The sequence below is a fragment of the Sphaeramia orbicularis genome, chromosome 7 (genome assembly GCF_902148855.1).
Source record: "Sphaeramia orbicularis chromosome 7, fSphaOr1.1, whole genome shotgun sequence".
In the NCBI taxonomy this organism is placed as follows: Eukaryota; Metazoa; Chordata; class Actinopteri; order Kurtiformes; family Apogonidae; genus Sphaeramia; species Sphaeramia orbicularis.
Window position 1 is genome coordinate 47,662,126 of NC_043963.1, and position 528,596 is coordinate 48,190,721.

General features: G+C 37.8%; 15 protein-coding genes and 1 long non-coding RNA gene across 29 annotated transcripts in view; 10 read left to right on the forward strand and 6 right to left on the reverse strand.

Moving 5' to 3' along the window:
- Positions 1 to 1,531, reverse strand: part of LOC115422660 (keratin, type I cytoskeletal 18-like) — a 3,278-nt gene extending 1,747 nt beyond the window's left edge. Inside the window, exons 1-3 of the mRNA XM_030139103.1 lie at positions 1,076 to 1,531; positions 433 to 515; positions 169 to 325 (exon numbers count right to left, since the gene is read on the reverse strand). Of these exons, the coding sequence (XP_029994963.1) occupies positions 169 to 325; positions 433 to 515; positions 1,076 to 1,507 (672 nt within the window). The 5' untranslated portion in view covers positions 1,508 to 1,531. The remainder of the gene's footprint in view (positions 1 to 168; positions 326 to 432; positions 516 to 1,075) is intronic.
- Positions 1,532 to 2,784: 1,253 nt separating this feature from the next.
- On the reverse strand, positions 2,785 to 8,366 carry krt18a.1 (keratin 18a, tandem duplicate 1). The gene is made up of 7 exons (XM_030139102.1): positions 7,826 to 8,366; positions 5,741 to 5,823; positions 5,204 to 5,360; positions 4,266 to 4,430; positions 3,874 to 3,999; positions 3,429 to 3,649; positions 2,785 to 3,349 (listed from the first exon to the last, which is right to left on the reverse strand). Exons 1-7 carry the CDS (start codon positions 8,270 to 8,272, stop codon positions 3,235 to 3,237), a joined length of 1,314 nt encoding a protein of 437 aa, XP_029994962.1. The 5' UTR covers positions 8,273 to 8,366; the 3' UTR covers positions 2,785 to 3,234.
- A 50,636-nt stretch (positions 8,367 to 59,002) lies between these two features.
- On the forward strand, positions 59,003 to 64,212 carry LOC115422631 (keratin, type II cytoskeletal 8-like). The gene is made up of 8 exons (XM_030139057.1): positions 59,003 to 59,519; positions 61,144 to 61,352; positions 61,976 to 62,036; positions 62,141 to 62,236; positions 62,461 to 62,625; positions 62,737 to 62,862; positions 62,950 to 63,214; positions 63,367 to 64,212. The coding sequence occupies exons 1-8, from the start codon at positions 59,115 to 59,117 to the stop codon at positions 63,612 to 63,614; spliced, it is 1,575 nt and encodes a 524-aa protein (XP_029994917.1). The 5' UTR covers positions 59,003 to 59,114; the 3' UTR covers positions 63,615 to 64,212.
- Positions 64,213 to 71,616: 7,404 nt separating this feature from the next.
- On the reverse strand, positions 71,617 to 105,650 carry dennd2c (DENN/MADD domain containing 2C). 2 transcript variants are annotated; one of them, XM_030139634.1, is made up of 19 exons: positions 105,332 to 105,649; positions 101,291 to 102,387; positions 98,915 to 99,039; positions 94,681 to 94,763; positions 94,377 to 94,535; positions 93,391 to 93,469; positions 93,088 to 93,132; positions 91,409 to 91,596; positions 88,565 to 88,674; positions 86,423 to 86,492; positions 86,030 to 86,107; positions 85,463 to 85,603; positions 81,367 to 81,515; positions 79,101 to 79,278; positions 78,237 to 78,281; positions 77,703 to 77,808; positions 74,591 to 74,833; positions 72,559 to 72,645; positions 71,617 to 72,479 (listed from the first exon to the last, which is right to left on the reverse strand). In XM_030139634.1, the coding sequence occupies exons 2-19, from the start codon at positions 102,160 to 102,162 to the stop codon at positions 72,448 to 72,450; spliced, it is 2,790 nt and encodes a 929-aa protein (XP_029995494.1). In that variant the 5' UTR covers positions 102,163 to 102,387; positions 105,332 to 105,649; the 3' UTR covers positions 71,617 to 72,447. The 2 variants fall into 2 exon arrangements, with proteins under 2 accessions (XP_029995494.1, XP_029995493.1); XM_030139633.1 differs by lacking the exons at positions 71,617 to 72,479; positions 72,559 to 72,645 and having other exon boundaries at positions 74,701 to 74,833; positions 78,241 to 78,281; positions 105,332 to 105,650.
- Positions 105,651 to 107,323: 1,673 nt separating this feature from the next.
- On the reverse strand, positions 107,324 to 124,573 carry ampd1 (adenosine monophosphate deaminase 1 (isoform M)). Of its 3 annotated transcripts, XM_030137720.1 has the most exons (17): positions 124,419 to 124,555; positions 122,461 to 122,472; positions 120,358 to 120,363; positions 119,604 to 119,769; positions 117,890 to 118,043; positions 115,526 to 115,691; positions 114,938 to 115,157; positions 114,684 to 114,813; positions 113,596 to 113,790; positions 112,561 to 112,692; positions 112,289 to 112,452; positions 112,054 to 112,180; positions 110,585 to 110,748; positions 109,357 to 109,477; positions 109,064 to 109,237; positions 107,939 to 108,049; positions 107,324 to 107,740 (listed from the first exon to the last, which is right to left on the reverse strand). In XM_030137720.1, the coding sequence occupies exons 1-17, from the start codon at positions 124,438 to 124,440 to the stop codon at positions 107,585 to 107,587; spliced, it is 2,220 nt and encodes a 739-aa protein (XP_029993580.1). In that variant the 5' UTR covers positions 124,441 to 124,555; the 3' UTR covers positions 107,324 to 107,584. The 3 variants fall into 3 exon arrangements, with proteins under 3 accessions (XP_029993580.1, XP_029993581.1, XP_029993582.1); XM_030137721.1 differs by lacking the exon at positions 122,461 to 122,472 and having other exon boundaries at positions 124,419 to 124,573; XM_030137722.1 differs by lacking the exons at positions 120,358 to 120,363; positions 122,461 to 122,472 and having other exon boundaries at positions 124,419 to 124,568.
- A 6,914-nt stretch (positions 124,574 to 131,487) lies between these two features.
- rassf11 (Ras association domain family member 11) lies at positions 131,488 to 135,497 on the forward strand. The gene is made up of 3 exons (XM_030137983.1): positions 131,488 to 131,510; positions 131,779 to 131,891; positions 133,457 to 135,497. The coding sequence occupies exons 2-3, from the start codon at positions 131,789 to 131,791 to the stop codon at positions 134,773 to 134,775; spliced, it is 1,422 nt and encodes a 473-aa protein (XP_029993843.1). The 5' UTR covers positions 131,488 to 131,510; positions 131,779 to 131,788; the 3' UTR covers positions 134,776 to 135,497.
- A 552-nt stretch (positions 135,498 to 136,049) lies between these two features.
- csde1 (cold shock domain containing E1, RNA-binding) lies at positions 136,050 to 149,745 on the reverse strand. The gene is given in 20 exon segments (XM_030139748.1): positions 136,050 to 137,535; positions 138,703 to 138,835; positions 138,918 to 139,081; positions 139,926 to 140,103; positions 140,180 to 140,300; positions 140,415 to 140,527; positions 141,202 to 141,380; positions 142,462 to 142,569; positions 144,234 to 144,395; positions 144,510 to 144,650; positions 145,341 to 145,519; positions 145,522 to 145,555; positions 145,643 to 145,768; positions 145,875 to 146,003; positions 146,105 to 146,186; positions 146,270 to 146,367; positions 147,515 to 147,601; positions 148,360 to 148,469; positions 148,748 to 148,946; positions 149,585 to 149,745. Coding segments are annotated over 20 exon segments (2,550 nt in total). The 5' UTR covers positions 149,744 to 149,745; the 3' UTR covers positions 136,050 to 137,487.
- Positions 149,746 to 157,605: 7,860 nt separating this feature from the next.
- sike1 (suppressor of IKBKE 1) lies at positions 157,606 to 165,136 on the forward strand. Its single transcript, XM_030139749.1, has 6 exons — positions 157,606 to 158,011; positions 158,100 to 158,261; positions 160,902 to 161,007; positions 161,455 to 161,597; positions 161,702 to 161,815; positions 163,995 to 165,136. Exons 2-6 carry the CDS (start codon positions 158,103 to 158,105, stop codon positions 164,157 to 164,159), a joined length of 687 nt encoding a protein of 228 aa, XP_029995609.1. The 5' UTR covers positions 157,606 to 158,011; positions 158,100 to 158,102; the 3' UTR covers positions 164,160 to 165,136.
- A 383-nt stretch (positions 165,137 to 165,519) lies between these two features.
- micos10 (mitochondrial contact site and cristae organizing system subunit 10) lies at positions 165,520 to 166,866 on the forward strand. Its single transcript, XM_030139940.1, has 4 exons — positions 165,520 to 165,665; positions 166,166 to 166,213; positions 166,637 to 166,743; positions 166,830 to 166,866. Exons 1-4 carry the CDS (start codon positions 165,602 to 165,604, stop codon positions 166,836 to 166,838), a joined length of 228 nt encoding a protein of 75 aa, XP_029995800.1. The 5' UTR covers positions 165,520 to 165,601; the 3' UTR covers positions 166,839 to 166,866.
- Positions 166,867 to 170,969: 4,103 nt separating this feature from the next.
- On the forward strand, positions 170,970 to 182,840 carry htr6 (5-hydroxytryptamine (serotonin) receptor 6). Its single transcript, XM_030139617.1, has 3 exons — positions 170,970 to 171,872; positions 177,181 to 177,315; positions 182,484 to 182,840. The coding sequence occupies exons 1-3, from the start codon at positions 170,970 to 170,972 to the stop codon at positions 182,838 to 182,840; spliced, it is 1,395 nt and encodes a 464-aa protein (XP_029995477.1).
- A 1,338-nt stretch (positions 182,841 to 184,178) lies between these two features.
- tmco4 (transmembrane and coiled-coil domains 4) lies at positions 184,179 to 198,647 on the reverse strand. Its single transcript, XM_030139986.1, has 14 exons — positions 198,449 to 198,647; positions 197,559 to 197,709; positions 197,130 to 197,304; positions 195,854 to 195,881; positions 195,624 to 195,753; positions 195,042 to 195,139; positions 193,852 to 193,995; positions 193,618 to 193,737; positions 190,385 to 190,549; positions 189,932 to 190,068; positions 189,736 to 189,820; positions 188,841 to 188,958; positions 188,593 to 188,710; positions 184,179 to 185,339 (listed from the first exon to the last, which is right to left on the reverse strand). Exons 1-14 carry the CDS (start codon positions 198,489 to 198,491, stop codon positions 184,824 to 184,826), a joined length of 2,028 nt encoding a protein of 675 aa, XP_029995846.1. The 5' UTR covers positions 198,492 to 198,647; the 3' UTR covers positions 184,179 to 184,823.
- A 27,043-nt stretch (positions 198,648 to 225,690) lies between these two features.
- Positions 225,691 to 240,837, forward strand: vwa1 (von Willebrand factor A domain containing 1). The gene is made up of 6 exons (XM_030138174.1): positions 225,691 to 226,104; positions 233,322 to 233,879; positions 236,457 to 236,789; positions 237,426 to 237,701; positions 237,924 to 238,199; positions 239,899 to 240,837. Exons 1-6 carry the CDS (start codon positions 226,020 to 226,022, stop codon positions 239,925 to 239,927), a joined length of 1,557 nt encoding a protein of 518 aa, XP_029994034.1. The 5' UTR covers positions 225,691 to 226,019; the 3' UTR covers positions 239,928 to 240,837.
- A 1,658-nt stretch (positions 240,838 to 242,495) lies between these two features.
- LOC115422098 (Ral GTPase activating protein non-catalytic subunit beta) lies at positions 242,496 to 282,618 on the forward strand. 6 transcript variants are annotated; one of them, XM_030138168.1, is made up of 33 exons: positions 242,496 to 242,629; positions 243,614 to 243,834; positions 246,069 to 246,271; positions 246,361 to 246,527; positions 251,190 to 251,376; positions 252,162 to 252,293; positions 253,649 to 253,827; positions 255,477 to 255,545; positions 256,029 to 256,180; positions 256,901 to 257,144; positions 257,758 to 257,793; positions 258,673 to 258,874; positions 259,669 to 259,836; positions 259,955 to 260,069; positions 261,450 to 261,597; positions 261,696 to 261,760; positions 262,418 to 262,562; positions 266,101 to 266,231; positions 266,357 to 266,539; positions 267,191 to 267,339; positions 267,876 to 268,063; positions 268,593 to 268,696; positions 269,149 to 269,304; positions 269,430 to 269,495; positions 270,498 to 270,707; positions 273,275 to 273,433; positions 273,631 to 273,799; positions 275,609 to 275,731; positions 275,818 to 275,954; positions 276,730 to 276,838; positions 277,564 to 277,642; positions 278,730 to 278,878; positions 280,382 to 282,618. In XM_030138168.1, the coding sequence occupies exons 2-33, from the start codon at positions 243,658 to 243,660 to the stop codon at positions 280,573 to 280,575; spliced, it is 4,695 nt and encodes a 1,564-aa protein (XP_029994028.1). In that variant the 5' UTR covers positions 242,496 to 242,629; positions 243,614 to 243,657; the 3' UTR covers positions 280,576 to 282,618. The 6 variants fall into 6 exon arrangements, with proteins under 6 accessions (XP_029994028.1, XP_029994033.1, XP_029994031.1 ...); XM_030138173.1 differs by lacking the exons at positions 255,477 to 255,545; positions 269,430 to 269,495 and having other exon boundaries at positions 269,152 to 269,304; XM_030138169.1 differs by lacking the exons at positions 242,496 to 242,629; positions 257,758 to 257,793 and having other exon boundaries at positions 243,658 to 243,834.
- A 1,743-nt stretch (positions 282,619 to 284,361) lies between these two features.
- Positions 284,362 to 404,022, forward strand: prex1 (phosphatidylinositol-3,4,5-trisphosphate-dependent Rac exchange factor 1). 3 transcript variants are annotated; one of them, XM_030139131.1, is made up of 41 exons: positions 284,363 to 284,767; positions 310,599 to 310,664; positions 310,913 to 311,035; positions 321,707 to 321,811; positions 327,958 to 328,059; positions 329,033 to 329,194; positions 333,973 to 334,106; positions 334,434 to 334,549; positions 337,515 to 337,664; positions 341,708 to 341,855; positions 348,762 to 348,862; positions 351,778 to 351,881; positions 353,160 to 353,209; positions 355,157 to 355,232; positions 356,192 to 356,264; positions 361,796 to 361,941; positions 364,811 to 364,903; positions 368,256 to 368,404; positions 368,491 to 368,576; positions 371,401 to 371,540; positions 373,800 to 373,944; positions 375,173 to 375,348; positions 379,408 to 379,569; positions 380,474 to 380,684; positions 382,889 to 383,171; positions 384,876 to 385,094; positions 388,335 to 388,423; positions 389,058 to 389,140; positions 391,973 to 392,063; positions 392,161 to 392,289; positions 392,390 to 392,431; positions 393,690 to 393,907; positions 394,892 to 394,994; positions 396,924 to 397,067; positions 397,746 to 397,860; positions 398,864 to 398,930; positions 399,094 to 399,138; positions 400,399 to 400,574; positions 400,792 to 400,894; positions 401,787 to 401,854; positions 401,938 to 404,022. In XM_030139131.1, exons 1-41 carry the CDS (start codon positions 284,624 to 284,626, stop codon positions 401,978 to 401,980), a joined length of 4,980 nt encoding a protein of 1,659 aa, XP_029994991.1. In that variant the 5' UTR covers positions 284,363 to 284,623; the 3' UTR covers positions 401,981 to 404,022. The 3 variants fall into 3 exon arrangements, with proteins under 3 accessions (XP_029994994.1, XP_029994991.1, XP_029994992.1); XM_030139132.1 differs by lacking the exon at positions 399,094 to 399,138; XM_030139134.1 differs by lacking the exons at positions 400,792 to 400,894; positions 401,787 to 401,854; positions 401,938 to 404,022 and having other exon boundaries at positions 284,362 to 284,767; positions 399,089 to 399,138; positions 400,399 to 400,569.
- Positions 404,023 to 409,097: 5,075 nt separating this feature from the next.
- On the forward strand, positions 409,098 to 457,341 carry kcnq2a (potassium voltage-gated channel, KQT-like subfamily, member 2a). 4 transcript variants are annotated; one of them, XM_030139481.1, is made up of 17 exons: positions 409,098 to 409,706; positions 432,159 to 432,249; positions 432,329 to 432,455; positions 432,695 to 432,870; positions 435,891 to 436,016; positions 437,025 to 437,135; positions 438,348 to 438,443; positions 438,552 to 438,646; positions 439,291 to 439,350; positions 440,120 to 440,149; positions 445,247 to 445,452; positions 448,315 to 448,362; positions 448,648 to 448,665; positions 449,472 to 449,577; positions 450,931 to 451,062; positions 452,528 to 452,621; positions 455,133 to 457,341. In XM_030139481.1, the coding sequence occupies exons 1-17, from the start codon at positions 409,408 to 409,410 to the stop codon at positions 456,003 to 456,005; spliced, it is 2,688 nt and encodes an 895-aa protein (XP_029995341.1). In that variant the 5' UTR covers positions 409,098 to 409,407; the 3' UTR covers positions 456,006 to 457,341. The 4 variants fall into 4 exon arrangements, with proteins under 4 accessions (XP_029995341.1, XP_029995342.1, XP_029995343.1 ...); XM_030139482.1 differs by lacking the exon at positions 448,648 to 448,665; XM_030139483.1 differs by lacking the exon at positions 448,315 to 448,362.
- Positions 457,342 to 461,608: 4,267 nt separating this feature from the next.
- On the forward strand, positions 461,609 to 469,294 carry LOC115422918 (uncharacterized). The gene is made up of 3 exons (XR_003935893.1): positions 461,609 to 461,648; positions 461,681 to 461,690; positions 469,183 to 469,294. It is a non-coding gene; the product is annotated as an uncharacterized LOC115422918 (long non-coding RNA).
- Positions 469,295 to 528,596: the final 59,302 nt, after the last annotated feature.

The following is a 528,596-nucleotide window of genomic DNA, read 5'->3' on the forward strand; positions in this document are numbered from 1 at the left end:
GGAGTGATTTCCTGAGGTGGGTTAATGGGGTTATCCTGTGCCTAAGAAACAAACAGGCACCAGTACTGGGAGTATTTACAATGCTGTTTCTCTCCAAGAGTTTATTTATTAGCTTTCCTTTTCTGAATCATCATCCTATGGTTTAATTGAAATAGAAATGTCTCTCACGATCTCATGGTTCTTCTTCAGGGTGATCAGCTCCTCCTTCAGAGATTCGATGTCACTCTCCAGGTGCATACGGATAACATTGGTGTCATCCAAAATCTTCCTCAGTTTTGCGACGTCCGCCTCTACTGTCTGACGCATGGACAGCTCATACTCCATCCTAAGACAGTAAAGCAAAAACTATTGATCCTGTGATGTTTTACCACTGAAATATTCAATATGACTGCAGCTCATTTCTTCATTTAACCCCAAAAACAAATTACTCACTTGAGTCTGAAGTCATCTGAAGCCAGGCGTGCATTGTCCAGAGAGATCCAGAGCTTTGCATTGCCCATGATCATGTCTAAAATCTGAAAGAAGTACAAGTACAGACTTATGGCTTCAGGTCTACTACGCCAATTATAATTGTTGGCAAACTGTAATTTTGTCCTTCATGAATTGTGCAGGTTAAAAAATATGGCCCATGATAACTTACTCTAAAACATGAAAAATCTTTTTATGATATTATCTTTTATGGCCCCACATAGAGACGAAAGCAAGACTAAGACCACAGACAATAAAAGTTGTGAAATCAGTCAGTGATATACGGTATACACACACTTTGGAGTGTGGGTGGTGAGATAATAAAGACAAGTTAACAGGACTCAGATTGACTTTTGCCCCACCAGTTTGCAACATTTCTAGGGTGTATGGGACATTGAAAGACGAGTAAAAAAAACTTCTGCATGAACAACACCATAAATTAAGACTTCTTTTTGTTAAAATAAGTTTACTTTGTATTTGCCCTTTTTTAGATTTCTTTTGAGGATCAAACAAGTCAGTAATTTAAGGTCACTTTTGTCTCTTATTTTGAGCAAAATTCAAAAAACCCACAATAAATGAATATATCCTGGTTTATTTGTCAACTCACTTTAGCCCTCAGGTCTGCGATGACGACTTCATACTTGCTGTAATCTCTGCCCTCCAATGGGCCCCTCTTCTCAATGGCCTCTCTGATTTTAATATCCAGTTTGCTGTTGGCCTTCTCCAGGCTCCTCACCGTCTCCAGGTAGCTAGCCAGGCGGTCGTTCAGGTGTTGCATAGCTAGCTTCTCATTTCCAATGGCCAAGGATCCAGAGGTGGCCCCTGATGTCTGGTAGTCAAAACTACTACCGCTGAGGCTGCTGCCGAGGCCGCCGCCAAGGCCACTGCCAAAGCGTGTGCTGTGGGACACCGAGACTCTGGTCCCATGGCCCCCTGCACCTCCACTCACACTGTGGGCATAGTTCCTGGACTTAACAGGAACACTGTAATTGCGGGTGACAAAACTGCTCATGTTCTCATGTGTCATCAAGGGCTCCATGGCTTCAGTGTGGATCTGAGTTCTGAGAAGGGAACGGTGTGATCTGGAACAGAGGACTAGGAGAGTGGAGGATGAAGGGCAGTCCTGGGGTCTTATATATCACTCTGAAATGCAATATTTTCACCTGCCACACCTATTCGGTCGATATCTTCTCTTGACCTTTAGCTTTATTTGTCAGACTTTGTCCCATCAACACCCAAAGGAGAATAGGGTGTGCTGACATCTTTACAGAGATAAAGTGTAGTAAACTATCTAAGGTAGCTGTCACTTCAACAGCAACACAGTGAGAAGAACATAAATCTGTACTGGTGAGGGCGTGTTGCTTCAGGATTTGTGGAATGACAGTTGGTCAGAGTAGTTCATGCATCAGAGGTCAAAGGATTTTACAGCTTTAGAAAATCAGTAGGTCTGATCATTATAGCTTTTATCTTGACAGGTGTACAGTTTGTATTCCATATAAAGTAATGCACCAGAAAATGGAAATGGTACTTACAGGTTTAACTCTTTTTGTCGACTGGCCCTGCATATTTTGCTCCTGTGTACTACTAAGATGTAATGGTTTCAAGGATGGCTACAGTAACAGTAACTAGAACTGATCTTTGGCATGAGTGTTAGCTTGACCAGCTGCCGTGGTGCGCAGCTCTGTGGTCTAGGCTTCCCAGAGTTGGTATGGAGACAATGGACGACAATGGATCTGAACACATATTTTATGTAATGTTTTTTCTTGCTAATCACTTGCTATGGCAGCTAATCCAGATGAAAGTGGTTTTGATAGTTGATTTAATGTTTCTAACATTGTGCATGTAATCATTTTCAGACCTAGCATAAACAACTTATAAAGCAACACTATATTTTTTTCTTGTCACCATAGTGGTCATACTGTAGTTGTGTGCTTCAACTTCCTTCCCACACTGCTACTGCAGAAACCTAGGTCATAAAACCTACATGTCAAATCACTATTGTTTAAACTTTGTAAACTCTGGGGTCAGATTGATTGGGTTACATCACATCACATCATATATTTGCACAAAATGTCAGAGGTATAACAAAATTATGAGCAAAACTGCCAAGTGTGGATGGAATTCCTTGAAAAACTGACCTTATTTATTTTTTCATACTAGTAAAACTGAAAGGGATTGAAACCTGATTCATTGGTTAGGTCCCAGTCCCTTCATTCATTTTTAAAACGTATTTTATTTCATTAAGTCAGTGAGTGTTATCTCAACATGAACTTGGCATTAAGAAGGAACCATGAAAAGAAAATGACAGACACTAAATATTGGACAATGGACTTTAATGAAATGTTTGAACATCACAGCACAACGGGCAGACGTAACTGAACAGAAAGAAAACCAAAGATGATGAAATATTTTTTTTTAAAGTGGTTTACATTTACTTTGACTTTCGTTTCTTTTAAATGTTCAATGTCTTTAGTTAATTAGTTTCCTTTAAAGCTCACAGTTTTCCGATCATTTTACTTCTGTAAACATTTGCAGGTCAATACACAAACACATAAATAAACGGACAGGGTGATGAAATAAATAAAAGATGATTGAGTTTTCCTCTGATCCAGTTTTTCTACCAGCCTGTGGAAAGACTTTACTGATTCTAATGGTTAATGTGTTGCACGACTACAAAAGGGAGAACGAAATGTGTACGTTTTGGTCAATTGTAGTTAGTGTTTTGTTGTGGTAAAGGAATTCTTGGGAGTGTCAGGTTGCTGCTGTTCAGACGTTCTTGGTCTCTGTGCTGGAGGAAACCACTTTGCCGTCAACCAGCGTCTGTGTGACAGTCATCACTTTGGTCTTCACTGTCTTCTGTGCTTCCAGGGCGTCCTGGAGCCTGGAGTGGAAAACAGACCATTTAAGCAATGCGTTTCTACTGCCAGCACTCAGACTGTTACAGTTCATTGTGTACTCACTGGAAGTCCTCGCCGTCCAGCAGCCGTCTGTATGTTGCAATCTCGGCCTCCAGTTTCATCTTGGTGTTGAGCAGGGCCTCGTAGTCCTGTGTCTGCAGCTGAATGTTGTTACGCAGCTGTGTGAGCTCTGCCTCCAGGCCCAGGATGATACTGTTCAAAGACTCAATTTCCATGTTGTAGCGCATCTCTGTGTCCCGCAGTGTACCTTCCAGAGAGCCTTTCTGTGAGCACACCACAAAGGAGAGAACGGGTTAAAAAATGTACCGTGTCCTGGACTCAGTGGCGACGGTTCCATAGCAACAGGTCAGTGGCGTGTTAAAGCTTGTGTCAACAAAGTCAATGCGAGTGACTTGAAGTGAGAGTGCTGAGTTAGGCATGGGAGAGAGCTGAGAAAAGCCTGTGTTGAGGGAAATGAAGTGTGAGCTGAGTGAGTGCGTTTTCTCACCAGATTCCTCTGTGACTCCAACTCGATCTCCAGAGTTTGTATCTGTCTGCGGAGGTCGTTCACCTCTGTCTGAGCGCCCTTCAGCGCCTCTGTGTTCTGGGTGACTTGGGACTGGACCTCTGTCATCTGAAAAAGCAAAAAGGATTAGAAGATTTTCAGACTCTAACCCTTTAATTATCAAGTTTTTACATGGATCTTCAATTCTGAGCTAGGATCATGGTTATACCAATGTCTAGACCAATATAGATGGTTCAGAGGTAATTCTAAAGGGAACATCTTTGAGTGTACATGTTTAATATGTGACTAAAATACAACCCAAACCACAAATCAAAACAACCCTAAAATAGGTGGATTTTCAGAGGTGACTTTCCCTTTTGTGGTTAAACATTTACCTGGGATTCATGCCATGCTTTGAGCTCCTCCTGGTTCTTCTGTGCCATCTTCTCATACTTCGCCCTTATCTCTGCCATGATCTGAGACAGGTCCTGTCCTTTCGGAGCGTCCACATCAACATGGACTCCTGACTGGGCGATCTGGTTACGCAAGTCCATCACTTCCTAAAACCATTAAGAACCAGTGAAGGAATTATTATCAGAGAATGAAACTAAATATCCCAACATTCCTTATGACTTTGTCATGTGACTCATTTCTCCAGCCAAGGATATTATCTCTGTCATGGCTTAATTTTAAACAGATTCTGCTTGTAAAAAAGTGTCACTGAGCTGTGACCCAGCTTTGACTCCTAGCGTTTTCCAGCTATAATAACATAATGTGGTTGGAAGCATGCATTTAAACCCTAACACCTCATTTAATATTTCCCTCAGTAAACAAATGGCTATATTTTGGCTTATGTGTTTAGATTACAGTAATTCAAATACTTTGGTGTTTTGTCTGTTGCCAAATTTGGACGGGATCCGTTTTATGATGAGGCTCGCCACAGAATTCACATTCAGATATTTCAAATTTCTTTTCAAACCTCCCACATCCCACTGGAGTTTTCTCAGGGTTGTCTTTAAGAACACCCTACAGCCTCTTCCTCATGTTTCAGCTACAGTCGTGGCATAATGTGTGACATCCATGCATATATAATTTCAGTACACATAGTAAAAGTCTTTAGGGATTATTCAGATGAGCCTTTAAGCAAATATTTATTCAGATGTTCAATCAGGTGTGGTTGTTTGCAGAAGTTAGAGCCAAAGGGGTTTTGGAGAACTCAGAGAACAACATCCTGAGGTCAGTCCAACAAAGATCAAAACTAAGTGGTGAATATTATCTTTTAATTTACAAATACTGAGCCAGAGAGCATGACACTGGACTTCAACACACTTACATTTTCATGGTTCTTCTTGAGGTGGATGAGCTCCTCCTTCAGGGCTTCGATCTCACTCTCCAGGTTCATGCGGCTCATGTTGGTGTCGTCAATGACTTTCCTCAGACCAACAATGTCGGCCTCCACAGACTGGCGAATCGCCAGCTCTGACTCAAACCTAAAGACACCAATGACGTTGTCACATTCTCCAACAGATGGATCCAGATAGAGACCTGAATAAACCTGACCTAAAATACGTGAAGCAACTCGCTAACAATGTTTTTATCTTCTTTTATGTTGACTTGTCATCAGTATAAAATATTTTATACTGCAGTAGCTGTCTGTCCTTGCCCTGAAATTTAATTAATGAGACGGTGCAACAAACTCGCCCAAGGCTATGATGTAAAGATAATGAAGTATACCAGACAAACAAGTGTCTCTTTAGATGATGACACTTTATATTCTATCCTTCCACCCATTCAGCAGTTCAACGGGGTGTGCCTGCAGCTGTCTGGCTCGTTTATTTACTGTCTCTATAGCGTAGCAGACGTGTCTTACTTCATTCTGAAGTCATCAGCAGCCAGACGAGCGTTGTCAATGTTCAAGACCAGACGGGCATTGTCGGTGGTGGCATCAAAGACCTAAAGGACATTGGCAACAGAAGGACATTAGCTTAGCGTGACCAAAAATGGTTGGACTTGGTTTTAGTTTAACTTTTCTGCTTCATTAGATCTTGTTTTCAAATGTACAAACACATTAAAATGACACCATATGATAAGAGCTTGCTCAGGTTCAACATGTAGCAACAGGTTTTTTTTGTTAAATGGAACATGTCATTGTTTGTCTTCGTAAATTAGGACAGTGCAGGCGGTTGGCTTCAAAAAGCAAACGGTTGCAATATTTGCTTTGGAGTCACGGCACACTAGATAAGGGCTCAGACGGATGGAAGGGGAAACAGGGGAGGCATCCAGGTGACAAAGTCCAAGAGCCAATCAGTGACTGCCAGGCAGCAACTGTCCTTTTGGCTGCTGAGGAACAGGATATTTGGTGTCAGCAGGATGGCAGGTGATTTGCATGATGGTGGATAGATGTGGTGTTTGTGTGTCTACGCCCTTGTCCTGTGGGCGTGTTTGCACGGACAGTCGACTGTGCATGGTCTGGACTGGTCAGTTTTAATTCTGCCCTGAGAGTTTGTCTTTTCTCATACATTGGCTGAGCAGGACGGGCACCACAGGAGTGATTTATGTTGAGAAAAAAGAGTCTGCTCTGACCCTGATGTTGTTTGGATGAACTGAGACCTTTGACAGTAAAATAAACACCAAGTAATTTCTGTAAAGTTCTTATGTAATGTTTTGATAGTGATAAACTTTTTTGAAACTGGTAAACTTGCTCTTCTCTTCAGCTCCCATTTCATTCCCTTTGGGTCTCCTGACCTTGATGTTGATTTCTGTGTTTTTCCCACATGAAAATCACAAGTAAAAGGTTCTTTCCCACCGTGAAAACATTTAATACTGGTACTTTTCCCTGTGTTACACTGAGACATTCAGTATGAAGTGTTTCTCCAGTTTGGCTAGAAGGATGAAACCAAAATAAGTGGAATGTTCCATTGGGGAACAGTTTCTGTCTTAGATTTCAGAAAAGGAAAATGTAGTTTTGAGTGAAAACTGGCAGCAGTTGGACTGTTACATGGTAAAAATGTCTTTCAGTCATTCTGTTTTCTAGTGGAGCAAAGACTGGAATAAATGACTGGTACAGTTCCTCATTGCACACTGTCGACATGTACTATTTATAATTCTATTTGTATTAATTCACAGTCCCAGATGTGTTGTAATGGGGCATATTACATGTGTGAAATAATGTGTGTTATCAGATCAGTTGCCTGTACAATTCAGAACAAAAGGCGAATAAGCTCCACCCCTAAATTTATTTCGTTAACTTAGAGTTATAGATTTATCATTTAAAACTATTATGTGGAGTGTTCCGTCTTCCTACATTATCAGCTTTTGTTATGTATGCACATAGTTGTGACCTCTGTATGAACAGAGCCTTTATCCACCTAAGCCCACATTGTTTCTGTTACATTAGATAAAGAGGAAAAAGCTTGTTAAACTAATCATACAAGGACCTGCTGGTTGACCCTGGTCTGTCCCTGGCTTTGCTTGTTTTTTGTTTCCCTCTGTGTTCCAGTCTGAGTGACCCGTGATGCCCCCCCCCACACACACATTCCTCCTCCATACTGTTTCCGGTCCAACCTTGGGGCCCTAGCCCGTTCAGTAGAAGCAGGCACTGTGCCAAGGGCCAGCAGGGCCCCTGAAGACCACTCAGAGTACTGATGAGGTTCTACATTTAAGTCAGGGGGGTCAGAGTATTTAGGCGATGACACATACCAACTAAAATGCTTTTTGTCCAAGTCTGTTTTTAACCCTTTGTTGCTCAGGTACTACACTTTGTAAAAGTTCAAACATTTATCACCTCATACCATCTGACTCTGGGTTTCATCTTTCAGCTCAGCTTTACAGTGGTTACCTCCCTCCATCCAACTTCCCCCTCACATGCTTTTGTTCAACATTTAATAAATCACCTCAGTCACATTCCCCTGTGAGCCCTCCCTCCTGTTCCAGCATCCCCCAGACCCCTCCTCACCTTCTTTCTCAGGTCGTCCAGGATGGCCTGGTACTTGCTGTAGTCTCTGAAGTCTGGTCCACTCTTCTCCAGGGCCTCCTTGATCTTCACCTCCAGCTTGTGGTTGGCCTGCTCCAGGTTCCTCACCGTCTCCAGGTAGTTGGCCAGACGGTCGTTCAGGTTCTGCATGGCAAACTTCTCATTGCCCATGATGTCGGCGCTTTTCCCGCTCACCTGGACACTGCTGGAGAAGCCTCCTGCTCCTGCTGCTCCTCCTGCTCCTGCTCCCATCCCGGATCTCAACATGCTGGAGGTGGACACACTGATTTTACCTCCACCAGAGCCGCCATGCATGGAGGAAGCCCTGTAGACAGGAGCTGAGGTACGGCTCAGTAATGTAGTGGAGGCAGAAGGCCTGCTGCTGGTGGAGGTACGCACAGAGTATGTGGTTTGCCTGGAAGTATTCATTGTTGCTGAAGAGTGTGAGACTCTGTGAGAGACTGTGAGTACCAGAGAAAAGCTGGGCAGGCAGAAATGAGAGCTCACAGACACAAGGCAGGAGGACCGGGAAAACCGCTAAACTATATAAACCTTGTGGGCCCTCAGGTCCGCCCCTCAGACCACTCCCCCCTGAGTCACCGCCCTCTTTTCCACAGCCAGACTAGACTAAACCACAGAACTGCTCGCAGCATGCTTCATTCTGTACAACCTTCCTAAGTTGGTAAATCTGAAAAACTCACTGTAATATGGACATTTGAAAAAGAGAAGAAAATAGACAAAGACTGTTTTATTAAGTATGAATAAAAAAAACACTGAATGACACTTGTATTTTTATTTTATTTTTTTACCAGCAAATTCCTCTGAAGAGACTGAAACCATTTTTTTTTTTTTAGAAAATGCACCATGTTAGTAACTGAACTCCCTTCACATCATTAACGTTAGTATACGTATAAAAGACACTCAATAACCAACAAAATGATGTTACACAATATGTAACATGCTGAGATGCTTTTGTGAAGTTTGTAGTTGAATCTCTCTTGTGCTGTAAATTGGTTGTTTGTTGATGCCTCCATTTCTGAGTTAAACGTTCACTGTGGCCCATAAACTTAAATTATTTTGACCTCTTCTCATAAAACGATTATGACAATGTGATCTGTTCTTAATGGATGAAGTGAAAACTGGGACTCGTTGCACCAGCTTAAAGGTGATTACTGATGTTTTTAAACAGGAATAAAAAGAGGAATGTGTCTGAAAACTTTAACAGTGTAGTTAGTGTTGCTGTAAAGGAGCGGCACCGACGGTGAGTGTCCAAAATTGAAGTGAGACACCTATATGACTCACCATTGGTCATCATTATCTTTGATCACAGTGGGAGGATCAGATGGGATCAGCTCATGTCTCACCTGGAGTATGTACTGTTTTCATGTCGATTGCATCAAGTAAGACACATAAGCCTGGGAAGCCAGTGATGTTGCAAAGAGTAATAGTCTCAGAGGGATTTCAAGTACTGTTCTCTCAGAGTTCCCATTTGTGTTCATTCATTTATTTAAAATATTGAAAATGAGGTTATCAGAGTTCTCTAATGACTCTGCTCTAGAACAGTACAGTGGTGTGGACAAGGTAGTGCTTAAGATATGAGCTTTAAAGGTGATAGGTGGTTCCACGAATGGTATGTTATCTGTCCTATGTAGCCGGATGTGTCTGATGGCCCCCTCCCATGAAGGATATGGCCAAACAAAGGAACAATCACACAGCACAAATGTTGGAACAAAACACAATAAGTTTTGTGAACCTGTAAACTTATTCCAGAAGCCCCCCTGCAGGTCTGTCAGGACATTCCACACATAGAACCTCTAAAGCTACTGATGTTTGATCATAACAAGGGAAAGATCCTTCTTTCTGTTCTTTTGCTTTGTTGTCGTCAGTTTTCATTTGTTTTCCTAAGTCCAATTTCATTTTCTTTTTGTTGGTTGACAGTAGTTGGTATAAAACGAACAAACCCGGTATGTTTGCACACATTTGGTCCCTGTGCTATTTTCACTCAACACAAACTACAACACAACAGTAGAATAGTGGTCTTAACAAATCACTGTTTATCCTCCCACCCATGCATTAGATTTAACATGTTCACTGATACAATTCATGCTTAAGTGCTTTCCACTTGTCTGGAGTCTTGCTCAGTCTCATCCTCCTGAAGGTTTTTGTTTGTTTTTCAGGAAGGAACATGCAACAGGATATTAAAGTATGAAGAGCTCCTGATGAAATCAAAACAGCTCCCTGATACTGTCAGTGAGCAAAAGGAATTCTCCTCTAAGATAACAATAAATGAGATCGTCTCATAAGATAAAATGCAAGAAATTAAACTGTAAGTTCACGGTTTTAATTGATTTCATGCAATAGCTGATGTATGATAAAGGCTTTACAAACAGTCAACGCAGACCTGCATGTTGGTTCTTGTTATCATTTTCATGAGGCAAAGGCACTTTTAGTATAAGATATCATTATAATCATAGAGAAAGAGAAACAAAGATAAAAACCATGGTGGAGTGAGAAAACAAAACAGCTCTGATGAACATCAAACATCCTGAGTCTTTTTCCAACAGTGAGTAATCCCAAATGTAGACAAAACCAACACGGGTACTGGGTGGGTTTTTATGCTTGGCCACTTTTGGGGGGCCTACCTTTCTCTTATAATCCCAAAGATGTCGGGGGTTTTGACTGGTTCTGTTGGATTCCACACTTAGCACTGAAAACAAGAGATTAAGAAACAAAAATAACTGTAGTAAAGTGTAGATAATTGGGTTTATGTTTATTCTCACTGCACATATAAGTTCAACAATTTGTCATTTTATTAAACTTTAAAGATTATGATAATATTAACTCATTTTGGGAAAAGATAGTTTGGTTTTGAAAAAAACAATAAAAACCCGTTCCAGAACTCACCTCACCCCCTCTAAAGCTCAATTATCAACACGTTGGTTCCTGTTTCTTTAATCCATCTGCAAACTCTAGTGTTAAGACAGAACTTTATGGTTTTGGAGGGAGGGTCCACCCTGGAGAAGAGCTGACACAGCTGACTGGGAAACATCCTGAAGAGTTGCTACACTAAGAATCCAAGTTTGGTCCAGTGGTGCCTTTACTGGGTCCCAATGTAGTAAAACACACAATGGACTTGTTTACTGGGCAGGCTGAATAACTCTGTTGCTGGAGATACTGTGTAGAAATGCTACTCAAAGAGATATAAAATCAAGAAATAACTACACTTGTAGCCTAACTTCCACTGAAATTCAAAGTTATTTAAATGAACCAGATTAAATTTAATAAAAGATGGAAGTGTATACTGTGCTGAAGTGCACTTAGTTACACTGTTTCTTTTTAACTTCTTTGAGTTTGCAATTTTTGGAGCCAGAAGTGACCGTATTTGGACAAAAGAACCCACAGAATGATAAGGAAGGTGATGCTAAATGCTAATTTACAGAGTGAAATATTAAAATTAATCAAACACTGGTCAGTGTAGCTTATCACCATAGATACAGTCAAGCTGACTGACAGGTAAAAATACATTTTATTCAATAAACAGACATGGTATTACCCTTTAACATATTTGCACATTGGTAATAAATAGCCTAAGCAGCAGAGCTGATCCTATTTAACCCTATGTTAACCTTAATGGACCATGAAGTTCATTTTAACTATTAACTTCTTCCACCTTCATCCATGTATTAATCCAAAGTCCTGTTACCTGAATGAAGAGGTATATGTGGAAATGACAGGAGGGAAATACAAGTAGGTAGTTACTACTGTGTCATTAAGGCCATATCCATGTAACACAGCCAGTTGTCATTGTCAATGAAAATAACTTATAATAACTTCTAGTAACAGTGTCTATACGCCCATGCACATGGGAGAACATCACACATCACACCACTGGTGACAGTTGGTTGATTCCTTGTTTTGGATCTCCCTTTCATTGTGCAAAATACACTTTTTATTGCTGATAATGTCAATTTCATGCAGTTATTCTAGTCCAGCCGAGATTTTTTTGTTCTCTATAAACTTGTTTATAATCACAATTTGAACCTGAAAACAAGACTTTACAGCTAAAGGTAGGTAAGATTTTTTTGTTCTCTGTAAACTTGTTTATAATCACAATTTGGACCTGAAAACAAGACTTTACAGCTAAAGGTAAGTAAGATCATACTCCTGTGTGCACAGATATGACTGATAACTGGTCTACCAAAAAGGACTAACTTTTTTTGAGCATTTAAGATGGTATGTTTTGTGTTGCACATCCACGTGACTGAAGTAATATTTTCTCTTTCGTGTGAGGTTTCACTTGGCAAGACCTGTTAACTGTCAGTTAACAACAAAATATTTTAATGTCATGTAAAAAACAGAGTTATGAAAGACTGATACACAGTGTTCCACATGCTTTTGACCTCTGTATCTGTTACACAGTGGTACAAGATGGTACCATTAGATACAAATGGTTTGACTCCATCATCTCTCCACTGACTGATAGATTCAAAGGTCCATTATCTTCAATCACTCACTTTCTTTCACTTTTGTAAAAGTACCACTTTCTTATATATTAAATGAAAGGGAAAAGCCTGGTTTACACTTAATAGCTTTATATGTTTTGTAGGACTTTATCTTGTACATATTTTGGACCTTATATTTTATATATAGACACCTGTTTGCACTGAAAAAGGAGAAGCTCTCCAATCTTTTTGTACACTCCGGATAATGACAATAAAGGGCATTCTATTCTACTCTACATGATTTTATCTTTGGTCACAGGTTTTGACAGGCAGAACCAACACCTAAACCCAAGCGTAAAAGCTCTGACAAAGTGCCAAGAACGTTCGTCTATCATTACCCTGATAATGATCAGATTAACGATGACTATCTGGTTTCTCATGTACATTATTCTGGGTTCCTCTAAGGGACAGAACACTTCATGCTTAAACAGATATGCACTAAGAACTTTCCCAGTTCTCTTTATGTTCTGGGGATGGAAATGTTTTCCCAGCTGTCGTCACTGCAGGTGCTTCAGTGAATAAGAGCAGAAACTACAACAACTTTTGAACGGTTCAGAAGTGGATAATTCAGTTCAATTCAACTTTATTTATAAAGAGCATTTCATGCACAAGGCAAGCTCAATGTGCTTCACAACATATATAATATAGCTACAGTAAAAAAAAACAATCATGAAATAAGAGAGTGCAAGTGCAAGTAAACAATCATATGTACACACACTTAAACTCACATTCGCACGTACCCACACAGCCACACATGCACACACCCAACTCAACAGAATGCTGTCAAAAAAAGATAAGTTTTTAATCTGTTAAAAACCTGATGAAAATCACTTTTTCTGCTCTTAAGCTATGGAGTGAAGTCAGAAAAGTTGACTGAGCTCTTAATGTAGATATCCTTGGACTGAGACAGACACTTTGTACTCCAACTGCTGCTGGACTAAACCATTGAAATGGACTTCCAGAGTTCCAGAACACCTGGTCCAGTTCCAGGCCAACTGGTCTGTTCACATGTAGGTGTAGATCCACTTTCAGTCACATTATCTAACTTTGATTTCAGTCGAGCTAACATGTTTACATGCACTTATAATATGTACCTGTTTTAGTCAGTCTAGTGCAATAATTAGTTTTTTAGTGTCATGTAAACCCACTGACTGATGTGTAAGTCTGGGAAGTCACATGACAGTCACACCTTCACTAACCCTAACCCGGTTCTTCCAAGCACGACTCTCACATTTGCCAAATATGTGGGTGGTTAAAAAGATATGCTATTTATTCTATGAGTGTGAAAACCAACTGAAAGCCCAATGTTTGTTTGGAAGGGTACATTTCAATTCATGTTTTCAGTGTTTTTTGAATATACTCCATCCTCTAAAAAAATGTGCAATGCAACTGACAATTTGTTGACAAGCCCCCTCTTTACTCACATAAAATTGATATATCTGTATTTTGGCCTGAGCGGTTGGCAGAGACTGTGGTGTTCTTGTTCAGTTGAACTGTCCTCACCCTCCGGAGAGAGAACACCCACAGAAGAAGATAAATCAGGACAAGGCTGACAGAAACAGAGGGCGACCACTGAGAAGTCTCATTTACAGGCATGGCTATGGGATTGTCCAGCATCTGAACTCAGGGTCATGTACTGCATGTGCTCTTGTCCATTTATCCGTCAACACCTCCTTCTGTAGGAGGCCAAGCCACTGTAGATGATTTCCATGGAAGTCTGAGACGAAGACTTTCACCCACATCTGACCATAAAGACGCTTTCACAACAAATTACACATTCAACCTCTGTGACTTAATGTGTGAATATGCAGCTCAAAGTAGACACAAACACATCTACTCAGATGACAAGTGCATTGTGAAAAAGTGTAAAATGATTTTAATAGCAGGCACACTGATGGAAAACACTTGAGTGCAGACAATTTACAGGTGTGTGGAACATTCCAGCCAGGTGCATTGGCCCATAGCAGACAGCTGAATCACTGACACAACACCATCTGATATCGGGAACTATCAACTGTCAGGATTCCTGTTTATGTGTGAAAAAGTGTTGAGATGAGACATTGTGTCAGAGGGTGTGTTTTTTAGTCTGTATTTGTGCACTGAGCATACTGATGATTAAAGGAATGATCGGCCCTTCAATTCCAGGAAGGCAGATGTGATTGTTCAGATCTGTGTGTGTGTGTGTGTGTGTGTGTGTGTGGGGGGGGGGGGGGGGGGGGGGGGGGGCGGGGGGTTACAGGTGGTTCAGACATAACAGGGGAACTTTGCAAGCGTTTACAAGGGCTTCAGTGGCTGCACGTAAACAGTGTCACACTGATGACTAAACTACAGCAGCTGCCATTGCACATTAGCACATGGCTGCAACTGGTTGAATCAGGGTGTTGACACTTCAGAAAAGGTTTACTGGAGGGAGGAGTGGGTGGGTCTCATGTCAGAAGGTGAAGTCAGAGGTCTCTAACCTGGGTGGACTGAGGTCACAAATTCTAGTATGTTGGGGAGAGGTGGGAAAAAAATAACAATTCAAGGTGTTAATCCAGTTCCAGCAAGTGTAGAGTTCAACAATACTGAAGATTAGACGTCCATGCAGGAAAAGGAAAAAGGACTCAAATTTAATGAATAAACTACAGGTCTTTTGTGGAGACAGTGTAAATTAAAGACTATAGGCAATGGATCCTGTACACTGTGTTGAGAATAAAACGAAAATGAAGAAGCTGAAGAAAACATACATCCAACAGTATGGATCGGCCCTTTGACCTGACTTTAGCTGTGCTTAGTGACATCAGTGCAGCACATGTAGAATCACCACATGAATGTATTCAATATTACATAAAACAAGTCTTTGAAAAATGTACAGTCTGCAATTTCTGTCACTAGGGGTGTTTCACTTGAGATAACAACACAAGCTGTAGTTAAATAACAGTGTGAAGTACCACAGGATTGTTGCTAAAACTCTGCTATGACTCAGGCATTGGTCACTTTTATAGATTATGTCATGTATTCAAGCTGTATTCACATTACTGTCTGTTCAGTATATTCACAGTATGTCATTCTTATGAACATCTTTCAAACCTACTTAGCATTTAATGAAATGTTAAATGCTACGTTAAAGACTCAAAAGGAAAGAAAGACGTGTGTATGACAAGTTTTTGCTGGAATCTGTGTAGTGCTGGGAAGTGTTGTCTTTTTGACGTTAGCTAACTGCATTTCTAAGTTAACAGTAGCTGATGTCACACATTACTGCTGCTGTCGAAGAGCAAAAAAGAGAGACAATGAAGAATTTTTATTATCTTAAAACAGAATTGGCTAATCTCAATAAATAAATGCATGTAAACAAATCAACAGTTTGTGATGCAGACATGCCTTTATGCCTTTAAGAAAAGATTACATGTCACTGATTCAAGATTCTTAATTGTCAGTCAACATTGGATGAACAAAAATTTCGATCCACATGATCAATAGTGAAATGAAATGAACATTTAGAGAACTGTGCACATTTAAATAGAAAAAAAAGAAAATAGAAAACAGAGCACACACATTTAAAATAGAAATAGAAAACAGGCCGAAGTGCAGATAATAATAATAATAATAATAATAATAATAATAATAATAATAATAAATCAACATAGAAGAGGAGGAGAAATGACTGAAATGTAAACAGGTTGCAGGTTATATTACAGTAACTGAACTTTATATTGTCTAAGTAGATTGCATAGCTGTGTTGTAGTGTTCTTATATTTGCACATTGTGAGCAGCACCGGAGTGGGTTATTGTTCAGTTGTGGTTTGAGTTGTACAGTGAATACTGCCCGGCCTCACATTAACTCTCACGATGTTAATGATGTTTGCTCTTACGTGGCAGAAGGGAAAGTGTGAAGGTCAGGCTGTGAATGGGAGTATAATACTCTTTCCTTTCCTTTGGGAGACCAGCGTTTGCATCCAGTCAGCGTCCTGCAACCACAGCGTATTTGCTATAACTACAGTTGTCGCAGGCACATATTGTAGAAAAATATAAATGTAATATTTGGATTAAACTGAGCATTGCAAATATTGAAATGAACAGCCATTATATTTTCCTCAAGCTTGGGATTTTTTTTTTCAACATTTCAAAATGCTACTATATACAATCTGGAGATATATTTACCATGAAAAACGAGTATCAATTATAAAGGAGAAAATATGAAAAAATTAATGTTGTCATATGGAAATACACTGTAACTGTAAGAATCTTGGTCTGCAGTGTATGTGAACGGTTCTAAGGCACATAGAGGTGGAGAAAATGGTTTTGAGGTAAATTCTGGGATTTGCTTTAGAAGCTAGGGAGATATTTAACAAAGGAGTATCATGGGTTATTAGAGCGAGACAGGTATTTACCAAAAAGGAGGAAGAGATCTGGGTGTGAAGCATTGTGTGATCCTTGAGTCCTACAAGGATTTGTATGGATTCACTGAGGGTGTGTCAGACAGATGAACATTATATATGTGTTCAGCAGTAAAAACAGGGCTGGGCCAGGATCTGACATATGGGACTTTACTTTGACAGGTCATTATTAGCACATCTTTTATATTATTCATATTCTATTAGATAAAAGAGGCTGACAGCAAATTCAGAAATACACTTTAAAAAAAAGTGTTTATTATTTGAATCCCCCTTGATTATTATTTAACTTTTCTTAAATAATTCCTTCTTTCATTTTCACTCCCCCAGTTTCAGTCTTTCACACACTCACATTCTTAGCCACTGTGTCTACTTCTGTTCCCCATCACCACCCACATTCCCACTCAGTAATTACTCCCAGGATTCCTCCCTCTGACGCAGAGCACAGTAAGGGAAAGAAAACTCTAAACTGGGTCTGGACCACATTACCATGGCAACGGGAAACAAATTCGCACAGTTAATTTTGGAAAAGCGCCTTTGCTCAGACCGTTACTTTACAACCCCGCTGAGCGCCCACGATGGGCCCTTTTGGCAAATCTGTGGTGGAGTCGACACACACATTTCACAGGCGTGTGCTAGAACACACAGTGGTAGCCACGATCCAGATGCCGACAGCGCTTCCCTCTGTGTCTGAGCTCCTGGGTTCGATGTTTTTGAACACAATGAACTCATTTAAGCAGACAGACATAGTGTGAAAAGTGTCCTCCAAAGCACTCTCAGTCTTAGTCAAGGATAAAAAGAATGAAAAGAAGGGGGTGAAGAAGAATGACCACTGTCTGGTCTCAAGGAATGTTAAAACTGGCCAAGTTTGACTCTTGGAAGAATCAGCCATTGATGGACAGCAAAATGTTCGTATTCAGAGCACGGGCTTTTAACATGAAGCCAATTACATGGGTTTTATCCACGCACAGGAACCTGGGGTTATCCCTCGCAGGTCAAAGATTGTCTGAAGTTTGGACCTACGTAACTTAACCCTTTATACAGCACTCACTGAAATACTCTGAAATTCAAAATTTGAACCTTAGTGAGTTATTGGGCATCGTAATCTACCTCCTCGTCAGTTGCCGTGACAACAGTCTCCCTCCTCTTGCCATAAAACATCCATGCAGCACTTGCTAAAAAGTAAACACATGCAGTAAAATAACTGTTATAAGGTCATAAACTGATAAAAATACTCATATTCACTATTTACAGCTTCAAAATTTCTATAAAGTCTCTCTGAATCACTGTGTTGTGTTATAAAAACCAACATGCTTCCTGACCTCACTGAGGCACGGGATTGGCCTCATATGTAATGTTTGCTGAAATTACCAAAAATAGTTACTTACCCAATAAAGAGTTAAATGTCAGTAGAGAAGTACAAGTAGAGAACAGAGGTGTAAAGACTCAGTATCAGTACAAATAACAATAGTCACGGTGAGATAACTCACTGGTCATAGGCTATCAGGAATAACTTTTTGTGCTGTTACTTCTTACAGAATGGAATACAAGTGTATTTTATTGTATTTTCAATTTGTAAGGTGCCATGTGCTCATTATAACAAGTCGATGTAGCATTGATGCAGGTGTTTACACTTCCAGTAGATACAACATTCACATTCACTCGGAGTTTGTTTTTCTCTGGCCATTTAGACTGTATAAATACATCGTTTACTCTTCCTTTAGCTCTGTTTTGGTCTCCACTAAGCCTGAAGTCTTTTGCTACCTAAATGTTCCACTGTGTTCTAACTTGACTAACTCCTTCTGTCTGGTCAGCTGGACAGGCTCTTTCCTTTGCTGGTGTTTAGCTGACTTTAACTGCAAAACTCTGACCACTTCAGGAAGTTAAGTATTTTGTTTTCCTTTGTCTCTGTTTTGGCCTCCACCAAGCCTTTAGCAAAATCAAGGATCAAGGTTCATTTATTGTCATTGTTAATACATGAAAAACCAAAATCGACTGTTCAGGCCCAGTAGGGTCAGAGCACAACAAACACTAAATCATTTATTAAACAATAACTACAAAAGTAGTATGTGAGATTTTAAACAGTAAAAATAATAGAAGAAGCACATAATTAAGAAGGTAAATGCTGTGAGTTTGTCAGAGCTTTTTGCTAATGATACAGATACATCGAAAGGCATAGATCATACAAATACAACTGAAACAGTTCATTAAAATGTGCTCACATGCTCCATAAAGTTCCAAAGGTAACTGATTCCACTGGTCTACAATTTTTTAGAGATGATTTGCGTCAGAGATTAAATGTGCTAAATATTACGTATTTTAATAAGATTAATTGGAAAATAAATGACAAAAGTGCCGGTTTGCTGATGTTTTCAAGGTATATGATTAAGTGTTATTACACATGTATATTGGTTTATGTACATTTATATAATAGTTTTATAAATCTTCCACTAAATAGAACCTGTAAAGTGAATGTATTCTAATGTGCAGACAATGTTTTGAAGTAGATCTTGTAGCTCTGAGATAAATATTCCTTTTGAGTCAAACCCATTCTCTCGTTAATTCTTGAATTTCACATTTTGACCTAAGGCTGTATCTTGGAAAGTTCAGCCGACCAGCATTTTTTATTTGATTTTTCTTCATCAGTGACTCTCATGTGGTAAAATTTCATTACTTTTATTCTGGAAGCATTTTCCTTGTAGACCAGTGTTCTATGTTGGTATCGCTACTAGCAACACTTTTCATATTATACTATACAAAATACCACACACAATAGTGTCAAAACTACCAGTTCATGAGAAACTATTCATAGAACTTTATTCCATTCTATATTTTCTGAAACAACAACAGATCCATGGAGCTAAATTGGTTTGCCGTTATTTTTCCGTCCTTTCCAGTGGTTCGTAAAGCCTGTGGTTATATCTCTCCCATCTGCTAACTGCTTTCTGTAATCTGTGTCTATTTCAGGTATAGTGGCTGACTCATTCGTCCCATGTAATTACGTCCCGGAAGACCAGCAGCCGTTTTGCAGATTGTGCATTAAACGATACGTGCAGGAAGGGAGGCCACTTCAGGGAAATCCCTCTACAACGAGGGTATCCCCAAACCAGGGGAACCCTCCATATCCCCTCCCTCTTCTTGTCCTTGCCATTCTTATACATCCATGACGCCCTTATGTGCTTCTGGAAACTATTACATACATCTTCCAACGTCTTTCCACTCATGTTTTTTCCTTCCTGGTCTTTCCAAGCTTTCTTTTTTCAAAGCCACACCACTTTGGCCACGTAAGGTTTGAATTCCAAATGGCGGGAAAACTCTTTCTTTCTTTCTTTCTTTCTTTCTTTCTTTCTTTCTTCACTGCTCATTTTACTGTATCTTGAATTAGATTTTTAATCTGGATGTGAACACATTGAAGGACACGTACACAGGCTGACTCACACTAGACACATGCATAGACACAAGCATGTAACGGAAATGAAAGAAAGGAAGAGCTAGTTGATAAATATCACATATGTTCACTAACTACAGCATATATGTATGAAAATGAAAAGAGATGATGTGGCACCAGAAGGGTCTCATGTCTAGTGGTGGTGGAATCTGTTTGTCTGCAAGTCTGTCCATCTGTCTGCGTTCTATTACTGTTTCCCATATAAAACAGCTTTCCTTTTTTATGAGACTATGATAAAATTTGGTTCCTCATAAACTTATAAATCCCTGAAGGTTTAGGACTGACTCAGAGTAAAACTGAGACCCAGGGCTTCATTTTTAGACATTTAGAGCTTTTATGGCGCCTACAGACTTTACCTGAGGGAATTACCGGCATTTCATTGTGTTATTACATTAAAAGGGAAATATACAATGAAATATCACACTAACAAGTATTTGAGATGGTTCCATTACAAAAATGTGTGAAGTGATTATTTAATGATTGAGTCCCAAATCCACCAATATTTAATACTAGGACTATTTCTGTACCTACATAATTACCCGCCCCACAAAGGAGAGGCAAGGAGTATTGTTTTTGGTTCGGTTTGTTTGTTAGTTTGTTAACACTTTAGCAGTAAAACTGTTAGTTGAATTTATACCAAAATCGGTTTATAGATTGCCAGTGACCCAGAATAGATGTGATTACATTCTGGGAAAAGTAGGTCAAAGTTAAAATGTTTTATGAATTTTTAAAATCTTTTCTTCTCCCTTTTACTTATAATGGCCGAAATTTCAAATGTCTATAAAAACATCAATTTGGTTTTACTTTACTTCAAACTTGGCACATATATAGAGGCAATTATTATACATCACTGTGACATAAAGCTAAGGCATTTGCATTCGTTCACATTTTGGGTAAATTTTTTTTCAAATTTGTTTTCCCACCATTCACCTAACATTGTGCTACTCCGTCATTATAAAGTATTGGGAAGTCAGTCAAAAAAAGGCATCCATGAATTCATTATTTGTAATCAACTCATTCTGAAAAAAAATTTACTTGTTTTAATAAATGAATGCCATTGAGGAAGTGATTAATATAGACAGGATAACATCAGCTGGATCAATACCAAAATAAGGTGCATTATGTGCGAGGGGCGGGGTGTGTTGTGCCTGGCACCACTTGTTTGTTTGTTTTTCGGTTTGTTAACACTTTAGCAGCAAAACTATTAGTTGAATTCATACCAAATTGGGATTATAGATTGCCAGTGACCCAGAATACACTTGATTACATTTTGGGAAAAGTAGGTCAAGTTAAACATTTTTATGAATTTTTAAAATCTTTTTTTTCCCCCCATTTATTTATAGTGGGAGAAATTTTAAATGTCTGTACCAGGAAAACTATTGGTTGAATTCATTCAAATTGGGTTTATAGATTCCCAGTGACCAGGAATAGATATCATTACATTATGGGAAAAGTTGGAATTTTTAAAATCTTTTTTTTTCTCCCATTACTTATACTGGGCAAAATTTCAAATGTCTATAAAAACATCAATTTTGTTTCAATTTACTTCAAAATTGGCACATATATAGAGGCAACTGTTGTGGTGACATCATCTTATGCATAGACATGATGACATCAGCTGGATCAATGCCAAAATAAGTTACAATATGTGAGAGAGGCGGGGTTTGTTGTGCTGGCACCACTTGTTAATAAGTAATTCTTTTGAAGATATATCGTATGTCAGTTGGATCTTCATGGGGGGTTTACTAAAGTTCATCTCACGTCTTCATCACTGTTGTTTTTGCATCGTCTCAGTAACATCATGTGATCAATGTGATCCCATTACTCAGCTGGGGTCATCAAACTGATCACCTGGTGTTGTCAGAGCCTGTGAAGGTTTACTGATCAGGGCTCAAGGCTCAAACAACAAACTTGTTCGACTACAGCTACATTTACATGTAGCCAGGTATCTGGCAAAACAGAGATTTTTCTCTGCATTTGTGCCTATGGTTTACATGACGATGGCCACACCCACCAAAAACAAAGGTTTCTAAAACTCAAGCCAAAGTGGAGATTTCAGCAAATCTCCATTTTCACATTTGCATGTAAACAGAGGGACACGGAGATCTCGGATGGACATCACAGTTTTTGGTGGAAATATATTTGCGTCACATGGGCAACTAACGAAAGTAACATTTTGTTGGGATTCTTTTCAGGATTCTGATAAATGGTACTTGATCATCTCACCACACTGCCATCCACAGGCTTGACATGCTCCTGAAGGTGTAGATATATACGAGGCTGTGTAAACAAAGATTTTTCTAACAACAGTCATGTGTGCATGAGGTTTTTTTTTTTTAAACGGAGAGGGGGAAATATCCGTTTTCCAAAATACCCAACTATGTGTAAACGTAGCCTATGTAAACTCCTATTCAAAAGGTGTTGCTTCTCTAACACTTTCTAAAAAATAAACTACAATGAATGAGTGTATATTTTTTTCTGCATTTCCATAAATATTTTCTGATGTGATACTTAAAAATATGTATATAAAATAAGTGGAAACACACCTTTACCCATTCTTAACATCATCAGAGTGTTCCTGTTTGTCCCACTGTCATTACACATCTGCAGTTGTACTGTTGTGTTTGTATATGCACATCCTTTTGTTTGATCTCCTCTTTGCCTGCCAGTTCATATAACTTTGTGTGGATTTTACATTTGCCCTTTGACCTGGGTGTGGTAGCTGATGACCTGCAGAGACTTTGTGAAAGAATGCAGAAGTTACCCAGCTGGTGCCTCCTTGTCCCTTTCCCTCTCTAATCTCAACTTCCTCAACATTTGACACTGTTTTTCTCAGTAGTTGAGTATTTTCCTGTAGTCACGTCTTCACCCATTTCCTAGTCGTAGTTATGGCCATTGTTGCGGCTCCGTCTTCTATCTCCTTCCTGCTCTAAGTTTTCCTCTGTTCTATCAGGGTTTTCATTTTCTCTGCAGACATTTATCTTTCTGTCTATTTTCCTTCCCATGGCCTTTGCTCCTCTGCAACAGTTCGGTTCTTTACTCCCTCCACATTTCATCTTTATCCTTAAGTTTCTGTATAATGGTTTTCTGTCTGTGGATGTTTCTTGAGCCTTTGGTTTTTGTCTCTGGGTCCCTCCCTCCCTCCCCCCATCCTGACCTCCCAGCTGCAGAACTGCATGACTGTCTCCCCCACAGGAATGTGCTGTTTGTACATAAACAGAACGAGAGGACTGATAAGAATGTGTCTTCACAAGGACAGCTTTCGGACCAGTTACTCAATGATATCAGGGGAGTTATGGAAAAAGGAGAACAAGTTATTAAATTGGAGAGTTGGGCTCAGTGAGGGGGGAATTCCTGATTATGGGTTCAGTGATGCAGTCACAAAAATGAAAGGGTTTAAAACTCTTGATTTACAGTATTAAAATCTAAGCTAAATCAAAGTATGATGTCTGGTGTCAGTTCATGTAAGTTCAGTTTTAATTGTATTACATGTTCACTGCTGCCCATAAAGTTGGAATAATGTTGTTTTTTGACATATTTCTCTTTTAATTTCTATTTATATACATCAGCATCACCTTTAAGCAGGTGCAATAATTCCAAAGTATATCTATCAACAAGAAATCACACTGAGAAGTAAAAATATTTTGTCCTATTTTTATGGCCAACAGTGTAGTTTGTTTTTGCATTTTCAATTTGATTCGAAACTGTTGCTTGAAAAACCTGACACTGTTTCCTGAAATGATATATGTCATGTCAGAGGTTTCTGTTTGCTTTGCCGACACCGTGCAGACACAACACACGACCTTTAACCCTGAATGGACCAGCTGTTTACGCAATAACCAAAAAAGAGACAGTGCGTTGGTGTAGGTCGCTGCTGTATGCACCGTCTTAGTCATGGATTCCTGAATCAATCTCCCGTGAAATGATGGGCGGGGACACACCAGTCACCATGGGAACAGGACGTAGCAGCTGACTCATTAACCAAAAATGGATAAACTTTCAACTTCCCATCAAAATAGGAAATGTTGTTCATTGTCGCATACGTCAAGTCTATTCTCTTGTTGGTAGACTGAACATCCCCAGGATCTCAGTCGTCTGACGCTTAAAGTCTGCAGTGGACACATGACATAACGGTGTCAGGTTACATGCAAACACATGCAGCTGGGTCACACAATAGCTCCTTTATCTTTTTGCCACTATAATGAGTGGATAGCTGAACACTGCCACAAGAGGAAACAAAGACAACCAACCTGCAGTAATTATTAAATGTGCAACATTTCTGTGGAATTCTATCTGTGCACAGTCACAGGTGTTTTGCTGCCTGAAGGGGGCAGTGTAGTGCAGGTGTTTGGTGCACAGGTAAAGGCGGCAGATCATGTGTCAGGTAAAGAACACAACAGACCAGCCTTCTGCAAACTTCTCAAACCTTTGCACTCGTTCCCCCCCTGCAGGTTTCACTGACTGCTGTCCTTTATTGCGTAATTTTCAGTGCCACTCCCAGTGCTCATGCAGGCTTATCTGCTGCGGGTTAGTTTTGGCCGATTGAATCTGTGACAATCTATGAGTGTGTATGTGCAGGAAGGAGGGTAAAAGAGGGAGGGCAGTCCGAGTGGAGAACAGAGAGCGCCATGGTGGGAATCTGAATGTGTGGGTGTGGACAGTGTGTTAGTGTGTCGGTGTGTTTAATCACTGTTCTTATCAGTGACTGTGGAGCAGAACACATTTAAGGTAGTATGGCTGGTTTCCAAAACAATGCCTTACACAGAAAACAAACTGCACATTCCTGCATGGTGATTAAAAAAAAGGGTCCAACTGTTATCTCAATAAAGCATACTGACCGGATAGGAAATAACAGGTCTGCAAACTGCACCCTTCCTGGCCACTCTATGTTACCTCTCACACTAGATTAGAATCTTTAACTCGTCTTTGTCTTTCACCTCTTCTGCACTTCGGTCTTCTATTCACTTCTCGTGCTCAAAAGAAACACAGCCATCTCAACTTTCTGACTATTTTCCTCTTCTGTTTGATCTCCAGGTATTCCACCTCAGGCTCTAGGCCATGGCCGTTATTGTTAGACCTGTCTAACCTGGTTTAGATCTCCCTCCAAACTGCGGTGGAGTGAAGGAACAGAGGCGGCTTTTGACTGCTGCAGCACATGGGAGTCGTAGGCTGTATTTTACACTTTTGCACAAACACAGTCTGCTGGAAAAAAGAGGCTAGAGGAAAATGAATATATTGGAGAAGGAGCGTTAGTGGATTAGGAGGTGGGGTCTGAAAAGGTGGAGTTAACGGTGGTGAAGCACAGTATACAGCAACAAACAGCCACACTAGAGCAGAAGAAGCCAAAGATTGTTTAATAACCAAACCAAAAGAAGAATATCCTTCTCTTTAGGTAGATTTCTTCAAACTGCAAAGTCTAGCCACTCATGAACAATACTGGGCCTTAAAACTATCAGTAAACTAATATTAACATAGACGTAATATTCTTAAACTGTTGTGCAATTCAAAATAAACATTCTGCTGGGATAATATGCAAAATAGGCTTTCAGCTTGTTACTAGTGAAATCTTAAAAGTGCAAACAGGACAAGGCACAAAATATTTTTGAGATTATGAGATTAGTTTAGATATAGATTTTTTTTTTTTTTCCAAATAAAAATAACATTTCCTTAATATTCTTTTTAACCCACTGCTGTTTACAACCGTTACTGTATTGCACTACCACTGCCATTATAAACAGACTTGATGTATACACTTTATGATCTATTATAGTTTATTCTTTATACCTTTTATTTATTTATGCATGTTCTATTTTTAACTATTTAATCATGAGGTGAGAGAGAAACATCATCTCAATTCTCTGTATGTCCTGTGCATGTAGTGAATTGACAATAACTAAATTTTGAATCTTCTATCAATAACATGTCTATAATCCATTATTAAGAACTGTGACCACACATATACTCACAGAATCCTGTATAATCAGAGTTATAATCAGTTGTGATCATTGATAACAATAATTTTCTAACTCATTATTATGTAACTGTCAGTAAAACATTATGAATATATTTTCAGTATGTTATAGTACATATACTGTAAATATAAGCATTTATAAATTCACATTAAACTTAATATTTTCTGGTTTGCTCATATTGCTGTAATAGCCATAATACAAAGTTCTATGAACACAATCAGAATGCAGTACAAAATCTAATAAATCTGCATGTTATATTTTAGAAGTTGCTTATAAGTTACTGTTTGTAAATCATCATTGTTTGCTGTAAGAAAAAAAAGGGGTTTCATTGATGCCAGAGCAGCACAAAACACTGTCAAATGTATTTCAACAGCCACTAATACAATGCAAATGTTTTCATGACAAACATTTTTTTTTTTTTTTTTTGTAGTGCAGCTTTTTTCATCTTAAATAAAGCATAAAGTTCTGTTTATTTTGTGAAATGAGTCAAAGCCAGACTCCTAAATAAAACTGTAGCAGCAGAATGTATATAATGTGTTTTCCAAATGCATTTGGGTGCATCATCACACACTTGGACATGATACAAAATTACTATAAAGAAAGAGTAAAGAAAAGGAACCCATGGCTGTTTACTTTAATACAATCCTGCATCAGATTAACAGTCAGCCGTCAGATATTTACCATCTAAAGACTGCCAAAACCTCAGAGTCAACAAAGACAGCTCGACATATTTAACTTGTTATCTTGAGATATAAACTGTCTGCAGCTAAAGTTCTCAAAAAACACGCAGCTGATGCAGCACGGCATCGAAAGTTATCAAAATGTAAAATACAGCTGCATGTTTCTGCGCAACAACAATGAAACAGAGGACAATATTTAGAATTATTTAGCATTTGCAGAGTTAAATGTCAAATTCGCTCATGCAAAGAAAGTAAACTCTTTGTGCAGAGTGTGTATTTAGTGACAAGCCCTGTTTGATTTTCAGATATTCAATCAGATAAGCGTAAAGCTGTGAAAGGTACTTTTATGCGATGGCGAGCAGGTGGGAGGGTGTTAACACCAACCAGGTGTAGACCCGTATCAATAATTTACACTGTCAGTGCAGGGTCGACAAAAGGTGTTGAAGTATCAGCAGAGGTCATGTTTACACAGAGCGCTGCAAACAGCAGACAACAAACATATGCATACAAACACCATTTTATTAATCATCACCTCATAGGCCTGGGTAGTGTAATGCAAAGGACAGACACAGTAACTATGAATTAAATTAATTAAATCAAATGGCTTTTGAAAACAACTGCTATTTCTTTATGAGCGGCACAGATTTCTGTGGACATAAGAACCAATGTACAGTATATGGGAGTCAGGAGAGTTACATAATATTCTTATGCAAGGATGTCCGGGCTCTGAAGCTGCCACATTAATCATTTTGTCCTAGTATTGGCCCTAAACATGTGTACTGACTCTTTAAAAGTCCAAACAATATTCCACACCCCTCTCTATCACGTCACTGAACAAATGAACTTCTATCAGCACATGTGAACCCTGCAGATAGAGAACAGTGTCTGTCTCCGTTTGTAGGATCTCTCTTTTCTCAACAAATCTTCAACAAATGATCAACTACAATAAAAGAAAACCAAATTGTCTCAGTGAAAATAAAAATGCTTTATTATAGAGAAAAAGGAATTATACAACACGGAGAGAACTGCTGTTTTTGCATATTTCACTAAATTGAATACTGTTCTTGATTAATGTTTCTGTTTTAGGATTGTACTAGTTTACTGACATCATTTGAAGAGTGTTTCACTGAACAGATGTTTGCAGTTGCTTTTTTATATGGTAAGAAACAAAAGAGAGAGAGAGAGAGAAAAGTAGCCTGCTGAATTTTCCACTTGGCCGAGCAAAGTTGGCCTTCTATTTAAGTAGGAAAAAATGGACAGAGGACAGTGGTGGGATTGTTCATCCGTGTTTAAAGAGTCTAGTTAGAGCCTGTGTTGTGTCACCACCACAGACTGAACAAAAGGAGCAGAGGGAGGAACTGTGACGTCACCCATTGAGTTTTGGGCTGCTGTTTGAAGACAATTTGCATTTTGGCTGTCGCTATGCTAGGTTTTGAGGTCCACATGTGACCCTATTTGGACAAAATGGGTGGAGCTCTGAGAGTGTGATAGTACGACGGTCTATTAGGGCCACAAACGAAAATAAAAACGCTTGTCACTATGAGAATAAAGTTGTAATATAATGAGAATAAAGTCGTAGTTTTAAAAAACTCATTATTAATGAGAATAAAGTCGGAATATTTCGAGAATAAAGTCATTATATAATGAGAATAAAGTCATACCCACTCATCGAATAATGGAGAATTTGGAACATATTGTGAAGTTATACTTTCATTTGGGGTTTATGCACAAAGGCCAAATACTGAGCCTGTCCTCCCATCAACACATTATAATTAGTCTAAGGACTTTGAAGCAAGTTTGCACATGTTTGGGTTTGTTTTGTCTTAAGAACTGAGCTGATGTCGACCACATTGCCTCTTTTGTGGAGGAGAAACCGACGAAGTGGTTGGCTGCAGGGTTACACCAGAGAGCTATAGGGTTTGTTGTTTCTCAAGAAACTGTGAGGATTCTACTCCAAGTTTTGGAGTCCAACAGAAGTGACAGTTGCTGCTTCGCTTGCTGCCTTCGCTGTAAAACTGGAAACTGTCAAATTTTCAAAATATTATGACTTTAATCTCATAAAAGTACAACTTTATTCTCATTAAATAATGTGTTTTTTTTTTTTTTTTTTAACTACGACTTCATTCTCATTACATTATGACTTCATTCTTGAAATATTATGGCTTTATTCACATTAAATAATGAGTTTTTTAAAACTACTACTTTATTGTCATTATATAATGACTTTATTCTCTTCGAAATTCTCGACTTTATTCTTATAGTGACAAGCGTTTTTATTTTCTTATGTGACCCTAATACGTCGTTTTATGATAGGCCCAAGGGGTAACGGGTGAGCTGATGCTAAATGCTAAGGTTACTTATTTGATAAAACAGTAAACTTCCTCCAACATTTACTCAAGTTTACACTGCCATTAAAAATTGGTACATATGGGTTAATTCTCCTGTCAGTGACCAGCTAAACTGATACTGATACTAATGCTAGGTACTGTGTGTGTGTGTGTGTGTGTGTGTGTGTGTGCGTGTGTGTGTGTGTGTGTGTGTGTGTGTGTGTGCGCGTGTGTGTGTGTGTGTGTACTATGGATGAAATGCAGAGACTGAATTTCCCTTCACGGATAAAAAAAAAAAAAAAAAAAAAGAGAAGGAAGTTGACCTTTATTACTACAGCAACAGTTACACTTTCTGGCAATGGAAAAAAAAAAAGAAAATACCCACTGTTCAAGTCCTAGTGGGCAGCTGTCACACAGATTTTGTCAATCGCTGCCTTCTGTTTACATTAAAATGTTATCAGCAGAGAACAGTTGACAGATGTACCATCATCATCATTAGAAGGCTCAAATAGAACAAACACTAGAATGACTCCTGAAAAAAAAAAAGTTTTATGAAGTACGCTATTTACAACCCAAACTTACAATAAAGTCAATTTGTTCTACACATGTGAAAAAGACTTCTGATCGTCTGGAATGAAAAGAAAATTAATATAAATATTTCATTGGGTTTTAGAGGGAGAATCTGAATTTGTCAGTGTATATTGTACATGAAACACACCCTCTGCCTTTAACCATCACTGTCTGAACATGCATGAACACCACACACTGCAGATCAGTGGGCTGACATGTCAGACACTCAGGGGGAAATGGGGGGTTCAGTACCTTGCTCAAGGGCACATTAGGCAACAGTTTCTCTGCTACACCGGGGAATCAATCCGACAACCCTTCAGTCACAAAACACTTCTCCAACCTTCTCGGCCATGGCTGCCACATTTAGCAGTGTGATAGAGTTATTATGCATACTATTATTATTATTATTATTATTATTATTATTATTATTTCAAATCAAATACACATATTCAGCAAAAACTAACAATAGCTAATGCCACCTACTGAGCAAAGGGAACATTTTTAAAAATATCAATAATTTAGGGATTTTGCAAAAAAAATTGAGATTGAAGCCTCAGTCTGGCTATTTAATAAATAAAATGTACCTTCTATTTCATTCACTTTACAACATTAATTTCACAACATGTCTGCTGCACCTGGTTGTGTGTCATTATTTATTAAATCATCTGAATCTAGATGAATCCACAGCTTTTTCTTTCTAAATACTGGCAACAAAGAGTGTAGTAACTCATATTCACAGAACAAACTGAGTTTCCAATTAATTAGATTAGATTAGATTAGACTTTATTGATCCCACAATGGGGAAATTCAACAGTCAAGGCAGCAACAGAATAAAATGCAAGAAAAAGTGTGCATGCATAAAGATAGTGCAACAAACAATATAAAATAATACTAATAATAGTAACACTAAAACAGAGGACTTTAGGTATGATTAATGAAGTGTTTTACATACAGGGGTTGGACAAAATAATGGAAACACCTTAAAAAATCAACAAAATATAATTTAATATGGTGTAGGTCCGCCTTTTGCGGCAATTACAGCCTCAATTCTCCGAGGTATTGATTCATACAACTTGTGAATTGTTTCCAAAGGAATTTTAAGCCATTCTTCAGTTAGAATACCCTCCAACTCTTTTAGAGACGATGGCGGTGGAAATCGACATCTTACTTGAATCTCTAAAACTGACCATAAATGCTCAATAATGTTGAGGTCTGGGGACTGTGCCGGCCATACGAGATGCTCAACTTCATTAGAATGTTCCTCATGCCATTCTTTAACAATTCTAGCTGTATGGATTGGGGCATTATCATCTTGAGGTGAAGGTGTTTCCATTATTTTGTCCAACCCCTGTATGTCATTGTGTTTAGTGCATTCTAGTGCAAATGAAGAACAACTTCCTCTGACTGAATGAAACATCTCTCTCCTACTCTTTCTTCCTCCGCCTCTGTCTCTCACTTGTAGGCTACACATTGTTTATGAATGTTAATATAGTGGTTGAACCTGTCGGTCAGCAAACCTAAATCTAACACAACATCTCTCTCCACATAGTTAGCCACAGAACAATGGCTATTACGTAGGTGTGTTTTGTTTTAACTTGTGTGACTGGGTCTGAAGGGTTCAGTACAGGCAAATGGTCAAACTGCTTCTCTGGGTCAGAATATATCAGTAGACGAGCAGAACTATCGACTGCCTGTGAATGTGGGTGTGTGGCGTGTGTCCATATGCGCATTCACGCCTCAGATTGCATGCACATGTGGCTTAAGGCCCTGCAGATGTTCATGCTGAAAAGCTTGAAAGCATATTGGTTTGTTATAACAGAGAGGTTGAGTAATACCTACCAGCCCTGCAGGCTTGACATCTGAATGCCTCCTCAGCACAGACCACTCCCTGAGACGGCCTCTTTCTGTGGGTCAGGTCATCCATAATTCCCTCCAAATGTCTGATTAAATTATTGAAGTGGGTGTGGAAGTTCAGTGGGAGTAAATCATTGTTATGTAAGAAATGATAAGTAGAAATAAGGAAAGAAGAATACAATAGAACAGTAAAACTAAGGACACTTTCCGATGTCTACACCGCTGATGAAAAGAAACCGATTTCACTATGTCCCAATGCTTGTGCTTTAATGACTGCAAATTTTGGCAAACAGTGTGGTTCAACCATGGCCAGCAGAAACCTGTAAAAGCAAACACATTCATCCAGCAAAGACTCAACATGGCTCACCCATGATGGAGGTTTTCTGGCAGATGTCACAGAACTCCACTTTGTCCACTCCCTTTGTGTAAAAAAATCACCTGTGGTTTTGTGTCTAAAGACTTGACCCTGAACACAAAAGGTCACCTGGTGAGTCTGCTCAGGTAAAGAACATCCTCTTCATCCAGGTCCTGAGCGTGGGGATTATGGGTTGTGGACAGAAGACAGGTGAGGAATTGGACACCTTGCATTCTTTCCTGAAACCCATAAATCCTGCTCTCTCTCTCCACACTGAACCACTTGTTTGGCCTTGAACTCTCTTCGTCTTTTATTGGCCTTTCCATCTCATTCCACTCCCACTGGCTTTATCCCATAATCTGCGCTCGTATTCTGCGGTTGACTGTTTGTGTGGAACACAGTTTGTGAGGTTGTTAAAATGATCGTTCGCACTTTCTCGTCTTGTAGATTTATAACACCCCCCACGTTGTTTGATGTCTTGTCTTCAGTAATCTGAGGAGCTTTAATTTCATCTCATATCTCACAAACCTTGCACAGGATTTACCTATCGCCGTGTCGTCTCCGTTGCCATGCCAGCACCCACGTCTTAACATCCTGCAAAAACTCCCTGGCTTTCCCTATCGCCTCCTGCAGTCACTCCCTAATGATTTTCTCTCCTGTCCTTGTCTTCCTTTGCTCCATTCGTCTGTTTTAGCACATTCCGATCCTCTGCCATCATACCTACTTTTCACACAGGCCCTGCAGTGCATTCGTTTTCCCTCTCTGCAGTAAACCATTTCTTGGATTAATGCCCTGAGGTGGTGTTACTCTAGCCACTAATTCTAGCTACTGCACAAGAAAAAGAGCAAAAAAAAAACCAACCCTAAAAGTACATTAGCCTATCTGTTTTTGTTACTGTGCCCATTCACGCTACTCATGTATGATCTGTTGGTTTGATTTTTCTGACTGTTTTTCTTTGGTTTTATAAAGCATCAGTACTCAACGCCAAAATCTACCAATGCTAGTGCAGCCAGCAAGCAGCTCAGCATATAATAAGCCTTTATGACTCATTGGTGGTCATGACAGGAAGCCCAGATCCTGATTTGAGGCACAGATTTGGAGTGTTTTTTTTTTCTTTTCGTCTCCACCTCACCATGGAGCAGCCATGAGGGGCTGAGTCACTGCAGCTTTATTTCCCTTTCGTGAGTGCCTGCTGTTTGGTTATTCCATTGTGTTGCTCCTTTTATTGTTCTCCTCTCATCGTGCCAATGTACAATTTTGCTTACTTTGGAAGGTGTTAAGAGCCTAATTGCATAACCACATTCCCAGTTATGTTTTTAAGGATGAATGCAGTGTTTCAGATGCCAACATCCAGGTTTTCATACTTGGAACGATGGGATCACTTTTGCAAATAGTACAGGGTGAGCTGTGATGTTTGAACAACCAACCCCTGAGACCAAACAGGAATCAAAGGGAATAATATTGTATGAACGCCTCAAAAGGCTGAATACAGGCTATTTGATACTACAGTGATACTATAGTGTAAAAACTAAAGCTTATAAGTATTCCATATCTTCATTGTTCTAGTACCACACCTTGGCATAATTACAACATAGTACAAAAGCAGGTCCCTCTGCACTCCGTGAACATTTATTCTCTTATTTTCTTCACTGTTGCACATCGCATATATTAAATATCACTGCAGTAAATGTTGTCACCTCTTCCAGAAAACCACAGAGAATTCGGCTGAAATCATTAAGTCCTATTTTCCCAACATTCATCACAGATTAGAACACAGACACGATAAATTCCTCACATGACTTTAAGCAAACAACCAGAGCCACGGACCTGCTCTGTTTGGCTTTAAATAATGTAGCGCAGGCAGGCACACACTGAATTTGTTAAAAATTACATTTTACTGTCCAGTGTTTCCCCTCATTCTATTTCCATTGCTAAACTTTGTGCTTTTATGGTGACTTGACCTTTTGGCCTTTTTCTCATAAATCTCTTATCTCTTTTTTCAGGGATGAGCATTTGAGCATTTGTTGGAACCTTTATATAGAACCAAAGCTGGACATATTCAGAGCGGTTCATACCAGGGTTTACGTCAGCTGGAACATACTGCCATTAAACCATTAAAATATGATCAATAAATAAATAAACTTATTAATGGTGACCTATAAAACAGAACCGACCCATAAAAATCTACTTTCAAAACTTTAACTTTGCTGTTACTTAAATGGTACCTGTCGTGAACTTCCATTGCTAGCTATCTCAAAAACCATGTTCATGTATAATACTAGCGATTCTGTCCAGTAAATTGTTATAGCCCGATGTCAAGTACACGCAAGTACTAACTGCTCTGTCAGTCAAACATTGTCAATGACATGTGGCCTCCTTCACACACTGTTTCAGCATGGATAGTGACAAAAGCTCGCGGTATTGTCCGATTACCTGGACTGTGATGGACTGGTCACTGACCCCGTGCAGCAGACACCAGTCTAAGATGACACATTATTGGCCAGTGCTGGGTTGCATCTCTAGGACAATGGTGGAGCGCAAAGCTTATGGCTGCACAAACAAGCACAAACACATGCTTTCCACTCAATCTCTCTCACTGACTGCTACTTGTTTACTTGTACTCCATCACCCGGAATCAACAATGGTACATCACTTCCAGTTGGCAATGGCTGCTTACTATAGGAAAACTCTTTATTTATGTGGATAAAGCCCCATGTCTGACTATTAAATTATCTGAGAATATTGGAATATGCTGACTACAATCAGACTCAAGAAAAGGAAATGAAATGAAACATCGTTAGATAGGTAAATATTTTAAAATATGGTTGTAGTTATTTAGAACATTTTAATATATTAAAGATTTGAATGTAATTTGTGCCTCATCACATGTCTAAGGGCCCCTATTTATAAGCTGAGGACTGCTTCTGGGGTGTCCGATTACAAAATGTATCTTGTAAATGAACTGTGGATTTTGACTGTTTGTAATAATTTTGTAATAAATGGACTAATTGATTGATTGATAGATTCTGCCCACGCATGTAATTCATATGATAAAAAGGTCCTGTGTGGTGCATTTATGGTGATTTTTTTTACTGAATTTGCACCTCTCTTGCTTATAAGTAACACACAAAGCACAATAAATATCCAAAGCATGACCAGTACAGGTACACTTAAATTATATAAACTTTTAAAATGAACTTATTTACATGTAATGTTTCTGTTTCTGGCTATGCTTGTTGTATAAGTATGGAGAAGTGTATTGTGGTCAGTTTTTGGAAAGAGCACAGTGAAACCTTTTTTTCATAGTAGATAGTGTAAGAGATAACGTTATGCGCTCAGACAGATGGTGATGTAGTGTTAACTCCCTGATGAGATTTGTTGTACGCTGTGATTGCTTTTCGTTTAAATAACTTAACATTTCTTCATGATTCAATCTAATATTTGTTTCAGTTCAGTTGCAGGTAACAGGAAATAATAAATAATAGAAGCCCTTAAAACCCAAATGCAAAGAAGCTTAGATCATTTTCTGTCTGCTGCAGATTTAATTAAAAAACCTCACCGAGACACTTTAAGATGCACTTCTGCGTAAAAGGCTGTTCCTCACTCTGCTTTGGCCCAGTTCTACATATTATGTACAACACTAGATACAACTCTGGTGTATTAACAGACAAACAGACCCTGAAATCAGTGTCTAAAGACCCTGGTTCTCCCTGTGGTGCATATCTATACATACCTGGCCCTAGCAGGACTGGTTGACTGATAAAGTGTTGGCCCTTGTTCTGAGGAATGTCAGAATAATCCCATTCAGAGACAACTGGAGACAGAGTTCAACGCTGGTGTGGATACATGGGTATTTAAAGGATGGATGAACAAGTGATATGACAATGCAAATGTATTCTTAACTCTTTATCAGACAAGTGAGTATTTTTGGTCATTTCCACACACATTACAAGACAGTGACAGCAACAGTTCCAGTGAGGACAGTGAGTCAACAATCTCAGGTCCAATGTGGTCTACAGGGTCTGTAAGGTCCACCTCTGCATGAACAGTGAGTGGACCTGCTTTGATCGGTACCATGAAGTAATGGTACTAATGTAAGGAATGATGTTCAAAGGGATAATGTGGATGTGGACAGGTGTCTGGATCAGCACTGATGTTGGTTTAATGTTTCAAAATACATGTTCCTTTCACATTGCATGGGTTTTTCTTGTATTTTTTATATATATTTCTTGGGATTTTTTTTTTGCCACTTTTTGCAGGGAATCAAATTTGGTAACTTAAAGGTCGGGTGCGAGATGTTTTCCTGGAACATTTTTTACTATATTGCTTAAAATCCCCTCACACCCCAATTACAACCAATTAATTAAATGCTGGAACACAAAAATAAAAAAAAATTTAGTCACCTGTGGAACGGACAGGACTGAAAAAACACTATCCAATCATTTTGAGTGCCCAATTGAAATGATTAAACGGTGGTATGTCTGTCAATATCAACTGCCATTTGTCCCTCCCCCCTCCTCCCTCTGTGCGTACTCCTCTTCATGCATGAATCGTGCATTCTCAGAGGCTTGGAGCACTTGTACAGGAAACGAAGCCAGAGCCAGAGCTTGGCTATATTAGTTATTTTAGGATGGAAAGTTCATCAGCAAACTGTTTTTTCACTAACGTAATTCACTAGGAAATGTAACCATAGCCAGATTAGTATGAACTGGGGCTGTTCTGTAAGAGCGGGGGTGTTGGAGGAGACTGAAGGAGGTATGCATGGATCGGGCCGCTGGAGCCAGGTGAATTGTTGCTGTGCAGTGCTTGTGAACCCTCAAGAACAAGCATTGCACGTGCCAGTACTCTAGAGGCGTGGCTTCGGGGTGATGTCTGAAGAAAGGGGTTTGGACTTTTGAATTGAGCATTTTCAAAATGTAGCCTGCTTGAAGTGTTTTTCTAAGATCTCATACCCTACCTTTAATTGACCTTGATTTTCTGCATGACAATAAAAAATATATAATATATAATAATATAAAATCTCACAAAAGTAATTAAGTCTTGTCAGGTCCTCCAATAACACACAGGGGCTGAAATTTTGAATGGCAGTGTTTCTATAAGTGCCCTACAAAAAGTTAACAGACACTGATACTGCACTAAAACTCAAATTGTGTATTAACTTATCATCTATGCTCAGTCAACCACCAGTAATGCCACTTATTATCTGTACAATATTATTATTATTACCCATCTTATCTGCACTTCTGATCTGTTAATGTGCACAGTCTCCAGACACTGCACATACACAGTTTATTGATGTCTACCTTTATTATATTTGCACCGGAGCTACTGTAACACAAAATAATTTCCCCTGGGATTAATAAAGTATTCTCATTCTGAATTTATTTCTTTTTTTTTTTTTTTCTTCTTCCATTTATTTTTACACTTTTCTGTTTTTCTTGTGTATTTACTGTTGTTCTATTATTGTAAAAAGGTGAGTTGACTGTTTCTTTTTGCCTTCAACATTTCATTGCATTGTTAACTTTGTGGTAATCTGCAGAGGACAAAGAGAAAATTTGAATCGGAATCTACTGCTTTAAGAGAACTGGATAACAGCCACTTGAACATTGTTTTAAGAAGGCAGACAAAAAAAACAAAGAGGAGAAGACTGAGGGAATCAACTGGAGGAAGCTTGTATCTATGCTAACAGACATGCTGCTTAACATAATGGTAAATAAATATGCATTCTATTGGTCAAATTAACAAAAAAGTCAAATATAAAAGGAAAATGATGCGACTTCAACCCTCTACTATGAAGAACAGTACCTGATTTCTGCAGTGAGTTGTTGATCTCTTTGCATTTTGTGAATAACACAGACAATTGCTTCAGTTACAGTGTTATTTTCTCCAACTCTTCTTCTACTTTTAAGCTTTTCTCACCAACCATACAGCATTTAAACATGGAATATTCTTTAAACAGTACATAATCTCCTCATTCACTGCCATAATCTATACTTACTGCTATAATACAAAGTACAAAAGATTAGATAAGGTTACGGTTGTTATGTAACTCTCTTCTTGCCCATGCCACCCACTCTTAAGTGGTTTTAAACTCAAATTACCTGACATTACACCCTCCACAAAGACAGCCTCATTCAGCAGTCACACATTAGAGTGACCCAACATAAACAGTACAATCAAGGTTTGTATATCATACGCTTTTGTGTTAGTTTAAACACAGACACACCCCACAACATGCAAAGAGCAGAGCGTGCAAGACTCCAGTTGGGACAGGAATGGAAAGAAATGTACAGGATATAAACTTAAATAATGTTAGCTGTTGTAGAAAACCATTCTCTAAAGGAAGATAGATGAGGAGAATTAAAGTTAAAACAACATTTGGAACATGTTTTTGTACACACATTTCTGTGAAGTCTTTCATAACTCACTGGTGACAGACCCACCCATGTCTTTAAAGATCCCACACTGATAAAACCGATATGAAAAAACATGCTGTGGAATGACATGGCTGCTACCGTCTGTAAAGCTGTCACTTTAAGTGGGCTGAAGGCGCATAATTCCACACACTATAATTACCTGCCTCAAGTAACTTGCTCTTGGGACAAAAAAAAGGTTCTGATATTGGTGGATACACAAATTAGCTTTTATAGAAAGGAGGCAATACAGCGAGCAACTCATAAAAGGGAAAAAGCAATGAAACAGTTCCCAAAGGAATGCAGGGCAACATAACTCAGGTGGCATCCTCAGAAATGTGCTGACGCTCATTACAGTAAAACAGAGCAGTGTTGGACAGAAGCAGCAAATCCTTCCTGTCATTAACTCCTGGTCTGTTGCACAAGACGGAGAGGAAGGCAGAACACTCCTTTGCGTCCGAACATTTCATCTCCATGGTAACATATCAGCTTATTTCTTTTTATCTGTGTCTGCAGCTGATACGGACCAAAACATGCGGGCTGTAGACGTAGAAACACCAGTTCAAAGACACTGATTCACAACGATATTCCACTTGACATCTACAAACAGAAGGACATGTAGAGGTCAGTGTTTTATGGATCGATTTATTTATTTTTTTATTCAATTGTTTTATTTGGTATTGGTTTATTGTTCTTATTTGCTGTTTTTAATTGTACAGCTTTTTATGTTTACGTATCTATTCTTGTATTTTATTCTTTAACTCAGGTTTTATCTATTCTTCTGTATTTTTATTTATTTATTTATTCTTAATCTATTCTTGTATTTTACTCTGTTTTTCTGTTTTTTATTTATTTTTCTGTACAGCACTTTGGTCCTCTGTGGTTGTTTTAAAGTGCTATACAAATAAAGTTGGATTGGATTGGATAGATTCATCAAACCCATTGCATTCTAGATGTCAGTGATGACCTTTGACCTTTCATATATACTATGCACAGTAGATATTTTAGGTAATCAACAGCTCTCTGGTAAATGGTTAATAATTTGGAGATAATGACAGTAATGCATGGGTATACCGATATCCTTTTCATGGTAGAGGCAGTGCAGTACAGTGTGATATTTATTCAACATCCAGTGATGAATGAGTGGCAGTAATGGTGAAATGTAGTAGTTAGATGATGTGAAGTGAGAATATGACCTGCTATAGGAAGCAGTGATAGTGATCCACAAAAGATGTAACTTGAAAATGGATGCAATACAAAGTGGTATCATCTGCAAAGAAGTTGATAATGTCAGTCCCAGATAGAAAAAGGAGAGAACTAGGTGTGTAATGTCAGAAATCTGTCATTTATGTACTATATAGTGTGAGAGGAATGTTGTGGGTATGCATATGTGCCATTGTTGGAATCTGGTTTTACATAATGTACATGATAAAAGTTTGTTTGTTTATTTTGAATAACATTTAAAACCAATACAACATGGAAAAACAATACAAAACTAGAAGCACTCGGAGAGCGCAGACCTCCGCCAAGGTCAATCAGTGCCCCCCCCAATCACCACCAAAATTTAAACATTTGTTCCTTGTGCCAGTATCAACATTTCCTGAAATTTTCATCCAAATCCGTCCTTAACTTTTTGAGTTATCTTGCACACGGACAGACAAACAGACAGACAGACAAACCAACACCGGCAAAAACATAACCTCCTTGGTGGAGGTAAAAAGAAATGAAAAACATATTCACAATTTAATGATTTTTATGTGAATGTTTCTGTTTGGATTATCTGAGAAAATACTTAGATTAGATTAGATTAGATTAGACTAGACTTTACTGATCCCACAACGGGGAAATTCAACGGTCAAGGCAGCAACAGAATAAAGTGCAAGAAAAACTGTGCATGCATTAAGATAGTGCAACAAACAATATAAAATAATCATATTAATAGTAATAAGAACTATACAGAGCATAAACATATTTACAATATTCTGGAACATTGGAGTGGAACTGCAAAATGTCAGACTGAATAGATGCTCACTCTCACGTACTTCAGCGGTAATATTATTCAATGCTAACACTTTTAGCTTCGACATGCAATGAGTGAACATCAACAGACGTCTTGTTCTTTTCACAATAGACTTAAAATACAAACATCACATAAGCACAAAAACGTGTGCAAATATTACATAGAAAATTACATTTTAATTTATGTAAGGATTGATTTATAAGCCAGAATAGTGTATGCAAAGGAACATCCTCAGTAACAATTATGGGATGACTCTGCTGTGTGTCTGTGCAGCTACACATAAGATGATCATAAAGATGGGAGAAATGTGTGGTTATCATGAAGGGGTCCATCCCATATATCAGTCAGCAACATTTCTGGGGAATGAATCACTGAAGCCTGCAGAGTGAAAAACAGAAGTAACTATAGCCACATAAATGTACACATCTTTGAGAGTCAAGACAACATATCATTACACAGCAAAACATATACTTCATTTCTCATTCAGTTCTCATAGTCCACACATAAGGCAGTCACATGTCAAATAGAGCCCGACCATCGCCATCACACCCCCTCACCCTTTTCAATCCACCAGACCTCTAAAACACTCTGTCATCCAGCAGTGACATAAGGATGAGCTCTGCTTGGACTTTTACAAGTGCGATAAATAGCACTTGTTCAGGTAGGTGTCACTTATCCCTGCTTGGTTCTAAAACCCCTCTAACCCAAAAACAGCCTCTTTTCCAGGCCATGATCCAATGTTTTTCATGTTACTTTTCTTTTCCATGCTGTTGCTCAGCACCACGGACGGTTCTGGATGTAAAGCACTGGCATTTGAAATACACTGATGGCATTGTTCTGGGGCTTCGTGGGGTGGATGCATTTCAGTTTATGACACATGAGAGAGCTGCTCTTTTACTACTGCAGAAATTTGACATAGTAAAGGGTTTGCCTAGCAGTGGAAAGATATGGAAAGTGAGTGGAGAAAAAAAGTCTCTTAATTTACTCCATATATCGAGTACAACTGTGTTCGTTCATTCAGTTAAACATCCCTGAAGTCACCCCTCTAAATAATCCAACTCCCACTGTGAATGTGTATAAAACATAACTATTTATTAAGCTTTAGAGGAAACAACAACATTAACATTTTCATTCAGTCTTGGTGCATGGGTAATTACTGAGAGTTTATTCTCCAATGTACAGTATTTTCACCATGCACACAACTGACATGCATCATTAATTCAAGTATTTGTCGAATAAGCTTGGTTTTGTGGTTTTGGGGGGATTTTCAGTAAAGCATAGTAAAACTGGGATGCCTGTAAATGTTTGTAAAACCATTGGTTACAAACCAGTCTTACCTGTACCTCAGGCTACACTTCTGCCTCAGCTAAAAACTTATACATATTCACATACTGTAGATACAGATGCAGGACTAAGGATCTGAAACTGTGGAAGGCTTATTTTTACCCGTTTACTCCCACTGGGCAGATGACATGAGTCATGCATTTAGAATGGTTGGGTTTCTGCATTTATTTCCTACCATTCCATTTCAGCTCTCAGTCATTTGCTGTAATGTCAAAAAACTGGAATAAACCAGGATTTTAAAAGATGTTAAAATCACAGGTTGTCATGTTGGAAAGTCAGTAAACATCCAAATATTTATGAATAAATGAATGAATGAATGAATGAATGAATGAATGAATGAGACTCAGATGAAACGAGACATACTGATTTAACTTCCTTTCTCAAGTAAAAGGCAAAATGTAATTTTACAAAATATAAAAAATGTACTTCTTTAAAGGCCATTTCTACCATCTGTGATATCCCATCATCATATCATGTTAATATAAACTGAAGATTAATAAACCATGGTACCATTAAATAAATTGTAACTGACTGAAAATAATGGCCCTTTCATTTGCTCTGATGTGAAAAAGAACATAATTTCACTGTTCTGTCTGTTTTATCATGTTACATCTTTTATATTGTTTTGACCTGATAGATTCTTTAGTCTTGTTAAACCTTTAGTTGTAGCATTGTGTGTATTATTGTACATTTTTTGGCTATTCTATAATGATTTTTGATTTTATCCTGTTATTCTTCTTTTTTTGCACAAGCTTTGACAGTGTGAATGCCTACATGTGTGATGCCAATAAAGTAAAATCTGAATTTGTGTCCATCTTGTTTTTCTTATGCAATATGTACCAATGGGTTTAGCAAAAGGATAATCTTTTTCTTTTCTTTGTGTTACTGCCTCATCCATTTAAGTTGAAATCTGACGATGGTGGAAAGGTATACAGCACAGCAAAATACTCAGTAATTCCCCTCAAATGCATTGAAACTAAAGTAATAAGTTATGAAAATGTAAGGAGTAGAGAACAGAGTGAAGTTGTCAGAAAAATAAAGACTTGAATAAAATATAGATGTACTTTTGTAGTGACATATGATAGATTATTTTGGGTTTTTTATGTTAAATGATAATCTTCATTCCTTGGTTTTGCCTCTGAATCTGCATCTATTTAACTTCTATTAATCACCACATGACCCCCATTTGTATGAGAGTGGAAAGAAGTTGAGTAATGAGACAAACTTTGCTCACAAGGGCTTGTATGAGGTCTACAGTTCTGGTTCCATGGAATGAAATATTCTGAATATTGTAGGGTATTTTTTTTTTTTCTGTTTCTAGATATAGTTAAATGACACCACACTTAACTATGGCAACCTCACAGAAAACCTTGGTCTCTTATTCCTCATACCTCTATAGCCTGTACAGAAAAACTCTAATAATAATAATAATAATAAAAATAATAATAGAATAACTATAACCCCTCTACACCCTTACACTTATTTATTTCATGAAGTATTACTCAGCCTTTTTCCACGTTACATAACAGTCTACTAGGCATTCCTTGCTTTCTATTTTTTGAGCTTCTCTGGTTTCACTCAAATGGTAGAAAAAAATAAGACAAAAATTTGGACCGATTACAAGCCCAGACAGCTACCTCCAGCAAACCAAAGACACACCAGGACATTCTGTCTTGTTAAAACTGTACAGCTTGAGGGAGTCTTCACAATGGTTTTTGACTGCAGTTACGAAACCAACATAAATCAGCCTTTCACGTTGTCTTTAAGTCATGTAAATCTTCCTGTTTGACCTATAGATCTAGTATTTATCACATGTGAGCAATTGAAAGCACACACAAGTTCAAACAAGGGAGACGATTGTCAGCAGCATTTGATTGGAAACAGATGTAATGCTCAAAATTTGCTGTACTTGCATTCAGGTTAAAACAAAGTGGAGACTCTAAATTGCTTCCACACTCACAAACACACATGTTTTGTTTCACTATCCCAGTGACGATAATCTGGATGTGTTCCCCAGTCTTTTACCCTATGCTGAACATCCACAGGGTCTTACCATAATATTTAAACTGAGGTGCCGTCCACACTAATGCACATATTTTACAAAATGACTGATTTACAAGTCAACATGCAAATGGTGAGATTTCAGACTGTAGACCCTAGGCATGATGGGTAATCACTGCTCCCACAGGCTTGAACTGTAGACACTAGGCATGATGGGTAATCACTGCCCCCACAGGCTTGAACTGTAGACACTAGGCATGATGGGTAAACACTGCTCCCACAGGTTTATACTGTAGGCACTAGGCATGATGGGTAATCACTGCCCCCACAGGCTTGAACTGTAGACACTAGGCATGATGGGTAATCACTGCCCCCACAGGCTTGAACTGTAGACACTAGGTATGATGGGTAATCACTGCTCCCACAGGTTTATACTGTAGACACTAGGCATGATGGGTAATCACTGCTCCCACAGGTTTATACTGTAGACACTAGGCATGATGGGTAATCACTGCTCCCACAGGTTTATACTGTAGGCACTAGGCATGATGGGTAATCACTGCCCCCACAGGCTTGAACTGTAGACACTAGGCATGATGGGTAATCACTGCTCCCACAGGTTTATACTGTAGGCACTAGGCATGATGGGTAATCACTACCCTCACAGGACTGAACTGTAGGGACTAGGCATGATGGGTAATCACTGCCCCACAGGTTTGTAGTGTAGGCACTAGGCATGATGGGTAATCACTGCCCCACAGGTTTGTAGTGTAGGCACTAGGCATGATGGGTAATCACTTCATCCCCCTCTGGAACAGGGTCAGTCTGGCCTCATCAGACCACTTGGCCTTTATTCATTAAACACAGTCCAATTCATGCTTCTACCAAACTGATGAACATTTCATAAATAAGAAGATGAAGTTACAGATTACAATGAGCTGAATAAACCTCCATGTTAAGATACATTATTCCCTAAAACCACAAAGGTCTCCTATTTAGTTTGTTCTGGATTTTACAGTTCAGGGGTTATTAATTTTATGATCATAGTAGCACCATAACGCTGGATTCCACCCAGTCTAAAACTAAAAAAGTAAAAGAGGAAGTCTCTTCGGTGCTACTGTAGGAAGAGAACAGTGAGCTACTCCCTTTGTACATAAAAATAGGTCATTGTACGGAAATGAAAATACAATGATTCTCATCTTTGTGTGATTATAGACTAACATGACATGAATGGGAAAATTATATAACTTCTATAACTTGCCGTTGCATTCAGGTCAAAGTTCCCACCAGGAGGAAAGAACAAGGCACACACACATTTCTATTTCAGTTCAAAGCTTCTGCCAATGTTTATTTGTCTTAATATTGTTCTACGGTCTGGGGGATGTTGCGCAATATCACATAAGCATTTTACTCCAATAAGTTTCCATGGGAACAGTTAGTCTGACAGTAGCATCTGGGCAAAGATGTGAATCTGTTTTACACGAGGACTGTGTGTATCCAGCCTCCTGCCAGGAAGAAAAACGACTACAAACCTCCTGTGACACATGTATGCTGCTGAGTCTCCACACACATACCTACTCCATAAGTAATTACACATTGTATATGTGCATGTATTTCTATAACCATGGCAACCACACGCAAACTATTTCCATGGCAGTCGCAAATGTATCTGGCAAAGTCATCACCGCTCTGTGGTAAACCCGTTACCTTAGAAACGGTGGGTGTGGCAACAGTAGAGTGACACGGGTGGTGGGCGGGGGAAAAACGGTTCCAGAGGGATCACATAAGGACACAAACTCATAGAGAAACAGAAGAAAAGAAGAAGAACATGTGGTGTGTGTTGATAAAAACTGTAAAGGCACATAAACAGCACATGTGATTAATCTAAATAAGAGGAAAAGGTTCCCACATATGCGCCAGCACATATTCTACAAAGAGTCTTTGTTTTTATAAATCAGGAAACGCTGCCGTTCAAAGAGTGGAAGAAAAGAGCAGGAGACAGAAAATTGAATCAGTAACTGTTTGTGGGCACAGTTGAAGTGGGCACCGGTCCACCACGCTGACTAAGACCAGCTTTTTCCATGGAACACATTGGTTTTCTGTCCTCCGCCTCTTTTTCTTCATCTTTATACCCGCGTTTTTCATTTTTTCAGGTAGTAAATCATGCAGGAATCAGGATCACAGCTCAGAGGTTGTACAGTCTATTCATTAGAAAACCTTGATGTGTTGGATAGTTTTTAGTGAGTTAGGATGTGGCACTGGACAAAATATGACTTTTAGGTTGACTAAGATGACAGGAATGACACCACCCACATATTGTACTAACTATTCCCCCTGGACAAAGCTGCAGCCAGAAGCTGCTCAGCTTAAGGCACAATACGGGGAAAGAGGACACCACGATTTATAAAGACGTTTTCATGTTCGTCCATCAGCATCACTAAATAACTGTGAATGTTAAAGACATCCAGGAAAAAAACTGAATGGTTAGCACAAAAAAAATAAAAACAAAAACAAAAAAAACACCATCACCAAATGACATTGAATGTGTTAATGCAATTTTTGGATTAAGTTTAAGGTTAGCTTAGCATTTGAGCCATGTTTAAAACCATGTAGTTTAGGTTTTGTTTCAGCCACATGTCATACAGAGAAACTACAGGGTGTCCCATAAGTCTCCATACATAGGAGACATAATACCAGTGGCGATTTCTCATAGACTGCAAGGGAAGCCCGGCTTCCCCTAAAATTATGAAAATTAAATGGTTAAATATGTACGGTTGTGTTGACATTTCATTGACTATAAATGCGTTAGAACACGTTCATCTTAAAGATGACTTCGTTCAGAATCAGCTTTATCACAAACCAACGGACGCGATGTTGTTCACTTCTCATACATTCCCGTTGTGCTGTTTTCTCATTCGATCTCTGCTCAGTGCATTTGTCCGTAGACGCCGGGCGTCTCTGGGCTTCAATGGGACTGAGTGGAACAGTTTTTTTCATTGCGTCAAAACTGGACGGTAATTGGATAAATACCACGATGTTGTCCCGCCCCCGGACGCCGGGCGTCTCTGGGAGTGAATGGAGCTGTGGGCGGAGCTCGGCCGGGCTGGACGCCAGAATCCCACGTGCTGATTGGAAGATCAGTCGAAAGGCTGAATCCCATTTGATTGACAGCTAGTTTCAGATCTACTCCTTCACTGATACAGTTCAGTTTAATACCGCCGTGCATTCTGCTGTGAAATCGAGAGAGAAACCACTACGAAATTACTCGTTCATTTCTTGCACTGTAAATAAAACCCACTCATTGTACTTCCTTGTTTCAATTTAACATAATTTCAGCGTTTTCTTGTTTCAGTTCCATAATTTAATCATTTCTTGTTCAAGTTTAATATCGTTTTGTAGATAATTCAATCAATCAAACTGTCGGCTAGGTCGGAGTGAAAGGAGCATCTCTAGTTTAAAAAGGCTGAAGTCTTACACCCACAACACACTGGGCCAAGGCAATCTGAGCAGCCCAGCTCTGCTGGACATTGAGAGCGCACTGGTCCAGTCCCTGGAAAAGATGCCTACTTGGTACGATAAGGTCACTGAGCATTTTCTTAATTCTTTTTTTTTTTTTTTATGTAAGCCGACAATGAGCTTCCCCTGTCTGAAAGACGAGCAGCCGCCACTGCATAATACATTCCATACATATATGGTTGTTACATGTATTTCTTTATATTTCTTCTTTATAGTTCTTCAGCAGTGGAGGACACGCATTGAAATGTGTTCCCGACAAAATGGCAGTCATATAGAGCATATTATATAAATAAAAATGGTTTATGTCAAGAAACGTTTATTTTTCCTATGTATGGAGACTTATGGGACACCCTGTATACTGTGTGCACAATTATAAGGCAAGTTGCATTTTTGAGGATACATTTTATTATTTAAGAACTAAAGTGCTCTCGCTCAATCCAAAATGTTCAGAAAGTTCAAACCTGAATATCTAAGAAAGTAAAAGTGAGGTTTTGTCATTCTTAAGAGAATATCCCAAGCCATTTTCAGGTCGACAGAGAACCATGCCGGTTCCTGGACCTAATTTTGAACCATCCGACATGTTCACACCGAAAATCATGCAAAATTCAGGCAAGTAAAACTTGTTTTTTCTAAGCAAATCATGACGGCTTGAGTGGATGTCACCACGTTGATCCGGGTCATAAGTGGAAAAATAAACAAACCAAGAAAACATGAGTGTGGAAAATGGCAGAGAAACCGAGTAGTAATGTTCTGTGTTGCATTAAATAAAAACCATCTTTTGAGAGTTCTGTGTCATCTCTATTGCTGCTCGTACATTCACTTGCAGACATGTTTTTCTCCTATAACCTATCCCATCATGCATCAGTCCTACTACATCTACGGTAAGGGTCAAGGGACAAAACAGTAGCAATACGACATCTCCCTTTTTTTTTTTTTTTTGGTGGCGAAGCAACACCCTCTGTCGATGACGCGTCATGGGCTCGCATAATGGTATGAGCGCAAGTTCACAGGCAAGCACTTCGGTTCCCAGTGTAAGTGGTGCCAGAACCAGCTCTGACACCGGGCTGGCCGATCTGAAAACAGCTCCGGTGTGCACAATTATTTGGCAAATATCAATGTGCACAATAATTAGGCAATTAGATGAAAATGTATTATTTTCCAATTTCACTTGTTTATTTTCATCTGTTAAAGTGAAAATAATGAACAAACAATTAAAAAACAACAACAACAACAACAACAACAAACATAGCCAGCCTTCCTTCCTTTCAATAACAGTCATAAGTCTTCCATTCGCCGAGTCTGTCAGTTTCTGGACTTATTGACAATCAACTTTTTGTGCAGGAACAACCGCATCCTTTCAGACCCTGCTCAGAGGGTTAGGGTTAGGAACAAGGTCAGGGTTCAGAGGTGGACTGTTCATGACCATAAATCTACTGTTTAAGAAGGGAGGACAAGTTCTCATTAGGGGTTAGGTCAGATGAGGAAGGCGATCATGTCATTATTCTTTCTTCTTTGAACACTTTATCAGTCAGACACACCGTAGGCTATCGATGGAGCATTGTCCTGCATAAAAATCATGAAACTGTGATGTTACCGATGCAGCTGTGGGTCCAACTGTCTGGTCCATCAACAGTTACTCTGACCTCATTTGTCCATAAAACCTAAAAATAAGTCTTCAGATAGTTCTTGGCCCTGTCCTGATGTTTCAGCTTATGTGCCTTGTTCAGTGGTGGTTGTATTTCAGCCTTTCTCTCCTTGACCTTGTGTCTGAGACCTGAACATCTTCTACTTCTGGACGTTGTAGGTCAGTTTTTGTTCTGGAGCATAGTGGTTCTGCAGGTCCATGTGTTCCCAGTAGTTTCCCTCTTGATTCTTTTTTAATCTTTTGCTGTTAATTTGTGTGTTTTCTTCTCTTTGCATATTTTGTAACCCTGTTGACTATTTGCTAAAATGTGATAATCTTGTTGTCATGCTTCAGTAGTTAAGCTGTTTCAAGATTGTTTCATCTGTCTGAAGGGAACTTTGCAATTTTTGGCTTTTCACTGTTAGCTAAATCCCTTTTTTTGATCCATTTTACCTGACATAAAGAAGATGCCTAATAATTCTGCACGCCTAAATATAAGGCGTTAACATTTTAGGCCACACTCTCGCCTGTTACACAAATATATATAACCTGAGAATGACTAATTCCAACAAAAAATGTAATTTATGTAGTTTGGAGTTGGAAAATAAATATGATGATATGGTCATTCCACTCATTCGCCTAATAATTGCGCACATGGTGTACATATACTCTGGATATCTCAGTCAGTGTGAGCATTTCACTGAGAGGTAACTTGATAAAATACCTGATAATTGAATTCACATAGTGTTTACTGACACGTATTCAAGCTGTATTATTTCTTTTGAGTGAAATTGCTCCAATTGGTCGAATGAAAAATGTTAATCTCAGTTTTAATTTTGACAATATTACTCTACCAACAGGTGACTAAGTTAAATATATTGTTACCCTAAACCACAGGGGTCAAACATGCGGCCCAGGGGCCAAATCTGGCCCGTCAAAGGTTCCAATGTGGCCTGCAGGATAAAAGTGCAAAAATTAACCTGAACAGTCCAGGTTGTCCGAATCCATTTGGTTCAGGTTCCACATACAGACCAATGTGATCTACAGTCCAAATGACAACACAATAACCCATAAATAATGACAACGACAAATTTTCTTTGTGGAAAAATTATGTGGAAAAAATTTTAGTGAAAAAAATAACATTACACTGTGAAAACAACATTTACAAAACTATTCCTTCACAATAAAATGCAAATACATAAATAAAAACAAAGATGAACAACCCCAAATGTGCAATTTGAACAATATTCTGCCTGTTACTAAATGTTTTATGCATTTATAGATCCACTGTGATCTGTAGTTGTGTTAATAATAAGAGATGGAATATTGTAGAAATTGTTCAAATTTTAGTTCCAAACTCCAAAATTTTAACAATATTCTGCCTGTTACCAAATGATTATGTAACATTATGTGTAAACGTACATGTATAAATAATAAGTCGAGGCATAATATTGTTAAAATTGCACTGATTTTTCAAATGAAATTTCTGTTTTTTCAGGTTGTTCACATCTTTTTTGCAAAATGTAAATATTTTCATAATTTAATTTGTTTTTTTTTTAGTACTAAAACCAAAAAAAAAAAAAAACTTGGATTAGTCATTATTTATAGGTTATCAAGTCATTATTTTACTGGTTTGGCCCACTTGAGATCAAATTCGGCTAAATATGGCCCCTGAACAAAAATGAGTTTGACACCCCTGCCCTAAACGAATCAAGGAAATACATAAGTTATTCTTATGTTATTCTTAAGTGTTTTAAAGTGTAAATGCTACACTCTGAGACTCAGGTTTAAACAATTAGCATTCCCAAGTCTTATCTCCCATCAGACCCTTGATATTTTTTCAGCGTCTTGAAACACAAGCTTGGTTTTGAGTTTGCACAGTTGCTGGTGATTATCTTGCTGACAGATGCATCAGGAAACGTTAACCCTAACCCAACGCTGACAAGAAGGAGTTGCAGACCTCTGTGTGCTGGGTAGGAATGATAGGTATTTGTGAAATAATAGGCCAGAGCTCAGGGCAGAGGACGACTCTGGGCCTCTGCAATCTGCTGGTGGGGAAGACGGGATTAAGGTAGAAGAGGCTGATCAGAGGGAGGGAGCTCACAACAGAAGGCTACGTCTCTAGTTAAAACACACTGGTAATAAACCTTTGAGAAACATTATATGTAGGACTTTACTTTCTCATGCTTTGATTTTGATGTGTAAGAACCCACACAGGTGTTTTACAATTTTACTGCCTCTTTCAATCTAATTTTCTTGTGGACATGTACAGACAAGGCCTCCCACTTCTATAGCTTTGTTTTCAGAGTTTTTGGATTTGCTAGGGTGGTATGTGTTATATCGTGTAACAGAAATACAACTGACAATCTCTGCTACATGTTCGCTATTTCTGGGTCTCACAAACTGTGCAAGTGGCAACATTTCTGGAAGTGAAATAATTAGGAGGTTTGCAACAGTTTGCTCATTTCACATTGCAATCTGCATTCCTAAAGTGTGAGCACTGAAACCTCTTCTTTCCACTGAGGGTTAGTATCATGTCAGTGACAGTGTCGTCTGATTTAAAATTAAAAAATGCAGTAAACAAAATAAACTGTTTCCTGGGAGTCTCAGTGTTTCTCTGACTCATCTGTCTGCACACTCCCAACTGCATGGTCCACATACTTGGCTCTGGTATATTATATCCTATGTTTGTTGCCTTTACATTAGTGGGAGGTTTCTGTCTGCTTATTTTACAGCTGTTTTCCACGACAGCTTTGTCACATTCTTAAATACCTACATCAGCTTATGTCACAAAGTGTGTCAGACTTTCTATAAATGCTGCAATGCCCTGCCAGTGCCCACATCAACAACACACAGCATCACAGCAATTACATAACATGCGTCACGTGTATTTTATGCGAGTGTAATCTGATGTCACTGAAACAAATCATCATCAACATTCCCAAGTGTCAGTTTTTAACAAGGACAGTACCAGATAAAAGACAATATAATAATAATAATAATAATAATAATAATAATAATAATAATAATAATAATAATAATAATAATAATAGCCCTTAAATATTGGGAATTGATATCAGGGTTCAAGTTCTGTTTCATGCTCTCTTTATGTATTTTCTCTTTTGTTTTTCAGTTTTACCCTTTCCCCAACACTTTTTTCATAGCCATAAGGAAGTTATTCCTAAACTGCCAAAACTGAACCAAACTGTAACCATTTCAACATCTAGGTGTCTTTTGACTAACATGTACGTCAAAAAATGACAATGGGTACCCTCCCTAAGCATTAAAATGTTCCCAAGCATCATTACATTCTCTTGTGCATGACCTTCTTTTTTGTTTATTTTATTATGACTCCATGCGTATCAGTTTGTGTTGCAGAATGATTGCAGAGGGCATTATACTGGCACCTTTAAATGCTCTAATAAATTGAGCAAATTAACATATATCAAAGCAAAGTCCTGTTTGCATGAACATCTTTTGCCATTTTGTTGAGTCCTGATTTAGCATTAGAATCTTCCTTTGTCCATCTCTAGCTGAACATGCAGGAAAACACCACTAACTACAGAGTCCAAAGCAGTGGCTGACATGTCACACACCCGGGCATAAATTAAGGATTAAGTGCCTTGCTCAAGGGTACATCAGCCAACAATTTCTCTACCAGTCTGGGGAATTGAACTAGCGACCCTGTGGTCACAAGCTGATTCTCCAGCTTTCTAGACCCACAGTATAACTTCACTTCTCCAACTTTACAAGTTTATTCCAGCCCAATGTATGTGTAAAGTTGTTCTAAACAGTCTAATATTTATCTTCAAAGCACACGTGAACCTACTGTTAAGGATGAAAGTGAAGTAAACCTGGTCTGTGCAATCTGAGAAGGATGGTCGTCTTTCACTATTTAATGGTATAGACGTTTCAACTGCTACACAATGGGTCTTAAAACACAAAGGTTGTTCGAAGTGCATGCTGCTTATACTGTTTCCTAACAGGAAGGGCTGCCGGACAGATTGAAGTTCTTGTTGACAGAAGACAGAGTGTACTTAAAACTACAATGAATTCAGGGAGTTTTTGCTCATAAACGCATAACTCAATACTATCACATTTGAGTCAAATGTATTATTATACATTTAGAATCATATAACTACATGGACTGAATATTAAATATCTTTGAACACAGCCAGTGATTGAGTGAATCACACAAAGTTGTCAAACATAGGTCTATACCTCTGCTGTATCATGTTGCTTCTAATTACCCCGCCCCCCAAAGAGGAGGCAAGGGGTATTGTTTTTGGTTCAGTTTGTTTGTTTGCTTGTTTGTTAACACTCCAGCAGCAATATATTGGTTGAATTCATACCAAATTGGGTTTATACATTGCCAGTGACCCAGAATAGATCTGATTACATTTTGGGAACTGTAGGTCAAAGTTCAAATTTGTTATGAATTTTTGAAATCTTTTTTTCCCCATTTACTTATAATGGGTGAAATTTCAAACATCTGTAGCAGCAAAACTATTGGTTGAATTCATATCAAATTGGGTTTATAGACTGCCAGTGACCCAGAATAGATGTGGTTACATTTTGGGGAAAGTAGGTCAAAGTTAATTTTTAAAATCTTTTTTTTCTCCCATTTACTCATAATGGGCGAAATTTCAAATGTCTATAAAAATATCAATTTTAGTTCAATTTCCCTCAAACCTGGCATATATATAGAGGAAAATAATCTGCTGACATTGTCACATGCATAGACATATATGACATCAGCTGGATCGATGTCAAAATAAGCTACAATATGTGTGAGGGGTGCACAGCAAAAATTAGAGAGTTGAATCAACTCCCACAGAGTTGATTTTAACTCTTTTTCAGAGTTTATATAGGTCCACACTTTACAGAGTTAAATTAACATTTTCATTGGAGTCAATTATTTAACACTATACCAGAGTTGCCTTTTTTACTCAGAAACCTGAGTTAACTTAACACTGACTGATTTAACTACCAACACTCACAAGAGTTCAAAAATGGTAAATGGACTGAACTTACATAGTGTATTTTCCACACCTTCATGGTGCCCAGAGCAGTTTACAGTTCCTCACATTCACCCATTCACACACACTCATACACCAGCGGGTGATTTTGACACGTGGACAGTCAGAACCAGGACTCGAACTGCTGACCCTTTGGTCATTGGACAACCCCCTCTACCAACTAAGCCACAGCCGACCTGGGTTAAATTAACCCATATGGATTTATTATTTACACTGTCAGAGTTTCTCCTTTAACTCAAACAGAGTTAAATTAGCACCATGAAAGTAACAAAAACAACGCTCATTTTACTTAATTTTCACTCTGAAAGTAGTGTTAATTTTAAGCATAAAAAAAGTTAATCCAGTAAAAATGACTTAAAATTCCGTGTTAACAGGATGATTCAAAGAAAGCTGTTGCATTTTTTTTTTGAAAATTTATTTTTCTTTTTTTTTTCTCTCTGACAATGACAGTCTGATAGAAATTGTACAGGTTCACCTGGTTTGAAATGCAGGGACCAGGCAAATTAACTATGGACAGACGCAAAACAACATTTCTCCTGAGTTAATTTCCACAGGCTTGACTAACTCTTTTCATTAACCCCAACTCTGAGTGACATTTAACTCACAGTGGGTTAAAACTACACTTTGAGAGTGAAAATTGACTCTCAAATGTTTAACCCTGAAATTTCAACTCTCCAATTTTTGCTGTGTGGGGTTGTTTGAAATTATTTGGAAAGCAAAGAAATTCTCTGCCATAACTGAGTCCAACCTTATTAAAGCCAGGTCTTTGCTTTAATTCCAAAAGTGTGAGGTTAAATTGTATTAATTTTGTTAGTGTATGATAAAAAATAAAAAAAAATTACAGTTTTATGTGATTTGAAGCATATATAATGTTAATTTGGCTTTACTTCGCCCCCTTGAAACCCTTGAGGAAAAGTTTCACCCTGCAACACACTTTGTCAGACACACCTTTCAGTTTTGTGCGGAACCAACAGTGATTTATCCTCCTTCTCCTCCTAGATGTTTAGAAAGTGTTACAACATACATACAGAGTGTAGAGGTCACTGTGAGCACACTCATTTATCCTGCTGTAAAAAAAAAAAAAAAAAAAAAAAAAAAAAAAAATAGAAACCCTAGTTAGTCCTGTTCAAACAAGAGCTTTGGCTGTGAATAGCCTGCAGATACTTTATCAAGGTGAGGATGATGATGTTAATGGCAGATGATGACACTGCTACTTCAAGCATGTGGCTCATCCTGGTGAAGTCTCTCATGTACGAGTGATTGAGTTAAATGGAATGAATGGAGGGCGGACCTCTTTGATATCCCTCTGATAATGCTGTGTGACTCAGATACAGACAGGGATGTTTTTATCAAACTTAATTATAGTCCTTGAGCGTCTGAGTGTGACTGAAGAGCACTTCAACAACAACAAGGACAAAAGGACCTATACACCTCTACAAGTGTCAATTACTTATAGTTGTATTTGTATAGTACTGAGGGGAAGCTGGATTTGTGAAGAAAACACTTGTGGTGTTCTAAAAAGCTGCTGATACTAGCATCTAACATATGTCTATCTACAGATTTTTAAAAAAAAAGTCATTTAGAGGAATCAAAAGTGCTTTTTCTTGTGTTGATTTCTTATCTTTACACTATTGAAAAAAAAAAAAAACAACTTTTAAAATAGTGGACATGTGGCATCTTCACTGGTTCCAAAAATGTGTCAGGACTTCTATAGCCCAGTAATAGGAGTCATACGATCAGCCAAAGATGTTTCATAATCTATGGTGGAATTTACAAAATTCAATTAACTTCCAAGCATTTGAGTGAGTCTGAGTCACACATGAATCAAAACCTGGTGATAATGTTTGTATGACAGCTTGGTGAAGTCAAACAGGAGTTCCCTTTTGCGGTGGTTTATTTTTGTTCCTTACCAACTCACATCATCACAAAAACATTGACACACTTGCTTCTTTTTCAGAAGAACATTATCAGTGTCTCAGTGTTCTGCAACCCTGTGTGTTGCAGATGCAAATGCTCTGTAAACTGGCTTCTGTTTAGGCTGAAAGAAAGATGGAGAGTTTTAATTCGCTATGTTTCCATGGCGATAATAAGGCCACGGGCCATTGGCGGGAAAAGAAACAGGGTAGAGAAGATGGAGACGGGGACGGGAGAAAGTATGGCAGAGGGTCAGATCTTTTTAATGCCAAGACTCATGACTCATCGTGGTCAGGGATTGGTGGAAGAAATGAATGAGGGAGGAGTGACAAGCAGGGCGGGGATTGGTTCAGGGTCTGTTTGAAGGTTGAGCCTCCTCTGTCAATGTGTTTTTTTCTTTTTCTTTTTGTGCAGGATGGTGAGAAACATAGGGAAGTTTCATGAAAAGCAATAATGATATGATTGATAATGCATCTGTTATCAGTGGGGAAAAAAAATACTTGTGTTTACATAGTGAGTAGTTTTATTAGGAATAAGCATCAGCAATCAGTCACAAATTATGAAATCAAACATTATTTATGATAGCACTACAGAGAGTTGAACAACTAAAAACATAACTGCATATAAAAGCTTAAAGGGTCTTGAAAGATGCTTGATACATGTAACTTGGGTTCAATACCATTTTCAACACTGAGTGTAAAAAATTACATTATACATAGTAGCAATAAAACCTTTTTACAGTATATATACTCAGTGCAGTTTCATGACTTAAAAAAAAACTTAAATATGTTTATTTCTTACAATATAGTTTTACCTAAAAGGTCCAGTGTGTGAGTATGTTGTGACATCCAGTGACAAAGCTGCAGATTTTAATCAGATAAACACCCTCCTCACTCTCCCCTACAGTCAATGTGCCTTTTTAGAGCCAACATTTCTTTTGTCCATTCTGTTATTTATTTATTTGATTTGAGGAAACGAACTCTCCACACTCAAACACAGTAGGTAAAGGTAATCGACCAAAACAAAAAATCTACAAGCTACTATAGAAACATGTTGGAGCAACAAGGTGGATTCTACAGAGTTGGAGTCGATATAAGTGTTAGAAAATTATAATTCATTCATTCTAAACAACTGAAAATGTGATAATTCTTATTTTCATTCAATTTTGCACTAATGGAAACATCACTGTGAGTGTTATACTTTATTCCTGTAAGCTAAGCCCACCTAAATCCCGCCTTTTTCCAATGAAAGCAGTTCTAAACATGGAAAACCTTTTTATCATAAGTTGAAGTTATCTGTTAACATAATGTCATCTTCAAAATATATTAATCTGTGTCTTCTGAACTGACACTGATAAGACTTTACTCTTTCAATTTTGAAATTCAGTACCAGTCATTCAAACATTTCTTCACTGGTAGCTGAACAAATCTGGTGGTTCAGTCCCCAGCTGTAGGTCCATATTATTTAAACACTACACACATAGTTAAATAAACAATGGCACTTCATTTCTATTGTTTCCATATGCCTCCGGCTCCATAGTGTTAACCTAACATACCTCTGGTGTGACTTTAAACCACAGCTTGTTAGTGCAGTTCACCAGGTTTGACAGATACACAAAAGACTACAAGTGTTTTACATAGAGTCCCCTACAGTTTAGTAACATGTTGTAGACAAGAACCAGGGAATTTCTTAGCCCTAGGAACTTGTAAGCATGATTTATGACATTTTTGAAATTCTATATAAAATGGGGTTATTCATGCTGTTATGATAAATTTTACATTCAGGGAGCAGGAATCCAGTAGTTTCATCATCACTCACAAAGTTTTATTTAAAATACATGATGCACATTATAGAGATTTTTAATCTCAGTGAAACTTTCCTGATTGAATAAAGATTAAATAAAATAAAGTAAAACTATTTAAACACATTTCTTAAAAATTAAAGTCTATCCTATCTATTTTAGGAGATTTATTATGCAAATGTACCGTGACGTTTTTGTTAAGGAGTTTGAGACTAAGTAGAGAGATAAATATTAAACCTCCTTGAAGTTACACTAGTGTCAGATTTTGGCCTGGCAATAACAGAAGTATGCAAAAGAATATAATTAAATATAAAGGCAACACTGTGTTATCCATGGCTAAATGATGACATTTGTTGGGAAGAGTTCTGAATAAGCAGTAGTGAACCATGCCTTCTATTATATATAGAAGGGGTATCCAACCTCACAATCTCACATTATGCTGTGAACTTTTCATTAATATTCATCTGTGCACTTACCAGCAGCTAACATAGCAAGCCCATTTAATATTAACATGTGGTATGTATTTATTATAATGTCACAATAAACCAGCTAATGATTTTTTCACTTACTAATATATGAAAATGTTCCTAAGGACTTAATGTAAAAACTTTATTTCCTATTAACACTCATTACATCAACTGAATTAAAGTATAACCATAACTTTTTTTTTTTTTTTCAGAAAGGCAACAAAATAAGTCATCAACCCATGTACATGTCTTTGAAAGAATGAAAATTGCTCAACATTTACAGTACTTCAGTGCATTGACCGTGTTCTAACCTCGACATTCCACATTCATTAAATACATGTAATCAGCAGCTCCGCCCTCTTATGCACACACGCCTAAAACACTGCATTAAAAACACACCTTAAATTACAGGTGTCAGTAGTATCATTCGTTCACATACCACTGATGTGGATGAAGTACTGAGGTTCTTATCAACAAACCGCCCACTTGCATGTCAGGTTTCTGTGCTTTAAAGGGACATAACACTGCCCTAGATGTTAGACTGGTCTAAGCCCACAGATTCAGAGTCACATTGTGGGATCAAACTGTCGCCCCCACTTTTTTCTTATAAACTGCTGAAAGATATTACACATGATCTTTGCTACATTTGAGATTTCATTTAACATGTCGAGTCTGTGGTGAAATGGAATTCTTTCACAGAAGAGACTTGAAGCCGAGCTGAAAAACATGCAAACTTTTCTTCATACCCGACCAGGTTTTCTTTGACAGTGCACGCAGACAGCTCAGCCGAAAGAGCAGGTAATGGTTTTGAATGACTGGACAGTGTGTCATAGAAGTGTAACGTTACAGCCCTCCCACCTTTCTTTCCTTCTCCCAGCCAATCAGAGCTCACCCCAGTCCCCTCCCACAGCAACAGGCACTTTAAAACTCCTCAGTACTTACTTCTCTTCCTATCCATTCTGGTCTCCCGTCTCTGCTGGCCTGCCTGCCTGCCTGCCTCACCAACTAAGCTGTTCGGTTGAACCCTGCCAGACTACTCCAAACCTCCACAATGTCCCGGAGCAGCATGAGGAGCAGCACCTACACTGTGAGGTCATCTGCTGCCCCACGGAACTTTAGCAGCTTTTCTTACAGCACCCCTGGGGTCACCCGCAGGAGTGTCTCCACCGTCCAGAGCAGCAGGGGCTTTGGAGGACCTGTCTCCAGCTCAATGGTCTATGGCCTGGGCTCATCCATGAGTGGAGGAGGCATGGGTGGTGGCATGGGTAGTGGCATGGGCATGAGCATGGGAATGGGCATAGGCATGGGTCAGGCCCCGATCACTGCCGTGACTGTGAACAAGAGCCTCTTGGCCCCCCTGAACCTTGAGATTGACCCCACCATCCAGGCTGTCCGCACCCAGGAGAAGGAACAGATCAAGAGCCTCAACAACCGTTTTGCTTCCTTCATTGATAAGGTAAGATGACATATGTATGTACGTGTGCACCTTTGACGTCTTTTTTTAATGCATGTCCATCCCATGGAAACTGTTATCGTCAAACAGAGCAACAAGTTTACTCCAAAACTTTCATACAGAGCACTGACATTGTTATTATGTAATGTTAGTGCTGACTGAAGAGGTCCATATGTGCATCACATGTTTCTACAATAATGATTTCTTCACTTTTGCAGTGTGATTTATAGCCCTCTGTGCTTTTTTCATATCCCGCAAATGCAGATCTATGAGAAGAACGTGCACAAAGTAAACTCTGTCTTTTGACTCCGGCTGCCCTTTTATAGTGATGAAAAACAGACGAGCAGAAAAAAAGGAAAAGACAAAGTGAGAGAGAGAGAAAGAAAGAGAGAGAAAGCGAAGGGTGTGTCAGGGCAGAGGGAGCTTGTGATATGAGTTACCTTGGGAATGGCCCCTCCCTTAGCTGGGGTGGGGCTCTTTATGCCTGCCTCAGCAGCCCTTCCCCCCTCCCAATGCACACATGCAGTCAGGACTGAGTGCTATTGTTTGATAATTGACAATGCTTTCTTTCAACCTGACACATTTGGAAAGATCTGATAAAATGGTTTTCCATGTAGAAACCATTTTGATCTAAATGCAGTTCCAGTGTTTGTGTAAGACCCAGGTGTGTGAGAACATGTCCTCACTGAGCCTCAGCAGTGGGTTAATATTTAAAAAGGTCAGTTGGTTTCATGTTCTCTTCGATGCCAGCTACATTTAAGCTCTTCCCTCAGGATTATAAAGCTACCTTTTCCTTATTTTGCATAGTTTATCGCAGAGCAGATTCAATTCTACACAGTTCTCTGTTATCTTTTGATGACAGTCCAACCTCAGGCGCCTCATTATCGCATTGTCTCCTGTTCAAATAAAAACCTTAAGGTGATCTTCCTCAGATCTTACCTGCAAGGTGCAATGTGTTATGAAGCAAAGTCCAATGACTCAGCCACATATCTGCATTCACTATCTCCCTTTTACTGTTCACCAGCATACGTACTCCACACCTCTTCACCTTCCACCTCCCACCTTCACCACAGCCCCAACTCCCCCTCACTTTCTGTTTTCCCCCCTCATCACACCCATAACACAGTTAAATATTTACCTTCCTCACATCCACAGGCAGATGCAACATGGTTTTATCCACCCTCTCTCCCAGTCTGTACAAAAACAGGAAGCTCTGCAGGGGAAGGGTTAACCAGCTCTATTCCTCCATCACTGGGTTTTTCCAGCCTTGTCTTGTTCTCCTTCCCCTCTACCTCCTGTCAGGATGCACATACATCAGGCCTTCCTTTGGAAAAACCAGTGTGAAAACACAGCCAGCAGTAGCTTACAAAGATCTAAAGATATAGGAAAACAAAAAAGTGTGGACACTGAATGGAGGCATGGCCAGGTTGATCCTGTTGATTGTTTGGATATTAACCTGGAAGTAATGTGGTTAAGCAGGGTTGCACTATACTTTTAAATGGACTCATAATTCCTATCCTACCAGTAGCAATAAACACAAATGCATAAAAAACTTATTTGTAAGGGATTCCTTTAACTCTTCTATATTTATAACTCTTTTGTTTTTGGCTCCTTTTCAACACATCAGGTGCGTTTCCTGGAGCAGCAGAACAAAATGCTGGAGACCAAATGGAACCTGCTGCAGGGACAGACCACCACCCGTTCCAACATCGACGCCATGTTCGAGGCCTACATTGCCAACCTGCGCAGACAGCTGGACAGCCTGGGCAACGACAAGATGAAGCTGGAGGCCGACCTTCACAACATGCAGGGCCTGGTGGAGGATTTTAAGAACAAGTGAGTATCAGATGGTAGTAACCAGCGTTTTAGTGAGCAGAGTACTTCTCTTTTTCTTTTGGTATTAATGTCAAGATGAAAAATAAGAAGGGAGGGGGATTTTTTCAATGCATTGAAACTCACAAATGAATTACAGCTGAAAGTTTTCACATCAGGACCAACATATGAAATATTTGACTTCAGATGAGCCACACCATACACTGAGTTCATGTTTTGCAGGCTACTCCCTACATCTGTCCATTGTTTTGCGTCATGTAGACTCAAGAGGATTACAACACTGAGGAAGCATGTTTGAAACTCCTTAACATTGTATATGGGAGGAAAGAAACTCACTTCTCTGGCAGAAAATTTAGATTTACATTTGAACATAGGCAGGAATGGAATAGTGCCACTTAGATTTGTCAGTCCCCTGCAGACAAATGAAACACATCAGCTGAGTTTAAAGGAGTCCTCAGGGAAAACTTTCAGTAACACAGCTCACACTTGGACATGCCAGCACCAACTGCACTGTTTGAAGCACAAAGGACAACCAGAGTTAGGAATGGATGACTAGTGCCTCCTAGTGTTACATTAGTTAAGCTTACATTATTTTGTGAATCTGAATTTTTTTTCTTGTCTTTTAGGTATGAAGATGAGATCAACAAGCGCACAGAGTGTGAAAATGACTTTGTCCTCATCAAAAAGGTCAGCATTATACCTTGTTTTCATTCTCTTTCAGTATTTTACTACTTTTTCTTCAAAGGTTTTCTGAGATGCCATATTCTGAGAAATTCTCTGATTCTTTCCAGGATGTCGATGAGGCCTACATGAATAAGGTTGAGCTCGAGGCCAAGCTGGAGAGTCTGACAGACGAGATCAACTTCCTCAGGTCAATCTACGAGGAGGTAATGACAAATTTTAGAAAATCCATTCTGCTTTCTATAAATGACTCAGAATTAAATATTCACCGTATCTTTTTATTATTTTGGAACCCATTTGTTTCTTTAGTATCTTAATTAACATCTGTTCTTTATGATTTTGACTTAAGTATTGTAAGTTGAAAGAGTCTCCTGTGGAATACAATGTGAACTAATTCCTACTCTTTTTCTGCTTTCCCTTTGGTCCTCAGGAACTGCGTGAGCTCCAGAGCCAGATCAAGGACACTTCGGTCATCGTGGAAATGGACAACAGCCGTAACCTGGACATGGATGCCATTGTGGCAGAAGTCAGGTCACAGTATGAAGACATTGCAAACCGTACACGTGCCGAGGCCGAGACATGGTACAAGACCAAGGTAAGGAGGAAACCTTGTTCATATCAGCACCACTTCACAAATCTGCTTTACACAGCTTTCATCAGGAGGTTTTCTGAGTCGTCATCCTTTATATTGCTGTTCTTTCTTTAGTATGAGGAGATGCAGACATCTGCCAGCAGATATGGAGATGACTTGAGGACAACCAGAACAGAGATCGCAGACCTCAACCGTATGATCCAGAGACTTACATCAGAGATTGATGCCGTCAAGGGACAGGTATGTGAACTGTATAACCGTCCTTTAGCTTTCTCCTAAAGGTTTTTGCATGAATGGAGGTAAATCATTTTTAATATCCTGCTCTAGCGTGCAAACCTGGAGGCCCAGATTGCTGAGGCTGAGGAGCGTGGTGAGATGGCAGTGAAGGACGCCAAGGCCCGCATCAAGGATTTGGAGGATGCCCTGCAGAGAGCCAAGCAGGACATGGCCCGCCAGATCAGAGAGTACCAGGACCTGATGAACGTCAAACTGGCTCTGGACATCGAGATCGCCACCTACAGAAAACTGCTGGAGGGAGAGGAGGACAGGCTGGCAAACGGCATCAAGGCTATCAACATCTCCCAACAGAGCAGTACGTCATTATTACTTGGCCTTGGCTTGATCAGATTCAGAACAAATGCTCTAAAATGAGAGGTCCTCACTGAAAGACACTTGATAATGAAATCAGTGAAATGGAACGGTGCATTATTGATGTTTGTTGTTCTGGTTTCCTTCTCCTTGAAGCGAGCTTTGGCAGTTACCCCATGGAGTCAGTGAAGAGCAGCTACTCCAGTGGCTACTCCAGCGGCTTCTCCAGCGGTGGTTACAGCGGCAGCTACGGTGGTGGCTACGGCAGCGGATTCAGCGGCACCAGCGGCACCAGCGGCTACGGCACCACCACCACCCAGACCAAGAAGAACGTCGTTATCAAGATGATTGAGACCAAGGATGGCAGAGTGGTGTCTGAATCCTCTGAGGTCATTGAGGATTGAGCTTTGTCTGTTTTGCTATGATCTCGTCTGCGTCTCTGTAGTTTTGTACTTACAGTTCACAACACCCCCCCCTCCCTAAATATTGTGATGCCATCCACTTTCAATAGAGCTTAAACATGTTCATGAAGCAATAAATGATCCTTACACTACCAAAGATCTGAAAGGGACCAAAGAAGTTTTTTTGTATGTTTGATGTCTGACTGTGTACTAAAAGAGCAGATTAAAGTTTTGTCTCAGAAAGTGAGATTCAAACTGGGCAAATTGCAAATATTAAATAAAACACATGGAACAGTTCCTCCATATCTATGCAACAGTGGTTTTATACATGAAGGCGGTTCTCCTTAAAACTGAAGGTTTTGCATTAAAAGGACAGTGGTGTAGTCAAAGGAATGTGAATGTACTGAACCAGTGCTTCAGTGTTTTTGGTCATCTGAGGTCTTCAAACACCTGTTACAGGTAGGTAGTGCATGTCTTCCCTGTGTGTGTTCTGCAACTGAAACTGTCGACCCCTTAGGAGGCGGCGTACATCATACGCTGGTCCTGAGGTGCTGTTTTTGCTACCAAAACTCAAATAAAAATGTGTTAACTGAAAAAATGATTTCTTGTTTTTCTTTTTTCTTTTCAGTGAAAAGACACATTCAGTAATTTGACAGAAATCATTTTGAGTAGGAGTAGTGTAAGAAAAGGTGATTTAAACATAAGAATTTGAATGAAAATACATTTCCTGGCTATAGATGACGGTGAAAGATATTAATAATACATCTGTAGAGTGAATCAGACAATATGTCGGGATTGAAAAAATAATGTAAATGTTAACAAATGAAATTTAATTTGTAGACATACCCAGGGATAGTCTAGAGCAGCATAGTTTTTCTTTGCCACCAGGGGGAAGCAGCACATAAACAAATCATATCGTGTCAGAGGGTTGGTATTATAAACCTACAGCTCAGATGTTATCCACACTGTGATTATTTCATGTATTTCCTATTGTATGACAGTATGGGCTCAGCATCCTCATCTACAACCAGGCCCTGAAAATAATGGATAAAAGCCCATCCATTGGTTTCATTGTCTAATACTAAAAAGGTACAATTTATTTTGCTCTGAGAGCTCCATTAATCTTTGCTTTCGCAAATAAATGGTATCTGTAAAATATCACATAGTAAATCCACATTTGGGCAGTTCGCGCTCTCCATTCAGGGCTCCATTCAGGAAAAGAAACAAGAAAAAATGGCTTGACAGCAACATTTTTCATAAATAAAATTTCACCAAAAATAAATCCACATATAGTATGTCATATTTAACAATGCACAGTTTTATGACCTAAAAACTATATGTATATAAACTATATATATAATGACCTATAAACTGAGTAGTGATAATTTTGTCAGACGGGATGAGACAAAATAAGTTCGTCAACGACCCAGTGTTTGCTGTGTTTATGTTTTCACTTTAAAAACCCTTAATTCAAAAACACATTTTTTTTCTAGACCTCCATCTCACAATGGATTTTTCTTAACTATGGGTCTATTCCAGTTTTGTGTCATTATTTCTGTCCAGATCAAAATTGCATTTGTTCTACTGTAACGTCAAGCACAGAACTGAACCCAACATGTAGATAGTGTATTTTAGGTCTACAGTAGGTCTATCCTTCAAAGTTTCTATTCTACTTTAACCTGTGTTTGCACAGGTAAAGTCTGTAGCTATAAGAGTCATACTATTTAACAACAGTTTTTCTGTTTTTTTTTATTTTTTTTATTGTTATTATTTGATTGGTGATTCTAAATAAAATTTTGTCAGAAAAAGTGCATCATTTGGAAATGTGTATTGAATCAACGAACGAGACACTTTTAGCAAAGTTGCATTGACAATTCATTCATTCAATTAAGTTCATTCAAGATATTTGTTTTTCCAGGTTATTATGACATTTAATCAACATTTTAGCTGTGTGAAACACAATTCAACTGGAATGATAAACAAAAATCATCCCTGAAATAAAAAATAAAACAATCCTGAAATGTTTTGACTAAAACTAGACTAAAATACCTTGAGTTCTCATTTGACTAAAATGTTAAGATTTTTACAGTCAACTAAAACATGACTAACTAGAAAAGCACTCAGAGAGCACAGACCTCCACCAAGGCAGATCAGTCCTCCTCAATCACCGCCAAAATTTAACCATTTGTTCCTTGTGCCAGTATCAACATTTCCTGAAATTTTCATCCAAATCCGTCCATAACTTTTTGAGTTATCTTGCACACAGACAGACAGACAGACAGACAGACAAACCAACGCTGGCAAGAACATAACCTCCTTGGCGGAGGTAACAAACTAGAAAAGCACTCTGAGAGCACAGACCTCTGCCAAGGCAGATCCACCTCTGGTTTCTTGTTTGTCTTCTGTCCACATTCAGGCTTCAGCTCATACAGCATTCAAACACTGACATCTAGTGGACAGCCTATGAAACTGCAGCTCTTCATGTAATGTTTATCTCAATAACACTTTAAAACGCAGAAACTATTGGTCAGGATATGCATGAAAGATATCAAAATATAAGTAAAAATACAAAAGCAGTGCAACATTAAAGTTACATCTGTTTGTAGAAAAACCATAGAAGCAGGACGATATGCCCTCCTCTGCTTTACCTGAAACATTAGTGTTCATACTTATATTCCATACACAAAAAAAGGAAAATATCCTCAGTTTAAATTCAGATCACGTTCCAGCTCATAGCGATATATATCTATCTATTGATTGAAAGATAGATACACATAGATTTTTAAAGGGTTTAAACCATAGATAAGATAACTGCCTCTTACCTTCATTTGTAGCATATTCACTCTGACAGGACGTTACCAGTGCCACCATCTTTACTTAGGGCCGAGTAAGTAAGTCGTGTTATTAAAGGTGAAATGCAGACTAAGTTTTGTAAATGCAGAAAGCGTTTTGTAAAAGCAAAAAACAGGTTTGTAGGAGCAAAATAACATTTGTAGGTGCATTTTTTAAAAGAAATATATGTTTTTGGTTTACAAAGCTTCCCTTGCACTTACAATACTTCACGTACGTTTACAATGTTATCTGGCCTCATCTTGACGCCATAGGCTGGTGCGGTGGCCTTTTACAGAGGCCACATTTCAGTTATTGAAGGTCACATAGTGAAGGCTTGAAACAGTTATTTATCAGCCACCATGCCTTCTTTTTCTGATCCCAGTTAAAAATAACATGTTATTTTACAGTATTTGTTGTTGAAGTAGTTGGTTATGAATGGTTAATTCAATTTAATTCTTGTTCAGATTATGTAATACCTAGTCTGAGGCAAGATAAATGAAAAAAGTTCTGTGTGTGAGCAAAAAAGAAAATGAAGGTAGAATAACTCTGGTTAATCTTTGAGGACTACCTCAATTATGTTTCAGTGGGACACATCTCACACTTAGATTCAAAAGTAAGGAAACTTAACGACTACCTGTATTTACTTTAAATTATTTTTTGCTGTTTTTTATTTTCCTTTTACACAGTGTTTCAATGTCCCTAAATACAAATCTTAAGTAGCTGGAACTAAACACTAGAAGTCTAAGACACAATTTAAAAAGAGAAGCAATATTTCTCTATTATAAAAGCAAAAATCCACATTGTGTCTACCTCCAGGAAACTCACTCAAATGATGCTGATGTTAAATTCTTGTCCACTCAATGGGGAGACAAAATTCTCTTTTCACATGGTACATCTAGGTCTGCAGGTGTAGCAATCCTTTTTAAGCACTGTCCAGGGAAAGTTGTAGCAACAGTCTATAGCAGCAACGGCCATTGGATTCTCTCAGTGATAATTTTAGAAAACAGTTCAGTAATTCTGGGTAATATGTATGGTTACTGTAATCCAACACAAAATAGAAGCTTACAACAAGAAATAAGAGAAAATGTGATTAAACTTAAAGACCAATTTGCTACAGAGAATATCATTTTAGGTGGTGACTGGAACATGGTTTTAGATAACTGGACTGACAGATCACCCAGTAAATTCTCAAGTACAAAGCCAAACAACAATTCAGTTGAGTTCTGCAACAAATTACTCCTCCATGACCCTTGGAGAGATAAACACCCCAATGAAAGACAATTTCCTTGGTTCAAATCAAATGCAACAGTAAATCTGGTTTAGATTTATGGTTAGCGACAATCACGATGCATAATTAAATAACAAACAGTGAAATATCCCCAGTCCCACTTGCCGACCGCTGTTGTACAGACTTATTAATATCACCACAACTGCAGCCTAAAAGGAAAAAAGGCTGTTGGAAATTCAGTGCTAACCTCTCAAAACATAGTGGACCAGATCTACTAAGATCCCAATTTGTGTGTACAAATTTGCGTGCACAATCTAGAATTTTGCATGTGGGGTTGAACCACGGTTTACAGGTGATTTACTAAGATTTACTTGCACAAATGTCAACAGGTGCAAAGTCTTGGAGACCGCCGTGTTTAAATTAGGATTTTGTGTGCGCTACTGGAGACTATATGCTGTAAAAACTGCTCTGGGACACACCAGCACTGATGGTAACAGTGCACAGAAAGACACACAGAAATGTAATGTTGGAGGAGTTTTGTCATAGAAAGTATTGCATGACTCATTCATCCCTTTATTCATTCAGCAACATCAGTCAAGTCATTGGTCCAAAACATAGATAGACAATTTTATGTGACAGTTGTACCTACATTCAAATTCAATAATAATGACCTTTTGGCTCAGAGAAAATCGAACAAAGTGTTACGCCTCTTTCTGACTGAAACTCTCTACCCAATACGATCAAATAGGAACTCCATTATCCAGCTGTTTTCAGAATCTGACATCAACATAATTAGAACTATACACATCAAATATCCAGTTCGCTCCAAGGCAAAAGAAGACCACTTCAAAATTTTAAACATTTATCCATCCAATGAACTGCTGAGACTGTGATTTGACATTGATCACAATAACTGTTTCAATATCTTGATCACAGTTTCTGTGAACAAGATATTGAAACTACTGCTCAGCGTTGTTTTTACTGTTTGTATACAACAGCTTTCTGGGAAGATTATCAAGACTGGTTGTCAACCAAAACACCTCCTCCACCTGTTCCAGGGGGCATCCCAAACAGGGCTGGCATTCTTAATTAGTTTGTACAGCCTCTTCCTGTCAGCTGCTGTGATGCTGCTCCCCCAGCATGTCCCGCCTTCCATCCCCCCAGATCACCAGCCCCCCCCTCTGCTGAGACCACCATCTCCTCTGCCCCTCACTCATTACTAGCACATCTCCCCTCCCTGTCACAGAGGACCCCCTCCAGTCACCTCCTGCCCCTCTCTCCATCACTATGGACCAGGTGAGGTGGGAGCTCAAGAAGACGAAGTCCAGGAAAGCCCCAGGCCCAGATGGCATCTACTGCAGGCTGCTCAGAGAATGTGCAGACCAGCTCAGAGAGGTGGTTCTGTACCCGTTCAATCTGAGCCTCAGTCTGGACAGAGTTCCCACCCTGCAGAAGACCTCCCGTGTGGTTTCGGTTCCTAAAAAAGCCCACCCCAGTGAAGCCCAGGCATCAGGGTGGAGGACACTGTCATCTTCCTGCTGCACCAGGCCCTCTCTCACCTGGAGTCCCCCAGGAGCACTGTGAGAGTCATGTTCCTTGACTTCTCCAGTGCTTTCAACACCATCCAGCAATCGCTGCCATGGGAGAAAATGGAGGAGGCAGGTGTGGACCAACATCTGTGTGCGTGGACCACCAACTACCTCACCGACAGACCACAGAATGTAAGACAGTGTGTCAGATGTGGTAGTCTGCAGCACAGGGGCCCTCCAGGGGACAGTGCTCTCACAGTTCCTCTCCCACCTCGGACTTTACACATAACATTACTGACTGTCAACTGCAAAAGTTCTCGGACGACACCGCCATTGTTGGCTGTGTGTCTGAAGGAAACGAACTGGAATACAGGAGGGTCATCACAGACTTTGTGGACTGGTGTGAGCGAAACCACCTGCTTTTGAACACCGGGAAAACAAAGGAGGTTGTGATCGACATCCACAGGTCACCCTCACAACCCACACAGGTGAACACCCGGGGCTCGGACATTGAGATAGTGGACTCTATTAGGTACCTGGGTGTTCACCTCAACAGTAAACTGGACTGGACACACAACACAGACGCCCTGTTCAAGAAGGGCCAGAGTCGCCTCCACCAGCTGAGGAGACTGAGGTCTTTTGGAGTGAACAGGGCTCTGCTCCGGACATTCTAGGACACTGTGGTGGCCTCTGCTGTCCACTTTGCCATTGTGTGCTGGGGAGTGGGAAGTATGGACAGAGACAGAAAGAGACTCAACAAACTAATAAAGAGAGCCGGCTCTGTCCTAAGCTACCCTGGACTCCATCAATGAGGTGGTGGACAGAAGCATGTCAGCTTTGGGCGGATAACCCCTCCCATCCCATGCACCACACTGTAGAGGCCCTGAGCAGCTCCTTCAGCACCAGACTTTTACATCCCCTGTGCAAGAAGGAGCACTTCAGCAGGTCACTCCTCACCACAGCCATCAGACTGTGTAACAGCACACAGTGACCCTCCACCACCCCCATATCACATCATGTATATATGCAATCACTATGTAAATATGTAAATACTTTAAAACTTTATACTCGGTGGGATCAATAAAGTCTTATCTTATCTTATAATGGAAATAAAGTCAGCGTCATAGTGCAACAGTAAAAACACCCTGTGTGTGTTTTACTATTGTACATGGTGTTTGTGATTCATTTCACTGTTTTACTGCTGTACATGTTTATGGTATTCATTTGGACTTTATATATGCTAGATTTGTATTATTGCTGTTCTATGATAACCCAATATCTGTAAGTCAACTTTTCATGAGCTCAGAAAGACAGTTTCTAGCTTTGTGAATATGCATTTTACAGGTTTTCACAGGACAGGAAGGAGCTGGAAAACTGTGACAGGGAAAGTCAATACAACTGTCGGACAAATGTGGTGGAGTCAAAAGTGTCATATTTGCCACTGAGCCACTGAGGTGTGGTGGAGTACAAGTACGAGGGACAGTCAAAAAGTTCTCAGATGAGTAGTGTCACTGGGGCTGAAACTTGGATCTACCAGTTTGACCCAGAGAGCAAAATTATATATATATATATATATATATATATATATATATATATACATATATATATATATACATATATATATACACACACACATATATACAGGGTGGGGAAGCAAAATTTACAATATTTTGAGGCAGGGATTGAAAGACAGTGTATGACCAATTAGTTTATTGAAAGTCATGAGAATTTATTTGCCACAAGAAAATTTACATAATAGAAAATGTTTTTATTCTATGTGTCCTCCTTCTTTCTCAATAACTGCCTTCACACGCTTCCTGAAACTTGCGCAAGTGTTCCTCAAATATTTGGGTGACAACTTCTCCCATTTTTCTTTAATAGTATCTTCCAGACTTTCTCGTAATAGTTTTGCTCATAGTCATTCTCTTCTTTCCATTATAAACAGTCTTTATGGACACTCCAACTATTTTTGAAATCTCCTTTAGTGTGACGAGTGCATTCAGCAAATCACACACTCTTTGATGTTTGCTTTCCTGATTACTCATATGGGTAAAAGTTTCTGAAAAGGTATGGATAATAGTGTTAGGTATGATCATGACATCAATATATGTTTGGTTTCTAAACAATAGTGCCTGCTGAGAAAAAAACAACTAAATGTTCATTGTAAATTTTGCTTCCCCACCCTGTATACATATATAAACTTTAAAATTGAATTTGAGTACAATGCTGCTGTAAAATGACCTAACACAGGATGTTACTCAAACAATGGTATCCACTTAAAATACATTATATATATATATATGTATACATACATACACACACACACACACACACATACATATATATAAATAAATAAAAAAAACCCTTCAGTGATTACCGAGTCTTGAAAATGTGTTTTAGAGATGACAGAGATTGCTGTCCTTGGAAACCCATTTATTCATTTGTACATGAATGCAGGACTCATCATGCTTTCATACAAAAATATTCTAAATACTGTACACTAATTTTCAACATTGTGCAAAATGTCAGAATATTTACAACCATAACGAGAAGACAGTCAAGGACAAAAAGAACATAAGCAGTTTTCTTAAAATCCAGATCATCATTTGAACTGATGAGTCCAAATACTTTGAAATGATGTGATGACAAAACAGAAGCCTCCAAGTCATCTGAAATGAAAACGAGTAAACAAAAGGCTTTTACAGACTGTGCTGAGAGGAATGCAACATAAACAACCTAAGTAAACATGAAACATTTTGCAGACATGCATCAGGTCAAAGTTTAAAAATATTGAAATGTGGCATTTCAGTTGCATTTCCTGATGAATGCACACACGGTGCAGAGGAGATGAAATCAATCATAAACAAAAAACTTATACCAACTAGAGATGTTCCCATGTAAAACCTTAAGAGATGACTGAATTCAACTCTACTCCTGTATGATCAAGTTAAGAACTGATGAGGAGTAACTGGAATGTTTGACGGTACTTTGATACATAAGTCTGCAGAGCCTCGGCTTCAAGGCTTCATAAAATAATGTAGAAACAATGTGTATAAGGCTGTCCAGTTGTAGTCTGATGAGAAGTGCCCTGGCTCCAGACAAGACCAGGTCTGAGATGACACTGGTCCCCTGACTCCTCCCAGCCCCCTCCTTCACATCAGGACCCAACAGGATGTGATCCACAGTCCAGTCCAGCAGCGACTGGAGCTCTGCTTTTCATGTCAAAAAGCCTGAATGTGGATTCTTTTCATTTCATTTGTAAAAGCTTCATTTTGTTTCCTGAGGGAGAAAAGACACAATCAACTGTTGAAAATTACCCTTTTATAATGCAAATGTTTGATGACAAAACGACACTCACCCAGCCCTTTGAGAAATTTGTTCACACCACTGGGCTCTGGCTCAGAGTACGACTCCAGATACTCGGCCACTCGGACTTCAAACAGACCTGAGACAAAGTGGAAACTGTTTAGCTGACAAACTCCAAGGATGAAAAACAACTTCTGACTCTTTCAGAAAAGTCAATTAACTTACATTTCCTTTCCTTTATTTTAGGAGTTATTATTTTACACACACAGTATGTTGTATTTCTATGTTAAATCATCTCCAGACATCCTCAATATTTTCTTGGCATATGTACTTACGATATCAAATGTTTCCAATAATGGTTCAAACTCAAAGAAATCTGTCATTTATTCACTGTAACAGTATGTTTAACAAAATGAAAAATTGTATAGTTTACTCTTAATGAAGTGGTCCGAGTGACTGTGCTCAGTCTGCCACGCCCTCAGTGTAAATGTTCAGGGCTTTTGATTGACATCATGAAAGGTAGTGACAAAAGAGGCTGATTTGTAATATGCAGCAATTAGATTGAGATGCTAAGTGGCAGAAAATACATACAGTGCATTTCAATATTTAGTTAATTTTTGAAGTCAGATTTGTTGTGATTTCATCAACCTCCAAGGTTGGAGGATTAAGCCAGAACATACAGTTCTTTGAAATCCCACTCAAGGCTCAAAGTGATGCCAATCCCCACAGAGCCCCAGGTTAAACTTTACACCTGAACTTTACAGCCTGGTACAAAAATAAAAACTTTGCCGACTCTAATTGCTAATTCCCTCTTCATTGCAGGGATGAATTAATATGTAACTCCCCTGTTTGAATTTTATCAAGACTTAAAGTTATGCATAATTACATGTAGAAGCAGGGTGTAAAATTAACTTTTTACCTCATCTCACTACCCACTGGTTAGTGACCTCCAAAAATTTACCAGCCAAAAATATTTTTCACAGGCCAAATAAAAAAGTTACTTAAAATAATTACCAGTCTTTATTTTTATTATGAAAATCCAACTTAAGCATCAAATAATATAGTTATGTACCGATAGAAATAGATTATTGCCATTTTATTAGGTTAGATTTCATTTCAAGGTGACTACTGCATCATCATGTAATAAAAATATTCAAAAGTGCAACCTTTGACATTGACTGTGTGAGTCAAATGTCTGTCTGACAGCTTTAACAGGAACGTTCCTTTTAATCCGCAGGAAAGGGAAAAGAATAAAAAAAAAAAACAAAAAAAAAAAACATCAGCTGGGATTGAGTCTAAATGAAATGAACTCCACAGACCAGAGATATTTTTTTAAGAATGCTATATGAATTACTAGGGCTGGGGAAAAAAATTGATTTGATCGATTTTGGACCGATTTTATTTAAATTTTGCGTTATCAAGTGATAATAGAGAAGATCAATTTTTCAGAGCGGGGCCGTGAGTACCTGACCCAGGTACTGCCGACATGTGCCCGGCTCCGTCTCGCGAGCCCCTAGGGGAGACAGGCGACTCTATGTTGCTCGCGCCTGGTTCCGGCGCAGGAGGGGCCCCTCTGCAGGAGGTCCTCCTGGTCTCAAACTCGAACCCGCACACAGTGCGGATGAACTGGCTGCCCGGACCGTCTGGTCAGTGGAGGCTCTCCGAGGTGGGTTGCGGAAGCCGATCATTCTAGGAATATTAACTTGGATCCACACTCAGCCATAGGTGATAGTATCACCTATGGCACCCAAACCAGTGCAGGACTGTGGCTCAGGTAATCACCACATCATCAGCCTGAGTCAGACATGTCTGAGTCTGTCAGCAACCTGCTTAGAATGATCCGGCAGAAATGGTCGAATGGATGAAAACAAAAACTCACAAGCAATTCAAAACTTTCCATGGGCCACTGACGGGTGAGTTTTTTGTTTTACACGCCAAACAGATTTTTTACCTGCCATTGGCGCTTGGCTGGTGTTAATTTAATGCCCTGGGTAGAAGCATGGGCACTTTGAGTGACTCAGTTTCACCTTAAATCACCACAGACAAATACTGAACATATCTAATGAATGAGCAGCATTGGATACCTCTTCCTCCTCCTTTGCGCAGTTCTTTGTCTTGGATGAATCCAGCAAACATCTGAGTGTCCATGAAGAGCTGCAGGAGCTGGCGGACTCCGCGAGAGGGGTGAGACTTGCGGAAGCTGTCGCGCTGAAGTTCCCTGCTTCCGTTAGACGACTCAACCATGTGGAGAGGATAGTGGCCAACAAACTCCACAAAGAAGCGCACAAAGGCCTCCGATACCAGGGAGCTGAGGTCTGCCTGCTGCTCTGCATGACCCAGATTAAAAGAAATGTGTTACTCACGGATCATTTCCACATCAAACCAATTTTAGCAAGACCTCAGATTCAAGGTTCAGTAATCTAGTAATTCCTGTAAGACTGATTTCCTGAAGTTTGTTTTGGAGTCTGTTGATTATTTGTAGATGTTAGCTAATTCCAAGCTAATCGCTTTTTTGTTGCACATGGGTTTCTATGGCATGTAGAGGACTGAAAACTGAAAATTCTTGTCCTTGCTCATTTTTAGAGCTCCTCTACAGTGTTACATTAGCTAGTAATTACACTACACTGGCAACTAACTACAAAACAAAATGTTACATACTGCACCTTTAAGATTATCTACCCAACATCATATACATACTGACTTGCTGAACTTTCTGACACATTTCAAAGCTTTATTAAGTGCATATATATGAGCTACATAAAGACATCATTCAGACTGAATGTCCTGCAGTCACGCTGGCATTTGTGTTTAATTCTTGAGCAGTTTGTGATCACAGAAGAACCGGACATATGAGCTAATAGTGCTGTAATAAAAACCATGCTCCTCCATAAATTCTGCTGACAGGTGTCTACGGTCCGCGATCAGCAAACACACACAACACAAATATGGCCAAATATTATAACATGTAATATGTTATTTAACTGCACATGAATGAGTCAGCCTTGTAGTGTAGCCATAACAACAGTTTGTTCAACATAAATGCAATTAAAACTGGAATGTCTCGTATACTATGTGTGCTTCTATTAGAATTAGTCACAGAACAAGAAAGAAAATTATAAACTTGACCAGTGCAACCCTTGTCCACCTGATCCAAGACATACAAATAAACTGGTGTATGTAAAGTCTGTGGTCTTTTCTACTAGGGGTGTGATGGTACAGGTAGCCCACGGTCCATGGTTTCGGTACGTGTTTTGTGCGTAAAGAGAACAGTTTTTTTTCTCCCAAAATTATACTTTTATTTTGCTTGTCAGTAAAAACTGAATTTCACAGAAGGAACAAATTATATCACTGTACTGAACAATAGAACCCTTTCTTATTCCTTGACTTCTTGTATAAAGTCGTATAAAACAGGCACGTGCACACATAGGGCCCAAAGGGAGCTTTTTTAAACCAAATAAACTCCTGTTCTCCATAGAGATGTAAAAAAAAAACGGCAGTATAAAAACGCCACGGTTATCTACCGTACGCATTTCCTTGTAATAGCGTGTCTCGGTACTTAAAAGTGAGTTACTGTGTACACAGTATGTTTAATCGTGGGTCGGGTTGGGTTGCGGGTCTAATGTCCACGAGTACGGGCGGGTGTGGGTTTGGAAAAGTGGTGGACCCGTGCAGGAAGTAGCCAATATTCTATCCACTGTCTCTCACTGAGGGGTGGGGCTTCCCCATGCTCATATGCATGTCCACAGAGAGAGCAGTATATAAAGTGCCAACATAAAATCAATTGCAAAACTGAAATCCCACAGTTCATAAGGGCAGATTTTCCCGTGCAGCGCGGACTGAACGGTACACGGTTTTCCCGAGTACTGTTACATCCCTATTCTCTACATCACGTTATGATCTTGAGACTATGAGATTTTCTTATGATCATGAGAAAATATAATAATAAAATTGGAAATGTGAGGTCAGGATCTGGTAGCTATGAGAAACATTAAAGTAGGTTATCTATTTATCTATCAATTGACTTGTCAGTATGGTAAGTCAGTTTAAGACTGGTTTAGTGTCAGTGGATCAAATGACATGAAGCTGTGGAAAGAATTGCAGTTATCTTTAATTTCAATAGTTTATGTAAAATAAATCAGTTACACATTAACAGACAAAATAGGTGTGCTACATGCAGCTAAATTAGTACAGTTTCTAATTTAATTGTTACTAAAAGGGGCATGTCTGGTAATCTGTCATCAAACAGTAATTTATTGATGGTCCCAAAGTGAAAGTATTGCGAGTAAGAATGGGAAATTGACTGTCTTCTTACTGCCACCACTGGGTGAAACTGAGGAAGAAGGACGCTGGATCTGGACTGGTGCTGCACGATATTGGAAAAAAACTGAAAGTGCAATATTACTTTTTCAGCCAAATACATACAAAATCCAGGAGATTACAGCAGAATTGCTGAATTTCTAAAGAATAAAGTTTTTCTACCATTATTTGGGTGATTTTGCAAAGGAGTGTGTCTACATAAAAAAGAAAAGAAAAACTTGAAAAATTACATTTAGTCTCAGAACTTTTCCAAGTGCAAACTAACTTTTGAACTTAAATGCAGTACAATTGAAGGCACCCCTAATAAAGTACCAGTTGTTGATCTCTAGAGATGAAAAATAACCCCATTAAACCAATGTCACTTCTCGTTTTGCCACCTGAATTATCAATGTTTTTCTACTGTTCATTTTCAAGTTTGGTTGACATCTTAACTTTGATTTGTTTGATAAACTGATCAGGAATAATTGTGATTTACCTCTTGCATCAAATAGTAAAAAGATGCAACATCGTGTAACTGATTTATGATAGTTTGTGCATCTGTTGAATATCCACAACCACAACTCATTTCACTGCAGTGCAAGACACTTGAGATGTTGTCAAGTATGGACAACTAGCAACATTTCCCAGTGTCTCATTCAGAAGGAAATATAAGTAGATTAAATAGAGCCATTATTACCTTATCCTGTAGCCTGAGTTAGTGATGAGTGATAACAAGGCTATCTTAACTTTTCTCATAATTACAAGACCCTGATCTCATAATTACAACTTATTTTTCATAATTATGAGATATTTCCTCGTAATTACAAGACAGTGACTCATAATTATGCTGTAAAGTGTCTAGTTTTTTTCCTCTTCTGAATGAGATGCTTGTAGACCAACCTCCATTGTGTTCGTCCTCCTGACTCAGGATGGCTTCTCTCTCCTCCAGGACCTGCTGCAGCGCTGCCTGCAGTTTACTGGGCAGGATGCAGTCTTCATCACCCAGCTACACATAACACATCATGTCATGTATGATCCCACAGATTAAAACATCCTAACAGCACAGAAAAAGTGTACAGAAGTGGCTTTTTGTCCTGACAGAAAGATTTGCTCACAGATAACTTTACACCTTTGTGTTTTTTTGTTCTGCACAACACAAACATATGAGACACAGAGGATGGCAGTATCATAACAGAGTCAGTCCTTGCTGGTATCTGACATGTTAACTTCAGTTATGACTCATCTGCAAAGCAGCTTTTGTGTCTGTGTCACATGATCGGCAGGGTTTTCACCAGGCTCAACATCCTACACACTCTCTTGTTACAGTTATGTGTAACGTACTTTTCTTTCTGTCAACAAGGGACATGTGTGGGCAAAGACATCTTTGCCACTGGAACCACACCCGGCATTTCCATTATACAGTGCTATGTGTACACACCTGAATGACAACTTGTCTGCACACAGATCCACTATGAGCACCTGGAAAGACAGATAGAAAAAAACTAAAGTTATGAACAGTAACAGTTTGAAGAACACCGTCTTCTGTCTGACTCACAATACTGAATATACAGTAACTCCAAAACACACATAGGATGTCTGGTTCAGGAAGTCTAGTTTCAACTGCAAGTTGTTACAAGAACTACCACCTTCTTATTGACAAACAGTAAAGATTTCCTTTTCCAAACTTCTGTCAGACTTTAATGGAACTGACTAAGATGTATTTTAAGTGGAATATATTTAATGGTGAAATGGATGTTATCACTACATTGACATGTACGTTTCCAGTGAATCATATCGTCTTCACCTTAATCTGTTATCCTTTAGATATAAAATTCCATCACTCAACCATTTATCCTATTACACGTGTGAAATTGGTCACAGTGACCTTTGACCTTTAACCACCAAATCCTAATTACTTTCTCTCTAAAAACCAAGTGAACCAAACATCAAGAAATTCCCCCAAGGTGAATGGGACAAATATTAAGGTCATAGCTTGCCCTTTGACCGGCAAAATCTAATCACTTCATATGAGTCCGATTGGATGTTTGTACCATTTTAAAGAAACTGTGTCATAATGTTCCTGATATAACATCGATTTGATTGTTTAATCGAATCGAAGAACATAATCAATAGACTAATCAATTAAAAAATAATTGCTAGCTGCAGCTCTACTCACCATTAATGTAAGACACTGAATCAATAACTAAATTTGTACTTCCCTTATGTAACCAGAACTGGACAGACTGACAATCTGAAAACACAACACCAACAACAGATTATTAGTGATCCCTCCCTGACCTCCTCGATGGGCAGCTCCAGCAGCTCTGGAAGGTAGGGGGACAGCACCCCGATGAGGAAGGGGGTGGGGGAGCAGCTGATGTCCAGCATGTTGGCTGGCAGCACAGGCACAAATGTGTGCTGCCAGGTGAACGGGTAGAGCAACGCCAGCGCTGCATGGCTGCACCTAGATAACACACTGCAGTCAAAAAGAGAAAAAACACAGTTCTTAGTCTTGGTACTGACAATGTAACACACAGATATCAATTATAACACTCTGAAAGAAGACGATATTCATGCTCCTGTGGGTTTTTTTTTACATAATGTCACAATAAGAATTACTATATACAGTAGAGGCTACTTATAAATATAGACTCCTGTTTATTTCTACTGGTTAATGTCATCATCTACTGTGTGTATCACCTCATCTGTCTTCTGACTGGTCAACTTCCTAAAAACAAAATTTTCCTAACGTTTGCGAACCACTTTATACTCTGCACTTTGTATTTTTATGCACAGCCACTCAATGCATCAATCAAGTGTTATTCATAAAGCAAACTTAATACGGTTTAGAGCTATACCGTATGATGTGGGATTTTTACACTTTTCTTTTGTAATCTTAAAATGCTCTTAATAAGCGGGTGTCAAACTAAAATGTAAAAGAAATCCACCAGGTTTTGAAACTCAAAAATGTTTAATTCTCATATATTTCTGATAAAAGTCTGGCCAATCATTTTATTAGATCTGAGTAAAATAATTCACCGAGCCTGGCTGTGCCTCCTGTCAGTCATCCGATACTGCCGTCCCGCATCCGATACCGGTACCTGAATCTGACATTTCACTCGCGCTACTCCTCCTGTCACTGACCACTGTCTCCTGTCTAGGCTGTGAATGGATAGGACTCAAATGCACGTGTTGAAGAGAAAAAATGGATTTATTAACAGAAACAACAACCAAGGGGAACAAACATAACAACCCGACTGCAGCAGTCAGAGTCCAGCGAATGAAGGATGGAGATAAAGTCTGGGAGTCGGGTGTACTTGACTCCGCAGACACATCCACCCAAAGCTCAATTTTTACGACTGTGGGACTCTGCGTACATGTACTTGGTGTCACTCAATGTAGGATGATAAATGTATGGACTATGAAACCTCAAATGTCCACGGACAGCGGTGGAGTCCACGCACTCACGGTACAGCCCAGTCCACCCAAGTGATGAGGTGCAGTGAAGACAATGATCCTACGTTTCTATTTTTTACACTTTTCTACAGAAGTGGAGGTATGGGACCCTTACAGACTACTTTGATTCAAATTATCTACAGCTTATCTAAAAGTAGACAATCCATGCTTTCAGTTGAGCTATTGATCATAAAAATTGGATTTCAAATAGATTTTTGGTGATTTTTTGAAAAACAGGGTCCATCTGGACCCTAGTTATCCAGTAACGTAAGTTTTTCGGTTATCCTGAATAGGGTTAAGTGATTTATTACCATTTACTATGATAATATGCTCTGTATTTTGCAATTTACTGATCATGTAGATGTTCAGAAAAGCTCAGATTACAGTTGAGGGTTATATCAGAAACAGGAAAACTCCATCTCCATCCACTCTCATTGATCCAACTCCATGGGTTTTACTGGTGAATCAATGTTGTAGAAGACGACAGTGTTTCCACATTCACTTAAGAGCCCCTAAATGTCCAAATGTGTCATATCTGATAACCATGAAATGATGACAAACTGCATTTTACCTGAATTATTTACATATATTGATAAGATTAGTGGATCAGAAGTTCTTAAACATTTTAGGTCAGTGGAAGATTTTTTTTTATTTTTTATTTTTTTACTTTATAACAGAATAAGTTAGGTAGTATCTTGCTTAAAGCTTATATTTAAAGCGTAAACTAGTCAAACTGCCTTGTCTGCAGGTTGCGAAGTGTTTCACTTGTGAGCCAATAAAGCTCATTGTGACACTGTAATTGATACTGGGCTGTACAAATAAACCTGACATGACTTGCCACTGGGTCTTGGAAGCCACAGCATTTAGTAAATACACATTGTGAGGTGAAAGTACACACAGAAAGGTAACAGCAGCCTTAGGCCTGTGTGATGTAATCAAGCATCTATGATTACTAGAATACATCGAAAGGGGAGTCCTATTTGTTATAATGTTGACTGCAACAGTTTCCAAAAGAATCCTACCTGTCAGGCACGCTGCCAATTTACCAGTTGTGCAGTGCTTTGTATGGGAGTGTCTGTGAGTGTATATGTGTGTGTATGGGCTGTACCTGAGTTTTTCAGCGATGAAGATAACCCTTCTCTCAAGCAGAAGAGAAGCAAACACCTGCAGGAGCTTCCCCACGCTGAGACACTGCAGCAGACTATCAAAGTCCACATGCTCCAGTCTGGAGTCCACAGGCCGACACAGAGTGAGAACCTGAGAAAACAACACAAGTACACACAGTTGTACAAACACATCTGATGAACTTTTCTATACTTGTATCAAATTTTACAAGAATCCTTTCCAGAAACACTGGGACATAAAATGCAATAAAACTAAAATCTGTTTTGTTAATTACTGGTAACTTAGATGACTAACAGAAGCACAAAGAAATCTGAGATATTTCACCATCTATAGTTCATAATGGAATGCATGGGTGCAACCTTTAAGCCCTCAGGCAGCATTGCATAAGAAACCGTCACGATACTGTGATGAACACACACACAAGAAGCCTGGAGTGCTCTGGGAAACTGTTGTTACTTAACAAAGTTCACGGCTGCATCCAGAAATGCCAGCTGAATCTGCATTACACAAAGAGGAAGGAGGAGGTTGAACAACACTGTGTGGTAATGCAACAGTATTCTCCAGAACTAAGCTCTTCTCAGATGGGCCAAAAGACTGAGGAAATTTGCGCTGTGGTCAGACGAGTCCATGTTTAAGCTTGTTTTCCGGAAAAACAGAAATTGGATACTACTTGTGAAAGATGAAAAAGACAATCCACACTTATTTGTGAAAGGAACCAATCTGTCAAACCATCTGTGAGGGTCTGCATTAGTATCCATCCATGTGGAATAATTGGAATTTATATTGGAATTGGAGATATTGGAATTTTAGAGCAACCTAAGTATGATCAAGTCAATACACGGGAATGCCAAATCTTATTGTGCATGAGGTCCAATAGCATGGCTTTAGAGTTACAGAGCGAGACAAAATAGAGCACAAAGAGCCTACATTCAACATCTGTCTCCGACTCTGCCGCAGACTGTGTGGAGCAGCTCAAGTCTTATGAACAGCAAGAATGGACAAAAGTTCCATTTTCAAAGGTGGAACATTTAGTGGCCTCAGTTACCGAAGGATTAACGTGTACAAAAAGGACACTAACTCAGCACTGAACATGCCATGTCAGTATTAGTCCTATTTATTTTAGCTGGTTTTACTTGTATTTGTGTTTTTATAGTAGGTTCTAGATATAATAGAGGCACAGATTGGATGGCACTTCGAATTTCATTGTACTTGTTAGAATTACAATAAAGACATTCTATTCTATTCTATTCTATACATAAAAGCTCAAGAGAACATATTGCATACATTAGTTTTAATTGCATTCCAGAAAAAGTCCAAACTATCTTGAAATTGGGTTTATAATTTGTTTAGTTAGATATATAAAACTGTAAGACTTTAGAAAAAGTTGTCTCATGGCTTATGAAGACACCTCCCTTCTCTAATTATGTATAATCGTTATTGTTATGAAAAGTTTGAGTTAACTGGAGGTTTGCAACTTTAAAGCAGTAGAGTGTAAGGAGGCAGCAATGGGCTTATGAATATCTACATCAGCTTGCATTTGTAGTAGTAGTGTTAACAGTCATGAACCTTTGTTCTGGTTTTTAATAATTATACTCACACCAGCTGATCTACTTTTGAGAGTTCTAGTTCAGTTATCTGTGCATCAATTGCATCCATGTGTCTCCCCCTACTTCCCCCCTTCTCCCCCAGTCTCTCTCTATCTCTCTCTTATTCTCCTCCTTTACCCTCTCTCTTTCACCCCAACTGGTCAAGGCAGATGGCCATCCTCCAGGAGTCAGGGTCTGCTCCAGGTTTCTGTCTGTTAAAAGGAAGGTTTTCCTCACCACTGTCACCAGTCACTAGTGTTTGCTCCTGGAGGATTCTGCTGGGTTTCTATAAATTAGCTTAGAGTCTGGTTTTGACCAACTCGACATGTAAAGTGTCATGAGATAACTTTTGTTATGATTTGGCGCTATATGAATAAAATTTGATTTGATCTGATCTGAATATATGATACGATGCCTGGATCAAACCAGTATTCAGGCTGTTATTGTGGATGCCTGTAACAGAGACAGTTAGCTTAAGAGTGGAGTTCTACTACAAAACAGACTTCACATAAACACGCAAACATGCATGAACCTTAACCGTTCGTACTTTCTAAAGAGAGAACCAGATACTCTTTTGGATCATTTTATGACAGATATATGCTTTATATATAAAGCAGATATATTATACTGCTAAACACAGTATAGAGGTGCTACATAAGAACAAATCAATCATGCACTGAAAAAAAAATATAACACTTGTTTTTGCTCCCATTTTTCATGAGCTGAACTCAAAGATCTTAGACTTTTTCTATGTACACAAAAGGCCCATTTCTCTCAAACACTGTTCACAAATTTGTCTAAATCTGTGTTAGTGAGCGCTTCTCCTTTGCCGAGATAATCCATCCACCTCACAGGTGTGGCATATCAAGATGCTGATTAGACAGCATGATTATTGCACAGGTGTACTTTAGGCTGGCCATAATAAAAGGCCACTCTAAAAAGTGCAGTTTTACTGTATCGGGGGGGTCCAGGGGGTCAGAAAACCAATCAGTACCTGGTGTGACCACCATTTGCCTCACACAGTGCAACACATCTCCTTTGCATAGAGTTGACCAGGTTGGTTATTGTGGCCTGTGGAATGTTGGTCCACTCTGGATACTGCTGGATATTGGCAGGAACTGGAACACGCTGTCATATACGCCGATCCAGAGCATCCCAAACATGCTCAATGGGTGACATGTCCATATGCTGGCCATGCAAGAACTGTGATGTTTTCAGCTTCTAGGAATTGTGTACAGATCCCTGCAACATGGGGCCGTGCATTATCAAGCTGCAACATGAGGTGATGGTCGTGAATGAACGGCACGATGGGCCTCAGAATCTCGTCACGGTAACTGTGCATTCAAAAAGCCATCAACAAAATGCAGCTGTGTTGGTCATCCATAACATACGCCTGCCCATACCATAACCCCACTGTTACCATGGGCTACTTGATTCACAACGCTGACATCAGCAAACCGCTCACCCACATGACGCCATACACGCTGTCTGCCATCTGCCCTGTACAGTGAAAACCGTGATTCATCTGTGAAGGGAACACCTCTCCAAAGTGTCAGAGGCCATTGAATGTGAGCATTTGCCCACTCAAGTCGGTTACGATGATGAACTGCAGTCAGGTCAAGACCCCGATGAGGACAACAAGCATGCAGATGAGCTTCCCTGAGACGGTTTCTGACAGTTTTTGAAGAAATTCTTTGGTTATGCAAACTGATTGTTGCAGCAGCTGTCTGGGTGGCTGGTCTCAGATGGTCTTAGAGATGAAAATGCTGGATGTGGAGGTCCTGGGCTGGTGTGGTTACACATGGTCTGCGGTTGTGAGGCCAGTTGGATGTACTGCCAAATTCTCTGAAATGTCTTTGGAGATGGCTTACAGTAAAGAAATGAACATTCAAGTAACAGGCAACGCTGGGCTGTCGTTATTTATGATATTCTGGTCATGTTTTCTTTTCTTATATTCCTCATTTAATAGTTCTTATTTATTTTATTTTATTGTAATTTTTTTGGTTTATTTGTTTGTTTTTCTGTCTTTCTGCCCAGTTTACTCAGTGCTTGTTCTAGTTACTGTTACCATTATAATTATCGCCATGGTTGTTATTGTTAGTACTGTCGATATTTTCTGGTGAGGGCCTTCGCCACCTTATTCTTCCTTTTTCTCCCCCCTTCACTCTTTCCTTCTCTTCTCCCCCTGTCTTCTCCTCCCCCATTCCTCCATGTCTGTAAACAATAATGACTCAAATGGCTGCTGTTGACTGTTAAAAAAAAAAAAAAAAAAAATATATATATATATATATATATATATATATATATATATATATATATATATATATATATATATATATCTGTCCCAACATGAATGCTTCAAAGTTGAAAAAGCAGTCCCTATTGTTTACACAGATAACCTCCCATTCTGAGTCACTGTGAATCTGCAGAATGGGGCGGTTGGGAGGAACTGAACCTACTTATTAACATTTCCTCTTTTGGTTACAGTGTTACCTCATTCCCAGAGCCGGGGAGGAAGCTCTTGACGGTGACGGTGCGTCCAGGAGCTGGAAACGGGGCCTCCATCACACTACGCATGAAAGGGTAAACCAGGGCAGGCGAAATCTCCCTGCGCTTCTCTACTAACTCTAAAATCTGGATGAACAGACAGACAGAGAGTGTGAAACAGAATTCTGAAGAGACTGACTGTGATCATCAATCACAGTCTGAACAGTATCAGATTTATCAACAACAGGAACAGAACAAACACAGGTTTCAGGTTTGAGAATTCTACTTGGCTGGTTGGAAGATGGGTGGGACACTTATTAAGTCCATACAATTTCTGTCCACCCCCCCCCCTTTTTTTTTTTTTAACAAACACACCCAGTGATTGCTGAGGATTATCGTCCAGTGGAGCCTCATTCCACTCTCATACACAGTTTTAAGGCAGCAACATTTAGACACTTCAAGTGGATTAGCGCCCAAGTTTAGCCAACATCAGTCCAGCTTCTTTCATCATTTCCCTGGAAACAAATCTATACGTAGACAGACAAGGGGAGATAAAGTGTGAGGCTGCTTTACCTTAGCAAACAGGTCGAAACACCCCAATTTGCTCACAATACAGTGCACTTCAGGAAGCCTCTTCCCTTTTCCACTGGGCTTGAAAACACAGACAGAGTTTCACTTAGTGGTAAAAAGGGCAACAGAGAAGAACAAGAGTTCAAGAGGTGTGAAAACTAAACTATATCAAACATTATAAAAGATCTTCTCCTTGTGAGGCAAAAGAGAGGGAAAATGATGAAATTCTTTTTGCTTTGTGTCATTGATTCAAAAGTGGTTTATGGGCTGTGATTCACATGTACTGGTCCTCAAGAGATGTTGAGTAAGCAAATGGCCAACTGCCATGTCATCACAGACGTATAAACACATGTAAGTGAATGAGTCACGCACAAATGTTAGCATATCCACACTTACCAGGATCTTGCGGCAGTAACAAAACCAGCGGCTGCCATCCTCTCCGGTCAGGACAAAGGAGAAGGTCTCACTGCAACAGCAAACAACACACAAAAACATACATATAGCCTCTTTCATGTTGCATTCATCCTGCGAGTCATTTTGGTTAACTTTCCAGTGCTGCTGTAGTTCACACTCCCAACAACTCTGGAAGTCCACCTTCATGCTTCACATAAGAAATGGTGTACTTTTTGTCATAATGAAGAGTCTCATTAACTGCTTATACACAGACATTACAACAGGTGTGGAAATGTACTCTTAATAGCTATTTAACCTGTGTGTATCAACATGTGTGTGTATCATCTGGCCCAATGTAAACTCACCAAGTACATTTGGGTGATTTCAGTTATTTAACCCATGAAGACCTGAGGGGTCCTCTACAAAACATGACTAGTATGATCTAACAGAACTTCAAATTAAGTGACATTTATTGTCTCTATAAGCAATCAGACTTAAAGACAACTGTTGTAGCTGGTTGTACAGGTAAAAATGTGTCTTAAAGGGAAAACCAGACAAAACTCGCACAAGGATTTAAAGGTAAACCCCACAATGTTGTACTTGGTCATAGGTCAAAACAGGATTATGTCTGATCTTAAGAGCTTAATATCTGCAAGGGCTTAAATGGTCTCATCTGACCAAATAAAATAAAAACTTTCTGCATGATCAATCACATTTTTTCAAAAACTCTCCAGTATCTCAAACATTACCTGCAGGCTATAGGTAAAGAACAGTTTATTTTGTTGCACAGACAAAGGCTGAGATTAAAACTCTTATTTCCACCATGACCCATCCCCGGCAGAGATAAACAATGCCCAATGCCCCTTTCACACTTGGCAATTTAATTATTTCACATAAACTTTTATTATCCACTTGGGAAGATAGTTAGTGTGCCTCAAAGGCCTCAACTGGCAGCCGAGGAGGTAATAGCAACAAAAGAAAATCAAGTGTATTAAAACTGACATAAGTGATGACTATAACACTACATTTATTCATAATACATTTTCTAGTATATATTGTGCAAATCGCTGTTCAAATTTTCTGTCTTAATAGAGTGTTTTAATGTGTGTGTGTGTATATATACACACACACACACACACACTCCTGATCAAAATCTTAAGACCAGTGGATCTTAAGAAGGTTCTAAGTAAAGTGTGAAAATGCAAAAAGAGGAAATGGGAGTTGCTTTTTTTTGTTGTTGTACTGATTATTTCTTTCCTGCTACTTTTTATTATACTTGAATGGAGTGAGTGCAAGACCCAATAATTTCCCCCTTGGATTAATAAAGTATTCTGATTAATAACCAGGTTTATGATTGCATTGTTTTTTTTTTTTTTTAATTTTAACTTTTGTCTTCAGTATCAAAGTAGTTTTAATAACTTAAATAGTGGGTTTGAAAGTATATTTTTAAATGTACACTTTTAATTTAGTTTTTATTAGTTTGTGCTCATTTTAGTCTGTTCTGTAATATGAGGTAGTTATTTGAAAATGATTCAAAGATCTGGGCTTTAAGTTTTAGTATTTTTTACTGGGCTATAAAAACTAAATAAAATGTTTTCACTTACAACTATTCTATTTTCATCCATCCATCCATCCATTATCCACCGCTTATCCGGGGCCAGGTCGCGGGGGTAACAGTCTAACCAGGGATGCCCAGACTTCCCTCTCCCCCGACACCTCCTCCAGCTCTTCCGGGGGGACCCCGAAGCGTTCCCAGGCCAGCCGAGAGACATAGTCTCTCCAACGTGTCCTGGGTCTTCCCCGAGGTCTCCTCCCGGCGGGACATGCCCGGAACACCTCCCCAGGGAGGCGTCCAGGAGGCATCCGAAACAAATGCCCAAGCCACCTCAGCTGGCCCCTCTCGACGCGGAGGAGCAGCGGCTCTACTCCGAGCTCCTCCCTGGTGACTGAGCTCCTCACCCTATCCCTAAGGGTGCGCCCAGCCACCCTGCGGAGGAAACTGATTTCATTCTATTTTCAGTTAGATTTATTTATTTATATTTACTTGTATGGATTGAAATAATATAGTATAGATTGGAATGTTTGATTACAGCAAAGAAGAGATCTTAGAACTGGACAGAACTATGGTGTCGTGTCTGAGCTGACCTTGGCATGTGTGCACAGGGTTTCCAGTCCTGTGAGTCTGGGAAGCAGAACTGAGGAATGACCTTGAGCTGGTCCTCAGCCTCTCTGGACAGACGGGATGACTTCTCAAACTGAAACAGAGGGAATTCAGTTACAGCTGTGGCTCCTGAGGGACCCAGGTGCACTCAGTTATCATTTAACTGCATTTGAATATAATCCGATAGAAATGATCCCATTTAGGGAAAAAGACATGACTCATTCTAGGTTTTACTGTCTTGGCTATTTTTTCACTGGCACTTTAAAGGGTATGTTCAGAAGTGGGGTTGCGTGAGCTCTTAATCCATTGTGGGTGAATTCCTTGCAATAGACAGCGGTCAACACGCCCCCACTTTGGAGAAACAGAATTCCAGTAATGAAACGAAGCAATGCAACATTACTGCTAAAAAAGCAATTAAAAACATAAAATGAAACATCATTTTAAATTTTTTAAAATTCTTAACCTTTAAATCTGTATGTTGCCGAGTGAATACATGTCATAAACATGATGTTCATAAAACTCCAAATTTTTTCTTGGTTTAACTTTTTGTGAAATGCTCTAATGTTCAGTCATATAGAGTATATGCTGAAGTGGTGGCTCAGAACTGGTATGTTTTGTTATTGATTGAGAGAATAGCAAAAATTGCACACATTTAAGTGGACAGTAGATACAGAATACTTTCCCACCTCATCAAAGTCTCCAGACTCCATTGAAACAAATGATAATTTTAAGTTGCCAAATGAATAAATATATAATATTAGAAGTGCATGCCGTTTTCATAATTTATTTTTTTCAAAGCTTTGCCTTCCCACCTGACAAACAGGAAGGCACTGATGCACTATTCAAATCACCAGTCTCTTCTGAAAAAATTCTGAAAAACTCAGAGACCACAAGAGTTGCTGGTCTACCACTATCTCAGTTGGTTAATTTGTTTCAGTGTTTTAACACTTTAATTCAGATCATAACTTTCCAGCACATTAACAATCAAAGTTGTACTAGACCTGGAGTTTTAAAATTACTGCTTTTTTCAAAGGATTCTTGTAGCACTTTTGAGCTTTAGTTTCTCATCAGAAAAGCTGTGGAAAAATGCTAAACACAGCTTTTACTGCAAATGATATCATTTGTTATTAATGCCCTGTCCACATTAATGAGGATATTCTCTACATTTGGGTCTCTCATCCACACATAAATGGTATCTTACGTTGCAAAATTTTAGATTTTTAGAAACACATTCCAGAGTGAAGTTTGTGTGTTTGTATGGATAGTGAAAAGTGAAGAAATTACAGAACAATGGTGTCACACTCCAGTTTGCTTATGCCTTTTATTACTTAGTGTAATGAATGTGCACCAGAAAGATCGATTATAGGCAAGTCAGAATTTTACCTACAGTAGATCACGATCAGCACAGACGCACTTGGAGACAAACACGTGTCTGTCAACAGACTAAAGCCTCTACATCCGCTGTAGCCACCATTATCTGAAGGTCTGCGCTTTCCACAGTTTACAGTCCAACAGAAGCATTGGGTTGTTTGAGACTTTACTGGTTTGTAGTGGTTTTATGTTGTCGGGTGGACAGAGATATTGTGTAAAATGAAAGTCATGCGGCCATAATTTTTCTTAAAAACAGACGGAGAAAAGACAGAAAAATATTCATATTAAGCCACTTTTACACAGAGATCCTGGAAAAAAGTGAGACGGTGATTCCACCTTTTTGCCACCATTGACCGATTTCCACAGCCAAGTCAAAGGAGTAACAGAGGTGAAACAGGCTGGACTTTTACAGAATGGACTCGTGTTCCAGAATCAAGGGGGCAGTGACGCAGCACAGCGTATAGTGTGACATATAACTTGTGCGTCTGAAATACCCCAAGCATAGCGGTGTTGCTAACCTCTCCAGAGTATTTCACCGTTCCACAAACGTTAGCATGGATAGCCCGAAGTGACAATAACTCTGCTCTCTCCCCAGTTCGACATCTTTCTGGTCGCATTGACGTGTTTGTTTACTGTACACCTTAGTTGCAGAACGAGAGGTGTTCCTTTTACATAGCGTTCCTGAATCATGATTCCACTTTTATCACAGCTCCGTTACTACCCCCAGAGGTTTTATGAAGTTGTGACAGAGGTGGGACCAAATGATCCCACCATTTCGTTTACACAGACATCATTCCAGAATAATAATAATAATGGATTGGATTTATATAGCGCCTTTCTAGACACCCAAAGCGCTTTACATTATTGACCCATTATTCATTCGTGCTCACATTCACACTCTGGTGGTGGTAAACTACATCTGTAGCCACAGCTGCCCTGGGGCAGACTGACAATAAAGGTGAAATATTCCTGGAACGGAAGTGCTGTGTAAAAGGGGTTTTAGAGTGGGTAGAGACTATGTAGGTTTGTTTTTTTGGTGGCCAAAATGCTTTTGCAAGTAACTCATCTGACCCCTGTATAAAATCCCAGAACTAATCCTGCTATTATTATTGTGTGTGTGGTGTAATCCTAGGAAGGAAAAATTACCATGTTTCAACATACAGCTGTTAAATATATGGATACCAAAACATGTGAAAAATATGAGGTGTTCCAAGTGACGAAGAGTTTTTAGTGAATCAGAGTATTGGTCAAAGCTTTTAACTAAATCTTGGAAGTTCCCTTTTAAAAGACTGCTCATACTCCTTAAGGAAACAAGAATCATCTTCCTTTAATTTTGCCAAATAAGATTAAAGTTTTGACTTAAATGAATCAGCCCAAATACCATCCAGTTCATGAGTTATGATCAAAGCAGAGGTTTGTCCTTTGTCCTAAAGATGGGTGGGGTCAAGACTTCTCACCATTTTAGGGAACTGTTGTGTAATTTCAGGGGAGTAGGTGTTTCCCAGGGAACTTTTTCTCAGCGACACCACCACGAAGATCTGGAAGAGCTGCTGCTGCTGCAGCTGGATGAGGTCTCTCTCCAGGGTGCGGTAACCTGGCCGACGCTTCAGTGTGGACTGGATGTAAACTGATCTCCTGGAGCCTCCTGAACACCACAGTGAAACAATATGGTAACGGTGTCCCTGAACACTGAGGAACAATACAAGGCCTTTTCTTGACACAATTATTGTGAACTTCACTGTGATCAAACTGTGGAGAAACATAAATGTCCTGGAGAACTAGTGGCCTGTTTTCCACAGCAGTAAGTGAAAGCCAAAACCACGTTTTTCATCCGACTCATTGTTTTGCCTTTCACAGATGCCATTCCTGATGTTGTTTGAAAGCTTTCTCTTTGGGTTTTAGTTAGTGACGTACTGGTTAGTCAGAGCACGACTTCTAGTCCAGACCCAAATATCTCAACAAATGATGGATGAATTCACTGTTGACAAAGCCTGTATCCTTCTAGTGTTTCCACGGGTTTCAACAAATTTAATTTCTATGTTCAGAAAATGCCTTTACCTTTCCAGACGAGATTATAACAATGTCAGAATCACAAAATACAAACATTTTAAACCGTTCCCTTTTAATACTGTGTGATCAGTCCTTGTCTTCAGTACACATTTAAGTGTTTAAGGTATGATCTGTGCCTTTGAGAAGTGTGTTAGAGTCAGTGATTTGCTAAGAGACGGTTGTTAATTGACATTAGCTGACATGATTTCTATGCTAATGGTAGCATTACTCAGAAATAGGGTTGAAGATGGACCTGTGGAGTTGAATTAATGAATAATTCAGACCCAAGCATAGCGCTTACAGTTTATGTAGACCACAGGGAAATGTTTTAAAATGCATAATTCCATTTAAAAAAGCAAAATATCACTCCTTAAAGTAGAACTAGACAAAGACAAAAAACTCTTTTAAGTAAAACCCATTCTCTCATAGAATTTCACATTTCAACCCAATTCTATCTTTAAAACTAGAGCAGAGAACAAGCAGTTTTTACTCATTTTTATTTGTCACCCAAATCTCGTAATGTTTCATTCTTCTATTCTGAAAGCATTTTGTTTGCAGATCAGTGTTATTGAATTTTAGACATTAAAGCTTTTTTAAAAAAAATTCTGTGGAAACCATGATGAAATGCAAGTTGACATTTTTGGTCAAGAGTCAAATGTCTCTTTTGTTTCCCCCTTTGGAGAAAATGCAACAACACCAGGTGAAACATCACAATTCTGGACTGCAGTGACTATAGGAAGTCATTGTTGTCATGTTCTGTTCAACATTTGTCACCATGTGTAGACCACAGAATATTATCTTGTATTACTATTTGTTGCATTTCTTCAAATATGCAATGTGGTGAACATTTCCAGGAAATGATAAACAAAAATGACTTTGCTGAAACTAATAAATTCCTGGAAGAAGTTACAGATTTTCCTGGTGGAGAGTTTTCATTTCTTCCTACTTGCTCATACTTAATTACACTAGTATTAAATAGCTGACTAACACAAGCAGTGTTTCAAACTCTGTTTAAGAATGTGTACTTGTGTGCCAGATACATAAAATATAACTGGACATTATAGACATATTAACTTTGCAGTGATACCTTTGGTGCTGTCCTCAGGGTCGCTCTCTGTCCCGCTGGTCTCCTCTGTTAATATGAATTAACGGAAAGGGGGAGGGAGGAGAGATTAGTAGAGGAATGAAAAAGTTTGTGAAGCCATAATCAGATACAGACAGTCTGCCTTTGTTTCATAATCAGTGGCTTCGTCTAATGCAGCTGGCCTTGTGTGTATCATCAAAAGATGGGTATTTCCACCAGGAGGGTTAACTTAATCTTAGTCAAGTGTTGATGTGGGTGACATTTGGACATCTGCTGTGTGTGTGTCTGACTGTGTGTGTGTCACACCTCGCACTGCTACTCCCTGGTTCTTCACTCTCTTCCTCCCTCGCTTGTCGTCGAAAATGGTCTCGATCTTGTTGACATACTGCAGAGTAGAACACGCGCTTGTCAACCCAGTAATTTCACATCTTTTACAGAATGATGATTAGAGGGAGTCGAGATATAACAGCCTCTAAGTACATAATTGTATTATGGATTTTCAGCATTTTTTTTATCTTACATTCCTACATTCTAGTATGAATGCCTGAAGAGAGGCCTACTGTGTATGATAGAACCCTGCATTAATACACATGAACAGTTGGATTTAACTCATACAGGAAGCTGTAAATTATCTAGAAGAGGACGCACTAAGCATAAGCAGCTGAACAGGCAAATTATACATGACAATGACAGTGCGGACAGAAAATAGTGTCATTACCAAGAAAATGGCAGTGTTGTAAGGTAGAAAATGACATAATGAGACATTATTAGGTCTACGCCTATTTTCAATGGTTTATCATCTTCAACAAAAATGTAATTTTAAAGATTTTAAAGACTTTCCTGAATGTTACATTTTCTGCTTCTTGAAGGTATTCATTGTAAGTTTACATGGAATAACAGAAAATGGAAAATAAAAAGACTGGAACAGGGAGCATTTCATTGTCTAAAAAAAGCCTGCGTACCAGTTTTCAAAACTGCGGAAACACAAGTGTCTTATCAGTTTAATAGTTTATCTAGTTCTGACGTACATTTACATATATTTTACTGTACCTCAGTGATTAAGTTCGTCTCTGTCCACAGTCTGCCCACTGCCATGGCTTGTACAGATATAAGTCTAATGTTTGAATTCTGACAAGTATTCCTGTGTTTACTGTTGTGCTGCCACTATCTATTTCTTTCAGCCTCTTTCCTGCTCGGCAAGTCACCACCCCCATTTTTCACACGTCACTCATCTCTTTGTTGCTCTACCAGATGCCTGTGCGTGTACACAGAGTCCATATCATTTACAGTACCTGAGGAATCCGCAGTGTTTTCTGAGTGGTTGCACATCGTGCTGGAGCTGCTTTAGGATTATCTAAAAGGGTTAGGGCTTTGGATGCTGTAGATGCTTGGAACCCCTTTCTCTCCACTCTGCCAGCATGGCCTTGTAAAGTGTGAGGTTTTGGAGGAGGCTGGAAGACAAGAACTGTATGTTAAAACTTGTTCCTGCCTTAAAAATTCAGGTTAAGTGAGGACTATGAGATACAGTCACCCAGAGGTAACAGAAAGATTTGTGTAGGGAGCAAAGCAAAACACATGGGGAACATCTCCTTGTACCTTTGGGCCATGAGGTCTGACAATAGGGAGACACACTGGAGAGAGTTTGACATCCTCGTAGGGGTTATCTCTGGTCATGTCACCTGAGGGAACACAAACTGATGGCTGAGAAGGGTCATAGGACACCTGGATATTTTATGGGGTCCACACAGTGAGGAATTCCAGCAAACTATATGCAAACGTAACAGCAATTCAGTAACAAGTCAACATGAAAAAAAGTAAAAGAAAAACAATACAAAAAAGTAAAATAAGATTTTTTTTCTCCACAATCTTTTCACAGCTCTTCTATAGTTAGGCACATATGGTTATTCCTACAAGTCCTGATTTATTCGGAAACTACAGTGCAGTCACTTCCATCAATGCAAGATAAAATTAAACTCTGGCTTAGTTTTTTTTTTAATGGCTAAAATCAAGGTAATATATATATTCCCAAAATACCCAATGATTTATCTGCTAATTTTGATTCCTACTTTTATGTAATTTTTGCCCACAAAAAAGAATAATAGAAAGGATAATCAATATTAACAATCAGTGGTGGAAGAAGTATGCTTCTTTTTTTTTTTTATTGAAACTGTGCAAACCTTCCATGGACACATGTGTACACCAACACACAAATGCACACACATTTGGGTACAACAGAAACTTCAAACAAGCCGAAGAGAACCCCCAAGAAACTTAAAAAAACAACAAAAAAAAAAAAAACCCAACTCTTTAGTCACTGGCATCAAAGTGAGCAACATTGAATGCACCCACCACAATGCCTCAAGACTCCCATCCAGCAACCAACTGGTGCAAGAAATGGCATCAAGCTGCAAACAGCCCTTGGAATGTGTTCAGAAAAGGACCCCGAACCTTCCGGAACACTCCACTCGAATGATGAAGCAAGTGTTCGATTTTCTCAAGTTTTAGGCAGGACATAACGTCGGTAAACCATTGCACAGGAGTGCATGGGGCAGCGTCTTTCCACTTGAATAAAATAGCACACAGAGCCAAGAGGGAAGCAAAAGCCAGGGGAGGACACTTTTCAGAAGTTAAATGTGCCTCCTCCTCAGTAATACTAGCCAGAGGGTTTGGTTCCAACTTTACCTTTAAAATTAGAGATCAAGTACTGCAAACCTCGGACCAGTACTTCGTGAAGCTGGGTCAGAACCAGTACATATAGATGAGGGTGGCTTTGGAAATCTTACATTTTTACAGTAAGGACTAACCTCGGGGTAAATATGGAATAGTTTATTTTTGGGTATGCGCATCCCATGCACCACCTTTAACTGAATCAAACAGTGACAGGCACATAGGGAGGTAGAGTTAACAAGTCCAAGTATGGAATTCCAGGTGACTTCTGATAAAGTCACACCCAGATCTTCCTCCCAAGCTGCTCTAAGTTTGACCATCAGATAACCCTTTAGATTCGACATTAAGCCACTGAGATGAGCCTTTTGTGGGATGGATTTAGAGAGAACTGTATCCATTAATGATATGTCAAACAAGGTATCTATACTGGACATAGAGAAGAGCACAAAATGTCTGGCCTGTAAATACCTGAAGAACTCTAAATTCAAAAGGTCACATTTTCTTGCCTAGCTGTTCTAATGATGCAAGAGTATTATCTACAGACAGATTTCTGAAATGTCTAATACTCTTCCTATGACATTCCTGAAAATCAGCATTTTGAACAGATGGTTGAAAAAGATGGTTTGAAGTGATGGGACTTAAGAGAAGCCATGTGAGCCAAAGTGTGTCCTGAATTGAACCCATATTTTAAAGTATGTTTAACCACAGGGTTACAGATAGATTTGATGTGGGGGAGTGGAAGTCCAAATAATGCATGAATAGATGTTTTTAGTTGAGTGCAGCTCCACTGCCACTCAGTAAGGCGAAAAAAGATATATGCCAGACCATATAGGTTACCAGACCAATAACAAATGAAAATTTAGGAGAGAGAGGCCTCCACTGGCTTTAGTGTTTTTTGAAGGTAGGACTTATTTAGACAGGCATGTTTCCCCTACCAAATGTAAGATGGGATAGTCGCATCCAGCTGATCAAAAAAAGAAATGGGTGTAAATGCAGGGAAGGCCTGAAAAAGATAGAAGAATTTAGTCAAGATGTTCATTACCTCCACCAGTAGGTATTGTGATCACTTTGCTTTGTGTGTTTGCGTGTGTTCGTGTTTGTTTGTTTGTTTGTTTGTTAGCAAGATAACTCAAAAAGTTATGGCTGGATTTTCAGGAAATTTTCAGGAAATGTTGATACTGGCACAAGGAAGAAATTATAAAATTTTGGTGGTGATTTGGGGGGGCAGTTCTGTCTTGGTGGAGGTCTGTGCTCTCCGAGTGCTTTTCTTGTTTTAACTGAGTTGATTTGACCTGTCAGGGACATGGAGAGGGGTGACCACAGAGTGATAGAGTTTTCTTTGAATAGATCTTTATATTTTCTTGTAAATGAAATTCACAGAAAAGTGAATTTATTTTTAACTATTCTGAAAGGCAGGTTGCAGCACTTGATAGTTTTTTGGGGGCTGTTTAGTATAAAATCCACAGTAAGCTTTCAGCATGCTAAAACTTAAGTGGTCTCAGATGAAACAGGTATTCTGGCCACAAAATCAAATCACAAGTGTTTTTAGAGAGGTAGGAGAGATAAAATATATAACTGAATTGTAAAGATTAGTCACTGTTAAGATTTCTTAGACATGACTTGATTGTTCTAACCTGTGGCGCTAAAACAGAAGTTTGGAAATGTGATGTGGCTTTTCTTTTCCACAGGGTGTGAAACAGCACTAGGTTAATCAGTATTTAGTCTTTTTTAAAATATTTTTTGGGCATCTTGTCTTTATTAAGATAAGACTTTATGTATCCCACCATGGGGAAATTAATTAGTAATTAATTATCAATTAATTACTAATTAATTAATTATCAATTAGTAACTCAACCTTTCAAAGACAGAAAGGGAAGGGTGAGTGAGAGGTGGGAAAATAACATGCAGCAAAGGACATGGACCAGGAATTGAACCCAAGTCTGGTAAAGCCTGATTCAATGTCCAGTTAGTCTTGTAATTTGGACCAAGGGGAGAGAGATGCAAAAGAAAGGTATATATTTTCAAATACTGGCTCCTGCAGTTTTAAATAAAAGCAACAAAGACATATTTTCTGCAAAATGTATTTCCCCACAGAATTACTACCAAAGTGGTATGTGCTTTAGCATAATCCTGTGTTTCCTGTAAAAACAGGAATGTAGTGAGGCCACCACCCCCAGCCCAGTCTTAATCAATCTGGACACAAAACCACCATGAATCTATAATTAGAACTGGAGTCAAAACTCACCGGTGCATTCACTAAAAACTTTCTGGCTTCTGGGCTACCTCTGCAATATGTAGCCCAGTGCACATTCCACCACTTTTAACATTGGATGACATTGGATGAGTCATCCAATGTCCTCTTCTCCAACTGTTCAAGTGATCATAAACTATATCTATACTATATCCATCTATACTATAACCATTGTCCTACTTTTAACCTGCATGTCCAATGCACTTGAATGATTCTTTATTCTTAGTTCAGTTTATTTACAGTATTGCTGTTTATGCAGCTCTACACCAGTATTGTAATGTACCGATATGTAAATGGACAATTTGAATAAAATGAACTGCACATTCAGCTGATGATGTGCACAAGATCAGAGCAAATTCAGCTGGTTGAGGGACAGACATCTGAAATGATCAAGCGCTCTCAAAGAATTCACAAACAGTAACTCTACTATTTATTTTTTGATTACTGCAATACTCTCATTCATGCATATCATAGCAAGACCTCAGCAAAATTCTACTGGTTTAAAATGCTGCAGCCAGATCTGATGGAAGAAGACTTCACTGGCAATCAATCATTTTTATAGTGGATCTGAGGATTTTAAGATTTCACTCTCAGATATACAGCGGACTTCATGACCCCCTACCAGCCTCAACACATCCCTGCATCCTCTAGCAGGTCATGCACACGGCAAAAACTTTTTCTATTCTTTTCAGGGCCCACAAAAGTGGAAGAACAAGACAGAAACTGAGGAAGTAAACGCTTCTTCTTTTAAGTTAATATAAAATTGACTATTATTAGACTTGCTTATTATTTAAGTTTGGCATTGTTTTCATATGCCTTTGTCTATATTTGTGCCCTCTATGATGAATTAGATTGTTTAGAAAACTACCTGAATAGAGTTTATTCATCAAAGATGCAGAAAGCTTCACTTACAGATGATGTCCTCATATATATTGTCGTCAGAGTAGGCATGGTATAGGCCCGAGTTCCGAGCCTCACCTCCCAAAGAGCCTGGCTTTGCTGTCAAACGCTCTGCATCCTCGTACTCAAAGGACTTCCTGTGGCAATGAGGGAGGGGAAGGTGGTGAGTAAAAGGGTCCTAAAGATAGTCTACTTTTCTCTTGTTCACTATCAAATGTGCAGACATTGTTTCACCACTAAATTCCTTATGTTGAAACTAGACAGAAAAACTGAGTGAAACACTGGCATAAGGGAGATCACTGAGCATATGGTGCAAAAGCAAACTGGAGACACAGCGTGAAAGGATTTAGACAGAGATATGTGTAGCAGCTGGCGATATGACAATGTCAGCTGTCATGTAAAAATTAAGCCCCTGCTACTTTTAAAAAAGGACCTAATTTAGTTCAACAAAACCATGTCCAGATACTAATTCACATTCCTTCTACATGCTTTTTATTGTGCAGTTTTTATGTGTACAATTATTTGTTTTACACATGCTCAGTTGCACTTGTATATTATGTATCTCCAATAATCTGTTTGACTACTGAGAGGATTTATACTCATGGATGATGTAATTCCCAAGATTATACATAAAATGTGCACGATGCTCCCAGGAGATTACAGTTTGGCAGTCCACATTTTTGGAGCCTACCATTTTGAAGCCGAGTTTGGCATTTTGAACACTGTCATCTTATTTTTGGGAGCACATGTTCATGTTTTGAGAATAGGGTGAAGCTGGGGAAGAGCAAAGGGTAAAAATGAATCCATTTCTGAAGTATCTTAAAGTTGTAACAGTTTTGGGGTTGGCTCCGGAAAGCCCTGCCTCCCATAGAACTTCTCTCTAGAAATACTAAACCATTTTTTTTTTCCAGGAATCACTCTGGTCTTTTTCGTTTTATTTGGACTAGTAACAAAGTGAAGTGGTGGTCTATCTTTAAATTACTGCTCTGTTAATAAGATTGCAGGCCAAATAGAAGCTTTGATAAATGCAGTGTCAGGTTTTGGTTAACAGGTGTGATTGAGAGCTCACTTGTTGCTGAGTCAGATTTTGTGAGTTTCTTGTTCTTTAATAAAATCCTTTTTCCCCTAGGAGGATGGCTTGACTGCAGTTGTACTTAATAGGCTACACTGACATAGCACTTGATGAAGTTTGATGTTTTAGCAAGTCAGTAAGCTAACTTGTAGCATTAGCTCACTCATAACCCCCTGCAGAAGGCTCTGAACTGTGCCGCTCCTGCAGCTCTGACCCTTTTAGTCAAATATAGTCACTTCAGGGGCAGTGTAATACATGAAGTACATCACCAAGTACCTTCAGCTACATGATAAACATATAATAGTAGTAGTAGTAGTAAAGTTGACCTTGCATAAAGCATCCTAATTAGAATCATGAGACCTATATCACAGGCCAACTGATCAATCATATAATGGAGTTCCAAATTAATGCGAACACTAGCTAATGTAGCCAAGCTAATGTAATAAGGTAGTGTTAAACCTCATGACAGCACAGGAAACTACTCCCACAAATCTCTGAATGGAGACTACAGGTTGGAAATCAATGCAGTATTTTTGAGAATGGATAGGATACCACAAAGCATAATACCAGAGCCCTCAAATTTATTGATATTGTCTTCAACCTCAATGCACCAACACAATTTCTTGTATGTGTGACATGCAGTGAAATAAAGTGTCTCTGGTTTGATTGCAAAAAATAAAGCTTCATTTACAGACAAATCTATATAACAACAACAATATCAGTCACTTTATGCCTTGTTGTTTAGCCTTATGTGTGCATGTGTGTGAGTGTGTGTGTGAGTGTGTATGTGTGATTGTAGATGATGACCCTGGACACATAGAAGAACTAGGCCACATCCTAGACAATAGAGAACAATGCTGCCAGATATCATGTGACATCATAAACGGACCCTGGCCAGCAATTAGTCTCAGTACCCACCCAAAAACTGCCCTAAAAACTAAATCCTACACACCTCACTGCATTCCTGGGTATTTTCACAAAAGGTAGCAGCAAAATAAAGAAAAGCTTGATGAAATTGATGAAAATGCCTCATCCATAGGGCTAGAGAGGCCCCTGAAAGATTTGATCAATATGAAATTATTTAAGTAAGAATTTTTGATGCTTCAGTAATATAAAACAATAGTTTAAGGATTACATGTTCATAACTTAGGAAGTGTATGGCCAGTTTCTTTATTTTGCATGTGACAAAAACACGACCTGAACGACCGCATTTTAAACACAGCTTAAAAGTAACCTCATTCCTAGTCCTTAAATGGGTCACCAGTGAACTGGTAGATGTGAAAAGCCTAATGTGCAGACAAAAACACAGTTCTAACCTGTTTTTCGAATGCCGTGAAATCCCATTGGTCTTTGCAACTGGACATGGAGGAGGTGGGAAGCTGGGCGGGTGTGCAACCCTGCTCCTCCTCACACTAGAGTGCTTGTTATGAGAGGTTACTTTTCGCCTTGTGTTGTCGTTGGCTCCCTGGTACTGGAACGTCCGCTGAGGTTTGGGAGGAGGCTGAGCTTCACCTGTAGACTCTCTGCCTTTCTCCCAAAGTAATTTGTCCCCCTCGAGTTTCCGCCAAAAGCCCCGTGAAGTGTAGAAGTTCCCAGCAGGCATGCCGTCTTCTTGGTCATCAGCTGACAGAGGTAGAGGTTTAGAAACTACTTCAATATCCAATACACAGCCAATTTTTTTGCTGCCATTGGTAGTGAAGATTTGTTTCACTGTAGAGTTTTCAACTGCAGTGTTCGCTTTAGGAAATGCAGATATTTGTGCTGTGAGTGGTTTACTTCCTGGAGTTGAGATTAAAAGTTCAGTGGAACATTTTTGCAAGGGTTCTGACTTTCTACCAACCACACCAGGTCCACAACGTTCTTGGATTTCCCGAAAGTCTAAGCCTACACTTTTAGATTTGGAGAGGGTGGCTTTGGCATGAAGCCCTCCTTTTGAACCCGCATTGGAAAGTCCATTGCCCAGTAGATCCCCGGACAGACTGCGACATACAATTGGAGCACGTGATTTCACCCCAGTGTCCTGACTCTGTTGGCTGCGACCTTCCCACTGTGAGATCTTCTCCCTGATATTTATGCCCTGCTCATGAGAAGGGGACCTCCCCGACTGGGGGCTCATGATGGCCCCTTTTTTCAGGCGATCAACTTCACCACCCCCTCGTCTGCGCTGCTCCTGCCTCAGAGCTAGCATGTTGAGAGGGGGCAAGTGTCAGCTGACACTCAGTTCTCCATTGGTGAATCCATGTGGGATTTTCGTACTACGACAAGCACTAAAAGCCAGGTAATCTGTTGTTAAATAGTCCAAAAAATAACTGTAAAAACACAAATTAATGGATATCACTGTTCCACTACGTCTCTATGCGTCTTCTTCTGCTAGCAGTGTGCCATTTCCTCCTTGTCTGCTTTTGTAAACAACCTGAGAAGAAGATAAGACACAAAAATTACTCATCAATCACCCTGCACTTACAAACAAGTCTGAACAGCATACTAGAGGGTCAAAGAGAGGTAACACTGGAGGTAGCTCACATCAGATCTGAAACTCTACAAATTGTAGTCAGAATTGGAGTGAAGATCAGAAAAGACAGAATGAAGGTCAACTTGTACACGAATAACAGGGAAAGACAGTGAGAAGGTTAGTGTAGTATTCTGCAGTTCTGAGTGTGTGTTTTGAGCCATTCCTGTCTTCTGTAGCCTCAAGGGAACTCTATATTATGTGTAGCTGTTGTCCTAAACCACAGAGCTGGACAAGAACAAAATGCCAATTATACTGCAAAGCATGAAATCTAATTTAGTGTTCTTGCAAAGCTCTTCTTCAGATAACGGGAAGAATGTGCATGTTTAATCATTTCAAAGAACTTTCTAAGCAAATGGACATTTAAAAGAAGAGGGAGATGGCAGCAATTAGGTGGAAATATTTAAAACCACACTTCTCAACATGGTGTAAGAGAAGCTCTTTGAATAGTTTTATTTATGACAGAGTCAAGATAAAAACAGACTAATTAACTGCAGTCTTTGTACCATGATTTGAACATTTATGGTTTTAATCAATAATCTTTGATCTTGCTTCCTCTTATCAGATGCTATCAAACATAGACTTCATGTAAAACTCAGCATTGCCTCCACCCTGACTCATTTTCCCAGAGTCGAAATCAACATGCTCACTGTACAGTCTTGTACAGCGGCTCCTGTCTTGCTGGAAACAAACCATTTGGACACGTTGCACATTGAGGGGTTGAGAGACTGTGGGGAAGAGGAGACATAGTAAAATTCCACAGCTCAGCTCCTGATCATAACAATGCTATGAGCTACATTCCTGTATCAGAGGAAGGGGGGCATATAACTAGACACAGTTAGGACTGAAAGTGACGCTTTTGTCTGCTTTGACCTAAATCAAATGTATGTGTGCCATTGGAATATTGCTCGATCATTGCCAGACCATGTCATGACAATGTGATTCCCAAACTGACCCACTTGCATTATTTGTCTCATGTGTAGCGGTATGTTGTACAGGAAGGCATGAGTTGCGTTTCCTGAGCTTCAGGAAGAAGGATCAGCAGACTGTCCATAATTATGGTGCAGTAAGATTTGCACCCAGCTGCAACCACCGATTTGAGCTATGTTTGGATCAACTATATCCAAACCCTGTGATAATGATCAAATATTCCATCTTGGATTACAGAAAACCTAGTTAGATCTGATAGTTACTATTTACAGTCACTTCTGTGAACATGTTCCAAATCATATTTTTCACGGTATGGAGTTAAACCTGAATGTTGTTATTCCAAGTGAGCAAACTCTGACATAATATACTACCAAATAGCAGACCCAGAGGGCGACTCACTGATTTTTAAGAGGCTGTCAACTCTGCAGATAGGTCTTCCTTGTCCTTTTAGCAAAACTCACTCATTCCCGTAGAAACCAGACAGAGGACCTGAGAAGCTGAAATACCCCGTCATCACACGGCAGCTAAATTAAAACTAATTGCACCTTCAAAACAACCACAGAACGCCCTCCGAAATCAGTGCGACATGACACAGCATGTCGTAGGTGAGGTATTGTATGGCAGTGGTTTACCATCAGCACTGACAGTTAAGTCTATAATAAAAGAAAAATGTGGGCTCACTAAATACCAACATAAAAGGACACACCAAAGATGAAGTGTCTTAAAATGACTAATCCATCAGCAGTTAGCAGAACTGCCTTTGTGCATCCAGGTGAAATTTTTCAAAGAGGTGCAAATGAGTGATGCACCACTTTATTGTGACAACTTCCACCATCTGGAGCCTTTTGTTACTGAAGGGTGTGGAAAGTGTGCTGTGTTTATTAAGCTCTCACCGAAACTGCACCACAGGTTTAATGGCAAAAATAAAGGCTTTCATTTTTCACTCAAACTTTGGCACTTATTAGTAGTTTTCCTGTTTATGCGACTGTTTCTGTCAGTAAATTGGTGAAATATATGTTTCATGTTATGCTTAGTTATTCATTAAATTCCTGTGTATTCCCATATTAAGCAACACCTGCAGATGATTTGCAAATAGTAGTTATGTGAGCATTACGATCAATGACCTCAGCTGCTTCTGTGAGCTGGAGTGACTGCTCACTTCTTTGGTATCATTTTAGACTGTGAGGTCATGTATTATACTTTAGTAGCACTGATAATATGTATAAAGGGTGAAAAAACATTACTCATGTCTACTTCTTTTATAAACCATTCTCTGCTGAATATGGCAAACACCATACCAAAGTCCATTTAGAACGACTGAAATATTTTAAATTACAAAGTTTTCAAAAAAAGTAACGAATGCAAACCTAAACCTTAATATGACCTCCAGTTTCTTAATAAAATAGTATCTAGTTCGGCATTGAAAAGATGATGGAAAAACTACCATCATCATACAGTATACCAACACGGTGTATACTTCCTACCACATTAATTTGACGTTGTGGTTATGTTTGACAGGATGTTTTTTAAGTTCGAAGGGCTGTTTGAAGTATTGCATGTACGCCGAATTGCACTGCATAAGCTAACAATTCATGAAAAAAACTGTAACTTTTAGTAAAATGCATTGGTACACTTTTAAATACTGTAAAATACCAAATTTACTAGATTTAAAACAGATTTGTGTCGCCCCTTGGGCTGCCACACAGAGGAAACATCAAGTTGTGCAAAATGCAATTTCACAACATTTTAATGGCCAAGAAAGAACTGGCGAAAAAACTGTACGCATTACAATAATGTAGAACTTATTCAGTTAAGGTTAACTTACTACTATACAACAGAAAGACAATTTAAGACACGTTACAGGACATATGATAACGAAACATCACGATAATGAAAAGCTTCATCTCGCGTGACTTACCTCTGTTAGCTTAAATGAGGCGCAAACAGTTATTTTCGCTCCACATTTTCCTTTCGATAAAATAAAAAAAAAAAAAAACACTAAATAAAACCCGACTCAGTTCGCTCTCATCGCTCAGCAGTTCTAAAGTACTTTAAGTTCCTGAATAGATAACTTCAGAAAAGAGGAAACGTTTAACAGAGCTAACGGCTGATAACTAGAAACTAAGTTAATAACTATACACATCAAAAACAACAACAAAGAGACTGGTAACAGAAAACGAGGAAAGTAAGCAGCCTGCTTCGCCCCTTGTCCTGTGGACAATTACGATCAAGACATCGAAAAATAAATGTAATTTCCGGTCAAGACTTTCAGAATAAAATCAATATTCGGCTTATCTAAGGTTGACTCCACATCTGAAATGAGGACAGCCTACGAAGTGAGAGAGAATATTTACTCTCTGGAGCTATGCCGTATTTTGTGGACTGTAGGTGGACGTCAAATTTAAAGTAATAGATGCGTTTATCTTCACAGTATTGTCGAAGTTTACGAGCAAAACGCTGTATGACATAATCAAACGGTCGACACAAATTGGTGAATAGGCTTTTTATCAGCTTAAATATAAATTTCTACATTTTGTTTCCATTTCATTTCGATATCACAAATATCAAAAATATCACAAGTTCCTCTAGACTAAAAAAAAAATTAAAATAAAAGCATTAAAAAAAAGTATATTAACTTGGTACGTCAAATACATAACTTCCGGGTTCGACGTAGTCACTTACGTACGACTTGATGTTCTGTGACTGTGAGAAAGTTTGGTTGAATCATCGCGTTTGAAGGGAAGACGTCATCACATCAACTCCTGCAGCTGTCACCGATGAATAAACAGTGTTGTCTTCAAGTGTCCTGGGAAATATGGATGATACGTTATGAGGAGCACCTGCAAGACCGCTTCAGTATCAGCATGAAATAAATGAGGGAAACCGTAAATATTGTGTCGTGGGAAAACAAAACAAAACAAAACTTTTCGAGACATATTATAGCAGTTTTTTACATTTTACACATCCATTTTTTTTTTCTTATTTTGATATTTGTCATTTTGTAGTCACCCTGCTGTAAAATGATCCGTGCCTGTCTTTGACCTACACTGTTGTCCATAAAGTTGGAGTAATATATTTGCATCCTTTCTCATGAACTGATTGTGATATATTGTTGATAGATAATGTGTAACTGGGAGTCAGTATGGAATCATTGCACCTGGTCAAAGGTGATTACTGATGTGTATAAATAGTTTTCAGCTTTGTCACCGTGCATTCACCAGGTAATCCAAGTAAATAATGTAAAAGAGAGGGCATTCAGCTTAAGGAGGAAGTAAATTTCCTTAAATGGAAAACAAAAAACATATCATAAACATTCAAAATTAACATACTTGGAGATTTATGGTTTTTACTTGATGACAAAGGGATGAAAATCTGAAACGGAATAAAAACTTACTGATAAATATAGTTGCGTACAAGTAAAAAGTTAAAGATAAAGTCTGAGAGAATTTCCTGTATATAATTGCTTATTTGCTTTACATATTACTCAAGATACAATTAAGCATTTGTAAAGTAAATATAGATCCTGGATGTCTTTACAGGAAATGCCAGACACTACCAAAGCTCTGATGGTAAAAGGGAATGCATTGAGCAACAACTTTAGGTTCACTGGGATCAATAAACTGCATGCCTGATGCAGATTCCTCCTCTTCATTCTGCTTACGTTGCTAAAAGCTTATTGAATTTAAACTTCAGGGAACAACAGCCATTAGAAAACTCCTTGGGCTACAGGGTGAGCAAGCTGCTATGCAGCTGTATTTACAACTGGTCAGACTCGATGGAAAACATGTAAGAGCAGCTGCAGCTCTGCACAGTCATAAAATCACCACATTCCCTTTGTCAAGTAAACATTGTTCTTCTGATCTAATATTCCATTCATTGTGAAATGCATCAATAAGGAAAATGTCACAGACTTGTTTCATATTGTATTTATTTTCATTCTAAAACATGATGCTTCTCCATATGGAATATAGTAATAAATTATGAATGGGAAAAATAGACAAGATGTGCACATAATTTACAGTGAAGACAAAAGTTTCTTCCACCAAAGGAGAGAACATCACTGAGTTAGAAGGTCACTTTTCTTCAGGAAACTAAAAACTGCTTTTCATTTGTCACAGCACAGATAAGGTTGGACTGGGTGCACCACAGTCTCTGATGGATTTGTGAGCACTTAGTCAGACTTTAGACCCTCCTTGATAAGGTCCAGTTCGTAGCACAGGGTCTCAAAGCGGTATGCCATACGGATCTGAGCCACATTAGTCTTACGGATGTCATTGCCCTCTGGACCCTCTTTCAGGTAGTCCCGACCCAAGAAGTGGGTCTTCTCCTAAAGCACAGAGGAAAACCATAGGCATGTTTTAGACAGTCTATGTATGTGAAACTTAATGTATCAGATAATCAGAAGCAATTTTACTCACATCAAGACAAAACCATATCATTATAAACAGAAACACACATTTCAAGATGAATATGTGCAGTTAATGTGTCAGCTGTTATTGGTAACAGCTTTCTATCTGTGTGTTACCTCATGAGACAGGCCACTCTGCAGAACACTGTTCCTGGAGATCTCACACATGTCACAGGTGCTGAGCTTGAAGACCTGAGCTGCGATGGCATACTCTTCCATCAGTGGTTCCTGTGGACACAGAAACGAACATTTACACTTTGATCTGTCACTCGCGTGCTTTTCATGCTAGTCCTTAGAAAAACATTTATATTGAAATAAATGAGCTATGCGTGATACAGCCTGTGAGTACCGTGAATAATCTGAATTCAAGTGTAGTATAAAAATGTTTTATATGTTGTTTAGTGAGCAGTCAAGTATATACAGCAGGATAGCTCAGTGGGTAACACTACCAGCACTGATGCAGGAGAATGGGGTTTACTTCAATACTGCACCTTCCCAAAAAATTATTTTATCATCCACCATTGCTTAATACAAGAGACAAATATAAACACAGCATATGAAACAGCAGCAAAATCTCACCAAATCTTAGACAGTGGACTATAAGGCTTTGCTTTGATCCAGATTAGAGGTTTTGTTTAGGGACAGAAGCAAAAGCCATCCAGAGGCTTTTGACAAAATATCTCTTACTTCTATTTGCTCCTTAAACAGCAGCTCAGGTAGTAAGTTATTATGTGAAATACTGCACCAAATGAGCAAAGTTTGAGAGGGCAAAGAAAGTGATGACAAATCAGCTCTTATTATTCACTTTACAGTCGACAAATTGTATTTTCTTTCGTCAATTCTATGCAGACTTGGATGAAACTGCCTTTTTGTAGTACAGCAACTGAAGACTGATTTTGCCTGTATTCTATGTGGATCACACATCATTACATTTATGTTTTCAAACTTCAGTGGCAGAATGTTACACCCATGATGCAGGAAGGAACGCTAGGAAGGAACCTGTATACCTGCACATGGTATCCTTTGATTCCTATAATTCCTCCTGTTAGTATTGTTTTCCATTATTTTGCTGAGTATGTTCTGTAGTCATGTTTTCCCCTTGTAGGCAATGACTTCAACACAATACACACCTCTGTAGATGCATAATACACAGAAGTTCAATATCCATTATATACTGTACATAGGTCAGTGTACTCGCTAGTGTATGTTACGATCAAAGATCCTCTCTCCATGTGGTCTGACCTTGGTGTAGTGGAACTGCATGGGGTCGTCGGTTGACAGAGACACCACCAGGCCTTTCTTGTGGAACTCAAGGAGGGGGTTCTTGGCGTATTCCAAAAACAGGCTGTTGTTGCTCAGAGGAGACATGGCAATAGGGATCTGGGTCAGGAAGTACAAGTACTGCAGAACAGGACTCTGGTGATGCAAGACAGAAAAGAGTCATACGATTAGATTTTGGCATGTTTACTGAATAATTTGAATTACTTGTTAGTTGAAATAATTGAAGTTGAGTTTATCTGATGAAGAAGGCTGACCTTCTTGAGATTGAGGCCATGAGAGATGTTGTCAGCAGTCATGAAGGAAGCCAGCAGATGGGTGATGGCTCCAGCCTCACCACAGTGAGGCCTGAACAGGAATGTGTTCATTCCCCTCTGTCTGAAAAGCAGAAGAGAAACCTACAGTTAGGAGAGGACTGACGCTTTTACAGCAACAGAATAGACAAGTGATATACGACCTGTTGTTGTCAAGTGTGTATAATGTGAGTAAGGGAAAAGTCAAGATCTAATATCATCATATGAGGGGAAAGTCATCACGGTAAAACTTATAGAATGTTTCATTATACAAAAACTTCTAATTGTTATTTCGCATTTTTGATGTTGGTAAGGAGAACAATGACACACACAAAAAAAAAATTATTCATAATTGTCCTCAAACGCCTTCAAATTAATTCCCTAGAACAGGGGTGTCAGGCATATATATGGCATACGAGTAAAAACCAGACCACCAAAGGATCCAATTTGGGATGAATTTGTAAAGAGAACAAATTATACTTAAGATATTAACAATCAAGGGTGTCAAAATTGTCTTAGTTCCGGTTCCACATTCAGCCCAATTTAATCTCAAGTGGGTCTGACCAGTAAAATACTATCATAATAACATAGAAATGACAACTCAAAATGTTTCTTTTTTTTTAGTGTAGAACAGTATAATTACATGAAAATGTTTAAAATAATAAACTCTCACAAAAAATATAAATAACCCGAACAAATATGAACAGCATGAAAAGTGCAATTATAGCAATATTCTGCCTGTTAATAAATGCTTGGTGCCTTCGTAGTGCCATTGTGATCTGTACGTTTTTAATGCATTTGTGTAAATGACAAGATGAGGCATAATATTGTTGAAATTGCATTTATTTTCTTATGAAATTCCAGGTTTTTGTGATTGTTCATGTTATTCAAATGTTTTAATGCATACTATGTAGATAAACATTTTCATTATCTAATTTAACTTTTTTCAGTGTTATTATTTTACTGGTTGGACCCATTTGAGGTAAAATTGGGCTGCATGTGGCCCCTGAACTAAATTGAGTTTGACACCTATGCCCTAGATTTAATGAAATAAAAATGAACATTCAGTAAGTATAACAAGACAACAGTGACAAAGTAACTTCACTGGTAAAACTAAATGGAAATCACCTCCCTGTTGGTTAGTATTATTCTGTAACAGACAAAGTAGGTCCAGAGAGACAGAGGTTGTTACCTGCGGAGCTGGTTGAGCACAGCGATGTTGGCGTACATGTAGTAGATGTAGTAGGTGTAGGAGGGGTTCTTAACAATATCCCACTCCTCTGGCTTGGGGCTCTTGGTGGAGAACATGTGACCGCTGTGTTTGGACTCATCGTCCACACTGTCGAAACCTGTCACCTACACACCAACAGGTCAAAGGTTAACTACATAGTACGACACTTGGGTGACTCAACAATAGAGGTAAATCAGGGTTAATTACTAAATGACCAAGACTATAATAGGTTTCTCCTACCATTACAGGGCTTAAGTGCAGCACTCAAAGCCAATTTGGCACAAAATAAATGTAAAATCAATGTGGAAAGCACCAAAAATAAATGACTCTCTCCAGATCAAATTTTTTGTAGTTGACAATCAGTCGACTTCTGTAAGAATTTTTCTTCTTAAGCATTTCTTTTTGAACAGTTAAATCCAAAATAATATGAAATTACATATATTTATTATCAAACACTTAAACTTTTCTTGCCCTACCTGCGTCAGAGGTCTACAACCTTTACAATCTTTTTTAACACAACAGAATTAGAAAAAAAAGTCTCCGGCCAAGAAAAAATAGTCAACCCCATCTATGATTTACATTAAGGTCTTTAGCGCAACTGTACAACTACAGTCAAGACAATTTAAGATTTTTGTTTTTTGTAAGCTTAACAGACTAATGATGAAACATTGAAAAAAATGTTCTTTGAATAAGCTGCATATTTTTTACAGTTGAAAATGTATGAATGGCTTTAGCCTAAAAACAATGTTCAAAAAATATTTAAAAAATATATATATTTTTTTGTTTTTGTGATAAAGCCATATGGAGCCATATAATAAGACTAATAAATGCTTTACTCAGTTTTAAGGAAAACATGAGTCCAGGCAGCAAAAACCGAGACAAAACACCAAACAACTAGCAATGAAAAGAATACATCTGTGACTGAAATAAGAGACAACACTGAATTTTTTCTAAAATATATATAATAAAAATAATCCTAAAATTAGATATTAATGCACATAAAATGTACTTACTTTTTATCCTCACAATATTATGGGGTTTGAATGTTCAACTACAAAATGGTTATGCACAGTACAAGTCCTTTGAAATAAACAATAGTTTTGCAAATCATATTTGATTTCTCAGATCATGTCCTCCTGTGTTTTTCATTTTTTGCATTCCAGGCTTTCATTATAATACCTGACAACCTGAAACCTAACACTAAAACAAAATAATAACTTACTCGAAGCTTGACAATTCTTCAAAATAAAACTCAAACTTCTTATTTAACTAATTATCAAATAGAACTAATCTGAATAACCCAATAAAAATGAAATGTCATGAACATTTGAAAACTGTGCATTTCAAAGTGAATGTATGGTACTTTTCTAAAAACAGAGGCTATTGGGTTTGTCATCTTTTTGCTATCGATGATTCTGTTCCTCACTCACATGCTTAAGGAAGATGCTGAGTTCTGGGTTGGACTGGGGGTCGATGGTGGCCTGGAACACAGGGAGGAAAATGTTCTCCAGCATCTTGCCGAAGTGAGGTACAAAGTTCCTGCCTCTGAAGATGTCACTAAGAGGAGGACGGACAAGGTAAATGGATTTATAAGGGAGGTGACAGGAAATATATCAGTATATAGTGTCGCAGAATAGTTAAAAAAAACAAACAAAAAAAACCTACTAGATCCTGGGAACTTGGATCATCCATTTGAGGTTTGGGGAGTACACTCTGTGCTTGTTGAACCAGCTGGAGAGCTTGGTCCACTCATTGGGGTTGCAGCCATAGATGGACAGACGAGGCTCTGCATACTGGTACTTGGCCTCCTCCAGGTCAGTGGCTACTTCCTGGTTTCCACAGTGGTCAAGAATAAGACTGGTAAACTGAAACTGGTAAACTGCTAAACCACTGTTACCAGTATTTTTTTTTTTTTTTTTTTGATTACACAAACTGACCTTGATGATGGTGGCAAAGTACTCTCCATGGATGTGGTTCTCAGTCTTCAGGTACAGGTCACGCAACTCGCTGGCTCCCACAGGATTGTACTTGGCATTGAACTTATCAAAGCGCTGGAAGGTTTGTCTGCCCTTCAACCAAACAGCACAGAGTTAAATAGAAAACTGTTTTCCTGTCAAAAACCATATAGAAAAAAGGCAAAATATGCAAACTTAACAGTTTGGTTTGCAAATATAAATGCACATTTCAAACATATCATGCTTCAGACAAAACTACAGTGTGTCAGAACATGTATATATATATCCTACAAAGCCAAAAAAAAAAACGGTCATGTCAATTTAGGTACGATCCTTCCATTGTGTTTAACAGGGTTTTTTTCACAAATGTTTGGAGTAACCCATTTACACAACAGCAGCAGCTGCTATTTTGCTTTAGCTTAAAAGAGGTTGTATTATGTTTAGTTATATCCTTTTTTTTTTCCCCCCAAATATAATGTAGGTAACATTGTGCATTTGGGAATTCTTCAGAAAATTATAAAAATAATTGGGGCTCAATTCTTTCAAAGAGTTCAATTTCACAGAGCTCAGCATGACACTTAACTTTTATTCATTTTCACTCCTGTCATACACTTGCATCCATGAGACTACAACAATAGGACACAGTTTCTTGCACTAGTAAGACTTTTATTAGTTTCTGAAGCCTGATGTGGTAGAAATGCACTATGTTGTATTCATTTGATATGTATGCTTTATTATTATTTTATTATTATTATTATTATTATTATTATTATTATTATTATTATTATCATCATTATTATTATTATTCAAAAAAAAAAAAGGAAAATGCATTTGTTTGTTGAAAATATTTCGTATTGGCAAACTAATCTGTGTTTACACGTGAATCGTGGTGCATTTGTAAAATATGTTTGATTTATTTGGAATGTTTTAGAAAAAAATCATCACTATCAGTCTGACCATGTGTCTTTACAGTGTAATAGCAGTAGTTCACATTGTTCTGTCAGGTGTGTAACATACAGCATGCACATCCAAGGAGTCCACGGTCAGGTCATATGGGTGCAGGTTGAGGGACTCGAAAAGCTCCTTCATGGTGACCTCGCGTCCCTTGAGGTTGTGCACAACGCGGTCTGCATCCACCCTGTAAGACTTCTTGATGAAACGCAGGAGATGCTTCTGGTTCATGCAGGCAGCAGCGTGGATGTGGGTGTCCACCTGAACGAAAGGCAGTGTTGAGTTCATGTTGTGTAGTAACTCTACTCAACCAAAAGAGGGAGCCAAACGCAAATACAAAGTTTATGTCAGCTGGACGCAATGACAGCACCATTTGTAAAGAGTGAATATCACAAGGTTTAAAGATGTCAAGTCACATATCACTGCTTTACAACAAGTTCTAAGAATTTATTTTTAACTATTCAGCTATATTTTAACATTTTAAAGCTGTTTAGTGATGGAAGAGTGATATATATATATATTTTTTTATTTTAGTTGGATGTTAACACTTAAAGACCCACAACTCTCACAACTTTCAAATGATGTTCTTTGTCTTTTCTAAATGATTTATCACCATTTATTATAATATCCTCTGCATTTTGCATTTTTCTGTGTAAATTAGATATTTTCCATATTTCATTTACTGAAAACGAATTTGTTCATAAAAAAAATCAGAGTAAATTTAAAGCTTATTGGATCAAATCAGAAAAAATGAAGGAAAAGTGACTTTTTCAACAAAATATATCATTAACTGAACATAAAACAAGTGGCTACAACCACCATCATTGATCAAACTCCATGGGTTTTACTGCTGAGTCAGTGTTGTAGAAGATGACACTGTTTCCACATTCACTACAGAGCCTCTGAATGTGCAAATGGGTCCTATCTGACGACCATAAGAAGATGACAAACTGCATTTTACACCACTTATTTACATATATTGATAGGACTGGCAGATTAACAGGTATTACATATTTTAGATCAGTATATGCTGTTGGTCAGTGGTGGGCGTTTGGGTCTTTATGGGTTAATAACTAGCACTTAATGGTACAGCTGCAAAAAATAGAAAAGAATAGCAGGCATGCCAAGGTAAAAGGTATGGTGGGGATAGTTACCTTCCTGCAGTTGTAGAAGTCCCTGTGAGGGTTCATCTTCAGCTCCTTCAACTCCTCCATCTCATTCAGCATCTCATGCACGTTGAACTTGGACATGAGGAATTTGAGGCGGCGGTGGGTGTAAGTCTTACTGCAAAGTGAACATGGATGTTGGCACATTGGCATTACACCATGTCTACATAGTGCTGGTGTAGTTATAATTATTAGTTTAAAGTTTCTCATATTTACTAGTTAACATAGTCAAAGGAACTTACGTTGGGCCCTGTGCAATGAGAGCAATGAGGAAGTTCATGTCATCAATGAAGGTGTTGTAGTCGGGGCACGGCAGGTCTTTTGGCTGGTGTTTGTCAGCAGCAGCAGCGTCACTGTACACATAGATGACACCATCCTTCATACGCGCAACATATCCCAGATTCTTTGGCAAGTCCTGGGTATCAAAAGGGTCTTCACCATTCTGTGCAGGAGGTGTGAAGACTGAGGATGGTTGAAACACATGTTAGAAACCTGATGGTACAACCGCTGCATCTTACTACTAATGTGAGCTAAATATGGATATACTTTTCAGCACTGGCTCCTTAGATAGATAGATAGATAGATAGATAGATAGATAGATAGATAGATAGATAGATAGATAGATAGATAGATAGATAGATAGATAGATAGATAGATAGATAGATAGATAGATAGATAGATAGATAGATAGATAGATAGATAGATAGATAGATAGATAGATAGATAGATAGATAGATAGATAGACTTTATTGATCCCAAACTAGGAAACTGTACTGAACTGTGAGATGTCCTGCATTTTCTAACCCTAATCATCTCTGTTGTGTCTTCACCTGGCTGCACCTGATCTTCAGGTTTGAAGGTCTCTCCCTCAACCTCACGCATGTACTGGGAGGCGGTCCGAGGGAAACGCTGGTAAGCCAGCCTCATGTACTTCTCCCTGATGGTCAAGGCACGGTACAGACCTTTACAGGACAGCTCGAAGTCATCCATGGTCACCTGAAGAGCACATAGAATACACATTTCAGGTGCCAGTATGTCCTTCAAACAGTGTCCACATTTATAGAATTACTTTGTCATAACAGAGTTCTCCAAAGAGGGCACTATCAGTACATCCATAGTAATATAATACCAGTAGTTATTATCATATACTCCAATAATGATGAGATTAGTGACACTCCCAATCCAGGAGGACTGTAAATACAACTGCATGAGGGGGCTTCTAAAAGTTCATGGAAAAAGGACATTTGGAAAAAAAAAGTTTATGTCAAGATGTTTATTTTTCAACATATGTTCCATCTAGGTCAATACACCTCTGCAAGCATTGATATCAGACTTTGAGTCCCTCTGTGTAAAACTGAGGGCCATGCGATTTAAACCATGTCAACACTATGTTCTTTTTCCACAAGCTTTTTGAAGCCCCTCTTTACATAGTACATTAGAATGTAGAGGAAACTCTGATCATCTGTGACATCAGTATACGTGTTTTTAGATTTACTACGTTGTTGCAAGGTTTCCACATACGTTTAGCCACAATTGTTAATTTCATGTTTTTTCCTTAGTAATAGCAAATATATAACAAATTATAACAAAATCTTTAAAAAGACATGATATTCATTATCATCAGCTTTATACCTCTGTGTACTCTTGTTACATGGTTTTCAAACATGTACACAGTAAAAAAAAAAAGTTTTAAATAACAAAAGCAATATTAAAACATTTTCCATGGTGAGTACATGAAAGGGTTAAATCCTAATAATGTAAAATGACCATCTGCAAGTGTTGTTGCATTTATTTATACATAAATGTAGAAAACCTTCTAAACAAAAGTTATCTAATTTATTATTTAGTAATTTATTAATACCTTAATAACCACCTCTTTATCAATGACATGGAAGAAAAGCCAACAGAAGGGGCATTGTTCACCAAAATGGCCATAAATTATAACACACCTTTTCACTGAAACAATTCAAGCCATAGAAACATACTCATCATGCTGACTGTGCAAAATGATTTAGAAAACTCAGCACTTCTCCCATTGTACATGTTCAAAATATATGTTCGTGAAAGGTGAACCCCGGGCTGCTCTCGGTTTAACTCCATTCATGGACGTCTGGTCAGATGAACAGACACTCAGGTCACTGACCCACAGACACTTTTAGAAAGTGAAAGTCAAATGACTCCAGGTCACCTTTAAAAATCTTCATACAAAATCTATCACGAGATTAAAAATATCACAAGAGATTTATTCTAATCCATTATTAGGTCTAATGAGACAAATAAATAAGTAAGTAAGTTAGTTAATAAGTTTATAAGTTACTTGGTGTGTTAAGACACATTTTTCGCTAAAATGTGGTGGTGCTACATATTCAAGACCCACTCCCTCTGCACACAAGACTGGCTCATACTGATGAAATGGAAACACAGTTTTTCAATGTAATTACACTCTAATGAAAACTTAAAAGTAATAACATTTCATCTCTGCAAATAGATCCTCTTTAATTGTACTAACTGCGCCTTTAAGCACACTCAACAGTGAAGAGACAACACAGAGATCATACATCCATACCTACATACTTCACCAAGGTGACACCAGAGGATTTGCTGCCTGTATTTATTAAGTCCCAAATTTTGTCTGTATGTAACACTGGTCTAGAATTTTATGTATTTATTTTTTGATAAATTATTTGTCTTCGAGATTAGATATGCTAAATCTTACATACTTTAATAAGATGAATTGAAAACAAGGTTATCTGGTTATCTGATGTTTTCAATATATATGATAAAGTGTTTTTAACCATATCTATTGGTTTATGTACATTTGTGCTATAGATTTAATAAATAAGATTTTATAAATCTTGCACTAGAAAGAACCTGAAAAGTGAATGTATTGCGATGTGCACATGGTGTATTGAAGTAGATCTTGTAGCTCTTAGAAATGTTCCATTTGTTAAAAACCTATTCTTTCATTAATTCTCAGAATTTCACATTTTGACCCATAACTGTGCCAAGGAACTTACAGCCAACCAGCATTTTTGACTTAATTTTAAATCTTTATTAGTGACTCAAATTTGATAAAGTTTCTGAGACATTTTACTTGTAGAGCAGTGTAATCTGCAGTTAAGCTGTTTGCATCACAGAAATTTAATCTATTCATCATTTTATGAAAGTATAATATAAAATAAAATGAACAGTACCCCAGCAGCGTAGTCTCCAATGACGGCCACTCTCTGGAAGTCAGGCACCTCCAGGTACGTGGGCGTGTCCACCTCCACCTGGACCACAGGGGCAGCAGCTGTCTGGGCAGCGGCTGCCGGCACGGCCATAGTGCGGCTGCGCTGATGCCTCTTACTGTGGGTGAGGATAAGTGGACTTCAGCTACTGTTCAGGTAGTATGTGGGATTTGTGCAAAAAGATCCACTCTAAGAGGTCCTGATTAAATGAGTAAACAAATAAATAATAAGTATTTCCACTTTCTGCTGACTTATTCTTCTACTCCACTACATCTCAGATGTAAATGTTGTACTCTTTATTTAACTACATTTGTCTGAGAGCTGATGTGATTTTTGAAGTTTTCCTTTTAGGGTTGAGTTTAAAATTGGGGTGGCCTTGGGCAAGACACTTCACCCTCCTTGCCTCCAGTGCTGCTACTCACACTGATGTATGAATGCGTATGAATGTTTGGTGGTGGTCAGAGGGGCCGTAGGTGCTGATTGGCAGCTACGCCTCCATCAGTCTGCCCCAGGACAACTGTGGCTACATATGTAGTTTACCACCACCAGAGGGAGAATATGAGAGTAAATGAATAATGGATCCAGTGTGCACTTTGAGTATGCGTTCACAGAAAAGCGCTATATAAATCTAATCTATCATTATTATTATTATTATTATTATTATTATTATTATTATTATTATTATCATTATTATTATAAAATTGCTTTCCCTCATGAACTGAATATATTCTTTAAATACTCTCTGAGATTTACTAGAAAATACAATGTCAGAAAACTGAAAGAGACCTGTTTTTCTGAGCTTATCAAACTTAACTCTCTGTTCTCACAGGACAACCAAACTACACACATACTGTATGATGTAGATTCCACAAATGTGCCCTTCTCTCAATTTATACAGAAGGCCTAAGGAAAGAAGTGGAACCCCAGGAAAAAAGTTTTGGAAACACTTAATTAACCCATAAAGTCACAGTGCTATTTTTCCGTCAGTTCCCAAATGGATTTTCTCTCTATTTAACCTTTTTTCAAAGATTGATCACCTTTTGTTATTATATTATCATCTGTATTTTGAATATATTCAATGAAAATCAGGTATTTTCATATATTTAATTTATTGATCATGTAGATATTCACAAAACCTCAGACAAAAGCTGAGGGTTATTATATCAGAAACAGAGAAAATTGAAGAAACAGTGACTTTTTCAGTAAAGATCTCAACTGAACATAAAAACAAGCATCATAATCCACTGTCATTTGTCAAACTCCATGGGTCTTACTGGTGAATCAATGCTGTAGAAGATGACATAATTCCATATTCACTACAGAACCTCTGAACATCCAAATGGGTCATATTTGATGACCATGAAAAGATGAAAAATTGCATTTTACCTGAATTATTTCAATGTATTGATAAGTTTTGTGGTTCAGAGGTTATTAAACATTTTAGATCGGTAGATGATTTTGGTAGCCAGTGGCTGTTTGAGTCTTTGAGGGTTAAACTATCCAGCAAGTGGTTCAAATGAGCTCAAACCTAAACATGCACAGCAGTAAAACTCAAGTATGCACTCAAAGTACATCTTTTTGATAAATCTTGTACATGGGTGACAGTATTATGTAGATACATAAAGAAAAAGTCACATTTTCTTTGTGTTCGTTTTCTGTAGATGATTTTCTGTCTCACCGCTTCTCAGTGTTATCCTCAGTGTGCAGATGGTGGGCCATCTCCTGGTGCATGATGGGACAATCCTCAGCCACATCGAACATGGAGATCTCATCGCGGGTGTTCTCGTCTTTGGTCTCAGACGCAAAGACTTGCTCCGCGAAGGCCCGCATCTTATCATCGGTCTCTGTCACAGGCACAGTGAAGGTGTACTTATGTTATTGGGAAGTGAAAAGCATTCTGGTCCTATTACATCATGCAACAAGAGCTAATGAAACTATTGTTATGTCTTCAACCACAAACTATGAACCTGATTCTGAATGAGGATCAGCTGAATGAAACAAACATGACATCCTACGTATATGAAGTCAGAACCGGATGTGTCTAGCACATGCATTTTATACATGGCCAAAGACAAGACTCAGCATCTACAGAACAAACAACTCTGACCGTTTGTTTGGACTGTGAACAAATAGACCCATGCATATACTACAGTTTCATCTCGACTCATACACAGTTGAGTCTTTAATCCATAACTCCAGACCCCTGTGTTCTGTTCAAAATCCAGAGTTTCTGGAGTTATGGTCTGATCTATCAACAACAGCATGTCTCCAAAGAAACAAAGATGGCAATGTCCTCCTATAGAACTTTCTAGATGAAATTCTACATGATACATGCACTTTCTGACCAAAGCCAAGACTTTCTACTCTAAGACAAGAATGGAGCACAGGCCCAAAAGTAATTTCATTTCCCACCCTTAACCCTCCATACTTACTTTGACCTGATTATGGTCAGCAAGAGAGTAGCATCGAACATCATGAAACCCAAAGGAGAGAGTGTTAGAAAGCATGGGTTAAAAATGTTACATTCACTGTGTTAAACATGAAGAGGACATACAGTATAGACAGAAATCTGGGACTGGGATCTGCAGTAAAAGCACCATAAAAAGGATATATTTAAAGAACATTTTCTGATCTCAAATATTTATAGCAATTACATACAGCATGATATATTAGAAATACATGCAATTGCAATATGAGGGTTCCATTTCTGATATTATTACACTTATTAAGGATGTATAAATGGTTTATAATTAGGTATCAGATAGGTGTTACTTTATCCTTTTTCGCTTAAAAATAACATGTGAGTCATTTAAAACTAGTAAAAGGGAGATGTGCTGTAAAAGCCATAATTCAATACAGCAAACAAAACTTTTTTTGAGTATTATTGATTCAGTATGAAACATTTGCTTGTGCTAGCAAGACACAAACTAGCAGATATGTCAACATATTGGCATGCTCATGTAATTTATGTAAATGAACACTCAGCTTACACGTTTAATCTTTTTTTAGTGTTTTAAATGAAAAAAAATTGAAATTGTTTCTTTAAATTGAGTGAAATGAATGAATGATTAGTGTTTATTGCTCAGTGGCTGCTAGATATGTAAATAGGTTACATGTTAGCAAGTTTATAAAGCTTGTGTTTACCTCACTGAAGGTTGTAGGTTTGACTTATTGCAAGTTTGTATGTAAGATTTCATGCTCTTGTACTTTCAGGAAGTTTGTGTTGAAACGCGTTCTGTGCTGAAGGCCAGTCATTTCTTGAAATTAGCTGATTATTTCTAAGCCAATGTCTCAGGTGCTTCCATCCATGAAAACAGCCCGAGCACCGAGTTCTATCAAGGACACTCAAAGTCAAGTTTTCCATAAAAATCCTCACATCTACTTCAAAGTGCCTTAACGCCTTCTTTCCTTACAGCAACACGAGGTACCATTTGCCGAGTTCGCTAACATCCATAATCACCTCCCAGGACAACACAGACTCTAAAACGAACTTCATGTGGGCATTAACAATTTTTCAATATTGAACATTTAAGACATATTAATGGTGGTGAAAGTTGTACTCTATAAATCTTAATTTGTCAATTAATAAATATCAGATAAAGATCAGTTACTAATGATACCTGAGGCTTAACAGTAAGGATAAACAAGCAGCAGGTCACTCTTGCCCTTTTTGTTTGATTTCTAGTATTATAGCGACTTACTGGGGATTTATAAAGTGATTCCAACCTATTTAAAAACCTAATTTCAACCATTTCTAAATCCTTCATAAGGTAGTTTTACTGTAAATTGGTACTGATATGAGTACACATGATGTTAAATGAGGGATGAGTAAATAAGTAACTTTTGAGATAACAGACTATGATGACAAATGACAGTTAAATTGCATTGTTTTTATAGTCACTGTTTGAAATTGAACATAGCAGCTGGGTAAATGATTGGTAACTCTGTGATTAAGGCTCATGCAGTGATGATTTCCTGTTCTCAGTGCTCCAGGTGTAGTACTGCATGAGAATGACTGACATGATGCAGGATACCAGATGATCCCACAACTGAGCACCTTTACTTTCACATTTTCATGCATCCTTTCCTCATGACATTCAGTAAGAACCAATAGGGGCCTGTCCTTTGATGACAAGTCAGCCTTCCTTGCGTGCCTCTTCCATGGACTCCCAGTGGAGAACAACCAGCAACTACAACTTCGTCATTTATTAATGGAAATGTTCACTTTCAGTTTGGTTTTAAGTGTGAATGCCAAGTTTGAGAGGCATCTAAGCATATGTAATGAACATGAGAAACAATGATGAAAGTGAACAGTACATTAATAAATGGTGTTCATTTCTAATACATTTAATTTCTTCTAATATACCAAATTCATGTTACTAAACAGCATTAAAATGCAGTTTGTTGACATGATTCACGTGATGTGTTCTCTGGATGTTGAGAGGCCAACATCCACAGAATTATCCATGCATTTGAAATGCTTCAAATATTCTCCAGGGATGCTTGAAAAGTCTCTTATCTGGCTCTGTACTTACTTCCTCCCTGTGCTGGGTTAGCAAAATATCACAGTCAGGTAGGGACGGTCGAGGTTAGAGGGAAACAAAACAAGTGTGATTATGTTGCAGAACAGTCATAACAGAACAGCTTGGGAGCAACACACAGAATGGTCCATTTGGGGATAATTTGAAATAAGTAGAAGAGAAATATCTTTCATTTTGTGTCATTTAGGTGAACTTTGATCAGTTTGATCTTTAGTGCATTCACTGTCTGTACTCCACACCTGCTCCAGGTGATTTCCATAAACTGCTTAAACAGACTACATGACAACAGTGGTGTGGAATTTTTGCATTCATAGCAAGTGTAAAAGGCCCAGCAACACCTCCAACCTGATCATCACAACCGAAGGGTATTAGCTGTGAAATCAAGCTCTTGAGACAGCAGCTGCTTGGACCGTTACACTTCTATTTTTTACTCCTGACGGCATTATGTGGCTTGCCAGTTGCACTGTGACTTATGAAGGAAAGCCCATAATTGGTCCCTATTCCAACAGCACTTCAAGCTGAAGTTAATAAACTTTATTTTACCTCTGAAATCCAAAGTTGTATGGAGCTGCACAATGCAAAGACAGAAATCTGGGGAAAGTGCTTTGAAAGGTAACCTAAAAAAAAAAAACCCTCCCTGGTGCCTTAAGAACAGGCTGTATATAAAGATGGACTGTGCTGTTTTATATCACAATGGAAAGGCAAAAGCAAAACATCACACAGTGGGGAGTAGCCATTTTTTTTGCCTGTACTTAGTAGAGACACAAAGCAGTCATTACACCTGTTAGTGATCCATTTTATACACTTCTGCTTTGAAGAGACCTGTGATTGGCTAAAGTCTCCAGTCATGTGACAGATGTTCTACAGCCTGAAAACAGACAAGGTCAGGAAACCCTGTTTAAACAAGAGGTTTATTGGGGAATTTTTGCCCAGTGACACTAAAATAACTCTACCTACTTATACTTTGATGATGCAGCTGCTTATGGCAGGCATGCAAAACAGTCCAAGAATGTTATTAAAATAGATAGAATTTTCTTAAAAGCCACTTCTGACCTGATTAAAAAACCTGCTGATGAACACACACATCTCATACACACAGCGCATTGAACAAAATCCTACAGTTTTAGAGCTAATACTTCCTAACTTAGCTAGATTCAGCACTAATTTGCATCATTATGTAAGTGTTCAACTGCTCATACATGACGACAGAGTTATATGATATGATGATGAAACTCAAGTTGTCATCTGAGAACATTTTTCTGAAACTATCATCTATTTTTAGAAGTAAAAATCATTATTTGTTTGCAAAGTTAAACAGGTAAAACTTATTATTACAAAATCACAGATATGCAATGATTACTTTTCTACTTTTTCCTTTTGAGAGTATATGGTGCCAATGAATACTTTTGAACTTTATGCATCACAACCTCAATAAACCTGTCAGTATGGCTGTCGAGAATATTGCCAGAGTCACCCTTTAGAGTGACAAAGCAACACTGGTAAATGGAGGACTATTTATTACCTTAACAGTTGATGATGTGCTACATAGTTAGGGGTGTGACCCTCAAGATTGTAAAGTACATCTAGACTGAGATTAAGAACAGAAAACTTTCATTCTTTCAGGATGATGTTTATTCAGAGATGTTTTGTCTCTTCCATCTTTTAGGAAACTTTCAAAGAAGCACAGTACAAATTCACTGAAATGCACTGACAGATTTCCTCAGTTCTTCTATTCAACCTTTTTTTTTTTAATCGATTTATTTCGAATATGGAAATGGTACAAGCTTCCTAATTGCTACTAATTGACTTCTTTGCACAACATCATATAGAAATTAAAATTCAAAGAAGCAAAAAATAATAAAACCAACCATGTCAGAGCAACTTTTTTAAAATGCCATCAAGTCATTTTCCCATTTAGGTAAGAGTGCATGTGCCATTGTGCCCATACTCACCTGGCACTACGACTTTAGGCATGGTGACTATCTTCCGGTGAAACGCTCCCTGAGGACTGGTAGAGGGTGGTCAGCCACTGGACCCCTGTAGTAGGGAAGTGTGGAGTCCTGTGCTGGGTCTGTGCAATATTAAGCTCACCCTCTGCCTCACGTGTAACCAGAACCTGTTGCTGTGCCTGTGCTGGACATGCCTTGAGGTAACGGAGGAATCATATGTGTGCTCCAATTCTATTTTAAGTTGCCTGAGTCGGCCTAGGACCCACTGACTGGTACAGCGTGTGGACAAAGCCAGGGGGAATCAGATTATATAACAACTTGATAGCTGCACAGGTTGCTGGGTACATGGCAGCGGAGTTTTTGGATGAGTCCTCATTTACTAAGATCATCATGTTCCTGATGACCCAGACACAATAAATGGTATCAAATGCAAAAGTTTATACATCGGTCAACTTTTCATACTCTCACATTACTTGTCAAATATTTTCATGCAGCTTCCCATTCAGTAATTTTTCTTTACACATTGATGCCAATTTATCTATCTCTCTTGTTGCTAGATTTAGCAAACTTTTCAGTCTACCCTAGCAAGTTTTTTTTTTTTTTCTGTTTGTTTTTGTTTTGTTTTGTTTTGTTAAAAAAAAAAAAAAAAAAAGCACCTTTAGCTACGTTTAAAATTGGTTGGAAACTTTTAGTAACTTCTGAAAAGTGACCCAGACACTAAAAAACACACATTTTCCCTCTAGATGACACAAAATTATTTTCTCTGCTGCAAAAGTCAGTGTTTCTAACTGAGCCCCTTTGTTGGTATATTTAATGATTTTTCAGACCCCTCTAGAGACTCTTTATCAAAAAAGGGACTAATGACAAATCCATCAACTTTTGGTGTTACTGGAGACTCTGATGTGAAAGCATGTATCGTTCTTTGTCTAAAACAAATCACTTAATATAAATCACTCCCTGCATTTATAGTGTTAATGTAGACTGAAAATTTAACCCCTTCATGCATAAGTCACTCCAGTGGGCAGTTATTCTCCAGCTGTTCTCTTGTATATTAATGGGTTTAGTTGTTTTAGTTCCATATCAGCCAACCCAGTGGACACTTACACATCATCTCATATCCTGACATTCATACCATTACTGTAACTTTGCTGTTCTTGATAAACCTGATCTGCACTAACATGTTTGAGTGTAAATCAATTGTTATTTGTTAGACAAGAAGGTTTTTTTTGCACATTATCTCGATGAAGTGAGGAATTAATTGCATTAGAATATGTTAAAATGTGAGAAGACATCAGATTAGCAGCATTAAACATGTTTTTATTTCATTGTTTTCATATCCCTCTCTGATATGGGGTTTTAAACACATGTTTCTTTACTTCAAAAATTAAATGCATGGATATTTTTGTAACTCTACAGAAAAAAAAAAAAAATCCTTGATCGCATTATTTTTTTCATACCTAAGGAGGAATAAAAACACTGAAGAAAAAAAGCTTGACTAAGGTTCTCACAATTAATGCATGAAAGGGTTAAAATGTTCTGGTCAAAACTTTTCACATTTTACCATGACTTGTTATGGGTTCCAAGTGGACTGTAAGATTAAAAACCAAACCAGACAGAAGAAAATGAAGATGAAAACAAAACAAACCACTAAACAAATAAATAACTAACCTAAGTAACTCCTCCAGAGTATTTGTTTTGGGTCACTTCAGTTGGTCCTCAAGCCCAGATAAAGGAGGAGGGTTGAAATTGGGACATTAAAAAAAACAAGACAATAACCATCAGACAGCATCTGCTAGAGAAGGGCTTTTAGAACAGAGAATGTCTTCAAAGGGATCGTCTCCTTCAATGCCACAAAATTACCCATTTGGACTTTGCAAGAGGGCACCAAACATGGGAAATTGAAAGATGGAAGAAAGTTTTATTCTCTGATGAGAAAAAATTTAACCTTGACGGTCCTGATGGCTTCCAATGTTACTGGCATGACAAGGAGGTCCCACTGGAGATGTTTTCTAGGCGGCACAGTGGAGGGGGCGTGGCCATCATGATCTGGGGTGCTTTTTCCTCCAGTGGAACAATGGACCTTCAGATTGTGCAGGGGTGTCAGTGGTGGCTGAGATGTTGCATGACTGAGGGCCCTTGTCTATGTGGTGATGACTGGGTTTAAAAACAGGACAACGCTGCAGTTCACACTGCCCACCTGACAGAGGACTGAGAACAGAGGAATAACCTCACTCTTTTGGACCATCCTGCATGTTCCCCTGATCTAAATCCATTTGAGAACATTTGGGGATGGATGGCAAGGGAAGTTAACAAAAATGGACATCAGCTCCAGACAGTGGATTCAAAATGACTGTCTTACTGCATCTAACCTCAGCAGTGATGGCACATTGCAAGAGGCCTTACTTATGCAACTCAACAACATTCAAAGAGAGAAAACTTTTTTGCACCAGGAGGTCATGACAGTGTGAATACCTGACAGAAAATGACACTGAATCCACATTTTTGCACAGATTTTGTCTTTTAAAGGCTGTGGTCTTAAACTTTAGATCGGCTGATGAATAGCCTATTTCAGTTTAATTGTTGTTTTCAATAAATTGCCTACTCAAATTTTTTTTTTCCTCACTCCCATCTCTTCTTTCGCATTTAGAAACTCTACTTAGAACCTTCTCAAGACCCAACCGTGCAAAATGTAAATTCTTGCAGTTTTTCAACTGGTCTTAAAATTTTGAGGAGTGTATGAGCCCTAATTAAGTCTGCAGGAGTCAGGGCTTTTTAAAGCCAGCATTTAGTGTTCGTCAGTGATAGTATAATTTAAGATGCTTGCATGCATTGGCTTCACTTGCAGTGGCTGCACACTGGTCACACACACTGTGCAAACTTTGAGAGCTGAGTTTTAAATGAGGTTTCTGCCCCTCTCTTTTTGTCTTTGTACAACTTTTGCATTGGTAAATTTTTGCTAACATGCACAAACTTCATTTGTATGAAGATTTAATTTAAGGTTTTGAAAGGGTTAGAACATTTGTACTTTACACTAGTACAAACACTAGAGGATCATCATAGGAAACAAATATCACAGAGATGATTGCAAAGATTTAGAATTACAGCAAAAACTACTCAGTGTGTGATCCAGACTAACACAGGCACTGTCTGTAGTGAGACACTGTACTGCAGAATTTCTAAAATGTCATTTTACTTTTCCAGCTATTACAGTGTAATGTTTAAGTAATGTCTAGTTTACAATTTGTAAATCATAAAAAAATGTTATTCACTTTTCATTCCCTTGCATAACACCCTTGTGCTTCCATGCTCATGTCTTTTTACACGGAGCAGCTTGTAGACACTTCACAGTCATCTATTTTTAGGGAATGTGATCCTAAATGTCAGCGTTCCTCTACGGGTACTACTAGTTTGAGAGATCAGGTTAGAAACACAGACTGTCCATTCAGTCACCGGAAATTTTACCTTCTGAAAAACTGTTAATGAAACATTTTGAGACTGGTACCACTCAGGTTGAATTGTAATAATTTAGAAGTTTGTCAAAGACTAAGAGTCTATTTTTTTTCACAGATTTTATGGGAAAATTTGATGCAAATATAAAAATTATTCATATTATCTCACCTAGTGAACACTGATTTCATTCTGAAAAGGCTCAGATGCAGATTTTTTTTACCGCTAATTTTTGCTAAAGTTTTGAGCACAGTGTAAACAAGACAAAATCACCAAAAAGTCAGTTAAAAATGTCTAATTTGTGGACTTGCTGTTCTTCCACATAACTCTGAAAGATTATCAGTGGAACATGTTGTTTATAGGGTCAAGAGTCCAGAAAGTCTGAGTTTCCCCGTGTCATATTACCCATATCATCATCACTCAAGTCTGTCAGGCGTCACCAAATAACAGGTGTTCCCCTGTTCTGCTTCATGTGAGGGAGATGTTTGAGTCAACATTTTGTGTGGTTTTAACTGCACCAATCAGTTCAGATATGACTGTGATTATAACACTGACGGAATGAAGGACACGCCTCCATCAGTATGTTTCCTGTTACACTTTAGTCACACTAATGGTAACACTTTCAGTTGGTGTCACGTAACTGTGTTTTGTTTTGTATAGAAAATTTGTGTCAAGTTTACTGTTACTTAAGCTCCTTCACTGACTTGTGAGAAGAAATCTGAAACTACAGCTTCTGACACTTGCATTTAGCACATGTACTATATCATACTTTGTAGTACATACTGTAATGTGTTATACTGTATAAATTTTAAAAAAAAGCCCCCTGTGTAGTTTGAGTACACCCATTGCACAGGCTCTGAGGAATTAATTCAGTACGTGCCTGATAGTGGACAGTTTACAGTATGAGCATGTTTATGTGTTCAGTTTGGATTGTAATCTCTCTTCCTGTTGAAAAGATGAAGAGCAAACAGCAAGTTCTAATACTGACTATACCATGTTTACAACTCCCGTTTGTTTTCAGGCAAAAACTAGGTTTATATATATATATATATATATATATATATATATATATATATATATATATATATATATATAGCTAAAACAGCAATTTTACATTTTATTACAGTAACTGTAGACCATTTATAAAAATGGGTGGAGCTAGAAATGCGGAGATCAGTTCTGCCCACCTGCCGACCACCTGATGTGTTTATGGCCATGTGTCTGACACATTCAGGGCCGTGATAGGGCAGTACTAATGTCAACTGACCATTTATATTCAATAATAATAATGATAATGATAAGGGGTGGTACTGGGTACTCTGGCTTCCTCCCACTGTCCAAAGACATGCAATAATAGGTTTATTGGTCAATCTAAATTGCTCATAGGTGTGAATATGAGAGTGATTGGTTGTTCGTCTCTAAATGTCAGCCCTGTGATGAACTGGTGACGCGTCCAGGGTGTACCCCACCTTCGCCCAAAGGTATCTGGGATAAGCTCCAGCACCCCCACGACCTTTTTGGGATAAAGTGGTTCAGAAGATGGATGGATGGATGGATGGATAGTAATAATCAGAAATATGACAATTTGAACACAAATCAGCCTCATGAAATGTAACTGAAAAGACTGAAATGCCTGTGAAAAATGAAAAAACCCAAACATTTTGGCTGTGTACTCATGCTCCAGAAATTCCATATAAACATGGAGGAGGGGAGGTTCATGACCTGTACTGCTTAGACAGTATACTCTCTTACTGTGCATAGGCTAAATCAAAGGTTTTTGTGGCTGAACACCAAAAGCCCAGGTTTGTCCAGTGATTGGTCAATACAGCTGTCACTCATCTGTTTTAGTACCCCCCTGAAATTTGTCATTTGAAAACCAATTTCATTAATTGAACAGTGTCTAAAGCCTGAAACAGAGCAAAAAGGGGATCGGAAAGCTTTTCCTCTCAAACACCTTTAATTATAATGTGTTAAAAGGCTAATATGAAATTATTCACCCAATCACTAAAAAATCTTACATACTGCAGATTTAATAATAGCTTTAACCCTTCAGAGTACCTGGACGTGCCAACATATCCAAATCACAAACCAATTTAAGATGCAGCAGACGAAGCATCGCTGAGTCTTCCTTTCAACTTGTGTGAAAATGCAGATGTCAAAGTAATTCTGTGAAAACATAATTTTCTGCAATGTTGTCATCATGTTTGGTGCGCATATCAGTGCAGGAAGAGATGGTAAAAATGGGCTTCTAAGGGAAGAACTTTAGTGAAAAAAACCAACAACATGTCATCGTGTTTGCTGGAAAAGTGAACCACATCAACCAATCAGATAGTGCATCTTGTGTCACCTGATTGTTTTTAGAAATAGTTCTGTATAGTTTTCTGAGTTGTTAAAAAATGATTAATTGAACATGTTTGTCCATCGTCTTGTGACACCTAATTGTTTTGTAAATAGCTGTGTATAATTGTATATAATTTGCTAAATTTGTAATTTTGTTTAGAAATTATCAATTCATTTGTAGATTCTAAGTTGTAAAAATGATTCATTCAACACTCGAGGATGATGTGATTGAGATTTGGGTGGCCAGGGGTCAAAGTTGTTTTTTTTTTTTGGCCACAACTACTAGTAACTGAAGGAAATACGTAAAAGATTTTGTTGCAAGAATAATGGAGGTATAAGGTACTTGTTAAAACAAAGTATGTTTTGAATTAGACAATGCTGTGACCTTAAATCCCCTGGATTAGGATTATTACCTCAACAAAATATTATTAACCCTCACTGAGAGTTTGGTTTTGACCCGCTCTATATGTAAAGTGTCGTGAGATAACTTTTGTTGTGATTAGGTGCTGTATAAATAAAATTTGATTGATTGATTGATTGATTGACTGATTGAAAGACCCAAACAGCTATTGGCAACCAAAATGATCTACTGATCTAAAATATTTAATAGCTTCTGAACCACTAAACCTACCAATACATGATTGATGTAAAATGTGGATTGTCATCTTTTCGTCATCAGATGTGACCCATTTAAATGTTCAGAGGCTCTGTAATGAACATGGAAACATCTTCTACAATACTTACCAGTAAAATCCACGGAGTTTGATGAATGATGGTGGATTGAGACGTTTGTTTTTATGTTCAGTTAATGATATATTTTGCTTAAAGAGTCATACTTTTCTGTTTCTGATATAATAAACCTCAACTTTAATTTGATCTTTAATGAACATCCTCATGATCAATAAATTAGATGTAGGAAAATAACTGATTTTCATTGAAAAAAACCAAAATGCAAAGGGTAATGTTATAATAAATTATGATAAATCACTTAAGAAAGGTTACATAGAGAGCAAAATTTATTTGAGAACTGCCACAAAAGCAGCTCTGAGTCTTTATGGGTTAAAGATTAAAACTCTACATGTTTTCTGCAAAATTCTTTTAATTTTTGTTGTTCTGTAATATTCACATAAACATTATAGAGTATTTAGTATTTTTTCAGGCTAACGGAACTATGGAAAATGGGTGGTGTCACTAACTGCTCTGTGTTGGTATTTTAATTGATCTTAATTGTTCTTCGGTTCCTCCCATCTTGGACATCCACCCATGTACACAGGTCCCAGTTATTATTAGAAGTGGCTCGACTACGAGGTAAGTCCCTCTAATATTTTTCAACAAATCAATCTGTAAGAAGCTCTTTTCTGTTTATTCCTGTCCACTCACTTTGTGACAGTCAGTTACTCAGTGATTAGAATGCCCCCGAGCTTGACCAGGACATAGAGCAGACAGATTACAGTGGATGTTAATGAGGGCCATTTAGCAGTCTCCAGTACTTCCCCTGACACAGAAAACCAAGTTGTGCTGCATAATATGTCACACTTGTACACATTTTTAAATAGCGTTTTTTTTTAAATCACAGATTGGATACAATGGAAGTGAAGGTGTATGTGGATGGAATCCCTCGTGTGGTCTGTGGACTTACTGAGGACACGACATGTCAGCAAGTGGTCATAGCATTGGCTCAAGCTCTAGGTATGTGCATTCAGTTTCTTTATAAGCAATATTAATATGTGTTGCACTGTAAAAAAAAAAAAAAAAACATAAAAAAACGGTAATATTCCAGCAGCTGGGGTGCCAAAAAAACACTGTTAAATAATGGAAAATAATCACCTCATAAAAATAGGGTAATTTTCCATAATTAAAATACAGTTTTTTGCCCTAACTGTACATGAGATTTTGCTTTTTTTTTTTTTTTTTTTTTACTTTTTAATGTTTAATAAAGAATATTTACATATATTAAAACAATCAAATTACCTCTCTCTCTCTCTCTCTCTCTCTCTCTATATATATATATATATATATATATATATATATATATATATATACAGGGTGGGGAAGCAAAATTTACAATATTTTGAGGCAGGGATTGAAAGACAGTGTATGACCAATTAGTTTATTGAAAGTCATGAGAATTTATTTGCCACAAGAAAATTTACATAATAGAAAATGTTTTTATTCTATGTGTCCTCCTTCTTTCTCAATAACTGCCTTCACACGCTTCCTGAAACTTGCGCAAATGTTCCTCAAATATTCGGGTGACAACTTCTCCCATTCTTCTTCAATAGTATCTTCCAGACTTTCTCGTAATAGTTTTGCTCATAGTCATTCTCTTCTTTACATTATAAACAGTCTTTATGGACACTCCAACTATTTTTGAAATCTCCTTTGGTGTGACGAGTGCATTCAGCAAATCACACACTCTTTGACATTTGCTTTCCTGATTACTCATATGGGCAAAACTTTCTGAAAAGGTATGGATAATAGTGTTAGGTATGATTATGACATCAATATATGTTTGGTTTCAAAACAATTGACGTAGTGTCTGTTGAGAAAAAACAACTAAATGTTCATTGTAAATTTTGCTTCCCCACCCTGTATGTGTGTGTATATATATATATATATATATATATATATATATATATACACACACACACACATAAACAATTTTCAATGAGACTAAGTTGTACAAATCCACTGATAAAAACTGTATTTGGACAGTTTATCAGTGCTTGTACATATTATACATTCACAAAAATACATTTAACATTTTTGTTGTGAAACCTCCTGTAATTACACAAGATATTTGTCAATTAACAAACAAGTCTTGTTAAACTTACACAACAAATACTTCTTTTATGGTGAATTGTCAGTTGTTTTATCTCATTTTATTTATTTATTTATTTTTTACGGTATTAAACTTTAAATTAACAGTTTAATCTCATAAATAGAAAAGAAATATTTGTGAAATTACAATACATTTGCAAATGTATTTTAACTTTTTTTCTGTGAAGGAAATTTTTTTTTTTTTTATTGAAATTTTATGGTTAATCACAGCTACAGTTTTTTCATGTTATTTTAAATTTGACATCTAAAATCACAGTCTATTTTTGTAATTTCATTGATATTTTCCTGTATCTTAAAAATACAGGAAAAACCTGTAAAATAAACAGTGAAAATTCCATTAAATTACAGATTTTTTTTTTACAGTGTGTAACATGTTGACGGAACTCAAAGCACACTGCCATTCTCCTTTTCAGGTCAGCCAGGACGCTACATGTTGCAGGAGAAATTTAAGGACTTTGAGCGTTACATGATGCCCAACGAATGTCTCCTGGAGACACTTGAGAAATACGGTGAGCAAGTGAAGGAAGTCCAGCTCATCCTGATTCACAACGGACCCTCAGTCTGGGATGAAATGAGCAGAGCTAAAGTGGGCAGATACCAACCTTGCCCACCACTGAGGAGAAAAGATGTGGTGAGCAAAATGCGGCGGAGCAGTGGTTCCCTTACTTTACATCGCCAAAGCTTGCCACCATTGAACTGTTTGAAGGAGGAAACGGAGCAGCAAAAAGATGTGAAAAGACCTAAAAGAAAGTCCCTGACACTAATGGAGGATGCATGGGAATGGCTAGAAAGTCTGGGAAAAGGCAAGGTGTACAGTACTGCTGGTGACAAGGAAAGCACTAAGAAGACTGATAAAAGAAATCGCATATCTTTGGATGTTTCTCTCACTGTTTGCAAAGATAATTCAGGGCGAAGCAGCAAAGGCAAAGTCAGAGGTCAGAAAACTTTAAGCTCAGAGTTGGATCATCAGACGTCCTGCTGTTTGGGAAGTCAGACAAGAGAAAAGGAAAGTAAACATTCCAAGAAAAGTCACGAGATAAAAGCCATAGACCTGTCCAGCTCAAGCACTGTTCAAACTGAAGATGAGAAAAACAGGTTAAGCAAAACCATAACACATCAGCTCAGCCGTTTGCACGATCTTCACATCCAGATAGCACATGTAGATCAACAGATTTTTGAACTTGAAGAACGGCAAAAGGTGAGGAAAGCTGAGGAAGAGGCCCAGCAGAGGGTGGTAGAAGAGGAGCTGGAGCAGATCAAGTTTTGGGAGAATGAACTCAAGGCAGAGGAAGGTTATGAGCAAGAGTTGCAACGACAATTCCTTGAGATGAGGGCGAAGGCTGTGGATTGCAAGGCCAAACTAGAGGACTACAAGTGTGAAATAGAGGGCTTTGGTTTTCACAATGCTCCTCAAGAGGATTCAGAAACAAAATCTTCCCCAAATACTGTCAGTCATGTTTCAACTGTTTCCACACTGAACTTCAATCAGCAGCAATCTCATCTACATCCAGATGTAAATATTAACAGGAAGTTGCAACCCAGAGTAGCCTGCAGCCCTCCACATGCTCTAGTTCCTCCCAGTCAGATAAAGGAACGACGGCCCACGGGACCAACGGAGCTCAGAGAGTGGTGGACACGCTGGTCTGAAGGCCAGAGCTCCAAGCCTCAGAATAAAAACAAGGTTCTTCACCGCTCTGAGCTCACCATTTACCTGGCCAGTACAAAGGTGTAGAATTAAAGTGCAAATCAAGTTTTTAAAAAAATTTAAAAAAAATACTACTACAAATGGACTTCGTAGACTTACTTTAACTGCTCAGAGCAGCCATAATCCAGTCAAGTCACCAAGAGTGTTTTACATTTAATTGAACACACTTCTTAACTTGTGGACTAGTCAAGGGATTGTACAGAGGTGCCACTGAGCCTTGCATTGGATTTTGTTATAATCATACTATTTTGATCCCATAGTCCCACATCTCAGAGACCATGTTCCATATTGCTACTGAAGGGAATACATGCATTTAAGGAGAGCATTGTTTCTTATATCCACGTTGCAAAGTTCAACTGTGTTGTCAGAAAACATGTAAAAGAAAATGTAAAGTTTAGCAAGTTGCCATCAACTGTTGTCAAATATCACTATAAACTAAGTGTTCAGTGATGACGGGGGCTTTTTGTTCATTTTGATTCCACGCTGTAAACACTTGCTTTCGCATTTACTCAAAATTAACCAGTAAGTTCAATCTGAATTCTTATTTTCAGGTAAGATAAAATGCCTAGTGTGGAGAATAATCTCTTTATGCTTTGTTAAGTATGTTATCACTCAAAGACTTGATTATTTGATCAGAATGAGAAACAGGTCCACAGCTTTTCCAGTCTTCTACTTTTGTAAATCTCCAAGTTTAATTCTAATAAACTGTTAAATCCTCCACATACTGAAGACCTCAACAGCATCCTGCCGAGTCAATTGTGCGTTTCTTTAAGTAGGAAGATGCATCAAAATGTAGGTCAACCTCATGGACATCCTACATTTGTTTTGTGTAGATCTGGTCCCTATAGTTACACTGGAGTAGAAGAGCTGCAAAAACAGTTTGAATACTATTAGTTTTCTTGAGTGGTCTCAGGGGTGTCCAACTCCAGTCCTCAAGGGCCAGTATCCTGCATGTTTTAGATATTTCCCTCTTCCAGCACACCTGAGGGTCGTTCTCAGACTTCTGCAGAGCTTGACAATAGGCCTATCATTTGAATCAGGTGAGTTGGAAGAGGGATACATCTAAAACACACAGGATACCGGCCCTAGAGGACCAGGACTGGACACCCCTGGGCTAGATGGTGTAAGAAAACAGTGAAAATGTTGGTCAGTATTCCCTTTAGTGATGCAGTCCTTCATTTAAAAAAAAGACAAAACAAAACACCATCTACATTAATTTAGCTAAGTACTAAAAAAAACAAAACAAAAAACAAAACAAAACAAACTGGCTCTCTTACAAATAAAAGACAAAAGGAACATCATGATTTTCATAAAACTTTAATTCAATGTTTTCATTCAAGACCATTAAACAAAAGTACATAAGAACCTCTGTAAGTGGTTCAACGGAAACCCGGTGACTGAAATTAATTTGACTGTAACTCAATGTGCAGAGGCACAACACCTCACCAACCTCATCTTCCAGAGCAACAAGTATTGAGATCTGATTCTGAAACTGGATTTCTAATAGTTCACCTTCCCCCTTCTTTAAGTTAAATTTGCTTTGTTATTATCATCTTGACGTTTCACTAAGAAAAAAAAAGCACACATTACATACAGTATATTTCAACCCACAGGTTTGGGATGCATATCAGTATTATTTCTACTAGAAAAGAAAGCCACCCTAAGATTGTTCTGAATATTTTGGTGGTTGGCTGGGAACAGAAGATACATCTAATTTTTTCTTGATTTTTTTTATTTTTTTTATTTTTACATTTGCTTTCAGTTTTAGGCACCTTATTCTTACTTAATTCAATATTAGCAGATTGAATTTCAATGAAAAAAAGCAAAAATATGTGCAAGAAAAAAAAATAGTATAAAAGAACTGCAGATATAAGATGCCACAAGGAATTCTGCACCTGGGAAAAATTGCTTAAATTGGAGCATGTGAATACCAAAAAGGTATCTAAAGGCTCCAGATTGGTAAAAGTAAATCCTATTATCCGATTAACTACTTTGACATTCACATACATCACACACACCATGCTTCCACTTCAGCTCTTCAGTAAAGCATTTTAAAACTGCTCAAAAAACCGAGCAGAGAAGAATCTTCAGTTTAAGCTTGCACATATGAGAAATATGATCCTCCTTATGGAGGGAACTTTGCTTTATGCGTCTTGTAGGAAAGCATACAGTAGTGGAAACCTGACTATCGAGTCATTTCGAGTTTCCATGGGTAAAGGCGCAAAACTATAATGGGAGAAAAACGAAGCAGATCAAGACATGCCAACAGTCACTCGCTACCCACGCAAACTACTGGACAGATTACAGGTGCAGAATTCCAGACAAAGCAGATTCAAAAGACAGGGACATAGACAGCCACACAATCATCACTCTGATTTAGAGGGACATTTATGGCCCTCAGAAACAAACACCTCCATTACACACTATAGTCATTTTAGGAACACATCACACACGCGCACACACTCAGAGATCCCATGTAGACTGCAGTGCCAAGCTGTATCCAGTAAATCATACATGGGAGGCAGGGAACTGTGGAATGAGAAAAGTTCCCTTGCAAGGTTGATCGATTCATTTATACAATTTTTTTAACACATGCCAATTGTTTTTATGTGTGCGTATGCTTTGTGTATGAGTTTGCGTGTACAAACACTTGTCAAATCAAACTCCCTTCTCCCCTGCTGTTACCCTTTCGGGACCACGTTCCCCCTCTGATTGGGGGCAGGGCGGAGTTTGTATTGCTCAGTCGATGACACCAGGCTGCCGAGTCTTCCTCTCCACATTGAAGCCCTGCAAACAGAGAACGCGATTTACGTTAAACCTCCCATTTCATACAAACGTGTTGTACAGTGTCCTCTGACAGAGTCTTCTGAGTTACCCAGGCAGAGCTTTAAGTTAGAGTTGACTTTTTGATGCCACTGAAAACCAGTGAAACTTCAGACCAACTTTATAATAACCAAAAGTGATGAAAAAGAACAACAGTAATTGTCGGATTACTTTGAATGTATTTACTTTGACTTAACTACAACTTATTGTGGCACACAGGTAATTTAATGTTGACAATAGTGAAAATATGCTCTGTTCTGATACCAGTTGAGGGAAAAAAGCATAAAAAAGTAATTAGCAATTATGATACATCTACTTTATTTTCAAATAAGACATTGCATGTGCATGTGCCAGTAGATGGGTCTTACAGTTGTTGCTCTCAAGTCTTAGTTATTTGTGTCATAGGGATCAATTGATAGATAAGACTTTATTGATCCCACAACTGAGAAATTCACTGGTCAAGGCAGCAGAATTAAGTGGAGGAAAAAATGTGCATGCAAAGAGATGCAAAAGACAATATATAAAAAAAAGTTCATAACAAGTGGTTCCAGGCACAACAAACCCCGCCCCTCACATATATTTTAGCTTATTTTGCCATCTATCCAGCTGTTATCATGTCTATGCATGTTCAGATGCCAGCACATCAATAGCCTCTATATATGTGCTAAGTTTGAAGTAAACTGAAACAAAACTGATGTTTTAATAGACAGTGGAAATTTTGCCCATTATAAGTAAATGGGGAAAAAAAGATTTTAAAAATTCAAACTTGGACCTACTTTTCCAAAAATGTAATGACATCTATTCTGGTAATCTATAAACCCCATTTGGTATGAATTCAACCAATAGTTTTGCGGCTAGTGTTAAAGAAATAAACAAACCAAACCAAAACACATTATCCCTTGCCTCCCCTTGGGGGTGTAATAATAGCAGTAAGTAATAAAAACACTACATGCTAAATAACATAAGTGTAGAATAGCGTTCATCTGTGTCTGTATAGAGCATTGTTGAGGATTCTTCAGTGGATTCTTCTGAAATGTGAGCCATTACTACTCAGGTCATTTGATGTTTGCTGTCGGAGCAGCATGACTCCACATCATTATTTCACAAAAGTAACACATCTGGCAGCTGTACCTTTGAATTGTCTGGACCACGGGGCTGTCTAACTATGACCAGGCGAGGAGCGCTGGCGTCATCCAGAGTGATGCTCTTCAGTCTGTTCACCAGGCGATCAGGACGTGGAGTCACCACAGGCTTAGGCCCCTCACTGAAATATTAAATATGTGATGATGAGCCTCTAAACCAACCCATCTAAAACAAACACACACACATTCTAATCGAGTTCTTACCTGACTCTACGGACATTGCAGGCACTACATTTTCCTGTGCGTTGATTAAGGACAACTGAGAACTCCACCTCATCCCCGGTCTGGAGCTCCAGGCCGTCTTGCACTTCTTTGACGTGGAAGAACAGTTTCTTGCTTTCACCGACTTCATATGTGATGAAGCCAAACTGAGGACATTAGAAGGAAGGTCAGGGCCCAAACCCACAACTTTTTATCTTGGTGCAATCTGACACTGTTCACATACACACTTCATATACCATTATCACACTAAATTTATCCATGTAATTAGGACAGTGTTATTTTATAGTTACATAGATGGTAGAAGTTTCTATTACTGGTAGTAACATCTGCAGCAATAGTATATCCACTGTTAATACTTGTATTCGGAGTAGTAGTATTAAAAGTAATGGACATTTGTTCTTGCTATTGGTAATTATACTAGCACCAGCCGTTTTAGCTTTTAACAGTTGTAATGCAGGTTGCTGCGCATCCGTCTCCTCCTATTGCCAAAATATGGTTTAGACCAGTTCTAAATGTAAAGTGTCATGAGATAACTTTTATTATGATGCCATACTACAGAAAGAAATTTTATTTAAATGACATTCTGAATTTGTTACAGCTCATGTAAATAGCGTATTCCATTTCAATATTCTGAATACAGCCTCCTACTGGGGAAAGTATTTTCCAATTAAAACATGTTGGATGGTTTTCAGATTCAAAGCATATGTACACAGCGCATTCAGAATATGCATCTAAATTTCTAGACACATGCTGAGCTACAGCCAAATATCCTCTCCAGCAGGTGTGGATTCAAAAACAAAAACCCACATTTTTTTGTCAGAATGTAAACATCTCAATAAGAACATAGTTGTTTTTGGAATAAGAGCAAAAACCGGAATATTTAATGCATGTAAAGTAAAGTTTTAAAGTGCTTTATAAATAAAGTTGGTATGGTATGTAAAGAGAGTCACTTTACACTTCCACAAGTCCAAAACAAAAAAATGAATGTACCTGGTCTTTGACACACTCCACCATGGCTCTGCGCTGAGGGACCACATTACAGGCCATCTTCTGTCCAGTCTGGGATATTGTGCAAACTTGGAACTTCACAACTTCTCCTTTCTGCAAACAATCTGATTTGTTTGCCATGCCCATGATTCCAAAGGGATAACTCTGGCCTTTATTTCCCCTGAAGAATCAAACATGTAGTCTTAATTCTCCATCAGAAAAAACAAATCTCCATGTGATGTTGTCATTGATACCAACCTTCGTCTGTGATCTCAATAAGTCCTTGATATTCTGTCTGGGAAGGGTCCACACTGCGCAAGGGACGAACAACTTTTCCCACCATCACTGTTGCACCTACATCTTCACCAATGCCATTCACTACGAGTGAACAAAAATAAGTAAGACATGTAAAAAACACTTCATTTCCACTGCAATGCCTGGAATTATTCCAAATAGCTAACAAAAAAATATAACCACTAAAAACAGTCCTACCTGCAGCCACCTTGGTAACCTTTTCAGCACTGACTTTGTTTCCTTTCCCCTTGGACAGAGTATATTCCACAGTGTCCCCGAGCTCCAGGTTGTCCAGGTCTCCACAGAGCTCACTAGTAAGAGTGCAAACATTTTGAGCATTGATTCTTAAAGCAGTGTATGACTTTCATCACAACTTTTTTTTCAAATTTGTAAAACCCAATTGATAGGCTAATTATCACTTATCCATTAGTCTTTCTGTGCTTATGCCCCTGAGTCACTTCCCTCACAGTGAACAACTTCAAAGATGACTCCAATAACACAAGTGTATTGTGGGAAGTGAAAGTGGTCTCACAGATCTGGCAAGAAAATGAGCCAGATTGCAACAATATAAAACTATACAGTTCACCAGGGTTGTTATGAAGAATGAGTAGTCTGTGGATGGAGGTATAGGCAACATTTGGGTTCAGCACTCATGAATAGACAGCCAAATTGCTGCTTCGTGGAATTCTCATTCCCACAATGCACTTCACGACAAAACTTCCAAAAAGGCCGGAGTGACATTTGGATTTGTTATGCAAGCAAGTGGACTGTGTTAATGACGGAGTCATCTTTGAAGTTGTTCACCGTGAGGGAAGTGATTCAGGTACGTAAGCACGGAAAGACTAATGGATTAGTGATAATTGGGCTATCACTCAGGTTTTATGAATTTGAAAAAAATTCTGATGAAAGTCATACGCTGCTTTAATCTCAACAATAAAAACATACAAATAAATCAGTGAATATAGTGACTCTAAAGAACATTTACCTGTAATGGAAGAAAATCTCTTGGTCATGATTTGCTGTCTCAATGAAGCCAAAGTTGTCTTTCAGAGTGGCAACAAATCCCTGCAGTCTCTTGGCGTTGGAAGTGTTCCGGTTGAGAACCCTGATGGAGACTGCACTCTGCTGACCAGTTCTCTTCACTTCGTTGATGGAGAACTCCACCTAGTGGACACATGTGTTAATGCAACTGCAGACAAAAACAAACCCACAAAAAGTCTAAACTATTTGAACAAAAACTTATGTTCATCATTATAGACAAGGGCAAAACTCAAGTAAAGTACTTTACTAGTATTGTTCAATTTCATGCTTTCCATTACTTCTCCAGTACAATTCAGAGGGATACATTATATTTATATTATACTTCATACTTGATTCCATTTAATACACAGCTTTAGTATTCAGATAAAGATTTTACACAATGGCCAACATGCATTTTAAAAATACCATACAATGTTAAAAATTATTCCTGTGGTTTCCAAATGTTTTATATTCTGATGCCCTACAAAATGCAGTGCTGTCAGCTTACTTTTCAAATGTCAGACTTTTCCCTCTAAGATTCTCAGTTTCTCAAATGTTTAAAAAACGTGTTGACAAAGTATCCATCAGAACTTTGATTTAATTTTTTACTGTTCAATTAACCCTGTGATGACTTCTCATATTAGGCCAGTGTATATAAAATGGGATATAAAGTTGTTCAAACTAGATCCACCTCAAGCAGCACAATACTGATGATTCACTTCAACTGAGATAGTAAATCTATCATCATTAATCAGTTTATAAACTATTACTTACACTGAAAATTCTTCAAAGACAGTTTGTTACCAATATGCACAAAGATTTGCACAAGCTTGTGTACTTATGTGAAGTTTGTGTTGAAGTCTGTTTGATGTCTGCCAAGTGAAGATACGAGAAGCATTCAAGAACAAGTGGCATGACATTTGCAGAAAATCCAAAGCCAACCCTCTACACAAACAGCGTATTGTGTATGTTATGGACTCAGGAAACAGAGTTAATAAAAACCCTTAATTTTCAAGCTACATTACTAAGTGCAGTGTCTGGCTCAGAGGATACTCAGAGTATCAAAGTGTTGCATTTATGTCAAACAGTAGGAAAGTTTAATCTGATGAACACAACCTCCAGGGCTGTAGATACACATTTTCAATAGCAAAAGGTTGGTGAACTCTGCAGAAAATACTCCTGACTAAAGCAGTGTAAAATATGCACCAGATGAAAGATGAGATACCTTATCTCCGACCTGTGGGTAAGATGCTCCCTCCAGGTCTTTGGCATGGTATGGCACAGAGAGCTTCACACCACAGTCTTCATATGCAATCATGCCTTCTTCAGCTTCCTACAGAGCAATCCACAAATCAAACCTGCATTAGCTTTCCAGGATTGTGCAGTTCTAAGATTTCATCTAACTGATCCCAACTGAGGCCAAGATACTATAGAACAGGGGTCACCAACCCTGGTCCTCAAGATCTACTACCCTGCCTGTTTTAGATGTTTCCCTCTTCCAACACACCTGATTCAAATGATAAGCCTATCATCAAGTTCTGCAGAAGCCTGATAATGACCGTCAGGTGCGCTGGAAGAGGGAAACATCTAAAACATGGAGGACACAGGCCCTCAAGGACTAGGATTGGACACCTCTGACCTAAAACATGCAGGATAGTAGATCTCAAGGACCAGGGATGGTGACCCCTGCTGTAGACAATCTCCATTCTTTCAGACTGACTGATTCCTTTAATACACTCCAATATTTTCAACAATTCAGGTGAATGCTAGGAATTTCTCCAATAGACAGCTCAACTTAATTGCACATCGTGATTTAAGAACACATGGTGTATTAAGCAATGTGCAGCTACATAAGCATATTAGAGGCACTGGTATGTGCAGTACATCTTTGTAGCAGTCTAATTGGTTAGCATTAGCTTTGTCTAGTGCAACAGCTCTAGCCTCAGCCTACAAAGTAGGGCTGCATAATTACACATGACTACTTGGGCGGGGTACTGAACTTGAGTACTGATACATGTGTAGCACCGACCAAACTGCTTAGATACTGTCAGAGATCAAATAATGCCTGGTTTTATGTTTTTGTATCAGTACCAAAAAACTTTTAGTGAGAGACCCAGCCCTACAAGTTGTGCATGTGCTGCATGTAACCAAGAGGCACTTTTTTAAGTCCCAAAATAAGAGAGCATGGTGTACAAATACACTGATCATGTTGCTTGATCACATAAACTGACAGGTTTTATTGTGCTTACAATTTTGTGTAGCCAATTCTATTTACTTCAAGTACTTTAAGTGCACAAAACTAATAAACCTTTAAATGATTACGTGTTCATGTCATCATTAAGGTAGGGAAAAAAATGGAAGAGGAGTTGGTAATGAATGGTCAGAACTATTTTTTCCCATAATTGTGCAGCCCTACTAATCACTTGATGAGTGATCTGTTTTGATTCAAATTTCGTAACGGTTAATCCGTGATCAAATACCATGCTGTCAACTAAACAGAATTAGTGGATCTGCAAAGACCAACCTTTTCTAGAACTTTACTCTAAATAAAGAGGAAATAAGAGAAACAGGCACCCTTATCAACACCACACATCGTAATACAAGATCTTAAAGCAGTCTTGACTTCTGGATTATCATCTTAAAGTAGTTAGATCTAAAATTAATATAATTTCTTAAGATTAAATGTTAGCGATATGTGTATATACTATCTTACATACGATGTATGTCTAAAAATAAAATGCATCCTAATCCTATTTGTGGCTTCATGCAGAAGGTCTTAGTCCTACCTTGTCTTTTTTCTAACCAACAAGGAGCATGAGCAGGAGGAGGTTGTTGGAGGAGAAACAAAAAGGAATATCAGAACTAAACTCAAAACTGGAATGTGCTGTAGGAAGGGGGTGGGTATAATGTTGGATGGACTGAGGGTGATCATGGATGGTTCTTTTTTGTCTAAAGGATGAAACCTAAGTGCACAAGTTGTATTACATTACGTAGTACCTTCTCCTTGCCCTTGGTGGGACTGGCATTTTTGTTGGCTGCCATGATTTCTTTCTCTACCACGCCTACAAAGCGCTGCTCAGACTGGGTATGAAAGGACACTGTGCCCTTGGGTAGCTTCTTGATGCGGACTGCATGGTTCCTCTGAGCTGACAGCATATCCTGAAAATGATAGGACATTGGCCTGTTTATCCAAATATTTACTGTGGCTGCTCAGGTATCAACATGCACACGATACAGGTATAACATTGGAGAAGCTTTATAAACAGGACTCACAGGCACAACAGTGAACTCGACTTCATCTGAGATGTGCAGTTGGCTTTCCTCCAGGACTTCACTGAAGTGAAAGAACATCCTGGCATCTCGATCCACGCACTTAATGAACCCAAAGCCATCACGAATAGCCGCAATCACTCCCTGAAATAAGATAAAATGACACAAATGTGATTGGAAATGGTAACAGGAGTGAATGTTGGTTTATATCTATGGAATAAATAGACAGGGTGTACTTGTTTCATATTCTACACTTTAGTTTATTACCTCCGCCAGGAGGTATTGTAATCACTTTGCTTTGTGTGTTTGCGTGTTTGTTTGGTAGCTAGATAACTCAAAAAGTTATGGATGGATTTTCAGGAAATCTTCAGGAAATGTTGATACTGGCACAAGGAAGACATGATTAAATTTTAGTGGTGATGGGGGGGGCAGATCTGTCTTGGCAGAAGTCTGTGCTCTCCGAGTGCTTTTCTTGTTTCATTGTGTGATAGACTGTATAAAAGAAGTGGACAGAGAGACAGGGATGTCACCTTTGAACAGCCGTTTTGAAGACAGGGTATGCATTTTGATCTCTGACCTTAAGCTGGGGAGCCTGAGGGTTCAGCTGATGTTAAACGCCAGCTTACTAATACATTGAAAGTGTCATCTTCAAACATGTGACAAAAATCACTTGACAGAGTTATTCACTCCATTACTTTTGTCATTTTTAACCATATAACCATTTTAAGAGTACATTTTGTATGCAGCTGTTAAAAGTGTTCTCTTGGATAGCTGGCATAGGCCTTGTGACCTTACTGAGGATTAAGCAGCTTGGAAAATATATGCAACTCTCACCATCTCACGGGTCTCCTTGGTGAAGTTAAAGGTGTCTGGGAGAATGTCGATGTTGGTAGCTCTCTCTAGCTTGTCTCTGCGGTCGGTGGAGATGTTGAACTGGATGTGATCTCCCTCCAGCAGGGTCACCTTGGACTTTGTGTCCTTCTCGCCAAATGGCAGCTCCTTGTCAGTGAACCGATCCGGGCACTGATACGACCTGGTAGAGGGTCGTTCTGCAAGAAGCAGGAAAGAGATGAGTTGGGGGAAAAAAACTGTATCTTATAAAACAGCTGGTTGTGCTGATCTGCAAATGTACTTGCCTGGTTTTTGGTGGGGACCTTGGGAATAACTTTGATGACTGTGCCTTCAAACTGTTCAATGCTGATGTCTTCAAAGATGACTGTACCTTGGGGGAGCAGCCTCACATCTGTGGCTACCTCCTTGCCCTACGACCACACAAATACATTTATTTTTTTCAACACTTGTAAACTTGAGAAGCTGTGTAGGTTATTTTTGGACAACAGGCATACAGAGCTGAAAGGAGACACCCACATTTCTATCTTTGATGGTAAACTCAACATCATCTCCAGCCTGCAGAGCTTCCAGGTCACCTTTAAACTCACTGTAGTGAAAGAAAATCTCTTTCACCACATCAGCCCTCTCAATGAATCCAAAGGCCTCCTGAATGGAAAAAAAATATGGAAAAAACAGTACTGATGTATTTGTATGGATGTAGCAAGCAGCCGGACAGCTCTAGTTTTTCCAAGGATTGTTCATTGTACCTTTGTGGCACACACCACACCCTGACATCTCATTTGCTTCTTCTTCACCAGCTGAATGTTACGTGCACTGACTGCACCAGTACTATAATAAAGGAGGAGTAAATATTAAAAACACCAAGTGGTAAAGTATTACTGTGACAATAGAAACATGGTGTAAAGACTCACTGCTTGTTGGTCTCCATGTAAAAGCTGACTTTGTCACCCGTGTCCAGATGGATATTGCCCTCCACGTCATCAGGAGTGTAGGTAAGGTAAAATACCTCCTGTGGAAAGTGAATGAGACACATTTATTAATAGTCGGTGATGACAACACTGGGTTACAACAGCTATGCACAAGTTCCAACATAGACTAGTCTGACCATTATTTCTAACTAAAGACAGAGTTCCCAAGAGAATATTTTACACGTTACACCAGCAACAAGTACCACTCCAGGTACAAGGTACAAATGAAATCTTGCTTCCACGTCCTGTAATACCATGTTGTTTGAAAAGGTGCAATACCTCAGGGAGGTGAACTACACTGGCTGGTCTATGTTTGTAATGCATTCTCTGTGACAGATTACACCAATAAATCTCTAACTGTTAAACATAATGTGCTGTGCACTTCTAATACCCCTCGCCCAAATATAGTGTAAAATTCTGTTGAAAGTTACTGCCCTATAAATTACATTAGATTGTCTTTGTGTAAAATTTATTACATACATATTTACATTCGAAAGTACTCAAATATTATAACTGCACAAGGCCATTGGACCTTGAAAAAGTAGGCCAAGGTGACCTATTTTCAATAAGCTTCTGCTCCATGCCAAGATGCATTGACAGTATAAATTGGGTGTATATACCTCAAAGCATTCTTCAGATAATGCCATTACGTCATTGAATGGACAGACAGATGACAAAACAACTACAATACCCCTTCAGCCAGAAGTGGTGGAAGGGTAAAAATATATCAACATAGCATCAACAGGTCATAATGACAGTAAAGATGCCAACTCGATTAAATGTGAATTTCGGCATAAAAGTATTGGCAAGAAAATATGTTTAAACTTAAGAAAAAAATTGTAATTTGAGATATTGTAACAAATGAAATCAACCCTAATATTCACACAGCTTTAACATTACTAACTAGTCTCAGTGCATCCTCTAGTGCACAATTTTGTACAATAACTAAAGAGGCTACGCTGGTGCAAAGGGCAACAGAAACCAGTACAGGAAAGAAAAATGCAAGTGTGTGAATAATGACTACATACACCCTAAGCTGTTCAGGACATATGGTTGCATATCTTTGGTTTCCATCATCATTAATGACGACATGAGAAAAGACAAGCACGCAAATTGCAAACCTAAGCCAAACATGTACTGAAGAATAAGTGTCTGAGGAAAATCCTCATAGACAACAACACTACTTACCCCATTTCTTTCGTAACACACACTGCCAGTGGGAACCTGGCCAGGAGCAGACTTTCCATCTAAGTGCACAGGAATAGCTGAAACAACCTACAGAAAAGAGGAGAGTACAGGAACAAGGACTTTAACACAATGCATCTCAAAGGTAAAAATAAGCATCCTTTTTTTGTTTCCAGAACAAGTCTTCCAATGCCATAAACGTTAATGTAAAAACGTGAATGCGCCATCTAAAGTCTACAATGTGAACACTGTGCACCATCAGGCCTCCAGTCTTTCTCTGACATGCAGACGACCTATGTGGGCTGCTTTACGTTAGAGACACTGCGATTGGACAGTCTTACTTTGAACACATAAAGATAAACGGCATCACATATTACCAATTATGTCATAAAATATGCACAAACACGTCAAGCCTAGCCTCACATGCAACTCCCTTGACCTGCTGACATGTGCATCATACTTGGTTCTGCGCATCAAAAGTGTTAGTCATTGTAAGTATTTACCAACTGGTGAATTCACCCACATTTACCCACAACCATGTGAAAATCTATGTCTAAATGCTCAATCTGTTGAGCACATATGAATGACAGTGACATCCAAGTCAGTTTAATTCAAATGTATTAAAAATCTTGATGGGAGGAAGAGAAACAAAACATTGTTTTAAGGCTTAAGATGCAGGATGAATGGGGCTAATCGGACTCAATGATCCCCAGCCCAAAAACACAATGGGCTACAAGAAGGTTAAGTTGACAGACAAGGACAGAACCAAAAGTAAAATGGTATTCCTTAACTGGATGAATATAACCATGCAGCACAGTAAAGGGATAGGCGTGCAGGTCTGGCCCCACCTGGCCCGAGATCCGCTCCTCTGGCAGCACCTCTGGCTTTATCTTAAGCAGCTTCACTGCTATGGGCTTGCCAGTGCGCCTGTCAGAGGATACCTCAAACTCTACATCATCTGTGGAGACAGAGACACAGAGAAACAATACAACTCAACTGAAGTGCTTTACATTTTTGTAGGTTTCAACAAGATAAATTTAAAAGACTTCCAGACATTTAGTAGGGCAACTTAAAACCCATTTTACATGCATACAAAAAGAGAAAATGCACAAAAGATATGAAGTATATTTGTACTGCTGAAATACTAAATCAAATTTATCAAATCAATTTATACAGAAACCCTGTTGAAGGTTATGCAAATTTAAGCAGAATTATCATTGGTCCAGGGTCTCTCACCTCCTACTTTAAGCTCCTGCAGGTTGCCATTGTACTGGGAACAGTGGAAGAACAGACGCGCCTGACGTTCGGAACATTGGATGAAGCCATAGGAGGTGAGTAGCTTCTCGACCACACCAGTCTCTCTGATGCCAGGCCCTGTGCCGTTGGCATAAGCAGTGTGCCCATTGTTATGGAGCATTCCTGGGTCAAAACTCATCTGGAGAAGACAACAAGAGTGTATTAAAATGTGGCTGACAGAGGTCTGAGGAGCCAAAAGAGGAGGCTACGGTGTTTGATGCCAACCTTAAAAACAAAACATGCACATAATGTATAGCACACTTCAGAGAAGGTGGGGAGGAAGAAAAGCAAAAATAAAACTACTTTGTGGCCTTCTGTTGTTCCTATTGCCATCAGTAGAGGAGCGCAAACCACTGATGAAGTCTGCTTAGAATTTCAGGTGGACTTAAAATTTAAAATTACTTTTATCTAAGAAGTGAAAAAAAAAAAAACACGTGCCAACACTGTGGTGTTTTCTGTTTTGCACTTACTGGTTAGTGTCATGCACATACAAGTACATTTCCCTCTTAGTGGTCTTAGTCATAAATCATCTGGGTAGCCTCTGACCCAAAGTCCATGCAAATCTGGTCTAAGAAACATTAAGTAAAACCTGCACACTGTCCTCCAGCAACAAACCTCAATACTATACCTGACAAACACAAATTCGCCTTAAATCTGACAAAACCAGTTCTTTTAAGTAATTTTCTAATAACAAACCATGCTGTTAGCCGAAATCAGATGACAACAGCATCACACACGTTATACTCAGCTTGGGTACTACCAAACATGCCCCCTTACTGATCTCTGATAAAGGGGGGTCCGCTTGTGTTTTTTACTTCCTGGGTGGGGGTGGCATGAGACGGAGGAGGAGCGGGGAATAGGCATGGGAGCAGTGGAGGTAGATGGGGCAGGGCCAGTGTTGCGAGCCACTGGGGGTTCAGAGGAGCCTCTTTCCATTTCTGACACAGCAGGGAGGACTCGGATATGCTGTTGAGAGGAGGCAACAGCTTTGAAGAGGAGGCTGATCGAAATTAGGACAAATTAGTCTGGAATCCACAACAACAGACTGTTTAGTGGAGAGTTACATCAACATTAAGATGTGACCAAGTAATAGGCTATAATAATAAAATCCTGTATTATACCTACATACTGCCACTGAGTAGACACCAGAAGCAAAACTGAAAATATCACAACGTAGACCAAGTATGGCTGAGCAATTTGAGGTCTTATATCATAGAGAATAATATTAATACTAGTGTAATTACTATATTTACCAAAGTTGCTTGTAGCATTAATATTGCTCAGGTAGGAGTTTAAGTCAGTGTAGTAATAATTTAGCATCTGCACCAACAGTGTTCAGTTTGTCCAATTTAACCAGCAGAGATGGAGTAACATGTTGCTTTAGTACCACTGAAGAACCGAAGAGAAATTATGGCGATGCTGAAGCTACATGACTTACCAATGTACAGTAAGCCTAGTGCTGCATAGATACATGATGTCATTGATCTTCAATACACTGTATTAGTATTTTGATTCTTTATGAAATAGTTCCATGACAAAAGACACTGATGGGCTCCCACAGTTAAGGCGATTAATGTGAAACACTGCAGCTGTGACAGATGTATGGCGCACAGTGAGCAGTGGACTTGACTAGTGTTTATATCATCAATGGGCTTATTTGTTTTGTGTTTCTGGTCCTAATGAAGCAAATGTGCGGTTTTACTCAAATAACAAAAGCCATCATACTGCAGCCTAAACTTTCCAGAAACCTTAGGAGAACAAGGGGGAAAAACTGTTATACTTTGGTTGTAGTGATCCTATTTTTTTAAGATCCAGATGATGGATCTGGATTCTACCTCAAGATCAACCTGGCATCCATTATTATCTTCCAGCCCCAAATCCAAACGACATCAAGATTATCAGTTAAAAGAGCCACCACAACATTGTAGGACAACTCCATACCAAAATTTAAACAAAAATTTTTTAAAAATAAGAAGCCGGGCCCTAAAGAACAATCTAGCCTGTAAAAATGCAAAAACACCGCTCAACCAACATTGGTGGACTGCTAGTTGAAGTAAAGTGCTGCAAGTCCAAATGTTAAGTCTACAGACGAAGTAAAAAAAAAAAAAAAAAAAAAAAAACTACTTAAAATAGAGAGAATCAGAAAATGCAAATGACAGGACAAATAGCAATGCATCTACAGTGGAAGAGTCGGTGATGGGTTATGGGTTATGAAGGGGTCCCAAAGCAGCCTCATCTGGTAGGCCCTGTTCTGCACTATAATAAACTATTCAAATCCAGGATTCTATAGATTCATAGATCTTTATGTCTTAAGCATTTAAAAATAGGGAACACAGACCCCATGACTACACCGTAGAGGTTTTATAAGCCCCAACATCCATGTAAAAGGTTTTTGCCGTCTGAAATGACTAAAATTTAATCGCTCAGTAGGTTCATGGGTTTTCCTAACGACCTGGCAATTATAACTTGCTTAGCCCGTGTCGCAGCCTGAGGTAGGTCTTACTGGAATGTGATGAAAAATACCAGGGGAGAGAAAGAGTATAGCCGTTTTTAAAATGCCAAATATGTTTTAGCCTTAAATCGTAGAACACCACTCACCCTGCAACACTATAGCTGAGCAGAGGCTGGTCTCGGGAGCCCGAAAAAGGGATGAAAAGAGGTTAGGCCATTCACAGCAAGAGATGCAGGGCAAGGTGGGTGGATGGGTGTTCAATGGGGTGGGGAGTGGGGCACGTAGAAAAGAGGTGGGAAGGTGGAACTTACGGATCGGCCATATGGTGAAAGGCTGAGTCCGACAGGGGAGGTGCTGCTCAGGTCAGCGCTAACAAACGCGGTGGGTGGCGACGCAGGCAAGGTAAACTCAACAAAGCCTTTCCAGGGGCTGCCCATATTGTCCCATAAACTCGAACCAAACTTGCTTGAGCACTTGCTGAACTTGATTATTGTTTTATACTTGTTTTTGCTTGACTATTAATTTTTTTTTTTTTTTTTTTTTTTTTTTATGTAACCACCCAATGATACACCGCTGGATGTCTGCAAGGGTGAAGAAGAGGAACAAACATAACGGGTGAGGCAGACAGGTCAGCCAGTGTGCCAAGTGTTACAAAGAAAGAGCTGTAGGCTTTTTATTCCACAGAGGGAGTTGAAAAGGCTTAACAGCGAGAATGACTTTATAATGAAAGAATAGGGAAAAAGTGTGGGCTCCATCAGGAAATCAAATCATTCTTGGATTAAACTGAGTAAACTGTCTGGTGGTGGCAGTGGTTTGGTTTAAGGTATGTACCTGAAACCTTGAAAAAACAAACTTTGGCAATTCTTAACATAGAAGCAGGACAGAGTCAAATATTGTTCAGTGTTCATACTAATTCCACGTTCCATGTTGGGAAGTAGTAATCATGTCTTAAAACAATGAACACACAAGATTTTGTTTCTCAAAGTCAAGGATCCTTCATAATCCAGTCGTGACACCTTCCTACCAATCAATACATAAATGTATGGAACAGTCTAGCAAGTGCTGGTCGCATCATTGAAAAGGTCCCTCCCCGCTTAAACTGGCTCAGTAAAGCATATCTGATGCGATTATTAATAGATGAAAATGAAAACTGAAGGTGGTAAAAATAAGACTGCACACATCATTCTACTTCACGAACAGTAGCTGGTATATAGTTAATAATTAGAAATTAACAGGGGTACAATTTAGTAGATTACTAATACCGTAAACAAGCATTTAGCCATGATGCTGCAACATAAATGAAATTTCCACAGAGCTTAGTTTTATCCAAAATAAGACATTTTAAAATACAGTGTACAATATTTCTCTGTTAAGGCATTCGGGAGATAGATATCTTACATCTTATTGCACAGTAAAACTTGTTTAAGTGTTTTAATAATTCTTTAATTATGTTATCTTTTAATAGGATTTTATACCATATTTACTTGTTTTTGATTGCCTTTGGAGCTTCTAATTACTGAAGTGCAAACAAACTGAACTATCTTCATGTATGAAATGCAGAAACAAAGTTGCTTTTCTTTGTGGACTTACTTTTAATAGGCTGCACTGGTGAAATGATCAGTTATTTTTCCATTTAGCAGCAAAATATTAGCAAAGGATTATAGGCACTGAAAAGTGCCAGGCATCCATATAACCATTTTTTGAAAATTCTCTGAATGAAGGTCTCAGTCCTTGGTAGGATTCTGAAGGTCTGAAAAGTCTTGCAGGGAAATCTGACGAGGTATTATGTAAATACAGCCTTTAAGGATCCTTCCTTCACTTTGAGAAACACCTAAGGTTCCGCAATAACCAAGGCCTGTAGCAGCTCATTTCCCCTTTCGCTACTTCAAGTGTCAATCAGCTGTTGCAAATCAATCACTGAAGGATCCATCTTCCACCTAATGTCTGAGAACTGAAACCACAAATCAAAACATAATTTCTTTAAAGGCCATTTTAAAAATGGCCAAAGTTATAGTGTAGTTAATGATGGTAATAGGATGAATGCATGTTTTGTTGCACTGAGTGATAACAGGAAAGAAAACTCTGCACTGTTGTGCAAATCCCTGCAGCTGGACAAACTGATTCAGAGTTACACAATCTGTGTTTGTACATCTGACAAGTAGGTTAATGTGAACAAATAGCCAATTTACAGATTAGTTTCTGAGAACTGCCATTAACTTATCAAATTTGCTCTTACTAGAACTTTACAAAAATGTCAGCATCTTAAGTGAAAGAAGTCACTGAAAGACACAATACACACACACACACACAACACCACATTAACATGATACTCCTATTATGAAGGGACTACAGTTAGACACCCACCTTTTAATTGTTGTCTTGATTCCTTTAATTGTCTCAATCACTATGCAGTTCCTGCAGATCTCTTCACGCATACAGTTGAACACACACACTTATTACAAGTTTCTGGCACAAGTTCTAGATGGTTGCATAAAGCCAAAAAGGGGGAGAAATCTAGCACAAAAAAGGCAAATGCAGGTGCAATAACACTGCTTAGAAAAAATATAATGAAAACAGTGGGAGGAGAACAGGGGAGGGAAAAAAGAGGGAACTATGGGGACCAAAAAAACAAAACAAAAAAAAAAAAAAAAAACAAAAACTAGCAGATAGCAGCCCACTCCACACCCCGGTGGTGACTCGGAGGTGTGGTGAGGATGAGGAGGGCTAGGAGCAGCGTTGGGACGTGTGCTTTGTCAAAGCTGTTGAGTAGGCACAAACTTCTGGTTTCAGATCAGTTATTTTCTTGTCAGAATATGCTTAGGCATAGGATTGCTTCTCTTCTGCACGTTTCAATTGGGGGGACATGCGTCTTCTTTGGTCATTTCAGGATTTGGTTACTTCTTGTGTTTTAAACATTTGAAGTGATCCTTTTTTCCACGTGTCTTCAGTGTTGCAACTTTTTGCTTGTTTGGGAAGTTTCTCTTCAGTTTCTTTGTTATGATCTGAACTTGAAGCAGTTGCGGATGGTACAAAAATTCAGTTCCGTTTCACTTCATACTGTAGGGAAAAAGCATACTTGGTTAGCTGGGCAGAAACAATCCCTTTCACTTCATATTATCATAAATCATAAGGCCACAAAAAAGGCAAGCCATGAGAGATCAATATGTCTGCAGAATAATATTATATTCATGAAGTGATCAGAATTTTGAATTTCCTCTCACATGAAAAAAGTAACAACCAAGATGAACTTTTTTTTTTTTTTGAGAACACTAGATTCTTTAACCCCCCCACCCTAACTGCCTAGTGTAAAAATAGGTTTTCCTCAGATGCCTCTGGATACAACCCACAATGCCAGGCAGCTGACTAGATACAGCAGGCAAGAGCTGTGGATCAACAAGTCCTTGTGCTCTGCTTCAATTCAGACCATGATATTTATGGCACCATTTCTGACCAGGAATCTCCATATTCATTCATTAAGCTGTTTGCACATTTTCCAGACATATCGGAAGGTGAGGCGAGGTCCTAATAACTACTTTAAGAGAGTTGGGTTTGGTTTGCATGTTGCTAAATTTATTGAAAATGTATACTCTAAACTATCATTAGTAAAGAAGAGTGCTGTTGACCTAAATACACTGCTTTGAAAACAAGCTGCCTGAGCCAGCTGGGACACATGATATCTATTCTGCTGCAACTGTGTCGCAATGACTCCTATCCCACTTACTTCCTGGAAAGCTAAAATATGTTATTTAGAAAAGGGTCAAGTTGCATTGTAATCAGTTCAGCAGAGACTTTTCCGTATGGAATATCTACCATATTTATATCAAAATGGGAAAACAATGATAACCACTTCTTTGGTGCAAATCATTTGTAAAGCCTGCCCTGAAACATAAAAAATAAAATCACTGATGCTGTACAACTTGGTGACAGTTAAAAACAAAGACAACCAGTTATTACAAAGACTGGTTAAGTAGGATAAAGGTTGAATGAAGAACAGAGACAAGTCTTGGAAGAAAACAACTTTGCGGGACACGGGCTTCTGAACTTCCCCTTTACAGCTCCTGGTGACGTAGAAAAGTGGAAAAAGGAAAACAGTCCACCCACTGAACCACCAGCACCGATTGGTTCTCTCTGCAATCTTATGACGATTATACTATAGCTTTGCTCAGTAATTATTAAGCTAGAAAAACTCGGACATTTACTACAGTTGGAACAGACCCGCTGATGAACCCACGTTAAGGTCTCCGGGACTCCGACGGTAGTACCCTGATCCAAATAACAACCACCCTGTCAGGAGTAACCATGTGACTTCCCAGTACTCCGCCATCCGCTGCTTCAGCTGAAAGCTAAAGGGCCTCTGCCAACACGTTGCGGCATGCTACGCTATAGAAAATTACACCGCTAAGCTGGTCAGAAAAACAGATCAAACTCTTAAGTTTTGTTGTTGCTTATTAGTCAGGACAACGTATTAAACTTTGAGTTAACGATAGGTCTCCTAGTATTTAATGACCTTGTGTGAACAAACCACACAGATTAGCATTTCGCTATCGCTAATTGGTAAACAGTACCCTCGGGCGTTTCCGACTCCGTACAGACGCTAGATCAGCGTAGCCTTGGCATGGAGACATCAGCTAACCCGGTAACACACAAAGTGCTCTAGTTATTGTTAAAACCCATGTGACTTAAAGTCCGTAATATTCACAGAAAGTTGGCAGCCATTCGTATTATTCTTGTACAGTCAGAAAAGCGTACCAGTTCCCCGTTGAAAACGTGTTGAGAGCGTTACGTGGATTTCCTCTGATAAACCCAGTCTTTATGTTGAGTTAAAAAATATAGAGGTAATGTCTTTCAACACTTTTGACAGCCATTCCAAGAGCCAACAAGTGCTTTATTTTAATGTACTATCTACTGTGGCGTTAATGACTTGCTCGGCTACCATCCGGTACAGTGTAATTTAGAGGCAGACCTCCGAAGAGTCGGTATGAAGGTGACAAGAACGACAAGGCCATATGCGCTAGATATTATACGTGTGACGAGCACTTGTCAACAGTCGAGGTCACAGTAAATTATCATTTGAGTGTTTCCTCCAACAGAGATAACATTAAAACAATGATGTCGACTATGGTAGCACGAGGACGGGACAACAAAGAAGTGCGACACACAGCCACAGCATGGAGCTTGTCCTTTACAGTTAACCCGTCGCTTGTTTCTCTTTAATACAACTCCACAACATAGTCGCCTATTTTGTTGTGGCGTAATTCAGAAACCCAATATTAATGTAGTTTATACAGTTAACAATGTAGTTAGGCCGTTCACCATGCTAAGTGGCTAACAGTTCATGAGCTAGCTGTGGTGATTTATGGTAAGGAAAAACACGGCTGCCCCCACCCAGGCCCGAGCTCTGCGTCTAACTAAGCGCTAGAAACCCCGCTCAATTCTTACGAACACCAACGTATCAAAATGAAATACTGATTTTAATAAAGTCAAAGAAATGTTTAAATAGATATAGTAAAGAAGGAAATTATTAAAAACTCACCCCAACAGCTTTCAGCACTGTCACCAGCGCCGCTAGAAGCAGCACGGCACATTACGTAGTGATTAGGGAGGCGGCTACCGCGATATTTGCCGACGCGAAGACAGCCAAAGAGCGTAAAAAGCAAAGAGAGTCCACTCTTGTGTGATTTAGTAACCGCAACTCTGAGCTCACAATGACTCATGAGACATTTGGACAGAGAGTTTATCGATAATATCGATTAAATAATCGAAAGGAAATATGATTGTGGATTTTGTGATGGCTGCACAGCAAATAGAAAGTTCCAGGACTTTAATGCAGAAGTCAACTCGTACCTCATTTAGTGTTTTTTCTGTCTTTGATATAGTACATAATCTGAGACAACGCGTTGCAATTTGAGGCTGCATTCAATAACATCATTTTAAGTGCTAAGTAACTCGCCTCGCTGGTTATCCAGGAGGTGATCCCGTGGTATATGGTTCATTTTACAAAGACCGATTGCTTTATGAATAAAAGCATATATTGTATACAATTATTTTACGATTGTATAAATTTACATTTGCAATAATGGGACTCTGTATATCGCTTCAGGTTATGAATCGGTCACTGCCTGCATCCAATTAACGTGACGTGGCTATAGAGTAATGAAGGTCATGGTCATTTTTTGATGGGCTAAACATTTATTTTTTGCGAGATAATTATTTATAATTGCCGTGCAGCAAAGGGAAAAATTAACCGAACATATTTGTAAAATGCATTTAACGTATACAACCCAGAAATAACAACACTGTCTTGGAAGCACTTGGTCGCTTGTGCTATAAAGACAAATTATTAGAAATAGATGTTAGAATTCCAAGTTAAAATAATAAGAAAAATGTTTCAACAAGTTTTACGTATTGAATATTTATTTCTAAAAATAAGATCAACTTCATTATTATCATGAAGAAATAACTGTAATAAATCGTCAAATAAGTATGATTTGTGTGACTGGAGTAGCTTCCGTCTATCACCGATAGATGGCGCCACGCAGTCTGCGTTTGCGCAGAGGAGTTAAACTACGGAAGTGACGTCATCGTTATGCCTCACGGAAACAGAAGACTTGACAACAGTCGAGTTTGTGTCTTATTTGAACAGTTTATTTGTTGCATTTAGTATGTTAATTTATACATGTTTATGAAGACACTCCATAGTTTGCACTCGTTCCATTAAAGGCACTGGACCAGGTTCGTGTAGCTAAACCCACGTAAGCTAACGCCGCTTGTGTTTTAGACCCAGCTGGTAATAGTAGTAGTAGCCTGTTTACGTTACATAAAGCAGCTTATATTTTCCAGTAAATGGCCTGCACTTTAGAAAAAGTCTTGGGAGATGCTCGGACCCTTCTCGACAGGCTGAAAGAGCATGACACGGCCGCCGAGGGACTAATAGAGCAGTCGGGGGCCCTCAGCCAGAGAGTCCAGAGCATGAGGGAAGTGGGGAATGCTCTGCCAGACAAGGTGAGGACCAGTTTCCACGCTGTTCAGTCTTGTTCCTCACACTTCACACTCTGCTCTGCACTGATAAAACAGGTTACGCAGAGCTGGTAATTACTGAAGCCCTTAATAGACTCTAAATGTCCCCTCTATTCAGAATGGATTGTACCAAAGATTCTTCTGATGTTTTACCACTTCCTAACCACAGTTATTATTGTATTCAAAATGTTGATTATTTAGTTTATTGAGTCTTTCAGATAGGTCTCTGATTTTAGTGCATAAATGCAGCAATGGGAACTAAGTAGTTTTATTTTAGTTTTGTATTAGTTTGTTACGTACTATGAGGAAAACATTTGTTTATCCAATTTAAAAGCAGTAGAGTGAAAGAGTGCATGTCTGTGTAAGTTCTTATTTGTTCAGGTCATCATTCATCCTTAGCAGTTTTTCTAAGTTAAACTGGACTGGTTTTGTTCTTGAAAACGTTCCGGCTCTCTTCCAAGAGACTTCATCAGTTCTATTTACTGGTGGGGGAAAGCAGACTTATAAACCTGTAGGGGGAGTGGTGTATGTAGATTGTTTTTCCTATGTGTTAAGTGTCAGGGTCATAGTGGTGAGTGATTCTGAGGTTCAGGCTCTTAGTGGGTTTGTGTCTGATTTTCAGGGTCATTGGTTGTTTGTTGAGAACTGTTTTGGGAGGTGGTTTAAAATGGTGTCTCATGTTCTTGACCAGTAGTGTCTCAGACCACCACCTCTGTTCAGGGAGAGTTTTTCCCCTTTTAAAAAGATAGCGTCTTTGGCTCCTCTCTCAAACCACTTGTCTTCTCTGGCCAATATTGTGACATTGCTGTCTTCAGAGGAGTGTCCTTTTTCCTCCAAGTGTAGATGGATTGCAGAGTCTTGGCCTGAGGTGGAGGTCCTCCTGTGTTGAGCCATGTGTTTATGGAGGGGTTGCTTGGTTTTTCGTAGGTACGGGTCAGTGCACTCCTCACTGCAGTGAACAGTATACAACGTTACTCTGTCTTTCCATTGATAGTTTATCCTTAGGGTGTATTGGAGCCTGTCTCAGGATGTTGGTTAGTTTGAAGTATACTGGGATATCATGTGATGATATTATGGGAAAAACAACCTACACAGACCACTCCCCCTACAGGTTTATAAGTCTGCTTTCCATCAATCCATCCATGGATGGATGGATGTAATTACACGTTAAACAATTTTTAAAATATTTATGCTTTGATGAGCAGTTTCATTTAAAATAGTATGACGATCAATGCAAATCCAAAGGGAAAAACCAAAGTGGGTATTTGCCTACTCTTTAGTTTTAGTTTTGCAGCGTTCTTCCCAGTTTTTGTGCAATAGTTCTATTTTTTCTTTTCTTTTCTGGTAAGTAATTTTTTTGCTGCTTGAAATTGGTTTTTAATCTTATCCCTGATCCATACCTGGTTTGTTCTATAAAGGAAGTGACTTAGGGCTGCATGATACTGGAAAAAAACAACATTGCAGTTTTTTTTAACCCTGCGATATATATTGCGATAATGAATGTGTGGTGTCAATGTAAATGGTCACACAAACGAGTTGTGTTATGTCTTATTGTGGCAACAATTGCAAGGCACGCGAGTAACAGAGTGATAAAGCACTGTGCAGCAATACTAATCATTCCATATCTGTCTTTAAAATTTAATTCAGCAGCAGCCATAATTTCTCAAAATGTAGGTATAAGCAAGTACTTTAACATGCCATTAAGGAATAATAACTAAAAATTTAATAAAAACATGAATTTATCATCATTGACAAAGTAGCAGAGTGAGGTAAATATAGCTACAGCAGTTATTCAAGGTTTGGAAAAAATGCCATAAAGTGCTGTTCCTCAAGGAAAGTGCAAATATTTGGCATACCACACTTTTCTTAATATATAGTAAATTATATCCAAAACTGAAACTGATCTCCTTTTTATTTTAGTTTTAAAAGACATTAATTCATGGTAACGGAGTGAGAATCCAAAAAAATAACAGAGTTCAGTGTAATGCACCATAATAATAAAAGATTTTATTAAGATACTGTTCAAATTATCAGTCTTTAGTGACATATGTTTCACTACTGTATTTAGTACACATCTTTCTGCTGTTTGTTTATAAATAATAACATTCAAAATTATTGTAGTATTTGATTATTATGAAATATAATATTAGACACAGACATATATTTTGAACATATTTATTTACACGTTGCTATTTACATTCTGAATGTATACTGTATACGTTCATTTACAACTTTTACTGTTCTTAATTTACACTGTATACTCATATATTTTCTTATGTATCCAGTTGTAATTCAGGTACAAATTAAATAAACATAGTTTTTGAAACTAGAGATATATGTCTTTTCTGCTGAGTAATCAAAACTGCTGTTTTAGAGAAAAAAAGAAATTGACCCTTCACTTTCGCTTGGCCAGGCCCTTTCCCAGCTGGGAATATGACCTTTAAAAATTAATGTGGTTGGTGTTTGTAAAGATTAAATCAATTATACACAATGTTCTGAATATGATGAAAATATTATTTTACCCCAGGTCAGTGATGTTCTTAGTTGTTTTGACATGCTAGATTTTATAGAAAGAAAAATACTTGCATAATAAGTAACACTGTATGTTTTATTTATGCTGTTAAGCATATAGAGGATACTTCAGTGATTCAAGAGCTGACCAAATGCAAGCCTCACATCCTTCTGACTCAGGAAAACACTCAAATTAAAGATCTACAGCAGGAGAATAAAGGTAAAGCTGGATTTATTGATGATGTGTTTATTTTTGATTTTTGTGTTTTTCTTTTTTTTCTTTTCTTTTCTTTTTTTTTTTTTTTCATTTTTACCTCTTGGCCAACATCTGGCCAAAGGGGTATTGCAATTGTTTTGTCATCTGTCTGTCTGTCCGTCTATTCGTCTATTCAACGACATAACTGCATTATCTGAGGAATCTTGGCATGGAGCAGAAGCCTATTGAAAATAGGTGACCTTGACCTACTTTTTCAAGGTCAAATGGCCTTGTGCCTTGCGCAGTTATAATATCTGAGTACTTTCAAATACAAATATACGTGTAATAAGTTTTATACAAAGACAATCTAATCTAAATTATAGGGCAGTAACTTTCAACAGAATCTTACACTATATTTGCCCAAAAGTGCGCAGCATGTTATTTTTGATGTTGATTTAACTTTCTCTTCAGAGCTATGGCTGTCACTTGAAGAACACCAGTATGCACTTGAGCTGATCATGGGCCGGTACCGGAAACAGATGCTGCAGCTCATGATGGCTAAGAAGGAGCTGGACACCAAACCTGTGCTCAGTCTCCATGAGGACCACGCTAAAGTATGCCACTTTTCTTTTGGATGTTATTGTTAGGGTAAAAGATCTGACAGTCATAGATCAGTGTTTTAAACTGCATTGTGTGTGTGTTTTTGCTCCTTCTTCAGGAGGTGCAGAGTCAGGTGGAGCGGATATGTGAGATGGGCCAGGTGATGAGAAAAGCAGTGCAGGTGGATGATCAGCACTACTGCTCTGTTAGAGAGAGACTTGCTCAGCTGGAGGTAAGGAGTATTTTGTTAGAAGCAACCACGAGTATGTCACTAAGTTTTTTATTATTGATTGGTGCTGTAATACAACAATGGGAGTACAGACTGAACTGTCTTTGAATCCTCTCTGCTTGAACACCAACTGCTCTGATATATGTGTAGTCACAGCTTCAACCTTTAAAATATTCACAGCATTATGATCTTTCAGTGCTGCGTGGTGCATGTGCTGAAAAATAGGTGTGTTTATGTGAACATTCTTATGCAAATTCAAAGTTTGCACAAGAAAGTGTTTGTTGAAATAGCAAGATTAGACCCCCCCCCCCCCAAAAAAAAAAAAAAAAATTTGCCTGGGGTGTTTTGTTTTGGGTTTTTTTTTTTTTGGGGGGGGGGGCACTGTTAACTGGAAAAAGAGTAAATGCACATAGAGGAAATCAAAACACCTTTTGTGAATAAATTCTGAGGTGGTGAACTTTTAACTTTCATCACTGTTCAGCTCTTTGTTGTGTCTTCCCAAATACAGAATGCTCTAGTTATTCAACTCTGGTTATTACAATGATGGATAATGACGCTTACATGCCACCTGTTAGCGATACAACGTAGACTGAATCATTTTCTCCAAACAAGTTTATGAGCTTATGGACATACGCATAATTTGCATTTTTGTTTGATGTGACTTTTCCTGAAGTTTAGTTTTCATGGACACACAGCTCTACTGTTTATTTTAGGTAATATTTATGTCTTTATGGAAGGTTTTTGAGGTTGTTGATCCTTTATCAGCATATCACAAGACTATCTTGAATTACTTTTGCCAAACTTACGGTCATTGCAGTGCCATTTGTATTGGGTTGCCAATTGTTAGTGTAAAATACATAACAATCCTATGATATGTATATAGTCTGAATTTAACATCTGCATTAAATGTAAGTTTTTCCTTGGAGCGAGTTAATCTTAGAATTTTCTCTGCCATATTTTAGGGTAAATGTTTATGAGCCATGCTGAGAGGCTCATCAGTGTTTTCTCTCATATAAGAGTTTACAGTTTTAGTCCACTCGGTCTATGTTAGAATTTGACACAGAAACACACAAATATTTTGATACATTTAATATGAAATTTGCATTGCATGGTATAGGAAAACATGCAGGCACTGACAGAGACATGGTACATTTAAGTGCACGTGGTAAAGTCTGATAGACTAGTTGATCTGAGTTGGCTTTCCCACTATATATTTTGTCAAACGAACCAAACCATAACATATTCCCCTCCTTGTATGCGGTGGCGCTGCATCAAGAATTGCTGAAGAAGAAGACAGGACAAACAGTGAACAGGAAAACTCGGTCATGTATTGGTTAATGCTGTGCAACTTCTATTTTCGCCATATGAAAACAAAACATGGAGTTATGCTATAGTCCGCTTCCTGCAATGGTTTCACTTGAAGCGGACTGAGACCTACATTTTCAGACGGACCAGATTTCGCTTCTTAGTTCTGCATCATAGTTTAGTGGCACATTCACACCTCAGCAGACGAACCAGAATTTCCAAGCAAACGAACTAGAGTTTGATTAAACTCGACTGGTGTGAAGGCAACCTAAGAAATCTTTGCTCTAAAGGCAGTGAAGATGCTTTAAAACAAGAGCACTGTTTTTTTGTCTATAGAACTTTATCTGTCATCCATGTAACACTTGAATAATTTAGTTCTGAAATCAATAGCTCATTTATTTTTATAAAGGCAAATGAAAATTTCCTATCAAATTACGAACAAGTTGTTTTATGACAACAACTAAAGTCACGTCCAATATGTATAGTCTTTTGTATTGAACCTACCAGTCCCCATGTAGGTGTTACAATAATTGATGGTCTGTTTTTGTAACTTTGAGTTGTGGGACAACACCAATTTTATCTTTTGGGTCTGGAGCTGAAAAAATTTAAAAACCATTGGACGATAGTGTAATGTAGTGTATCGGTGGACTTTGGGGACAGATCTATGCTTCCACCTAAATGCAACAGAGATTGTTATTGTTGTGTAATGTACATTATTTGACTTTAGTGAAGGTAGACAAAAACTAAAATCCTGGGAAAGCAAAACAAAAAAGTAGACGTCAAAAACAATATGTGGTTATTTGTAGTTTATGTGAACTGGTACTCCAGTTTCCATCTGAGGTATTTGTCAGTGTCTTGTGATTTCTGTCATGTTCAGATTGAGAACAAGGAGCTGCGTGATCTCCTGGTCATCAGCAGAGGCTCTGTGAAAATGATGAGAGAGGATGGCAACCAACCAGCAACCACAGCAACATCAGCAGCAGCGGCAACATCAGCAGCAGAACAAGAACAGACTCCACAGCCACCAGAGTCCACCGAGTGAGCAACGCAACTTTCACCATCATTAAGTCCTCCAGGACCTCAAGACAGGGTCGATGGGTGTCTTCACCTGTGTTCACCACTTCATGATTTTTCACAAGCTGGAATTCAATCAAAGCAACACATATTTTTCTTTAGTGAAGGCCACTTTAACATGACTTTGTAGCATCAGAAGAATTTGCCTGTGGGGTATATCTGCTGTTTTAATTTGTCAAGTATTTGTTCTTTTGTCTCACTAAAGTGAAGACAGAGTGAATTCCAGATGACTTGTGTTTCTTTGATGTAAGATCTCAATGAGAGCTGAGGAAAGGAATTGAAAGCAAAGTCATTACTGTTGTTTTTGGCCAAAGATGCATTTATTCTCCAGTGACACAGTTTCTACCTCTTTGGTGACCCTTTGCAGTTCATACACTCTCACAACATGCAAAACGTTCACAAGCATCAGCTATGTATGTTCACTTGAAGTCTGTTTTGATATGTAATCTGCACGATTTGAAAGTGGCTGCACTGCAAGACTTTGAATCACTCTGCCAACAAAGATGACTCTTGGGTGTTTCACACAGTTTGCCTGCTGAGGACTGAGAGTGGATCATTTGTATGTGATTGTTAATCATTTTATGAATTTGATATGTTTGTCAGGTGTTTGTAGATTTCATATGTAACATTTTTTCCATGTTTAGTAGTTTACTTCTGTATGTCTTAACACCAGTTTTTTCTAGTTTTCAGATATGGGTGCAGAGTAATCACGTGTCCTAATTGAGGGCACATGTTTATTATTTAATGGTATCGATATTGAAATATGCCAGTCTCTCTGTAATGAATATTAAGTGTATGGGCACTGTAGGTTTTCAGAAATTGTATATTGTCATCTCAGGAAATCAGTGTTATTAAGATGATATAATGACTTCATGACAATGTACGGATTTGTGTCAGAATATCAGTAAGTGAAAAATAAATTTGCTATAAAACTGTCTCCCACAAGTTTGTATTCAGTTTGAAACTTTGTAAGTCAACTTTTGAAAACCTTAAAGTAAAAGGTTTTCAAATGTAAAACAAATAGAATAGCAACTGTTACAGAATATTATTGTGAGGTTCTTTTCGTCATTCTTTTTTTTTTACCGCGAGATGGCGACATTGTTCCACTTTACATTAATACATCGCGAGGTTTTCAACGCCAGTAGAAGGCTGCGTTTAGGGACGCCTCACAAAAACAATAGTATAAACAAACTTTATCCCCATTTAGATACTGATTTGTTAAAAAATAATCACATGAAGAATATATCTCCGATGCAAAGTGAGGTTTCTGAAATACTTGTGAAAAACACCTAGTTGTCGTTTAACTGGTCCTCCTGCTGCATTCATATTAACACGCATTATACATATCCCACTGCACCTGAAGATACCGCTATTGCATTTGACACATCCTGACGCAAGCTAACAGTTAGCATGGCTGAGAAGGAGCTGGGGAAAAAATGGGACAGATGCCTGGCAGACACTGCCATCAAAGTCGGTAAATATCCAGAATTCATCCGCACGTAATAACAGTCTAACATGCTGAAATAAAGCTGAAAAGTGCCGCATTTTTCACTGTAGTCCACAGCTGTCATTGACTGGGCGAGAGGCTAGCTAGCTAGCCATTGTAAAGGACAACTGAATGACCAGTCAGATATCTGGCAGGTCTGTTTTTTTATCCTGAGATATGAGTTATGAATTCACTGTGTCATTTTTGTACAAGGGTTCAGTTTCTGGTGCTTGTGCCGTAATGGTATTCATAGTTCATTCATACTTTGAATGAAACAAAAAGGGCACGCTAATATGGCTACTATCTCCACCCACAGGACATGTTCAAATATAATAACAAATAACATGTTTAAAGAAATTAATCGATAAAGGGAGCAAACGCTGTATAAATTCTAACTGCTAAAATGTTTTATTTGTATCATTTATATGCAGTCTTTTTTTTTTTTTTTTTTTTTTTGTTCCTTTCTCTATTTTCTCTCTTCTTTTCAGGCACTGGACTGGGCTTAGGAATCGTGTTTTCTGTCCTGTTTTTCAAAAGTAAGTCTTGCAATTTTAATTCGTTGCTGCTTTTTATTGAATTTATTCTTTGCTCTTATTAAAGAGGAGTAGTGGAGTTAGGAAGGATGTTTATAGTGTTCACAGGGTTGTATGCTCCTGCTAAGCAGCAAACAAGTTTCTATTACACAACAAGCGTCCTACTTAGTAAAAAAAAAAAAAAAGGGAAAAAAAAAGTCATACATATGAATTGCAAATGTGCTTTTGACATGAGAGGCGCACCTGAGAATCCCATTATCTAAAGTGGATATTAAAGTCAATGACAGAAAAAAAAAAGAAAAGCACTGTATAAAAGGATTTCACACCACATCTTTAGTATGTTTTTAATCACATATGAAGTACATCTACCTACCTTCCTGTGTGCATTACGAAGAAAAAGATCAAATTCCCTGTTTTCACTTGTAGGACACACATGGCCGATTTCACTGTGCTCTGGAGCAGGGCTTGGCATGGCTGCTGCAAACTGTCAGAATGATCTGAGATCACATTATCTGCTTCACAAGACTGAAAAGGTTAGCTTTTCAAAGGGTGCATTCTGTTTTTATTATTTTCTGATTGATGTAACTGATTTCTCTCTCTCTCTGTTTTCCATCCACAGGAACAATAACTGCATGTCAACGTGGGACTGTCTTTTTTAAAAAAAATTTGAATGTTTTCTGTTAATTTTGTTTAGTCTTTTGGAGAGTCACCATTTGCACTGTCCTCCAGTTAAGATTTTTGTCTCCCTGTTGGACGATCCTTCCCTGTTATGACTCTGTATGATTTGTGTGTGCCTGATCAGGACAGTCTGTTTATTTAATAAAAAGAGATGCTAACAAAAAAAAATGCTTTTCATATGATTTACAAGGGATGTAAACCTTGAAAAAATAGTAGTACTGTAAGCCAGATCATACCGCAATCAGTTTAATCAATAATGGGAGAACCTGAAGGAGCAAAAGAAGTCAGATATTAAGACGCAGTTCTGAATAGGTGTTTTTTTTAGATTTATCTTTGAATGTGAGTGGGAGTAAGATTCTGAAATGTGTCCGGAAGAAGTGCAAACACTGTCCCATAAGGTGGTGGGCTTGGTGTGGGTGAGGGGGGTTAGGAGGTTGGCAGCAGCTGATGTGGCAGATGACAGGGGTGAAGCGATGGAAATTAGTCAACTGAGGGAGCATGAGAACTGAAAGCATTTGGCGTGTGGTGTTTTGTATTTGATAAGGTTCTCAAAATGCTGGAGGGCACAGGATTATATCTCCGGAATGATGATCATTCTTTTAGTATTCAGTGGCTACAGTGAACAGTTAGTGCTGTCATGTTAATCCTCTTTTTCGTTTTGAGGACAAAGGAACAATGTGGAGTGACTACATTGTTTTCTGACAGTTGTTTAGCAGTGAATCAATTTTATCATGAAAGAAACAAATGAAGAAAATCTTAATCTAAAAACTATAAGTCTGTGTGATAAATGCACCAAATGTGGTTGCATCATATAGATACAAATAACGTTTGAAAATAGATTCCAAAAAAAAAAAAGTTTCAGTTCTTTGGTAACATTTTTGCCTTTTCTGACATCGAAAGACGATGCAAGTTTAAAAAAAAAAAAAAAAGTATTCTCATATCCTTAATGTCAAAAAGACTGGGCAATGTCAGGATTCATCAGGGTCATCAGGCATGTGGCAGAGTGGTACAGGGAGGGACATTATTTTTCACACATGGATTAGCCACTGAAAGTTTAGACTATAATTTGGGACGTGATGAAGACTTGATGCAGAGGTCTGATTCTCCATAATCAAAACTGAACACAACTATGAATGTATAAAATGTTCTGAAACTCACTGTGACACTACATTAGCATTATGTGGCACAGAAGATGCCACAGTGAATGTCTCCTCTTAACACAACTAAAGGTGGTTCAGTGAAATATTACATGTGCAATATATTTGTGTGTGTGTCCTGTTCTGTGGTACTGAATCCAAAGTGTCCATACTGGTACCAATAGTTTAACCTTTGAACATCACCAACACATGAACTAGGTGACATTGTGGCTCTGTAATTGGCTCTAATGAAGTACTTGGCCATTTTTACTGGCAACTGTATAGAGAAAATGAAGGAGCTATTTGGTTGGTTGTAATCTGCTATTTCACCACCAGATACCTCTAAGTAAGGTATGTTAATAGATTAATTGATTTATACAGAATGTCAAATATGTAAATGGACTGTGAATGTGAATAGTCTGTACAGTCTGTACATGGATTTCTGTAGAGGACTCAGGTCATATTTTCAGGCAACAGGGTCTCAATTCTCTCTTACAACAGGAGTGACTATGGAGCCAAAAGTGACCATATTTGGACAAAAGGCTAGCTAATGTTAAGTGCTAGTTTACAGACTTGGTAAATCAGTAAACTTCATCTAACACTGGGTAACAAACTCATTTTACAATCTTGGCAGTGGAGCCTATTAACTGCCACTATAGTGGAGCTGCCTGTCAGGGGAAAAGTGTTTTATTAAATAAACCACAATGATGAAAATCCAACTGAAGTCATACAAAGGTGGACATCACTGATAACCAAACTTTCTGTTTCACCTGAAATATGAGTAAAAGGGAACATTTACAGACTGACCACCAGTTCACACATTAGAAGTTCCAAGTAAAACTGATAAAAACCGGATGGCTGAGAATTTTTACAGAGAGGTTCAATTAAGGATGCCAGGGCTTTCTGGAGTCGTCGCCCCACCGCCCCCAGTGGCCATCAGCGGTATTACAACTTTAACATGCTTCTGTACTGGCTTTATTTTTGAGTCAAGGTCTTTACCCCTTGAGTACAACATAGACCCCTCTAATATTAACTTGAGGTAAGCACACACAGTTGTTATGTGTTCCACCTGTAAGACAGAACAGTCTCAAAAATTGTAACAAATTCATGTAAATTAATGCTATGCGTAACTATTTCTATATGAATATATTATTAAATGCAGATATGTATTATAGGAGAGGTAACTTAGCTGACATAAAATAAATAAATAAAAAAATGTTTAAGCAACACATTTAGCAAGTTATGAACACATCCCAAGATCAATAGTAAGCTAACTGTTACCAAATTAATAGTGAATTAATGCTTGTTGCTGTGTGTCTGCTGGGTATGCAAAGTGATAAATGTATAATAACATGTTTACCATATCCACTTCAGCAAGTGATAATGCATTAGTGTACATTTACAGCTTGTGCTCCTATCTTTAGCTTGCTATAAAATCTATAGACTTGTTTCATGGCAGATACGTTGATTTGTTAAGATACAGATCACACAGGTGTGACTGGTATCACTGAAAACTGTTGCATCCTATTTACATGCATCAGTGAACACCTGAGATTTGCCTGTTTTTTTTACAAGCTAAAATGTCATTCCAGTGTACTAACAGTGATTTAACTACAATTCTAAATACAAAATAATTGAATGTATGCATCATTCCAACAATGTCATGAAGTTAAAAACATCTCTCATGCATTAATCAATTTCTGTCATTTCTATTATCCCTCCTTATCACCGTTTCCTTTCATAGACAGTGAAAGACAAGGAAATGAGAGAATTTCATATGCACTCAACATTCCTCAGAGCAGAGAAAAAAGGTTAATTTCATTCAGCGTGGTTCATTAAATTCAGGAAAACTGTGGTTTCTTTTTATAGGCACCCCACCTGTCTGCTACTGTTGTGAAGTTATTTCTAAGATAAGAAAGAAAAAATGTGTATGAAAGATTACTGCCACAGTTAAAATAGATTTTTAAATGCAAATGAATATATAAAATTTCAATGTTAAGTCATTTCTCAAATCTATTGAAAAAGCACATCTGATTCATTATGAAAATGCCACAACAGTTGTACATGGGTAGGTAAAGGCACCATGACCAAACATGGACAAAGACCACCCACAGCAGTTCCTATGATGTAGAATTAGCATTTCCTGGCTGTGATTGTGCATGGTTATGCATTAACAGCTCAATGCTTTGACACGCTCCCTCTCAGAAACTGGGTGCTCCAGCTGGGGGTGCGCTGGAGTGGCCGACACAGGGATTAACAGGAGCGAGGGATATAAAGGCAGCATTACAAGGACCGTGATACCTGTAGAGCACTTAGGAACAAAGCTTTACTTACAAACAAAGGCTGAAGCACAGATCTTTTTATTTGTTTCTGCTGTTTATGAACTGCTTCCTTGAATAGCAGGCACATCTTGGCAGAGGATTTTCAGAAGCAGTCCAATCCAAGTTCTACGAGGTGAGGTGTTATTCTGACAATTGGTCCTTGCTCTCCTTATCTTCAGTAACTGGTCTCACCGGTACAGCTCTTGTCGAGGCTGAGCTGTTGTTGTGCTCTCCTCCAGTTACAGTCATCACTGTGATATGCTGCTTCGGGAAACTCTCTGTCAGCCGCTCAATGGCTCACTCTGGCTCTTAGCTGTGGATGAGGCAGGAAGATGCTTGCCAGAATGGAGAGATGAATGAACCTGGTCTTGGGATTTTGAACACCAGTAGCAGGACAAGTAAGTACAATCCACCAGGATGTGTCTCTGCTAATGGGAGGTCGAGATTTATGGCCAAATGTTCTATTAATCCTGAAAGCGACAAGGATTGGATGGCATCTCAAGTTGCATCTTTTTATTAAACAATGCCCCTGAAGTAACTGGCTGTGAAGAAGACTAGTCAAGGTCTGTATCCTTTCGTGGTGCCTGAAGAGGAAGTACTGGACCTGCTTCTCTCATTGTTGCCATGGCGGATTCTCACTTGTCTGGCTCTGTGGGAAGCTACAACAGCAGCTCTCCCACTCCCAGTGCCTGGGACATCACTGGCAGTGGCCCGTGGTTGTTGGCATTCATGCTAACGATCATCATCCTAATGACAGCATGTGGAAACATGTTGCTCATTGCTTTGGTGTTTGCCCACCGCTCTTTACGTTGTACCTCCAACTGCTTCTTGGTGTCTCTCTTCCTGTCTGACCTGATGGTGGCGCTGGTGGTCATGCCTCCAGCCATGCTCAATGTACTGTGTGGGGCCTGGGTGTTGTGGCCCGGGTTTTGCCCCGTCTGGCTTTGCTTTGATGTAATGTGCTGTAGTGCATCCATCCTCAACTTGTGTGTAATCAGCCTAGACCGTTACCTCTTTATTATCTCGCCATTGCGTTACAAGCAGAGGATGACCCCTCCTCGGGCCCTACTCCTGGTTGCAGCTGCTTGGGGATTGGCAGCACTGGCGTCCTTCTTGCCCATTGAGATGAAATGGCACAGTTTAGGCCACTGGAGTGGACACACATCACTTCCTGGGGTCAGCAACATCAGTTCCTACTCAGATACACTTTACCCAGAATCCTATTTTCAGCTGTCACCATCAGGGGGCCTTGCCTTTCAGTGCCGCCTGCAGGTCACCCTACCGTTTGCCTTGGTGGCATCAGCACTCACCTTCTTTTTGCCCTCAAGCGCCATTTGCTTCACCTACTGCCGAATCCTTCTGGCAGCCCGTAGGCAAGCCAAGAGGGTTGCAGCTCTGAGCCACCCACCACATCCACATCCCTCTCTTGGGGAACCCTCAAGACCTCCATCACCTGGAGCTGCAGCAGCTCACCAGGATGGAGATGACTGCAGCCACCAGGAACCTCTAGTATCACAAAATCTACCGGTAAGGGACACAAACGTAATACTTGATGAGATGAGATGGACTTTATTTAGCCCTGATGAGAAATTAATTTGTCCCACAGCTCAAATGAAACCAATACTTAATATACTAATCACAGAATAGTCAAAGTAGTAAATAGAAATATGCATTATAAATAAAGTTAAAGCAGTGGTTTAGTTCAAGAGTCCAGTCTGTCTTCTGTTGATTAAGGTGTTGTACAGTCTGATACAGTGGGGGGCAAAGGACGTTGTCATGTAATTCAGAAATTTTATGTTACATGAAGTGAATTCATGAGCTTGTACGGTATGTACAAACTTAATATACAATCTATTAGAAATTGGAATGACAAACATTGTTTCATCCATGTTATGAGCTTATGTTCATACATCCAGAAGATGTATGCATGTGTTATATCACCTCATAGGTAACATATGGCAATTTCACTCTTGCATACGGGTATGTATGTATGTATGCCATTGTATATGGGGAGATCAGACATGGTAGATAAGTTTAATAAAGGTAAATGCCAGAGGTGACTCTTCATATTATTTTAAACCAGGACATTGGCTACAAAGCAAAACATTACTTGTGATAAATAAGCAGTGATAGTGAAATAATACACTGTCTCATTATTGGAGTGTTAGGTGAAAAGGTTCATTATGTGGGTGCAAATTAGTTTCAAGGCTTGTCTTTTACTTGACATTTTAAGATCTCTGTTCAGTACAGTGTGACGTGAGCTTCAGAAAAGCCTTTTATGTGAATGAAATCTATTCCTGTGATTAATATCATGAAAGTGCAGTACTTACAACTGGAGATAATTATTGTTGTATCAAAGGTTACTGAATCCCCAAAACATCACCGGTGCTAGAAAAGGACTGTAGGATAGCAAGGTTTTTATTTAATACCTTTTTTTTTTTATTAACGTCACATCAACTTTGATGGAAAGCTAGATAACCTTCCCCTGAATATGTGTCCCTTATTGTGCAATGAGGATGATTCATAGATGTTACCTTTATATAAATCCTTTCACCTGTATTGACAGAGCTTTTTCTTGACCTAGTTGAGCATGCCAGTTTGGAAGACTGAAGATTAGAGGTTAGGTTGACAATTTAATTTTGTATCTTTAAATGATTTAAAGGAAATGTTGTGGATTGGTTGTAAGTACCAAAACAGGACAAATTCATTTCAGAGTTTTAAATGCTCTGACACTACATTGCAGTATGTGTTTCTTTTTGAAAATCAGTAGTTTCCATCAGAATAATTCACACAAGTCTATTTAGCAAAAGAGATGTCTGATGATATACTGAAGACCTTGAAGTGGTGATAAACATTGATGCACAAATGCTGCATATACACTTGAGGAGAAATCTGCACTGAGAGGCACATCTATTTAAATACATGTTAGTGACATTGCTTTAAAAACACTCATATTGTTCACTAGCTGTCTACAAGGACAAGAGGATCAAAAATACACTAAATTATACATTTTAAATTAAGGCTTACACTACCATAGAAGTAACTACTTTAGAAATTATGAAAGCAGGCTGCACCTAGTGCTGTACATCATCTGTATATAAGCTATTATCAGCGTCTCATTTTAGACATGACTTGCAGAACTTGTGTGAGAAGTCATGGATATGAAAGTACAGACAGTGTGTCAGATGTGTTGCTCCCATCTGCAGGGATCACAGCATCATAGTCTGACACATTTGTGTGCAGTAAATCTGGCACATAGGCTTTAAAGTCTTCTTATCAACATGTTCATACCATCTAGATCAGGGGTCGGCAACCTTTAACATTTCGACCCGGTTTCCACGGAAAAGACAACACTGGGAGCCGCAAACACTTTTTGACATCTGAAATGAAGATGTTAGCCTATATATACCGTAAATTCCGGACTATAAGCCGCTACTTTTTTCCCACACTTTAAACACTGCGGCTTATACTCCGACGCGGCTTATACAACGATTTTACCGGTACCACAGCTTGGTGCCGCGGCGCACCTCGGTGCTAACGCTAGGTGCCGTTGCACCGCTGTACCATGGCCAGGTGCCGTGGCACCGCGGTGGTGCCTCGGCTCGAGGTGCCGGTGGTGCCACGGCACCCAGTTGTGGCACCGCGGTGCCATGGCACCTGACACCAAGCAGTGGCACTGCGGTGCAACAGCACCCGGCACCGAGGTGCCATGGCACCTGGCACTGAGCCGTAGTACTGCAGTGCCACGGCACCTAGCGTTGGCCCCGAGGTGCCGCGGCACCTTGGTCGTGCCATGGCACCTGGCATCATTAAATGTTCTATTTTCTTCAGATATTTTTCTTTTCTTAGATCTTACATTTCTCCATACTTGGCCTACCTGGGGTTGAAAGTCTCGATAAATGTATGGTGTTTTGGCGGGCTGTCGGAGAGTGTGACGCATATTTTGAGCGACGAAAAATTATATATATATATATATATATATATATATATATATATATATATATATATATATATATATATATATATATATATATTTATTTATTTATTTATTTATTTTTTAAAGTCACTTTTTCCTTTTTTTCTTATTTGATATGATAACCTTTGAATTTACTCCGAGCTTTTACGAACATTTACGTATATGATCAATAAATATAGGGAAATATCCGATTTTCACTGAAAAATGTAAAATGGAGAGGATAATTTTATAATAAATGGGGATAAGTCACTTGGGAAAGACAAAAAATGATTTTGAAGTTGCACATGCTCAGATTAGATTTTCTGTAAAAATGTTAGGACAGATTGTACGAGTACTGGACCCAGATGCAAGACCCTCAGACAGGAGTACAATTAAAAGGGATTTATTAGAAATAGTCAGAGTAACAGGTTCACACAGAGTGGTAATGAATATATCTTCAGCTGGACAGAGATGGGGAATCGTCTCGGCTTCGGATCTTAAGTGAACCACGTTACGGCCCAGGTCGGGAGCACACGAGGGGAACCCGACTTAGGAGAGAGCAAAGAAGAATCAGTGGGCAGACCAGGTCATACACGGGCAGACTATCAGACAGGCAAACGTACATAGGGTCAGGCAGGCTCACGTACCAGTAGTTCAGGCAGGGGTCAAAACCAGGAAAAGGCACCAAGGCGGAGGAACAGACAGGGGTCAGGCGTATTCTCAGGTGTGATGGACAAACCAGGTCGAAGACAGACGAGCAGGCAGACGAGGAACAGGCAGAGTCGGAGGTCGATGGGCAAAACAGGTCACAACAGGCAGGCAGGATCAAAAAACGCTGGTAAGTTATCACACCAAGGGTTGAAAATGAACTGGCAACGAATAGGGGGAAACACAGGGTTTAAATACACAAGAGGGCGGGAAGACAATTGCACACAGGTGGAGACAATCAGGGAGGAGGCAGGTAATCAGGGCAAAGGTGAACACAAAGAGGAAGTAAAGACACCAGACAAGACACATGAGGGAAACTAACAAAATAAAACAGGAAACAACACACAAAACAAGAAAAAGTCCAGGGACTGATATGACAAAAAATGTATCTGCTCACCCTCAAGTGCTTCTGTGACTCTTTACTGTACCTCTACAGCAGTAACAGAGTTCATAAACCACCATTACCTTAGAAACTGAGCGAATAACAACATATAACCAGCTACTAGTGCAATACAAACTCCAAAACAAGTTTCATGTGAGCACATGAGCCGATGTGAATGTTACATATTGACCCTTTAAAAAAAAAAGAATGTCTAATTTATGTTACATAATTATTTTTATATCAAGAATATATTAATATTAATACATTTTAATATAAATATAACAGCAAGAATTTACCCCAAAACCATCTCTTATAACCCATGAAGACCCAGTGCAACTTTTGTTGCAGCTCCCAAATGAATTTTTCTCTCTATTTAACCCTCCTTAAGTGATTTATCACCATTTATTATAATATTATCCTCTGTATTTTGCACCCTTTGTATATTTTCAATGAAAATCAGGTATTTTCATATATTTAATTATGAATCACGTTGATATTCTTCAAAGCTCACATTAAAGTTGAGGGTTATTATGTCAAAAACAGAGAAAATTGAAGAAAAAGTGCCCTTTTCAGCAAAGATGTCAATAACTGAATGTAAAAATGTCTCCATCCACTGTCATTTGTCAAACTCCATGGACTTGACTGGTGAGCCCATGTTATAGAAGAGGATAGTGTTTCTATGTTCACTACAGAGCCTCTGAACGTCCAAATGAGTCATATCTGATGACCATGAAAAGATGACAAACTGCATTTTACCTCAATTATTTACATGGATTGATAGGATTAATAAACAGGTATTAATCATGTTAGATCTGTAAATGCTTTTGGTTGCCAGTGACTGGTTGGGTCTTTGAGGATTAAATCTCAGTCAACAATTTTGTTTCAATTTCCTATGAACCTTGTCACCTGGAATTAGCAAAGAAAAAAAAAGTGGACGTTTAAGAACAAATTTAGCATCTAGCTCAGTGGTTCCCAACCTTTTTTTTGCTCATGACCCCATTTTAACATCACAAATTTCTGGCGACCCCAGACAACTGAGACTTTTTTTTTTTGCTAAAATTAATTTGTTTTTGATCATGTAAAAGTTTGCTATACTATGTTGCAAATAAATGTTAATTTTAGACGATATTTAGGCTATATAATGTATATTATTGTGGACGGAGGCAGAAAAGCCAGGTGTAGATTACTGCACAAAGTGAGAATTTTATTTTCTTTGGTCAGGATATGTACAGTAAGTCCAGCTTAAATTTACAAGGCTGACAGTTAATACTGAACAAACAATAACTCAAACTATGAATTATGAAAGAGCTGCAGTATCTTAAACTGGCCACAATGAACATTTGAAAGATAAACAGAACCACAGTGCTTCAGTTTCAGACTCAGAGTTTGTCATGTCTTTTATGTATTGTGATCGTCTCTATCAACTCACCATATATTTTTTATTAGTAAGTTGTTTATTATTATTATTATTTTTTTTTTTTTTTTTTTTTTTTTTTTTTATCAATTACTAGAAATTTTAATTAACCCAATTTGAATTCCAGGTGACCTCTCATGGGGTCCCAACCCCAAGGTTGAAAAACACAGATCTAGCTCATAGATAATGCACAACTTTTAGCAGCCAATGACTCAAATATTGAAGTCAGTGGTTTGCTGTTACTGAATTGACAATAAACAAATGCTAGTTGTTCTGTGCTCTCAACAAACAACATCCTACATACTGGATCTATAAATACAATATTTTCCTGCTTTTGTTGGAGTAACTCTTTTCTACTGCTCTCCACTGTCTGCAGCAGTCAGTCAACAGTGAGCGTCGTCTGGCTCATAGGCAGGGTCGGAGGGCACTGAAGGCCAGTCTGACACTGGGGGTCCTCCTGGGACTCTTCTTCAGCGCTTGGCTACCTTTTTTCATCACCAATATGGCTCAGGTCAGTAGAGGCACCAGATGATGATTCTGCCAGCTGGATAACACAGATTTTTTCTTTTTCTTTTTCTTTTTTTTTTTTTTTTTGCCATTTAAAAAAAAAAAACGAGGTTTGAGTGAAAAAAAAAGTTTTCAAGGTTCAATGAATGTCCCTATGATGTTTAATGTGGTGCTCTATCTTCAGCATAAACAAGTAATAAGAATTATTCCTCAACATTTAAGAAGGCTCTTAATGTCATGTTCTGCAAAAGCTCTCCTGTACTAGTGATTCATTGTTTGTTTTGTCATTTTTCTCACAAAATTCTAAAGTGTGGTGGCCATTAAAATTGTGTGAAATAAAGGGAAAAAAGAACAAAAAAGAAAGAAGGGAAAAAAAACACTTGGATACAGATCTATTTTTGTATTGGCCAGCCTTGGCGTCACAGCCATCCAACAAGGAAATAGATTGGCATTTCAGCTTTGTGTGGCTGACTCATTCTGAAAACCCGAAAACAACATGCAAAAGTGCCATTTATTATCGGAATTCAGAATGTTAAGACTGATTTTGATTTAATTAGACTGGAGAACAAACACTGATTACTCAGCGATGAACGGTGAAGGCCATGGAGAATCACAGCAGAAGTAAATAAAAGTCAAAGAGCAGTTTACTCCAAATTGCTAATAATAATGGATTTTTCGAGTGTTCAACGATCCAGTCATTTTGATTTCCCATCTGTGCCCCCTCACTCCTCCCTGGCATTACATCGAGCACAGAGACTCGACTGTGTCTGCGTTCTCCTTCCTTTTCACACTCAATGTGGTGTGTGAAGCGCAGCCCCCCCCCCAGCCTTATTCCCACCGCCTCCCTGTCTCATCTTGATAGTATTGGAAGTTCTCCTTTAACAGCTGTCTCCTCCTTCACTGTCCCTCTCAAAACCTTGTGCTTCTGCTGGAGAGGAGTGTTTATAACAGTCACATACAAATATATGCGCAAGTGTTGTTCAGGGAAAATTAGAAAAGAAAAAAGCAGTGGGCAGCGTATGTGAGAAGTGAGATTAGTGTGTTTCTCACTCTTCTGATATTAACATGTGGAGGCCAAAAAGGGACACAAAAATTAATAAATAAATGAACTGCGTGATAAATTAAACATTTTGTGAGAAGGAATAGATGAATAATTCATAGATGACTAAAGCTCCTCAGTTTGAGTGTACTTAAAATGTATGTGTGATTCTAACCTTAAAAAAAAAAATGCAAAATTGTCTTCATTGTCAAATATCACTAATTAAATTTACCCCAAGGGTCTTTACAATCTGTTCAATAACTTCACAACTCAGGTACTAAAATTATTGTGGTCCAACCAACTGCAACTTGAAAAAATACATCAAATGCACCCGCCAAATTCAGCACTTGTGAAAATAACTAAAAATGATAATCTTGTCAAGTTCAACAGGGTCTTCACACAGTTCCATGCTGAGGTACTAATAAATTGACATTTACAAAGATTATATGATGTCTATATTTGATTTGTTTTATTCTCAGTCATACCAAAACAATGTGATAAATAATAAAAAGGTTAACGCTACAATATGTAACAATAAGGACATATATATTTTGTTGACATGCAGACTTAAATGATTTAAAATGGTTCCAAAAATGTTAAAATTCAGAGAAATCTGATATTTCATTCATTTTACTCAATGACCCTTTTCATATGGTTGCTTGTCCCTGCTGTCACATTTCCTTTGAGTAATGTTAATGTTATTTGTTGACGTTCATTCATATGGCATATGTAAATACTTTCATTCATTCATTTTCTGAAAGGCTTCTCCTTGAGAGGGTCACAGGGGTGCTGGCGCCTATCCCAGCTACGTATGGGCGAAGGCGGGGTACACCCTGGACGTGTCACCAGTTCATCACAGGGCATGAATAATACTTTAAAGGTGCAATATGTAACATATGTAAAAAAAAAAAAAAAAAGCATATTGATATGTAAGCATATGGAGCATGTGCGAATGTTACGTATTGCACCTTTAATATTTTGCTTAAGTCTGTAAGCACATTTCAGCCTAAGTCACTGAGATAGCTAGATTTTCATCAACAGTAATAGTAGAGGAAAAACACAACTCCTGTGATTCCACACTGCTTTATGACAGCATCTTCTACAGGGTGTATCAGAAAAAAGCAGACTCTCAGAAAAAACAACATAAAACCAAAATGCGAAGACATTTTGAAAATATGGTCATATGTGTTTATTGACCATGTAATTCTCCCTTGATTGACACCAGTGTCCTGGGTCAGCTTTCATGCTTAAGTGAACAATGCTAATTTGATTTGTGCAAAATAAAAGTATTTTGTGCATGGAAGTGTAAGGGTTAATATGAGATCTGTTGCCATGGATGACAAGTTCCATTGGTCTTTTACTTGCATGCATAAAACAGGAAAAAAATAACTACATGTTAACCCTCTACCATCCATACAAAGATTTCACATTAACAACAGGTTTGAGTCTATCATGCCAAACGCTAGGACACAGGTGTCAAACATGCGGCCCGGGGCCAAAACCGGCCCGCCAAAGGTTCCAATCCGGCCCGCAGGATGAATTTGCAAAGTGCAAGTTAGGGCATCAAACTGAAAAATAATATCATAATAATTCATAAATAATGACAACACCATTTTTTTTCTCTTTGGTTTAGTGCAAAAAACATAAAATTATGAAAATGTTTACATTAACAAACAATCCTTTAACAATAAAATGTGAATAACCTGAAATGTCTGAAGTAAATTAAGTGCAATTTTAACAATATTCTGCCTGTTACTAAATGTTTTGTGCCTTTGTAGATCTGACCTGTAATGCATATATATAAATGATAAGTTGAGGTAGAACACTGATAAAATTGTACTTAGATTTCTTAATAAATTTCATCTTTTTTTTTTTTTTTTTTGTTTTATTTTTATTGAGTCCTTCAAAAGTTCACAAATCACATTTGAAAAAAAAAAAAAAAATCAAGGACATCACAATTAGTCCACAGCCCTAGCACAGAGCCGAACACATTGCATCTTGCACTAAATTGGAAAGAACACACATTAGTAATATGTCCATGTTGAAGGAACAACTCTTCCTTTTCCTTTTTCTCCCACAATCCCCCCTCTCCCCCAGCCAGTCAGTCATAAACAAACAAACAAACAAACAAACAAACAAACAAACAAACAAAAAAAAAGGGGGGGGGGCACATTGGATCTTCCAGCATGAGCTGAGTTCAATCAGCATCCCTCAATATGAGCCAATCTGTGTTAAGAAGGGTTCCCACACACTTCTATATATATCCATCTGTCCATTTATCTTGTGGATCAGTCTTTCAAATGAGGCAGTCTCTGATAAGGCTGAATACCATTCAGAATAAGTAGGGTTGTTCTGCCCCTTCCAATGCCTTAGTATGACCCTCTTAGCTGTAGTGAGTGCAATTTCATCTTTTTTCAGGTTATTCACATCCTTTTTGTTTGGATAGTTTGTAAATGTAAATATTGGCGTAATTGAATGTTATTTTTTGCACTAAAACCATTTGGAGTTGTCATTATTTATTGGCTATCATGTTATTATTTACTGGTCCGGCCCACTTCAGATTAAATTGGGCTGAATGTGGCCCCCGGAAGAAAATGAGTTTGACACCCCTGCGCTAGGGGTTAAAGCTGTTAGTGAGGATTCTTTAAGCTTGTTTTGAGCTGACATTTGAAACTTTAAACATTTCAGTCAGCATATGTAATTCATTGCATCATCATAGCTGAAATGGAACTCCTGAAGCAGGACAGAGGCATGATTAGGCATGCCTTCGCAGATATGTTGAGGAGGGAACAAATTTACATGGCAAGGAACAGGGCCCATGTGGAAGACTAAACGTGCTGGAATCCTTCGACTAACGGAAGTGTATGCCTTCATTTCAAATCCTGAAGTGTAAAACCCAAATCTTGACTCACTGAACAAATTTTGCTATTAATTTTCAGTTTCTCACCGATGTGTGAAATTTTTGTATCGATGGTAGGGGGTTAACATGTAATTTTTTTGTTTGTTTTATGTGGAACTTGTCATCCATGGTGACAGATCTCATATTAAACCTTACACTTCCATGTGCAAAAGACTTTTATTTTGCCCAATTCAAAGTAGCATTGTTTACTGGTGTCAATCAAGGGTGAATTACATGGTCAATAAACACATATGACCAGATTTTCAAAATGTCTACTTTTTTTTTGAAACACCCTGTATTGTCATGTATTATTGATTGAGAAACCCATACCAGGAGAAGTGACATGGTTTGAGTTAAAGTAAATGTATCAACAAAGAGGGATTAGTTCTCTGCGTTTATTTATGCATTTTGTGTTTAAGTTGTTTAAATTCAGAGTAGTTTAAACTTATGTTTGTAATTTGTAATTAATTTTTCTGTTATTACCTTTTCGTCCATGTTTACTATAAACTATTTCACTTCACAACACTACAGCTTCTTAGATAAATGAATGTAAGGTTTGACATGCACATGTATTTACCGGAATTAACTAATGCCATTTCTAAGTCTTGGATACAGTCTTAGATACTTACGTTCATGATAACAGCCTGTACACCAACTTTTACAAAGAGGACTTCACTTAGGTTGAAATTTCTGCAAAAATCCAGGAATTCCTCATAAATTTTCTTCTGCTCCTCTGCAGTGGCAACAGTGTGCATCAACCATTGGCTTACACTGAATTAACACCAAAAGACAACTATTAGTACAAGAAGCATATATGAAATTGGGGAAAATCCATGTAAATTAAACATGCACTGATCTGTGGTTTTTGGTGTTTTTGCTGGTAGCTCGTCTCTCCACTGCATTTTGGTATTTAGTGAGCATAAAGACAGACATCAGTGGACAGTCTGTTATAAAAGATGATTGTAACCAAGACAGTCACTGACTTAACAAACGTGGCACACAAAAGTGGCTGTCTCCAGCACAAACCAGACATCAACACAAGCTTAATGTAAGCACACGAACATGCAGAAATTACTATGTATTGAACATCTAAGTAAGTATGTTTTGTGTTTAAGCAAACAAATAAAGAAATTAGGTCCACAAGTCATTAAAACGACTTATCAGTATTTATTTTGTACTTGTAACATTTTTGTTGTGCCTTACGCTTGCAACTCTTCGTCCTATTTTCATTCAGGCAGTGTGCGAGTGCGTCCCTCTAGCCCTGTTTGACGCCATCACCTGGCTGGGCTACTGCAACAGCACAATGAATCCTATTATCTACCCCTTGTTCATGAGAGACTTTAAGCGAGCTCTGGGGAAGATCCTACCCTGCTGCTCCTCACGCTCACCCAGAAGGCCATCGCCAGCGCTCTCCCTTTCCCTCCGCAACTCAGGAGAGCCCAACATGGCCAGCAGCCCCCCCTCCCCTCTGGCCTCTGACCCCACCCATGCTCCTGCAACTGCCACCGATGCGGTCAACCTGCTGGACGCTGCACACGGAGGGATTGAACTGCCTTTACTTCTGCCAAATCAAGTGGACACACTGGATTGAAGGGTTAGAGGCAGCTGGAAAATACAAAACAAATGAAGTTAGATAAAGGAGTTACTAGTAATTTTGAGATTCTTAGTCTCCCAACAATGGGAGGTAGTATTCCCCGAAGCATCACCCTTCACCAAAATAAGTGTTAAGATTATTGTTAACACATGTGGGGTATGATGTCAGGTTTTCTCCTTCACACAAAAACTTGACACACTGCTGTTTTCACATCCTGCGTCAGCCTATAGTTAACATTATAGCTCGATTAGCTCAGTTTTTAGCAAGAAAACAGCCACAACTACACCATGAATTACCTCCATTTGGAATATTTTTCAGTACAGATTGTGTTAAGGGACATAATCACCAAACATAACAACTGTCTGGGGTGGCTGTGGCTCAGGAGGTAGAGCGGGTTGTTACAACACACTTCCACCTCCAGTGTCACTCCCACTCACTGTGAATGTTTGGTGGTGGTCAGAGGGACCATTTGACGCGGATTGGCAGTCACGCTTCTGTGGCTAAAGATGTAGTTTGCCACCACAAGTGTGTGAATGTGACAGTGAATGAATAATGGATCAATAATGTAAAGTTTTTTTTTCATATCTGTCCTTTAGTTGGGTCCAAACATTTAACATGGTGGCAGCCAAAACATAAACTCCTGGCTTCAAATGGCAGCTCAAAAACCAATGTTTGTGGCTCTGAGGGCAGACTCAAGGTTCCACATGGGTTTATGGTTCTACAACCCAAGGCCATGCCCATGGTTTAGCACAAAGCCTGAAAAGCAATATACACTGACACCTTCAGCTTAACGTCAAAACTTCTTAACACTCTAATGGGAATTTCAGGTCCTTTTGAACATTTTAATGTAGAAATATTACAAACTAGTGTGTTAACCTGAGGGGAACCACGGGTTCTAGATCCTCTGATACAGTTCATTCCTTTACTTTCTTGGTAAATTCCAGTCATTTTCAGTTGAATAACCTCTCAGGTGGCATGTCTGTTTCTGCACATGAAATGTGACACCATGGCAACATGGCCCTATTATTTATCTGCTGCTAGGTAACCCATTTCAGTGATGATTCTATGATTCTGGGCATAGCAACGCGATTGGCTATATGTATTCCAAAATTACTAATATCTCCCAAAATATTGGTCCTATCAACTTGCCATTTTCGCTAGTTTCTTACTTGACCAAAAATATATAAATATGCCTAACTGCAGCAGTTAGCTTTTTCTGGATTTTGTGTGATGCCCCAGACACACAGAGTCCACTTCCCTTTTATAATATAGATAACTCCTTTAAGGCTGAGATGAAATGCAAATGAGAATAATGAAAAATATGAAAACAGTAAGTCACATTCAAAATGGTATCTTTATGGTCACATGAGATGAAGATGGAAACATATTCACAGGCAAATTCAGTAATTCCAGATGACATACAGCACACATTATAGGAAACAGTGTTCCCCATCAGTATGGGTAGAAAAGAGACAGAGGTCTTGAAAAATACTGCTACATTCTCTGAATTTTCCCAGGCCTTATGTTGTTTAAATTACTGTGATAATATCCATGGTAACTGGGCCAACTAGGTAACTGGACAAAATTAGAACAGTGACAAGCACTGAGATACCACATGATTTGTTACATCCTTTACAACCTGCAAAACAAATGCAATACAAACAGTTATTAGAACTATAAGGATAGAAAATAAATTAAGATACTATTGACAATTTACAAAAACAACCAACTTATTAAAAAATAAAACTACATTGTTATGATTTAAGTAACACATTAATCTAAAAAGGCCATGAAGTGGTTAAACAAACAGTTCATGTAAGCGCTTTTGACTGGAAGCTGCCATATGTGTGCATTGACTCTTGGGCCATCCCTGGCATATCAGTGTGTTAAGAATGGAATGAGTATTTTCTCCTACAAAAGCTGAAAACAACTGAGAAAATTACAGTTTACAGGGAAGCAGCTGGTCCTGTAACGTGCTTTTTACAAGTTTGTCCCTTTTTGTTTGTGTGTGTGCTCTGTAGTCCAGTGTGTATCATCCCAACTCCACGATATGTGTTCGCTGTCAGGGTCAGTCTCCTCCACGCCGTCACACTGGGCATTAAAAGCAGACGCCATGTAGCTGTTAGCAGCGTCCTCCTGTGAAGAAAGTTGCAAACTGTTCGTGGCACTGTTTTTGCCCTCCGACTCAGTGTCGTTTAGAGAGTCCAGTAGATCAGAAATATCAGGGATATCCCAGCCGTCACCTGTCTCGTCTGTCTCCACTGACTCTCTCACATCTCTGTCATTGTTTTGTGGTGTCCCATCGTCCTCAATTGGGTTTTGTGCCTCTGTTGTTTGTTGCTCATTTAGAGCCTGGTCAGGGATGTCCATTGTTCCCTTTTCAACTGTGGCACACTGTGGAAGAGCAAAGGAGGCTCCTGGGACTTCTTTGGTGGGGACTCCCACTGCCACCAATATAGTGTCCATTTGACGCATGTAGTCCAAGTGACCTTTGACCTGGGAAGCAGAAATATTTGGCTTTAACGCTCTTGACTGAATAGGTTACACATCCTTGTAAATTTCTAAGTGTTTAATTCTTCTTTTTTAAAGGTACATCTTTCAGTGTCTTAAAGTAATATTTACATGGCTCTTTTTCTACTATTCAGGATAGCACTTTATATTAAGGGACGCATATTCAACATTAACAAGTTATATATTAGCATAAGTGACTGGCTTTCTATTATCAATATAAACCACTTATTAATTCCTTATTCTACATCACCTTTTTCTGTGAGGACTACACTACACCACACTTCAATTCATCACAAATGACTGGGTGTATTTAGGACTAAACAAACATTAAAAATACACAGTGTATCTATTTAACTTGATCATTTCTAGCAATGTCCACTCTCTGAAAAATAGGTATTGATCATCTAAGATGGTAACCGCACATGCACACAGTGACAGTGTACAGATAAACACTGACTGTAAATGACTTATTATTATGGTTCTTTCATTTTTGGATTTTACACATTTGGCCCCAATCATAACATGATGTGCCGTGAATGTGTAATCAAGAGAAGTGGGTTAAACAAAAGAAAACAGTGTTTTCACTGTTATTGTGGAAGGTGACCCTTGATTTCGATATCATATATGCATTTTCATATTTAACAACTTCCTTATTTACCACTGATGAGCAGTAATTAGGAAGCCATTCAGGGAAAACTGTTAATGAGTAGCATAATATAGTCATGCAGAATGAGGCTTTAAAAAAGTGCTTTATGACAGCCACCACGCTACTATTGTTTATATTAATAAACAATGAATCTGATGAATATGTGAACCTTAATATAAAATAAAATGTTACTAAAAAAAATATGGAATCTATCATATGACAGACTACTATGATTCAGTGTTGCGTTTGATGTAAATTCATGTTGCATTAAAGGCTGGCAGGAAGGCGATGCTGTGAACTGAAACAGAAACCAGCAGGGGCCTTAATTTTTATTTACTTTTTGTAAAATTTTAAATGATTTAAAAAAAAATATATATATATATATATATATATATATATATATATATATATATATATATATATCTTTTAAAGTCATGTGCTAATATTTATGATTGTGATGTTTTATTTGGATTTTTATTTATGACCTAAAATTACAATAAAAATAAAACTTATTGAAAAAGTTTGGTTATTTTTTTTACATTTGCACTATGATGACATCAAATATAATGTGACCAAGAAAGTAAAACTGCAGATTGCAACCAGCTGAATACATTCCCATAACCTCCCCTTTGGTGCCTGTAAATTGTGAGGGTCTTTATAATCAGCCAGTGCTGCTTCACTGGAATGTTTAGTTAAGGGGATATTAACTCTTGTCTACAATCAGACACACTAGGTCATACTAATGCACTTTAACACAGGATGCCGCCTATCAAAAAATCCAAAAAAGAAGAGGAAGTGTGTTCTGAGTTACTACAAAACATGGTCGACTTTATGGAGACAACCTGCTCCCTCTGTAGAAATAAAAGGCTCATTTTAAGATTAAAAAAATGTGTTTAAAAAAACACAATTCTTATTTTTGTGTGATAGAATAGAATACACAACAATGAATATAAAAATGAATAGGCCTTAAGTATGTAAAATAAAGTACACCACCCACTTTTTGTAAAAAATAAAAAGCCTGAACATAATGGACCGGATCTACTAAAGGTTTGCGTGTATTAAAACGTGTGCAAACTCACTGCACACAAAAAAATGTACAAACTGATTTACTAACTGTGCGCACTACGGGTTGCGTCTTTCAAAGGTGCAAAATAGTGCATCTGTATCCAGTTAGTACATTTGCCACAATGAATATGCAATATGGGGCGTTTACACGCAACTGTGCGTGTGCTGGGAGGAGAAAATGTAAATATAATAATTTAGGACACGCAAAGTGATTTATCAAACCCGAAAGCAATGTTGCTCATAGAAACTGTGTCTATATTTACCATGTATCAAAAGGATGTGCAAACAGTTTAGATGCGTAATTGCGCACACATGGCTGTGATTAGGAGACATCGAAATGATGAAACGAGATGCAGAGAATGCATTTTTCACTCTTGTGTGAACATTTTTGGAGTGACGGAAGAAATAATTGAGACCTATGCCCCCCACCACCACCACGCGCACACACACACACACACACACACACACACACACACACTCTTTACGGGACTCTTTTCCACTTCTGATGATTGTGATTAAAAATACGCACCGACATTAGGGTACAGTGTGATAAAATTATGGACAGATTATGGAAAAATGAATGAATGAATGAGTCATGCAATACCTTCTACAACAAAACTCCTCCAGTGTTACATTTCCGTCTGGATCACAGGTGTCAAACTCCGGTCCTCGAGGGCCGGTATCCTGCATGTTTTAGATATTTCCCTCTTCCAGCGCACCTGGTTCATTTAATGATCAACTCATCATCGAGCTCTGCCAAAGCCTGATAACGATAGAATGGCTTCTAGGTGTGATGGAAGAGGGAAATATTTAAAACATGCAGGATACCGGCCCTCAAGGATCTGAGTTTGACACCCCTGGTCTGGATCATTCAGTGCACTTACCATTAGTGCTGGTGTATCCCAGAGTAGTTTTTACAGCGTATTTTCTCCAGTAGCGGATGCAAAACCATCATTTAAATAGGGCTGTCTCCAAGACTTTGCACTTGGTGTAATTTGCGCAAGCAATCTAAGTAAATCACCCGCAAACCGTGGTTCAACCCCACATGCAAAATTCTAGATTGCGCACACAAATTTGTACACGCAAATTGGGATGTTAGTAGATCTGGCCAAATATGTAATAAATTCACCAACATTTTGTTGTAAATGCTATATATTGCAGGACTGTTTATGAAACACAGATGTTGCAATGTAATTATGAATATGCTGAAACTTTCTGATGGGGTTTTTCTAAGTAGTTTTACAAGTAGTTAACCCTGATAGAAATGAAAGTATAAAAAATGAATTCTTCCATGTTGACTTTTGACATGTGTTCCCTGAGCTTGGTTGAATTTGTCAGATTACTATGATAAAAAGAGGATGCTGTTATGGCATTTCTATGACCACTTAGACTAACTACAACCTGACCCACTATGGCTATTCAGAGTCAACTATAACACAGTGTGATTTAATATTCTTGGAACATGTTACTACATAATGAAACGGAAATGTATATGTAACTATGTTTTTTACATTAGTGTTGACTCACCACAGAGGAAAGATCCACATTGATAACGCGGCGATCCTGGACATTGATTGGCTGAAGTCCGGCAACAGAGAGCTGTGCTGCTGAGCTTCGGTACAAGAACCCCAGGAGCCAGTCCCCTCTGATAGGGGGATAGATCACACTTATTCATGCAATCCTTAGTCCATAGGTTATAACAGTACCTTCCAAACACAGGGCAGTCAAAACATTTGGATCATGCAGGAGTGAGAGACAGAGTTTTGCAAGAATACCTGCAGTATCCATTGACTATTTTTCCAGCCACTACCCTTGTCATTCTCTCCCAGGCCTTCTCAGAGCCATCCACAGGTGCCCCCAGGAGGACCACATCCTCCACCATTCCTTCACTGCCTGAGAAACCACAACAACACAAACTGAAGTACATTTTCACACCTAAAGACGACATGAAACATTAAAAGGATTGCCAAACAGACAAGGTCATGTTCTGTGTTATTTGTATTGATGGAAATAAGGACATTTTTATACATTGTAACCCTTTTATTGCAAATAATACAGAAGGTTTCAGCAGGCAGTTAGAGTGGTGATATGAACCTGTGTAGTTTTCATTATGGATCAGTGCATACCAGACAACAGAAACTCTGACACAAAACAATGGCAAATTGCACTTACTGTAGGTGCAAAAATGTATGGATGTGTTAGTGCCAGCATATCATTAGCACAAAATCTTATCTAAGTAGGTCCTTAAAATAGAACATGTAAATGTTGCACAGTTTGCAAATGGTAGCAATCCATTGCTTGTGTGCCAAAAAATATGATGTATTTAGAAGTTGAAAGTTTTGAAAATGAATTTTTGGTACTTGGGGGCTGTTAAAAAGATTCAACTTAGTAATAGGGAGAATAATAATAGATGTGAGACACAAAGGTTCATTGATGACATGAATCATAACTAGATTTAAGACTATAGGGATCCATGTTATTTTTTTCATTTCATTTACTCAACTAGTTATCAACCATTCAAATATTACGCAGTTCAATTATGTGATTTTAAATTCATAACTTACGACAATTAAAAACTGTAGTAACAGCCCTTAAAATGATAGGATTTATTTGTATCTGTGCAGGGAAAGACTGATCTAAACAATACTTATGGATAGAAACTGCTCAGACCTTGATCATTAGCGAGCTCCTGCAGACAGAAGTAGATGACTCTGGCCCCAAGACTGAAACCAATGAGACTGACAGGACGCTTCCCCTTCAAAGACAGACAAAGAAGGCTTTCATGCTGTTTCAGGAGAATAAGCACATTATTGTTTTTTTCAGCAGTTGATATTTTAGTGTGGTACATTGCAGGAACTAGATGTACCTGCTGTCTGCTTCTCAGAACCTGGGCCAGGTGTTTTCCCACCTCAGCAGAGCGACTCAGACATACACACCAGGGGTTGTCGATAACACTGGCCGCCGCCAGCAGAGATGCAGGCCACGTCAGAGCCGTCACAATACCTGGTGGTGAGAAAAAATATGATACATGAATCCAGTAGCCAACTCCCAGTACTACAGAGAAATATGCTAACAAGCACATAAAATCTTTAATTGTGTATCTTTAAGTACATGATCTGTATACTTCTTTTACCGTTGGCATAGGAAAGGATCCACCTGTGTGTATGATGGGATTATTACAGTGGCTTTTGCTCAACAGCAGTGATAACTAATGGTAATAGCAACCTTCAAAATTCCATGTCAAATTACCTGAGTTCAGAGCAGAAAATATGCTCCCATAAAGCTATACCAATCACAAGTGCTTTCTCTATCCTCCTACCTGAGAGTACTGTGTACTTCAGTGCCTCCTGTGCTACCATGCTGACTAGCCCATCCAACAGAGAGGCCATGGCCGAGCCCAGATCCCTGAGGAAACGGGACTCCCACACCAGACAGTACTGCTCCCCACACTCCCCCAGGCTGCACCATGGAGCCTGGAACGAACCTAGAAGACAGGAGCTCTGGTTTTACATAAGATGGTTTCAAGAGCAGCAAAGGAAAAGACCAAGTGAGCCACTTGTACAGTGAGTGTTTTTTCCCATTGTGTTTGAAGGGCCGACAAAACCTGTAACACAGCATGCGTTAGTGGGGGAGACAGAGCTACAATGTTTCATGTAAAAATAAAGCTTAAGTGGTTAGTTTGCATAATGTGAACCACACACTCTGCTGGTATATTTTTAAAGCTCTCAGTAAACACACAATATCATCTCTTTGTTTACAGCATATGGGAATAATCACAGTACAATGTCAATAATCACTGTTATGCCAGATCTGAGCAGAACATTACACATATATCTTTTCCTTCTGTGAAGAACATCAGGTGTGAATATTCATTGTACATTAACATGTTAATGTTCCAATGGTATGTTAATAGTTTCCATACTTTGTCATCAAGATTAATTTTCCATGACTAATTTTGTTAAAGTATTTCTTCCAATTATATTGCAAGACTTTCAAATTGACATTACAGGTCAACAAAACACCTTCTGGTCATCGTCTGGTCAAGGCAGACCACCATCCTCCAGGAGTCGGGTCTGCTCGAGGTTTCTGCCTGTTAAAAGGAAGTTTTTCCTCATCACTGTCACCAAGTGTTTACTCCTGGAGGATTCTGTTGGGTATCTGCAAATTGGCTTGAGTCTAGTTTCAACCACCTCTATATGTAAAGTGTCATGAGATAACGTTTGTTATGATTTTGTGCTATATAAATAAAATGTGATTGATTTGTTGATTGATTGATTGATTGATTGATTGATAAAAGTGATGTATTTGATTCTATGAATGGTTTGCTGATTCTAGAATATAAGTTAAACTTGTCTGCGATGTTTGGCTAGTTCTTAGGCAGCGCTGACCACAGGATGCCATAACAAAGCATTTGCAAAATAGTGTCAGGAGGGAAGATGTTTTGCTGAACATGTAGTCAAGGAGAAGTGTATCACAGCATTAAAATGACTAATTGCCTAAAAAAGAACATGGCATATAAAAAGACGTGCTCCTCTGTCAACACTTGCCATTTTCAACATGTAGTTGCAGCTTGGTAGTTGTTGTTCTTTCATGTAGAGGGCTTTGAAAGTGATAATGCACAGGGAGCGGAAAGGCCTGATGCCTGCTGTGGCGGACTTATTCCAAACACCACAGTGTAGAGCAGTAGAACGATGACTGGTTATTACTGTTGTCAGTCACATACTTAACTCCCTACCTCTCTGAAAAGAATTGTGATGGGCCAAAAGGACATGTTCTGGTATCCTATTTGTATTGCCCACTTAAGATTTATTTTAAAAATAGGTGTGTCTGGCTCAGTAAAATGCATAATTATGTCTAGAAAATCATTTTGGACCATGTTCAGTGATGTGTGACTCAGTTGCTGAAGCAAAACAGCGATATCATGCATCTCCAAAATTGATTGCTTTTAGTGTAATAATGTCTATAATACTAAGTCTGGAACTCTTTTGTATGAATAATGACATGATTTACTCAACTGTAGAGGAGGTCCATTAAAGCAACAAACACTTATGATCATAATAACAACAAACATTTGTAAATAAGACATGTTTAGGTGATCAGTTGGGGTGTTACATTCACTTCTGAATGTAATGTATAATTTTTAAATCTTCTTAGTTTGCCTTAAAATTGAACATCTTGCCATCCTCATATATTCTAAAGTTTGATTTATTTGATGTATAAATATAGTGTGTTTAACACATTTCAAGCAATAGAATCTACAAGGTGGGCAAGAATGTTATTTTAGATTTTTCAAGTCACACCTAATGATTTTGCTGTATTTTCCACCATGATATTTCATTTTTGGTCATTATACGGAGCTGGATACATATTAAAGGCATCATTTAAGTATTATCTGCATGAATGATATATAAGTTAATAAAATTACAAAGGAGCTTTAATGTGATTTTGAGGAAATATTGCTGATGCCAGGTGATGGCAAATGGGGGCGAGTTCAGCTGCTGCTTTAGCAGCATCTGGAGGTTTAGATAGTTGTACTATATCAGTATATGGCATCATAAGATTGATACTCCTTGGAATCAAAAATTCAACTATTTCTGAGTAAGTGTATGAAAGTGGACCAGGTAGGTACAGAAAGGAGACAAACCCTGGCCATGAGGGGAGTTTTTTGCAGCTTAAAATCACAGCCAAGAGGTGATGCAGAAGTCTAAATTCCTCCCAGACCACTTGGATTAAAATTTGCAGAAAGGTCATTATAAAAATGTATGATGTCTGATGACCCCTGTAACTATTGCACATTCAGTCTTCCCGTTTGTATGTTCAAGTTGCAACCAAGGTTATAATAATTTGGGATTTTTCATTATAGTTTAGTTTTATTTAGTTTTTACTTTTTTTCTCTTATTCAGTTAGTTTTAATAAGTTTTTAGAGCAGGTTTGCTAGTTATTAGTTTTCCTAAATGCTTAGGTTTTAGTATTTGTGGTAGTTTTTTCATATCTTTTACTTCCTCGCTGTCGTATTCAAATAAATCCCATACAGGACTCTGCTGCTTTCTCCCAACTTTAGTCTCCATGTTGCCAGGTAGAGTGGGGACAAGAAGCCGACTCTAAACGACAAGTGATGGACCGTAAAGTGTTGTATGGTGCCGCCAGCTAAAATTTCTCGAGTGAAATATGTCAATTTCATATCAAACATTGACAAAGACAAAAACTAAGGGAATTTTATCCATAACTTTTATACGTTTTAGTTCTGTAAGCACACAATACAGTTTCAGTTAGTTATCATTTATTTTTTTAATTATAGTTTTTATTTACTTCAGTTAATGAAAATGTTTTTTCAACTGTAATTTTTGTCATTTCGTTAGTTTTCGTTAACGATAATAACCTTGGTTGCAACACAAATTGCAAACATTTCATAAATGATTGGTCTTATCTTTCATGGTAAACCAGTTCAGTAGAATTTGGACATACTGTAAGATAGCAATGCTGGTATATGTGGCAATCCTGATGGAAATTATAATTTCATAGTACATGTAAAGCATCAGAAAGCTGACTTACTGTATTTGCCACTGCAGAGCCAACCTGTGACTGCGATGGTGAGGTGGAGATGTTTCCCAGAGCTCAGAGGCAGGAATTCAAATTCCTCTATGGCTCCAACACATTTATTCATCTTATAGCCTTTAAGAGAGACAAAGTAAGAAAAGGAAGGAAATGGGAAAAAGCTCAAAGTTGGTGACAGATGCAGACATAACGTATGTAAACTTCAATTCTGACATTAGGAATCATTCTTACCTGTCAGTCCAGCTCCTGCAGCTCCAAAAAGGGATGCCATGATTGCAATGCCAGTAGCTGAGCCCAGAGCAGCGGCCCCACCGGCCCCAATCACTGCACCAGCCCCCGCTGCCACTAAAGGGGCCGCCAGTCCACCTGTCACACCTGGCAAAGACACAGGCTCACAGGTCAGTGCCAATGTTAAAGTTTAATGTAGTGTGGGGCTTTTGGCTTTTTCATTTTTGATTTGGCTCTATCTTTAATGCATATGACTTACATTTCCTAAAGGATGTAATACTTTTAACTTTCCACCTAGCATATATTGTACAGAATGTAATAAATTTTTTGTGCTTTTTAACAGTGGCATGATGTAAACAAACAGCAAACTGGCTCTTAAAGAGGTAAAATTCTGAAATGAACTACCATTTCTGGGTTAAACTTAAGATAAAAGATTTAAAGCTACAGTACTGGGTTAGCTAAGTTTTCAGGCAATAATAGCTTAAAATCTACCCCATGATGGGACATTTTGACCGCTCATTGGTGGTTGATCAACCCAGATGTGACTCCACAAATCTACTTCATTGCTCGACACAAAAACTTGGAAAAGTGGTTTCACTTTTACATGGTGGTGTGACAAAAGTATCAGGTCATCTGTCTTATAGAGTTGAAACAATCAATGGATTGATTCAAATCGATTAAAAAATTAACAGATTACAATTTTCCTGAATCTAAGCTTTGTTTCCTTAATTTTGCTGCTGCTAAACATGGGTTCTGCTGTTCTGTTTCACACAGACACTTGTTATGACACACATAATAAAAAATGTCAATATGCTCACTATTCTTCATTGGAACCATCAATTACTCCTTTAAACTTTTAAGCTTTCACACAAACATTAGAAATATTTGGCTTTATTTTTTCTTCAAATTGTATGCAAATTCCATCTTAAGTTGTTAGTAAGTTTGTAAGCTGGATACAAATTTATTGAAAATAAAGTATGTCATATTTTATTATCGTTGACAATGGATAACTTCTGGTCCGCTAATGTAAATGAAGAGCACTTATTAAAGTGAACCTCCGAGGTGATTGTGTTGATCTGATCTAATCACTATGAACTGTCTGGGCCTTCAGACATTGTGGTGATTTAATAAGCAAATGATGAACCTAGAAACTAGAAAAAGTATTCGAAGTCAAGTGAACCAGTGACACTCACCAATCACGGTTCCTCCTCCCACAGTGGCTAGTCCAATGAGGAGGTAGCGTCGTAACTTCCGTCCTCTTTCTTTCCTCCTACGCCGTGACGACTCCTCTCTAATGAAAGCAGTGTCAGACAGACAGTGTGCATGAGCTTCTATAGCTGCAAAGGATCACCTAACAGAGGAGGGGTGTCAAACATACAGCCTGCAGGCCAAAACTGGCTTGCTAAAGGGTCCAATCTGGGATGAATTTGTGAAATGCAAAAGTAACATCAAAGATATTAACAATGAAGGATGTGAAAATCATTTTAGTTCAGAGGTCACATACATTTTTTAAAGGATAGTTTGTAGATGTAAACATTTTCATAATGTTATTTGACATTTATCACTGTAAAACATAGATAAATGTTAAGAGTTGACATTATTCATGGGTTATTATGTTACTATTGTACTGTTTCAGTCCGCTTGAGATCATATTGGGCTGAATATGGCTTCAGAACTAAAATGAGTTTGACACCCTTATAATAGATCTATTTATGGCTTCATGTACATAAATAAAAGACTAAAAAAGTCTCATCTAACATCCATCTTCAACTTACTCGCTCTCCTCCCCTGCTTCCCTTAGCTTCTCTCCTAGTGTTTCCTCAAACTCCTCCAGCTGCTGTGGAGAGACTCGGAGGAGACAACTGACATGACGTATGAGAACCCGTGATCTGGCATCATACTGCCCTGAGGAAACATGAAAAAGCAGGATTGTGGTTTGATGTACTGTGTTTTCCACACAGCCATTCAATTATAATAAAAAAAAGATTAAAAAAAAGGTTCTTACCATCTTTGACAGAAAAAGACACCAGATCCTGTAATAGAAAACGGAAGCTGGTTATATTGTGTGTATATAGTGGGTTTGTACATTAACATAATATTAGATTATTTTACAAAATTATTCAGACTTCATAGCCATTTAGTGCCTTTTCCTGAAGCTTTTTAAACTAAAAATACTGTAACATTTTCATACTCATAATAACCATACAAATACATCTTTTTCATTCAAAGCAAACTTAAAATTATACACAAAAAACATTTGGGAGTAGAACTTGAGGATTTTTCAAGGTTGCATCAATTTAGTAGTTTCAAGTTTCAGTCAATATACACATGATTTTATAGAAGATAGTCCATAAAGTCTAGGTGAACTGCAATGGAATGATACTGAAATAAAATAAAGTGAAACCATCTTCATTTTAACGACAGTTCTTCTTCCATTTTTAACTTGTAAAGACCCAAACAGCCACTGCTGATCAAAACCATCATCTGTTCTAAAATGTTTAATACCTATTGATCCACTAATCCTATCAATACATGTGAATAATTGGTGTAAAATGCAGTTTGTCATCTTTTAATGGTCATCAGATATGACCCATTGGACATTCAGAGGCTCTGGAGTGAACATGCCATCTTCTAAAACATTGATTCACCAGTAAAACCCATGGAGTTTGATAGATGACAGTGGATGGAGATGTTTGTTTTATGATCAGTTAATGATACATTTTTACTGAAAAAGTCACTTTTTCTTCAGTTTTCAGTTTTGACATAACCTTTGAATTTACTCTAAGCTTTTATGAACACCTCCATGATTAGTCAATTAAATATAAGTAAATACCTTATTTTCAATGAAAAATGCAAAATGCAGAGAATAATATAATAGATGGTGACAAATTACTTGAGAAAGACAAAAAAATGTATTTGAAAGTTGTGATAAAAATATTTGTGGGTCTTTGAGGGTTAAAGGCAAAATATATCATATTTCACTATTTACTATAAAAAAAAACAAAAACAAAAACAAAAAAAACAATATATAGACCCAAACAACAAGTCTCAATAGACTCACATACACAGAACCTGTAGAGTTTGGAAAATGTTGATGTGTTTGTGTTTTTAGAATTCAACCACAGTGACTACGCCACTCTCTCTCCTCTTTCAGTTTGTTACCCTCTTAAGCATCACTCTCATCACTGACTGGAGAGGAGGGTTGAACATATGCAAGAACTGTTACATACTTTGCCTTAAGTAATTAATGTATAATAGTTCAACATCCTGCTTTCCAGCACCTGTATGATGGGTGTGGCCCCTGCAGCCAGAAGGGGTTCAGCCTGCAAGATGGTAAGGAAAGTGTCTGAGCCCTCACAGCCCAGGCCTGACAGGAAAGCCCCCATAACCGGCATCACTGACTCATCCAGGTCCAGCCAGTGGACCAAGCCTTGCAAGTACTGCTCTCTGAATGTGCTGGGAAATAAAAACAGAGCTTAACATCTTCTCAAAGCGAACCACAGCTAAAACTGAGCAAATTTTCAAAGACAGCGTTATTTATACAAATGTTTTCTGAAATAATAGGAGAGAGATCAGCTATCATTAATATAAAAAGCATTGACATATTAGTGATTAATCATTATACAAACACTCTTACATATGTTGACAAAACCTTAGACATAAATGTTTCAAACCCAGTATTTACTGGTGGCTTGTCATGGCTCTTTTACCTGTTTTCAGGTCCAGTAAATAACTGGCCCAGGGAGACGCCACAGAGTGCAGCATAAGCAAAGCGGCCTTGTTCAGTCAGTTGTCTGCTGATAATTTCTGCTGGGGTTTGGTCACATGGAGCATCATGTGTTGTTGCCTCTCCTCCTGGGTCTGAAGTCATATAATATAGTTCAATTATTAACTTGTAGGGTACAATTCCGTTTAGATTCACATAATCACATCATCAGAAATATTTAGCAGGTTGAAAATAAAACAGTGACCAAGTGTAAGTGGGCACATACAGTAAATACACCATCCCTGACATTTGCCCAAAAGTGTTCAGTATTTATATAAGAAAAACAAAGAGGTCAGATTATTTTTATTTTAACTCTTGTAAATGTGAACAACTTTTGATGTATGCCGAATTTCTCTTTTACATTCATAATTCGTGACAATATATATCTAATATTCAAGGATGCATATTAAAGTTATTTATAATAAATGTTTTACAAAACTGAGAGGTTTTTGAGTACAGTTTAGTTTCTGTTGCAGGTACGAGGAACTGGGTTACATGAGTCTAACTATGGACTTCTCATTTTCTCTATTACGGTCTGACCTATATTGGCCATAAATAACACTAAAATGTGACCTACATAATATTTACCGTTTATTCTCGCTGTAATACAAAACAAAAAAACCTTAAATGAGTCAGTCTTACCCATATGCAACACTTCTGTTAGCTGCTAAACATAACTGTCTGCGGACTGTATATCCTGGTGCTACACGGGCTGTCGTAATAGTTTACTAGCTAACGCTCCAGTCGTTAAACTAGTTGCTAACGTACATATACTCCTGTTAACGTATTCACCAGCTGTAGTAATGAAAATAACAAGCAAATACTCTCGGATACCTGGAGTAAACCTGTTGTCCACATTACTCTGTTTGTTCTCCATAGGCACAGATGTCACAACTCTGTTCTCAACTTTTGCTGCCTTCACTGAACCCTCCGGAGCGGCGCTAAATCACATAAAAACACTTTGACATTGGACACTCGTACATTCATATGGCGATTTATAAATGTCTCAAAAACCACAAAAAAAACAAAAGTCCATTTTTGTATTTAAAACCTGAAGATGGTTCTGAGATCCTGCTTTCTTTATCAGTCTACAGAGAAAAAAAACTTTAAAGTGTGATTTACTTCCGATATTTTCCAAAGCACGTGAAGCTACCATTCGTTGCAACTTTTGCGTGACGTAACTACACGTAGACGTTACCGACAGCGGACTGGGGTGTGTTCAAGAACAAGACGGGTTTGAAGAGGATAACTTATGGAAATGGATGATCAGATTACCAACACGTATTTCTGCGACAACCAGGCAGGTGTAGTTATTCCTGTAAAATGATATGGTGAGCCAAATATTTAAGAACCACTAATAAGTCTGTCTAGAACCGCGAGATATAGACTGGACCAGTATCCACCCAGTCCCACTGCTGCTAGTACAACCTCTGGCCAGTAGGTGTAAGTGTAACATTTATTTTTATTTGCAGTATTCTTATTGGAAAGGTGATGAAGCAGTTATTATTGTCAACAACATCAGCAGTAATAAAAACAAGAGGAGGAACAACAATAATGATACCCTCAACTTTTATAGAGTCCACTATTCTGAACTTGGGTTGTCTGGTCTGTCCTAATAATAATAATAATAATAACAATAATAATAATAATAATAATAATAATAATAAATTTTTAAAAGGACATATTTCTGGGTTTGTATTCATACAGTTCTCATACTCAAAAGAATGAGGACAGCTGCCTGCCAACCACTCAAAGAAACAGCTTCATTCAAGGACATGGTCCAAGGAAGCACAACTGATTGGATTTTGCCAATGGCTTGGGATTCAACAGAAAGCTCCATTGTTCATTGGCCCATGGATGATAAAAGAAATGTAATGGTGTTGAGGTACCAAAGAGGAAGAATAGCAAATACTTTATATTAAAGACCAAGGCCACTGTGGAATGAATGGCATCTGATTCTATAAGAAACACATTTATGTGAAAGAGAGAAATGTTTTGAGTTATACAATCATACTTTATAGATACAGAACTGTATGGACTAGTACGGACCAATGTCATGCTGTAACAGTGTAGTGTAAAATGATTTAGAATGTTATATCTCTATAGAATACAGCATATAGAATGGCTCTTTGATTATGTATCCTATACTATAAAATATATCACGACATGGGTTAACATTTGCACTCAATTTCAAATTCAGTTTTATTTATACAGTCCTATGTCACAAATCTGAGATTGACTCCAAAGGGCTTTACACATTGTAGAAAATACAACATCCTTTGACCTTTGACCCTTGGTTGAAGACTCATGTCAATGTCCGTGGGTTTTTGGTTAAATAATATCTGTAGTTAAACAAACAAAAAAATAATATTACATTAAAAAAACAACAACACACATTTACCAGCAAGTGGTGAAATGATAGTATGTGCTCTGGAACAATAAACATCATTACAGTTTAACCACCTTGTTGTGTTACAAATTTGTGAACTCTTCTGTTGACAAGTTAAATCAAGTCCTACTGGAAGGAACAGTTTGGATCCTTTAAAAATTAATCTGGAGGTCTATCTTCAAATGTCCCCTTCATAAACCAGATCTCCGGACAAATAGAAGCTATATTTGTGGTTGACAGTTTAAGCTAACAGGCCTGTAAAAGGATTGTATCGCCCAGTTCTTGATCAAATTTAGCATTTCACCAAGAAGCCTAAGTTAGCATTTAGCATTAGTTCACCCCTTACTCTTACTGTAGCTCTGACCCTGATGTCCAAATATGGTAACTTGTAGGTCCCAGTGATTGGTAAATTTTAAAACTACTGAACACTTAAAAAAAAACAATGACTGACATCATGGGTCCTCCATCCACTGATTATGTATAATCTATGCATACAGCAGCACTTTACATACCATAACACAGTATGCATAGTAAAGCAGCCCAATATATAACACAGCCAAGTGTAACAGAGCGGAATAACCAATATCATACTGTAGTGTTGTATTGTGCAGTGTAGTATAGTATCCTGTATTGCAGTCTGTAGCAATTGCATATTGCATATTTGCATATTGTAGCCATATTATATGCTGTTTAGCATAGTAAGGCATAGTGAAGCATGGCATAGTATAATAGTCAGTAGTGTGTGCATAGTAATATGATATTTATTTCTGCAAGAAGTTAACTTGTTCAAACTTTTCCTAAGTAAGTTGTTTTAGACATATAAATATAATAATAATAATAATAATAATAATAAATTAGATAGATAGATAGATAGATAGATAGATAGATAGATAGATAGATAGATAGATAGATAGATAGACAGATAGATAGATAGATAGATAGATAGATAGATAGATAGATAGATAGATAGATAGATAGATAGATAGATAGATAGATAGATAGATAGATAGATAGACACATTCATTTTTCTGAACCCGCTTTATCCTCACTAGGGTCACAGGGGTCGCTTGGAGCCTATCCCAGCTACATAAGGGCGAAGGCAGGATACACCCTGGACAAGTCGCCAGTTCATCACAGGGCTGACATATAGAAACAAACAATCACTCTCACACCTATGGGCAATTTAGATTAACCAATTAACCTATTAGTGCATGTCTTTGGATGGTGGGAGGAAGCCGGAGTACCCGGAGAGAACCCACACAGACACGGGGAGAACATGAAAGGTCCCACCCCCGGCTGACTGGTGTTTGAATCAAACCCAGGACCTTCTTGCTGTGAGGCACAAGTGCTAACCACTGCACCACCGTGTTGCCCTATATGTATGTTTATTTATTTATTTATTTATTTATTTATTTATTTATTTAAGGGAACTTGTGTGAATTAAGGTATTGCATTAGAAGTATACCCTGTAGTGATTATGTACATCATCAGTGTAATATGATTTAAGACAAAAGGATATGATGTGGCAGAGAATGATACAAGCAAATAGAAGTGTTCAAGCTGTGATCTGTTGTCCCCATGCTACACTGTTACCCATGTACCTTATTTAGTTTAGGTAGCATTTGGCAAAACTCCTGTCCAGCCAAAACATTAGAATTATTTCAACAATCAATAGTTGCAATATATACAGTAGTATAGTCTTCCAGTCAATGCCATAGTAAAGTAGAGCATAATTTAGAATACTATTTATTCATTCACAGATGAAATAGGGGAAATTTCTGTGGTAAAATTCCTAAATCAAATTCAACACCAGTAAAGGTATCTGAGTGATAGTGTGTCCAAGGCCAGACTCTTTGCGTAGTGTATTTTTAACATGCTGTGATTTGAAGTGTGAATAAAATCCTTGTTGCCTCAAACAGCATGTGGTTATCATTTTGTCATGCTCTGTCTTGCCATAACATTTTTCAAATACAGTCCACACCAGCTTTTTGCTGTGATCTCTGTTCAGTTGCCTTTCTCCTGGGTATTTTCAGTCTGTTGGTCTGCTTCCCTTCCTCCCACTCCTTTCACATCTGTTTCATCAGCACCAATTTACAGTATATACTTGGCACTGCTCTCATCCTATGTTGCATGTTTTCCAGTCTGCATTCTGTGCAAAGACAAGAGAACGAGGCAAACACCGGAAAAGAGTGCAAGGGTGGATGAAACTTCTACCAGGTCTTTGTGTGTGGGGACTGTTAGTACTGTGTGGGTACTTTATCAAAATAATACCTTGGCCTTGTCACGGAGGAATCTCCAAATCTACGTGTTCTGTATTTGTCTGTCTCTGTACTCCATCCTGTTTATACAGCTTACTGAACAGTCTCGAGTGTATCATAAACAAGTCTTTATATGTACAAAGGCCACAGCCTAATTACTCAAGTGTCTCTTTTTTGGAAACAAGCTGTCTTGTAAAAAATTATTCTATGCATTAAATAATAAAGGTAATATATAATGTACACTGAAGTACAGTGAGTTTATACAGATAAATGTTATTATGAGGTAAGAACCCTTGATGGGACCCTTATGAGTAGTTGTTTTACATACTTGACCTTTTTATCTTGCTTTGATTTGTGATAGGGGAAAAGAAAGCTCCTTGTCCGACTTTAAATTTTTTCCTTGTAGAATAGCAGAGATGCAAAAGATCAGCCAAGACATTCCCCTGATGTATTTATCTGCTTTTAATTTAATACAATACTGTGTAGAGTGTAAAGCACTCTGCATTTGACATCACCCAGTGCCCATATCAAAGATACTGAATGCATTAGAATTCATAGAAGGGTATACAGTAGTTACACATTTATTTTATCAGGTATCTACATGGTATATGTGGGGAAAAGGCAGGTCAAACAACACTTAAAGACCCACAAAGCAGCTTTCTCTGGCCTTTCTCAGGGGACATTTGTAGTCAAATGTGTGTTTTGTGTTTCAAAAGTGGGGTGTCTCACATCTACAACCACACCAAACACAATGCCACATTTATGAACACACCCTCTATCATCATTATTGCAAGGTGAGACAGTGAAAGGGTACAAGTACAGAGACATTTCCCCAGGGATAGAGATGGAATAACCACTAAATAGTAGATTTGCATTAATCAGCTGGCCATTAAAGGTACGATTTAAAAGATTATTATTGAACAATCAGGTTGTGATGGTAAAGTGATATAAGTGATGGTATGGGTTCAGATTAGCATGTTAACTTCAGTAAGAGATATCTCAATACAAAACATAAACATATTCAGCCTATGTTGCTCTTGTTGCTCTGTGTCTGGTATTATGGTAACATATATGTTATGACATATGGTAACAAGCATAAGGCTTTTATTGAAGTAAAAATGGAAGAGATAAGTTAGTTCCTTAAAAAACAAATTGGGGCCTTTTGAACTATGAAAAAAAAACTTTTTAAATCCCACTCAGTCTGACTGAATTGGCAAGTTGGCTAGCTACCATAACACTTATTTTAAGTGCATGTGTATTAGTCTTGTTTGTGCATGAGAATATATTTGGGCCTCTGTATGTTTGCGAATGTGAAAAAAATGGAATTTCCCCAATGAGAGACAAATTAAGACATTTCTATCTCATTCTTCTTCTTCTTATTGAAATCCGAGATGTTTAAGAACAACATGGCTTTTTCAGTGTCACATGAGTTTCATCACTGCCCCACATCACTAGGACACTAACAACACATCCTGTCCCTTTCAGTCCAATGAGAAGTGAATAAAACATATGCATTTTGAGTGATTCTCTCACCCCAGTCACCCAGTTACAGACTGGACCCAAGCCACATATCTTCTCAAAATTGAGACATCAAAAAGGCATCTTAAAGATGCCCAGGTCAGAAGAAAACTGACTGTTGAAGCTTCTCATTGTCTCAGTAACAAAATCTTGTGAGATCTCACAACACAAAGATGAAAATGAGAAAAATAACTGACAAGACCATAAAAAAACAATAGTAACAATAAATCATATTCTCTTCAATCCAAGAAACTACTGTATATATTTTTTTCTTTTTTGTGCATATGTTATACATTTTAATACAGACTGGGTAAGGAGACACAGCATAACAACAACTGCAGCAAAATATCCTGTAATCCCACATAAATCTTTGATAATGAACCTTTAAAAAAGAAAGACAGCTGAAAATAGAGTACTTTGAAAAGCATAATGTGGTGTTCCATAAACTATAAACCCCTGAAGCTATAAGAACTATTTAACCTTTCCAGAAGCCTTCAACTCTCACCTATCTCTATCGATCTCCCCAAGGCTAAAATCCCTCTTCCAGTCTTGTACTTAAGTAATGTCATACGATCTGCCATATAGTGTGTGTATGTGTGTGCTCAGTCTCACAATAGATTACTCATTGAAAAACAGACCGGCAGACAGGCAGAACTCAAGCCAGACAAGTTCAAACATAGCACCCCCCCTCTCCCCCCAATACCATATCACTAACAGACAATGTCAGGCTTCTTCTCCTTTCTGTCACCTTGACACTCGACAGGAGAGGAGCTGAGTGAAACCAAGACAGAGTGGACTGCATGACCTGTGGAGTGTTTTTTCAAAGAAGTGTGTGTGCATGTGTGTGTGTGTGTGTGTGTGTGTGTGTGTGTGTGTGTGTTAGCAATGCTTAAAGAAAAGACAGAAAGGCCAAGGACATAGGAAACAGATCGCATAGGAGGGCTGAAATTTTGAGGTGGAACGTGCCTGGAAGTGAAAGGCGCAGACTTAAGTGGGGAGGCAGCGGATGTTGCTGACAGGTGATTGTGTTAACAGACAGGATGGGCTGGGCAGCAAGGTTGTCATCTTGCTGTCATTAAAGGACTGTGGGCTGTTCATCACACCTGGTTAAAGGTAAAGTTTGCACCACAGAGATTCCACTTCGACATCATTCCTGACCTCAGATGTCTGCACAACAAATATCACAGGTCTGATTTAGTCAGGCGGTGCAGTTTTTTTTAAACAGTGTGTAAGCCTTCTTCTTCTTCTTCTTCTTCTTCTTCTTCTTCTTCTTCTTCTTCTTCTTCTTCTTCTTCTTCTTCTTCTTCTTCTTCTTCTTCTTCTTCTTCTTCTACTATTTGGGCACCTCTTTAGAGCAAGCAGATACAAGACAGGGGGTGGTTTGCCTCACTGATAACTTTGATAGGTTGCCAGGTCCTCCCCCAACTCAACCTGCCCAAACAGATTCTTCTGCGGATGCACTTGTACTTACAACACATCCCTGCCTCTTTAAACCCTCAGACATACCACAAAAGTGAGTTCAGCTACCTTTTGTGTGTATCAGCCTGTGTGTGTGTGTGTGTGTGTGTGAGGGTGTGTGTGTGTGTGTGTGTGTGTGTGTGTGTGTGTGTGTGTGTGTGTGCGCGCGCATTTATTCTGTATATGCCATGCAGCACTTAAATGCACTTCTTTGGAGAATACATGTGAGGGCCTGTGAATGTGCTAGTGTCCTGTGTGTTTGTATTTTGTGCAGGAGTGTTACTAAGGGTGGAAGGCAGCTGGGGCTGTCCAGGAGGGAGTGTGAAGAGCAATCAGGGGTGAGGAATCACAAAGGGTGGAGAAAATGGAGAATCCAGCTGCTGTCCACTGTGGCCAAAACACTTTGGAGAACCAGCTGAAAAAGGCAGATTTTCCTACAGATACATGGGAGTCCTAGTGATGTCAAAAACACAGGAGGGGGTAATTGTGTGTACTTGTGTGTGCGTGCACAGTGGTGGTAGAAGTATTCGGATCCTTGACTTCAGTAATGAAAAATCTAGGTCAAGAACGAAGGTTAAGTACAAAAAATCTAGGTCACAGACATATTTATATTGGCTCAATAATCTTTTAGACAAGGTTGTACCAGCAAAGATTTGAATATAAGATTAGCTCATAGTGATGTTTACCAAGAAAAAAAAAAGAGGGAAATAACAACTTAAGAGCTCTGTTGCATAATTAAAAGTAATCTGACTTAAGTTCATTCAAAATAAAATTAAAGTATTTAATCAATAGGGACACAATTCTTTTCAGAGCTTTTAGAGCCTATACTTTTTTGGTGTCTGGTTGATCTGTTTGGCAGTAGTTCCATAATTACCTTTCAACATATTGTAATTTAAGTGGTCTGACAACAAACAAGAAGTCAATCCACTTGAATTTTTTCAGTCTATAGAAAATCTACCCTGTTATGGTATGTTGGCTGGTTATTCATCATTATTTTCAGGCATTTAGGGGGTTAAATATCAACAGTTGTAATTATCCATTACTGATCAGAGTCAGGTGGGACTACTGCTTTACTATGTAGCTCAGCACAGAAGCCATCTATAAGATTTGGACCGGGAGGAGAGGAGCAGTAGAAAGATGATTTATGTATTTTTATATTCTGGCATTTTCCCTGATTTTGGCTTCTGCAGCTTTAAAGATTCAGTATGGAAGTTTTGGGCACCCTCATGTGCTTATTTGAAGTTTGTGTTGGAGTCACTGCAGTGGTTAGAGTTAATGATGGCCTTGGTTGCCCGCATCCATGATAACAGCCAGAACAACCTTTTAACATTCTGCTCAGCAGTTTGGTAGAGAAGAACCAGAGTCTCTACTATTTTCAGCATTCCTGTGGGATGGAAACTGAATCCACTGATCATGTAACTGGGAAAAAGTCAACAGGATCAGGAATCTTAACAACAATAGTCAGTTTTATATCTACATATGCATTTATAAAATGAAGAATGAATGTAAAATACAGCCTGAAATGATCTAGTTTGCCAAATGCGTGGCTTCAGGGGTGCCAGAAAAACATTGCATTATCATTTGTGACATATTTTTTTATGTGGTAAGTGTTGTTATAACAGTACAAAAGTGTTTGAAACCATAAATAAATATTTTACATCACTTTTACTTTGTTTATTAAGAACTCAGATTGCACTTATTTTGATGGAAGGTTGTAAAAGCTACCTTGACAACAGTTTACACTGGTGGTTTTCAAATTTTTGACAGTGGAGTACCCCCTGAAAAATGCTTTTTTAGCCAAATACCCCCAACTCTCGCTTCAGCATTTTTCACTGAAAAAAATTATGCAAAATTTATTCTTGTGCCCAAGGTGTCTGTTTATGTTTTCAAAACTTTGTAACCAAACAACATATATTTAACTGTAATATACAAAAAAAACAAAACAATTTTTTTAGGTAAATTTTGTGTGCAAAATATAAACTGTAAGGTGCCCTCTTTCATTGTTGAGAAAAATAAATTGGCCATTAATTAATAAATGAACCTTTCATCAACAAAAAATAATTACTTAGCTACTCAAACTCATTTTGAATAAAATAAAATAAAATAGAAATGTTCTTAAAATGTTACCAAAGCTTAAACAAGATGATTGATAATAAATTTATGATATGAATGCATTTATTGTGTTTTATATTTCAGCATTAATTTTCATTATTTATTTTGCATTTGGTACATGATGACTTATTTAACGAATTTTTCCAAAAAAATTTCAATTACCCCCTTGGCTTCTTCCAAGTACCCCTGGGGGTATGTGTACCCCACTTTGGGAACCCCTGGTTTACATCATCTTTTCTGAGAGCAGACTTTGAAGGGATATACTTATTTCCATGTAGGGCTTTCAGGTTGTAGAAAAAAATATAATTAATTAAACTATTAAAGAAAAATTAAACAATTTATTAAGATATGGTTTCATCCGTCCAAATGATAGAGGATTTAAAAAGCCAGTTGGAATGTCTGTCCCCTTGGTTGTTTTGCACAATTCATCTTAAAGAGCCCAGAGACCCAAACAGCCACTGGCAACCAAAACCATCTACTGATCTAAAAGGTTTAATAACTTCTGAACCACTAAACTTATCACTGTGTTGAAATCATTCAGGTAAAATGCAGTTTGTCATCTTTCCATGGTCATAAGATATGACCCATTTGGACGTTCAGAGGCTCCGTAGTGAACGTGGAAACACTGTCATCTTCTACAGCAGAGGTGTCAAACATGCGGCCCAGGGGCCAAATCTGGCCCGCCAAAGGGTCTACTCCGGCCGGTGGGATGAATGTGTGAAATGCAAAAATTACACTGAAGATTTTAATCAATGGTGTCAAAATCATTTTATTTCAGGTTTCACATACAGACACATACAGTCCAATTAGATTTGAAGTGGGTCAGAACCAGTCAAATATTATCATAATAACCTATAAATAATGACAACCCCAAATTTTCTTTTTGTTTTTTGGTGTCAAAAAGTTAAATTACATGAAAATGTTTACATTACCAAACTCTACATTTACAAAAAATGTGAATAACCTGAACAAATGTGAACAAACGGAAATGTCTTAAGAAAAGTAAATGCAATTTTACCACTATCAGTATTCTGCCCGTTACTAAATGTTTTGTGCAATTCTAATGCACATGTGTAAATGATAAACTGATAAACCGAGGCAGAATATTGTTAAAATTCCACTTGTTTTTTTTGACAATTCAAGTTGTTCATGTTATTCAGATTTTTACGGGAACTTTGTAGATGTAAACATGATCATAACGTAATTTTACTTTTTTCACTATTATTTTATTGGTCTGGCCCACTTGAAATCAAAGTGGGCTGAATGTGGCCCCTGAACTAAAATGAGTTTGACACCCTTGTTCTACAACATTGATTCACCAGTAAAATCCATGGAGTTTGACAAGTGATAGTGCATGGAAACACTTGTCTCTACATTCAGTTAATGATATCTTTGCTGAAAAAGTCACTTTTTCTTCAATTTTCTCTGTCTCTGATATCATAACCCTCAACTTTAATCTGAGCTTTTATGAATATCTACATGATCAGTAAATTAAATATAGGAAAATACATGATTTACACTGAAAAAAATGCAAAATATGGAGGATAATATTACAATAAATGGCAATAAATCACTTAAGAAAGGTTAAATATAGACAAAAAAATATAATATAATATAATATAATATAATATAATATAATATAATATAATATAATATAATATAATATAATATAATAAAAATGCTGGATCACATTTAATGTGGAGTTTAAAGTTTTGGTGTAACTTAAACAGGATCTATGTTCAGTCTAAACTAAACTAAAGCTTAATGAGAGGTTTAAACATAATGACATTATATCCTGCTAGATCATCATATATTTATAGTAGAATGCCATGGTGGTGCAGTGGTAAACCTTTGGAGGATTCAAAGGCTCAATTCCAGCCCCAGGTGTTTCTGTGTGGAGTTTTCATGTTCTCTCCGTGCAGGTACTCCAGCTTCCTCCAGATATACAGTTTAATAATTCAATCTAAGTTGCCTGTAATTGCCGTAATGAATGGCTGGTCAATCTAAAATGCTGAGGCAAATGGTTAATCGTCTATATTTAATGATGAAATGGCAACACGTCCATGGTGTACCTGTGATAGACTCTGGAACCATCTCTTAAAAGTCAACTTTTCACTTTTTTGTACTAAAGCATTTTCCAGCTAATCCAAGAGAGTACTAAAATAATTCATTTAGCTTCAGATGAGGAATTTAGAATTTGGCAGTCTGTAGTTCATCTGTTCATTCACAACACCAAAATGATCACATTTGGGATTACATAGTTTTCACTGAATAGGGACAGTATGAAAAACTGTGAAACAAATAACTGCTCTGTCAGAGAAATTGAGCCAAGATGGACAATATTTGACTTTGAGATGTAGTGGAGTAGAAGTATGAAGCTGCAGAAAATGTAAGTACTCAAATAAAGTGGAAGCATCTGAAATTTCAACCTTGTTTTTATTTCCATTCCACCCGTGTGTGTGTTATAAAAGCTTGTTCATCAGGCCAACAACAGCCCACCATCCTCTTTTCCCACAGGCTGCATGAGTTCAGCCAGAGATCCGCTCGGAGAACTCTGACATCCATGAGTCACTGCCACTGACCTTTCTGTTGTGGTTTCTGACTAAGTGGAACTTCTCAGTTTTTTAGCGAGCATGGGACATTCTACCAACTGTTTTTTATTTTTTTTGGGGGGGGGCGGCTGTTAGTCTGTCAGCTAATAAAGCATGTGAGAGCACTTGGGGGCACACACTGACTGAGGCTGTGAAAGGAATTCCCTTTTACATTGCTGCTCTGAAGTCAATAAAGCAGAATTCCTAGAGACGGATCACTTACTCCATTGAAAAAGTACTTCCACAGGACTTCAGACTCATTATGGATAATATTTCAGACATGCAGCTGAAGTCAGATTCCACTGTGCTGATAAAATGCTCATTCAATGAAGGTTTTTTTTTTTTTTTTTTTTATAAATCAATTAAATGTTTCTCTCAGGTGGCAGATGCAGTCGGGTCTTTTAACCTTCTATATTTACTATGCATTTCAAAGAATATCTAGCTCGACCCGGTTGCTTTATGGGCCAAAAAAGATTATCTATTATCTATAACTGTAGTCACTGTGCAGCTCCCTAACACAATAAGGCCACTGTCTAAGCAGCAGACCTCTCTCTCAAAAGGAGCCAGAACTTCCATCGATCCAACTTGGCAGAACCAGAGGCTGTGACATTTTACTGTGGAAACTTGCAGTGGGTGTTGGCTTCACCAGTGTGGAGTCTCGCTGTTGATTATTGCAAAACAGATGTTCTAACTGTAGAGAGATGGATCTAGCTGTACCCGGCGTACTCCAAGACAGTGAGCAGGCACGGGGTTCTTCAGTCCAAAGTTAAATATACACTTTTGATTTATTCTGTGAAAAAGCAGTTCCAGATCTAATTGGACATTTGCTAATGTTTAATAACACATGTCATTTTTGTTTAAGAAAGGCGATGATTGAACATTTTCCTCGATCCATTTAGCTCTTGAGTTGGTAGATATCAACAATTTGTTTGCAGTGGATTCCACTGAGCCAGAGTTAGATTTTTCAGGGATTTCTGTGTCATTTTAAAGTTTGTCAAAGTTTTGAACAGAGAGAACTCACTGAGTGAGAAATGTTGGATCTGAGTGGCAACACATGCAGCAACATGGCTGCACTTCATAAAGGAAACTATGAAAGTGGGTTATCTGCCTCTGTCAAAGGCAGTTGGACTTGACAGTAAAGTTTACAGCTTTACTAAAGAACCAGCAATATACATGGAGATTGCTAAATCAACCAGTAATCAGGCCTACTCATATTTATATGTAGGCTATTTGGTAACACTGCCAAGAAAATATATTCAGCAAAACCTGGATTTATATAACCCTTTGTACTTGGTTTTACTTTTACCTACATTAACAAAACTGTTTGAATAAAACACAACACTGCAACGCTTTATGTTAATTTGTAATGGTGCCAACAGTACCTAAATAGTCAGTGTGTAATATTTAGTGGCATCTAGTGGTGAGGTTGCAGATTGCAATGGCTTAAATACATCCTCAACTCCTTTTTCTACTCATTTTAAAAAGTAAAAAGTAGGTGATGGAAATCCACCTCATGGTGAATACAACCATAAACGTGAAAAAAAGTTATACTCCACAAAAGAGAATTTGATCCCAGTGTAGATAAATAAAAGATAAAACACAACAATTCTTTTTTTCAGGGGAATAACCATCAGTGAAAACACAATTATAAGTATTATACTCTCATCACATTTTGTTATAGTGCAGTTTTCATCGATAGATAGATAGATAGATAGATAGATAGATAGATAGATAGATAGATAGATAGATAGATAGATAGATAGATAGATAGATAGATAGATAGATAGATAGATAGATAGATAGATAGATAGATAGATAGATAGATAGATAGATAGATAGATAGATAGATAGATAGATAGATAAACTTTACTGATCTCAGACTGGGAAATTCTACTGAAGACAAATCTCAAGTACATGGTTCAAACTAAAGTACTTCACAATTTTTTACTAGACCACCACCCAGTGTAAGGTTTATGCCAAGCTGTCCTAAATTACCAGCACTGGTATGTACTAAAATAATATATTTTTATGTTTCTGTAAAGGTTAATACACCAGTATAGAAGGTCTTTATCCAAAATGGTGTTTTTAATGCTAAAATAGAACAATTTTTGCTATCCACAAATTTAATATCAAATGTACTGATTTACAAAGAAAAGAAAAACAGAAAAAATAGTACAGTACATTATTATTTGAAGATATTATTTGGTTATCTTGATTAACATGTCAAATTATACTAATTTGCTTTCATTCCTGAACAGAGACATTTGTTTTAGTGGTTGAATGATATGCTTGATTGCTTTGTGACTTCATAGAGAAGCCCAGTGAGTTGGCTCAAATACGGGAATAAAAAGGTGAATTCAGGTTGATATTCCTCAAAATGATAAAATGTTGAAAGCTCACTGGAAATGAAAGAGTCACATGAAAACGCTTTATGATACTGGATGGTCTCTGAGACGAATAGGGGAAGGTGGTCAAATAAATTTGTTAATCACTGTATGTATTAGAAAGGACCTGTTGAACTCCTGGACTTCAATTGAAAAACTGACAGGAAACAATAAACAATCATTTTTATGTCAGTAGTTAAAGTAAAAATTTATCAGCTCAAGCACATTCAAACTCAGAAGCTACTGTATTCATTTGACAGCTAACTGTTAGTTTACCAGAACAAAAACGGTACTTATCAGAAGGGTTTTATTGAGATTAAACATTACCAAATATAATCTATGACGGAAATTTCAGCTAAATGACCCTAATAGTGAATAACCTGCTGCCTATGAACAGTTTCTGAAGTGTTTCTGCTGCTGCTGCTGCTGTTGACCAAGTCATCACTAGCTTTTATTCAGCACTAGTGTGAAGTACATATTTGAAATCAACTCCAACTACATGACAAACCAAGCAACCATGCAACCATCTAACATCACTTTTCCATTTTAAACATTAAAATCTTTGGAAAACTGTTTTTACAAAGTTGAGAACAGGAGACACCTAAGGGTGTACACAGGATGCTGACTAGTGGAGGCAGGAAGGTCCCACTGACACAGGACCGGAGGGGTCACTGTTGATGAGGAAGGCAGTGGGCACTTGGACTGATGCACATCCCAGTGATGGGAAATCCCTTGGACTTTCCTGTCTATATTTATAGTTTCCTTGTATGGCTTTTATTTTTGGACAGTGTCAAGATCCACAATGCGGGAGGCAAACAGAGAGATTCGCTCTATGTTTGAGCTGTCTAGAAGCACCACAGAGGGCTGTATATTTTGTTGTTGCTGCTAAGAATCCTGTAGATTTATCACATTTTTTATCACTCTCATACCTGCATCACCCTTATTCCTCTCCCTAATCTTTTTTCATCCTGTATCAGTGTTTGATCTTGCCACTTCATTTCCATTCCATCTTATTTTTTATCTTAATGCTGAAGTTTGGCTTTGTTTTCCTGACACATAGCTTTTGCTTTTCTTGCTCAAATTTGCACAAAAACTGTGGTATACCATAAACCAAACCTCAAATACCATAGAGTGGCAGAAAGGAGGAAAAGACTGGCAAATATAGATCTGTGGAATCCAGTTAAACACGGACACTGGCATTCCAATATGTAGCCAAATCCATTGCAGCCAAAGTTTTAATGGGTAATTACAACTAGGCTGCTATTATGGGCCTGAGTTACAAGAGCCAGTATAAGAGGCTGTTTCTCATGCTGCTTAACAGCTCTGCAGTGGTGGAACAAGTATTCAGATCCTGTACTTCAGTGAAAGTCCTAATGTCACACTGTGGAAATACCCCACATAAAAGTAAACAATCTGCACTGAGAACTTTACTAAAGCAAAAGTATGTAAGTATTATCAGCTAAATGTACTCTAAATATAAAAAGTCAAAGTAGCCACTGTGGATTAAAGTAGATCCTGTTGGTGTTTTTCTATTATGTTTGATGTTTTACATTCATCTTATAGCTGCACTCAAGTGAATATTACATTTTACTGTTGTAAATGTTTAAGGTTGCACTCATTTGAATAACTTTTAAGTCTTTCTACATTTAATCTGTAGCAATGCATCGTATTTCATGAGATCATCATATGTTTGTAGCCTTTCTGTACTGTAACAACCACATATCTGTAAACAATAATAACTTTTGTGAGCTCAGACAAACAGGCCTGTTTTTAGCTTCATGACAGTACATTTTTCAGTGAATCCAAGAGGGTTGTTAGAGACTTTATTTAGCTTAAGAAGGGGGAGAATTCGAAACTGAGCTCATAAAGGAACACTTCATTTTACAGTTTTTCACAAACATTCAAAATCAAGATATTTGGAGATATATGGTGTTCAATGGATTCAAACAATATTAATCTGAAAAGTATCTGATCATGTAAAGAAACATATGGCCAGTTTCGTACACAGTTACTGCATAAATGTATGTATAAGTACGTAGAAGTAGTAAGTAAGAATACAGCATAAAATGTGGAAAAACTAAGCACTGAACACTTTTTTCTCTTTTGGTTCAAATTTGCCTTGTTTTGACAGATCAAATTCAGCAGCAGTAAAAACAGTCTAAATGGCTTATTTTGAAGTCTGAGTTTTCATTACATTTCCTAGAACGAGCCAATGAAAACACAGACAGTAGTGGCCAAAATTATTAGAAGACTTGACATATTTAAGAGATTTCATCTGGCCATTAAAAGACCCATAAAACCAATGAAATGTCTACAAAGTCATCATTATGCTCCATAAACCATGGAACAGAGCCAATATATGGAGATTTAAGTTATTTTTCTTACAAAATTCAAGCTCGGCCCATTTCACTGCCAATGTTACACAACCATGTTCCTTCACAGGAGAACCCAAATTCCTTTTGTGGTTATTGTCAGGTGTGATCATAGTTAAACTGATGCTGATGTGAGTGTTATGCTGATGTTATGTTATGAAATGAAATTATGTTCTGGAAGACAAAAAGGGGTCAGTGTTTTCAGATCTGTCAGGTGCTGCAATAATTTTTGCCACTATTGTATATATAAATGTTTAAAGCGTAAAATCTTTATACAGATTGTAAAAACTTTTACACATTGAAGTTGTGTAGGGTTAAAATTTGACTGTGTCCAAATGGACTCAGTTTCTCAGTTTAAAATATACATATTTACATAATCATGGTTGTTATGTTTTTAATTCTGGAGTCAATTAACATCATATTCCACAATAAAGGAACTGTAAAACATAGAAAACACACTCTAAAAAAGGATTAACCAAGATTTACAAATTTTACTTTAACATATGAAGTCAAAAATCATCTTACATAACCATGTTAAACAATTACAGTACCCCTTGATGGATATTGTAATTGTTTTGTTGTCTGTCTGTCTATCCGTCTGTCCATTTAGTGACATAATCACATTATCTGAAGAATGCATTGACATATCTGCACCAAATTTATACTGTGGATGCATCTTGGCAAAGAGCAGAAGCCTATTGAAAATAGGTGACTTTGACCAACTTTTTCAAGGTCAAATGGCCTTGTGCCTTGTGCAGTTAAAACATCTGAGTACTTTCAAATATAAATATGTATTTAATAAGTTTTACTCAAAGACACTCTAATCTGAATTATAGGGCAGTAACTTTCAACAGAATCTTACACTATATCTGGCCGAGGGGTATTAAAAGTGCACAGCATATTATGTTTTTGTCTTTCCCAAGAGATTTTTCACCATTTAGTATAAATATTATCCTAAAATACATTTTGCATTTTCAGTAAAAATCAGGTATTTTCCCTGTATTTAAATTACTGATGTTCATAAAAGCACAGAGTAAATCCAAAGGTTATTGTATGAAATCAGAGAAAAAAATTAATGAGGAAAAAGTGACTTTTTCAATAAAATATCTCATTAAGTGAGCATAAAAACAAATGTCTTCAACTACTGTCATTTATCAAACTCTATGGGTTTTACGAATTTTGTAGAAGATGACGGTGTTTCCATGTTCACTATGGAGCCTCTGAACGTCCAAATGGGGCATATCTGATGACCATGAAAAGATGACAGACTGCATTTTACACAAATTATTTACTTGTATTGATAGGATTAGTGAATCAAAAGGTATTAAACATGTTAGATCAGTAGATGCTTTCAGAGCTGCCAGATAAACATTGTGCAGGAAAAATTACTGAGATGTAGTTCTGAGATGTGCAAAAATGTATATTAATTACAGTACTTGCGCAAAACTTTTTAGTTACATTTCATCTCTCCCAAAATATGTTTGCCATGTTATCACACCCCTGAATGTTGTGATGTCCAAAATGTTCAGATTTAGACATCACATTTTCCACTGCTTCGATGACATCTTGGCGTTTTCGCCTCTCCTCCCATTCCACCCAGTTTTCTGCCCTACCCAGCGCTAAAGGTCAGCATTACTCCACAGGGCTTTGTCTTCTCGCTGGACTTCGACTTGTCCTCCCACCAGGACGATGAGAAAATGAGCAAAAGCAGATCACTTGTTAGGTTGCATAATCTGGTGTAGTGATTGAGTCGGCGGAGGCACAGTGTTGACGTGAGGTTGTGTTGGGTTGAACAGCTGGCGGTGAAGAGTGTCAGTGTATAATGTTAAGCTCCTGCACTTAACTCAGGTCAGTCAGCTACATGGAATCTGTCATTACAAAACTCATGCAACGCTTGACATGATGAAATACATACTAAAATGTGTTCCCATGCATAAACACTCTCCTGCAGTGAACGCACACTTGCACACACTCCAGCACCGAGCAGCTCCAGGTGTGGGGATACTGTGTGTATCTAACTGATTTACAGCTCGCTGACTGAGGACTGTAAAAAAGCACAAGAAGAGAACTCCCTCCTGTATTAATATCCCAACAGCACATGTAGTGTCACAGACTTGGAGCTTCAGGGGGCCACAAATATGCATGTGAGAACTTGCACAGTCCTGGAGGGGAGGAACAAAAAAAAAAAAAAAAAAAACCACAGAGAAATTAATGTTGCATGTCTATAGTGCAGTAGCAGCTGGGTGTAAACAAATCATGGCACAGCCGGGACTACACTTGTTAAACATTTAGAGTTGAGATTTGGCAAAAGAGCTGATACAAAATAAACAGAACAGGTTTTATGATTTTGACTTTAATGGCTGCAGGTTTATTTGATCCTATTCTAAAACAAAGGTATTTTTTGTTTTACAAGCCTGTCCATGACTCTATGTAGACGGAAGGAATTTAACGAAAGACATAGAGTTGATTTTTTTGGTTCTCACAATAGAGAGCTTGAGTCCCGCCCCTTCCACTGTGCTTCATTGGTTGGAATAATATCAGTGGGGGTCAATGGTAAGAGATCCTGTGGGAACTATGCCGCCATTCAAACGTGATGTTTGACCATATAAAATATGATTTTACAAGTCAAGATAAAGATAGTAAAGTAACTAGGTTTGTGTGTGGCGACTCAGTGGACTACATCCCTTTTCTCATGTGATAAACGTCACCAACACCAAATCCACTGTTACCTAGACATGTTTCACTGCAGATCTTCAAGAGTGAAAGAGTATTAACAGGTGAAAATCATTATCACTCTGGTCACTTTGAAGCTGCAGAGACACCTTCCACATCTTGTGTGTCTATTTTTTCTGTTTATGTGTTTTCACAGTCTGACACATCAAGAGTTTTACAAAAATACTGACATGATCTTGACATGTTGTTTAAATTGACAAACATTATATGTGTGAAATTATATATGTCATATTACTTGTTTCTCTCCACCGTTTCATATAATTACTACTATATACCACTACACTTCTAAATAAGGTCACAAGGGTCACAACTTTCCTTTGCCACAGCTGTACATGATTGCACAAGTGTAAATTTTATACATAAGCAATCATTTCCCAGGGAAAAAAAAAACATTGTCTACTTTTGACCTGTGCCTTAAAACTATTTTCATGGAGGACTTTAGCACTGAATACAGGCCAGAACAGTGTTTCTACAGAAGATTTTGACATCACATTCAAGTTGACCTTTGTAGCATATAAAATGTCAACACATCGTCATTTTATCTTATCACATATTTGTGTGGAATTTCATCACAAATAACTAGTCAGTTTTTTTTGTTTTTTTTTCAGTTATGGTCATCAACATATTGCAGTGACCTTGACCTTTGACCATGAGTTTTGACTCCAAGTAAGAGAAACCCATTGTTCTTCTTTATTAGTCCAACATATGTAAGTCTGCTGCTACACACTATCACCAATGTTGTCATGGACCAAAAAAATAGCTTTCATTACTAATATATATTAATGTTTTTGACAAGTAGGCATGAGTTGAAATAGTGAGATTAGAGGAAAAAAATTGGGATTCTTCAACTGTGGTGCATCTTGAGAACCTCTTACATTCTACAATGGTGGAAAAAAAGATCTGGTGCTGTGTAATTTTGTTGCAAAGGAATCACATAGTAGCTTTCAGGTTTTGAAAGTATATGTTCTTTACTGGGAACTTGATTTCTTATATTCAACGGCTGAAATGTTTCTTCTTGTGACTATTACTACTGTGACAATAACATGGTTCCATTTTTTTTAAACCACATACGTGCACTTTTTACAAACAATTAAATAAACATTAGCTACTAAGCTAACAACCACAGACATTTTGCTAGAAAGCTAACCCCAGCTACCAGTTCAGTCAGACTGAGAGTAAATGACAAAAAAGTTGAAATAATTAAAATAAAAAGGTGTGAGGCTTTTCAAAAAACATCAGATACAACCTCTGCTTATGTAAAAAATGAAGAAAAATTCTGACTGTTATACAGACATGTTTATGTGAACAGTACTGTCCAAAACTTCTAGACCACAAAGAGGTTTGTTGTTTTAGCAGCAGTTTAATGGTGTATTATAATGTATGACAGCATTTTTCAGTTGCTGGTACAAAAGTGAAGCATAGAACGTCATTAAAAACAAGAATTTCAGAAAAAAAAACAGTATTTTGTGTGATCTTCCTTTATACTTAACATGTCTTGAACTCTTCTACGCAGACATTATGAGATTTACTGAACTAATGTAGTCTTTTACATCGGATTTCATTCAACACATGTCCAATGTTTCATATTGTTTGGGTTATTTTTTGTCATGGGAGCAGAGATCACACTAAATACTGAGCGTTTCCTGCAGAAGTCATGTAGTTTATGTTTTTTGTTTTTGTGTTAATGCTCTAGACAATATAATCCTCTATTGTGAGACAGAGAAATAGGTCTATTACGCTCATTACAACTATGTAATTGTAACATAACTAAGGGTGGCCAAAGACTTATGCACAATATTGTAAATTCACAAACTTAATCTGTATTAAAACCAGTATAATGTAATGCAATAGTCCTTTTTGTTAAAGTCCAGAAACTGTCTTGTCAGGGCTGGAGGAAGTCCATAAAATCACTTCAATGGCAGCCAAAGACCTCACTGCAAAAACATAAAAATGAAAAACTGATGACGGATCCGCCACTTAATATGAGTGCTCACGAGCCTACTTGTTTACACAGGGAACCCATTTAACATTATTTTCTACAGATAATTACAGTGAAATATAGGCCAGACTGAACAAACACAAAACTTCTTAATCCTGACTGATATAACTGCAGTGTTTAGTTACTAGGTGTGTGCATCAGAGAGGGCGTGTTTATTGTCGATGTCTCACTTGAACAATAGGCACATTTGGCTATGATGCATCACAGAGGAATCCAGACCTTTGTTTGGTCCCACATGAATTCCTACATCCTCTCCCATCCATTGATTCCTTCCTACCCTGTTTTGTTTCTCTTCTTTGTTTGTGTCTTACACTCAAATAGAAACACACAGAGGATCAGTGTTGGACCCTGGCCACAGTCAGTCTTATATATCATGCTGCCTGGTGCTGACAGTCCATTCGCTTCTCTTTCCACATTTGTACAGCAAATCCTACTTTAAAAAAAAAAAAAAAGCTGAGTGGTTGACCTCAGAGAATAGCTTACATGCAAAAGAGTTGACCTTTTTTGCTCTGAAGGCAGTATAATTTCAAAGATGCACCCAGTGGTTTAAAGGCTGCAAGAATTTGTGGTTTCGTTTGGTGAACTGGACGTTTTGTAAAGTCTTACATTGCTTACATTCTTGGTAGTCTGCACCAAGTATCCAGTAAATGAAAAGAGAGGCTGTGGACATCACTTTCAGTGAATATGCAGATTGTTCATGGGAAGGTAAAATTCAACAAGCTGGTCTCAAACAGCAGCCAAAAAGATATTGAGCAGGTGCAAGTGATTTACTGAGCATCAGTTTAATACTTTATGCTGTTTTCCACACTGTAACCCTCAATCACTTTAAATCCCCCATATGCTTACACTTCTCTCTGGTGTACATGACCTCATATTAAAGACGTCTGAGCCGAAATGTAAAGTTAATTCTGGTGGGATCCCCATTTAGATCCAGGCTAATGAGGTAACCTGAAGACTTTAATCTAATTTTGGCTCGTGTCCAAGGTGTCGACGCCGGGAAGGTGAACGGCCCTATTTACTTTTCTGAGTTACTGGGGAGACTGAAGAGGGGAGGGAGGAGTGAGGTGCACACTGAGCAACATGGTATGGTTGTGTCAAGTTGGACACAAGGAGGAAGAGGGAAGTGAAAGAAAAGTTACCTTCAAAATAAAAGCCACATGTGGACAGATACTGTGTTTATATGAAACAGGATGAAATTTGTCCATCAGTGAAAACTCCTGTTAGCTTTGACTGTCAGTTCAAGAACTGCACCTATTGATTATTTTTGTATTCAATTATTCTATCAATTATTATCTTTGATTCAATTTGATCAAACTATTGTTTTGAATAGGCAAATAAATAAATAAATAAAAATAGAAAAACGGATACAGATTTGTCTGAAAATAACAAACAACTTGTCCTTTATTCTAGAACCAGCTGTAATAACAACCACTAAAAGTCTAAAAGTAAAAGCACATTTGTGTGTGTGTGTGTGTGTGTGTGTGTGGGGGGGGGGGGGGGGGGGGGGGGGGGGGTACAGTCTGTATGTTCTGTACAGGTGAATGCTGTATGTTTGATATGTATACCAAAGTTCAATAAAGATATTGCTGAAAAAAAACAAACAAACAAACAAGTAAAACCATATATATAAATATGTATATAGAAATAACAGCAGTATAAAAGTATTTATAAAAATGTCTATATTTAGAAACAACAATCGAATCAAATGACATCTACAAACAATATGTACACTGAAGTCTTCACCACATTTGGATCCAACTTATTAACAACTTAAGATGGAACTAACAAACAACTGAAAAAAATAAAAACTAATATTTTTAATGTTTGTGTTTACGCTTAAATGTTTAAAAGAGTAAGTGATGGTTCCAATGAAGAAAAGTGAGCATATAGACATTTTCTGCCTTTTTGTCCTTGTCTCTTCTAAGCTACGATCCATGCTGTTTGTGTTGATCCTGGCGTCATGTGCATCACAATAAGCATCCGTGTGAAACACAACAGTGGAACCAACGTTTAGCAGCAGCTAAGTTAAGGAAATGAAGATCGATTTAGGAAAACTGTAATTGAATAATATTTTTAATCGATTCAAGACAGTTAATTGATTAATCCTTTCAGCTCTAGTCAGTTCCACATCATTTTATAATGTTATTTAATTCCAACAATTTTTTATATAGATTGCAGAAAATCTACTGTGTGTGTTAAATCCAGTGTGTAAGATATTGGAGGGAATATAGGTACAGAAATGAAATGTAATGTTCATAGTTGTGTTTTCTTTGATGCATAATCACATGAAAAGGAAAAACTGTTTTCTGAACTATTTTCATAGCTTTAGAATGGGTCATTTACATCCAGAGATGGAGCTGGGTTACTCTCCTTAAACTTGGATTATTATGCCACCCATTGGTTTCTGATCTGCCATTTTGATGCCACAAATTTATGATTTTGTTAAAGGTTTATTACCTCCGCCAAGGAGGTTATGTTTTTGCCAGGGTTTGTTTGTTTGTTAGTTTGTTTGTTTGTCTGTCTGTTTGTCTGTCCGTTAGTGTGCAACATAACTCAAAAAGTTATGGACATATTTGGATGAAATTTTCAGGGTTTGTTGGAAATGGGATAAGGAAGAAATGATGAAATTTTGGTGGTGATTAAGGGGGGGGGGGGGGGGGGGCACTGATCAGCCTTGGCGGAGGTCTGCGCTCTCCGAGTGCTTCTAGTTTTAGAAAGAAGTTCAGTGTTCAGAAGTTCAGCAAGTTTATGGGACCCATGGCTTTTTGGAGCCACATTTGGTTCTTTAGCCATTTTTAGTGGCTCTCAGTCTGATGTTATGCAGTTGCAAAAATGCAGACTATTCTCTAAGTGAATCCAGATATAGAAGTAGTATTAGCAAAAGTAGACTAATTTTTAGTTTATGACACTAAGGGCATTTGTCTTTATACTCCATTGCAGACAGCCTTCACATACTAGGCAATTTTTTGCTGCACAACACAATAATGACAACTACTAGCTGCTCACAGAGTCACCACTTTGAGGTAAAACATATTAAGAATATTTTTTGCCTTTTTAAAAATTATTACCTCCGCCAAGGAGGTTATGTTTTTGCCAGGGTTTGTTTGTTTGTTTGTTTGTCTGTTTGTTTGTCTGTCCGTTAGTGTGCAACATAACTCAAAAAGTTATGGACAAATTTGGATGAAATTTTCAGGGTTTGTTGGAAATGGGATAAGGAAGAAATGATTAAATTTTGGTGGTGATCGGGGGTGGGGGGGCCCACGGGGGGCGCCACTGATCAGCCTTGGCGGAGGTCTGCGTTCTCCGAGTGCTTCTAGTTATTATTATTATTTCTGTCCCAAAATGGCTCTTTAGACAGCAACGGTTGCCGACCCATGGCCTGGAGGGTTTGAGAAGTGGCTTGTGATCAAATGCTCACCAGTTCAGTTCCCCTGTTGCCTGATGTGCCCTTGACCAAGGCACTTAGGCATGCATTTGCTCCCTGGACACCTGATCTGGCAGCCTCCCAGACCTGTGTGGGTGTCCCTGTATGTTCAGCTAGTAATGGGTTAAAAGCAGAGGTTCAATTTCAGTGTGTGTTACACGTAAAATATATTGACAAATTAAGATTATTTGTCTTTAACAGGTTCTTGTCTTTTTCTTTCATCAGGAGAAAAAACAGTGTATCCTAATAAAATATTTGATATTATAAGTACAAGTATGAGAATAATACAGTCAGAACCAAAAACATACTGTACTTTTGTCACATTTCTTTGTTTGTTGAGAATTTCTATATTATAGATTATTAAACAGTCTACACAAGAGTGTGAGCAAGTTGTCATTGTTTCTTATATTTTCTGTGGTTTAAATTGTAAATGTATTTGGCAACCCAAATACAAATGACCCAGTCTTTGGCAATGTCTGCATGAATAGTTTACAATACCATGTAATATAATAACAAGATGTTTTTGTTAATTGGCATTATGCAATTAACCAGATATTTTAAACTACTAAAAACTAAAAACTTGCTTACATGTAAACCCACAAAGACCTAAGCAGCCACTGGTGACTAAAAGTATCTACAGATCTAAAATAAATGTTGTTTTTCAGTTTTTCAGCAGCATCGAATATGACCCATTTGGGTGTTCAGAGGTTCACTTAGGAAAGGTTAGACATCAAGAAAAAATCCTTCGGTCTTAAAGGGTGAATTCAGAACATGATATACAAAGGCACAGGATGCCTGAATGTGGCTGCGAAGGAAAGTTTTTTTTTTTTTCCCAACAGACAAGAGCGCTGTTTTGACACAGCTCTGACCCAGTGTAAATCCAATCTTCTTTCCAGTTGTGGAATTAATGAAATCTCAGGACGATGTTTTGACAGTTCATATTTGCCTTTCATAGAAGAGTAAAAGTAGAGCTGAAATGATTAACTGAAAAACTGACTTGAATACATTTCAAAAATGCTTCAATTACAAGTTCCCTGATTTCCTTCATTAATTTCACTGCCTCTAAACACTGGTTCCACTGTTGTGTTTCACACTTACACTTATTGTGACACTCATGATGCCAGAATCAGCACAAACAATATGGATCGTAGCTCAGAAGAGACGAGGACAAAAAGACAGAAAATGTCTATATGCTCACTTTTCTACACTGGAACCATTACTTACTCCTTTAAACTGTTAAGCTTTCACACAAACATTAAAAATAGCTCATTTGTCCTTTTTGTCAGTTGTATGTTAATTCCATCTTAAGTTGTTATTAAGTTGAATACAACTGTGTTGAAGACAGCAGTGCACACTTTGTTTATAGATGTCAGCTGACTTTTTTTGTTGTTGTTGTTTATAGATATTTTTTACACACTTTTATACTGTCATTATTGCTGTCGTCATTTCTATATAGATTTTTTTTAATAGATCCAGTCACTTTTATTACCCCTTGGCCAACTTGTGGCCGAAGGAGTATTGTAATCGTTTTGTCGTCTGTCTGTCTGTCTATTCAACAACATAATCGCATTATCTGGAGAATGCATTGACTTATCTGCACCAAATTTATACTGTGGATGCATCTTGGCATGGAGCAGAAGCCTATTGAAAACGGGTGACCTTGACCTACTTTTTCAAGGTCAAATGGCCTTGTGCCTTGTGCAGCTATAATATCTGAGTACTTAAAAATATAAATATGTATGCAATAAGTTTAACACAAAGACAATCTAATCTAAATTATAGGGCAGAAACTTTCAATTGAATCTTACACCATATTTGGCCTAGGGGTATTAAAACAATCTAAAAGTTCACTGAACACACGTGGTGACAGGTCCTTTAAAGGTGTGGCACCATGTCTGTGGAATGACCTGCCTCTACACCTACGGTCCATGGACTCTGTAGAGAGTTTTAAAACACACCACAAAACCCCTCTGTTCAAACAGGCTTTTTAATATCCCACCTGACCCAGGGCCACCACAAACTGATTACACTTTATGTATTCATCATATTTAAACTGTCTTAATGGTACTTTATTGGGTTTTACAGGCATTCTAATTGTATCCTACTTACACTATTTTATTTGTTTTTTGCAATGTGAAGTTGCTACTTTACAGTGTCACATGTACTCCATGTGCCTCCCCCTACCTCCCCCCTCTCCCCCAGTCTCTCTATATCTCTGTTGCTCTCTCTTTTCTCCTCCTTTATTCTCGCTCTTTAACCCCAACTGGTCAAGGCAGACGGCCATCCTTCAGGAGTCTGGGTCTGCTTGAGGTTTCTCCCTGTTAAAGGGAAGTTTTTCTTCGCCACTGTCCCCAATCACAAGTGTTTGCTCCTGGAGGATTCTGTTGGGTTTCTGTAAACTTGATTTGATTTTGATTTGTTTTGATAAAGCACTTTGTGACCCTGTCTGTGAAAAGTGTTCTATAAATAAAATTTACTTGCTTACTTACTTTAAAGTGTGCAGTATGATATGTTACTTTTTGTGGTTGCTGTTTCTGCTGGTTCTGGAATAAAGCACACGTTACCATTTACAGTTGTCATTTTCAGATATATCTTTTTCAAACTTTGACTTTTTTTTAGCCCATTCAATTAATCACTTAGTCGAATTGAATCAAAGAAAATGTTGGCCAGATTAATTGATTATAAACATAGCTGCAGCTCTAAGTAAAGGTTTAAAAAATAAATAAATAAATAAATAAATAAAATATAAACTTCTTGAACTTGAACTCGTACTTTGAAAGCTTTGACAGGAAGTCTTGGAGGTGATTTCCTTCTCTCTTCACACTCGTGTCCTGAGCGCCAGCGAGTTATTTGTATAGAAAAGGAGCGTCCCAGCTTTGCGCGCACGCACTGAACTTTTAGATCGTTTCCAGAAAGTGCTTTGACTAAACTTCCACACGCTTCCTCCGGTGTCCGAGCGGCTGATGATGTTCAACAACAAAGAGGAGGAAGGCAGAGAAAAAGCCAAATAAAGAGCTGGACGTGACTGGTATGAATTATGTTGGTGACTGTGATTTAGTGGCTGGGAGTGCGCTCCTCCGGACTGCGGTGGATGTATGGTTAGGTGAAGACTCCCCCATTTTTTGATAGAATTAAAGTCGGTGGATTTGATTCATAGCCGTATAGATATGGAAAACCACGTGTTGTTGCCATGGATGCTCCTGTGTTTACTCCTGCGGCCATCGGTATCACAGAACCCTCTACCTGAAGGAGGTAAGACCTGCGCACTCATTAACACCACTGCGTAAAAGCGCACAGCACAGTTACTCTGCACTGCTTTAGGACTCTGGTGTGATGTGAAAAACTGCCCTGTCTGCTTCGTCCCCACTCAAAATAAAGCAGTTTTTATTCGAGACTCATAATATGCAGCAGGTTTCTCCGTGACCTGATGCTGCTGATGCATGTCTGGTCCGGGCACAGGGCGGATCAGGGTGCGGTTGGGATTACACCCAGTGTTCTCGGAGAGATGGCATGACGCCCTCACCCTGGGGCCAGTGGTTCAACCCATAGCAGGTTGGGATGGGATGGGGTTGTGGGATTGTGGGGGGCCGGCGGGGACCACCCAGGCGTCCACAGGCTGCAGGTGCTCCCCATGTAACACAAGAAAGCGCTGGGTTTCCAGATTATTGTGAGCTGATGAAATCCCGGCAGTTATCTCCAAACCATATCAACTTTTTTGTAATATCCTTTTAATAGGATTATCAGCCATAGAGAAGGGGGAGCAGTGACCAAGACTCACAGCTCAGCTCTACAGTGGACTGAAAATGTGATCTTGTCTTATGCACATTTCAAGGGTAGAAGGTCACTGAAGATTTAAAGCAGGGCTGTCATTTTAGTTCAGGGGCCACAGTCAGCCCAATGTGATCTCAAGTAGTCCAGAGCAGTTACATAACATAATAGCCTATAAACAATGAAATGTTTCTCTTTGTTTTAGTGCAAAAACTTTAATTAAAGTATGATAATGTTTACATTTATAAAAAATTATTTTCACAAACAAGTGTGAATTACCTGAAACTCTGAAATTTCTTAAGGAAAATTAATGCAGTTTTAACAACATTACGACTCAATGTATCATTTATACATGTGCATTACAAAACTATGCAAAACCTTTAGTAACAGGCAGAATATTGTTAAAATTTCAGAGTTTGGAATTTGGAATTAAAATGAGTTTGACACCTTTGACTGTTAATATCTTCAGTATTATTTTTGCACTTCAAAAATTCATTCCACGGGCTAGATTGGAACCTTTGGTAGGCCGGTTTTGGCCTGCGGTCCACATATTCAACCATCCTGATTTAAAGCATCTCAGTTTATTTCATAGCAATAACATTGGCTTGGATAATATCAACTACTGACAAAGGTCTTCATCTTTCATACCAAATTTGAAGGACATTAGGAAGGAAATCTCATCATTTATGGCTTATGTCATGTACATTTTTAGGATTGCACTGTCAACAGGCAACTTCAACTTGTGGCAGAGAGTTAATTTCTTTGTTTTCTTTGTGACTTTGTAAACTGACATGAAAAATAGAAGTAAACATTTGTAATGTAGTGCTGTTTCTATTGCTGTGCATATGGGAACAGATCATAAGTATAATAGTGGTTTCTTGCCAAGGCTTCTGTTCATGAAGCACAAGGGTTTTACAACAGGCTTTAATTCAGAACAGAATTTACATATGTAATCAGCATCTAGGAATGGTAAACGGTAAATGGACTTGGACTGGTCTTGCAAAAAGTTTTTTTTTTAGATTCTCTGCAGGAAGTCAAAACAACACTAACAACATAATTGCAGTTAAAAGTGTAAAAGAGGTGACACGGCTGAGTCTGTTACCAGGTGGCTTTAAAAAAAAAAAAAAAAAAAAAAAAAAAAAAAATATATATATATATATATATATATATATATATACATATACATATATATACATATATATATATATATATATATATATATATATATATATATATACATATATATATATATATATATATATATATATATATATATATATATATATATATATATATATATATGTATATGTATATATACAATTAGCACAAATTGTGAATTTGGTTATTTAGTTTTTAGCTTAGTTTAATTCAGTTTGGCAGTTTGTTCAGATTAAACAGCTAATAAACAGATAAGACTGTTATTAACCTTTTTATGTGCTACTAAGACTTAGTTGTTACTATTTCATTTTTTTCACTTTAGAGCCATTTGTTCATACATTCATATTTAAGAAGTACATAGTACATTGTCATAACACAATGCCTGGTTAACTGTTAATTAAAGCACAGTTAACAGTCAACAAATACACTCTCAATTGTCAATAAGAACATAATTAACTGTTAATAAATGAAGTACATATTAATAAAGTAAAAAAAAAAAAAACTGACATGAGTAAGCTCAATTCAGTAAATGTCTTTGTGATTCACTTTTCTCATGTCATGCTGGTTCAGGGTCTCAGACGCTAAACTTGGGAGGTCACACTGAGTCTGGATCTGCAACCAGGCACTGACTGTGTTCACATCCTAGTGGGTGACACGCTGTCAGATTACTATTTCCATTAATAGGGACCTGGTGAGACTGAACCAACTTAGCTTACAGTAATTGAGCTTTTTATAAGTGCATTTGTTGTTCATGCTGTCATCCGTGTATAATAAAGGTCTTCCCCTTTCCTCTCACCACACCCAGACAACACCACAAGTACTGTTCTTGACTCTGAAATGAATTCCCCTCCGAGCAACAGTTTATTGTGTCTATCAGTACATTATTTGACATGTTTATCAGTCACTGACTGCAGTTAAAATAGCAGGTTTGTCTTTGACTACAATCTCATGGCCTAAACTTTAAGGTAAGAACTTTAAGGTAAGAAAAAATAAGACAAGATAAGATAAGATAAGATAAGATAAGATAAGATAAGATAAGATAAGATAAGATAAGATATGACTTTATTGATCCCACTGTGGGGAAACTGCAATGTTTACAGCAGCAAGATTATCCATGTTTTAATAAATCCATATGTACATCCATATAAATCCATGTTTAATGTTTAAAACATGAATTTATGTTGTACTTCCACACAAAATATTGTAAATAAATGCCATATTAACATAAAAATATATGTTTCATTTGAACAATCCTTTACTCTTGCAGGACTGAATGGTTAAAATAAAATCAGCTTTAAAAAACATTAAAAGTTCAATGTGTAAGATTCTCACATACTTATGTGCTAACATGGAGTTTGTGTTGAAGTCAGTGCTGGTTGTTTGTTGATGCTGTAGAAGAGCAGGAAGGAGATACTGAAGAACTCTGAAGGAGCAGAAGGATTTTTGTGGAAAAAGCAACCGACCTGTACATAGAAACTGCTGCACTGCTGAATGTAGGCAACTGAGACAATAGTGAGCTGAGAAACAGACTTAGCTGACGTCAAAAAACAACCGGTTCCAGTCAAAACCAGCACAAACATGCAAATATTCCTTTTTTTATTTTATTGTCATTATCCAAAACCTCCTTGAATGCCTGACACCATCTGCAAATAGAATTATTGGTAAAAATGTCAATGTTCTTGTAGTACAGGTTAACTCATGTTATTATCCCTGTAGTATCTGCATTTTACCCAGCGTAATACGAGGGGGCTTCAAAAAGTTCATGGAAACTAACTTAGCTTTGACGTGGTTTTAAATCACATGGCCCTCAGGTTTACAAAGATGGATTTAAGGCTGGTAGCAATGCTTGCAGAAGTGTACTGACCTAGATGGAGCATGTTGAAAAATAAACATCATAACCTGAACTGTTTTTTCTAACTGCCCTTTTTCCACCAATTTTTGAAGCCTCCTCAAGTTGTACACACACATACATGTATGCACACACACACACACACGCACGCACACACACACAGTACCTAGCATTAGCATACATCAGGAGCAGAGAGCTGCCACCGAAGGCACTCAGGGACCAACTCCAGCTCATCAATGCCATGTAGTTTAATATTGTAAACCTTACATAGTGTATGTAACTTATGTACAAAGTAAACAATAATAAGACAAGTGATTGTAAATCATTTTGAAACTGTACATACTGATGCTAAACTGTTTTCATATGCCCATTTAGAGGCGTATACATTCTCTCATAAGCCATAAACCAATACTTACCATGCAAATTCCTGTGCTGCTGTGCACCTCATGTTGGTGTTTGTCTTGTCATATGTGTGTGGTCTTTTTTACAGCCATATTCCTGCACATCCAGCAAACAAAACCTAAATTATGCAGGCTTGATTGTGCTTGTGTAGTGTCACTGTGTGGGCGTGTATTCTGCAGGATGCAAAGACCTGCTTTGCTCCTATAGCGTTTTACTGGGCCCACGTGGGTTTTTTTACGCTCCATTTTTCCATCATCACATCACTCCAGTGCTAAAAGTTCACCTATAAACCCAACGAATTGGGCGTAGAATAACAGGGGACTGCATTTAAACACACCTTTTGGTCTAGATAGACAGTGAAACTGTTATCTCCAGACGTCAACATATGGTTTTAGATAAAGACATACTTGCACAAAAGTAGGGAGTCAGGGGCATGAGATATGGTGCAGCCCCCTCGGTTCAGAGTTCAAACAGTGTCAAGAAGTACAAAATTCTTTAGGCTACTGGAGAGAATGGCAGCGAGTGTGCATGTGTATGTACATGTTTGATTTGTATATACATGCCTTGCTGCCCTTTTAGCTTTCAACACATCTGACTATTATCTACGCCTCATCTCATGTGTTACAAATTAAGATATTAAAAAGAAGCAACCAAGCAAAATAACAGGTGTCAGGCGTGAGTTGGTGCCTGTAATTATAGTATCCATTAAGGCAGACTAATCTATATGAAATGTTCTCAGGTTTATTTCCAAATTTGGACATTTTGTTCCTCCTTTCTCCTCTTTGATGATAAAACTAAGTATCTTGCCTTAGCTGAGTGAGCAAAGGGATGATCTGCAGAGTTGGGAAGTAAATAAGTAGAAATACTAGATTAGAGGATTTATTTTTCTTATAACTTTTTACTTCCAAAACAAATTTCTGTACTTTCTACTTCTTACCCTTTTTAAACAGGCTCCTTACTTAGTTTTTATACATTAGAGAGGAATACTCCATTATTAGCATTTTTAAAAAAAATCCTATATCACTGTACACATTTATGGGACTCTAACCTATACAAAAGATGTATAAATCTGTGAATATCATGTATACCAAACATAACAAGACAGAAATGATGTTAAAAGCACGGCGTTGCAATTACGATTTCATATGCTATTAATGAATTTGATTATGTAAAGATTTAACTTGATCTTTTACATAACAATCACAATATAAAAGATAGAACAAGACAAAAATGACACAAGACATGAAAAATGTAACGAGATAAAAACGATTCAAGATAAAAATGACAACCAGACAACATTGATGTTAAAGACACAACAAAAAGATGCAAAGATACAATGAGAAGAAAATGATGAAAACACTTGATGAAAAAATGGGATGTAAAAGACATTAGAAGAAAAAATAATGAAAAAGTTACCACAAGATATAATTTAAAAAAACAAGATGAAAAAAAGAGATATTTGTTACTTTTGGTTTGTTCTTATATTGTATTTTTAGTATAGTTTACTAATCTTCAGATTATATTGATGTGATATGAGGTTCGGTTGCATCTTAACCTTCAATGACCTGTTTTTTTTTTATACATTTCACAGCCTTTCCTTTTTCACTTCAAAGGTGCTAAAGTTGAATCGGTGCTTCTACTTGAGTAAAGAATGTCTGGACTTTTACCACCTCTCTGTGCAAATAAATATTGTGTTGCTTTTGCTGCAGTGCCTTGTCTCTTTGTCTCTGTTGTGTATATGACCATCCAACATTCCTCCATGTCTCTCACACGGAACTGCCAGTACCCCCGCCCTCCACCCCACTCCTCTCCTTTTAACGCCTTTTATTTCCCCTTGTCCCACCTCCCCTCTCCCTCCAACAGTATTACTAGCAGCTACTGTTTTCCCTCCCGCCTTCCTTGTTGTACTTCACTTTTAACTTCTGACTTTGAAATGAAAAGTGGAAAATTAGGGCAAGAAAAAAAATCTCCAGTGTTTGGCTCAGTGTATGAATCCCTTTGATCCAGCGGCCAAGTCTGAACTTATCTTACACCACTATCATTTTGCAATTCCTGTTTACTTTTTTTTCTTCTTACTTGGGTCTGGCTATCTCCCCCGCTTTTATGTTGACAATATTCCCAATAAATAATTTTATGGCTGTGTGGTTCCAAGGATGGAAAAGCGACGGAGATGCTTGAATGTGTGAGTCAGCGAAGTGTGAGGACAAACCTGTGGAAAAAGTTGTGCAACAAAATGGAATCAGAGATGGTGTTACAATAGATATGACAGTGGGGAGTTTAGCCTGGTATGATTGGTTGCGGGTGAAAAAAGTACGTGCTCTACAATTAATTTTAGATAGAGTAATTACAGTATTTGAAAGACAGCATTGCATCATGGGTTGTTTTTAGCATTAATGTTGCTGGGCCAGCGATTGTATTATAGTCTGTTTATAATGATGTCTATAATGAGAGTCTGCTAAAGTTTAGTAAACGGGATCTCAATGTTTTGTATGTTAAATTAACTCTATGAATATGTACCAATTAAAATAACTAAAAATGACTACATGTATACTGACGTATGTCAAATGTTTTCAATAATGTTCAAGTCAAGAAATATGTAGTTTATTCACTGTAACAGTCCATTTAATTTGATTGACCTGAAATTACATAATGTAAATATATGTCAGTTAACACAATATGAATAAAATAAGACTAGATAACATTAAATGTGGCTTACTTCCCTACCATGGAGAAATTGCACTGTTAATAGCATTAAAAAGACAAAAAGCATTGTGTAGAAAGACAAGCAGAAACATTCAGGAAATATAAAAAAGAATTTTCTATTTATATTACTCATTCTGTACATACTGTATATCATATTATTTACATATTTGCATATGACTGTACAGTAAAGCTGTAATCTATTTCATTATATATTTCATATTGAGTTACTTCTTAGTGAAATGCACTGAGTGACTGAGTTCAATCACACAGTTTATTTTTAGGGCTTTTATTGTGAAAGGTACTAATAGAAGAGGTGGATCTGCATATGCTGTCTTTACATGTTTTGTGATTGTTTTGACCAAACATTTTAGTCCCAAATTTTTCTTATTTAGCAAAAAAAAAAATCATGACATGCATAACAAAAATAGAGAAAATTAAATATGATTGGATGTTTTGTCAAAGGCATAATGGTAGAAACTTTTTGTTTTATCATGAGAACCCATCCTAAAAACAGATAAACATGCCAGGACTCGCAGTTAAGTCGAATGAATCGATTTTCCATTACAGTTGGTATTATTTTTGTCCATAGTGCTGAACTGCTGCGAGGGCGACGTCCTCTTCTTACTGGATTCCTCTGGAAGTGTGTCATCTTATGAGCACTCTCGCCTGCTCTCCTTCCTGTCTGAGCTCCTCCTCCCCTTCTCGCTGGGAGAGGACCAGGTGAGGGTGGGACTTCTGCAGGTGGGCACCCAACCCCGCCTAGAGTTTGGCTTTGACACCCATAACACCCAAACTGGCCTCCAGGGAGCTTTGAGGAGCATCAGGCCACTGAGAGGAGACACCAATACAGTGGAAGCACTTCGAATGGCCAAAGACAGGGTCCTGAGACCTGGAACACCTGACGGGGCCAGGGTGGGACTCCCACGAGTGCTGGTGTGGTTGACGGATGGGGTGAAACCAGGGGATGTGACTGGACCCATGGCTAAGTTGCAGGATGAGGGTGTGGCTGTGCTGGTGGTCTCCACCGGGCATGGAAACTACCAGGTGTTGAGGGAGGTGGTAAGCCCACCTGTGGAAAACCACCTGTACTTTGTGGACATCGATGACATGAGCATAATTACAGAGGACCTGCGGGATGCCATCATTGGTGAGTATAGCACAGGCTGTTGAACTTAGATATTATCTCACAACATCTGATGGCAAAACCCCATTTAAATAGTCAACACTATTCATTCACATTCATTGTTTTGGTTGTAGTATCCACTTTTCCACTGACTTTGTTCAACTGTGACATTTTGGCCATTTTAGGGTAGCTTTTGAGATCTTTACAGCTAAAAATGATCAAAATCAACAATATGAGTGAGTGTGAACCATGAGACACATTACTACTGGTCACCAATTTCACAACACATCATTAATTTATTAAAGTGAAAGTTTAGTGCCATAAGTTAAATTAAAATAAATAAAATAAATAATTAAAGCAACACATTTTTTTCTTTTTACCTTTGACTTTCTTTTTAACTCTTTTAATGTCTGCCAATCAGTGCTCCTGTTGCTGCTTTATGGGTTTAAATTAATGCTGACACAGGATGGATATCATGTTAAAGAAGGCAAGAATTCAATGGTGATATGGATGAATGTCTATAAATCAGAATAAATATATAACTAGAGCCCTAAAATGACATGCATGGACTTCTCAAACACAATAAGCAGTGCTTATGATAAATCCACACCTAATATAATAATTTGGTTGTTAATGCTAATTGACTCCATTTCTAGGCTAATAGAAAGCCAAACATCCCACCATTTCCCTATGTCCTAAGGGACAAAATACTTTGGAAAAAATATGAACAGCAATGAACAGAGACAAAAAAATGTTTAATCCTGTTTGAATTTTATCACCACATGACCTTTAGAATATATTTTTAAACATCAAGAAAAAAGAGGTTTGTGGCAAAGGAAGTATTCAAATAGTGCAGTGTTAAACTGTTCAATAGACTCCATCTCACATCACATGTGATACATGTCACCAACACAAAAAGGGCTGCTGCCTGGGCACAGTTTTCCTCAATCTTTGAAATGAGACAGTATTAAAAGGTGTTAAAATCACTTCAAGTCTGGTCATGTTGAAGCTGCAAAGAGATCTTCAGTGACTCTGAACAGATCGTGGAGAGAAACATTTATGCTGATGTCAACTCCTTATAGTCCTTATCCTCACGTATTTTCACAGTTTTAACACAAACTGCAAGTCTTTTAACTTGTTAAATTACCTTCCAAATTAACAAACATCATATGTATAAATAGCATAATACAAATGGGATAAAAAAAAAAAAAAAAACTTGTTTCTCACCTTGACTGTGATAATGGTCAGCCTCATGGGGCACAACTGGAAGGGACACAACTTCAGCTCTCTATGGTAGCCAGGGTTGCTCACTGTTACTGCTGTAAGAGCAGAAGGAAGACACTGAAGAACTCTGGAGTGACAGCAGTGATCTTTGGCAAAGAACCGACCAAAGCACTCTTCACAGATAGCATGGATATGGTCAACCAAAACAGTTGTTAACATAGAAATGAATTTAGCTAATGTCAACAAACAAGTGGCTCACAGTATCTAACAGACTCCAACACAAACTCAATCACCTACATAACGTGCAAATGTTACATCTTGAATCTTTAAACAGTTGGTCTAACATATAAGTCACTACTCCCCAAAACTGAAATGCTGCTCACAGTTTTGCTTGCATGATAAAATCAAGCTGAGTTGTGCTGGGAGCCAGTTATCAACCTACCTCATGTTAGCCAATGCCAGTTCAAAGCTAACAGCTCATGTTATCATGCATAAAGGGAACTGAGACTGGAGACCTTTTTTAACCCTTTAACTACCACACTAAGATGAACCTGATGAGTAACTCAACCATATGGTTGAGCAGGCAGTTAAAGGGTTAAGGTCAATTCACAGGTTGGAAATTGAAATGTAATTAATACATGTCAGTTTCTTTGCAAATGTTACAGCTGCTCCTTTATTTAGCTTCATTAGCTCTATTATTCAGCCTCCATTTACACTGCTATTATCATGATAGTTGTCTGGCTGCCACACAAATGTGTTACATGTCTCTGTGCCTTTCCCTAATTCCACAAATGCTCCTTAAGACAGTGAGGTTAAATAGGAACTGGGTACACTGAGATTGTCTTCGTGCGTGTGTAAGAGTCACTGTAATGAGATAGGCTGATCTATTAATGGATTAATGATTCAACTTCCCCTGCTGCATCCAACACTATGCCAGACATGATACATATATGTATTTATATATAGACTGAATGAGAGAGACATTTTCTTTAGCCAGATTAGGTAACTACCACAACACTCACAAGGGGCTACATGGGCGATGATACAGTATATACAACAGCAGTGAGATACAATGTATAGTATAAATACAAGTTGAGTTCTACAAGGAGAAATGAATTTGCTGAATGTCTAAGGATCCTATCACTGTGGAGTTTGTAATTCTGTTGCAGTGCTATTTCAGGTTGTCTTATTGCAAGGGTAATGAATGCATGCAGAAACCTTGTCTGTCTATGTGGGTGGCTGTCTGAAACCAAGGCATTTTTAGCACTCTGTCTTCTTCCATGACATCTTCCCTCCTATGTCTTGCAGCAGTTTAACTTATCACTTCATCTGACAGACCAGTGTGCCCAGTAACTTCGTTTATCTTCCTTCCTTTAGAAATTATCAGAGCTGAGAGAATCCATGCCCGAGATGTGTCCACCAACTCTGCTACTCTCCACTGGCGACCTGTCCTGTCTGGTTTAAATGGCCACTATGAAGTCCGCTTTGGTCCGGTTCCGACAGGAGGAACAGGAGGCGGTGGAGGGGGTGGGACTGGTACCAGTCCGAGCACTGGTGGTAGCCATTACCAGAGGTTTACCCAGTCTGCAGACTCCAGTACCGCCAGGCTGACGGGCCTGAAGCCTGATACCACATATGTTGCCACTCTGACTCCGGAGTCAAATGAACAAGCATTTAATACACTCTCTGTCACTTTTACAACTAAACCAGGTTGGGTTTACATGTAGCTTGTGTCATTAGCTATAACTGTACACATAATGTGATGCATGTACTCCATTCCCTGAAGAAATTCCTGGATAAAAGAAGTGTAAAAGAATTATGTTTATTATTTTGTTGAACACATAAATCTAGTCTAGTATTTAGAAGTTTCAGTGTCACGTATTTTGTGATATTTAGTGGTGGAGTTGCAGATTGCAACCAAATGAATATTCATCACCTCACCCTGCCCTACACTGACCTCAAAAAAACAAACTCTCTTATTGAAGCCAGTATGTGTGTATTGTTCACTGAGAGTTTTTTAATTAAGGAAATACAGAAGCTAATAGGAATCCCCCTTAACACAGGATGTCGCCCACCTTAAAACAACAAAAAAATCTGTGTGCCCTGTGTGTCCATCTGTTTGAAGTTCTGAACCTTTAGCGTAGTTTTATTATGAAGTAGAATTGAGGTAAATTAGATGAAATTTTAAGTATTTGTAAATGGTTTAGGAATGATAGAAGCATTGGTTGTAACAAATCCACCTTTTAAATGTGTTAATATAAAGTATAACAAAATTAGCACATGTTTGTTTTCCTTCCATCATCTTGTACCATCTCAGAGTTTTTCTTATTCCTATTCTCCCACCAGAGGTGCTGAGTCCAGCTGTTGTAAGTATCTCAGAGTCAGGGCACAACAGCGTTCGGATAAGTTGGGGTCCACTTCAGCCAGAGAAGGTCATAAGTTACTACATTGAATACTCTGCACTGCCCAGGGGAAAGCTGCACGCTGTCACAGTTGGCCGAACCCAAAACTCCACTCTCCTCAGAGACCTCCAACCAGATACCACTTACCTGGTCACTGTCAGTGCTCGACACAGCTCTGGAAAAGAAAAGGCCATGTCTGTCAAAGTGTGTACTCAGGAAGGTGAGTATTGGAGGAAACATGGGGATCAGGTATCTGTGGGCTGCACACTAATCCTCATCCTACATTGCTCAGTTCTGTTTGGATCTTGAATTTCATGTAATTACAATCAGTGCCATTCCAGTTTGACTGCTTCACGTGCATTTCTGAGCTGGTGCTCTGCTTAAAATTCCTGTGGGTCATTTGCTTTTGGTTTTGACCATCCTCTGTGGTTTCATTTTCCAGAGACTCCGGCCCTCTCTGACCTCCAGCTGACCACAGTGGGCAGTGATTCGGTGCAGGTGGACTGGAAGGGCAGTCTGCCTGGTTTAAGGGGCTACTGGCTTACCTGGGAGGACCAGCAAAGCTCCACCCCTGCTCAGCGCTCCTCCCTGTATCTGCCCCCTGACTCTCTGTCGACACAGCTCACACACTTGCCTCCTTTCGCTAGAGTATGTGTGTCGCCAATTTACCGCACAGCACGGGGAGAGGGACTGTGTTGCACAGCGCAGTTTCAGTCAGGTGAGCCCTGACAGACAGGGTGGGAGTTTATATTATATTTTTTTTATTTTATCATTAGTTTGAGATCTTCATTGCTGTGACACTGCATGTGTGTTATCATGTCACAACATGGAACACTGAGCCTAGATAGTAGGAAATGTCCAAAAACATCAGAGTAAATTTTCAAGGATGTGCTATACTACGGATTTTAAGCCTTAACAATTATATTCTCAGCTTAAAAAAAAAAAAAAAAAAAGATCTTCCAATAACCATGTATTTCAGAAATTATGATAAGTGAAGTTTCATCATCATTCCTCTTAAGTTATTACCTGACTTATAGCTGCAGTCGTGCTGAAGATGTTGCAATAGTTTACACTGCATCCCTGTGATGGAATACCCACAGTGGAAGTCTAATGCGATAGTTCTAACAAGTTGAGGCAAGATGAGCCGCTACTGGCAGAGGAAAATCTGAATTTGTTTGTATAAATCTACAAATATACTGCAAATGACAAAATACAGTGTCCTTGGTTGCCTATATCTCTGGTTACAGCCTAATTATACAGTAATTTATATGAGAGGATTTGGGCCAGATTTTTCTGGGAAAATCCAAAGGTCTAACATTTTAAAGCTTCTCTTTTCCTCCCCTACACTAGCAACACCAGCTAATGTTAGTGTAGAAATATGGGCCCAAATAACACAAACTCCTTGAAACCACATGACTATGCCTGACTATGGATAGAAAGCCATCCATATTGTTAATATCAAGGATTTTTTGAATGTCCCTTCTTGCACCATTAAGGAGGAAATAGTATATTTTTTGTTGTAACTGCTTGTATTATTATTTGTGTTTGTACAAGAAAAAAATTGTATCGGGGTCTGTGACTCGAGTTAGTCATTTGATGATGTTAAGTAACTATAATTTTGCCAACTAACTGCTGGAAGAACACAAGAGTGAGCATCATTTTTGTGAAAAAATAAAAAATAAAAAACCTGTCCAGTGTAATACAGAAACGAGTGTTTAGGCTGTGATAATGGATATAGGCAAGACAAAATCTATTTCACAAGAATCTTACATATTGGACCATTAACTTCAGTCACACTGAAATTGGTTGGAGTCGTCATACACAAACAGATGTGATTTGTTGATGCATGAACCTGTTATTTTCTATTATATTGTCACATCAAACACTTTCATTCAGTTTGATGTTAAAGTGTACATTTAACAAATGAGGTACAACATTTTAGTTAGACTTTGTCTGTACTTGTACACAGATCTTTGACTTTCTAGAGGGAGGCTTGGTTAGTTTTTTTTGCTTTACTTTCAGTCTTCTTGGTCAGCAAATATTACAGAGTGCAACAAAACATGTCTCTTACATGTAGCTGTGTTTATGCAGAAACTGTCGAGTGTTATCTGTGTTTTTTGGTATTAGTCTTGGGAGGTTGTGTGACTGCTCTAATATAATGAATGTGACTTATTTTTTGCTTAATGTGTGTGCAGCAGTGGAAAATATCTTTCCACAGTCAATTTCCTTTGACATTTAATAACCTGCAAAGCTATGTGACGCTAGTTTTCATCTAATCAAACCAAAAGAACCTTGGTTTTAGATGTTTGACCTTTATTTAAAAAAAGTATTTAAGATAGAGATAAAGATAAAAGATCCTTCCTAATGCATGCATCAAATGCCAGACTCTCAACATGTTTTCTCCCTCTGCCTTCTAGATGCATCAGCATATGGCTACCAGTCATAGCACCTCTGAACTGCATGTGCACCTTTACCAAACATGGAGGGACGATGGCTGAGAGGAATGCTGACTTTCATCCATAATTCTTTTCCCTGCACCTCACCCCCACCCCTTTGTGGATATCATCCAGGAGAGATGTGTGATCCAACTTACTGAGCACTCACATGGAAGCCATAGACACTTGAAAGAGTGGTCTGGGACAATGTGGCCACGTGTTGACGGCCAGAATCTGCAGCACTGAACACCATTTACTTCCCCATTTGTCTTGCCTCATCTGGAGTAGTAAACATACGGTGCTTTACGTCTGTTTTGCAGATACAGAGCAGAGCATGCTGGGAATGTTGGATGTTGTATGTGGCTTATTTTGGAGACAGGGTTTTGCACCATATGTGGGCCTTGTGACATTTTTCCAAACCCTGCTTAACATCTGATTTACATTAACATGAATACTTATGACTTGTACTTAAATAGCCTCTTTTTCAGCACGCACCGTTAGATACTTGCGTGTGCAACAAGAAAACATTAACAGGATCTTGAGGATTTCTTTGAACTCTGAAAAAATTGCAAACAGACCAGCCACATGCCTTCGAACTACAAAGATGCTACATGCATATATGATACAGATGTGTCTAACTGAGAAACATCTTGTAATGATGTCTGCATATAGATAAAGATTCATATTTATCAATCAATAGTCAAGTATGAACATGGATATAGGACAGTATTTACTGACATGCTGTTTACATTTTTAAGACTTTTTTAAGCCAGTCTCTGCTGCCCTCTACTGAAAGGATCCTTCCAGGCTTACTGCTGATCCTACTGTTAATGCTCCTGGAGCAAAACAACTGTTTTGTTTATGTAGACCACAACTGAAATGTAACATAAGCTTCCAATAAAGGTCTTTATTAATTTTGTTTATACTGACTCTACTGTGTACAGCTTACCCCACTGACTGAGATAAACAAATATAGCTTTGAAAAATGTGACTGATAACATTTTACAACACGTTAAAAATGTCAAACTTGTTATAGGATTTATTTGTAAAATTCCTTCACATGTGTTTTCATCCACATGAAAGATACGGTCAAAAATGTTGAATTCATTACACACACACACACACACACACACACACACACACACACACACACACACACACACACACACACATCTGACCAGTCAGTACTGATGATTCACAATAAGTTATTGAGTGAAAGTCGAACAAAACAGATTATGTGTGCTATTAGACTATTCTATATTTTGTCAGAACAACAACAATAACTAGAAGCACTTGGAGAGCGCAGAAGCACTCGTACGTACTCTATGAGTGCTTTTCTAGAGAAGACAGCGCAGACCTCCGCCAAGGCAGATCAGTGGGCCCCCGTGGCCCCCCCACCCCACCCCACCCAAATTCACCACCAAAATTTAATCATCTGTTCCTTGTGCCAGTATCAACATTTCCTGAAATTTTCATCCAAATCTATCCATAACTTTTTGAGTTATCTTGCACACAGGTGGAGGTAATAACAACAACTACAACAACAACAACAACAACAACAACAATAATAATAATAATAATAATAATAATAATAATAATAATAATAATAATAATAATAATAAAAACAATGATGGATTGGATTTATATGGCACTTTTCTAAGCACTCAGAGTGCTTTACATTGGATCCATTATTCATTGCCACAGCAGCACTGGGGCAGGCTGATGGAAACAGGACAAATATTACAGATTTCAAGAAGTTAAACATTCAAAAGATGTAAAATAAAATGTTTGTACAACAGTAAAATATACATATGTTGAAACATTTTGTGTTTTTCTGACAAAAGAGTAAATCCTAAAGACAAAACAAAAATGTATGTTGTGATACTTATATTTATCACATTGTAAAATTATATCAGTCTAATTGTCATTATAGTTTTATTTTTCAGCTGTACATGTAAGTGTAGGATAATGTTGTATAACGTATTTAGCCTTGTCAGAATCCACTTGCTCAGTATTGATGCCTATAAGAATATACTTTAATTAAAGACATCATGACAAGGCCAACAATAACAAAAACTTACAAGTGCAGAAATTGTGTGAATTGTGGTTATGAAGTTATACACATTGTATTAAGTATACTTCATATATTGATCATAACATAATATATTTTTAAGGTATAAGCAAACAGTCATATGAGTATCATTTATGTATGCCAAGATGCACAAAACCTGGAGTAAACTGTAATCAGTCAACTATATGATCAAATTGTTATGATGATGATGATGATGATGATGATGATGATGATGATGATTCTGTTCTGTAAAGTGAATGTACCTCTAAGTGAATTGAGACTCTTTCTGTTTTTAGCTCTTGAACAGAGATAAAAATTAACCCTAGTATAAAACTGAAGCAAAGCCGTCTTTTCTCTAAGATGCAAAAATCAACACTTGGAGTTCCATACACCTTTGGGTGAAGTCAGCAGCGTTTTGTTTTTCTCATGTCTGAAAGCACCGTCAGATCAGCTGCAGTTGCGGAACCATGACGGTAGAGGGCGTTAGTGTCAGAATCCAGTTTTCCAATAGCCAGTCAAGCTGCAATATCCAAGGCTTGACATTGCGAAGATGGAGGCTGTTACGGTTTAGACCCGGAGACGTGAAAAGCGCAAACTGCAAGTTTCACAGCTCTGTTATGACAACATTTCCTGTCGGTCCAGGTAAATGGAAAGCCCTGTGTTTACTCACCTAGCAAGGAAACAGCAGAGTCTTTGCAAAGTTAGGTAGCTAGCATAAATGACAGCCTGCTCAGCTAATGTCAACGAACGAGCTAGCGCAACGAACATTAGCTAAGCTAGGAGGCTAGCAACAGCGGATCAACTACAGCGTAGTTTCAGATAACACTTAACTTAACCACATAAACGTCTCAATATTCTTGACACCTTGTTTTCTTACTCAGGCAGCCTGTCTGGTAAAACAGAAGCCAACCTGTGGCTAACTTAGGCTAATGTCATCAATAGGATGAGTAGATGTTATGATAGAAATGCTAGCTAGCATTAGCCAGCTAATCATTTTTCGCATCCGTTTCCTGGTTGTGGGTCCTCGTCTTGTTTTAGTCTTTTGGTGCTAAAGCAAATAGTTTGTTTAGTTAAATGTATAGCATACATGAGATCATGCAACTAGTGTTTCACTCATACAGTATATAATAATAGCCTTTATGTTTTGTTTTCTCTGTTGAGGAAGAGTACGTAACTTGACGCAACGTTAGCCAAAACATTACTGTGCACATCTGTCAGTTTGCTCTGGTCTTTAGTAGTGTCAAAGTAATTTTAATGCATGATATATGGTAACACATTAATGTGATAAAGTGTTTATTACGTCATGCATACAATATTTGTAATTTTAGACATCATCTTACTTTAGGATCTCTGCATTCTTCCCTGTACATAAGCTAACTGTAAACCACTTTAACAAGTGGAAATTTTGCTGACATGTTAAGTTTCGTCCACATAGATCTGTTTGATACCAAAAACTATCTTTCAGGGGATTATTCTACTTTCCCAGTAACACATGTTGACAGATGAGACAAGAGTGCATTACTCCCGACAGATGACTGAACTGTGATGGAACTGAGTAAAAATCCTGTTCATGTTTACTTCTTAGTTAGTTATCTATTTTAACTCACTGTGTTTGTGCATTTACAGGTGGAGGCAGGAGGTGTAAGTAGAGGGCAGTTGACATCAGCAGCATGTACTCTGAGTGGCGCTCGCTGCAGCTGGTGGTGCAGAGCGACCAGGGACACCTCAGTGTTCTGCACACGTACCCCACCACGGTGGGTACAGAGGTGGCCAATGCAGTGGTCAAGCCTCTGGGCACAGCTGTGAGCCCTGTCGCCACAGAGAACATCCTCAAAACAGACAAGGAGGTAAGTAAGCAGCCCTCAGAACTCTACACACTGTGTGATGTTGAAATTTATCATTTTGATATGCAGGGTGTCTGCCAAGAAAAGCTCCACCACTAAGGTGCTAGAGTGGCTGTCAGGTTTAAAAGTTATGTCCATATGGCTGGGATGGAGTTGGTTATAATCATCCACCAGGAGATGTTATTGACAACTCGTGATGCAGATGCTCTCATTCAATTGTAGTGGTTTGCACCATCCACCACAAATGTGGTATGGACAGTTCAATAAAAATATATATTTTTAAAGACTTGCAGTACAGTCTATTAAATGAAGGTGTGTATTTAACAGTATAATCATAGGTTTGTTAAACTTTGATGCAAATAATTCTTTGTGGGGTGCAACATATGTCTAACCATTGAAATTCTGGTTTATCATGTAGAATGTCTGTTAGATGTTATATGATGCTGTTTGCTTCTGTATGTCTGTAAGCCCCCAAATCCAAGTCCATGTCCAAAGGTTTACATCCATAACTTTGGCTTTGTGTCACTGTCAGGCTAAATATTTTGAGATTAGCTCAATATTATGTTGTATCTTGATCAAGTGTTCTGGTTGTTTTTGCTTTAAGTCAGCTTTCAAACAAACAAACAAACAAATAAATGAGTAAATAAATAGGACTGCAGCTTTGATGTCTAACGGATTGTTGTGCTGTTTAGTTCCGCACAGAGGACTGATGTCTGAAATGCCATAGACATGTTGTAGTGCTTCCTTTTGTACACAACTTTATGTAAAGGTTATGTAAAGGCAAACACTTGAAATTTCCCTTTAAGTACACACTATAGTTTAATTACATTACATTACTGGTATTAGTGTAGGGCTTTCCAAGGCTTTTTGTAATAAAGTGATTATTTAATGGAAAAAAACATGTTTTAAGTTTTGTGAATTTATTGTTGTTTTGGCTCTTTATGCTACAGCTGTCAACAAAGTTCCACTTTGATAAAACTCTGTATTGTGTTTCACTGCATAAAATTGATGTGAGAAAGAAACCGCAGACCTTGCAGCAAGCCAACAGTTTCAATTAATGATAATGACAGCCTGCACTCACACATGGTGTGAGAGTAGCTGCAGTGGATTAGAAGTATTTCAGCAATATTTGTCAGGTGCAGTAGTTATGTGAACTGCTTAACTGTTGGCGTGAATTTTTTGAATCTCTTCTGTCCCACAAAGACACCAGGAAGCATTTTATCTGTACTGGATGTCAGGAGAGAGCTGTGATGCAGGCAGTAACCTATTAATGCAGAGTCATTTAATTGTGAGGCTTTATTGGAATGGACTTAGTACTGGCTGATTCTCCTCATGAAAAGACTCAGATTGTCAACATGTGCAAGAAAATGTTATCAGTGAAGATTTTCCTGTTCTTGATTGATACATGTGTTCATGTTTATTTTTGAGATTAGTTTTTAGTTTGCCATTTTATTTTTCAAGAATGTTGTCTATCTATTTACTTCAAAAAGTAAAGTAGATGGTGCAGTGGTGCTTTGTTGGCATTGCCTAGAGCTGAAACAATCGATTAATTGAATTGATTTTAAAAATTATTTGATTACAGTTTTCCTGAATCAAAACTATGTTTCTTTTACTTCGCTACCGCTAAACAGGATCACAACAAAGTTGTAGTTTAGTTCCAGCTTAAGTTGTTGGTAAGGTAGTAAGTCGAATATAAATTTGTTGTAGACTTCAGTGCACAAATTTTTTGTAGATGTCGTTTGACTTATTTGTTGCTTTTATGTAGATATTTTATATATACTATTATACTGTTGTTGTTGTTATTTCTATATAGACATTTTTGATATATCCTTTTACTTCAATATTTTTCGTGGTTGTCTTTTCAGCTGGTTCTGTAGTAAAGGACAAGTTGAAATCATTCAAATCATTTAATTGAATCAAATCAAATAATCAGTAGATTAATCAGTTACAAAAATAATCAAAAGATGGAGCTCTGTTGCCATTGTCATCTTGCCTTTGATCTCTACATTTACCACACATTCACATAAACGTGAAGACTCAGATACAGTTTTCTATTAAATGAATGTGACACTTTCAGATGTTTGTGACCGATAAAAGTTCATTTGATATCAATGATAAACATTGTATGGACATTTTTACCACACAGAATGTGACACCTAGAAAGTACCACATGCAGGGAGATTTCAATGTTATTGAGAATCCAGGTGACAAAGTTTTAAAAATGGTTTGGTTCCCAGGTGAAATGGACCATGGAGGTGCTGTGTTACGGCCTCACCCTCCCCCTTGAGGGGGACACCGTCAAGCTGTGTGTGGATGTGTACACGGACTGGATGATGGCTCTAGTGTCACCCAGGGACTCGATGCCTCAGCCGGTGGTCAAAGAGCCCAATATGTACGTCCAAACCATCCTAAAACATCTCTACAACGTATTTGTACCAAGGTAAGACGGAGAGCTTCATTATGGAGCTATTTTTGTTATAAGCTCTACCATTCACTTCTTAACTCCTCACTCTGGGTTTTTCCCTCCAGGCCTGAGCAGCACAGTTTGAACCACATCAGGCTTTGCCAGCAGGTTCTGACTGCAGTCCAGAAACTGGCACGGGAGTCTGTCTCCATGGTGAGGGAAACCTGGGAGGTACTGCTTCTCTTCCTGCTTCGCATCAATGACACCTTACTTGCCCCACCCACAGTTGGAGGTAAGTAGTAGGGTCAGGTATTATTTGAATTGGATCTGATTCAGTTCTGTTTATTGTGGTTGTTACTAGGGCTGAACGATATGGACAAAATTTCATATCCCGATATTCATGCCAGATATCTCGATATCGATACGATATGACTACGAGTTCGGTGAAAACCAAGCATTTTTCAGAAAAATACAAACATCATAATAGAAAAGAATGTGGAAAGTGCAGTGTTATTTATAAGAACTCACTGCCAGTCATCAACATTAACATAAAGTACGAATAAATAAATTACAAATCAAACATTTTACTGCAGCTCTGCTTTACCAATAAATAACCTCACCTCTCATCTCCTGCGCTATATTGTCCCCTGTATGCTCCCCGGGGAAGAACGATGTCTGAAGACAGCGGGTCGTCAGGTCGAAGTTTTTTGTAATAAAATGGACTGTTAAACTGATGTAGGGTTCAGTTGTCCGGCTCGACCACAGGTCCGTGGTTGTGGCGAAATGATCGATTTCATGGAGCTCAGATTCAACATTTATTTTACACTCATTATAGAGTTTCGGAATGGCCACTTGATTAACGTGTTCAGGATGGTATTTTATAACACTTGTCCAGCTTCTGAACCATTTTTTTAAAGCCCTCTTTCGAGACTGTGTACACAGGTACCTTGTCTTTTGCAATGTGGTACGCTATAGCTTCTGTGATGTCTTTATGTCTAGTGGACATCGACTCGTACGGTGTAACGCTACTGAACGCATCAGCAATCAAACTTTGCTTTGGCTTCTTTTGGGATGACTGAGAAGTCCCCGGTGTTTCTCTCATTGCCATACAGTCTTCCTGCAGCACACGATGGTGGTGTTTCAGGTGGTGAAACATGTTTGTTGTGCTACCTTGCTTAGTCGCAATTTTCGCCAAGCATGACTTGCACAACACCTGGCTCTGGTTCACATCATCCTTTTTAAATCCAAAATACCTCCAAATAATGGAGGATGATTTATGTTTTGTCACCAAATCAGATTCTGCACTGACACCAGCCGCATTATCTTCCGCACTCATGGCACTTTTCTTTCTTACTTTTTAATTTCCCCGCTGTGGATGTAGTGTGTGTGTGTGTGTGTGTGTGTGTGTGTGTGTGTGTGTGTGTGTGTGTGTGCGCACATCAGTCTCCGTCTTCCTCACTCCCGCCCTCTTATGTTTGTCATTGGTTGGCTTCAGCTGTCGATCCACCGCGAGCATGAAATAAGGTTTGTGGTTGGCTGGCCATAGCGGTGCATTCAAGGGCAATTGTAAAAATGAAATTTGTTGTGACTTCCAGAGCTTTACATGCAGGGTGAGCATGGGGAAAATCTATATTGTTTATATTGTTGCTTTTTCGATATTAATATCTTGAATGTTCACATCTAGAATGTTCATATCTAGTATAGATACGAAAACGATATATCTTTCAGCCCTAGTTGTTACGTCAGTTCCTATATGATTACCATGGGATCAAATGTTTGAATAACAAAAATATACTAAGTATAAGTAATAGTTTTGGTTGATACTAGTGTTTATAACAATGCACCATCCACAGATACATGCTTTTAAAAAACCTTAAAGGTTTTTATTTGTTCTACAGACACAAGTTTCCCAGACACAGACTTAATTAATGTGCAAATGAGGTATATAAATGGCTGCCAAAGTTTATTTAACAATTTATCTTTACATTTATGCGCTTAATTTTTAACCATTTTATTCTTCCTATGTTGAGTGGCCATGGCTCAGGAGGTAGAACAGGTCATCCAATAACCGAAGGGTTGGCGGTTCGAATCCTGCTCTGTCCTAGTCATGTGCTGTTATGTTCTTGGGCAAGACACTTCACCCACCTTGCCTCCAGTGTCACTCACACTGGTGTATGAATGTTTGGTGGTGGTTGGCAAATTGGCAGCCATGCTTCTGTCAGCCTGCCCCAGGGCAGCTGTTGCTACAAACATAGTTTACCAACACTGGTGTGTGAAGGTGAGAGTGAATGAATAATGAATCAATAATGTTATGTGCTTTGGGTGCCTCAAAAAGCACTATAGAAATCTAATTTATTATTATTATTATTATTATTATTCATACACTCTCTTCTTAATCAATAAATAAATGCCCCATCTACCGCTCAGTTCAAGTGTCAAAACAAACTAGTAGAATAATTTGTGTCACAGATATGCTGCACTTAGCCCTGTCATTTTTGTTTGAGTGAAAGCACACATTTGACTGCCATGATGTTTGACATGCATGGCAGTTCCTAATCTAAACAGAAAGGTCCTGGCAGATTACAGTATGTGGTCCTTGCAAATAGGGATGTAACAATATGAAAATTTCATATCACGGTTATTGTGACCAAAATTATCACGGTTATCATTATTATCGCAGTATTGTTGAAATGTGCTCAAAATGTTAAAAAAGTACTTACACACACACTGAAATAATATAACCAAGTTGTATTTTGAAAAAAAGTAATAAAGTAGCGCGCACATTGTACTGTCTGTTGCAGAAACATTCAAGTAATAACATGTAAACAACAAACATACAAATGTGCATTAAAGCTGGCACCTTATGGACACAATATCTGCACCAGGGGTGGGAACTGATAGGATTTGATCAATATCAATGCTGTTATTAGTTCTGCTTATCAATCCAATTCCTTATCAATTCTCCTACTGATTCCTGAGTGGTTTTTGAGTGTGAAAAAAAGTAGTTGGACAGGTCATAGTGGAGTTTGTTTGACCATTTTCCAGATCAAATCATTCACTGTGTCACACATATTACACCATTGTACACACAAACAGAAAGTGAAACACAATAATATTTTCCTGAACTGTTTAATGAACAAATGTAAATATTCTGAAAGAATGAGGATTTTAAAACATGTTAGGCTGATCTGATCCAGACTGGTCAGTGGTTCACTCTTGGTGAAAAAGACCAACCACAAGAGTGGCATAAGGTTCAGTTCCTCTGGAGGTCAGTTACTGGATTTACTGTTGAATGTCCTTCAGTTCATAAAGCTTCCTCTCCTTTGGTTTTTTCACATATCGTGTCTTTGTACAGTTGAAGCTCACTCATTTGGGCCCATTTTAACTGGCATGAGTTTGTCCTAAGTATCTATATTGAGAGGGTTTCTCTGTTGGGTGAGGTTGTGTAGCAGTGGGGGCTGGGGAGGGGTTGACAGTAGTGTGGACCGGGTCTGTGCACTCACTCGCTTGGACGGACCGAGTCCCCCGCACTTGGACGGACTGGGTCCGTGTGCGCGCTCGGACGGACCAGGTCCATGTGCTCGCTCGCTCGGACAGACCTACACTTGGACGGACTGAGTTCGTACGCTCGCTCAGATGAGCTGGGTCCATGTGCGTACTCGCTCGATGGACCGGGTCTGTGCAGGAGCCCGCTATCTTCGAATCTCTGGAGCTCTGTCCATGCAGGTGCCTTCAGCCATGTTTTCAGAGGCCAGACATTACAAACTGCGCACACATGCCTGGAGTGCTGCTGGTTTTCCAGGAAATGAAAGTGCCATGAGTTTTCTAAGTGCAGTAATCAAACACGGTTATCCCATTATATAATGTGCGTTTCGGCCCCACCCCGTGTCCGTCCCATCCATCCGTCAATGTCCCCGTGTTACAAACACGGGTGTTTGGGTGCAGTGCCGCTGTTGCACTACGGGAGGGCGCTATCGTACAAGTAACCACGGGTACAATGCTGCTAGTCATAATAATTAGAAGTTAAACTGTAATACTAACCGTCAGAAATTTTACCGCGGTTTATCATTATACCAGTAATCGTTACATCCCTACTTGCAAATAATCGATTTGCAGAACTGAAATTCATCTTAAGTAACTTAAGTATTTTGTGAGTTTTTATTCCTAGCCCTAAGAGCAGTGCCTTTTTGCTCCATGTTCTTAGTTGTAACCAGGGGTGTAACTGTACAGAAAAATTTCGGGTCGGTATGTTTTCGGTACAGGGGTCTTCAGTTCGATACATTTTCAGTACAGTGAAGGAAATTAGTGAGGGGGGGCTGTGCTCCATAACTACCGAAAACCGAAAGTGAAACTTAACACACTTCAAATGTCTGACCCAGCTTCTGTTTCTCTGTTTTGCTCTGGTGTCATGTTTAAACCCCACCCCCATTTTTGAAGTGGCACTGAGAATTCAGCACGGCACTGCTGCAGAATGTACGAGGGCCGTTCAATAAGTTCATGGCCTCATCCAGAACAGAACAACACAGACTGATAATTAATATTTTATTTTTCAACATAATCTCCATTTACAGCAATGCACTTGGTCCATCGATGTTCAAGCATCACTATCCCATCACGAAAGAATGTAACATCCTGTATTATAACAACCAGTATTTCTGGGTGAGGCCATGAACTTATTGAACAGCCCTCGTACATAGGGGAAACCCTTCACATGGGTTCTGCTTCCAGCCACCCTACTCGTACTGTGTGCGTTCTACTTCAAGGTTCGTTTGGAAACTTGAGGCGAGTGTTTGTGTACTTCACATAGACTACATGTATTCATTCGGTACAATCTGTATCGTATCGAAGGCCCCGAACTAAAATGGTTCAGTACAAACGAGTGCACCGTTACACCCCTAGTTGTAACTGATGAGCCATTGCCTGAAACTGTTGTCCCTAACATTTCTCTTTTCAGTTGGTGTGGCAGAAAAACTGGCAGAGAAGCTGATGGCCGTGCTGTTCGAGGTGTGGCTGCTGGCATGTGCCCGCTGCTTTCCCACGCCGCCGTATTGGAAGACGGCAAGGGAGATGCTGGCCAACTGGAGACACCACCCTCCTGTCGTAGAGCAGTGGAGCCGAGTGGCCTGTGCTCTGACCTCCAGGTTAGAGAGAAATCAACTCTTACACTGAGAAGTGAACTTTCGTGAGATATTTATGTATTACGCTCATTTGTTGATTCTCAAGAAATTTTTGCTGGTCTAGTTCAGCTGGTCTTTAACCTGCTGAACTACATTATTTTACCAAGTACAGCTTTCTTACCCAGATAAGGCATCTGCAGAACCATGCATTTAAAAAGGAAGGAATTCATTAATGTAATAGAGAGACCTTAATCTGTATCAATCAGTCTTTCAGAAGTATTAAAAGTGCTTAGGGAAGTAAGATTTGGTTTTGTTCATTTACCGAATACATCAGTGTGACACAGATTAAGACAGCATACCCAACAACACTCCACTAATCAGTAAAGATGTCCCTAACCTCAAGTTACTGATGTCTTTTTTCAATTTAATAGTGGTTATTTTGAAGTTGATTTTAAATGTGGTTCTCTATTGCAAAGTCTTTAAAAGCCATACACTTCAAGAATCCCGGTTCATATTTTACACCTGTATAGAATATAATCCAGAATTACAATATTGTTATAATGAATGCTGCGTCTGTAAGAAAACTGTGAGAATATCATTCTTCCCTTATTAAGTAAATGAATGCCACCTGTTTCATCTTTTGTCATCTCAGTCTGTAGAGCAGCAGCCAGTAGGTAGTTAATTGAGTAGCTGATCAGAAGATGATTCGATTGATCAACAGCTGTGACTTTTTCCTTTAGTTAAAACAGTCTCTTTTTTTAGTGTCTGATTGTTATAACATATTTTCTTGTTTGCTTTCTACAATCTAGACTTTTGCGGTTCACCCATGGACCAACTTTCCCACCTTTTAAAGTTCCTGATGAGGATGCCAACCTCATTCCATTAGAGATGGACAACGACTGTGTTGCACAAACATGGTATCGGTTTCTCCACATGCTCAGGTGATTCAGCCCTCAGTATTAATGTCTTTAGACATATATTCAGATGTATAAATATATTTTTTGAAGTGTTTATTTTTTTCCAACGGTTTTTTTTCTTATTGGACTAGAATTAGTTTTTCTGAGCTTTTCTGTGAAATGGACATTACATTAGGACAATAGCAAACATCCTGATTGTTTGTGTTTCTGTATTCTATCACAACTAACATAACAATTACAAGAACAATGAACTGAACCACACTTCTCTTTAACCCCAACTGGTCAAGGCAGACGGCCATCCTCCAGGAGTCAGGGTCTGTTTGAGGTTTCTGCTTGGTAAAAGGAAGTTTTTCTTCGCCACTGTCACCAGTCACGAGTGTTTGCTCCTGGAGGATTCTGTTGGGTTTCTGTAAATTGGCTTGAAAGTCTGGTTTTGACCAACTCTATATGTTAAATGTCATGACATAACTTTTGTTATGATTTGGTGCTATATAAATAAATTTGATTGATTGATTGATTGATTGACCATGGGGAGTAGCATTGATGAGTTTCTGTTTCGTTTTTTATGTTATCACTGGATATATCCTGCCAATAGAAAAAGCAGGCACAGGAGATAAGTGAATCCATGGATATGTCTGCAAAATGAGCTAGTGAACATTTAATCTGGTCTTGTTACCGAAAACATGCTGCAACTGTCAGAAAGATCCATTGCCATTGTCAAAACTATTCATAGTTTTTATGTGAGGCAATGGACCTCTGTGATCAAGACTTTTGCAATTTCATGCTTTTTCATTCTGAAAAAATAGGTTATAATTCTTGACATCACACTAACCCTAACTGACATAAATAGCTTCTTTGTTCCTGTGTTTTAATTGACAGAAGTTGAATTGCATTGTGGAACTGAATAGTACCTCATATCACTTCCCATTGAAATATTTCCTCTTCTCATCCACTTACTACCTGTTCCTTCAAAGAAATTTTCATCCTTTTTTTTTTTTATCCTGTGACCTGTTTCTGACATAGTCGCCTTCAAATGTCTAATTATCTATGGTGCTACAGAAACTGGAAGTTAGATCACTCCATTTTATGTTGTTCTTTACTCTAAAGCTTGTTCAGAATGTTAAAAAACTGGAAGCCTTCATTTTTTAAAAATGGCTTATGCAGCCAACAGCCCTCATTTTTTTTCCCTCTTTAGTCTGGAAATACCTCTCGGTTCACTTCTAAAAATATTTAATGTTGAAGATTTGGTTCTGTTCAACCATGACAGACTATGCCCGCTCTAATTCTGAGATGTAAACAAGATCCAGCAGCATATTAGCTGTTAAAGGTGTGAATTTGTCTGCAATTTATATTAATATGTAGTATCTATCTGTTTCTAGCAACCCGGTGGATCTAAGTAACCCAACAATTGTAAGCACCACTCCAAAGTTTCAAGAACAGTTTCTGAACTCCAGCGGCATTCCTCATGAAGTGGTGCTGCACCCCTGTTTGAAGCAGCTCCCCCAGATCTTCTTCAGGGCAATGAGGGGCGTCAGCTGCTTAGTGGATGCCTTCTTGGGTAAGAGAAGGAAATGGAAAGTTCTGCCTGTGACACATGTGAATTGGTCCAACCCTGTCAAACCAGTTTTACATATTTAGGGGAATTAGCTGCAAATTACATAATTAATAGTAATTAAAAGCCTATTTTGTCCATTTTGTAAGGATGATGTTGTAGATTTTTAAAAAAAATATGTTTCCTATCTCGTAGGTGCTCACTAAATGTACTTCCTCACTATGTTTACACTTAGTTTTGAAAGTATTTTCAGAAATCCAAACATACTGTAGCAGAGATGCATTGCTGTTCATATCATGCATTTCCAAAGTGTCCAGCATTGTGTCCTGTATTGGTGACTTCAGAAATCCTGTAGGAGTGCTTTCTTTTGTTGTGGTGGTCTATGGACTGAGACATAGATTCCCCCTATATGTAAACAACAAAGAACTATACAGTCAAGACAGTTTTTATGAAATAGGACCAAGCCTAGATAATACAGGCATTTTAATTGTTTTAAGACAGGCTACCTAGGAGTTCTTTACTACTTCAGTGTTCAGATAATGATAGACACCTGAAGAATGAGGGTTTATCAGTTAAAGTTTTCATACTGTCAAATTCATGAAACAGGTGGATTTATGTATGTAAACAATGATGAATTAAGAGGATGTACCTGAATATGTCACCAAGTGTCTCTCTGTGTCTCTGTCATACAAAATGATGATAAACCTTTCAGAATTAATGAGATGCATGGAATGCACCATTAGGGTGCCATTTCTGTGTGTAGGGTTAGGGTCAAACTTGGACTCTGACAGAAGCAAGCAGCTTGTTTGTAAATGATACAAAAAATCTGTACAGATTGATTTTATGACATGGCTAATTTAGTGCAATAGTTTTCCATGTCAGTCTTCTGGACAGCCTTCTAAGATTTGCTGGCCAAACAAAAGTCTCCCAGATTGAGGTGCTTTACACCAAGTCACTGTTGCATTTACTTTGCTGTGTTATAGGCTGTTACATCTATCTATATTGAGTAAAAATGTCCAAATGTTTTATTTTGAGTCCATTTTAGAGATTGCCCAGTCATATTTTACTCTATGAAAGATATGAAATCCAGTGCATCCCAGACCACCCCAGTAAGTGGCATGAAAGGTCAGATCACACATTGTTTTAGTGTTAGTATTTGAATTTGGACTACATGTAATACCATACAGTTGTTCTCCAATTGGCCAAGATGCATTTTAAAACCAAGTGTAAACCGGGTCATTACCAGTCTGAAGAAACTTGATATTATTGTTTTGTAAGCTAACCCGTCATATTCAGTGATGTTGTTATTGTCAGAGTTTACATCATTGTTGCATGGACTATTTCGGAGAGTCTGACAGACTCTGAATTTGCAGACACTGGTTGTATATTTCAGGTTCTTACAGGTTTATTTTCAGTTGTTGGGTAGGAAATCACATTCATAAATATGAAACACTCATTAAAAAAAGTTACAGACATATAAAAGGTATGTGGGTGGCAAAAAAAGCTCAATATGCAACACTGATGAAGTCATTGAATAAGAATTCCTCAAAAATGTCATTAATAAATGTTTCAGTTCCTTCTTTGCAGTTATTGAGTCCCACTCCCTGAAAGTGAATAGAAACATGTCAGTATGTATTTTTCTCTTTACACTGTAGGTGTCTCTGTTGAAAAGAGAGACGTACGGGAGAGGGTGTTCTCTTTTTGTCCAGTGCAGCTCTCTCATGGTACACACATTAAATGATATGTCTTATAATTAGATGGGAATACGATGGAGTGGGCTGGTGATGATATTAACACCTGGGGTTAAGTCATACCAAAATGACTCATCCCAGATTTATATTCAGACTTAAGTTGCAAGATCATCCACAACTCCTGTGGCCATCAAATATCAGTATCAATCAAAATGGATGGATGTCAATCTTTGGTGATTTGTATCTAACAATTGTCTTGCATGTCTGAATGAATGTCATGTATGATCAACTCATCAACCTTTTTCTTTTCTCTTGCATAACATTAGAATTGGGAAAATGCCTTTCAGTGATTACATTTGCCCAAAACAGGATCTGTCCACTTAAAAAGCGAAGCTCCACCTTTTTTAGTGGACAGACCTCTGAAAATTAATTTTCTAACAGGTTAAAGTGAATCAGCCAGTTGAGGGAGAGACCACTGAATGAAAAACCCGCCTTATTTTGCCTTTGTGTTGACAGGTATATCACGTCCCAGGGCTGACAGTGCCCCGCCCACCCCAGTCAACAGAATGAGCATGTCTCCGCCTCCCTCCATTACGAACACCACACCCCCGCACAGCCGCAAACAGCGTCATACGGTGGTCACCAAAACCACAAGCAAGAGCTCAACTGTAAGTTCAATTATTAACAGAACAAAACAACGCAAAGCATACAGGGAAGTGCAGGGTTGAAAAATGTAGCGTTTCCCTCTGTTTTCTTTAAAGGAAACATGGCAGCCAGTGCAACGGCAAGGCTAAATCAGGTTACAGATACAAACAGTTCTATTATGTATTACCGCTGTTTTACATAAGCTTTGACAGGGCCAAAAGATGGCACACTGGCCCAGGGATTCTCTAGGACCTTTAAAAGTCTAAAATCCAATTATCTGAATTTTAGGTCCTAAAATGAATTAAAAATGGATTGAATTTGGAAGTTAATGTAAAAGCCTCTCTTTTAATGTGCTTTGTTTTTTTTAAGGTAATAATACTCAGTCACTGATACTTCATTGACTTCATGTTCATGGATGCCAATTGCAAGATGCTAATGCTTTGGCCAAATTGTTATTCTGACTTAAAGTAATGACCCAGATTTTCAAGATTTGCGCATCCCAGAGTCCTACTTCTGTTGCTGTCCTTGGTGTTGTGTCTAGTAGGACTAGCTGGTAGCTATCAAAATATCAACAGGCTGGTGAACTCCTGTGTGCCCTGAAAGATGTCGTTTTCATATGAGCTTTGTAAGGTAACATTAATCAGGGTGTGTTTTGTAGTATCACATCTCCTGCCATTAGTTTGTTCATTGTTGGAATCATTCGTCCAATCAGACATCTCCATTTTTACTTCCACACCTTGTAGAGCAGTGGGAGTCAACCAACCAAAGCATCCCAGCAACAGCAGCAACAGCAGCAGCAGCAGCAGTCGTCCTCGCCCACCCTGCTGTCAAGCCCCAACCAGACCAGCTGGGAGTCCCGACCCCTACCAGCCCCGGCGCGACCCAAGGTCAACAGCATCCTAAACCTGTTCGGCCAGTGGCTTTTCGACGCCGCTCTGGTCCACTGTAAGCTCCACAGTGGGCTTAGCCGAGACCCCAGCATGACGGGTAAGAAGCGAGTTTCAGGCCATGGCTAAATAGCATTTCTGTTTATGCATGGGCAGGTGGGTGTTTCTGTCGCTGTTCATTAGTATGTGTTTTTGTGGAGTTCTCTGTGTTTTTTGGTGTTTGTGTTCTTTTTTATTACTGTATGTTGTTGGGATATCCTTTCCTTTTTTCACCATTTTCTCTGAAACTTGTTTGTGCCTTTCTGTGAGTGGAGGGCTTGGTTAGAAGTGGCGTGATATGAGATTTTCATCTGGTTTACTTTCCATTTACATCTACCGACTATTGAAACCTGGCTAATACTGCATATATTCTATAACCGTTCTGTTAGGACTTCATACAGACTCATTTTATCGACTGTATGGGATAAAATAAAATCATTAGAGGGAACAATAGAATATATTGTGTTTGAAACAAATTGGCATATCATTGGCTTTCCATTTATTTTTCTCTTTTTGATGTAGTGTCCTGCACGTGTCTACCTTGTCTGATTAATGTTAGAGTTTTTACAGGGTGAGAAAAAAAACAAACACAATTCATGTCTGATATGAATTGACCCATAAATATTGGATCTGCTTTGATTTTGTGTCTCTCCACTATTTCTGTTATCTTGCAGCCTCTTTTATCCAAATTCTCCTTTCTTATAAATCTTGTAAGTAGGAACGGCAGCTTTTTTCCTCACTTGATTTGCGTTTCCTGACAAATCTTCCTGCTTTTTTTTATTTTTTAGTTGAGTTATATCATGGTCATCGCCATTATTATTATTACCATCGTTTTCTGTTCCCACTTCTTTGTCATATAAAACGTTCACCAGCGTTCTCTCAGCGTTCTCCAAAGGTGATGGAATGGGTTTCACCAACTGACCACTTGTCTCAACCATAATGTTGCCAGTTTGTGACAACACCACCTTATTTTTTTTTTAATTCTTTTTTTTTTTTTTAATTTAAAAAGTTTTCATTTCTCCTTTGGGTCACACTAATCCTTATTATTCAGTTTGAGACCCCTTAGAGTCAGCATTAATGTTTTGATTGTTGTGATTGTTTTTTTCTTTGTTTTGTCTGTTCACTTGAGTTTGATATTATTGGTTTGGTGCCTCAATGCATGAAATGAATGTTTTGTACCTTGAGTGACGGTCATAAAATTGCAATGGCATGGGAGCTGACACAGGGATTTTGCTTTGTGGTCTTGCAGGAGAGAGTGACTGACATGTTTTATTACCCACACACCACACTTAGATATGTTTTTTCTAGTGATAGCTTTATGGCAAACTCTTTGTGTCAGGCCTCCCTTTGTTGAATGCTTTTAAATGGTGTGAGTGTGTGTTTGCAGTCATTGAAATCTCTTGTTGTGATAGTGATTAAATGTCTGCTTTATGATCATTTCTTTTTTTTAATAGTACTGTTTTCCTTCATTATAGTGTGCATATAGCAGATATGTCTATGTATGCCCATTAATCATAAATGCATGTTTTACTAATGAACATTTTCCAACCAGGCTGCTTTCATTCTTTCTCTCTTTCTGCTCTCTACAGCGATAGCCACTCAAGTAGGTCTTGAGCTGAGGAGGAAGGGATCCCAGTTGTCCACTGACTCCATGGTGCCCAACCCCATGTTCGACACTAACGAGTTCCCAGAGAGCTATGAGGCTGGACGAGCTGAGGCCTGCGGGACTCTCTGCCGTATCTTCTGTAGCAAGAAAACTGGAGAGGAGATTTTACCTGTCTACCTGTCCAGGTAGCCCTTTTTTTGGCTGTACTTTAACCCATAAAGACCCAGTGCTACTTTTGTAGCAGTTCCCAGATGAATTTTTCTGTGGTCAACCTTTCAAGTGTTTTAGCACCATTTATTATTATACAGGGTGTCCACAAAGTCTCTTAACAATTTAAACAATGTATTATATGTTAATCAGATTTGTTCTATGTACTCAGTGGTTATCAAAGTTTTTAATCACATTGTGGGATCATGTGCAATCGAATCATTGATCCATTTTCCTTCAAAGAGAAAGATCAATAGCTGCAAATGTTTACCTTGACCTTTTGATTAAATATGTGGCACCACAACTGGATGACCTTCAACCAACCAATATTTTCCAGCAAGATAGTGAGTGCATGGTCTATGTGGTGCACATATAGAGGTGTATTAATGAGGCAAACAAAACTTCAATATCTACTTTTCATTTTGGAATTTCCACAGATATGCCTATTTATTTGCTTTTCTAATAAATTTGTTAAATTGTAAAGAGACTTTATGGACACTCTGTGTTATCCTCTCTGTATTGTGCATTTTTGCAAAACAAGTGAAAATGTCCTTGACGAGTACCCTAAATACATTTCATAGCCTTTACATTTTCACTTTTACTGCATTAAGCAGTTGGAATCAGTACTTTCACTTTGACCAGTGTCTGTTTTAACACACGCTCTCTGTACTTGCACTTGAGTAAAGAATTTATGTTCCCCTGCCACCTCTTGTCTACGCAAGTACACATACTACAGCAACACTAATGTGTTCCAATTCTTCTTCATCTGCAGGTTCTACATGGTTCTCATTCAAGGTCTCCAGATCTCCGATTTCATCTGTAGACCAGTTCTGGCTTCTATCATTCTCAACTCTTCGTGTCTCTTCTGCACTGACCTGAAAGGCATCAATGTTGTGGTGCCCTACTTCATAGCTGCCTTAGAGACTATCGTACCAGACAGGTCAGGCAGTGTTTAAATTCATTTTTCTATATTTTTCATTTTTTTCGATGTTATTCTGCAGTCTAACCACAAAACTCTGATTTTAAGTATATTGAAGTCCTTTTACTTTCTCTACCAGGGAACTGTCCAAATTCAAGATGTATGTAAATCCTACTGACCTGAGAAGAGCATCCATTAATATCCTGCTCGCCATGTTGCCATTACCACATCACTTTGGGAACATTAAATCAGAGGTAATATCACAGGTACTTGGTTTTTTTGGGGGGTAGTTTTGCTTCATGGATGTTTTGGGAACCTTAAAGACTAAAAGGTTCTAGTGGTTTGCTCTCAACATTGTGAATTATGACCTGTGCTTCAATATTAAGCATACAGCCTAAAATTGTTTAAATCAGTGATTCTCATCTTATTAGAATTCAAACCAAGCACTTTTAGTTTTGAAGAATATACTGGTAAATGTATTTACTTTGTCATAAAGAGTTGTTTCCAAAATATACACTTTTCCATCCCTGCAGGAGAACATTAATCACATTTATAATAAACCAATATTGTAACTGTATACTGTTGATTTTTAAAAGTATGAATACTTACACTTACTTAGACACACAAAACACACACAAATTTACACCAACAAAATAGGCTGTTTTTATTTAACACACAATTGTGGAAGCTTTACAATGCTCATTTGTGTTTAAGCTCTTTGCACTGCAGTTAAATTGAATTCTCATTGATTTTAAGTTTTATGGGGTCTCTCTTAGAACCATCCTGGAGCTAATTCTGTTCTGTCAGAACACGGTCCCACTTGGAAACATCATTAGGGAAACTGAAATGATTTCAACTGTTTCACTGAAAATTAAAGGCTGGATGACAAAGAATAATCCAGCTAATTACTCATAAATTTGAGTAACTGTAGTTGGTCACTTTAAGGAAGGCCACCTTACCCTATATGTGAAGTCACATGATTCTTGAGAATGTCTTGAGAAGCAGATTACTTATTTTGATAAAAATAGATTGTATCAGTTAAGAACCATTTCTAAATCTGCACCAGTATCATCATACCATGATATTGAAAAAATAATCAACTGCGCTATAACATCATGACTGGACTCTTGATTATCTTGCCTTCAGATGGTCCGTAATGCAGTTCCAAGGCTGACGGGTCCTTGAAAGTGCAACTACATCAGCCCAGTCCTAGCCTCTTTCCATTTGCTTCACAAGTACTTTACAATTCAATTTTAGACCTTGCTGATTGCATTCAAGGCACTCAATGGTCTGGACCCATCTTATATTACAGACCATTTTCAATGGCAGCTTTAATCTGACAGCAAATCTCTTTTGCCCGTCCCTCGGCCACAACTACAATTATATGGTGACAGATATGCTATTACTATTCCATGTATAGGCCGAAAAAAAACTTGTCATGCACTAGACTTTGTAGCCAACTAATGTTTCAGTCTGTCATCAAGTATGTAGTGTTGTATTCTTCATTTGTTGTTTGTTCTGTTTTTTTGTGTGTTTTTATTTTGTTAGTCTATATTTTAATGTCCTTTTGTGGAACACGTTGATGAGCTCAAGCTGTATTTACCTATAAATAAACTTGACTTACTTAATTGTAGGTTCTTCTGGAGGGGAAGTTCAATGAGGAGGATGGGTGGCCTCATGACCAGCCTGTGTCTTTTTTGTCCTTGAGGCTACGTCTTGTCAATGTCCTCATAGGAGCCCTGCAGACCGAGACAGACCCCACCAACACGCAGCTCATCCTAGGTAACTAAAGGCTTCTGCATGTGCTCAGTAGTCATTATATCCTTCTGTATATTGTGTATTGGTTGTACTTTTTTTCACAGCAGTTTTTTTCCTGTTAGGCGCAATGCTGAACATTGTCCAAGACTCTGCACTGTTGGAGTCCATTGGTGCACAGACTGAAACAGTAAGCGTGTTGTTTTCCATTTGAATTATATTTGGTGGTGTTAATTCTTTCAATGCCATGGGCCGATTAAATCGGCTTTACGAATACAACCTTTAAAGTGCCACGGGCCGATCAGATCGGCTTTGGAGAACACGCCATATTTGTGTACAAACAAACCATCCACCCCCATTTCTTTCTCACATTTCAATGACGTTCTTTCTGTGTCCCCCTTTTGAGACCAGACGGGAATTTGAGGTCACGCGACCGAATAAATTATGCAAGTTACGATCAATAATGAATCGGCTGCGTCCGGTGCATTTTGAATCTAAGTAGCAATCGGTCGGATGTTACCGAGCGGTTTTTGACCAAGGAAGAGCTCGCGTTTCGTTTTCTGCTTGGGAAATTTTATGAATGAATTTATGAATGAAATCATATGCAAATTAGATGGCCATTTTGTAGTAATATCGTAAACACAGCGATCTGTCAAAACAGTCCCATCTGCTAGAAAATGAGTTCTGATGACGATTCAGACTTCGATTATAAAAACGACGCGAAATACTGAAAAACGGCCAAATTCTGTGGCACTTTTAAGGCTTATTAGCCCCTTAACTGTCTGGCACCGAAAGACTTAAAAGCACTAATGTGATGGATTTTCATATATATTTTTTTTCATGGCAGGGGAGTATAGATGGGAGCCACATGACAGTAAGAAGCCAGAGTCACAGTCGCACCAACAGCGGTATTAGTTTTACCAGCGGAGGCAGCACTGAGGCCACCAGCCCAGACTCGGAGCGTCCTGCGCAGGCATTGCTTCGGGATTATGGTAAGCCATACAAGATACTGAACTCCTTATTTTGAAAAAGTATTCTCCTGCTTGGTGACTGCTCACCGTCTTGCCACCTCAGTGTGAAAAACTTCACAAATTAACAGTTATGTTCTTTATAGCTAACGTGGTTAAAGTGGTATGCAGAGTTAAGAAGCGCTGGGTAAAATGTCTTTGTAGGTGATACCAAAGTGATTTGCTGTGATTTAGTGCTGTTTGACAAAGGCTGTGTGGAGTGCCTAGACTGACTGCATTTTCTTCTTTAATTTACTATGTACTACTAATGGAAATGTTTCACACATTTCACTTTTTTCTTGGTCGGGCTGAGCGATGTATGGCTAAATAAATGTAGTATTCTGTGATGTGTCAGTTGAGGACACTGGAGCTGACCAAAAGATCATATGATGATCTTTTTAGTTGACCTACAGTATAACATGTTTTCATCTCATTATCTCTAGTTTCTGGGGGCTTAGGCAGTGTGTGATGGCTTTGTACTGTTATCTGACTAGAATTAGTACACTTTGTTTAATTTTGGTCTGAATTTATCACAGTATTTTGACACTATCTAGATGAAGTAAACAAACACACCCACATTCTCCTTTATGTACATTGTGGTGTTTTATTTTGTCGAGTCTAATGAACTTTTGTAATGAATCAATAATACTAGCACAATGACTCTTAAGCATCTGTGTAAATGAGACTTAGTGCATGTTGGATATCGAAAGCTAGACCCACAGCTCCTAAGACTTATGATAATTCTTTATCATTTTTTTTTTCAGCAGTACCAAAACAACACATTAAACAAATTAATTTGGACTTAATTCGGACTTCGTTAATTCGGACTAAAATTTAGCTCATAAATGCAGATAGAGGCTAAAGTACCCGTGAACAGACGTAAATGATCTCACTAGCCTAGGGATGTGTGCTACTGATATTAATGCTGCAAGCTTATAGGTTAGTGTGACACTTGACATTACATCTGTCAATACTGGACCATTTTACAACAAATGTCAGTGAAGAAGGAACGTTTCCCAGTTCTCTTGGTAATTTTTTAATGGCATTTTCTTTACCATCCCCATAAAGAGTATATCATCTGACAAATTATGATTGATAATAGTCTAAGATCATGAGATTACCCAGCCCTTCCTACAGCTAAGCACCTTTTTTTACTGAAGTCATACTCATGGGTTTCTAGCTGGAAAAGGAGAGTGGTGTGGATCATGTAATGTGTTGATGTGTGGCTGTTGGACTATTAGGACCGACATTAATGTAATCCAGCCATCTGATTACAGTCTAGGCTTGCGCTGGCCTATCACCACATTGCCATTGGCAATGCATTTTCCTGGTTGGCGAAGTTGTTTTCAACCCGTGTAGCCACAGTGGCGAAGGTATTTTTTAGTAAAATCAACCAACTTACATCTCTGATCGAAAATGTCCGAGCGATAACCAAGGAAAATAACAAATGCGGTCTCCACTACTGAAGAGTGCTGCCGAGAGCAATTGAACTCACCTGAACGTTTCTGATTTTTTACGAATTTACACTGCACACAGAGGGGTACGGAGCGGTGCAGACCACCATCAGCAGAAGTGAAATGGCTCATTTCTATTTTCTCTACCTGCAGAAGCTTCGCTTTTAAACCTTACCAGCGAAAATGCTGCAATATTAGTATCACATTAGTGTTACCTCTGTCGTCTCCATGTTTGTTATTACTGACTTTCTTCTTCTTCTTCTCAAAAAACTTTACTCTTCTTCATGGTATTTGTCCAGTATGGTTAATTCATAGCGGCGCCCCCTGGTGGATTAATTGAGAAACGCTCATTCCAACAAATTAAATGTCATTAGCAACACTTTTTTCCAGTCAGACTAATGACAACGGCAATAAAGCACATTTACAAAAGGAACTAAGAACTAGAATGGGATTATTAAGTACTAGTATTGGTACCCGGTATCGGCAAGTACTCAAAAGTAAGTACTTGTACTTGTACTCGTTCTAGAAAAAAGTGGTATCGGTGCATCCCTAATGTATGGTATCATACTCAGAGGTTTTACTTTGAATTTTTTTATGATCCGGAGCCTCGTTTGTTGGAATGTGATGATCGGATCCTTCACTAGCCCAGTTACGGTCCTTTACATCATCATTGCACCTTTTAATAATGAACAAAATGAATTTTTTGGAGAAATTTTACAAAATATATAGGTTTTCTGGCTTAGAAAAATATATTTTTTTACTGAATACAACTATTAACGGAACAATATGGATCATGATCATGTAGAAAATCACATAAAACAATTACCTGAATTAGCACTCATTAGAAGTTGGTAAGATGCTGTATGTATATTTTTAGCCAATAAAGTCTTGTGTCTTATTTATAAGTCTATCATTTATTGTTTTGTTATACATTGGATTAGAAATAAAAATAGTTTAGATGAAAATGTTGACTTAAATTAATTTTTTATGATTTTTTTTTTGTATGAAACTGAAGCCAGATTGAACATATTTTTAAGCTGAAAATGCACCAGAATGCAGGAAAAAGACTTCATTTTTCCTAAAATTTCCTTGGGGAGCCATGCTCGTCGCCGCGGTTCGCTACGCACCCTGCTGCAGGGACCCAGACTGGCTGTGGTTTTTTGTGGCTACACTCATTTCTACTAGTGTAGCCACAGTGGCTGTATCTTTCATTTTCCTAGCGCAAGCATAGACAGTGTTCATTTTGGGTCTTTCTATTCCTGAGGGGAGTATTAAGGGAAAAATAAAGACATCATGTGAATGCCACATTTATATAATACTCTTTGAGCCATTACTACTATCACCTCAATAGGGGAAAAAACATCCCACTTCTGACTCAGAGTTATCAGAAGTTTCTCACAGGCACTGTTAGCATTTAGCAGTATTTTATCACTACCTGCTATTGTTTGCTTTGTAACTTTGTCTTGTATATATCCTACTGTAGCTGTAGATGTTAAGTAACCTGTATTACACAAACTCAGTGAAAAGCTTTAAGTGTTTCAGAGCTGGACAGGGCCCATAACTGAAGATACAACACAAAATCCCAGGTGTACTGTCTTGTGCTGCAGGTGTAGCGAGTAAAAGGATACTTTCTTTTTCACTTAAGGTGCTTGTAAGGTCCGTATTTTATGTGGTCAGTGTAACCACAAAGTTAGACTTACAGGGGGGTGACAAATTAAAGGTCTGAATAATAATCATTAGCTCCTAGTGATCAGCAAATTTAGGCAGCATTGTACATTTTTGTGTTTGTTGTCAGGTGTGTCATGTAAAAATGTCAGCATCTCTCAGCCCTCTTTCTTGGACATGACTTAACTCTAATTATTGCTGTTTGCTGTGCCAATTTCATACTTTCTAGCAATGCATGTGGTCAGCTGCAGGGCAAATCAGCTAACTGAGCATTCAGTTTCTTTTCCTGTGTAGCTTCCTGTAGCCCTTGTGGAATGTAGCTCTAACATGGCGGTACTGTTGCCTTGCTGTGCTGTGCTCTTTTCTCTGCGGTGTTTGGTATTTTGGGGTGTTATATGGTCTAGCTCTTCCAGATACGGCTGCAGGCCTGCTGGTGCGCAGCATCCACCTGGTCACCCAGAGGCTTAACTCCCAGTGGAGGCAAGACATGAGCATTTCATTGGCTGCTCTGGAACTGCTGGCTGGACTCGCCAAGGTAAGACTGCAGTGTCTAAAAACCCAGCTAGATAGTTTTAGTCTTCCTTTTTATAGCTCTACCCTCCAATACTCTCTTAATTTCATTATGATATAACAGCCTCTTGATGTCACACTCATGTCCAGGTGAAGGTCGGTGTAGACTCTGCAGACCGTAAACGTGCCGTCAGCTCTATATGTGGGTATATTGTGTACCAGTGTAGCCGTCCAGCTCCTCTTCAATCTCGAGACCTCCACTCCATGATTGTAGCTGCCTTTCAGTTTCTCTGCGTGTGGCTCACAGAACACCCTAACATGCTGGATGAAAAGGTAACTACAATACTAAGACTGTTTTAGCTTTTGGCTACATTAGTTAAGGGGTCCTGCAGACTATTATGTGGAACTTGGGATTCATCATACTCATGTTTACAGTAACAATTCGCTGATACCAATGGTATTTAACATAACAAAACAGTTTTAAAATCTTTAAGGTTTTTATTGCATGTGAATGAGGGAATTCAATCATACAGATTAATGAAACAACTTTTGATAAAACACTACAGAAAACTGGTGGCCACAGCTGATGTCGTCCTCTTCTCCAGTAATTGATGTCAGTCAACGACAGATTATCTAATGACACATTTCTAAAAATATATTTATAATTTATTTTACAATATTTTTTTCAGATCCATAAATAAATAGACTACATGTAAACATTATTTGATTATTTAACACTCTTATGGACAATAACAAGTGGAATTACCAGACATTACATTTAAAAATGAGTGAAAGCATATGAAGTAGACAGGAAGTATATCTTTTAAAAATGTTGTTCAATTAATTCTAAATAACCAATGTAATATCAAAATCAACCTGAACATTCAAATGTAAAAGAGAGATAAACAGATGATTTTTTTTTACTTAAATAAATAATCTACACTTCTGCTCAGCATGTTCCCTTTTTGTTGTTTTTTGTGTTAGGATTGTTTAGTAGAGGTGTTGGAGATTGTGGAACTGGGAATCTCTGGGAGCAAGTCCCGACAGGAGCAGGAAGTTCGACATAAAGGGGAGAAGGAGCACAACCCAGCTTCGATGAGGGTGAAGGATGCTGCTGAAGCTACTCTGTCCTGGTGAGACTCGAAGTTTACATGCACCACGTCAGTCTCATGTATTTCAAATTCACTGAAGTTTTTCTGTTTATGAGAGTCTGCTGGAATGAGTCAGCATTTGTATGACGTGTATGACGCTGGCTGTGCACTGCAGCTAGCATGCAGTGAGGCCTTCTTCTTATCTAGAAGCAACCATATTGCATCTTGCACCTGGACTTGTTGCACACAAGGGTTCACTGTTCAACGCACAGTAATGTTGATATTGTCTAAGAGGTTGAAAATTATTTTTCAACATTGTGGCTAACATTACATGGTCCAAACAAAAAGCTACAGACACAAAAGTTAGGCAAAGACAGGTTGCTTTAGTTCAACTTTGTAGCTGTTCATCAGTGTATTTGTTCTTCTCTGCTGCTACAATGACCCATTTTCCTCAGTTTGCCTGCTCATCTTCCACACACTGCACAGCCGGTGATTAGAAAGCAAAACACACTGTACTCTTTGACCTAGTTTATCACCACGTTTATGCTGTTGCTTATGTTGCTGTGGTGTTCCCCCAGTATCATGCAGGTGTTGGGAGCCTTCCCCTCTCCTAGTGGGCCTGCCTCCACCTGCAGCCTGCTCAATGAAGACACCCTCATTCGCTATGCCAGACTAAGTGCCACAGGAGCCAGCAACTTCCGCTACTTTGTCTTGGACAATTCGGTCATCCTTGCCATGCTGGAACAACCCCTTGGAAATGAGCAGAGTCAGTAGCTCACAATCTGGTTCAACTTGAAATAGGTTTAGAATAATATTATAAGAAAAAAAATTGTTCTGTGGTTTTGTGCAATAATCTTGGCACTCGGAGGAAGCCAGTGTAGAGGTGTTTTACCACTGATGGCCACAAGAATATGTTTCTCTGTTGGGAAAAATGGCAGCTTCACTCAAAGTTAAAATATATTTTCATTCCACTCCCATTCTTCTTGTTAGGACAACTTATTGCAACACTGTAAGCATTGTGCTCACTAAGTTTGTGGTAGTGTTAACTCACCCATCCCTTGTCCTAATGCGATTTTTTTTTTAAAAGCCAAGATGTTGACTTCCAAAAAGTAAACTTGATGTCTGAAAATGGTAGTCAAGGTACCAGTGGATGACACCAAGGTGCTTACATCCACCTTTTTTATAGCCTTATGTTTCTGTGGTTATTTTTAGTTTTCAACTAGTTACCTCATTACCTGACAAGTACAATACCAGTTCTGTTTTCCCATTTATGAATAAAGCTTCTGTCTTCGCAGATCCCAGTCCATCAGTGACAGTTTTGATCCGAGGCACAGCTGGTAGACACGCCTGGACCATGCAGCTTTTCCACCAACCCAGAGGAGCACGGGCCAATCAGAGGGTGAGATCAAACTGTAGATTCCACAATCATAAAACGTCCCAGTACCAAGTCCTAACAACTGCTACAGAATTTTTTTTATACCCCCACCTGCCCCAGCCTAGAGGGTTGGGATATATAGAATTCTGTCCAGCGTTCTCTGTCCATTCGAGATTTTTGTCCAACCCATTTCTCAGACACTATTCACCTGATTCTTTTCACATTTGACACATGTTCTTTACATGTGCCTTTCTCTCAATTTTTGCTTTTTTTTTTTTTTTTTAACAAATTTTTGTAAAAGATTGAAAGTGAAGACTCTAAATGTATCCCTGGGTTGGCAGGGTATCAGTGAGCAGGAGGGGCAAACTGTTGTGCGACCGAGCATGGGTAGTTATAAGCTCTGCTTACTTTTTCACTTGTTTCTTTTGTATCTGTGATAACCCAGTTCTCCTCTATTCATTTCTCTCCTCCCACAGCAGGTGTTTGTCCCTGAGGGCCGTCCAACACCTAACAGTGATGTGGGAATCAGATACAACGTCAAGCAGAGGCCATTTCCCGAAGAGGTGGATAAAATTCCCCTTGTCAAAGCTGATGTCAGTATTCCTGACCTGGATGATATTGTCAGTAAAGAGGTAAGAGACTGGTGTCTTGGTACAGACTGTTTTTAGTTCTGTATGAAATCAGTCTTTCACAGGGTACAAGCTAAAACAGCGGTATTAGATAATCACTCATATTGTTTATTATTATACAAACTCAGGTGTGTTGTATGGGCTGGCAGGATGATACAACCTCAACAAATACACTGATGAGTAATTACCACCACGTGAGTTTTTGAGAGGTGAAAGGTTAACTGGGTGTTGGTCAAATCGTCTGGTTTGGTGACAAGTATGATTCACTTTGGGGTGTGTCCAGTGTAATAGCCTTTCAGTTAACATGACTTTTAATGTAACCATGTTGTCTATGACAAAATGAGGCATTAACCACTGACCCTAAAAATTCAATCAGTAATAGTTCCATTAAACTCTATAGATGAGAGAATCTGAAATATGAATCTGTGTGGACATCACCAGACCAAAGTGAGACTGATAAACTACCATCAGAACTTCTGTATAATCATGATATAGAGAGTGATACTTATATCAATGAGTCAGTAACAGTGATGTCATTAGGCCTGGGTACTAGACAAAAATGACTGATGCCATACTTTAGCTTTGTTATCAGTTCCTTAAAACTTTTTTCCCTGACCCATTTATATCAAATGGCATGACTTTTTTGATTCTCAGTTACCTTAGCTTTTCCTTTTGTACCACAAAAGTATGCAAGTAGTAGTATGCAAGACTGTCTAGTTTTCTGTCATACAAAGCATGTTGCTGTGGCATGAGAAAAATTAAACATGTAATGTTTGAATGGGACTGTGTATTCTAAAACCATGAATATGCCTGGACACTAAAACTCAAATCTTTAGTACCTTTAATGTTTTATTCATAGAAACTTGTGGTACACAGTTCCCACTCCTGTGGAAGTGGTCAAAGCCTCACAGATGGAGGATTTATTGGGGGGACTACTGTATTGGATTGCATTGTTTTTACATATGTACTTGAAATGGCACGTACATTTCACATTAAGTGATTGTTTTAAAGCCCATGTTATTTGAGTTATATATTGATCAGCAGTGACTCTTTCCGTATTAACTTTGGGGTGGTGGCTGCACTCTATTTCTATTTACTTTTAGTGGATTCATGCTGAATTTATGCTTATGAGTGTCTTTTATTATCTGCAGTATTTTCTGGTCTTTGTACATAATGTCTCTTCGACTTCTTTTTAGCTGGAAGTTCAGCATGACAAGCTTCGTGTTCTGATGAGTAAGCAGATAGAGTATGAAAATGCCTTGGAGAGGCACAGCGAGGACGTGTGGAAGTCCAAGTCTTTCCCTGACCCACAGACGGACTGCAAACCCCCTCCACCCTCACAGGAATTCCAGACCGCTCGCCTATTTCTCTCTCATTTTGGCTTTCTTTCTCTGGAGGCGCTCAAGGTCAGAGTTTTTAAAGGCTTGGTCCAAAACTGTTCTGCCAACACTAAATATTATAAGAGGTCATCTCAGAGGTCTTCAGTGGAATTTATTCTGGTTCCCATGTCATGTTATTCAGTATTCTCTATGCCAGTGGTTCCTAACCTTTTTTCCTTTAAGTCCCATACTTGTGTCCGAGACCCCCCCCCCCATATGCGAGCGTGACAACATTATTGAATACTGCGATAACAATATGACTTACAATATTTAAATATTTTATGTTTTTCTTCACCCTGCTTGCTTTCAACATACAGGGTGGGGAAGCAAAATTTACAATATTTTGAGGCAGGGATTGAAAGACAGTGTATGACCAATTAGTTTATTGAAAGTCATGAGAATTTATTTGCCACAAGAAAATTTACATAATAGAAAATATTTTTATTCTATGTGTCCTCCTCCTTTCTCAATAACTGCCTTCACACGCTTCCTGAAACTTGCACAAGTGTTCCTCAAATATTGGGGTGACAACTTCTCCCATTCTTCTTTAATAGTATCTTTCAGACTTTCTCGTAATAGTTTTGCTCATAGTCATTCTCTTCTTTCCATTATAAACAGTCTTTATGGACACTCCAACTATTTTTGAAATCTCCTTTGGTGTGACGAGTGCATTCAGCAAATCACACACTCTTTGACGTTTGCTTTCCTGATTACTCATATGGGCAAGAGTTTCTGAAAAGGTATGGATAATAGTGTTAGGTATGATTATGACATCAATATATGTTTGGTTTCAAAACAATTGACGCAGTGCCAGCTGAGAAAAAACAACTAAATGTTCATTGTAAATTTTGCTTCCCCACCCTGTAGACTGATGCAGACAATTAAAAAAGGAAATGGATTATTTTTATTGGGAAAAATGCAGCTATGTCTGCAATGGTGGCCATAAGTCACCTTGCCCCCTTAAAATATTTTCTGCTACTGTAAACAACATTAAATTGGAATAAATAAAAACCTGAAAACAACTTAAAGCATTCAAATTTTGTAATAAATGTAAACATAATCATTTAACTCCTACTGCAGTGTCTCGACTTAAACTGGTAACCTTTTCCTAACCACTAATTTTTTGAGCCAAGAAGGTGTTGCAGAATGGGGTCTTGTTTGCCTCGCTTGACTCACTACCTTCAGCCATCACAGTGACTCTCCACACCCAAAACACCTTGTGCTTAATTGGCTTGGTAAGTGTTGATGTAACCATCACCCCTTGTCTTGGTTCGGGGTCCAAACAAATCCAAGATGTGCAACATACAAAGCAAATGGCTGAGTGGCTAATAAGCTAAGATGCTAACGTTCACTAGCACCAAACTTCCTTATTTTCTTAGTTGCTGAATACTTGTATCTTTACTTATCAGCTCCATCCTCTACCTCTACACTGTATTATTACATGTGAAGTGGTAGAATGATAACTGGATGTGTTTTTTGGACTTGGGGACATCTGAGAAAATAAGGAAGTTTGGTGTTAGCGAATGCTAGCATCTTAGTTAAATAGCACCCACTCCATCTGCTTAACAGGATCTTTATGTATCCACATGATATACATTAAAGCTTTAATGAGGTGTTTCCACATCTTCATACTTCATATTTTGTTAAACAGTCCTTTATCTGTTCTTTCCAGTTCAATGGAAAGTAAATGAAGTGATAATTTACGTCCGTCCACAGCGGTCTTCAAGAACTTGGGACAAAACATGATTGAACGACCACAGAACTAACACGGTTCAACACAAGAGTTCAAACCCTTTTTCTTCCGCTCAGACACATCAGAAAAGCAGTTTGTTGTGTTTAAAAAAAAGTCACCGGTTCATCCATTTGCATTGTAGGTTGCACAACTTGGATTTGTTTGGACCTGGAACCAGTAAAACAAGTGACGGTTATGTCATCACCTACCATCCCCATTTGGTATGGGGCGGGCTTCTTGGGCAGCATGACAGCATCTAATAGGCCCTATACTTGGACATTCAGAGTGTGAATGCACACCACATAAAATGTAGGCTATGTTTATCAAAATTTAAGTAATCTTTGTGGTATGTCTATTACATGGGTTGATATCACGATGACAATAAATTTTCAATATATTATGCAGCCCTAGTATATAAGTATTTTTTGTTTAACATCCACAAATAGAATTTTCACAACTTGTAACCTCAATGCAGACAAAGCCAATACGGTCTTTTAGTCTTTTAGTTTGCATTGGTATTTAATGATTATTTATTGTTGATTATTTAAATGCATTTATTCGTAGTTGCTTTCAGTGATCCTGTATTTGTGCACTGATTTATTTATGTTTGTCACATTGCACTTTGGATGTGGGCTGATGTCTGTGGTAAGCTGCAAATGAATTGCCCGTATGGGATAAATAAACTTTTCTGAATCTGAATCTGAAAGCCTTGTGCCCCCCTTGGGATCTCTTGGGGAGCACACACCCCAGGTTAAGAACCACTGCTCTATGCAAATTAGACTTCTTTATTTGATTTTTGAGTAATCTGATCTATTAATAAAACATCCTTCTCAACACACATCTCCTCAATGATGACTGACAGGAGCCAAACAACAGTCGTCTACCTCCTCATCTGATTGGCCTGGAGTCGTCTTTACCTGGTTTCTTCGATGACATCAGCTACCTGGATCTGCTTCCCTGCCGACCATTTGACACTGTCTTTATTTTCTATGTGAGGGCTGGACAGAAAAGCAGCCATGAGGTGAGACTGAAAATAGTGCAATACATGAAAATTAGTAGACTTTGTATTTCCTTTTGGAATCCTTTGTGGATTCAAAAGGGACTTTACTTCAGTTTGAAAAATCTGTTGACCATTTTCAGCATTTTAGTGATTCCCTTTTATCCAAATACATCATGTATGTGGCTGTGTGAATTGAATTTGTGCACTCATGTTATCAGATCCTGAAGAATGTGGAGTCGTCAAGTAGTGTCCAGCCCCACTTCTTGGAGTTCCTGCTGTCCTTAGGCTGGCCTGTGGATGTAGGACGCCACCCAGGGTGGACAGGACACCTGGATACCAGTTGGTCTCTCAACTCCTGCTCTGACACCAACGATATACAACAGACAGGTAAAATGCACCAAATAGTCTATGCACACAGTAGAACATTCATGAAATCTAATCCAATCCACTTTATTTATATAGCACATTTAAACAACAAGAACATTTCCAAAGTGCTACACATAGAATTGTAAAAACCTCAATGAAGGGTTTGCTGCAAGTTCATACACTCGGTGAAATAATCAGTGTGCATGAAACAGTTGCTGAATGTAAGCAAGTTTTTTTGTGCAAATGCTGTAAAAACAGCACTGGACTGATAAATCAATAAAATACTACATATATGTATATGTGTGTGTATATGTATATATGTGTGTGTGTGTGTGTGTATATATATATATATATATATATATATATATATATATATATATAATCAGTCTTCTGACAGCAGACTCATACTAATTGGCTCTTTTGCAAGCTATATGCAGTGTCCTGTTTGGCAGTGTCATTTTGTAAATTTACAATTATTACCTCCGCCAAGGAGGTTATGTTTTTGCCAGGGTTTGTTTGTTTGTCTGTCCGTTCGTGTGCAACATAACTCAAAAAGTTATGGACAGATTTGGATGAAATTTTCAGGGTTTGTTGGAAATGGGATAAGGAAGAAATGATTAAATTTTGGTGGTGATCGGGGGTGGGGGGGCCCACAGGGGGGGCCACTGATCGTTAGTGTGCAACATAACTCAAAAAGTTATGGACAGATTTGGATGAAATTTTCAGGGTTTGTTGGAAATGGGATAAGGAAGAAATGATTAAATTTTGGTGGTGATCAGGGGTGGGGGGGCCCATGGGGGGGGCCACTGATCAGCCTTGGCGGAGGTCTGCGCTCTCCGAGTGCTTCTAGTTGCTATTACAATGTGTCTGTGTTGTACATTGTATTCCATGGTGTTTTGTCCAGTTAAAGAGAGTAATTTGTAGATAAAGATTGTTATGTAAGATTGAAGTGTAGTAGGGTACACAGTTAATGGTCTCCTCTCAATACAGTTTGCACAATGCTGTGGAGACTGTGCAGTGAAGTGAAAGTGAAATTATCAACTTTGATACTCTCGTTACTACTATCTTAGAGTATGATGATGTGGAAAATCTGTACCTTATGAAAAATTACAATGGTATATCAGTTCATCTGGTGTATTACCCCACACTATATATGCAGATAGGCAATTATATATGAGGTCTACCATAATAGCCTTAGGTAATAGTCAGATTTGTAGGCTAACTAGTTAGAATGGTAATTAAAGCTATCCACAACAGCATCCTTACTTGTTGACATTGTATTTCATAATATCAGCAGCTTTGATTGTTGTAAGTAAAACTAAATGCATGTTCTCTAAATAACTTTAGAAGTTTCAATTAAACATTTAATCACTACACTAGAAATATATTACAGATGTTCTAAATCCAGTCTGTCTATTTCAAAATGAACATGGCAGACATATACAACATCATTCAACCCAGGACTAATGAACATTTGCAGTTCATGTGTGTTGGGATTTCAGTTATAGGGCCTGTCAACACTTTGTGTTTTTTGTTTATTAGTTTTGGTTTTTTTTTAATCATATTACATATTCCACTAGCGTCCACTTTACTCTGGCGTTTCAAAGTCACATTACTCAGAATGCACATGACTGGGACAACACTCTTCATTTGTCACAGGAACAGTGAGCTTGTGTATATCATTGTAACAGTGGATATCTGCAGTACATGTCCAGTGTGTGCATGTAGATATCAGGACAGAATCAAATCAGTGTGCAATTCTAACTTATTTTGAATGTTCTTTTTTTTTTTTTTCTTTTTGTTTTTTGGATCACCTGAATTCTCCTGCAGAAGAAGCAATGACTCCTGAGGACACAGGAGGCTCAGTGTTCAATGGAGAGAAGAAGGTTTTGTACTATGCTGATGCTTTGACGGAAATTGCCTTTGTCGTCCCGTCTTTAACAGAGAATTCTGGTCAGTAACCCTGTAGGTCGATTAAATATGATACATAATCATTAGTGGATTCAGAGCTTCTAAAGCTTTTCCTTTGCTGTTCTCAGAGGAGTCATCAGTACACAGCGACTCCACCGTGGAGGCAGACGCCAACTCGGACCTCATGCCTGGTTTACTCAAACAACCCAATCTCACACTGGAGCTATTCCCCAACCATTCAGAAAATCTAGAGTCTGTCAAAAAGGTAGGAGGAGCTTGTAGAGGTGGAAAGTAAAGTACAAATACCTTATCAGTGTATTTAAGGGGCATTTTCAGGTATCCTTAATTTACTAAGCTGTTTATTTTTGTGAAAATTGTTATCCTTCAAAACACAAAAACAATGTTAAATGGGTAAATCATGTAAAATGTCAATTGTGAAAATGTCATCAGTGACATAAGTTAAAAAGGATATCAGTGGTAATGTAAAAAAAAATGTAACAAGATGAAAACACATGTAGTCTCAGATTTAACAATTTTATGCTTATTTTTACATTAGTGCTATCTGACAAAAAACAAATCTGAGATGTAACAAGAAAGAAATTATGATAAGAAATGAAACTAAAAGTAACAAGAGGCTGAGTGGAGAAAGGGTATGATAATGTTTCAACTTCTCTTAGTGACATTGAAAACTGATTTGCACATGGGAGTGAAGTTAATGTTCGTAACTTTTAATATATATATTTTTTTAAATCTGATTTAAAGTTAATTGTCTTCTTTGAAAATGAAGTTAATTTTTTTGCACACTGGAGAGAAATGTCCTACAAAGGCCTACTCTTCACTTGATGCTTTGAGTGCCGGAGCCTGTAGTTTTTCATTTTTAAGGCAGTAGTGGAGTTGAATCAGTTCTGCCACTTCTATCAGTCCTTTTTTAAGACCTTTATGTCTGCCCACTTATGTAGAGAATGTGTGCACCTTTGCTGCCTGTGTTCAACAGTATATTGGTAAGAATATTCACTAGTGGTGGTCACTCCAACTTTCAGCTGAGTCCTTTGGTGAAGAACAAGAGGTCGTCAACAGGAAAGTCTTTCCCACCTCTGGGTCCTGAGACAAAGGTGTTTGTGGTCTGGGTGGAACGCTTTGATGATATTGGTGAGCAAGTCTTTTAATCTTTGTCCTGCTTTATGTTTTTGTCTTTTGCACATTAGGGCTGCAACAACTAGTTGACAAATAGTCAACGGCAAAATTAGCCGACAAATAATTTGTAATTTATACTACAACACTTTTTTTTTTTTTACGAAAAATGCTTACTTTATTGCTGAGTGCAACTCTTGAATATTTAGTTGTTTTTTTAACTAAATTTGTTAGGCACTGTAGTTGTGTACAAAATGCACTTTTGTTTAAGGGAAACAAAGTATTTTATTAGCACTTGCAATATTTGTTGAATATTGAATTGAATATTTGACAAACAAACTTCGATATGCATTTTAATTGTGCACAAAATGTTCTTGTTAAAGGAAAGAACATTTATTTTATTGCAGCAATAAACTTAAGAGCCACTGATTTTTTTTTTCTTCTTGCTGTTCATAATCGGACTTAGTTGTTACAGTAGTCAATGACTTTTTGACTATCGAATTAGACATTAGTTGCAGCTCTACTGCATATAACAGACAAATCAGCTGTAAACGTTATTTTAAACCAGTGCTTCAAAAATAAAGCAGTTTAACACTCAAAAGACCATTATTACAAGGGAAAAATTGATTAATTTTAATTAATCACAGCCAACTGTTGGATTAATTTATTATTTTTTTAAATTATGTAATTACGGGCCTACTCTTAACATTAGGCACATAAAATTTCTTCGTTTGTGTTTCTAGAGAACTTCCCATTGTCCGATCTCTTGGCGGAAACCAGCACGGGTTTGGAAGCAAGCATGAGCAACAGCACGTCCTGCAGGTACTGTGAAGCTGGCACCAAAATGTTTTTGCTAGTCAGTTGGAGGAGAGCACGGTAGACAAGCTGTTTTGGTCAGGTGCTGACGAGCAACAGATCTGCAAAAATAAACAGCATGCACATGGGTGTGCATAACGAACAAGCAGCTACAGAGCCAAAAACAGGAAGTCTGACATATACAGCGCGTGCAAAAACAGGCAAGAAAGGAGTTGCATTACAGAGGTGTGACCACAATTAAGAGTGTGAGGGTGCAACAATAAAGCCACTTACAGGAATATTCAGCATATGCCATGGGATGTTTTGACACTTGCTTGTTTTGTGTTAGTTGTTATTGTGAACTTCTTTGTATACATAAAAGGGGCATTTGCATGTATTGATACTAAATACAAGCATCAATTGTTCATTTAGTAAATTATGACCTACATTGTTATGTCTACAAATTTGGTTGTGATTAAAACCTTACACTTAGTCCAAGCATTTTTAGTGCATCCAGCAGTGGTTGGGCCTGGACATCAAACCATGTATCATGATACATGTACCATATATCTTAATTATAAATGGTGTTGCTGTCAATAGATCTCATTATGTTTCATAAATGCCAAAGCCTAATAAATAAGCATTACAGACACAACATAACGTGATTATTAACAAAAGCTAAGATTAAAACAAAAGCTAGCAGTGAAGACATAGTTTTGGTAACAGTGTAGCTTAAATTTCTCACCACCTCATTATTGAGTGAAAATTGAAAAATGGCATGTCTGTTGACACACTCACAGGCTAGTTTGCACTAAAAGAGGAGTGGCTAAGTCATGCATTTTTTCATCCTACCCTTTTCAGCTTCTACAAACAAAGGCTTTCTTCATAGTACCTGGGAAAACAAAAACACACACTATAGCTAAACTAAAGCTAGACAAACCTCAAAATAAAAATAACTGAACATTTCAGCATTATAATAACACAGCTGTGTATTTGTAAATACAGCTGTCATAGTTGAAGACATTCTATAAACTCAGAAGTGGAATAACAAGTTGAGGCCTGTTACCTACTCTGCTGTTTTCTTCCTGCCCTGTGTTTGCGATGGGCACTGCAGGTCAGGGTTACTAGAGAAGGACGTTCCTCTGATCTTCATCCACCCTCTGAAGACGGGACTCTTCAGGATCCGGCTGCACGGAGCTGTGGGTAAATTTGGCATGGTGATCCCCCTGGTGGACGGCATGGTGGTCAGCCGCAGAGCTCTAGGTAACAGAAACAGAACTCCATTTTGATCTGACAGTCTTTAATGCATTAAAAAGTTGTCCGCAGAAAATGCATTAAGATTGATGTTTAGTGAAGTGAAATAACATGCAAACATTAATATTTTAGTTGTAATGCACTAGACACATACTCCCTTTAGTTCATTAGTATTTTAATTTTTTTTTTTTTTTTTACTTAAAAATAAAATTGTTTGCTGCAAGTATGTATAGGTAGTCACACTGAACTAATGTCACACTGCTTGTAGGCTACACATGCTTTCAGGACTGTGCTTTCATTAAAGACTATCAATAGTACTATTCTTTTATTGTCAGTGTACCTTGAAAGCAATTGACTTCATGCATGAATCAATAAGAGGAAAATTAAGAAAATCCTCTGTGGGATTCATGAAATGTATACTCACAGCCAGGTTTCATAGGATGTTGATGACCTGCCTGGAAGAGCACGCTGCACGGGAGGCAGAGTACTTATAGTATGTATGGATAAAGGCCACCTCCTGCTGGGGCTGAGGACTAATGAGTAGTGTCATAAGCCTCGATCACATTCATTAATAAAAGTGAGATTTATGTTGAAAGGCCGCCTGTCTCCAACTTAATCCGGCTTCATACCCAGCACACTGTGCAGCACAAGGACTCAAGGATATTATTTGGAAGTTTAGTGGAATTCAGTCAGTGTTGCAGGGATTTTAGTCTAATTTTATCCTTAATGCAGGATCCAGTATGTGACTATAGAGGCTTTAAAGAGAATTCACCTACTACATTTGAGAGTAAACTACAGTTAATATCCCTGTAACCACTAACATGTAGCAGTGACGTTGCAAACTACAACTTAACCCGTATATGTCACAAAATGTCACTTACTGAACCATTAAGCTAGGCCTAATTATTATTAAACAATGTAAAAATGTATGTATTTTTACAAATTTTCCATTTTAGATTAAATCTGTGAGTATAAACAGTTCATGCAATAAGGTCCAAGGACTGTCCTGCTTTGTGTTGCCCTAGTGGCCAGTAGATGGTGTAGTTTAATCTCAGATATTGAAATGTAGCTGTTTTTGTAATAAAACTGTATTAGATTTTTTCTTTGAGTCGAGGTATTTTTCATGCATTTGCTCATGACTATTTATTTTGCTACTCATTTTGATAAAAAATGTTCATAAAATGGGTATGAAAATACATTTTCGAAATTAATATTCCAGTAATTTAGCTGGTGACATGAACCCATGCATACTCTTGTTAAAATTTATTATATATATATATATATATATATATATATATATATATATATATATATATATATATATATATATAAATGGTGCTTTTGAAAAAAAGCCCTATTTCAGAATATCCAAATAGAATTAGTATGTTTACTGGACATCTGTCAAATTCAAGTTTTTCATGTTTGTAACATTAGTGGATTAGTGGGTTATTAAAGAATGTGATACACGCATGCTTAATGATCACATCCGATTGGTTTATTTCGTTCTTTCAGGGTTTCTCGTGCGTCAGACGGTCATCAATGTGTGCCGACGGAAGCGTCTGGAAAGTGACTCGTACAACCCTCCTCATGTGCGGCGGAAGCAGAAAATAACTGAGATTGTCCAGCGTTACCGCAACAAGCAACTGGAGCCCGAGTTTTACACCTCGCTCTTCCACGAGGTGGGGGAGGGAAAGCCTCACCTCTAACCCCCCCTCCTCTCCCCGTCCTGTCCTAACACTGGCTCACAAGCGCACACAACACGCACACTCTTATGCTATACTCATACACCATTTACCACACATGCATACACACACACACACACACACAGAATCTTTATATTTATACTGTACTATTTTGTTATTTATATGAATACATATATCAACACTGTCTGCCTTTGACTACGAGAGCAAAGTGTCAAAAACCATGCCAAGGTGGAAAAAGCTCCATTTCTATGGTGCAGCCGCTTGTTGAAGATTTGAACGACTCTAGTTCAACAGTGACTGTCTCTCCTCATTTAGATTCACGCTTTGTGGCTAAAAGAGTTTCTGCTTTGTCTTTAACTGCAATACAATAGTTCCATTGTTGGCCTTTCTGAAACTGTAAAAAAAGAAGTTTGTCCTTTAAACCCTGTGATATGAGTTAATGTCACAATGATTTGATAATACAAAGTGTGTCTAAAAATCCAGATCTGCATATCTGATTTTGTTTTAATCAAAACAAGGCTTGCGGTCGGGTACTTGCCAAGGAGATAAATATTGTAAAAAAAAAAAAAAAAAAAATTGCTTCAAAGCAGGTGGTTTAAAGAGAGAAAAGACTATCAAAAGAGCGTAATCTGATTTTATGACAAATTGTCATTTCCATTCCTGCTAAAGTCTTCCTTCTTATTTGGCCGTGGCAGCAGCTGACTGAGCATGCAGATACTGCTGTTTTAGAGTTTGGGATTTTCCACATACATAGTGTTGTTTTACTGTATTTTGATGGGTTTAGGTTTTTTTTTTTGACACAGACTTTGTCTCTGTGCCAGTCTGAATGTCATCTCATCTCATGTCTTCAGACACTGCACTGTTCGTGCGTGTGTGTGTATGTGTGTGTGCGGGTGTGTGGTGAGCCTCATGTATGCTTGTTCAGCCAGTCATTGACACTACAAAGAGTCCCACTGACTCAAGAACCCCTTATCGATGGCATTTACAACTGAACTCTGTCACTTTAAGCAAACGATAAATCTATTTCAGTGTCATAACCCTCATTATTTTACTCCTTACACGAGAAACTTGAGTTTACTGATAATGAAAGCAGTTACAGACCTTCTGGAGTTTGCAGGGCTAATAGAAAATGAACACAGTGATTGAAGTTTTGAAGTCGATACCAAACAGAACCATAACACAGTTGAAGTGTCTTGCTCTTCCAAACAAATATATGGTTATTGATTACAAGGCCAAAATACTCAGTGTAGCTAACAGCGTTATATATGACTTGCTTTTTGGCTCATCAAAGCTGTAGTTTTTTTTTGTTAGTATTTTTTTTACTCGAAACCCAGAAGGAGACTATTGAACTGCTAGTCGAATCCAGCTTAATGAGAGGTTTTGCCTTCACACATGTTTTAGTAACTTTTTTTTTTGCTTCACTTTTGTTTACTAACTGTACTTTGGTTTTGATTCAAGCCCTCTCTCACTGTCTTGCCTGTAACAATGTGAATTTATTTATCACAGCAATGGAACAGGGCAACCACCTCTCGTTTTCTTTGTTATATATTGGAAAGTCTTAATGCACTGAGCACATTTTTGTTTATTTTCTATTCCCTTTGGTTACTTTTACATGTCTTTTTGTACTTACAACCCTGCTGAAGGAAGAGTTTTATCTTGTGAACTATGAATGAAGAAGAGGCATTGTTGAGTTTTTAACCTATCATGTCTAACTGTGTGACTCACTTTCTATGACTGTGCTTTATGCACATGCCTTTTTTTGGAAGGAAAAAGTACATTAAATATGCTTCAAAGAAACTACACACAATCAGTCATACATTGTATCTTATGTTACTCCTCTGATGTTTGATCATATTTAAGGATTGCCATGTACAGAAGTGGAGGGTAATATGTAAATATATGATAGTGTAAGGCATTTACAAGTTGTTTGTTGCATTCCTCATCTGAGATGGCAAGAAGTTATGTATGTATGCAATTCTGTGTGGAAGGATCACCATGGGTATTGAATGTAACATGCATCAATTAAAACTATTATTGACATTTTAATTTCTCACATCCTAATATTTGACTTTTTTTCAGATCATGTATAAAAGATCAAAATAAGTCCATGTTTACTGTTTTATATGTCTGACATGTTCTCATTAGCTCCAGAAGACAGACTTTAGCTTGACACCATATTTAAAATGGAACTGATACTTACAACTAAACTTGTATTCACAACACAGTCATGTACATTAGCCTATGGTGTTAATAACAGGATGTACTGTAGTTTGAGGTGTATGTAGTTCAGACACAGGGTGAGATGTGTGAAAGTAGCCGTTCGTCCAATGTTCTGTAACTGGAAATTGTAATAGTTCTGCTATAATGACATAAATATCTGTTACTAACAGGAACTATCAATTTTACACAGAAATATATCAAAATGCCCTTTCATTACTGACACCAATGCAAATGAGTGTTTGTTTTCTTGTTTTTTGATTGGCTGAAAAAAAGTACCCATTATCCAATCACATCCTAGATCACGAGACACGTGAAAAATTTTGTCCACCTGATAAAAATAAAAACGTCTCGTCCTTCGTCGTACATGAAATATTTGATATTAACTTGTCGAGGAGCATTTTGTTTAACACTGGCTTCACAGCTGAAGACTGCACCGCTGCCTGCATCCAACAGAGGGAGACCTGCCCCTTCCTACGACAGCATTTGGCTGTACGAGGTAAATACGTGTTATTTAATAATAATACCACGAAAGTCTACAAAGTGTTGATACGCGCTTTAATTTTCCGTCAGTTTTTTTTAACTAGCATAAATTTTTGTTAGCTTCTTATAAATAAATTAACTTTACCGCATCCTGTATTTGAGCCAGACGTTAAAAAATGTAAAATATAGGAAATATTTTTATTAGACTAGTTGATAAAAAGGTTGGCAAAGTAATAAAAGTTTGTTGTCAGTAGCAGTTTGTTAACTTGTGAAATTCAAAATGGCGACAGAAAGAAGAACGTCTGTTTTTAATGCTGTCTGTATGTAGCCCACTATCATTATAATGTCACCAAGGAAGCTGATATTCATTCAAGAGGCTTGGGTTTTATTAATATCGCTCTAGTGGATAAATGTCTCTGTGAATTTAAGTCGTTTAAGTTGTATGTGTGTACACTGTTGATCCACTGCAGGGGTGAAACAGTCAAGGATATTAAAGTCATTTTAGTTCAGGGGCCACATGTAAATGTAATCTCAAGTGGGTCTGACCAGAAATCGTAATGATCTATAAATGATGACAGCTCCAAAATTTTGTTTGTTTTAGTGTAAAAAAAAAAAAAAAAGTGAATAACCTGAATAAATATGAACCACTTGAAATGTCTTAAGAGAAGTGCAACTGTAGCAATACTCTGCCTGTTACTAAACGTTTTGTGTATTTGTAGATCACTAAATGTTTAGTGTAACCTCTTTGTAGATCCACTGTGGCCTGTCATTTGTGTGTAAATAATAAGATGAGGAATAATATTGTTGAAATCACATTTTCATTGTATGATTTAACTTTTTTTTAATGTTATTATTTTACTGGTCCGGCACAGTTGAGATCAAATGTGCTGAATGTGGAACCTGAACTAAAATGAGTTTGACACCCGTGATCTCTTGAGTTAAAGCTTGTTTGTTTGTGCACAGGTTTGGTTGTGACATGCAGTGAATGTGTGCGGCGTTTGTGTGCTCTTCAGAAGCATCACGGTCCTTGTGAGTATGTGCCCTTCGTCCCTCCTCCTTCTCCTCCTCCTCCTCTCTGTCGTGTCTCTGCTCTGTTCGGGTCCACTGTTGCTCTCAGCTGGTGTTGGAGTCACTCAGCCCCGGCGGCTCTGCGTTCGTTGTTTGGTACTTTTGGTGAACTTTATTTCCAGTGTGTGGTGCATTGCGCATCACCACTCGGGGAGGTTTTACAACTTGCTGCTGTAAAATGGACTGAAGGAACAACTTAAGCAAAGTGTGGATATTTTTTTGGGGAAAAGAAGACTATTTTGTGTAGGTATTAGTGACTCTTCTGGGAGGCTGTGTTACCATCATGGAAGAGGAAGACGGGCATCTGGAGAACGGGATCCACGCCACCAAGGACTCGGACCGACAGCAGAGACTCAGGCTTTGTGTCTTAAATGAAATTCTGAACACCGAGAGGGATTACGTCCGGACCTTGCTTTTCCTTCAGTCGGTAAGCGTTGACATCACATCTCACGTTGCTCCGGATGGCGCTCGCCAAACTCCAGCCATAAACGCATCCATTTAAACCTGCCTGTTTTACGCACATGTTTACATGACAAATAACAGCACCCCAGTAAGTCACAAGCTGCGTTTTTCGATTCGGCATCCATGCTTTAAGGCATCTGAGATATGTTACAGAATAAATTCAACTTGTATATAGAGTCTGCTGCAGCTTAAGGTTTGGACAGGACGAGAAACCACAAGAATGTATACTGGGTTCAGGATAGCGTTTTGTCAACTGTTAACAAGCGTTAACTTTGTTTCTCTGTGTGTTGCTGGCTTATTTAGACAGGAGGCAGAAGTTAGACGCAGCTCACGGTTTGCTACGCCTGTTATTGTTGTCAGCTTGGTGGTTTCTATTTGATAAAGGAAGCTGCTGATGATAAACGTTGCATGTCCCTTGCTCTCCTATTCCAAATAATGTAATCTATTACCGAAAGCACACAAAGGTAGACTTGCATTCATGGGTTTGTTTTCTTCCCCCCACATAGACATGAATACAGGGAGCATCATTCTCACCTTTCTATTGTGTGCTGAGGCTGCCTTAAAACAGTCAAAGGAGAGCACAGTTCACGCTGCTTTTGCAAGTCAATGGTTATTCATGAGCAGCCAACACTTCCACCACTCCTCCTTATTTCAGACAGATAAGAAATCATTTCACCACCTATCAGCAGAACACTTACTTATTCAGTCATTGGACATTCCCTTTTTTTTTTTTTTTTTTGCCTTTAATGAATGAATGCCCTGGTAAAGCCACATCTCCTCTCTCAGCCACCAGCACTGTGTGAGTTTAAATAGCTTCCACCTGCAGGAGACAATTCAGTTTGTCACTTCTACTTTTCATGTTTTGTTGTCCTCTTCCTTACCTTGTCATTTCTGGAGTATTTGCACAGTGCAGGTGTTTTTTGTGCTCTGCTCAGACAGTCATTGTCTGGCGTACTGCCAAATTGGGTGCATTTACTCTCAGGCCAACAATGTGACTTTATTATTATGTATTATTTCTGCATTCAGTATAGAAAATCCCTTTAAAGTTATCAACAATTAGGCCAAAAGGTCGGGATCAGCTATAAAACATCACCATTGAGCTACTTATCAGAGTGTTTCCATGTTTGTGAAGTTTAACTCCTCTGTGTGTGGTCTAATTTCAACATCTGTCAAACATGGCCATGGTTCTCTATTCCTCTTAGGTTGTCACGTGTTTGCAGCTTCCTCAAAATTCTTTAAATAATTCTGTTCATCCTGTAAGACTCTTTAAACCATTGAAATAAAAGCTTCTTTAGACATGTGCCTACATGACTGACCTTTGTGAAGAAGTAGGCACAATCTGAAGTTTATAGAACTGATTTAAAGCCTATACTGGTGTAGATTTGTCTTTTATCATTTGGTCTCTGTGGTACTACGTCTTTTCTTAGTTACACATGGGCCAGCCATTGCTTATCTTGTGTTACAGAATAGCCCAGGGAATAGAGGGACATGCTTTGACCTCCTCCCTATCCCCAAAACCCATTTCTGGCAAAATGATAAAGGCAGACTTCGAAAGATTGATCAGAAAAGTCTGGATTGTATTTCCTGTAGACATCTGAGAGCTGTCAGAGCCTGTGCCACCCACTATGCTCCTCCCTATCATTACATCCGTTGGCTTTGCTTGGTATAAGACTTCAGGTGTTGAAAAAGAGTAAAGTAATGGCAGTTGAGTGACATGAGAGACGAATCGTTTTATCACCTGTGTCTTTGCATAAGGTTGCCTTTTATAGCTCAGGCTGCAGGGAAAAGGAGTGTGAAGACAGTTGTTATCACTTGTAGTCCCCTTCACGTTTTGTGTAAAGAAGCTCCATTGTGTATAATTAAAAAAATATCAGAATCTCATGCATCAGGTTACAGTGGGAAATTGGTTGAATCTGGTGGAATACAGTAAAAATGTCAAATCTAAGGCCTTTTTGGCCACAAAGGTGTCCAAAGGGAGTAATTGGGAGTAAAGGGAGTAACACTACATAAAAAATACAAATGCATTCAAATCAGTTTTATTGCTAATCTTTGACATATCCAATACTCCAATTAACCACCATCCCCCTACTATTTATTATATGAAATATATTTTTTGTGTATTCTTGTAATAAATTATTAATAATTCAAATCATTGAACTAGCATTTAAATGGTTAAAATCCTGAAAATGATTGGGAATGTTTGGTAGTTTTGAGCAAGTTCGAGGAGATTTAAGGGGAAAAAAAAAAAAAGAAATAATAATAATATATGATGATTTAATAACAGTTTTTTTGTGCATGTACATTTTGTCCAGAGGATGTAAAATGCATCAACAGAAAATAAAAGACACGTTAGAATGAAAGACAATGGATTTCAAAAATTAAACGAAAAAGGAAAGAAGGGGGACAAAATCATGCCACAAGCTGCAACACAGCCAAAATTATCACCAAAATAAAAAATAAATAAATAAATATTGAGAAAATGTTCAAAAATGCCAGGGTGAATGTAAGGGTTAAAAGACGATTTGGTCAGGCATGAAAAATAAAAGGAAACATCTCACCTCTCTGCTAATGTCCATCCTCTACTAATCCCTCCATGCTCTCCATGCTTCCCATCCCTCAGTGGGAGTTGGGGTTTTGTCACCATGCTGTGATGATAAGGGCAGTCTAGCTGTGGGAGCTCAGAACATATGGTTTCAATAAAGATATGGAGTTGTTCAGTGTAGGGGGCTAGGTTTGTTGTCTATGAATACCAGGGGGATGCTGTTGTTCTAAGTATAGGCTAATCAATCTGTGGGACTTCAGCCACCTGAGTTATTTGACTGTGTAAGTGATGCATATGCAGTATCAATTCAAGATATTTGTACTTTCCATTTTCTGCAGCTTTTCCACTACATCTCAAAAGCATTACGTCTTTTGGTTGTCACAGGACAAAATGCTAAAATATATGATGATACAGGAGTTTCCCTACTGTTAGAACACAGAGGGACACCTAAGCCGAAGAAACAGAAAAGGCCTGTAACTCTGGAGAGAAAGTAACAAACCTGAGCACGTGTCACATTTCATTGTGGTTTTCTAAACAGTGTAATAAAATAGGTACAAAAAGCAGACAAAATGTATAACTTTTAGCCAAATAACAAACAAAAAGTAATTACAGCTCTTAAATCATCAATTAACCAAGTGCAAATGTTGTGATCTTATTGAATATGATGCATCACCTACCGACAGAGTGTAAGGGAGTGAAAGTGGGCGTTGTCTTAAACATCTGTAGCTGAAAAATACAACATACACATGAATCCTGCTGTAAAACAAATCCAAAAACATACAGCAGTAAAACACTTACTCTGACTTTGCATATTTTAAGTTTATTTTGCTGCTTACACAATACATTATATTAAACCTAATTTTAACATACTTAAGGTTTGGAATGCAGTTCTTATAGTAAAGAATTTTCATGGTGTGGTAGTGGTGCTTTTACCTAATTAGTGTATGTGAGCGCTTCTTCTACTACTGGTCATCTGATAGTCTTACTATACATGGCAATGTAATTAAAAATGTAAGAGAACTATTCTTTTGAGGTTAATACGGTTTCTGTCCTTTTGATGCTGTTGTCTTGTATGTCAAACAAAAGTGCAGACCAGATTTGACTCCACAGAGCTAAAGCCACAGTGTGACATTTACTGTGAGTTTTCTTGATTGTTGAAGCATTTTCTGCTGTCACTCTCCATTGTAACCACACAGAAGATATCTGGACATGTCATGTTATCTGCCTTATCTGTAGGCGCCTGATGGTTTTGCTTTCCTCACCCTCATTGTGTTTTTTCCCCCCAAACTTCAACAATAGAAATTGAACATCGGCTTTACTAAATGGCAGCTCGTCACTCTCCTTCACCTTATCGCCTGTTTCTTTTTTCCTACCTTCAACACCCCCCCGAGTCTTTAAAGCTTCTGTCTCAGCATCTACAGCTTCTGAATCACAATGATTGCGAATGATTCACAAAAAAGAGATGGTTATCCGGCTTTGGCATCTCGGCCATTCTGCATGTCACTCATCCCCTGGCAATTACCAGCGCCAACAAACTCATCCAATGTGCTAGAGAGAAGCATGAAGGGGATGGTGGGAGGAGAAGAGGTGAGAAGGGGGTTGGGGTTTTGAAAAGAGGGATTAGAGGATTCATTTTGCTCAGTGCTATCATCTCTGATTCTTTTGCCACTTTGAGCAGAGTGCTAGCAATTTTAACAAGATAATTTCTATTCAATTACAAGTTAATGGCACTCATTTCAAGCACCACAATTCCTTGTTTGACTTGAATTGAGTATTTCTTGGGGACACTGGTTAGAGAGAGATGTTCTCTAGGGCAGGGTTTGCTCTTTTTTTTAATCCAGGCAACTGGATTTTCCCTGGCATGATCCACCAAAATGAGGCTATCTATGACAGGAATACGGTTAGTGGTGTCATGCCCTGTAGACATCAGGGATTTTCCTTCAAAAGCCATAAAAATGGGGGTTTGCCATTTTGAGTGCTTGTTTTTTTTATGACCAATGCTGACCCACGTCTTAATGAATCCTGTCCAATAAAGACAACAGTGTAATTCCATGGTCAGCCAGCTTTTGACCTTCCTTTTGCATTCTGAGAAGAGAAAGAGCACAGAGGGACCAGGAAGGTCTAGTCAGTGCCACAGGATAATAGGAAACATCTGGAAGTCCTGCCCTCTCTGACCTTTGCTTTGGGCCACACACAATTCAACATGTTTGTGTGCTGGTGTGGATAAATGAGAGAAATGTGATGTGGATGTGGTTCTATGCATAGTATGTTGTCACGCCCCCTGGACTTGGCCATTGTTAACTTTTCTCCATATTCACCTGCAGTTTGCAGTTAACAAAGCCCACTGATCAAACAGGATGCCGTATGTTCACACACAAACACATAGTCCAAGCCATGCCCAGGAAGACAGACACAGGAAGCCACCCTCAAACTTCCTCTCCAAACTTGAGCTTGCTTGAGTCTTTTTCTTCTTCTTCTTTTTTTTTTTTTTTTTGCACCGCTTCATCTCTCCAACCGGGAAAGACCAGCATCAAGTTTCTCTGCACTGGGAGGGGGGGTAAAAATAGCTTCAGATTGTGACTCTCATTTTGGCCACAACGCTGGTGGTTTCAGCTCACTGCAACCTCAGCCCCGCTGAAGTCATACAAACACAGGCACACATTACATACTGGATATAGCACAAGTGAAGAAAAACAGTCTGTGGAGTCCTAACAGCAGGTAGAGCAGTTACTGGGTTTTCTTCTGATGATTTTTATTATCATTGGGCTTTAAACCCACTCTCACTGCTTTGTAAGACATGAGAGACTTGACACTGAGTCTCATCATGTTGCTCTTTACAACCACATAGGTGGTGAAAGTTCACCTATTCATGACTTAAGTAGAAGCACAGATACTAAAGCAAAAGTAGACATATTGATTCAACTTCTTCACTCAAGTAAAAGTGAAATGAAAAAGTCCAGGCTTTGACATGTTCCCAGTGTAAAAGTAAAGACTATCTCTTGAATAATATTTCTATCAGTTGCCCCTGTACAAGTAGTAATACTGAAATTAGGGCTGTGTAATCTTTTGAATTAATAAGATTAACCAAGGTTTTCCTGAAATTTGTGAAAAATGCCTAAATCTCACAAAATTGGTATTATCCTCTAGAGACCTTTATTGCTCAATAAACGTGATAATGCAACATGTTGTCTCCTTTTTATCAATTGTGAATTTGTTTCTCCAGTCATATAATGCATGTACGTTATCTTTTCAGTTCTTATAGCCAGAAAATAATCAATTAAAAGTCATCCAAAAGTCATCCATAAGATCTATAAAAGTTCTAAATTAAATTTTTTTTGGCCTCATCACCCAGCTTTAACTGAAGTGTCATCTTCAGCCACTGATCACAAAACATCTTTTCTCCACAGCTGAGAGTCTCGTCTTTCAGAGTCTTTTTTGTTTTGTTTTGTTTTGTGTTTTACATCATTTTCATGCAAGTGTCATGGTTGATATGAACTGATAGATAAACCAACAAATTGTGCTTTGTATTTTATTGTCCAATTCATTTTGGTTCAAATCTGTGTAAATACTTGGAAAGCACATTGTACTGTAGAAAAATTACTTAATAATTCCCCTCAAATGCATTAAAATGTGCCCTGCCTGTTTTGAAAATGTAAAGAGTATAAAGTATAGATATTTGTATTAAAGTGTAGGGAGTAAAAGTCTAAAGTTGTGAGAAAAATGCTGTAGTACAGTAACTTTAAGACTCTATTATAGTCCAGTAATGTATAACTAAACTTAGGTAGTACTTTGTTACATCCCACGTAGTAAGAGAATAATGAAGGAAGCTCCTCATGTTGGATTCAGTGAAGACAGATTGGTGTTTTAGTGACACATAAAAAAGAGGACCAAAGATTGTAGACTAAACTTGTACGTCTCCATCCTAGGGCTGCACAATTAATCTATTTTAAATCAAAATCGGACGAGGTTTAAAAAAGGGTAATCATCAAATTGAATTTCGTCTCTCTCATATCTCCAGCCTGTGCACCTCTGGGCTAACGCAGACTCCTCTTTTGGTCTCCACACACCAGTACAAAAATGGCGTTTGCTAAGGAGAGTGAGAAGTTTGTGACTAAAAATAGCAAGAGCAAGTCGGTTGTGTGGAATTCGTACAAAGTTTCCGATGAAGATCATACTATTCCTTGCTGCAAACTCAGCCTGAAGGTGGTATCAGTCAAAGGCAGCAGCACAACCAACTTATTTTAGCACCTCAAACATCACCACACACCAGAGTGGGAGCAGTGCGTTGCATTGCGGACTGCACACGAAAAATGACATGCTGGCTAAACAGCACCACCAGCCCAAATTGAAATCGAAATTGAAAATCAAGTTTTTAGAATAAAAAAATCTGGATTTTATTTTGCGCCAAAATCATGCAGCCCTACTCCATCCAATCATCCACAGTACTGGAGATGTTGTAGTTCATATTCTACAGACTCTTGTTTTTTTGGTTTTTTTTTTTTTTTTTTTTTTTTTTGAAAGTTTTAGAATTTCTCTACACCACACACTTTTCATTGATCATTGCTTCTGTGAGTGTACATTGTCATACATTTTTCTACTCCAAGACATTAAGCACTATCTTAACACAGAGTCAATGTGTAAGACTCTTAATGTTACTGATTGAAGGTGTTGCTGAGCATCTGTCAGTCACTTTCTAGAAAAGTGGTACCTTGCAGTGCAGTTCCTCAGCTGGACTAACCTGAAACTGTAGAGGTCGTTGCATAAAGGAGTAGCTATTAACAAGCCAGACTTTAACTTAATCTCTCTGCTTTTTTTCAGTCATGTGTGTTGATAAGCCATTTCTTTGAGGCATAAGACTGCAGCAGGAATTTTAAGAATTCAAGTTAACAAGTCTAAACCACTGTAACACCCGGAGGCACAATGTCAAAAAAACCCAAAAAAACTTCTACTAGAGGTGTTTGTGAATTCCTGTAACTGTGAGATAACGGGAGATATTAACACAGGAAAGGGATGCCTCAGAAATGATGTGGGAGATGTTTAAAAATCTTGAATGTTTAAAGAGTACTTTTAAAGTTTTGTTTTTTTTAATGTTGTTCTTTCTCATTGTGTATTTTGGAATCGGTGGTGTTTGAGACGGTTTCTAACGTTTTAGGATCATTAATCAGAAATCAATGGCATTGATTGGGCATTAATTACTGATTTCTTTCTTTCAGACTGTAGAGGATGTTTACATGCACTTCAGGGACATTTCTGACTATTACGACAGCAGCATCCATCAGAGATAAGCCACATAGCAACCACTATGTGTATGGGAAGAGCTCTGTGGAGTGCTTTTTAGCAGGCAGACATACAATACAACGACCTGGTGACCTGGCCTAAATTGTAACAGCATAAGCAACATGAGAGCTCTAATCTTGCTTTGGGATCATGGCTTGTACAAGTACTTCTTCAGGTTGGATACTGGTTGCACTTAAGTGTGCAGGTTTTGGAGCCATGATGGGTTCACGGATTGAAAGATGCTTGCTGAATGTTTTCTCAAAAACCTTGAACACTTAAAGTTAATATGATTAAATCAGAGAACTGCTGTTCACAAGAGCAAATGCAGAAAAAAAAAAAAAAAATCAGAGGAGTATAAACAAGCTTTTTCTGCTGTGCGTGAAATAACTCATGGTGTACTTTGGATGCTGTTTCTGGACATTAGCTACTTTCAATCTTCAGATATAGACACCCTGAGGTATTACTGGTGACCTCCCCTGAGCACTTCCTATTTGGTTTCACACTAAGCCAGTGAGCTAAACATGTTTGTTGACCTTGTCAAGTACAACCAGATGTGTGGTGTAGATCAGGGGTCAGAGGTACTTTGAGAAAGGTATCGTCTTCAAATCTTGGTAAATATGACAATAATAGCAAAGTTGTCAATTTAAACATATAATTTTTAAGATTAAGATTCCCATTATGAAAACGGCAGACAGCATTTTAACAAAAAGCAACTTATAAAACATATTAACACTTATAAATTAACATAATTTTTGATGTGAGGCATCACTCAGTCAAAACAATAGTAAAAGTTGTCAGTTAGCATGCACAGCAGATCCACTGTTACCATTATTAGCATTTATAGACTGCATACCCTTGTAACATTGATCACACTAAAAGGTAACTCAATAAAATAAGTTATTTCTATACGCTATTTGAGTCTAGCGAAATGACCACAAGTAAGTTTCAGTGTAAATGTTAAGGTAGTCAACATCATTGACAGGTGACCACATGAAGCGGACTGTTGCAATGAATAAATCACATCTTCCTCTTATTTTGACCTCACTGGAAACACTTGATATAATTTAGCACAAGTCAACTGAATATTTATTACTGGCCTGATTGTTGATTTTAAGGCTGAAATGATACATACTGTTGGCATTAATGTTAAAACATTTATATAACATAGGCTAATAAGTTATCGTGCTTATTACTGCAAATTTTGGAAAGCAGCCACTCAATGAAATAGTGTACACTATTACTACATCCATAAGTCACCACTCTAAAGGAACATTGCAAGCTTCAAACTTCTTATCCTTCCCCAGTGGTGCAAAGCAATGTGCAAAACATTGTTAACCTTATTTTCACTCACGTCTGTTCATGAATGCAGTGTCTTGCAGAGAGCGGGTGGTGTTTGTGGTGATAATGGTCATTTGGCAGAAGTTTCAGCCAGCATTGCACTTAGTGTTGCGCTTACGTTTCCTTGCAGAGACTGCTTGTCTGTAGACATGATTGACAAAGGGTTTAGAATATGCCTCTGAGCACTGCTACATCTCTCATATTGTGGACTGAAAGCAGACTGGATTCTCCTGTGCCTCACTAGACCTCTTGAGTTACAAAGTGGGATATTGAGTTTGAATAAGCAAAGATGATGCTACTTTATTTTTTTTAGTCTTAGACTAAAGATATTACAAATTACAAACTTGAATTAACAACTGCAGTCCCCCATTCCACACACCTTTTAGACCTTGGAATATGAATGTCTTGACACTGCCTGGAAATGTGTGCCCATTAAAAACTATTATAACCTGTCTTTGATTACTTGTTTTTTTTTTGTTTTGTTTTTTTCCCCAAGCATGGTCATTTGGAACAACACTAAACAATTTTGCCATCTGATGCCCAGCTTTGTTAGAACTTTGTCTTCTCAAACCTAACCTGACTCTCAGGAATTTGAGATACACACATAACACACAAGTCAACACACTGCTGTAAACTCTCAGTGGTTCATGTTTTGTGGTGCAGAAGATGTCTCAGTCAGTGATGTTATTACAAGGGTTTGGTGTGTTACTTTCAAACAGATTGATTAAAATGATTTTATTTCTCACTCCTTCCACGTTTAGCCACAGCTGTAGTTCAGCTGTTTATGCTATTTAACTCCCTGTTTACTCTGCTCAATATGTCACTAAAAGAGTTTTAAAGTATTTGTGACAGTTGCTGACACATTTTTGGGCCTGGATGCTAAAGGGGTTTTCATTTTGGCATTTGTTCAATGTGATGACACGTTTGCCAACTAATGTGGCATATTAAAGGCTTGAGTCATACATGTATGAGCTATTACTGGGATGACTTTGTTCGCACATGCTGACAGGAAACATTTTTCGGAAATGGCACAACGATTTGGCAGGGCAGACAACCCCCCAGTCTTTGAGGACTTGGCTTCCAGCTACAATTTTTGTCAGTGATTGTGTTTTTTGTTTGATCATGGATTTTACCAGTACTGTTTTACTGTGATCTCTATTAACAAACACTAGGAATCAATTTCACAATGCATGTTTATCTCTCTGTTGTACTTTTGTTTGCATTAACATGAAGTCAAAATGATGCTTCCAGAATCACTATGAGAAAGATGGAAGCACAGGTAGTAGTCAGATTGGAAGCTGCCAAAAAGAGAAGGTTTAAAGGAGTGTAGATCACTTGCATTAGAATATTTGGACAGAAATAGAGACTTTTTGAGAAGGCTCTGCTGTCCTGTCCAGTCATTAAATGCTCCAACCAATGGGTGTTTTCTATAATCTTCTGCCTGGTAAAACTTAATGACCATTATTGTGCTGTGAGGAATTGTTTGCTTCTTTGCCACTATTATCTTTGTCTGCACCCTTGGCACTGTTTATGTCTGTCCTGCTGAATGCCAGGTGTGGCAGAGTGAACTCTGCACCAATGTTATGTCTGCAAAATAAAATACATGATTTTGTTCTAAACCACAGTTACCTAGCAATATCCTGCACATATAACACTAATGTTCAATACTGGCTTTAGAAATGACAAGTCTTACATTTTAATTTAATTGGAACAGATTTGAGGGTGTTTTGACAACAGATTATAAAATTCTCAAATTACTGCAAATTAAAAAAAAAAAAGTCTCACCCTTTGTTTCAAAATATGGAAAGGTCAGGAGATCTTCAACTGGATTATCTTCATGATCAGCTGCTACATGTGTTTTTTTACCTGGTGTTGGAAGCCCCACAGGTCTATGATGGCTCACTCAACACCACACTTACCATACTCTTTATCCAGTCTCTGATTGTGACGTCTGTCTGCACCCAAAAACACACATCCAAATGTCCAGATGGTCTATGCAATCTGGTCCATGATGTTATCTCCAGATCCCCACATGTCAGCCCTCAACAGGAAGACCCTTAGAAAAAAGACGTGCAGACAAACTTGTGCCTGAGTATCAGTGTTGGTAAAGAGATGAATTAGGAGGCTTAGATGAAATATTCCATGTGCAGCAGAGGCATGGACATAAAAAAAAACTGAGGTCAAAATTTTTAACAGCTTGAATGATGTACAGTTCAGTATAGAAGACTTATATTATCTTTTAGTGGACTGAAAGTTTTGTCCGTTTCTCTTCTCATACTGTTGTAGGTTTCTGTGAGTGCTGGATGCTTCCCTGTATTTTCTTTCATAGACCTGTGTTACAAGTGACAGGTCTAAGAGAGTTTCTATAACTGTGACAGAATTTACCTAACAAGCAGGAAGAGTAGACATTGTAAAAAAGGCTACATGTGAGGCATCCTATGTTGGTATGTTACATGTGAGATCTGATGTTTTATGGGCTGAAAAGGCATGTGAAGTCAGATCCAGCCCCAGACAATTGCACAAGTGTCACTTAAATGTTCACATGTTAACATAGTGCATCATTTATGCATAAATACAGCAGAGCTGATACACTGATGCTGTGGGGAATAGAGTGGTATGGTGACAGGGACACAACCTCCCATCACGGTGAATTTCATATGATAATAACAGTGTATTTCACTATACTGTAATTGTTCTGTAAATCCATAACCATAGTGCACTGTAGGGCTGGGTGATACATCCAAAAACTTTATTTGACTCATGACTTTAATTTTCTTTTCTGTTTAAACATAATTCAGAGATAGTTTTCTTTATCAACACTGTACTTGGTGTATGTATATTAGCAACATCCGAAGAGAGGCAGCACTGCATATTGAATATCGCCACCGCAGTGTCGTAGGTAGGAAACAATAATAAGAGTACCTGTGATGTGTACTCCATCTAACAAACAGATCAACGTGATGGGTTCTTGTAATTTCTAGTCTCTAGATTGTTTTTCAGCATCAGATGTTTTTTAACATCACTTGCGATTTTTAAAGAGCGGTTGTTTTGTTGATGCCATGCCTTTTGCCATGTGAGTATTTCCTCATATGTGCGCATAAAAATGATGGCTTTACCTGTCACATTCACGACAACTCATGACTTTGTCTCAGTGGTCCAAATATTATTTACAAAGCAGTACAGTATATCATTATACTGGCCAGGTCTGTTGAGGAAGCTTGTGGACATGCTGTCTGTCCACTATGACGAAGACAGTGTCTCATCTGCATGTAGGGTTTCATTTGAGCCCATGTGAGCCACTCAAAGAGCTCTAAAGTTTAAAGGACTCCAAAGCGGAAGTGAGTGAGAGAAGGAGGAAAAAAAATGGACAAGACTCAAAGAAGACTTTGTGTTTTGGTGATTGGCTTTGCCAAAAAGGGTTTCTCTTGGAAGACAGAGGGGAGGGACTGGTTTGAGGGTAAAAGGGGGAGCTAAGGGAGTTTTTGATGGTAGAGAGATGTGAATTACAGCTTCAGAGAGAAAGAAGTCTGGTAAGGTTTGCTGGGGTCCCTCATTGTGGCGACGCCACAGGCCATTCTCTTGCTGTGCGGCACTCGGGTCACAAAGAGGGGATTTCTTCATTTATTTATTCAATTTCATGCCATGTCGACCCCAAAACAGCCTCAATTCCCTCTCTAAAACTGCCCGGTCCTTCTTTGTGGCTGGCTGCTTCTATCCTCTCCATAGAAAGAGAGACCCTTAATGGTTGCATTGTTTTTCACTTGTTGTTGTCTTTTGGATGAGAAGCAGTAGAGAGTTTGGGGGCTGCTGACCTGAGAACTTGTTTAGAAAAAGTCCTGGATTTGCGGATCTGTGGATTCTGTTTAAGGGTTGTTTCAGTAGGTGTGGGAACCGAAGCAAATTGAAAAGGGTTCTCAGGGCCCTGTGGAAAAAAACCCTCACAAGGGTTAGAACTGGTCTTGATATACGGGGTCTCTTGTGAGATATCCCAGCTTGTTATGAATTAAGCTCAGCCTTGTCGCTGAATGGTGATGTAGCTGTAGTAACCAGAAAAATAGTATATCTGAGATTAATCATATAAAGATATTATGTAAATTTGAATTTGGGCTTGTAGCCAGCAGGAAATAGGTAATCTGTCCACTCTTATGACACATTGGTGACATATGTGGCAATAGTTTCCTTTGTTTCAAATCCTTAAAAGTAAGCTCATCCAAAACGACAATAAAACACGACTTTAGAGATGTTAAATGAAAGGGTTTTGTGATAAGCTTATGATATGAATAAATTCCAACACACACACTTTTATACTGAGTACTAGCCTTGAACTAACATGTGAAAGATGCCAAGTTTATTTTGGAACAAAACATATGATGTGCAAACTAAATAAATGAATAAAAGCACCTGTTAATATTGTAGTTTTAATCCACTCTAATATAAACACCACTGCCAGAGCCTCCAAAATGTCAGACAATTCGCCATGAGATCACGTTTCATAAACCTCAATATTTACTTAAATCCCTTTTTAATATGGCTAACCTTTATGGAATTTAAGAACGTAACCATACATTGAGCTCCTCAGCTCATTCCTCTGTGACTCTTGTGATGCCATCCATCGCCAAGGCAACAGCAGCACCAACCAGCGCTGTCCTTATACACCTGACTGTCAAACTGGCTCATGTTGCGTCATGGCAGAAAGTCAGACATACTATTAGGACTTTTCCATACTTCTACCTAAATGCTTTTCCTTTTGCTTATTACTGATGATTCTCCTACAAAGGGGTGTTAGGGCCAAATTCAGGATAAAAAAACACATCTGATATTTCAATAGCAGTAGTCCAACACCTGCCGTTTGTATTTGGCAATGTTTTGCTAGCTGAGCCAACAGACTTACTGTTTCATTATGTTATTTGATGCCATCTGATTTCTAAATGTCTCCGTCATACAGATAAATGTTGTCCCTTTTGTCAGTTAACTTTGTGATGTTTTTCACTCCATTGCTGTGAGGCCCTAACATGTCATCGTACTTTCCTGTATTAAGAAATAAGTAACATTATGCTAACTCTGTCATTAACATTACAGAGGGGTCTTAGTAAGTTTGTGAGCCCTATGGTAGCAGATTAAAATGTAATGGACTTTAATTTACTGAAAGTGAAGCTTGATGTAGTTGTCTTCGCTGCAGGTAGAAGTCTGTGTGTAGAGACAGACAAGGCAGACGTGAGGGCAGCAGGCCTCTTACTCACCGTCCAGTGGAGCGGACAGTAAATCCACAGCAGCATATGGTCCATCTGTATGTTCACACCTCACTGTCTGGCCCTTCTTCGCTCTGATAAACCTCAGTAGTTAGCAACCACCCCACCAACCCCCATCTTAGCCCTTTGGCAAGTGGTCATGTGAGATGATGCCAGGTGCCTCACATGAGGAGAGGCCAGTTATTGATGTCTGAGAGGGCAGGTGACCATGGATCTGAACTGGGACTAAACAGGTGTTTTCCAACCTGCCATGGACCACAAGGATTTAATATTTAAAGGAAACATTTTCTGATACATTTTTCCTCTGCTGTCCATACTAGCGGTGCAACTAATGACCATTTCAACTGTCAGCTAATCACTGACTACTGTAATGTTCTAGTCAACAAGATTATGAACTGCAAAAAAAACAAAACAAAACAAAAAAAACACACACAGTGGCTCTTATTTGTGTTATTGCAGCAATAAAATACATTGTCTTTCCTTTAAGAAGAACAGTTGATGCACAACAATTAGAATACACAACAAAGTTTGTTATTCAGTATTCAACAAACATTGCAAGCAACAATATAGTTTTAAATATAGTAATTAAATAAATTTAGCAAACAAATATAGTAATAAAAATACTTTTTGCCCCTTTTTTTCCACCCCAAAGTGAATTTTGTGCATAGTACAGGGCCTAACAAAGTTTGTTAGACAAACAACTAAATACTCAAGAGTTGCAAACAAAAATATTAAAAATTTTCCTTAAACATAAGTTCATGACATCACTAACGATCTATTGAAGACTAAATTATTTGTCGATTAATTTTGCCGTCAACTATGTATCAACTAGTTTATTAATCATTAATCGCAGCCCTAGTCCATACTGAAAAATATCCTGATATTGTCATTTTTTTAAATTTTGTATTTCATCATTTACATCATACTCATCATATCTTGTTACAGTGTTTGCCTGTAGACTTAAATGTGATTGGTTTGCTAGCTAGCAAGAAGCTGTGTGGTTTTTACTTTGACAGTACTCAAGTTAGTTGTCCATCAAACATGTCATATACTTCCTTGTCACAAAGCACACTTCCTGTCCAGAAACAACATCTGCTGCCTTTGTGTTGAGAGGCGGTGCTTCTTTTTGCAGACTGTTTGATTTCTTAACCCAAAGCTGCTGAGTTAAACCTCTGCCTATCTGCTTTAAAAAAAATCTTGTCAATGACTTTGCTGCTGAAAACTGGTGGCTTTTGTTTAGTAAGTTTGCTGTGTTTTCACTTCCTGTTTGCATGCCACACACACAAACTAAGACAAACATAAGCACTTCTTCTTTACAGTTTTTTTTTTACTTTTCTTCACTTGTTTCTTGCACATAAACTCGTGCAATAAAGTTGACATTGACTCAGCTTGGTGGGATCCCCCGCACCCGGTTTGACCTGGTCACGCGTCCATTCAGCATGTGGCTCATTTGACAGCTTTTGTGTAGACTTGTGTAAGAGTTTATTTCACACTTGGTCCACTTGAGACAGACCATCAATCACTTGGTTGGAGGACTACTGTGGCTTTGTTGTTGCTTTCTTGGCACATAAATCATTCATAACTATGGACAGATTTTACAAAACCAATCCATGACAAATCTGCATGTCATCCACGTCACTTCTGTAAATGTTGTAACTTTCAACAAACCAGAGTTTTGTACTTCTTGTACTCTTCTTCTTTCATGTTTGGTGTAGATATTTTCAGGTGGGCCTTAGAGAGTTCTTTAACTGAGTAAGCGCACTGCAATTTTCAGTAAATTGATTGAAGTCTTAAGCAAAATGGTCTCAGGTCCAGAGGAAAACTCCTGTCAGCTGTTTGTAGAAATAGTTTAGATGAGAAGAGATGAAAGGGTGTGGTGTTGTTAAAATGCTCCACAGAGCTTACAGACTTACTGTACTCCTCATGCAGTTTGTGGATTGTGTTGAACCCCCCCCTCCATACAGACGTTGAACTGCTTACAATAATATGGTCACTGAGACATTTTTAGCTGTACTTCTAAACATTATAATTCTTCAAATACATTTGCTGCTCTATTCAACCTTGTATATCATGCATCAAAGCGGTGGCTCTGTGAGTCTGCACACCAAGAATTTTTAATAACAGGTGACATTTTGCTAATACCTGGTTCTTATTGCTGTCTGGATTTAATATTGTATTGCATGTTGTATTACATTTCAAGCAGTAATTGTAAGAAAGGAGCATCACTGAGAAAGTAAGGGTTAAAAACTGGTATCTCAATGAAAGAGAGTGTTCTGCTCAGCCGTGACACATTTAGAAGGTGTGATAGATTAATCCAGAAAAATAAAATGTTTCCTAGCTATAGAAAGCAATAAATAGGCCCAGTCATAGTCTCTGTTAAGATATGGAGTAATTATGAATATATGATGAACTTATTTTCAGTTTATTATAAGCCATATTTAAGTACAAGACAAACTGTTTCAAAGCACTGATGTACTTGTGTAGTACCTGTTCACATACTGATCACTGTTGTATTTATTTTCTATAGTACTAAATTGATTTAATGTTAATGGGAGAAAGAAGGCCCTGTGATGAACTGGTGACATGTCCAGGAGGTACCCTGCCTTCGTCCATAAGTAGCTGGGATAGGCTCCAGCGACCCCCACAACCCTAATGAGGATAAAGCAGGTTCAGATAATGAATGAAAGAATGAATAAATGAATGAGAGAATGGGAGAAAAATGACTTTTATCAGTTTCTGTGATCGCTGGTTAGTCATTCACAAACTTTATCTCTGCATGATTTACTCTGCAGCACATGGAGCCATTCTTCGTACTAGGAACCTTTATAAATATATTCTGATACTATGTCACACTGCAAAAAATGAATTTCAAGGCATGTTTCTGTAAAATGTATCTTTATTTAAGTAAAGTCTCATCTAATCATCTAATCTAATCTTAAACAATTAAAACCAAAAACAATGGCTGGCAGGATATCCTAACTGAGGAACATGCTTATTTTCCTTACTTAAAGAGAGAAAACTCAACTTTTATTCTAGTTTTAACAAATTTAGCAATGCAAAATGTGCAAAAATTTTCTTCTGTTAATACACGTAAATGTCATTCTGTACCTTCATCTTACTAAACATTACAGTTTATTTTTGCACCTTACAGTTCAAGGTATGACAGTTCACTATTGAAGCTTTGAAAAAGTGTTTTCTTACATTTTCTTTGGCTGGTAAATCCTCATATTTTCATGATTGTTCCTTCCTGGCTCTGCTGTTCAGGTACGTCGGTGGTGCATGATTGTTGTACTTGGCAGCTACTTTGTGGTCTATCACTGAGGCCTATGGTTTTGTTACTGGTCTCCTGTGGGATTGCATCATGAGCAGCTTTCCCCCCACAGCCCATCATCCCTGAAACTAGAGGCCATCATGTGCCATATCTGCAGCAGCTGAGCCCCACACACTCTCATTACTATAAGTCCAGTGCTATGAAAAAATGTCCCTTCTGAGATACTATTATTAATACATTCATTGATGTCATGGCTATTTTTAGGTATCAGTGAATAATTATGCAGAATTAAAAGTGGAGTGCCTCGGGCAACCTATGCAGGGAAGGCTACAGTGGATCTGTGTTTTATCAAGATGTCTTGTTTCAAGGTTTCCTTAAGGCAGTGGGCTTTCATAACATAACCACCCTGGCTCATCTCTTGCATATTATCAGCCGCATGGGGTCAAGAGCCTGACCCACAGCCATCAGAGTATGAATGCTGAATCAGACTCAGCTCATTCACTAAGATGCTTATCAGACACTCCCATTCATTTGTCATCCACTTAACGTGATCTTTGGCTCAGTGATGACGAAGTGCTGATGTCAGAAAATAGGCAGGAAGGTCACCGGGGACAGAGATATGGAAATAAACAAAGGACCATGGTCTGTATGCAACTGCTTCTGCACGTTGATTATCAAGTAATGAGTTCAACAACTGTATCAGCTATGGATAGACTTAGTGTGTTATCACCACCACTGGATTTTATTACAGTAACAACAGGTGTGCCTATTTATTGTGGAAAAGGGCACTCTTGTAGTATTTACATCATATCTTAATGCATGTGTAGAGAGGCACTGAAGAAGTGTTCAAGGGCTCACCTTAATGTTGTCATCACAATATTGAACAACGCTTTTGCATATCACTGATTTTCCTCATATCATGTGGAGGTGGAACCCTTTCACCCTGCGTGGTTGATGAAAATTAATGTGCCACTAAAATTTCCATTTCTGGTTAACAATGTCCTAAAAGCTCAAGTTTTTTTCCAACACTATTGGATTTGTTCAACCGTTCCTTCAACCATAGACTTGAAAGAGTTTTTGTTACAGTATTTGCATGTAAAACTAGTCACTGTCCGAGTCTTTGATAATGTTTAAAGGAAGTGTGTCCTCATAACCACAAATGTGGGCTTTTCTTTTGGCTCTTCTCTATCCCTGCCTTGAAATCTGTTGGCATGTTTTTTAGTGTATGACACACAGAGCTGACTCTTAACTGGGTCTATTTGTGAAACCTCAAATGAAATATACATTGTATGCATTTGTAAAGAATCCTACCAAAAACCTAAATATCATCATATCTTAATTGGAAAATGCTCCATTTGGAAAAAGGCCCCATTTGAAACATCCCTACAGACTATGCTGTTTACATGACTCTTATCAAGTTTGAATATTGTCACATTCAGAATAAAAGTGGAATATTGATGTGTCTTGTTCTTCATAGCTCTGAGATATTATTGTTTCCAAGCAAGTGATCCATGGCTTTTAATATGCAATCACATCTGCTTCTTATCTGTTATCATAAACATAGACGCACATTGCTTTTCTTGTATTTTTGCATTTTATTGAAATGTTCTCTGTGCCAAATCACGATCAATTCAGGACATGTTAACAGCAGTCACATGGAATTACATGTAGTGAGTTGTACTGAAGAACTGGCAGCTTGTCGTCCTGCCAAGTTACAGACTTTGACTCTACAGGAAGTCAAAACAAATCACATTCCAGTCTTTGTAAGCTCTACTGAATCTGATGGTCTGTTATCTTGGCAAGAAGACGGATACATCGTCTGGTTGTCGTTCCAGTAAAGCATTCAAGTAGCTACAGTAAATAATATGAACACCAGTCCAGATTACAATTTCCCATTAGCAACAGGTAGATTTGTAAACTGCTGTCTATCATATGACAAAAACCATCCAATTATACATTAACCTTGTACAATTTCAGCTATGTTTGCCTAAAACACCTAGAAAAGACTTGCAAAATTAAATCCAGAGGTTTTTCTGAAACCTGTATAGTATAGACATGGCCTTGGGCTCTTTTGAAAGAGTCTGAACAACAATCACCATCTCTGTAACTGGTATTACTGAGTAACAGAACGTTGAACAACACTGAAAAAGAAGAATGTTACTCTCACCTAATTATTATTATTTTTTATTTAAAATGTCTGTAGTGTAGATAAGGACTTTGAAAGAATATAGAAAAGTTCTCTGAAGTCTTACCTAGCTCCACTTGAAATTTAATAACAATTGTACAAAAAAATCAATGTTTTACACAAATTTATCTTAGCATAATTCTAGACGTTTTCAAAATGACAAACTTGTGGTAACCAAGGTCACTTGGGGAAAAAGAGCTGCTATTCTTGAACACCTCAACATACAGTCATAATCTTTGCCTCTAATGAAAGGTGAGACTCAGAGCTATTCTTTCACATGCATAAATTCTATCTCTGTATTCATGATAAAAAAAAAGTTACTGAAGTGTAAACACATTTCTTCTCTTTAAACTAAGCAGTATGCATTTAAAAAGGGATCAAAAGAAGCTAAATGGTCCAAAATTAAACCAGGCCATTTCCACTTTTTTTTTGGCTCTTTTCACACTTAAACTTTACTGCCCGGTGTACAAAGATCCTGAGTTTGAGTAAACTCAGACATGCTTGGTGTGCATGCCTAGTTGCTGTCTGTTCTGTTTACTCTAAGGCAAGCCAGTGTTACTCTCCTGATGGTGGCCAAAAAAGCTTCCAATTTTCACTTTAAATAAACCTGTGTGCTTTGTGACGGAACAATGAAGGCAGCCAATACAACCCTGGGTGAGAATGGTCATGTTGGGGCGAGACCTGCTATGAAAGGACCTCTTTGTAGTCCCTTCCCACCGTCCTCCCTGCTGATGCCTCCATCACCACATCTGCGTGGCACATTTTGTTTAAAGAGTGAATCCTGTCTGGGACGTTGAAATGGACCATCTCTGAGGTGTGGATACTTTTGTTTGTATCCCGTAGTTATCATTGCTCTCTTCATGCTGCTCCCCTGCATTTGAAAGTGACAGGGTTGGTGGGGATGGAGGTAGTGGGGGCCTTATATCCTGCCGTCTTGTCTTCCACGGAGCAATCTCTCACATGAGTGACTCCTTCAATGTGGACACGGTACAAGTTGCCATATGGGAGATTTAATTAGCGTAAGCCTCAGGCACAATCAGCTCCCCTCCAAAACCAGTCAAGAACACAACAGATACTGCTTCCCTTTAATACTAGTCTTAATTAGCGAGGTCGCAGCTCATTGCTAAGGACCTTTGCTTTCTATTTTGGTGTAACCTACGTAAAAGCAAGCAAAGAGGGAAAAGAACTGGAGCCAATCCTCCCAAAGTGTTCAGCCTCTTAGGAAATGATATGATTGCTGCCTGACTGCCTTGTTGGCAACGCTCTATCTTTAGCACAAATGTGTGATTACAAGTGTCACTCTTTCATTATGGGCAAGCAAGTTTAAGTAATACATGGAAAAGGATTATGTTATGTGTGACATTATAGAGCATGTGAAGCTTTCCCTCCAATGAAATGAAAAAAACAATGTATTTTAAATGAGCAGAAATAACATATGAGATCAGTTTTGCCTGAAACATTTTGAGCATGGTTTGAAAGGTTGAAACATTGTAATAGGGCAACATATGTATAATTAGAGGAAATGGTGTTCACTATTTGTGTTTGCAGGTAGTGTAAACACAGTGTAATAGTATATATAAAGCAGCTTAGAGATTAGAACAACAGGACAAACCTCTGCTACAATATCTTAGGGTTGGGTGATTTGTCCAAACGATGCTGTCATATTTTTTGAGGCACTATCATGATAGAATTCTTCATCATTTTTGTAATAAAATAATAATTAATACATAATGATTACTACTCAACAAAACAACAATCAAAATTCAGGCAGTCCTCTATAAAAGTGATGCCAAATCAGCATTGCAGATCTACAGTCTCATTTTCAAACGCACATTCTCTACCACTTCAAACAGTAAAGTTGTCTATGTATAAAATAAAATGCGAGTGCTTAGTCTCTCCTGCATTTGCTACCTCAGTTGTACTTTGTCATGTTCTCATGTCTCACCTGCTGACAACTATTTTTGGTCCCTCCACAAAGCTGCAATCGCAATAATCATGATAATAATAATCATAACAATAACAACCATAGCAGTCCTCAATGCACAAAAACGTTGAGTCATGTGTCACCAAACTCACTTTGTCTTTCTGGGTGTTAACATACATGCGGACATTTATAAGTTTTTTTGGTCGTTTTAAAATTTTTAACTGAAAAGAACACAAGGCTTGCAATTACTATGGACATTTATTAGTGTTCTGTGCAGTTTTCTGGTAAGAACACATTTAAATACCCTCACAACTATCTTTGCAATTTTCACAAAATCCCTTAAGAACACCTGTTTATTTTAGAAAAGCTGCCGTGAAATTGGGCATGTTAGTCTGTGACAGCCCTCCTGATGCTGCCATAGTCGATTTGCCATAGTTAATTTTCCAATCTTTCATGTGAATTTGGGAATAAGAGTAGGACAACACAAAATGACACAATCTCTATGTCTCAATGAAATGTGAACCTCTGTAAGATCAATCACCACATTTTCTCCACCTCTACTACCTGTTGTCAGAATGATTCGATTAGGTTAGGTTAGGTTAGGTTAGACAGAACTTTATTAATCCTTTGGGCAGAGGTTGCAACTGAGGTTCTAATAGTAGCACAACACAGAATGTACACACACAAGAAATACCACAAGAAAATAGTAATTAAATGAGTGTACATATGTATATATATATATATATATATATATATATATATATATATATATATATATATATATATATGTATGTATATATATATATATATATATATATATATATATATATATATATATATACATATATATATATATATATATATATATATATATATATATATATATATATATATATACACACACATACATACATACATACATACATACATACATACATACATATATAATAGACCTGTAACGGTACACGTACCGAACTGTTTCGGTACACACTTGTTCGGTTAGGTACGCAGCTGTACTGAAACGGCACAGTCTGATGAGAAAAAGAAAAAGGAACGAAAGACGTCATTCGATGCGGAACTTTAAATCCGCGGAAGTTTCACGTGGACATATGGAAGGACGCACACATTGACCCGAAATATGAAATAGCAGTTGATATAAGGTTAAAAAAAAACAACACATATGATGTGAACCTGGAAGGAAGAGACTGAAGACCCTCCACAATCAGTCCAGTCCAGTTTGGATCAGTTCAGGTTCAGGTGAAAGACAACAACAAGGAAAGAGATGTTAATAAGACAGACGTTGTTTGGCCCCTAGGAACTACGGTAGATCTAAAACACTTACACTAGCTCTGTCTGTCTGTCTGTCTATCACGCACGCTGTATAACAGAGGAATAAATAGAATGTTAAAAGTTTGTAAAGTTTCACTTTCGTTTGACGACAGCGTTCATTACGTTAGTTATGGACTGCGCCCCCAGGTATATAACTGTGCGTCCCCCCTACCCCCCGGCTCCAAAAAAAAAAAAGAAAAAATCCTCCCTGCACACAGGCACACACAAATACACACAGTGTCCTAAACAGTTTGTTCTCTGTCCTAAAATAAATAATTTGGTTCATTGTGTTGTCAAAGTTTCTCTTCAGTTTGTTTAAACAGAATACCAGTTTGTCCTTTTGTTAATGTTGCACTTCATGTGGAATTTTTTTGTTATTTTTATGCAGAATGTGAACTGACAGAATTGTGATTAGATTTTTCTTGTTTGTTCAAAACTACCTTTCAGGGAAAAGTGCAATACTAATGTTTAAAATACATTTAGTAATATTAACAATTTATTTTATTTTCTATTTGATTTGTAGCAGCAGAATTATATTATTCCTGTTTTTCTATATTCTATTGTCTCCAAAAACTGGGGGGAAAAATGTTAAAAAATTCATAAATGCATTAATAAACATTTTGAGGGGTTTTCTTTCTTCCTGTACCGAACCGAAAAAAAATGAACCGAGGCTTTGAAAACCGAAAACGTACCGAACCAAAAATTTTGTGTACCGTTACAGGCCTAATATATAACAGGAGTGAAAGAAACGGGCAATACTAGTAGAAACAACAAGTAGCAAAGTAGTAATAGTAAAGTAAAAGTAAGAATACTAAATTGTTAATTATATTATAATATGCATATACTATATACAGGGTGGGGAAGCAAAATTTACAATGAACATTTAGTTGTTTTTTCTCAGCAGGCACTGCGTCAATTGTTTTGAAACCAAACATATATTGATGTCATAATCATACCTAACACTATTATCCATACCTTTTCAGAAACTTTTGCCCATATGAGTAATCAGGAAAGCAAACGTCAAAGAGTGTGTGATTTGCTGAATGCACTTGTCACACCAAAGGAGATTTCAAAAATAGTTGGAGTGTCCATAAAGACTGTTTATAACATGAAGAAGAGAATGACTATGAGCAAAACTATTACGAGAAAGTCTGGAAGATACTATTAAAGAAGAATGGGAGAAGCTGTCACCCGAATATTTGAGGAACACTTGCGCAAGTTTCAGGAAGCGTGTGAAGGCAGTTATTGAGAAAGAAGGAGGACACATAGAATAAAAACATTTTCTATTATGTAAATTTTCTTGTGGCAAATAAATTCTCATGACTTTCAATAAACTAATTGGTCATACACTGTCTTTCAATCCCTGCCTCAAAATATTGTAAATTTTGCTTCCCCACCCTGTATAGTTTAATAATCGCAGGAGAAAAGTTATAATAAAATAATCGTAGTCATAACAATGATATATGTTATGTCACTACTACTACTACTACTAATAATAATAATAATTATAAGCAGCAGTAAGACAACTAAATAACCAACAAGAAAACAAACATTGTACACTGGAATAAACAATAAACAGCACTGCACCACAAAACTGCTTTGTACATTTAATCACTGAATCCAACACTTTTTTTGCCTTTGTTCTTCCACATGCTCTGAGTTTTCACTGAAACTGAGGCTGACGAAACAGCAGGCACGTCCCAGACGAACGAAGCCAAAAAGATTGAGTTTTATTTGGGATATTAGGATACATATCTCTTATCCCTTCCATTTTTTAAGACAGTATCGGCGCCTGCAGATGAAGCAGACACTCAGACTGAGACAGACTTAAGACTTTGAGGCAGTCTGTGATAGACAAAGAAATAGGGAACAGAGAATAAAAGAAACTGTTTGCAGATTCACTTCCCCTCTCAGTGCACAATCTTTTTTTTAAGTTGGTATTGTGATGGGCAGAGTCCAGACACACAGACAAAACTGCACACACAGGCAAAGCTCAAATTGACATGAGCCTATTATGGTTGTCTTCTGTGAAGTGGTGTGTGCAGACACTGCACTGTTATTTCGCTTGATGTCTTTCAGCTGAATGCTCAGGTGCTTCTACTACAGAAAATGTATAATATACAGTGAGCTTTGAGTCTCACTATACAATGAAATTTTTTTGTTATTCAATGAAAGGTTGTGTGTTAGACAAGTTGTTGTGAAATAGCTGACAAGTCTGTGTCTAGTACCGTGAAAGACACATTTCCAAGAAGTATGTATGTCTGCATTTGTGATGTATGAGAATCTGTATTTACTTCCTCAAAGTTAAGAAAGAAAACATGTATATTCACTTCAAAATCATTATTGAAGGGAACTTGATGTTTTATTTCCAAATCATACTCACAGTATCATATTAGTTAAACATCAGAATTACTGGGTTTGAATGCATTGCATCATTGTCAGTTAGATCTGAATATGTCTTAATTGCGTTACCCAGCATGTGAGCCTGGCAGGTGTTTATTTAAACCTGTACAGGAACAGTTGGCTTAAAGTTCCCATTTCCAACCTAAATGATTGCATTACACAAAAGGTATGTTTCTGTGTTTTAGGACAGTTTCCAGAACTACAGTAAGTTGATAAGTAAATTAAACAAACAAGTACTTATCTTTTTTAAGTGACAGTTCTCTTTTGTTTCTCCTCAGGCATTTTTGCACAGAATCAGACAAACGGCAGATGATCAGCAGTGTCTCTCACCTGAACATGTCAAGGTATGACTGATTTTAAACGCCACCTTTTTTTGCCACCTCTTCATGCAGAAGATGTATCCATTGTGAAAATATCAGAACTGGTTGATTTGTGAGCCTCAGATTCTGAGGTATAATACTTATTTTTTTCATTTCCCTTCTTTCCCCTATGTCTTTGCATCTGTGTATCACTTCCTCTCTTTTCCTTCCTCTCTCTTTATCTCTTCCTTCCTCTCAATCTCCTCCTCTTTACCTCATCCATCTGTTTATAGATTCTGTTTTCAAATATTGAGGACATCCTGGAGCTGCACAAAGAGGTATTATCGGCCGTGGAGGCCAGTCTGCAGCCAGAACCCCAGCCCCATCATGCATTGGGACACGTGTTTCTGCAGTTTGTAAGTACTGGGACACGCACATCCATGGGCACGCACGTGGGAACACATGTATGCATGCATGTCATGAGTAAAAAAAAGCCACACACACTCCCTTTTCATGGGCTATCCATAACCACAGATCCAAGAGAAGCGTGCAAAACCTGCTGTGAAAATACTACTTAATTCTTTCTTTCTCACACGCACACGCACACCCCCCTCCCCTCCCATCTCCAGGACTACCCCACATCCCACATACACACTCACACACACACCTCCTCCACACGGCATTTCCTCCCTTCCCAAACAGGCCTGCATCCTGTCAGGAAAAAACCCCTCTCTTTCCCCCCATGTCTCTTTATCAGTTCAGGCGAGTGACTGTCTCTGCCGTCTCCTTCTCTTGCCTATCCACCGTCCAGCCATCCCTCCATCCCATCCATGGATTCCTCTCTGCCCCCCTACCCCCACCTCCTCCCTTTCCCTCTGTTTGAACTCACATAGCCTCAGGGAACAAACAAAGAAGGGTCTGTGTCCAGAGAGGAAGAGATGGTGTGTCCCTCAGTGAAGGGACAATGCTTCTGCTGGTAGCACTCAATCTAAAGCTCCTTCTCTTTCTCTCTGTTTGTCGCCCTCAAATAAACTATCTCCAATACACTTTCACTAAAGCACAGAAATACCTCAGCAAGGGATTCCACCATCTGTGTGCAGAGTCAGCCTCTGTGGAATAGGAGACAGCTTTAGAAGATTCACCGAAAGACAGTAAAAATTCTGTCGCAGGGTCAAAATAATGCAAAATTTGTACTCCTTGCCTTTTTTTCACTGAACTTCACTTTCATCTTTTGATTCTGAACTCAGTGAGAGGCAGGGAAGCAGAAATGATTCATTATCACTAAATAAAATATTATAATTTCCTAAAAATGAAACAAATAGTCTAAGTCAGAAAACAGCACTCCACCAATCCAATGTATGTACTTAAATATATGTATAATTGTATGGAGTTAAAGTAAGCATAAAAGTATTTTGTTTTATAAAATGAAAAAAATGTAAATGTTTTTTAAGGGTGTGCCATTCTGGAAAGTACCTTAAAATCTAATTTAAATCTGCTTTTTCTAAAAATGTCATGTTGTGTAAATTAATCCAACCTATACTTTTATCATTTTACTGTTACACTGAAACATATTTGAGACAGAACAGGTATAGACTTAAATTATTGTGTGTATGTAGTCGTGTGCAACTAGCTATATAGCAAATTGTTTGGCTTTGAACCCCAAAGCACAAAATGGAAGTCTTGAATGGCTCAGAAATGTGATGGGTGAATAGATGAGCTATATGTCATAGTTCCACCCAGCACCCTTTATTGAGAATTCTTTTCAATATTCAGTCACAATTTGGTTAAAACTACTTATGTTTGGGAAATGATCATGGTTTGGGTTAAAAGAGACACTTTCCACAACATTAACAGCATAACTTAACTAGAGACCTTTGCAGTCGGAAAAATCAAATGCAAAAATCACAGAATAACAGACCAATACAACATCTGGGTGGAAAGAGCCACCAGATATGCAGACACCTTTTTGGACTAAACATCACTTGGCATCTTTAAAGTTTTTGTGTTATATGAGGTTCTAGGGTGAAAGTGTTGTTGTTGTTAAACCTCTATGGGCATACAGATACAGATTAACTTTATTGATCACTAGGAGGAAATTAACTTTTTTTCATCAGCTCAATGAAAAGAAAGAAAGAACACCAAACATAAAACAGGACTAAGCAGTCATCAGTACATGTATCATCACACTAAGGTGTTGTAGAGTCTGATGGCAAACAGAACTGCATGGAAATACACACAAAATTGGACCGTGGTATAATTTGCAGTTAAGATAAAGAACATGTTCTGATATCCTATCTGTATTGCCCACTTTGGATTTATTTTAAAAATAAGTGTGTCTGGCACAGTAAAATGCATAATTATGTCTAGAATATCATTTTGGACCATGTTCAGTGATGCATGACTCAGTTGCTGAAGCAAAACAGCACTATTATGCATCTCTAAAATTGATCCCGTGCACTATGATAATGTCTGTAATGCTAAGTATGCAACTCTTTTGTATGAATAGTGACAGGATTTACTCATCTGTAAAGGAGTTCCATTAAAGCAACAAATACTTATGATCATAATAACACACATTTGAAAATAAGACATGTTTAGATGATCAGTTGGGATGCTACATTCACTTCTGCATGTAATGTATAATTTTTAAACCTTTTTAATTTGTCTTAAAATTGAACATCTTGATGTCCTCATAGATTCTAAAGTTTGATATATTTTATGTATAAATATAGTGTGTTCAACATATTTCAAGCAATAGAATCTACAAGGTGGGTGGGCAAGAATGTTATTTTAGATTTTTAAAGTCAAACCTAATGATTTTGTTGTGTTTTCCACCATGATATTCAAATGACTTCAGGTCAAAGGTCATGTCTGGTCATTATATGGAGCTGGATACATATTAAAGGCACTATTTAAGTAATATCTGCATGAATGATATATAAGTGGATCAAATTGCATAAGAGCTTTGATGTGTGTGTGTGTGAAGGAAATATTGCTGGTGCAAGGTGATGGCAAACGAGAGTGAGTTCAGCTGCTGCTGTAGCAGCATCTGGAGGTTTAGATAGTAGTAGAATATCAATATATGGTGTCGAAAGATACATCCTTCTTGGAATCAAAAATTCAACTATTTCTGAGTAAGTCTATGAAAGTGGGTCAGGTAGGTACAGAAAGGAGACCAACTGTTTGTGATTGAAAGGAATCTTTAGTTAGTGTCAGAGCAGCCGAGTCAAATCCGTTACAGTCCAATAGGTTGAGCGTACACAGATCTGTTCCATATTCACATATATTTGCCATTTGGCAAAAAATTCATTTGAGCATTTTATAAAAAAATGCAAACACTGAAAAATATATTTAAATTATTAAATTTCAAAGACAACTGACCTTAGATAGTATTTCAGTGTGTTTTCTTGGTGGAAATTTATCTCACAACAAGTAAAATGTGATCAAGCCACTGTTGCCATCTGTCCACATCATGAAATAGAGGGTTATGTCTATGGCTGAAATTCAACCTGCTCACCTTTTTATGATCTGGATCACTCAGCTGTAGCAAAATGACCCGATCAATGACAGTCCCTCCACTAGTTGCTTGTTGATTGACTGACAGTGAGGCTTATCTCTGGATAGCATCTGAATTGGCTCATCAAAATGTACCCTCACATATGTGCAAGGCGTCACGGTCATTCAGTCTGTCAGGCCGAGTGTCAGGGCGGAGAATTGATTACTGGAGATCTCCATGGTTCATCCACCTGTGTTCACACTGAGAGATGCAGAGGTCAGACTGGATGAGAAATAAGGGATACTGGGGTTCAGAGATTAATGACTGAAATGTTTGGTAGAAGGCTTTGTCTGTTAGTAATTATACTAAATAACAAGAAACAAAGCTTCATTGCTCAGCCCAGTATATAACTAGTACATATATCAGTTTCAGTTTATGATAACCAAATAATCCCAAATATTAGCAATACCAGCATCACAAAAAGTGACATTTTGCATCAATAGATGTTAGTAAAAGTACACTTATTTTAATATCTTACTATATAGTAGAGCTGAAACAATTGTCTCAAATCGATTAAAACAATTCTCTGATTATAATTTTCCTGAATCAAGATTTGTTTCCTTAATTTCACTCCTGCTAAACATTGGTTCCACTGTTTTGTTTCACATGGACACTTTATTGTGATGCATATGATGCAAGGATCAACACAAACAACATGGAGCGTAGCTCAGAAGAGACGAGGACAAAAAGACAGAAAATGTCTATATTTTCACTTTTCTTAATTGGAACCATCACTTACTCCTTAAAAATATTTGACTTTATTTTTTCAGTTGTATGTTAGTTCCATCTTAAGTTGTTAGTAAGTTGTATCCAAATGTGTTAAAGACTGCAGTGCACATATTGCTTGTAGATGTCACATGTTGTTGTTTCATCTGGTTCTGGAATAAAGGACAAGTTGTTTGTCATTTTCAGACATGTCTGATTCACATTTTTACTGTTCAAATAATCATTTAATTGAGTCAAATTGAATAAAATAAGCGACAGAGTAATTGATTACAAAAATAATCAGTAGCCGCAGGTCTACTATACAGTATAGTATGTTAAAATGCATGAATACAGACTAGATAAAATGTTTGTTCTTTATTTGTTTCATTGGTTATTCATTGAATGTCAGTGTCTCATTTGGGTTCTTCAAATCCAAGCTCTACTCAGTTTATACAAGTGAATAAAAAATGTATTATATGAAAACAATATATATATGTATAAAGTTCACCATGTCTTTGTTGATGGCTAACTTAAAGGGTCAGGATACCAATACATTGTACTTTTTTTCTCCTCAACACAACAATATATTCATTCTACTTCCAAGTCAAACTTCATTAGCACAGCATCACACTGACTGACATGGTCTGTTATTAAAATGACCTCTGGCACTGTAGTTGAGTTTTCCAAATACACTACCTTACAGCTGTAAACATAGGCAGAGAAAGGACAGTCTGCTGTTGACAGATGTTCTCAACAAATAAAATATTTATTCCTATTTTCCAACACCTACATGGCCTCACAGTTCACAAAATACCAAACCCATAGAAAAATAACAATAAACAATGGACTTGAGGCATAGATGCAGAAGGGAAGTTCAGAGGTGAACAACAGATTGGACCTCATTACATCCAGCCCAGTCCTTAAAATAAATAACCAAATGTCCACATGATCCATAAATGTATTCATGTGTTCATTGTTAGTGTATTTAATTTATTATCAGTGAAAGAAGTAACTTTTGAAATATAGTAATACTAATTTATGGAAGTTTATTCTATTCATTAAAGAAGAAAAATTAGAGACTTTGTCTTATAATTTTGGGAAACGATCTCTGAGTTTTGAGAATCTATCGTGTAATTATAAAATATTCAGTTATTACTCATAATCATCTGTAATTAAACATAAAGGATATTCTAATTACGAGCAAAATTATGATGAGTTGTCAGTGAAAATGATTGGTTACAGCTGGTTGGTTAAAAATGCATAGAATAAAATTGTATTGATAGAAAATAGAAAATCCGATAAAATTACATATTGGTGAAAAATATTAACTGGTATTGTTTGACTAATTTATTTAAGGCTACCTTAATAATTAACGTGAATAAGATTGGTTTAGACAAACGCACATTCAATCATTGTGCGCGTTTCTCTGATGATGTGTGTGTCACTGTGTTTGTATGTCCCTCTCTTGAAGTAGTTATACACGCGCACACACACACACACACACACACACCAGTTTTGTTTGTGCATATCCATTACACTTCCCTCTCCAGACCATGACCTTTGTCTCCTTCAACACCAACGGTCTCTCAGCCAATCACACGTCCCCGTCTGTGCCCTCCAGCCGTAGCCCTTGACCTCGACCGGAGGTCAACACCATGACTGGGATTTGATTAACCCCCCGCATTGTTCTTTGAGTCTGTCTGCCACTCACAGTTAGGGAAGAAAATGGGAAGATTCATTACTATTCAAAGTCAGATGTTGCCAAGATGGTCTGGGAGGCTGCATATATAGAAAAAAAAAGTCTTTTTTTTTTTTTTTTTTTAATTAAAATAACCAGGACAAGGCTCTATAGAACTATGTCTTCAACAACATTTTGCAATGGACAGAATTAAGAATGTTGTTTCTTTGTCAGTATCAAAGCATATTAAGCTAGAGCTGCAAGTATTGATTATTTTTGTAATCAGTTATACTATCAATAATTTTCTGCAATTTGATTCGATTAAATGATCATTTGAATAGGAGGAAAAAAAGCAAAAATATGAAAAAGATATGTCTGAAACTAACTTTATTCATGAACTAGCTGAAACAATGACCACAAAAAGTATAAAAGTAAAAAGATATATAAAAATATCTATATAGAAATAACAATAACAACAATAGTACAAAAGTATATATAAAATATCTACAGATACAACAACTTAAGATGGAACTAACAGACAACTAAAATAAAATAAAGCCCAATATTTTTAAGGAGTAAAAGATGGTTCCAATTTAGAAAAGTGAACATATAGACATTGTCTGTCTTTTTGTCCTGATCTCCTCTGAGCTACACACCATATTGTTTGTGTTGATCCTGGTGTCATGCGCACCACAATAAGCATCTGTGTGAAACACAACAGCGGAACCAATGTTTAACAGCAGCGAAATTAAGGAAATAAAGCTTGATTCAGGAAAACTATAAGAGAATAAATGTTTTAATTCTTCAAAAAATCATGGGAAGGAATGCTTGTAGGGCCCAAAAAAGAGTTTGTTCAAGGTGCTCTTTGGAAAAAGGGATTCATAAAGTAGATGACAAATAGGATGAAAAGTCCAAGGCATTAACTTTAAGCATTAAAATGTTTTTATTCTCAAGGCATGGTCATGTGTAGACCTTAAAAAATAATAAAAAAAGTTATCTCAAAGAGAATGCCTTGGACTTTTCTTCCTGTTTGTCAAGTTTTTTAATTGTTTTGAGTCAATTCATCGATCGTTTCATTGTTTCAGCTCTAAATTAAGCATTCTACTCCTTCAATTACATAGTAAATTGTACTGAATTGGACCAAAGTCACTCCTTTCATGGGGTTATTCACACTCTGCAAACGAGAAAGTGATCTGATGTTAGAGGAGGAATCAGAGACTTCAATATTTGCTCTGTGTCTTTGAGTCTATGTATGTGCACTGTTCAAGAAGTAACAGTCATGTCATTATGCACTTTCTGAACTACACCCATTATGCTTTGACCTGATGTGATTCCTCAGTGTGAGACACTACGCTCTCTCATCTAGCCTCAGGAATAACATACCAGTGATGAAGAATTCAAATAAAGATGTATGTTTATCAAAAGGACAACTAAAGTCTTTGAGTTATTTTGGGCATAAGTAATGTCTTTCAGAGCAAGCATAATGTCTAAGATTGACCTGTTGGAAATTAAAAGTTCACATTTCTGCCAAGCTAAGACATATAAGCTGTTTTAGGCGTGCATGAAGGAGTGTATACAGTAATTATTGTCAAATAAGGAAAGCTAAAATCATTTTGGTTACTACAGGTAAACATAGCTGCAAAAAGCCATGCTGTTTCTCTGAGTTAGAGGGTTCATTTGCAGGTGGTGGTTGGAGCTGAAAAGGTTATTTCAGGTTCAGATACAAGTGTTAAGTGATGCACATTAGCAAGATATACATACAAACACTGTGTATGTGATAGTGATATGACTGATGAAGTGTACTGTCATCATCATTGCCATATGAACATGCACACATCACAAAAAGACTGCATCAAACATAATTTTATTCACATGATTTGACCTATCAGATGAAGCCACATCTAGCTGTCAGTGTCCTATGAAACAACATTGCAAACATTGTTAAAAATCCACATATTCCCATCAGAAGCACTCATGTTCATGTTTCCAGATGATGTTCGTTGTGTTGTGGACACAATAAAACCACTCCTAAGTTCACTGTCACACAACTCACTGTGTGTTTTTGATTAAGAGTTGTGACTGTTCTGTTAACAGAGCGGTCTTGTTGGTATGAATGGGGTAGGTTTTATGACAGTGTGTGACTTTGAGTGGTAAAGCCCCTTTTCTAAATAGGACTATGCTAATTGAAATTCTGTTACCAGAATAGAAACCTCTGCCTTTAAGGAAAAATAATGAATTATGTTAAACTTGTTTTCGAGCACATGAGGAAATGGATGCTCTAGACCATGGATGTCAAGCTCATTTTAGTTCAGGGGCCACATTTTGACCTCCAACAGGCCGGATCAGTAAAATAATAGTGTAATAACTCATAAATAATGACAACTTCAAATTCTTTACCTTTGCTTTAGTGCAAAAACAAAAAAAAATTGCAGTATGGAAATTTTTACATTTGCAAACCATCCTTTTACCATAAAATATAAATAACCTGAACATCCATGAACACCCTGAAATTTCTTAAGAGGAATAATTACAATTTTAACAGTATTATACCTTATATATCACATACACATGTGCCTTATAATTTACAGATTTCAGTTGATCTACAAAGACGCAAAACATTTAGTAAAAGGCAACTGGAACTGAAAAATGTAGCATTTAACTTTATGATCAAAACAACCTCTCAAGACTCAGTGACACCCTTGACTGTCAATATCTTCTGTGTAATTTGTGCACTTTGTAAATTCACCCTGTGGGCCAGATTGAACCCTTTGTAGGCCTGGTTTTGACCCGCAGGCCACATGTTTGACACCTCTGCTCTAGACCCTGAAAAATAAGAACTTACATACAAATTTTACATATATAAGATAACCTATAAAGACATCAACATTGAAAGTAGCCCTTGAAAATGTGAGGGTTTTTCCACTGTGGTCAGCACTCTAAAGATAAAAACACACTAATGTCACACCTGCTCTTATAGGTCAGAACATGAAAATGTCACGTACAGTCTTAAAAAGCCATACCTGGTCCTAAAGGTAAAAACATGCAGATGTCACACTGTCTTGAAGGTAAAAATACTCCTGTGTTGTGTTGGGTCTTATCAGGTTAACGGACCAAGATGGTACATGCACATTTACAAGCCATAGCTATCTGTGTAGTGTATTAACTAAGTTTGACAGTATCTGGGGTTTCACACCATATGCTGGCCCAGCTGTTGCTCCCAGTGGTGCTTTGGACTGGAATCCCCTCACCAAATGTGGCTTTGGGTGTGTTTGTGTTCCAGCCTGCCTGTGTGGTAAAAGCTGCCCACTGATTACATTGTGCTGCTCACTTGTGTTACACATGTATAAACGACTTCCAGCTTTCTCTGGAAAGGGGGGGCGGGGAGGTGTAGTTTAGAGCAAAGGCACGGGGTTCTATATAAAGACCCTGTTAGCTTTGTCAAGCCACTCCTGTCACCACATCTGGGCTACCATGCAACACCTAAACTCTGTAGTTGAATGAATGTGTGCAGGAGTAGAAGAACAACAAGCGTTATTCTTCTGCACATCCGTTGCTTGACAGGATGCTGACTTAATTATGATTTTTATTGTTTAAAGCAGTACTCAATAATCAGATATTCTCAAAGCCTCCCCTGGAATCAGCTGTTTTGTTGAAAAAAGTAAAAATAATAAAAGCATTCCATGCTCTGAAACAGTGTGCACATCTGTAGTCATTGGTAAATTGAACAGATTAGTATTATTACTTGCATTAGTATTATGGTGGTTAAATTATGTTGAATTTAGTTTTACAGTGCATAGGAAGTTTTATGTTTATTTTGAGAGATTCACTGTTTTAGTTGAGTTTTTATTTAGTTTTAGTGTTGAGTTTTCAGCTTCAGAAAGACATTCAAACTCTGTGTCATTTTGCAACCTGAGGTCAGTGTTACACTACAACTCCCAGGGTGCATTTTAAAAATCAATAATCTAATCCCAAGATTCAAATTCTTCTGTTCCTTCAAAGTGTAGTCATGTTATAATAATACTTTTTAGCAGCAGTTTGATGCCCTAGTAACTCACACTAAGGCTAATGGGCATTGTAGTATACAATGTCACTCAATTATTTCAAATGACACTTCCTTTACATGACCTGAGTTTTATAGCTTTGTTAATTTTTCATTAGTCTTTCACTTGGGTTTAGAATTTTCAGTGAGTATCCCACATGTTGGTGACGTTTAAATTTTTTACAATGGAAGGACATTTGTTATTCCTTTGTAGTATTCTATCAAGCCAACTTTAGAGGCAAAGCCCTCAGGCAGTATTTTGGTTAAGGTTAAAAGCGGTGTCCGAGCACCTGCAGTTTTGGATTTCACTTACGAGGCTGTTTCAGATGACAGTTTCAGTTTCTGGACCTCAAGCACCAGCTCCCTCTGTGCACATGGTTTCACATCCCAACTACCCCCTAGCATAGTTAAACATAATACAATGGGCTTAAATAAGCTCCAGGGTGTAAATTCAACTGCAGCTGTGGTGCAGTGTGTACATTGTTGCCTACAGTATACTGCATGAATAATGCATTTCAGATTATTCAAAGGCAGAGGTGTTGGTTTACGTATTGTAAAAGAAAAATAAGTGGCAGCTCAACAAAAGCAAGCTTTTTTTCAAGCAGTAGCCTTGTTTTGTCTCAGTGCACAGTATGTGCACTGTGTCTCTTAGGAGAAAGAGGAAGTGTTGTGTATCAGCAGTGTGTGTCAACAGTGCTGTTTATGTATTTCCAGTATGATGTAGAATACTCTGAAAACAAGAAGTGGGACAAATGATGTCAATGAAAACTAGCACAAAACTGATCGAAGACCTTTACAACAGTCTGTAATTTCTAAGAGGTTTTTGTGTCATTATTATTGCATTCATTATAGCCTGGCATAAATGTGTCCACTCTTGCTAATGATAATTGCTGTGGAAGTGCTCTTATCCACTTCGTTCCTTTGCTAGAATACAACTGAGTCCCATTAGACTGATGTAACTGCAGGCTTTTCTGCAGCTTCTGCTTTGTACTGTCAATTTTTTCTCCGCTAGTTATCTCTATGGATTCTTCAAGGCTGCAAATTAGCCTGTAATACACTGTATGCTATCAAGTCCCTGGTCTGACCCGTACTTGTCTTCTGTTTTTCAGAAGGAGAGCTTCTCAGTATATGGCGAGTACTGCAGCAACCATGAGAAGGCTTTGCGCCTTCTTATGGAGCTTAACAAGATCCCCAACATCAGGACCTTCCTACTGGTAAGACGTACCACCTTCATTAACATATTTGTGCTGCTTCCCCACTAGTGTTGGGGTAGTTACTTTTAAAAAGTTACTTTTGCTTGTTATTCGTTACGTCTTTAAAAAGTTATCCATTACTTAACTTAGTTGCCCTCTATAGAGAGTAACATTGGACAACTATAGGCTTCAACACCACCACTAAGCCCTATCAAACAATATAAATAATATAACCTTGATACATCTTATGAGCATATAGGTGAACACAAAATACAGGGTGTATCATTTTTTGTCCAACTCTTGTTTAGTTACCTAGTGAAATGAGATGAAATGAGAGCCTGTGACTATTGCACAGGTGCAGCTGTTTCACTACAGAATGACTACCAGATGTTTACATAGAAAATAATGCATTTGCGCATGCCCGATGGTTTGGAGCATGCACATAATTCTTGGGGTGTAAAAAAAAATTGGGGGGAAAAATTGTATGTGACACTTGTCAGATCTGTTCCTAAGAAACGGAACATTGTGCTGAATTGAAAAAGGAACTACGTTTCATGACCAAATTTTCAATAGTAACACGTTACACAACTTTTTACCTGGAAAAAAGTAGCTCTGTTACTGTAGCGCGTTACACACAACACTGTTCCCCACCTTCACCAAAATCACCAAAATCCTCCTTCCTCTTTCCACTGTATCTTTTACTTCCTTTACTTTTTTTTTTTATCAAGAAAAATGTCTTTTTTCATTATTTGATGTCACAACTATTATTTGCCTGTGTCCTTACAAGGACTTCAGTATTCTGGGTAAAGTTCTTTTTTTTTTTTTTTTTTTTTTTTTTTTTTGTAGAATCCTGATTTGTGTTTGCATTTGTAAACATTAAGAGGTAATTTCAGAAACCTGGATCAGTTCTTATGCTGGTTTGGAGAAAGTCAATCATAAAAGCTTAAACACACGGGGAAAAAAATAACAGAAAGCAAAAACAGTGGTGGAAACAAAGTCTGTCTCTTTTGAAGTTAAAAAATCAGACTGGTCTTTACACAATGAAACTAATATAGTAGGCAGTAGAGGTAGGTAAACCATCAACCTGCAAGTCTGTAGTAAAAGATGACAGGATTCATATAGCCATATATCAGAACCATAGAAGTTTGATGAAGAAACTTTACAGTTTTACCAAATTTTTGGTAAACATGCTGTCACTGTCCACTAGTGATATTGCAAGCACTTTCCCCATCCCTCTTGTCACCTCTTGCTGGCTTTAACCCTTAAAGACCCACAACTATTTTTGTCACAACTTCCAATTTCAGTGATTTATCACCATTTATTATAACATTATCCTCTGCATTTTTTTATGCAAAATCATGTATTTTCCTGTATTTAACTTACTGATCATGTAGATAGTCAGGACACTCAACTGAAATTCAAAGGTTATTATATCAAAATAGAGAAAACTGAAGTAAAAGGAACTTTTTCAGCAAAGATATCAATTACTGGACATAAAAACAAGTGTCTCCATCCACTGTCATTTGTCAAACTCCACGGGTTTTACTGGTGAGTCAATGTTGTTGAAGATGACTGTTTCCACATTCACTGGGGAGCCTCTGAATGCCCAAATGGGTCATATCTGATGACCATGAAAATATGACAAACTGCATTTTTCTTCAAGTATGTACATGTATTGATAGGACTGGTGGATCAACAGGTATTAAATATTTTAGATCAGTAGATGGCTTGGGTCGGTGGTGGATGCTTGGGTCTTTATGGGTTATTGCTGTGCTGTGTTGCACACATTCCAGGGTAGCCAGGATATTAGTATTTATCCTTTATGTAGGGATATAGACTATCCAGATTTCAGGTTTGTGCAATGTAAAAGCTATATTCTCAGTATGTAAACACAATTATTTTCTCTAGCACTCACTCATAACCTTGATGTCTTTTTCAGCATCTTCTGTTGCCCTACATATTGTTCCTCCCCTGAGTGTTATTTCTTCCTCTGTTGTCTATCCACCCCTTTTCCTTCCACATTGTCACCTCTGTTTCCATGTTAACACTTGAATAAAGGACAGAAACCCTAACAAGGTCAAAGGGTTCTTCCTGTCCGGACAGGATGCAGTAGTGTTTCCGCCGCCAGCTGTTTCCACCTTTTAACACCCAAACCTTTGGGCCCTATACAATGAACTCAGAACAATGACGTGGCCCTTTGAGCGGGGTCCTGACTGTTGCAGACTCCGGGCCAGCCAGCTGTGGAGTGTTGGCAGCCTTTTTGGGATTGGCTGTGAGATCTGAGCAGCCTGTATTTGTCACTGCCTGATGCTTTGCTTCCATGGCATTATTCTGACCAACAAAAGTGGAAAGAGTGGGATTGCAGTGATGCTGTGTATGCTGGGGTTTTTTGCTTCCCTTGGCTCAGTCATGCAGTAGTTAATTGGTTAGGTCTTATGTGACACTGATGCTTCCAAAATAAAACCTCGACACAACATCTGGTTCTGTATTAAAGCAATTGTCAGACCTGCTCAGTGTAACGTCAAATACTGGGCTGACTCCTGTGTTTTGTGTAGCAACAATCCTCAAAATAGAAACTGGACAGATGAACTAAACACTTGGTAAAACACAAAGCAGTGTCTTTCAGATATGTTTATGAATTTATAAAACAGTTTTTTTTTAAGAAGAGCAAAGGGGAAAGAAAGAAACAATTTTAGTTGCCTCAAGGGATGACTGTCGCAAATCATGGACATAGTAATTAATTGCAGTGTGATACAAGCTGCCGTTGGCTTCTTTTCCACTGTGTTAAGTTCAAGTGTAGTTTTTCCCAGATTAAACCATTTCCATATTAATTGAATCACACAAAAAAGCAGGCTGCTGAAATTATACGTAGAAATGGAGTGTTAATTGTGTTGGAAGAGGAGGGAGGAGTGAAGTGGAAGCGAAAGGAGGTCAGAGTGAAGAGCAGAGGGAATTCTGAGTTTAAGCTGGAACATTACAAATAAGCAGAAGATGAGAGAAGAAGGGGAGGAGGAAGCCAGGGAGGATTTAGATGGCAACTGGGGTGCAAGAGAGTGCGAGAAATGAGAGATGAATAGACCAGGAATCTGCGGAATTCCAAAGTTTTGTAATCATGATCTGCATTTTTGCTTCTCATTTTTCCATTAGAAGTGCTACACTAACACCCCCCATGCACATACACAATTCTCTCGTGCTCAGAGTTGAAAGGAGTTGCCATATGATTATAATCCTCCAAACTGATCTCCTGCCTTCTTTCCCCCAGGAGAACTCTCAAGTGGTTTATCTGCATGGCTGCTTTTGATCTTTCATCCCATCCCATGAGCTCATAGCACTCTGACAGGCTGCGTTCCTTCAAAAAATACAAGGGATAGAGAAACCATGACTGTAAATGTAGCCCCCCACTTCAGAAGAAAACCCCTCCTTTCAGCTGGTTATGGGGGGCAGCCACTAAAAGCCCAAATCTTCTTGGGAATGAAGGGGCATTATGGAGGTTTCTCAGCGATCCTCTTTTTGAAGGAGTAGCTATTTTCAGAGGAATTTCTCTGACACAGAAGAAGAATTGTAGTATGATATAGATATAACCATGGAGTTTTGTTTTAAATGACACTGAATGAAATCTTTTTGCATCAAGGAGAGGAAGAATAATCATTGTATGAAGATAAGTAACATACATATCATGTAAATCAAAATATAAAAGCATGACACACAAGCTAAATGGTTCAGTGTATATGTAAAGTATGGGCTTAATGACCACATCCTGTAACCAAAGTTGAATTTATTATGTTCAGTTTGTAGTCATTTATTATGTTTATTGTTTCGTATGAGTTTTATCTGTGGTTTAAAGGTTCAGTATGGAAGATTCATGTGTGCTTGGTGCTTACATGAAGTTTGCATAGAAGTTTATGTTTTACAGGGAGCTGGTCATACATTGACATCAGCTAACTCCATTTTGTGAACTATCCCTTTTGCCTACACCCATGACAACCATGAATTAAATAGAATAGAATAGAATAGAATAGAATAGAATAGAATAGAATAGAATAGAATAGAATAGACTTTATTTGCCATTTGCACAGATACATTGCAGTAGTACGTTAGAATTCTTGTGCGTTTCCCTGAGTCAAGGAATCCAAAAAAAGACATGAACAAAAACAGAAACAAAACATAAACACAGCTAAAACATAAAAACAGTTATTTCACAGACAGACTCAAATACACACTTGTAAAACAGAGTACTCTATCAGAAAATAAATAGATAAATAAAAGTACTGGGAGGTAAAAACACGTTATTGCACATTTGGCAATATATTGATATATCAGAGCTCATTGATACTCCAGTTTTTTGGCCCTCAGGGTGATACCTCCCTAATGCTTATGGTCACTCCTGAGCTTTTGACTAGGTGCATTTCCATAAATGGCTTGCTTGCTTGCTTGAGGTGCATTTTACATTTTTCCTTCATATTCATTTGCCATTTTATGGAAACACAACTAGTGGTGTTTGTTCCTCTAATGCTGCAGCGGTTAATGAGGCACACAGCACAGACTCTTGACATAAGCTTCATTTTAGCACAGAAGCACTTGTAAATCTTACATGCTGAGCCTTTAAATTTCGGATAAAACTGGTGTAAAACACCAAGTAAATATAACTTTGGTGACAGGATGTGGTCACATTACGATTTTTCCCACCATCTATGGTATTTGTGGTGAGTTGTCTAAACCAAAAACTGTGTACAGATGGGACAAGTTACAGTATTGTTTAAAGGCAGAAAAGTTAGAATAGTGAAAGTCACAGTTGCAGTAGATTGTTAACCAGTTACAAAAAACAATACATTTCTCAATTTAAAGACTTAAAATGTTATCATAATAATCACAAATTGAATGACAGATTTTTGATATAAAGAAATTCTTAGAAACCCAAAAAACAACCAGACACATAAATAGTGTTTCAGGAGCATCAAAACCATTAGTTCACACATGCCTTATTTACGTTTTCAGTTGATGAAAGACATGTCTCCATCACAAAACTTAACAATTTATTTTTAAATGAAGTAGTCATTTGGACAGTTTACCACATATAAAGCTTTGTTTATTTTACTGCACCTGTCACAGGTCTGCAGACAGTGTCTTAAAGAAAATAAAAACAGCTCCTTTTCTAACACAGGGGCTTTTACTTACCAGGAACTTTTGAAAAAACTTTGGTCTGTTTTCACTGAAATTACCAGGGTAGAAAAACTTCTGCTTGATACTAACCTTTCCTTAAAAAAAGTTCCTAGTAAAAGTTGGGACTTTTTAGATTCTACGGAATTCTCGAGGGGCGGGGCTGTGTGCTAAAGAACGCTGATTGTTTAAAGTCGCTCTTTTGAGCATTTTTGACCCAAACTGAGCTGAGTGTATTCATCTTGTTCCTACGAATGTATTGCAGTCATCAGTCTGTCCATCCAAATACACTAAAGACCACATTCAGCAAATACACATAAAAGAGCCTGGACCTTGTTGAATGCATGCCGAACACTCAAAAGAAACTTAGTGGGACTTGGAGTCAGTGACTCAGAACGACCAAGCCTCATTTGAATACATTTTCAGGAACTTTGAAGTGTGGTGGAAACGCAAAGCACAGATTACCTGGAACTCTTTTACCTACGTAAATAAATTCTTGGTAATAAAAGTTCCTGGGAATCTGGTGGAAAAGGGGCTCAAAATAGTCAGTTAACGTCTGGTTTATTGCTGAAAGAACCCTTGAGAAACAACAAACAATGAAAACAGCTCTACAAACGTTTTCCAAGCAGATGCAGTTTCCAAAGTATGTCAATATTGAAAACATTTGAATAGAGTTTTGTATTTGGTAAATTAACCACTTTGAAAGAAGGTAAGATCATAAAAAGGCATCCGATTAAAATAATTTGAAAAGTGTTTTTCAGATGATATATCAAATCATATTTTTCTTGCTCTTGCTAATTTATCTTCTCTTTCACATTCATTCATCCTCTGGATTAAAAAACATGAATTTTATAGTTCCTAATACAATGATATCAGATACTTTGTATTCAGTTCCTCATATTTACTGTTACTGTGAGTGTCACTGTTCATCTCACTTCAGGCAGAATCTCATTTAATGTGTGTAATTGTAAACTGGCGGGTAACAGTGTTTGTTTGCCTTTCTTTTTCAGCACTGTATGCTACTAGGAGGGAAGAAAAGCACAGATATTCCTCTGGAGGGCTACCTACTCACCCCCATTCAGAGGATCTGCAAGTACCCTCTGCTCCTGAAGGTGTGTTCACCATAACAGAAGCTCTGTTTGCTATTGCATTGCCTTTCGTGACAAACTGAAAACTCATATGTTAACTGCCATCATAACCAACTGACATTTCTAGACACCCAGTCTTCCCCGCCCACTAGTATTTTCAGCAGTGGAGGCAGTGGATATTGAACATGTTGAGCAGTATTTGCTCATGCTAGTATTAAAGGTCAGTGAAGGTAAATGTGGGCCCGTTACTGGAAACTCCTCAGTGTACAGTTTCAAGTCAACCAAGGCAACCCGAGAGTGGTTAAGGACAGCCACTATAGACTGCTGCTTCTAATCCAGCTGGGTGCCTTTGTTCCGGGCTCCTACTCAGTATGAAAATGTATAATATATGAAATTAGATTTCAATAATTTCTGGGTCTGGATAAGTATGATAAAAAGAAAACAGGCAATTATTTGTGTTTCCAGATTATTTCCCTGAGATGGATTTTTAAAGTGTAAAAGACAGACTTTCTAGAAATATTGTTCAAGAGCATTTTTCATGGCATTAGGAGCAGCTGCCCAATGATGCCAATAAGCTGATGTGAAACAGCTTCATATTTTTAAAAAGTGCACAAGAAGTGTGGCTTGAGACTGAGTACACACTCTTAAGCTGAGATGCCTTTATGCCTGGAACATTGTTCATTGTTTGGTGTTTTGTGTGAGCTACAGTAACAGATCTTCAATCTTCTAGCAATGATGTGACAACATCATATTATACATATACATTAAAAGTTATTACTATCAAGACTCCATCACCTCCTGTAAGCCCTGATGTTTTGGCTTCACTTTATCATAGCAGCATTAAAATTGTGTTGTCATACTGAGTGTATGAGTAGCATAAGTGGAGGGCGGTAGAACTCTTTTTGTGGCAGATTTGTACACTTAGATGTTCAATTTCAGATATTATTCAAATATTTATTCAGTTATTTATTGCTTTTTTTTATCTGCTCCTCACCAGGAACTGTTGAAGCGAACCCCTAAGAAGCATGCTGACTATCCAGCAGTGGAAGAGGCACTACAGGCCATGAAAGCTGTCTGTTCCAACATCAATGAGACCAAGAGGCAGATGGAGAAACTGGAGGCTCTGGAACAGCTGCAATCCCACATAGAGGGCTGGGAGGTAAGAGCTGGAGAGCATGAAGCGGGGGGAGGGTCGACAAAATTGATTCACATGGGGCTAGATGAGATGATAGAGGTCAGCTTAACGGGGGGCAGTAACTTCCTTGAAAGTTAAAAAAAAAAAAGAGATTGACCTGGCATGGCTAGGGTTAGTGCTGTGACATTTCATTTTATAAAACAAAAGAGAAAGGGGTAAAGCGAGGGAGACATGTTAAAGCATGAACACATCCTTAGCCTCATAGCACAATTGCCTATGCTGTGATTACGCTATGAGACTAACGAATGTATGACATCCACCAGATCACTGCCTACCCATTTACAGATGATCTGCACTGTGCTTGTGTGTTTATGTGAAGTTGATTTTTGTTTCTAGCTTACTGCACGCTATGCTAACAGTACTTACTTTTGTACACTGGTGAAATTATTGATGAACAGACGAAAGACTCAGAGGAACCTGTACTTATTGCTTAAAACAGAAATGAGTATATTGCAGCTCTTATCATGGATGCAGGCAACAGAGGCAGTTGCTACCTTAGTAATGTAATTAGTTAGCATCAACAAACTGGCTCTCAGTATAAAAACATACTCCAACATAACTTCATGGAAGTACACAAGCACTTGCAAATAATTATGTAGAAAATTGAGGTGATCCGATTACATTTAGCCCATGTTTGAACTGATGTTCAGGTTGTGTTTTAGAAACATGCTAAAGGTAGGGATGTGTTACCTTGCAAATAAAATGCTAATACTTGCATTTTTGCTTCCCACGTATTATGTAATAACCAAAAACGCTAACCCCAACCTTGTTATAAGCTCATAATTCTAACCTAACCCATCTGTTATAACCCTATCCCTTGTTCTGATGAACTTTCACTTATGGCTAGGAGTCAGTGGATGGGTTGGATCTTAACGGTTAACATAACAACCAGACTTTTTGGGAAAGATCTCACCCACCAACCATCTATCTTATGAGTTAAATGCTCTTGCAGCCAAATCACCGCTTAGAGTGCAAGGGGCCATGGATGGGGCTTGGGAGCCTAGTGAAGGGTCCGGCACATTTTTCACGCCTCCCTCACCCACCACAACAGAGGCCTTGTCTTTAGTGGGCACCAATGGTACAATCCACCCACACAGGGTGCCAAGGGAGATGCCAATAGGCAAACTGCCCAATCAGAGGAGACTTGGGAAGCATAGCTCTAGTCTCACATGTATAGGGAGAGTGAGATGAGAGGACCTCTGGAGGGGAGAGGAGAAGAAAAGTGAAGGATGGAACCAGAACTAGAGACTGGGCCTCTCAAAGGCATCCAACTGTCCGTCTGCCAAAACAGAGCCCTTTCCCCCCTTTTCTTTGCAATGATGGAAATTATCATTTGGTTTGTGAATTTCACCAGTAAAGGAGCGTTGTAACAGCTGTTTATTTGGATCTCTATTGTGTTAAATAATCATCATTTGTAACAATCATATAGTCTATGCATGTCTTTTATTTATTTTAGGATCTGTGTATTGGTGAAGTGTGCAACCATAATCTGCTACTGTACATCCTTTAGTCCTACTTCACAGGTTTAACCCACAACCAACCAGTCATGGGTTAGAATTGTGTGGTTATATGTTTCTTGGTAAGTTATTTATTCTTCTCTTTCAGATCTTTTAATTTAGTGATCCATGACTTAAAGGCAGTTTAATGTTTTTCAGATATAAAAGCACTGCAGTCACGCTTGTATCATTTCAAAGGTTCAATGTGTGGGGTTTTGGAGGACTAACTGCAGAAACTGAATGTAATGTATTTTTGTTTTCACTGATTGATAGATTATGGAAGAATTTAACCTTTGTGTTCTCATTACTTGAGAATGAAGTGTTTGTATCTACAGACAGAGCAGGGCATCTCCTCAGAGTCTCCCAGTTTGTGCCACTATGTTTATATAGCAGGTCAAAACTGACCTTTTTCCATTTTGTGTGGACGGCATTAATGTTAATATAAAGGTCCATTACTGTCCCCTGACCAGAGGTAATATCCATGAAATAGAAAGGAAACACTGGCTCTGTGTTTTTGTTTTTTTTTGTTACAGCAGGTGTAGAGGAGGATGAGGTTAGGCATATTCAGTTGGTCTCAGTCTGCAGCTTTACTACTACATGTCACCAACTATAACATGATGAATCTATGGCTTCCTAATTTGTTGTCTTTCTTAACAACAACAAAAGAGCTGTTATCAGTAATCATTTTATTATTTACTCACATTCCTGATAAACCAATAAAATAATTTCTGAACCTAAGAAAATAATCACCAGCCACAAAAAAACAGTAGTTTATCATGCTGGGGGAGCTCACATTTCTGGTCACAAGGAGAAACACACCTACTCTTAAGGATTTTAAACAGGTTTTTGGTTTTATGTAAATATTGCAACACCATGTCAAATTTTCAAGAATGAGGTTGAAAGAATGGAAAAGGTAAGCTATGGTCATATGGAAAAACAGCTCTGTCAGTGGGAGAAAATATCTTTATCCAAATATGCACAGCTGCATATCCACAAAAATAATTATAGAATAATAATTTGTTTTACATTCATTACCCATAAAAAGCACTCACTAGAAATGTTGTCTTTCTCAGAATAAGGACTAACAAAAAAATATTTCCTATAAGTGAAAGGAGTCAGTGTTTGCAATACAAGTGGCTGATGAATGAGTTTAAGTCATTGACATTACACAACAAATTTTGTGGAACGTAAACTAATTAAGCCTCTTGTAAATTACACATCATTATACCACATTAAATACACCATCAGTCAAAATGAATGTGTATCTTATTAATTTAGGAGAAAACAAACTTTTACGGAGGAAGAAAGACTTGTTTCCTGTATATTTCCTCTGAGCAATTTGGTTAAAGCTCAGAAAGGCACTTAAACTCAACCCTTCCCTCAGTTGTGCCTTCAACCTAACAACATTAGTCTTGCTTTTCTTTCCACTCTCCAAGCTAATCACCTCCAAGCCTAATGGAAGAGGCCGCCAGTAGTGCCGAATCAGGCCCAGACACATTACTGCTGCTCAGATGCATCCTACACACACACACTCACACACACACACACACACACATACACACACACACACACACACACACACACACAGTCATATACCAATGCATACACACACACTTTTGTTCAACACTTACACAAACATAAAGAATGCATGAAAGTGACATACCTACAAACAAACATATTAAAACACATGGATGTTTGGTCATAAGTGCAGGCATGCCCCCTGAATGCTTATACACACACTCATGCCTCAGCTCAGTGCAGTTAACATGAGGTAGAATCAATAGTCTGAAACCAGATCCTCTCCCCCACACCCACTCAGTATGCACCTTTAGAAAAGCCCAGAAATTATAGGACCTCAGCAGCGATGACCATCCATCATAAATACTTTCTCATGGGAATCAATTATGGACGGTGGAGAGTGGGTGTGTCCATCCGGGGGGATTTCTGCAGGTCTGTGGCATGTCTGTGGGGGAGGTCGTCTAATGCCCACACATGGGTGTTGTTAGTTCCAGATGATTTGAAGTGGAATGATCTGTTTAACAATGACTGATGAGATGTTGTTAACTTTAATTTGTTGGTGTCCAATTAAAACTGTTAATATTTCCTCGCTCCTTTCATTTCTGAAAGCTGTCATTCACAGCTCAGATAGGATCATGTATGTGCAGGGATGTGCTTGCATCAATCTGCATTGGTGAAAAATGGATTCTATTCCCCAGCTGAAAATGTGAACTCACTGGAAATGATTTTCTAAAAATAGTCATGCCTAAATAATGTTGTAATTGGTCCTGAGGTCCAGTGTTTTTGTGAAGAGGTTAATTAGACCCCATGCTGTGGTCAATGAACACTTTGCACCATGATGCCAAGACCCTCATCACAAGAGATCAAGAAATTCATGAATTTTTTTTTCCTTAAAGGTCTCTTTTCAAAATAGAGAAAAGTGATGCTGTTGCAGAGTGATGTTGTGCTATTTTCTGAGCAAGAAGTAGAGAAGTTCACCGGGTTTTTAAATCATATTTTTCTTAAACTGGCATTGCAAAGGTAGAAACATGCTCTCAGTTTGCTCTCAGTTCTGTGCCACACCTCATGTATTTCCTTCCTCAGTGTATGTATATTTGTGTGTGTGCAGGCATGTATTTCCAGCCTGTGCACATTTATTTATATTTTAAGAACACAATAAAAAGCCTTTTGTTTGTTCCTAAAACACATTCCCACAGAAAAGCTTAACTAGGCCAAAGTACAGTTTTGTTTTATTTTGTATTGTTTTTTTTTTTTAAGGCTGTCCAGTTAACTTAAGGACATTTACACTTCCCCTTAGGTTACAATAGTGAAAAGGGTTTTTGAAGACTACATTATAGCAGGGAACGTGTACACTCATTAATTTTACCGGGGGTGTACATTAAAGTTGGGTGTGAGACATTCATGTGGACTTTTTTGTCTCGTTAACGATAGAATGAAAACAAATTCTTCACATTGTCCAATCTGCTCTTCATATTGTTTCCCTGAGATTATGAACTCTTAATCTTTTCATACAGCAACAGAATTTTACATGAAAACCCTTGACTGGAGTCAGAGTGTTCACTCTATTAAAAAGACTAAACCAAAAAAACAAACTGTGGCGGTGGTTCACAAATGCAAAGAACACAGTGAATATTAAGTGGTTTTCCCACTTAAATTATACTAATGTGTGCTTGCAACGAAGACTGCTGATATCAGATTATCTGCTTTTTGCTCCTTTTTGTTCCTCAGGGTACCAACCTGACAGATATCTGCACAGAGTTGCTGCTTCATGGAAATCTACTCAAAATCTCAGCTGGAAACATCCAGGAACGGGTCTTCTTCCTCTTTGACAACCTTCTGGTTTACTGCAAGAGGAAGTCCAGGTGAGTTTTGCAGCTTCAGAAAGACTAAAAAAATCCCACGGCAACCACATGTCGTACAAGAAAACACTCTTGTATTTTTATTGACTGACCCCTAGAAGGAAGCCAGACCTGGAAAATAGTCACTAATGTCCAATTCCTGTTTGTGGAGGTTCTGGTTCTTGGTATGCAAGCAAAACAAAAATACCTCCGTGTGTCTGCAGCACCCATAACCTGTGTCTGTATGAATGTGTATGTGTATGTGCACACAAGTCCTTTTCTCGCCACGGCTCTGGCATCAACGGATGTTTTCCCTGTTGAGTGTAACCACAGCGTTGTCTCATTTCCCAGGGTTTCTGGAAAGAAGTCCACCAAGAGGACCAAGTCTATCAACGGGCCCCTCTATGTGTTCAGAGGCCGAATCAACACTGAGGTGATGGAGGTGGAAAATGTGGAAGATGGAACAGGTTTGTATTTGCCCAACAGCGTTGCCTTTGGATGCTGTTCATTCATGCAGCCGTGTCAGGGTTAAGCTTTTCTCATGTGTCTCTGGTGTTTCTGATGTAACTGCTGTGTAACCAAGACTCCTGATTTATTCAGCGTCTATTCAGTGTGCTTCAAATAGATGTTTTTTTGTTTTTTTTTTTAAATGCTCATATTTACTGGTATTAATTAGTCTTTACTGCTCATTTCAAATCTTTGCTCGTCAAAGATCTGTGCTGTTTACAGACTGGTGGTTGGATATGAATCAGGCACTTGTTGACAGTTTGGGTGGAGTATCGTACTTGCACCTAGTTTCAACAGGATGCTGCTTGCAAACCTCATAACCACCTTTTCATGTTAGCTATGTAGTAATGGCTGAAGGTGTTGATACAAATCTGAAGTGCAGAAGAGGCCTAAGATAGGTGATAAACTTGACACGCTTTTGTACTGACTGAGAGACTGTATGAAAGTTGAAGGGCTGTTTGTGACACCAGTGTCAGTCAACGTGCTTTGCTGTTGTGGTTTGGTGTAAGGCATCGTGCTGCGCTTTGTACACATTTGTCTGCTGGTGTAGAAACACTTTGTCTTCCTCTCTCTGACATGTTTCCTCTTTTTTTTTCTCTTCTACAGTGGTAGAATATTTTGCAAGCTCACATGACCTTTTTTTCTGCATGTTTGCTGCCCCTGTCACATTCACGCTGCTGAAGGGGAAACCACAAAGAAAAACATGCCCTATTCGCAGAACTAAGGGGTCCCGCATCGAAAATGTGTATACTTGTGAACTCCCATAGCGAGGTTTATCTGATTAATGTGTATAAAAAAAAAAAAAAAAAGAAATACAACAAAGTGTGTTGTTTGGGGTTAACTGGAGGAAAACTGGACAGAAGTTGAGAGAATGTAGTGCTTAAGATGAAAGACAACCGAAGTCAACATTTTACTAGAATCTGTCTTTTTCCATTAACTTAAATAGACTGGTGATGGTGGTATGTGTGTCTCAACCCACTACCCACCACCTTCTACTGTTCCTGTGGAGCAGGAGCTGCTCCCCATGGGTTCTGAAGTATCAGATCTATTTATATGACCTTTGTGTGTGAGACTAATGCGCCCCATTACCAGTGGCCATTCATTATTCAGCAGCAGCTCACCTGCAGCTAAATGGATGGTAAAATTAGAAAGGGATGTGGAGAGATTTTGTTGAGTAAGTAAAAAGCTAGTCTTTTGAGTGCTCTCAGTGCAGTATGTTTGTCTTTTTAATCGCTTCGGTAAGTCTTTGCTCCAGTAGTAAATTCTTTATAGATAGAACTTCTACAACATCTTTACAAATGTGATTTGACTATTATTTACGTTACTCACCCCTGAGGTCACAGATAACATTGCAAGAGTATGTGGTTTTTTCATATTTCCTGAAATCCCCCCAAAATTTTAAGGAAACATGAAATGAGGTGAAAGGGAAGAAAAATAGAAGTTACAAAAGAGTGGGCTATGGTCAACTAGAAAACTAGTCAACTAGAAAATTGTTTAATTGTCTTTGAGTGTCCTTAAAAAAACTATATAAATTTGATATATTATTTTATTTATTTATCTTAAAAGATATTTGCAGTGGTTTAACCTGGCAACGTAACTAATTTACGGGCATTTACAGCCAGCACTTATGTGTTAGAACAAAACCAGGAGTTCTGTCTGTTTGTTCATACTTCCGTCCGAGATTTCCAACCCATTTCTCGAAGACTGTTTAACCAATTCTTTTCATATTTGACACACATGTTCTTTACCACTAGGAGAGGTGCACTGCATGATGGATGGATTTCAATTTTTTGATTTTTAACATTAAAAAAAAATCTGACAGAAATGATGTCCAGTTTCTGAAAAGATTGAGAGTTAAGAGTCAACATTTATCGCTGGGTAGGCAGGTTATCAGTGAGCAGGAGGGGCAAAGTGTTGTGCGACAGGGTGGGGGTATTAGTAAGTTCACTTCTATTAATCCATCCATCTATCTGTTCACATAGGTTTATGGGAAAAATACAGATTTCCATGAAGCCGGTTGTAAGGGTGGGGCATGGGCCCAGAACAAACCCAGTAGTTTTTGAGGAGGTCCATTAAAAAGGGGTGGAGTCTGATTTTTATTTTGTTTACTTTCTTTAACACTGGAGAGCTCTGGACTGATTTAGAACTTAACAGTTTGATCAATTTTATCACTACTCAATCTTAATAGACTACTGGAAGTTGAATTTGGTCTACACATGGTAAAAATGCTATCTCCTGTCCTGTCCTATTAATGACAGATTTTGGAATTTAAAGAAAAATATGGGAATAAAAATGTTGACTTTAGTTTTAATAGTTATAATATAGAACTTCATTACTATTTTGTCATTATCAAGATTATTTTTAGTGAACTATATACATCATTTTTTTAAGTCAAATCAGCTAATATGCGCGAGTTACTTAACAATAGCTAACATTAACAGTTCTACATGGTGGAGGTGCAGCTGCTACAGTGCAACAAACGATGAAGTTTCACCTTTATTTATATTCAAATTTTTTTTGACAGTAGTAAACAGAAGAAACAAAGACATTAGAGGAAAAGGACACATCTGTGGTGGTTTTTAAGTTAACTTTAATTTACATATTATTTATTATTATTATTAGGATCCCCATTAGCTAATGCCAGACATCAGCTACTCTTCCTGGGGTCCTCCTCATATAAAGCTTCAAAATTTTACTTCAAAATGCTGGTAATGGAGTAGTATTTTTGTACATGCATATAACAAATTGGGTTTCCAGTATGGATTGGGGAGTGACGATACTAACCACTGGCAATAGACAATGAAGAGGAAAAAAACAAGTCATATTTTGTGCTTTTATAGTTGTGTGGGGTTTACACTCCTGTGCCTTTCTGGTTTAACAGTGTTCAGATGTTTAGTAAAACTATATATTTTTTTCCCTGTACAGCTGACTATCACAGCAACAATTACACAGTGACTAATGGCTGGAAGATCCACAACACTGCGAAAAACAAATGGTTTGTCTGCATGGCCAAAAACGCAGAGGACAAGCAGAAGTGGTTGGATGCCATCTTGAGGGAACGGGAGCAGAGAGAAAGTGAGTAGCACTTTTTTTGAAGATAACTTATGTGAAACTTCTGTTTTTAAGTGTAAACCTTGAAAGGGCATTTTTTTAAATCTGAAAGGTTCCCATGTGTGTAAAACTCTGCTGCAGTTGTTGTAATCTTAGAAAGAAATTTACCAGTGACTGTGGCTCAGTATGAAAATCACAGGTGTGTGTTCATTCAAGTGTTTCATGAAACTACTATATAAAACACAGACCTAATTCATGCTCCTTTCACTGTTCATCCATTATATATTGATGAACATCGTGGTGTCACCTTAGACGTTCTGGTGGTACACACTAATGACTGTGGATGTGTTTCTGACCTGGATACAGTGTTTGTGTCCTACGGTTGTGTCCCACCTTGAACACGCTGCCTGCCTTTGTTTTTGTAAACACAAGCTTAGGTGACATGATGTGTTCAGTTTGCCCAGGTGACCTGTGGACCAAGCAGATGCTACTATCTACCCTTCACATACATACGACACAGCAGAAGTATTTTTTGGTGAATCAAATCCCCAGGGAAAATTAATGATTGCTGAACTGATTGTCTCATTCACTAACAGCAGATGTGCTAAAAACAGCAAAGCTTAAAATAGAAATGCTTTGACTTGACAAACAAAGTGAAGCTCAGTTACATAATATAAACCCAGTTTAATTACGTTGGGATATCTTCAATGAGTTGGACTTTCTCTGTTGGATCTGTGTTGTATTCGGTATTGCTTTCTGTTTTTGGAGTGAATGTGCAGATTCACATATAGATCCAATTTCATGTTACCTGTAATTGGAAAAAAAAAAAAAAAGCTATGTCCTTTGATAAACCACATATTTATTGCCATTATAATGTGTACATAAATATGAACATAGATGATAAACACAAAAGACTTCACAAAATGTAATGAATGAGAAAATGTACACACGCCATGTACTCACCCCCAACTTGTAAACATTTGGCCTACCAGATGGTTAGTTTATTTACTACAAGTCATATCATCACAGGAACACTGAACTGTTGTATCGCATATACAGATTTTCCTTGTATCATGTTGGCCTAACATTTAACTTTGCCTTAGTAATGTAATACAGCCAATGCTGAACTACATTTATTCTGAAACAAAGAAAAAGAATGGTTTCTGTAATATATCTATATAGATGACTTCATTTTCAGAGTGTTGAATATATATTAAGTAACTGCGTTTTCATTGCCTGTAATTACCACAACTTGTTTAACTCAGCCTTTTATATCTATTTTTTAATTTCATTTTTCAGTCACACTATTTGCACACCCCATTGACAGATATTTTTTTCTACATACATAGCAGCTATTTTATTTGAGGAATATTTGGCTTCTTTCTTGGGATGCTTTTGCACTGTTGATATTGGTAAACTGATGTACGTCCTTTAATTGTTTTCTGGGTGAATTCCCTATTTTGACTTAAAAGGTCTTCCCACCTGTTCAGCACAGGCCATCTGTCGTTGTTATGTTGTATGCATTAGATAGTGTGAAAGGCTTTAACAAGATTTGTGGCAGAACACAACAGGTTACCTGATAGCATTGATGGAAAAAACTATCTGAACTAGACTATTTAAGCTATTTAGATTTCTCTAATAATGATAGTGTGCCACTGATTTAGTACTAGGACTAGACTGAATATTTCTATTTTTGTACAAATTTAACTTGGACCAGAATTAAGTCAATATTCAGAGCATGGTTTGACTTCATCAGCATCTGAACCATCGATGAAAGGGTTTCAGAGTACAAATAAGTACTAAGCAGTGTGCTGCAGCTTGAGGTGTTTAGTTACGACCTGGCGGAAATCGACCTGAGGCTAACAGATGCCAGATCAGTCACAGTGCCCAATTTTCCTGCTTGCTCACTTCTCCATACACCAGTGGGCTTACTTTTCTCTCAACATATTTACTCCACTCTAGTCTAGACAGAAGCCCTAACTGCAGTTTATGATTATGACAATTTAATCCCATTTATGCACTTTTCCTGACACACCTTAATCAATGTTGTTGTTTTTATGCATTGCTCCTTGCCCACAGTGTGCTGGACATGTAGCTGTTATTCTTAAAGGAAAGACCAGCCTGTGGTTCCTCTTATCGCTGGTTTCATGGAAGTTTTGGGGAAAATGCGTGGGTTAGATAATATGATATGGGTATTAGCTTGTGCCAGTGAGCGCAGGAAGACAAGGAGTTGCTCAAGACAAACTGTGACAGCTGGACCAGGAGCTGGGGGGCCTCTACACTGGACAGACCCCGTCTGTTGTTCAATGACACTCATTGTTTAAGTCTACTCCAGCTGCTGTGAAATGTAATATAAAACCACCTCCATCACAGGCTGTCGGTGCTCAACTCCAAAGACTCAATGGGGAAATTGGATTTAAGAATCAGCCCAGCAACACTTAACACTGGTGCAGAAAGTACGTTGTTGTTTCGATGCTCTGTTTCTCAGTTGTTCAGATTAACATCCTACTCTGAGGACTCATCATAAAGGGTCAATATGCAAGATGTTTATGTCTTGATGTGAAGCTGGGTTGGTGTCTTTTTTTGTACTGGGAGATGACCAGTTGTTGCCTTTACCTAACTCCATAAGCAAAGAGTAGCAAGTGTTGTATGTGAGGCACTGAAGAACATAATGATTTTTGTGGGAAACAAACTGGCCCCAAATCTCCTACATAGAAACAAAATATGCTCCTACACAACTTACATGGAAACAAATGCAGTTTTACACATCGATCCTTTAACTGGTCTTTAAATTATTTTGGCTTCTGACCACTTTGGTTTTTTTTCATGGTTCTCTAGTTTCTGTCTCCAAGTACTCAACTTCTTATTTGAGAGAAAATGGAATTGATAATATGAGAACAAAAGCAGCTGTGAAATATTTGCCATCCTTGTTTTGTTAGGGAGATCACCTTGTGAATGACGCTCCATAAAGACACAAAGGGCTTTGACAGCATTTAGTTTGTCCGTCTGTGATCAGGAGGGTTTACAGGTGCATATCTTCCCTTGAACTTCATTGCACTTGTGGGACAAAATGTTAATGTGGGAACATATCATATCATACAATACATGTGATATTACAGATGTATCATATGATTTGGGGCCAGGTATTTCCTTTTTAAACACAGGTACTCACAGATTCTCTGTCCAGTTTATCTCACTGGTGTCTCTATTTCTTGGAATAATTGTTCACATGGTCCTAGAAATTACAGTCTAGTCAAGTGTATGTTGTTCTTGTCTCTTTAGAGGCATTTCTTCTTCTTACTTGTTAGTTTCACAGACATTGTGATGTATCCCCAGATTATCATGTATCATATTGGAGTAGTGCTGTACTGCGATTACATTGTATGACAAGTCTATCTGTGTGAGAACAAATACAGGAGCATAAGTATTACTCTATGGTGAGAACAGTGTTTTTGTAGATCCGAAAATATAATGGGAGCTTGATTAGATTCCCAGTTGCACAAGCAGTTCAGGGAGAGTCTCAGTTCAGCAGGATTGAGTTGCCCAGGTCAGAAGTCTCACAGAGCGGTTCAGAAGTTCATCAAAGCCCACACTGACATTAAGCAGCTCAAACACAGACTCTGTGGAGAAGCTTTTCTTGTGCAGTGGGCCTTACAATCAGCCTTTACATGTTCTGCCTCACAATAGCGAAATAACTATTAACAAACACAGAAACACGATTAAGATCTCACTGACCTCCTGAACTTACTTGTTACAAAAAAATGACCTGTCTCGGAGAGATAACATCTTAGTTTGAGAGGATTTTGGCCCATGTACTTTTTGGCCACCTTCCATCTGCACAATGCCAGAACAAAACCAGTCATTCCAAAGGCCCGTTTGTCTCTTCTAACAGCACCATGACAGTGTTTGGCTTTTGACTTTGATATACATTTAGATATCTGTGGAAAGCAAGCTGAAATTTCCGTCCTGTAATGGCTCTGCTGTATTGTTATTGGCACTGCGATACCATGTAATTCTGTTTTTCGTTTTGTTGTAATCATTTCCATTATTTTCTCCGTTGCTGACAGGTCTCAAACTTGGAATGGAGCGGGATGCCTATGTGATGATTGCTGAGAAGGGGGAGAAGCTCTACCACATGATGATGACCAAGAGCCGGCACCTGATTAAGGATCGGCGCCGGAAACTCAGTATTGTGCCCAAGTGCTTCATGGGAAAGTGAGTTTTTTTCTTTCTTTTTTTGTCTTTGGTTTCTTTAAGTTCCAGGAATGCGACTACAATGCTATTCACAAGGGGACCTTTACAAATCACTGTTATGTAAGATCAGCAGGCATTGAAAAGAGCCAGTATCCAGTCTCACCAAGTCCTGGCAAAATGCCTAAACAGTTTTATCCCTTCATCCTCTTGTTTGTAATGAGGCCCCTGTTGTCTCTTCTCAGTGGGTTATAGAAGTCGCTAAGTTGCTCCCCTCACACACAAACTTTGATAAGTGGAAGACCTTTATCTGAGGCTCTGCAACCAGCTATTCCCTTCTCTGTCCCATCAACGTTTCAACGCAATGAATAGACAATGAGGAGCTTGCTTAAGTTTCCCCCACCAGCTCTGCATACACACACCAGTGTTTGTGAGAACCTGAACGGAAATTAAAATTCTTCCTGGCACCATCTTGGGGGAAATAAAAATAAAAATAGGCACGACTGATGACTGATGACTGGTCTTGTAAAGAGAGACCAGGGAGCAACTAATAATTACTGCAACATCAACAGAACCTCTCACTACATTGTAGAGGTAAATGCAGTGGATGATTACAGTGCACTGATGGCATCAACCACTGCCAAGTAAATATGCAGGCTTTTTCCTACATAGAGAACCATGAGGTAAATGTCTTGCCTTTTTGGCTGTTGAAAAAACAGGACAGGTGTTTTCCTGGAAAACACGTTTTTGACAAATACCAAAAGGAAGTTGATGTGATGAATTGATGAAATAGCAAATGACTGATAAATGATCTAACACTGCATTTTCAAATTAGATTCATCTAATGGTATTTCAGAAGAAGTTGAAAAGATAGGTAGATTTATTGATTCCTTGGGCAGAGCCCTCGGGAAATTAAGGTTCCCGTAGCAGCACAACACCGAATGTAGTCATATAAGAAGAATTACAAAACAGAAAGAAAAAGAAAATAGTCATTAACTAGCAACAGTAACTATGAGAACAGTAGTGAAAAATATGCAGTTGCACATTAGAAATTAGAAGCACTAGTAGTAATAAATAATAAATTATTTATAATAATAAATACAAATTACAATTTCTAATAACAGAAACAATAATAGTAAAATAATCATAGTAATAGTAGCCATAACAATGATATAAATATGTAATAAGTAAGTAGTTATGATAATATAAGTAATGTAAGTTTGTAAGTAATTCTGCTACTACTACTACTACCACTCCTACTACTACTACTACTACTACTACTACTACTACTACTACTACTACTAATAATAATAATAATAATAATAATAATAATAATGATCAGTAAGAAAACTAAAACAAACATGGCACACTGAAATACATAATAAACTTGTACCAAGTAATGTACCACTTAGTAAGAACATTCTTATTGTCTGACTACATGATTTAGTTATATTAAAAGTTTATTTTTACTCAATTATAGGTTGTAAAACAGATGGTTCACTACGTGAACCACACTGTTTTAACATAACAATAGCCATTTTCTTCAATCATAAATGCATTAAACTTCCAAGGATATGCTGCCTGTGTAAAATGTTTGCTTGAGCCAATTGAAGATGCAATACACATGCTTAAGTGTACATGTGATCAGAATGTTACCATATATGAAGTGGTGTTTCAGGGAGAAGTATTCCATCTCTGATTTTTGTTTTTTGGTCCACTCCATTGACAGGTCAGAGGTCAGGGTCAGTGCCATGTTTCCCATCCTTCGACTGACAGTGGTTTTTCAGTCTCTCAGCTCCTGTATTTCCTCATTCATACATGCTCTATGTAACTACAGCTCGTCATCCTTCTATGTTTTAGTTTTGCACCACATCTCCCACTGTCCTCACGTTATCCCTCAGTCATTTCCTGTCAATGAGTGCAACCTACATTAGCTCTGCATTTATCGTTTTGATGAAATTAGCAACAGACAGATTGAGTGCTTATTGCATTAAATTGCTAAGATGCTGACCGCCTTTTAGATGGAACCCTGTTGTCTTGATTGTGTATTTCCATCACAATCCTACTATGGATGCTGCAGGTTGGTCAGCGATAAAACTCTTTATGCTTCCATATTACATTTTTTTTCTTTCATTCCTTTGCTATGGTTGTTTGATGCTTGACAGTCATAGCAAAATTTAAAGCTAAGGTCGAATGAAGCTGGTTATTAACTTCTCTCTCCAGATATCAAAAATTGTAAATCCTGTTCCAGTTCTGAACTAACAGCTGTTTCATTAGCTTTTGTTTCTTGTATTGTAGTATATTTTTCAGGCTAAAAAAATAGCTAAGCATTTCCATGCCATACCATACCATACAGTGGCGGCTGCTCGTCTTTCAGAGAGGGGAAGCTCATTGTCGGCTTACATCAAAAAAAGTCAAGTTATTTAAACATAAATTCGTCCCTCCGTTCCTTTTTAAGAAAATGGTCAGTGACCTTATTGTACCAAGTAAACAAAAAAAACGTTGAAATTATGTTAAATTGAAACAAGGAAGTACAATGAGTGTGTTTTATTTACAGTGCAAGAAATGAACAAGTAATTTCGTAGTGGTTTCTCTCTTGATTTCACAGCAGAATGTGCGACGGTATTAAACTAAACTCTATCAAATGAAGGAGTATATCTCAAAATAGCTGTCAGTCAAATGGGATTCAGCCTTTTGACTGATCCTCCAATCAGCACATGGAAGCCTGGCGTCCAGCCTGGCCGAGCTCCACCCACAGCTCCATTCACCCCCATAGACGCTGGGCGTCCAGGGGCGGGACAACATCGTGGCATTTACCCAATTACCGTCCAGTTTTGAAGCAATGAAAAAAACTGTTCCATGAAGTCCCATAGAAGTGCATGGACACTGAGCGTCTACAGGCAAATGCACTGACCATAGATCGTATGAGAAAACAGCACAACGGGAATGTATGAGAAGTTAACAACATCTAGTCCGTTGATTTGTGATAAAGCTGAACGAGCTCGCCTGTGAGATGAACGTGTTCTAACACATTTGTAGTCAATGAAATGTCAACACAACCGTACATATTTGACCATTTAATTTTCGTAATTTTAGGGGAAGCGGGGATTCCCTTGCAGTCTATGAGAAATCGCCACTGATACCATACCATACCATACCATACCATACCATGGTTTTCCCTCCACAGCCCCTCACCCATAATCACAGTGATGCAAGAATTTATGAGGTATGAAAGTTTTAGGGGCCACCTTTACTCCCAGCCTGAAAGTAGCCTTTGTCAGTCAGTGCAAAAAATCAAAAGTCGTGCTACAAGAATTTGTGTGGTATGTTTTTAAAAAAGATGAAAAGACCGAACAGCTCTTAAACATCCATAAATGACAGCAGTCACAGGTGATGAGCTCAGGAAGATGGTGTGAAAAATGTGTAACCATCAGAGGAAGTGATGCTCAGAGGAAGCTCACAGTAATAGCTCAGTGGCTACAGGCATCAGGCCATGTAGTTAGATGGTTTTACTAGCATCACTTTTTCGAATTAGGAAAATATGAACGATTACTTCATGGCTTGGGAAACTTGTTTTTGAGTTTCTTATACCCAAAGTTCTAGCCAAATTGCAGTTATATACGTACATGCTGAAGATTACAAATAAAAGTACAGATTTAATGTTTAAATGAGTGAATATGTATATAAAAGAAAGTATCACGTCCATTATATGTAAAAAAAAAAAAAAATAGCAGGTACAGTATGTTATTTACCTGTACACTGACGGCAAAATGGTATACTATTCACATTTGTATATAGTACACACTGTATACAGTCTATAGAACATAACTGTTGTTTGAATAGTGGAAGGGAAAGAAGGCAAACTGGAAATTGAGGCTGGATTTCATCATCCAGTGACATCAGGAATGTCTAGAGGAAATGTTATGATAGACCTGTTCTTGTTCTTTGAAAACCAGAAGCATATTTAGGTTTATCCACTCTCACCAATCCATTCTCCTTGTGCTCTACATTTCACTGTGTGGTTTGAAAGGGCTTTCTATCTCTGTCTTCCAATTCCTTTCACACGCAAACACACACTTACTTTTAGGCATAAATGTACACACACGCACACACACATGCACGCGCACACACACACACACACACACACACACACACACTACCCCCATTCATGGTATTAATTTCCTTTGCAGTCTGTGTCCAGAATTAACTTTGGTTCTTACATAACACACAAACACTCAGCAGTTGCTCAGATTTTTTGGACTCCCCTGTCAGTGTCAATTAATCCTGCTTTGAAACGGACATTGACATACATCAAACACACACACATAAACACATGGCACTGACATAGAGGTTATACTATACAGGGGTTGGACAAAATAATGGAAACACCTTCACCTCAAGATGATAATGCCCCAATCCATACAGCTAGAATTGTTAAAGAATGGCATGAGGAACATTCTAATGAAGTTGAGCATCTCGTATGGCCGGCACAGTCCCCAGACCTCAACATTATTGAGTATTTATGGTCAGTTTTAGAGATTCAAGTAAGACGTCGATTTCCACCGCCATCGTCTCTAAAAGAGTTGGAGGGTATTCTAACTGAAGAATGGCTTAAAATTCCTTTGGAAACAATTCACAAGTTGTATGAATCAATACCTCGGAGAATTGAGGCTGTAATTGCCGCAAAAGGCGGACCTACACCATATTAAATTATATTTTGTTGATGTTTTAAGGTGTTTCCATTATTTTGTTCAACCCCTGTATGTTGCAGCAACCTACTAGTTCTCAAGGAAGCCTCTTCTTAATTAAGATCATTAAATAATTTCAAAATACTGTTTCAGACAAATAGAACTTTTTAGTTACCTTCCATTAATGTTAGCCTCCATTAACTCACATATGGAGTCTATTATAATCAACAGCTTGTGTTCTACTGTTTTGAACTTGAACACTAAGGTAATAGCCATTTCTTTTTTGGAAACACAAGTGAAACCACCCTAATGCTAACTCACTGAGAACACTTATGTTAAACATGGATGTCATCCCCCCATTATTCAAAGTTCACAGTTATACAATGCACACATGATCCCACACCTTCATACCATGACGATAATAAACAAGCAGATACATCCACTGTAGAACTGCCTGAAAATGAAATTACACACGGATTGCTCACACACATTCACACATTTGAATATTATTCCCAAGCTGAAATACTAAGTCTCAGAATTCATCAACACACTTTGCCCTCCAGTTCACTGCTCATCATTATCTGGGGAAGTGATTTTACTCAGAGGCATGAAAGACAGAGTAGGAAAGAATGTAATTTTCTCCTTCAAACATTTGTTCAGCATACACTGGGTGTGAAATGAAAAGGGATGAAGTGCTTACATTTGAAGGGTTAATGCATGTCTCAAAGTGCGTCTGAGGGATAAGTGAAGTGAAAGAACAACTTGAAAAGACGTGTCTACATTTTTTTATACAGTAACCATGTTAATAACATTTACTTTTACAGAGTAAGCAGTCACTTCCGACATGATGTTTTGTATTGCATAATATTCTCTTCGAAGCCTGCTGAATTTCAGAACAATGTACATTTCACAGGTTGGATCCCATGAAATAGTGATTCCTTCTTGCAGACAGCATATTATGCATCGAATTTAGAACTGCAGCTATTAATTATTTTGACAGATTATAAGACGGATGGTGGTGGAGGTCACCATCCATACATGTGTTAAGGAAACAGAACAAGAAAATGTGCATTTAAAACCAACAACAGAAAATATTTACGGTAGAGCTGCAGCTATTGAGTATTTTTGTAATCGATTAATCTATGAATAATTTTCTTCAATTTAATTAAACGATTATTTGTATAGGTGAAAAAAATAGCAAAAATGTGAAACGGACATGTCTGAAAAGGATAAGTTGTCCTTTATCCCAGAACTAGCTGAAACAAACAGAAAAATATAAAAGTAAAAGGAAATATAAAAAAAAATCTATATAGAAATAACAACAACAATAACAACAGTATAAAAGTATATATAAAAATATCTACACATAAAAACAACAATAAACAAGTCAAATAACATCTACAAACCATATGTGCACTGCAGTCTTCAACACATTCGGATCCAACATACTAACAAGTTAAGATAGAATTAGCATACAACTGAAAAAAATAATGACAAATACTTGTATTGTTTGTGTTAATGTTTAAAAGTCATGAGTCAAAGTTCATGTTGTTTTGGCTGAAAATATGCAAGAGCAAATTGTTTAAGGTGTTTTTTTCTTTTTTCTTGCTTGATTACTTAAACTTAGTTATTTTGCATCCACAATAAGGTAAATGACTGTCAGTGATGCTGTACATGACCGATGTTCTTTAACCTAATTTTGTGAATTCAACTGACACCACATATTAACCAGTTACAGTCACACCCCTGCGACTAATACATTGAAATGTGGCAATGTGGTTTAAGACTGGTGTCAGAGAGTGATGACAAACTGGGAAAAAAGTTGTGTGCCCTTGTTTTACTTATGTGGTCTTATTTGCTTAATGACTTTGAATGCTGTTGTCATATTTGCAGTAACCACTTACATTCTAGAAGAGGCTTTAGAAGTGTTGAGTATTTTTTCCAGATTAGAAATGACAACTTTTCCTTCATTAACATTTTTGTTTACTGTGTGTGATTCTGAGACTCCAAATGTTATAAATATACTGTGACATTTTCATCTTGGTAAGTTTCCATTTATCTTTTTTTTGGCAGTGATTTCCCTTTTATATACTGTAGAATAGAGTAATTCAATGGAACAGTCAGTTGTTGCAGTGGTGCAAAATATGTATAACTGTGTGCAGCACAGATCATGATATGGTTTGAGTTTGATGTAAGTGTTAAAAAGCTGTAACTGTATTCTTGTATTTTTGTGTGTCCTCAGTGAGTTTGTGTCCTGGCTGATAGAAAGTGGAGAGATCAGTAAACCCGATGAAGGGGTCAACCTGGGACAGGCTTTGCTGGAAAATGGCATCATCCACCATGGTGAGAAAACGCCGTTCTTCATGTCACTGCCTGCCTTCTCTGTCTTTTCTTCTCTTTCTGTTTGTCTCTGTGCTTCTTGGACCCTTTCATTTTCTTCTCTTTTTGTACTTTGTTGTCTCTGTAAGCCTGTTATAGTCCCTTGTCGTGTGTTTTTTCTGTTTTTAGCTTTGTTTAGTCATCGCATCCATTGTTTATAGTCTTGTTTTGCTAGCTTTCCTTTTCTCTGATTCAGTTTTTCCTTCTTCATTATGTTTTTGACTCATTCATGTCATAAATCGTACAACTCTTGCCACCTCACATACTTCATAATGAGGTTGGGATCTGTTTTAACTGAAATGTACTTGTTTTTACTTTTTATTTGGTGTCCCACACTGATCCTCTCTCAAATGAAATGAAAATTTACAGAATTAACACTCAGTGAATTTGCTGATAATCAAAAGAGTACTAATGCACCACTGCTACTTGTTTCATCCAAACCAAAAGGAGCTTCAAGAAAGTAAAAAAAAAAAATCTTTTTTTTTTTCAGTAAAGATGTCAAACATTACAAAAGTAATCATATTTTAAGAAAATATATTGTTGCTGTCGGACAGAAACCTCTTATGTCCAAAAAGTGTTTTTTTGTTTTTTGTTTTTTTTTCAGGAAGCTGAAAAAAATGATGTATATTCTAAAAAAATGAATGGAGTTAAGAGATGTAGTCACAAGCTGTTTTCAACCCTTTTCATTGGTTAAATATTTATAAAACAGTCAGGCCAACGTGAAGACTGACCAATAGAATGATTTTATAACAAAAAAAGGACCAAAAATGGACATACGAGGTTTCTGCCCGACAACAACGATGTCTAACTTTGTCTTAATAAAGTAAGGCAAAGATAATATCAAGATGAAGCTACTAAGATAAAGCTAATATCAAGATATACTGTCAAGCCTTTAAAAATGAATAAAAATATCTGAAAAGGATTTAAGTAACAACATTTTATCTAAACTTGTAATAAAATGAGACAGACATATCCACAGATATATTTGGATCATTTAAGTACTGTAAATCATCTTAGTTACTATTAGATGTCTCCTTGTTACTGTAACCAGTGATCAGATGTTTACACAGTAGATTTAACATTATGGAGCTGGAACAATGGTTTGCATAATGTCAGCAGAGGAACAAGACTATCTTCTTAATTTAAGAGTATTAAGTTGATTTAAATAACCATGTTTATTTAGTACAATTTACTAAAATTTAGACTTTTTTCTTGTTTTAAGGTCTATTATGGGGCTAGGCTTTTAACCTAGTCCGGATGAGCATTTTTGGTTAATACAAGACCATTGGTTCTATGACATGTGTTTGGCTTCTTTGTCTTTTTGGTGCATGTTATATCTTGGATTCATGTCATTTAAACCACTGAAACCATGACCAGAGACACTATCTGTTAACTGTAATGTTGGAGCATTATTCCCAATCCCTCTGTTTACTCAGAGTATAACGTTTGTAAGTCGACTAATGTGAATTATGTATTAGAAGTGAAAGACACACAGAGACAAACATGTATAAATAATGTATGGATACATTTGTCCCAGTCTCACTGAAAGGGCTTTTGCACATAAGTGAGTGCAAACCGCTGTCATGCACACCGCCCCTTTGGTCAAATTTTGCTGAGACTCAGCGTTCATATTCCTTAATACCTGTGGAAAATCCCTTGAAATCCACCCTCACAGTAGCCTACGACCACAGAGACACACAATGGTGACATGCAGGGCTCTGTGGGATAGCGCTGAAGCTTTATGGGTAAGCTGCGGAGCCTCGGGGCCCTGCAGGCGAGCACAGTATACCACTTAGTCAGTGAAAAGATGTCAGACGAAAAGAGGAAATGTGACAAAACAGCAAATTGAAGCTGTCCATCTACCACTCCTGAGACACTTTAGTGTGGGCAGACAAGAGCAAAGACTTCTTATTTCAACCAACAGTAGTTTACAACTCCAGTATATAGTGAGAACTTTGCTGTGTGTGTCTGAGCCAAGGAAAAAGCCCATTTCATTCTTGACGGTTCAGTTTTGACATCTCCCCTTACATTCGTAATAACTTGGCTATCATTGCATGTACTTTAAATGCCACATCTGACATTTAACAATGGTAGATTTTGTGATGCATTCCTCTGGTTTTTATGAGTGTATTTTGAGTCTAGACTGAGCAAACCCGCCGCTTGTTTGAGCCCACGCCAGCTTGTTGTGGTGGACCCAAACTGCCTCTGTTTGGCAGGTTTCACTGTTCATTTCACATTCACTATTTATCATCTTCTCTTCTGTGTCACCTTGATTCTGCTGTATGTAAGAACATGTTCCAGGATGTTTATGTATGCGTTTTAAATGCTGGTTTAGATTAGGTTTCATGAGAATTGTCAGCTGTCTGCTACATGAAATGTTTCATTACCATGACCTGAGACAGACATGAATTTACAACTTTCAAGTGTTTCCCTGAAGGTTTTGGTTTTGGCTCATTTCCACTGTTTTGTACTTCACCCCAAATACAGACAGCAGATTAAATGTGTGAAGAATGAGGAAGCCACAGAATACAAGACCATTCCACACTCCCCACAAAAGGAAATCTGCATATAGAAAGAAAGAAGTTCTGCATTACTTGCTCAAAGGGACTGTATGCATGTAGATTTATCAATTCTGACTTGTCAAATGCCCCATAATTTGTAGTTCGTCTCTGTGTAGTTCCTATAATTTGTTGGTTACAGTGATAACAGACAGTGCTGATTATTTGCACTTGTTTTCAGCGAAGAAGGATGGAGCAGCAGGGTGCCGTTTTCTTTTCTAAATATTTCATACTTAACAGAAAATTAGTGCAGTGATGCAGTGGTGCATCTATTAAAGGGAGCATAGAAGATTTAATCGTTTTCGCCTGCTGGTTTTTCAGTGTCAGACAAACATCAGTTCAAGAACGAGCAGGTGTTGTACCGCTTCCGCTACGATGATGGCACCTACAAGGCACGCAGTGAGATGGAGGACATCATGTCTAAGGTAAGCTACTGTGGTTCTGTAGAATAACACAAATTAGAAGAGCCAGGCAGTGACACAAGAGTCTGGATTAATGCATGTATCCGTGTCCACTTACAAACATGAACAAATTATAATTTCAGAGGAAAGGAATTTGGAGTTGCTAACAAAAGCTCATAATTTTGAAATATAATACAGGCTAAAAGCAACACAGCTGCTATAGCCAAAGAAGGAAGGAAAGAGACAACAAACTGTCCACTGTTTGAATGTCTAAGGCAGTATCAGTACCGCATCATTAAGACACAAGTACATCAGAATATAAATACAATTGTGTTCCTTAAAGCTGTGTATGCCTTTCGTCACGAATTTTTCATCAAATCTGTAAAACCTGAGTGATAGCCTAAGTATCACGAATCCGTTAGCCTTTCCATGATTACACACTTGAATCACTCCCCTCATGGTGAACAACTTCGAAGTGTACTCCATCACAAGCCATCAGTTTGTTAGGCTATCACTCTGGTTTTACAGATTTGATGAAACATTGGTGACGAAAGACATACGCAGCTTTAATGTGATCTTATGGCATGCAGGACAAATATTACATTATGTAATATTAATATTATATAAATGTTATGAACAAGTCAACTGCCTTAGTGCTTTACTCAGTCTGCTCAAACCTGAGCATGTGCAAATCAGGCATACAGAACCTTTAACATTAATCTGAACTTTAGCTTTCTCATTTTGAATTGAGGATCAAAAAGACTGAATGTACAATATATTTTCGGTCCAACATGATAATGTTCACCTGAGCTAATATTTATCACAAAATCCATTCTGTAAATACTCTGAAACTGTTTTTTTTTTCATTCCTCCACTTGAACCAGTTCTTTACACACAGCATATCAAAGGCACATTTTCCAGGTATCAATGAAAAACTCTGTAGGAGTACCTTGTATGTAATTTAGGATTACATGTATTCATTTAAGCATAAAAAATTCTAACCCTTTTATAAAAATATTCACAAGAGTCTTAGTGTAGGCACTAATCCCCTTCCAATGAAAATTAATTTCAAAACTGACTTCTAAAAAGACTTAAATGTTAAATATTTTTTCTGGTTGGATTGTCAGTTTTAGCTGTTTTCAGACCAGTTTGAAGGTTTGCACTCTAACTCCTTAAAATATAGCCCTGGGTTACCTGGTTTCACTGTCAGTGAAATCTCATGTCTTAAGGCCATGAATGTACTTGTTTACCTAAGGTGCGTACGTTCTATGACTCAACAGCTCCGTTTCTCTTCTCTTTCAGGGCGTGAGGCTGTACTGCCGCCTCCACAGCCTCCACACGCCTGTCATCAAGTGAGTACCTGCCCTTCTCTCCCCTCACCTCCTCTTCTTTTCCCCTTATGCTAATGTGGCCTGTCTCCAGGTGCATGGCTGCATATTCATGAAGGGCTCACATTCAGTCCACGTCACCTTCTCAGTCTGTAATGACTGAGCAAACAGCGGCACTCCCAGGATTGACAATCCCTCAAACCTCTTCCTCCCCCAACCTGGATGTCGATCCAGGCTTTAGCTGCTGTAGGTTCATGTTTAAGAATGTTCAGGTTGAGGAGGCCAGGTTTCCAGGACTGAAGCTTTTTGAGGCTGTTCTTAAATGCTTAAGGAGAGGCATTATAGAGAGCATTCCTCTCTTCATCCTTACATTGACGTGGGTAGCTGCATGTGTCTTAGTGGTTTTATTCAATATAAATGAGTTAAGTTGAAGGACAGCTAACATTTTAAAAACATCAGTCATTTTCTATTTCCCCTTCCTGTTCTTTCTTGTACATTCATCTGAACACACACATACTGTCCCACTCTCTTGCTTACATAAGCAGTACAGTCATTCGTATGGAGCTACATTAATACTCCTGTACTCTGTATATATACATGCAGAACCATCCACCATCCTCTGAATGCAGTGGCCTCAAGCGCTCTTCTATAAAAATCATGTCCACGTGTTAATACGTACTCTGAAATCCAAGACCTGACAAGCTTAATTAGGGTTAACTTTATCTCAAAGTTCGCTGAACCAGCACTAGTTCACAAATGTTGTTCCTCTCAAGTTCTAAGACCAGAAATCCTGCCAGACCTGACCCCCCCCTCCCCCAAAGCCATTGCTCCGTCTATCTTTCCCTCCATCAGTCACTTGCTGATTGAAGTGCCCTGGGTTTCTCTCGGTGCAAACAAAGAGCTTCTGGTCCAGAGACAAATCTTATTAACATACAAAGGCATTCCCTCAGCCTGCCAGCCACTTATTATGTAACATGGCCTGTCTTTTTAATCCATCACTGAAACTGGCATCATAAACTGCAGCCATTAATTATACTGTTTGAGTGATGGATCTGTTGGATTTTCTGGATCATAAATAGTCATAAAACTTGTCTGAGTTTTCATTCTGTTTTATTCCCCACCTGTGAGGGAAAAAAAAAAGTAGTTTTACCTTGAAAAACATAGGACATGTTGGTCGACTGGTACCTTTATTTATGTTATTGAGTCACCTACAGTATGTATTGACATGTTAGTTAATACTAGATTGGAACTATCTAAGCAGTAAGTTCTGTGGTCTATGAGATAAAATAACTGTTCTCATTGTGGTTATTTTGAAGAGTGACGGCTTCAATTTAGTTGTAAAGGCGTTTTAGTGGTTATTACTCCTGTTTGCTTCTCCATGTGTAAAGATCTACTGCTTACATTTTCATAAATCTGAAACTTTTATTAGGTAGGTTAATGGCACATTTTTTTTGGGGTGTGACAAATTCTGAACACGCATGTTACTGCTGTAAATACTGCTATTTTAATACTCTACTTTAAAGCAATTAGAAAACAAAGTGGTTCTCGGAAAAAGCTTCCCTTTATGTCACTGTGCCAACCATACATCCTCTGCAGCATTTCCTGTTTCATATGTTCAGTACAAGCTTTCATCTAATCTCACAAAATATGACACAATCTGCAAAATGCAACATGCACAGTAACTGCAAATATATCGTCGTTATGATGGATGTTTCCCTAGCAAAATGTAAATAAGATAGACCTGTTTATTTATTTATTTATTTTACTTCCTTTGTCCTCCTACACGAATCTTTGAGTCGGGGATGTTCTGTTTTCTTTACTCAGGAAAAGCATTGTTGCACACAAACTGTTGGGTGTTCACGTTGACCATAAACAGTCATGGGTACTTGTGTAAATTGTTTTTTTGTGTGCATATCCTGTATCTTACACATTGAAACAAACTTTTTGTCTGTACTTGTGTTGCTAATATAGGGACAGAGACCATCATCTGAAAACCTTTAAATCTGTGGTGCCTGCCAGCAAGTTGGTGGATTGGCTCATCTCACAGGTAACACTTACATCTGTTATCCTTTCACTTAATTCATACTCACACAAATACCACATGAACTGCCAAGTGTATATTGTATGACATTTACTGTCATTACTGTAACTGAGTAGCTGTGTGTGATTTTTGTACAGTGTGCTTGTTTTCTTTAGCCCAGTAAAAGATTTTGACAGAGATGAATTACATATTTAGCAGCTACAGTTTGTTTTCACTCACATTAATGTGTATTGCACTTGAAACTGTCAAGTCAGAGAGTATTATGTTGTGTAACATGTATGGCTTATTTGCATACAGGGGATTTAACCACAGGCCTTTTGCATTATTTTGGATAAAAATATTTTTGGAAATTTGTCATCATTCACTGACCTTTAAGAGCATAGTCATGGCCTGTTACAACTTCTTTTCTGGACTTTCTCCAAGAATAACAGCAACTGTTTCACAATTTCCACAATTCTACTGCAACAAATGAGTGTTTAGGAGCCATGGTGCCAGCACTTTGGCACAGAAAAACATCAAGTTTCATACTGAGCTCATTTATTACAGGAATGTAGTTGTGTTTGTTTCAGCCCAGATCTGCCATTTTGACAGTGGAGTGTGCCATTAACTAGTGTTATTAGATATTAATAAGGGATTTGGATTTTTACTTACAATGTAACCTATTAAAAAGAGGTGAACTATCATACTTCATCTGTGTTCTCTTACTGTTTCCCAATGTGAATGAAAAAAATTCTGACCCAGTCGCTCTGTCTTAGATCATTTTACATGGATAATTTCTCTGCTTTTTTCTTGAAACACATTAGGCACAATAAACTAATGTATTAAATGTGTTGGCTCACACGCATCACCATTTACAGAGCACACAAACACTTCAGACCAGGTTTTCTGCTTTCTGCTGTGTGTGCGAAGGTGTAAATAGGCTTTGTAACTGACCACTTGTGTGCGTCATTGATTTGGTTTCCCAGGGTGACTGCTCAACCCGAGAGGACGCCGTGACGCTGGGTGTAGGGCTCTGCAACAATGGCTTCATGCATCACGGTTAGTCACAGTCACTCATGCACACACGAAAGGCCACTCAATGCAACACACAGATTTTAAATTAAATTAAGTCTAGATGATAGTCTTTATCCAGCACAAGTACCTCAAAGACACTGCCTTGCTCAGAAATATTGATGGCCAGGATCTTGGTTTAGATTTTATTAATACTCTTGTTTGTCACTGTCATTATGACCCCCCCACTGTGTGCTTTGCCCCATATTTGCCCCTTATTCACTCACCTGCTCCACCCAAAAAAGTAATATTAACCTCACCACTTTCATTCCGTCATAGGCTTAAAAAAGTCCAGTCCGGCCAAGTCTTGGTAACCTCACTGACCACATTGTAGTGGAGAGGCTTTGGTTCCTGCCCAGCATGTTGAACGTAAACAGCATTAGCAGTGTACCCTAACCAGAGCTGTTTGGCATAGCTACATGACTGTCTGGGTCAGTGCACTGAACTGTGACCACTGGTTAAAGCCAAAAATGAGAAACAGCTCATCTTTATCTGCCAGTCCCATTATGTGTAAAGTTAGAAACAGTGCTGAAATACGGATACTTGAAGTCAAAGTTGAAGTGATTTGTATTTGTTTTGGATTGTAAGGGACCGGTGGTCTATGTTACCTGCAGTAGACTGTGGTAAGGACAACTCCATTTTGGAGAAGCAGATGGATATAGAGCTGCAGCTATTGATTATTTTTGTAACCAATGAATCTATTAATTATTGTCTTTGATTTGATTTGATGAGACAATTATTTGAATAGGCAAAAAATAGTAAAAATGTGAAACAGACATGTCTGAAAATGACAATCAAGTTGTCCTTTATTCCAGGACCAGCTGAAACAACAACCCCAAAAAGTCTAAAAGTAGAAGGATGTATAAGAAAAATATCTACAGGGTGGGGAAGCAAAATTTACAATATTTTGAGGCAGGGATTGAAAGACAGTGTATGACCAATTAGTTTATTGAAAGTCATGAGAATTTATTTGCCACAAGAAAATTTACATAATAGAAAATATTTTTATTCTATGTGTCCTCCTTCTTTCTCAATAACTGCCTTCACACGCTTCCTGAAACTTGCGCAAGTGTTCCTCAAATATTCGGGTGACAACTTCTCCCATTCTTCTTTAATAGTATCTTCCAGACTTTCTCGTAATAGTTTTGCTCATAGTCATTCTCTTCTTTACATTATAAACAGTCTTTATGGACATTCCGACTATTTTTGAAATCTCCTTTGGTGTGACTAGTGCATTCAGCAAATCACACACTCTTTGACGTTTGCTTTCCTGATTACTCATATGGGCAAAAGTTTCTGAAAAGGTATGGATAATAGTGTTAGGTATGATTATGACATCAATATATGTTTGGTTTCAAAACAATTGACGTAGTGCCTGCTGAGAAAAAACAACTAAATGTTCATTGTAAATTTTGCTTCCCCACCCTGTATATAGAAATACCAACAATAACAACTGTATAAAAGAATATATAAAAATATCTATAGATATAAACAACATCAAACAAATCAAATGACATCCACTAACAATATGTGCACTGCAGTCTTTAACACATTTGTATCCAACTTATTAACAACTTAAGATGGAGCGAAGATACAACTGGAAAAAAAACATCCAACTTAAAATTAATAAAGCCAAATATTTGTAATATTTGTGTGAAAGTTTAAAAGTTTAAAGGAGTAAGTGATGATTCCAATGTAGAAAAATGAGCATATAAACATAAACTATCTGTCCTTTTCTCCTCTGAGCTATGCTCCATGTTTTTGTTACAAATATAATCATTAGCTCCAGTTGTACTGTCAATATTGTCTGTAGTTTGTTTTAAATGCATATTTTCTTGTTCTGTTTCCATAATGTACATTGATGTCGACCCCCAGTACCATCTGCCGGACGGTCTCACCTGTTCCCTCTTCTCAGCCCTGCCTCAGGGTCATGACCTCTCTCTTCTCAGCCTGTCTGCTCTCCTCACCTCTCCTTCAGTCACTTTCCCCAGTCCTTAGTCAGCACATCTGCTGCTTCACCTGGTTCCTCTTGAAGGTTTTCTCCTTTTCTGTTAAATTCTGTCCTTGTCTCTCTTTAGCTTCACTTTTAGTCCAACTGCTGCTATTTGACATGACCTGAGGGGTCCTCGATAATAACACGGCTGAGCTAAACTGTCTTTGATCTCTCCCTGACTTTCAAAAAACACTCCTCTGCTTTCTAAATACCTGCTACATTTTGTCCTGTAGGCAACTTGACTTCAGATCAGTCAGTAAATTAAATTTTTCAATAACATAGTAATAAACGTTCAGTTACAAAGCAGCACATAAAACATGATGGTGATGATACAAATGCAGATAAAATAATTACTTGAGGAAAAAAACAGGGTACACATACACAATGAATACATATGCATATATAATCAGTCCAAATCTGTTATTTCTATCATTTCATTTTTATTGTAGTTTAATAAACTGAATGATGTGAAGAGTTAAGTTCTGAGAGAAAAAGGCATAAATTAGGAAGAGCATTTGTTTGTGACGTATATAATTTTGCATGTAAAATAACAACACTCAAGAGCACTGTCGCCTGCATTCTTACAGCAAGAAGGTGTTATCATGGTGTATTCTATTCCACTGTAATTTAACAGGCTTTTCACAAGTCCATTTAATCCATTTGGAATAGCACAAGTTAAAGCATTATATTTTAAACAGACATGAATTGTTTATGTGACATCTCATTACTCAGATTATGTTGACATCATGCATTTGCTATTTGTTAATTCTTACAAATTCCTCACTAGTGTAGCCTTTATTGCAACAGTAAAAGTAAGGGAAATTTCATCACACCTTGGATACTTGTATTTTCTTGTCTTTTAGCAATGATGAATTAGTAGGGTGTTCGGATGACTCACATGTCTTTCTGTGTGCTTGGGGGTCGATATTAGGGTTTCCGACAGAGCGCTCCCTCTATCTAAGTTGGTGGTGTTAAGGTATTAAACAGCCACAGCCTCCGTGACTCAGAGGAAATAACTTGCGTTCAGGCTTCGTTTGAGTTGGCATGAGGCCATGTGTGAATGGGTGTAGTGTGTCTGTGTGTGTGTGTGTGTGTGTGTGTGTGTGTGTGTGTAATTGGTTTGAGAAGGCTTTTGTTCATCTGAGGTGGCCAGATGCTCTCCAAATCTCAAAACAGCTGGGTACCTTTGCCTCAGTTTTTCTCTGTACAGGACCTGCCATACAGTTGAATATGGGAGATCAAACACCTAAATAAATGTGAAAGTCAAGATATTATAATATTTCTGGGTAGCACAATTAAATATGCACATTATTTTAAATGGGAACATCAGAGATGTTTTGTATATGATTGCTGCCATCAGGCAGAAGATACAGGACAATCAGATCAAGAACAAAGAGACTCAAAAACAGTTTCTATCCAACAGCGATAACCACCCTCAATGCCATAAAAACAATCTCTAACACAACACGTATATATAGTGACAGGACCGTGCAATGACAGAATGAATGGCTGTGTGTGCTTGTTTCTGTATTTATTCATTATTGTGGTGTTTGTGTCTGTGCTGTTTTTTACTATGCACGGATTGTTTGACACTTTTTTTTAAAATTTTGTTGTACATGTTGCATGTTACAATGACAATAAAGGACTATTCTATTCTATTCTATTTTATGAATGCTTCTGCTCCATATCGTCGAATGGTTGATACTGTTTCTTGTGCTTCTCTGAGGTTTATTACTAATTCAGCATGTTTATATACAAGACAATACCTGGCCTCCTGCCTTTCTACATTTGTACATTAATTGCGCAGAGAAATCCTGATACTTTTTCTTTCTGTACAAATGATCATTTGTTACTTTCTGTTCAGAACTAGGTAACAGGGCTTTTGTTTACTCTGCACCTTATGCATGGAATCTGCTGCACAAGGACTGGAAACTAACTGAATTAATTTCATGGAGCGCGTTTAAATCCAAACTAAGAGTTCTTAAGGCTGACTTCACAAATTGCATTTGTTTGTTCTAATCTGCTGGTAAATCTTATTATTACTTATTTGTTTATTGTTAAATGTGTCTATTATTTGTGTTTTAGCTGCGTAATCTTATAATCTTGTATTTACTGCTGCTTATCTTAGCCAGGACTCCATTTAAAAAGAGGTCCTTAATCTCAATTGGATTTTCTCGGTTTAATAAAGGTTAACCTAATAGATTTTTAAAAAAATCTCGTATGTGGGGTATAGTTGTTAAACTACATAGATGTGGATGTTTAGACATTTGAGATGTTTTAGTGTTTTGCACCTGCTGCAGTTTGCCCCAGGGTATCCATACACTTACAAAATAAAACAAATATGAGGTGAAGATGTACTGTAATATTTTTTTAATCTCCTGTAACTTTAGCACTCCAGAATGGTCAGAAGGCTAATGTGTCTGCTCCAAAGTGACCAGAATAATTGCGTACAGACTATAAAAGTGTGCTGGCTGGGACCTTTAAAAAAAAAAAAAAAAAAAAGCATGGAGAAGTCTTCACTACGGTTGAAGTGTTGTGTTTTGTTTTGGGCTCTGACTCTTTGAGAGGAGTAGCATCCATAATGTGCTCCTCACCTGTTCAAAGTGCCCCATGTGTTAGAGGGACGCTCAGCCCAACAGAGGGATTTCCAAACACATACAACAAACTTCTTTATGCCCTCCAGAGAGCCTACCTAGCCCTGGCTCTGTGTCGACTATGACCCAGATGTGTTTTGGCTCCAGATGTTGTTTTTAGCATCATTAGCTAATGAGCTAATTAACGGTTAGCTTGTTTGTTTGAAGATGTTTACACTTTAAGTGGCACTTTCTTCGGTTCAGCAGACATTCTTAAGTCTCTACAGGTCTTTGAAGTTGTAAATAACCTGCATATTGTGCTAATGCCATTGAAGACTCTTTAAAATTACAAGGGCTAATTCAGCAACAAGATCACTCATTTTGTCAATATAAGCACAAACCAATGGTATTTCAAAAATGTGGCCTCCCAAACCGTGAATTGCACCCTTTGATGGAACACCTACCATTTTACACCACCTATTACATTACAGACTGAGACTAAGATGTGACCTTTAGTGTTGTATGGTTCCCCACCTTTCTAGCACAGTGGTCTGTTTTTATGTGGGGGAAGTTATTTTGGATCAGTATCACAACAGAAAGAAAGGTTATGCTCTATGCCAATCAAAGCTTTGTATAACTTGCTTGCTGGGCTTTTCTTTTTCTTAGAAAATATGTTTTGGTCAGTAGAGGTTGCCTGATGACTGGAAATGTCCTGATACTGCAAAAAAACTGAGAAAACAATAAGATACAAGTATTTTTGTATTCATGATGAAGCTTAGTAATTATTCACTTTCGACTACTACCTACTACTATTAGTACCAATAAAAAAAAAAGTAAAAAAGTGAAATAAAGCACAACACTGAAGGCACTAAAGTTGCAGTTCCTTTAAACATTTATACATTAAACTGTTCTTAAAAGCCCTTATTTCTGATCCTGTTTGTTTTTTTGTTCAGTTCTGGAAAAGAGTGAGTTTAAAGATGACTCCCAGTTCTTCCGTTTCTATGCGGATGAGGAGACTGAGGGAACCAGCACCAAGAGCAAACAGCTTCAGCGCAATGACTTCAAACTCATTGAAAACATCTTGGCCAAATCCCTGGTGGTAAGTTGGAGCGTGTACATTACAGATGTGTTTTTCACATAGACACAGTCATGTACTTTGCATTGTGAATCCCAGTATATTATACATTGTGCCAGCTCATTTTTCTTCATCCAGTCTGATTGTGTGTTTTCCTTCTGATTGTTGGCGCTAGCTGTAATTAACATCACTGCGCAAACAGAGACATACCCCTTTCCTCATGGGGGAGGGGGGATTTGCTGTGGTGACAATAAACATCTTTTGAATTTGCTCTGATCAGTATGCATCCTAATGAGTTTTGTCTTGTGGAAATATAATCAACTATGATAACGAGGCTGACGTTCATGTTGTATTGCTGCTGAGACAACAAATCAAACTAATAGGGTTAATATTTGCTGAAACACATTTATGTGATATATGTGATTATAGGATTTGACTTTAATGACTCTACTACTAAAGCTACTTGTGTGGCAGTTCCCAAATATATTTTTCTCTCTGTTGAACCTTTCTTAAGTGAGTTATTACTATTTATTACAATACTATCCTCTGTAATTTATGTTTTTTCAGCAAAAATCAGGTACTTTCCTATATTTAAATTATCGATCACATAGGTGTTCATTAAAGCTCAGATTAAAGTTGAGGATTATTATATCAAAAACAGAGAAAACTGAAGAAAAAAATACTTTTTCAGCAATCATATCAATAATTGAACCATCCACTGTCATTTTTCAAGCTATGTGGGTTTTACTGGTGAATCAATGTTTCCATGTTCACTACAGCGCCTCTGAACGTAGAAATGGGTCGTATCTGTTGACCACGAAAAGATGACATTTACCTGTGTTGTTTACATGTACTGATAGGATTACTAGATCAACAGTTATCAAACCTTATAGATCAGTAGATGCTTATGCTTTCCAGTAGCTGTTTGGGTCTTTAAGGGTCAATGCCATTCTACACTCTCGGACAACAATAACAAGAAGTTTAATTAAAACCTGATTCAGACTTTTTGCATGTAATTGAAAAGGAAAAATCCAATACATAAAACTGCACACTAGTAAAAACAACTGTTAGGCCTTTAACCTGTCTTTTGGACAAAACTGCATTATTTTTGTAACATGAATTAAACCAGTATAAATACCTCTGGGTTTGAAGGCTCATAAAAAAATGCACCATTTCCCTGAATACATTATTTTTGGGGTAAACCTAGAAGCACCATTAGGATCCTCTTTCATATCAGAGCAGGAAGCTGGCACACAGTCTGCCTTTCCTTCAGAAGTGGATAAGGCTTTTTCCTTGATTAGCAGACCTAATCCTCCCTCATGGATATTATTGAAGCAAAGTGGAACTCCTTATTTACCACAGCCATCTCCTCTGATGTAAGAACAGAGATCCTCATCTTATCAAGGCTGTGCAGCAGGAAGATGGCCCCAGCAGCTTTACCTAATGGAAGCTGCCTAATGTGTTTGGCGATGACAGCGTTTAACAGAGTTGGCCGGCTGGGGAATATAACATGAGAGGCAAAAGACATCAGCGGTAGTGAAACACCTGACAAGCGATGACATCACTAATTGCAAAAATTCAGGATTAAAACGGACCATATATAGGACCACCCAGACCAGCAGGCCATGCATTTCTGTTTGACATGAAACTTCAGTGATTCCACCAAAGAAAGTGGGTCATGGCTGTCAAAATAGCCATGAGTCTGCACAGTCTTGAAATTTCTATTAGTCTTTCTGTTTGATCGGAGGTTAGTTTTATGAGCACACGTGTATTTTTATTTTTATTTTGAGTAATTGAGTTTTTTTTTTTTTCCCAGGGATTATATCCATAAAGAAAAATAATTTATGATATATATATTAGCGACATGTACCATATATGATATTAACGATACAAATTAATACAGACAGTCTCTGCCTCTATATAACAACACACGATATTAATTTATGACATTTACAAAACAATATGCATAAAAATGTGGATAATATTAAAATGTATTTTCATGGGCTACACATATAAAACAAAATAATATTTCTGTTTTCTCTGTTTGTGGATACACATTTTTTTCAGTATGTAAGTGATAATGTTATTACATTGAAGTAAATCCTCTCAGTACATGAAGCAGAGGGGTCTTGATCATCCTTTAACAGAGGTTTATTTCACTGTAATGACTGACTAGAATTACATTATCCCATTTATTACATTGCTACTGACAGCAAGTGATGGTTTAACAATCACTGAAGCGATTTAAAAGTGATCCCCCTGGTGTATTATACAGAACAGACCAGAGTACTCTGTCTTTGACTGAAAAGAATTGAGTATTCAGCAAAGATGTGTAGTAAATGTACATAAATTACATTTGTACCTTTGATTTGTACCGGCTGAAAAAGGTAGCTTAACAGACTCAAATGTAATTTATAAAACTGTTAAATCAAAAGGATAACTCAAAATACTCTTTATTAATAGCCAGTGAATTTCCAGAAAAAAAAACATTTACAGCAGACAGACAAGAGTTTGAAAAGAACATGTTAACCAGTACAAGGTCTTATTAAGAAAACACACCTATTTACAGTCTGAAATGGCTTCTGTCAAAGATCTAGTCCTTGACAAGATTAAAAGTCAAAATTAAACAAGTACCAATTTCTGGGGGAAAACAAAACCAATTTGACCTGCAGTTCTATTTGGTTTAATAATAATCCTGCTATCTAGGTGTTTACAAGATGACATCTGATCCAGAGTAAGACATATTCATTATGAAATACTTACAGGATGTGCAAAATACATACAGAATGCAAGTGTTAAATGTGCTCCTTGCTAATCATGATAGTAAACTACTGAAAGAGCATCAGTCACCAGTGAAAATGTGAGAGTAATTAGGTCATTTTCCCTGTGCTAGATCCACCCTGAAGAGGAAGACTATGGCTTTGAGATTGAGGAGAAAAACAAGGCCATTGTGGTGAAATCTGTCACCAGAGGCTCACATGCTGAGGTAATGGTCAACACACACACACACATACACACACACACACACACACACACACACACATGCACAAACCCTCAATGTGTCTCCTTCCCGCCGCAGGGCATTAGTTCCAGTCGGTAATGGTTGTCTACTGTTTGGACGGCCACTGTCAGTCTGCTTCTCTTCCCTGTGGATAGAATCTGTTTGACCCCAGAGCCATTAGACATGCATACTCACACCACCTTTAGGGGAAGACATACACAAACACACTTTATTTTACTCATCCACAGTAGCATACAGTCTATCATATATACCTGTATGTCATGAGTTGAACTGGTTGCCAAGTGTTTGTCACATTCTAAAGAATAATATGAACTACGTAGGCCTCTACGATATGAAGAAAATCTGAAACATGATCAAATTGTTCAATAGTAGATTAGATAAGTAAACAAGTAAAGCTGAAACAAGTATTCAATTAATCAACACATTTAATTCCTTAATTTTGCTGCTGTTAAACATTGGTTCCACCGCTTCACACAGACGCTTGTTGTGACGCACATGACACCAGGATCAACACAAAGTTGTAGTAGTTGTTAGTAAGTTGGATACAATTTTGTTGAAGATTGTAGTGCACATATTGTTTGTAGATGTCATTTGACTTGTTTGTTGTAAAAATAATCAATAGATGAATCAATCACAAAAATAACCGATAGCTCTGTAAACAAACCAACCTCGGTAGTCAGTAAAAAAAAATCACACCAATTAATCTGAGGGTAGCTGATGAAGATCTGGGGGTTCATCTGATTAGTCAAATAGTTACCTGCTCAGACTGAATGCATGGAATGTCCAAAAAAGGAATCCATTGTTTACGCTGTCCATTTTTTTTATTGTTTATGTTTTTATTGTGATAACAATGAAAATGTGATTAATTAACTCAGGACAAAAAAAATCTTTTAAAATGCAAACAGAAAATTATTTGACATTTTATTGTGATAATTACCAATACTGACATAAGTTAAGGTATTGCTACTAGTATCCTATTTTTTGGAGCCCTATTCAATCCTCACTCATTTCTTGGGTGTCCTTGTGCTTCTTCAATGATATTCTGCTATTTTAGTGATTATAGTTCTTTCCCACATCGCCCTTCTCCTCAGTCGCTCCCTGGATAATCCATCTTTTGCAGACCCACTCTCCTGTGCTCCCTCTTGCTTCTTTTTTTTTCCATTTCTCTCTCTCTCTCTCTCTCTCACTCCCTCTTACTCCGTCATTCATTCCCCATGTCCCCACAATAATGGGATTGCTGGTTGTGACACAGTCTGTGTGCCAGCTCACTGAATGAGGCTCAGCTGATTCCCATGGGGCTCTGAAAGGGGTTCGGAAACGTACACTTGCACACAGAGCTCTTTCACTATATGATACTATTAGAGAAAGTCACATGTAGGCAGGCACCCCACGTTCTGCGATGCACACATCCTTCCACTTTCAGATGACTGTGGCTCCTCCCACTCGCTCCTACATCTATACCCTGGGCTGGTGTCCAGAGGCGGGAGCCCGGCTCGGCCAAGGCCACCCCACCGGATCTGTGCCCAGGACACTGGCCTCACACAGGGGACACAACAGAGGCCACATTATTCTCACAACGTGACTGAGGATGTGCAAGATGACTGCCTTTTATTGATGTGCAGCAGGCTGTGGCGCTGGGTCTGTCATTATTAAATGCATTTTGGAAGGTACATATTGTAGATCAAACGCACTGTCTGCTTCAGAGAAAATCACTTGATCTGATAATGTGACCCACCACTGGTTGACAATAAGAGATGTATTTACTCTTGGGCTGGTTTTGAGAAATTGATTTCCTGATTGATTGATATTCATTTGAATTTAAAAAAAATCCTATTAATATCATAATTTTCAAAACAATTTCATTACGAATCTATAAACAATCACATTGATCAAAAGTACTTTTTTAAAAATGTACTTAAATTCCCCTTCAATGATAAACTGTCATAACTGATAGTCCTTCTGTACATCAGTCCAAGAAGGGACAGTACCTTTAAAAGCTTTTACCTAACTGTTCCAACACCTATTGTACGTAGCACAGGACACATTGATTTTGGTTTTACACACTACAGAAATCTGCAGACATAAAAACAGAGCATATGTGTGTATGATATCCACATAAAGGTCCTGCACAAAGGTGTCAGGCTTCTTTAGGTCTGTTTCAGGAGCTGATCATCATAATCAAACAAAGGTAAAAATGTTTTAGAGAGCAGGGGTGTTCTTGTCTGGGGGGAGGGGAATAAATCACAGCTCCACTAATGAATGCTCTTATTGGCCCTAGTTGGTCCTGCTAATAAAATGTAGTTTCATCTGATTGCTTTTGGTTTAATTCTATTGTAAACAGCAATATTTATTTTCTGAGAATATGTATCTTTCATATGAAAAAAACAACCCAAAAAACTGGTGTTGTAACTGAAATCTGTCTAGCTTAGTAGCTATTAAATCTTACTGAATCGATTTGGAAAACCTGGATGATACTCAGCCATAATTCACACCTGGATAACTCATAAATTAAGCATTAAGCCAGAAACTCAGGTGTAAACATCTTATACTTTAATCACATCTACAAGCTAAATTGAATGTGCTGAAGCACAAACTGAACTATACTGCTCTTTTTTGGTTTGTTTTCTGTTATGTTCTCCTTAGAGACACCTATACTGAACATGGAGCTGAATATGGGTAATACATACCAGTCAGCAAGGCCCTGTGTGGAATTACCCTTATCTGAATGAAATGCTGAGCAACATTTTGAACTTTAACATTGACTACCGTGGTCCTCTATGAATGTTAAGCTGGAGTGTCCTTTCATTCTCATTCATTACTTTCTTTCCCTTCTGTGACTCTGATTTGTAACTGGCTGCTTTAACATCTGTTGTGATATTTTTAGTAACATGTTAGTAACTGTTAAAATTAGTTGTGACTGTGACACCATTAAAAAAAAAAAAATCCCCCTCCAAACATTTTAAGACATTAAAAATAGTTTGCTTTGAATATTTTGTATCTACTATTTTTCTACAAAAGATTAAATTACTTATTCAGTGTTTGTACTGTGATGGCTTCACATAGATATGTTATACTTTTCCTACCATGTGAGTCTCTAAAGAAAAGCTAAAAATTTACAGCGACACAACATGAGAACAATTGTTTTTAGTGGAGTCAGACTGAATTGTAACAGGTTGGTTAAACAGCTACTCAGTGGTTTATTAATTGATTATTTTATATTCTATTTAATATAAATTAGGAGAAATTAAGGGGATGAATAGTGAGCCTAAAGTCTAAAAATAACAGTCTTCTTTCTGGTGTCTGTCTGTCTGTCCAGATGGCAGGTCTGCAGGTGGGCAGGAAGATCTACACCATCAACGAGGACCTGCTGTTCCTCAGGCCGTTCTCTGAGGTCGAAGCCATGATCAGCCAAGCCTTCTGCATACGACGGTCCCTTCGACTGCTGGTCGCCACCAAGGCCAAGGAGTGAGGGAGCACGCAGAAGCACACACTCAGCCAGATGACAGTCATACAGTAATGTCCTCAGGTGTAACACATCTTTCCTCTTTTAGGATTGTGAAGATCCCTGACAATCCAAACAGCCTGTCCTTCAGACTCTGTGGCTCCGCCCCTCCTCATGTCCATGCTGTCAGGAAAGGTGAGTTACTAGAGAATTAATGCATTCTACTCCATCTATTTGTTACTTTTGCTCCTGCAATCAGATATGTCTGCATGGACATATGCATAATCTATAAATCAGACAGTCAAGAGTGTAAACTTTTTGGAGGGGCTTTTTTTCCCCACGCAGTTTTGTAATTTTCTCAAGAATAATCCAGTAATTGCTCAGAAAAAAACACACATGCTGCACTATATATATATATATATATATATATATATATATATATATATATATATATATATGTATACATACATACATATATATATATATATATATATATATATATATATATATATATATATATATATATATATATATAATACATGATCAATTTCTTTGTGTAGTTATTATAATTTTTCATTACTTTTCATTCTGCAGTTTCGATTGTAGTCAGTTCTGTAGTGCATAAGTTGTTTCATTTTTATTTTGTGGAACTGATAAGTTTTTTTGTTTAGATTACATTAGTTTTTCAGGTACCATTAGAAAGGATTAAAGAATATATGAAATTAGGTACAATTTACAATATCATGTCCCATTTTGTGGAAATTCATTTATTCTTATACACCATGAACCAAACATTGAGCAAAAGGAAAAACAGCTGAAAGCTTTCAGCAGAAGTCATTACTCTGCAATAATACTACAAAAGATATAATAGGAGAGCTGATTTAATCACAAAACCTGAGAAAATATTCATAATTTGCTATTTAGTTTCTTGATTAGTCCCAAGGAACAACAAATGATTGTCATCGTGTGTGCATAATGGCAATGGAATTATATTCCTGTAGTTTTATTTGTATGTCAGGTGAGATGTGTTTTTCCTCTTGATCTTGGTGCTGGATTTCTGTGAACAGATCTTTAAGATTTCTTCCTTGTTATTGTAGTATCAGTGTCATTAACTGCCTTAGAGGTATTTACAGCATCAAAAAGACAAATATTTCTGTGTGAACTCTAGGGAAAGATGAGGTAATTGTAGCCTCAAATTCTAGCCTCAAAACCTGTTTCACTCTACTTTTATGGAGCTTCTGTTAGCTTCTAATGCCACCTGTCAGCCAGTCTGCCTACGGTCAGGGTTCAAACCCCTTGTTAAACCAAACACACACTTGTGATTAGAGCTTCAAGTGTAATACGTTTCCAAAAAGTCACTGTAACCCCTCATTCCATCTCCTGCCAACCTTCTAACCAGACAGACTGGAAATAGAAAGATGAGAGATTTATGACACGTGGAACAAGAGATGAATTCAAAATGTGTACACCAGACAGGAGTACAAAAAAAGTATCCACTGACTGATGCAGCCACGCAATGTGATCCAGCGGTTTTACTTTTCTTTATTATGGCTCAGGGACTTCTCTGTTTACTTCCCTCTCAATTCTCTCCTCCCCCTCCCTCTCCCTCTCCCTGCTGCTTCTCTCCCTCTCTGTCTTTTTTCTGCTCTTTCTCAGAGTCCTGTGTCACTTTTGGCTCTCAGCTTGTGCATGAGGAGCCTTTTTTCCAGCTGAATCTCCAGTTGTTGTTTTTTTCTCTTTTTTCTGTTCCTAAATCAGTCCCCCCCAGTGCTCTCTCCATGCATGGGTCAAGTAGCCCCAGAGTTAGGTAATTGCTGGCACCCTGGGGTGGAATTGATGCCAGTGCTGGTATTTTTAGATGAGAGAGGAAGACGATTGAGGTGTTGATTGGACTTCCAGGCTTTAAAGCCATTAGGAACCTGGGACAGCATGTTAGGGCACTGAACTGCATCATTTTTCTCCCTGTAGGAACAAAACGGGTGAAATTATCCATAGATGTGGGATAATTGAATTGTTGGGAAGAATACTTTTGAAATGTAATGGTAGTGGAAATCAGTAGAAAAAGTATTGGATAATTAGCCTTCCTAATTGGAGTTACTGACTTTTAGAGTTGGTAGGAATTGGTAAAAAATAAAAATTAAAAAAAGTAAAAATTTGATGTAGAATTTTTTGCAGTTAGTTTGATTTAAAATTTCAGAAGTATTAAGGTTAACCAGTGTCTCAGGTGTTCAGGCACATACCACATGGCTTGAGATCTTATTAAGAGCAGTGAGGGTTTGACTGAGTCCACTTTCTGCCTGTCATTAACATACTCTCCTTCCATACATTTCCTCATGTGTCCCTGTTCACTTCTGCTCTCTAATAAATAAACAACAAATAGAAAAACCATGTACACAATGGGAAAAATGTTGTTAAAAGCAACACGTAACCATCTGCCTTGTGCTGTGTTCTTCTTCAGACAGACATGGCAGACTCAGGTCGCTTCAAACATTGCACTTTGATTTGTTTGGCAGTCGAGAGGTGCAAATTCAACAAAGAGAACATCAACCAAAACAATGCTCAAAATGTGAGCGCATCCTGCCAAATGAATGGAGCCTGTATAGACAAAGGAACATAATCTTCTAAGACATCCCACCCTTGACCAGTGTTGTTCATAAATCTTCCAAATCATCACATCTAACCTTTGTGTAAACCCCAACATTTGATTTGTAACTATAGCTTCATTGTATATATATTCTCAGTAAATGTGTTAAATTAACATATAGCACCACTATATGTAGAGCTGTAACATAATAAACATAATAAACGTATTTTATTGTGATTTATGTTCGGTGGATAGGATGTTACCAGAGATATGACATGGTTTTGGTTTGTGTTACTAAAACATTTCTCTTTCACGACTCAAGTTGTTCTGGTTCCCCTAATTGCTGACAGTGCTGTATACAGGTGTAAAGTATTTCTGACACTCCTCCTGTGACTTCCTACCTTTGACCTTTGACCCTGTGTTGACACACTGCAGGCTGGGAGGCGGCTGGGGTGGGTCTTCAGCCAGGTCAGGTCATCTTGAAGGTCAACGGAAACAACGTCAACCACAGCGACTACCAGGAGGTCCTGGAGCACTTCAGTGCACAGCACACACACCAGGACCCCCCCCAAATGGTGAGGGACACTGACAAAAACACTTAAACTGATCCCTGGGGCATCGATGAAAGTTGAGCCTTTACTCAGAGGGTTGAGAAGAAATCGAAAGAATCATACAAGCAAATTCTTGTGAATGTACTCTATTACCCCTAATGTTACAGGACACTGTCAGGGTTTGTTGCACCAATATTATACATTTTTAACCAGATTAAATTAAACAAAATCATCAAATTCCTCAAAGAAACTTGGGAATCACGATCCACCCGGCTGGAATTTTTTGATGTTCCTGATTTTTTCTCAAGATATTTGTTCAGTAAACTGCTCTGGAGTTATTGTTTACATGTGTCTGTTGTTTGGTCTCATTTTTAAGACTTTATTGCTTCATTAACCTGTCCAACTAAAAGAAAGGAAATCAGAGCATCTTATCCAACACAGTGTCCTTCCTCTTTTCTGCTTCCACATTCCAACAGCCTTTGAATTACTTAAAAAAAAAAGGAAACGTATGTAATTTTGGGTAAGCAAGCATCTCCCTAGTTTACTGAGTCTTTTTTTTTTTTTTCAGTTTACAGAAAAAAAAAACTTGGGTTTGTTAAACAAAGGCTATTTTATAATTTGTGTAGCAGAGCACAAATATAAAAAGATGCTTTTGCTAACCCGTAAGTGCCACATATTTTTTTCTTTCGATTACTTAATATAGACTAAGTAGCATCAGTAGTAGCTTTGGAAGGTGACTAAATCATTGAGCAACGTGGGAGAGCTCTCCATGTCACATTTGACAAACCACATGGACCAGGGAGGTCCAGTGACCCAGACATTCCTGCTGTGAGACGCTACATAAAGCAGCATTAGCATTTGTAGGAGCTGGAATTAACCACGGCTGTGTGTTGTGTGAAAAGGCAAAGGTTAAAAGCATTCTGACTATTTCACCAACCTCTATATTTGAGTCCAAAATGTTATCAAATAACAGATTGCAATGAGTATTTGCTTAGTCTGCTTGGTGTCTGTGGCGGATAGCCTAAGGCAGGGGAGTCGAACTTTAGTTCAGGGGCCACATTCAGCCCATTATGATCTCAAGTAGGTCTGACCAGTAAATGATAACAGTGAGATTACATTACATTAAAATTACATTCTGAAAATATTTACATCTACAAAGTAACCTTTAAACATGTGAATAACATAAACAACCACAAGCAACCTGAAAATTTCTTAAGAAAAATAAGTACAGTTTTAACAATATTACATCTCAGTTTTGTCATTTACACAAGTGCATTACAATTTACAGATCACAATGGATCTACAAAGGCACAAAACATTTAGTAACAGGCAGAATATTCTTAAAATTGCACTTACTTCTCTTAAGATATTTTATGTTGTACATGGTTGCTCAGGTTATTCACATTTTGTGAAAGGAGAGTTGACAAATGTAAACATTTTTGTAGCTTTTTTTTTTTTTGCACTAAAACAAAGAGAAATGTCTGGAGTTGTCATTATTTATTATTTTACTGGTCCGACCCACTTGACATCATATTGGTCTGTGTAAGGCCCCTGAACTAAAATGGCTTTGACATTCTTGATTGTTAATGTCTTCAGCGTCATTTTTGCATTTCACAAATTCAACCCACACACAGGATTGGACCCTTTGCCGGGCCGGTTTTGGCCCATGGGCTGTATGTTTGACACCCCTGGCCTAGATAATCTCAAACAGAAATTGCAAGCTGCCACTTTGTCACTGCTGGCATCATATACTTGAGATTTTTCAGGTCAGTGTTCATTGTTGCTCAGACCATTATAGTGGTCCAAAACACCAAATCAAATGTATTGTATTCATCTTTTGGCTGAATTCTGTGTTAAAGCAGCTGTTGTAGAGGGTACGTTTTTAATTAGGTCAGGTTTTTTTACTTTCTTATCAGCAACAGTAGTTTTGTAGTCTCAGGCATTATTTTACCGGACTTGACACAGAGGCGGATGTCCTCTTTAATATTTAAGGCACAGTAGCTTTGTGTCACATATAGCCTGGCCTGCTCTTACTCAAACCCAGTAAACAGACTCAGCTGCCTTAACACCTTCTAGTGTTTGCTGGTTCATTTAACAGCGGGATAATTTACCAGAATGTCACCAGTGTGGCTCAATGCATAAACATGTTCAGCTCTGTGCAGTCCTTGTAAATCTTTTGTCTTTTTTTCCCCCTATTAGTTTTTTTTACTTCCCTCTTCAACTCTAGTACAATAGCTTTGCATTCATTTTAGCAAAAGTCTGATTGTAATCTGTGTGTCTCAGTGCCAATGGGTGTACCGGGCCTTTGAGGATGTGGAAGAACTACAGCGAGAACAAGGCTCGGGTGAAAAGGAAGAAAGCCTGTTCAGGCCATACCCTGTGGAGAATGGCTCAGACCACGAAGAGGAGAACGGCACCAATGGAACAGGTGAAAGTTTGTCCTTGGCAGAGATAGGCTAAGTGGAATGGAGTGTGGGGACAGTAAAACTATTTTCAAAATGGCAGTTTATCTGATGAAAAAAAAAAGTGTTATTTTCTTTTCATTTATTTTGTGTTATTTCCCCTTTTATGCCAGGAGAACAAAGAAAAAACAGTGCCATTACACTGGATCTTTGTGTTCCATGTAATTTGCCATTTTCAGATGACCTTTGAATTGGGCCATAGTCACTAACTGCGTCAGTGTGACTCCAACAGTGTGTCATTTTCTTTAAACATGGAAAATTCTCAGTGTAGTAAGTTATGCCTAAATGCAGTGTAGTTCCATTTAAAGTGTGTCATCTAGTGTACACATTTACAACTTGAGCTGCAGCTGTTGATTATTTTTGTAATTGATTAATCTATTGATTATGTTGTTCAATTAGTTTTGATTAAATGGTCATTTGAATAGGCAAAAAAATCTTCAGTTTGACTGAATGATTATTTGAATAGTAAGAATGTGAACCAGACATGTCCGAAAATGACAAGCAACTTGACCTTTATACAGAACCAACTGAAACAACAACCACAAAAAGTATAACAGTAAAAGGATATATAAAATATATCTATATAAAAATAACAACAATAACAGCAGTATAAATTATATACATAAAATATATGTAGGTATAAACAACAACAAACAAGTCAAATGACATCTTATTACTGACTGACTTAGTAACAACTTAATATGAAACTAACATACAATTTAAAATTAATAAAGCCAAATAGTTTTAACATTATATGAAAGCTTAGAAGTTTAAAGGAGTAAGCGATGGTTCCAATGTAGAAAAAACAGCACATAGACATTTTCTACTTTTTTGTTCTCGTTGTATCTTCTGAGCAAAACTCCATGTTGTTTGTGGGAATTCAATGTTTTGTGGCAGCAAAATTTAGGAAACAAAGCTCTGATTTGGGAAAATTCTAATCAAATAATCAAATATTTTTTTCAGTCAATTCAAGTCGATTAATCGATTGTTTAAGAGTTGGTTCTTTTGACAGAAGCAGTCTATTCCAAATATTTACATGTCATTGATAAAATTATTTTTAATGTCATTTTCTGTCACAGTCAACGTGAGGAGTTTCACAGTCAAGTGTTTTTTAAACATCTTTGAAGTGCTTGTAGTATTATATCACCTCTTTTTTTCAAAATCTGTACTGACTCTGAGTCTCGTGCTCGACAGATTACCGATTGGCCAGGCTTTCCTTGTCTGATGACCTGCCTTTGGTCAGTCTGACAGTAGATAACGTCCATCTGGAGCATGGTGTGGTCTATGAGTATGTCAGCACTGCAGGTATTAGGAGCCACGTCTTGGAGAAGATTGTGGAGCCTAAAAGCTGCTTCAGCCTCACCGCTAAGGTACTACAACAGGATAAAGTTTCATTAGCTGCGTTTGGGTTTCATTCTGGGTGTCTGTAATGTGATTTAGTCCTGGCGCTGGATGGCGTAAGGAGAATCTCTGATGTGCAAAATCATTGTTGGCAGTATGTCTTATGATAAACAAATAATAAAATAAGCACATTAACAAGACAAATTCTATGTCTTTGTGCTTTAATGGAGACACTGCTAACTCATAACCTCATGTCCACTGATAAAGAAATGAAATTCATTTTTCAAACATTAGTTCATTGCACAGAAGATTAATTTTATTACATATTGTAACTACGAGAAATTGAAGTTTAATTTTCTCTGCTCACTTTGTAATATTTTCTACATCTCAACAAAAACACTGGAAAGCATGTGCAATAGTTTTATATATATATATATATATACAGTTGCAGAAAAAATTTTTAGACCATCAAAAGTCATCAAAAACAATGGTTATGCAATCAAGTACTAACTCCTGTGTGTATCATGTGACTAAAACAGACAGAAAAGAAAACATGGAATGCCAAAAAGCACTGATTTTGGCAGTACAATGCCATAGCTATTGATGTAAGAACTTAGGTGATTTTGGTTATTATCAAGAAGACATGGAAATTTAAGGTCTTAAATTGAACTCTTATGAGCTGATTTTGTTGTTATCATTATATTTGTCCAAACAAATGTACCTTTAGTTGGGGCAGCTGTGGGTCAGGTGGCAGAGTGGGTCATCCAATGACTGCCTCCGACTGGCCACATGTCGAAGTGTCCTTGGACTTGGACACTGAGCCCTAATTTGTTCCCAGTAGAGCCCAGCAGCGCCTTGCATGGCAGCAGCACTGGTGTGTGCGTGCATGAATGGCTGAATGTGAGGCTTTGTAAAGCACTTTGGGTACCATAAAAGTGTGGAAAAGCGCTAGATAAGTACGAACCATTTACCATTTAGTTGTACCAGGCATTAAAATGAACTAATAATTTTTTCTGCGACTGTATGTGTGTGTATATATATATATATATATATATATATATATATATATATATATATATATATATAGATAGATAGATAGATAGATAGATAGATAGATAGATAGATAGATAGATAGATAGCCTGTAACGGTACACGTACCGAACTGAACCGTTTCGGTACGCACCTGTTCGGTTTGGTACACAGCTGTACCGAAACGGCACAGTATGATGAGAAAAAGAAAAAGGAATGAAAGACGTGGTTCAACGCGGAACTTTAAATCCGCACAAGTTTCACACAGACTTAATAAAGGAGCACACACTGACCCGAAATATGAAATAGCAGTTGATATAAGATTAAAAAAAAACAACAAATATGATGTGAACCTGGAAGGAAGAGACTGAAGACCCTCCTCCATCATTACAGTCCAGTTTGGATCAGTTCAGGTTCAGGTGAAAGTCTGTCTGTCTGTCTGTCTATCACGCACGCTGTATAATAGAGGAATAAACAGAACGTTTAAAGTATGTAAAGTTTCACTTTCGTTTCACGACAGCGTTCGTTACGTTAGTTATGGACCGCACCCCCAGGTATATAACTGCACCCCCCCCCGACTCCGACAAAAAATAAATAAATTCCCTGTGCACACAGGCACACACAAATACACACAGTGTCCTAAACAGTTTGTTCTCTGTCCTAAAATAAATAATTTGCTTCATTGTGTTGTCAAAGTTTCTCTTCAGTTTGTTTAAACAGAATACCAGTTTACCCTCTTGTTAATGTTGCACTTCATGTGGAATTTTTTTGTTGTTTTTATGCAGAATGTGAACTGACAGAACTGTGATTAGATTTTTCTTGTTTGTTCGAAACTACCTTTCAGGGAAAAGTGCAATACTAATGTTTAAAATACATTTAGTAATATTAATAATTTATTTTATTTTCTATTTGATTTGTAGCAGCAGAATTATATTATTCCTGTTTTTCTATATTCTATTGTCTCCAAAAATTGTGGGAAAAGTGTTTAAAAATTCATAAATGCATTAATAGACATTTTGAGGGGTTTTCTTTCTTCCCGTACCGAATCGAAAAAAAAACGAACTGTGGTTTTGAAAGCTGAAAACGTACCGAACCAAAAATTTTGTATACCGTTACAGGCCTAATACATATATATATATATATATATATATATATATATATATATATATATATATATATATATATACACACATACACACATATACACATACACACACAAACCCATACAGGGTGTCCCAAAAAATATATACACACTTTAAATAATTGTAAAGTAGATGTTACTTAAAATTCATTTAATTTTCAAAATGTAATAGAATTTACAAACATCATTTTATTGGTCTCATCGCGTAAACTTTGTCTTTTAGGTATCCCCTTAAAACAGTCTAGTGGTGTGAGGTCTGGCGAACTTGCCAAACAGTTGGACTGGACGGAGGGGTTTTGTTGAATACCCTCCACGTTCACCAGACCTCACACCACTAGACTTTTTTATGGAGATACCTAAAAGACAAAGTCCACGCTATGAGACCTGCAACAGTCGCTGAATTGAGAGCAGCCATTGAATATGAATGCGTGCAAATACCAAGGGAATTGTTTCGTGATATGTGCGATTCCATTGCTTCGCGTTGTCAGCAGTGTCTGGATCAGAATCGATGTCAGTGTGAGAACAGGCGGTGGCAGAACAATAAAGTGATGTTTGTAAATTCTATTATATTTTGAAAATTAGATGAAGTTTAATAAACACCTACTTTACAATTATTTAAAGTGTGTATAAATTTTTTTGGACACCCTCTATGTGTGTGTGTGTGTGTGTGTGTATATATATATGTATATGTGTATATATATATATATATATATATATATATATATATATATATATATATATATATATATATATATATATATATATATATATATATACAGGGTGGGGAAGCAAAATTTACAATATTTTGAGGCAGGGATTGAAAGACAGTGTATGACCAATTAGTTTATTGAAAGTCATGAGAATTTATTTGCCACAAGAAAATTTACATAATAGAAAATGTTTTTATTCTATGTGTCCTCCTTCTTTCTCAATAACTGCCTTCACACGCTTCCTGAAACTTGCGCAAGTGTTCCTCAAATATTCGGGTGACAACTTCTCCCATTCTTCTTTAATAGTATCTTCCAGACTTTCTGGTAATAGTTTTGCTCATAGTCATTCTCTTCTTTCCATTATAAACAGTCTTTATGGACACTCCAGCTATTTTTGAAATCTCCTTTGGTGTGACGAGTGCATTCAGCAAATCACACACTCTTTGACGTTTGCTTTCCTGATTACTCATATGGGCAAAAGTTTCTGAAAAGGTATGGATAATAGTGTTAGGTATGATTATGACATCAATATATGTTTGGTTTCAAAACAACTGACGTAGTGCCTGCTGAGAAAAAACAACTAAATGTTCATTGTAAATTTTGCTTCCCCACCCTGTATATATACATACACACATACATACATACATATATATATATATATATATATATATATATATATATATATATATATATATATATATATATATATATATATATATATATATATACATATGACTTCTACTATCTTGACTGTGGTAACTTTATTCAAATGGACTGGTGTCTGTAAATCAAAAGATTTTTTTTTCTTATTATATTTCAGGCAGTGTTTGCAATTTTTTAATCATTTAATTCTCAATCAGTATACAATTTAATGGTCCCACTATTCAGCATTAATGAGCAGAGAACATGATCTTGAGTGTGTTTTTCAGGGCCTTTAAAACATCCCATCTTATGTGTATAACTTTGCTGCTGATCATTCTGTGGGGTTTTTTATTCATTCGACTTCTATTGTTATGACTGGACTTAAAAACAGTGAAAGAAAAATTTTTGCCCTCATGCCTGGTTTTAGTCCAGCTGGAGGAAATCCACAGTCTTCTCTTGCGCTGTTGCTACTCGAGGTGCTGCTTTCATTGTAATTGACTAAACCCAGTTTTTAAACTAGTATTGTAGCTGTGATCCATCCTTACCCATGTTTCTTGTCTCGACAGATCCTGGAGGCGTTTTGCGGTGATGACAGTCTCTTTGTGCGTAACTGCAGCCAGCTCATCTCCCAGAGCGACAGAGTAGTTACAATGCCTCAATACGAGTTCAGACAAATCTGTGACACCAAGCTGGAGAGTATCCGGCGGCGTATCAGTAGTTATCAGCAGGTATTAAACTCTCTCTATGTTTTCTGTCTTCCTTTTGGAAATGTTGAGACATGATGCCACAAATTTGTCTTTTTATCCACGCTGTAAAGCTGACGATGATGAAATGCGTATATTGTAACACAAGACTCACATAGGGAAGGTTTCATATAACAAAACCAATTTTAAAAAAGACTTGTTAATCACATGAGGCAGCTTGTAGTTTAGAAAAAATATATAGTTTTAAACACCTACTCTAGAAAATGAATAGATCAGCTTAAAACATCATTTAGCTGTAATTCTTCTGTGTAAATTTGGTAAACATGGCATTAAATACCAAGCCAGATGACATGAATAGTAGGGTTAAAGTGTTGTTTTAATAAGTCTTTTTTTAATTCATTCAACACAGCAAATTCTCATTAATTTACCCCATAACACCTGAATTTATTTACAAGTATTACAAAAAAAATCAATTATTTATATTTTTGCTTTCAAGCAGATTCTAAATTAAGTGCAGTTTGTTAATTTGACTGTAGCACATAAAACATATAGAAATTTGGGTATGAAACAAATTTGAGACAACAGGCATAATGGTCAATAATAAAAAAGTAATGAAGTAGATTTGCCATTTCAGGAGACAGAGATGGTTTTACAGATGCAAGAAAATTATTTTCAGTGTTCTGACTAGGCCCGTAATGGAAACGGTTTGATGTAAATTTGAGACAGTTGACGTTAAGGGGTTAAGAGAAACTTAATATTACATTGTTAGAAGACGATGCATTATTAATCTTTATAATGTTTTGTCTCTATGGTGATCCTGTTTTAATGGTGATTAAAGAAACACCAATGCCACAGATATGGCAGCTGCCAATCATGCAGCTTGTACTTAAAATCTGTTTCTCTTCCATTTCCATCCATCATCTCCCAGTTTGCCTCCGAGCTCAGGAATAAGGTGTGGCCCTCCTTCAGGCAGGCCGGTGTTCGCCCCCACCCACTGGGCTGCATGGACTTTGTTCCCACCAACTGCCACATTAACTTGATGCAAGTCTCCTACCCAAAGAGCACCACGTCTGCTGGCAGGACTTTCAGTATTCGATTTGGTCGCAAGAACTCGCTGTTTGGCTTAGACCCTGACCAAGGTAGATGAAACACATATAGACTGTGTGTCCATTCAGTTGCATGTATCTGTTATTGCCACCCATCATGTTTTTGTGTGTGATTATAGGACTGATTTCTATCCACTTTAAAGATATTTAAAATGAAGGTTGTAATCTTTGTTTTTTTTTTTTTTGTTTGAGTTGACTCATCATTTCAGCTCTAAAATTAAGCTTCACAACGGCATCTATTACCATAGAAATGAAGTTATGTATATTTTACTGTGATCCTGATGAAAGTGGATGTAGGTGTATGAACTGTATGACACAATGACTTTTCACACAAAACCAAATGTTTGTTGTTGTTGCATGTTTGTTAACTTATTCAGAAAACATTTTCCTACCTCCCATGTGTATAAACGATTTTTCGATACAGGTAAAACCGCATCAGGTGGGCGAAAAACATTTTTTTCCCCAATTTTCTTCAACTTTTTTTAGATGCAGTACTTCAAAATACACTTGAAAATATGCTAATCGTAACAGCACTATTTATGGAAACATACACCTTTATTCAAGGAGATTTCAATACAAGTGCAATCACTGCTTAAATTAATCTCTATCTTCACTAACATCCATATTCTTCTTGATTATACATCTTAACCCTCTTCACGCCAGCTCTGTGACATTTTGAATAATTGCCCTCAGTGCCCACGTAAATCCCATGGCACAAAGAATTGAGCACCATCTAATTGCCATAAGATCTCAACATGGATTCCCATAGTAAATTAGGGAGTGGTTTTCCATTAAGACTCCATTAGCCTCAAGCTCATTGACAAGAAAAGTGATGATGTCAGCAGTACAGGAATGCACATCACAGGTCAAAAAGGGTCTGAAATTAAGTGTAAATGGAAAACAACATCCCAGAGGAATCATTTTAAGACATTAATAAATCTCTCAGAAAGAAGCCGTCTGACTTCAGTCTAATATCTGTGGAAATTGGATGTATATGGATATTATATATTGGGATGTATATTAATGAAGCTGGCCCCTCTCTTCGGAAAGATGAAAATGGCATGAAGCCGTCTAGACAGCAGACAATTTGTATTGCTTGCATTGTTCCAGGATGCATGGTCTTCATCTTTCTTTTAAGCACCAGCTGCCAGTCACACATCTGCCTCACAGTTGTAGTGATGAGAAGTTTTCCAGCATGTGATTTGGCAACTGAAAATCAAAGAGATGGTGTTTTGTGCACTCAACATTTACAGTGTTTACCTTAAATCCAGAAAAAGTATATTATGAGGAATATAAGTGAAGTGATTCAAGCACTTCAATCTTACTTTTAAAGGAATGTGTGGAATGCATATAAATATTCTAAGCATTTCTCTCACACAAAGTATTATAGAGCTGCAGCTATCGATTTTTTTCTTGTAATCTATTGGTTATTTTCTTTGATTTCATGAAACAATTATTTGAATATGTGAAAAAAAAATAGTGGGAAACACATGTGAAAAGGACAAACAACTTTCCTTTATTCCACAACCAGCCGAAACAACTACAAAACGTATTATAGAAAAAGGATATGTGAAAAATATCTATATAGAAATAACAACAATAACATAAAAGTACATATTAAAATATCTATAGATAGAAACAACAAAAAGTCCAATGACATCTATAAACAATATGTGTACATATTGCACATTTTCAGCACATTTGTATCCAATAACTTAAGATGGAACTAACATACAACTTTGTGTTGATACTGGCATCATGTGCGTCACAATAAGCGTCCATGTGAAACACAAGAGTGGAACCAATGTTTAGCAGCAGTGAAATTAAAGAAACAATTTTTTTAATCGATTCAAATCAATGAATTGATTAATTGTTTCTGCTGTAAAGTAATAGTATGCATAGTAGTAATAGCACATATACTATCTACATGCAATAAATAGTATATGTAGCACTTAACCTGTTTGCAGTTTTGTCGCGTGTCAAGTTATTGCAGTCTCAGTTGGCAGTAAACCCAAGTAAATAGTATTGCATCCTGCTCTCACTGTGGATCAGATGCAGAAGTGCCCTTTCAAATCCAAATGAAGAACAGACATGTTACTTCATAGTTCTTATACATCTGGGTTTGATATGGAAATCAAAGTGTAAATTCTGTTTTAATCCCCCACTACTAAAATACGATATACATATTTATTAATTGGCTTTCTCTCCCCCCACTTGTCTCTGTTTTCCTTTTATAGCCCAACTCAACCCCATGTCCCACACCCAGCACTGTGTGACCAGTATGGGAGCTCCATCCTGGACGTGCAGCGGCCTGATAGGAGACGAGTTGGACGGCAACGGCGAGGTGATGGAAGGAGGTGACGGCTGCGCTGACGGTCGGCGAAGTGGCCAAGGGGAAGGCGGGTTGAGTTTCCTTCTCAAACAGGAGGACACAGACATCCAGGATGCCTACATTCACCTGTACAGCCGTCTCGATGTGGCTGTGAGGGAGATGAGGCAGTACGTCGCTCAGATAGATGTGTAAGTGTTACAGGTCATACATATATGTGTGGATACCTATGCAGCTGCTGAACTTTGAACCACATGTGAATATGAATGTTAAAACATTTATTTTTAGATGCTTCTTATCAACCTCTGATTTCTTTATTTATGTCAAATTTATATAATTACATAATACAGGGTGTCTGCATGTCTTGTTTGAAATTCAGGTTTTTTAGATTAGATTAGATTAGATTAGATTAAATTTTATTGATCCAATGGGGAGATTTACTTGTCAACGCAGCAACAGAGGAAAGTGTGCATGAAGAAAAATGTGCATGCATAAAGATGCAAAAAGTGCAAAAAACAAACAATACAAAACATAATAATTTAAATAGTCAGTAATAAAACTCTATAGGTTATATACATATTTACAAAAGAAGCAGAATTGCAACATGTCAGACTGTATGTATTATTATATATATACTGTATATTATGTATCATAAATGTTGGACTTTACAAGGCACTAAATAATCTTGAATTCGGTTTTTGACGTCTCAATTCATTAACAGAGTTATTTACTTATTTTTCAGCTTCTTTTAGTGAATGTGAGCGAAGCTGTTCAGTCACAATTTCTGATATTTCAGATCTTTGATTTACCACTGACGCTAAAGCTGCACACCGAATTTCCTTTCCTAAGGATAAATAAAGTTGAAAGTTGAAGTTGAAGTTGAAGTTGACTTTTTACTTGCATTTTAAAAGGTCTTGATTAAATTCAAGTATCTGAAACTTGTAGATGCCCTGTTATATTTTAGTGAAGTTACTGTTTGATAATAAGGAGGTAATAATTAATTATTAACCAGGTATTAGCTTGGTATTAACAATGGATATCTGATATGGCATGAAATTTATATAAAAGGGTAATAATTGAAAAACATATTTAAAGATAAGAACACCTTACAAATTAATGCAAAACATTATAGTAACTGGCATGCTGCTAACAGTAAATGGTCATACCAGTATAATATTTGGATAACAAAAAGGTAAAATGTTAATGGGTATTAACTCTAACCAAATTATGGACACATGGAATTACATGTTAATTAGACTGGGATTACTCATTACTACAACTCTGTGATTACTGCATTATGATAGAAATTGCTACCAACATTTACCTCTCAAACAGCCGGTGATGTTATCAAATATAAGCCTCCCACTGGTGTTCATATGGGAGTGGACTATTTTTGTAGTGTGCATAGTGACATTTAGAGATGATTTTATAAAAAGCAAGAAGCTGTCATCTCCATAACAGCCTCCTGGGGCTGATCATCAGCTTTTCTTGGACTGTCTGCCCTTTGCCTTGTTTAAAGCTGAGGATTTACAAAAGGAACATTCTTCAGGCTCAAAATATTTATGAGCCGAGCCCAGTACAGGAACAGGGAGTGAGGCCAGGAAAACATCAGGAGTAAAAGACACGTATTGTGTGTCTGTGCAGAGGAAGGGTGTGATAATGAATAGATATGTGTGTGAAGGCATCTCTGTATTGCGTAATAACAATATTAGCATAATATACTAGAAATGGTCTTTTATATTTTAGATAATTCCAAATCTTTCTCCTCATTTTGAAATATTACATCTAAATTCTCATCAGGCAATATTTCACTGTAATATTTTCCTGCCAGTATTAACCATAATTCACAGCAGTCTGTGGAAATCTCATTTAATTCAACCTTTTCATTCGTGTAGTTTGTTATCGTCAATCACTGAGCCCACACAGCTCCAAGGGGAGAGTGGGGAGCCCCCGGTCTATGAACCGAGCCAGCCCCCCCCTCTGGCCCCCTGTGAGGATGGCTGCGACCAGGACAAAGTGGAGGGAGGTGGAATCAAGAGAGTCTGCTTCAAGGTGAACGAAGATGACCAGGAGGACTCTGGTCATGACACAATGAGCTACAGGGACTCATACAGGTAAGGAGAAGGCATGAACCACATCTGAGGACCACACTGAGAATAAAAACATGATATTTCAGGAATAAAGTCATAAATTTTGAAAAAAAAAAATCTAGATATTAATGTTATGTATACTATTATGTATCATATAATATTACTACTTCATTCTTGTAAATTTAGGACTGTTTTGCTCAAAGTATTATGATTGTATTCTTGAAATATCACATTCTTTCTCCATTATCATGGCCCTATTACTCCAGCGTTCAGAGCTGCTGAAGTGGCTTACATTAATCCTTAGGGACCTTCACCTATTTTTGCAACTTCCAAATATATATTTTTTTTATCTTTCCCAAGTGATATATTACAATTTATTATAATGTTATCCTCTACATTTTGCATTTTTCAGTGAAAAACAGGTATTTGCCTATATTTAATTTACTGATCATGTAGATGTTCATAAAAGCTTAAAGTAAGAGTAAAGTAAAATCAGATATTATTAGATTAAATCAGGAAAAAATTAGGAAAAAGTGCTTTTTCAGCAAAAATATTAATAGCTGAACATAAAAATAAGCATCTACAACCACTAAACTACATGTGTTTTACTGGTGAATCAATGTTGTAGAAGATGACGGTGTTTCCACCTTCATTAGGGAGCCTCTGAACGTCCAAGTGGGTCATGTCTGATGACCATGAAAAGATGACAAACTATTTTACCTGAATTATTTATATTTATTAATAGGATTAAAGGATTAACAGGTATTAAACATTTTAGATCAGTGGATGCTTTTGGTCGGTGGTGGATGTTTGAATCTTTATGGGTTAAAATAACACTTTCCTCTGTATGAAAATTCTAAATGTTGATTAAAAAGTAAGACATTTGACTATTTCCGAACAGAAACAAAAACAGGAAAGGAGCTCAGGGACATCCTAGTTTTACACCTGAATTGTGGGCTCTGTAATACATGAACAACATTCAGACTCTCTTTTACTATAACCCCAAATCCTGCTCATTTTCCCCTTTGGAGGCTAAAATGTATTCCAGATGTTGGCATTTTAACCAAGATTGAAGGCTAAAAATGACTTCAAACTTTTTTGGTCAAGTCTGGTTATGTCATTTGCTTGTTGTGAGTTCATTCAGATGTATGTGTATGTGTGTGACAGCAGCGAGTGTGTGTATCGTCCACTGGGCAGTGCTCCACTGAGCCCCACCCTCCACCACCCACTAAGATATAGTTATTGGTTGTTGGTGTGGTGGGCTGGTGTATAATAGAGCCAAATGTTTGGGGCGCGGCCTCCTCACCCACTCTGTCATTAAGACCCAGCCACGCCATGTGAAACGCAGCTACCTCATCTCAATAAAATGTAAAGGAAAATGTGTTGTGTGTCTGTTGTACGCGTATGCACACACGAAGGTGTTTATACAGTCTTTTGAGTCCCAGTGAAAAAAAATCCTTTGCTCAAGGTAGCAGTGGATACAGATGAATCATCCCACTTGTGAAATTTCTGGATGTGATGAAAAGTGCTACTGTGTTTCAGAGGTGGGAGGTGGGTCATTTTGGATTTTTTTAATTCCTGCTGAGAGAATCAGACATTAAAGCCTGGGGTGATGACAACCCACAGCAGAGCTCAACAGTTGGAGGTCATTGGCTGAGTACAGCCTGTGAGGAACATAATGTCACAGCAATGACAGGAGGGGGTGACAGGAACAGAGAAAAAGAAAAAAGAGCAGTCAGACAGAAAAATACAGTGTATGAAGGACAGCGGAGAGTGTAAGGAAATCAAGTCTAATAGTATCTGCTCCAGACTCTGGTACATTGTGTCTGTCACAAATTAATTTTCTACTGAAAAAGAAAAATCTATGTTCAGATATAACTCCTTAATAATCACAAATCCATTGAGTGTTAATTGTACATTTTCTTGTACTGTAATGGATTAAAATGACATTTATTTTCTCATTTTATCAGACAATAAATATTTGAAAGAATTTGCATTGTCATCTAAACTCTGTTCTAGCTGTCAGAGTGAATGTGATGGTCAGTCTCATTCTGTTCCTTTGAGCATATTTTTCCTGAAATATATGCCCATCGATTTGTGAATAGATCACCAAAGGCATATTTGATTTGCAGATGTGAACATGGCGCAGTTATGTGGATTAGGTTTAGGCCAGATCAGTTACTAGAATCAGGATAATTGTTTCAGTAGTACTCACACTTTTGGCAGGAGGTATGTGAGGCTAAATTTAGAAACTACCGTGTGTGTGTGTAGATGTGTGCGTTTCTGTATTCATCTGAAAAAAAACAGCACCCTGTGCATAAACAGACGGAATAGTAGAGAATGGAGAGTGATATAAAATGCAGAAGTAGGACTGAAGTATGAGAAAAGGGGGTTTTATTGAGGTAACAAATATGAGGAAAGGAATATTTGTATAGAAACGTATTACAATGTGTTTATGAAGGTGAAGTCCTGGCTGTGGTTCTCAGTCAATGCCATCTACCATACTACTACACAAACATGTACGGGATCACCAGGGAATAACCAAGCAGGTGATACATCCCACTATCATATTCACACGCAACAAACAATTTGTCATCCAGTGCCAGTTGGATAATCATCAAAGGAAAACAAAGCCAGTGTTTTTTAGTTTTTAGTCCCTTGTAGGCCATTTGTCATGGTAATTCAGCTTGTGAATGATTCAGAGCTCCTCTGAGGGGAATCACAAGTGTGCTCGCTAGAAGCAATGTATAATTTGAGCCACATAAATCTTCCACATGCTCCCGGTAATCATGTTGAATCACGTAGACGTATGACGATAAATATAGGCTTTGCTATTTTACTAAATTGTCTTAGGCAAGCTGACATTTTCTACAAACATCAGTATGGGAGAAAACAACACTGAGCTACAGTGCTCATAAAATAAAATATGTCTAGTATTTAGAAAAGTATCAGTGTGCTCCATTTTAGTGTTGGAATCTCACTTTTATTATGTGTCAGATGTTTTGGAATCTAATGCAGCTGCAGTTTACCGTATAGGAGTTGAATGCTTCTCTGTGTAAAGCCACAGTGAGGAGCATTTAATTACCTTTGGTCTCACATACTGTAAATCAGAAAAGGCATTTACAATCACAAGGATTATTTGGCAGCATAATTACAAGATGCAGCTTTCCAAATCCCCTCTGTGGTTTAAAAGCGGAATGAACCCTAAGCTTTATTTTGCATTTTAACTATGTGCTTTGTGTATGTGTACATTTTGTTTTCCAGCGAGTGCAACAGCAACAGAGACTCAGTCCTGTCCTACACCAGTGTTCGAAGCAACAGCTCTTACCTGGGGAGTGATGAGATGGGATCAGGTAAAGGACACTGTTATTATTTTTTAAACAATGTTTTTTCTATGAAACATGTTCTGTTTTATGCTTTTACTCAAGCACCATGAGTCAAATCAAACAATATGTGTTGGACTGAGTCACTGTCCAAACAGACAGTGTGAGTGAATTCAACGTAAACAACATAAACCAAGGCAAATCCACACTTCCTACAGTGTCAAACAGAGACAAACAATAATGAATGTTTGTATAAGAACTGATCAGTAGTTTCCAACTTTCCAACAAAGATTGCTTTCTTGTTTGCAATTATGTCAATCTTATGTCACGCTATCAGAACGCCAAAGTGAAGAAATGCTGTGGATATTTCTAAGAGATGACTGCGGCCAGATATTTAGACACACCATTTCATAACCCCCACACTCACATTTTTGTGCATTGAGCCAAGTTTGTCTCTACTGCTGTTTATTACTTGTTTTTATCACAATTAAGCCTCAGCAGCCTCCTGATATAAGACATATCCTTTCATAATCTCTTATTGAATCATCAGAATTTACATAAAAAAGAGATGAATTGCACTTTAGTGGATTGAGTTGTTTAATATTTGCAAACTACAATGAAAAAAAGCAAATATTCCTATTGAATGTTTGTTTTTTCCTGCTAGGGGATGAGTTGCCATGTGACATGAGGATTCCTTCAGACAAGCAGGATAAACTGCATGGCTGCCTCGAGCACCTTTTCAACCAGGTAACCAAACAGAGCACTTACACAGTCCTAACCAGTCTGGTGGCTGAGATTCATTTAATTTCAAAGTTATCTGTCATGTTTCAGTACCACTCTGTGTTACAAAGGCAAGTATAACGGGCACCTCAGATCAGTTTAGCTGTAACTGACACTAACAAACCATAATGTAATGTTCTAAAACAGCTGAACTCATTATGTAGCTGTTCTCATTTACATATTTTTTGCTTTTATTGTCAGACAGCTGAACGGATATTAAATAAACGTATAATCACTTCACATAAAGTCTACATGTCAACCTGCAGCCACATCTAAATCATTTCCAAGCTACTGTACTGTAGTAATAAAATCTCATAAACATAGTGAGCAGCAGCTGTACAGAATTTCAGCTGTACTGAAATCCAACCAAACAATGACAAACAATAGTAGAAGTAATAGAAAATCCTTAACTTTATCCTTTATTCTGCCCTAATGCAACTTATATAAGCATTAAGCAAAATACTACAATCATTAAAAGAGCAAGTCAAGCAATGAAATCAAAGAGCATCAGATCAAACCTTGACTTGTTTAGCATTACCCACCACTGCGAGTGAGACATGGCGAAGGGTTCAAGACATTATAACAATTCAGAATGATTGCCTTCACGGTGCTAGAGCAGGATCCTGGATTAACAGATGCTTTTGCTGGTGCTCAACGTTGTGATGATCAAAGGGATATATATGTATGTAGATGCCATGGTGGCCACTGGTTTGCCATTTTGGACCATTCAAGACTGGTTTGTAAACACAGGAGTAGGTGTGTGCGCAGCAGTTTTTATGGCTAAAAGCATACATATGAATTTCATTACTGATCTCAATAAATTGTTTTTATATTCAAGGTTCAGTGATGTATGTGAAGTAAAAAACAAATAGACACATAGGCTATTTTTTGAATCCAAATGTGAAAATTATTAAAATGATTGAGAAATGTAAACATTAGCCTGCTTATTTAGACTGAAAAAAATGTAGCTCTCCTGTTGTCTTGTATGTTTGTAATAGACAGTCTAGATCAATCCAGTATGGCAGCCATGCTGATGTATTACAGCAACAGGGTGAAGCGACCAAGCGTCTGTGTAAACATAATCATGGTGCTGAATGTCAGCCACCTGTGACCCAAGCGAAGGTTACCAACTAATGGAAAGCCTGCAACACATATGTTTGCATACATGTACAAGCACCCCTAAATCCTTTCCTAAACGTAATCCATGAATAACACTGTTGGGCTAACCTTTTGCCTTATACTAATAAGAATGTGAAGTGTACACTAGAACCCTAATCCTAAAGTACACAAAGGCCTGTGGACCAGCTAAATGGATCTGAATTTTACCCAGCCAAAAGATAGTGAATAAGAAACACACATGCACACACATGCCCCCCCCCCCCACACACACACACACACACACACACACACACTCCACCAAAACCATGTGGACTGCAAGATTGTGATAGTAATCAGCAACCATCTGGACTGAGTTACCTTGTGAAACTTTCTGTCCTCTGGTCAGGATCCTGGTTTTTCTCTCATCTTTCTGTTGACCTCCTTTCTTTCTTTTTTACTCTTACAAACACAAACACAGCGTCCACTGCAAACATGGACTCAGTTAAAGACATCCATTGGTCTTTTCATCTCCTCATACAAGCATCTCATGTCCTTTGACTTCCCGTGGGGTGCACCCACTTTGGCTGCTGTAGTTCTTTCCACATGTAAACAGCAGCTCAGGGGGCCTGCAAACACAAGCTTCCCTGTTAATGCTGAAAGACCATAGCCAGAAGCTGCAGAGGTGTTTGTGTGCCTGTGTACTGAATTAGTTTAACTTTTATTTTTTAACAAGTTTGTAGTCAACAAGTGGGTTTGTGAGGAGGGAGGCAAGATTGATCAGCTGAACATTGGTAACAGCCCATATGCTCATACATTGGCCTTGACCGACATTAGCTGTTGTGAAACAAAATAACTTTCCACGTTTTGCATCTGATGTGTTGTATTCATGGTGTTGTTTGTTTTCATTCAGATATGGAGTTAGGAAGGCATTCAAAAAGTCCACAGAAAGACAAATGATAACAAAAGCAAAATACACAACATCAGCATTGATATTGGCTACTGGTATATTTGTGTAACTTCCAAGATTTCATATTTTGTACATCTTAGTTTGCCTCTTAAGTTTAATGTTTATTTTTTTGAAATGTACAGTTATAGCTTAGTTTTAATAGTTTCCATGTAAAGTTGAGAGGGTTTTTTGTAATATGGGCTAATTGACAGGGGCAAAACCAGTTAGAAATGTTTTAAAATGTCTTCAATTTATGTTATTTGTGCTTTGAAGTAATTAAATGGTCTCATATTATATATATTGGGAGGTAGTGGTGGTGGTGTGTGTTGGGGGGGGGGGGGGGGGGTGTCAGTTGCCAACATTTGATCTAGTATAGCTAGACTACTTTGTCACTCAATAGTTACCAGCTAAAAACAAGTGGATGAACCTAATTCACTCTAAATATTATTATATTCTTACATAAAATCTACCTGTGCACAAGAGCACATATACTGTATACTACTTACCTTTATATTTACTATGTGAGAACAAGAAAAATGTATTTGTCCAATTTAATTTCAGTTGAAGAGGGTTTAGAAATGATCAAACTGAGGTGGTCTTATACCTGTATGCAGCACTGGACATGACTGGAATAACAATAGCAGAAAGATGTGTAAGGTGAATATGAGAGAAAACTATTGATTAAATGTCTGTCTGTGTGTGTGTGTGTGTGTGTGTGTGTGTGTGTGTGTGTGTGTCTGCATTTGTGCACACAGGTCGACTCCATCAACAGCCTTCTCAAAGGATCTGTAATGACCAGGGCCTGTGATGAGACAAAGCACTTTTACTCCGACCACAGCCAGCCCGGTGCGTCTCTGTGTGTGTAGTGTGTCATGATGCTTCTGTTGTTAAATTCAGTAACTTGTCAGACTCACTTGCATGTTCTTTGGATTTATGTGAACAGAGTTTCGCCAGACAGAAGACTGGACAGTTCGTTGTCGTCACATTATCCACAAAAACATCCAGGAGGACCCTTGGAACCTGCCCAGCTCTATCAAAACCCTGGTGGAAAGCCTGCAGAGATATGTGGACGGTTAGTGGAACACACATGAACACTCCTGCAATATGAGCTGATATGGTAACATGTGGTGACTCCATCTTACATCTTATTCTTCTTTTACCTTCTTATACAGATGGAAAGAACCAGCTTCTTCTTGCTCTGCTCAAGTGCACAGGTACAGTAACACTCAGCGGTAGTGCAACAGGATTGTCAGGTCTGATAGAAGCTGTCCCTAATTTAATACAAAACGAGAAGAGATGCAGAGACAGGATCTGTAATCTGCTTAAGAGAGAAGCAGGAAAGGCATCATAGCCCAGAATTTAAACTGATTCCAACACTTTACAAATGAGATCATCCATCATATGAAAGTACTGCCAGGAGCCATCTGTGGCTACTCAAAACAGCTTGAAAAATGGTGAAATGATGAGTTGCCAGGTATTGGCAGAATATATATAGAAGCACCTAAAGTAAAAGTATTCATTGTTATATTCTTTATATATAATAATTATAATTATAAAAATATTATAATGTTATTATAATAATATTATTGTCACATGTTGACATGAAGCATTTATTTTAAAGGTTCAATGTGTGATCTTTAGCGATATCTAGCAAGAAATTTGCAAAGGTCAAAAGAGTTTTTGTTTTATTTGTGTGCTTTAGTCAAGGAGATGTTTACTCTGGTCCACTCACACTCCTAACATAGTAGGTGATAGTAATGTATCTTATCCCTTAACCTGGGATGAAAAGTAAAAAGGAGAACATTGTAAAATTGCAAAACTCATCTCTTAAGAAGTTGCCACAACCCCTCACAAAGTAGAACACCACAATATAAAATGGAAAAAATATTAGTGAAATACTAAAGAGATCACATTTTTTGTTGTTTTACTTGTTATTTAATTTAAGTTTTATTATAAATCTTTTGTCAAGTTGCTTTTTTGATACTGATCTGTCATATCATTATATTATTAGGCAAGTCTCTATATTATTTGCCTGTATATATTCATGATTTTGTATATTGTCATTACACTGAACAGTCAGCCTTAGCAGATGTTTCCATGTATTTTTGACTACTGCTTACATCCATCATCCTGGATGATGCCAGGTGCTCTGAGTGAATGAGGGTTGGTGCTGAAGCATGTGATGTCCCAGTGTTTTTGAACTGTGCACAGCAGCATATGGGCTCAGTTAATGGGAAATATCGTCTCAGCTGATCCCAGCTCACTATGTACAGTGCGTGTATTGGAACAACTGCAGGACATGTGTAATGAGGAAGGTTACAGGGTCATTGACCTTCTCTTATCCTGCATCTGTCTTCCTCATTTTCACACTTAAACAGCTTCCTCCTCCTCATAACCTCCCCTCTTTGCGCCTCTCGTAACACCTCCATCACTGTCTGACATCAGTATTTCTTGTTCTTCCTCCAACGTCAGATACGTCTCTGCAGCTGCGGCGGGATGTGATCTTCTGTCAGGCGGTGACGGGTGCCCTGTGCACGCTGGCCGAGCAACTGTTGGCGGCTTTGCGGTTGCGGTTCAACAATGCTGGCGAATACCAAGAAGACAGCAAAGAGACCAGTCGCAAGTGGCTCGAACAGATCTCTGTCATCGGTGTGCTGCTGCACTTCCAGTCCACATTAGCGCCGCACTTGGTAAGTATAGTTCGACCTGCTCTGCACCAGTTTACCAGATGTAATTTCCTGTATAATATGATTTTTTTCGACACCATCGTACCATAGCATAACTCAAACAACTTTAACACTTAAATAGGAAGCCAAGTATTTTCCACTAGAATTGCCACAGAGGTCTATGCAGTGGATATTGAGAGGGGAATCCCTTGTGATTGTGTGTTCCCTCCTTCTATCAGTTGTAACTTTATTATGGTTTGCTCATGCATGAATAGTTAAGAAAAAAAAAGCACTGAATTTGAGGTATACCTTGCAGTCTTCAGTGCTTAATGTCACGTGATGCTTTTTATATCCTATGCTTTAAAAATGAAGTAATATTACAGTATTACCCTTCTTTTAAGACTAAGTACTTAAGCTGAAGAAACAGAAAAAAAGTCTGTTGATTTCTCTATGTTTTTGTGACAAAAATACCAAATCAGTAAAATTGGAATTATGTATGTTGACTTTATCATTGAGCATTTTCATTATTTTGTGTATTTTGTGATGATATACTATAAGTCCAAAATCTAGCAGTAATTCATTGTTTTAGTAATTTTACTTTTTCTCTCCCTTGATTCTATTTATTTTTGAATTCTGTTGGTTCCATAAAAATGGTTTACAATCTGCAGCTGTTTGATGCATACTACTTCTGTCATATACTGTATAGTGTGGGTTCAGTAGTACAACCTTTGTATTATATATGTGATAATTAAAGTGTTTTACAGTGTATTCTAAGTATGTTCTTGACTGTGGATCAAACCTATATAAAGACAAAAAAATAATTAAAGGAATAATAATGTGTTATACTTCTATAGTAATATACTTCTTAAATAATGATACTGTCATACATTGTAATCATATTGCCCAAAACAGCCATACTTGGTAGGTATGCAGATGTGTGCACAAAACTCTGAAAAGTGTATTCGTGGTGTGACCTCTGAGCCTTCCCTTTTTCCTCTCCTCTGGCAGAAAGTGGAGCGGACCATGCTGGAAGACACCAAGGCAGCCCTGTTGGACCTGGACAAAGTCACTGTGTTCTTCAGGCAACTGGAGGACGAGTGTCTCGTCGCAAGTAAGACTGTCAACAATGACTTGACTTGGTCCATTCAAAGCTGACTGCTGGTAATGAGCAGCTGTATGGTTTGACCAGCTCTGAATAAAGTTCTATTATGTGGATGTATGGCAGCTATTGAGAGTGGAATGGCCATTTTGCTGTTGCAGATTTCATTTTCTTTTCAGTGGAGAGACACTGAATAGGAGCTAAAACAACAACATAATGGCTTCATAAATCATCCTATCTAATGGGAGAATATGGAGTCTCTTAAAGTCTCTTTTACAGATGAAATGCTTCCTTTCTGACAGGCTGTGTGGGCCTTCATTTAAAACATAGTCTAGGGATGTACATGCAGGATGCCAAATTTCTGCACCAAAACTGCAATATGGTGCCACATTCTTCCAGGTCATTTCAATAAAAACTGAATATACTGCTTTGTGCTGCTATAGGCCAAACTATTCAAGCTCAGAGCATTTTAGAGTAAGCATTGAAATATAAATGTGATCTACACTTTTCACTGAGCATGCTCTCAGTTTGACAAACTAAAGATGCGTATTTCTTCCTTTAATTACCTCCGTATCTGTGCTTCCTAAAAGGGGCTCCTGGCTACCAGAAGCCTCAAAGTCAGCAGATACAAAAGACAACTGCATCCTGAATCAGTCCTCTTTTCAGGAGCCTCAATATGGCCAGCAGAGATTTCCGCTCAAAGGAAAAAGCACAACACGCATTTCCTATTTCAGGAGGCAAAGCTATTGGTGAAGCAGGGATTTGCTGTACAAGGTTTGCGCAGAGCAGCAGAAGGTATTAAGTGCACAAGAGTTTATTGTGCACAAAAGCGGAACATGTGAACTCACAGTGTGCTTGCGCTCTCAGTGCACTTGTCTTATTGATAGAAGTGAGTCAAGCATGTTAAGGTGCACAATATGCAACCTCAAGCTTACACACCCATTTACCAACACATCATTTTTACATTAATGTAAAAAACCTGATTTGCTGAAGTTGCATTTTCAGCTCAGACTGCTGCAGTGCAGGCAGATAGTTTGTGGCGGCAGCGTCCATTGAACTGTATTGATTTGCTAAGCAATCAGGGAGCTAAAGGTTGGATAGAGCCTAAGCTCGCTGAGTTCAGCCTGAAACGTCCATCACGGCTAAATCCACATGATTACGACTTTATGGGTACCTCTAAGATACCCAGTTGACCCTAAAGGTCATTCAGTAAAAGGCATCTTGTCAGTTTCTAAGAACTGTTAGAGTGCTACACAAACAAAATGTTACCAGAACGTGTTGATTAAGACATGAATTATTATTTATCATGTATTGTATGTGGCATTAGTAAAGCTCTCAGCTCTATGTACATGCAATGCTAACAAAAACTGTTTAAATTCAATTTATCAGGTGAAAATGAATTTAAAATTTCAAAGATCAAAATTTTTGTTCACTGAATGTATTTGCATGGGTTTTGGGATTGACTGTTATATTGTTTTGTATAACACAAAATAATACTGATAATCCTAGAGGTGCTGAGTATCATGTCAGACTGATGGAGGGAGGGGGGGTCAATTCAGGTCATTAGCCTGTTTATTAGACCTTAGACATGACTAATACACAGGCAAACAAAGATGCAAACACCCATATATCAGTACATGATTGCACTGATTTGGTTTTTGCAACAATATATAAATAACATGGTGAAGCGGTGCTTCTCTATGCTGTAACGACAGGAGAAATCCTCCTCTATATCACAAAACGCACTTTGTCCTAATTATTCATGTAGAGAGACCCATTTATTCACTATCACTTAATTATTAATGCTCCATACTATACAGTATGAGGAACCTAGTTTTTACTGTTTTCAGGTGAGGTTATTTTTTCAAGTTCCTCCAAAAGCCACAAATGTGTCAGTCCAGTGTTTTTTAAAAATGTCTGCTGTGCATGTTTGTGTTGTAGATACACCAGTGTGTTACCAGGTGGAAGGCAGCCGACAGGCCTTGAGGGTCACTCTGTACCTGGACAGCTGTCACTTCAACGAGCTGCCCAGTCGCCTGCAAAATGGAGGAAGCCTCAAACTGCACACTGTCCTCTTCACCAGAGGTAAGACTGAAGGAGGAGACTGTGGACAAGTCATCCTGTTTTTTCACAGACTATCCCTTTGTTTTAACACTGCCTTTAGGGATCATGCTTCTACATTTCCTGTTAGATGTATATGCTTTTATTTAGTTAGATGAAAGCCTTTCATTACCCACTTGAAACTTTACATTCCTCTTTGCTGCCATGCTTTACCTTTGTGTTCTCCATCAGCTGGCTAAGTATGAATGGGTAGCATTATGCATCACTTCAGTCTGCCAAATATCCATTAATTTTCCACAGACAAGTGCCAGTTGGAACATTAACTCAATGGGTGTGCTTGTATTGTTCTCATTTACATGTCCATGTAAAGTGAAATGGTCTAATACAGTCAGAGCAGTGCAGGATGTTTGGATAAACATTGCCACCTACTGGAAAAACTCTGATCTGCAGGTTGAGGATATTGGGTCTCCTGTTATTTTTTTTAGATTTTGAATTTTGTGTGAATGTGTCTTGCTCTGTATATGAGGACTGCACAATTTCCCTTAAAGATTTTCTTAATGCAGACTTTTTATATAGGATAAATCTTTACAATAAGGTAAAGGAAATATCCTTTTAAGTGTTAGCTATAATGGTCAGTCTATATTAGGGAGAGTTGAAGTTCAGGGTAACTTCATAAAAATGATGTGTGCATGTTTCATTCAGCGCTGGAGCGTCCAGAGGGAGTTTCCCAGCAGGATTACATTGCTATGGAGGAGTTCCAGCAGCGCACTAATGCTGTCTCACTGGAGAAGGTCAAGGCCTACTACCGCAGACTCAGGTAGGTTTGGCCACACTGCATCACAGCCCTCCAGTGGGAAACTCTTCTAGCACTCAGGTTATGTTTCACCTTAAAGGGAGAGTTCACCCTGTACCGATGCATAAACAAGCAGAAAACTACATCTCATTGGTTCTTTCTCTGTCTTTGAACTATTTTCAAGTTCAGAATCTTTCAAGGTGAGAAGAGTGTCATTTATCTAGACCTGTCCTTTAATCCACTTCACTGCAAGGTGAGGCAGTTTTGTGCCTCACCTTGGCTCGTGACAAATGCACCAAATGTGCATTTTTGGTGGTTTTATTGAAAATCTGCAGTTTACAGTAGAGAATCTGTGTAACAAAAGAAAAAAGACAACAACAAACAACACCTTTGTGTTGATTCCATATCAATTCTATGATTCTACTACGGATTTAATATACATCATTATAAACTATTTAATTAACTGTCGTAGTTTGCCTAATTATTTACTGCAGATCATCAGAGCTTTCAGTTTATGTTGAATGATGCCATTCTTGTCAGTTCCAATGTAAAATATAATGGATGGTTTTATTTAGGAAAAGGTTTATTATTAAAATCATTTTACATTAGTCACAGTTGGTTTAATAGATCCTTAAAGATGTTGATCAATATTTTTAGTCAAATCATTGATTTCCTTAGTAACTAGCCGTGTAATGAGCAAGATAATGTACAGTGAGATGATAATTATGCAAAGTAAACCTCTTCAGGTCATTGAAATCCCACCCTTCATCACCCTAGTGTGAATCATTTCCTATAATGATGCATCTCATTATACATTATCTGTTATGGAACAAATACATGCTTTAAAACCCTGTTGATGTGGTTGCTTTTTCAGATATGCAGAATTTTCCAGAAACAACATGAATACTTACACATATACTGTAGCAGATCCATGTTAATGTACACTATATAGTGAAGTATTCTGCTGAATGACTCACACAAAGTGAGTCACAGAGTTTTAAAGTGGAGATGTTTTGTGCTTGAACAGGGCTTTCTATTTGGAGAAGTCAAACCTCCCCACAGACTCCAACACCACAGCCATGAAGATCGACCAGGTAAATATACACATACTCTGATGTATTTCACTCTCTATGCTTCTGCTGCAGACATGGATTGTGTATATTACAGCTTGAATAGTGTTTTGTAATGTGTATCTTATTGTTGTAATCTAAGTCCATCTGTATATAATGTTGTGACTGAATATAAATGCAAGCACAGATACTGGGCCTTGAAGTTAGAGACCTCCAACCAAGCATTTCCAAAGTAAGATGACCCGGTATCCTGTTCCTCCAATGGAAAACCTCATTAGTTCCCTCCAAGTCTCCCCATTAACTCTAACTAACCCAAACACTTCAACATTACCAACCACCTTCATTTGAACCTCAGTGATGAATAGATTAGAGACAAAAACCTAGTGTTCCAGACTGACTGTAGCCCACATAGACTCCGGTGATTGTAACTGAATAGAAGCACAGAGCTGAATGTAGTCCCAATATCTAGAGACACATGTTTAGGTTTAATCATCTTTCTAAGACACACTGTAAAGAATAAACCTGCCTTAGTTATTTCTCTCACGGTTTACCGCCTGTTTTTGCTGCGGCACCATCTTAACAAGTCACGTAGTCTTTTACTATTGAGTATTAAAATCTGTGGTTTAAGTAGGACTGGGCGATATGGCAAAAATGTGACTGTGATTGTGTTTCCAAATGAGCCAATAACAATATTTATCATATGTTTTTTGGGTGCTACAATGAAGGGTTTCATGGTGATGACTGAAGCCTAAAGAGAAAGGGCAGTTAAAGTGTAGAATGATGAATGAAGGCCTGGGTATTTAAGCCAAAAACAATAAGGAACAAATTTAAACTTTAGAGGATAGCCATGTCAGTATAAATGTATGAAATTTCAGATAAATCTGTCGTAAATGCACCATGATACCGTCTGTTCCTGTCTGTATGTCAGACTCAGCAGGTCAGAAAAATTTTTCATGTGAATGAGACCAAAACCTCAGCAGAATTTGTTACTAGATGACTGCTTTGAATATTTACCTGCCAGTGTGCTCAATAACCCCCTGAAATTTATGCACTAAAAATAAACCCAGATTTACACACTAAAAACAAACCCACATTTGGTGCTTCATGGATGTTGTATTTACGTTTTTGATAAGGTGATATATCTGTCCATATCAACTACAAATGTCCAAAAAATATCATTATCCCATTGAATTTGATCACAATCCTGTCTTGAGAGTTGTTTTATCGCTCAACCTGAGTGTAAGGTCATTTACATATTTTAAAAACAAACAAAAATATTTTGCGTAAAAATATTAATTATCACATATTTTCACATTCTATCAGTTGCCTTTAACATAAAATAGCCAGAATTGCTTAATCGTCATAGAAAACTCCATTTCTCCATTCCACTCAGCTGTCGTCTCAGTGACTTGGTAAGATGGTCACTTATCTCGGTGTTTCTTCTTGTCACCTCTCCATTGAATTGCTGACCTTCACCATCTCTTCCTCACAGCTGCTGCGACCCCTCAACACACTGGACGACCTTTGTCGACTAATGCAGTCCTATGTCAATGTGCGCCCAAGCGCTCAAGGCCACCCATCGGGGATCAGTGTACTGTGTGTGTCCTCAGAGCTGTGTAACCGCCTGGGAGCCTGCCACATCACAATGTGTGGTACAGGCATGCAGAGGTCAGTGTTTAATACTGTAACATCACTATACTGTCAGCAGGAATGAACTCCAGAGCACAGAGTGGCTGCAGCTCAGAACACCAGCCTGGCCTCGCTGTCTCAACACATTTGTTCTTGGAGGTGTCCACCAGGTTCACATATGGACAAACAGATTTGGAGTGTTTTAGTTTCAGCAGGACACATGGTGCTGACCTGAAGCCTTGCTTGTTCTTTGCAGATGTACGTTAAATGTGACACTGGAGCAGTCGATGATTCTAGCCAGGAACCACGGTCTGATGCCACGCTGCATCATGCAGACCATGGACATCATGCGCAAGCAGGTAAACAGAGCTGCAGCTATTGATTATTTTTGTAATTGTTTAATCTATCTATTATTTTATTCAATTCAATTAAATGATTATTTGAATAGTAAGAATGTGAACTAGACATGTCTGAAAATGACAACTTGTCCTTTATTCCAGAACCAACTGAAACAACAACCACAAGAAGTACAAATGTCAAAGGATACATAAAAAAATATCTATAGAGAAATAACAATAACAACAGCATCAAAGTATATAAAAAATACCTTCATCAATAAACGACAAACAAGCCGAATGACATCTACAAACAATATGTGCACTGCAGTCTTCAACACATTTGGATCCAATTTACTATCAACTTAAGATGGAACTAACATACAACTGAACAAAATAAAGCCAAATATTTTTTAATATTTGTGTTAAAGCTTAAAAGTTTAAAGGCGTAAGTGATGGTTCAAATGAAGAAAAGTGAACATACAGACATTTTTTGTCTTTTTGTCCTCGTCTCTTCTGAGCTATGTAGTTTGCATTGATCCTGGTGTCATGTGCGTCACCATAAGTGTCCACATACAACACAATAGCGGAACCAATGTTTAACAGTAGCAAAAGTAAGGAAACAATGGTTTGATTCAGGAAAATTGTAATCGAGTTTTTTTTTTTAATCAATTCAAGTCAATTAATAAATTAATCATTTCAGGTCTACAGGAAAACCTCCAATATAGTCTTTGATCTCATGTGTCTGTTTTAAAGAGACTTCTCTTTTTTTAATTTGAGGAAATACAATATAAAGCAAAACACACCAGATCCTCGGACTTAAGCATGTTTTTCTGCATATTGTATGGTTTCATTTACATGGGTGAAGCAGTAGGATTATTATTGAAATCATTTGATATCTGTTGTCTTCTCTCAGGGGGCGCGAGTCGAGCTCTCTGCTAAAAATCTCAAGGTAATGGACCAGATGCCTCCATCAGCCCCAAGGTACAACAGAAATCCACTGCTATGCACAGTTTAGACTCTCATTAAGATGACATATTCTTACTGTGGTTTTCTTTTGTCTAAAGGCTCTTCAAGTTGTGTTTACCACCATCAGATGGAGAACTTTAAGAAAACATCACTTTATCTTGAACTCATCAAAGTAAGGAGGATGTGACAAAGACAATGAGGATGAGAGATGACAGGCTAAAGAGGAGTGCGACCACTTTTCCTTCCAAGAGACACTGCCATGGAAAGACCTTTGTTCCCCCGCCACCACTGCCCCAGTCACACAGGGATCATTTGAGCATCAAAACCACTAGAACCTTCAGGCTAACGCTGTGAGCACACGATGTTTGTTGGGTGTTAACCTGGAAGCACCTAGTGAGACTGCTACAACCGGAAAACTCACATCTGTACTGTTCACCTGGGTTGCTGCCCAGTTAGAAGTACCTCAGCTGTTGACATAAAGCTGACACAAAAAGACTTGACTTGACAACAAGAGTGAGAGGGAGACGCCATAAAGAAGATACCGCAGTGATTCCACTCATCGCAGGGCTCTTATATTTTTAACTGGATTAACTAAACTACCTGGTCATCTTAAACGTTATGCATTCTGCCTCGGACTGCAAAAATCCAGAGAACTGTCTTGTCTTCTTTCTCTGTTTCTCGCCAGGGTTTTCTCAGTGTTGGGACCCCCAGTTGAAGTAGAAGACTTGAATGCCCTGGTGTTCATGTTATGCTAGCTGGCTGAATAGATGCAGAAAGAGGAAAGGAAGTAGGGACTGAGGGAGAGGTGAGACGATAGAGTGTAGGGGGCTGCTTGCTTTTCTCTTCAGCCCATTGCATGTGGTTACTGTGCAATTACTGTAGGTTTAGTGTGAGTACTGTATTACTGCACTATACATGAAGGATAGTTATTTATTATGTCCGGAAGGAGCTAATTTTTATCCCTCACTTATACTATTTCAGGTATTAAAAGAATCTAAAAGCATTCCAGCCTATGTATTGAGCAGTATTTAACGGACCAATGGCATGCCATTTTCTTAGACTTAAGCTGCCTGTGTATTTCATTTTATTTATGTGTATAGAATCTGTCAGGAAGTGTTGCATTAATCTTCAGGGAGTGTAAGGGAGAGATAGTGAACAGAGTCAGGACAAAAAGAAGCTAAAAGCAAACAAAACAATACTGTTTGTTGTTTAGCAGCCAAGACAACCAGGCGGGATATTAAAGTCATTGTTAAATTATTAATATATTAGTTCAGATGTACTAGTTGAAGGATTACCTTCTTTTAACGTTTTAAATTGGCTTTTAAGCTGTCGTATTTACTGTACTGGGTGTTCGGTGAAAAAGCACAATGAACGGTCCATTCAAATCACAGTGTTAGAGGAAAACAAAGTACTGTAATGAGTTGGTGGATGATGTAAACAAAGGGATTGTTTCAGGACTGAAACACATTATTAGTAACATTATTTTACTGAAGATTTTAATTTCTTGTACATACGAGCAGAAAAAAGATAGGATATGTCTTACAGCAGCAGAGTAATGCTATAACTTAAATTGGATTATTTTTATGGAGATAATATAGTATATAAAACATTTAAATCTTGTTTTATTTTGTTGTTTTTGTATTCATGACTGCATTTCAAAGAGAACCTGTTTCTTCTCTTCGCTGAGCGTAACCTCACTGACAACATGTTAAAAAGGTTTGACATGAATTACAGAATCCATCTGGACATGCTGCAATCATTAGATACATCACTTAACCCTTTTTATTTATTTAAAATCAGACTTGACTCCAGTGCTAGTCCCCTCATTCCTCTGCACAAGCATGGCAACTATACATCTCATTTGGCCTTTAAATATTTACACACGGTGCTCCCAATTCAAGTATCGGTGAACATGGCAGCATAAAAATACTATAACATGGTCTAAAGTGTGCATTTAGTTTAGCTAATGACTGCAGCATGTTGGTGTAGCTGGACAAACAAACCTGTCACTGATTACACATTTATTTACATTATTCTAATGTTTGATTATTGTACATACTTTATTTGCAATTTTATGTTGCCTGAAAATAACTGTACAAAGGATCTTTGTTGAATCTTTCTAAGATTATCATTGTAAATGCAATCTTAACAAGCTAGTAAATAAAATGTTCACAGGAAGATGAGGGGTTTTTTTTTCTTTCTTTCTTTTTTTTTTTATTGGAACAGCACCATTGCCAAGGACATGATGTTCAAATACGAAAAGGCTGGAGTGGTCTGTCTGCTCCCACCACTGTTTCATCTGCTATTTCTCTTTCTCTCTTTATCAGTCCAGTTTTTTTCAGTAATGATTTGAAAGGGAGTGAACATAATTAGGATAGTGTTTCCTCTTTTCAGTCTTACTTTTTTGAGCTCCTGTCTTCCCATCGACCATGTGACTTCTGTTAAAGTAAAAATCTCCTAAATACATAAATAAGCTATTTTTCTCACTATACCTTCTTATCATTCTTCATTTCCATCTTTACCGTAGACTGTTTATAAAGCTGGACGCTTTGACAGCACTTCAGATGTGGAGCCAAAAGGTTTCGATCTCCCCTAGTGGAGTTACCTCCTCCATGTTATTCTATGGGAGTTTGGCCAAATGTGCAGTACACATTCAGTACATGTCTTTGAAAGGTGATTTTGGTGTTTTAATATATTCTTTGGGCATTATTGCCTTTATTAGGATCAGTGAGAGAGACAGGATGACATGCAGCAGAAGATCCAGGCCAGCAATCAAACCCAGACTGCTGTAATAAACCCTCAGCCAATGAGGTACGCATGCACCACTCGCACTCGTGAGTCAGCTTGGTATCGCTGATTTTCCTCTCCTTGGGCGGATTTCATCAGACTGACTTGTGTTCAAATCATCATCTTTATCTTCAGCTTGTGTGTAAAAAAAAAAAAAAAGAAAAGTGTGATTGACAAGTGTAATGACCAGTTGTGGTGCAGAATCCATTAGATGTGCAGCGTGGAACCAGTCAAGCAGGTGGACATTACATCTGCATAGATACTGCATAGATGGCTCCAGACTGACTGCATCTTTTTGGAACTGATGATCCACAGACCTCATTTTTTATGAACAATACAGGTCATTTTTGAAAACATTTTTGAATATAGTCAATATAGTGATCACTATTAACTGGTAACATTTTGACCTGAATTGCAATGGGAAAAAAACACACATATTATTCATGTACATATTTAATTTTTGGTCAATTTTTGGTCATTATTGGTCAAGCTCAGGGATTCAAGGTACAATAATTAATTTACAGTAACAATAAAATAGAGATGAAGAAGATTTAAAACATATCTGCTCCAACAAATTCTCTGTTTGGTTCCCATCAAGTGGAAACATGTGAACACATTTCAAGTTTAACAGTCTCTGTCATGTAAGCAGTGTAACTTATATGCATTTATTATATGAATTTGAGTAGGCATTTATAAGCACTTTAACATTATGTATAACAAAATTTGGGGAGATAAAAATTTTTAGGTGAAAAATGTCCAATTACTGCTCGGTAACACGTGGACTTGAAATGGACATCAGTTTTTTAGGCTTTACGTGAACATTCAAAACATGCAGTTCTCAACAGAAACTGATATCAAGTAGGACAAAACCTTTTAGATATTATGTTCAGCTATGCTGAAAATAAGTTTTTGGAGTAAAATATTGAGAAGTCTCTGTTTTATTGACATGAGAATGTGGTAACACGTGGACGACTCTTTACCATTGTATGCATCACCCAAAATGTTGACTTATTTTTTAAAACAACAAACCAGATATAGTCACAATGTTTGTTTGTTTTTTTTATTTAATGTATTTAATACTAACACAGTGTTATTTACAACTTGTGGCGGTCCATACTGATATAGGTAAATTACAAATAAAGAGTAATTTCTCTGTAACAGATCACAGATAGTCTTTTTAAATGTGACCAGTGTATGAATTCACGAACTTCATTCAGAATTTTAGTTTTTCAAAGTAATAGACAGTCTTTTGCATGTCTTTTTGTTAATTTAATGCAGCCTAGCAGAAGATTTGGAACTTCTCCTGTACTGTCTAAGTGTATTTTAAAAAGGATAACAGTTCCATAAAATAGAGATCTTTAGCTAAAAAATGAGCCCACTTAATAAATAATGTGTGCAAATTTAACTTTTCATGTTGATATTCACTTTTGATTGATCGAAACAGAAGCTAACAGCAAACAACTACTAAATATTAAAATCTAAGAACTCAGTGATGCATATCTTTGATCAAAATTCAGTGAGGTAACTTTGAATAAACTTCAACAATGTCAGAGTAAAAAAGACTGACAATGGGTGGAACTTTAAGAGTGTTAGTCTGGATTATGTGGGAGTGATATCATATTCAAATAGTTTCCTGTCAGAAAGACCACTATGTTACTTCCTGAGAATAGTTTAAATGTCTTGTCTGTTTATTTAAGGTAATAAAATACACAAAAACAATACTGAATATGACTTTAAGATCCCAGTAAACAAATAAGTGGTGCCAGGCACAACAAACTCCCCCCCTCGCATGTATTGTAACTTATTTTGGCATCGATCCAGCTGATGTTATCGTGTCTATACATGTGCTGATGTCACCATAGACAGACAGCATATGTTAACGGTCCCAGTATGGTACCACAGTAACAAAGTACGAATCTGCAAGATACAGATGAAGTTCAGCAGCAATGAAAATACGGAACATTCAGTTCTTCATCCAGATCCCAGTAAAACACACAATACAAAACATGGCTTTCAGTGTCAGTCTCTGTTTCAGTTTTAATAAGTGGAACATAAATGCAATAAATGTCCATGAATCCTATCAGACCATCTCATCTCACAGAATGCATTCACATTATAAGTAAATGGGGGAAAAACAAGATTAAAAAAATTGATTAAAATTTTGATCTTTGACCTACTTTTCCCAAAATGTAATAAAATCTATTCTAATTCACTGGCAATCTATAAACCCAATTTGGTATGAAGTCAACCAATAGATTTGCTGCTAAAGTGTTAACAAACAAAGAAACAAACCCGACCAAAAATACCCCTTGCCTCCCCTTCTGGGGGCGGGGTAATAAGAGCTAGTCTAACCTGGTTTAAATATATGATTAGAGGCAGTTTAACTTTGTAACATAATTAACCTCCTGAGACTGAGACCCAGGAAAGTAAAAGTTTTGTTGTTTTTTTTTTTTGAACATTAAATAATTTGTTTGATTGAAAACACCATAATGCAGCAGTTTTTTCAGATACATTTAAATTTTCTTTATGGAATGTTCTTTGCAGTGGACAGCATTTTTTTTAGTAACGCTGTGAAACTCTTGTCCCCTACAGACGATATAAATGTATTGCTGGGTCTCAAGAAGTTCAACAATTTCTGAATATTTTTCAACATGCCATAGTTTACAGGTCATTTGGAAGTTTTTTATCATGCCATGTGGTTATGATACATATCTTTGAGTGATGAATGAGATCTTACAATATGTTTGAGTTTACAGAAAATATGATGAAATAAATCATCAATGACATTAACCCTTAAACACCGACAGTTGTTTTTACTTTGTTTTGCCTTTCCCAAGTGATTTATCTGTTTATTTTTAATATTATCATTCACCTTTTGCATTTTTCAGAGAAAATCAGGTATTTTACAATATTTAATTTACTGTTGATGTAGATGTTCTTCAAAGCTGAGTAAATTCAAAGATTATTAGATCAAATCATTAAAAAAATGAGGAAAAACGGACTTTTTCAACAAAAGATATCAATAACTGTACATAAAAAAAAGTGTCTCCATCCACTGTCATTTATCAAAATCCATTGGTTTCACTTGTGAATCTGTGTTGTAGAAGATGATGGTGTTTTCACGTTCTCTACGGAGCCTCTAAACGTCCAACTGGATCATATCTGATGGACATTAAAAGATGACAAACTGCATTTTACTCCAATTATTTACACGTATTGATAGGTTTAGTGGTAATATAGTTATCAAACATTTTAGATCAGTAGATGCTTTTGGTCGTCGGTGGATGTTTGGGTCTTTATGTGTTAAAGTCACTGCAATTGCAATACTGTATAATTAGATTATTTTACTATTCAACCCATAAAGACCCAAACATCCATCACCAACCAAAAGCATCTACCGATCTAAACTGTTTAATACCTGTTGATCCACTAATCCTATCAATACATGCATATAATTGGTGTAAAATGCAGTTTGTCATCTTTTCATAGTCATCAGATATGACCCATTTGGATCAATGGCAGTGGAGTGAAATGCCTGGTTTATATTCAGTTAATGATATAGTTTACTGAAAAAGTCGCAATTTCTGCAGTTTTCGCTGTTTTTGATATAATAAGCTTCGACTTTAATCTGAGCTTTTATGAACATGTACATGATCGGTGAATTAAATACAGGGACATAGGTGATTTATACTGATAAAATGCAAAATACAGAAGATAATATTAAAACAAATGGAGATAAATTGCTTAAGAAAGGTTAAATATAGAGGAAAATTTCATTTGGGAACTGACATAAAAGTAGCACTGGGTTTATATGGGTTAATTACTTATATTTGTAAAGTGGTCACTCATCATCTGTGTTATTTTAGGACAGTCAGATGAAAGAAACCCTCTATTTCTTACACAAAAACTTATAAAACTGGTTAAACTTGAGCTCTGGACAACAGTTCATCTTCTGTTGTGGCTTAAATCAGTTTCACAGATAATACCATTCAATGAACATCACTCAGTACCAATTTGTTGCTAACTGATCCAAATCAGGTACTCATTCTGAAATGTCTGTTTTCCCTTTTCTGCTTCAGCTTTGTTGATGGTCTTTTTACATTTTGACACTTACTCTCTGTATTGCCAGCTCAGTCTGCATCCTAATCAGACGGTCTTAAAAACATAACTTGACATACTTTTAGGTGCCCATTACCCTGTCTGTAAAAAGCTGCAGGTATCAATATTGCATGGAACATGCATCATCAGATGAAAGCCTTCCATGCAGCTGCTCTGAAGGGAAAGGGAGGTTATTTCAGGATGACACCTTCACATTCCCAAAACACCAACTTGTTCTTATTTATTTGACAGAATGCAACACCCAGAGTAGATGTTTGTTCCACTGGAGACATGATGGTTAAATTTCTTTTTCTTTCTCTCTCTCTCTCTCTCTCTTTTTTTTTTTTTTTTTTTTTTTTTTTTTTTAAATAACCTTTGTGGTGTGATTAAAACCTTGTGGGCACAGACATTGTTGCAGACTATACTTGGCTGATGCCCAAAGTGATTAGAGCGGAGTGAAAATCATGTGCAGGTTCCTCCCTGCCGTGTGTGTCAAATGGCCGGAAGGGGCTAAGGCAAAAGCATCCACAGTGCAGTTTCGCGTAGTTATTGCAATAGGTTTTCAAGGGGGACCGACACCGACCGCATTCACCACCGCCAGTACACACACCCCTCAGCGCCGGTGATGCATCCCCGCGGCAAGGGCACGGACAACTCCTCACCAGAGTCGCCTCGACTTTAGAATGGTGCAGAAATCTCTCAACGGCGGGGTTTACCCAACTCAAGCCGGAGAGAAGAAGCACAAAGTCGGGTTCGTGGGTCTGGACCCCGGCGCTCCCGAATCCAACAGGGATGGGGCGCTGCTCATTGCGGGTTCGGAGAGCACCAAGCGGAGCAGCATCCTCTGCAGACCCAGGTCCAGCATCTCCGCCGGCAGACCCAGACCGTCCAAGAAAAATGCCAGCTATCGGAAACTACAGAATTTCCTTTATAATGCGCTGGAGAGACCACGGGGATGGGCGTTCATCTACCACGCTTATGTGTAAGTGGCGTTTGGAGCATGTTGATGGTGTGTGTCATGACGGCCTGACAGGTCTACTCTGACTGGATGGATATTTTGACGCTGTTTCTGGAATTTATCGGGTTTTGTGTGATGTTATTTGTTTTTTTCTTCATGGATGATCATGATGAGATGGTGCATGAAAGGGTTAAGAGTTGTCACGCTGCCAGGCTGCTGTAGCTCTGAATCTAGGAGGGACCAGTCCACCCGCAGAACTCCTGACACAACTCCTCATACTGTTCATTTCACGCAGACTCGTCAGCTTTTTACACACTTTACGATAGAGGTGAAGCCTTGATGCGGAATATGTGCGTCTCATCTTACACACTGTTGTTGGACATTGATTATTTGAGTTGCTATATGTTGCAGTATGCAGTGCAGTGTGTGTATGTGTGTATGTGTGTATGTGTGTTTGCGTGTGTTAGTGGGTTTCAGCACCGCGTTCCGTGGACAGCTCCGCGCCGCGTCACTACTTCCACTAATGAACGTTGCAGTTGGACTGGAATGTGCGCACGCATGTGGACTCACATGGGAGGAGGATTGGGTGGAATGTGGAGGGTCACATAGAGAAGGGGTCTGGGGGTCCTGTTCGAGGGGATTCTGAGGGTCGAACATTTCATTCTGCTGATTTTTATGCATCAATTTGTTGCTTTATTTGTACAATCAGCACACAGTTCAACTCAGATGTGCTTGTGTCACCTTGTCATATTAGTGATAGATTCATTTTAATTAACCCATGAAGACCCAGACATCCACCACTGACTAAAAGGATGTACCGAATAATCTAAATCTAATCTAAAATATTCAATATTGTGGATCCACTAATCAATACATGTAAATAACTGGTGTCATCAGCCCTCTCTATTTTGGGTTCCTCTTGATATTAAAGAACAAATATTCTATATTTAACCCATAAAGACCCAAATAGCCACTGTCGACCAAAAGCATCTACAAATCTAAAATGTTTAATATCTGTTTATCCACTAAATCCTATCAATACAAGTACATATTTGGTATAAGATGCAGTTGGTCATCTTTTCATGTTCATCAGATATGACCCATTTGGACATTCAGAGGCTCAGTATTGAACAAGGAAACACTCTTCACACATCTTCTACAACACTGATTCACCAGTAAAACCCATGGAGTTTTATAAATGACAGTGGATAGACAAACTTAGGTTAGGTTCATTTACTGATATATTTGCAGAAAATGTCACTTTTCCCTTAGATTTCTCCGTTTCTGATATAATAACCCTCAACTTTAATCTGAGTGAATTAAATATAGGAAAATACCTGATTTTCACAGAAAAACAGCAAAATACAGTGGATAATATTATAGTAAATGATGATGATAAGTCACTTAAGAAAGGTTAAATAAAGAGAAAAATTAATTTGGGAACTGCCACAAAAGTAGCACTCAGTCTTTATGGGTTAAGCTGATCAGAGCCAAACTAAGAAAATGTGGAGTAAAGAGGTTTTGTGGCACACATTACCAATACCAAGACTTGGCTGCCAAACCCAAACAAAAATCCAGCCATTGGCAACCAAAACCATCTACTGATCTAAAAAGTTTAATAACTTCTGAACCGCTAAACCTATTAAAAAGCTGAAGTAATTGAGGTAAAATACGATTTGTCATCTTTTCATGGTCATCAGATATGACCCATTTGCACGTTCAGAGGCTCCGTAGTGAACGTGGAAACACCGTCATCTTCTACAACATTGATTCACCAGTAAAACCCATGGAGTTTGATAAATGACAGTGGATGGACATGCTTGTTTTTATGTTTAGTTAATGATATACTTTGTTGAAGAAGTCACTTTTTCCTCATTTTTTCTTATTTGATCTAATAAATGTTGAATTTACAATGAGCTTTTATGAACATCTATGTTATCAGTGAATTAAATGTAGGAAAATTAATTGAACTGATTTTCACCAAAAAATACACAACGCAGAGGATAATATTATAAAAGCCTAAATGGAGATCAGTCACTTGGGAAGGACAAAAAAATATGTGGAAGTTGTGACAAAAATAGTTGTGGGTCTTTAAGGGTTAATTTGTAAACCTCTGGTCTTAAACAGCTCTGTAGTCTTGGGTTTTTACCCTTTTTGCTATAACATATTGGACACATCTGTGTTTTGGCCAGACTTTAGAAATATCAAAGCTGAATGAAACCTAGAAAAATCCTACAACACATTTTGACCATAAATGTTCTAAACATTGATCAAATAAGACCTTTGTGGCAGCAAAAAGGAGCTCATATCTTGCATTATTGCATCTCATTAACATTGTGGTACTTTTTTGAAGTAAAAGTCCTCAAATTCTGTCATGTTTTTTTGGGGTAGGACTGATGGAACATGTTCTTAAAGATTCATGGGGACGAATCCCCTTAAATCTACACACTGAACCTGTGTGTTCTGGATCCATAGCTAAGAACCAGACTGCAGGTATTAAAGCTGTGTGTTTTATTTGTGTTTCAGGTGAAGTGGACAAAAAACACTGAGTCATATGAGCTGAACAATCACGTGTTTCCATCATGAAGATGAATGTTGTTGATCTGTGATGTCTGTGTGTTCACCCCTTTGTTTATTTAACAACAAACAGTCAAATATTAAAGTAGGACATGTGAGAGTGACCTCCCATGAGAACTTTCACACAGAATGCAGACTGAACATCCAGTTAATGAACCTGTTTTGCCAAAAACAGAAAAGTTAATATATCTCCTTAAACTAAAGAATTGACAGTGTTGTTTATATCAGAGACGGACTAATTAATTAATGTCCACAGGATTTTATGTGTCAGCATGAACAGTATTTTTCTCTCCTATTGGCCGATGGCTAATATCAGGCTTCTCCACTGCAAATATTTTCTTTCCAAGAAAATGATAGGTCACAAATCTCCACATGGGCTTGACTTTGATTTTTTATTATTGTTCAGTGACCTGAATCTATTTGATTTTTTTCTGAAGCTATTTCTTGCCTTGGCTGAGATATTCAGATCAGTAATGACCTTTTATTACGTTATTTGTATTAGTAACTATATTGTAATATGATTCTGTTCAGCAGATGATAAGTGGATCCTACATCTCCCATAGTGTAACTGATAGCATCTATTCACCAGACACACCCACGTTTTTTGAAGTCTGTGTCGCTGGTACACTTGCTCTAAGTGCCTGATTATAAAGTCTGATATCTGTGTTTAATTTCTATACAGGCTGAGTAGTACTCTGCATAATGACTTCATCTCTAAATGTGAAATCTACTTCTTCCCTTACAACTTTTGCGGCAGTTTGGTGCTTTTACAGACAAAGTCAAACGCAGTATGTTAGTCTAAAAGCTCCCCGAATGAAAAGGTGCTTAAACTGTGTTTGATAGTCCACCCTGCAGCTATGCCCAAATCCTTTCCATCCAGTGATACTGCTGCTCTGTGGTGAGGACCTGAAATGGCCACGGCATTAAGGAATTCACTGTGCACAGCATATCGACTCCTCCGAGACAGCTGATGCTCAGAAGAACACACACACACACACACACACACACACACACACACACACACACACACACACACACATTCAACCAAGCCCTATGGCCACTTTTTAATTATTAACTGAATACTATTGCAGCTCCATCTTAAACTCCTCCGTCACCATTTGTATGTCTTTTTGGGGAATCTTTATTGACTGATGGAGGATCTGTGAGTTGCTCGGCTGAGTCTAGTGCAGGGAGCAGCATAATTCATTGAGCATATGGAACCAAACCAGCAACCTAGTTAGAAGAAGGAGCAAGTCAGCCTGCTTGGAGAAATAATCCTCCAGTTACGCAAAAAAAACAACTCTGACCTGAGAAAGGTAACAGAACATATGACTGTGATCAGTAAAGCACTAAAGTCACCCTGACATGTGGCCATTTTTCAGCACTTCCACGTGGCCTGTGGAGAAAAAAAGGCATTTGGGGCCTGAGTAACCTCGACTCAGCCTCTGTTCCATTTGTCTGTTCTATACATTATTCATAGTCAGCACACTTCATTTCATCTTCCAACTCTTTTTACTTCCAGCCAGCTGATTTATAAAACTATCATGTGCTGACTTCGATCCAATCCTTTCACCACTTTCTTTATTCATCTTCTTACCTCAACTTTGAAAGGCAGCTTTTGGCGTACAAGATGATATGGTGGCCTTGAATTTTAACGTGCACCTATATGACGGCTGCTTCTTTTCGACGTGTTTCTTCTCAAGTGTTTTGCTCTGCAGTCTCTTTTTGCAATCCATGTGTGAATGATCAATACGTGGATCATGAGGGCCTATATCCCGAGTGCTCGCTCTCTTTTCTCCCTCCATCTATCTATGCAGCTGTCCCAGAGCGAGGCCACCTTACTGCTGATTTTCCACTCACTGCTCCAGCAGTTGAAAGGGGAGAGACACGAGGAGAGGGGATTTGCAGTCAAGAAGATTGCAAAATGTAAAATCCAGCGCTGTGAGGCTGACTTTGAACATCCTAAAAAGGCAAAACTGTGACAGCAGAGGCCTGTCCCAGCAGCAGCAACAGCCTGCTGTCAGAGGAACAGCTGTAGTGTTTGCTGACACATCTGCTGCACCAAAGAGCGAAAGAATGATCAATCCGTGAACACAAATGGGGATAAATGTTCCTGAAAACTTTCTCACAGTGATTCACAGAGGCAGATTGAGGACGTGGTCCACTTCTTCACTTTTTGTGCTGAGCTAGCTGGCTCAAGACAAACTGGGGAGAAACAAGGCGAGGACAATAGAAGACAGATGCCGGTTGTCAAAGCACTGAGATGTGATTGAATGGTTTGTGTCAGGATTAGAAAGGTCAGTGTGAGACATGAGACGGGGACTGCGGGTTCCAGTGTGAGGGGGGATCGACTGTGTCCCATGGTAAATCCTCTGGGAAACATCTCACACTAGTTTCCTTTATCATGTTGACACAAAGATGGTCATCAGCCCTTTCTTTTTTGGTTCCTTTTGAAATTAAAGTATGAACATTCTCTAATAATATTCTGTGGAGTTTGACAAATGACAGTGCTTGGAGACATCTTTGTTGAAAAAGTCACTTTTTCCTCAGTTTTCTCTGTTTCTGATATAATAGCCCTCTATTTTAATCGGAGCTTTTACAAACGTCTACACGATCAGTAAATTAAGTCTAGGAAAATGCCTGATTTTCACTGAAAAAAACACAAAATGCAGAGGATAATATTTTAATAAAGGGTGATAAATCCCATAAGAAAGGTTCTATGGAGAGAAAAATTCATTTGGGAACTGCCACAAAAGTATCACTGGGTCTTTATCATGTAAAGGCTTAGACAAAATACATATAGTACTTCTGTGAAATAAGATTCATGTTTTCAAACGAGTTAATCCTACATTAGCTCAGCTCTATTTTTTCCTCTTTTCTATCTTCCATTTGTGTTTGAGTTTATTTTGTACTGTTGGTGTTGTCATTGTTCAGCACATTTCTTTGCTGAAAACTGTCTCAGTTGTCTACATTCATGACAAAAGACAGACAACAGACTCATGAACTAATCTTTGAACTTATCTATTGAACCGTATACTTGTTCTTTATCAGCATCATCAGCATTAAATCAGCGTACTGGCTCTTTAGTGGTCATTATAAAACATACATGAATGCTACAACCACCTTAAAAGGCCACAATGAGAAAGATCTGTTAATATTCTGATCTATGTATAGTTCAATTGAATTTTCAGTTCATTGTTCTCTAATGGTTCTCCCTGTGTCTGTGTGGGTTCTCTCCGGGTACTCTGGCTTCCTCCCACTTTCCAAAGACATGCACTGATAGGTTAATCGATTAATCTAAATTGCCCATAGGTGTGAATGTGAGAGTGATTGTTTGTCTCTATATGTCAGCCCTGCGATGAACTTGAACTGGCGACATGTCCAGGGTGTACCCCGCCTTCGCCCATAAGTATATGGTGTAGGCTCCAGAAACCCCTGTGACCCTAGTGAGGATAAAGCGGATTCAGAAAATGAATGAATAAATGCATGAATGAATGTTCTCTAATGGTGTGGTGAGCAATGTCTAAAAATGTAACACATAGATAGATAGATAGATAGATAGATAGATAGATAGATAGATAGATAGATAGATAGATAGATAGATAGATAGATAGATAGATAGATAGATAGATAGATAGATAGATAGACTTTATCTGAAACTGGGAAATTACAGTAAGTGTCAAGTAAATGTAGTGAAGAAAAAAAGGTCCATGTTTGTTTCTATAATAAGGTGCAAGTATAAAGGAGCATAAATTGGAAGTGATAAAGTATAAATACGTCAGTATGTATATGTTTACAATGTGTCAGGATTTGTCGCATTCATCGATGTTATGAGTTCCTCAGTTTGTCACTTCCTCACATGTTATATAGTTCTGTACAACATTTGTGATTTATTGTCATTTGTTGTGAAGTGTGAAACTAATTAATCAAATGTAGTTTCATATTTAATTATATTTGTCATGTTTTAAGAATAACAGATTCTCTGTGGTCTCACCTGTGGTGCATCAACCTATTTCACATTTTGATATGAGACTGGGTTGAGGCCAATGGAAAAGAATGGGATTTAAAAAAACGTGAACATTTTACAATTTTTAGGCCCTAATTGTGAAACTGATGCATTTAGCACTGTGGATAAACTTAGCTATTTTACGTTTTGATATGAGACTGGGTTGGGTGCATCAACTGCCTGGATTTCTTATATTGTATTTTGTCTGTGGAAAAACTATGATCACTGAGTCTGGATTTGGTCTGGATCTGTGTCTGTAAAGAGATACTGTGTACATGGTTTTAGGCCCAGATGGCTGTGCGTATGCGTTTGTCTTTGGTTTGATTTATACAGTGAATCCCGATGCTATTTCAGATGAGCATCTTCTGTTCAGCTCATAATTAGGTTTAGTCTAACGAGGGGTTGGAAAGATTAAACAGTGTCAGAGCTCATTCAATTTTAGTCTCAGGACTGTCTTCAGTGCCTGAAATCTCAGTGTGTCTTTGGGGCTAAGTTCGACATGTAGCGAAATAGTAAGTGCTCTATAGATTAATGCGTAACAGCATTATTATGTCCAGAATGTAGTGTTATATACAACAACCATCCACTAAACCACATAATAAAATATTTTAAAAGCAACAATTATTATCTGTGTCGGTGCCACTGGTTATTTTAACTGTTACCATGGTAACAAGGATTCAAAAGACTATCTGATAATTTATTGAGATGATTCTCCCCACAATTATAACAATAACAGAGGTGAATGACATAACTGGATCAGAGTGAACTGATAATGCAAGTCACTGATGGAGGTTTTAATGAACTTACTCTTATTAAAAGTATCATAAAAACCATTTCAGTAAGAAAATGGTGACGCCTCACAGTTGTGGTGGTGAACAGTTAAGTTAGAGAGCTTTTATATGTTACATGTTGAAGATTAAGACAGTTTTTTGGGGTCCTTTAGAGATAAATGGCAGCATTTCATATTGAAACATTTTATCACACATATATTTTCATACAAAAGAAAGGGGATTAATATCCTTCTATTTACCTTTCCCTGGTGTGAGCTTAGTGGGTAAAACTGAGACACGAACGTCAACTTTCATCCAACATGTTTCTTCCTGCCATGTTTTTTTTCCGTAAGTGACTGTTACCTTTCTCTTACAAGTCATACTTTAGCTTTGGACTCTCCAGTGTTAAAGAAAAGGAAAAACAGTTTATATGGGTCACCAAACTTTAAAGGTCCAGAGTGTACGATTTAATTATACAAATGAAATAAATTATTCATAATTCTTTTTTTTTTTCATTTCATAACAGGTTGTGTCCGGCATTAAGGTGCATCACTGTCTCCTACTACACCTGAGTGTGAACCAGACCAGTAGTAGTAGTTACTGTCAAGGACGGTGAGATGATGGCAAAGCAGTGAAACCTGCAACATCATTGCTAAGTGTCACCAAATATCACATACTCAATCTTTAAGGGTTTCAACCTTGGCCCTTCTACCAAGTGTCACGATAACTGATGCAGTACTCTGTACACAGACACTGATGACAACCACCTTGGAAATCAACAATAAGCAACCACTAAACAGTGAATATAGAATAGAATAGAATAGAATAGAATAGAATAGAATAGAATAGAATAGAATAGAATAGAATAGAATAGAATAGAATAGATCTTTTCTGTCACTGTCACAGGAATGATGAAAATTAAAAAAAGCAGCAAAAACAATTATTGCAAAAAAGGACTGTATAAAAAATATCACACAAAATATTGCACAAATACTGAAAAATGTCAGCAATGTACGAAAGCTCCAAGATAAAATATTAACTATACACTACTAAAGTACTACAAAAACTACTGAAATATAGAAAAAGCTAACTCTATACAACAAATAAGAAATATGGACAACTAACAAGGCCATATATTATATATACAGGTAAGATTGAGGAAAAAAAGGTGCATGGGTTGTGACTATTGCCCTGGGGTGGGGTAAGTATTGTACTATTACAGTCTATTAGACTGGGGGTGATGGTTGTTCAGTCAGTGTGGAGAGGGGGGGCACATTTAACTGCTTGTGGGTTTGTTTTCATTTTTAGTGGTCTGATTCTCTGGAGAGGAGGGGGGAGAAGTGGGGGGTATCCAGGGTGTGAGGGGTCTTTGATGATTTTTACTGTCTTTCTGCTGGAGTTGGCTAGTGTAGATGTCTCTGAGGTGGGTGGGTGGCTGGGTGGGGGGTAGTGCTGTTCCGATCACCCGCTCTGCTGCTCTCACCACTCGCTGCAGGTCCTTCCTGTCCTCTCTGCAGTACAGCAGCTGAACCACACTGTACAGCAGTGGGTCAGGAGGCTCTCGATGGTGGAGCGGTAGAAGCTGATTTACAGGGGTTGGGGTAGGTGGGCCTGATGGAGCTTCCTGAGGAAGTATATGCAAGGCAAGGCAGGTTTGTTTATATAGCACGTCTCATGTACAAGGCAATTCAAAGTGCTTTACATTAAACATTAAAAGCATTACAGCAGGGAAGCAATAAAAAGTATAGGCATGAGAGAGAAAAACAAAAACAGAAAACAGATAAACAGATAAAAACTTTAAGCATAATAGAAACAGTGCAGATCTGAACTTCTGAATAAAAACTCTATTCAAATGCGGCTGAGAACAGGTGGGTCTTTAACCTGGATTTAAATAAACTGAGTGTTTCAGCTGCTCTGAGTCTTTGTTGTGCCTTCCCCACCTGGTGAGTGTTTGTGGACCAGGAGAGGTCGACTGAGATATGGACTCCAAGGAACCTGAAGCTCTCCACCCTCTCTACCCCCTCTCCATCGATATAGAGGGAGGAGTGCTCAGTTTGTTTGGATCTCCTGAAGTCCATTACCATCTCCTTGGTCTTTGATGTGTTTAGGTCCAGGTTATTGTCGACACACCTTCACCGCTGATGCTGGACCTCCTCCCTAATGGCTGACTCACTGTTATCCTTAATCAGTCCTATAATGGTGGTGTCATCTGCGAACTTGATTATGGTGTTGCTGGCATGGATGGGGGAACAGACCTGGGTGAAAAGAGAGAAAAGGAGGGGGCTAAGGACACACCCCTGTGGTGCACCAGTCTTCAGGATAAGAGTGGAGGAGGTGTGGTCTCTTATCCTGACATTCTGGGGTCTGTTGATGAGAAAGTTTAGTATCCAGGTGTACAGTGAACTGCCCAGATCCAAGTTGCCCAACTTTTGAACCAGTTTGTGTGATATAACTGTATTGAAGGTGGAGCTAAAGTCCACCGCCAATATGTGAATGTTTACTATAATGCCCTTTCTTTATTAGACACACTGAAGTTGCAAAAAAAAAGCCTAAAAATATGGCCTCAGTGAAATGGAAATGGTTTTTATTGCAGCGAAAGTTGCATCATTTGCTGATACAGACCTTTAAAACCTACAGGGAACATGATTTCAGTGTGCAGGCTTGACACGTTTTTTTCTTCTTGTTCTTTGCATCTGAAGTGAATAGGGGATGAAGTTTTGTGATTTCTAAGAAACAGTGTTAACAGTGACTCGAGCAGTATTATGTGCATGTACATAAGATGAACAAGACAGATCATCATCATCATCATCATCATCATCATCATCAGTCCTAGTCCACAGAATGAAAGCCGCAGTGCTGGCACCTGGTCTTCACAAGCACACTTAGCCTAGTGAGAATCCTTTCTTCCTTATTTGCTCTCCTTGAGTTCGTCGCAGTCTAAATTTAGCGTGATGAGTGAGTCTGGCGATGTTGTGCTGAGCGGGGCAAATCAATGTTTCTTTATCTGCAGCTCCGGGTGAAATGCAGGCTTTTCTGCCTCCAACAACAGCATCCCTCAACTTGATTGATCAGTGGTCACGTTCTGAATAACTGTATGTCATTTGGACTTCTCTGGCAACAAGTGGTTGTAGTTGTGTTTGTCAGCTCCATGTGGTTTTACATGTGGATTTACTGATCCCAGAACAGTTGTCTCATCACATTTCACTTATACTGTATACTCTTCATATATGGAACTTTTTACTAATATCTACTTTATACTGAACATTTTCCCTCTAATTATACCTGACAGATGGTTAATTTATTATTGTTTAAACCCATGAAGACCCAGGGCTAGTTTTATGGCAGTTCTCAAATTAATCTGTCTCTTGATTTAACTATTCTTAAGTGATTTTTCACCATTTATTATATTATCCTCTGTATTTTTCTTTTTTTTTTTTTTCAATGAAAATCAAGTATTTTCCTGTATTTAATTTATTGCTCAAGTAGACATTCATAAAATCACAGATTAAAGTTGAGGGTAATTATATCAAAAACATAGAAAACTGAAGAAAAAGTGACTTTTTCTGCAAAAATATCAATAACTGAATGTAAAAACAAGTGTGTCCATCCACTGTCATTGATCCAGCTCCATGTGTTTTACTGGTGAATCAATGTTGTAGAAGATGACTTTGTTTCCATGTTCACAACAGAGCCTCTGAACATCCAAAAGGGTCATATGTGATGACCATGAAAAGATGACAAACTGTATTTTCCCACAATTATTTCAACGTATTGGTGGGTTTAGTGGTTCAGAAGTTATTAAACATTTCAGATCAGTAATTGTTTTGGTTGGCGATGACTGTTTGGGTCTTTGAGGGTTAATTCTTAGCCATGCATCTGGTTTTCAAAATATGACGCATTTTATAGATTAGGGTTGTGAGTAACTCAGGATGCAATACTACTATGATACGTGATACAGGAATTATGTATGTAGTCACTGCATTGACGTATCAGTTTCACAGACAACTGCGATGAAATGATGCACAAAGACGTGCACAGAGTCGTAAGTGTCTCATCAACATAAACACCATTATTTCATGTCCACATTTGTCTTCAATCCAAGAAGTAATGACTATAGAATTATAGATAGAAACATTTACAGTTAGAATAACTGTATTTTCTGACACATTCCTCTCTTTATCAGAAATTTATCAGAAATCACTTTTGACCAGGTGTAATGTAAATTATATCCTGAGTCCCAGTTATACTTTATCAACAATAAATCACATCGCAATCATTTCATGAAAAGCGATAAAAAAAAATATTTTATTTCAACTTTATGGCCAACTGTGTATATTCAGTGCTGGCACAGAATGTTATATTGTATATATTAGAAATTGACTGCTGTGTTTTTCCAGAGCCAAAACTGATGTGAATTATAATGGATAAATACAACAGATAACTGAGACTTGAATCTGACAAAAACTCCAGCAGAAAACAACTAATAAAACAAAGTTGATATTAACCAATCAGAGAGCACTGTAGGTAGGAGAGAAATGACTGAATTAGAAAAATGTGAATATCAGCTCTGACAATCAGTCAAAGGTTACAATTGATAATCATTAGTGTGTATCTTATATTATGTGATGTCTATGATATATAGTATAGTACAGTATGATATTATACAGAAGATACCATTCATTGCATTTATATGTCATATATATGTTGTACATATGATGTAATACACATGCTATATTCCCAGATGGATATGCTGTCCTTCCTCTATTATAGATTAAGTAACGTTAGAGTTGTAGCTTCCCATAACCATACATAAACAACTATGGGAAGAGAAAACTGAGACTGAAAATCCAGGTTATTCCACCAGACACAGATGTGTGAAGTCCTAACCCTCCTAAATGTGTGTATTGTCTTGTTGAAAACTGAATGTGAACTTATTTTGTTTGCATTATTTAAGATCTAAAGACTGCATGTGTTGGTACTTTGACCAGTTGTCATTTTCTACAAATGCTCTACATGACAATATTTTCATTTGGAATTCTGCTCACATAGTGCTGTTTGTGTGTGTGTGCTTTTTGTTTTGGCTGATTATATTTTACTGATAATACATTGATTATATTTTTCTAATCAGAATTTTACTATGATTGAAGACTGGAAAAAGTTATGACAAGTTATCATCATCCTTTACTTTTATTGTTGAAATTCATCGACATAATGCACCTCTCAGCCTGTTACATTTAGCTGCACCTTCACAACTTAACACTAGTCTTATTGGGCCTTGTTATTTCTTCGCTCTCTGCTGACCAAACCTTTTGTCTAGTTGTCTGCCACTTGCTCATAATAGTTGGATGGGTAGCGTAGACAATCCACAGTCTGTTGAAGACAGGCCAGAGTGTAAAAGCTAATTGTATAAGTGCTGCAGAAGGCAGGTTGTGCCCCCTCCTTTATCAGCAAGTGTCCTCATTAGTACGTACTGATGAGCTTGGCAAGGTCGAGTCACTCACATAAACTGATGTCCAGCTATAGACGTGCAGACAGCCAGAGATATGCAAAGCTTTCATTTGCATGAAGAGACTCTTTTACCCATCGTCACTTTGTTTTATATCAGAATCAGAAATACTTTATTAATCTCAGGGGGACAGCCGCCTGGGCCCCAATGACAACGGGATCTGAAATGGACCCCCTCATGTGCTCCCACCCTACTGCATCTTTACAGACTGTAACTACATGTGCAAATGGACCTCCATCACTCCTGGTGCATCTTTAGCCTGTCCGTCCATGGGAGTGGATCTGTCCTTCACTGTGGTTGTCCCCAAGGTTTGTCTATCCCACTAGGTGTTTGGAGTTTTTCCATGCAGAGAAGGAGGGTCTAAGGAGGGGGGATGCCTGGGGCATTAATCCTTTTCCTTCATCTGCCTTTTACTTGACTGTTGTTTGTTTTCATATCCAACTAATTCTGTAAAGCCCTGTGAGGCAACCTTGTTGTGATATAGGGCTCTTCAAATAAAACTGAAATAAATTGAATTGGATTATTGGGTGTTACAGTCGCTCCATTCAAGTATAATAAAAAAGTGCCAGGAAAGAAATTATCAATACAACAGAAAAAAAAAAAAAAAAAAAAAAAAAAAATATATATATATATATATATATATATATGTATATATGTGTATATATATATATATGTATATATATATATATATATATATATATATATATATATATATATATATATATATGTGTGTGTGTGTGTGTGTGTGTGTGTGTGTGTGTGTGTGTAAGACACAAAATTAGAACAGAAATTTGTACAATATGTACTAGATGATATATTTTCAGTATGATAATTAAAGAAATACATGAGTGTGCAAAAATAATGCTGTTTGTAATTATAATTATGTGGTTATAAGGTGGAGTTATCCGTCTCTCACTGAACATCCTCCTGTGACTGACCAGCATGTCATGGAGTGGGTGTGTGGAATTGTCCAATATTGTCTTGATTTTGGACAACATTCGCCTCTGACATAAAATTGACTTGAAAATAGCATTAATGTACCTTTATTTTGATATAATCACATTCCGACATTCTGTGTGAAATGATTCTGTGTGGTCTTGTACAGCAACTTTTTGGGAATTGCATGCTAAAGCAAAGTGCAAATATATTCGTGTAGGGTTGTGAACTACAAGTCCTGCTGAAGTGATATGTAAAAGTGTTACAAATGACAAGATGTGAAGTGACTCCTTGACCTTAATATGTCAGAGTCTGAAACATCCAAACATCCCAATGATCGACATGCAATGCTTTCACTTCAGTCTGCACATGGACAGCTGGTGCGTGTGGCTCCAAACACAGACAGATGAATGAAAGTTACAATAAGCAGAGCATGCGTTGTACCATCGAAGGAGACCATAAATGCCCAAGAACTTAACAGCATGAAGAAGGATACTTTTTCTTATTATTATTCTGACAAAACGCCTGCATTTTGAGTGGGAGGGGGTGAATGTGCCCCAGAAGTCAAAAAAGTTCCCAACAGGAGGTTTCACCGGATGTATCAGATTTAGACACAATGTCATATCAAAAACCTACTTGGAGCAGAACCCCAGACACTACAGCATGTCTTCTATTTTGATTTGAAAACATAATTTTTGTCCTGTTTGCCATTTTCTAGCTGTTGTATTTTAATAAACTTTCATAAAGAGATGTCAAAATGGAGACTTAACAGTTAAACAACTCAATGTTTCAATGTTTGTCAGAAGTGGCTCCTTAGTACCACCTTTAACCCTTAGAAGTGTGAGTGTATTTTGGCTGTTTTTGAATACTTTAGATTTTACTTTTATTTTTCTCATTAAAAACTGTTTATATTGTCTTTTTTAGTTTTTTTTTTTTTTTTAGCACAGTGACACCAGTCTGACTTCACAGTTTTTTTTTTATTTCACACACTAAACATAAAACCACACAAAAAATAAATCCTGAGTAGGAAAAAGTTAGATTTGTTGCTGTTTTTCACCAAAAATATGTTCAACAATGCATTTTTATACTTACAATGAACACATAAATTGAAAGCTTCAGAAAAACAATTACAAATTCAGCAAATAACAAAGTTATATACAACTGTTGACTTGAAAATCCACTAAATGCCTTCGGCGTTGTTTTTTTTTTTTTTTTTTAGAAAAACTATATATAACTATTTACAAAACAATCTGGTGGCACAATATGATGCACAAACATGTTCAATGAACCCCCTAGAAAACTATATATAACTACTTCTAAAAACTGTTAGGTATCACAAGATGCCACACATCTGGTTGGTTGATATAGTGCACTTTTCCACTAAACGTGATGACAATATTGTAGAAAATTCTGTTGTTATTGTGTATCATAAATCTGGTTTTACAACAAGTATTAGATTTCAAAACGAGTGACTCCATAGTATTACTTTGACATTTGTACTTTTCACACACCTTGAAAGGAGATTCAGTGAGGCTTCGTCTGCTGATACATCATCTGAAATTGGTTTGCGATTTTGATGTGAGGGCACCTCCGGGGACTTTGAAGGGTTAAAAACAAGCTCCATACAAGGTTACACGTGAATTTGCTAAGCATGTGTATCAGGTCCCAGTGCAAAAAAGGCTACTGGAGCCATTCCTTAAACCAAACAGGAAGCTTGCCGTTTTTTGTCAGAATATACAATTTTTGTGTAGTTTTGCCATTTCCAGACCATGCACTGTTGACAAAGAGAGTAATATATAAAAGTACACCATCTGAAAAGAGATCAGGTCAGAAGAAATGAGCATACACCACTGATATAACCATCAGTAATAAAGGGAAAAGGACAGACACTGAAATTCATATGTAGTAGAAAAGCCTCTCAGCAGCTAGAGATTATCAACGCATTGACCACAGGTTCTAGATCCTGGACTTCATCATTGTCAATACTGAGGGTGGGATATGAAAAAGGGGGGGGGGGGGGTTAATTTCCACATCCCAACCCTGAGAGGCAACATCAGCATGGATATTTAGTGTGTATTCATGCATGCTGTAACGCATTTCTCCAGCAGTCACTGCCAAAGCGTTCATGTGTTTCTGGGTATAGCAACATGATTGTAAGGCTATTGCATTCCAAAATGACTAATATCTCCCAAAATATTGGTCCTATCAACTTGTCATTTTTACTAGCCTCTTCGTTGACATAATAAAAATACATAAGTATGTCACACTGCAACAATCAGCTCCTTCTGGATTTTGTGCGATGCCTGAGACACTCGCACACAAATACTTCCCTTTTATAATATAGATATTGTCTAGATTTTAATCATCCACATTTTACTTAGGAGTTGCAGATTTGCAGTAAAACCAAGGCTGTGTGAAACGATAACCTACATAAACCTGACTGATTCAGCAGCTATCAATCATGTATGAGATGCCAAGAGCAAACATGCTGTAGCTGTTACTGGGTGACCTCTTTCTGACTGAACAAAGAATGTAAAATGTATGTAGATGTAAGTGTACATCTAAGTGGTAAATGCAGCAGCCACAGCTGAGCAGGATCAGAGCGCCTCTGTATTTGTACTAGCATGTCCACTGATGATTTCTTTAGCATAAAGAACATTGTAAAGATTCTGCGTTTATGGATGGTATAATCATTATAGATCAGTGCTTCTTCATTCTGATTGGCTGACAGCCAGCAGCCTATGCCAGGACTCGGACATCATCGAACTGAGACTGCAGCAGAAACAGGGAAATCAGTGGAAGATCAAGCCTTTTTTTAATACTGTAGATTAAGCATTTGACATCACAGAAATATAGCAAATCTGCAGCGTAAAGCCAGGGTATACCTAAATATAGATGATGTAGCATTTGGAAGATTGACAGTAAATTCAGTTAGAAAGTCAGAAGTCATGGTGAAACTCTTATTGGATGCAAACAGGAAGCAGAAGGGAGGGGCATTTATTAAACTACAGTGGCATAAAGACAAAACAGAAACAGATGCTCTCACATCTCTGCTCCTCTGTTTCCAATCTTCAACCACATCTCTGGACATTGTTTTCTTACTGCAATACATTTGTCTTTTGCTTTAGTTTCTTTTCAGACTACAGATTTTCAAAACCACAGTTGTTGAATAAAATAAACTCAACATACAAATGCTTTGTGACAAAACTGCAAACAGGCCTTTTTGAAGATTATTAGATGTTATTCACAGAACAGTGACACTTTAAATGTATGAGAATATGACGCGTCGCTGTAGATTAAACTACCTACAGTTTATAAAGCACTTCAACTTCAACATGTATAACAGTAAAATGAATCCAAAAAGATCACTTAATTTGAATTTTCACATGCACATAATAGCAGGATGAACACAAACATGGAGCGCAGAAGAGAGAAGGACAAAAAGGAAGAAAATGTCTATATCTTCAGTTTTTTTACATTGGAATCATCACTTATTCCTTTAAACTTCTAAACTTTAACACAAATATTAAAAACGTTTGTCTTTATTTTTTTTTCAGTTGTATGTTAGTTCCATCGTAAATTGTTAGTCAGTTGGATACAAACGTGTTGAAGACTGCAGTGCACAAATTGTTTGTAGATGTCATTGGACTTGTTTGTTGTTATTTCTAGAAAGATATATTTAATTCATACTTTTTAAAATACTTTTTATGATTGTCGTTTCAGGTGATTCTGGGAAAAAAAGGCAAAACAAAGCAGGCTTGTCAGTTTCAGACATGTCTTTTTCACATTTTTACAATTTTTTTGGCTATTCAATTCAATTATTGTCCTCGATATAATAATATAATAATTGATAGATTAATTAATTACAAAATTAATTCATTTTGGAGCAAACTTAACTTATTTATATACAAACAATACTACCATTTTGACATCGTGAGTTTGTGTTTTGGCTGTTACCATCTTGGCTTTTTGAAGACTTGGTAAAACAGTGGAGCCGTGACAGTATGAGAGGAAATGGGTGAACCAATGCAAATGTGAAATCCATTTTTTTTAAACAACAGCCTTATTAATGTAACAAACTCCACCTCATACTATATATACAGGGTGGGGAAGCAAAATTTACAATGGACATTTAGTTGTTTTTTTCTCAGCAGGCACTACGTCAATTGTTTTGAAACCAAACATATATTGATATCATAATCATACCTAGCACTATTATCCATACCTTTTCAGAAACTTTTGCCCATACGAGTAATCAGGAAAGCAAACGTCAAAGAGTGTGTGATTTGCTGAATGCACTCGTCACACCAAAGGAGATTTCAAAAATAGTTGGAGTGTCCATAAAGACTGTTTATAATGGAAAGAAGAGAATGACTATGAGCAAAACTATTACGAGAAAGTCTGGAAGTGGAGGAAGCCACAAAAAATGTACCAAAGCTTTTATTAAAGCTCTCAAATCCAAAATCCTAAAGGATCCAACCAAATCCATGAGAAAAATGGCAATTGAACTTGAGGTAGACAACAAGACCGTTAGAAATGCAGTAAAATATGATTTGAAGATTTAAATTGTCATGACTTTCAATAAACTAATTGGTCATACACTGTCTTTCAATCCCTGCCTCAGAATATTGTAAATTTTGCTTCCCCACCCTGTAGAAGAAAACATTTTTTGTAGAATGTGTGAAATATTTAAAAAAAAAAAAAAATGAAAGAAAGAAAAGAAAAAGCATTTGTGATTTTCCAGATACTGCATTTGCATTTTGGAAAATCACATCTGCACTAAAATTGTGAACTTATTCCCTCTTGCCTATAGTTCTTGTAAAGGGTGGTGCGTCACTGTTGGTAACGTTGTCTGTGAGTCAGTACTACACAACTTTCAGCACCTTCCACAGTGTAAGATCCAGGATGTTTGCTGTGATTAAATTCCACTCCCACTCACCCCTGTTAGAACTGGTTCCTACATACCTACAGCACTCATTCTTGTTTCTTAGCACAGGTAAATCCAATCTTACTGTCTGATTATAAAATGACATTAGTGGGGTGTAGTAGGAGCTCTACCATCGGATACTCTTCCAGGGAGATACTTGCTGTCATTCCACAGTATCTTCACTGTGATTAATGTTGGCTGCATCTCTTTGCATTGTCCTAGAGTTAGGTTTCATCCGGCATTTTCCATTAGAGCTGCTTTGGATTCTGTCCAGATGATCTTCCCTAAAGATGGTCCCAGAGGTCAGGCTGAGCGCTTCCTCTTACCTTTGAAATCACATGTTATCGTCTTTAGAGTGAAGTGCTTCTGCGTTCATGTGGAGGTGTGGCTGCGCAATGAGATAGTGTGGCTGCAGAAACCTCTGTTAGTGTATGAGAATCACGTCAGTCAGGTTTTAGAACATACTAGAACGTTGACCCGTGGGGAACCAGGGGTCATATTAATACCAATATCTATGGACAGAAGTTAGTAAAATGTGTAATCTCCTGTTTTTAACTTCATTTCCCATCATGCAATATGGTACTGCGCTTCCAGTCAACCGAGCAAGGTGATTGTTAAGCTATTGTATTCCAAAATGACTATCTCCCAAAATATTGGTCCTATCAACTTGCCGAGATATTTAATATGGAGATGGGACTATTCCTCAACTGTAGATACCAAACTGGCCAGTTAAAAATGTCTCAGTTTCTCAGAACTGTGCATATACACACACACACACACACACACACACACACACATACACAGACACTCTGGCATCTTCCAGTATTATGATATACAGGGGTTGGACAAAATAATGGAAACACCTTCACCTCAAGATGATAATGCCCCAATCCATACAGCTAGAATTGTTAAAGAATGGCATGAGGAACATTCTAATGAAGTTGAGCATCTCGTATGGCCGGCACAGTCCCCAGACCTCATTTATGGTCAGTTTTAGAGATTCAAGTAAGACGTCGATTTCCACCGTCTCTAAAAGAGTTGGAGGGTATTCTAACTTAAGAATGGCTTAAAATTCCTTCGGAAACAATTCACAAGTTGTATGAATCAATACCTCGGAGAATTGAGGCTGTAATTGCCGCAAAAGGCGGACCTACACCATATTAAATTATATTTGGTTGATTTTTTAAGGTGTTTCCATTATTTTGTCCAACCCCTGTATATTTTAGTAGATTGGTCTTTGTCTTTGCAGTTTTGTAATCTGACAGCCACTCTCATCCTGTTATGAAGAAAATGTGCATAAAGCGTGTGATAACTTCTGCACTAAGCTAATGTCATGGTTCACACCGGACACACAGAGGGGTTTAAGATGGCTTTGTCTTTATAAAGAAGAGGCAGTGGCTAATGGTCTAATGTGTTCAATTTATAAACCAGAGATAAGTTAACGTCATTGAGTTGATGGACCGTTAGCTTAATGGATTTCCTGTAGTCTTTGTATGTAAACATGTTTATATTGGAAAGTATCGCTGTAGTTTCTTATGTGTCAACTTTTCCTTTTGTCATTCTGGAAATGCCTTGAAATTCCTGTAACTGTAACTCTTCTGTCTTTGCTTTTCTCTAGCTTTCATTGGCTCACACTAATTCACTCATTTGGTCATATTAAACGAGCTTCTGCTTTTTATGCAGTTTGGTACATTTTTCATTAATGAAAGTCCCACCCAGTGTCTGCCACACTAATTCATTCAGTCCACAGCTGTACCCACCTACAACTCAGAAACTGAGCAGCATGTGTTCATCTGTCTTCTAAGCAAATGACATAGAACATGATAATAGATGTTTTTTTTTTATGGACATTGGGAGTTTATATGGAGTTTTTCTATAGAAATTTATTGACAAATGTTGTTGGGGCAATGGATCAAGTTGGTGAAGCAAATAAAAAGGCAATATGCAACAAAATCATGTGGTTGTGCAGGACATACAACCAGATATGAATGTTCATGTTATGGTGGACTGATCCGCTAACACATAACACATCCTCAAATATGGAGCATGTTGACTGTGTCATGCTGATTTTCAAAGTGATTTAGATAAATGTGTTGATGATCAATTGATAAATTCAAGGGAGTAGGTTTGATTTTGAAATTGGTGGGGACACGAAAGTGCTCCAAGGCAGCACTCCGGAAAGTTGATATTTTTTTGCATTGACAATCATAATTTCACATCATGTCGAGCTGATCAAACAAGCAAACAATCATAGTCAGAAGAAAAATTCAGTAACTGACATGTTTATAATGCATACCTGAATATCTAAGGACAATACAAGAATTGAATGCATTTTGCGGTATTATTCTTATGATTAACATATCCATTATTATTTAACCTCACCTGTGAATTTTGAGCCTCTCCTCCTCTACCCCCTGCTGCCTCTCTACTGTCTGTCACCTGACAAAAATATGTTGATGCATGACATATGAACAGATTAGGGAAACAGTGATCATAGAGTTTGATGGTACAGTTACTGCCTAAGCAAAAAAGGTTTTTAGTTCCAATTATTACATGTAATTTATTACCCCAAAATATGGACAAAATCACATTTAGAATCTGAGGTTTTATTGTATTTTCCCCACAAATTTTCTTTATGTGTGTTTTTTAAACAGTTGCTCTTCCATAGAAATGCATTAAATAATAAGTAAAGTAGATTTTAAAAAGTGTTTCTGTTTGGCATTAAATAGTGTCTTTTATTCAATATCTGTCTTGAGCCTCTGCAGTTCTGTACCCCTGAAGTAACTTACACTTTGACTCCTAAAGAAGTGTCTTCTGACCAGATTTCTTTTCTTTGACATCCTTTACATCCTAATTACCGAGCACACACACACGGGCACGGATGCAAATAAACACATGTACAAATGTCAATGTAAATGACACCACTGATATTCAAATCCGTCTAGGTAACGTGACCCAGGCAGAACAAATGCCAAACGTATTGAAAACTTACGTTAGCGGTCCAACTAGCAGGTTCCTTTTACAAGTAGATGGAGTGACAGCGGGGACGGCCAATCACATGTATGTTAGCAAAACCAAAGAGCCAATCGGAGAGCGACATTTACGTTAGCGGTGGGACTTCAGGCAGAAACCAACTATTAACCCTTTGTGTGCCATAATCATTGACTAAACACTGCGGACAGCGGTTGTATTGATAGTGACTACACAGTAGTGGCTGGATATTGGTAGGGACGTGTCCCTAGCGTCCTTACGGAATTCTATGCCCCTGGATGAATTTGTGTCAGCTATACCAATGAGCTCATTGCATTAGCTGTATCTTACAATATATGCTGAATCTTCGCTTTTGCACAGGGCTGTGGCAAATATCTGGGATGCAACTGTGCAAACTACGCTTTAGGTGGCTAATATACAGTTTGTTGGTATTATTAGCTCAATTTGAGCAACATCTCTGAATAGATCCTTGAAGAGGTGATGATTTAAAGGCAGATTGCTAATTTAAGACAGTCAGATTGGCTAGTGTTACTTATTCTACCTGTCATATGATTCCTACATTTTGAGAGAAGTGGTCTTGACAAATGATGAAATAAAATCTCAAGTTTTCTTTGTGAGAAGATCATATAAAAATACATTTATTTCAAGACACAATTGACCTTCAAAACAAAGTCTTAGTTTCATGCGCAAGTATTCCAACAGGACCAAAACCATCTTTGATGTACTATGTATTTCCTAACTGGGTTTCTCTTCTCTCTTGCAGCTTCCTCTTGGTCTTCTCCTGCCTCATCCTCTCAGTGTTTGCCACCATCAGAGAGTTCAAAAACAGCTCAGAGAGTGCCTTGTACATCCTGGTAGGTATAGTTATTTGTTCCCCTCTCGCGCTTCTTGTACATTCAATAACTAATTGAAGCATTTTCATTTGTTTGATAGGAAATTGTGACCATCGTGGTTTTTGGAGTGGAGTACATTGTAAGGATATGGGCTGCTGGCTGCTGCTGTCGATACAGAGGATGGAGAGGGAGGCTCAAATTTGCCAGGAAACCTTTCTGCGTCATAGGTGAGAAAACAGTGTGTTTATCTGGCTGTCACTTCTCTCACCTTGCTTTCTCAGATGAATATAACACAGATAAGTAGTGTCATATTTCCAAAGTGCTGTTTTCAGGCTGAAACTTAACTGGTGCAAGCGGACGGAGATCACATAACAAAGTAACACATTGTACACAGTAAAGTGTTGTTAATTGAGGTTGATTTGATCAAGGATATGTGCACTTCTCTTTGTGTTGCGTTTGCCTCCAGACATCATGGTGCTGATCGCCTCAGTGTCTGTGCTGGCAGCAGGATCTCAAGGCAACGTGTTTGCCACCTCGGCCATCAGGAGTCTGAGATTCCTGCAGATCCTGCGTATGCTGCGTATGGACCGTCGTGGAGGCACCTGGAAGCTGCTGGGATCTGTAGTATATGCTCACAGCAAGGTGATCGTACTGTGGGGAAGTGGGGAGAGAAAGCTTTTAGCTGTGGTTCAGCTACTGTGCAAGACTTATTGAGATCAGCTAATCATTTTTTTCCAAAATATATGCTCATGGTTTTGTAGACGCACAATCAAATATCTAGACCACATATCCACGCTTTCTTTTATTGCTTTGCTAGCACCAGAGAAAATGTTTGCTGAGCCCATTATTACTGTGAATAGAGAAAAAAAATCAGATGAACAGTGTCTGGGGAGAACTTGTTTTGCTGGAACCTTTTGCATGTGCAGCAGCATCCTCACACACTTTAAGAAAGATCCTCTGTAACAGAGATAATATACTGTCAGCTGTACTCATGGTATGGAACAGTACAGTTTGAAAAATCAATAAATGCTGTATATGTAAAATTACCATACAGCAATTTTTTGGTTTGTTTTGTTTTTACGTCCTTTAGATGAAATTTGTGTTGCTAGATCTCATCAGATTGTGTTGCTGAGACAGAGACCGGTCTCACTCAAAGTCAGTTTCTCCTGTCTTGCAAATTTGAGATTAAATTAAATCTGGTGACTACCCAACCACCCTCATTATGGAAAAGTGATGCTGCTCTTCCAAGCCTCTGGTTGAACGATAAATTAGAGCTGTAAAGAAGTGTCTGATGGAAACAGCATTGGTTATTACAGCTGTCAATCAATTTAACCCCCCAGCCAAAACTCCCCATCATGGGGTAGATTTACCACTACCCAAAAACAGTCAGAAGTCAAAGTCAGAAGTAGATGCAGAAGTCTGTAAGACCATTAAAATATGCTGAAAGGTCAGTTTTTTTTTCCAGTAATTCCAAAAACTGAAGCATTGGTGAGCGAAGGTCCATTGTCATGGCCCCCTCAGCTCAAAAACAGCCACAGTATGCCTTCACGGTGTCAGTCTCTTTTCACAGTGCATGCTGAGTTTGCTGAGGAAGGAAAATCTCGAAGTGCTCGCATTGAAACCAGTTAAAACAGGTCCCTCTTAGAACACCTCGTGACACCCCAAATGTTTTACAGCCAATAATGAACCAGCATTTAACTTTGGCAAGTGTCATGTCGATACTTTCAGCCATTATTTCAAGACTCAAAATGCCCTAAGAAGTAAGTATAAGATAGTATAAATCAACTTGTGCCTTTTCAAGTTAAAGAAAACACATCCTCAAAACTAAATGACAATTTAAGTCGCTTGCCAATAACTCAAACCAACCTGTAAGTATAAACATTGCAGAAACAAAACAACATAGATACGTTTAAACAAAAAAACTACTGCATCACCTTTGCCTATAGGCTGATATTCAGGTTTGATCAGGTTTTGGCATAAAAACTGCTTCTTTATACGGTAGGAAGGCATCACACTTTGCCTGGCAAAAAAAGTCCTCGCCTGGATTTAATTCAGGTCCGTCCATTGGATAATTACTGCAGTGATGAATATGTTTCAGCAGCAATAAGTTCTTTAACGCTGATGCAGTGAGTAGCTTCTCATTTCTTACACAACCATCAGTTTGATAGACAAAGCCAGGATTCATCAGGTTCATCAATTTATGAAAGAGTGGTTCAGGGATGATGACACATCATTTACACATGGATTGTCCACTAGAGTCCAGACCTGAGGCCCACTGAGAACCTTTGGGATGTGACAAGACTTTACACAGCAGTCTGTTTTAGTTAGTCTGAGAAAAATGAATGCATGAATAAATGTTATGATAATTATTGTGATATTATGTGACATAAATAATACCACAGTGAATGTGTCCTGTAATCAAATCTAAAGACGGTCCAAATAAATATTGTGTCTGACTTGTTTTGGCCAGTCTGTGTAGTGAGGTCATGCTCAGGCCCAGAGTCGTTCCACAAAGTTCCAGAATAAAAAAACCCTCTAGGTCTGGTTAGAAACGGGACACTGGGATATCAGGACATGTTTGTTATTCATTTTAGCCAGCATTAAATAAAATGTTAGAACTCTTTTATGTTATTGTGAGAAGTGTGAAAATATCCAACTATTTTTGGTTCATTATGAAACTGTTGCTGTTACAGAAGAGAAATGCAAACACCCACAGACTAAACACAGGGAAGACATTATATTAACGCAGCATCACTCTATACTGTTAGAAATGTATACTGATATAAACAGTTTTTATCTATACTGTTATAAACTGTAATGTCTCATTTCATTTCTTGTTTGACAATGCAATACATTGATCCACCTTAGCTGAACTGTAAGGTCCATCAGATACATCCGCTGTCCATGGACAGTATTTATGTCACAGTGACCTTCACCTCTGGCCTCCAAACTCTTTTCAATTCATCTTTGATTCTCAATTAATGTGAAAGGATTCTGTCCGACCATTTGTGAAATATTGTATTTATATAATGGGGACTGACCAACCAATGGAAAAATCTTCTTATGGAAATATACTGTGTTTACATCAAGAATGTCGATATACCAACCAGCCCAAGTTCTACTCTAGAAAAATCTAAAACACAAAAAATAAAATTATATACAATAAATTTGAACTCATAATAAAAAACAATGATGAATTAGAAACTGAACCTGAGTCATCCGATTTTGAGCTAAAGTTCTGCAGTCCTTTGTTTTTCAACGTGCTTCTTCAGTGACACATGACTTCTAGTTGAAACTTTTCCAAGTAATCCTGTCAGAATGACGAAAAAAATTTCCCTCACTTCATTTTTAATGAGCTTTAAAATAGAATTTCCTGCTCACACTAACAAGCTGTGGAAAATTTCCTACTGTTTTTGTGTGTCATGTTGCGAGAATGAGAGACGGTGGGTGGGTTATGAGTGCGGCGTCGGGGGAAATAAAGATATTTATGAAGTTCTATGAGCCACAGAGGGCATGTGACTGACATAATAATGTCAAATATTATTATAGAATGGACAATTTTACCAATTCACAAAGGTTACATCAGTGCTTTCTGGGGGATGCAGGGTGACACTTTATTACTTTAGGGTCGCTGATGCTTATTGTGTTGGTTCTCCCTGTAGGAGCTCATTACAGCCTGGTACATCGGCTTCCTCTGCCTCATCCTGGCTTCATTCCTGGTCTACTCTGTGGAGAAGGAGGAAAATAAGGAATTTGAAACGTATGCAGATGCACTTTGGTGGGGGCTGGTAAGACAAAAAAAAACAAACAAAGCAATTAAAACATTTAGTCTGTTCAGTCACTGTTTGTCTATGTCTATAAAATCTCTCTGTACACTGACTGTATAGTGTTAAAAAAAAAAAAAAACAATATGCTGCTTCTTGACCTCACTGAGGCACAGGATTGGACCCCTATTTAATGTTTGGGGAAATTACCAAAAATAGTCCAATAAAGGGTTAAAGACCCAAAACTCCTTTTGTGTCGACTTCCAAATTTCCGAATGTTTTTTTTTTGTCTAAACCTAATCTTAATTAAGTTATTTATCCCCATTTATTATAATATTATCCTCTTCATTTTGCATTTTTCAGTGTAAATCAGGTATTTTCTTATATTTGATTTGATGATCACGTAGATGTTCATAAAAGCTCAGAGTAAATTTAAAGATTATTATATCAAGAGAGAAAAAACTGAAGAAAAAGTGACTTTTAAAGCAAAACATATACTTAAATAACCATATAAACAAGCATCTCCAACTACTGTCATTTATCACACTGAATGGATTTTACTGGTGAATCAATGTTTTAGAAGATGACAGTGTTTCCACGTCCACTATGGAGCCTCTGAATGTCCAAATGGGTCATATCTGATGACCATGAAAAGATGACAAACTGCATTTTACACCAATTATTTACATGTGTTGATAGGATTAGTGGATCAACAGGTATTAAACATTTTAGATCAGTCGGTGCTTTTGGTTCCTGGCGGTTGTTGTTTTTCAGTCTTTATGAGTTAAATCAGGGGTGGGCAATCCTGGTCCTCGAGGGTCAATATCCTGCGTATTTTAGATGTTTCCCTCTTCCAACACACCTGGTTTACATGATCAGCCTATCACCAAGCTCTGCAGAAGCCTGATAATGACCTTCAGGTGTGCTGGAAGAGGGAAACATCTAAAACATGCAGGATACCAGCCCTCAAGGACCAGGATTACCCAACCCTGAGTTAAATGAAGCATTAATTCTAATTTATCCTTTCACCAGATCACTCTCACCACTATTGGTTATGGAGATAAGGTTCCCAAGACCTGGAATGGTCGCTTGCTGGCAGCCACATTCAGCATGATAGGAGTGGCCTTCTTTGCACTTCCTGCGGTAAGTTTAAACTTATCAGGACTAATGAGCACATGCGGCAATGTTGGTCGCTGGAAACAATTAATTATTGGAAACTGCAATGACAATAAAGTTCCTTATGTCCTTGCCTATGTCATCCATCTTGTTCTGATCAAGTCCCATAAAGTAACCGTATGACACTTATGAACCTAAAACTGACAAATACTCTAGCGTCTACTGAGTGAACATTATCAGAACATTTGTCAGGAGACTTTTTCTCAGTAATCATGTAAAAACAACCTTCAAAACTACATGTAAAGTCATGAAATGGCCCTAAACACAACACAAATCAACTCCAGCCTGAAAATTGTAGGACTTATAAGGATTTTGTAATTATTGTATTGTGGTATTTTATACAATTAAACCTCAAAAACATCTAATTAAAACTGTGGTATCCTTTGGCTACCACAGTTTTAATACACAGGTGTTTACTTTAAAAAAAAAAAAAAAAAAAAGGAAAGAAAGAAAGAAAGAAAGAAAGAAAGAAAGAAAGAAAGAAAGAAAGAAAGAAAAAGTAGGAACAGGCTCTTCTTTTGTACAACACAGTAGACATTTTTTGAACTAAAGCACAAGTGGAGTAACCATAACGTTTGCATCTGAACAATTAAAAAGAATGCAGTCATCCTTAATATGAAGATATGCTTTGCTGTACTTTATACTGCATTACAAAGCTCATCCCCATGAGGATATTTCAGTCTTTTATGATCCAGCTTTGGTCACTATTAAGTACTCTAGTCAAGAAAGTGCTCTAAGTGAGTCATTTTCTTACATTACGTTGTCCTCTGTGGTACTTAGATAGTATCAATAAGATGAAAGCTTCCTTTGAATACACAAAATCTCCATTTACACTCAGAAAGCTCTCATCCCAAGATGTTGTAATTCCAGTCACTAATGTTTTTGTCAGTTTCTGGTGAATGTTCAATGCCTCACCTGAGATTTGAGGATGTCGGAGTCAGCAGCTAAGTGCTGCTCAGTCTATCATACATACAAAACTGTGGAGTGCTGGATCAGCAGTCAGTTAGTGTGAAGCGGTCTTTTTTTTTTTTTTTTTTTTTTTTTTTTACCACATTGACTTTTAAAGGTATGGTGAAAATCAGCGTTTTTTTCTCTAACCTGGAGGCTTTGAAGACAAGAAAATCTGTGATATTACAGTTTACCTGGATGTTTTATAGGACTGTACCCTTGTTTACACAGGGCATCCTGGGTTCTGGATTTGCCCTCAAAGTCCAAGAGCAACATAGGCAAAAACATTTTGAGAAGAGGCGTAACCCTGCAGCAGGCCTCATTCAGGTATCCTTCTAATATTTTACACTCAGAGAAAGAGAGAGAGAGAGATCATCTGTCTTTTGGGCTCGTGACAATTGTTAACAGGTCATTTTATTGAATTTCTCCATGCAGGCTGCTTGGAGGTTTTATGCTACCAACCTTTCCCGCACAGATCTGCTGTGCACTTGGGATTTTTATGAGCAGACTGTAGCTGTTCCAATGTACAGGTAAGTGATCGCACCAGCTAAATATTGCTGTGCATTTCCAATAAATACCTGTTCACATTCGCTATCACATTCTGCCACCTCTCCTGATTTTGGGAAGCCAAGTGGAAAACTGAACCAACAGAAAAATCCTCTTTTTATTGTATTCCAAACTCGGTTATTGAATCAGATGCTACTGTCTCTTATGAACCACATGCCAATGTGACTGTTCACGTTTCACTTTAATAAGGGTAATTTTACAGTGGATGAGGTTGCTGTATTGGCAGGGACACTAACACTCTTCTGAAATGTTTTTCAAAAGATGAGCACTGCCAGGAGGTACTTTGTAAAATTAGCCACTTATTTTGCTTTCCATCCTTGTGAATCAGCAAGTGTAAGCTGCTGTACTTGCCTTTCACAACACAGGTTTCTGTCTTTTTATGCTTCTCCAAGAAAACCACTTCTCATCTTCTCTATTTGGAAATGGCCTAGTATTCAGTTTAATTCCAATTTTAATTTGGTGAAAAGGTCATGACTACAGAAAAGACAACTGCCAATTTAATGGAATTTATGTGAAAGGACCCAAAGGCAAGAATTAGCCTTTCAGCACTGAGTTAGTGAACCGTGTCTTGATAAAAATAATGAAAAGCTCATTTGTCCATCTGCAGACTTATTCCACCCCTGAACCAGCTGGACCTGCTGAGGAATCTGAAGGGCAAATCTTTCAGGTACAAACATGACATTGTTGATGATTTAAAAGCATGATGTCAAATTGGTCATGATGGAGTCGTGTTCATGACAATCAGTGAGTGATGCAAATGTGGAATAGAACCCCTTGTAGACTATTGTCAGAAATTCACCTCAATATTCCACTGTTTTTGTAATGAGGTGCTGTTCAACACTCTTTGTGAACGTACAAATTGTTACATGTTTATCTATGATCCCTGACGATCAGTTTCAACAGCCTGTTTCTGTAATGGTGTTTTTAATTTCATTACATTCTACTGATTTATGAAAGATTTTTGTTTTGTTTGGATTGTTGACTGGATCAATAGTAGCATGAATAAAATCCTCTATATACTTTAGATTGGAAATTTTGTTTAATCATTTTTATGGCAATCATGACAATTATGCCTGATGTCACTACTTTGTATCATAGTGTAATGTATGTGACATATTCAAATGAACAATCTCCTCTTAATTTAGCATCTGCTGGACAGCAACCCAAATCTTTTTTTTTTTTATATATATAACTGTAAATAAATTTAGGCATTAAGGGGTCAAAACTCCACACTTTTATTGGAGCAATAGTTTAAAAAAAAAAACATCTTCAAAAACCATATAATTTAAATATCAAGCCTCTGGTTGGTGGTTTAAATAGTCATTAATGTAAAAATGCATGTCTACTAAACAGATGTCTTTAAATGATGTAATGCTCTTCACATTTCCAGTTGAGTTTAGTGCTTCTGTGTTAAATCATATCTTCTCTGTTCACAGGAAGGAGTCTCAGACAGAAACCTCTCCCAGGTCTGTAATCTGATTGGTTTTTATTTCTCTTTGGCTCCACTTTGGCTTCTTTTCAACTCTGCTGTTAGCTGCTGCTGAGGCACTCTTCTTGGGGGAGTGTATGTTCAGTCTATCAGGATGCGTGTGTTTGTGTGTTTATGTCTTGAGGTTAATTGAAAATCCAGTCGTAAGCATGTGCTGAAAGTGTGTCAGTGTGCCTGATGTGGATGTGGCGATGTGTGAAGTGCCTCCTTCAAGAACGGTCATGCTGCATTTGCTCACATGGTGCTCAAAGATCAGCTCACTTTGGCCACACTCCCAACTCGCATCTTTATTAAATATTCACCAATAAGCTGTTCTTTGATACTCTAGCCTTTAGCATCACCCCGGGGAAAAGCGATTGTGGGCACTTAAAGCTTTGCTTGACTTTTGTCACACTGTTTTTGATAATAGAAACAAGTGAAATTGTTGACAATCTGGTAACACTTTATCATGACTTAGTCCTTTACAGACCTAACATATTATGGATCTCCATAGTTATGGTATTGAAAAAACATCACTAAAATATATTTACACACAGGTCTTTGACAGTTTTTTGAGAGTTAGATAAAAAAAAAAAAACTATTGAAATCACTCATGTCTGCGCATTTAAAGACTTCATCAACATTTCTCCAATAGAGTGCTGCAGGTTACATTTGTCAGCCAGCCCTGATATTAGCACCAAAAAGTGAATTGAATTTTTCCGTTTGCTTTGCAGTTCTGTGACATACATTTATAAAATGTGTGTGTGAAAATGATTACTAATTTTTGAAGAATGTATTTATATTTATAATCAAGTAAAGACGTCAGATCATAAATGAACTAAAACTCAGTCATGTGACTGCAACATCAGCACCACTAAACCTCTGACTTACAACATGGTTTCATGTGCTCAGTGTACCTCCTCTACAAAAAGCCTTCCTCTTGAGGAGATTTTGTGGTCACCATGATGTTTCAACCCAGAATATGTAGAATATCTGGATGAAAATATCTAAAAACAGCTACAGCCCATTCCTATATATTATATTGACTTACGTACTTACAACACATGCTTCCAAGGATGTTCAACATTAGCATTTAATGTTACTTGTAGCTGTTTCACCACAATCCAAATGGAATGCTATGAGTATGTCACTAAACATGATGTGAGTGAACCTGTGAGCTGTTACTACTGTTGTGAGCTGTTACTAAGATACTCCATATTGAAATGCTTCTTCATAAATGGCTATTTTCAGTCACACAGTGCATAAGATCAAGGATTTTAATGTGAAATGAAATAATGAAACTGGTGTACAGTGGTACCTTGACTTATGAGTGCACCAACATATGAGTTTTCCGAGTTATGAGCCAACGTAGATTTTTTGCTTTGAATTGTGAGTCAAAATCTGAGTTACGAGCAAGCTTCAAATATGCCAAAGCTAGTTGTTGTAGCCAAAAAAAAAGAAAAATGTTGGAGGACAGCTCATAGGTATTCTGTAGGGTGGTCCAGCAATCATGGTAAAAAATAAAGTTTCAGATAACCTCAGTTAGAACCCTGCATTAGGTTTTGGCATTCAAAAGATGATTTAGGAAAAAATTTGGAAGAAAAAGGAGATGTTTTACAGGTTGCACAAAGCCTCTACATCAGAGCATGGTTTGAAGCCCCATCACCAGTGAAAGCCCCTGCAAATGATTTGGCATTCCTTAAAAAGCTGCCACAGTATGAAAATTCAGTTGTCAAGAAAGCAGCCTTAACAGTTTTCGGTTGACATCTTTGGTACTTGAGTGAAGAATTGGTTGGCCTGGCATTCTTCGACTCCAGTGTGACACAAGAGCAGAAGCAGCTGATGGTTCACAACATTATGGAAAATGAAGGTTCTTTCGGTTCCACTAAAGTGTTGTGATGCCCTTAATCAAGCAGATTATGAAGGGAAGCAGATCAATGATTTTGTCACCACCAGCACCATGCGTTTCTTTGAAACTTTGGATCTGCCACAAACATTCTTAAGAATTCCTCCAGAAGACTGCACTGATGATGAAGACTTTCAGAAGGCTGCTAAAACTGTGCATTCCAGAAAAGTTGTCAATGATGTTGCTGAAAGAGAGATGAAGCTTATTCAAGACTTCAACTGTAGCCAAACGAAAAATGAAGATCACAAACAGTGCTTGCTCCAAGTTGTCAAAGAACACAGGAACATTTTTTTGTAATTTCAATAAAGCAACAGTGGCTGCTGGACTTTCTAAGTAACATTTTTATGCGAGTTGCAGTTTGAATTTAAGAATAAAATTACAGATTATTCTAATATGCCTTATTCATTTGGCTAGTTATAGTATAGCAATCTTCACATGTCTTGTGCATAAAATTTGGACCGAAGTAATTTGGCCAGATATGGAACCAAATGCAGGGTTCTAATCCAGAGAATCTTAAAAAAAATTTTTTTGGACCACCCTAGTATTCTGGTGGTGGATCCTTCATATCTCTGCTCACCACAGTGTCTTGAGGAATACTGACGGGTTCCTCCTGTCATCCCCATTTTTAGCTTACTGGCCGACAGGCCGTAAGCTATTGTCGTCATGCGGTGTCCGTCATCGTCATCATCTGTCGTCCATTCTTCTCCGAAACTATAATTCCGATTGACTTCAAACTTGGTATACAGCTTCTTTATGATGATGTCAACAAAAGTTTGTGAAATTATTTGGATCCGGATCTGATTTTGGATTTGGTGCCACTTTGAAACATTTTCCCATTATAACAGATAGGAAGTGGATTGATCCAATAAATCAGTAAGTATCAATGATATCAAGTTGGAATTTGAATTTTTACAGATCTGATTGGAATATGACCAAAACATGGGCTATTTCTGTAATATAATAAATACACATAACTGGGTGATAATAAATGGCATCTGGATACATTTCCCGAAGCTTTTCATTTGGCCGGTAAGCTACAGGGCCATTGGTCCTATTTTTTATATATCCTACCAGGCTGCTCTGGAGCCACATGTGGCTCTTTTATCCTTCTGCTGCGGCTCCCTGTGGCTTTGGAAAATTAATACTGGGTATTTAATTGAAATTTATTTTATTTTAGTTTGTTAGTTTTTTAAATGTAATTCTAATGTAATTGTAATTCATGAGGAAAATGGTGATATTAGGTATTACAGGTATTATCTCCTGTTGCACAGCAAAGTCTGGTCGCTGTCCAGAGGGGAGGTGCTGAAATGCTTTGCCACATGTCTGCAAGAGGTGAAAAGAGGTCATCCAGAACATGTCAAATACATCTACATACGTCAATATGTGTTGGAGATTAGTTCAATATAAGTTATGCATAGGTTCAAATCACATTACTCCTATGTTAGAAATAAGTTTTGGATACGATAGACATTATCTTGATATATTTTGACTTATTATCCGTTCTAAGGTTTAATGGCATTTCAATAAATTTCAGTGAGGAAATTTTTAATGCATTCATTCCGTGAGCTTGGTCACAGAACAAATTAAACTCGTAAGTCAAGGTACCACCATATCTGCAATGTTTCATGAGTCTAGCCCCCGCCCCCCCCATGTCAAAATAAATAAATAACCATTGACTTTGAGCTGAGTGCTCCAGGAAGATAAAAATGCTAAATAATTTTGTTATTTTAAGATTGATTTCTGCAGTACTCTATACCATGAATGAGCTTTAAAAAAAAAAAAAAAAAAAAAAAAAAAGGAAAAGCTGCAGCAGAGCAAGTGCATTATTCTTCAGCTATGCAATATTCTCAAGCAATGCAATCTGACTGCCAATAAGGGCCTGGTAAACCCATACCTTTCTTTCTTTTCTCCATTTAAGCACCTAGCTGTTAGCCAGGCAAGCTCTTTCCCCTGCTATAAATCTTTTTGCTAAACTAAGCTAATAACCCCCTGGCTCTAGCTCTGTAACTCAGACAAGAGTGGTATCAATCTTCTTATCTCACTCCAGCAGAGAAAGCAAAATAAAATCCTAAAATACATTTAAGCACTGTGAACAATAATAAACGACAATTACATTTCCACTTTTGCTAGCGCTAGTTGGTAATGAGTAATATTAAAACTGAAATATAGTTATTATAAAGTGTTACTAGCTTCACAGTATGGCACACACTGCTGGTTTTGTTCACTGTATCCACTGCTATTTTATCTGTTTTGTGTCTCCTCTAATGCGACCACTCCAGTAATGAAAATGCACACAAAGACAGACTTTGCGGGTGCTGTCCAAGAAATATTAGGTATAGTTACTGCACAGATACTAACAACTGCACTGCAAGTCTGTGTGTCTCCTTTCATTCCTACTTCCATTTCTCTCTCCTGCTGGAAAAATCACAGAATTAGGGCATTTTTGGATAACATGTCAAATAAGCAGATTGGACTTTTCCCATGTTTAATCTCTCTGGTGTAGTGCGCTTCTGTCAATGATGTCTAAAACAATTCATTATTAAATAAATACTAGCGCTAATCTGCCACATCTTTTCTCTTTTTCCTCTGAGACAATGCTGATATCTAACCTTGTTTACTGCCCTGTCACGGTTGATTTATGGTTTCTGTTTAGTAATGTCTTTATGCAGTTAATTTGCTTGCTGCCTTTTTTTTGCCTAATCAGCCCTCACAAATTTCTGTTCAGCAGGCAAGGTGCACATTGCTGATACCTAACAGTGCGTTTCTTTGACCACGTTTCATGTATCAGGCGGAGCACACAGTATAATGGTGATTTATTTTGCATGATTTATGATCACTTTTTTTGCATAGAATGAGATCTTCTTTTCGAGAGGTGCAGTCACTTTGCTTCCCATGCATGCTTGCTTGTAGCTTCCTGCTGCTTGTCTGATACCAGTGAATGCTCTACTGTGTTCGTATGTGGACATGGCTCCTTCTGCTGTAGGACTTTGCCCTTTTTGCGTTTCTGCGGAGGTAAGATTTACTATCACATCAGTGCTGTATTCTGCACATTCCCAAGATTACACTTAAACCAGTGAAGCAGTAAGATAAAGACATTTACACACAGATAGGTGTTTTTTACAGCGTCATTAAATGTAAAAGTAAATGAGTATGAGTCAGTTTAATTGTCGTATTACTTGCTTTCTGTAGCCGGAAGGCCAGCCTAAAGGACAAGGTGTTCCCCAGTCCTTCCAAGGCTCCGGTGGCTAAGGGGAAGGCTCAGTCTCCGGGGGCAGAGGACGGGGCAGAGGGCAGCCCCAGCAAAGTCACCAAGAGCTGGAGCTTCACCGAGAAAAACCGAGGGCCAAAGCATGCCTTCAGGGTCCGCGGCAGCACCTCACGACAAAACTCTGAGGGTGAGGGGACATCACATAGTGCAGAACGTCTGACCTTATTATGAGTGAAAAAGAATCAATTAGAGCTGGAATGATGAGCTTCTGAAGAACGGCAAGCCGCACTAGGAATAATAGTACCTTTTTTTTAAAGCAAGCACTTTTCATTTTTAAGTAAAATGTAAACAATGCAGAAAATCTCTGAAACATCTTAACCCATTAAGGACCCAGTGCTACTTTGGTGGCAGTTCCAAATTTTTTCTCTCTATTTAACCTTTCTTAAGTAATTTATCACCATTTATGATGTTATTATCCTCTTTAATTTGGATTTTTTTTCCACTGACAATCGGATATTTTCCTATAATTTACTGTTTATGTAGATGTTCGTAAAAGCTCAGATTAAATTTGAATGTTAAATCAAAAAAGAGAAAACTGAAGAAAAAGTGACTTTTCAAGCAAAGATATTGATACATAAATGTAAAAACAAGGGTCTCCAGCCACTGTCATTTATCAAATTACTTGGATTTTACTGGTGAATTAAAGTTGTAGAAGATAATGGTGTTTCCACGTTCACTACAGAGCCTCTGAACGTCCAAATGAGCTGTTTCTGATGGCCATGAAAAGATAGCCTGTATTTTACCTCAATTATTTACATGGATTGATTGGTTTCGTGGTTCAGAAATTATTAAACATTATATTAGTAGATGATTTTGGTTCCCAGTGACTGTTTGGGTCTTTGAAGGTTAGCTGTAAAATCTGTATGACATACTGTACCAACATAGTACAAGTAAATCCAGATTGGTATTTAACAACAGGTGCATGAGATGTAGACAACATAAAAACCTGTTATACCATAATTCAGCAGACTTGCAGAAGTGGACTCAATGTTTTATCCAATATTTTGACCGGATCCTACTGAAGAAATTAAAGCTGCTATGTGTACAACTTGCTTTAATATCCTTAGTGCCAGCTAGTGGTAGAATTGTGAAAGACAGGTCAATAAATCCTTCTAAAGTACTATTCAGCCTGGATTAGTTTTACATGGGCATGTGGGTAATGCTACTTTATCACAGGACAGTAATATTAATGGCAAATTCGCAAAAGATAAGAAATATCAGCAAAACTACCACAAGTGGGAGGGGTAAATCCATTTAGGCACTACCGTCCCCTCCAGTCGTCAAGTGCGTATGACGTTGCTTTCCAATTAGGCTTGAGTGTCCAAAATAAAGCCTGGCTTGGGCCACATATTTCTGTCCGAACCCGACCTGTGCCTGACACAGTTGCGTCCGAACCCGACCCGAACTAGACAGATATGTCAATGTTTGTGTCTGAACCCGATCATTTAAATCCAGTTGTTCCCATATTCCTATTATAGATTGTCATTAAATTTACTCGTTTACACATTTGTGGTATGTGAACAGTTCCTTTATTAAATGACTACATGTGCAACAAATGCTTTGCCACTACAGAAACAAAACATAAGGCTCGGGGTAACACAAGGTTTCACACACACTTGTCCGAGGTGAACAAGTGTTTCTCCAAGAGCCTCTATGCTTGAAAATCCTCGGAAAACCACTTGTAAACAGGATATGACAAAATATCTACACACATATTAACTACTGGTCTATGCTCACAGGATTAGTATTACCTGGGGTCATTTTCCCGGACCCTTTTACAGGAGGTAAAAGTCGTGGTAATCTTTACTGACATTATTTGGTAATAATTACTGACATAGTACATTCGGACGGGACCTAAATCTCTGGCAATTATTAATTTACCCCACGTACCTATGTAAAACTAATCCCGTCCGAATAGGGCTTAAGACTCAACCTGTTCACACTGATTGTTAACGGCAACAAATGGACCTGTAAACATTCTACACATAGAAGCTTAATTTAAACAAATAAAATGAGCTAAACAAAACTGATAAAACTAGACTAAATAAAGTGATTTTGTTAGCTTTGAGATCACTGATACTTTATTGTTTATTATACTGTAAAAAGTGAGAATAGGCTGAATGAATAGTTTGGTGGTTTATAAGTAAATGCAACATTTACTTGATAACACAATAAAGTTATTTATTTATCTTTTTGATTAAATTTTTACAGTTTCAGTAGAAAAATTCAAATACTGAGTGACTTTGATGAAAGAGTAAAGAAAGAGAATTATTTCAGTTATCTTATACTCACTTTCTGTTGACTGTTGCTGTAAATCTCAAACAATGAAAGATGTTACTGAGTAGAGTGGGATTAAAAAAAGTAAAGCTAAAATTCTAGTAGATCTATCAAAGTAAAGTAGATATTTAAATCTAATGATACTTTAATAAATATTGAACAAATTTGATTCTCTTGTTTCTTGTGAAATTAATGTCATCATATAAAAAATGTATTTACTATTAACCTTTAAAAATTAATTCATTTAATATATTTGCGATTTTGCAGCTTAAAACCCTCTCAGTAATATCGTGTGTTATTCTGATGTCCTGATTTTTTGAAGTAACCAATGGCCATGTGTTTTACGATGTTATTACCACTGAGCATCTGTAATGATATTTTGACTGTACATGGGCAGTAATAGCCATGCAGGTTGTAAACTATAATTTGCTCATATATAGAATGTTTATAAAAGATGATGATACTCTTGGTCACACTAAACCCAACACGTCAAAACTGTGTGATGAGGCTCGAGGTTCATTGTTTTAGATGTTGGTGTCCAGTCATCATTTATTTCTATGACAAACCAAATGCATCCATATGTCATCCAGGCCTCTGTATCACTATCAGCAAATATACTTCTCTCTCTCACCATTTCTTTGCCTTTTTGTTAAACAATTTAAAACAATTCTCATTAGTTGTTTTTCTCCCTCCGCTTCATGGCATGTTAAAGTGCTGATTGAAATGCAGGATGAAGACTTTGGACGGAAGAGTTCTCCAGGTTAGACAAGTCACCATGACATGTCTTTAGTTTAAATTCTATACAATGTTTAAGTGTACATTTGTACTTTAATATATATATTCTATGTTAAATTTATTAACTAATATGCAGTTGGTAAGTGTAAATGTAAGAGAAGCAAGAACAGCCCTTTCAAACATGACCCAGAACACACTCAGTGGACTCCACAAGATCTCATGTTTGGAAATGATTTGTCTGCCATTACCATCCGGCTAGAATCCATAACAAATCTTTCCCCATGTCTTTCCTCTCTCTCTCTCTTTGCAGCAATTGAAGGTTTAATAAGTAAGACACTGGGATATTTTGTTGGTTGTTGGGGAAAAAAATCAAAAGAGAACTCAGCTGCACTGGTCGGGGAAACATGCATGCTGAAATCTGCCGAGATTTGTTCACTTGACACGAACCCCTTTTTTTATTTGGATTTTTCTTATATGAGTTCTTCCCGTGACTGAAGGCTCTGAAGCATGACTGTAGCTGACAGTAAGCATGTCATTATTTAACTATGTTAATAACCTAAGAACATCATGCACATGGTTATTTGCATTTATGTATAGTAGTTGAGGGCTAAGCTAACAGTGGGTTCAAGTCAAGTGGTGCAGAGAATAACAAAATTTACCCAAAGGCAAAATGCCCAAAAGTCCCGCTTCACGTTGCATGAAGACACCTCACTTTCCCTACCAGATTCTCATTTAATTTTTTATCAGTTGTTATTAGACCTTTGCCTGTTCGCATTATGCTTCTAAACCTGGAAATCAGCCTTCTGGCTAAGCCAAACCACGCTAGCTAACATACTAATCTAGATTGTAATTGTAATTGGTGGTGGGAAGAGAGTACTTCTTCATTTGAGTAAAGCTTTATCCCATCAGCACTATCCTTCAATTCTGCACCAAGTCCTTTTCTTTATGTTGTTCCACAAAGCCCGCTCACAACGCTCACAACTAGCTACGTAACTGGCTTGAAAATCAACTTGATAAATGAATTATGCACTTTCAGAGTTAAAAGCAATATTTCTGCTTTGCTTCTGCTGTTGACACTGAGTGTGGGAGTTAATGGAATATTCTTTAAAAGTGCCTCTGTGTTTATTTCTGTAGAGGCCAGCCTTCCAGGAGAGGAGATTGGTGATGATAAGAGTTGCCACTGTGAGTTTCTCACTCAAGAATTACCACCTGGATTGAAGGTTACAATAAGGGCAATCTGGTAAGAATTTGTTGTAATGTGACATTTTTATGGCTCTGCAGTTTTTCTTTGACCCATGGAGACAGAATAGTGTATGTGTATAACCTTCTCTTTAATCTATTTATGAGCATCTATCATGAAATAAATTAATGTAACAGTTTGCAGTGTGACCTCCATATTGCAGTACATTTTAGATCTTAAAGAGAAGTCACTTTGACTTAAAAATGTCTTTTAGCTACTTTATTCCTCTTTTTTAATGCATCACTCAGTCTGAATCTGCTGTGTTAGGTACACTGCTAGTACTCCAAAAATGCCATTCAACATGGCAGTCCCATAAACATTCATTATGATAAGGGATATGTACCCCAGACAGTAACAATAATTAATAGAAAACCTTACTACCAATACTCCTAATACCTCCATATATAAATAACTACTTTAATGCTGCAATGTGTAAGACTGACACATGCTGGTATGCTTACATTTTGTTTGTTTCAGAGTTTTTATGTGCAGGGAACCGGTGGTTTTCTGTATCCATTGCCATGCTAGTACCTGATAGTATTACACACAGTTGTTGCTACAGAAGAGCAGATGAGAAATGTATTTATTTATTTATTTTTTTAACAATCATAGACTGTACGCAAGAGGTGTACAGAGCCACCATGATGTCCCTCATAACATTCTGAAGCTAGGACTTTATGTTTTGACCATCGCCATCATGGCCTTTTGTCGCTAGAAGTGATAATATTTGTTTAAATGTTCAAACTCAAACGTATTAACCACAACTACAGTCTGTCAGGGAAAAAAACATGTTATTCAATAAACAGAGGGTTCAAAACTTCAGCTGAGCAGGGAAGTACGATGTTAATCACATCTATAAGTCAAGCCCAACGGGCAGACGATAAAACCAAACAATGGTTTACAAAAGTATTTATAAAAGGATCAATAATAGTATTACTTATTAGAGACCAGGCTCCTTAAAAATGTTTGGCCTTTGCGTTTGTAAAGAGAAGTTCAGTGTACGTCTGTGGGAATCAGGCCTTTTGAAGGGTGTATCTAGTGGCTGTCTGTGGTACTGTGCTTTACGATACCTTGCACTGGCTTCAATTTCAAGTGGCTGTGGTGTTCCCTTGGCTACAATCCATTTACACATTTGAAATAAAAATCAGTTAATGTAATTAATGCCTGTAATTTCTTCACATGTTGCACTGTTTAATGCTGTATACTGTATAAGCATATTAGTCATAATGTAATTTCTGTGAAAATAAAAATAATTCAAGTTATGAGTGAATGACCTTTTTAGGCAGTTGAAGCAGTCATAGTATTCAGATTTGCTGTGTTGAGTTCACATGTGAAAACACTGTCATCCCTCAGCATCATGAAGTTCCTGGTGTCAAAGAGGAGGTTCAAAGAGAGCTTGCGGCCGTATGATGTCATGGATGTGATTGAGCAGTACTCTGCAGGTCACCTGGACATGCTGTCTCGTATTAAGAACCTACAGTCCAGGCAAGTGCATGTCCCCTACACAACATGTTTGATGCTGTTTACAGTCATTTTCAGGTCGTCCGGCTCATCAGTGGCTTATTCATAAGAATAAAGGTTACCATGAAGGACAGATAGAAGCATTTTGGTGTTTGGGATTCTGACTAGTGAGTTTTACCCATTTAATCACAACAGAGATGTGATTCAGTGCTGTGTTTGGGGTCTCTCTGGATACACACATGTTGTGATTGATCATTGATTTGCCTGTTTCATTTGTCAAGCTCCATGTGTTGTATTCAGATCTCTGTTTCAGATCACTCACCTTCTTCTTAATAGCAAAGTACAACTCACTTTGGCTCTGAATGTGTCACTGATTCATTTTAGATATATAACATATTGTGTAATTGTTGTTCCTCCTGCAAATCTGCCTCCTCACATTTTGATCCCCTCAGGTCTAACACGCAGAATATATTCCAACTGTAATATATGCACACTTTCCATCCACTGAGCAAGTCAGACCCCACTGTATGTCTCGTGTGTGGAATATATTGAAACTTGTTTTCCATAGCTGATGTGATTCCCACGTTGCTTCATTTTGCATTGCACTCATATCGTCTCTGTGTGCCTTGCCAGGATAGATATGATTGTGGGGCCCCCTCCCCCATCAACACCTCGCCATAAGAAGTCCACTGAAGGTCCTAGGTTAGGTTAATAGACTGCACCTTTAGTATGACCATTTACCAGCATTATGCTCCTTACTCATAATCTGAATATTAAGTAGCTACATTATTATGTTGATGGAACCCCTTTTGAGCTTAAGCCACTTGACCTGTCTCATTGAGCTAGATAATACATGAGAGGACGCAGTGGCCAATATATAATGTGTCTTTGGGCTGGATCCAAAAACTGTACTTTCTGTATTAATTCCAATGAATCAGCTGTAGTCTGTGCGTCACTTTCATTTCCAGCTTTCATCAGCTGTTGTCAAAAAAATGCCCCCCCGAAAACATGAGACATCCTGCAGCTATTTCACTGATTGTTAATGAGCCACGTCATATGGCCTCGCTCAACAGGGGTTCAGCAGTGCAAGATGCTTGCTCTCACACTGGAGAGACAGAGGGAGAGCTCCCCTAGTCGGATGCAATGGAAATGAAGCATGAAGCACCACAAAAGCATGCAAAGTGATGCATTTTGGCCCCACACAAAATGTCCCCTCTTTTCACACATTATTCCAGTAATGACTGCTCAATCTCATTCTGCATGCTTCCACATCATTCACCAGTCCATCTGAAATGAAGTTCCAGGAAATGCTCCTTTTCTTAGTGTTACACCATCTTCCATATATTCTAAAACATTGATAATAAGTCTCATATTTTTTTAACTTCCATGTTAAGATCATTCACATTATAGTGTCATGATCTTTTTAAGTTTACAAAACTGGTCGGAACCATTTTTTGTAAAACTTGGATGTTATTTTCTTAAACGGTAGAGTGGACCAGATAGTTGGTAAAGGTCCCAAACCTGAAGGAGAGCCTGCAGATGACCAGAGCATGATGGGACGTCTGGTCAAAGTGGAAAAACAGGTATGACAGGGTAAAGATTGTTAGAAATGTCTCGACAGTATGTGTATGGTTTCCAGGAAGCACTGTATTATTATTGTCTATATTATAAAAGCCAAGTGGCCTCTATGTGCATGTGTCTCTGGATTCATAAAAAGTGTGGAAGAGCTGACTACTGCAGTTTGGTATACTTAAGTATTTTTGGTCAAGGAAAAGACTAGTGCAAAGGGCAAGTTTAATACGAGCAAAATTTCGGGAGATATTAGTAATTTTGGAATACAATAACCTTACAATCACGTTGCTATACCCAGAACACTTTGACGGTGACTGCTGGACAAATGCGGCACAGCACGCACAAATACACAACTGCAAAGAAACTACCACACCAACAACTTGTGGATCCCCATGTGTCAACGCGTTAGTTTGGTATATGTTGCTCCTGTTTTTCAGATGACTGTTGCCATTATAACATACAGTAAAGTTCTGTTCAAAGTTCTTCCAGCCTGTACAAACTGCTGACACATTGATGAAACACTGTGTATTGTAAATCAGACTTTTCATTATAGTTTGGTTCTTGCCCTGTAGTCTATGTCAGTCTGGCCCACTACATTGCTATAGGAAAAAATTGTATTCTCCAATATTTATATATGTCGAGGCCCAAAACGGAATCTGGCCTGATTCAGAATTGGGCTGGCCCAGAATGGAATTCTATTCTAGGCCGGCCTAGAATGGAATCCTGCTGCTATAATGCTATTTTTTTTACCATGTTTAATGCAAATGATCCATAATTCCATAATTTGTCATAATTTTACATTTTCAGTCTTACATACCTTGAGTAACTATTGTCAATTTCAGTCGATTTCACTGTACCATATATTGGTGGGGAGTACCACTAGGTTCTATTTGTAAATAAAGTGTATTATAGTTTACAATTAAAATGTTTTTTGTTTCATTTTTTTTTCACATATTTGCAAATTCCATGTATTGATTTTTGTAATAATTTAGATCATTTGCATTAAACATGGCATAAAAATAACATTATAGCAGCAGGATTCCATTCTAGGCCGGCCTAGAATAGAATTCCATTCTGGGCTGGCCCGATTCTGAATCGGGCCAGATTCCGTTTTGGGCCTCGACATATATAAGCATTATATTAATTAATATTATTATAAAAGACTATTATGAGTCCGCACTTTTTCAAGCAATTCCTAGAGACAGAGCGAAATACTGGACTCTTGGTTAGAATTAATGTTTTATAAAGAAAAACTTTTGACTCTGCATGTTGCCGAAATGCAAAAAGCATCTTACATTATACTGTTTATTGAGATCAGGATGTCCCTCCTTAGACCACTATTGGCAGGTAGTGCAGACCAGAAACACCCAATGGGACCTGCAATTTTGGTGATGCTCCAACCCAGTCATTTGGCTCTTGTCTAAGTCATACAGATCTATACACTGCCCATTTTACCTGTTTCCAAAACATCAACTTCTGTTGGGTTTCTGTAAATTGGCTTAGAGTCTGGTTTTGACCAACTCTATATATAAAGTGTCATGAGATAACTTTTTTGTTGTGATCTGGCACTATATAAATAAAATTTGATTGATTGAGTGATTTGATTGGTTTTCCCCTGTAAGTCGCATTGGAAAAAAACATCCGCCAAATGCATAAACATGATCAACTTCAAGGACTCAGTGGTCACTTTCTGCCTACAGCCATTTGTCCCACCCACTGAACGGTGTCATGGCAACATAATTATCAACATTATTACCACTTCATCTGTCAGTGGTCAGAATGTTATGGCTGATCTGTGTACGATGAGCTGCTCATTATTCTGACATAGACACAAAGAGGTGCAGGACTATTGATTAAATATATCAATATCAAAGTCAGAGCTGCAACTATTGATTATTTTTGTAATCAATTAATCTAACGATTATTGTCTTCAATTCAGTTTGATTAAATGATTATTTGAATAGGTGAAAAAAATGTGAAAATGTGAAAATGTAAAAATGTGAAAAAGACACATGCGAAAATGACGAACAACTTTTCCTTTATTCCAGAACCAGCTGAAACAACAATTTAAAAAAATTATAGAAGTATAAGGATATGAAAAAATAATCTATACAGAAATAACAACAACAAACAACTCAAATGACATCTACAAACAATATATGCACTGTAGTCTTCAACACATTTGTATCCAACTTACAAACAATTTAAGATGGAACTAACATACAACTTTGTGTTGATCCTGGCGTCATGTGTATCACAATAAGCGTCCATGTGAAACACAACAGCGGAAAGCGAAATTAAGAAAACAAAGCTTCAATTCAGGTAAACAAATGATTTTTTTTAATCATTTCGAGTGTCAGCTGGAGTTCAGTTTCAGCTCTAATGAAAATAAAAGAGTACTTCTAAAAATGTGTTCATTTGAAAATCTAAAATGTACATTCTTTTATTTATTTCTTTTACTTTTATTTTTGTTTAGTGTTTGTAGTATGTGTAAGTTCTGTGTCTTTTCTTTGTCCTTGTAGGTCCTCTGTATGGACAGGAAACTAGATTTCCTGGTTAATGTGTATGTGCAGCGTATGGGCATCCCTCGCTCTGAAACAGAGGCCTTTTTCAACTCCAAAGAGCCGTATCCAGCCCCACCTTACCACAGCCCAGAGGAAAGCAAGGAGGAGAAGGAGGGAAAGGAGGGGGTGAAGGAGGAAAAGGAGGTGAAGACATGTTCAGCAGGAGAAGTCCTGTGCTCAGATGCCTCCTTGGAAAAGAAGGATCCTTTACTGGGTCGGTCGGTGCCGAGGTCAGTGGGTACTCCATCCGGCAGCCACAGCCGGCCCTCGACCTCCTGGCAGCACCAGCTGCAGCATCCACTCAGCCAACCTGCCTGGAACAGCAGTGTGGCTAACACCCCTTCACCGGTGGGAGGCAGCGGAGACCACTCCCCCACCCTGTTCCGTCTCCCCCCTCCACCCGCTCCAGTTCATGACCGTTCCTCATCCGGTCCAGGTGGCAGTGGTCGAGACAGCGGCTCCCAGAGCAGGAGGCGCCACAGGAGGCAGCAGTGTCAGCAGGACGCCACCGCCGTGGAGAGCGACACATCCCTCTCCATTCCATCTGTTGACCACGAGGAGCTGGAGCGCTCCTTCAGCGGCTTCAGCATCTCCCAGGCCAAGGAGGACTTCTTTGGGCCATCTTTCTTTACTGGCTCAGGAGGAGGGGGAGGAGGAGGAGGAGCTGGAGCTGGGACTGAAGCTGCAGCTGGACCTTCGCTCTGCGTCAGGGTCAGACCGTTCATAGCAGAGGGCGAATCAGACACAGACTCTGACTTGTACGCTCCCTCACCTCTGTCCTTCACTGGAGAGGTCTCATGTGGGGAGAGGGGCTGGCCCGGACTCAAATAGTCCAGACAAGACCACTCTGACTGGCTAAGCAGATCCTGGTGAAAAGGGATCAGGGCTTCAGGTGCCAACAAGAGTCCTGTCACGAGACCTTGTGCAACCCCAATAGGATGACTAGGATTAGTGGTTTATTACAGAAGACAGTGAAGACTTGTCCTCACCCTTTATCAACTTTTCCATTTCTGGTGTAACCCTTTACAAGCAATGCTTACCTACAGTGCATTGTACTCATGATGTAGATTAACATAAGTAGATAGAAAGGAAACTGAGTTCAGATTGGGATATGTTTGGTTTTATTTAATATTGCTGAAGAAATTGACTTGATTCTCAAAATCTAAATGAGTGTGTGTATCTGTATACAGCACTTAACAGTAAAATAAGTGCTTTCTCTATTTCTGCAGTGTGTGTATGTCACCACTTTTCTTTTAAACAATGACCACCATAAAACACCCAAAAACATAGTGGGAGTAAGCAATGCAAGATTGTTCCAGTTTTCCCATGAGCCCGTTTTCCCGTATCTCAATAACATCTATACCTTTGAATGACCTGAGGTGTAATGATGCCAAAACCATAGCTATGATAATCAATTAGATTCTTGTAGAGTAAAAAAAAAAAAAAGCTTGCTTTCCAGCGTCATTAATTCAGCCTGATGTTACTACAGAAGAAGTCCCTTTGAAATATAGCAGATACCTCACCAGTGAACGTCCCGCATGGCATGTTAAAAGATTGATTTAAATACCATGTTCAGCAGGCTAAAACACCAACATCTACAGGCAAAAATTCAGCAGAAAAACTCCACAAGTGTTTTTCTTCTATCCAGACAAATAGAACGGAAATGTGCAAGCATGACTGGTTCAAGCTGTAATGTGTTCATTTCTGTAAGGGGCTTTGCTTGAACACCGATCATGTAAATGGCTTGCTAATTTTAATGGCTCTTCTTTTCTGGGTAAATATGTTGTTAAATTCTGTACACGTTGAATGCAAATGCAGATGTAATGCCATGTATTACATAATGAGCTTAAAAGGACATTAGCTCACAGATTTTGTAATGTTCTCTGTCTTGTATTAGGATGGAGTAAAGCATATTGGATCTTTGGTTTTTTTGCATATGTTGCTCAGACTTGATGGTTTTGTAAAGCCTGCGGTGCATATGCCAGTTGTTTAGAGTCCCTGCTGCTATGTCAGTCCTGCACTAAATGAGGTAATGCAATAAAGAGCAAACAAGGCAATCAACAACCATCATCCTTTGCAAACGCTAACACACACTTTTGTTTCACCACCACAATCATTGCTTTTTATTTCAGTATCTTAAAAACTACTTCAGTTTTCAAACATTTCATGAAAGTAGTGCAATGTTTTCAAGTATATAGGTGGTTCTGTGGTCTGAGAGCTCAATGCATGGATTCCATACAGTAAAGACATCAGAAGCATGAACACTTTAAACTAATCTGAATCATAGCAAACCATGTCCTACATGATTCTATCATTATGACCAAGATATTTACATTTATAGAGACAAATTATTTATTAGATACACATGATTCATATTTTTCAAAAAAGACGAAACAAAACCTTACTGGCATGTTTTCTACAACCCAGTAAAAGGGCCTGTTTGGTTTTACATGACTAAAAAACTAATTGTTGAACACCATCATGTAATTGCACCTTCCTCTTCTTCAATAATAAAACTTTGTACATCACCAAAAAGGAATGCTTTGGTCTTCTTTTTTTTAATATATTAAGCATATGATGTGTGTGTATAAGAAATGCACAAAAGTACCATGGTTTGGACTGCTGTTTTGAAGTCAGTAGTTTGTAGCTCTTTGGATCCAGAAGTGACCATATTTGGAGAAAAGGGGTGGGGCTGCAGGATTGTGAGGGGCGATCAGTAAGCTAATGCTAAGTGCTAGCTTACTGACACAGTAAATTGGTAAACTTTATCAAACATTTTTGCCATAAAGTCATTTTACAGTCTTGTTGGAGTAAATTATCTATCATTACCTAAGTCAAGTCATCTGTCACAAAAAAAAAAAAAAAAATTATTCATTAAACAGGAGCTCTGGATCTTTAAGAAGTGATGCCTGTTGCACCTGTGAGTCACATCTCAACAAAAGCCCAACACAACAGATGTCAAACACTTCTATTTACTCAAAAATCTCATTAATGGGCATCACAGCATCACAGACTGCATCGTGGCTAACATAAATATCTGTGTGGATACCAGTATCCCTTCCAGACCAGTATGGTTCTAACCAAACACCAAGCCTTGAATCACCAGTGACCTGAAGGAGTGGTTTAACAGGATCAAAAGCCTTCAGGGCTGGTAACAAGGAAGAAAAGAGGAGGATAGAGCAGGACCTGAAGGTGAAACTGAGAAAAAAATCATGCGGGAAGATGCTGTAAGACAAATTTGAGTAGAACAACATCAGTCAATCAATCAATCAAATTTTATTTATCGCGCCAAATCATAACAAAAGTTATCTCATGACACTTTACATACTGAGTTAGTCAAAGCCAGACTCTAAACCGATTTACAGAAACCCATCAGAATCCTCCAGGAGCAAACACTTGTGACTGGTGACAGTGGAGAGGAAAAACTTCCTTTCATCAGGGATGTGTGGATTGGCATGGAGCAGATCCCAGGCAGTGCTGGCCACCCCTCAGTGAGGTAAGTACATATTGGCTGTCCTAAAAGTTTCTGGAAGTTGTACATACATTACGTGCATACATTTTTAATAACTGTGTAGTAGTATTTTATCATTACGTGTCTATATAACTTAGCACCTTACATTAGATTCTTGTCCTGAGCCTAAATGCAACGAAATTTCATTCTGCATACACTTTGGGCATACCTGAATGACAATAAAGTTTGTCTAAGTTTAAGGAAAGTAGCTGTTGTCTGTCCCAAAAGTTTCTGGAAGTTGCTGTTCATACTCTCTTACACCCCCCCACTCTTGTTTAGCATTTCATCTCATTTCATCATTTCATGAACACAAGATATAATGGAAAGGCTTATGAAGCCAAGCACCTCTTGGCTGTTTGGTTTCATGTTAATGTAAGGCGCCGGGTTCTTCACTCAAACAAAACAGTTTATGACAAACATGATCAGCTGATTGAACATTAAGAATCTGACTCTGCAGATTCATAACCCCTGTGTTCATATTATCTTATAATGGAAAAGTTATTGTATCAGCCAACATTATTTTTTTATGCAAGTGTAAAAGACAAAAAGACTAAATGGCATCTTCACCACATTTTTGGTTTGCACTATGCAGTAGTTGTGAGATCAATAGTAGTGTTTCCAAATCCTCAGTAAGGAAAGTATCTATTGTCTGTCCTACAGTCACTAGAAGTTGTTAAATGACATCATCACCCAATTTGCATAATTGGAAATGTGCAGGTAATTGCATCGCACAAGAAAGGAGTAACATTGTGGGTGAGTATGAAAACACCCTAAATATGTTTAGAACTACAAATGAACTGTTCTCTGTCAGTTCTTGTTTTTTTAATGTCCCAACTCCAACCCTCCTCCTTTGTCCAGGCTAGAGTGACCCAAAAGAAACACTCTGGAGGAGTTACTTTAGTTAGTTATATGTTTGATTTTTAGCTTCATTTTCTTCAAAGTCAAGTCAAAGTCAGCTTTATTGTCAGTTTTTGTCACATGTGCATCGTATACAAAAAACAGAAATTACAAGACTCTAAGGACCCACGGTGCAAAGTGAACATAGAAAAAAATTAAGTTTTTCAGTTTAGTGTGGATGTCCTGATGAGGGGGGGCGCGTCTCTTCTCAGGTTGTGGAGGAGGTACAGGTGTTGCTTAGCCTTCTTGGCCAGCGCTGCAGTGTTGTTAGTCCAGGAGACGTCCTCATTGACGTGCACACCTAGGAACTTGGTGTTGCTCACCCTCTCCAGCAGCACTGTTGATGGTCTGAGCAGCATGCTGGGTGTATGCTCTCCTGAGTTTCACAAATCTGAATCTCTTTCATCTTGTCGACATTCAAAGAGAGATTGTTGTCTCTGTACCATGTGGCCAGGTGGCTCACCTCACTCCTGTAGTTCATCTCATCACCGTTGCTGATGAAACCCACCACGGTCGTGTCATCCACAAACTTGATGAAGAGGTTGGAACTGTGTCTCGGTGTGCAGTCGTGGGGTCAGCAGAGTGAAGAGGAGGGGGCTTAACACACTTGGGGGGTCCCTGTGCTCACCATGATGGTGCTGGATCAGTGGCGGCTGCTCGTCCTTCAGACGGGGAAGCTCATTGTCGGCTTACATAAAAAAAAAAATAAAACAAAAACAAAATTGTCAGGTTATTTAAACATAAATTCGGCCCTCCGTTCCTATTTAAGAAAATGCTCAGTGACCTTATCGTACCAAGTAGGCGTCTTTTCCAGGGACTGGACCAGTGTCCTCTCAATGTCCAGCAGAGCTGGGCTGCTTAGATTGCCTTGGCCCATTGTGTTGTGGGTGTAAGACTTCAGCCTTTTTAAACAAGAGATGCTCCTTTCACTCCGACCTAGCCGACAGTTTGACTGATTTAACTATCTACAAAACGATATTAAACTCGAACAAGAAATGATTAAATTTCGTAACTGAAACAAGAAAACACTGAAATTATGGTAAATTGAAACAAGGAAGTCCAATGAGTGTGTTTTATTTACAGTGCAAGAAATGAACGAGTAATTTCGTAGTGGTTTCTCTGATTTCACAGCAGAATGTGTGACGGTATTAAACTGAACTGTGTCAGTGAAGGAGTAGATCTCAAAATAGCTGTCAATCAAACGGGATTCAGCCTTTCGACTGATCATCCAGTCAGCACGTGGGATTCTGGCGCCCAGCCCAGCCGAGCTCCGCCCACAGCTCCATTCACCCCCAGAGACGCCCGGCGTCCGGGGCAGGACAACATCGTGGCATTTATCCAATTATCGTCCAGTTTTGAGGCAATGAAAAAAACTGTTCCACTCAGTCCCATTGAAGCCCAGAGACGCCCGGCGTCTATGGACAAATGCACTGAGCAGAGATCGAATGAGAAAACAGCGCAACAGGAATGTATGAGAAGTGAACAACATTGCGTTTGTTGATTTGTGATAAAGCTGATTCTGAACGAACTCATCTGTGAGATGAACGTGTTCTAACACATTTGTAGTCAATAAAATGTCAACACAACCAAACATATTTAACCATTTAATTTTCGTAATTTTAGGGAAGCCGGGCTTCCCTTGCAGTCTATGAGAAATCACCACTGTGCTGGATGTGTTGCTGCTGACCCGTACTGCTTGAGGTCTTCCTGTCTTCAGTTTGGCTTGGTTTTTAACCTTACGGTCCACTTAAGAAACTACAACAAGTCAAGGTAAAACATGAACATTTTTAACCACAACATTTTAAATTTTCAGTATAAATTAACTATTTAAATGGACCAGGAACAGACAACAGAGAAAACTGGATAGATTTGTCTCTAGTTATTTTTTTTAATTATCTAGAAGGGTCTGAAAAATCCCTAAATGTATCAACAAAGTGGCTAAGTTAGAAACACTTACTTTTACAGCTGGACAGACAGACCGTCTTTTTCCGACAGAGACAATGAAAATCATTTTGTGTCATTTAGAGGGAAAATGTGTGTTTTAGTGTTTGAGTCACTTTACAAAAGTTGCTTAAACTTTCCAAGTAAATATTTAAAGTTGCTAAAAAGTTGCAAGGATAATCTGAATAGTTGTTAAGTCTAGCAACAGAAGGAATAAGTTGGCATCAATAGTACCAGGCTTCAATAGGAAGGGCTGTCAGAATCAGTGAGCAGAATTTGTTTTTCAGTAGATTCAACATAGGACTTCCTGATGGATCCTTTTCTTCACGCCATCTTGAACAACGAACCCACTTCAACCTCACCATCTCTTCTGTCTGCTGACCCAAACCCCCACCACATTCTCACCCGGATGGTTGTGGCAGCACTGTGAGGATCATGTTTTTTGATTCCTGCAGTTACCCTTTTCAACTTCTAGTACAACACAGAGTCATACCACCTGCATCTGATGACTTTGCTTCGGTGGGGTGCATTAGAGTTGGACAGGAATCAGAATACAGGGGAGTGCTGGATGGACTGGTGCAGATAGGTGCTATCTATCTATCTATCTATCTATCTATCTATCTATCTATCTATCTATCTATCTATCTATCTATCTATCTATCTATCTATCTATCTATCTATCTATCTATCTATCTATCTATCTATCTATCTATCTATCTATCTATCTATCTATCTATCTATCTATCTGTCTGTCTGTCTGTCTGTCTGTCTGTCTGTCTGTCTGTCTGTCTGTCTGTCTGTCTGTCTGTCTGTCTGTCATCCATCCATCCATCCAGTTCCAAGCAAAGCACTAAATAGACCAACACAAACTTCACTCAAATATGAATTTTTGCATATTTTATGGTAGTTTTATTCGACCCTAATTACCGTTTCTATATTTTATTGTATATTTTATTCTTTATCTTTCTTATATTTTATTCTTTATCTTTCTTTCTAAACCGAGACCCAGGTAAGTATATTTCATTCTATCATGTACCACTGATCGAATGTCAATAACACTGAGTCTGAGTCTGAGTGAGAAGTGTGGGTGATAAAAACAGCATGATGCAATACTGATCTCATAGCTCTAGATGGCAGTCAAGAGCTTTATTTTAGTCAGATCAAAGGCAGATGCTGGTTACAGGGATTTGTTACCATTAAGTCTCAAGTTCATCACTGACATTGGCAACAGATGTGGTTTTACAAGGCATGGAATGACTTTCATGAGCAAGGATAAAATTTTACTAAATAAAGTCCACACAGATTTTGCTCAATGAATGTTAATGTTTAACAAGAAGATGACCAAGTCCTTGTTCCAAAGTTTGAGGTCTACCATATTTTTTAAACACTTCTAAGTACCTTAAATGAAATGAATTCAGGAAAATACACCAACACTGAAGGAATCTAAAGGATTTAAGAAGAATCAGATACAGTTGAAGGTAAAACTAAGCCTGGACTGAATATCACAGTGTGAACAGATTGATAATAAACCATTGTTTGTTTACTGTTCAGTGCAGTTTCATCAGACTCAAGCTCACACAAGTTTCCACAAGTTTTTTTTTTTTCCAATAAGGTGAGCACAGAAAAGGAACTTGACTGTGTTTTGTTTTGACCATGGGGACAATAAGCAGATGAATCCAAAACCTGAGGCTTTAGATTGTTTCAAAACACATACAGAGGTTATAAACCTGGTGTTATTTTGTAAAAGTTGGAAGTACGCTAAAGCTTTGAGCTTTCTCCCAAAACTTCAGGGTTATTGTAGTTAAAAAAAAAAAAAAAAGATGAAAAAAAAAACCTAAACTAAAACTACAAGAGCAACATGTTTTTTCACAATATGGGAGCTTAGTATGTGTATCGTAGTTTGAGTATGATTAGTATGACTAGTTTCAAACTTGCAGATTATACTGCTCATCTCCCATTCCTCTCCCACTCGGACCCCCCACGGATATCCCCTCTGGTCCACAGACAAACACTGAGGAGACAGCAAAGTACCTTATCACTGAATGCCACTATACAATACAACTGTAGGAACATCGTGGTGGACTCCATGAAAGCAGACCACGTCCATGTGTAGCTATAAACAGCTTATTCTGAGGCAACAAAAACACAACCATGTACATTGATTATACACTCTCACAAAGTTTGTTAAACAAACAACTAAATACTAAAGATTTTCAATCAGCAATAAAATAAAAAAAATTCATTCAACAAAATGCATGCAAACAACCTGTCGACTACAAATTAGTCATCAACTAATTTTGCCATTGACTATTTGTCAATTAGTCAACTAGTTGTTTCAGCCCTGTTGCAGCCCTACTGTGGTTCACAAGAGAAGCAGAATTAAATATCACAAAAAAATAAGTTAAGTAAGTTCAAATAACTGATCAAAATGTATGTTGTCAAATTAAAAAAATAAATAATAAAAAAAATTAAAACTAAAAAAACCAGGCACGTGAAGGTCTGGCTAAAGGTAGAGCAGAAGAGGTGCAACAAGTCCACATCAACGTACTTTTTACTGACATTTCTTTTGCCCAGAGATCCTTCCTTCTTTCCTTCTTTCCTTCTTTCTGTCTTTCCTTCCTTCCTTTAGCACTACTGTTCATTTCTTTTCCACTCCACCACCACACAATTCCAGTTGTGCCATCTGTGAAGATGCATGGTGATTGCCTGTGGATGAGGACAGAACACATTTTCAATTTAATTTTAAGTATATAGTGCAGTCTGCACTAATACAACACCCTGTGTCCTTTGACCATCACCTCACATGCTCTATCTTTTCTTGAGACTGTGAGTGAAAAACTATTAAAAGATGTGAAAACCACTGCAGGTATGATCATGTTGAGAGGTGCAGAGACAGGTGCAGATGAAACTATATATAATGGCCCCTACATGACTTGCTAATTAAGTATTTTAACAATCTAAGACAAATATTTATCTTTTGTGCAAAATTACATTTTGACAAACACCATATGTGTACTTGATCACATGATTAAAAAAGGATGAGAAATGGTTGGTCCTACCATTGACTACTGTTCAACTGGACTTCATTTCTCACTAGGTACATGATGAATTATAATCAAACTAGAAGCACTCGGAGAGCACAGACCTCCGCCAAGGCTGATCAGTGGCCCCCTCCCGTGGGCCCCCCCACCCCCGATCACCACCAAAATTTAATCATCTCTTCCTTATCCCATTTCCAACAAACCCTGAAAATTTCATCCAAATCTGTCCATAACTTTTTGAGTTATGTTGCACACTAACGGACAGACAAACAAACAAACAAACAAACAAACAAACAGACAAACAAACAAACAAACCCTGGCAAAAACATAACCTCCTTGGCGGAGGTAATCAGATGACTTTTAACGGAGCAAGAATTTTTAAAAACATTTCTCCCTTGTTTACAAATGGGGAACTTTCACAATTCCGGATTTAAAAAAAAAATCTTCCTGACCTGACCTTTGACCTGGAATGGCCAAAATAGAATTATCTGTAGCTGAATGTCTTCAGGAGCTCACACAAAAGAAAAATCAGAGGGATTTGTCCATAGCTGTGGGTGTTAGTTGAACAGATGAACAAACACCCAAACAGTAAAAACACAAGCTCCTTGATGTCCTTGAGGTAATGAAACATTGAAACAGTAATTGTAATTAAGGAACATAGTCCAGAGTCTATCAATCCATAGCACATCCCTTTCTGTTTCTGCATAGTGTTGTGTCAGCAAAAAGCTGGATGTATTTATTGCTATTGTCTGACACAATTTATTTAACAACCTATTTAACATCCTTTGACGATTGTCAGGGAAACACTACAGGAGCTTCGCGGCGGTACACACTCAACCCTGGGTCAGCCAATTTGTTAAGTGTTGTGAGGCCCTGATTTTAGTTGAAAGGGTGATACAAATAGGAATTGATTGGCTCATTAATAAAAGTCAGATGATGGCGACACAGCAGCTAAGGCTTTTTTACTCTCTGCAGCACCTGGGGAATTGACAAACCAAAGCACTGAAGAGAGGACAAACAACCAGCACAGAAACACATTTGGAGCTCTGTCTATATGACTCTGAATGCTTCTCAGTGATCAGAAAGGAAAGTGCAAGTGTGCAACAGCAGTAGGACTTATTACTATAGTTGTAGGACTTACTACTATAGATGTCTATGCATGGGTCAGCATCAATATATAAAGCCTTAAGAACAATTTTTTGTTTTGTCTGTTTTGCTGTTTCTTCTTGTTTTGTCTATTGTGTTGATTTCATCTTGTGTTTTTCTTTCTTATTGTTTTAATCTTATTTTGTCTGTTTTGTTGTTTTCATCTTGTTTTGTGTATTTTGTTGTTTTCATCTGCAATAAAATGAGATGAAAAAACAGACAAAATAACGTAAAATCTAAAAAGAACAAAGAAGATGAAAACAAAACAGACAAAACAAGATAAAAAATTAAAAAGAAAGAAGATAAAAATTTCATTGGCAAATTTGACCTTATGATGGTTAGTAAAATACCTTGACAGTCGTTTGTGTACATGATGTAAAGGAGTGATCAAAGTACATAGCCTTGTGGAGATCCACTTGATGTTCATGATGTGGATATGTGTTCATTCACTCTCACTTTTTGAGTCCTGTCAGTAAGGAAGTCCAAAATCCAACCCACTATGTTGCAGTCCAGTTTGAAATGTTCTGTGAGCTTATTTATTTTAGATAGGGCTAGAATGCAGACGAGAAGTCCACAAATATTAGTCTAACATGGTTTTTTCCCTACTCTAAATGCTTATTGTTGAGGAGGTTGACAGTGGCATCCTGCACACCCCCCCCATGAGTGCGATATGCAAATTGTAGGGGATCCAGGAGATGTTCAATTTTACCCAACAGTTCCTTTTTCATCAGTTTTTGAGCTTTGCTATTTTTGCAGGTGGTGAAGTTACATTGCAGTGTTATCAAACACTGATGATTGTTATGCAGAGTAGGGTTTCTGACCTTTATTTAGGCCAGATGAAATATTAGACTCACCTATTAGTTTAATGGACACCATTCAACAGCATCTCAAAGAGCCCCATTGCATTAATACAACACAGGTGGCATGAGGCTGTGCAGTCATTGGAGGACTGAAGGTTCATCTCGGTGTCCTGCAGCCAATCAGGACTGTTTTTATTTTTATTTTTAACTTATCATTAGCCTCATAGCAGAATTGCCTAAGTCATACACTGTGTGGACAAAAGTATTGGGACACGTTGAATTCAGGTGTTTCTTTTCTTACAGGGGTTTGGCCTACAAAACAATAATGCCAAATGTCATAATACATATATTGGGATAAATATCATTGCATTGCATTGGTTAGTTTGGTTTAAATTGTTATCTTTGTTTCCAAAATGCCTCAGAGATGGATTTTACTCCACTTCTCTCTCTACATTGATTTTTGTTTGTTTGTTTGTTTTTATCTATGACTATGATTTTGAATGTTCTACCTTTAAATTTCTAAACTATTTTTTATGCTCTGACTATAAATAAAAAATTTTCTACTACAACTATCTACTTTCTTCACATTTAACTTAAAAATCTTCCATTAAACTTTAAGGAAATATTGATGTTTATAAATTATATGGACAAAAATATTGTGACACATCATGGCTACAGCTGTAAGATGTCCTATTCATGCTGATTTGACATATAAACATCAATATTAATAATCAATATGATATTTATCCCAATATAAATCTATATTATGACATTTGCCATTATTGTTTTGTAGCCCAGACCCCTGATAGAAAAGAAACACCTGAATTCAACGTGTCCCAATACTTTTGTCCAAATAGTGCATGACTTAGGTAATTATGCTATGTGGCTAACATTGCGTTATTTAATCATTTTAACTGGGTTGCCTGGCGGCCTTAATGAGATACAGATACTTTCATGACTCCAGAATGAACATAAAGTCAATAATTAACCTCTGTCAGACATCACAGGTAACAAAGTTCAGTCCTGTTCAGCCTCTAACACCAATGTTTAGTCTGATCAGCCTCAGGGTATTAAATAAGGACTTTGATTTAACAGAATGTGAGGCCAAACACCTCTTGGCTGTTTGGCTTCATGTTAATTTAAGGCTCTGGGTTCATAGTCAGGTGGAATACAGCTTATGACAAACATCATCAGCTGATTAAACAATAAGAATCTGACTCTGCAGCCAAATTCATAACTACTGTGTTCATATTCTCTTATAATGGAAAGGCTTTTGTATCGGACAGATTATTTTTTTATGCAGGAGTAAAAGACTAAGTAGCATCTTCACCACATGTTTTGTTTACTGTAGTTGTGAGATCGATAGCAGTGTTTCCATCTCCTCAGTAAGGAAAGTATCTATTGTCTGTCCCAAAAGTTGCTAGAAGTTGCTAAATGATGTCATCACATAATTTGCATAATGTGCATATAATTATAATGAACGATGTAGGAGAGAGGAATAGCATCACGGGAGAGACAGAAAGTGAGTATAAAAACACCCTAAATATGATTAGAACTACAAATGATCTATACTTATATTTATATTTATTTGTTTAGTTTTTAAGCTTCATTTTCTTCAGTTTAGTTTGTTTTTTAACCTTACGATCCACTTAGGAGACTACAACAAGTCACAGTAAACATGGAAATTTTTAATGACAACATTTTTAATTTTCAGTCTTTATTCAGTTCAGTTCAATTCAATTTTATTTATTAAAGACATTTCATGCACATGGTAGACTCAATGTGCTTCACAACAGGTATATAACATAGCTACAGTAAAAAACAATAAAAAAAAAGAGTACAAGTGCAATCATATATGCACACATTTAAACTCACAGATGTGCACATACCCACACAACCACATATGCACACATGCACTCACACAACTCAACAGAACACTGTCGAAAAAAAGACACATTTTTAATCTGTTTTTAGAAATGGCTACTGATGTGGCATGTCTGACTGTATCAGGCAGGGTGTTCCATTTTTGTGGGGCATATACACTAAAAGCTGCCTCCCCTTTCTTGGATCTGGTGTTAGGGATGAGTAAGTTGCCGTTGCCTGTTGGCCAAAATGTTCTTGCTGGGGTGTAATTGATGAGCATATCTGTGATTTACTGAGGTGCAAGGCCATGTAGTGCTTTGTAAATCAGGAGCAGGATTTTGAAATCGATCTTGTTTGAACGGGTAACCAGCGTAGAGATTTAAGAACAGGTATGATGTGTTGATATTTCTTGGTACCAGTGAGAATACGTTGTAACCTCTGAATACTTGATTTTGGGAGTCCAGTGAATAAACCATTACAGTACTCTAGTCTGCTTCTTATTTCTATTCAGATCAGTGCTTTGTTTTAGACAAAGAATGATACATGTTTTCATATCAGAGTCTCCAATAACACCAGAAAATGTTGATAGATTCGCTGCTATTTGCTTTTTTGATCAAGAGTCTCCAGAGGTCTGAAAAATCACTAAATATAGCCGACCAACAAAGTGGCTAAGATGAAAACAGTGACTTTTACAGATAGACAGACAGACCTTGTGTTTTTGTCACTGTGGCATAGAAAATCATTTTGTGTCATTTAGAGGGAAAACGTGTGTGTTTTAGTGTTTGAGTCACTTTACAAGTTTGTTAAAGTTTCCACACAAATTTTAAAAGTTGCTAAATTTGTTGGTAGTTGCTTTTTGAAAAAAGTTGTTTGGATTGTCTGAAAAGTTGCTAAATCTAGCAACAAAAGGGATAAGTTGGCATCAATGACAGATAGGACTGTAGAATATTAACATATTTCAGGAAACAAGCGTAGTTATTTTGAAACTACAGTGAGTCAACCACATCTAAAAATATAGTCATCTTAACAACAGCTTTACGACATAAAGCTAGTTATTGCACGTGGTCTCCATCTCCATGTCTTTGCACATGGCTCTCACTTAAATCTAATGTCAGAATTAATTAAAAATAATAATGTCAGTGCTTTTTGAAGCTGGAGACAGCAGAAAAATTTACATGCATACTAATATTAAAGTACGAGTCTTTATTAGTCTGAAGTTGACAGTATTTTCAGTTTGGGTAATCTGGAAGAGGCATTTTCCCATTCAGATGTGGATACGCTTTTACTATTTCAGTTCTATGAGGATTAATTGGATCTGTAGACAGCACATTCTGCATGTAATTTCTGCATTTTATTGCAGATTGAACACACATTTACACACACATGTTTACAGTCAAAGTCATGGATGCTATAAACTACAGTCCACATTTGTGGCCAGAGGGAGAAACACACCTACTGTTAAACAGGAGACCAAGAGGTTTTTAGATATGAAGAAATATGGAAGAAGCTGACATATTTTGTCAAAAGATATTTAATGGAGCAAAAGAGGAAGGCTGAGTTTATATAGTAGAACATTTGCCATTTTCGAAACACCTTGAAAAAGCATAATTTTTAACAGGGTATATACAGAGATATACAGGGTGGGGAAGTAAAATTTACAATGAACATTTAGTTGTTTTTTCTCAGCAGGCACTACGTCAATTGTTTTGAAACCAAACATATATTGATGTCATAATCATACCTAACACTATTATCCATACCTTTTCAGAAACTTTTGCCCATATGAGTAATCAGGAAAGCAAACGTCAAAGAGTGTGTGATTTGCTGAATGCGCTCGTCACACCAAAGAAGATTTCAAAAATAGTTGGAGTGTCCATAAAGACTGTTTATAATGGAAAGAAGAGAATGACTATGAGCAAAACTATTACAAGAAAGTCTGGAAGATACTGTTAAAGAAGAATGGGAGAAGTTGTCACCTGAATATTTGAGGAACACTTGCGCAAGTTTCAGGAAGCGTGTGAAGGCAGTTATTGAGAAAGAAGGAGGACACATAGAATAAAAACATTTTCTATTATGTAAATTTTCTTGTGGCAAATAAATTCTCATGACTTTCAATAAACTAATTGGTCATACACTGTCTTTCAATTCCTGCCTCAAAATATTGTAAATTTTGCTTCCCCACCCTGTACATCAACAGGAACACTGTAGAATAATCATTTTCATTGGACATGGAAACAGCATATTCAGAATATTGAGGGTTATTTTGGAATTCAGGAGAAAAAAAGTTGATAAATGCATGTAAGCGTCATCAGTGTAAAAGTATATGACATACACTGTATATTTGACTGTTTTATTAAGGAAGAAGGAATAATGACTTCTAATTTTCAATCATTTTTTTTAAGTAATTAAGAATGAATGTTTACATTTTTGTGATGAACTCACTTGACACTATCTGAGTTACTGAGATGCTGCTTTAGAAATCATGATTACAATACATTCTGTTTTTCTCTGTTTTCTCATTTGTCATAAAATATTGCTGCCGTGACATTACCACAAAATAAATTACAGCAATATGAATGTCTCCTTGTTTTTCTTTTTAATTTTCTGTACGAGCACAGTCACATAATAATCCCATTGTGTTGTGTCTCTCCACTGTGCAGGAAGCTGATTCAAAGATGAGAGATTTGTGTTTAAACAGTGTCATTAGATAGAGGTAGGACATTGACCCTTTAGTGATGAATGATAAAACCCAACAATCAATGAAACCATTAGCGATCTGACTCTTACGAGAAACCTGTCGAGATAAGGGCTCAAAACAGATGGACTATGTGCATTTTGGTCATGACACGTGCACTGAGATGTTTCACCACTCAGCACAATGACAGGAATGCAATAAAAGTGACGTTCATCCAATGGCCTAGCCTTTTTTTTTTTTACACTTTAATAAGAACAAATGAAACAAATGCCCTTTGAATTGATTGAACTTGAAATATTGGAACAAATGAACATACATGCATGAGTTTGGATCAGATGTAAAGGCCTTAATTTGCTGTAAATTACTTTCTGCATCTATTGTTAGGATATTAAACTCACTTTGTGTCCTTGGTGACTGCTGTGTTTGTGTATAGGTCGGTGCCTGGTGGTCTCCATGTAAACATTTCATTTATGCCGTTGATGGCTACCAAGGGTATACACAGGTGACCTTCCTTTGTCCCTGTGTCTATTACAGACAGACGACACATAGCCACATGGGTCCATTATGGCGCCTGTGGTGGGGATTAATGGTTGTGTAAATAATATTGGTGAACATACATCACAATTTATATTCATTACACAGTGGCTGCATTTTAGACAAAGGTTTTACCAACTGACAAGGGTGATCTGTATTGGTTTACAGCTGCACCACCACTATTGTCATTCTTATAAACCCATAGAATGGTACAGCTCTTCTATTCAGTTATAAATGTCTCTCATTTTGGGCTTTCATTGTATTTGGACATGTGCTCTGGTGGTCCTTTTATGAATGACCTTGCCTACCTGTATATACAGAATACACACAGTATTTTCTTGCTAACTACATAAGCTCTAAAATTACTTCCTTATCAAATTTAACAGAGAGCTGAAGTCCCACCTCTTCCAGTTGCTTATTTTGGAAAAATCAAAAAATTATCACTTCATTGGTCATTTTTGGACCCCATTTGAATTATGCATCATTTACATATTGCAAAAAAAATAGATAAACTCACTTGAATTTGGCATATTTATCTTGAAATATCTTTTTTTTTTTTTTTTTTTTTTTAGATTTATTTAGTTATAGAGACTTAATCTAAAGGTACAGTGTGTAAGTCCCCTACCCTCAGTGGCAGCAAATACCAGAATCAAAGCAAAGACAGTGAGATTTCTCTGTTCCGGTGTTGCTTTTACCTAACGGCTGGCACTTCAGAACAAAAGGCCTTGGCTGTGTCTTTCCCAATTTTCAAATACTTCATTTCCACAACCTGCCAAAATGGTGAGCGCCTCAACTACTCTGTCATCACTAGCATCAACCTGGATCTCATAGAATTCTGTGTAATAACATGTAAGGACCACGGACCCCTACCTCAAAATCTATGGTGGTAGCATGGAATCACCATAGATCTAAGACTTTTTCTATGAACACAAAATGCCTATTTCTGTCAAATTTTGTTCACAAATTTGTCTAATTCTGTGTTAGTGAGCACTTCTCCTTTGCCGAGATAATCTATCCACCTCCCAGGTGTGGCATGTCAACATACTGATTAGACAGCATGATTATTGCACAGGTGCACCTTAGGCTGACCACAAAAGGCCACTCTAAAATGTGTGTGTAATGACCATGGACCCCTACCCCAAAATCTGTGGTGGTAGCATGGAATTGTTGAAAATTCCATAATGGGCCCACAGAAGTGATATCAATGTAAGGCAGTGGCAGGCGTCAGCTATGGTCCACACGCAGATCCCCTGATTCAGGGGTGGCCAGCCCTGGTCCTGGAGAGCCACTTTCCTGCATGTTTTAGATGTATCCCTCTTCCAACACACCTGACTCAAATGATAAGCCTATCATCAAGCTGTGCAGAAGCCTGATAATGACCGTCAGGTGTGCTGGAAGAGGGAACATCTAAAACATGCAGGACAGTGGTTCTCCAGGACCAGGGTTGCCCACCTCTGCCCTAACCCAAATACAACTGCATCTGGATCACTCATCTTGTGTGGTCCACACGCGGATCCCAATGCAGTTATATTTGAATCAGGGGATCTGTGCGTGGACCACGACTGATGCCTGCCACTGACTTACACTGGTATCACTTCTGTGGGCCCATCACGGAATTTTCAGTGCTACCACCACAGATTTTGAGGTAGGGGTCCGTGGTCATTACACACACATTTTAGAGTGGCCTTTTGTGGTCAGCCTAAGGTGCACCTGTGCAATAATCATGCTGTCTAATCAGTATCTTGACATGCCACACCTGGGAGGTGGATGGATTATCTTGGCAAAGGAGAAGTGCCCACTAACACAGATTTAGACAAATTTGTGAACAAAATTTGACAGAAATAGGCATTTTGTGTTCATAGAAAAAGTCTTTGATCTCTGAGTTCAGGTCAATGAAGTGTTAAGCTTATATTTTTGTTCAGTGGACAGTCTTCAGATGATCAGTTCTTTTTAAAACCCTTTTTGAGCTGTGGATCAACAATATATACATTAAAAAAAAACTAGGGGACTCTTAGTATTGGTTCCTGTATTACCACACACTAAACCTAATTGAGTGCTTATAGCTTATCATTTATCATTGGATAATTAATGAAGTAGACTGATCTCAATTCCCCCAGGCCTCTGCCAGATGCAAGTCTAGTCATCCATTTGTCTGCTAATAGGATGGAAAGGACAATTGTATTGATGTATAACCTGACTTGACCAATTAGCTGGATAAGCTAGTTTATCAAGTAACTTTTCAGCTCTCAGTTAAAACTGTAAATGAAGCCGTCCTTGGAGGTAAACATACTTCAGTTCAAACATAAACAGTCTGTGGAAGTACACATGAATACTTAATTCTGTTTTAGTTTTAAGCTGACTCATTTGATAAGTTCAGACTTTTTTCTTGTTGGCCTTCACCATATGATTAAGAAGTAACCCTCAGATATAATCACTCTTTGAAAGGAATCACTTTTATCTTCATCTGCAAGTGTTGTGTTTTTTCCATTAAGCTGTTGGGTTTCCGTAAAATATTTTCTATACACATATGCCTAAACATAAATGAACACACTGACAAATACATAGTTTGCAGCAACAACACAGTATCCTGTATTTTGTAAAACACTGTCGCCATAAATCCACAGATGGACTGTACTGTGGATAATACAGAAATGATAACTTAACAGTATATAAATACAGCTTTCACTGCTGTTGATGTGAAGAGCCACCATCTTAAATTTTAAAGTCTGGGTTGATGAAGCTACTACTACTACAACCACCACAACTACTACTACTACTACTACTTGGAAATTCTACTACTTAGCATCAACAAAACTGCAAACCACTTTTAAAACCTCATAACCCTAAAACCACAGGGAGGACCAGTTCGAAGCCTGAATAGTACCTACAGTATGTATGCATAATCATTCTTTCCACAGAGCTTCTGTCCTGTGTGTAAAATGTGAATCAAAGTTAAAGAACAGTGAAAAATGATGGGAGTGGTCATGTCTGCTGTGCCCTGATGGATGTTTTTTCAAAGCATCTGTCATAAGGTTCAGGGCTTTGTTTTCAGTTTTAGACTGATCTTTTAGAAAGGACATAAAGGAAAGGAAGGAAGGTGGGAGGCTGAGATCGAAGCTCACTGTACACTTTGCTGAATAAATAGTCCTTGACATGCCCACTGCAGATTTTATTGAATGTAGGTAAAAAATGACAAGAACTGCAGTATCTGAGTAAAGATGTGATGAGGGTTTACAGGAAATATGGTAAATGCTATCTTTGAAAGGGAAGAAATGTGTGACATATAGGAATACTTTATTCTATATGCATTCTGAATAAAATCAAATAGAATAGCCCTGTGGTCAGTAGCAGACTGAAAACCATAAATTGGAGTTGACGTGCATACTCAAAAACTGATGATGACTGATGCCAGTCACGATTACTCTTTAATTTCTACATTTCTCTGAAAATTACCAATTAGTCAAGGATAGTTTAGCATTTATGCTCTAATTTTACATTTCTATAACTGCACTCTTATTTTTTTTTTGTAATAGCTGCTTATAAAGATCACTTTAATGCAACTTGACAGCTGATTTATGCTCTGGAGATTTCCTGAAGTCACAGAACTATTAAAAAATAAGATTTACGCATCGAAAAACAAATTATAAATGCCTTTAGGAATGCACAGTGCTCAGGTTTACCTTTACCACCATCGCCAACTACATACCCATCTACTAATTGTACTAATTCCAACATCAGATCTGCTTGTCTTGGAGTTTTATTTTGTAATTAATGGAAGTATTACTGAAATCAGCCAAACAATAGGAAAAGCCGCTGAATCCATTAAGATCTGCTGCTCAATAAATCCTCCTCAGCGAAACGAACAAACCATAATTGAACTCCAAGCAAACAAATATAATTGTGCACTGAGCAGAATTAAAACAATGCAGCTAAAGTACAGTGTAAGTGGAAAGTTTTCTGGCTAAATCCTTGTTTCTAAAAGAAGCATAAATTAAGGTTATTGAGGTCAAATGAATCCTGAAAGTGTCACAGCTGCAATGAGCAAACACCACTGTGTACTGGATCTAAAAGTCCTGTCCTCTGAGTCTGGGACTGGGCTTAGGAGGACCATGACCTTCAGGACTGTCTGACCTGGACAGTTGAGCTTAGATTTCATCACCTCAAGCAGACAGAAATCCTATATTGTCAAATGTTTCTGTGACTCCTCCACAGGCCCAACGAACACAAACAAAACCTGATGTTCTTTCTTACTGCAGCAAATTAACAGACAGTTGCATGCATTTGTCTTCTATTCGAGTAGAAGTAGAGACAGTTGTGCAAAAAAAAAAATTAGACTCTGGTAAAAGTTGAAGGACTGATTCAGCTTCTTTACTCCAGTGAAAGTGAAAAAGTACAGGCTCTGAAATGTTGTCAGGTAAAAAAAGTTGCATTTTTAGGACATTTCTATGAGCTATTTCTGTGGAAAGCAACCTCATGTCATATTATTAGAATGTGAAGACTATTACAGCATTTTAATGTCAAGTAAAATACAAAAAAATAACCACAGAAAATGTGCAAATCTGTTTTCAGTGACTATGTTTACTATTTTTATTCCAAGCCCACCATATACAGCGGTGCATCATAATCTACAGTATAACATGCAAATTAGATTCATTTCTGAATGTGATGTATATATGTCCAGAAGATATTTGTTAAACCAGAATAACACTAGCATATCTACATGTCTGAATCAGAAAATATTCCATTCGGGGGAAAAGGGGAAAATCCAAGCAGATTATGCTGTTCACATAACTCCTATTTAATAAAACAAATATTGCCAAATTCAGAATCATAGTGAAATATATTGTGTTTGTAAATGTACTAAATGTCATCTTATGATATCTTTTAAATTACATTTTATGTTATATTTGTCATAGTACTGACAGAAACACCACATAATTGTCTTTTGTTGGGAAGGTGTGCAGTGATACAAAATAAATAATTGATGAATTCCCTCAAATGTGTTCAAACTTATAGTGTCTATCGTAAATATTCACCCCCTTGGATGTTTTACCATGTTTTATTGACCATGATTGATTTATGAAAGCAATAAAAGGATAAAACATCCAAGGGGGTAAATACTTATGATAGGCACTGTAAGTAGGGAGTCTGCTTTGAAATTGTAAGAAATAGAAAGTACAAATATTTGTGTTAAAACATAAAAAGGAAAAGGAAAAAAGATGTCAAGGAAATAAATTGAAGTACAAAGAATTGTACTGAGAATTGTAGCTGAAGCTGCATGAGGTGAAATGAGGGGGAAAAATAGCTTTAAATCACCTATTTCACCTTCATACCTGCCCGAAAAGACATGTTCGGGGGAAAAAAAACATAAGTGTCAGAGGTTATATTTTTTTCAAAATGGGAAAAAAAAAAAAAGAAAAAAAAACATAGACAAGGAGTAGATGTAGAAGTCCTCTCACACCACTTGAATTACAATGCTGAAAGATATTTATATGGATTTTTTGCATCACGATACAGAAAAAAATTAAGCAACAGAGCTTTAACCATAGCAATAAAATCTTCATGCTTAAACACTTAAAACCTTTTGGTTTTTGGATGAAATAACTCATTTGTTTAACACCAGTTTGGCCACAGAGCCACTCACTGGAGCTGCTGAAGATGTAGCCGTTGGTTTGTCCCTTTACACTCATTAGTATTCGATGTATAACAGCTGAAATCACACCACCTGAGACAAGTCATACTGATGACCTTAGCTTTAGATAGAACCTATTTCATGTGAACCTGCTTGGCATTTGTTCTTTAGGAATGATAAGTAGACTGCAGCAATTAAAGGTTGCTTCTTCCTGAGCTTAAATGTGTAAATTAGATGAGTGGAAATCTGTCCCAATTCTAAATGTATCACAATGTGAATATCTTGATGTGAATGTTTGTCCATCAATGCCCATTACATTTAAATACACAATATCTCTGTCAAAACTGGACAGAATTTCTTCAAATTTGGCACAAACATCGACTTTGACTTAAGGGTGAGCTGATTACATTTCAGTGGCAATTGATGGGGGTCACAGGTCAAGGCTGCTGTGTCATCACCTAACAAATCTTATGTCATAACTCAAGGATTCATACCCGACACACACATAATGAGATAAATGATGAAGTGATCGCAATTTATCTCCACATGGTTAAAGGTCAACTTCACAGCCGTATCATAATGTTGTGTAAAGACACTTTGATGTCCATTTTTCACTATTTTATCCATACACAGCCTTTAAGTGCAGACAGAGTTTTCTTATTTTCTTCTTGTGTTTCATATCACATTTTGATTTTTCTCTCTTCCTTTGAACCATTCTTCTACATAGAATGAGATTTTTGTAGAGAAAAACATGGACATAGACCAAGGTCTCCCAGCTATTGTGTGTTTTTTTGAAGTATCCTTTGTGTTTGCACATATATCATATCTTGATTTCTGAAACCTGGAAAAGACTTTATCCTGGACTGGGAAACCTGAGTATTCTAGCTGGAGGATATGTAGATACTGCTAAATAAGGATGAAACGATCAATTGAGTAATCGACTAACTGACTCAAATCGATTCCAAAAATTATTCGATTAGAATTTTCTTGAATAAAACCTTTGTTTCCTTAATTTCACTGCTGCTAAACATTGATTCCACTGTTGTGTTTCACATGGATGCTTATTGTGATGCACATGACACCAGGATCAACACAAACAACATGGAGCATAGCTCAGAAGAGACGAGGACAAAAAGGCAGAAAATGTTTGTATGTTCACTTTTCTACAATGGAACCAGGGCTTAATTTGAGCCGGATCCGGCACCTCTATAAAAAAACGAATAGCCCAAATGAAAAAAAAAGTTATCTGTTAATCTTTATTCCCCATTTAAGTTACACAAAAATCTTGTGTTCAGATGCATTTAAAGGTAAATTTTAAGGGAAAAATGGATGTAACAGGGACAGTCTAAAAACACTTCAAAAAGCTTAACATAGCTTAATTAACAGTGATCAGTTATCACTAAATTTCGTGTGGACATCTCTAATCATGTCCACTTTCACCTCTGCAAAAATCAAATTGAAAATCCAAATATTATGGATGCTGTTTGGGTTAAGCCTCATTTTTCTGTTATTAAAACACTTCCCCTTCAGCACCACATGTTTGTGTCCAGCCATTCACTTGGTCTTGACAATTTGTATGCGAGAGAGAGAGAGAGAGAGAGAGAGAGAGAGAGAGAGAGAGAGAGAGAGAGAGAGAGAGAGAGAGAGAGAGAGAGAGCGAGAGAGAGAGAGAGAGAGAGAGAGAGAGAGAGAGAGAGAGAGTCGGACAATTTCTTAAATGTGTTGAAGACTGCAGTGCACATATTGTTTGTAGATGTCATTTGACTTGTTTGTTGTTGTTTATATCTATAGACATTTTTATATATAATTCTATACTGTTATTATTGCTGTTTTTTGTATATAGATATTTTACACTTTGTGGTTGTTGTTTCAGCTGGTTCTGGAATAAAGAACAAGTTGTTTGTCATTTTCAGACATGTCTGTTTTATATTTTTACTATTTTTTTCACCTGTTGTAATAATCGCTTAATTGAATCGAATCAAAGAAAATAATTGCTAGATTAATTGATTACAAAAATAATCGACAGCAGCAGTTCTGCTGATAAATGTATCCACCTTATCCTTTGGAGCAACGGAGGAATGGAATTGTATTCTTCACTGATAAAACGTGTCAGGATCTAGTTTTCTATTCAAGTCCATAACACGCTGCAAGATGTAGTTTTAAAAACATCTACAGCGAAGTCAGGTCAAGGTTCAAAACACTGTGGAAGCTTTACTATGGAGTCAGACATCAGAACATTCACTTAAGTCCATCGTGATGACCTTCTCCCATCAGTCATGGTGGCAAACCTCCGTCCACCATCGCAGTGACAGACTGCCGTCAAAAAGAGGACATGTTTACCTGTTTTCATTTCAGCCTCCACCAACCTCAGCAGAGATCACTCTGCTCTCCACTCCACCCCTAAGAGATGGGCTTTTAAGATAAATATTTCACCCAAACTATCTCCCTCTGTCTCCTAAAGGAAAATGAAGGACACATGCATCAGTATTTATTTTATCTTCAGGGTTAGTGTTGATGATGGTCAGGTTTTAGGTTTATTTATACTATTGGAGAGACACACTTACTTCATCACATCCTGTATTGTCGATTAATGATTGGTTTCTGATGTTTTTGATGATGATAGTACATGAGGTTTGTACAACAGGAAGCGTGTTCAGGACAAAATTCAACAATGTTCACACAAGCTCATTCCTATAATGTTCCTCATCTGTGTATCTTCATAATCATAATATATAATATATAAAACTTTCATCTTTCATTACTAGCCCCCCCACCCCCCAGTAAAAAAGAAATCTTCATTATTAACCCTTCGATTGTTTTCAGAGTTCACCTGGACTGGTTTTAGTTCCTGGAAACGTTTCATCTCTTTTCCAAGAGACTTCATCAGTTCTCTTTGTGAGGGAAAGCAGACAGGTTGTGTTCCATATGTTAATGACTCTCAGTGTCATTGACATTAGAGTGAATTGCGTCTGAGATTCAGGGTTGTTGAGTAATAATGGGTCATTATCAGTTGGATGACAGATGAACGTTTTCAAGAACAAAAACCAGTCCAATTGAACTTTGAAAACAAACTAAAAATGAGCGATGACCTGGATAAATGAGAATTTACACAAACTTCATTATAAGCGCAACAAAAATATTAAAGATAATAAAAAATAATGTGTTACACAGCTAAAGTCTTTAATCCTTGATCATATTATCTTTGAAAGAACACAGATTTAAATACACAAATTAGTTAAAAAAAAAAAAAAAAAACTTTAACCCTTAAAGACCCTTGACTATTTTTGTCACAACTGCCAAATACATTTTTTGTCTTTCCCAAGTGATTTATCAACATTTATTATATTATCCTCTGCATTTTGCTTTTTTCAGAGCATATCAGGTAATTTCCCGTGTTTCATTTACTGAACATGTGGATATTCACAAAAACTCAGTAAATTTGAAGGTTATAAGATTAAATCAGAAAAAATGAGGAAAAGGTGACTTTTACAACAAAATATATAATTAACTGAATATATAACAAGTGTCTCCATCCACTGTCATTCATCAAACTATGTGTTTTACTGATGAATCAGTGTTGTAGAAGATGACAGTGTTTCCACGTTCACTACGGAGCCCCTGAAGGTCCAAATGGATCAATTATTCACATGTATTGATAGGATTAGTGGATCAACGAGTATTAAACACTTTAGTAGAAGCTTTTGGTCAGTGGTGGATGTTTGGGTCTTTATGGGTAAATGTCACATAAATAAATATCTGCTACTGCCATCAGTGAAAACACATCTCATAAGCTGAGCATGACACTGGCCGATACCAGCAAATTTCAGGTGATACCCATGTTTGGATGATATATTTACTGTATGCATCCCTAGAAAAAGATAAATACCAGTAAGACAAATTTGCATTGTGATATTGGCATTTATTAGCACTATGTCCACTGTTAACCATAGTGGCCTCATTTTCAATAGTCATAGTCAAATTAATCAAAGTCAGACGGCAGTTACTGAAATATAAATAGCCTCTTTTTGTTGTAAACATCACAAGTGCATGGACAAACAGTAACCAGGATCCTTTATTTATCACACATACAGACATATGAATAACCAGATTCCTCTGTATTTGACACAAATATATGAACAGTTGTGAGGCATGAAAATACAATAGCTACAGAACTGCACAGTTGCTACTTATTAGGTATCTCTTGCTAAAAAGGTTAAGAAAACTGCATGAACAAGTGATCCAAGGACACTAGATGCATCTAACAGAAGTTATTGTTCTATTATAATGTTACTGAGTCGAGTGATACAGATAGTGGTATTGAAAAGCTCATATACATATGTATGTATATATATATATATATATATATATATATATATATATATATATATAAATAAATGGATGGATGGATAATAATAATAATAATTTATTTGTAAAGCGCTTTCAAAGTGCTGTACAGATATAAAATCAATCACAATAGAACATAAAAACTAAAAACATTAACAGTAAAAACAAATCAAGACATATAACACAGAGTAAACAAGTGGGTCTTGAGCTTTGCTTTAAAAACATCCACAGAGCATGCCTGCCTTATGTCCAGAGGAAGACTGTTCCAAAGTGTTGGCGCATGGAAAGAAAAGGCTCGCTCACCAACAGTCTTTTTCCTGACTTTAGGCACAGTCTGGAGGCCAGATCCTTGTGAGTGAAGGGCACGAGAAGGTGCATACAGTCTAACCAGCTCCGTTAAGTAAGAAGGTGACGCTCCATTTAAAATTTTATAAGTCAATAAAAGCACCTTAAAATCAGCACGAACCTGACATGGAAACCAGTGAAGAGAGGCCAACACCGGGGTAATGTGATCGTATTTCCCAGCTCCAGTCAGAACCCGAGTGGCAGCATTTTGCACCATCTGCAGGACTCGGAAACTTGTTTTGGGTAATCCTGAAAGAAGAGCATTACAATAGTCCAAACGAGATATTATGAAAGCGTGAATGAGGACTTCAGCATCTTTATCACTCAGGATTGGCCTGATCTTAGCAATCCTTCGAAGATGAAAAAATGATTTTCGAGTCGCCTCCTTGATATGCTTATCAAAAGCAAGTGTCTGGTCAAATATGATACCACGGTTTTTCATGTTGTCTCTGCCAAGAACAACACAGTCAGATGGATGGATGGATGGATGGATGGATGGATGCAGAATAGTTGTGCCTTCAAATCAGTGGAAGGTGAATTGTAACTTACAACAGAATTATGAGGTCAATGAAATTTCACAAACATTACTTGATTATTAAGCAAATGTAAAATTGTACAGTTAGGAAGTGACTTAGAAATATTTAAATTTAGCTGAAAGGAAAGCAGGAAAACCAAGTGATAACAGAGGACAGAGAACACACCAGAGCAAAACATCAGCTGCATAATTATTCGGAAGTGCAGAAATAGATGCATGCTTTTGTTCCTTCCAGCTTCCCTAATAGGACATATTTTAACAACTTATTGATGTCTTCATTATGACTGGGGCAATGTGCCAGATGTAATTAAAAACTTGGTGGGAGTGAGAGTGTGTGTGGTGACCTGGCCTGATTCTGTGATGATAAGAGGATCCCGTGGAGAGCATGATTGGTGAATAGTTAATACGAGCTGCGATGCTTCCAATTACACAGACTCCTGATCAGTATTTGTGGCTGAAGGCTATGTGCTTCAAAGCAGTGAAAGAGCTCAAATAACAAATGTAAGGTCTATAGATGAGGTGTGTTCCTTACACTGTAAATATGAAGATGAAAAACTGCAGACTACAGAGAACCACAAATAGTAACAAATTAACTCTGAGGCATTTACAGTTTTACTACAAGGGAGTCAAAACATCAATTTGAAGTCTCCCCAGGGACCCAAATGCAATCACAAACAGCAGGACAACACCAACAGTTACTTCTAATGATGAAAAGTAATATTAATGAAGCAACAGCACATTGTCACTCATGAGATAAGTTATCCAAACTAGCGGTATTGTACCCGTGGTGCCATTGTACGATAGCGCCCTCCCGTGCTGCACCATCGGGACAAACATCTGGACACACGTCGGACACGCGTTGGAAACAGAACGTCCATTATACTAGGATGCTCTAGTTCATGAACATGATTGACTTTAACACTGCTAAAACATTATGTCTGAAACTGTTATTTTTATATAATTTTCTTCTCATGTTATATATTGTTACATTGTTTTAGTCTTGTGTGTTTTTATGTAGGTTTCATCTTATTTTGTCTTTTGTTTTTGATGTCACTTTTATCGTGTTACATTTTGTTGTGGTTTTTGTGGTTTCGTCTTGTGCATTTGATGTTGTTTGCATCTTGTTGCACTGTTTTTATCTTATGTCATCATATTGTCTTGTTACATCATTTTGCAACTTTTATGACTGAGGTCTCTACATATGGCCTTGATAAATATCTATTACCTATTCTGCAGAACATTATTCTTCTGTTTTAACAATTAAGAGTTTGAGTTTGAATACTTTTGATTTTGCCTTTAAAAAAAAACTATTTATCTTGCCTTGACTGGCATCATTTTTTCACCAGTGTGACTTTACAGGTTTTTTTTTTTTTTTGACATGCTGTATTGACACACTAAACCTAAAATCACAGAAAAACAAAAAAAATATGAGTAAGGAAAATGTTAGATTTTTTTTTTTTTTTTTTACCTAAAACATGTTGAACGAACCATTTTATTACTTAGAATAAACATAAATTGGCAACTTAAAAAAAAAATCTTATAAATTTAGTAAATAACAAAGTTATATACAGTTCTTTACAAGAAAATGCAGGCAATGTTTCAGGCATTTTTAAGGAAAATTATATACAAGATGACACACATCTGATTGGTTGATGTAGTTCACTTTCCCCCTAAAAGTGACATGGTTGGTTTTTTTGTTTTGTTTTGTTTTGTTTTTTCATGTAAGCGCTTCCTTTAGAAGCCTGTTTTTACTGTCTCTTTCTGCTCAGAACGTGATGACAATATTACCAAAAATTGTGATTTATCGTATATCATAAGTGTGGTTTCACTTGGCCTTTCAACACCATTGACTTCACAGTATTACTCTGACATGCACTTTGCAGTTGAAATGAAGACTCGTCATCTTAAATCGTTTTGTGATTGTGAAATGAGGGCCGATCCAGGGACTCCGAAGGGTTAATTAGGAAGATGAATTCACATATCATATCAATCTTCTCTAGTGTTTTCTGACAACTGGTGACCAAATAACAACAGTTCCGTAGTCCATTTTGAGTCCCCACCCTAAATTTGGGAAAGACGTGTAAAATAATATCAGCTAATCTTTGGAACAAATGTTGAGCTTTACAAGAAACCAAATTCTCCATAAAAGTGAGCCTTCCATATGTGTATTCCACTGGGTCTTTACAGACAGGCAGCAACAGGAAGCAATAAGACAGCTGAAGCAGAATAGGGATATGTTTTAAGGTCACTGTGTTGAACAGAATCTAAACCTAAGGGTAGGTGTTGGTCAGTGATTACGTAAATGTCAGTGCACTGGGGTGGCTCGACTCATATGGGAACAGGTTAAACTCCAAAAGCACAAATAAGCTGTTTCTCTCCTGCCTTTTGCTGCTGAATTTCTTGGCACCACCTGTCAATAAATGGAATTTTCACAGCTCCGACTGTAATTTTAGATTCACACTTGTGTTTTTGGCTGTCTACCGGACAATATCTGGCACCTTCCTGTCATACTAGTGTGTGGCCCTTGGCTCTTTCCACTTTCCACCTTTTCTTCCCCTGATCCAACACCTCCAGTACATAAACTGGCTTTCATGTTCAGCCACCCTGTTATCTGTGTGTCTGTTTTGTTAGTACTGTTTGCTCGTCCTTGTGGATCTTGTTATAGGTACCTAGCCATTTTGCTTTGTTTGCTAGTTTTGGCTGAACATACTGTGCTTTTGAAGGCTATAAATGGTGGTATTTGATTTGATTTATTATGCTTTCCTCTGAGTTATGCACTTTGCCTCTAAGATTTTACAAGGAGTAACTACAAAAAGCCTGATCCCGAGTGTGCATCATCCTCGTCCATGGCAGCACACAAGCTACAAAACAAGAAACAGGACACTAAGAACCAAAATAGTCACAGGGTAACTTTTAAAATACTGCCTTTTAAAAAAGATAATGTGAATTAATTATGTTTTTACATCACTTAAAGAGTATTTTTGTCACAACTTCCAAATGTTTTTTTTTTTGTCTGTTTCAAGTGATTTATCAACATTTATAATATTGTCTTCTGCCTTTTGCATTTTTCAGTGAAAATCATGTATTTTCCTATATTTAATTCACTGATCATGTAGTTGTTCAAGCTCAGAGTAAATTCAAAGGTTATTAGACAAAATCAGACAAAAAATAGGAAAAAGTGACTCTCAACAAAACACATCAACTAAACATACAAGTGTCTTCATCCGCTGTCATTGATCCAACTCCATGGGTTTTATTGGTGAAGTCAATGTTGTAGAAGATGACGGTGTTTCCATGGTAACTATGGAGCCTCTGAACATCCAAATGGGTCATATCTGATGACCATGAAAAGATGACAAACTTTATTTTACACCAATTATTTACATGTATTGAATTAATTGGTAAAGAGGTATTCAACTTTTTAGATCGGTGGATGGTTTAGGTCAGTGGTGGATGTTTGGGTCTTTATGGGTTAGAATGAAACAAGGCTTATGATACAGTCACATTAATCTAATCTTTTTTTTTTTTTTTTTTTTTTTTTTTTTACGTGGCTCTTAACCTTTTATAGGGTTTCATTGAAATACTCTGACTGAAATTCAAAACTTCAACCTCACCATGTTATTGCACATCATCATCTACCTCCTCGTTGGTTGGCATGACAACAGTCTCCCTCCTCTTGCCATAAAACATCTGAGCAGACACTTGCTAAAAAGTAAACACATGCAATAAAACAACTGTTATAATGTCATAAACTGAAAAAATCCCTCACATTCACTATTTAGAGCTTCAAAATTTCTATAAAATCTCTCTGAATCACTGTATAATGTTATAAAAACCTCACTGAGGCACGGGATATGCCCCATATTTAATGTTTGCAGAAATTACCAAAAATAGTCACTGAATGATAAAGGGTTGAAGTTGACTCACTGTACTATCCCTGTAAGGAAAGGAAGGGTTAGGAGAGGGTTAGGGTTAGCTAACCCGAGTCCTAACCCTTAGTCTCTGCATTCTACCCATCCTAATACACATTCATTACCTAGCATTAGCAATTAACATTAGCACATAGTACACATTAGTATCACTGAGTTGCCATTGACGGCGCTTGGAGCCCAACTCCAGATTTTTATCAGCATCATCGCCAGGGAAACCGACAAGAGAATTAAGCTATATGTACCTGTTTGAATGGTGGGGGGCCCTGTTTGTAGGCTAAGAGGGAGTAAAAGTATATTTCCAAAACAATATCAGTGATGGGTGACATGGTGATGGTGTTGGCACTGTCAACTCACAACAAGAAGGTCCTGAGTTTGTTAGTGTGAAGTTTGCATGTTCTCCCACTGCACAAACCACTATACAATGTCAATTTAGTCACTCTAAACCAAGGCTGTCAAACTCATGTTAGTTCAGGGGCCACATTAAGCCAAATTTGATCTGCAGTGGGCCGGACCAGTGAAATAATAACATAATAATATATAAATAATGTCAACTCCAAACTTTCCTCTGTTTTAGAGAGAAAAAAAGTAAAATTAAGTGATAAAAATGTTTACGTCTACCAACTATCCTTTAAAACGATATGAATAACATGATCAAACTGAAATTTCTTGACATCATTTACATATATAAACATACAGATCACAGTGGATCTACAAATACACAAAACATTTAATAACAGACAGAATATTGGTAAACTTGGTAAACACTTCAGACATTTCACAACATTTCATATTTGTTCAGGTTATTCGCATTTTTGTGGAAAGGTAGTTTGTTTTTGCGTAAATACAGTAAAATGACATGAAAATGTTTATATTTACAGAGAGAAAAATGTGGAGTTGTGAGTATTTATAGGTTATTATAACAGTATTTGACTGATCCGACCCACTGCAGATTACATTGGTCTGTATGTGGAACCTGAACTAAAATGATTAATATCTTCAGTGTAATTTTTGCATTTTACAGCTTCATCCCAGGGGCCAGACTGGACCCTTTGGAGGGCCGGATTTGGCCCCCGGGCCGCATGTTTGACACCTGTGCTCTAAACTGTCTGTAGGTGTGAATGTGAGAATGAATGGTTCATCATTGTTTGTCTACCATGTAATGAACTGTGACTGCAACATGTCCAGGGTGTACCCCACCTTCACCTACTAGTTGATGGGCTCCAGTGCCCCCATGACCCTCCTGATTATTGAATGAATGAATGAATATCAGCCATTCCAACTGTGTGAGCTTTAATTATGTTTCTACAGACATCACAAACACAGCCCATAATGTCACAAATCCAATAATGTGGACACTAAATCCTAATAGTCCAGAGAATTTAAAGGATGACTGCTCTCTTTGTGCAGAGCAGGTCAGGCTGACACACACTGGGATAGGATGTCATAATCGTTTCAGTGACTGACTGGGGCTGTTTGAGCTTTCAATAGTCCAAGAGGCACAGATGGACGACATATAGAATAAAAAGTGTCATTATTTATCAGATTTAATTAACCCATAAAGACCCAAACAGCCACTGGCAAGCAAAGCATCTACTGATCTAAAATGTTTAATACCTGTTCATCCACTAATCCTATCAATCCATATAAATAATTGGTGTAAAATGCAGTTTGTCATCTTTTCATGGTCATCAGATATGACCCATTTGGACGTTCAGAGGCTCCGTAGTGAACGTGGAAACACCGTCATCTTCTACAACATTGATTCACCACTAAAACCCATGGAGTTGGATCAATGACAGTGGATGGACATACTGGGTTTATATTCAGTTAATTATATCTTTGCTAAAAAAGTCACGTTTTCTTCACCTTTCTCTGTTTCTGATATAACCTGAGAATTTACTCTGAGCTTTCATGAACATCTATATGATCACTGAATTGAATATAGGAAAATACATGATTTGAGCTGAAAAAATGCTAACTACTGACAATAATATTACTATAAATGGTGATAAATCACTTAAGAAAGGTTAAATATACAGAAAAAAATTGTTTGGGAACTGACACAAAAGTAGCACTGGGTCTTTATGGGTTAAAGTGTACCTGTACTGATTATGCTTACAGCCTTATTTGTGCTTTGTGTATTACTTATAAGCAAGAGAGGCATAAATTCAGTTAAAAAATCACCATAAATGCACCACACTGGACCTTTTTATTATGTGAATTATGCGCATGGGCAGAACCTATGGGGAGCAGCCATTGCCGGCCATAAGTGATGTACCTGTTGTTGATTCCAGGTGATGAGTATGAGTAAACAAGCAGCAGTCTGTGAGCAACTTGAGTGGAAAGTATGTGTTTGCGCTTGTTTGTTTGTGCAGCCGTAAGCTTTGCACTCTACCATTGTCCTAGAGACATGATCCAGCACTGGTCGATGATGTGTCATTTTAGACCAGTGTCTGCTGCACGGGGTCAGTGACCAGTCCATCTAAGCCCAGGTAATCACACAAAACAACAAGCTTTTGTCACTACCAGTTTGTGAAAGAGGAAACATGTGGCTGACCATGACTGTCTGATGGAGCAGTGACTTAGTACTCACGCATAAGTCTACTTGACAATGGGCTATAACATAAGTTACTGGACGGAACTCAATCCATCAATCAAACTGCACTTATATACAGTCTACTCTCGTTATACCGCCAACTTCCGTTCACGGCCAAATTGGCGGTATAGCGAAAATGGCGTTACAACGGGTTGCGTCCATAATGTGCATGTCTTTACTATATGATGTCTATGCTGCCTCCGTTAACCCGTTCTAATCGCATTTCTAAATAAATCTTGATTCTGTTATGTTGTAAGGGATCATTTAAAGTGGGGAAACATTTTAAGCATTATTACACCGTGTCGGGAAATGACACCCCATCATCTTGAGGCTTTGGCTTAATCCCACGTCCTCTTCCCGACATCCTGACCTACTGAGTGTTCTGCGATAAATGAACAGTGGCCGTTCCGTAGACCTACTCGTAGCTTGTCACGATCAGCGTCTGGCGCGTTTGTTTCAGTGCATTGTTAAAATTTATGTGTACTCGATGGCAATCACGCTGACGGTATAACGGTCGGGAAATCAATGGTATAAGTGTTGTTTGTGCATGGAACTGGGCTGGCGGATGGCGATAGGCGGAAATGGCGATAGCTAATGGAATAATGCATTGGGGATTTTTGTGCAATGGTTTTGGTCAGCGGTGAGCGAAAATGGCGGTATAACGGCGGGCGGTTTAACGAGAGTAGACTGTATATAGCGCCAAATGAAAACAAAAGTTGTCTCATGACACTTTACTTATAGAGACATATAGAGCCTTATAGAGTCAAAACCAGACTCCCAAGCTAATTTATAGAAACCCAACAGAATCCTCAAGGAGCAAACACTTGGTGACAGTGGTGAGAAAAAACTTCCTTTTAACAGGCAGAAACCTCGAGCAGACCCCGACTCCTGGAGGATGGTCATGTGCCTTGACCAGTTGGGGTTAAAGAGAGAGAGTAAAAGAGGAGAAAGAGAGAGAGAGAGATTGGGAGATGGGGGGAAATCGAGGGAGACACATCGATGCACAGCAAACTGAGCTAGGAGTGTTGTAAACTAGAACTGCTGTTGATTGCCAACAACTAGAACAAATATCCATAACTGTTAATACTACGACTCCAAATACAAGTATTAACAGTGGATATACTACTACTGCAGCTGTTAGTACCAATAATAGAAACCATCTATGTAAGTATATAATAAACACTATCACAACTATGTGGATAAAGGAGTAATAATGATGGAGACAGAGAAGCAGGACCACAGCAGCAGGTCCAGAGATGATCCAGGGAAAACCTGTGAGGTGATAAACCACAGAGACTCCAGGGAAGAAGGAGAGTTAGTAACATGTATTTGCTTGGGTGTGAATAGTGGAGAAGAGGAGAAGACATGAGGTCAGAGATGAGGAGGGGCAGAGAGGAGGTCAGACAGGATTTTTGGAGATAGTGAGTAATGAAATTTCAGTATCCTTCACTACTCCCTTCTCTTTTTGTGTGACCTGAAAAAGTATAATACACAGACCCACTAACCTCAGTGAGGGCTGGACTTCTTCTGAGTGAGAAATACTTTTGGCTACTCACAGAACCATTAAAAGGAGTCTTACACCATAAAGATAGACACCTTTATGAGGATTATGTTTTTGAATGTGATGTTTGATATATAGAACATTTGAAAATGGAAGTCGTTGACACAGCAATGTTTCCACCTCATCAATTTCTTATGCTTTAAAGTGCGAGTCGGTTATTGGCTTGGAAATGATTTAAGATGCCCTATTAGAGAAAACACGCCAGGTGTCCTCTGACCTCTGATGCATTAGTGTTACTGTGCAGAGCTGTGACTTACTTTGTAATAAAAAAATCTTGATGTTTAAGGTGGGATGAAATACATATAGCTGTGGCAATTTATCTTCTGAAAATGCAACACTCAAAGGCACTAATGTGTTCAAGGGACGCTTAAGGAATTGCTGCGTTGCTGAAACATCTTTTCACTTCTCACTAGCTTGTTGGGATATTCCCAGGTGGAGTGTTTGGCCTGGTTTATACAAAGGCAAGTGAAACATGAGCAAGAGCTAAAGGCCACTAAAAAATGAATGCAGCAATTATTAACAATAATTTACTCAGGAAGTATTTTAGTTGTTTACACCCAACAGGCAACATGCACATGTCAGCACTTCTCATATCAAAGATGACTTATTATATCGCCTTAGTAACATGTAAGACAAATATCATACATCCATATGAACTTTACCACAATGTACCTGGAAAATGATGGCAGCTCTGTGAAGTGTGCCTCAAACCACAGTAGGTGGTGAGGGACGACACCATGGGGAACCCCGGGATGTCTTGTCAAGCTCTGCAACACAATTATCACTCATCCATCTTTAATATCCCATCCATCTTCTCCATTGGCAGAGACAGGAAGGCACTCACCTCGCAATTATTATCTCAGCTGGAGGCCAAATTGAAGAAATGAAATCTTCGCTCCCCAAAAGTGACTGATTAGGACAAAGGCCAAAAATGCAGGGAGACAACAAGAATGTGAATCCATCAACTCTTAAAATATTCAGTGGTTGATAAGTAAGTACTATCAGTTGTTGAAACACTGTTATTTTGTTATTATCAAGTTACAAAGTGAAAATAGTCAGCATGTGGTTGTTTCTTAAGTGCTATCAAATGTTGACAACCAGAAATTCGAATTGTAATTAATTAAGCGAAAGGTAATGTGTTAATTTTTCCAAATGAAAAAAAAAAAAACATGAATCAGAAACTTATGACTATTCAGTTCCTCTCCAGTGTCTTCTGGCTTTGTCAAAAATGAAAGAAAAAAACAAAATACAAGTGCTCTCAGTACTGTTTTTGTTATTGATTAATCTATTAGTTATTGTCTTTGATGCATTATTATTATTATTATTATTATTATTATTATTATTATTATTATTATTATTATTATTATTATATTATTTGACGGGGCACAAAAAATAGTACAAATGTCAAACAGTCATATCTGAAAATAAGAAACAACTTATCCTCTATTCCAGAACCAGCTGAAACAACAACCACAAGAAGTATAAAAATAAAAGGATATATAAAAATAAAATAGATAAATAAATAAATAAAAATCTATATTGTACGAAAACGTATTGCATTCACACACAAAAAATTAAAAAATAAAAGCCAGGCTACAGGCTCCGAGTGCTGGCACTACTGTCCCACTGACACAAATAAACAGAGCCGTATTTTTTTGTTTTGTTTTGTTTTGTTTTGTTTTGTTCAGAAAACAGTATCTCGTTAATTCAGAAAAAAGAGAATTTTTTTTTCAGAAAACAATATCTCGTTAATTCAGAAAATAAGAGCTTTTTTTTTTTTTTTTCAGAAAACAATATCTCGTTAATTCAGGGAAAAAAAGCAAATTCATTTATTTATTTATTTATTTTACTTTTTATTTTTTTCACAAAACAGTATCTTGTTAATTCAGAAAAACAGAGCCGGATTTATTTTTTTGTGTGAATGCAATACACCTCTGTAATACTGAAATAACATCAGTATAAAAGTATAGAAATACCTATATCAATAAAAGACAAACACGTCAAATGACATCTACAAACAATATGTGCACAACATATTTGGATCCAACTTACTAACAACTTAAGATGGAACTAACATCCAACTGGAAAAAATAAAGAAAAATATTTGTTTATGTTTATTATGTTTATGTTAAAGCTTAAGTTTAAAGGAGTAAGTGATGGTTCCAATGTAGAAAAGTGAACATACAAACATTTTCTGCATTTTTGTCTCTGTTTGTGTTGATCCTGGCGTCATGTGCATCACAATAAGCGTCCGCGTGAAACACAACAGTGGAACCAATTATAAGCAGCAGTGAAATTAAGGAAATAAAGCTTCAATTCAGGAAACTTGTAACTGAACAATTTATTTAATTTGAGTCGATTAATCAATTAATTGTTTCAGCTTTACTTTTAATTATGTCTTTAAAGCTATTTTAGTCTAAGAAAAGACTCCACAAACACACACCGTATGGTGCTACCATGTCATGAAACATTACATTTTAATTGTTTCACAGAGGTTATGTTCTAAATTACAAATAAATACACTCATGTCTTCTTAGGTTCTTCGTGGCTCACGATAATTAGAGGATAAGCTCTGTAAATATGGGTAACTCAAGCCTATGTTTTATCCAACAGACACACACGCCTCCCACAAACAGAGACTAGAACAGAGAAAGGACACAGTCATGTTAATAGAGTCCCTACATTTTTATAGATTTGCTCACACACCCTTTGTGATGCTATTGTTGGCGGGAGGTACATACTCATTGCCTGAAAGTCCACGCCCAGAAATGTCCCGAACAGAGAAAATGGAAAAATGCAAATATCTTACATATTTTATTTTTAAGTAGCTAGGTAATGATTGGGAGCATGCCAGAAAGATAATGCGGTTTTGTCCTACTAATTCATTTCCAGATAATCTGGTGTTAATAACTCACTCTCTGTGTTCACATATACTGTGCTTTAATATATCTGAATTTACTTTAAAGCTGTTCTCACTTTTAGCTTTTTCTGTTTTTTTTTTGTTTGTTTTTTTTTCAGCAAAATGGAAATAAAATGCTATATAACCAAAAGTAAGCAATATTCTTTACTAAACAACATAAGGTTCAGCAGGTTGGGAACACTTTGTAAAGCGCAGCATATATGAGGCACTTTTATCGGTGAAGTGACAAGGACAGGAACTGACTCTCCTTTTACTGAGAATATGACCTTGCTTTCTGGTAAAGATGAGAGGCAGACGAGCACTCAAGTCACTCACTTTGTTAAAAAAAAAAAAAAAAACGGCATCCATCAAGTAAAAATGCTCAGCAGATTAATCAAAAACAGAAAAAAAATTGAGTATTATGCATTCTTATAGATCAAACCTTATAACAGCATATACAGAAGTGGTATAGATGGAAGTACTGCATAGAAAGAGTGCAGATTTGACACCATATCTGATCTTTTCTATATTTCCTTGATTGACAGCTCCAGTAGTGCAGAGTTACTTACACACAGTCGAGCAATACACTATATTTTACTACAATTTACTCTTATTTTCTCTGTCCATGTCACACAAATCTGATTTGAGATTTTAGGTACTCACCGATGAATTCACATTTAACCCATAAAGACCCACTGCTACTTTTGTGGCAGGTCCAGAAAATTTTTTCTCTATATTTAGCTTTTTTTAAGTGATTTATCACCATTTATTATGATATTATCCTCTGTATTTTGCATTTTTTCAGTGAACATCAGGTATTTTCCTATATTTAATTTACTGATCATGTGGATGTTCATAAAAGGTCAGATCAAAGTTGATGAAAATATCAAAAACGAAGAAAACTGAAGAAAAAGGGACTTTTTCAGCAAAATACATTATTAACTAAAAATAAAGCAAGTGTCTCCATGTGATCCACTGATCCAACTCCAAGGGTTTTACTGGTGAATCAATGTTGTAGAAGATGACGGTGTTTCAAAATGCAGAGGATATTTGACAATAAAAGGTGATAAATCACTTGGTAATGATTGTATGTAGAGATAAATTCATTTGGATGTCACCACTAAAAATAGTTCTGCGTCTTTATGTGTTAAGTGATAATGTTTTATGAGGTTTTACTGTTTTACTTCGTCAGTATGTTAGCATTAACATTAGCTACCCTTGACCCCTTTTATTACCACAGATCTGCTCTCTGGTCCGAATATGGCGTCTTCTGGCTTCAATATTCATGCTGCATGAGTGGCTGTGAGTTGCAGCAGCTCTTCCTTTCTTTAGTATTTATTTGTATATTTCTATTTTTCTTTATTTGAATTTATAACAGTTCACAGTAATCCTCCATATCACACCAATAACAACATCATGGACAATTATATTGCAAATACGTAAATAATATGAATATACTCTATGTACGGAACAAGTAATATAAATAGAGTATTCTCTTTTATATTACCTGTTCACTCTTGAATGTTTCTGTCTGTTTTTCTGCACCTTGTTTTTTGTATTTTTACTGCTGTAAAAACTGCAATTTTCCCATGGTGGGATCAATAAAGGCTTATCTTATCTTATCTTATCTTATCTTATTATTATTTTTTTTTTAACTTGCCCCCCCCCCCCCACACACACACACACACACCCCTTCAGAGGACAACTTTATTTTTAATTATAGCTTGTGTCTAAGTAACAATCTCAAACTTTATATTCACATGTTCATCCATTCCTTCCTTGTATACATATACATAGAGGGAAGGCTCATATAGACAAAAGTGTACAGAGACAGGACGAGACAAGACAGTGGGACAAAACAGACATAAGACAGGACAGTGGGACAATCCAGCTAAGTTCTTGCTGTATCTTATCTTATCTTATCTTATCTTATCTTATCTTATCTTAATGTGACAATCAAAACTCACCAAAAACAGCACAAAAACCAAGGCATCAAAAATCATTGGTTCACACAACACGTGAAAAACTGATGGTATTATGTCTGTGTATCTGTGATATATATTGTTTTCTTATTTACAATTATTATTATGATTATTTCCTGCTACAAACATGTCACGTTAAACTTTCCCTTTGAGCCCTTGAACCAAATTCAAGATGGGCGGACAAGCGTAAAATTTAGACGCCACTGAAACAACTTCCATTAAATTAAAAGTGCAATTGGATAAGAGCCTGAGGCATGAGTGCCCAGGACTCATCAAACAAATTAAGAGGTGTATATAAGGACCAAGAGCTTTGGTTAAGCAGCACTCTAACTTAACCGTATCCCAAAGTTACTTTGCATGAGTAAAAATAGACTGAATGGACAAAGCTAATTGTCAGTCATATTGAACGGTTATCTTTCCTTCCACAAGAAAAGAGTGGACGGTGTTGAAAGTACGTTTAAAATGGACTGATCATTGGCTTAAACATGTTTCTGTGTCTCGAGGGAGCACAAACTAGTAAGTATGCATTGAGAATATGCTCGGATATTGATGAGTGCCCATCCCCGGTGGACCTCAGATGGTGACCTTATCATCATGGAAACAGCATTAGTCACTCAGGCTGCACTTAAGTTTTCTCCTTTTAATTAAAGCTATCAAAACGGGAAGCTCTTCAGACAGGGAAGGCAAATGAAGGCACCACTGAAAGCCTTGTAATAATTTAGGTAAATTAAACATGATGTATCAAGGTGACGGACTACCAGAAATATTCATGAATTTATGTCACTAATATATTATAACCATAATGACAATGACAAGAGAAACCATTTTCTTCACAATGATCAAATGTTTTGGCAGATTTAAAAGGCTACAGAAACCACATTAAAGCAAATTATTTATTCTGGGTCTGATACAAAAAGTAATTTATTCTCAGTGAGAAAAATATTGATTGTCAAAATGATGGGGTAAGATGGTAGTTATTGTGTCTTAGTAAGTCCAAAGAAGACAATTTTACAGTGTCAATTGATATTTCACAAGAACATACTGACTAGAATATATATATAAATAAAATATAATATACTGGCTTTTCTCTTTTTGATACCCTACAATGATATTTTCTGTTGAAATACTGTATAAGTTTAACCCATAAACACTCAGAACATTTTTTGTGGTAACTGCCAAATGAATATTTTTTTACTTTTTATCATCATATAGTATAACATTATCCTTTGCACATTAGCAGTAAAAATCAGGTCTTTTCCTATATTTAATTTACTGACCATGTACATCAGGGGTGTCAAACTCATTTTCTATCGGGGACCACATTCAGCCTGATTTGATCTGAAGTGGGCCGGACCAGTAAAATAATAACATAATAATATATAAATAATGACAACTCCAAATATTTGTCACTGTTGTAGTGCAAAAAACCCCCATTAAATTATGAAAATACTTACTTTTATAAACTATCCAAATAAAAAAAGATGTGAATAACCTGAAAAAACAAAAAAATTCTCAAGAAAAATAAGTGCAATTTTAACAATATTCTGCCTCAACTTATGCATCAACATGTGCATTATGGATCAGATCTACAAAGACACTTAACACTTAATAACAGGCTGAAAATTGTTAAAATTGTGCTTAATTTTCTTCAGACATTTCAGATTGTTCATATTTGTTCAGGTTATTCACATTTTATTTTTGCAGGATAATTTGTAAATGCAAATATTTTCATAATTTAATGTTATCTTTTGCACAAAAACAAAAGTTTGAAGTTTTCAATTCAAGATTTTTTGCTTAATTCAAGATTTTTTGCTGAATTTAAGATTTTTTTTTTTGCCTAATTCAAGATTTTTTTTGGCTTAATTCAAGATTTTTTTTTTTACTTAATTGAAGATTTTTTTTTTTTTTTTTTTTTTTTTTGCTTAATTCAACATTTTTTCCTTAATTCAAGCTAATTTTTTTTTTTTTTTTTTTTTTTTTTTTTTTTTTTTGCTTAATTCAATTCAAGACTGGTTTTTGGCACTTTGTATATTCATCCCAGGGGCTGGATTGGAACCTTTGGCGGGCCACATTTGGCCCCCGGGCCGCATGTTTGACACCTGTGATGTAGATGTCCATAAAAATTCAGTAAATGCAAAGGTTATTATAACAAAACAGAGTAAATTGAAGAAAGCATGATATTTTCAGCAAAATATATAATTTACTCACATAAAAACAAGTGTCTACAACCACTGTCATTTGTCAAATTACATGGTTTTATTGGTAACCAAAGTTGCAGAAGATGACTGTGTTTCCATTTTCACCACAGAGACTATGGATGCATTCAAAAAATACGTCTGTTGTTGAAAAGCTGAGAGACTGCATTTTACCTGAATTATTTACATGTATTGATAGAATTAATCGCTCAAAAGTAATTAAACATTTTAGATCAGTAGATGCTTTTGACTCTTTGAGGGTTAACAATGGATCCAGTGCCTATGTTTCATGAGTATGAAAATAGCTGCTTGTTACAAACCAACAGAGAATTATCACCTGACTCCAGCTCCTTTTTGTCTCACAGAGTGTAATCGGCTTTCAGCGAACTGTTTTTATTTAACGGCCCACAAATTTCCTGTTGTGGTTCAGTTGAGACGCTCATGCATTTACATCTTGGTTTCCAGCAGCAACAGGCAGCTTTTTTCAGTGAACCAGTTCTGATAATGCAGCTGTTATACAAGTCGCTCAGCACCACAAAGCAGACAAACGTTGTGAGGAGCTGGAGAAGCTAGTGGAGCATTTACTGTAACATCCACTTGTGTCTCAAATGTAACAACAGAACAAAATAGGACTAAAGGAAGGACCTACATGGAATAATGTTAATGCTTTGCATCTGTCAAGCTACAAGAAACAAAGTTGGTGAATCTGTGTCTACATGTGAGTCATTACAACAGTCTAAAAAAAATAAAAACAGTGGTACTTTGACTTAGGAGTTTAAATCATTCCGTGACCAAGCTCATAACTCACTTTGCTCGTGTAAGGCTCAGAAGTTAAAATTATGTTAAAGGAATGTAAGGTTTAATAGTGGAGTAAATTACATGGAATAAGTTAATTCAGGTATTTGTTAAAAAAATATATATTGACGGTGTTTACACAAATAACCATTTACATTTATGTTGTAGAATAATTGTTTACACATACACACATTTAATGATTTTCATTTGTTGTCTATAAACAGCTAAAATAACTTGTTGAATGTGCCTTTCTAAATCACTTAACATTTACTGTTCTAGGTACTTTTAGTTCCTGATTGGCTGGTTCGGTCATGTGGGATGATGTTTCAGGAAGTGTTGTAACTGTTACGGCACATGAAAAGTAAAGCACTGTTGTACGAAGAAATCCATCTCCATCCTGCAGTCTAATTTTATAAAGAATGAACTATTAACCACCAACGAACCCTCACGTTACACTCGTATATCAAATCACTTTTCCCCATTGAAATAAACTGAAATGCCATTAATCCATTCCAGCCCCCAAAACACCACCCCAATTTCGCATCTAACTCATAGACAGCTTATACCAGTGAAAGCTCAGTGTGTTGTCACTGTCGTAGCCAATAAAAAGAAGAATGTTGGAGGACAGCTAGTAGGTATCCTGGTGGATCCTCCACCACCAGGAGGATCCACCACTTGCCATGGCGTCTTGAGGAGTACTGACAGGTTCCTTATGTGATCCCCATTTTTATTTAATAATAATAGATTAGATTTCTTGTCATTATTTATCCTTTATTCATTCATACTCTGATGGTGTTAAGATACATTTGTAGCGATCATCCCTCTGCTCCCTATGGTTTTGGAAAATGAATGAGTATTTACTTTAAATTTATTTTACTTTAGGTCTTTTTTTTTTTTTTTTTCCTTTTACTTACTTCTAAATTTGAAGATCATGGTGATACTAGGTATTACAGGTATTATCTCCTGCTGCACAACAAAGTCTGGTCGCTGTCCAGAGGGGAGGTGCTGAAACGTTTTGCCGGGTGTCTGGAAGAAGTGAAAAGAGGTCGGACCCATGGTAAGGAAAAATAAATTTGGTAAAATAACTGGATAAAAAGCACAAAACATGAGAACAACACAACAGAAATGCTTCCACGATGAGGTAACCACGTCAAGTGAATGAGTGAGATGTGGGATGCTGGCCGAATGTTGTGCCAACTAATGGCAGCGTATCTGAAGCTCGCTCGTAACTCGGATTTTGGCTAGCAACTCAAAGCAAAAAATCAGCCGAGCACCACCTCGTTACTCTGAAACTCGTAAATTGAGGCACTTACTCAAGATACCACTGTATATCAAGTGTGTGTGCTGCTTTCTGTGAAGTGCTACCTTAAAGTGATCTGTCTGATGTAAATTCAGTAACATATGTCATCTTTTGTTATTTTTTAATAATTTAATGAGACTTGCCAGTATAGTAAACATACATTAAAGGTAAAATGTGTTAGATTTAGTGACATCTAGTGATGAAATAGCAAATTATAACTAATACAATACCCTTAATTTAATCTCGGTTTGTTTCCATGTGGATAGGTGAATCCGTGGGGCCAGATAAAAGTAGAAAAGACAGCTTTAGCAATCAGTATTTCTGCTCTTCATTTCATTGAGGACGTGTCCTGAAGTTCAATACTAACCAAGACTGGTAAGTGCTGGACCCTGTTGACTTCTTTCTAGAAATACTAAGTAATTTAATTTTTTCTGGTATTCTGATCCGATTCACTTCACGTGGGCTCATTAATAAGTTTTCTGGTGGAATGCAAATTATTCCTTTATTAATAAGATTTAATGCATGCCATACAGATTCTGATTGACAGCTCACTCACCTGCGAGGTCAAACTTTTAGCAATTGAATTAAAGCTATTTTTCTTAACAGACATTTCTGCAGTAGTTGTCGTTAAGTTGAAGTTAAACTAACAAGACCATCAAATTATTCTGTAGCACAAATGTTGGATGAAAATTACAACGTGAATTTGGTCACTTCTCAACGTAAGGGAAAAACAGTCACAGACAAATGTCAGACTCAGGCCTTTGAAACGAGTTTCACAAAAACTAATGTGTGACATGACATAGCTACATTTTTTTTATAGTCTAAGCGAGAGTTCTATAGATGAGGATTCACTCCCTTCATGAATATAAATATAACACAGTAATTCTTATTTTTCAGTCAATTATCTTAGATTATACATATAAAACATACGGACAGAGCCACCAGAATAGGGCATTGCCTATTGTTTTGAACTTCCGTTTGAAGCCAGGAGGGTATGTTTGATATGATCAAGGTGTTTGACATTCAAGCATGTTCCTGTAGCAAGAATTGGTGAATGCACTGATCTTATTTTCCATTTCACCAGATATGAAAAATAGATCTCATAAAAATCTACCATACTGTACCTTTATGACCTGTGATGCCTTGGTGGCTGGTTTCCAGGTGTGTAAGAGAATGCTTTAACACCGTATAAGAAATCAAATAAATTAAGTGCATGCCCATAAGATTCCACAAATAACCCCACCAACAGTCAAATGGTCTATTGTTTGTTCACTGTGTAGCTGTGAGCAGCAAGAATGATAATGACCTTCCCTGGCTTATTCTAACATGAGGGATTTAAAATACTGGAGTATTTTTATATACAGGACAGTTTGGCCTTAAAAAAATGTATTCATATTTTTTTCAGCCACTTGTTTCACACAGAGTGGACCGGCTCAATGTCATTCCGGGGGGATTCATTCTTATAAATAAAAGATTGCCAAGAAACAAAGAAAAACACACTGTCTCCGACATTTTTTTATGCCAAAAGCCTTTTGAAAGGAATACCCAAGACTCCAGAGTTTGGACAGTTCACTCACCATATGGTGTAGTAGTTGCTCAACAATGCAATACAGGAAGGAACTAATCAGATCCTCCTGCCTACAACACAGTTAGACAGGAATAAACCTGTGTGGAACTCAATTAATTTGGATGATTTCAAAGATGGTTTCAGTTTTACAGGTTGTAGTGAGGGTCAGTGTCACTGAAAGATACTTGCATCTTTTTATAATAATTTCCTCTACAATGTTTCGATATGTCAAAGTTTTTCCACAGTTGCAGGATGTTGAAGTTGGTGAGACATCTACTATATCCATCATTAAAACCCCACACACACACTTGCTCAGATACACACTTGCACAGCAGGACGACACACATTCCCTTGGCCCTCCTTATACTGAAGACAGAACACCAGGAGTATTTGAGGAGACAGATTGAGATGGATAGTGGTCCAGAGAGGGATGGATACTGAAAAGAAGTGAGTGTGGAGGGAGCATGATGAGGGCAAAAGTTTGTGGACAAAGTACAAAGCTAAAGGTAGAGTTGGAATCACACTGAAAGGACATGAGTCTGCTTTTACATTTCCAGCAGCACATTCTACAGAGTCAAGATTCAAGTAGCTTTGAGTACTGTGTCAGTTTCCTGTGAATGAGAGCTGAAGATCAAACAATAATACAGCACTGCTTTTGGATATGACACTAATCTGCAGTTGGTAAACACTGCTCATGGCCTTAATGACAAATAGTGCAAGTGATACTTTACATTAGAACATTTTCTTTGCGCTGTAAATTACTTAACTGTAATGAAATGCATCAGTATGTATGATGGTACAAATTGACAAATATATAAAAATGTGTTTTATAGGTGAAAACAGCCAAAGATACCTCTGTGTTGAAAAAGCTTTTTGAGTCCTCTGACTCTACATCATGAAGCCTATTCTGAGTTGTTTGGCCCACTTGTCCTTCTATCTTTTTCATTTTTCTACAAGTTGAAGACATTATATCTCTCCCACAAGACAGTGATTTATGTCATAAAAGTGTTGTAGGTTCATTTGTTTTTCAGCTCGAATCCTAACTAATGTATTATTATCAATAATGTGTTATTTGCACACTTATTCATGTGTATTTCTTTAACTTATCATTTTGATAATATGTGTCTAGTACAAGGTTATTATCGTAAAGGAAAACTAACATAACATTTTTGTTAACTGAAATAAATAAAAACTATAATTAAAAGAAAAAATGATAACTAACTGAAACTGTATCGTGTGCTCACAAAACTAACTAAAACGTATAAAAATGTTGAATAAAATTCCCTTCCTTTTGGTCTTTGTCCATGTTGGATTGATATGAAATCGATTTATTTTGCTCGAGCAGTTTAGGTCCGTCACTTCTCATCACTTGTCGTATAGAGTCGGCTTCTCGTCCCCACTCTACCTGGCAACATGGACACTAAAGCTGGGAGAAAGCAGCAGAGTCCTGTATGGGATTTCTTTGAATATGATGGTGAGGAAGATATGAAAAACTAAAACTAATACTAAAACTAAGCATTTAGAGGAAAAACCAAAAACTAATAAAAACTAGCAAACCTGCTCTAAAAACTAATTAAAACTAACTGAATTAGAGAAAAAAGTCAAAACTAAATAAAACTAAACTATGATGAAAAATCCAAAACTACTATAACCTTGGTCTAGTACATATTGTACAAACTGCTGTTCCAATTGTGTTTGAGTTTTAATGTATTTATAGATATATTTAGAGCTGTGTGTGTGTGTGTGTGTGTGTGTGTGTGTGTGTGTGTGTGTGTGTGTGTGTGTGTGTGTAGACAGACAGATTAATAACGTATTCTGAAACTGAATGCTGAATCTAAATCAGCACAGTGACAAAACGACATAGGCTTCAGAATTTTTTTTATTTTTTTATCAAGGAATTCTAATAGTTTTAAGAGACATCAGGGCTTCAACACCCCTTAGAAAAAGACGGTATTATGGCAACTAAAAGTGGCAAAAATATACAGTGCACACTTAAAGAGGGAGTGATTTTATAGATGGCCTTTTGAAGGTGGTGAAACTAATCCAAAAGCTCAACCAAACACTTCCAGACTCTCATATACTTCTGCACAGGCAACTCGTGAATCTCAATGACGTGGATGTACCTGAACTACTCCTGTTTCACATCCACACCTGCACAGTCACTGATCCCCACACTCTCAGCCGGTTTCAGACTTTTTTAGAATCATGCAGTGGGTGGAGTTAAACTCAAGGGTAAAGTTACTCATAAATGTTTTCTGAAGGAAAACTTATGTAAACTTTACATTTTGATAAGGTTCCACTTTTAATATAGAAACAAATATACAGTCATTCATTATCTGAACCCGCTTTATCCTCACTAGGGTCATGGGGGTCGCTTGGAGCCTATCCCAGCTACTTACGGGCAAAGGCGGGGTACACCCTGGATATTTCGCCAGTTCATTGCAGGGCTGACATATAGAGAATCACTCTCACATTCACACCTATGGGCAATTTAGATTAACCAGTTAACCTATTAGTGCATGTCTTTGGATGGTGGGAGGAAGCCGGAGTACCCGGAGAGAACCCACACTGACACGGGGAGAACATGCAAACTCCACACAGAAAGGTCCCACCCCCCGTCGACTGGTGTTGGAATCAAACCCAGGACCTTCTTGCTGTGAGGCACAAGTGCTAACCACTGCACCACGTGTCACCCGCACAAATATGCATATATTCTCTATTCTCCTTTCAAGTGGGTGCCACTGCGTCACTTGACATGACGATGACCCACAGAGTTCCATATGCTGAACTTCAACACTATCTTCAACTGTTGAATAAAGTGGAAACTGCAGACAACAGGCCCTCTGGCTGTTGACATCCCAAAAAGCTGAGCAGCACAAATGACTTTCTTGTCAGTCTCGGAGGAGCCCTGCTGCCTGGAGTCAGACAGCCTCCTTTCCCTCCTCCATTATTACGGAAGATGAGGAAATGAGATGGCCACCATTATGTTCATTGTTGCTCCAGCTGGTGGGCACCGACTTCAGCTACATGTCTGGTAATAACAACAACAGCACTGAATATTATTGTTTTCCATGTTTCAGTGGAGCAGGAAGTGGAGTCTAATATTACCATTACAATGACACTTACTGCATTAATTTCACACTGAATCATGACAATATTAAAGTTTTTTAGTTTAGTTTCATGTGTAAATGTTGAATATGTAAGATTTGGCTGAGCAACACAGTTTACAGAGTATAATATGTGATTAGTATGGTAGAGTGTGCAATTCCACTTGCAGTGCTGACTTGTCACAAGTATACGAATGTGGCTAAAATAGTTTGCAAAGTGCAGCACTATACACCAATATTGTGCATTAATGTCTGTATGTGCACTGTGAGTTAGAGAATGAGTTACTTGTGGTTTAGTGGAACTTTCTAAGTGCATCTAATGACGTCATTTGACTCCAAATAGTCAATTACCAGCAGAACCTGTTTTCTGTTCACTATTACTTCTTTCTTAAATGAGCCAAGAAAGAGTTAAATGGTTCTGAATGGGCTGCATTCATTTATGTAAATCATAAATTACTTCCATAGTCTGTGTTTTACCTGCAGTAGATTGCATTTGAAGTGTAGTGAATATTGTTTCTGGCTCTGGTCCATTTATAGCAGTGCTTCACTTCTTGCTCCTGTCACCTCCTGCGTGTTGACATCAATAAGTTATAAGTATTCTTTTGTTTTGTTTTATATTTTACCCTGAACTTGACAGAACAGGTGATGCACTGATAACCAAAGCATGACGTGTGAAAATAGGAACCTTTATTCTATGTTCTATGCCTAATAATGGAAAAGAAAATGATTTATTCATGAATATGACACTATTTGTGCAAAGTTAGTGTCTGTGAATATTCAGATTTTCCTCATTTAATGATGGATCAGGTCTGACAAAGAGACTATTGTGCACTGCAGAGCTGGGAATTCTGGATGATTTCATCAGTCCAGTCTGTTTATGGTTTGCCTCAAAGGGCGTCTTCAACAATGGTATTCTGTAAAAGTGAAGGCTGCTTTTTTTAGCATTTCAATTCTGACAACCTATAGAACAACAAGACATTTTTCCTCCTCTTTTCTCTCTATTATCTGTAATCTCTCAATTGACCTCCGTTGGTAAACAGTGTTTTTCTGCCACCAGATTGCATGTGCAACTATGGTGACGTAGACCATGACGTTGACTCTGAAATGGTCTATAACTTGCTGTTCTTTTAGAGAGTGCTTTAAATTTCACAGGAAGAAGTATCTAATGTCATTTTCACAGAACAAGTAACTTCAGTCATGTACATGAGCATGTGTGAATCCGAAACCTTTAATATGATTATTACCAGATTAGCTATAAGAACACATCACTTTATGTTGAATAGACTGATGAGTTGTTTGCAGAATATAAGATTTTCCACCGTGTAAAAGTGCAGGAATTCACATTATTCACCTACCACAATAACACTTTTCAGTTCATTTATAAATTAAATAAAGTTTTTATACAAATAAAAACTTAGCCTTTGAAATAACAGATAGGCTACTCAGTACTACTAACTGTAATGTATAGGAGAATATAGATGCCTGTTCTTGATTCACTACATTTTATTTTATTTTTTTTTAACATATGAAATGATTAATGAAATAAATATTTCATGGAAAAATGCTCAGTTAAAAGGTTGCAGAATTATTTGCTTAATTATTTACTTATCAGATTATTTTTGGTAAATCTGATCTATTGATTAATAACAAAATTGATCAGAAATGAAAATAATCATTAGTTGCAGCCTTAATTATTACCACCCTGGTCCCAATGTTTTCACTGTTTCTGTCAAATTCTCTATAAATCTATATATATTTAAAAAAAAAAAAAACAACTGACACTGATGCTCAGTTTATTTAGACTTCCGCATATGAAGATTTAGATATTGATTCAGCAGACAGGTAATAAACAACAGGGTTCAAAGGATGCTCCCAAATGCATTTAGTAACATTGAAAAAAAGATTTTTTTTTTTTTTTTTACCATTGCTTGTGGGAATATGCGAGTTGATCTCTGAATGCATTGATCATCATAATGTGTCATATTTTTTTGTCAAGAAAAAAAAAAGCTGCTATAAAACCTGTAGGTATATTTAGGACATGTAGACATAAACAAATAAAGACAAGTTTCTCTGTGACTTTGCTAATTAATAATACTTTAGAATTAAAATACAGTGATAATACAGTTCTCTACAAAGTGAAACCAAGATTAATAAGCTCTGTAATTTAATTAGAACAATCTAAAAGGCTGAGCACACATGTATCCACAGTGTATGTTTGACACCAGGGGTTTAAAGTGAATGACAGTACAACATGAGTGTGCATGATTAAATGTTATACTTGTGCTGATATTGTCATTGATGGATGACCATGAGGAACAAATTGTGCAGGGCTTGTTGGGAAACACAGTAACCCTACTGGGCACTGGAGGATCAGAGGCTAACAGTCATAGAAGTCAGCCAGGCTCAAAGTGACTGGTGATGGATGAGGAGCCTACGCCATATGCAAGAGACAGCCAAGGATGTTGAGGAAACCTGGTGTCACCATGTGGACCACTCACTGTGGCACTGAGACAAATGGCTCTTAATATGCATTGGAGATTTTCACTAACTCGCTTGACATTTTAGAGACGTCTCGTTAATTCCGCTCTGTCTGCTATGAATTACATTCATATGCAACAATCCTGCAATTTACACTCAGCTGTAGTGCATGTACTGGGACCCCAGTGAATTCAAGTCATGCTTAGACATGCTACCAAATGGTTGTATGTAAATATTGTATAGCTGCTAAAGAACTGAAGGAATAATTAAAATACCAAAAAAATGAGAATACATGTGACATTGACTGGAATATTGGGTGACGGATTTGGCCCAGTCCTCCTACAATCTCATATTTGCAGTGTCTACAATTTCCTATGAAGGGCCAAAGATTAATCTGGATGGAAGGCTGTGTGCCAAAAATAAAAGTTGATGTTATGTAAAATTACATTAATTTAGCTGTGTGCATGTGTGTGTGTGTGTGTGTGTGTGTGTGTGTGTGTGTGTGTGTGAGCAAACATACAGCTATAAAATCACTAATGGCTGCAGTTACAAGATTCAGCATGTGTTTGGTGATATTTTAGATTAAGTGACAGCAGAGAGAGCTCCAGTGTAAAACATACAAAATGAAAGTCAATACAAATTGATAATTTATCATTTTTTTCCAAGACAGATTCAGGTGTCATTTGCTTTATTTGGATTTAATAATAAGTGATATGGTTGGCCCATCCATTTTTTTCCCTTCCTCTTAAAAATAAAAAAATACATTTCTTTCCTCAATACAATCTCGGGTCAAATAGAAACTTTGATGCTGGGCTTTGATTGACAGCTCTGTAGAACAGCTCACTCACTTACTGAATCAGACTTTTGGAGTTTCAGTCTACTTACTAAAACCTTTTTCACTGATGGAACATCTTCAATGTAGTTGTGGTTAATAGGTTCCATCAACAAGAATATAAAATTACTTTGTTATGCAGTGCTTGATGAAGTCTATTGTTTCATCAAGTCAGTTATCACTTGGCATTAGCTTGGCATTTCCCATAGTTCCACCCCTTTTATCCAAATATGGTCACTTCTGGCTCCAATCAGCCAACATAGAGATGACCAATTCACAAAATCCCAGTTTCAAAATGGAAAATGAGAGTTCAGAAACCAGTGGGTGATGTTCTTCTTTCCAGTAATTATACACAGTCTTTGGAAAAAATACACAATACACAAAATGATTAATAATCTCTGCATTTAAGGAATCTTTTGACCATATCGTACAGCTATGGTAGGAAAAGAATTCAACAGGACATATTTATGATGGCCAACAAACATCCATATTCTTTTATTTGGGAACATATTTTACACCTCTCTGATAAGAACTTCGATGAAACTTGCAGTCATTTGGGTTATCAACAAGAGTGTGACTTCAATCTCAAAGATATAGATGTCTACAAGTGCTGCTGCCAAATTTATTTCTGTGAAAAAAAAAAAAAAAATACAGCTCCATCTTGACTGTCTGACTCAAAGCAGTGATGCACAGCACAGGAGCATTTCTTTAAAAATAAGAGCATTAAAATACCCCCTGTTTCAGATGAGCAATATTTGATAGCTCACATCTCTTGTGCTGTAAAATGAGGTTGAAAAATACTGAAAAATGAAAATCAGAAGAAACAAACCTGGAGCTGGAGAAAGGATGCTGTAATTCTGTCTAGATAAGATGTATAATTTAATAAGGAAGCTCAGCAGTACAATAGTGTATGGGAAAACCCACATTATATGTATAGTTTGTGGTGCGCCTGTATGCTTCATAGTCATTATAACTATGATGTTACAGCACTTGAAATGAAACAAAATTAGTATTGGTAGTAGCCTGTGATCCCTAAATTGGGTGACTCTGATATTATACGTGAATGTGTCTAATGCGTCATCCACATTGAGAAGATTCTAGCAAAGCAGTGACTGTTAAACATGTAGAATAACATTATTTTGGCAAAAATGTAATAAATTTAACCCCAGGAGGCAAATATATACAATGAATAAAGTCTATATGTTTTTAACAATAAGCTAAAAATAAATAATTGAATTTCCACCTCAAAAAATAAGGCTTTGTGCCCCTGTGTGGCTTCCCTAAGGAGCCTCCTCAGCTCTTTTTACTGATCGGTTGCTGACACACCAGGGACTTCACACCGCACTCCCCCACATACAGCACTATCCTCCAAACAAATCCTCTACATAGATCACATTGTGGAGCCATATCACTGCGATGATGCATATGAGCAAGTATGTATCATGGATGTGTAGGGTGGGAGCATCACTGGGAGCTGAAATATGGCCAGTACTGTTATTGTGTTATAAGGCAATAAAGGGACCCGAGAATAATGGGAGAAATCAGCTCATATGAAAACATGTATGCATTCACAGCCCACATAGTATTCTCCTCTTTGGTAATAACTTCCAATAGATGCATCTGTAAACCAACCGAGAGTCCAAGAAGAAAGGTTTGACATGTTTTACATACGCTGTTTTACATGAGTCACCGCTGACAGTAGCATTACATGTGAGAATGTGAAGTTAGAATATAAATTCCAACATTTCTCAACAAAGTGTGACTTTTAAAGTTTCAGTGCACAGCTGCAGCTATCAATTATTTTTATAATCGATAAATCTATCAATAATTCTCTTTGATTCATTAACATTAAGCAATTCTTTAACCCACAAAGACCCAAATATCCACTGGTGACCAGAAGTATCTGCTGATCTAAACTGTTTAATACCTGTTAATCCACTAATCCTATCAATACAAGTAAATAATTGGTGTAAAATGCAGTTTGTCATCTTTTCATGGTCATCAGATATGACCCATTTGGATGTTCAGAGGCTCCAAAGTGAACATGGAAACACTGTCATCTTCCACAACATTGATTCACCAGTAAAACCCATGGAGTTGGATCAATGACAGTGGATGGACACACTGGGTTTATGTTCAGTTGATACATTTTGTTGAAAAAGCAGCTTTTTCTTCAGGTTTCTGTTTCTGATATAATAACCTTCAACTTTAATCTGAGCTTTTATGAAAATCTACATGATCAGTGAATTAAACATAGGGACATGCTTGATTTTTACTGAAACAATGCGAAACACAAAGGGTAATATTACAAAAATTGGTTATGAATTACTTCAGAAAGATTCAATTCAGAGGAAAAAAATCATATGGGGGCTACCACAAAAGTTGCACTGGGTTTTTATGGGTTAAATATCTATCTATCTATCTATCTATCTATCTATCTATCTATCTATCTATCTATCTATCTATCTATCTATCTATCTATCTATCTATCTATCTATCTATCTATCTATCTATCTATCTATCTATCTATCTATCTATCTATCTATCTATCTATCTATCGATGACAAAATGACAAAATATCAATAGATATTCTATATATATATATATACATTTATACTGTTGTTATTGTCCTTATTTCTGTGTACATATTTTCATATCCTTTTTACTTTTATACCTTTTGTAGTTGTTGTCATTTTACAATACATTTTCACAATTTTTTTTACTAATTCAAATAATCAATTAATCGCATTGAACTGAAGTAAATAAATGATTTATCACTTACAAAAATAATCAATAGCTGCAGCTCTAGTTGGATTTGATGTCCACTACAGTCTTAAGAGCCTGATTCTTTTATCAGTACTTCAGCTTCATGTTCAATTACAAAAGGAGCAGGATATATATTTTAAATAGAACCAAGTAATGTATATAATGAATATCAAGCACTGAATAATATGTAATATTCCTTACATCAGTTTACTCTGATAATGGAAGGATCAAGGAGCCTTAAGCTTTAATGTTAGTGCAAACTGAAACAGTAGCAGAATTGGGTAGCTAGACTCAGAGAATAGATGGAGTTTTTTGGGTTTTTTTTTCACAACTTTTATAATTTAAGATAATGAAATGACATGAAATATACTTGGCACTATGGAAGGCAGCAGGATCGCTCCTCAAAGACTAAGAGTGCGCCGTAGTTGTGGTAGGTGGTGTTTTACCAGAGCGAATGAACGCGTACCTTTGGGAGAAGCGACAATAGTGGCACACTTACAATTTCCCTTTTGTAATTATGTTGTGCCCCAAGCGTTTTCATACTCACTATGATGCAAACATGCAACACATAAAGCAATAATGCATTTTGGACAGATTATCCCCCCCTCGAGGGCTGGGCTTAAACAGAAAGAGAATGAATGAGAGCAGGGAGGAAAACGAGGCATACAGGAAAGGATATTATAATTAAACTCATTATGCAATGCATTCAGTCAGTTATATTAAGATCAGTTAAAGATCAACTAATAATGATGCTCAATGTAGTACATACATACTGAGTCAGCAATGCAGCAGAGTGTACAGTAATTAGGCTGTAATTGAATTTTGCTACGCCCACTGTGTTCCCATCGATTTTATAGCATGAGTTCAAACCTCAGGTGGGTTTTGACTTAATAAGGTCCAAAATGGATGATGTGTAACAAAACCAATAAAACCTACTTACTGTTACCATGTTAAGGTAAAACAGATGAAGAAGTACCTACATATCTACAAAGACAGTAATTACATATAGTGTGGGATTTCATTATACTTTGGAGGAAGCTTTACTTTAGACTTAGTTCTCTTTGTCATCTCTTGTAAGTAATATGTATGTAAGTAACACTAGAATGAGTTATAAATTTTAACCTTTAAACACCCAACACTAGTTTTGTGTCCACTTCCAACTGTTTTTTTTTTCCTCTAAATTTAATCTGTAAGTGATTTATTATAGTTTTGTTCTCTACTATTGCATTTTTCAGTGAAAATCAGGTATTTTCTCATATTTAATTTACAGATCATGTACAGCTCCGGAAAAAAATAAGAGACCACTGCAAAATTATCACTCTCTCTGATTTCACCATTTATAGGTTTGTGTTTAGTAAAATGAACATTTTTGTTTTATTCTCTAAACTACCAATAACATGTCTCCCAAATTCCAAATAAAAATATTGTTATTTAGAGCATGTATTTGCAGAACACGACACATAGTCAAAATAAAAGATGCAGTGTTTTCAGACCTCAAATAATGCTAAGAAAACCAGTTCATATTCATTTCTAAAATAGGCAATACTAATGTTGTAACTTGGGAAACGTTCAGAACTCAATATTCGGTGGAATAACCCTGATTTTCAATGACAGCTTCCACGTGTCTTGGCTCTCCACCATTGCTGCGTTAGGGTTAGGGGTTAGGGTTAGGGTTCAGCAGCTCAGCAAATGTTCGATGGCTTGTGACCATCCATCTTCCTCCAGAAGTTTTCAAAGTGGGTTCAGGTCTGGAGATTGGGCTGGCCATGACAGGGTGTTCATCTGGTAGTCCGTCATCCACACCTTTATTGACCCAGATGAGGCAAGGAGCATTGTCCTGATAGAAAAAAACTGTCCTCAGAGTTTGGGAACATTCTCAGAGCAGAAGTTGAGTAGTTTCATTAGTTATGAAACTAATGAAAACTACTGAAACTAATGACTAATGAAAACTAATGACAATTTAAAAAAAAAAAAAAAAAAATTAGAACTAATAGCACTGTTTGTGCTACATATCCAGTATATCTCAGTATTTTGTCATTAAGGTTTTCTCCCCATAGTGACTGATGACACTATGCTTTTCCTACTTGACATATTCTGTGATTTTTTTTCCCCTCCCATCAGAGACAAGTCAAAACAGGTGTAACTAATTCTTAATTGCTGCATTACATTACAGTAATTGCTGTGATAAAGTCATTGTTTATACCTGTGCTTCTCCTGCCTTGACAGCGGTGTCTCTGATGCCGTGAAAACTAACAAGATGCAGATTTGTGAAAATTTTATTCCGAGAGCAAAATTAAATGTAGAGTAGAGACTGGGCAGACTGTTGACAATTTAAGGAAACGAACAAGTGATGTTCTTCATGCAAAACATGCATGTGTCATTCATGTTAATTTTCTGACAGTCAAGCTTGAGGAAGATGACTTATTTGCAAGTACAAAGACAACAAGAACTGAAATTGCAGCAGACAGACAACATAAATGAGCATGATCCACTTCAATCAGATGGAGTATAATATTATATTATCATGTGCTATTGCCAAGCAACCCTATAGTGCCTCCCAGATGGCAGCATCTTAAACATTTGCTTTAGAGAATGTAAATTAGAATAAACAAATTTAATGTTATCATTTATTTATTTTATTTAAGGTATTTTACATTAGCACTCAAGCTTTCAACTGTAACCCCCACCTTTATAGGAGATGGGGTTATAACCTGCCCCACAGTCACTTGTTATTTCAACACAATGTCTTTAATATGACATATCTGTGAAAAAACTGCGATATTAAAATCTGTGAAATATGGTGAAAAGATCCATTGCAAATGTAAGTGACCTTTGGGATTAGATTGGATAATCAAACAAATATTATTCCTGGATGACAACAATGAACATCTGCAATAATCTTGCCTTGTTCTTGCTCCTGGCACATTGAGACATTTCGGTAAAATCAGCTCATTCACTGTTACGAGTTAACCCAAATGTCTAAAGACCTCATTAAAAAAATATCTATTGACCAACGAGGTCTGCATGAAACTGAAGCATGGCAGAAAAAATTCTGAAACCACCTTTAAACTAGACAGATTCTTGATATTTAATATTAATAGAGGATTTGCAGTGAAAGTGAAGCCCAATGGTAAAAATCGTATTTGTTTACTTTAAGCACTTTTGTGATTGCCTTTAGCACCAACAGACTGTGGAAAAGGAAAACATAGGCCTATTGTATGGGGACTAGGCCTACATGAACATATGAATTTTGATACAATACCAAATTTTATGAATTCACATAATTTATTAATGATGCTCAAGTTGTAAGAAAAACCTGTGCCCCTAGCTACTGTCCTACTATAGAGACTCATAACTGGATCACCATTATGTTTGGCTTGTTCAGTTGTGTTTTCAGAGAATAACCAGGCCAGTCATTGCTTTGGAAGAGCATCACACTATAGTAGCAGTTGTCATTCAGAACATGAGGAAGAATTTGTAATTTTAAGTTATGTCAAACTAGACCTCTGGCTACTTATCTGGCTAATAAGCTGTCTAAATATCTGACATTAAATAGATCAAGCTAAACATGCTGTTTGGCATGTTCTGTTTAACTTTGTGTACATTGTAGACACAAGTCCTTGGCTGTTACATTAACATTAAAGAAAACAGGAAATTAAAAAATAAATTGTTTGATTTATTTTTTTCATTTATTTATTTTTTTCCAAATGATGCTTTGCAGCAGTAAGTGATGGCAGATATTGTATTAAGAGGTTGATTTCACAATTCTGTTTGAAGTTACTGCTGTAAACACACAAGTATTTTGTTAGAGGGGCAGAAAATATAAGATTGTTCTTCTTTCTGCTCTTGTTTATTCATAATTTGATCACTTTACTGACATGTAGAAGCAGATTTTCCTTTATCTTATGAAATAAATTAATGAATAAATGAATAAACTAAGAATTTGTAGTATCAGGCTGCAGGGAATGTGGCATCACCAACAGTGAGTCTGCTATCTTTGGGATGCACCACTTGTACACCATCATTGTCCACCTAGTTAAAATAGAAACATGGTTGTGTAATGGGCTAGGAACCACGTTCACAAATGTCAAACCTTGAAATAAATAAATAATGGGATTACTTCTGATTTCCATGACACAAACTGAATGGCTTTTATTGCTCAGTTGTGAACAAGGGAAGGTGAGTCCTGCATGGGGTCTTATCTCAGGGGTCTGCAACACTCTGGCACTAACTTGGTTAAGAGGCTTCAGAACCCAGACCGCCATGGTCCTGAACACCTCTAAATCAGAATCTCTCCTAGACCAGACAATGTCACAGCCATGAGGATCTTAATTCCATTATTTGGTTCTACAGTTGTTTCATACAGGAATGTATGAAACATATGCAGATGTCTCTGACTTTAAAATGCTCAAAAATATGTTCCTTTGAATGAAGCAATCACTGAAAGTCATGTCAATGGATCTTATGATTGCCTGACATTAAAAATGAAATGAATGAATGGGAACACAAAGTACTTGTTTCAACAGGAAAACACAATTCTGGGTTGGCTACAGTGTACATCTGGCCAAGTTGTTCATCATGTTTATAGTCCATCATGTCACATGTTAAACCAAATTACAGCTTGGCAGACAATATATTTAATGTTACATTCTGATGTTACGTCCCAGCCTAGGGGTTTACTGTGACATACATAATGTGGTCTTTTGTCCCCTCCCAGCTCCCAAGCATACATGTCAGTCCAACACTGCAGTCCCAATTTTTATTATTAAACAACTAAAGGAGGGTCAGGGGATGGCTCGGCTAAAACAACAAACAAAAAGTCTTCTTCAAGATTCAAACTAAATTTCCAATCCAAAAATAAATGCAAGAAATAAAATACATTAAACTCAGCCACCCCCCCCCCCCCCCCCCCCAGAAAATAGGACTGATTCACAAAAGAAAACCCTATTTACAACTATATACAATTTAACAAACTAACACAGACACACAACGACTGACAATCAAAACACTCACAGGATCTCGGTTGGAAGTTGGCAGAGAGCAAGGAGAGAGGATGAGCTGGTGGATCCAGGGCCATTTAAATATGCTGGTCTATCTGGCTCCACCAATGCGAATTTCCTGCGTGAAACAAAAGGACAGAGAAACAAACACAGCACCCCTACAGGTCTGGGAGGGAACACACACTACAACAGAAAATGTATATACATATAAAAAATAGACCAATTATGGCCCAGGGTCGTAACACGTAACAGTGACTGTTCTCTGCTGAAAATGGCAGCACTGCCCTATAATGCTCTTTGAGTTAACTAGGCATGGCATAGTCGAGGTAATGTACACAATGTAGAGCATATGAAATAACAAGGTGGATGAATTCACTGATATTGTTCTGAAAGTAGTACAAATCAAACTTTGTGGGACTTGGTTTGTTTTAAAATGATTAAGTTTCAAAAAATGCATGACATAAAGCATCATGACATGGATGAAGTTTGATTTTAACTCAACTTTTCTAATACTACATGCTGATTGAGTATTCAAGTTTGACAGGGGCCTCAAAATAGTTGTATTTTATACCATGAAAAAAAAGTCCAAATTAAAGTTTTTATTTGTCATATTCCATAAAGTAAAACCATTCAACCAGTCATGTTTCTAAGTGGATATTATCTCCTCTCAGATTCCCCTGTCATAACCATTATTACTTGTACTAACTTGTGACATCCATGACCATTTTGGTAATGTCGTATTAGGTCTGTAACATCATGTCTATGACCTATAGTCAATGGGGTGGAAGAAATAACACCATTGCTACTGTGTTCATAACATCATTAAGCTTAATAGTGTTTGTATCTATTGATTTTCACTGCAATCAAAAGTAATATTGATCTCAAATAGGGCTATCTGAAACTACAGAAACCAAACAGACTGTTGGATGGCACAGTGTCCGGATCCCCAGTGAGTTCAATCCAGTTTTCTGAGGCAGTCTTGGCGTGCTTTGTACCCAGTCGCCACTAGAATGAATGGATGGTGCTGAATTTCTTTCACCTTGACAGAAAAGAAAGTACTTTCCAATTTCCAAGTAAAAAGGGAGTAAAAGTCATTGCCATTTTCTGTGAAATCAGTAGATATGGTACACTATGGTATTTCATGGCCAATTGATGGTATTCACCCTGCAGATGCAGCAGGTGCCCCATCTTTGTTGGTACCTGCTCATTGGCCGTCTCCACTTCACCCCTGGGCTGTTGCAGGTGGGGTCATGGTTGGCATCCATGTATGTCAATATTTGTTGTTAGCCCGGAGCATTCAGGATGAGTTCAACATTCAACTGCTCATGGGGAGGGAGCTTGTTTTATCCAATTCGATGCCAGTCTAAAAGGAAAGTTGACAAATAAACCTATGTGACAGTAAAGGCATCATAACTCTGGTTATTTAAGCCTATGTGTGACTCACTCATTTGAATTCCTTAATGCATTCACAGACGTAAATGTGAGATCCCTTTATTTTCCTCAGATAATCCAGGGAAAGTGCAGAGGGGCTTTTCTCTCTTTAAAGAAGCAGCAGCCATGATTGACAGGTGATCCTGGCAGCCCTCGTAGGCTTGGTGTTTATGCATGCATGGGATGAATCCCTGTGTTTGTGCCTGTGTGGGTTTGTATGTCTGAAGGTGGATGCATGTCGATGCGACTCTAACAAAGACAGCTGTGTGAATCACTAAAGCAAAAGCATGTGCTGTTGACTGCGAGCTGACCTGGTGATCCCAGATCCTGGGGCTGTTCCAGGGACTGATCCGGACTGAGGTGGACTTCAGTGGGAACACACTCTGTGATCTGATCATTCAATACCACAGATGCTTCAGTGGGCTTTAGGGACCTGTCAATAACGCTACTATTCTCATTTATGATTCAATCCCCTCATGGATCCTGACAGTTTTCTGATTAGCATTAAATCTATAGCACTACGTCTTACAGTTTTTGTTGCCACATACTTGTATGTGTTCCAGTTAACAGGGCTACAAATGTTAGCTGTAAGACATGTGTTACCATTGTGAAATGGTGATGACCACACACAACCACCGTGAAGAAGTACCTGGGGGTAGAGCTGCAGCTATCAATGATTTTTTTAAATTGATTAATCTATTGATTATTTTCTTTGATTTGTATAAAAGTTATTTCCTGAAAATTTCATCAAAATCCTTCCATAAGTTTTTGAGTTATCTTGCTAACAGGCAGACAGACAAACAAACCCCGATGAAAACATAATCTCCGTTGTCCTTGGTGGAGGTAACAAATATGTGCACTGCAGTCTTCAACACGTTTGTATCCACCTTACTAACTTACTTAATTGATTCAGCTGTACCTGGCAGTTGTTTTTGGAGTTGGGCTCATTTTAGGACAGAAAAAGATTAAGGCATTTTAAAGATACAGTGTGTGACATATGTATGAATGAACGAACGAATGAATGAATGAATGAATGAATTTTTACTACTTTAGATGAACACCTGTCCCAATGGTCTACGTCACAGATTCACAACATACAGCTTGAGGGCTAGAAGTGGCCTGCAAACTACCACAATCTAACTAACAATGTCTGCAAAAGAAAATAAAAAATGACCTCCAAAAAATCAATAAAAAACATAATTACATTTCGTCAGAAGTGATACTTTTTTATGCCGACAGAATAAAGCAATATTCAAGGAACTCAACATTAAAAGACTAACCACACAAACTATGCTGTGAAGCTGCCACCCGGACTGGAGTATGAATGTTTTTTTCTTATTAATATCATAAAGCAGTATGTTTCATGATTTCACTGTAGTGTATGTCATTAATTCATTGATTTTACATTAACGCATATAGCTATAAAAAATTGTCAAAATTTAACTTCTGACCTATAAATAATCCATTATAAATCAGACTCTTATGACTTCCAGATGCATGTTGTGTAACATAATTCAGTTACATATTTCAACTTCACTGTCTTGTGAGTGGCATTTCTATTGTAATTTAACCATAAACACCCAGAGCTACTTTTGTGTCAGTTCACAAATGAAATCTTCTCTATATATAATCTTTTCTTAAGTGATTTATCACCATTTATTACCTCCACCAAGGAGGTTACGTTTTTGCCGACGTTGTTTTGTCTGTCTGTTTGTTCGTCTGTCTGTCTGTGTGTAAGATAACTCAAAAAGTTATGGACGGACTTAGATGAAAATTTCAGGAAATGTTGATACTGACACAAAGGAACAAATGATTAAATTTTGGTGGTGATTGGGGGGGCACTGATCTGCCTTGGCGGAGGTCTGCGCTCTCCAAGTGCTTATATTAGTGCTAATATTATCCTCTCTATTTTACATTTTATCAGGATAAATCATGTATTTTCCTATTTTTAATTCACTGATCACATAGATGTTCATAAAAGCTCAGATTAAAGTTGAAGGTTATTATATCAAAAACAGAGAAAATATCACAATAACCAGGAGCAAAAAAAGTAAAGTAAAGATAGCAACAGAAAAGGTGACTTTGAGCTTAAATTACTTAGAGGCAATGGAACTCCAAGGGTAACAACAGTCAATTGTAGACGTACATCTGGATGCATGTTTGAGCATGCGTTTTTGTGTGTGCATGGATATGTGTATGGGAAGTTGCGACTGCACCCACCCACTGTCACCAGCAGCAAGGCAGGGACGGCCTGGACACACAGGCAACCACCGACCCCACAGAGCTCAAAGGACCCAAAACCCCAGCCCATGGCACAGCCCCACGGCCAGAGCACCAGCTGCGCCCACAGGCACAGGGTCCGCGCATGAGGGGCCCACCCTGGCAAGAGGCACAGGACCTGCACATGCACTAACTAGACCAGTCCCCCACCCCCTAGGCACCACATCCCAGGGGCAAAATGCGGCCTGCCCCCCATGCCACCGAACCACCCAACACCAGAGCCCCGGCAGTCACCCCCCCCCCCCCCCCCCCCCCAGGGGGGATGACCATGCCCGCCCCCACCCGCTCCACCCCATCTAGAACCTCCCACAAGGAGAGAGGGTCCCACAGGCCAGTCCCTCCCCCTCTCACAGGTTGGTAGCGCCCCCACACAGCCCCTACCCAAAACCCAATGATCCTAGCCTCCTCACCATAGGGTAAGGAAACCAAGTCAGTTCCCTGCCCCCACCATCCGCATGGGCCCCAAGCGATCGTCCCCAGGCACCATCGGAAGACGACCCCCCCTCCCCTCTGCCCAGGAAGCATAGGGGAGGAAGCAAGCAGGAAGCAGAACCCAGGGCGGCCACCCACCCGATCACGGAGGCAGGATGGGCCAACAGAGGCAGGGGCAACCCCCAGCACTGCTGAAGAGCCTAGGGTTAGACCCGACACCAGGCCCCTGCATTGGCCTGCCCCCCCCCATCCCCCTTAGCTCCTGTGGTATAAGCACTAAGAGTGTCTAATGTGTTATTAAAAAAGAAAGAGGGGGAGACAATGACCAAATGCAGCCCCCCAGAGGGCAGGGGACAGTCAAATCTATCGTTAACTGAACATAAACCCAAGCCACTTTTACACAGAGATCCTGGAAAAAAAGGTGAGATGATGATCCCACCTTTTTTCCACCAATGAATAATTTCCACAGCCAAGCCAAAGGAGTAAAAGAGGGAGACAGGCTGGGCTTTTACACAGCAGACCTCCATTCCAGAATCAAAGGGGCAGTGATGCAGTGCAGTGTATAGTGCAAATATGGACACACTGGCATGGATTCTGGGCTGGCTGCAGGTCCCGCAGCTGCTATGGGTGAAAATGGCAAGTAGCCACAGCTCCCACTGCACCCCTGGCATTAAGCCTGGGGTGGCTGCCACAGAATCCATGCCAGTGCCTCCATATTTCTCCACTGTCTTTTAGGCGCAGGGGGGTCGCTGTCATGCCACACCTTGGTTGCAGAACAAGAGTTGTTCCTTTTACATAGCATTGCAGGACCAAATGATCCCACCATTTCGTTTACACAGACGTCGTTCCGGAATAAAGGCGAAATATTCCCGTAACAGAAGTGCTGTGTAAAAGGGGCTCTAGTGTTCATCCACTGTCATTTGTCAAACTGCCTAGGTTTTACTGGTGAATCAATATTGTAGAAGATGACGGTGTTTCCACGTTCACTACGGAGCCTCTGTCATCTTTTCATGGTCATCAGATATGACCCATTTGGATGTTCAAACTGTGTTTTACACCAATTATTTATATGGATTGATAGAATTCCTGGATCAACAGGTATTAAACAGTTTAAATCAGTAGATGGTTTTGGTTAGTGATGGATGTTTGAGTCTTTATGGGTAAAGTCAGTGAAATGGTTCTTTGAAAAAAATGCTACCTAACCCTGGTTTATGTCTACTATGCTTTGATGATGTGTAATTACAGTAGTTTGTGCACAGACCTGTATATGGTAACGTTATTATGAATTGGTAAAATTTGTTACTTTACTATAGATCTAGTGTGCCTGAAGTTAGTGTGTCACATTGAGCAAGCTTTTCTTTTTCAGCTGTGACTATCAGTTAATGCATTGTTTCTTAATTGTTCTGCATAGGCAGAAAGGTTCCCTATCATCAAATTACACAGATTCCAACACAAACATCATGTAAGTTAACAGACATGCTCAAATTTTACATACAGAATTTATACAGTGCTGAAAAAAAAGAGTTATAGGAAAAATGTAGAAATTAGTTGACAAAAATATGCCGAAGTATCTAGTGGACATAGTGCACTGTCAAAGGTAAGTACATTAAATCAGCAAAAACTAAATTTGATAATGTCATAGTTCATTACTTAAAATTCTATGCAATGACATCTGCTAGATAGAATTCTAAGGATCCTGTTGTGTATCTCATTACTGGTTTGTATTGCTGCACATTATGCAAATGCACACATGTATTAAATATGCAATTTTTAATGACAAGTAGTGAAGTTAAAGATTCCAACCAACCCAATGCCCCTCCCACCCCCACCACCTTTTGTATGGTGGCTACAAAAAATGCAAAAGCCCTCATTAGAAGCAGAGTTTGTTTTGTCTCTCCTGGACAGTACTGTTCACAGACTTGTCAAAAATGTCCCACACTTAAATATTTCCTCGGACCGCTTTTATCTTAAGCTTATGCAATGTCCCAACAGTTTATTTTTTTTCCATTTTATTTTTTGTTCGCATAATGTTGTTGAACCTAACCTGACCAACAGGCTTGTATGGTAGACACTTGGCATGTTGGGTTAATGACTTGATACACAACCTTTTTCCACTGAAACACAGACCAGTCTTTATGCAGGACATATCAATCACTGCTATAAATATCCAATGAAAGGTTCTGAACTATTTGTGCACTTTAACCTCCTAAGACCCAGGAAATGTCAGCAAAGTACAAGCTTTTTTTGTTTTTTTTATTAAATATGTGCCTTTATTGGAAACATCATGATGCAACAGTTTTTTCAGATGCAGTTTTTAAATTTTTTATGGAATGTCCTTTGTGGTGGACAGTTTTCTTTTCTTTTTTTTTTTTTTTGTATAAAGTTGTAAAACTCTTGTCCACAAATGTGGACAGAAAACCCATAGCTGGGTCTTAGGAGGTTAATGCTGCTATAAAATGTTATAAAGAAGAAGTCAGTTCTCAGCTACTGTAGAAACATGGTGGACTCATTCAGTCTACTCTCTCTGCAAACATAAACAACTGATTCTAAAGTAACTAAAACTCATGACTGTACACTGGAAATATGGTGTTATATTTCTGAACATATACAGGATGTTTTGTCACAGTGTTGGGTACTTCAGCTTCCTCCCACTGTCCAAAGTCATGCACCTTAACCCTGGAAAGCCTGACACATCAAAAAATAGCTTTTGTTTTGGAATTTAGATATTTATTAGACCTTTTAACACAATTTTGGCATATCATTTTGTTTATTATATAATTTTTGATACATACTTGATACATTGGGTGGTTTTGGCAACTTGACAACTCACAACAATGTTCATTTTAGATAGGAAAAATACATTTTGCCCACAACACTTTTTTTTATTAGAGCTGCTGCTATAGCGGGGGGCATTTATGACGATTGTCTGTATGTAACTCTGGAGTCATGTAACGCATTACAATTTTGAGACAGTAATATTGTAAGGTAAAGAATTACTTTTAAATAACAGTAACAAGTAATCTATAATGTATTACAGTTTGGAATTTACTTGCACAACACTGGAAACACAACAGTAAAACCACTTGTTTGACAGCAGCAAAACTAATGAACCTTCAATTAAAGGAAATTGTAATCGAATATTTTTTTTAATTGATTCAAGTTGATTAATTTATTCATTCTTTCAGCCTTACTTTTTATTTCCCTTGAATCACTCCATAATTTCATCATCATGGCATTCTTCAGGAGGTATGCAGAGAAACTGTTTTCACAGTTTTTGTAACCATGGCCTGAGCTTCCACAGTTTATCTTTCGTCGCGTCATCAGACACACTGAGGTTGTCCTGAAAGTGGATCAGTGTCAGTAATTTAAGAAACTAATCTCCAGACATCACATCATGATCTGGAGCAAGCCTTGTCTCCATCTCCCAGCAGGCCTCACACCGGGCATTTGTTGTAACTGGTCAATGAAAATTTGTGTTGGTGGTGAATGTGAGAGTGAATGCTTGTTGGTTTGTATATGTCTGTCTATAATGAACTGTTGACATGTCCATGGTGTACCTGCTTTCAAATGTTGATGATTGGGATAGGCTCCAGCACCCTGAAACCTTCCCGAGTGTTACAGTTTTTCTCCATTGGTTTGGCTCATTTTTTGAAACAGAAGTTACATTCACAAAATAACATCGATAAACCTCCAAACCACTTACCAATTGTTCACAACAGAATTGAATTTGTCATTCAATTCATCAAATTACAAATGTCTTTGTATATGTCTCAATGTCTCAGTACATCTTTGCAAATGATTAAGTACAGTTAGCCTACATTTAGCACAATTCCCGAGTGAATAGATCTCGTAGATCTAAACTGATTGTTCATTCTCAGTCTAATGGTTGTTCTCTCCAAAACATATCAGCATCATTTCCTTGTATAAGTCATCACATGCACAATAGTCTGTTCAATTGTCAAAATTAGTCAAGAAGATAATACCATGATTACCGTATACAAATCTCTTAGAACATTTGACCGTAATTCAGAGTTGATCCCTGAAAATGAGAATGGTCTCGTAGAGCCTCACCAACAAAACTATGTCCTTGTGTGCTACAATGTGAATTTCCACCGTGGCCCACTCATCAGGGCCTGGTTCACTGCTCATCCAAGGATGGACATGGTGTTCCTATCACCTTACTCTCCTTTTCTCATTCCCATTGAGGAGTTTTTTCCTGCTTTGAGGTGGAGAATGTATGACAATCAGGTTCAAAATCAGAGGTTCCTTTCTCCATGCAATGGATGCTGCATGTGAAGACATTACAGGAGATCAGTGTAGGGGATGGTTGCGACATGCATGCTGTTTCTTTCCTCGATGCATCGCAAGGGAGAATATATGTTGTGATATGGACGAGAATCTGTGGCCGGACAGACAGCAGTGTGTGGACGGCCAGGAGAGGGAGGTTTAGGACAGCGACCGATGAAGAACTGTTAGTTGTGAAAGCTTTATTTACAGCACTGTAGGCTACATATACTTTTCTTTGTTCTGTGTTTATGTTTGTATGATTATGCTGTATACATTTTCGTTTCACTCTGATGTATGTAAGTTACTTTGCGTGTGTGTGAATTGAAATGGTTACAGTTTCCTTAGTAGTATGAGTGCAATGTGTGATGTCAAACCTACTCTTACCGGAATTTTATACATACATACATATATATATATATATATATATATATATATATATATATATATATATTTCAGTATACAATTGTATTCTGTTAGCTTGACAAGAGAAACTAGTCCAGTAATCATCGTCAATGAAGGACTTGGGCTAAGACTGAGAAGTGGATATGAGGGATATTTCAATGCTCCTCTGCCGTAGTGACAAAACACCTAAACATTTGGACTTGCAGCTTACACAATGCCAAAGGGACGATGCATTTTGGGGGCACTGACTATTTATATGAGAAAGGAATTTAGTTTTAATGGATTAGATTTCTATAGCGCTTTTCAAGGCACCCAAAGCGCTTTACATTATTGATCCATTATTCATTTGCTCTCACATTCTCACTCTGGTGGTGGTAAACTATGCTTTGTAGTGACGAAAGCGTCACCCCTCCAGCCACCACCAAACATTCATACACATTCACACACCAGTGTGAGTGACACTGGAAGCAAAGGAGGGTGAAGTGTCTTGCCCAAGGACACAATGGACTGACTAGGAAAGATTGGGATTCGAACCGCCAACAACCTGCTCTACCTCCTGAGCCATGGCCGCCCTTGTGCAGTTTTGACACAAGTGAACTGTTTTGGGAGAGATATGAGCTTTTGCAGGTGAACCATTGTGTTGTGCTAAACCATCCAGGTTATTTTGGCAAAAGCAACAAGAGTCTTGAGAACGTCTGGTCTGTTTCAAGAAATGAGCCAAAGCAATAGAGAAGGATCTTTACCTGTTTGATGGCACTGACTATTTATATGGGAAAGGAATTTAGTTTGAAGCATGAGTGAACAGTTTTGGGAGAGATATGAGCTTTTGTAAGTGAGTTATGATGTTCTACTGAACTGTAGGACTGTTTTGCCAAATGATCTTAAGTTTTGAGAATGTAATTTCTGTTTTGAGAAATGAGTCAAACCAACGGAGAAAAACTGTAAGGGAATTGGAAAATGAATGAATGAACATTCAATTTCTGTGATTAGATCATATGAAATCTCCCAAAATCTCACACACTGGACCCGTAAGATGCTTTTTTACAGATGAAAATACAGAAACATATAATATAGCCAAATTTAAAAGCCAAGAAACCCTATTTTGTCTGTATTATTTTATCTGTAATTAAAATCAGTAAGGCCGTCAATGAAAATGCCAAAATGTCAATTACATTTTGTTACAGAATTACCAACACTGGTTTTGTTCAGCTTGTATAATGTAATAACCAAGTATTCAGTCTCCATCATATCTCTACTTCCATACTATGCTGATTCCTGCACCTTCTTGAAAGTGTGCAGACGGCTTATTGAGACCTTTTATTTCAGTACACAATGCCTCATTATGTCTCTTATTAAGTCTCATTAATTCCTATTGAAAACTAAAAAGAAATCTTCAGTTTCATCAGTGGCTTCTCTAAGGCAACTCAAGGACTATATATGAAACAACGAGTGTACTATCTTTGTCATGTTAATAATACATACTCAGGGAAAGTAATTGAAACATGGAATACTGGATGAATCTTAGGTTATATACTGGGGCTATTGTCAGATTCAGACAGTGAAAGCGTTATCATTGTTTTGCACATGGACATCTGCAATTACATCTTTAATAGAATATACTGAAAAACAAAGGCACATGGTTTGTGAGTTGAAATTGAACCAAGTCATTATTTTTTGGAGCGCAAGAACAGACAACCAGCATCAATATTACTCTCAAAAAAGCCTCAAGTGTTGACATTCTAGTCAGGAATATATCTTTAAAAAATGCCATCATTTACAATTTTGAAAATCCACCACCAATAACAAATCTTAAAACTGAAGAATTTGCATCAGTAATACATCTTCTGTACCACTGCTATTAATAAACTTGTATGAATAATTTATTGATGCTTTTCATAAGATCCCAAACAACAGGTTCAGTTGTACTGGTCACCTTCATCTAAAATAACACACACGGAACTGACACAGCATCTGCAATTTTATTCCAAAGCATAGTGTTTCTTGTATGGGAACATTCTGTTTTTTGTTTTCTACTTTCTCAAAAAGTCTGTCCTCATACAAGTCTAGCAGGCATGTGAGAGCAAACAGATGTGCCATTATTCTGATTATTATCTAGTTCAGAGGTGTATGGAGTCATTGTAAATCCCAGTGAAAGCATGAATCATTGGTATGGAAGTAAAAATAGTCTTTTTAAAGTTGGTGAGTCAAATGTTCATCAGAGTTTGCATCTGTAAATAGAGTGAAACCCAGGTCTCGAGTCTATGGTCTATGTGGTTGTTAAAGACTAAAGACCACATTATGTTGTCGATGTTGGGGTTGATGCAGCAGAATGGCTGAACCCATTTAAAGACCCTAAAATTCTATCTCTATGAGTCTATACAATATGGCAAATTTATGTCCACATTCATACTGGGGAGTATATTTAACATCTGGCTGTGCTGTGTTTGACATTGAATTGTCAAGTGGTCAAGTCTTAGATTTCGCAAACTCTTGTTCTTGCCAGACTGGTTTAAGTAATCTGACCAACCTGGAGGTTGAACAGAGTGGTTAGCAAGGTTATAGTCGTTAACGAAAATGAACGAAATGATGAAAACTAAAATTGAAAAAACACTTTTGTTAACTGAAATAAATAAAAACTCTAATTAAAAGGAAAAAAACGATAACTAACTGAAACTGTATTGTGAGCTTACAAAACTAACTAAAACGTATAAAAATTATGGATAAAATTCCCTTCATTTTCATCTTTGTCAATGTCACATTGATATCAAATTGATTTATTTCGCTCCAGCAATTTTAGCTAGCAGCACCATAGGACACTACACAGTCTGTCATGTGTGGTCACTTGTGGTTTCCAGTCGTCTTCTGGTCCCCACTCTACCTGGAACATACAGACTAAAGCTGGGATACAGCAGCACAGTCCTGTCTGGGATTTACTTTAGTGATGAGTGGGGTCGGGTTTTTTTTTTTTTTTTTGCGCTCACTGTGTGTGCGCGTGAATGACAGAGACAGAGTGGAGCTGAATGACAGACAATGTCAGACAGGTATTTGAACTAAACATCCAGGTAAAAACTGGAGAGTTTATCACCATGAAAAGGCCTTCCAAGGCCTTAACTGCACAGTTTAGAAGAGGAGAAAAGAGGAAGATGAAAACTAATCCAATTACAGAGGTATGGAACCTGTTGGAACCTTCTAATGCATCTCCTCTCACGCTTTGCACATCTTCGCATTGCTTTCATGTAAGTGACGTTGTGTATGGATCACACCCCCACCCCCCCAACCTGCTACAGGGAATTTATACATCATAATGTACATGTGTTTGTGTCTCTGCTCAGTCAACGAGCCACCCTAACCCGACCCCCAAATAAAGTGTTGAGAGTAACCCACTGATCCGTGCCTCACTAATTTCTTTGAATAGGATGGTGAGGAAGGTAAAATATATGAAATAACTAAAACTAATACTAAAACTAAACTAAACTAAACTAAAACTAAGCATTCAGAAAAAAACGATAACTAATAAAAACTAGCAAACGTGCTCTAAAAACTAAATGAACTCTTAAAACTAACTGAATTAGGGAAAAAAAGTCAAAACTAAATAAAAATAAACTATAATTAAAAATCCAAAACTATTATAACCTTGGTGGTTAGGGTATCCTTCGTAAACAAGGTGTATACACAATTTACCTCCTTCTTGGACAAACTGTACTTTTGCTATAAGCATATAAACGTTTATAAAGTGGTCAGGCTGATTTACTTGGAAACTAAATACACAACAAATTAAAATTTGGCGGTAAAAAAAAAATTCTGATGTTTCAAATGTCAAATGGGATGTTACTGTATATCTTATAGTTGTACAGCGTGTTTTTCTGCAATGAAATATCTCGAACAATGACTGGTCTTTTGGTGACTTCAATGTAACAGCTCAATGGTATCAAATACTAATACTAAGGAAACAGGGACTTTATAAAAGTAGTAATTATTATAAAGCAATGTTTTGGTGTATGATACTTTGTTATCATGTGCAGTAATCAAATAAAAAGTATTTTTATTTATATATTTCTATACTAATCTAGCTTACTATGATGAGCAGCCAGGGGCTTATGTAAGCAATAATGCAAAAGCATAATGTTAACAGCAAAATTACCAATAAATAAACTGATGCATGGAACGTTTAGGTCACATTTAACACCGTATGAGCTAATGTTAACTTACATCTGTTGCACTAGAATGAATAAACAGTACATCACTTAACACAAACTGAATAAAGATCTTATACATTACCGTGTGTGTAAACAGGAT

Bases quoted from the DNA above. Each gene is read 5' to 3' on its own strand.
- krt18a.1 (XM_030139102.1), bottom strand. From the start codon at position 8,272: ATGAATACTTCCAGGCAAACCACATACTCTGTGCGTACCTCCACCAGC. The intron at 5,361-5,740 runs GTAAGACACGTC...TGGTGTCTTTAG, and splicing joins GCTGATGACTTCAGAATGAA to GTTTGAGTCAGAGCTGGCGA. The intron at 4,431-5,203 runs GTAAGTGTGTTG...TAATGGTTTTAG, and splicing joins TCAAGAAGAACCATGAAAAT to GAAGTGATGGACTTGCGTAA.
- LOC115422631 (XM_030139057.1), top strand. From the start codon at position 59,115: ATGTCCCGGAGCAGCATGAGGAGCAGCACCTACACTGTGAGGTCATCT. The intron at 62,037-62,140 runs GTCAGCATTATA...GATTCTTTCCAG, and splicing joins ACTTTGTCCTCATCAAAAAG to GATGTCGATGAGGCCTACAT. The intron at 62,626-62,736 runs GTAAGGAGGAAA...TTCTTTCTTTAG, and splicing joins AGACATGGTACAAGACCAAG to TATGAGGAGATGCAGACATC.
- dennd2c (XM_030139634.1), bottom strand. From the start codon at position 102,162: ATGCTAGCTCTGAGGCAGGAGCAGCGCAGACGAGGGGGTGGTGAAGTT. The intron at 94,536-94,680 runs GTACAAGGAGAT...CTTGTCTTCCAG, and splicing joins TCAGACCTCATGGCCCAAAG to CCTCCTCCAAAACCTCACAC. The intron at 78,282-79,100 runs GTCAGGGAGGGA...CTGTCTTTCCAG, and splicing joins TGGAGCTGCCCATCGAGGAG to GTGCTCATAGTGGATCTGTG.
- ampd1 (XM_030137720.1), bottom strand. From the start codon at position 124,440: ATGCCTAAAGTCGTAGTGCCAG. The intron at 114,814-114,937 runs GTAAGTTCCTTT...TTCACTTTGCAG, and splicing joins CTCATTGCACAGGGCCCAAC to TAAGACTTACACCCACCGCC. The intron at 112,453-112,560 runs GTCAGTTTGTGT...TGTGGAAACCAG, and splicing joins ACTTTGCCACCATCATCAAG to GAAGTAGCCACTGACCTGGA.
- rassf11 (XM_030137983.1), top strand. From the start codon at position 131,789: ATGGAAGTGAAGGTGTATGTGGATGGAATCCCTCGTGTGGTCTGTGGA. The intron at 131,892-133,456 runs GTATGTGCATTC...TCTCCTTTTCAG, and splicing joins AGCATTGGCTCAAGCTCTAG to GTCAGCCAGGACGCTACATG.
- sike1 (XM_030139749.1), top strand. From the start codon at position 158,103: ATGGCCTGCACTTTAGAAAAAGTCTTGGGAGATGCTCGGACCCTTCTC. The intron at 158,262-160,901 runs GTGAGGACCAGT...TATGCTGTTAAG, and splicing joins GGAATGCTCTGCCAGACAAG to CATATAGAGGATACTTCAGT. The intron at 161,598-161,701 runs GTATGCCACTTT...CTCCTTCTTCAG, and splicing joins TCCATGAGGACCACGCTAAA to GAGGTGCAGAGTCAGGTGGA.
- micos10 (XM_030139940.1), top strand. From the start codon at position 165,602: ATGGCTGAGAAGGAGCTGGGGAAAAAATGGGACAGATGCCTGGCAGAC. The intron at 165,666-166,165 runs GTAAATATCCAG...TCTTCTTTTCAG, and splicing joins AGACACTGCCATCAAAGTCG to GCACTGGACTGGGCTTAGGA. The intron at 166,214-166,636 runs GTAAGTCTTGCA...TTTCACTTGTAG, and splicing joins TTCTGTCCTGTTTTTCAAAA to GACACACATGGCCGATTTCA.
- htr6 (XM_030139617.1), top strand. From the start codon at position 170,970: ATGGCGGATTCTCACTTGTCTGGCTCTGTGGGAAGCTACAACAGCAGC. The intron at 171,873-177,180 runs GTAAGGGACACA...CACTGTCTGCAG, and splicing joins TAGTATCACAAAATCTACCG to CAGTCAGTCAACAGTGAGCG. The intron at 177,316-182,483 runs GTCAGTAGAGGC...ATTTTCATTCAG, and splicing joins TCATCACCAATATGGCTCAG to GCAGTGTGCGAGTGCGTCCC.
- tmco4 (XM_030139986.1), bottom strand. From the start codon at position 198,491: ATGGAGAACAAACAGAGTAATGTGGACAACAGGTTTACTCCAG. The intron at 197,305-197,558 runs GTAAAAGAGCCA...TTTATTTCCCAG, and splicing joins TTTACTGGACCTGAAAACAG to CACATTCAGAGAGCAGTACT. The intron at 193,738-193,851 runs GTAAGAATGATT...TCTCTCTTAAAG, and splicing joins TGCAGGAGCTGGACTGACAG to GCTATAAGATGAATAAATGT.
- vwa1 (XM_030138174.1), top strand. From the start codon at position 226,020: ATGGAAAACCACGTGTTGTTGCCATGGATGCTCCTGTGTTTACTCCTG. The intron at 236,790-237,425 runs GTTGGGTTTACA...TTCTCCCACCAG, and splicing joins CACTTTTACAACTAAACCAG to AGGTGCTGAGTCCAGCTGTT. The intron at 238,200-239,898 runs GTGAGCCCTGAC...TCTGCCTTCTAG, and splicing joins CACAGCGCAGTTTCAGTCAG to ATGCATCAGCATATGGCTAC.
- LOC115422098 (XM_030138168.1), top strand. From the start codon at position 243,658: ATGTACTCTGAGTGGCGCTCGCTGCAGCTGGTGGTGCAGAGCGACCAG. The intron at 246,272-246,360 runs GTAAGACGGAGA...TTTTCCCTCCAG, and splicing joins TACAACGTATTTGTACCAAG to GCCTGAGCAGCACAGTTTGA. The intron at 266,232-266,356 runs GTAAGACTGCAG...ACTCATGTCCAG, and splicing joins TGCTGGCTGGACTCGCCAAG to GTGAAGGTCGGTGTAGACTC.
- prex1 (XM_030139131.1), top strand. From the start codon at position 284,624: ATGGAAGAGGAAGACGGGCATCTGGAGAACGGGATCCACGCCACCAAG. The intron at 328,060-329,032 runs GTGTGTTCACCA...GCTCCTCACCAG, and splicing joins AGTACCCTCTGCTCCTGAAG to GAACTGTTGAAGCGAACCCC. The intron at 392,290-392,389 runs GTTAGTGGAACA...CTTCTTATACAG, and splicing joins CCTGCAGAGATATGTGGACG to ATGGAAAGAACCAGCTTCTT.
- kcnq2a (XM_030139481.1), top strand. From the start codon at position 409,408: ATGGTGCAGAAATCTCTCAACGGCGGGGTTTACCCAACTCAAGCCGGA. The intron at 438,647-439,290 runs GTAAGTGATCGC...GTCCATCTGCAG, and splicing joins GTAGCTGTTCCAATGTACAG to ACTTATTCCACCCCTGAACC. The intron at 452,622-455,132 runs GTATGACAGGGT...TTGTCCTTGTAG, and splicing joins TGGTCAAAGTGGAAAAACAG to GTCCTCTGTATGGACAGGAA.